The 549,363-nt window shown below is 44.3% G+C and overlaps 2 protein-coding genes, 6 long non-coding RNA genes and 3 other non-coding genes across 32 annotated transcripts; 4 read left to right on the forward strand and 7 right to left on the reverse strand.

The window, feature by feature from the left end:
* Window positions 1-10,370: 10,370 nt before the first annotated feature.
* Window positions 10,371-15,239, reverse strand: A130077B15Rik (RIKEN cDNA A130077B15 gene). Its single transcript, NR_040616.1, has 3 exons — window positions 15,188-15,239; window positions 13,139-13,278; window positions 10,371-12,725 (listed from the first exon to the last, which is right to left on the reverse strand). It is a non-coding gene; the product is annotated as an RIKEN cDNA A130077B15 gene (long non-coding RNA).
* A 14,083-nt stretch (window positions 15,240-29,322) lies between these two features.
* Gm36284 lies at window positions 29,323-124,089 on the reverse strand. Of its 8 annotated transcripts, none has more exons than XR_380900.2 (6): window positions 124,007-124,089; window positions 121,455-121,567; window positions 95,685-95,781; window positions 67,649-67,781; window positions 54,703-54,828; window positions 52,007-52,291 (listed from the first exon to the last, which is right to left on the reverse strand). It is a non-coding gene; the product is annotated as a predicted gene, 36284 (long non-coding RNA). The 8 variants fall into 8 exon arrangements; XR_872148.1 differs by lacking the exon at window positions 52,007-52,291 and adding an exon at window positions 84,739-84,848 and having other exon boundaries at window positions 54,480-54,828; window positions 67,649-67,778; XR_003949039.1 differs by lacking the exons at window positions 52,007-52,291; window positions 54,703-54,828 and adding an exon at window positions 29,323-29,653 and having other exon boundaries at window positions 67,649-67,778.
* Gm40793 lies at window positions 69,894-75,443 on the forward strand. The gene is made up of 2 exons (XR_872149.2): window positions 69,894-69,991; window positions 75,256-75,443. It is a non-coding gene; the product is annotated as a predicted gene, 40793 (long non-coding RNA).
* Window positions 93,687-93,783, forward strand: Mir6412 (microRNA 6412). Its single transcript, NR_105839.1, has one exon. It is a non-coding gene; the product is annotated as a microRNA 6412 (primary transcript).
* On the forward strand, window positions 122,776-391,143 carry Ppm1h (protein phosphatase 1H (PP2C domain containing)). 5 transcript variants are annotated; one of them, NM_001110218.1, is made up of 10 exons: window positions 124,110-124,778; window positions 227,531-227,693; window positions 247,583-247,927; window positions 256,795-256,907; window positions 302,410-302,494; window positions 323,857-323,975; window positions 349,440-349,503; window positions 352,855-352,962; window positions 366,042-366,193; window positions 386,573-391,143. In NM_001110218.1, exons 1-10 carry the CDS (start codon window positions 124,534-124,536, stop codon window positions 386,718-386,720), a joined length of 1,542 nt encoding a protein of 513 aa, NP_001103688.1. In that variant the 5' UTR covers window positions 124,110-124,533; the 3' UTR covers window positions 386,721-391,143. The 5 variants fall into 5 exon arrangements, with proteins under 5 accessions (XP_006513803.1, NP_001103688.1, NP_795893.2 ...); XM_030245116.1 differs by lacking the exon at window positions 124,110-124,778 and adding an exon at window positions 126,544-156,176 and having other exon boundaries at window positions 386,573-391,111; NM_176919.4 differs by lacking the exon at window positions 386,573-391,143 and having other exon boundaries at window positions 366,042-367,322.
* Window positions 124,663-124,763, forward strand: Mir8104 (microRNA 8104). Its single transcript, NR_106182.1, has one exon. It is a non-coding gene; the product is annotated as a microRNA 8104 (primary transcript).
* On the reverse strand, window positions 237,395-237,908 carry Gm36208. The gene is made up of 2 exons (XR_380897.2): window positions 237,762-237,908; window positions 237,395-237,607 (listed from the first exon to the last, which is right to left on the reverse strand). It is a non-coding gene; the product is annotated as a predicted gene, 36208 (long non-coding RNA).
* On the reverse strand, window positions 332,327-342,085 carry Gm51817. Its single transcript, XR_003949040.1, has 3 exons — window positions 341,921-342,085; window positions 337,877-337,980; window positions 332,327-336,572 (listed from the first exon to the last, which is right to left on the reverse strand). It is a non-coding gene; the product is annotated as a predicted gene, 51817 (long non-coding RNA).
* Window positions 362,771-364,443, reverse strand: Gm51818. The gene is made up of 3 exons (XR_003949041.1): window positions 364,044-364,443; window positions 363,851-363,948; window positions 362,771-363,530 (listed from the first exon to the last, which is right to left on the reverse strand). It is a non-coding gene; the product is annotated as a predicted gene, 51818 (long non-coding RNA).
* A 39,844-nt stretch (window positions 391,144-430,987) lies between the features above and the next one.
* On the reverse strand, window positions 430,988-431,072 carry Mirlet7i (microRNA let7i). Its single transcript, NR_029527.1, has one exon. It is a non-coding gene; the product is annotated as a microRNA let7i (primary transcript).
* A 6,335-nt stretch (window positions 431,073-437,407) lies between these two features.
* Window positions 437,408-521,853, reverse strand: Mon2 (MON2 homolog, regulator of endosome to Golgi trafficking). Of its 11 annotated transcripts, none has more exons than XR_380429.3 (37): window positions 521,200-521,754; window positions 504,536-504,599; window positions 497,533-497,660; window positions 496,985-497,116; window positions 491,646-491,775; window positions 488,323-488,417; window positions 487,579-487,704; window positions 483,809-484,003; window positions 481,360-481,484; window positions 480,816-480,952; window positions 479,653-479,806; window positions 477,871-478,097; window positions 476,388-476,472; window positions 475,458-475,642; window positions 474,481-474,593; window positions 472,257-472,361; window positions 471,755-471,835; window positions 471,602-471,675; window positions 471,428-471,518; window positions 469,258-469,359; window positions 468,434-468,436; window positions 468,182-468,292; window positions 465,652-465,827; window positions 463,423-463,585; window positions 461,611-461,904; window positions 460,289-460,487; window positions 458,716-459,338; window positions 455,842-455,985; window positions 455,261-455,278; window positions 454,851-454,979; window positions 453,484-453,674; window positions 452,320-452,380; window positions 451,360-451,483; window positions 448,044-448,251; window positions 445,007-445,089; window positions 437,869-441,181; window positions 437,408-437,761 (listed from the first exon to the last, which is right to left on the reverse strand). XR_380429.3 is itself a non-coding variant. In XM_017314065.2 (37 exons), the coding sequence occupies exons 4-37, from the start codon at window positions 497,617-497,619 to the stop codon at window positions 441,018-441,020; spliced, it is 4,935 nt and encodes a 1,644-aa protein (XP_017169554.1). In that variant the 5' UTR covers window positions 497,620-497,660; window positions 503,521-503,872; window positions 504,067-504,258; window positions 504,536-504,571; the 3' UTR covers window positions 437,408-441,017. The 11 variants fall into 11 exon arrangements, 10 of the variants coding, with proteins under 10 accessions (XP_017169554.1, XP_011241835.1, XP_006514032.1 ...); XM_017314065.2 differs by lacking the exon at window positions 521,200-521,754 and adding exons at window positions 503,521-503,872; window positions 504,067-504,258 and having other exon boundaries at window positions 437,408-441,181; window positions 504,536-504,571; XM_011243533.3 differs by having other exon boundaries at window positions 437,408-441,181.
* Window positions 521,854-549,363: the final 27,510 nt, after the last annotated feature.

Genomic DNA, 549,363 nt, shown 5'->3' on the forward strand with positions numbered 1-549,363 from the left:
TACTTTTCTTAGTTCCTGTGATTTAAAAGTCTGAGCCTTGATCAAGTTCATGTGGACACTCACTTTAAATGATAGTATTATGTAATAAATACCCTATGAAGGCTTTTTGACAATATGCATCCATAATTCAAACAATGTACTTAGTAATTTTTCATTAATGATTTTATCATCATTTCATATTTGAGATTAAATTCTCATCATTTTGAATCTTATCATGTGAGAGAAAAATTTCATGTCTATCGCAGGAAAATCATTGGTATTGTTTTCCCATTGATCTCTTAGGTTTCACTGTGGTGTTAAGAGTTTCTATAGCATTACTGAAGCTGCTCATTGGTTGGAGAAAATTGGTTTAATTTTCTTAAGCACACATGTACTGACCTAGAAGTAAGGAATCTGTCACATGGCACTACACACTAAAAGTAAGGAGATGCCCACGACAAGCCTACTCTGGCCTAAGGATGCCACAAACACCATTACAAATTGCTAGCCATAGGACATGTGAATTCAACCATCCAATCTAAATATTGAATATTCCAAGGGATTGAATTTACTCTTATAATTTTAGAAATAAAGGAACAAACATTTGCATGTATTAACATGACAACACATCATCTGTTTCATAGGTAAAGGTGACATGTCCGTGCTATCCCCTGCCAGAATAGTAGAAATAGAAAAACTCCCCGTTTTGACCTGGCTCTACTAGAAGAGTGTTCTCTTATAGTAGAAAATGCTACTCGGTTTCCTTTTGCTGCAACAATGTTGGTTTCTTTTCACACACCTCCTGGACAGAAGTCCAGGCACAGCTTAGACTGTGCCTAGACTCTGCTTCTGGTCCTGGGGACCTTAATTACATCGCTGCTGGGGTGCCTGGGAGGAGCCCACATGGAGTTGGTCAGTAGTCTTTCAGGCCCTTGGGATTGTAGGACAAAAATCTGGGTGTTGCTGGCAGAGGACTGGAGGCTGCTGTTCTCAGCTCCTAGAAGCTGTGTAGTACCTGCCTCTATCATCACAGCCATGAAAGAATCTAGAAAGATGGGAGCTACAATTTTGTGTAATGCTCACCAACACATGACCGTGTATTTTGATGCTTTTGTTCTGTCCTTACAAGCAAGTTATAGAGCCACCCACACAGTCAAGAGGAAAAGATCACTCAGGACTGTGACAACCATGGGGTAGGGAACATGGAACCACCTTAAGTGTCTACTTGCTCTCATTACTGCCTAAAAGGGAGACACAAGAATAAATACCAGTTCTTAAAGAGTTATTAGCTCATGCAGTTTCAACTATGTACCATGCAGAATACTAGTACCTTAGAATCTTTTCAAAGACACCTCTGTTGGGGTCTGACAAACCACCACAGCATTTTCCGTGCTGTCTCTAAACTCCAGGAAGGATTCAGGCCTAAAGTCCATCAATAGAGCTCACTCAGCCAAGGTCTGGAGAGCAGAGGGAAGACTCTCCCAGGTTCCCTCGCAGGCTTCTCAGACTGAGGTGCACGTGGCTGAGGCTCTGAGGCTGTGGCGGGACTCTGGATAACCCAAGCAGAGGGGTCTCATGATGTCTGACAGTTCCTGCAACTTCATGGTTCTCAAAAGTCGTCCTCCCTGTCTTCTCTATTCTTGTGCACATTGCGAACACTTGATTACCTGAACTCAGACCTCTTCTATTTGAATCAAAACAGTTTTTGTTGTTGTTGTTGTTGTTGTTGTTTTTAAATAGAACTCTGACTCTAAGATAAAGCTGCTTTTGTGGACTAACACCTCCAATCCTGGTTACGGTCCTCTGACCTGGGTGTAAATATTGCCCTTGCTTTGTTGCTTGAAATAATAGAATATGAGAAAGGGGAAGAGAGACAGAGAGAAAAGGGGGTAGGCAGAAAAAGATCTGTTTCTGTGTGTCACGTCTTTCCTCCAGTGATACTGTTAGCATTCTGCTTATCCACTGGTGTGTAACAGACGACGCAAAGTTCAGGGATGTAAAACACATACGGTCACGACTCTGTTGGTTAAAAAGCAGGACAGGTGAAAATTCTGTGAATTTTCCTGGGCAGATGTGCAGAAACAAGGCGTTGATGACAGACCAAAGAAACCTGTCTATACGAGTCAAGGTTAGTGAACCGCTGATATAAGTGTTGTCTACAGGAGCATAGATGGCAGGGTAACTTGGGGTAACTTGGGGGAGTATAAGATCTCCCAAGCAGTTGCTTCACCCCAGCTTTTGAAAGTTGAATCTCTGGGGTTCCTGAAAGGTGCATTCCTGAAGCTTTTGTGCCACTTGCAAGCAGCTAGGCTAGCTTAGGAGTCTACTCAGCAATTGCTTACCATGTATATTACCTCGATGAGAAGCCTTATAAAGCCTGGAACTTCTAGAACCTTCCTGAGTTTTCTGTTCCTTGGAAGCTGGGGTGGTTTGAATGAGAATGGCCCCCCATAGACTCATGTTTGCCTGCTTGCTCCCCAGTTGGTGGATCTATTTGGGAATGATATGGAGGTGTAGACTTATTGGAGATAATTCCAAAAGCCCACTGTTGCCTGTTAATTTTCATGTCCCCCCTTCTCTGCCATGGGTTTGTTGTCTCAACATACAAGCTCTCGGCTACAATTCCAGTGTCACTTCTGAACCACTGCTGCCAGGCTCCTTGCCATGATGCCATAGGATTGATCTGAAATTGTAAGCAAGTTCCAAATGTAGTGCTTTTTAAAAAAGCTGCCTTGGTCATGGTGTTTTGTCACAGTAACAGAAAAGTAACTAAGTCAGAAGTTTTTTAACTACCCAGGTCTTCAGAGGCTGCCACCTCCCCCAGGAGGAATGTTTCATTTGGAGGAAATGCTACACCGTATCAACTTACTGTAGTGATGGTCGGTATCAGCCCCACAGAGTCTAGAGCCTCACTGGGGTGACTCAAATAGTCAGGAATACTTGAGATAGTTTGATGAGCACCATATATCCAAGTCATTTCTTATCTATATGACATCTAGTAGGTCTATAATACACAAGATGTCTTCTTCACTCATGTGGCATGGTGCCTGGGCTGGGATGGCTAGGATAGGCCTGTCTTGGTGACATCATTCTTTCTCTAGGTGATGTTCTCAAGGAACAACTTCATACATATCAGCTGAAGCCCCTGCATATTCAAAGCAAAGGTCACAGTAAAAAACAGAAACAGCAGTTTCATAAGGCTCACGATTACTTCTACTGTATTGGCTAAAGACTCCCTAAGGGCAGCACAAGTTCAAAGAAAAGAGTAGGAATAAATTCAAACTCTTGATGGGGGATTTGGATGCACATACACAAACAAGGAATTGATGGTGCCACATTGGGTTGCTTTCAGGCAGGAGGTTGTTTCTTTGTTGATTTAAGATAGATTCTTATTTTGTAGCTAAGGATAACCACAAGCGCACAGTCCTCCAGCATGAGCCTTCCAAGTTCAGGAATGAATGGCTCTGTGCTTCAATGTCTGGCCAGTGTTGCCATCTTGGATACTAGTTACCATAATGAATACCATCCTGCAACTAAAATTTTCACCCAGTGATAAACCTTGAAAAATCTTCCCTAGTTACTTGTATAGATGTACCCCAGTCATTTCTTCCCATTGTTACATGTTATTTACTAATATGTCACAGGTTAGAGGTGTGTGGTGCCACACCTGTAATCCATGCATGTGGGAGATAAACCTCCCACATAGGCTACAATGGCAAGTCCATGTACAATCTAGGCTATGTACAAGATCCTGTCTCAAAATAAATCTAACTATACTACAGTTTTTTGTTTTTGTTTTTGTTTTTTTTTAGATATTTGTTCCCTCAGGGACATAAGAGAAATTCTGTTTTTCTTCTTTAAAATCATTCTTGAAGATACTTGGTTTTGTTTACATCCAATTGTTTCTAAGGTTGACCCTGGGTAGTGAAATTTTGTGGTTAGCACTGTGAGACAAGGACACACCTAGAAGACAAACACTATCTACTTACAACAAGAACTGTTTCAGGCAGCTTACACCTACAGATTCAATACATTTCCAGCTTCTCTATCCATCACCTAATACTATCACACTTTTTCAATTTTTTATTTTATTATTTTAATTAAATGTAATGTGTGGGTGTGGACATGTGGGTGCAGGTGCCTGTGGAGGCTGGAGGACTCAGATCCCCATAGAGCTGGGGCTACAGTTGGCTGTGAGCTGTCCAATGTGGGTGTTGGGAAACAAAGTGCATCCTATTGCAAGAGCAGTGAATAGACCCTTAACTGCTGAGTCACTGCTCAGCCCCACTATAAGCTTTTTTAATGTGCACCACTTTGAACATAATATGTTACTCATTTATTCATTTTCATGCCCCTGTCCTCAGAACACTCATTCATCACCAACTTGGTTGGATGTCTTGTCTGTTTATATCCCGTCTCCATTTTCACGATAGTGTTTTATGCTTTCCTTGTAGAAATAGTTTTTTTTTCCCTATTCTCTCATTTCTACCTGTTCAGGACAGACTTGGATGAGAGCCAGCATCCTGACCACAGGACTGGAGTTTAAGTGAAGAGGGAGGCTCAGAACCACCCCATTCAGGCCCAAAGTCACTGCAGGCACTTAGCACAGTAACCAAGACTCATTCCAGTGTGAACCAGATTTCCAAAGATTCCAGGCAACCCTCATCCCGAGGTTACAATGTCAAACCTTGACAGGATTTCTCAAAAGTGAAGTTCTCAATCAATGGCTGGCAATCATGTGAGTGCTTGCAAAAACAGAGATGTCTCCTGCCTTAGAATTCCCAGCTGTGGGTGAGGGGCAGAAACGCTCAGTTGGAGCAGAGTGTTCACTATTCGTTAGTAGAAACTGAGAATCACTACCATGATCACAGATCAACAGGCTGGAAAGGAAGACAGAAAAGGGAAGTTAATAGTTCGTCCCATTGTTTTGTTCTGGGAAAGAAACATAGAATTCGATCATAGCATTTGAGATCACCCAGCCCTGTGATGCTTAACCCCCCTCTGTCAGCCTGAGAAATTCAGCCAGACCTCTGAAAGTCAGACCCTTTGGAGGGTATGTTGGATTCCTGCCTCACAGAAAGCTCTCTTCTGTCCCGGACACCCAGAGCCCAGCCTGAACCCCTAGTTTCATTTAAAAACTGGAAACTCAGGCCAAGAGAGGCTCACATCTATTGTTTTGCTTCAGCCCAGTGCCCAAGGCTTAGTTGCTCTGTCGCACTGGCTGAGACTCTCTGTGTTCTTCCATAGTTCCTCCATAAGACTGGTTTCATCCGGTGACAGTGAATGCCGCAAACACTCTGATAATGTAGTGTTCTCATGAGGTTGGGAAGTGTTCCTCTCTAAAAATCAATTCTCTATGTAGTATCTGTTGCTCTCAGATCTAGAAGGGGAAAACATGTGGATACTTGCCTATGGCTGCCTTGTTAAACAAGGAACACACCTGCACATGACGTGAGGCTCTTCCCTAAAAAACAAGCAACAGCTATATAATGATGCACACGTCAGAGCTCGGGTCCTGAGTATTTGGGTATTTGTACTCATTCTACAACAGCAGGCCAGTATGTCCTCTGAGACAACAGCAGGCCAGTATGTCCTCCGAGACAGAGCGGATCATAAAACGTAACCAGGCTTTACAGTTTTTGTTCAATCATTGGTTTTTATTTTTATTTTTTTCCTTTTCATTCTTTGTTGTCCCTGTTCCCTGGATTCTCATTTATTTTTTACAAAATTTATAGCGTACCATAAAATAGTCAGCATAGCCAGGGTAAATGAGCCAGGGTTTGGGAACAAGGAGTCCACATTCTAATGGTCTCTGTGCTTGGCTTGCCAGACACAAAGCCACTCATTTACTCTCCTTCTTTCTGCTATATTGCGACACAGATAAGATAGATCATGACCCACTTGAATCTCAGGATCCCTGTAAGGTAAGACTGAGTAATGTCTTTTCTAAGCATAATCTATTCTTTTCCGTGATGTGCTCTCAGAGGGCAGACTTGGAAATAAAACACGGTTGTTGGAAGCCACACCCAAGGGAGTTTCCTGAAGTCAGTTGTTACACATAAGCTTGACCTTAACTGGAAGGATTCCCCAAAGATACAGCTGTGAAAAAACTGCACAAAGCCAAATAAATAATTATGTAAGGATATACATGTACATAGATGCCTTTAAATGTTGTCAATTAGAAGCATTTATCAGTAAATAAGATACTGTTTCCTTGTAAGGCTCTTCTCCCTATTGTTTGTCTTTTGAGGACAAAAGAAAAGTGTATAGTCTGGGTTTCAAGAAAATAGAAACTATACAAACAGGACAGTAAGAGTGATTAATATATTTAATTAATACATAATTAGTATTTCTTAATATTAGTTACACAGAAATGATCTAACATTTTCATGCATTTCTCTCCAGACTTTCTCTTATATGAATAGACAAGAATATTTGTGTATATGATTCAAAATTAGGGTAAAATTTTGTATGTGTTATTAGTTCTTAATTTTTTTATAGTTTGATTTTGGCTATTTGTTTGCCTATTTGCTATCTATGAGGCAGGATATAACTGTGTATCTCAGCCTGGTGTAGCATATACTTTGTATCCCAAGGTAGAATTTAAATAGACAGTTCTCCTGCCTCAGCTTCTCAAATGCCATGATCACAGCATGAGTCATAATACCTGGTTCTGTGTGTGTGTGTGTGTGTGTGTGTGTGTGTGTGTGTGTGTATGTGCATGTGTATAAGCATATGTGTGTATGTCTTGTGTGTGTGATTGTGCATGTGTAGGTATGTGTGCATGTGTGTGCATGTCTTATGTGTAATTGTGCATGTGTATATGTGTACATGTGTGTATATGCATGTGTGTGCGTGTGACTATGCATGTGTGCATGTATGCATGTCTTGACTGTGTGTGTATTTGTGCATATATATGTGAATGTGTGTATATGAGATATATAGTTTCGACTCATTTATTTTGAATAATGTACCTGAGTGTCTTGTCTCTGTGTATGTATAGGCACCATGTGGACACAATGCCCTCAGAAATCAGATTAAGTGTTAGATCCCTTGCAACAGGAGCTACAGATATTTGTGAGCCACTGTGTTAGAACCAGAAGCTGATCCCAGGTCCCTGGCAAGAGTGGCAAGTGCCCTTATCCACTGTGCCATCACTCCAGCCCAAATGCTATGTTTAAGTGAATTCCATCCCTTCTGTGCCTATTAACTGCCTTCTAATAATTCAGATAATGTTACTGCTTCTCAATATGATATGATACCATGGTGATTCTTCTCTTGCTTACTTGTCTCTTCTATTATTTGTTAAAAGTCTACTCTAATTAAATAGATTGAGCTACTCCAATTATCAGCCTTTGTGACATCACAGAATGCTTCAGGTTTTCTGAGTTCAGTATACTTTACCCTTATTTTTCTAGTCTGTGACCCAGCTCTTCAAATTTCCCCTTGGGGTCAGTTGCTTTTACTGTAATAATGAGATATCTTTGAGTAGATTTCCACACATCCTACATTCAGCCAAAGGACAAGGAGAGAGAAGGGCCATCCTTGAGCGGCACAATGAACAATGAGCCATTCATGCAGCCAAGCACTTCCCGTTGCAATATCTCCTTCGCTGTTCTCATTTCACTGATTTGGAAATTAAATCAATAAACAAGGCACTTGTAGAGACAGACACACACAAAAAGGGAGAGATCTAGATTTTAATGCAGGTCAGAACTCTGGGTAGGTACTGATTTTGTATAAAGATGTTGCATTAAAAAAAATCCATATCTCTCAGTAGATAGAAACCAAACTGAGTGAGTTGAGTTTCAATCAGCTTGTGAGCACAGCTGAAATGTCCTCAGGCAGATTTCTACCTTGATGCATCTGTCTCAGCGAGTGGCGTCTCCTCTATGTCACATCCACACTCTCCTAACTGGAGAAGCGATCTGCTGTTGACGGTTAACTTTGAAACTGTTCGGTATATATAATGAGTTAGCTCTGTTTCCATCCCCTTCCCCTTTCTCGTCCCATTTTTACCCTCTCAGAAAGACATTTCTCAACAGAGCCTTCTTCCTACTTCCATTCCTCTTTTCTTGTGTGATGCACAGAGTGTAATTCGAGTTTCTTGCCTGACAGAAACTTCCTCACAGGCCCCTCCCCCACCCCTGATGAGATGGTGATATGCCCGATCTTATGCAATACTTATGTAGATAACCAGAGATCCAGTGAGTTCATGAGTACATTGCTGTGTCCAGAAAACATCTTTTCCTTGCATTAGACTCATCTATAAAGTTAGATCCATCTAAGCTTGAAAATTACAAGTTTATATTCAAGTCCACATGTTAGAAGCAAGACAGTTCACCATTATCAGATGTGGTGGTTTGAAGGAAAATGCCCCCCATAGGCCTATAGGAAGCAGCAATATTAAGAGGTATCATCTTGTTAGAGTGGGTATGGCCTTGTTGGAGGAAGTACGTCACTGGGAAACGGACTCTGAGGTCTCAGATGCTAAAGCCAGGCTGTGTTTCACTCTCTTTCTGCTGTCTGTTTACCCAAATGTAAAACTCTCAGCTACCTCTCCAGCATCATGTCTGCCTGTGTGCCCCCATGCTTTCTGCCATGGTGACAATGAACTTAACCTTTGAACCATAAGCCAGACCCAAATAGATGTTTTCCAATATAAGAGTTGCCACAATCACAGTCTCTCTTCACAGCAATACAAACCCTAAGACCATCAGATAGGAGGATGAGCAGTGTAATCATGGAAAGTGGTTGAGTACAGAAAGTCTGTTGAGAAAAACCACAGGTTTGACGGATGTGATCTATGACAAGGTCAGCTGTAAATACAGAAGGTCAAAGCAGGTTGGAATTTGTAAAACAGGACTGAAATGTCCTGCAGGCACTGCAGGGAAACCCTTCCACTGCCCCGGTGGCGCCTTCTGCTTTGATGGAGAAGGGGGCCATTGTTTTATGCCAAAAGGCTTGGTTTGGGGATAGATGAAGTTGATCTTTCTATCACACTTATCCATTTTTTAATATCATATGTTCCATTTGATCCCGTTATTCATTGTGTTTCCTAAAACAGCACAAAATGCAAAGACTCTAAAATCACCACTTACTAAACTCACTTATGCCAACTGTAGCTATAGGAAGTAAATCTTCTGTAATACATATTTACAAGGAAGTTCAAAAATGTCATGTTTTATACTATGTTTCGAGAAGCACAACATAGTGCTTTTGACAAACTCCATTAATACGTTTGTAAGATTTTTATTTTCAACATAGCAAAAGACACTGGGTAACCCCAGAAAAAAATATATTCCTATCATCAAAAGGAAGGGGGAGAAGGGGTCCCCCCCCTTCTATGAATCTGCTCTCAGAGAAGCCTCCAGCAGATCACACGGGCAGAGCAGCTACCCAACCCTTGACAGAGACAGGGCTGCTTAAACTGGAAAATAATGGAAGCCACAGCTGCAGAAGACAGAAGGCGCGTCCTGCCTCCATCTCAGGGTGGCTAGAATATTGCCTCTTAAATGAAAGAATGTGCGTTGGGGGAAGGAATGTAGCCGCTGATGCTTGATGTCTTAACCTTCTGACACTTCATATTGGAAAAATAAAATTGATGTCAGGCGTGCGTGGCTCAGCCAACACGGAGCAGGGATGACGGGAGCAAACTGAAAGCTGTGGAACACAAAGTAACAGAACAAAAGAGAGGCGGAGGACTGCATTATTTCAAAGAGACAGCCCTTAAAAGTGTAAGATTTACAGAGCCTGGTGGTATAGGAGGATTCTGCTAAAGACCTGTCTCCCTGCTCCACAGTCTCTGTCACATTTACAGGATAAAAATCTTGTCCTATGAACGAAAGCACCTCACTTTGGGTGTGTGTTTAATCAATACAGCGAGACCTAGGGAATGTACAGGTTAAGGTTATGAGAAAGGAATAGGGAAAGCGATCCTTGGGAAACTATTTTGATGGGGCGGAACTTGCTAGCCTTTCAAACAGCATTTCGTGGGTTCAGAGGAAATAGGCGTGCCTTGTAGACACCAGTGGCTGCCCACGCAAAATGGAGGACATGGGGAAGTGACTATTTTTGTAATGCCTGCAAAGGTTCGTGAGAACCCCCACTTAGGGACGTAAATGAATCCCGTGCAGAGAAGTAAGGAAAAGCAGGCTAAAAGAAGACATTTGCATTTGGAGGACCTTAAGACTTGGTAGCAGGCTACAATTTAAAAGGCAAAATGGGAGCTGGAGAGATGGCTCAGACGTTAAGGGCACTGGCTGCTTTTTCCAGAGGACCCAGGTTCAATTCCCAGCACCCACATGGCAGCTCACAGTGGTCTGTAATTCCAATTCCAGAGGACCTGACACCGTCACACAGACATCCATACAGGGGAAACCCCAATCAATGATCGAAACATATAGTCTTTTATTTAAAATTTTTTTAGTAGGTATTTTCCTCATTTACATTTCCAATGCTATCCCAAAAGTCTCCCATACCCTCCCCACCCACTCCCCTACCCACCCACTCCCACTTCTTGGCCCTGGCGTTCCCCTGTACTGGGGCATATAAAGTTTGCAAGACCAATGGGCCTCTCTTTCCAGTGATTGCCAACTAGGCCATCTTCTGATACATATGCAGCTAGAGTCAAGAGCTCCGGGGTACTGGTTAGTTCATAATGTTGTTCCACCTATAGGGTTGCAGATCCCTTTAGCTCCTTGGATACTTTCTCTAGCTCCTCCATTGGGGGCCCTGTGATCCATCCAATAGCTGACTGTGAGCATACACTTCTGTGTTTGCTAGGCCCCGGCATAGTCTCACAAGAGACAGCTATATCAGGATCCTTTCAGCAAAATCTTGCTAGTGTATGCAATGGTGTCTGCGTTTGGCGGCTGATTATGGGATGGATCCCTGGATATGGCAGTCTCTAGATGGTCCATCCTTTTGTCTCAGCTCCAAACTTTGTCTCTATAACTCCTTCCATGGGTGTTTTGTTCCCAATTCTAAGAAGGGACAAAGTGTTCACACTTTGGTCTTTGTTCTTCTTGAGTTTCCTGTGCTTTGTATCTTGTATCTTGGGTATTCTAAGTTTCTGCGCTAATATCTACTTATCAGTAAGTACATATCATGTGAGTTCTTTTGTGATTGGGTTACCTCACTCAGGATGATGTCCTCCAGGTCCATCCATTTGCCTAGGAATTTCATAAATTCATTCTTTTTAATAGCTGAGTAGTACTCCATTGTGTAAATGTACCACATTTTCTGTATCCATTCCTCTGTTGAGGGGCATCTGGGTTCTTTCCAGCTTCTGGCTATTATAAATAAGGCTGCTATGAACATAGTGGAGCATGTGTCCTTCTTACCGGTTGGAACATCTTCTGGATATATGCCCAGGAGAGGTATTGTGGGATCCTCCGTTAGTACTATGTCCAATTTTCTGAGGAACCGCCAGACTGATTTCCAGAGTAGTTGTACAAGCTTGCAATCCCACCAACAATGGAGGAGTGTTCCTCTTTCTCCACATCCTCGCCAGCATCTTCTGTCACCTGAGTTTTTGATCTTAGCCATTCTGACTGGTGTGAGATGGAATCTCAGGGCTGTTTTGATTTGCATTTTCCCTGATGATTAAGGATGCTGAACATTTTTTCAGGTGTTTCTCAGCCATTCGATATTCCTCAGGTGAGAATTCTTTGTTTAGCTCTGAGCCCCATTTTTTAATGGGGTTATTTGATTTTCTGGAGTCCACCTTCTTCAGTTCTTTATATATGTTAGATATTAGTCCCCTATCTTTTAGGTAAAGATCCTTTCCCAGTCTGTTGGTGGCCTTTTTGTCTTATTGACGGTGTCCTTTGCCTTACAGAAGCTTTGCAATTTTATGAGGTCCCATTTGTCAATTCTCGATCTTACAGCACAAGCCATTGCTTGTTCTATTCAGGAATTTTCCCCGTGCCCATCCATATCTTTGAGGCTTTTCCCCACTTTCTCCTCTATAAGTTTCAGTGTCTCTGGTTTTATGTGGAGTTCCTTGATCCAATTAGATTTGACCTTAGTACAAGGAGATAGGAATGGATCAATTCCAATTTTTCTACAGAAACATAGTCTTTTTAAAGGACAAACCAATGCCAGTTACAAGAGCAGTCGGGACCCACAGCGCCATCTTCAGGACACTCTTGAGAAGCAATAAGCTTCTGAGAGAAATCAAGGAAGACCTGCAGCGAGGCTTTGAGAATTGTTAGCTTTTTTGAGGAGTGCTACAGGGTGAAGAAAACATTGCCTGGGGCTCGGCTCCAGGTCTGTCACCTAAGAGTTTCTTTGAAGCTCCATTTCTTCACATGTAAAATGAGGGTAGCAGTTCTCTTCTGTAGGATGACAGCTTTAACTAAGCTACTATCTTCTGACAAAGTAGCTAGCATATGGAAGACCTGTGAATGTTTCTTACTAGAACAAAGAAACCACAAACCCGTGAATTTTGCAAGCTGGAGGTACCTGTGCAGACATCAGAACCAGTGCATTTCACGAGGCAGTGGAGACTCAGGGAGAGTTTGTGTCTAGCCCTCCCATTCCAGAGTGTCAGGGGTGTTCAGACTATAACTTGGAACCCCAGCCATTCAAAAAGTCTGCTCTGGAACATTCTAGAAAGTAAAGATATGAACAAAGAGGAAAAGAATAAGAACTTCTATCACCTTGATATAGACATTTCATTTTCCTTTCTTTTAAAGGTTGGGCTCCGGTCTGGGGAGATAGTTCGGTCGGTAAGAGCACTCCTGCAAAAGCATATGGGCCTAAGTTAGAATCCTTAGCTTCCACTTAAAACTTTATCAGGCATGGCTGTGCATGCCTGTAACCACAAGATGGAGAGGGGAGGGAAGATACAGGGGACCCAAGAACTCACTGTCGAATCAGCTGAGCTAAAACGGTGAATTTCTGTTTTGGTAAAAGACCCTGTTTGCAAAGCAATAAGGCAGACACTGATAGAGGAGATTACTTGCTCTGCTGCTCTGGGTTGTGCGCATGTTTCTAACATATGTACACACAGAGAGACATAAAACCATATGCATACAGGCATTCATGTGTATGCTCGTTCAAAGGAAAACTCTCATAGGCAAAAAGAAGTTAGAAAATGTTTGCTCTGTGCCAGCAAGAAGGAAGTCAGCAGGGCAGCCAATGCCACACTCACCGGTGCTGTGTGTCCTCTTGTCAGTCTGAAGCCAGGCTGGAGGCACACATTTCTCCTCAGGAGGTCTGGGTGTTTCTGGGCTTCAAAGTGGCTGGCTGAGGCCACATACGACATGGAGAATAACCTGTTTCATTCAGAGTCTGTTGATTGAATGATTATTATTGATAGATGGGTAGATGATGGATGGAGAGATGATAGATATGATAGATGATAGATATGATAGGTGATAGATATGATAGATAGATAGATGATAGAGATAGATGGATAGATAGATAGATAGATAGATAGATAGATAGATAGATAGATAGATATGATAGATGATAGATATGATAGGTGATAGATATGATAGATAGATAGATAGATAGATAGATAGATAGATAGATAGATAGATATGATAGGTGATAGATATGATAGGTGATAGACAGATGGTAGAAGGAAAGAAAGAAAGAAAGAAAGAAAGAAAGAAAGAAAGAAAGAAAGAAAGAAAGAAAGAGTTTTCCATCTCAATATATAATCTAGTGTTTGAATAACTGGGCACAATAGCCTGGGTTAACCTATAAACTTCACCATCATTTTTGATATATGAAAATAAGATGTATATGTTTTTTTTTCTCATTAATGTTTTCTTTTGTTGTTTTTGCTGTTCTTTGGGGACATGGGAGAGATTTATTAGTTTTTCTGAGTTATTTTGATATTAATGTATTATCTGAGTAGTGTGGCCATCAAGCTACTGCAAGGCATCCTGACACTAAATTCAGTGGTTGAAATTGGCAAATATTCATTTTGTGAATGGTTCTGTGGGTCAGCACTTCCGGCTGAGTTCCATGGATTTACTTATGTGTGTGAGGTCAGGTGCCGACTGATTTAGAATGGCCCACGCCAACTCTACAAAATCACCCATCTTCTATTAGCCCAATTCAGGGTTGTTTGTAGCAGAGATTTGTCCCTACAGATAGCAAAGGCATCTGAAAGCCGTAAGACTGTATCATCCCCAGATAAGTCAAAAAGGCCTGTCATCTCAACCTGAAGTCACTTGAGGAGCTGTAATGATGGCAAGAGACCATTTGACCTGGCACTTCCTACACATAAAGACGTCTTCATAGGGAAGGTAGTGTCTTCTCAGAACAGGTCTGAGAAAACAGCCTTTATCACCAGAGGCTGGTATTTGGGGTCTCAGCGGACATGCGTAAACAAGCTCATTTCTACTCCCTACCTCCTGCAGCTTCCTAACACGAGTCCAGTATGGCCATGTGTCCCAGAATTACGGTGGCAGACAAAAGAGGATCTTTGGGTCTTGTTAGCCACCAGCCTAGCTCCAGATTCAGTGAGAGAAGCTGTCCCCAAAGAATAAGGTGGAGAATCATAAAGCAGGAGACTGAACAGTCTCATTCTCCTCTCAGCTCTGTGGACCAAGACATGAGAATCCATTCATATACAGGTAGTTATACACCACAGATACATATATTCTCTGTCTCTATCTCTGTCTCTGTCTCTCTGTCTGTCTCTCTGTCTCTCTGTCTCTCACATACACACACACACACACGTGCATGCACATGCACACACATACACACACACACTTATACACAAACAAAAAGCAAAGAAAAGTTCTAGAGAGCCCTACACTATGGGCTCCACTCCCAAACATACCCATAATCATACAGACCTCCTTAAAGACCTAAAGATGAATTTTCTGCCTGTCTCATTTTACTATAAATCTGTATCTAGGTCATGTTCATGATTCCCCCAACTGAGCTCGTGTTAGACATTTCTCCTATTCATTGACTTCATGGTATTTTAATGCCGTAAACGCACCATCTGTGTCTTTGCTTTATGCAAAAGAGGCAGAAGGAAAGCTCCACCCCCCCCCCGCCCCCCAGTTTCACCAACTAGAGGTCGCTGCTACTGGGAATATGCAAAAGTTTCTACTTCTGCCCACGACTATGTATGAATCAGGAGTGGGGCCACTGCCTAGCACGTGACTGCCTAGGTTAGCTGCCCAGAAGTACAAAGAAAGAGAGAAAAAGAAACGCCTCTCTGGTTCCTACCTACCATGTGGCAGAATCACACCTCAAGTTCCAGGATCCAGCTCGAATAATAAATCAGGGGCTGCTGATGGCAGCAATCCGTCTTCACATGACAGATAATAAAAAGAGGAAGATGGAGACAAAGCAAGTGGAATTTCGTAAGTGAGGTTTCACTGATCAGCACAAAGCAAAGGCAAAGAAGTTTCCAGTATGACTGGAAACGGGCAGCTCAGAACTGTCAGACCATCAAAATCCATTTCTGCTCTTACAGACCCTTGGGGAGCAGACAGCCAAGGAGGTGGTTCCTCAAACAGCAGTGTTACAATAGTGTGTGTGTGTGTGTGTGTGTGTGTGTGTGTGTGTGCGCGGTGGGGGGGATTATGCACATTTGTATGTGTTTATGTCTGTGCCTATGTATGTGCCTGTGTGTGTGTCACTGTGAATGCACACATGTATGTGCATTATGAAGCAATTAAACATACCTTGGATAAGTAATATGTCGCTAAGGCAGTGGGTCACGACCCCTTTGGAGGGCAAATGACCCTTTCACAGGGGTTGCCTAAGACCATCAGGAAATACAGATACTTACATTACAACTCATTACAGTAGCAAAATTACAGTTATGAGCAGCAAGGAAATAATTGTGTGGTTGAGGAGGGTCATTACAACATGAGGATCTATGTTAACATTACAGCACTTTGAATGCAGAGAACCACTGCTCTAAGGCATAGTTAGGTTTTTCTGGTGCCGTTAGCTCGCTGAGCTTGTTCAGTACTATTCAAAACAACCTCTAGAAGTAATGCTTTTGTTGATATCCCAGTTTATTAGTGGGTTATTCCTTTGTTAAATCCCCAAAGCTGGTTTGTTTGTTGTTGTTGTTTTTGTTTTGTTTTGTTTTGTTGGAAACAACATTACAAATGAACAGGCCAAGGATGTGTTAAATCTGTATTTGATATTTAACCAAGAAAATATGAGAACCTGGATTGCTTAAGGGTATTACATCATCAAACCAGCACAAACAGCTCTCACTGGAGGGGAATAGGATTGCATGTCAATGATTTCCTTAATGAAGAGATTAAAGCATCTTCTCAGGTCAGATTGTGAGGGCAGGGGTCACGTCGGCGATTCAACTGTGCTGTGAGGAGCTGAGTTTACAGTCACAGCAAAGGCGTAGTCAGTCGGTGTAAGCTGTATCCGTAGGCACTAAATCACACAGCCCTGTATCTTCAAAGACCGGGAAAATCCTGGACCAGAAGCCTGGGATTTGACAGTTAGGGAGGATTAGTTTAAGTGTCCTGAACTTCTTGAAGCATGAAGGCCGGATGCTGTAGTCCTTTGCGCTTGTGTGAGAGAGGTATTTGCTGTAGACACTGAGAAATCCGTGCTGCAGTGCGCTTCAGGCAGTGACTGATGAAGGATCAGAGTGACTTGAATTTGAGTTGTTAAAAACAGAACACAGTGGAAGAGGGGGAGGAAGGGGGGACTAGAAATCCATCGTTCACAGTAAGTACCGGTGGAAGAGGAGCAGGCAGTTGTAAGGAGGCTGGAAGCAGTATTTACTCAAGTCCTGGTGTGTACACATCTTTGGCCTAGCAAGTTCACCTCTATAAATATACCATAAAAACTAACAATGAATCTTCCAAGACTCTCTCTAACTGTAACAATTCTGGGTTGAGTTAATGACTCTTCAGTGTTAGCTTGTTGCAGTTTTGCAGGGGGGGGGGGGGTGTTAAGTAAACAATGGCGGTTCCAAGTATTTACACAGAGCAGGAAATAAGTTACATTGTAGTGAAATAAACCATCCCAGGAAAGGCAAAAGCTGTGCGATTCTACTTCCAAGGTGCCCAGAGCACTGAATTTGACAGCCAGGAAGTAAAGTGAGTGCCGGTGTAACTAGGATAGAGAATTGGAAATTCTTTTTATTCTTTTTTTTTTTTTTTTTTTTTTTGGGTGGGGGAGGATTTTTTTATTAGATATTTTCTTTATTTACATTTCAAATGCTATCATGGAAGTTCCCTGTACCCTCCCCCCACCCTGCTCCCCTACCCACCCACTCCCACTTCTTGGCCCTGACGTTCCCCTGTACTGGGGCATATAAAGTTTGCAAGACCTAAGGGCCTCTCTTCCCAATGATGGCAGACTAGGCCATCTTCTGCTACATATGCAGCTAGAGACACGAGCTCTGGGGGTAATAGTTAGTTCATATTGTTGTTCCACCTATAGGGTTGCAGACCCCTTCAGCTCCTTATTTAATGACTATAGTGTTATACTTTTCAAAACAGTTTTTATTGACATGCCAGAGGTTTGCAGAACAATAAGAATTTTTTTTAAAATGGTTAACATGGAAGACATTGTCATGAGTAAATCTACATTTTCACCATTAGAAATAAAATCTGATAGCATTTCAAGATGATTAGATGGGTAATTTTAATTGTATTCATATGCCTTAATGTCCCTTTTAAAAAACTATAGATTTTTGTTAATAACAAAGGAACCCAGCACATACTCGTGCAGGACACTGGGTGAAGTTTAACCACTGAGTTCCAGTTTTCTCATCTGTAATGTGGGCCCTGCTGATGGAAGGTGGTCCGTGTACATGGCTAGGACCACATCTGGGCATTCAGCGCTTCGTGCTTTACCACTAATAATTAACCGTTTGATAGAAATGACAAGGCTGCCTTTCTTCCTTTCCCAGTTCTTTGTGCTATAGGCCCTGGGATGCTTAGTTTTCTTTTCCCTAAGCAGACATTTCTTTTGTAGAAAATGTGTGCTAGCTCTGAAGTCATGGTCTCATTCATCATCAAGACTGTGATTTGTCTTTCAGGACTCTACAGAAACTCTTAAAATAGAACCCTTTGTGGCTATAATAACACGATAGCTAAATTACATTATTAACTATTAAAAAATACTTTTTTTGTCTACCCACAGAGCCTAAAACTTATCTGGGGTATGAATTGGCCTGTATTTCTTAATAAAGCCATTCTATAGGGCTGAAAAATAATATAGGCTAATCTGAATTTAAACCCTGTGCCTATACTCTGTCAGCCATGTGACTCTAATTACACAGCTACTATATGATCTTTAATTACTTCATCTATATAATAAATAATTAGCTACTTTAGCTGAATCTTCGTGATGTGATTAGTTTCCCGGACTATCTCATTTTAAGCATCAGCTGTCACTGCAAAATAATTGAGATAAATTACGAGTATTGAAGATTATTTATTCACAATAATCAAGAAATGGAAATAGCCTAGAGGCTCATCAACAGATGAATGGATAATGAACTGTGGTATATAGACACAGTGGCAAATTATTCAGCCATACAGAAAAGTGAAGTTATGGCATAGGAAAGTTTTCTGTAGTGAAGTTTTCTGTAGGAAAAATGGGTAGAATTGAAGAATGTCATGTTAAGCAAAACAAGCCAGATTCAGACACACACACACACACACATACACACACTCACACACACACATACATACATATACACATAACACACATACACACACACTCACTCATACACACTCACACATACTGACACACTCACACATACATATACACACATACTCATACACACATACACACACACACACACAAAGGAAATATATACACGGGGACTATATACACATAGATCAAGGAGGGTAGTGAAGAGCAAATATGAACTAAGTACAAAATATGTGTATCAAAATATAATAAAATCCGTATTTTGGTACTGGAGACCAAACCCAAGAAACCCATTATTTTGTATACTGACTTCAGAAAGCTAATTAAAATGGGAATTGTTATTATTTTTACTGGCATTTTTCATAATGATTCCCAGAAATTGTAGACTTTTACTATAAACTGAGATCAGAGGGTAAAGACCCGCCATTTTGAGATTGTGGTTAAAGGTATGATAAGGTCATGAGGACTCTGGCTACCAGGCTCACCACTGGGAGGAGCTGGAGTCAGCCGTCATCCACTTTGCATTGCACAATGTTCCCCTCAGGCTGTCCTTGCCCCCCACTCAGCCAATCACAGGAGACTTTCTTCCCTTTTCCAAAGGTAGGTTCAAGACAGACTTCAGCCCCAGATCATGTCAGCTCGTGAACTTCAGAATCATCTCTATTGCTCTTCCACTGTACTGAGACGGGATCTCTCTGTCAAAGCCAGATTTACCACATGGCTAGTCTGGCTAGTCTGTGTGCCCTGGGGATTTCCTGTCTACACCTTTCCAGGCTGAAATAACAGGGGGTCATCACACCCACCTGCCATTTCCACTGTTAAGGGATTCAAACTCTGGACCTCACACAGCATTATAACCAATGAGCCATCTCCGCAGCCCCTCCTTCCCCATTAGCCTGTATCAACTGTGCAAAGCAATGGGTTTCAAGGGACTCAAATTTTCCACCCTAGAGCTCCCACTTTTAGGAATGAGTCTGAGTGCCAGTGGTCTGTATTGGGAGGGGTAAGGACTGGCTCTCAGAGCAAAACACAATATCTTTCCAAGGTTGGAGGTGACAAGCTCACCATGGGACCTGCAGGCAGCTGACAATGCCAGGGCTTCAGCCCAGCCACCTCAGCCTACGAGGTGACTCTGATTAAATAATGCTGGAAACAAAGGGCTCAGACCTCTAAGTTATCAGAAGGGGAGCAGCGATCTGAGCGGGAGAATAGCTCTGAATGAGTGGCCTCCTCTGAATGCAGAAGCAAGGGAGGACTCGGGTGAGTGTTCTGAGCATTTCTTAAGGTAGTTGATTTTCTTAATAATTATCCTGCTCAAAACCCCTGGAGCTAACCAAGCCCCTCTCTTCTTTTAGCAGCCCTGTTTCACCCCTTCCCTGGCCCAGGAGAACTTAGAGGCAAAGCTTTGTGGTTAGACGCACAGTGTCAAGAGAAGTAAGCAGGCTGACGAGTTGCTTGTAGGATGCTAGGAAGCGAAAGTCCTAATCTGCTTGGACCTTGTGCAGCCAGGGCACTGCAAATCATTTTCGATGACTACGAAAGGCAAAGTGACATATGTCTACACCATCAAACTGGGGGAGCCAGTGCACAGTGGCACTTGCTCTTCCATGAAACTCAGTCACATAGACCAGCTGTTCTCAGCTGGCATATCAGATATCCTGCATATAAGATATTTTACATTATGACTCATTAACAGTAGCAAAATTACAGTTATGAAGTAGCAACAAACTAATTTTATGATGGGGGGGTGTCACCACATCACGGGGAACAGTATTAAAGGGTTGCAGCATTAAGAAGGTTGAGAACCACTGGAAGGGAAATGGAGGGGGAGGAGCAAACCTGGGAGAGCAGGGGAGTCGGGAGGGAGGGAAAACTGCCATCGGGATACACTATATGAGAGAAGAATAAATTAAAAATAAAATAAATTAATAAATAAATTCAGGCTGACCAGTGAAGCCAACACAATCCTGGCGTTAGCCAGTGAATACAGATGACTAAAGCTCACTCCAACATCACTTCTGTGATGAACTTCCTTTTAAATTCGCTATGAGAGAAGAAATGGAGACGGATCATCCGCCTGAATAAACTAACAAAACAGCAGGCACTCAATGTTCCAGAAACAGCTTGGTCTTAAGTGACCCTGGAAGGGTACCAGAGAAGGTGTGATATTTAAGGAGAAAGAAAAAAAAAAAACTAAAGAAAACAAACTTCCCTCAGAAGAAAATACATATTGAATATACACGTGTCTCCACTTGAGAAAAACGTCTGCCTAGCGTCCCTTGTCAGCCTCTTGACAGAGCCGAGAGCTTTGCCTCCGCAAGCAGACAGGAGAAGGAGAAGTATCTGATAACAGTCTCTTCAAGGAAAATTTTTTACATTGTGAAAAATGCATGTTGCCTTTTATGATGGTAAACACAAGAGCTCCACATGCCCTCATGTGACTGTTGCCTCTTCTAATAAGAACACTTTCCCTCGAATAAGAAAGAGAAAAAGCACCCTGCTTCTCTGATTTCCCAACCAGCCTGGGTTTTACCTCTTGTCAGGCTAAAAAGATCATGGCTTTCCGTCCCTCCAATGAGCCATGTGTCTCCAAATCAGAAGTAACACACTAATAAAGCCATTCATGATTCAGGTTTGCCCACAGTTTTTAGTTCCTATTCAATTACAAGAAACGATTGACTTTTCTTCCTTATTAGCTCCCCAAAAGTTGTTTAGATGACTATAGAAATAGCATTTGATGGCCCAATCTGGTTAGACTCTCCACAATCTAGAAAGTCCCTTTGAAAATGTCCATAGTGTGTCTCAGAACGGCAGCTGGTTTCTCTGTCACGGTTTTTAGGCCATTCGTTCTGAGTGTAGGAAGACACATGTGCTTTGAGCTTCTATGCGTGGGATGAGCCAACCTTATCCATTCCGTGTAGCTGCACTCTATCATCAATGCAGGGCACATTCTGCCTTACAATGTCTTTGAAACAATGCATAAGGTACCAACACATAAGCCAGACCTTTTCATTTCGAAAGATATTACATGAGTTATACTTGTGATTCTTCTGAATTTACATGGTATTCAAATCAGAATTTAGGCGCGGAGCGGTGGCCTAAATTCTCAACCTTCTCATGTTGCAACCCTTTGATGCAGTTCCTCATGCTGTGGTGACCCCAGCAAAAATAAAGTTATGTTGTTGTTATTTCATAACTATAACTTTGCTACTGCTATGAATCATAATGTAAATATCTGATATGCAGGGTATCTGATATGTGACCACCCAAAGGGGTTAAAAACCACTGTCATAGAGATTTGCTCTTCCTTCAGCTACCTTGCCTCAGAACACACCCTATTTATAGATGGTATGGCCTCATTTTCTCACAACTTCCCCTACTTTGTTCATAGCCCAATGTCCAGACAGATAGGCCAAATTAGACACTTGACTTGGGAAGGCTAATCCATTGGCTCAGCCATCATTACAGTTTTTCTCCATGCAGACTTTTAAACCAAGAGGCAACATGATTACTCAGTTCTCTGGCCCTCTAGCAGGGAAAGTTCCTTCAGAGTCAAAGACAGAACTGGAGTAAGGCAGAGATGGCAGAAGTTGGTCTGTAGACAGTGAACTGAAAGAGACAAGCCGAGAAAGCAGAAACGAAAGGCCAAAGAGAGAAACAGAAAAGATAGAATCTGTTTGACCTGCCTCGGTAGATCTCCCTTCCTGTTTGCATGAGGTTCAAACATTCTGTCTGTCCAAACTTCTCAGACATAGGTATCTTTAGGACTAGTCATCAAATTCTGAAAATATGGACATATACATAAGACACAGCTATTGAGAATTTATCATAAAGCAATCTAATCTTTTTCTTCCTCACCTTCTCTTGAATTGTATTAAGAGAAAAGTGTTCTTTTTTTATTATTTTCATATACAGAACATCCTGTGAAGAAACAGAAAGACTCTTAAATCTCCTTAGAAGGTCTAGTCCCATTTATTAACAAGCCTTCCAATTTCATTCAGAAGGTGAAGGGACTTGATGGGGGAGAACAGTTACCCATGTGTCTCTCTGTTTCTCTATCTCTTGCTAGAAAATCTTTTGTTTTCCTTTGTTTTGTAACACCATTTGAAAGGGCTTTGTGTCATACAGTCTAGAAGATGGAGACAGTGCATCCCTCAGGAAAAGAGACCTGGCTGCTCATTACACGAGAAACCTCCCTGTGAATAAATGAGCAGCCACATTCATCACTCATTGAAAGCAGCCAGGCTTCCTAGCCTTAGAATCCCTCTGTTACAGGAAATACACATAGGACCAGGCCCTCTTTACACCACCCTGTAGAATTAAGGCTCAGGGAATTAGCATTAAAATTGTTGGGGTCTGAGAGTCGACTGCTCCACAAACTACACAAACACCGATCTCAGTCAGACAGGGATGGTTTATTGGCCGCACACCCTGATACTGATTGGATCAGGGACATATCTCTCAGAATTATCTGAACTATGACCCCAAACATTTCTCAGGGCAGGCTTATAAAGGAAGAAAAAAAGAGCCCACAGTGAGTTCATACATAGGTGCAGAAAGTGCTGCACAGTGGTCAGCTCTGACTCGAGCCATTTTAGACATAACAGTTCATACTGACCTTTAATTTGATGGGGCCAACGTAAAGCTCTGTGGAATTTCTTAAGATTAACAAACCTTGAGTAGAACACAACAGGATATGTGATCAGCAAGACCCTGCCTCGAGTCAAGTAATTTCTCTGTGTCAATGACGGGCAGGCATATGACAGCCACAATATGAAATGTCTGGCAGGCAGGGAACAAAATGGCTATAGCTCTGCTGGGGTAGGAGGGTCAGGTCGCAACAAAAATGACAATCTTCTGGCTTCTTGTTGTGTCCGGCCAGCGGATCACATGTTTGGGTTCTAGTCTGGAAAGGCATCTTGGAAACCTGGAAGAGAAGAGGGGCTAGGCGGCGCGAGAGGAAGATGTAGCTAAGACAGTCATCCTGATTAAAGCTCAATTTTACTATTCCGACACTCAGTTATGAAGCAGGGGGAGGGGCCCGATTCCCGCCAAATAATCCTGGAGTCTAGTAGCAGGGTGACCACGTATATGACTCTGGAACAGCAAAGCGGCAGGTTCCCAGCAGAGGGCGTGGCAGAACGATTGAGCGGTGTAAACAGCGGAACCTGAGCAGGCAGGTTTCAGGCTGGGGGAGGGGAGGCTACAGCTTCTGCTACTTTTGTTTTTTTATCTTTCTTTCCTCAGTGTTAGTGATAGAACCTAGAGCCTACACCGTGCCAGGCAAGCGAATGACCACTGAGCTGCATCTCAAGTCTCATCCAGGTTCTTCTTTACTACAAATAATCGGTTCTTTACACCTGGCAGAGGAGTCTTAGTCATCCACCAGGTCTTAGCACTTCTTCTGCTCAAATAAAGAACGTCTCCATACCAGGAAAAGACGAGACGTGTCTCTACCAGTTTGTCTCCTCTCTCACTTCTTACCATCTCAGTTCCTAAAGAGATAGACTATAGAACGATGGTGGTACGAAACCGAAGCAAATTCATACCCAATACAGCCAGAAGCCACTTCCTGCTCTCTGGGAGATTACATGTCTGAGTTTCTTTTATAGGCTTTTTAAAGATCTCATTGCCAGATATGGTTTCCTCGAATGTCTCTTTCAGCAGAATCGGATGCCATATTCTATCCATAGCCCCAAGAATCCCCGTGTGTCTTTGGCCTCTGTATGTCGCAATCCCATCTCCCCATCTGATTGTGCCTATTGGATTTAACCGAACTCAGCTTTGCATGGCCTCTCGTTCTCGTGACCCATCTCTCATCCCTTGGAGGCACCTGTGCGCTTTTGCCTTGGCAAACGTTGATAGGCAACGCAGACCAATCTCAAAGCAACCTCGCACACAGGCAGGAGGCAGACACCACTGATGAAGGCCCTACCCTTGTTCTCTTGATCCTATGGAAGCACTGTTTACAAAGCTTGAAGGCTAGTCAGAGCTTAGTTGTAAGACACACTTTACAAAATTCCTGATTTCTTAACTTTTAACACTTTGGTTCTTTATATCTGCTGGTCTTCAGACTTTCTGTTACAACAGTAGAAGTGCTTGACCCACCAAACTCACCTAGCCATGGCTCTATACTTCTTTCAGGTTTGAATAGGGGTTGGCTGTAGTTTGACTCTGGGTGTCCAAGCTATAGGTGCTCTTGTTATTAAAAAATATCTAGGTGACACATGTATGCTTATTGGGTCCCTGGAAACCAAATGCTCCCTGAAGAGAAGTTTAAAGACATTAATAAGTTTATCTTCCTCCCTCTACCTCAAATAGTATTTATTTGGAGATGGCTGTGTTTGCACCATAACACAGGTGTGCATGCTTCTGCTTGGCCTTATGAAATGGTTTATTCTTGAAATGTTATAGTTACTTAAAAATTGTAAATTGCCAAAAAAAGATTGGTAACTTAATGAAATGGATAAATTCCCCCCCCAAAGACACAAACTACCACATCTCATTCAAGAATAAATAGTCTAAAGAGACCCATACTAGAGCTAGAAGTAAATAAGGAGGATGCGAAATTAAAACAATAAAAAAAAAGTGTAAGGTTTGAAATTTTCAGAACAATTTGTTGAATTTTTGAGAAGACAGGTTTGATCCGGTTATTTAAGGAAGCGGGAAGGCTTTATCTGTCGAGCATAAGCTCTTATTTAAAGATGACCTTTGGGGCCTTTTTGGAAGAGAAGGCATGTTTTTAATTGGTGGGTTTTTATTTATTTGTTTGTCATTTGTTTGTTATTGTGAGTTTTTTGTTGTTTGTATTGTTTTTGTGACAAGGTCTCACTTGTGTTGGCTGGCTTGGAACCCCCTCTTATAGACAAGACTGACCTCAGATTCTCAGATGTCTACCTGTCTCTGCCTCCAGAGTTCTGGGATTGAAGGTACACACTATCATGCCTGATTAATTGTTAAATTTTTTAGTGTAAATTTTTTTGGTGGCGAGATAGGTTGAATCCTTGATAAGTGGGTCCAGTTAACATTTTTTATTTTTTTTTTTTTTTGCATTTTGACAGATTATCCTTTTAAAATCAGCCCAAACTGATAACTTAATGACTGTTATTGTTTGGTAATACTTTTAAGGGGTTGTGTAAGATCATGTAGGGGACCACGATAACCTTTAGTAGTAGTAGTAGTGCTATTCTTTATCCTGACCACAGTCTCCCCTCCCTCCACTTCTTTCAGTCCCCCATCACCACATCCCCTCCCCTCCAGATCCATTCCCCATCTCTTTTCCTTGTTCCTCTGCATATATGCTATGATTGTGTAGCTTAGTGTTCATGTGGGACACCTAACAGACAACTCTTTCTTTTTTTTAAAGTTTTTAAAAGTCAATTGAGAACCCTGGCTCTTTTACATATTTTGTCTTGCATTGATTTTTTTGGTTTTGGTTGTTTTGGGAGGGGGGGTGTTGGGGGTTGATATTTTTAACTGGTTATGTTATCTTTGGGGATGAGTTAGGGTCCTTTTGAGCATATGGCTCCCTTTGGAAGTATAGGGAACATGTCCCTCTCCATTGTCTCTCCTCCCTATAGGATGTGTACTGGTTACAGTCCAACCTTCAGGGACTCCATGACCTCTCTACTCCAGAGCACAGGAGACCGACTACAGGATCCAACTGTCCCCTGGGTCCTGACAAATCTTAGAAGCAAGGAAGACATACTGGCTGTCTTTATTGGTCCTTACCCTTATTGGTGTAGACCTCTAGGCTGTGTTTGCTAAGCACACAAAAAGGTGTCTTTATCAATTTTGTAATGACCTCTTTTGTGTAACATTTAGGTAAAGATTATGCAAAAATCGACAACAACAAAATAGTTTTAAATATCTTTTGATTCAGTTTTCTTGATCAATTAGGGTCAAATAAAATTAGCAGAGATACAATTATCTTACATAGGCATGCGTTTTCAAACAATTTTTTAAAATTATATCTGTATTCATATCTGAGTGTGCAATGTATGTGCAGTGACCCATGGAGGCCAGCAGAGGGCATGGGATCTCCTGGAGCTGGAGTTACAGATCGCTTCGTTGTAAGCCACCAAAAGTAGGCGCTGGGAACTACAAGAGCAGCAAGCACTCTTAACTGATTATTCTCTCCCTAGCTCCTCTACTTTTTATGTTTTCCGGCAAATAGTAATACAAGGGTAACGTCATTAAGTGAGGGAGTCTAGAAACATCTAGTAGAATTTCCATCAAGTTCCAGGTAGAGCAGATGTCCACTTGGGTAAGGCTTCCAAGGAATGAACAAGGCAGAGAGCGAAAACAACCAGGAAGTTGATACGATGCGTTGGAACTCGTGACTGAGTGGTCTCCCCATGGATGGGCTTCCCACGGCTGAACTTCTGGAGTCTCCTTCCCACTGCAGGCATGGTCATGTCATGGGGTAAACAAATATAACCAACAGGAAACGTTCCCCTTTCAGTTCTTCTCAAGGGTACAACGTGTCTACTCTTAGGCTGTCTTGGGGTTTTGCCTTTCCTGTTACAGAGTGAAAGGAGACCAGACAAGGGGGTCTTGAAGGGAAATTAGCATAAACATGTTTGAGTCATTTGGAGATGCAGCCCACCTGCTTCCATGGCCAGCAATTCAGTGAGTTCAAACAACACATGAGGCTTTGCCAATACAATGTGTGCTGTAAACTATCACAAGCCATGAGAGATTACATTAGCAAGACAAAAACTCAGCACAAACACAAGCTCAGGACCAGATGGCTTCATTAGTGGATTTTATCAAATTTCTAACGATGAACTTATACCGATCATTTGCAAGTTCCTTGAAAAATACAATAAACAACAGAAAGGGTGGGGGACGCTTTCCAGCTTATCCTAAAAGGCCACCTCTCTAGTCACAAAACTAAAAATGTCGCAATATCAGAAAATTACAACCTAGTCATACCTGTCAATAGAGAAGCAGAAATTCTTAATGGCCCATTACCAACTTGACTCTAGCAAGCTATTGAAACAAGGGGATTAAATTAACAGACAAAAAAATCATCACAAACACAAACTCAGGACCAGATGGCTTCATTAGGAGAGCCCATCAAACTTTTAGAGATGAATTTGCACCCATCCTTATACACCATCACTATGATAGGCATATCTGCTCACTGTAATATAGTAGCATTTAAGCCCTGCTGACCTTAGAAAATATCTCCTCAGCATCAATCCTTATAGGAAAAAGGAATAGCCAACAGTACAAGTTGATTGAACCTCATCAACACTTCAAACCTTGTACTTTGGGAGACACTATCTAAACCATCGGTTGTCAACCTGTGGGTTGTGACCCCTTAGGTGGTTGAAAGACACTGTCACAGGGATCACCTAAGGCCATGGGAAAACAGATATTGGCGTTGCAATTCATAACATTAGCAAAATTACAGTTATGAAGTAGCAACAAAAATAATTTTATGGTTAAGTTTTGTTCCCACATGGGGAATGGTATCAAAGGGTCACAGTGTTAGGAAGGTTGGGATCCACTGATGAACGATGGAAAAACCCAATGAATAGATGAGGAAAAGCTTGCTAAACTCTCTTATCAGCCAAAGACTTATACTTAAAATACAATAACACAAAGCAAATGACCCAGTTTCAAAACAGTCAAAAGATTTTAATAGATGTGTCTTCAAATAAGATGCCCAAAGGCATCCAGCACCGTTAGTCATTAGGGAAATGCAAATCAAAGGCACAGTTCCAGTTTGCAACTTGTAAGATGGCAATAATAAGAGGCCCTCACACGTGGAGACATGAGAAGAAACTGAGGCTGTCATCTACGAGCATTTTTTATGCCGTTGTCATGGTGGCAAGCATCCTGACAACCCCTCAGACCCTTCACCACATCAGGTACCCTGCATCTCCACTTTCCAGTGCATGTCCCAGAGGACTGAAATTGTTCAGTATTAGGGTAAAACTGGATTTGGAGTGGACAGGTAAAAGCCAGTCTTCCTCTATCTTCCTCCAAGGCAGCTGTTCTCAGTCTGCCTCATGCCGCGACCCTCCAAAGCTGTTCCTCATGTTGGGCTGACCCCCAACCACAAGATTAATTTTGCTGTTACCTCATAGCTGTAATTTTGCTAGTGCTATGAATCATAATGTAAATATTTGATATGCAGGATGTCTGATATGTGACCCCTGTGAGAGGGTCCTTCATCCCCTAAAGGGGTTACCACTCACAGGTTGAGAGCCGCTTCCTTAAGGCCTGAAACAGCTTAAATAGCATAAAAATTGTCATCTTGTTTATAGTTTCCCAGAACACACTCTCCAGGTCACAGACATTTTGTGTAGCTCCTTGGGCTCCATGGTGACTTCTCTAATCTTTGTTCTTCTGTCCTTTTGCTAGTTTGATGCCTGTCTAGTTCTTTGAGCTGCACCATTGAATCTTTGACTCTTTCCCCTTTTCTTTTCCTTTCTCTCTCTCTTTCCCTCTCACACTGGCCCTTTAGAGTGCTTTCATGGAAAGCAACTGCTTCAGACATGCCATTTTCATTTGTCTAAGGAAGTATGTCAAGTTCCCTTTGGAGGAGAAAAGGCCATCAGGAGTGTGTCCTTAGGACTGCATCTTGTCCTGTCCCCTCCCCCCCCTCATGCCCCGCCTCCTTCCCACACTCCTCCTCTCCCTGGCAGTCATGATGAAAACTGCTTGGCTCTGCCATACCCTCCCACCATGGTGAAACCTCGGAAATCAACATTAAAATGAATCTTTCTCACTTCCACTCTTTATGATGGCATCTTGTCACAGTGTAGTCTGGCCAAGACAGCCACACCATTTGCAGGAGGCAGTACTGGAATAACAATGTTGATTCATATCAGTACTTGTGGTTATAGACATTATTAGGATATTACTATTTGTTGAAGGTGGGGACAGAGGGAGAGAGAGTCTAGAGGATTGAAAGATCAGAACAGAAGGAAATGATACAAATGTAAGGGACAAATAACTAAAGGAGGAAACCAGTGTGTGGCATCATCTCAGTTACAGGCTGGCAGGTGTGCATTTCATGTCTAAAGGGCATCTAAAACAAAACAGAAATGAAATAAAAGTGAACATGTCTGAAACTTCAATTAGTTTATCCCATAAATTGTCTCAGTGTATAGTGATTTCCATGACTCTTTTATTACCATTTTATTTCCAGTCAAGAATATGTTAGGGAGAAGCTATAGCTATGAGTGGTGAGCCAGATATAGTGATGTATACTCTAGATGCTGAGAGAAAAGACCCATGTGGTCCCTCTGTTCAAACTGCTGATGGTCAGAAGATGGAAATCAGCATGTTTGCTGGATGATGAAACCACACGCCCTTTCCATGTGCACCCACAGCAGGAGAGATTCGACACAGAGCTCAGACAAGTAGCACCAAGTGAAAAGTCATCCAGAAAACTCAACCAAGTCCCCTGAGGCAAGGACAGCATCTCCTGCATAGCCACCCCAGCCATCCACCATGCAGACTGACTTCAGAGCCTCCCGGCAGGCCTTTTCCTATGCAAAGGCTGAAAAGAGGTGTAGACCCAGACAACCATAGACTCCTCCAAAGAGGAAGAGAATTAGCAAACAATAACAACAATGGCAATAATAGTAATAAGAATAAGCAAGTATTTGACCTTTTTGAGAATAACAAGATTTAGTATGTGGTCAAGCCTTTGGTGGTAGCAGAAAAGAGGCCCTCTGCAGGTATGGATTTGGGATGTATTTCCATGGCTTGAACTAGTAAACTGATGCTACAAACTGAATCCATCTGGATGAGTCTCCCTGCGCTGTCCTTTGTGGCCCACATGGAGAGGTTGGGACTCTTAGGAATGACTTTTCAAAGCTACACAAACTAATTATGTAGATTTGGACAGGATCCTAACAAACTAATTGCACTGGGACTGTCTCAGAATGCTGACTGCTGACTTTGCAAAAATCTCTCTTAGTTATAATCCCTTAATGGAAGCCAAATTATACCAATGAAGGAAGCGTTTGATTATTTGAGACTCTGGAACAAATGGTACCCACACTTATTTCTATGTCATGAGCTACCTTAAAAATAGGCATGGGATAGTGTGGCTTTTTTTTTTCCTGTGAGAATATAATACAGCAAAAATAATTTACTGAGCCCTTCACTGCAGAACTCTTCAGTGAGAGAGAAATTAGAAGCTGAAGGCCACAGGCAGAGAGTCTTCTCCTTCAGTAACCCTGGAGAGCCTTACAGGAGAGCTAAAGGAAGGGAGGGAGGGAAGGGAAGGGAAGGAAAAGAGGAAGGAAAGGAAAAGAGAGAGGGGGAGGAAATAAGGGAGGAGAAGGAAGGAAGGTGGAAGGTAGGAAGGAGAGGGGGGAAGAGAAGGAAGAAAGGGGGAGGAACAGAGGAAGGGAGGGAGGGAAGGAGAGAGAGAGAGACAGAGACAGAGAGAGAGAGGGAGAGAGCGGACACACGCAATTCTTACTACTTGTCTGCTTGCCTTGCCTCAGGGGATGCGGTAGTGTAAAGTTCTCTACCAAGCCTTATGTTTTAAAGGTTCTTCTCTGTGCCCTCCACACGTTACAGTTGTTTAGCTTGGACTTCTTGTGGGACTCTAACAGTGGGGACAGGGCCTGCCTGCCTCTGACTGTTGTTGCCTTTGGGACCCTTTCCTCCTGCTGGGTTGCCTCACCTTGACTTAATAGAAAAGAGAGTGCCTAGTCTTACAGCAACTCAATATGCCATGGCTGATAGCATGCCATCGAGGCCCATCCTTTTCTGAAGAGAATTGGAGGAGTATATGGAGGTGAGGGGTAGAGGAGTGGAAAGAGGGGAGGTAGGGGTGGTCAAAACTTGGAGGAGAGGAGGGAAGGGAAACTGTGATCAAGATGTAAAATTTAATTGTCATCATCGTCATCATTACCATCATCATCATTGATTTTCCTCAGCTCAGCCAGCCAGAGGTCTCCCCCTCCCAAGCCTCTCTCTCTTTCCTGTGCATTTTTTTATTATTTATTTGGGGGGGTGGTGAATTGGGAGGTGTGTTCAGGCATACAAGTGCATGTAGAGGCAGAAATTGACATTGAGATGCCATTTCTGAATTTCTTCACTTTTTCTTTTCTCTTCTATCGTACTTTAAAAAAAAAAAAATAGGGTATCCCACTGAACCTGAAGCTATCCCATTCAGAGTTAATCCCTGAGATCCACCTGCCTTACCTTCACCCCATCCCTAAATATTCAGGCTATAGCACTACACTATGGTGTCTGGCTTTACACAGGTGCTGGGGATTTGAACTCAGATCCTCGTGCTTGTGCAGCAAGCACTTTTTCCACTGAGCCAGCCCCCAACCCCCAGCCCCCAGCCCTCCTCCTTTACTTTTGCCTGTGACTTTCTTTGCCAGCTGTCAGTCTCTGCTACTCTCTTCTTCCATCACACTTTCCTTATTTACTGCCTGTTTCCCTCCTGAACTGTACTGTGAGAGCACTGTGGGAGCACTGTGGGAGCACTGTGGGAACATTGTGGGAGCACTGTGGGAGCAGGAGGACTTTGTCTACTTAGTAACTGCTGTTTCTAGTGGCTAGAAATGAGCCTGGCATAAAATAGACACTCAAGTAATTTTTCCTGGATGGGTGGGTGAATGGATGGATGGATGGATAGATGGTTAGATGGGTGGATGGATGAATGGATGGGTGGATGGATGGATGGATGGATGGATGGATGGATGGATAGGTGGGTGGATGGATGGATGGGTGGTTAGATGGATGGATGGATAAGTGAGTGGATGGCTGTGTGGGCAGATGGATGGATGGACAGACAGATGGTGGATGGATAGATGGGTAGGATGAGTGGATAAGTTAATGGACAGATGTATGTAGGAGGAGAGAGCACGGGTTGGATGTTATCTGGTCGTTCCTGAATTCTATGGAACCATCTAGTACAGATTCAGAATCCTTCCCTTTCTGAAGACATCAGACAATGACATTCAGCTGAGTGCTGGCACTGGTTTCACAAAACAGCAGAATCTTTCCATCAGCATACTGTCTTCTATTTCCTGCCTAACCTGGGGCAAGGCTTGAACACAACAAGGACAGACAAGAGAATACCACTCATCACATCTGTTTTATGTCTCCAGTCCTCTCATTCTTTCATTCTGCGGATGAGCCCCTTCCATCTCACATTACTTAATTTCCTCTTCCCCAGTGCAGAAATAATGCAGTTATTAGGAGAATTAATGACACAGTAGCTCTGTGGTGCTGAAAGGCTCCATAACAAATTTTTTTATGAACAATTATGATGCTATTTCCTTCTCTTCTTTTTCTGTTTCCAATTCAGTGTCTGGGTTTTCATCTCCTTCCTTCCTCCCACAAATTGTAGAAAATCACTACAGTTGTGTAAACTAGTTTAAATGGGCCTCTGGGGTGTGCTTCTGGTTTGTTAAGCGTCTCTCCCGCCCACCCTGGCACAGACTCTAATGACTGTAATGGGGTATTGCTAAATACAGTGCTGGTGGTAATGGCCCCGCAAGCCTTGCTCTCCATCTGTGGGAGCCATCAGCTGTCAGACCACACCTTTGGCATGGAGGTTGTGTGCATTCCAGCCATGAAAACTGCATTCTCACCAATGCTTCCCATGCCTCTCTCTTCTCATTATTTTTATCATTTAGGGAATCACCCAAGACTTTATAATTGTGTCTTTTAGTTTATCTGAGGAAGGGCAATTCTGCAGATGCTCTCCTCAGTGCTCTCTGCTGCCTCCCCAGGACTTGGCTTACCTATCAGGACATGAAAAGTTGGATGCCAATGGATTTACACTTTGCTGAAAAATTCTGATAACTTCCAGGTAGTCACATGTAGACCTGGAGTCCACTTCTCACAGAAAGCACTGTCAATGGAAATGGAAAGAGAGCTTTTGCCACCAGCTAGAGGTGAAAAAACTGATAATCTGCCCCCACCCCCCAGGACCTGCAACTTCTCAGGCACTTTACAGAATGGGTGTAACACCATCATGCAGATGGTAGGATGTAAAGTTCTCAAATACACCAAACATCTCTCTCTCTCTCTCTCTTTCTCTCTCTCTCTCTCACCTCTGGACATCTATTATCTCAAATTGTGGGGAATTTAGTTGAAGATTAGTTAAAAATCCATGACTGCTAACAACAAATGGCTGACAAGACTTAATCTTAACAATAAGAATTTATTTTCCTTGATTAATGTTGTGCATGCATTGTCTGGATTGACTTGGAGATTCAAAATCTTGTTAAAGCTGTGGGTGAGCATCTGCCATTTTCTTACCCTTTTAGCTCATGATTTCAAAATGTCTACCATAGCATCAAACATCACACCCTCATATTACATCTGAAGTAAGGAAGGAGTGTTTCTTCCAGTCATGCTTCTCTTGTTTTATCTGGGAAGAAATCTTTTTCACAAGGGTTTCGGCTGATATCCACTCAGCAGGTGTTGTGCTCATGCCTAACTGGATCATGGTGGTTTGACAGTCTGGTCTAATAAAGGTAGCGAATTTCATTGGCAAGAGAGAAGGGCTTTCAGGATGGTAGTTGTCAAGGAACCACAGCAGGCTGTCCAGTTCCCTGGTTCTCACAGCATGCTGTGCCTTCTCTCTCCCTTGCCCCTCCCCCTCCCTCTCCCCACTCTCTCTCTCTCTCTCTCTCTCTCTCTCACTCTCCCTCCCCCCCTCCTATCACAATTGTTCTGTATAATTCTTCCTGCCCAAATGTAAATTCATTTGTCTCCCTTGTTGAGCTTTATGCTCCTGTTTTCCAGCACAATTCCCGGTCCAGATCCAGCTACATAATCTTTGGGGTTCACACTAAACAATGCAGGCCTTCTTGCTCACAAAACAGAAAGAGTGCTGATAAAACAGCTGAAGTGCTTTCCTTCGGTCCTCTCTTGCTCCTACTTTCTTCTTTGGTTTTTTAATGGTATTATTGCTTCCTATGCAATATAAAAACAATAAATTTTAAATTATTAGTAAGCATTTTAAAGTCATCTGTACAATGTCTCTCATTAGCTTTAAATGCAAATGTGAATGGGATCCTCGAAATTCCAGCATAGGTGCCATGGCCCGCACATGCATATGCATGGTCTTTCCAGAATAGCAAAAGTGCTACACACAAACTGATGCAACTATTTTAGCTCATTTCTTGACACTATGCCCATTCTACCAATGCTGGGCATCTTCAGCCTACGAATGGATATGGGATGGCTGAAGGGGAAGGAAATCACCTCTCCCGTTCAATGGCATCCAAGATAAGAGGATGCAACTGTGTCCTCCATGCTTCTTGAGACAAGCCGGTCTTTGTCTTCATGCTGGAGACAAGTTGGGACCACATGGAGCTGTCAGCACCTTTCCATATCCAGGACACTCACCTTGAACTTTTAGGGAGTCTTACTAAACTCTCCCTTTGATTCATGGGTCTAGTAGAACTTCACACACATGGGAGTCATGATCTGTGGCAGTGGGGCAGCTAGAGAGAGGCTTACATGAGCTGTTTGCATGTCTTCTGCTCAGGAATGTGAACTATAGCCCCTCAGACAACTTTTGTGGAATGAATAAACAAATTCAGTCCATCTCTGGCCTTTCTAGTAGCTTGTGCTTCTAACACTTCCTCTGAATGAACGGCTCAGGTTCTTCAAACCTTTACTCGGTCATTCATTATAAGTTCAGGAAGAGCATGCTAGGCTCTCAGTAGTTCAAAGGTACAGTGAAAATCCAGAGGATGGTTAAGTTCATAAAGACAGAACCAAAGAAACCCCCTTTATCCCTTGAAGAATAGTCAGAATTCTAAGACACAGCCAACAGAGGTATAGCAAGCTAGGCTTATCAATCAGGGCTCTCAAAAGAGACAGAATCAACAGAAGACAGACAGATAATGGATGGATGGACAGATAGACAGATGGATAGGTGGTTGGATGAAGAGACAGGTAGGTGATAAGTAGGTATATAGGAAGTAGATAGAATGAACATTGGCTTGTGTAGTTCTAAATGATAAGAATGCCTACCATTTGCCAGATACCAGCTAATAATCCAGTGAAAAACAGTGGTGTGATTCAACCTAAGCCCAAATACTTAAGAAAAGGGGAAAAGAGAGAGAGTCAAGAGACACAGAGATGCTATATCTGGGTCCAGATATAGCTGTCTCTTGTGAGGCTATGTCAGGGCCTAGCAAACACAGAAGTGGATGCTCACAGTCAGCTATTGGATGGATCACAGGGCCCCCAATGGAGGAGCTAGAGAAAGTACCCAAGGAGCTAAAGGGGTCTGCAACCCTATAGATGGAACAACAATATGAACTAACCAGTACCCCCCAGAGCTCGTGTCTCTAGCTGCATATATAGTAGAAGATGGCCTTGTCAGCCATCACTGGAAAGAGAGGCCCCTTGGTCTTGCAAACTTTATATGCCTCAGTACAGGGGAACACCAGGGCCAAGAAGTGGGAGTGGGTGTGTAGGGGAGTGGGGGGGAGGGTAATGGGGGACTTTCGGGATAGCATTTGAAATGTAAATGAAGAAAATATCTAATAAAAAATGTGAGGAAATAAAAATAAAAGAGAAAGGCACAGAGATGTAATTCCTCAGCCTGAGTGTCTATGAATCAGAAGCTCTCATGCCCACAGATGGGAGAAAATAGATATCCAAGCTCAAGAGAAGAAGCCAATTCACCATTCCTTGTCCTCCCTTGTACTGTGTGGGGCCAGTGATAGACTGGATGATACCCTCATGCATTGTTGAGGAAACCCTTCAGCCTTCCAGTTCTACTCTCCAGGAAATTCCCTCACAGGCAGTTCTACATTCAATGCCTTCCTAATGTTCTAAGTATCCCTTTTCCTAGTCAAGTTGGTATATCAATTATTCAGGGTCTGGGAAGGTCCATCTCAGTGCAACAAGAGACCTCAAGTAGGATTGGCCAACTGCGCAACATAGGTCCAACTTTATAAACCTCGGAGTAAATGAGCATGCTTCAAGTTGTAGAGTAGCTGTCCAGAGTACTGATAGGAACCCAAGATATCTCTCTCTCTCTCTCTCTCTCTCTCTCTCTCTCTCTGTGTGTGTGTGTGTGTATGTATTATATATGTATGTATGTATGAATATGTGTATGTATGTGTCCCCCACAGAGTATGCTTGATTCTGAGAGTATCTAGCTGGAATACAAACAATAAGAACTCCACAGTCAGGCCTGAAGTTCCCAGCCTGATGGGCAAGCATGCTGAGCTATGATGAGCTCAGGATGGGCTCAGCAAAGGAAGGGAATAATCACTGAATCCTCAGGAATCACCCCAGGACATGCTTTGTCCACATCAACCTCAGACTTCCTTCCAAAGGAAACAGGAAATCATCATTCTAGGGTCCTTCCACTAGGTCAGACAGGTGTCTGACTCTCTCCTGCATCCTTCCACACCCCCATCTGAGAGCTAGGTCTGTTTGTGCATTAAAGCCAACAGCTCTGAGAGGACCAAGCCTCTTTGCAATCTTCCTTCTCTTCTGAATGTCCCTTCTGACCAAGCTTCGACAATAGCGACTAGAGAGAATCTAGAAATATCAAGACAAAGGGACAAGCCAAATTAGAAAACACAAAACCATGGTAAATGATGGAGAGTAGGTGCACTTAAGTGCGGATTCCTTTTTCTTTTGAAGCCTTCCAAAGCTCATTGATCCTTAGATCTTTAAAAATGTTCTGTTAGACTTGACTGCTATTTCAGGAACATCAATAAAATTTTCTCTCTAACTCCTGAAGAAAAGAAACCTATCATTTTTATTTAAAGAACTATTCCAGGTCTGAATTGGAATTGATCTGGAAACACGAGACTTCATCTTAAGCTTTTCCTTTTAAAATGTTTTATTTTGAGAATTTCATGTGTGTATACAACGTATTGTGATCATATAGACCCCTCTTTCCCAACCACCTCCCACAAGACCCTCCCTCAACACATCGTGCTTCCACCTTCATGTTCTTCATTATATTATTATTATTTCCATATCTCCTACTGCAGATAGTTAGTGCTGTCACATATGCATGAATACGGGGTCATCCACTGGAGCACAGGAAACCCAGCAGTTGCTACAACCTCAAAGAAAAATGACTTCCCCTTCTTTAGCTAAGGATGGGGCAAATTCTTTATCCACACTGAAATTTGGCTTGATTTTGCCCAGGTAACCACAGCTGCTATGAGTTCTTGAGTGGGTAGCCATGTTCTGTCTAGAAGACAGTAGTTCTCTGCATTCCTCCTTATGCTCTCACTCCTGTTCTTTCTGTCCCCTCTTCTATGACATTGTTCCCTAAGCCTGGAGGGGGAGATGCAGATGTCCCATTCAGGGCTGAATACTCAAAGCCATTTATATTTTACCTCCAGCACTTGGATCAGTTATGAATCTCTGCAATAAGTATTGCCCAAAGAAGCTTCTCCACATAGTTATAAACAATAGTATGTGTCCAAGTACACACACACACACCAAGCCTGAGGACTATAAGTCCCCCCAACCCAAGTTGTACACTTTAACCAGGTTTGCATTCTAGAAAAAAAAAATTGCTTCCCAAAGTCGATCAGCACTGCTGCTATTCCCAAAATCTCAGTGGCAATTTCCTAAAATGTTTTAGTTTATTATCTGAACCGTCAAGTATTTTAAAGCCACACCAGGTACAATTTAAACTAAATTGTCAGTTTGACACAACCCAGAAAGATCTGGGAAGAGAGTTTCAGTGGGAGACTGTCTGCATCAGGTGACCCACGGGCATATCTGAGGGCCAAGGTGGACTGTCTTAATTACATTGATTGAGGTGGGTATGGTCACCCACTGTGGATGGCACCATGTACTGGATTGGGGTCCAAACTATACAACGTAGACACAGCCGGATGAGTACGTGGCATCGTATTCTTTCTGTGTCTCTGTGTCTGTCTCTTGTTCTTTTTGCTCTGCTCTCCCCCTCCCCTCCCCCCTCTCCCTCCCTCCCCCTCCCCCTCTCTCTTGTTCTCTCTGTCTCTCTCTTGCTCTTGCTTGCTCTCTCACTCTGCTCTGCTCTTGGATATGATGTGACTGCTTGTTTCAAGTTCCTGCCTTAACATCCCTGACATGATGGACCGTAACCTGGAATTTTAAACCAAACAAACACTTTGTCCTCTAAGTTACTTTTGTCAGAGTATATTGACACAGAAATAAAACTAGGACACCAGATGCAGCACACATCAAAACCCTGGTATGGCTGAGATAAGAAGATCAAGAATTTGAGCCCAGTCTGGGTCCATAGGGAAGCACCTCCTGGCCCAGAAAAAGTTTTAAATAATGTAAAGTATTTGTAAACTGATAAATAAGACTGACAGTAGTTTCTCTATATTTTCAGGGTGGACAAAAGGCAAGAACAACCATTAGATATGTAAATTCTTATTTCCTATATGTTTCATACAAAATCCACATGTCAGAGCATTTTTACTTAAAAGTGTTGCCTTACAATATGATTCTCAAGCAGCGGTTCCTAACCTGTGGGTCACGACCCAGTTGGGGTTGAATGACTCTTTTACTGGGGTTGCCTAAGACCATCAGAAAACACAGATATTTATGTTATGATTCATAATAGTAGCAAAATGACAGTTATGGAGTAGCAATGAATGTAATTTAATGTCTGGGAGCCACCACACTATGGGGAGCTGTACTAACAGGTTTCAGCATTAGGAAGGTCGAGAGCCACTACTCCAGGGAAAAGAACTCAATTATTAAAATGAGCAATTAGAGGAGAATGTAACACATTTATATAGACTTACACAGTTCCATCTTTTATAACTTAAATCATTCAACTATATTCCAAGTATAAGAAATGGTGCTCAAATACTTAATACCCCCCCCCCAAAGACTGGGTATACTGCTCACTTGGTAGAATGCTTGCCCAGCATGCACAAAGCCATGGGTTTGATTCCTAGCCTGACCTAAGACAGGCCAGTGTGGTATACCCCTGTAATCCTAGCGCTTGGGAGATAGAGGAAGGAGAATAAGACATTCAAACTCAAGGTCATCCTTGGCTACAAACTGAGTTCCAGGCTAGCCTAGGCTACCTGAGATTCTGAATAACCACCACCATCCCTACAAAAAGGAAAGAAGACACAAAAGAATCCTGGTATATGCTACTACTGCATAGCTAGTTTACCAATAACAGGACCTGTCCACTCTTAATCCCTCTTAATCACTGGCATCCCTCTTTCAACATTTCCACCATCTCTAGCTAGGCAACTGGACCTCACCATTGTGGAAGGTGGGATCAGATGTTTGAGCTATAATGTTAATATAAATGATTATTTTACTCAGACTCCTCAGTATTTAGAATTTTTAATTAGTGAATTCACACTCAGCCAGGGGAAGACATTTGTCTTGGCCAGCCTCTGCTCCTTTGTCTGCTCTTTCTCTTGTGACAGACAGAGTTCAAGTTCCTGCTGTTTAGACTTCACCTTTTAAGTATACTCCAGGAGGCTGCAGCTTACAGCCTCTGATTGTAAATCACTTGTAAATCCAGCTTTCTGCTGCCCTCACTGTGTTATACACTGTTATTGCTATGCCTAGACTCTCTGGTGTTTATCCCGATGAGTAGCCTATAATCTCACTGGGTTGCCAGCCGGCACTGTAAAAGCAAATAACTAGAAGGCGCACTACCTTCTTGACTTCCTTACAAGGATTCCCCCCCCCCCCAAATGTTTTTGCTTCTGTCTACCATTTGTCAAGACTAGTCAAGTTCTTCACATCTGTTCAGGTCAAAGCCAAGAGGACACGTTCAAAAAATGTCCCTCCAAGGATGATACAGATACAGTGAGAGGAAAAACAAATCCAAATGCTTTATATAGTTTAAAATTTTTACTTTGCGGCATATAATATAATTCTAGAAGCTACATACATAAAGCCTGACCCACATGCCTGCCTAAACATAACATTAACAAAGGTAGCAACATAGACATGCCAGAGCTTCCAGGGGAAAGCCCAAGAGACTTCAACCCTGCATGAAGAATTACAGACAACTAAGGAAGGCTGAGAGTGGGAGAAATAGTCTTCCTCGGGGAAGAGCACTAGATGGGTGTCTAGTACCAAATCAGGTTAAAACTGAGCAGGTATAATATACAGATATGCATGTAGCAACAACTAATAATAAAAAAAAAAAGAGGGGCTGGAGAGATGGCTGAGCAGTTAAGACCACTGACTGTTCTTTCAGAGGTCCTGAGTTCAATTCCCAGCAACCACATGGTGGCTCACAACCATCTGTAATGGGGTCAGATGCCCTCTTCTGGTGTGTCTGAACACAGTGATGGTGTACTCATATACATAAAATAAATAAATCTTAAAAAAAAAAAAAGAGGCCATGAACTTCAAAGAACAAGGGGGAGGTAAATGGGAGGTTTTGGATGGAAAAAAGAGATTTCTAAACAAACTTCTACATGTTATAATAGTGCTATATTTTCAGAAAACTTACAAAGACAGTCCAGAGAATTCCCAGTCACGCTAGTGTGAGCATTTTCCTCTAGTGTAAGCATCCTTAATGTGTCCTGGGATGATTTGTATATGCTTGGCCCAGGGAGTGGCACTATTTGGAGTTATGGCCTTGTTGGAGTAGGTGTGTCACTGTGGGTGTGGGCTTTAAGACCCTAGTCCTAGTGCCTGGAAGCCAGTACTGTGCTAGCAGCCTACAGATGAAGATGTATAACTCACAGCTCCTCCTGCACCAGGCCTGCCTGGATGCTGCCATGCTCCCACCTTGATGATAATGGACTGAACCTCTGAACCTGTAAGCCAGTCCCAATTAATTGTCCTTATAAGAGTTGCCTTGGTCATGGTGTCTGTTCACAGCAGTAAAACTCTAACTAAGACATGCCCTATTTGTCCTCTCAAGCAAGCCAGTTTCAGCACATGACTGTAAGGTGAAGCCCATAACTTATTTGGCTTTCCTTAGCTTTATCCTGATGACCTTTCCTATTTTTTAAGATTCCATCCCTGGTGTCACAGGGCTTCCAGTTAACATGTCTTTGGCTTCTCTTGGCTGTGGTGTTCCTTGGATCACCTTTTGTAGAAACTGCTTGTGTCTGTGTTTCTCATGGTTGTACTGGATATAAGAGTGTTAAGGGGGTTGGCTACAGACCCCAAATACCATTCTCAGCACATCTCATCACAGACGTGTACAGTGGATAGGACTCATCATAACCAACAAGGATGACTACCGCACATTCTAACCCTCATCTGAGATGGTACCCAGGCTTTCTCCCTGGATGCTACTTTCTCCCACTCCTTCCCAACACTACTCTTTAAGTAAGGAAGCTCCCTGTGCAGCCCATGTGTAAGGAGGGTGTCATGTCCTACCTCTTTGAAGGCAGGGTACCAACACAAGTTTTTTGCATTCTTCTGCATAGAAGAGTGGTTTGTCCACCCAATGCTTAATCTTTACTCAATTACCTAGTCTACTTTACACTTTGCCATATAATTCAGCACCATGTTATTCTTTTTGTTGCTCAAATTATTCAGGCATGCCCCTAGGAGCCCTTCCCATTGGCTCTGTCCCTTTGATACAAGCTCCTTCTGTATTTCTGAGTATTTTTTTTAACTCTCTGGGACTAAAGGCTGCCTGCTCTAGGTTCATATTTTCTATCTTTTGTTTCAGCCTTAGAGTCCACCCTTTCTCTAGAGAGCTCTGCTGTTTCTTTCTCTCTAGGGAACTCAAAGCTGACTGGTTGATGTTTTAAATAAGCCCTTGTTTTTGTTTGTGTGTCAACACTGTGCAAAGATGTCTTGTTTTACTTAAGGAGTTCATCAAGACTCATGAACTGTTGGAACAGGTGAGGGTGTAACTCAGCAACACGTATCCATGATACTTCCTTTTCTGTTGTGGTGAAACACCGTGACCATGGCAAGTTACAGAAGACGTTTATTTGAGCTTATGGTTCCAGGGGGCATAAGAGTCGATCACTGCAGAGAAATGGAACAGTACGAGCAAGGATGGAGGCAGGAGGAGAAATCTGGGGTTCTCACCCTGAGCCATAAGTGCATGAACTAGAAAAGTACAGTGAGTCTTTCCACTCTCCAAGCCACCTCCAGTGACACAATCCTCCAGCAAGGCCACATCTCCTAAGGCCCCTCTAACAGTGCCACCAATGAGGAACCAAGCATTCAAAGAATGCATGAGAGAGATATCAGCAGTGGGGGGCATTTCTTACTCAGTCTATCACACTTGGTATGCATGAGGCCAGAGATCCCATCACATACTCTATACAAAATAACAAAACAAGTCAACTTTATTAAAACAACTATAAACAGCTTAGGCTAAAACTGAGAGCTTGAACCTAGTTTTAAAAAAAAGAGCAAAGTAGATCTAACCCGAGTTCCATACCCCAACTTCCTCTCCCTCCTTCCAAATTGGAACCTCAGCCCTGCTGACATCATGTCTCCAAAGTTCTTAAGAAATTTCTAATACCTCTTTCCACAATCAAGTTGCCTTAAAGCGTATTAATCTGCTTTGTCTCTCATTCCCACTCACAGCAAAGCCCCCATCTCCCTATCTGTAAATCCTGCTGGCTCTGTCTCAGAATCCTGAAAGTCATCTACGTCCAAGAAAGTGAGTGTATAACTAGTTTTAGAGAGTGAAGGCTGGCGAGAGAAAATAACAGAGAGCCAAAGACCCAGTTTTTAATCTACTGGGCCATCCTTGTGCATATGGAGAAACCATGAGTTAAGGTTTATAGAGACCACTCTAACCTCAGGCAGAAGTTGAAATGGCTTTGTTATGTCTGTGGAGCCTCAGGAAGGAACCCTTAAGGAAAAAGACATAGCGCTCCGTGTTCACAAATACCTTGAGCTTGATTTAATACTTTAACAACGTCTTCAAAATCTCAGTAACTTTCCAACTGAACGTCCTGCTTACATTTCCTTTTTTTCCCCAGGCATGGAAACTTATTGAGCTAGCCCTACCTACCCTGGCTAAGCATAGCCTTACCTTAGCATCTTGAGAACTCAAAACTAATTGTTGGATATGATGCCAAACTTTATGTAAATGAAGTCCAGCAAGATGGTTCAGCAGATAGCAGCTCTTTCAAGCAAACTTAATGATATAAAGTGGATTCCTAAATCCCATAATGTGACAGTAGAGAACTGACTCCTAAGAGTGATCCTCTGACCTCTGCATGCATGTGCTTCAATGCATACACACACACACACACACACACACTTTTGAAAAAAACTTGATGGTAATGAAATATCCCTAGAGTCCACACACAGTTCCAGAATTGATGCCATTCTGGCTACATTTTTTGTAACAATAACAGTTAAGCAACCATCAACTCAGTGCTTACCCAGTCCAGCCTCTGAGTTAGACTCCATATTTGACAAAGTTATGCATTTTCTGGATGAGTTCAGCTCAGTTTGCTCCATGAGCCCTTGGCTGCTTGACTAATAAGAGGGTCCACCCTCCTGTACTGATACAGCCATCTATGAACTTTGCCTGGGGTAACACTGAGCTGTGTCATGACTACAGCCCTTCAACCTAACCAGCCCCAGCATTTCCTTGTTAACACAGGACATCTGCAGCTACCTAGAGGATCATGGAGCCGACAGGACGTACAGTAAACTCCAGAGAGCAACATCAAGAGACCAAGCTGCGGCCTAGAGTCAGAGAGCCCATCTTCCAACCACACCCCACAGTTTTAGCTACAAAGTTGCGTGGATCATCCAACTCTCACTCTTGCTTTTCACAGATGATTTAATTACAGGTATGACACGGTAGAGGTGTCGTGAAAGTAATTGGGCTCGTTAATATAATGTGCTTATGAATGCCTTCTGCAGAGTAAGAAGCCCATAAATCTCAGCGGTCACTCTTTGGCTATAGATGAAGTGCTTGAGGCCCAGAGAGGTCATGCAGTTTATCCAACTGGCTGGTAAAAATCCCTGTCTTTCACTCTGCGTTTCCTTCCCTAGACTGCAGGTTGTATAAAGATTTGTTAATCCCTAAATTTAAGGAGTTCAACATGAGCACAGTACTCCAGAAAGAATGCTTTTGTTATAAGAACTAGGTTAATATTCCATAACTGTTCCTTATAGCGATTTACCCAGAGTCAAGCGTCAGGATAGTTCTATTACTAATTCAGTTATAGGCTTTACCCACAAGAGCACTATGTCTATCTACAGGGACAGCATAGTGTAAGTCTTCAGTTCATGGCTCCCCTGAATGAAAAATTAAGACTGAGTTCATAGCATGATAGTGTTATTTCATTTTTCTCTTCCAAAGAGGAGTAGGAGAGAAATACTGTATAAGACAGAGTATACTTATACAAATAATGTTGATTTAAAGCTTGTTTTGAACCCATTTTTGCAAGATTGTATAATCTCTTGACAATAACAGCAAGTACACTCAGATGTCACAAAAGTGTTTGCTGAGAACCACAGACCTCATAAAAGGAAACCTTTCTCAGTAAATGACACGGTAGCAAATGTATCCAAACATCATTGCCAATTACTGGTCACACCCTGCCACCCCTACACTCAGAACCTCTTGGCATGAGCTTCATAGCAAACATCCATAGCTTAGTTATAACTAAGCTTGGAGCAATAATTTTTGTACTAAATCATCAAATACTAAACAGAATGCAATGTTTAATTGTGATCCACCAGTTAGCAGTCATCCGCAGGGCTGGGAAAAACACTGGCAAAAGATAACCCTGTGCCTTTGAGGATCGTCCTCAGGTATCGGGATCCTACACATTTACCCACCTGGCCAGACCTCGGCTGTCACTGAGAACTTCATTTAAGTGGTCCATTACCACACCCTTGGGTGCTTCTGACAAGGGAGAGATGAGTTGCTTTTGATATTGCCCTCTGTCTCTCTCCCTTCTCTTTGCTCTTTTGAGATGCTTACAACCAATGAAGAAGGCACACAGAAAGTGACAAGAGACAAGAAGCAGAGAGCTTGAGTACCCAGACTAAAAAACATAGACCACGGCACTGAATCACGGAAGGTATTAGCTGTGTGTCACAATGGAGTGGCCCATGAACCAAGAATAGAGAAACTCTGCTGTGCTTAAAGTGTTAGGGGCACCTGTTTGACTCTATGCCTTACATTTTCCTTCTTTCCTTTCTTTACTCCTTCTCTTCTTCCTCCTCCTCTTCCTCCTCCTTCTCCCCCTCCTCCTTGTCCTTCTTCTCTTTCTCTCCACTCCTCTTCTCCTCCTCTTCTTCCTCTCCCTCTTCCTTCTCTCCCTTTTGCTCCTCTTCCCTTCTTCTTCTCCCCTCCTCCTCCCCCTCCTTGTCCTTTTTTCCCTTCCTTCTTCTCCTCTTCTTCCTCCTCTTCCTCTTCTTCCTCCTCCTCCCCCTCCTTCTCTTCCTCTCCCTTCTCCTCCTTCTTCTCCTGCCCCCTCTCCTTCAGAAGTATTTCTTGGGAACTAAGTTTTACATAATTTCCTAAATAACATTTATGAAAAACACAAATTTCCATCATAGTTGGTGGACTTGGGAAGAAAAAAAAAAAAGGCATCATTTTTCTAACTGTTGATAGGCTTCTCTCCAGCCTGCTATAGTTCTCAGCAGGTGGTGAACTGGAGCTGTCTTTGTTGAGGCATCTATCTCCCATTCTCTGTGACAGATGCTTTCAATCACTCCTCTGCACAACTGCTACCGAGTCTCTTCCGCAGCCATTTTCCCCGACCATCAAGTGTGTCCTGATTCCTCATCGAGACAGCGTCCTGCACAGCGCTCATTCCCAAATTACTAAGCAAAAGATTCCCAAACATCCCCCGAGAAGAGGAAGATGGTATAGGAAAGGGAACTTATAAAAACCACAGGACAAGTCACAAGGGGCCCCCGAGGCTTCTTGGACCCTGGGTCATTTCAGTTCCTAACAATGATGAGGGAAATGCTGAAAGAAATAATTATTGGACCAAAAGTATTTCCAAGACTAAACTAGGGACACAAGCATCCACATAGCACACTCCGCAGTACACAGCTAAGGCAGGGGATAGCCCTCTGTGAGTGGATACATCTGATGATATTGCTTCAAGACACTTTGATGGCTTTTACATTTTCAAAGGCTTTTGTGTCCAGTAACTATTTGTATTTTATTTATGATAGATTCTCAAGAAAATACAATGTCTTTATGTTTGAATGATAAGAAAGCACAAGCTTGAAAAACCTCAGGCTTTTATTTCGTACATTTCATAGGTTTTGTTGTTATTGTTGTTGTTATATATGTAAGTGTGAACAAGTTGAAGATATTGACTGCTAAATTGGGTCCGTGGAAAACTGGAAAAGCTTTCAAAGTGGGTGTTTCTTGTTTCTGAATACTCTTTTGGGGGAAAGCCATAGGGCTTGATGATCTGAGTTCAAAAAGCCTGCGCCAGCAAGCCATCCTCTGACCGCTACACATGTGCAGTAGCACACCTGCATACACACACACACACACACACACTACCAACAACAACAACAACCCACACACACCACCAACAACAATAACAACCCACATACACACCACCATCAACAACAATAACAACCCACATACAACAACAACAACAACAACAGCAACAACAACAACCCACATACACACCACCAACAACAACAGCTCCCACACACATACACACACCAACAACCCATCCCATCAACACACACATAAAGTAAATAAACAAATAAATACTCTTTCGTATTTATTTCAACTTTAACTGTAGCTCAGGATAACTATCTGTGAGCAGTGGAAAGCACCAGTTTTAGAAGTCTCACTGCAGCCCTCTCTTGAGAAGCCTGCATCCATGTCTTGGATGAATATTGCAGGCTTGTCAGTTTTTCGTGTGCTACTGTTCATTTATTTGTTTGAAGACAGAACCTCTGGTTGTTCCAGGCTGGCCTCAAAACTCACTATGTAGCCAAAGATGACGTTGGATTAATGGGATTACAAACCCACATCAGCACACCCAGTTTATATGGTACCTAGGATGGAACACAGGGCTTCGTGAATGCCTGCCAACTGAGCTACATCGCCAGCCCATATCATTCTTTTACTAAGCTCCCTTTTCTCCCTTGATGCCTGTGCTTAATCAAATTACCAGTTTTAAAGACATTTAGGGACAAGTCACACCTAGTGCATGATTCCATGTTCATAATTTAAGGTCTGAAATAAAAATGTCTCAGAGAATACGCAAAGTAAAGGGGAGGTTAAGGGAAGAAAGAGAAAGGAAATATGTGAGTGACAGGCAGGGAGATGTGTCACGTGGCTCCTAGGGTGTAAGTAATAAGCACCTTGTGAGAAAGGCTTGCACAATGCTTGCACACACCATTCACAGCAGCGGCACAGTGCACAGATGCTATCACAGTTGAGAAGAGGCCTCAAGGGGCTGAGTAATCTGCACATGGTGACAGAGCTAATCCCCAAACAGCAGAACAGGGGAACAGCCTGTGACGGGCTCATTCCTATCACCACCACCGACACCCTCACTCCAGACCATCACGCATCTAGACACTAACACACTGTGACTGAGCCAAACAAAAGAGTCACTTGAATAAGCTGCGTCTGTTCTGTTTCAAGCTGCCTGATTTTATAATGTGTCCTTGAAGCCTTTGTTTGTTTGTTTATGTTTTAGGGTTTTTTTTTTTGTTGTTGTTGTTCTTGTTTTTCGAGACAATGTCTCAGGTAGCCCGGGATGGCCTTAAGTGTGTTTGTTATATGGCTGTATCAAACTTGTATCATTCCACCTCTGCCTCCCCATGTTTAGGGCACACAGGAGGAAGAGTATAGCTACCTGTGCATGTTTGTCTCTATCGTGTGTGTGTGTGTGTGTGTGTGTGTGTGTGTGTGTGAGTGTGTGTGTATGTTGTGTGAGTGTGTGTGTATGTGTGTGTATGTATGTGTGTGTGTGAGTGTGTGTGTATGTGTGTGTGTGTGTGTGTGTGTGTGTGTGTGTGTAAGAGGAAAGAACACAAACAACTCAGGAAAGAACATCAACATCCTTGTGATCCTCAAAGTCGGCCCAGAAATCTGTTTCTTCTTGTTAAGGACTGTCTTTGGGAACAATTCCATGGCCAAAGAAAAGAGGAGGAGGAAGAGGAAGAGGAAGAAGAGGAAGAGGAGGAGGAAGAGGAGGGGGAGGAGGAAGAGGAGGAAGAGGAAGAGGAGGGGGAGGAGGAAAAGGAAGAAAACAAAGGAAAAGAAAAAGAAGGAGAAGAAGCTCTCACAAGACATTTAAGGTAAAATTCATCAAATAAATATTATTACCTATTGCACACCAGGCACTGGACCGCACACTAGGAATTCGGAGATGAGCCAATAAGCTAGACATGCTTTCAATTCTTTTTAATTCTGAGGCAGGCTGTCACTGTGTGGCCCAGGTTGGCTTTGAAGTCTTGATCCTCATCTCTTAGCCTCCGGAGTACTGAGATTACAAGCATACACTACCCCGACTTGATGGGAAGGCAATATGTTAAATGTTTATATGAATGTATAAAAATTGAGCTGCCAAAAATATGTTAAGAAGGAAAGCTATACATGACATTGAAATGGCACCTCATGTAAGTGGTCCATTTACAGTAGGTGGAGAAGCCACTCATGGCATCAAAGACATCTAAGTACAAATCTAAGGGTAAGATGTGCTCTCTGGATGCATGGCACTCACTTAGAGAAGCACCAGACTGTGGCACACTCCCTTCCAGGGGTCCCAAGCTTTTGCAAGGCTGGGACCTTTGAATTTATGCTCCCTTCTGTGACAGATTTTATTTATTTATAAAGAATTTTTAGAAGAATATTCATTTATTTGCAAAAACTTGTTTCTCTCCTTCAACCCCAGAGCACACACTCATACTGTCAGCCTTGGTGGCAAGCACCTTTACCCATGGGGCCATTGGGCAGGCCCCGGTTCTTTCTCATACTGAGAAATAACAAGTCAGAGAGGGATCAAAAGGCAGAAAATGCATGGCAAATAAGCTTTGGATCAAGCAGTGTAAAAGGCTGGTCTGTTTTGCATAACATCTGAGAACAAGATGAATCAGCTTGTACTGAAGTGACAGCTGAAGGAGGAACTTGCTGGTGTTCTTCAAAACACAAAAGTAGACAATTTGATTTCCAGGGCTTAGACCTGAAGAAATATAGGGAACACAAACAAACACTCACACACATACACATACACACACACACACACACACACAAACATACACATATACACACATATAAACACACACATATATATGTACACATACATATATATATATTACACACATATACAACATACACACTACATATATATAATATACACACATATATATAAACACACATACACACACATATGTACATGCACAGCCAGCAGCAAATGAGCATCTCCATCAGGTGACCTCTCCTCCAATGAAAAATCTTTCCAGCAACTAAAATCTACCCAAGGCTAGAAACTGCCCAGTTCACTACAGGAAAGAAAATAAGAGGTGGGGTGCATTTCTATGTGCTAGTGACTTTGAAAACTAAAATGGCATAGATGGATGCAGCTGTGGGTGACTAGGTCTTTGGACTGTTTCCATTCGTTTGAATTTATCACAGAGAACTTTCAACCTCCAGGGATAATGTTCCATTCGTAGGCATTTTAATTTAAAAAGCTGGTATCAACACAAAAACTCAGAACTCACCTCAAAGGGAGCGAAAGATTATTTGTTCTGGAGCCAAATATGAGTGAGCTTTGCCTAGGGACACATAATCAGGTCCCCCCACACACACCCTGCACCATGCCTGCCTGGATGCTGCCATGTTTCCACCTTGATGATAATGGACTGAACCTCGAAACCTGTAAGCCAGCCCCAATTAAATGTTGTCCTTATAAGAGTTGCCTTGATCATGGTGTCTGTTCACAGCAGTAAAACCCTAACTAAGACACCCCCCAAACACCATGTTTTAATGTGGTAACAGTTTTGTGAAGCTTTTACAGTTACAGAACAAAAGGAAATCACGAATCAAAGCACTTTTTCAAGATCATTGGTAGAACATCAGGTAGGAGCTACAGAGAAACAAGGTCATTTGTTCTGTGGGCTTCAGTCACTAGCTCATGACATTCTTAGCATTTGGGTTGGTGGGAGCTTGTGGTCAGCTACCACACCCCAAAGGGTTTCATGTGATTGACGGTCATTAAGACCTTGCAACAGACATGGGGGTTCTCATGAGGTTATAAAGGGACCTAAGATAACCCATATTTACCTAAGGTCCTTCAGCTTTCCAGCTCTCCACAATAGGACTCTATCAAAGGTATGGCTTGCTATTTATGTATGTATGTATGTATGTATGTATGTATGTATGTATGTATTTATTTATTTATTTGGAAAATTCAGTTCATACCAGCATTAAGTTGGCATAAACCCTAAGAGTGAAGCTACTGCTTATGACATGTTTTGACATGTAGACAAACCACCTACTAAATACTTAACGTTTATACTCACAGAGGAGTTCTGCCCTCTGCTCTGGCTAGGAAGGTTTGTTTTTTTGCAGCAAACGATAAGGAATATGAACACGTGGCTGGTCAAGGTGCTAAGAGTAAGTTATCAGTAAGTGCTCAGCTTCCTGGGTAACATCTGCGCTATGCTTCTCAAGTCTTGGAGAACTTCCATCCAGAGAGAAGGAGAATTAAGAAAGAAGAACCAGGATATCAGGGAGGGGTAAGGAAGCGGTGTCTCCCAGGCATGGCATGGCCATTGGACTTGTGAACCTCCATGGCTACAGTTGTTTTCACAAGGTCTGCACATAACTGGGCCTATCAATATCTCAACCATGGATACTAGAGAGCATCATGGGTCCCAGGCCATCTCTGGAGGACCGCTGGCAGTTGATGGCCACCAGGTGGGAGGGAGTCACCACCAGTGGTGCAGCTGTTGGTGAGAATTACCCATGCTCCAGTGGGGAGCTTCACACCTCTACCCACATGAGAGACCTTGGTTAAAGTCAATACTTCATAAAAAAATAATAAAATGACAGGAAAACCAAGCAAAGAGATTGTCTCAGTTAGGGTTTTACTGCTGTGAAGAGACACTATGACCAAGGCAATTCTTATAAGGACAATATTTAATTGGGGCTGGCTTACAGGTCAGAGGTTCAGTCCATTATCATCAAGGCAGGAACACAGCACCATGCAGGCAGGCATGGTGCAGGAGGAGCTGAGACTTCTACATCTTCATCTGAAGGCTGCTCGAAGAATACTGACTTCAAGGCAGCTAGGATGAGGGTCTTAAGCCCATGCCCACAGTGACACACCTACTCCAACAAGGCCATACCTACTAATAGTGCCACTCCCTGGCCCAAGCATATACAAACCAACACAGAGATACAATTGTGTGAGAGTGATCTATTGAGGGGAGATAGTGATAGCAGAAGGAAAGAAGAAGGATGCCAGAGTTCATATGGCCAGCAAGTAATTTGTCTATGAAACTCTCTCAAAAAAAGCGAATTTTTTGAAAAGAAAGAAATTTATTTTAAAAGGTTTTTTTCACTCAATATATTTCACTGTGAAATACATTCAGTGGGTAGAAGAGATTGGAGGTCTGTTACACAATTCTACAGAGTATAGACATCGATTTCCAATATATAGACCCTATATAAAAGGTTAAAAACAGAAACCAACATTTTATGAGGTCTGTCAAAGGAAGAAGGAAGCCCCAAGAAGGTATTTCAATACTCCTGCTGGTGTGGCTCTCACCTCTCACCCCTCCTCTTCTTCATTCTCTACTGGGGCCTCCTTGCTGTTCTCTGAGATAACATAAAGAATAAAACATAAGGGAACTTTAACCTACTTTTTAAAAAGCTATGCCAAAATTTAAAGACAATGAAATTGTGGACTTGAAAGCAAACTTGAGCTGTTAATTTATTCTCCTAATTTAACAGGGCGAGAAGACTAAGACTCATTGAAATTGCCCATCCATCACTCAACTAGCGGAATGAGAGCAGAAGTTTAAAAATAACACAAAGATCTATTTCCCCTAGTCTTTGCATTACCATTAATGTAAAACTCCAGGAAGTTCGTTTTCCAGTGGGAACCTCTTAAGGACAGTCATCTATTTTCTTTGACATGCCATATTAAAACCAGTGCCTCCTCCTAATCCTGAAGAGCTACAGAAAGACCTGTGCTAAACAACACTTCTTTGGAAACACATGAATTTCTCCGACTGTACCACATCTCTTGTCTGTCCAGTTTTACATATAATAGAAAACAATCCCTTCCCTAATGATTTTGGGTTTTGTAAACCAGAAAATTCTGATTGGTCCTCTGATCACTACATCAGTTTTGACAAACATTCTATCAGAACCCACAAAGAAAGAGAGATCTTCAGATGGAAGAGGTGTGGAAGAGCCAGAAGGGATGCAAAAGGCAATACTGTCATCAATGGGTGGGGGTTGGGTAGGCTCTGCTTTTATTATTAGCAATGGAGAACACACACGTTCCACCACACTGTGGCCTGCTAATCCCTGTTGGCTAAATGAATGAAGAGAAAACGTAGAGACTGAACATGACAGACGTGTGTGATTTGAAACAGAGAGAGGGGAAGGCATATGAGATGTAAAATGACTACACCCGTCTAACACAGAAGACTTAGCTAAAATACCAACAGCCTAGGTGTGGTGGCTCATGTCTGTCATCCCAGCACTCATTAGGCAAAGGCAGGAGGATCACCATAAGTTTAGGGTCAAAAGTTCTATATACTGAGATTCAGGCCAGTCAGGATTTACTTAGCAAGATGCTGTCTCAAACCAAACCCTGACACTATTGCTGATGTCAAGAAGCATTGGTGGACAGAAGCCTGATATGGCTGTCCCCTGAGAGGCTCTGCCAGAGCCTGAACAATACAGATGCAGATACTCACAGTCACCCATCAAACTGAGCCGGGAGACCTCAATGGACTAGTTAGGGGAAGAACTGAAAGAGCTAAAGGGGATTGCAACCCCATAGGAAGAACAACAGTATCAACTATCCTGACCTCCTCCCACCCCCACGAGCTCCCAGGGACTAAACCACCAACCAAAGAGTACACATTGACCCATGGCTCCAGCTGCATATGTAGCAGAGAATGGCCTTATCTGGCATCTGTGGTCCTGTAGAAACGTGATCCCCCACAGTAAGGAAATGCTAGAGTGGTGAGGTGGAATGGGTGGGTGAGTGGGGAGCACCCTCATAGAGACAAAGGGGAGGGGAGATGGTCGGGGGGTTGTGGAAGGGAAACCAGGAAGGGGGGACAAAATTCAAAATGTAAATAAATAAAATAACTAATACATTTAAAAACTGCTGTCTCAAAAGAAGAAGAAAGAAAAGAAAATTCCTGGGAGCCAGCTAGCTCTTTGACCTGAATTTCACTGTGCCCACTCAGTTGACTTCCATTACAACTTACCACACTGTTCTGTGACTGGGTTTTGCTTATCTGTCTCCTCCTCTAAGGGGAAAATTCTGCTTTGAGGGTAAGAACTGTGATCTCCATTTTTTTAAAAAAAAAGTATTCACTTTATATCCCGATTTGAGCCCCGCCTCCTCTCAGTACCCCCTCCCACAGATCCTCTCCCCATTCTCTCCTCCCCTTCTCCTCTGAGAAGGAAGAGTCCCACCTGGGTATCACTCCCCTTCCCTGGGGAACAAACCAACAAGATGCCAATAAAACGACTGAACATGCAGATTAATCAATTTACATTATCTTGTATTGCTCACAAAACTATGAATATCATACTGTGGCATCTTGACATCAAGCTAAATACTGTCAATTTCATCTTGAAGGTAAAAGATAATCAGTTAAAATATTTGACATGGTCTGAATGATGAGATCAAGACCCTGATGCCTTGGTGTAGGTAAGAGCTGGAAGGCTAAGATGGTGGCAGAGGCATGGACAGAAAAGGACTGTAATGTGAACGCCACTCCTCTCAGCCTCTTGTATCCTGACATTCTGGTTCTATTGATTCATTTCCAGCAGCTGTCTACATTATTAAAATATCTGTATCCACTTTGAGTCCAATGTACTTTTGACCTTAACCTTTTATACCCAGACCATTTAGTCTCTGGAGGGCTGTCATTGGGTATGTTTACAACATCTTCAATCATATATTTAAAGTCTGACAAGTAAACCATGATGCAATTCGGGGGGGGGGAAGGAAAAAAGGAAAGCACCCTGCCACTTACCTTGATGACTTTCATCGATTCTGTCAGCAGATGCATCAACAAATATAGACAAACAAATCTTGTAAGCAAGGTCATGTAAGACCTTGTCTTAGGATGGGAAGTGGGAATGTTCTGACATTAATTCACCTAGAAATTTTGAAAAGGAAAATATGCATAGGTTGTGAATACAGGGATTGTTATTAAAGAGCCTTGAGGAAAGGGAAAATTTTATCATTGTTATTTTAGCTCCTTTGCTTCTTTCTTCTTCTAGGACTGGGGATTAAACCTAGAGCCTCAGGCAAGCCAAAGAAGTTCATTGCTGTCTATACCCATGTCCTCGTTTCTCTTTCTATTTTGAGAACAAGTCCACTAAGGTACCCAGCCTAGCCTTAGGCTCACTCTCCAGCCTAGCTAGGTCTTAAATCTGAGATCCTCTGGCCTCAGCCTTGGAGGGAGACTTTTTAAAACCTGTACAGTAACTTCTTTGCCCTTTACAAGTCAGATTTCCATGGGTAACAACCACATTCCCTAAAGCTTATCCTATTTGAGTGTGCATGGTTTAAGGCTCTACCCAAATTTTCATCACTAAGGAAACCATCAGCCTCACCTCACACATGTTTGCCTTTCTGAGGTTTATCACGGTCTTCCTAACACTAAGTTATGAGCAAATTACAGAGCTTCGTTAGAAAAAGTGCCATGAGTTAGCCAGTATTCAGTGGGACTGAGACTTACATGCCCAAGACTGAATTCAATTTTGAAGAATTATTTCTTTTGTTTTATCTGTGCACTCTAATATCCTCAGAGGTCAGAAGAAGGCATAGGACTCCCCTCGAGCTGGAGTTATGGATAGTTGTGAACTACCATGTTGGTGTTGAGAACCAAATGTAAGTCCTCTGCAAGGACAGCAAGTACTCTTAATGGCTGAGCCATCTCTCCAGACCCTGAATTAAATTTTTTATGAATTAATACTATTTAGTTCTCATTTTAAAATGTATTTATTTGGGCGATTTGTTCAGGAACTAAAGACAGAACCTGGAGGCAGGGACTGAAGCAGAAGCCATGGAGGAGTGCTGCTTTGTTGGGGTGTGCTATGCAAAATTGTGTCTCGGTCCTTCCTCACCTACCTAAGGGATTCTATGAATGGTTTTAATAAAAATCTGATGGCCAATTAGCTAAGCAGGAAGTGAATGGTGGGACTTCCTGGGAGGGAGAAGGAACTCTCGGAAGAAAAAGGCCTTTCGCCAGGAGACATGAGAGGAGACAGATGTGACTATAGGCCTGGAAGATATAGCTAGCCATGTGGTTGGATGGAGCAAGGTGTTCAGTTTAACTTAGATGAGCTAGTTGAGAGTTTGCCCTGCTAAGACCTAGCTTTGACATATTAAAAGGTTTCTGCATAGTTATTTGGAAAACTAGCTAGTTAAGGAATAATTGCTGCTGTATTTGTTTCCAGCATTAATTACTATATGTAGAAAATAATAATTTTTTAATTTACATTGCTTACTGGCTTGCTCCCCATGGTTTGCTCAGCCTGCTTTCTTATAGAACCCAGGACAGCCAGCCCAGGAATCGCACCACCCACAAAGGGCTGGGTCCTACCCCATAGCTTACTTATTGAGAAAATGCTTTACAACCGGATCTCACGGAGGCATTTCCTCAACTGAGTCTCCTACCTTTCTAAAGACTCTAGATTATATCAAGTTGACACACAAAACCAGCAAGTAAACCAGTTATCCCATTCACTGTAATCTTGCTGTATCATTTCCTCTGAAGCACAGAAGGCATATCCCTCCGTGTTGGCCATCTTCTTTACAGAATGTACACTTGTTAGACTCTAATTTACGAGGTCTTCATGGCCTCTGATCTAGAAGATGGGTACTTACTTTAGCTGTAGGGTCGTTTCAGAAAAGCCTCAATAAATAGCTGACCTGGAGGTAAGGGCAAAAATTGGTCCCTTTGACCTCTCATCTGCATCTGCACTGGCCTCCACATTGTTGAACATGCAGAAGATTAGTTGCCCGAGTTTGGAAGAAAGGCTTGGGCATAAGACATCTGACCATTTGTTTTATTTATTGCAAAACAGATCTGGCTGGGCAATGGTGCTGAAGCTTATGTTGTCAATTATTGGTTATTTTCTTCTAACAATTATCTGATACTGTCTGACAGCATTAGACAGGACGAGTTAACTTTTCCCCGTAAGGGTAAGTCTTCTCAAATGGCCTGTGATTGTCTGCAGCACATGCTGCTCTATCCTGAAGTTTCTTTGGTTAATGAGAACCAAGATCCAAAAACTTCCTGGGAATTGGAGTAACATGTTTTCCTCAGCTCCCAGCATGCCTTAGTTAGCAAGAACTAAGCTGCTGCTGCTGCTTCTTCCTCCTCCTCCTCCTCCTCCTCCTCCTCCTCCTCCTCCTCCTCCTCCTCCTCCTCCTCCTCCTCCTCTTCTCCTCCTTCTTCTTCTTCTTCTTCTTCTTCTTCTTCTTCTTCTTCTTCTTCTTCTTCTTCTTTTTAGATTTACTTATTTTATTTATATAAAAATAATATACTGTACACTGTAGCTGTTTTCGCACACACCAGACAGAACAGGGCATTATATACCATTACAGATGGTTGTGAACTACCATGTGGTTGCTGGGAATTGAACTCAGGACCTCTGAAAGAGCAGTCAGTGCTCTTAACTGCTGAGAACTAAACTTCTTGACTGTCAAGTCAAGACCTACAAGTTACTTTGACTGGTGAGAATCAGGTTTTACTCTCCTTCCCCCAATTCCACACACAAAACATACTACCAACTCTCAGTTACAGCCATAATTTTGTTTTTATAAGGATCTGGAATTATCCAAAGGAAACCAAGAAAAAAAAGGGGGGGCAGCCTATTCTGGTACAATATGTTGAAGGCATAGGGTAAACTGTAAAAAACACCAGAAAACATTAATATAAACTTAACCACATAGGTTATAGGTCAACATAAACATAGCATAAGATTGTATACATAGAGGGGGAAAAAATCAACCTGAGGGATTTAGCCCCAAAATAGCAAAGTAAGAAAACAGATATGAGAAGGAATTTCATGGTCTGAATTCATGCTTGGGGCATCTGCAAGGAACCATCTAGGAAAGGCTAAAGGCAAATAACTAAGTTTTCTGGAGATGGCCTAGGGCTTTGCATGGCTGTGATGGGTAAGCTCTGAGTTACAGTGTCCTTGGAGATTTCCTCCCAGGATTGCTTTGTAGTACTAATATGCCTTTCCTGTCACTTATTACATAGCCTAATGGTTCCTGGGCATTAACCCACCCTATTGGGCAGATTTCCTGCAGATCAACATACAGATGAACTTTCATGAATTAATGTCATTTGGATGAATTAATGATTTTATAGGCTTCCTGATTTGATTTAAATAATTTTAGGGAGAAAGTTTTAAGAGATGGTTTTAGTTGTTTTGCCAGAAAAATATAATAAATTTAGAATCAAAAGTAGAATGTGCCCACTCCTCATAGAATAGTAAGTAAAGGCTGCATAAAAAAAATAAAATGAGCTTTCACAATTACACTAAAAAGAGAAATAAGCTGGGACAAATTTGTGATCAAGGAAAATCATTCATTCTAGGCCAGACCCAAGGATGAGGCCACAGGTGTGCACTATGATAAAGTGAGGCCATGTGAAACTGTTGCTTTGAACTTATAATGAGCTTATAGAATGAAACACTGCTTTGAACTTAGCTATCAACATCCTTCCATAACTGCCCTTTTGTTTAACATTTCATCAATGAGATAATTTTATAAAGAATTTTTGTCTAAGAAGGTATAAAAAAAGACAGAGAGAAGAAATAAAGTGTGGCTTGGGGGGCTCTGCCCCATCCACCAAACATAAATATGCATATGTCTGTTTGTTTATACACATGTATGTAGGCACATGTGGATGTATGTAAGTTAGCATGACCATGTCTGGAGTTGATGAAACAGATGGTCAAGCCCTACCACAGTATGTGTATGTACATGTCTAGGTCTGTGCATGTCGTCTGTGTAAATAAGTTTTCTTTTTCTTCTCTTTTCTTCCTGGTTCATGAAGAGTTAATGAGTTCCAAGCCTCACCCCTGACCAGGGAGAGGCTCCTGAGCCAGAGAGTGAAGAAAACTTGCAATTAAGCCTTTTTTCTTCTCAATTCCCTGCTGCTGCCAAAGAGTTTATTACCAGAAGCCAACAGCTTTTGGACTTAGAATAGCAAAGAGCTAAGAAAGTTAAGTATTACTAAAAGCAAGCAATTTCGCTCTTGAAAACTAAGTTTTGCCCCTGAAATCTGTTACTCCTATCATTTCTATGTTCCTCAATACTGTTGCTGGGCAGGTTTCTGGCAGGCATCCATATACTTTACCAGTGATTGAAACTGGGAACCTCAACAGCTGTCACCTTGGTTTCATTTTGAACTCCTGTTAGCTCCTAGGTCAGCTGGGACAGGAACCCACAAAAGAATAGGTGCAAACAGGGATAGGTGTGTTTAGCATATGCTAGCACTGCTGCTTTGGAGGAGTTAAAAGGGAAGAATCTATGGTGTAACTTTGCCTCGTAGCCACCTATAAGGAGACCAGAGAGTGTGCACCCATCTCTACATTGCCTCAGCAGTCAATCAAGTCAAATAAAGTTGCTAAAAATTGTTTATCCTGATTTTCAAACCTCTGCAGCCTCCTGGGGGGAACTTTCAGAGAAAAGCAACTGCCTTGGGTCCTTGGATCAGGTATCCAGCAATGACATAGCCTTCATGGTTCAGTGCAGTGCTGGCATCCTAGTTCTGGTCAGATGCCTGTTCAACCGACCCTGTTAAGCCTCTCCAAATGTTCTCCCTTCTCCTTGCTTGGAACAGAAGTGTCTCTGAGGTAAAGACAGAGGTGATAGGGAAAAGGATGGTGTCCTGTGCTAAGGGAGAAGAGCTAGGGAGTTTAGTTTAGCATCATTTACCTACAAGCACATAGCCATAAACCATAAATATGCAGGGCAACGACTTGAACCAGCCACCACGCCTAAGAGGATGAGTCTGGGAGAGCAAGATAAAGATTTTTCTCTCTCCCAAGCCAATAGAGCAGCAAGGCCAGGAGCTACAGACCGACCTAGAGGAGGTGAAAGGATCAAGCCTACAGACTGACACTCCCGGGGAGGAGTCTTAGCCAAAGGGCAACCACTGGAGACACGAGGTGCCAGAGGCTTGGCTCACCTTTATTGTAGAACATGATATTGTCACCAGCTGTGTCCTCAGAGAGGCATCTATAACACTCCTGTCTAAGCCACCAAGGAAGTTGGGAGTCCACTCTGGGTACCATGTGTTACTGGAGAAACCAGGGACCTCTTTTAAGGGTCTTTTAGATTCATTTAAAGGTGATTTCAATGTTTGGTAACAAACGGACAGAAGGCCCCAGCCTCCACCTTCTTCAGTCCTCAGAGGGGCATGTTAATTCAGGTGAGGTCACAAATATTTGTGTGTCAAAAGGGGCTTTGGGTGGCTTCTAGACTTGTTCCACTAAGGGCAGTTTCTTGCAGTCCAGTCCCTAAATGTCAACAGAGACAAGCTTGTGCAATCCAGAGACGTGCGCCAGAGCTAATAACTGTCTGTTTCCTCTTGCTGTCACCCTTTGCAAGTCTGCTGACATTTACTTTGTCAAAAGCCTTACCAGTTCCCCTGTCAGAGGCCCAGCCTTGGAATCCAGCCATACAATGGGGGCTTCTGTTTATGCAAACAAAGTTCTGTGTGCCTGGCACTGCAGGTGCTGTGATTCTAACAGATCATTCTTGGAACAACCCAACAAGGTGGGGACTTTTTTTTTTCCCAGTTTAAAGATGGGGCTCAGATCATTTATATGATGTACCGAAAATAGCAGTGCCAATTGTTGGGATACAAATCTACTCTAGGGTTACTTGAATGAAATGTACCTGTCCACAGTCATTGATATCATTACAAACGTAGCTTCCTCCTTCTTTCCAGTTAGTGGGAGCACAGATCATGGTTTCTGGCGACAGCACAGACAGGAAGCCATCAAAGAGAACTCTTAAAAAGTGCAATAAGTATACTGAAGTGTAGGTATCGACAACTGATGGCTTCTGGTGGGGTGTGGTCAGGGAAGGACGCGGTTCTGTTTAAGAAGCAGGCCACCAAGAGCTTGACCATGGTCCACTGAGTAAATAGATAATACAAATTGGACTTGTCTTTTTTTTTTCTTTTCTAATTTTCATTTTTATTTGGGGGGGGGTGTTTCAAAGAGAGGAGGGCGTGCAGTAGAGGTGCATGATGTGAAATCCTCAAAGAACCAATAAAAGTATTATGCTGAAAAAACTGTATGTGGACGGTGTAAAATTCTTGCCTGGGTAGCCAGATGCCATTCTACCTCCCCAGTGTGGCAGTGTAAATGAAACACGTCTTCCATAGTCTCAAATATTTGGGTATGTGGTAAGTGGTGCTGTTTGGAAATGTTTAGGAACTATAGACTCACTGAAGGAAGTACGTCATGGGAAGCGGAAGTGCGTCACAGAAGGCGGGCTTTAGCTGTTAAAGCCTCACGTGTTTTCAGTTCCCTTTCTCGGCTTCATGCCAGTGGCCCAGGTCTCTCACCTCTCCCGCAACCACCATGTCTACCCCTCGCTGCCATGCTTCCGCACCTTGACGGACACTTATCTTTCTGGAAACATAAGCTAAGACAAGCTCTTCTGCAAGCTGTTTTTGGTCACTCTTTTGATCACAGCAACAGAAAAGTAACATACCTGCTGAGCCACAGCTATAGAAAAATGAATCCCACCTCTGAACTCTCGTATACGGGGTGGGTGTAGGGCATACAGGGTGTGTATAGAGCCAAGCTCAGTATTGCAATATCTGTCTGCTTAGCTTGTGATTATCCACCACAATGCCTTTATGATAGCAGCTCTGCAGAGTTCCAGTCCACGTATTTTCCTTGGCTCCTCACATAGCTCAAATCTATTCTGTTCTTATTCAAGCATAGAAAAGCCCTTCAGTTATTGAAGACTCTGCTTACAAGAAAACACACACACACACACACACACACACACACACACACACACACACACCATAGTTTCAAGTCAGAGAAGTTCGTGTACTTAATTTGTCAAGCACAAAGTAAGCTCTGTGTCCCCAGAAGTGAGATCAAGGAGACCCAGAACGCCTGCTGGAGACGACGCTGGATTAGCTAGGAATTATCCCTGGCTGAAGTCTTGGGCCTGCCAAGCTTCTCCATGTCCAGACTAAACAGATGGGGGTAGCAGGACAATGTTAGAGGTCAAGCAAGCATCACTGCCAAGACTGTAATGGAAAGAACAGGAGCCAATGAGGTGTCAAGCCTTAACAATCCAGTGCCAAGGAAGACATGTGATGAACGGTAAGATCAGGGCCCCCTCTGAATGGAAGACCCACATAATAAGATTCAGAAGGTACCGAGAGCTTCAATTTTAGGTAGCATCCCAGACCATACCCTGAAAGCTGAGTGTGACCCTGTACCTCATTGTCAGGTGCCACCCTTGAACAGAGCGCCCACAGTTTACCTTGGTATTTCCCTGAACACCAACCTTGCATTGGTCTGTTCTACAGTCAAGATAGAAACTACATTTTCCAGTTATTTTCCTCTAAATGGTTTTAAGTTAGTGCTGACTGAGGAAAAAATTAAGTACAGGTTATTATTCTGTCAAGGTCTGTCAGGCAAAATGCATGACAGGTTTCAGGGCCCCTCTCTCTCTACCCTGCTTTCTGTTAAACTATTTTTCCAAACTCCCAGTTTTGCTGGTTAGCAGAGGCCTCATGTCCACCACTGGGAACCTAACTGTGGATCTACAGAGGTTCATAGAACCAATAACTTCCTATAAACTTCCCATGAACTTCCTCCTTAAGTTCCAAATTCAGAAGACATCTCATTTATAGTTGGCAGTGTTATTTTGACACCCTTAATCCTCTCAGAGCAGATATTTTTGCTCCTAAGGAGGTGACTCCATTCTAAGATGTCCTCCAGAATCTGCACCAAAGCAGCCAAGGTTCATCACCAGACAATGAGTAAAAACATTATTTGTGAAGGAGAGATGGAAAGATGGCTCACATGTTTGATTGATATCCCTAGGACGTCTGCCCTTTTCTGAAGAGAAAGGGGGAGGAGTGGATCTGGAGAGAGGAGGTAGGGGGAGGGAAAATTGTGGTCAAGACAAAATATATGAGAGAAGAATAAATAATAGAAATAAAGGAAGGAAGAAGGAAGGACAGAAAGAAAAGAGAGAGAAAGAAAGAAAGAGAGAAAGAAAGAAAGAACAAAAGAAAGAAAGATCAAAAGAAAGAAAGAAAGGAAAGAAAGAGAGAGTGAAAGGAAGAAAGAGAGAAAGAAAAGAAGGAAGAAAAAGAGAAAGGAGAGAAACGGAAGAAAGGAACAAAGAAAGAGAAAGAGATCCAATGACCTTTAGCCTTCATATGTACCTGCACATTTGCACATACACCTATATGTACACATGAAAACACACACAAAGAAAAAGAAAGAAAGGAGAGGCTGGGAATGTAGCTGAGTTGATGAGTATTTGCCTGGAGCACAGGAAGACAGGCACTCATCCCCAGCACTGCATTAAACTGAGTGAGGTGGAGAATTCACGCAACCTCAGTGTCAGGAACTGGAAGCAGCAGCATCAGAAGTTCAAGGCCATCCTTAGCTACAGCAGCCTGGATGAGGGCCTATTGCACATAAACGGAATTTAATTGCTTTCCATTTAAAAAGAAAATAAATTAGAAAAGCCATTCCTTCGCATATTTCTGAACTTCGGCTGCTTGCGTCCAGTTTTCTAACATATCCCTCACACACATCAATGCTCAACCAAGGGTAAAATGAAGATGTGTGAGCCTTACAGGACTGCACACTGCTCTCTCGCTGAGCCTTTCCTAATGGTAGAAGGAGATCATTTTTTTTTCAAAAAAAAAAAAGTCAGCTAAATCAAGATCTGAGATACTTATTAACTTAAAAAGTGATTGTTCTTTGAACCAAATCTCCAAACAGGACTTTACTTCTTCTATTTATTTCTATATTCAGACATAACCTAGTTTCTAAAACACTAAAGTCAAAGTGATTAGAAAGGCCTATTTTGTATAAACTTTATGTGTGAGCTCCGTATGTAAAATTAACCAGTATGTAGAGAGGAACTGATCTGTGACATTTGGGAGCTTTCTGGAGGAAGCTGCTCCAAGGTACTGATGCCCACTTACATTGCTGTGTTTGCAGAGCATGTAGGGGCCTTTCTAGCTGGATACAGAGTTTGCATCTGACCACAGCTAGCCAACCAGAATCTCTCCCAAGGCTTCATCATCAGAACACAGCAACTTGAGCCTCTGATGAGCATTTGAGCTAGAAGATGTGGAAAAGTAAAGCTGGGACCATGGCATAGGTCAAATCTGAGCTACTTCCCCAATGCCTGTGTGTTATAATTTTGGTATGCATATATTAGAAGGCAAAGGAAGCCTCTACAGGATGTGTCTACAGGGGAGTCTCAGGTCGTTGGAAGTTGTGTACTTCAAGGAACATCAGGACCTGCCTCCCTTCCTCTATTTATCTCTCACTCATCCAACAATAAGTGTTTTCTCTGCACTCATTGTTACACTGACAGCAGGGGAGGAAATTAAACCCCAGCATGGATGGAAAAGGGATCACCTCGGGACCCAGGCCCTGCGAGGCTGGCCATGCTTCAGTACCCATGTGCATTCATGAAGCACTAAATGGATTGGATGGTATTAAATCACAGAGCTGGTGGAGGGCTGGGAGGAAGGAAGGAAAGGGGTGAGGGAGAGCGCAGGGATGAGAGAAAGACAGAGAGGGAGAACATAGAGGGAGGGAAATTTTAGTGGGATAGGAGAAGAATAAGAGGGGAGGGAATGGGGTGTATTAGATCTAAATACACTATAAGCAAGTATCTCTAAGTAAATAAAAGTAAAAATAGGAGGAAAGCTAGCAAGCCATCCCAGCAGGGGAACATACAGTGTAGGGGAAAAGACTAACTCCCCCTGAAAGAAAATGGTCTCTGACCTCCACATATGAGTCTCAAGAGTAGGTCTTGTAATTGTTCAAACGGGAGGATTACTGGCTTGCTGTTGGCTTCTGAGCATGATTTGGTAGAGAGAGGGAGAACCGAAATCTGCAGGAAGAAGGCAAAGAGGTTGCCGAGGCACATGGCTGAGCAGATAGAGGTGACAGGTAGCGCCCAAGCTCATCGAAACAAAACCAGAGCGGCAGGAGAGGCGCTAGCCAGAGGGAGATTTAATGGTGAGTAGAGAGGAGTGATATACGGGATGGCTTTTATCACTCACATCCCTAATGGGACTTATCACTGCCTCCTGTTACAATGTATATCAAAATGTAGTCATTTCCTCAGAGGGGTGGACTTATCACTGACTCCTGTTACAATGTATATTAAACTGTAGCCACTTTCTCCGGCAGCTCTCTGTCCAGCCTCATTAGTCCAGCAGCCTCCTGTCTACCTCTGTGCTCACGCCATTAGGGCAGTCTACACACCGCCTTTTAAAAACATCAATCAGATCGCATTCCTTTGGTGTTTACAATTCCCCAAGGCCTTGCTCTCTTGCACTGTGTACAAGTCAAAGCCCTCACTGAGAATGTGACGTCCTCTCATCTGCTCCATTGTCTCTGAACTTGATTTTCTTGATTCCTCGTATGATCCCAGCTTAGCATGGCCAACTGCCTCACACTATACTGCTCGGCCTCAAATACATGCACAGCTGGACTCGCTCTTCTTTCAGGCTCTGAAAAGATATATTCTTGGAATTTCTCTAGCCCTATTGTCTAAAAGTGGAATTCCTTTTCTTCAAATATCCCTTGACACTCATGGCTATCTAGTGTGTAAATTCGTTTTCTTAGTTGTCATTACAACCGAAGACAACGAGGTCGCATCTCGGTGCATGTGCAGTCAAAGCAATCTCAGTGCACACGCAGTTGAAGCAAACTAAACCAAGAAATGAAAGAGGACAGTTTACTAGCTGCGGCAGGGAAGAGAAGCATGAGGGTTTTTTCCAAAGCAGTGCTCTTCAGAACAAAGGGATTTTATATAGGAAGCCTATCATAGTTGTGTAGAAAAGGATGCAACTGTGGGACAGGCACAAACCAGCGCATGCTCATTTAGGGTCTACATTACTGAGCATGTTCAGTTTAAGATTCTAGCTCAAGAAGGAACAATGACAAGAACACTTCTGGGCATGCTTAGCTTGTATCCTAAAGGTGGCAGGCAGGAAGCCTCTGACTATACTTAGCTTCTTTACCCCAAAAGATTTTATCTGCAACCAAATGAAAGGACATTTTAAAAAATGTGTTCACACAGGAGTTTGTTCCTAAGGGTACCTGGCTCAGTTGATGGCTATCATCATGTTTCTTGGTGTGCATCCCTAAAAGGCAGGTTTCATAATGGCCGGGACTGTTATAGCCTTGGGGTTACTGCTATTTCTCAGAACCTAGAATAAGGTCTGCCCACTAGAACTCATATTTGTTGACTGAAATCATATGTGAGATCTCTGTTATATAGGCTAAGAAACTGATTCATAAAAGCTCTGCCACTGAGCTGAGGAGATAACTCAGCAAGATACTTGCTGCGAGAGCATATGAACCAACAACATTCATTAAACAAAAGCCAGGCAGGGTAGAGCACACTTGTAATCTTAGTCCTAGGGAGGTAGAGAAAGGAAGGACTCACTGGCCGAGCACTTTATCTGCTTATCCAAGTTCCACTACAGTGTCAGGACATTCTCCACTGTGCAGACTTGGAATCTTTTCATGAATGCCTCTCCACAATTGTCTAAATCAGCTACAAGGAGCAAACAAGCAAGACTTTACCACAAACTGGCTCTTGTCATACATTTGAATGACCGTTTTGCATTTGTGCGTGTACATTTAAAATATTACACAAAGATAGCGATCACAACATTATATGCATGACCAAAGTTTAGAAGCTCTGAAGTGCCTGCCCATCAATAGGAAAGTGATAAAATGAATTCATTTGTATTCAGAGTATTGAGAATCTTGGTAGATGTGAAGATTTGGGCAGATCCCTAATCTTGATTCGTAATACTTTGTAAGGTAATACTTATCTCTAAGAATATAATCCCATAGTGTCTTATAAAAACCTCTAGAAACTAAAGGATTTGCTATTTTTTAACTTGCTGATGAAATCGGGCCAATTCTGAACCCGCTTGGCAGCAAATCCTTACTGACATGAGAACATGTAAAGGCCTAATTTATCTTACTTGGTGTGAACAGACTAGTCCTAGCTCTGACATAAGCAAAAATTAAATTAAAATTAAACTATTAGTAGGGCTATGTGATATTGGCTAAGCCACCCTGTATTATTTCTCTGAAACTATCTTTGGGTGTGGCTTACAAAAAGTGAGCAGACAAAAAAGTAAAGAATCCTGTGCGTGGCCCTTTAAATTATATCATTTAAAAGGTTAAAACTGGAGGTTAGAAAGAGAGGTGGAGGTGGCCCAGTGGTTAAGGACACCAGCTGCACTCCCAAAGCAAACAAGTTCAATTCCCAGTACCACATAGCAGCTCCCGACCATCCATGATTCTAACTCCAGGGGATCTACTCTCCTCTCTGGCCTCCATGGCTACCAGGTATGCAAGTGGAGCACAGATACACACGCAGGTAAGTCAGCCATCACATAAAATCAGAAAATATAGAATGAGGGGATATGTTTGCATATGCCTGAGGATTCTGAAGGGAGCATCTCTTATTATGGAGAAAGAATTTACAGTGATAGTTCTAAGGGTAGGACTAGAAGGGGATGAGAAACCATCCTCACAGGAAACAGCTCCTCTGATGAGGCCCAGGAGTTCATGAGTCTTTCCCTGTGGTGTTGTCTGTGAGCTGGTTTTGCTCCCAACCCAGGCATCCCCGTGTGTCTTCACGAAAGTTCATGCTATAGAATGAGAGGCTTAAAGCCATCTTACGTCATATCAACTGTCGGTAGTCCAGAATGGAGAGGTGCAGGGGGAAATGTCCATCAATTGGCAACGCAGATAAAATTTCCACCGAGGAAAGCAATGTTGAGGTTGGCTCAGACAGTCGGGGGAAGGTGACCTGCTGGACAGACAGTAGCATAAGCATGAGACAGGGCTCAACCCGACCATTTCTGCCACTAATCTGCCTTGTGAGTGGGTGCCTTCATCACATTTCTACTGATATGACAAGACACTACGACCAAGGCAACTTACGGAAGAAAAGTTTATTTGAGGCTTATGGTTTCAGAAGGCTAGAGTCTATGAGCATTGTGGAGGGGGTAGGGGGCAGCAGGTAGGCATGGTGCTGTAGCAGTAGCTGAGAGCTCACATCTTGAGAGAAAACCTCAAGGGGGAGAGAGAGAGAGAGTTTGGAAATGGAATGAATCTTGAAACCTCAAAGCCTGGCCCCTGTGGCACCCCTCTGCCAACAAGGCCACGCCTCTTAATCCTTCCCAAACAGTTCCACCAACTATGGACCAAGCATTCAAATATATGAGCCTATGGGATCCTTCTTACTCAAACCAGTACAGTGGGTAAGCCTTTCATGCATCCTACTTCTTGCTTCCTGCCTACAAACTGGGAGGCTCTTTTGGCTCTCACAGGTCCCATATCTCTGATGGACTAGATATAATGTGTCTCAGACTTATAAATTTATATGAATTGTCTAGGTATATTGCCTAAAAAAAAAAAATAAAGTTATGGGGCTGAGACATCTCAGTATGTAAAGTGCTTGTCACAAGGACCTGAGTTTAATACTTTAACACTCATGTAAAAAGTTGGGTACACAGAAGCATACCTCTAATCCCAGTGCTGGATAGTGTAGACAGGAGGTTTTCTGGACCTTTCTAGCCAACTAGTTTAGCTGAATTGTCCAGCTCCAAGTTCAGTGACACCCCTTATCCCAAAAAGTAGGATTGAAAGTGATTGATAAAGACTTGGCACACACCTCAGGCTTCCCTAAACATATGCATGTACATGTGCGCATATACATAAAAACATGTACTCATACACACAAAGACAGATTATGATTTGACAAGTCCGTGGCAACCTTAATAAGCAGCTATCTGATGGCAAAGTTGCTGGTAAACCTGATAACCATACAGAGGCCTGCAGACGGTGAAGCCACTGGGCTAAAGCAAGCAAACTTTGTATTTTAAGTATTTAACAGTTTATTATTGCAAAATACTATTCAGAATATCCCTGGTGATGTAATACATTGCTCCTGAGTATCATGAAAGCAAGCTCAGACACGGCCATTAGTGGAGTTTTTCCATTGTTAATGCAAATGATCCTGATTCCATCATTAATCAGTAAGCCAACCTGCTGCACCCATAGGCTAACTCCCTGAAGTATTACCCAAGAGTTTTACTTTCAGCTAGGTTTGGTACTTCAGAAATGAGTGTAACACTGGCCCAGCATCCATCCATATAAAAAGTTCTCCTGGTCAGCATGATTCATGTAAACTTCACAGGAACATTTTGAGCTGGTGATAATTCATTGTCCAGTAGTAACAGGATCTTAACCAACAGAATGTAGCTCTGTTGTCCCTTGGGAACAAGCTAGGTTTTCATTTATGTCTGCTCAGAGTTAAGTATGCAGATGGGTTTTCAATGAATAATTCATCATAATGGAACTGGAGTTTTCTAAAGTGCGTTGTATATAACTCTCAAAGGTTCATGGTGAGTTTATTTGAGTTTGTGCCTACATTAGGAGGTCAAACTTTCCTCTGATAAATTTGATAGCGTTTAGTCTGCATTAGGTATAATTTTAGAAGTACTCTCATGTCAGACACTTTCCAAATGACACTGTCAAACTAGAAACCACATCAGAAAACTGAGTTGGCTGGAGTATTAATTACTTTCAATGTGCCCTTAACCTGCCAATTTCTGTGTCCGATTACTGGCTTGCTTTGGGAACACAGAAGAAGAGAGCCAAGCCATCCTGGAAAATCCATTCTTGGAAAAGGTGTTTTCAAATTTTTGAGCTCTTGGCTTAATTTTTTAACTCTCAGGTGGTATGTGATAGGAGTAAGTGGTAAGAAGTAGCTAAGAAAAGGGCTTTCCAGAAAGGTAAGTAAATGTTTGTATTCGTCAGAGTTCTCTAGAGTCACAGAACTTAGAATGTCTCTCTATATTCAAGGAATTTATTGTGATGACTTACAGTCTGCAGTCCACCTAACCCAACAATGGGCAGCTGTGAATGGGAATTCCAAGAATCTAGTAGTTGCTCAGTCCCACCAGGCTAGTTGCTTCAGCTGGTCTCCTATAGAAGTAGATTCCAACAGATGTGCTGGTAAGTAAATTCATGCAGGCAAGAAGAGTGAATCTTCCTTCTTCCCATGTCCTTCTGCTTCCAGCAGAAGATGTGGCCCAGATTAAATGTGTGTACCACCATGTCTGGATCTGAGACTTGCTTTATCCCAGGTTGACCTTGAACTGAAAGCTCTCCTTTTCTTAGTCTTCTGGGATTAAAGGAGTGTACTATCTTACCTGGGCCTAAGCTTTTCATGGCCACTATGCCTCAAGAGTTCCAAGTCAAGATCCAGGTCAGAAACTTGTATCTTCCAGCCTCATGATCTGGATCACAAGTGAACTCTCCAACTCTGAATTGTAGTTCATTCCAGATACAGTCAAGTTGACAACAGGAATAGCCATTACAATGTTTAATGTGGCTTAGCCTGAACCTGGACTGTAGACTTCTCCCTCTTTTCCCCCTCTATCCCTCAGCTGAGTCTCCAGCATGATCATTCCCCAGAGGACCCTTGGGTATCTGTGGTAGCCCAATGGGATCTGGCTAGAAAGAGAGTGCAAGCCCCAATATGTGAGCAGTGCAGGTAGATGTGGAGGTTGTGGGGTGTTTAGAGTGTGAAACATTAACACTTTGTACACACGGGACTTTTAGCACAAAATCCTGTGAGAATTTGAGTATTTTCATTTTTTGTTCTTCCTTTTAGGGAATCAGTGGTTGGAAACAGGGTTTCAGTAGCAACCCAGCCTGACCTCAGGCAGGTCATCCGGCTGCTTCAACCTCCTGTGTGAACTGTGAGACCAAAGGTGTGCACCACCACACTAAGGACTCAAACATCTATTTTTTTTTATGCTTTCTCCATAGAAAGTAGTTTTTTTATTGAAATAAGTTATGGATCAAAATGTCACTATTATTATTTGAAAAAATTAAGTGCCTAAAATATGTTGAAATATCTCAAGAAAGTGGCATAACAATGAATAAGGGAAAAAACATAAAAATATTGGTTGTCTTAGCACATCTAAGGAAATGACCAAACCCTGTAGAGATACATACTAAAATACGTCAAATGAAATATCACGTTATTTGTCTGAAATACCTCACAATAAAAATGATGAAAAGAGAACTTTGGAGGTAATGGAATGTCTCCCTTCCCTTCCCAGTCCCAGTGTTTTGTGTTGGCCAGCTTTCTGCCACTGTAACAAACATAAGACAAGCTAACTTATGAGGAAAGGTTTACCTTGGCTCATAGGTTCAGAGATTTTAGTCCAGCATCAGTTGGCACTGATGCCTTTGAGACCATGACCTGACAGGACTTTGTGGTGATAGACACATATGATGGAGGAAACCCACTTCATAGAAGTGGGGAAGCAGACAGAGTCAAGAACAGGTATGTCTTCAGTGACCTACACTTCCATATGTCCCTACCTCTTAAGGTTTCCAACAACAACTAGTAGGTGGAACATTCTAGTTGGTTTTGGGGACATACATATCCAAACCATAGCTTAAAGGAATACTATGAAAACTATGCCCACAAATTTAGCAGCCTAAACAGAATGGACTAAGTCTTTGAAAAACACTATCAAAATTTATATGGGAAGAAAGGACCAACTGAATAGGCTAGAAGAAAATTTATAACCTCGCAAAATGGATGGAGCTAGATTCATAGCCCATCACTAGAGTTCTTGCCTAGCTTGTGCAAAGCCCTGAATTCAATCTCTGTGACAAGAAAAGGATGATGGGAAGAAAGAAGAAAGAAAGAAAGAAAGAAAGAAAGAAAGAAAGAAAGAAAGAAAGAAAGAAAGAAAGAAAGGAAGGAAGGAAGGAAGGAAGGAAGGAAGGAAGGAAGAAAGAAAGAAAGAAAGAAAGAAAGAAAGAAAGAAAGAAAGAAAGAAAGAAAGAAAGAAAGAAAGAAAGAAAGAAAGAGCGAGCAAGGGAGGGAGGGAGGGAGGGAGGGAGGGCAGATACTTCAAGCTCAGTGTTGGACATTGGGCATTGCACAGACAGGCTGGTCTCTAGTTGAGCTGAGGTCTGAACCCCAAGGTCATAATTCACCTACATGACACAGTAGGCGTTCCCTCATGATCCTGGAACTCTGGCTCCTGCCTAAGTTGCCGCCCCCCACCGCCCCCACAAGAGAAGCATGGTCAGTAGTCACGTAGGCAATGGCCCAAGCTTCTGACCTTCAGACTAAGCTCCTCCTCAGTTACCTAGCAACAGTAAAGACCATAAAAAGGGCTGTTCAGCCCCCACCTCACTCTCTTACTTGTCTCTCTTACCTCTTATCCCTCACTCTCACCTTCTCTCTCCCTGCTCTTTGTCTTCTCTTCTCCTCTCTCCTCTCTCTTACTCTCTTTCTCTCTAGCCTTTCCTCTTCCTCTCCGTCTCCCTCTCTGTCTCCTCCCCCCCCTCCCTCCCTTCTCTCTTTCTCCCTGCCTTTCTATAATAAAGCTCTAAAACCATAGAATGTCTCTGCTCATCAAGGCCCACTGCACTTGGAGGATGGGACAGGCTTTCTCCTAATGAGTTATTTCTAATCTCCTGTTAGAAGGCCTTCCTGTGCTCCAGTCAAGATCTGCTACACTCACTCTCGCAGGTATTGGGAACCTCTTCCCTCATCCCTCTCTCCTATAACCCTGGTAGCTTTAGCAAAGTAGCTCCAGGAATCCCAGGTAGGGCTACCCCTTGGCCACTCCCTGAAGAGTGGATCAGAGGCTTGAATGCCCACCCAGGAATGAGTGGAAAGTCTATGGCAGCTCTCCCATGCCTGACAGACCAGAGAACAGGTAAAACTCTGGCGGGGTGTGGGTCTTTCCTTCCCCTCTTCCCCAGGGCCCCCGTTTTAGTTCCCAACAGCCCAGAGGCTAGAATGTACATATTTTGTAAATTTTCCCTTCTCAGTATGATTATCTTTTATTAGTATATTAGTATACATAGATGTCTATTATTAATGAAAAGTTAAATTATTACATAGAGTTAATGATGAGGTCACATAATATTAGAAATTAGCACATACACAGGCTCATCATGGAAGCATAAAAATCTCCCAAAGACTATCTTGGGTGGTTTTTTTTTTTTTTTTTCCTGCTCAAAATACAGTCTTGGGGCTAGTGAGATGTCTCGGTGAGTAGAGAGAGCTAGTGAGACGTCTCAGTGAGTAGAGAGAGCTAGTGAGATGTCTCAGTGAGTAGAGATAGCTAGTGAGATGTCTCAGTGAGTAGAGAGAGCGAGTGAGACGTCTCAGTGAGTAGAGAGAGCTAGTGAGACGTCTCAGTGAGTAGAGAGAGCTAGCTAGTGAGATGTCTCAGTGAGTAGAGAGAAACACTGAGCAAGCTTGAAGACCTGAGTTTAATCCCTGGGACTTGCATGGCAGAAGGAGAGAACCAACCTCTCAGAAGCTGTCTTTTGACCTCGGCATGAACACTATGGCGTGCACACTTCCCCTCCCCTAGACAATTAATTAATTAATTAATTAATAATTATTTTACAAAAGAAAACAAAATGAAGACTCAACTTGGGCAGTGGTATGTGTCTGTCTTCCCACCTACACAGGAAGCTGAGGCAGAAAGGTCATTTGAGACAGAGGGCAAGGGCCAACCCAGACAACGTAAGTCCTACTTTCTCTAAAATGAAATAAAATGTCTCATATTTATCTTCGAAAATGTTCCATTCACTTCCCCCATGTGTTAAACCCCACAGAGTAGTCACCAGTAGAAAAAAATTACCCATCAGTTTACAGGCCTGTAAGAAGTGTTAATATCAGGTCCTATTTGAAAGTTAGGTTCACATCTCCAGCATCTAACTGCAAATTCTCAAAAGGAATTATAAACAAAAATTTTGGAATCTTCAGCATACATAAAACTGGGAGGTAGAGGACAATAAAAGCTATTATGGGCATAAAAATAAACCAGGTGTTCTTGTTCCATATCTGAAGGCAACCCTACAAAGTAATTGCAAGTGGACACAGGATATGGATAAAGGGTTAGATGGTGTCATTACCATGTGGGTGGTCCCCCAAAGGTTCATGCCCTGGTGGCTTGGTTAATAATTTAACAATGTTGGAACACTTAAGAAATGGGCTCTAGTGATGCTTTGGGGCCATAAGAGTACCATCTTGGAAAGGAGTTATTTGAAGGAATGGACGGCTCCTGTGACTGGGTTGGTGGTCACAAGGGCTGGTTGTTAATAAAGTAGGTCAGTATCCTTTGCCCATTCCCTTTCACACACACGTGTGGCCCCTCTTTTCACATGTTTCACCTTCTGCTTCTCTAAAAGGGTCTGCAAATTCCCAACACACCAACATGTCCTTATTTTAAACATCATCTTAGTGGCATCCCCTTGTGAATCACACACGTGCAATAAGCAACTCAATTCTCACACTGCTTTGTAATCTGCTCACTGGATCCACTCAGTGCAGGGATTTAATTGTGAGGTAAGAGGTTAGTAAAGAAAGTATGAACTCAATGACTGGAGAGCATGAGAGAAAGCGAAGACCTGAGCTGTGCAGTCTTTGCTTTGCTGCCCATGGAACACATCACTGACAGATTCGTTTCTGTATGACTTCTTTGATCACGTCATTCTGAGGTTTAAAACCCATCAGTCCCACTGCCAGCCACTAGGATACACTGCAGACGGCCAAGAAGTACTTACTGATTTAAGATAGAGCTTATTGAGGGGCAATTTTACTGAAGATTTAGGAATTGACAGCTTTCAATTTCTTTTACTTGTAACTCATTTGAGATGCTAAATATTTTTCCTGTTACCATCTTTAAGGGTGATAGCAATCAAACCAGGTGCCTCTTACATGCTAGGCAAGCATTTTATCACTGAGCTATCCCCAGCACTGAGTGGCAGAGAGAGGGAAGAAGAGAGAAGGAGAGGAAGGGGGAGAGGAAGAGGAAGGGGAGGAGGAGGAGGAGGAAGAAGAAGAGAGAAAGTGGAGGGGAGGGAAAGGAAGAAGAGGGAGAGGGAAGGGGGAGGAAGAGGAGGGAGGGGGAGGGGAGGAGGAGAAAGATGGGGAGGAGAGGGAAAAGAGAGAGGAGAGGAGAGGGAAGAAGGGAGAGGGAGGAAGGGTGAGGGAGGAAAGAGAGGGAAAGGGGGAGAGGGAGAGAGGGGGGAGAGGGGGGAGGGGGAGGGAAATATCAAAGTATACACTTCATAAGCAAGTTAATGATTAGAATGAATTCTCACTGAGTTGTAGACTAAAATTTCAAAATTCCAAAAACTTTTATGAGTCTTCAATATCACTGCCTTCACCATTCCTTTCTTTTATACAGTACAAATAATAGAAATTTATTCGGACATATTTCTAGGGGCTGAGAAATCAAGATCAAGGCGTGAGCAAGTGCCATGTCCGGTGAGAGCGACCATCTTCCAGGATGGCTCTTCGAATACTGAGTCCTCAAATGGTGGAGAAGCAGAAGGGGAGAAAAGATCATATCATGCATGAAGCCTCTCTTCTCAGAGCCTCACTACCATTTATAAAGATCCACATGACTGAGCCAGGTTCCCACTGCAGACGTTAATCACACAGACATAAATCTGAGGAGGCACTCAGACAGGAGAAGGAGACAAAATGCATTGTTAAGCTGGGAAAGGTTGAACGTGCGTTCTCGGGTTAAGGTTCTGCCAGGTTGGAGAGAGGTGAGTCAGGGCTCAGAGGTGCAGAAAGAAAGAGGACTTATCATAGCTTCTTTCACCTATACACAGCTGTGGAATCATCTGTGATTGCAAAAGCTGCCTTGAGCAGAGCACAATGGGAAGCTTTATCATCTCGCGCCCAAGGGAGGGCACCATGCTTGCTAATTAGAGGAGAGGTAGGCAGCATCACACATGGGCATTGTGTTAACATTAACCAGGCTGTAATGCATCTCATCATTACTGACGTGGGATAAGTTCAGTGTGATGAGCCCAAACCTAAGACGATAACCAAACAAAGTTGTTACATTTGTGAAATACATGACATCTTCAACAGAATCACCTGTCAGAAATGGACAGAGGTCAAAGGGCACTAATTTTTCAAATATTCCCACTGACTAAAGAAATAGCAGAGACAGAAGAATTCACACAAATGGAAGCAAAGGACGATAGTAAGTTAAAAAGATGTTTGCTTTGGTGTTGTTAAGAATTACTCATTTAATTTGAAAAATACCAAATAGGGATTATTCCTCAGAAAGAACAAATTTAATATAATTTTTAAAAGCAAAATAAAGCTGAGCCCCTTTGTGTTCTCCGTTAGTCCCAATACCCGAGACGCAGAAGAAGGTGGATCTCTGTGATTCTGAAGTTAGGGGCACATAGAGAGACCATGTGCAAAAAATTAATTAATTAATTAATTAATTAATTAAAATAAAAATTAAAGATCCCAGTGAGCTTGACTCACTTGCCCTCAGGTGGGGGCACTGTGGGACAGATCTGACTCAAACCAACAAGCAAAAATGACATAGAATTCGGACCTGGTCTTTAGAGTATACATGTAAAAACATATTAACAATTAATGAATTAATAATTAATGCACCAAAATGCATCAGTTACAGGCAAGCTCAGTTGGTCAACCCAACAACGCAAAGGAGGATGGATAGCCAATATCCTGTGGCCACCTGAAGATTCTATTATCTTCATGTTACTTTTCCATTTCTGATCCTGGTTAATTTGGAAGGAAGGACTAAGGTTGTTTGTGCTGCATCTTCTTCTTGACTCTCTCGTCAAGAGCAGCATGTGAGCAGCATTTACTCCTTCTGGTCCCCCCATTCCTAAACTTCTCATTCATCCCAACCCAGTCTCTGCTGTGGGAAGGAGGTGAACCTTACATGAGTATGGGGAGAGGCGTCTGGGGTTTCCAGAGTGGCCCATGACCCAGTGGGGTCACCCATCTAGAAAAGTGGCACACACCTATCTAGTGTTTCCTAGTATTAAAGGTTGCGGGTGCTTATCTGACACCTAGATTTACCTTTCATTTGGTCAATCTAAGAACAAGAAAGGCGGACTCCAGTCCCGGGCTACCTTGCCAGCAGAGTCTTGCCCAACACCCGCAGGGGCCCACACGGGATCCCCCACGGGATCCTGAGACCTCTGGTGAGTGGAACACAGCGCCTGCCCCAATCCAATCACGCGGAACCTGAGACTGTGGTACATAGGGAAGCAGGCTACCCGGGCCTGATCTGGGGCACAAGTCCCTTCCGCTCGACTCCAGCCCCGGGCTACCTTGCCAGCAGAGTCTTGCCCAACACCCGCAAGGGCCCACACGGGACTCCCCACGGGATCCTAAGACCTCTGGTGAGTGGAACACAGCGCCTGCCCCAATCCAATCGCGCGGAACCTGAGACTGTGGTACATAGGGAAGCAGGCTACCCGGGCCTGATCTGGAGCACAAGCCCCTTCAGCTCCACTCGAGCCCCGGGCTACCTTGCCAGCAGAGTCTTGCCCAACACCCGCAAGGGCCCACACGGGACTCCCCACGGGATCCTAAGACCTCTGGTGAGTGGAACACAGCGCCTGCCCCAATCCAATCGCGCGGAACCTGAGACTGCGGTACATAGGGAAGCAGGCTACCCAGGCTTGATCTGGGGCACAAACCCCTTCCGGTCCACTCGAGCCCCGGGCTACCTTGCCAGCGGAGTCGCCTGACACCCGCAAGGGCCCACACAGGATTCCACAGGAGATCCTAAGACCTCTAGTGAGTGGAACACAACTTCTGCCAGGAGTCTGGTTCGAACACCAGATATCTGGGTACCTGCCCTGCAAGAAAAGAGCTTGCCTGCAGAGAATACTCTGCCCAGTGAAACTAAGGAGAGTGCTACCCTCCAGGTCTGCTTATAGAGGCTAACAGAGTCACCTGAAGAACAAGCTCTTAACAGTGACAACTAAAACAGCTAGCTTCAGAGATTACCAGATGGCGAAAGGCAAACGTAAGAATCCTACTAACAAAAATCAAGACCACTCACCATCATCAGAACGCAGCACTCCCACCCCACCTAGTCCTGGGCACCCCAACACAACCGAAAATCTAGACCCAGATTTAAAAACATTTCTCATGATGATGATAGAGGACATCAAGAAGGACTTTCATAAGTCACTTAAAGAATTACAGGAGAGCACTGCTAAAGAGTTACAGGCCCTTAAAGAAAAGCAGGAAAACACAGCCAAACAGGTAGAAATCATTAAAGAAAAACAGGAAAACACATCCAAACAGGTGATGGAAATGAACAAAACCATACTAGAACTAAAAGGGGAAGTAGACACAATAAAGAAAACCCAAAGCGAGGCAACGCTGGAGATAGAAACCCTAGGAAAGAGATCTGGAACCATAGATGCGAGCATCAGCAACAGAATACAAGAAATGGAAGAGAGAATCTCAGGTGCAGAAGATTCCATAGAGAACATCGACACAACAGTCAAAGAAAATACAAAATGCAAAAGGATCCTAACTCAAAACATCCAGGTAATCCAGGACACAATGAGAAGACCAAACCTACGGATAATAGGAATTGATGAGAATGAAGATTTTCAACTTAAAGGGCCAGCTAATATCTTCAACAAAATAATAGAAGAAAACTTCCCAAACATAAAAAAAGAGATGCCCATGATCATACAAGAAGCCTACAGAACTCCAAATAGACTGGACCAAAAAAGAAATTCCTCCCGACACATAATAATCAGAACAACAAATGCACTAAATAAAGATAGAATATTAAAAGCAGTAAGGGAGAAAGGTCAAGTAACATATAAAGGAAGGCCTATCAGAATTACACCAGACTTTTCACCAGAGACTATGAAAGCCAGAAGAGCCTGGACAGATGTTATACAGACACTAAGAGAACACAATTGCCAGCCCAGGCTACTATACCCGGCCAAACTCTCAATTACCATAGATGGAGAAACCAAAGTATTCCACAACAAAAACAAATTCACACAATATCTTTCCACGAATCCAGCCCTTCAAAGGATAATAACAGAAAAGAAGCAATACAAGGACGGAAATCACGCCCTAGAACAACCAAGAAAGTAATCCCTCAACAAACCAAAAAGAAGACAGCCACAACAACAGAATGCCAACTCTAACAACAAAAATAAAAGGAAGCAACAATTACTTTTCCTTAATATCTCTTAATATCAATGGACTCAATTCCCCAATAAAAAGACATAGACTAACAGACTGGCTACACAAACAGAACCCAACATTCTGCTGCTTACAGGAAACCCATCTCAGGGAAAAAGACAGACACTACCTCAGAGTGAAAGGCTGGAAAACAATTTTCCAAGCAAATGGACTGAAGAAACAAGCTGGAGTAGCCATTTTAATATCGGATAAAATCGACTTCCAACCCAAAGTTATCAAAAAAGACAAGGAGGGACACTTCATACTCATCAAAGATAAAATCCTCCAAGAGAAACTCTCAATTCTGAATATCTACGCACCAAATGCAAGGGCAGCCACATTCATTAGAGACACTTTAGTAAAGCTCAAAGCACACATTGCACCTCACACAATAATAGTGGGAGACTTCAACACACCACTTTCTTCAAAGGACAGATCGTGGAAACAGAAACTAAACAGGGACACAGTGAAACTAACAGAAGTTATGAAACAAATGGACCTGACAGATATCTACAGAACATTTTATCCTAAAACAAAAGGATATACCTTCTTCTCAGCACCTCACGGGACCTTCTCCAAAATTGACCATATAATTGGTCACAAAACAGGCCTCAATAGATACAAAAATATTGAAATTGTCCCATGTATCCTATCAGACCACCATGGCCTAAGACTGATCTTCAATAACAACATAAATAATGGAAAGCCAACATTCACGTGGAAACTGAATAACACTCTTCTCAATGATACCTTGGTCAAGGAAGGAATAAAGAAAGAAATTAAAGACTTTTTAGAGTTTAATGAAAATGAAGCTACAACGTACCCAAACCTATGGGACACAGTGAAAGCATTTCTAAGAGGGAAACTCATAGCTCTGAGTGCCTCCATGAAGAAACGGGAGAGAGCACATACTAGCAGCTTGACAACACATCTAAAAGCCCTAGAAAAAAAGGAAGCAAATTCACCCAAGAGGAGTAGATGGCAGGAAATAATCAAACTCAGGGGTGAAATCAACCAAGTGGAAACAAGAAGAACTATTCAAAGAATTAACCAAACGAGGAGTTGGTTCTTTGAGAAAATCAACAAGATAGATAAACCCTTAGCTAGACTCACTAAAGGGCACAGGGACAAAATCCTAATTAACAAAATCAGAAATGAAAAGGGAGACATAACAACAGATCCTGAAGAAATCCAAAACACCATCAGATCCTTCTACAAAAGGCTATACTCAACAAAACTGGAAAACCTGGACGAAATGGACAAATTTCTGGACAGATACCAGGTACCAAAGTTGAATCAGGATCAAGTTGACCATCTAAACAGTCCCATATCACCTAAAGAAATAGAAGCAGTTATTAATAGTCTCCCAACCAAAAAAAAGCCCAGGACCAGATGGATTTAGTGCAGAGTTCTATCAGACCTTCAAAGAAGATCTAATTCCAGTTCTGCACAAACTATTTCACAAAATAGAAGTAGAAGGTACTCTACCCAACTCATTTTATGAAGCCACTATTACTCTGATACCTAAACCACAGAAAGACCCAACAAAGATAGAGAACTTCAGACCAATTTCTCGTATGAATATCGATGCAAAAATCCTCAATAAAATTCTCGCTAACCGAATCCAAGAACACATTAAAGCAATCATCCATCCTGACCAAGTAGGTTTTATTCCAGGGATGCAGGGATGGTTTAATATACGAAAATCCATCAATGTAATCCATTATATAAACAAACTCAAAGACAAAAACCACATGATCATCTCGTTAGATGCAGAAAAAGCATTTGACAAGATCCAACACCCATTCATGATAAAAGTTCTGGAAAGATCAGGAATTCAAGGCCCATACCTAAACATGATAAAAGCAATCTACAGCAAACCAGTAGCCAACATCAAAGTAAATGGAGAGAAGCTGGAAGCAATCCCACTAAAATCAGGGACTAGACAAGGCTGCCCACTTTCTCCCTACCTTTTCAACATAGTACTTGAAGTATTAGCCAGAGCAATTCGACAACAAAAGGAGATCAAGGGGATACAAATTGGAAAAGAGGAAGTCAAAATATCACTTTTTGCAGATGATATGATAGTATATATAAGTGACCCTAAAAATTCTACCAGAGAACTCCTAAACCTGATAAACAGCTTCGGTGAAGTAGCTGGATATAAAATAAACTCAAACAAGTCAATGGCCTTTCTCTATACAAAGAATAAACAGGCTGAGAAAGAAATTAGGGAAACAACACCCTTCTCAATAGTCACAAATAATATAAAATATCTTGGCGTGACTCTAACTAAGGAAGTGAAAGATCTGTATGATAAAAACTTCAAATCTCTGAAGAAAGAAATTAAGGAAGATCTCAGAAGATGGAAAGATCTCCCATGCTCATGGATTGGCAGGATCAACATTGTAAAAATGGCTATCTTGCCAAAAGCAATCTACAGATTCAATGCAATCCCCATCAAAATTCCAACTCAATTCTTCAACGAATTGGAAGGAGCAATTTGCAAATTTGTCTGGAATAACAAAAAACCTAGGATAGCAAAAAGTCTTCTCAAGGATAAAAGAACTTCTGGCGGAATCACCATGCCAGACCTAAAGCTTTACTACAGAGCAATTGTGATCAAAACTGCATGGTACTGGTATAGAGACAGACAAGTAGACCAATGGAATAGAATTGAAGACCCAGAAATGAACCCACACACCTATGGTCACTTGATCTTCGACAAGGGAGCTAAAACCATCCAGTGGAAGAAAGACAGCATTTTCAACAATTGGTGCTGGCACAACTGGTTGTTATCATGTAGAAGAATGCGAATCGATCCATACTTATCTCCTTGTACTAAGGTCAAATCTAAGTGGATCAAGGAACTTCACATAAAACCAGAGACACTGAAACTTATAGAGGAGAAAGTGGGGAAAAGCCTTGAAGATATGGGCACAGGGGAAAAATTCCTGAACAGAACAGCAATGGCTTGTGCTGTAAGATCGAGAATTGACAAATGGGACCTAATGAAACTCCAAAGTTTCTGCAAGGCAAAAGACACTGTCAATAAGACAAAAAGACCACCAACAGATTGGGAAAGGATCTTTACCTATCCTAAATCAGATAGGGGACTAATATCCAACATATATAAAGAACTCAAGAAGGTGGACTTCAGAAAATCAAATAACCCCATTAAAAAATGGGGCTCAGAACTGAACAAAGAATTCTCACCTGAGCAATACCGAATGGCAGAGAAACACCTGAAAAAATGTTCAACATCGTTAATCATCAGGGAAATGCAAATCAAAACAACCCTGAGATTCCACCTCACACCAGTCAGAATGGCTAAGATCAAAAATTCAGGTGACAGCAGATGCTGGTGAGGATGTGGAGAAAGAGGAACACTCCTCCATTGTTGGTGGGAGTGCAGGCTTGTACAACCACTCTGGAAATCAGTCTGGCGGTTCCTCAGAAAATTGGACATAGTACTACCGGAGGATCCAGCAATACCTCTCCTGGGCATATATCCAGAAGATGCCCCAACTGGTAAGAAGGACACATGCTCCACTATGTTCATAGCAGCCTTATTTATAATAGCCAGAAGCTGGAAAGAACCTAGATGCCCCTCAACAGAGGAATGGATACAGAAAATGTGGTACATCTACACAATGGAGTACTACTCAGCTATTAAAAAGAATGAATTTATGAAATTCCTAGCCAAATGGATGGACCTGGAGGGCATCATCCTGAGTGAGGTAACACATTCACGAAGAAACTCACACAATATGTACTCACTGATAAGTGGATATTAGCCCCAAACCTAGGATACCCAAGATAAAAGATATAATTTGCTAAACACATGAAACTCAAGAAAAATGAAGACTGAAGTGTGGACACTATGCCCCTCCTTAGATTTGGGAACAAAACACCCATGGAAGGAGTTACAGAGACAAAGTTTGGAGCTGAGATGAAAGGATGGACCATGTAGAGACTGCCATATCCGGGGATCCACCCCATAATTAGCATCCAAATGCTGACACCATTGCATACACTAGCAAGATTTTATTGAAAGGACCCAGATGTAGCTGTCTCTTGTGAGACTATGCCGGGGCCTAGCAAACACAGAAGTGGATGCTCACAGTCAGCTAATGGATGGATTATAGGGCTCCCAATGGAGGAGCTAGAGAAAGTAGCCAAGGAGCTAAAGGGATCTGCAACCCTATAGGTGGAACAACATTATGAACTAACCAGTACCCCGGAGCTCTTGACTCTAGCTGCATATATATCAAAAGATGGCCTAGTCGGCCATCAATGGAAAGAGAGGCCCATTGGACTTGCAAACTTTATATGCCCCAGTACAGGGGAACACCAGGGCCAAAAAGGGGGAGTGGGGGGACAGGGGAGTGGGGGTGGGTGGATATGGGGGACTTTTGATATAGCATTGGAAATGTAAATGAGCTAAATACCTAATAAAAAGTGGAAAAAAAAAAGAACAAGAAAGGCAGAGGGATGGGGAAGAATAATGCTCTGAACAAAGATGCTTTTTATTTGAGTTTTTCTTGTGTTTGAGTGAGCTGAGGATATAGTTCAATAATAGAATGTTTGCTTACTACACACAAAATCATCACCACATACACAAACAAATAATAACAGATGTCATTTCCAAAAGGAATCTCCAGGGGACTGGAGAGATTTTTCATTCATGGACAGCACTTGCTGCTCTGATAGATGGTTGACCCAGGTTGGATTGCCAGTACCCACATCAGGCAGCTCTCAACTGCCCGTAACTCTGGGACTATAAAATCAAGTCCTCAAGGCCACTTCATGTACATGGCGCACATACAGAAGAGTAAGTAATCCACAAAGGATTTCACTCAGAGCCTCCCAGCCCTTAAATGTCTCTTGTTCTACTGCAACCTTATTCAACTTCAAAGTTCAACTCAAGTGTCGCAACATCTTCAAACTGGTCATTGCTAGAAACTATGTGAATGACCAAGGACACCAGGCCACAGTCACTGGGCAGTGAGAGCAAGGCGAAACACAAAAGCTTAGAGATGGTTTGCTTTCTCAGAGAACCTCTTCACAAGCTTCGATGTTCGATACAGTTACAAGAATGTTGAGATTGAAAGCTAAAATCCTCAAGTCTGTCCATAGCAGTAGTTCTCAAAGTGTGGATTGTGGACCAACAGTGTCAGGGGCGGTCACCTGAGAACTTGTGAGAAATGAAAAAAAAAAAAAAACCCACCCAGGTTCTACCTCAGTTCCAAATGAAGGGACTGTCACCTCTGACTCGTGAGTCAAGCCTTCAAGGCATTCCAGAATTGAGATAGGCTGGTTTCCATAGAGTAAACTGAAAGCCAGGTGTGTGCTAGTACTTTTCTGTTGCTGTGATTAATATACATACATACATACATACATACATACATACATACATACATACGTATACATATATGTATACATACATATATACATATATATATATATATATATATATATATATATATTCATGACCAAAAGCAACTTATGGAAGTCATCTGTATTAGCTGATGGTTCCATATAGATAAAAGTTCACCATGGTGGAAGGCATAGGCAGCCAGCAACAGGAACCGGGAGCCCAGAGATCACTTCAGTCACAAACATGAAGCTGAGAAAGTGAACCAAAAATTGGGTAGAATTCTATACTCTCAAAGCCCACCCCTAACAATGTACTTACCCCAGTAAGGCCATTCCTCCAATTTCCCCAGACAGTACCACCGATTAGGGAATTCAAACCACAAGGTGCTAAGATGGTCAGGGAGGAAACTCATCTTCACCTGTTAATTCCTTTGGAATGGAAGGGAGAAGGAATGGTTGACAGATAAAAGATTTCATTGTATTGAAGTAAACTAAATTAGGCGCTGTTACTTTAACAGCAGCATCACTATTGGAGCAATCCATTAACACTAGTCCCACCTTTCTAGAATAATAGGAGGAACTCCCTCCTGTATGGATAGGAAACCTTTTCAGAAGAAGGGTGAATACATGATTTGTAAACTCTTAACCTACACCTCATTACAGTCCTTTCCTATGTTCCCACAGTGAGCCCTAGAAATATTTCTAAGTTGTCATTTATCACAATGGTAAAGCTGGTTATCTCCTAAACAGACTGAGACCTCTTCAAGAGCAAAGTTCCATCACCATTGTGTCCCCCAGACTGGTGTTGTTAGATCTGAGTACAGTTTTTATTCACAATAAAGACAGGCTGTTAGCATGGGTGTGAGGAACTGCCATTTTATGTTTGTGCATCTCCCGATCCCCTCTCTGGGCTCACTGCACACTGTAATGGTATTCACCAACTCACTCATCTTACTTTCTGTAAATGGATACCCAAGTATAAGCACTGCAGAACATTCATCCTGCATGCCCCATTATCTCCACAATGACTTGTTTGTCCTTGTCTGGACTTAGTCCTCTTCTTGGCCAATTTTTAACTATTCCCTCATGCCCAATGAGCCAGAGAAGATCTCTGCTTTTAATCGCTTCTCTGTATATTTCCTATGCACCCAAGTTCTTCTCTGAATCCATGGCTGTTCCTTCGCCTCCACCCACGTATTATAGCATCATGAAATGTGCCCGGTGTCCTATTTGTTCCCTGAGGTCCTCTCAGACCAAAGTCCTAGTTCTACATTTTGAAAATCGCTCCAGGGATGGGGGTTGTGGTTCCACCAATCTATTCATGTCGGTGTATCTCCAAGTGTGGGTCACAGTGGTAGGGTGCTTGCCTAGCATCTGTGCAGTTCTGGGATCAGTCCTCAGTCCTGGGAGATCTGTGCGACTTGGCTGTTCTCTGTCCTCTTTGATGTCATCTGCCAACAGCTGCCAACTCTCCTTCACCCACTGAAGTCTGACATTTGGTGCATCATCTTCACACTTGGCACCTGGCGTCACTGATTGATCTTCATACCTTCAAGTCTGGAAAGCAGACCTTAGTTGACCATAACCCACATCTCACCTGTATCTCCTACACTCAACATCCTTCCTGACTTGAACTTTCCAATCACCTTAGTCATCTCTAAACATCTCTTCCATTTAATATAATAGCCTTGTTTAACCTCATGGGCTTCCTTCCCATTTCTTGTCTTTCCCCTTGCTCTATAGCCAAACAGAGTAAAGACAAACAAGTAAACAAAACTGTATGAGGTTGTCTTAATCTCACATCGACCACCAGTCAATGTGTTCTCATTTTTACTTATCACCCAATGTGCCATGAAGTGGAATGGACCTCTCTACAATAAATGTGTGCGTGTATACATGGTGTGTCTATGTGTTATGTGTGTGCATGTGTTATGTGCATGTGTGTATGTGTATATGGTGTGTGTGCATGTGTTACATGTATGCATGTGTTGTGTGTGTGCCTGTGTGTATGCACATGTCCTGTAAGAGTGTGTTTCTGCACCTGTTGTCTGTGTGAGTGTGTGTGTGTCTCTTCTAACATTCTCTGGATTAGCCATCATTCCTCTGTTATCTCTATTTACCAGTCTGAGAATGAGCTTTCTCTTATTTTCAGATGTCTGGCTGCATCTGCTTTTCTCTCTGGTGTTCAGGGTGATACTTTCTTTGCTCTTATGGCACCCTTCCCTGTTTATTCCATTAGCTTGGAGCACCTCAAAGCTCCGCCCTGATCTTTCATCTCTTTTCTCCTTGACTGTTTTGGTCCAGTTGCTTCTTTTATCAAGCCTATGGTGCCTTCCACAGCCCACAAGGAGGTTACTCAATACCCTACATATTCACGACTGCCCATCTCAGCTTCACGGTCCCTCTCATAGAGCTCATATCTGTTCTGCAGTCTTAAAGTTGATTGCCTCAATGTTCCCCTGAAAAACATTCTTCTCAACTCACAAATAATCTTTCACTTCCTCCAACATTCTTCTATTTATGTCCTACCCACTGGATTATCTTATCGCCTCCTTGAAGTCTCATTTTACTTCTGCTTCTCTTACTTCGTCATTTTCTCAGTAACAGCCCCTGAAAAACAGTCGGCTTTCATTTTATTCTTATCCTGAAAATCACACCTCCATGTGACTTCCACACGGTAAATGACTACCAAGCTCTCCACGTCAGGCTATAGAGAATTTATTTACTTTATGGCAGCCATTGGGAGCACTTTACTATTATTTTCTGGATTTGTGTGATTGGGCTGACCCTAGTAAATATAAATGCTTTCCTTGAACAAAAATGATTTCCCCTTCTATATACACTTTGCCTGAACCTTCTTCATCCCCCAACTTCTTTGCCCAGAAGAGAACTTATGATGGTCTCATTTTCAACCGTTTACAAACCTATCCAAAGGAATCTCCCATACTCATGTCTGTTGAGGGTCCCATATTAATTTACCACAGACGTGCGATAATCTTAGAAAAATCAAAGTGCCTTTAATTTTTTAAATAAAACTTAAGTCCTGTTGATCAAATTAGCAAACGCAAAGGAGATTGGGGACGCCCACTTCTGGCTGGGTGTGTCTTCCATGTCATTTACAGAGACAATCAGACCTTGAAGGCTCTGACCTCTTGATCTCACTAGATCAACCCCTTCATGGTTTTGTGTTGTGAAAGCATTATTGGAAGGTTCTGAAAGGTGATTGGTTGAGCCTGGATGGAGGAACTAGGCCACTGGGAGGTGTATCTGGCCCCTCCTACATCCCCTCTCTCTGTGCTGCTTCCCCAAGTGAAGGTCTTTATACAAGAGTCATGATTCTCTCCCCACACATGGGGAGTTAGTAAACTAGTAAACGTGAGCAGATCTTCCTGAAGCCATTAGCCAAAGTAACTCCTTCCCGGGTGTTATTTCTGACAAATATTTTGGTCACAGTGATACCAAAGTAAGGAAATTACTCTAATATTTTTTAAATAAAGCTTTATCTAGCTTTAATCACATTTTCTACCTAGCAGGGTCCTTAGGCTAACCAGCTCTCAAAATGGAACGGCACCACCAACACTAAAATATCTCGAACAAAAATGGCCTGTAAGTGAGGCCGCGAGGCCACCCTTTGTTCCCTTCCCTCTTGTTCCCCTCCCTCACTTGCTGTCCACAGTAACAAGGGAAACTATTACGGACTCTGGGCAGCAATTTGCACAGTTGGTGCTTTAAGAAACTGGTTGTTTTTATCCCCTGCTCGCACTTGATGATGAAAACTGACATTTAGTCACAGTGGGAGACCTGTGAGGCAGGAGCAGCGGCAGAACAGGGACAAGCCAGAGCATGCAGTCATCTCAGTGGAGCACATGAAAGGAACTTTCCACAGGGTGTGAATTCACCTCCAGGAAGTTTCCAGCTCATACTGCGGATCCAAACCTACCGGAACCTTAGCTAGGACCCGGAAAAGCACTGGAAATGTCAGGGACTTTATCACTTTTGACATGAAACGTGCGTCGTGGAGAAATAAGAAGCAACCAATCCCATAGGAAGAACAATATCAACTAACCAGACCTCCCAGAGCTCCCAGGGACTAAACCACCAACCAAAGAATACACATGGAGGGACCCATGGCTCTGGATGCATATGTAGCAGAGGATGGCCTTTATCTGGCATCAGTGGGAGGAAAAGTCCTGAGTCCTATGAAGACTCGATGCCCCAGTGTAGGGGAAGGCTAGGATGGAGGGATGGAGTGAAGATTAAAGTTATGATGTGAGCCCCCTAGAGTTTCTTAATGTACATTGTATGTACTTAAAACTCACAACTGGGCAGGTTTTGCTACCTGTGAGACCACCTCCAGATGAAGCAGTGAATTCACATGTCACTGTCTGCTTTCCCTCCTGTTCATCTGAATCCTTTTGTCGTCCTTGGATTCTCTGGCAATCCTGGAGTGGGGATGCCTAGTCACTGTACACAAGTTTACAGTTTCTGAAATTTTATTAAAGAAATTACATGAAATGTATCTTTTAGCCTATCTTGTTCACAGCAAACTTATTTTGAGAGCCTTGCATATTATTGCATGTATCAATACTCCATCTCTCTTCCTGTAGCGTCTTACTCAATTCTGTTTAAAATATGCCATAATGTGCTTATTCACCCGCCTGTTCATGGCCTTTGGGTTGTATCTGCTTCGGGACTACTATGCCTAACATTGCTGTGTGTAGTTCTTTATATGGGCATATATGATCTCATTTATTTTGAGTACATGTCTAAAAAGTGGAATGACCAAATCATAGAATAGGTACATGTAGAGTTTTTAAACATGAGAAAATATTTTCATCATACAAAGTAGCATTTTACAGTCCCTGGAACAAAATATGAGGAGAATTCTAGGTACTGTTTATTACTATTTGGTATGGTAACAGTTTTTAATTTTTCGAATATTTTATTATGCATTTAAAAACTAACATAATTTCCAGTGTCTTCTACTAATTCTACTTTCAAGATATGCAGTATATTTTATCAAAGTGAAATTTATACATTTATTCTAGTTTTATTTACTTATTTTTTATTTTCCACCTCTTTTTAGTCATAGGTTCATTTCTCATATAACATATCATGATTACAGTCTCCCCTCTCTATACTCCTTCCATCTCCTCCCATCCATATCCACTCCCCGTCTGCCTCTCATAACAAAAGAACAAGCTTCTAAAAGATAACAACCAAACACGACAAAATAAAATAGAATAACCAGAAACAGAGACCGTCACATTGAAGTTGAACAACAAATGGAAAAGATCCCCAAGATACATAGCTGCATCTCATTTTACTTTTTTACATTATTTAATTTTAGAGTAGGGTATGTGTGTGGCCCATGAGGATGTACGTATACACGCATGAGTAGAAAACAGAAGTCGACACCTGGGGTCGTCTTCTTTTGGTCTCCATCCTATTTTGTGAGAAAAGGTCTCTTGATTGGACCTGGATCCTGATGCTTTGACTAATCAATTAGTAAACTCCCATATTTTGCATTGTTTTGATACAAGGTCTCTCTATATATAGCTCTGACGGTCTTGGAACTTGCTATGTAGACCAGGCTGCCCTTGAACCTACAGGGATATATCTGCTGATACCAGAGACTGCTGGCATTAAAGGTGTGTGCCACAAGGTATTTTATCACAGCAACAGGAAGAGAAAATATATTACTTTTTCCAGACACTTACCCTAGGGCTACAAATCTTTGCCCTAACTCTGCAGTCATTTAAGGCTGCAGCCTGGCTCCCCCTTTCTACCCATATTCTTTGTTACACAATCCATATTGTTTATGGCTTACTCTCTGTACCTGCTTGTAACTAAAGACTTTGTGACTGTGTTATTCACTGATATGTTCCAGTACCAAGGATGTGGCTTCCAGGTACACTGGAAACATTTTTAAAACATTCACTTGACAAATGAATAATGATGCTTGCAACTTACCTGGCACATTGTCTAATACACGAAAGTACGTATTTAATGTTAGTCTCTCTCTCTCTCTCTCTCTCTCTCTCTCTCTCACACACACACACACACACACACACACACACAGTGTTAGGAAAGCTGTGATACTAAAAGGAGGACTGGCAGATGACTCAGGTTCTATAGTCAGATAACACTGAACCTGAAGGCAGAAACTAGCCAGGACCAGCTTTAGTTGCTATTACAACCGTAAGAAGATAGATAGATAGATAGATAGATAGATAGATAGATAGATAGATAGATAGATAGACAGACACATACATACATACATACATACATACATACATACATAGGTACATAGATACATATGCATGTATGTATATATGTATGTGTATATATATATGATATATGGGATCACATATATCTATATATCTACATCTACATCTATATATTTATATCAACCTACACACAAACCACCTCTGTAGTGTGGGCTCCATTTTATTTCACCAGCTCTTCCTTCCTTTTTTTTTTTTTATTTCTGTGTCCTTTAAATATAATCACTTGGCCTCACTTAACCTTTCTACAAAGGCACCACTCTGGACTTTTCAGCTTTAAGTCTGTGAAATGAGTTCTCCCACAGACTTTATAAATAAAGGTGAAGCCCATGGCTGAGTATTGCAAACACAGCCTTAAAGCACTCCTCTCTCCCATGGAGGCTGCTCTGAGTGGAAGCCTCCAGTTGTCACCCATGGAGGAATAAAGACAAAAAGCTCCGGATCCACTTGGTTTCCAGCTTTCAGAACGCAGTCTCTGCAGCTAGAATGGAATTGACAGGGAGGTTATCTCTTGGCTGGGTGTGGTCGTCCCAGCAACCTGGAATGCTGAGGTTGGTAAATTTGCTCGAGCCCAGGAATTTGAAGATAGCCTGAGCAACATATCAAAATCATGTTCTCAAAAATCGAATAAAGCAAACACAAAACACAAACACAAAACCTGAGACCTACGGCTGGAACACCATTGTATGATAAATGCTGTACCCCTCCCTCCATTGTCTCTCACTCCAACAGGCTTTTGTAAAGTGTCTGTTCAACTGAGCTTTCAGAGAACATAGGAAAGGTTTCTCAGGGGTGGGCTGGGGACACAACTAGGTGACAAAGGCCTGCCCAGGACTTGAGGCTCCAGATTCCACCCCTGCCACCAAAAATAAATAAAGGCGGTGGGTCTATAACTTAATTCAATAAATTGATATAATGAACTTTAACCAGATGTCCTCATCAAAAGATTCTGAGAAGTGTCATCTGTTATGTACAATTCTATCAGATAAGATGGGATGATATTCATATTCTCATAAACTCACTTTGTGAGGGAGTCCCTGAAAGACCCATTGAATTTATTCAACAAGGACTTGTTGAAGACCTACTGTATGCAAGATTCAGTGGTACACAGGATGCACACAGTCCTTGTCCTTTGGGTACTGAAGACCTAGGGGGGAAGTCACACGTGGAAATTGACGAATATAATATGTGGAAGGATGTCATTAGACCATTTAAGAGAGGGTCATGTTTAGTCATGTGGACTTTAAGAAAAACTAATTGGTTTCATGAATAAATTTTATGTTTATGTAAATAATTATAAGTTGGCTTCTAATGAGCTGTATCCACAGTGCTGTGTTGATAGTACTGAAAACTGCAGATGCATAAAACATGAAGCTTGCTTTTAAAACTTCTCTTATTGAGCTAAAGATCAATAGGAAGAAAATGAACTAAACAACATAAGCTACAATAAAACTACGTGTAAATTTGGATGACTCAATTTGCCCATTAAAATGCTATTGTCTCAAGGCCCACAGAGTTTTATTGCTTCTGGGAAATCCTTTCTCAATTCCTAATAGCCATCTAGCCAGCTTTTCCAAGGACTTAGCCCATACTACCTTATAGGAAGGTGATGTATATGGAACTCTAATTGAACTAAACTGGCGACTATGTCTTCTATACAGGGGTGGGAATGTAGCCCTGTAGAAAAGCATTTGTCTAGCATGTTTTGGTATGGTCCTGAGAACCACAAACAGAATTTGGTCCACAGGTCTTGTGATGGCTTGTATATGCTCAGCCAGGGAGTGGAATGTGATGGCTTGTATATGCTTGGCCCAGGGAATGACACTATTTGGAAGTGTGACCTTGCTGGAGTAGGTGTGGCCTTGCTGGAGTAGGTGTGTCACTGTGAGTGTGGGCTTTAAGACCCTACTCCTAGCTGCCTAGAAGTCAATTTCCCACTAACAGCCTTCAGATGAAGGTATAGAACTCTCAGTTCTGTCTGCACAATGTCTGCCTGGACAATGCCTTGATGATAATGGACTGAACCTCTGAACCTTTAAGCCAGCGCCAATATAATGTTGTCCTTATAAGAGCTGCCTTGGTCATGGTGTCTGCTCACAGCAGTAAAACCCTAAGACAGGTCTTTACGTACTTCTTTCTGTCCCTCACAGTCATTTTGGAGCCAGAAAGTTATAATGGTTAAGATTTAAAAAAAACTAAAACAAACAAACAAACAACAAAAGAACTTCATATAAATCGGTTGAATTCTAGCATTGATTACCTCTTCCTTTGAGTACCTTAAGCCTCTGACTTTCTCGTTTATGAAAAAAATGTATAATACCATTATCCACTTAATCATGTTATTGTTGTAGCAAAGATAACACATAAGAAATAATTCATTCTCTTATATAGTAGGTTTCAGTCTTGGGAGACACTGCTGGTGCAGTACAGACATTGGGAGCGAGGGAGGTCAGACTCTAGAAGCTTGGTCCATTGTCTCAGCTGACTCTCACCGAGTTCCAGCGCAAATAAAGATGGAAGACATTGAAAACACCTCCTTAGTCAGACCAACTACTTACTGGAGACTGAGGCCAAAGGACAACAAGATGAGATAAATAATGTACAGATAGGGGAAAGCCACATGATAAAGTACAGAGACAGTGAGTCACCGTGTTCAGATGTGATGGAAAGGTAGCCAATAGAACCAAAGAGGAAAGGCAGAAGAAATTATTCTCAAGAGAGATTTTCTTGTCAATAATGATCAATGGGAACCAGGCAGAATGAAGTAGAGTCCAAAGGATGTCAATAGAATGATCAATAGCAACTAGGCAAAATAAAGTAGAGTCCAATGGAAATCAGCAATGGGCATATAAAGCAACGAAGCTGTCAATATAGAGCGGATCCCATGAGCATTACATACGGATAGGATAGTTCAGTAGTTGTGTCTGGGCCTGGATAGGTGGGAGCTAAGGCAGAAACTACAATGTTGTGTCAAGACTGCCTAGTTAGCTTGATGTGGTACTGCACTCCTATAATCCCAGGGTCTTGGAGGTCTAGGCAGGATGATTAGGAGTTCGAAACCATCCTCAGCTACTAATACATAATGAGCTCAAAGCCAGCCTAGGGTATATGAATCTTTCTCTGAAAAACAAAAAGGAAAGTAAGTGCCAAAAAGATGGCTCAGTGAGTAAAGGTGTGAGTCACCACATTTAATAACCTGAAGAAGGTCCATCCCAGGACCTACATAGAAGGAGAGAAATGACCTCTACACACAAGCCATAGTACACGCATATCTGCACTCAAGAATGCCAATGCACACAGTTCCCAGATACACACAGAAATAAATATAAATAAATAAATAAATAAATAAATAATATAATTTAAAGGAAATTTAAATCTGACTAAAAAAATAAAATAGCTAAAGATTAGTTACAACAAACTGTAAATATCTCTTACACAACTCAAGATGACATGAGGCCTGCACTATGAATCATGTGGTTCCTCATAAAACTGTATTTTTTCCAGAAATAAATAGCACATAGTCAACTTAGTTCCCACTGGCTGATTTAACAAAAGCAAAAAAGCAAAGCAAAGCAAAACAATAACAACAACAAAAACTTGTGGGTTTGGATACATCATATGAAAAACTGAAAAGAGCTAAATTTTTTTTTCTAAAAGTCTCCTGGAAGACTATTCAGACTTCACAAAAAAAAAAAAAAAAGAAAAGAAGAAAGAGGAGGAGGAAGAGGAGGAGGAAGAAGAAGAGGAAAAGGAGGAGGAGGAGAAGAAGGAGAAATTAACAAGCCATTTTCAGTTTTGTAATACTTTATATTAGGAAAAATAAATACTGACAATAGTGAATTGGAAATATAATTGATTATTTTAAAAGGTCTATGTTACGTTCTTGAAATCAAGTACTTTGGTCTTGTTATATGCTACTGACCTTTGAAATTGAGGGAAACTTTTGGAGGTTTGGTGTTGTTTAGTTTTTTTCAAGCCTTACAGTTAAAGCCATGAGATCATTCCAACCCTTCCATTCTTCTCAGGAGAGCTACATCCTTAAATATCTTAGTTAAAAATATGAACACACTTTCTAACTGAAAAAAAAATGCTAAAAAGGAAAATGTATACCGTACTTGAGGTAGTATTTATTCTGTACACTCAGGGTCTCATTTCCAGGCCACTCCCCCAAAAAAAACCACTCAAGCACAAGCTCAATTAATGCTTAAAACATGAATTAGATCAGAATTGCAGGATCCTGAATCCTAAAAGGTGAGCCTTTTCGATTCATCAATATAGCCTTGTTGGCCCCAAACTATCTCCTCCTGCCTCATCCCTCCCCATACTGGGAACATGAGCATCTGCTACCATGCCTATATTTAGGCTCCCACTAACTACCTTCAGGCAACCTGGGTTCAGTGATGACGAGATTCATGGTAGAAATGTGATACCTGCCTCTCCCAGTACACAGGATCTCTGTTCACTGTTTTACAGGATATGAAGCCTGTGGGCATCTTAGCAATCATTCCATTCTCAGATAGGAGGCAAGCCAGGGTTTGAAAATCGCTGTCAGAGCCAGTAAACTGTTTTAATGCCCTCAAAGTTCATTTATTCCTTTATTTTCCATTCCTAATCTAAAGGTTCATCTACTATGTGCCTCCAGTGTTCAAAATATTCTGATAACCTCCTAGGAAACCCCAAAAAACAGTAAAAACTTAATTTTCCTCTTAATCAGCTGAAAATCTAATTGGGCATAAAGACAAAACATTAGGAAATTAAATTACTGGACAAGAGTTACATAAGCACCAAGGTTGTGTTGGCATGCATGATTGACCAGACGTCGAGTTATTCAATGTTCTGAGTAGGAAAGGACAGAGATTAGATTTAAGGGGTCACAGAGCCTTGGAAGATGGTAGAGTTTAGAGGCAACCATCCAACCATCCTCTCAGTGGATATTCACGACTGCCCATTATTTTCCAGGAACTATGTGGTACCTTACCAATTTAAGGAAGACGTGATTCCTGACATCCAAGAGCCCCAGGCCGGCGACAAGAGCAGGAAATAACTGAAGGAGTCCATGAGCTTGTGTGGGGTCCCTTTGAAGCAAAGGATATAAAACACAATTTTTTAAAAATTATGTCCTTTACCTTTGAGATAAAATATAAATACATGATTTCCTCCTTCTGATCCCTCCCATATGCTCTTCCTTGCTGTCTTTCACATGTATCTACATACATGTTTATGTTAATGTGCGTGATGTACATATTCCTAACTATACCATGCTCAGTCTGTACAGGGTTTGTGTGTGTGTACGTTTTCAGGGCCGACTTGACTTGGCATAGGATAGGCAATTGCTGTGCTCCTCCCTGGGGAGCGCTACTTTCTCCCGCTCTCGGCTCTCAGCATTCCTTAGTCACCTGGAGCTCCTGTGCTGGGTTGAGGCCTCATGGGCTTTCCCATGTCGACTTTGACATGTCTATCGTCATTCTCCCTGCCCAGCTCATGCTGAGGCAGTGCCGTTGGTGAGAGTTTATAGAAGTAGCTTCTGTTATTACTAGAAAACACGGTCTCAGGACAGGCATCCTCATCCTCTGGCTCCTACAACATTTCTGTCCCGTTTAATGCCTTCTTGAGCCTTAGGTGTGGGAGTGGTCTTAGGTGTGGGAGTGGTCTTAGGTGTGGGAGTGGTCTTAGGTGTGGGAGTGGTCTTGTAGAGGTATCCTTTGGGACTAGGCCTCAAATCTCAGCATTTTGACTGGCTGTAGTTTATTTGGTTTGGGGGGGTTTGTTGTTGTTTGTTTTGTTTTGTTGTTCTTTTTTTTTTTGTAATGGTCTCCATCTATTGCAAAAAAGAAGTTTCCTTTATTAGGGGTGAGGATTATACTCATCTGTGGGTATAAGAACAAATATTTAGTCGTGAGTTACGCCAGCTTAGTAAAGTAGTAGCTGTAGATTCTACTCCAAGATCCACGAATTTATTAGCCCTGTGTAATTGGAGAGGTACCAGATATGATTTCCCTCTTGTTGAAAGGGTTTTAGGTCCAATTAGAGAGCTGTTGGTTACCAACAAAGTATGCGTGCCACTACCGCACCCTTGGGCTACCAGGTCATGCTAGTGACTGTGGTAGAACACAAATCTTAAGGAAATGATTGTTCTCTTGGTCTTGCAAGTATGGATTGGCATTTTCCTGTACCTGAGAGACAGGTGCCCTCTGTATCTCTTGGAAGCTTCCCTTCCCTTTCCATTCATCAAGGATGCTTGCTATTTCACACCACATTAGGGGAAAAAAAGGAGCATCTTGTGGTTCCTCCCACAGACGCTGAAGCTTCTGATGGAATAGACTTAGCTAAATGCCTTTGTACCCACGGCAAGGACAACGTAGGTGTCCCACTTTACATGGGTGAAGGTGACTACCATCAGGATTGCTGTCTGAGCTTAGCTTTTATGTCTCATCACCCAAAGCAAGGACGGTGCTGCCTTCCAAACCCATCCTTGCTTCCCCAAGGGAACCGGGAAAGCAATAGACCAAAAGAGCAATTCTACTCAAACCAAAATGCTTATTGATAAAATACAGCACTGGTGGGGGTCATGTGCAGGTGTGCAGGTGACCATGAAGCAACCACATCACCACAATTCCCAGCCCAGCATGGATGATAACATCTCCAAGGCTGTGTGGATGGAGGATCGTCTTTGTTTAGCCCTCCACACACTTCACACACTAGCACCTCACAAGGCCATGAGCAGCTGGGGCAGAATCACTTACAGCTGCAGTGGCACACAGGAGGATGTGGGTAGAAGCTTGGGTGAGAGTGCAATGGTCCTCCTCCCTGCTTTCTCCTAGGAGGGGCCACCAATCTTTCTGATCTTAAGAATTTGGTAACCACAGCTGCTCCCATAACATAGTAACGGCTGTTATTCGTAAAGAGCAGAAGTCCACAACAGATGTCAAACTTTTGATTGATTTAAGATAATTCTTATGCGTTGGTTTTTATTAACATGTACATGTTGTTTGTTTGTTTTTAAGAACAATTAGAAAAATCAACCATCAAGTTGACCCTAGGTGATCGCTAACAAACTTGACAGCTCCATAAGGATATAGCTTTTTATGAGGAATCTGGTTTCTAATTAGAGCCACTGAGGATGGTCAAGACTGGAATCAACAGGAAGTAGTAAGTTCTACCCATGGCTGATTCTGGCCAGATACAGTGGGCACACAAGGACAATCCTTGGATAAAATGCTGAACTGAGTTTTAAGGAGTTGTGTAGAATATAGGAGAGGCGGCCTGGGAAACTAGATCACCTTGGGGTCCATCTAGAAACACTACAATACTGCCACAATGCTGTAGGCATTTCTAGCTCTTCTCCTGACATATCACTTAGTGGATGATGAGTTACAAAGGACTACATGGGTGGTGCCAGTTGAGCAAGCTCTGAGCTAACTTTATGGTGAAAGGCTACATATATTACTCACTCTATTTTAAGAACCAAGTTAAGTGTGTTGAAACTCCAAGGAGGCTTGGTGTGATGCTTTGTATATGCTCAGCCCAGGGATTGGCACTATTAGAAGGTGTGGCCCTGTTGGAGTAGGTGTGTCACTGGACATGGGATTTAAGACCCTCATCCTAGCTATCTGGAAGCCAGTCTTCTGCTAGCAGCCTTCAGAGATGAAGATGTAGAACTCTCAGATCCTCCTGCATCATACCTGCCTGAATGCTGCCATGTCCCCGCCTTGATGATAATGAACTAAACCTTTGAACCTACAGGCCAGCTACAATTAAATATTGTCCTAATAAGAGTTGTCTTGGTCATGGTGTCTGTTCACAGCAGTAAAACCCTAACTAAGACACTTGGCAAACATCCTGAAAAATTAATCAGGAGAAATACAGTGAGGATAAAGCCATCTGGCTCCTGTCTATGAAGTAACAATGTTACTTGAGTGATTGTTTACAATCTGAGTTTAGAAACGTATCTATAGCCAACCCCAGTGCATACAAGAGAAGACAGCGCCAGGCTTCAGATGGTAACTACCTAGCATGACCTTTAGTTTTAAGAACACAGGAGACAAAGCTGCCTTGATAATGAATGTTAGCCAAGTTCCTAAAGTGATAGAGGAATCTCAAAAAAAGGACAGAGAAGCTCCTAAGGGAACTTAAGGAGTGTCTACTTTATGTCAGGACTCTAAGGATCTCATCTGAGATGACATAATGAAGTTGCTTGGTGTTCCCACATACTGGAAGAGTGCAACGAATCTCAGAGATTTAGTAAAAAGACTAGCGTTATAAGGCTTGTGGCAGTTGGAGAGATGGCTCAGTGGTTAAGAGCACCGACTGTTCTTCCAAAGGTCCTGAGTTCAAATCCCAGCACCTGGATGGCAGCTCACAACTTCCTGAGGCTGTCTTCTGCTGTGTGGGTGTATCTGCAAACAAAATACTCATAAACATAAGAAATATAAATAAATAAGTTTATGAGGAAGAGGGGGGTAGGGAGGGAGTATTGAAGGGGGACTGGGAGGGGGCAACGTTTGGGATATAAATAAACTAATCAATTAATTTAAAAATAAGGCTTACAGCAAAGCTGTTCTTCAAATTTGGATGCCATTTTAAATAATGAGGTTTTTTTGTTTGTTTTGTTTTTCAATATATCTCAACAATGTGATGATTGCTGGTTAGGTGTTTGTTTGTTTGTTTTGTTAGCATGGCACAAGCTAGGGTCATCTGGGAAGAGGGAAACACAGTTAAGGAAATGTTTTCATCAGCTTGGTCAACAGGCAAGTCTGTGGGGCACTTTTGTGATTGATGTGGGAGGGCCTGGCACTCTATGGGCAGTGCCACCCTGAAGAAGTGAACCTGGGTTATATAAAAGAGCAATTTGAGCCAGCCATGGATACTGAACCAGTAGGTGGTGCTCACTCTGTGAGCTCTGCTTCAGTCCCTGCCTCCAGGTTTTGGCATGAGTTCCTAACTTCCCTTAATGATGGATCGTGATAATAGAAGTGTAAGATAAAATAACCCATTCCCATTCCAGGTTGGTTTGTGTTAGTGTTTTATCACAACAGAAAGCAATTTTGAACAGATGGAAATAATGATAAAAACAAATACCTGTCCTCAGGGTTAATCCAGTTATGAGAGTCATAATTCACAAGAAAACCCAATTTACTACTGGGTCCTACAGCCCTTAGCAACAATGCTGAGTGAACACACATGAAATGAAAGTAGAGAAGACGAAGACGTATTTACTGACCCCAGAGTGTTACAAATATGGGTTTCTATGAATACATATATCCATCACATATGATGGGGAACTGTATATACATATATCCATCACATATGATGGGAGACTGTATATCCCCTGCTGGAAAAGTCATATTAATAAAACTTTAGCCTTTGTCCTAAAGCCAGTCTCATGTATGGACCCAGCAGGCAATTTCCTGTTGGAGCCAGTTCAATCTCCATGCCTCACTGGTATAAAAAAGATAACCCTTACACAGGACACACACACACACACACACACACACACACACACACACACACACACGTTGAGATTGGTTCTAATGCTTTATCTTAATTCAGCTCCCCCAAATCACACAGGAATCTACATGTCCAGACACTTACGATACCTGTCACCAACTGGTATTTTGGTTGGTCAATAAAGTTGCTAACAGCCAATGGCTGAGCAGGGAAACAGAGGCCGAACTTTGAGATTTCCCAGACAAGGGAGGAAGGGAAGAAGAAGGGCCAAAATCACCATGATGGGGAAGAAGAGCGATCAGACCTAACAGCCACAGGAGAGGAAGCATCCAGTCATGTAAAAGTCTGGGAAGCAGGCCTCAGGGGACTGCTTCCTGGACTGGGTCTGGGGTAGCAGAGATGAAATATACATTTAGTGAGTATTAATTTGGAGATATCAGAGGAGTGAGTGTCTTAGCCATGTGCAGGTTCAGGAGTGGCCCAGACACTGAGCTAGTTAAGACATGTTAAAAATAACACTGCATGTTTGTGTCTTTCATTCAAGAATACAGAGAACTCTGGCAGGTGGCTAGAAGAGTGGTTTATTAATTTACTGCTATACACACACACACACACACACGTAGAAGATCTAGCATACAAAATGCTAATTTGTCATCTAAAAATGCAACAGGACGCTAGTGTAAGCTTCTAACTCGGTTTTTATTGAGGAGACTGTAATCAGAGTGCCCAAGCTAGAATGAGATGACCTCCCACATCTGCACAACCATATGTAGATTTATAAAGAAATGGAACCAGACATCATATCTAACCTCTCCACATAGCCAAATTCTGCACATCTGTCTCCAGGGTCTAGTCTGGTGAGTCTTCCTGAATCTCCTATCCAGGTCAATAGCCAGTCAATATCTAGTGTCCCAGTCTAGTTTGGCTATTCTGACCTGCCCTTCAACCAAACTAGAAGATCTAGAAGGACCCATCCTGCCTGCTTCAACACACAAACTCTTCCCATGCCACATCCAACTTCTTCACCAAGTCATATCTTCCCCCACCCTCTAGACTTGATCCAGGAGATACACCCTTTACACCGGTCCAGTCCCCCCTGTCTTCCTGACTTCATTCCACCTAACCTATTTCCAACTTCTATGATCAATCTGCTTGAATATCCTCTTTTCTGTCCTAACCTGCTCAGTTCATATCAGGCTTAGAACTAACACAAGAAGCCCCTGTGCCCAGATTTAATCCCAAAAATGAAATCAAGAGGAAAGGTCAAGCCAGTAACTTCTCTCTAAAATCTATCAGTTCTGTAGAAATGTTTGTGAATGAGAACTACCCTGATGAACCCCGAGACATGTAACTTAAACAAACAAACAAACAAAAATCAATAAAATCATCTAAGAATTCAAGGAAGTGAAAGCAGACACAAAGAAATTAAACTCAATGAAATTAAGGAGAAAGAACCTGAGGAGAATAAATCCCTGAAAATGCAAACATAAGGCTGTATTCCCAATTTCTTTTTCCAAAATAAAAAATGCACTGCTGGGTTACAAGAAGCAGATAGACATCATTACATTAATCGAAGCTTATTTCAACACCCCACTTCCTCCAATAGACAGGTCATCTGAACAAAAATTAAACACTGAACCATCAGAATTAAGTGACATTATGCATTAAATGAACTTAACAGACATCTAGAGATTATTCTGCCCAAACCCTAAAGAATACACATTCTACTCATTAGCATCTGAAAGCTTTCCTAAAATAGTCCACATTCTGGGACACAAGACAAATCTCTATACATTCTAAAGATTGAAACAATTCCAAGAATCGTATTTGATCACAATGAAATAAAGCTTAAAACAAATCTCCAGCAAGCACATAAGCACATGGAGATCAAACAACTCATTACTAAATGATAAATGGGTCAAAGAAAAAACTCAAAACATAAAACATTCTCCTGGGACTAAGAGAAAAGTCAAAACACAATAGAACCCCTGGAACACTTCGAAAGCCATCCTTAGAGGGATATTTATAGACCTAAGTACCTACACTTAAAAGAAATCAGAAAGAGCACAAATAAATGACTCATTAATGCAACTAAAAAAATGTGGTAAAACAAGAACAAACCAAATCCCAACCCAGTCATCAGGAAGAAATAATAAAAATCAGAACAGAAATCAGTGAAATAAAAATAAAACAATACAAAGAATTTTAAAAAAAATTTAAAGTTGGTTCATCGACAAGATAAACAAGACTGATAGACCTTTTGCCCAGTTAGCTGAAGAAAAGAAGGAAGGACTCAAATTAACAGAATCAGAATAAACAGACAAACATTACACGTAAATCCAGTATATTACAAAGGATGTAATACCAATCAAAATACGTAGATGCAGAGCCTAGGACACAATGGCTACATCTACAATACAACTACCTCACCTAAGGTTCAGAGATCATTGAAGAAGGGGGGTGTAGAGAGATTATAAGAGCCAGAGGACCATGGAGTTTGCCATGAAATTATATTTCTTGGGAATGGCAAAAGCTATGCTCATAAAGTCTTACCAAATGACTGACCAAAGATGATCTGAACAAGGAAAACAGCAGTAGACATGCTTAAGTAGACATGAGGAAAACCCATGAGGCCTTATTCCTACACAAAGAACTACAGGCAACTAAGAGATGCTAAAAGTAGAAGAAATATTCTTCCACGGGGAAGAACACATGAATTGGTTATCCAATATCAAAATGATAAGCCCTGAAAACATACCAGTATCATTATACAGACTGAGCAAGATGTATTTATGAAACAGAAAAAAATATATATACATAATATGTATATATGCATTCATGCATTTAACAACATTTTAAAAAGAGAGACCATGAATTTTTAAAGAGAGCAAGGAGAGGTATATGGGAGGGTTTGGGGGGAAAGAAGAGAAGGAGGAAATTATGTAGTTATACTCTCAGAAATAAAAGAAATTAAACCAAGAAGTTGTTCCACAGCCCTTGAACCCTTTGGGCAAATGGACTGTGCAAAGGACTTAGAGTATTGGAAGAAACTGAACTGGTGAAGAATCACATTTGAAAGGTCGGGGAGCCAAAGTGGTCCTTCCACCTTGGAAGAGAAATGTAACCAAAAGATAAACACCATAACTGCTCAGAGTACTGTGCTCCTTAAAACTGGAGACAAAGTTGAGCAGAGATTGAGAGAATAGACAACCAAAAACCAGCCCAATTTGAGACCCATCCCATGGGCAAGCACCACTTCCTGACACTATTAATGATACTCTGTTGTGCTTGCAGACAGGAGCATGTTGTCTTCTGAGAGGCTCCACTCAGCAGCTGACGCAGACAGGTGTGGACACCCACAGCCAAACAGTGGACATAGTTTGGGAATTCTTATGGAAGAATATGGGGAAGGATTGCAGGCCCCAAAGGAGATAGGAATTCCACAAGAAGACAATCAAAGTCAACTAACCTGGACTCTTGGGCTCTCAGAGACTGAACCACCAACCAAAGAACATACACAGGCTGAACTTAGACCTCTCCATACAAATGTAGCAGATGTACAGCTTGGTCTTCATGTGGGTCCCAAACAGCTGGAGCAAGGGCTATCCCAAAAGCTGTTGCCTATACGTGGGATATGTTCTTCTAGCTCTTCTAGCTGGGCTGCCTTGTCTGGCCTCAGTGGGAGAGGATATGTCAGGCCTCAAAGAGGCTTGATTGTGCCAGGGTCGGGGGATACCCAGGGGGGTGATCATATGCTCAGAGGAGAAGGGGAGGAGGACGGGGGATAATTGTTGGAGGGGGTGACCAGGAGGAGGGCAATGAGCAGGATGTAAAGTGAAAAGAGAGGAAAGAGGAAGGAAGGAAGGAAGGAAGGAAGGAAGGAAGGAAGGAGGGAAGGAAGCTAGCTAGCTAACTTAAGGTGGCCCTGAGTCATTCCTAGGAAACCTACACAGACAAAGGAAGAGCCAAACACTGGGAAAGATGGACATGTTGCTCTGAGGAACACCTCTCATTCCCACAGCTGTGGAGTAAATACACACACTACCAAAGCCCAGCACATGAGACTGTGCCGAGTCTTGTTGCACAAGTCCATCTGAGTAGCAGGAGTAGGCACAGTGAAGCCATTGCCCACCCAGGGACCTGAAGGAATCCAACCAATTCCAATCTTCCCATGTCAGGGCTCCGCATGAATGAGAGACTAGCCTAGAGACACAGCCAACAGCAAGTGTCAGCTATGCAGACAATCTGAAACAGCAGAGCCAAGCAAGTCCTAGCAGACTGCCTAACCCCTCCCCATCCACCCTGGTTCCCTTTGACCCAGCAGACACCTCTCCTAAGGCAGGCCATGGTTGGAGGAGTTAGGACAGTTAAACTTGACTGACCTTCTAGGGATTGAATTGAAACAGCTCTCACCAAGAGTCACTAGGGGTCTTTTAATTCTTTGAGAGTGATCAGAAAAGACGTGCCTGTCTCAATCTCCATTCAAGATGCAAAAGAAAAGGCAAACAAACAAACAACAAGCCCCTCAATTCTCACATAAGAGTGGAATAAACCCATGTCAAAATGAATTTAAGCTCCTGATAGGAAGGGTACGGATTCTGGTCCAGCAGTAGAGAAACCGAGTACGTACAGACACTGTAAAGGGTGGGATGAAGAGAACAGAGAGATTAGCCGCCAACTGACTACAGCCCCACAGGGCAACAACTCACTAGTTTGTGTTTGCTTTGATGTTTTATTTTCTAAAGTAAAGAAACCATCTGCTTCCCAGTTAGACACAAATATAGAAGTAAATATCCCATGTGTTAGCACCATCAGAAACCGTAATCGATCAGAATGAGCAACGGCCTATCTATCCAGATGGCAAATCTCCCTTGCATGGGTCTGTGACGGCAGCCCCAAGGTGACCCAGAAAGAACGCACAGCCATTCCCCAGCCTCAGGAGTCAGTTTTCTGCTTTCATTCTCTGGGTCCCAGGGACCTCAAGGCCTCAGGCTTGGCAGCAAGCCCACTGAGCCATCTCACTGAACTTACATTTAGACCCTCTAGGAGCAAGCACCTGTCATAGTGGGTTTTTGATTCTGTAGGAGTCGTTGTTCTCCTGCTATTGGGAATGGATCTAGTCCCTGTGCACGTCAAACAGACGTTCAAAACACTGAACTACAACCTCAGCTCTGAGACACACTTCTCCATGGTGCAAGTTTTTAAAAATATTTTTCTAAATTTTTATTGTTATTTTGTATGTGTGAGCATGATGTATATGTTCGGATATACCTGCCATGGTGTACATGTGATGTCATGTTTGTGTGGAGGTCAGAGGTCAGAAGTCAGAATCAGTTCCCTCCTTCCTCTTGGATACATATTTTCAGGTGCCAGAAGTCTGCATATGGCTTTCTGTAGTGAGCTAGAACTATTGAGATGTGATAGCCAAGTGTGGGACACAGGCTGGTGTAAATTTGTGAGGAAAATTTGATTTCACCTTCAGAAGAGGCAGAGGAAGGAAACAGGTAAGACAAGAATCCGGAGCAGGCAAGTCTCCAGCGCCAGGGTTAGAAGTGAGTGCCAGAGATGGGAGGTGGCTAAGAAGGGTGCAAAGGACCCGCACGATCTATACCTTTTCCCAAAGATCTCTTAAGAAGAGAGAGACATTGTTTGTTTTCCCACTGAAGCCTGTATTTATTCTGCACTTTTTCTAAGTAACCTGAGAATTTTTCTTTGAGAAAAAATCGGTACACCCTCTACTTGGTCAAACCTTGGATGCCTTTTCAGTTTAATCAGGAAATCGACAGAAATCTAACGAAGCAAACTAATGTATTGTGGCATTCTCCAGGATTGGAGAGAAGCTAATGCCTTGACATAACTCTGGTTTCTCAGCACCAACAGACTATAGAGGTCTCCCTCTGCTTGGCCTACTATCATGAACATTTTTGTGTCACTGAACTCAAGGGGACACAATGGTTATTCAAGAGGGTGATAATATTTTCCTTGGTCAAACATAAGATTTTTTTTTTCCTAAGAAGAAAAATGGTGTACCATAGCCAAAGGCATAGCTTCTGGGCCTTTGCCTAGTAAAAATTGCTCCATGACTGAGAATTTTTGCTAGCTGTCATAGATCCTTGAACAAGGCCTCAAAAAAAGTTAGCTGTTGGTTGCTATTATGGTCTGGCATCCTCCTAATCTAACCCTGGAACTGGGCGGCTGACTAAGCAGTATTGCTCACTGATACCCTAGCTCCTCGAGATAAAATAAACAGAGGCAAGTAGGTACTTCCAAAGTTATCCATTTCTCCTAAGAGGACTGTGGGACAGCAGCCAAAGAACAAGCAAGCTATCCCACAAGATGAGAAGACATGATGGACTCTGTCTAGAAGAGAGTGGGGCAGAAGTCTTACCAACTGTGGTCTTTGCTAACCCGGATATACTGAGAATGGAGTAAGAAAAACAATTAAAATGAAGATTATCATCATCCTCTAACCCAGATCATAGAAAAGCACCAGACCTGCTTCATAAACGGAGACTTTAAGAAACTGTTGAAAGAGAAACAATAGGTACGACCCGATCTATAGTTGAAATGGAAATTCCTCAAAATTGCAGATAAGCAGGCCTTTGCAAATCAGCTGTGTACATGAGTGCACAATCTCACACACAGGAGGTGGATGGAGGATCTTAAGTTTGAGGCCAGCCTGATACAGCGAGACCCTCGCTTTAAACAAACCAAAACAAAAAGGAAAGAAAGAAAATCTACTTGTTTGTGTTCATTTTCTTCCCTTTGAAAAATCAGATGTTAACAAACGAAAAATGGTGTGTTTTTTGTGGTGTTCTTAGGGTGTGTGTGTGTCGCATGTAGATGGATGTCTGTACCCATGACTGTGCATGTAGGCACCAGAACAGAATGTCAGGTTTCTTCATTAATCTCCAACTTCCTGTCTTGGGACAGGGTCTGTCACAGAAATGGAAGCTTGCCGGTTAGGCTTGGCCGGCTACTCAGGGAGATCTCCACCCAAAAAAAGCCCAGCTTTTTCTGTGAGTTCCTGGATTTGAACTTGGTTCCTCGTACTTGCAGAGCAAATGCTCTTATCCACTGAGTTACCTCCCCTAAAATGTTTCTTAATCCTTTGTCTTCCATGCACAACGAGGACTATTATCTTACCTATTACCTTTGAGTTAATATTGACTTTCATTTCTCTTTGCTAGAAACCTCTATAAATAAATATCCCAGGTCACCTGCCAGGTACTGATCTTGTTCTACATGAACATTAAAGAAACAAAGTTAAAAGCAAATGCTCTGATTCTGAATTATATATACCAATAGATAATATTGCGAGTTGAACCTAATGCTTTGTCTTATTTCAGCTCCCAAAAGCTGAGCTTCCAGACCTGAGGGTCCCTGTCCCCAGCTGCCTTCTATTGATAATAAAGAATTGCCATACAGGCAATGTTTGGGGCAAGGAGATGGGGTGGAACTTTTAGATCATGTGGCCAAGGAATCGAGAGAGAGAGAGAGACAGAGAGACAAAGAGAGAGACAGAGAGAGAGAGAGAGAGAGACTATTATGTCAGGAGTGGGTACTTTAAAAGCAAACAAAACAAATTGAGTCCCCTCCCTCCCTCCCTCTTTCCTTCCCTCTCTTCTTTGGCTCCCCCTCCCTTCTCTTTATGCTCTCCCTCCCAAAGCACCTTCCTTCCATCTATTCCCCGTTCCCTCCTACCACCATACTTTGATGAAGCAAGAAGATTCTAACCAAATAAGACCAACCCCCAGGATTGGAGTATTTAGTCTTCCACTTCCCAGATCCCAGAACTCAGAAGAATAAATTTCTTTTGTTTATAAATTACTCAGTCTGTGGTATTTCATTACAGCTGCTCAAAACAACACCTCGGTAAAATGATGGATAATATTGTGATGGTTTGTATATGCTCTGCCCAGGGAGTGGGACTATTGGAAGGTGTGGCCCTGTTGGAGTAGGTGTGGCCTTGTGGGAGGGATGTGTCACTGTGGGTGTGGGCTTTAAGACCCTCATCCTAGCTGCCTGGAAGCCAGTATTCAGCTAGCAGCTTTAAGAAAATGTAGAACTCTTCAGCTCCTCCTGTACCATGCCTGGCTGGATGCTGCCATGTTCCTGCCTTGATGATAATGGACTGAACCTCGGAACCTGTAAGCCAGCCCCAATGAGATGTTGTCCTTATAAGAGTTGCCTTGGTCATGGTGTCTGTTCACAGCAATAAAATCCTAACTAAGTCAAATATCTACCATATGCTAGGCACATAGTAAGCACTTTTGCTGTCTTGGGATATCTCAGTTGCTTAGAAACAAACAAAAATTATTCTAGAAAGGTCTAGTGCCATATATGAAAACTTCATTGCTGAAAAAGCAGCAATGTAATTGCTACAACACCTCATAGCATGAACTGCTGGGAAGTTTCTTAAGAAACCTCATCCTGCCACATTTCATAGCAACCCAAGTGAATGCTTTTAAAACACAGGTTGGTTTCAACTGTCTTGCTTTACAACTTTTATGTAGTCTAAACGTTTTTCTATGTACAACTGTGCAAGATGAAAAAACCAAACACCCGGTAAGGTGAGCCCACAGTGACTTGGATAGAAACCAGAAAGAGGCAGGGCAGTGCTCTAGCTTCAATGCTGTCACTGTGATAAAAAACAAACAAACAAACAAACCTGGACAAAAATAAATCAATGAAGACTCGGTTAACTCACGACTCCAGGTTGTCATTCATCAGAAAGCTGGAGCAGAACGTGAACAGTTACTCATATTCCATGCACAGTCAAAGGCAGAGAGAAATGGATGAACCATGCTTGCTGCTCAGCAGGCTCTCCATGCTCACACAGTCCAGAGCCCTAAACCAGAAAACAGCAGAACAGCATTGCCCACCAGCAGCCACCGTCTCCCCACACCAGCTAAGCAATCAGCTTCCTACAGACAAGCTCATAGGCCAACCTCAGTCTCTCTTCCCACGTGACTCTAGTAGGCTGTGTCAAGTTGACAATTAAAACCAAATACCACAGGTAATGTTTATGAGAACAATATTTATGAAAATTGGCTCCGAGTTTCAAGTCGAATGTTGAAGAATAGGTGTCTAATCAGACCAGAGGCCTTTGAACCCCATAGGATCACTCAAAACAGCATTACAGACCTGCTTTGAGTTCCTTTCAGTACATATTCAGAAGTAAAAATGCTAGATTGTAAATGGCAATTACACTTTTCACTCTCTAGTAACTGATACACTGTTTTCCACCGCAGCAAAGTGACCATCTCTCCTTGTATCTCCCTGCCAGAACCACCATACCACCCCTGCCAAAAGTACACAAAGCTTTGATTTAAACTGTAATTGTCAACTGTTGATGGTCTCCATGGTTTGTGCTACCCATCTGAAAGGGATTTGACTTTGTATCAGTAGTTCTGAGTTGTGTTTCCATAGTGATTGGTGATATTAAGCAATTTTTCGTGCTTATTGTCCATTCTGTATTTTCTTTGGTTCCTTTTGAACTGGACAGCTTGATTTGTTTCATTTGTTGTTTTAACTATGTTTTGCTTTGAGACAGAGTCTCTCATGTAGCTCAGGCTAGCCTGAAAATTCTAACCCACCCACCCCACCTCAACTTTCTAGGTATTATATGTAAAAGAAACGAGCCAACACACTTGCTGGATGCTTTCTTCTGCCTGTTGGTTTGTTCTTGTTCTATGGTTGAATTTTAGGGATTTTCTACTCATTTTTCCTTCTTCTATCAAATTTGCAGATATAGACTCTTCTCTCATCTTGTGTTTGCCCCTCTTTACTCTTTAATGGATAAGATACTTTCCACCATAGATGGTCTTAAGATCCCCCTTGGGAAGTGTTCAGTTATGGGGGATGTAGCTCAATGGCTGAGTATATCCCAATATCACTTAATGCCTTGAGTTCCATCTCCAGGGCCACGTCTTCCAGTGCTATTTTATTCCATTTGTCTATATGTCTGTCTTTTGTGCTAGTAGAATACAGCTTCCTGTACTATAGTGAGATTTGAAATCAGGAAGAAAAAAAAGAAGTAGCATTCTATTCAAATTTCCAAGAAATTTTTGTTGTACCCAAATGTTAAATACTTTTGACACATAGAAGCAGCTGAATTAAATGACAACTACATTAATTTGGGTAAACTCCTAGTCTACAACGTCAGGAATTCACAGACACCGGTCTAGCTTTATGGAGCTTTTCATTGATCTTATCCTATTTATTTCTATAAACTATCACTGATGCTTCTCCGACTTGGCTTTTAATAAGTGAGAGAGTTCCACCATTTTACTTTTGCCATCATCATTTGATTATTTTTTTATTCAGCTATTATTCAATATATGATACACACTGTAAATCCAAAGAGGAAAAAAAAAAGAGCAATTAGCTCTGTTTTCAATTTCCTTACATTTTAGGAATCAGATGATTGTGCTACGAGTTATTATATGATTATGAAAAAATGCTTGAGAAGTACAGAACACGCCTTTAATCCCAGCACTTGGGAGGCAGAGGCAGGTGGATGTCTGAGTTCGAGGCCAGCCTGGTCTACAGAGTTCCAGGACAGCCAGGGCTATACAGAGAAACCCTGTCTCGAAATGCCAAACCAAAAAATAAATAAATTAATAAAAACAAAAACAAGAAGTACAGAAAAGGAAAGCTCTTGACTCCTGTAGGATGTGAGGGATATAGAACCGATCACTTATTCCAAGGGTGTGGAGAGGACAGGAGAAGGGGGCTTGCAACGTTTTTGGAAGAGGAACTCAGCTTGTCAAACCAGGGGAATGAAGGCATGGGGGTCAAACATTAGCAAGTAATTGGAAAGGTTGGGAGGGGGACAGAATTGTTGGGATGCAGGAGAGGTTAACCTGTATCTACGAAGGGAACCAAGGACTAGATGACCAAGGTTGATATGGATTTCAACTGACTGACCAGCTGAAGAGTTTGAAATGGGGACAAAAATAGCATCACCAGGGGCTCTGTTCTATAAAAGCTGTTTCCACAGAAACACCAGCAAGAGTGACTTGAAAGTCTGGCATCATGAGGAGCTGAGCCAAATTATCCCTGTGGAGCAGGCTTGAGGAGAGAGACTTAGAAGGCTGAGCCAACAGACCTGGGTAATGACAGGATAGGAGAGTTTGAGAAGAGGACAGGAAGGAAGGTCACCACCCAGATTTTTAGATTAGGAAGTGGATGGTGCTGTCATTCCCTGAGGTGACAGCATGAAGAAGTGTCATGGGGTTAATGACATTGTGAATTTGAGGTGCCCGTAGAATACTCAGGGCAAGGATTAGAGTCTGATAAAAAAAAAAAAAACAAAACAACAAAAAAAAAAAAAAAAACAAAACCCAAGAAGATATAGTCCTCACTCCTCAAGGAACTTTCTCAATGCAACAGAGACCATTCCAGAAAACCACAACCAATCAAAACGCATAGCTGGGGACGTCAGTCCCAGCAGATCCATCTACAAAACACTCCTTGCCTAAGACCCAGGGAATATTGCAGAATAAGGGGCTGAAGGACAGGGAGCTTGCTCTGAGACTATGTTTTCTAGCAATGTGAGAAGCTACACCCATAAAATCTCACCAACATGACTACTGATCTATGATCTGATCAAGGACAGCAGAAATGGACATGCCAAAGGGGCCAGGTGAAAGGCCACTTAGCTCTACCCTACACAGAGAGCTACAGACAACTAAAGAATACTGAGAGAGGGAGAAACAGTCTCCTCCAAGGAAGAGCATACCGAATGACTATCAGGTATCAGATGGTCGTTCCTGAAAGCACACAAAAGAGTAACATTACACAGACTGAGCAGGGCATACTTAGAAATATAGATGCATAAACAACAATTAATGGAAAAAGAGACCATGAATTTGAAACAGAGAAAGAAGGGGTATGTGGAATGCTCTAAAGTGAGGAAAGGAAGGAGAGTGATATAATCTCAAAAATAACAATCAATCAGTCAATCAATCAATAACACAAGATCCCAGGAACTGAATATTTATACCTAACTCCCTGGTCTCAGCAGCCAAACTAAAAACAACAAAACAGCATATGATAACGGGAGGTGTGGTAACCCACTTGCAATTTGAGAGTTGATATAACAAGTATTTTAAGCCAAAGAATTTTGAGATTCACCAGATGCTGAGAGAAGCCTTCAGAGTTCCCCTGTGTGGCTCATGAGTAACGCAGGGAAGTTAGATTTGTAAGCAACAGTTTAGCCTTCAGCATAAGCTGCTACCCCCTCAATACACCTCACATTTGCAGAGATTTCAGAAGCAGAAAAGCCATTCTGACATCCTCCCGCCCTTCTCACCGAAGCAGGTTGTTCTCTGACCTCACTGAACTAGGTCCTAAGGCCCACAAACCACAGGTGCGCCTTTATTATGTCAAAATGAAAGAAATGTCTTCAGAATACAAAGACGTGGAGAAAAGGAGAAACACACCTTAAGTCCCTCCCATTTTGCAATCATCATAGCATGCCCTTGTCCAATTATATTCATCCCTCAGAATTAGCACGAAGCCACACAGATTCTCTCGTTCTGTGCCTCTTCAGTTATACATACTCTTACTGGTAAAATTGTATGTTTATTTATACGTATGTGTGTACCTACATGAACACACACACATATATACATATGTATATATATATTATATACATATATATGTATGTATGTATGTATATATATGTATATATATGTATATGTGTATATATATATATATATATATATATATATATATATATAAACACCACATGTGTGATGGTATCTGTGGAGGCCAGAAAGAGGGTGTTGCATCCTCTCTAACTAGAATTAGATGTTTATGAACCACTACATAGGTGCTGGGAACTGAAATTGGATCCTCTATAAGAATAGCCAGTGCTCTTAACGGCTGAACTATCTCTTGAGCCCTCCTTTTATCTTCTCAATTGGTCTATCAAAATAGGGACCATGTCCATGGACTTACAGTGGGGGGAAAAGAAAAAAAAAGCCTCTTCTCTACCTTCTCACTTATCCCTGTGGAGGAAGAATGTCTGCACACCCTGGAGTTCATGCGGTCATAGCAGACCTCTGTTAAAAGGCAGACAAACAAGAGAAAAGCACCAAATTAATGGAGGGGAGGAATTCATAAGGAAATAAAGACCTAAGGAAATGGGTAAACTTGGCTGGGCGTGGTGGCGCACACCTTTATTCCCAGCACTTGGGAGGCAGAGGCAGGCAGATTTCTGAGTTCAGGGCCAGCCTGGTCTACAGGGTTCCAGGACAGCCAGGGCTACACAAAGAAACCCTGTCTCGGAAAAAAACAAAAACAAACAAAAAAAAAAAAAAAACAAGAAAGAAAGAAAGAAAGAAAGGAAGAGAAGAGAAGAGAAGAGAAGAGAAGAGAAGAGAAGAGAAGAGAAGAGAAGAGAAATGGGTAAGCCTGTATAACATTTATGGGAAAAGAAACGGTTGGCGTGGAACCCTGGGGTTAGAAATCCATGCTTTGATGGTCTTCAGCTGGAAGAGACAGGCAAAGTCCCATCTGTGTAAGGTCTCTCACCCCTGGGTCTTCAGAGAGAGATGAATGTGTTCACTTCTTCCACACATCCCTCTTCGATGTTACAAGAGGAAAGGGGCAGCTAGAAGAGGAGTCTGGCCCTTCCGCATCCATGTCCTCCAATGCCATGAGGCTGAATTTTGAGAAAACGTGTCCTGAACACCCCCACATCTCTCAGTGGGCAGTGCCAGCTGTGAAGACCACTCAAGCTTGCGGAAGCAGGAAAATCTGAGAATTTTTCTTACCTCATGTTTGTTCTAAAAAAAATCCATCTTTCATTCATAAGGAAACCCACTTACTCACCCCTTCTAAGAGTATTAGATCCCCCCTCCACTATTCAATTAAGATAAAAACTCTATACTTAATCTGCCTTTCAAAGCTTCTCGTGAACATCTGAACATATCTTATTTCACGTATAAAGAACTATTTCCTCTTGTTAATCTGCCCTTTTTTTTTTCCAATTTAATTTCCCCTCAATTTTGAACACAAGATAACAAGACTTTTAAAAAGATTAGTGGCTACATTAACAACAATTCAGTTCTTCACATATGTTCCTATGATTCTATATTTAAATTATATATTTAAATCTATATAAACTTACTTAAAATATTGTCCTGCTCTTTCCTGATAAGTGACAGGAAGATATGTCTAGACAAATGGCCTACTGTGCAACTCAGTCTAGGAGGGTGGTCAAGAGGAAGCAGACAGTTACCCACATCTATAGCTTCTCATAGGCTGAAGAATTCAGTATCTGTCCATGGCAGTATATACCAGATTCTTCACTAATATAAACTCTTAAATATGAGATAATTATATGGGTCATATATTTACAAATACACACATTTGGTAATACATCTCATTCAATGTAAATGTATTCTACATTTAGATCAGTGGGAAGAACATGTTTATGTCCACCTGTGGTGGTTTGAGTATGCCTGGCCCATTGGAAGTGGCACTGTTAGGAGATGTGGCCTTGTTAGAGGAAGTGTCACTGTAGGGGTGGGCTTTGAGGTCCTATGCTCAAGCTCTACCCAGTGCAGAAGAGGCCCTCCTCCTAGCTCCCTGTAGAATCTCCTGCTGCTGCCTTTGCAGCAAGATGTAGAACTCTTAGCTCCTTCTCCAGCACCAAGTCTGCCTGGATGCTGCCATGCTTCCCACCATGATGGTAATGGACTGAACCTCTGAAACTGTAAGCCAGCCCCAGTTAAATGCTGGCCTTTGTAAGAGTTGCGTTGGCCATGGTGTCTCCTCACAGTAATAAAACCCCAACTAAGACACCACCCATCCAAAATACCTATTCACTATCTCTGTATGGATGCTTCTCGAGTTGTCTGTAGAAAAGCTACCCCAAAGACTTATCAAACAAACTAGGTACTGGGTTCCACCCTAGGGGCCTTATTCAGCAGTTCTGAAATGGGACTTTTCTAGCAAGTCTGCAGCTGATCTGGGCTGCCCACAGTGGCAGGTGTCATTGCATAGGTAGAGGATGGTGCCCCTAGGCCAGCTTTCCAAAGTCAGGCTAATTAGAAGAGAACCAAGACAATTACCCAGGTGTATTACAGATTCCTGTTTTTAAGTCACTAATCGGGGCTGGAGAGATGGCTCAGCCATGAAAGGCTAGACTCACAACCAAAAATATAAAATCACTAACGGAGCTAGCTTACAAACATCAGGTTATGTTCATAACAAGAGCCAAACTGGGGATCATGCCATCCTGCTTTTGAATAACATGTGAGACTGTATTTTGGTTTGGGAGCAATTGTCCTCATGTATTTACAGACAAGCATAGAAATCACTCTCACTTTGTTCAAAATAGAGCAAATGACAAAAAAAAGGACAAAGCAACTTCATCTTGCACTTCAGCATATTGAAGACAGCGGACATCCATACCCTGTGCCAGGAAAGAAGAGCAGTGCCCCGGGGAAGAAGCTGCCATTAGGTGCTTGATTGCTAATCCTTGCAAAGTTAGAGCATTTTTCTGAACAAAGAAAGATTTGCCACTGAGAAAACAACCTTCCTCGCTACGTTAGTAACAATGTTACCTTGAGACAGGAATCCCTATTGCAGTGATTTTTAAATGGTAGCAGGTGAGGAGCAGGTAGTATTAAAAGGGGAAGTTAGTGCATACAAGCTTAGAAAAACATTGGTAATAGTGCAGTCATCCTTATAAAGATGTTTTCAGTTAAACAGAATTTAGAATTTCCACATAACTAGTAGCATGACCCAGGTTGCTCCCAACTTCCAAACATGATGTCCTAACAACTTCAAGTCCTTGCTCTTATTTTGAAAGTTTCCAGATGAATACTTACACTTAACCATGTAACAATGTATCCTCCAATATGGGGATGTCCCATCAGCCACCTGTGAGCCACTATGACCCAGGATAGCTATAAATGGAGCCCAATACAAAATCAACTTACAGAAAACAGGAAGGTTTTCTTTTTCTTTACTTTCTTTCTTTTTCTTTTTCTGCAATTTTTGTGATTTAAACAGTTCTTAAGCCCACACTTTGTAGTGTGCATCATGTGGCAGTGTCACTCAAAATACACACATAACTTCTACTTCATGGTGGTGAATGGCATCTTCTGAGGCAGACAGGAGAATCTGCACCAGGAGATGTAACAGGTACCCATGGGGACTTGGTGAGTGAAGAGCAGTGACGATGCTCTAACTTACCAAATGATCTCATCTACTGCTATTTGGGAACCATGCAAGCATTCTTTCTTAATTATGAGTGATGCTTCCACACCCAGGCGGCACCTCACACGTGGCCCACCGTGCATCACAAACAGCCCTCTACTTCCAACACATCCACAGCTGAGAGGCAGAAGGGCTCAAACCTGGCTTTCTATTTTCTCTCAGTTAATTTTCCTAATGAAGGTAAACACTGAACATCTTAATTCGGATTTCTGCGGCTGGAACAAAACACCATGGCCAATAAGCAAGTAGTGGAGGAAAGAGTTTATTCTGCTTACACTTCCAGGTTGTAGCTCATCACTGGAGGAAGTCAGGACAGGAACTCAAGAAGGGCTGGAACATGGAGCTGATGCAGAGGCCATAGAGAGCGCTGCTTACTGGCTTACAGGCCTTAGCTCAGCCTGCTTTCTTACAGAACCCAAGACTGCCACTCCAGGGATGGCTCCACCTACAATGGGCTGGGCCCTCCCCCCTCCCCCCCTTGGTCACTAATTAAGAAAATGTCTTACAGCTGGATCTCATGGAGGCATTTCCTCAACTGAGGCTCCTTTCTCTCTGATGACTCTAGCTTGTGTCAAGTTGGCACACAAAACCAGCCAGCACACTTATCGTTTATCTAATTTTTAATCCCAGAGTTGTTTTGACAACGTCTCAACTGAAAACAGAAGCCGTAACAAAGAAAATTCTGGGTGAAGGGAGCTTTCTCAATGAAGAGTGGGTAGATCCCGACAAACAGTAAGTGCTCCGCTTAAATTGTAAAAGAACTGTGCATGTTTCCATGACTGTATGCATGTTTCAAAGACTATGATTTGGAAAATCAACATATGCAAAGGCATGCTGTCAAATTGATATCTACCAAGAATTGTCACAAAGACAAAACAGTGTAAGTGCAAAAAAAAAAAAAACAAACAAAAACAAAAACAACAAAAACAAAAACAAAAACAAAAACAAAAACCAAAAAACTTCTCTACAATATATTTTTAAGTTGCAACTCAGGCTCCATTGAAAGAGGAGTTAGGTGTTAGACTACCTAATAGGAAAAAATCAAACTCAAACTCATGTAGCGATAGTGAACTTATTAAATAACACATAGTGTGGCAGATGTAATGTGCCCTGGAAAATGGAGGAAGCTATTTCAAAATCAGTTCGTCTCACCAGACAATGGCCATGGGAGCTGAGGAAGGAAAAGTCTGTTGAAAGGATAGAGGGATGATCTTAAACCTGGGCTCTGGTGGTGGATGTCGAAATTCGTGCTGAAGAAATGCCTCAACCTGAATTTTTATTAGAGGCACTGATGACAAATGTAACTCAGCTGAAGACATGGCTTCATTAGTGTGAGTAAAACACCCAACTGAATCAAGAGCCTCACATAGAGCAGTAAAAATATGTTAAAGTGATGTTGTATGTCTGATGTCATGTCAGCATATCCATATCTGGTGGCGTTACCAATAAGTAGATGGGAGTGACTTATAAAATTAATAGAAGAGGATGTAATTGTCTAAGACTCATACTTAATGAGGCAATATTGCATAGTACAGCAGTGTATGCCACAAAACGTTACAAGTGGGTATTATGCAAATCACCAAGTTGTTTACTTTCTTGAGGTCCAAAGGTTAATCATGGTCAGCTGCAGAAATTCGTCAAATTATTGACGCTGCCTGTGGTGACATCACTTTTCAGAAGGCAGCAAAGTTGGGCCCAGAGATCGAGAAGATTTTGTGCCTTATGATATGCTGCCAGCTGGCTTATGGCATCCAAAATAAAATCTGCCCCAGATCCTGATGACGAAACAACTGGCTTACAGATTCAGGTTTTTAGTCAACTTGACCACTCAGTTGAGTTAAACACTAGTCTTCAAGGTAAAAAATGTAACTCATCAAAACAGCTGTTTCAAACCATAACTTGGACTCCAAATAAAACTAAAATTGTGGCAAGCTTAGATTAAGGCAAACTGTTTTATACATTTTAACATGTTGGCTAAACAAAGCCCAGTGGAGAGTAAAAACAATATAACCTTTATCAATTTGATACGAGCTTGAAACATAGTTCGAGATTGCTGAGAAAGTAATAGTTTGATATAATTGTGAGTCTACAATATGTGAAAACATATTGGATGAAAAATATTTTAAAGAGAGGAAGGAAGAAAGAGAAAGAAAACTCGGGACCTACTTGACTATTTTCAAAGTTTCGGTATGGCACTACACTGACTATGATGTGAGGATATTTTTGCCCATCCATAGTGGTAGATATCACAAATATCATATAAGGAATTTTTCCCATCCAATTTCATGACATAATTGAATAAATATTACAAATGAACTTATTTATACATAGATATTTGAATATGTGTATACTTATGAATATTTGAATATTTAATATGTATCCCAATACTATTCTTTTCATTAAACTTTTAAGGATTTATTCATTTTTATTTTATGTATAAGGAATGTTTTGCTGGTGTGAGTGTATGTTCACCATATGTGTGCCTCGTGTCCATGAAATGGAAAAGATGGCAGTAGATGCCCTGGGACTGGAAATACAAAAGGTTGTGAGCTGCCATGTGGGTCCTGCAAGTCAAACCTGGTCCTCTGCAAAAACCAAGTGTTCTTCATTGCTGAAACATCTCTCCAGCCCCTCAGCACAAATGTCTTTCATCCAACATGACCCAGAGAAGTCAAAAGATGGGGCAGTCCCAAAGATTTTTTTTTAAGTGAATCTTGTTTCATTCATGTTTTTTATTGAAAAACATTTTCATTCAGTATATTTTGATCATGTTTTCTCATTTCTCAATTCCTTCCAGATCCACCCCACTCCCTCTCTATCTCCCTTCCCATCCAGCTTCATGTTCTCTCTCTTTCTTCCTCCCTCCCTGCTCCCCTCCCTCCCTCCCTTTCTTCCACCCTCTCTCTTCCTTTCCATCTATCTCTTAAAGCAAACAAGCATCAAACAACAAAAATAAACATACACATACACAAAAATAAAAACAAACAAGCAAAAGACCAATAAAACAAACAAAAAACCCAAACAAAGTAAAATGAGACCAAAAAAATTCTACAAAATACTACTGAACTCATTCTTGAGTTGCCCATCCATGCCTGGACATTAGGCATTCCCTGGAATGTGGTTAATATACCCACTGAGAAGCCATTGGAGACCACTGGTTGTTTCCTTTGCCAGCAGGCACCAACTGCAGAGAAACCTCTTGGTTAGGGGTGGGAGCTCATTTCCAGTTCCCTTCCTCACAGCTGGCTTGAAACCTTGCGTGTCTTGTGCGTGCTGCCACGGTTTCTGCATGTGCCACGGTTCTGTTGTTTCTGGAGGGTGCTGTCCTGCCACTTAGGACTGAGTGCTCCGAAGTCCCTCACTTCCCACACATTCTCTAGTCTTGTGTCTCTCTTAGTTCCCACCTACTGCAGGAGGACAGCTCCTCAGTGTGTGGTGAGTGAGTTTTAGCTTTGTGGGCTCAGCAATATGCTACTGGGTCATTTTATTTCTTCGCTCCTTCAGCAAAATGATAGGATTAGATTTTCCCCTAGACCCATGTCCTACCCAGTCTCAGGTTCTTGGCCATTTTAGGATTTCACCTCATGGACTGGGGCTTAAATTCACCAGAAAATGCTTAACTGGTCCCATAACATTGATGGCACTGTCACACCAGTATATCTAACAGGCAGGTCACTGTTTTAGGTCATGGGGCCTGTAGTAGCTGGGAAATATGATGAGGGCTTTCTCCTCCTGGAGTGTGCAGAGTAACTTTCCGTACCGTGAGCTCTAATCATGGCTGAGCAACAGCTCAGCCTCTCCATGTTCACTGACATGTGTGTTATCTTCAGCAATAGGGTTTTACCATCTTGTTGCGAAAGGTAACCAATAACCTTGGCAAGAGCCGGGGATGTTTGGGAGTTTCCATGGGGCCCCTTGGGTCGACAGCACAAGAAGATGTAACCAGGCTCTGGGGTCTTTTACTTCGTGGTATAAAATGTTTAGTTCGGGTCTTGTCTGCCCTATTGGTGACTCCATCTACATTCCTTTCATATGTGTACGTACACTAGGAAGCTTCTCCAGCAGCAGGTTTCCGTGTGGTTGGCAGTCGGCCTTCAGTGGTATTTGCTCCCCTCCCCACCCACCCCCCACCCCCACCCTAGTCCCCATAGTCCTCTCCTTTACCCTTCTCTTCCATCCCCTCCCCCCTCCTCTCCCATCCCCCTCCCCCCTTCTCTTCCACCCCCTCCTCCCTTCTCTTCCATCCCCCTCCCCAGTGAGTCTTTCTAGTTTCTGTTTCATCTCTCCATAAGAATATATTCTATTTCTCCTTCTCACATCCTCTCAAGTCAATGTTCACGATGGCACTGCGCTTCAGGAGTCTCTCAGCACTGAAGGACCCTAGTGGTGTTTCCTTCTCTTTCAGGACCTTGACATGCAGAACTATCTGGTTACGTATTTGTAGAGCATGCTCTGTTTGCGTTTAACCCAGGTTTTTTTAATGAGCATACTGAGCTTAGGAGACTAGGGATACTGCAGGCGGGGTGTGCCTTTGGCAGCTCATCCTGCAAGTGTGCAGGATCTCAGTGCATCTTATAAACAATTCTTAATGATAGCAACAGAGGTATAGTATACTGGGCAGAGCAATGAGATTGCAAGAAAATCACCCCAATTTCTCTCTTGCCTTCTTGCTCCCCCTCTGTCCCCTTGTCTCCTCCTCCTCCTCCTTCTCTCTCTCTCTCTCCCTTTCTCTTCCTGTACTACCCTCTTGACTCCCCTCCCCATGTCCTGAATAAACTCTATTCTATAACTAACAAACAAACAAACAAACAAACATAGTCTCTCTCAAATGAATAGCCTGCAAACACAAGAGGCAGGTACCTACACACTACGTATAGTGTGTAACAAATCAGACTCTCTCGGCTCCTGATCCCTGTATAATTTTAATCTACCTGCTCAGGTTTTTTTCAGGAGTGGCATATGTAGTGCATGAGAAAGGCTTTTAATTTTAGAGGTGCCTCTAACAGTAATAATGACCCCCCCTGCCCCCGCCGCCTTGAATTAAAAAAGCAAAACTCACTTCCTTCTCTTGCTGTCAATCAAATCGAAGGCAAGATGGTCTGTCAGGAAGCTCTGCCAACTTTCATGGCAAAGTTCTCAGGAAGAATATTGCACAAGTTGTGGATGGCACTGCTGTGACAGGTAATAATCAGGTTAGAAAGGAAACAAAATAACTACTTAAGGGATTACTTCACTAATCTTGCTAATGTTTCCAATTTTAATTGTGCTACACATCCTATTTCAGAAACAGATTGGAAGCTTGTGGAAAGCATCAAACGCAGTTGTACCCTGCGAGGATAAAGAATCCTTTGCTTTTTCATTGCACTTCTGGACCACTGGGTTGTATTTATTTGAAATATACCATGGCCAGGCACTACTTTGAAATTGAAAATAAATCAGACAGTAAAGTTTTATTAAAATCTGGTTTCTATGCATTCTAAAGCAGTACCATAAGTGAAGACTCATATTAAACTCAGCTCAACAAGACATGATTATTGAAACATCTAAACCATAATATTAAAAGCTGTATTATAAGAAATGCTTGAAGCGGGGACTCTAAGCTTATCTTGGACCCAGAGGGTTCCAGAGCCTGTGATGAGTTTGTATGTTTAGACAAAACACGCACAGTGAGAGCCTCACCATTCGGGAGTTCACAGCTTAGCCGTGCACAAATTAAGAAGGAACTGAAATGGCATCATTTAAAAACCTGACCCACTAAAAAGTTTTTGCTTTAGGTTTGTTTTTTATTTTATGTGGATGGGTAATTTGGCTGCATGTATGTCTGGGCGCTGCATCCGGGCGTTGCCTGAGGAAGTCAGAAGATGGGATTGGATCCCCTGGAACTGAAGTTGCAGAGGATTGCGAGCCACCATGTGAGTGCAGGGAATTGAGCCATAGTCCTCTGGAAAAGCACTCGGTGCTCTAAATGGCTGAGTCCTTGGTCCAGGCGTCTGACCCACATTTTATAATTACAGGGATGAAGAGGACCGAAATAAAACTAATGTGTGTTCAATACAAAAAAAATCTAAAATATGATTAAAATAATGCATTGAGAGGGCTGGAGAGGTGGCTCAGCAGTTAAGAGGGCTCGCTGGTTGCTCTTCCAGAGAACCTGGATTCAATTACCAGCACCCACATAGCAGCTCACAACTGTCTATGTTACTCCATTTCCAGGGGGATCTGACACCCTCACACAGACACGCAGGGAGGAAAAAAACACCAATGTATATAAGATAACAGGAAATAAATTCAACTTTGAAAAACAATGCATTGAGAGTAGTGGTGTTTCAGTAAACATTTGAAATACTGCCATAATTATCTAAAGTGAATGGTCAAGGGGAGAAAATACCTTCTTTAAAAAATGATTCCAGGGCTGGGCAGTGGTGGCGCATGCCTTGAATCCCAGCACTTGGGAGACAGAGGCAGAGGCAGGCAGATTTCTGAGTTCAAGGACAACCTAGTCTACAGAGTGAGTTCCAGGACAGCCAGGGCTGTACAGAGAAACCCTGTCTGGAAAAACATAAATAAATAAATACTTGATTGATTGATTGATTGATTGATTGATTGATTCTAGGTACTGAAGAAAGGAACCACTGGTGTTTATCCAGTCTTAAGAGCAGGGTTTCTCTCCTGGACGTGCCGGGCTTCTCTTCCAGCACCTGGACCACCCCTTTCTCCATCACTTGGGCCACCCAGCTCCAGCAGCTAGACCACAGCCCTCTCTAAGGATAAGGGCCTGTATTCCCGTGTTCTTCCTGCAATTCTAAGGGAGCTACTCAGAGCTGAGCTGTACAAATTGTACAGTCTTAAATGCTAGGTTACAGAACAGGACTTAAAACATTTTAGCATGAACCTGTTCTATGGCAAAAGTTGTTTGTTTTTAATGAAACAAAACCAATGTTTAACCAACGTTACTCTTGGAGAAGCACGCTTATTATTCTCAAGACATTTAAATTAACATAAGATCACCAAAATATATTTTATTATAAGCATCTGCTTGTTTCTTTAGTTTACATTTAATTCAGTGGCTGTGTTCTGTTTTTCTTCAGTTCTACACGTGCCCTTAATTTTGTGCGGTTAAAATACCGCAGTAGTAAAGATACATCTGTCGCTGTATTAGAGGAAAGAGCTTGTGTACATTTGTTAAACAACCCGGCATGTTCCTGGCTTCTTGGCCATCTTTTGTTTTCTGTTAAGAGTTAAAGCATTCTACCTGCGTAACAAGGTGTGGGCCACGGAAGGTAACACGTGTAGAGGTAATCAAAGGAAAAGGAAAGAGATTCTTTAGCGGCCTGGGGGAAAACCTCAACGGATCCTTGCGTCCCCATGGTGTAGTGAAGACACCAGCACTGGGTAGATCTGCTCCTTTCCATCACGGGACTGGGGAGACAGCCCACCACCACCATTGCACCTGCCTTCTCGAAGTTTCTTTTCCAGAGGTCAAAGGCACTTTTCCTCCCAGCGCCTACCCCTCTTCTGGCTTCTCCCAGCTGCCTGAGACCATGTGACAGCCCCTAACACCTGTCCAGCCACCAGCTCACAGCGCCCCCATCCTCCTCGCCAGGTACCGACCAGGCCCGCCTGCGTCTTCCTCCTGAGGTCACGATCTCGGAGCTAGCTGTGCTCGGCCGGCAGGGGAGGGGCTGAGGCTGGGCCAGAGCCGCAGCCGGAGCTCGTGCAGCCTGATCATCACATGACTCCACGGCCGTAGCCGCGGCAGCAGGAGCGGCGGGTCCGTGGGCTCGCCGGGTGGGCTCCGCTCGGCGCAAGCAGGAACCAGGCGCAAGGGGCGGGGAAGGGACCCGTCGCAGCCGCCGCCCGCCAGCCGCTCCCGGGGCTCTCGCTGTCCCTCCCCAGGCGCCCGCCCGCTCCATGTCGCCCGGTTGCGGAAGTGTCGCCGAGAGAGGTGGCGGCGGCGGCGTCAGGGAGCACAGGAGGCCGGGGCTCGGCCCCCTGCAGCACTGAGCTCACGGAGCCGCGCGTCCCAGCGTCCCCACCGCCCGTACACCCCGCGCCCGCCGCAGCCTGCATGCCCCGCGCTGCGCCTCGGCCGGCCGCCGCCTCCTGCTCGCTCAGCGGCTGCCCGGCGCCGGAGTAATATGCTCACTCGAGTGAAATCTGCCGTGGCCAATTTCATGGGCGGCATCATGGCTGGCAGCTCCGGCTCCGAGCACGGCGGGAGCGGCTGCGGAGGCTCGGACCTGCCCCTGCGCTTCCCGTACGGGCGGCCGGAGTTCCTCGGGCTGTCTCAGGATGAGGTGGAGTGCAGCGCAGACCACATCGCCCGCCCCATCCTCATCCTCAAGGAGACCCGGCGGCTGCCCTGGGCCACTGGCTACGCAGAGTGAGTGCACCGGCACCCCCGCTCTCCTCGCGGCCCCTCCCCGCACCGTTCCAGCTCCTTCCTCTCCCGGCTTCTGGGCACTAGGGTTCTCCACCGGCTCTGGCCTCCAGGCCTCGAGGAGAGCCTCTTCGCTTACACTGGCCAGTTCCCTTTCTCCCCTCTTTTCCCCCAAACCCTGGGTATGGGCTTTCGGACTAAGCGGTGGGTGGCAGAGGGGGGTGGCAACCGCTCAGGACCGTGGGAACGCAGAGGTTGGACCGCTCTGATGATAAGGGATCTGAAACACTTTTTGGGGAAAGTGGGCAAAAAAGCTCTGCTGAAGTTGCAACACCTTAGGAAAACCTGTATCGGTGTTCAACCCCCACCCCCAAATCTTTGTGCCCCCGCGTGAGGTCGATGTTCGCGGGATGTGTTCCCCAAGGCAGCCAACCGGCTTGGTGCGCGTGACCGCAGGTTCGGAAAGGTCTTTCTGTGAGCTCACTGGGCTTTATAGCAGGTAGTGAACGTGAACGCTGCGCGACCAGTAAATGCCACTACCACTTCCCACAGTCCTTGGGAAGATAGAAACTTAACTCTGGGTGTCGAATACAGCATTTTAGTAATCAGCTTTTGCGATTACGCGAGCTCCGGAGTGATTTCTTATTTTATTTTTCTTTTTTTTTTTTTTAAACTGACTGAGTTAGACTAACGGCCAGGCGTGAAACCGGGATAGACGGTTTCCTTGTCCTTCTGCTAATTCGCGGTCACTTCTCCATTGACTATTAATAAGCATCGTGTGAATGGTGGATAAGTAATGTTTTCTCCCACGTAATATTACCATTTAGCTTTGTGTAACTGGAAGACTAGGAAAGAAGAGGGCATTTAGGCTAGAATCCCTAGGTTAGTGACTGTGGACCCAAAATCACTTCGGACCCCCACCCTACTCCACCCCCGTGTTCTGCACACCTGTCTCTTTCCTTTTACGCCCTCTCTGTAATCTTGGCCCTCCCCAACCTATCCTTGGCTACTCTCTCTCCCTCTTTCTCTGATTGGTTCATCCAGGAACCAATAAATTTCCCCCGAGCCTGGGCGCCTTCGTGCTGACCCGGTTCGTGTGGCCCAGATCCCCCCAGCAGGCGCGGTTCCCCACGAGCAAGCCTAGTTCCGGTGCAGGAAGTAGGTGGCTTGCGAATCTGTCTGCCTAGAATCTTGAATCCTTTTTCCTCCCGCGTCATCCTGTGATCGTGACTCCACAGGCTTGTGTGTATAAATGGAGATTGATGACTGGCATGTGAAGAAAGGAGCCTGAGGGTTGGATGTGCGGGGTGGGCAGGTGGGTAGATACAGCATAGGCAGACAAGCGTGAAAGAGAGGGATCAGGAGGAACGAAACAGCCTGTAACCTCCAAGAGGAAGCAGAAACCTAAAGGCCGGGAGAAGTGCCTGCTAGTTCATGCCACCCATTCCTTGACTGAAAAATAAGTTCAAAGGCCATTGGACCCTTTGCAAGGTCAAAAGCAACTGGAGGTGTAAGACCCCATAATTGTATAGGTGGAGGCCCTTGCTCCTGAGCAGTGGAGGTTTGGGTGAGTGTGGACACCTAAGGGTCTAGGTCACGCCCTGGGAAATGGTGAGATTACAGGAGGGACAAAGGGAGGGAGGGAGGAGGGAGGGAGGGAGGGAGGGAGGGAAGGAGGAGGGAGGGGGGAGGGAGGGAGGGGGGAGGGAGGGAGGGAGGAGGGAGGGAGGGAGGGAGGGACCAAGCAAGTGAGCAGCATCACTGACAGCGGGAGCTAGCTGGGCACAGTGAAGGGGAAAGCTCACAAAAGCGGGAAGGAACAGACAAGAACGAACTCTTCAGTGGTAAGTAGGCATAGGAAGCTGAATGGCCCTACAGTTTCTTTCTCCTCAGAGCCTGTTTCCTTGTCTCTAAGAACTCTGGCTTATCCTAGGCTAGAGTGTTAGAGATATCCAACTCTAAGCATGAAAGAGCCACCGTAAAGGCTTCTGTTCTTAACACTAGTTACAGACTGTACACATATTTATTCATGCAACCATCCTCTGACCTCTACTCCTGGCCCCAGGAACTCAGTGTTTGGGACAAATGCTTTTCCAACTGTGTTTGGATGTACCTATAAACACTTCCCGCAACAGGCTCCTAGGTGGTGTCACTCTGTAGCATTTTCATGAAACATTGTGTCAGGAACATCATTCCAAGTCCCCATGGGTAGAATTGCATTTCCACACAGCCCTCTGTAGACCTACTCTCACTCAGCTGTGAACGTGTTCTCACTGGGTACCCCAGAGTACAGAGAATTCCTGTCTGGCTGCCCTTCCTCTGACTCCTGACAAGCGTCATACTTTTAAACTGTGTTGTAGTAATAATAATGCTAATATAATTAATGCCCAGCATTCTTTAGTATTTTCAAGTTTATATTAGACCATCTACATATCATAACAGTCTTATCATATCTACTTTGTAGATGAGAACACAGGTGTGAAATAATTAAGCAACTTGCCCATGTTAATACAATCTATATCTGAACTCAGAGGGTCCAACTCCAGGGCTCATGACGCCAAACTCCCTCTCTACAGTTTCAAATTATGATACATCTATCTGCTCCAGGGTGTGTCATTTACAATGCAATGTCACTAACATCTCTCTCTCCTCACAACTACTTTTATGAGATACTATACCTTGTCCTCAAACCTCGAACTATCATTATTCTTTTTAATTTTTGTACTTATAAAGTTTATATATAGATATGATAAAATTATTATAATGAAAATTTATAATTTTTCAAAAATGCATTCTGAATGATAAAAATGGTTGAAACAAAGAAGGGACGGGGTTGGGGGGGTAAGAAGAAACCACTTCCTGTTAGTAGAAGAGGAACTGGGAGGCAGAAATCCTCTTCTCTTTGTTCTAGAAGGTTCCTGAGAGGGATAGAATAGATGGGAAGGTTATTTAACTAGTGGAAATAGAGGGGTGCTTTTGAACCCACTCTTTTGTCTCTAAGAAAAGTTTGAACTTAAGGCTGTCTTCCCAGCTCCTTGGGAGGCTGAGACAGGAGGATCTCAGCTACCCAGGAGACTAACAATAACAAGGTATATAGTTCTACCAGAGGTAGAGTGAGTTCAAATCCATTCTAGAGAACTTAAGAAAACTGCATCTCATACATAATAAAAGGTAGAAAGGCTAAAGATATGTGTACATACATATATAAGCATATGCATACACATAGACATAGACACATGCTTATGCAAACACACATACACCAGTGGGACAGGCAAGTTGACAACCCACCGTTTTAGAGGATGGAAAATGGTCTACTTTTGTCATTTGTTGGTAATCCCTTTTAAGGAGAGATAATCTCTGTGTAGCTGAGTTAGAAAATCCACAATAAGCAATCCTTATCAGTCTTGAGGGTGCCAAGACTGAAGCCCCTCCTCTATTCTGGAACTTACTAATGGGGTTTTCTGGCTCCTTGAAAAGTTTCTTACTGTGGGGGACAATGCAGCCACTGGATCAGCTGTTCTCGCCTGCAGGTCAATATCAGATTTCTTGAATATCGGATATTTATGTTATGATTCATAACAGTAGCAAAAATACAGTCATGAAGTAGCAAAGGGATTGTTTAATGGTTGGGAGTGACCACAACCTGAGGAACTGTATCAAAGGGTCACAGCATTAGGAAGGTTGAAACCCACTGCACTAGATTAAGGGTATTTGCTGGTATTTGCTCTTTAAACCTAATGCAGTATTTTAAAAACATGCATTAGCAAGTTCCATTTCGAAACTTGGCTTCGAAGTCACTAACTGAGCCTGTGAGGTCTACCCAGAGAGTGCCTAGGGGAAAGGAAGCCACCGTCTGACCCAAAGACTGTAGCACAGCTACTTCCCTCTGTTTCCATGAGTTCAAATGCCACATAGGTTGTCCCCGTGGTGCAGGGGCCTGAGGTCAGCTCGTTGTTTAAATGGGTCAGAATCTTTCTTTTTAAACTTTTTTTTTAAAGATTTATGCAATTATTTATTTATTTATTTATTTTCCCTCTCACTGTCCCGTCTCGGTCACCCCTACCACAGTCCTTCCCCCATCCCCGTCCCCTTTTCCTCTAAGCAGGTAGGCACCCCCCTGCATATTCCCCACCATGGCACATCAGATCTCTGTGAGGCTAGGAGCTTCCTCTTCCCCCTGAGACCAGACGAAGCAGCCCAGCTAGAACATATTTGACAGATAGGCAACAGCTTTTGGGATAGCTCCAGTTGTTCAGGACTTACATGAACTCATACTGCACATCTCCTACATATGTGTGGGGAGACATAGATCCAGCCTGTGTGTGTGTGGTTTTTTTTTTTTTTTTTTTTTTTTGGTTGGTGGTTCAGTCTCTGAGAGCCCCAGGGTCCAGGTTAGTTGGCTCTATTGGTCTTTCTGTGGAGTTTCTATCCCCTCCAGGGCTGCAGTCCTTCTTCCTGTTCTTCCATAAGAGTCCCCAAGCTCCATCCACTGTTTGGCTGTGGGTGTCTGCATCTGTCTGAGCCAGCTGCTGGGTGGATTCTCTTAGGGAGCAGCCATGCTAGAGCCCTGTTAATGTTTCATCTGGGCTGCTCTTAACTCCCTGTGGCCAGCCCTCGGGACCACAGTTTTATGGCTCACCTAACCTGTGGTGGCTTCTTCTTCCTCCTCCACCTTCTTCCCTTCGTGGTTCTCCTCTCTTTTAAAACTGTTTTTTCAAAATGTGTCTAACTTTTCTACAAAGCAGGAGTGGCAGCCCCAGACATGCAGGCAAGCACGGAGTCTGTGCCTTAAACTGCAAAGACTGAGCCAGTGTTTTTGAGAAACATTTTGTCTATTAAACGTGGCACATGCCTTTAATCCCAGCACTTGGAAGGCAGAGACAGGCAGATTTCTGAGTTCGAGGCCAGCCTGGTCTACAGAGTGAGTCCAGGACAGCCAGGGCTACACAGAGAAACCCTGTCTCCAAAAACAACAACAACAACAAAAAGTTTTATTAATGATACATTTTTCAATAATAACAATTGTATCATTTTACCATTTGTGTAACTGTCTTAAACATTAGTTTGAGAACTTTTGTTAAATGAACATTATGTAAGTTCTTTGAGTCTCATGGAGTTCTAAACTGTACAGAAATCCAAAATTTCATTTTGGATGAAAGAACGTTATTAAAATCCAGATAGCAACTCAGGTATTTGAATTTCTTCTGCTTCAGTGGTGACATTCAGGTTCCCACATCTGAAGAGCTACTTTCCAAGTTCATTCCAAGGTGGTGCTCCTGGTGGGGGTGAGGGTGGGGGGACATTTCTGTAGACAGATACATCACCTTCTTTCCAAGACTCCTAGTACTTTCTGGAACTGGATTTAGCCATTCTGACAGGTGTGTTTATCTGTTAATAAAACTCTGTTTGGGAAGACAATATCGTGTATAATATTCCTCTACCACACCAGGTTTTCTGGGTTTGGTGATAGCAGCTCCCTTTGGTACCTTAACCCTGCAGACCAGGGACTGTTTTCTTCCAACACATATTGCTCAAGACAGTTTTCTCAGTGTTTGGTAGAGAAATCTTTCTAATTTGCCTAACTTAATGGGCGTTTTCACTCTTGAGTTACACCCTCTTCAGAGAAATAAACATCCATCGTTCGCCTACTTCCGTTAGTTTCCCTCTGATGGCATCATTGCTTTCCCATGGTCCAGCAGGCACTGGTCTCATGCTGGGTCCATCCTGTACTAAGACATCGTCATCATCTGCGTTATAGCATTGCCCGACACCCACCCCTGCCTGCCCTTGACCATCATCTTTGAAGTGACATCAAGAACTATCACATCTTCAGATGTCAGAAGTGGGCTTTTGTTTGCTGTGGCTTCAGTCTTAAATATCTCTGGACAATTTTGAATCTCAGTACCTAGGTCACATGAGGAAAACAAACTCTTTTTCCCCCCCAAATAGTTTTGTGATCAGCACTGTTCTCAAATGTCCCAAGACCTTTGCACATACCTACCATAAAGAAAAAGGGACCTGACTCATTCTGTTGACACATAGCATTTTGGGTCAGCTCTGGATAGCTGGGGAGCCGAGTAAGGGGTCAGTGGGTCAAAAGTCACTGAACTGAACTGAACTGAACTGACCTGACCTAGCAGAGTGGTTGCTAGACACAGACTGGGATACAAGCTTGATCAGTTAGCAAGACTGATGAGTCCCACCTAAACTTCCTCAGCAGGATTCTTGCTAAGACCACAGGATGGGGGTGGAGATCACAGAAGAAGAGAACTTAGAGCAGTGGCTGGCCACCTGTGTGATGTGACCCCTTTGGGGATTGAACAGGGTGGCCCGAGACCATCAGAAAACAGATATTTACATTGAGATTCTTAACAGTAGCAAAATTATGAAGTAGCAACAAAAAAATTGTATGGTTGGGGTCTCCTCAGCATGAGGAACTGCGTTAAAGGGTCACAGCATCGGAAAGGCTGAGAGCCACTGACTTAGAGTTACCCGACTAAAGCTTTATCAAGTAGAGTGTTTGCCGCCACTGCAAATGGGGAGAGGGGAAGAGGGAAGAGGGAGGCTTGCCATTAAGCATCCATGCTTTGGTTCTGATTCATAGCATTGCCTCTGTGACCTTAGGTTGTTACCGTGACTCCACAGTGACGGTGGGCGGCATGCAGCGTGTGTACGTGATACCAGACAAACCGAATCACATCCGTTGGTGTTAAGGGCAATAGTTGAGGAGCCTTCTCTAAGTGATCCCTTCAGTGGTTTTACCAGCTTTCTAATTTATTCTATCCCAGGCCCTTTGGAAGGAACAGGAGGATAGCTTTTGATTCGCTTGGCCCATTTCCATATCCCCAAGACCAATCTGCTTCATTAGATACATTAGATGCAGTTGCTTGGTGCCGCAGTTACGGATGGAGATGTCCCTGTGTGCATGCTCTGTGCCGCGTACTATCCCTGTGAATTTAATCAGGCGCACACAGCACAGGTGCAGAGGCTTGTTTGAAGCAAACACACACTTTTTAAGCGGCAGGCTTAAAACCCATACCCAGTCAGTTCTCGCTCCCACCTCTGGTGGTTTTGACCTGTCCTGTAAACATTTCTTCCTTTTCTATTTGTAAGTTATACACACTCTTTAACTCCCACCCACCTCTAACAAAAGAACAAGCTATAGAACTGTAAAATATGTTATTAAAAAGTTCAAATAATACATGATTTACTGAAAGCTGTAAAGAACAAAGGGAAATTGTAAAGCCAATAATCATTGTTAATACATGAGCTATATCAAGACTTACTGTATCTTAAAAAATAAAAGTGGATCCTTCACACACGCCTTTGAAGGGGTCTTCTTTGTGAGTGTGTACTGGACTCATCTATAGGTCAGTGTCCAGAGTGGCTCCTAATATTTCAGTGGAAGGCTTTGTGCTAATGAATCACTAGTGGTTGTCCCATCTGGGATTTACATTTAGGCTTTTAAGATTTATTCTCCTCTAATTATTTCCTTAAGGACAAATTCTAGATGTGGAGAGCTTGGTTAGAAGCCATGCACATTCATAATTATGATTCATGTTATCAGACTGGCTGTGCCACTTCATGCTATGGTCAGCAATGTGTGACTGGAAACTGATTTAGCACTAAGCCTTGGATGTTTGCTAACCATCAAAAAGGAGAAATACTTCATTAAACTCAAGCTTGGTGAAATGAAGTGTGCACGTATATGTTTATATCATCTATCACATATTGGCCATTTGGACGATGATTCTTTCTGGTTTATATGGTTTGTCTACTCCTTGGAGATAACTATCATTTATTTATAAGAGCTTTTTATATATCAAGGACATTAACCTTCAGCCTATTACCTCGCAGCATTTTTCTCTTAGAGTGAGCGTATTCGTTAGTCTTCTGATTGGTGAGACACAAATTTCTGACAGAAGCAACTCTAAGAAGCATGGCTAGTTTCGACTTACAGTTCCAGGGCACAAAACCCATCACAGCGTGGAAGTCATAGAAGCAGGAGCTTGAGGCCGCTGTCACATTGCATCTGCAATCAGGAAACAGAGCTGGAGGTCAGCTAGCTTCCTTCTTTTTATTTAGTCTGGAAAGTCAGTCCCACATTTGGGGTGGGGGTGGGGGTCTTCCCATCTCTATTAACCCTGGTAGACACACCCAGTGGTTTCTCTCCATGATGATCCTGAATCCCATCAAATTGACAAGGTTAAACAGCGTGTTCAATAGCTAGCTCTCTATTCTTTCATTTGCGTTGCAAGGTTTAATTTCTGTGTGATCATATTTAATCTCTACTATGGCTTCTATTTAGTATCAGTCCAAACTTTCAAAGTACCATAATAAATAATCTTAGCTTTTTAGCTGTTGAGTGTTCTTGGTTATTAGCCACAGAAGCACAGCATCGCAGGGCGAGGAAGGAGAGAAGAGCTGTAGAGAAGACGATGTCATCTCAGTCCAAGCAAGTCAGGGCATCTCCACCAGGAACTGCACCTCTGCACCCAGAAGCCACCCAGGAGCAGACCAGATGTTCTTTCTTTCCTCCATTGGTCTCACATCTGCCTGTCCATGCCAGCAAGCGACCGGGACATGCAGACTGAAGCCTCCATTCCACCCTGGAGTTCGGGAATGAGGTTGGATTTGCTTCAGCTTGGATCAGTGGTCCACGGTTGGCTTCCACGCCTGTGACCAGGGAGCCAAGATCACATCTCAGCATGGCTACCGGAGCCTGTCACAGGAAACGAGGTCTGTGTAAAGAAGGAAGGGGTAGCAGTGTGGGCTGGTCAGAGACTTCAGAAAACTCTACTATAGGCAACAGCATCTAGTAACGGACACCAGAGTTCCTTATTTACCTCAGATAAGTCTGAGTAGGTCAGAAAGTAAATTGACCTCATTTTTACGCATTCTCAAATCAACACTAAGCAGTCAACCTTTAAAGCTAAAAGGATTATATCATCGGACAGATGAGGTTTTAAAATTGAATCTTTTATGCACCTGTATGCACTTGCTCTTTTCCAATACAAATAGTGTCTGAAATGCCGTGTATTTGTGTCTGAATGTAACTGCTACCCTGCCTTGACACTCAGGGTGACATCCATGTTATCTGTTTCAGTCTGCTCTTACGTTGGCCTTGGGAACTTCAGGCCTGTCCAACTTTTTGACATTGCAACAGAATGTTGTCATCTCAGAATTCATGCTCTGGAGTCACGCCATCAAGTTACAAAAAGAATAGTAAAATAATAACGTACCAAAAAAACAATCTCAGAATGCAGTGTCATTGGGTGGCATTCCTAGCTCTGCTGGGGCTCATGGCCTATGAACCACAGGTTGGATACACCTAGACCTTTCTTTTTATCCCTAATCTCTACCCTAGAATGGATAGACCTGGGCTACCCATGGAAGTCACATCGTTTGAGGGTTTGTTCTCATGCTTCGCTAATACATGTCAATAAAGGCGTTGCAGCCCTTAAGGCAGAGGAAAACCTCAGCAGGACTGTGCATCCTCACATATTACCTCCCTCTGTTTCCTAGGCAGCTCTAGGCTGATGAGAGACATCACCTGTCATCAAGGGTCTAATCTGTTTTATAAAACTGAAATTCAGTTTATCTTCTGTAACCTTTTTTTAAATCTTCCAAGGTCTATACCACTTCTCCCCATTAGAAAGGGGTCCAATTGGATGAACTACTTATATTTATTTGCTTTGTTAGTATGCATGCAGGTTTTCTCAGTTCATTTAAAGTCTGAGGCTTGATGGTGGCTGCTTTTGTTTGTCTCGGATCTTGAATCTCCGTATTGGAAGAGAGCACAGAGGACGACGGCTTGTTTCGCAGTCTTCTGCATAAAATTTCATGCTGTCCATTTGGATGTGAGAAAAATAGGACCACAGATGACAGACAGTCTTGTGGCGGTGGTCAATTTGCATGTCCTTATGCTATTGTGTTAAAGTAGAACTTCACCAGTGTGGTTGAACGCCTCACGTCAAAACTCAGGGAAGTCTCTGTAGATGCTGACTCTGGGAGACACTTTTCACAGCTCACCCCTGAAAAGCCAGCCAGGTGGGTGACTTGCGGGGAAGCTGTGCTCCTATGTGTGTAGCCTGGGTTTTGTTCCTAGATGGGCTGTACCGTCAGCCACCTCTCTGGTGGCTGGAGTGAAGCCCTTACTCGGGATGGTATGGATAGCTAGTGCTTCAGTTCACCACAGTTTTGGCCTCCGTTTTCTGTTTTCGTATAAAACAGAGGGGTGGGATTGGATTGGTAGTTTCCATCATTCTTCTTTTGTACTTACTCCCAAAATACTGAAAAGAAACCAACATAGGATTATCTTTATTTTGCCGAGAAGATGGTTAATCATATCATCTGCTATCCCTGACATGCTGGGTATGTTTGAAAGCCAGAAGTGTAGTGACACACGACCTCAGACACCAGAACAGTTTCTAAACCAAGTACTTACACTTTATGAAAGCACTGTGAAACTGCCGATGTTTTCCTAATATTTTCATGGACCCATAAAACCATGGATTAACTATCTTAGAGAATGCTAAGGCCCTTTGAACTTCTGAACTCTGAGTCCCTGGGGTCAAACTAGAAACAATGTATATTGCCTTCCAGACTAAGTAAAGTCCTGGTGGAACCTTCTGCCTCCTTGGTTGTAATATTTCCCCCAGTAATTTCTTATGACCCCCCCCCCCTTTTAAGACAGGATTTCATTGTGTCACCTTGGCAGAGAACTCACAGTAGAAATCTGGCTGGTCTGGATCTCAGAGAGATCTTCCTGCATCCGCCATCCAAGTACTAGAAGTAAAGGTGTGAACTACGTTTACAAAAAGTTTGAAACTTGCAGAAAATAAAATGAAGCCAGTGTGTACCGGTAACCAGGTCCCCACTCTCTAGATTCTGTAATTCATACCTTGCTAGTTTGCTTTGTGATGTAGTTGACTGTGGTGTCACTCAGCTCAACCTTATTACATATATATTTTCCTTAATCCAGTTACTTTAAACTATGCCATTCTTTCTACTATAATTAAAAATTTTGGACTGAGTGGTTTTGATCTTCTCAAATGAGAAAACCCACTAACAGTTGGTTCTTCTTTGATGCCGGGGGAATGCCCCACACTGGACTTCTGCATCACTGGTACCCTGCGAATACCTCATCCTTAAACTTTCTATGCCAGCATTTCTCAACCTGTGGATTGTGACTCTTTGGGGCTTGAATGACCCTTTACTGGGTCACCTAAGACCATCAGGAAATGTAGATATTTACATTACAGTTCCTAACAGTAGCAAAGTTACAGTTATGAGGCAGCAAATGCAAATAATTTTAGAGTTGGGGGGTCACCACAACATGAGGAACTGTATTAAAGGATTGCAGCATCAGGGAGGTTAAGAAACGCTGTCCCACATCTCAGCATTCAGATTGCTGAGAGCTTTGCATGGGGTTAACCTGGAAAATGTCTCTTGCTGTGGTTCCTGTTTCATTTCATCATGAATGGGTTGTTGGAAACTTGAGTCATCCTTCCAGCCAGGGGCCGATCAAGTGACTGTTATCCAAGAGCATTCTTTAATAAAGACTCCAGGCCGGAGCCTGAACAGTGCTCAGGATGAATCAAGACGTTCTCGGCCTGTGACCTCTTAGCTTGGAAGCAGAGACTGTTTGCTAGGAATAGGACGATCAAGGTCCCGGTTTGCTCAGGGTCTCTTGTGGTGTGGACAGGCCAATTCTGGTTTTTTTGGCATGTAAATTCATACTATTTTTTTACACTATCTCTGACTTAATTTTCTCTGTAGTACTGGTTCTCAACCTTCCTGAAGCCGTGACCCTCTTTAATACAATTCCTCGTGCTGTGGTGAGCCCTGACTGCAAGATTATTTTCATTTTACTACTTCATAACTATAATCTTACTACTCTTATGAATCATAATGTAAATATTTTTGGAGTGAGGGGCTTGCCAAAGGGGCTGTGACCTACAGGTTAAGACCTGCTGCTCTAAGTGGCTGTACAAGTTAAACACTAACAAGTGTTTCCTGAGGACGGATTTTAATGCTTTCTGGATATGATAAAGATATAATAATAATAGTACTGCTAATAATGCTCATTTATGACTATGGCTGTAGATGGTTGCTAAGCACCCGCACGGGTTCTTAATAGAAACATCTTTAGTGAAGAGCTTCCCAGCATCTGACTGTTTCGCTCTCTGTGTCTCTCCGTCTCTCTCACCAAAAATAAACAAAAACAAAAGAATAAAATGAGGACCGACAAGAACTCTAGTTATCTCAGAATCCCGTGCTGCCTTTCAGTGCTGGTGCAGGCTATAGAATCACTCAAGCTGACTGAGCACTCCGAGGGGTAGGTAATTCATTAAGAAAGAGCATCCTGAGCCAGCGAGAGGGCTCAGTGGACAAGGACACCTAAGTCAGATGACCTGAGTCCCATCCCTGGGACCCACACAGTGGAAGGAGAGAACTGACTCCCACAGACTGACACCTGAGCCCCACCCATGCTCTATGGCCCACAGGAGCATGTAAGAGGCACAGAAGATGAAGAAAATACAGTTGGGCAGCAGCCGCAAGAGGTAACTCATTCTTGTAAACAGTTACCATGAAAAGGAGCTTAAGGTTTCTGCTGCTATTCAAAAGAAGCCAGCAAGGCCTCAGTTTTCAGGTGGCTTTAATTGGATGGGGGAAAATAAACACATTTTGATCAAGATTATGTTTGTCAGGCACTTTGAAATAATCTCACCGCAGACACCAATCTTCTTAGTTATAGTTAACTTTCCTGGTATCTGTGCATCCTAAGTATAACTGGGGCCTGTCAAGTTAGCATATTTTTTTCTTCTGACTAGAAAGTGCTTTTTCATAATATAATGTCTTTGGAAATGCAGTAAGCCTTGAAACCAATCTGTCCACTCTCTGCGGGGCGTTAAGACGTCGATCCTGCTACTTGGAAATGGACTTCTTAATTCTCAAGATCAGGATTCAAATCATAAGTCAGATTTTTATGAGAATCTTTCTAACTTTTGGAGATGTTTTCTGAGTTTTAAACTAAACTGTCACGTTTTAAAGGGGTTGTGTTTCAGGTTAGTGATTGGGAGAGCAACGGGGCTCCCAAAACTGAGTATAGTGTCCCCAGAGATATTCGCTCTTAAGTAACCATATAGATTGTATACATCTCCATCAGTGACTTGTTAGGCCTTACACAACCTTGCAGGACCACCAGTGTAATTAATCACTGCAGGTCTGTGGGCAGACAGACAGACAGATCAATTACTCGGTGAGCTGAGAGGGCCAAAGTGGCTTGTATAATGCCCTTTTAGGGAGATGATAAATAGATTTTTTTTTAAGCATAAAAATTGATGCCTTCCTACCAGGTGGCCATTTCCATATTATGTATGGGAAGGGGGAGAAATCTCAAGTAATAAATCGATTGCTTTAAAAAATAAAAAATGTAGCAGGTCGTTGAATTATTTAAGTGATCAGTTCTGGTAGACCACTAGCCATTCCGAGTCGTTTAGAGAAGGCGAGCATTGGCAAATCATGTTTAGACTCCAGAGCTGGCGGGAGTCACAGCTGGGACGTGACTGCTGAGGGGGAAGCGGTTTGAAGGTAGAGTAGATGTCGGTTATCCTGTAAGAGGGTATGAGGGACAGTCCGGCTGGGAAAGCAAGCTGCTAACAATACAGAAAGAACGCTAGCCTTTTCCTCAACATCTGAAATAAATGACTAGCCTTTGAGGATGGTGGACTCTGGGAGGATGTGTTTGGGGGATGGGGAGGAGAAACGGCAGCTTTATCACTCCTTAGGACAGTATTCCTCCATAATGCTGCGAGTGGAGCAGAGCCAGAGGCGGATTAGATGGCCTCCTGCCACCTCCCCATGCTCTTATTAATGGGTGGAAGCTGCTGAGGGCCAGGCTGCTCCGTTGCTAGAACCAGGTGCCCAGAGCAAGCGCGGCTGGTAATTCAGAGCGGCCACGAATAGGAGAAGAGTAGATTTGGCAAGCCGGACTGTGGCAGCTGCTGTGTACTTACTTATGGTTTTAAATAGTGCTCACAGGGGGGTTTCACGGGCCATACTTGAAGCCCTGTCTCTGCCCCTCCTGCCTCAAGGCATGAGGTGAATACTGGCTCAGGCCACCTGGGCTGTGACAGTCCTTTTGTACCTTGTGCCCTCCTGAAGCCTGCCTTGCTCCTTGCATCCCACTATGGCTTCCCATCCTGGGGGCCTCTAAGTCCTGAGTGCTACCTTCTCATCCATGAGACGAAATGCTCAAGATAGGTGCTCGTGTAAGGGAACACATTTTATGCAGCTCACAGCTTTAGAAACCTGTCTGAGCTGGCCTGGCTCTTGACCTAGGTGGCACAGTACATAATACATCATGGTTCTCCTCATGATGGCCAAAGGAGAAGGGAGAGGGCGAGGGCGAGGGCGAGGGCGAGGGCGAGGGCGAGGGCGAGGGCGAGGGCGAGGGCGAGGGCGAGGGCGAGGGCGAGGGCGAGGGCGAGGGCGAGGGCGAGGGCGAGGGAGAGGGAGAGGGGCAGAGGGAGAGCTCTCCTGATACTCCTTCAACAGGTACCCCAGTAACTGAACCGCCTTCAACCCGCCTTGCCTCTTAAAGGCTCCACCCCCTCCCGGAAGTATGCTGTCTGGGGACCAGTCCTTGAGTGCTTGGCCTCTGGGAGGCATAGGACCTCAGGATGTCACCATGTGCTCTGGACTCCCGGAAAAAGCTTGTTGCCTAACCTTTGACCCTCTCGTCATTGTCTTGGTTTTAAAATTCCTTGGGGAAGATTTCCTTTGCAAGCTATACCACCTAAGCATGAGCTTCCTTCATGAAAGAAAGGAAGGGAGGAAGAAATCAATTAATTAACTTACCCAGGCACATCAAAGCCCTTAGGCTTCATGGAAAGCATTGTAATGACCCCTGCAAAAAGTTCTGTTTCATCCCAAAGGAGAGCATCCGCCATTGTTTCACTTAAGCCTAGATCCTTACTGCCCACAGCGTGGCATCCCCCAGGCCCCAGTACACTACGGCTTCTGCATCCTGGCGCTGCGGTCCTTGACCCCTGTAATTGCAGATTCTGCCCCCGGGCTGGATTTTGCACGGATACCTTAGGGCTTTGCCCTGTGTGTTCAGGTCAGGTTCAATGCCATTGTGTTTAGAATTTTAAACTTTCAACACCTTCCTCAAGCACATTGCTCCAGAAAGTCTCCAGTGTTCTGTTCCTTGTTGAGAAACCGCTGCTGCTGCGTAATGGCTTTATTTTCTCGGGTTCCACCATGCTGCCAGGCAGCCTGAGAGACCTGACGCTCGTCGCTGCAGATTTAATTAAACTCGTGCTGAGAATAATATTTTCCTTGCAGAGTTCAACCCTAGGGCAAAAGTCTCTCTTGTAAAATTTTCTGTCATTTGCTAACTACGAATGAGAAGAACTTACAAATATCTTTAGATGGTTACTAACCTCTCAACAGGGGGAAAACATGAATTAATTAGTCAGGAACTTAGAAGTAATTTTTAATGTTTGTATATTCTTTATTATGGAAATGATGGTTTATTGTTGGTACTTCAACTTCTCATAAACATTATAAAGAACATAATTATATGTTATTTATCAAAATGATAAACTATGATCTCTCTCTGTGTATGTTTTTATTAAATGAGATAATTCTCCATACGCAGTAATTTACTTTTTAAAATTGTATTTATGTATTCTGTGTATATGAGTGTTTTGTCTGCATGTACATTTGTACACCAGAAGAGGGCATGAGACCCCATGAGACTACAGTTATAGAAGGTGATGAGCCACTGTGTGGATGCTGGGAATTGAACTCAGGGCCTCTGTAAAGAACAGCCAGTGCTCTTAACCACTGAGCCATCCCTCCAGCCCCTCCAAGCCTTACTTTGCTTAACCTTAAAACGAATACCTTTCCATATAAATACAAATATCATATTCTTTTATTTTCTTTCTTTTTGAGATTGCTTTTAGTGTACAGAGTAGGCTGGCTTGAACTGGCTCTATAGGCCAGACTAGTGTAGTCTGATTTTCTTGCCCGTCTGCTGAATGCTGGATACAGATGTGAGCCACCACACCTGGCCTAACCCATCATTTTTAGTAACTCCATGTTGCCTCTTGTTATAACGTGTTTTCCTCTCAGTTATAGCCAGATTTTTTTTCATATTGAAAATGGTTTCATCTTTGGGAGGGTGCACTAGGGATGTATCTCAATGGCGGAGTGTTTTAGGAGCACATAAGCAGATCTCAGGTGGATTTCTAGCAACAGATGCTTAAGTACATGTGAATGTGAGTGCATGCGCACACGCGCACACCAGTACACCAATTCTGGTATAAGCATCCATGGAGTTCTTATACATAAATCCATGTTAGGTCATATTGTGAAAAGTGACAGGTTTAAGGGGGGTTGTTTTGTTGTTGTTGTTGTTTTGGGGGGTTGTTTGTTTGCTTTTGTTTTTGATGAAAAATAGCCAAATGGGACTTTTGAAAAATGTCAGATAAAGTGTTTTGTCTGAAATTCCTTTAGTCATATGTTTGCTGAGATATGCCTGCTGGGTGAAGGGACTCTACTTCTCTTTTGGACACTTGTGTTTAAATTGTATTTTAGATAAATGTTCTTTAAGGACCAATTTCAGGCCCACCTGGATGAATCTTCAACAGGAAAGGAACATCTTAGCTCTGGACATTTGACAGTATAAACAGAGATGTTATTAATTCCAAAGATTTTATCTTTATAGACTACTCTTGAAGTGTCATGTTATTATTCCTATGTATAATATTCATATATATGCATGCATGCATATATGCATACATACACATACATACATATATACATAAATACATATATCCCTCCCATACTTACCATAAAATCAGCACACTGATTATCCAATGTACAACTGATCGACTGGGAACATACCATAGTTCTCTTCATTGCACACAAAGGGAAAGTCAGCTTTGTTCTGCAGGCTAATGTGAAAGTCTGTGTTCAGCTCACAGGTGTGAGTTGCCACAGTACCTGGAGGTTTCAGATTCACTTTGACTCCATGTATCCTGCACCTGCACTGCCCTGTGTTATGTGACTAAACTTTTCCTGAAAAGATACAGCATAGATTTCTACTCACCCCAGATAAGGGAGCCCATGACAGACCAAAGTACAGATAGAACCAAAGTCCAACTTGGTGAACCAATGAGTTCCATTGGGGTTACTTATAGGAGTATGGGCGAGGGCTTACTTACAGAAGCAGAAATGACCCAAAGATAAACTGCATCACCAAAGCCCACCCCAGCATGGTACAGAAAACTCAACTGTTTGGAGGGTGTCCTTTCCTGGTGGTTCAGTTGGTCTTAATCTCCTCCTGGTTTCTGCTTCTTTATAGCGTACTGGACGGGGGGGGGGGGGGGGGGGGAATATGGATGACCTAGTGAATTTGTTCAGTTTCAGGGACTTCCTGAAGCTATCTTGAATTGCTTACCTTCCTGTTTAAGGAGTGTCCTGCAGGATGGAATGTTTTACTCTCCAGGAAACTGCTGTGCAACACTCTAGGGAAATGAAACACACCCAACTCTTTGACTGGTGGGAAGCCCTTAAAAAGCAGTAAGAACTAAGAACAAATCTTTCAGGAGAAAGTAGGCTTCTTGGTTTATGTGCGTGAGTAGCTGACAGCGAGGTGTGTCTTGTGATCGAATCCAGAAACTGTTGAAGTTTCCACACACCAACAGTCTTTTTACAGTGCCCCCCCTTTCCTGTTCATTATTCTTGTTATATAGTTTAACAAACATATTTGGCAGAGTATATAATGAGAGTGTCTAATAAGCCACATTCCATGGTTTCAGTTACCCACTGTCAATTACCCTCTAAGAATATTAAATGGGAAGACTCAGAAATAGGCAAGTCATACATTTTAAACTGTGTGCCTTTCAGACTAGTGTGATAAAACCTGAGGCTACCTTCTCAACATGCACAAACCATTCCTCAGTCCAGCGTGCCCACACCGTGTGTGCTACTCTCCTGTCTACTTAGCTGTTGGTTGCCAGACGAACAGAATGAAAGTGCTTGTGTTCAAGCATTTCTTCTGTATCTGCCTTAGGCTGTGTCATGATGCCTGCATCATCCACCTCTCTTCACTAAGACTGTGTCACGATGCCTGCATCATTCACCTCTCTTCACTAAGACTGCATCATGATGCCTGCATCATCCACCTCTCTTCATCTCACGAACAGGCAGCCTATCCTCTTACATCCACAGATGCGTGAATACAACCTATCCTGGAAAATACCACTTCTCCTAACTTTTATTGCATATCTCGTGTTTATCTCACTACTGATTATTGTTATTCGTCTTTACTGTGCCTAGGTTAGAAATTAAGTTTTAGCATAGATTTGCATTGATGGGCCAAGTGTAGACTTACAAGAGTTGGATTCTATCTGCACTCGAAGGCATCGTCTGAGTCTCTGGAATGTAGTCCCTGAAGAGGAGGGAGGATGGCTGTGACACAGATTGCCTGCTCTTTAATCCTTTATGTGCAGGCTGAAGCATTATTGAATTAGGTACAGGGTGGACTTGGTGGTGCTGAAACTTGCAGTTTGCAAATGATGCAGAAACCAAATGCTGCCTACTATGGCTTCCCTCTCCAGCCACTATTTAAAATCCTGAACCTGTAGACATAAAGGAACTAAAACAAGGAAATTCTGGATTAAATTGAAGTCTTTAATATCTGTTCTCATGTTGGTGTTCAGAAAAAGATCCCAAAATACTTTTATTCTTGGCTATGCTTAATGTTAATGTTATTTCATATATTTAGAGATCAAAACAAAACATCTAACAATATTTATAAATTCACTTAAGAAACATGTTCATTTTGTTTTGTTGTTATTTTTGTTGTCTTAAATAAAGTTTTGGCCACCAGCGTGGCTGGTCTGGCCTAACACTTACTAGGTAGTACAAGCTAGCCTTGGAATTATGATTTTCCTATCTCAGTAAACATATTATTAATTAAATATTAATTCTAAATTAATAGTACATTTATTAATAAATTAATTCTGAAGCACGGATGGACCTCAGTTGACCCTTGAGAACCTCAGACATCTCTAAGATTCCCCAGACCATAATCTGCTGATGTGGCATTTATTACAGGGTTGGAATACCTTTAATTTTCTGTCGTGAACTATGTTTTATAGATAGAAAAAATACTACTATATAAAAGTTACAATCAAAAGCAGTTCCTCTACTTCTGACGTGAAGACATATTCAAAAATTCACTTTCCTGACCTCCCTGTGGTCGTTCGTCTCCATGGTACCTGAGGTCTTGTGGGGCCTATGTGCCTGGGCTGTTTAAGACCATTAAATGGTTGTTTGGGGTTAGCGCTATCTATCCATCCCTAGTGATAAAAGTGGTGGGGCCAGAATTCATTAGCTAGAGATAAAGCACACATCTTCCGGCACTGCGGGTTTTTGCATTTCCCGGATCATTCGGTGTGGTATTCTTCTATTCCTTCTTCGAATTATTGTGACTCTGTACTTCATGTGGTTCTAAGGGCAAAAGATGCAAAGCTTTTAACCTTAGGGGCTTTCACTGTTGCTGGGAAGAGGGACGCCTGTACGTAGCAGTGCAGAAGAGGCTCTGGTGCCGGGAGACCATGAAAACATATGGAGGAGGTGGCCTGGAGTTGTTTCTGCTCATTCTCTATCTACCCAGCCAGTAGCTGTCGCAAAATGGTTTACCTTTCCAGTCCTCCGTTAGCATAATCCTAAATCAGGTCATTGCCTCGGCCGCTTCCAGAATTGGGTGTTAGAAGTTGCGTGCTGATTAATTTCTGCTGGCTTTTAAACTGGTGCAACGTTCATATAAACTCCGTGGGTTGGTTTGTGGTACTGTGTGGCTCTTTTCTTTTTAGACGGGGTTTTAAATACAAGCTCTGAAGGGTTGGTCTGCTCTCTGCAAGGGTCTGCACAAAAAAGTCTTCTTGTGATAAGAAGTGGGGTGGCAGGGGGGGGCACATGAACTAAAGGTGTAGTTATACTTGATAAAATGGTGAACATTTCTCTGACAGTAGTGAAAACCCAGCTATGGTGGATTGATAGTTTATCTTCTCACTTAGGGCCATAGTCTGCCTCTCCCTGCCCTTTGCAGCACTAGAGGAAATGACACCAAGTGGAACTTAGAACACTGAGTCAGAGAATAACAAAATTCAATAGAAGCTCATTGAGTTTTAAACGGGACTAAAGCTGTATGAGCCCCTACCCTCAACTTGGTGGTAATGTTTCCGTTAGTGCTTTGTTCAAGAACGTTGATCGGATGGCTGGCTGTGTTAACTGAAAGGGGGTGTTTCAGACTTGTTCCCAGTGAGACAGACAATAACATCATGTTGGTAATGACAGGTTGTGAATTCCATTCCATGGTAGCCACCTTTGTGACAAGCTCCACTTCTAGCCAGTTTGTCCATGTCTGGATAGGGCCTACTGAAAGTTGGGGTGGCGGGGTGAGGTGGGGGAATGGTTAAAACATCTTACTGATCTTTCCAGAAAAATAAAATGGAGCTCACAAATATTGTAAATTCAATTCCCCTTGTTAGTCCCAAGCTATGCGTGAGTAGGTAACCTCAGGATGTCTCTGCAGCTCCCAGAACTGTGCTGTCACTTGGTGTAGGGCTAATGTCCTCCTTTCTGGCAGTTAAATTGCTGTGGAAAGTGGCTGCCCTTGATGCAATTTTAATCAATATGTTGTACTTTCATGCGGCCCCAAAGCCAGAGCACCTCGCCTCAGCATCTCTAACTAGAAGGTCATGGTGTCTTGCTTGTGATTTGATTTGGAAATTCACAGAAGTCAAATTGGGTTTTGAAAGTACCAGGAAATGTGAAACTTAATATGCCAATGTGTGACGCACTTTACTGTGTTCAAAATAGTTCTCTTTGTCTGTGTCTTAGTTGGAGTTTATATTCCTGCACAAAACATCATGACCAAGAAGCAAGTTGGGGAGGAAAGGGTTTATTCAGCTTATACTTCCACATTGCTGTTCATCACCAAAGGAAGTCAGGACTGGAACTCAAGCAGGTCAGGAAGCAGGAGCTGATGCAGAGGCCATGGAGGGATGTTATTTACTGGCTTGCTTCCCCTGGCTTGCTCAGCTTGCTCTCTTATAGAACCCAAGACTACCAGCCCAGAGATGGCACCGCCCACAATGGGCCCTGCTTCCATGATCACTAATTGAGAAAATGCCTTACAGCTGGATCTCATGGAGGCATTTCCTCAAGGGAGGCTCCTTTCTCTGTGATAACTCCAGCTTGTGTCAAGTTGATACACAAAACCAGCCAGAACAGTCTGCATTGGTTCTTTGGATTTGAACTATTGGGGACCAATTTTTCTGAAGTGAAAGATAAATATTGGGCTGTCAGACGGCGAGCAGTAAGCATCCATACATCCTTGAAGGTCATCGGGGGCAAGTGGCTACAGGCGAGTTGTCTGGACTCTGCCTACATCAGCTTCCTCTCTAATGTGCTTTTGGGTCCCATTATCTGATTGATTATCTTTGATCCTAGTGCCTTCGCCCCTCCCATGCCTGCATCACCATCTATTTCTACAGGAGGGTTACTCTGACTGGAAACAGTATGCTCACAGAGAACTTAAATATCTTTTCCTGTGCTATCTTGGTTTTTATCTCCTTTTAAGCAAGGACGTACCTTAATTACTCATTTATTTTAGGAAAGTTAGCAACTTCACTACTCTTTTTTAATAAGCATATAAGTGGTTAAGTACTTTGAGAAGGAAAGTTATCTCTATTCCATTCTATGACATTTAGACTTCTCAGGCTACACTTTGACACAAACATCAAAACCAAAACAAAAGAAACTAAAACTGAGTTCCATCAGGAAGCGGTCTGACTTGAGTCCGTTTTAAGAGAGAACAATGTGTGGTCAGCCCTGGCTAGATTAGTCAGTGATACTGGGATTCCACGAACACATAACATTCAGGCTGTCTCGGTGGTAATTCGGTCTTCAGCTGGTTAATATTATTAACCCTCCACCGAGTGTAAGGTTGTGAAGGATAAAATATAACACATTCCGTCTTCAGTGGTCTGTAGTTTAGGGAATGGAGATGTTACACATGTGATTCTAGTACAGTGAGCCACTGAAACAAAGGATTCGAAGTAAAGACGCCGAGTTCAACAGAGTTTGGGAGAAACGAGGAGATGCTGGGCAAAGCTGACAGTGATCTAACTCTTGGGGAGGAGGTGAGGGGTGGAATAGATCTGTGACGAACAGAGCAATGAGCTCAAGCTTAGCGTGAGCAAATGGCTATTTCTGGGAACTGGAATAATCTCTTGTGATTAACTGCCCATGTGCGTTTACCAGGGACCATCAGTACAATTCCACACGTGGAGCCTGAACCTCTTGGCAGGGAACAGGGCACCATCCTAGTGCAGGTGGGAGCACTGGTGGCATTTTAACATCTCTTCAGGATGGCCAGTGGATGTGGGCTTCTCTTCATGGTAGGAGAAGTAATCCCATCTAAGTGATGCTCGTGTGTTTAAAAGCCATGCCGCCTTGCTCTCTGGGTGAATGTCTCTATTTATTGAGGGTTGAAGGAGAAATGGCAGAGGCTGTTCCTCACACAAAACCTTCTTGGATTTGTCACAGGCATAGACCTGAGGCAAAGTCATTATTGGCCACATTTAAAACAAATAAAAACAACTTACAAGAACCCATAATCGGGGGTTGACTGGTTTAGTGGTTTAGGTGTTTTATAAACAAACAAAAAAGACCAAACACCGCTCTGTCTCAGCTGTACCACAGCTCCTCTAGTTGAATCACCAGCCAGCTGAGATGGCTCTGGAGAGCAGGGCAGCTGCTGAAGTCCCCTCATGAGGTAGATGGCTGCAGGTGCTACAGGTGGTGCCTATATTTGCCAAAAAAAAAAAGTAAAAACAAAAATAAAAAGTTAAGATGACCCAGAAATGCCAAGCCAAGCTTTTATGCTGAGATGTCTGACTCATTGCAATTAAAATCCCTAACTAAGGTCTCCTAATGTACAAACTGTCAGACTTTAATTATGGATAAAAGGATGTACAGGGTCCAAGGACCAAGTACACGAGAAGGGCTGGGTGTATGTGTTAATGCTTTATGTAGTGTGCAAAGGAAATGTAGACCATAAAGGCGTTTTAGTAAGTGCCAGAGATGCCGTGGGGTCTGTATGTGAGAAGTAACTGGTGCTGTGGGAAATGGGTGAAGATGAGGAGAGATAGGAGAGGAGGGACTGTCAGAAGGATGTTCCAATGCAGAGCTGACAACATCAGAACCACTGAGGGGTGAAGCATGCATAGGTGGGAGGCATCAGCCTTAGCAAGCTCACTTCTCGAGTGGACACGAGATTCTCAGTTTCATTCTTCTCAGAAGGATGGGTCCTAGACTATGTATGTAGTCTAGATGTGCTAGACAATGTAATATACTCTGAGCAGAAAGCTGGGGTGACCTCTAGAATGGAATATGCCATCTCCACTGGATGACCTTCTAGTATCCTCTTCCTCTAGTCTGACAACAGGAGACTGTGGGTTTTGTGGATCTTCAGGCAGCTGAGCCACGCACTGTAGGAGAGAAACTGACCCTGCAGTGTCAGGGTCATGCAAGCCCTAGAGGTCGGCACTTGTGCTAAAGCCACCATGGTATGGGGGATTGTTTGTTACTCAGCATATCCTAGCCTTTGCTGATGAATGCATGGTGGTAATTCCCAGCATAAGTCTTATGGATGCTGAAGGGGAATGTCTCGTTGTGTTTCATTATATACTTATAGGCTCCAGCTTACAAAACGATTCACAGTCCTGACTGGTTAGAGTTGAATAGGTTTGTGGGATTTCTTAGAACGTTTAAAAGCATGGAGAATTGTGAAACACCAAGCTAAGGGAGACTGTGCATTATTCCTAACCTTCTCTAACTGTAAAGTCCTTGCCCCTGTCCCTTGCTTTTTTGGCAAGTGTACTCTTTACCATTTTTTTCTTTTTGAAGAACTTAGGAAAATACTGACTAACGTTCTTGTAATGATCTAGGAACAAAGAGAATCTGCCTAAACCAAAGAGAGTCCCGGGCTTGTTTCAAAGCACAATTCACAAGAAAAGATGGAGTCTGTATTTGAAAGGAAGATAGGTGCAGCTTGAATGTAAAATGACCTCCACGGGCTCGTGTGTAGGAACACTTGGTTCCCAGTTGGTGGCGCTGTCTTAGAATGCTGGAAATGGCTGGAAGTGGAGCCTTTCTGAGGAAGTGGGTCACTGCTGGCCTTGAGGTTGTATGGCCTGGCCACTCTTTCCTTCCTTTGGCTTCTGCTGGGATGCCTTGTGCACCATGGTGGAATGTACTTCTTGGAATTGTAAGCCAGATGTCTTAATCGGGGTTTTTATTCCTTCAAAAAACATCATGACCAAGAAGCAAGTTGGGGAGGACGGGGTTTATTCAGCTTACACTTCCACATTGTTGTTCATCACCAAAGGAAGTCAGGACTGGAACTCAAGCAGGTCAGGAAGCAGGAGACAGGAGTTGATACAGAGGCCATGGAGGGTACTGCTTACTGGCTTGCTTCCCCTGGCTTGCTCAATTTGTTTTCTTATAGAACCTAGGACTACCAGCCCAGGGATGGCACCACCCACAAGGGGCTGGGCCCTCCCACCCTTGATCACTAATTGAGAAAACGCCTTATAGCTGGATCTCATGGATTTCCTCAAGGGAGGCTCTTTTCTCTGTGATAACTCCAGCTTGTGTCAAGTTGACACAGAGAACCAGCCAGGACACCAGAATAAACCTTTCCTTCTTTAAACTGCTTCTTGTATCACATTTTGTTGGCACAATGAGAAAAGTAGCTAAGACGAAAGAAGCAACACTGAAGGGGGGGGACTTCTCTCTGCCTGGCCTTGGAGTCTTCCTACACCATTCTTCTCACCCTCAGCTATCCACTTCATACCTGCCTTACTCCTCCATCCTCCTGAGCCACTGTCCAGTGTCGGTTCTCTCCCTGTCCACATTGGGACCTCTTTGATGCTGTCTTGCTTGCTGTGTCAAATGGAGAAACGTTGTTACAGAAATGTTGACACACAGAAATGCTCCGTCACACACACACACACACACACACACACACACGCATTCATGAACGTACTCAGGCTTGCTTGCGTCTTTCACATCTGTGTTTGTCATCCAAGCAGCTGAAGTCTTTTTCTCTCTGTCACTTTTCTTAGCTTACCTGTACTACATCTTACCTATGGGTAAATCAGAATCCTCTTGCCTGGGCCGCTAGGGTGGTACTGAAGTAACTAGTTACACTGTTGCCTGTTTTCTTGGCTCCGCCTCCTGTACTTCCCTCTTTATAATAGATACATTTGTCAAATGTCTACGCTGAGTCTTTAACAAAGGTGTACTTTGAATTTAAAAAAAAAGAATGCATCTGGATCTAGAGGACACAAAAACCAATGAGATGTATCTCTTCCTTCAAGTTCTCTGGGAGAGTCACACACACCTGAGGAAGTCACTGTAGCAAATTGGAGCCTCATGCTACTGCAGCTACACAGCCCTCCCTATATTCTGGACCTTGGCTGGGAGCATCAGAGAAGGCTTTCCCTGTGGATCTGAGGCTGGAAGTGAGCCTTAATGAAGTCAGCAAGTGCTGGGGAGAAGGACCTGAAGGTGCACGGATTGGCAGAGTGGAATGAGTTACAGAAGCATTGTGTATGCTCGAGAGCACTCACTGCTTGTCCTTCAGTCTCGTGCAGGGACAAACTCTCCATTCTGATAGACTTTCATGTTCAGATGATCCCTTTGGCCGTCCTCAGCCTCCCCCTTCCTAGGACTTCTGGTGACTCCTTTCTTTACCTTCTGATCTTCTCAACGTGCTCCCTTTTCATCTCAAATCGCCCTTGACTATGACTTTCCCCTTGAGCCGTCTAGCCCTTCCTTATGTGTGCTTTTTCCCATTAACAGTATTATAGATCATTATCCTTGGACTCTGACTCTCTCTTCTATATGGTCCATTCTGCTGTGAGTTTTCCCTCATGGTTATGTCTACTCAAGTCTGAGTTTTCGTTAGTAAGAAACATGAGTGTAAATGAGGAGTCGTAATGGATGTGGAGCATCCCCCTGCCCGTGTGTCATTTGTGAGCTGATGGTTTTTGACAGTGCCAGGTGGAAGCAGTTGGGAAGCACCAGGGTCTCCCTGCATCCATACCTAGGAACAGCTGGGGACAAATCTGCTTTGAGTTTCTGGAGCCACATCGGTCTATTAATAAAATCCTGTTCTGCAGGCATTCTGGGAGCAAAGATGTGTTTCCTTCTTGTCCAATTATGTTTGGTGGATGCTTTTTTTGGGAAACTGCCATACCCGTAGTTAATATGTGGCCTTTGTTGTATCTGTGTTGCTAAAACAGAAAACTAATTGAGTTACCTTCCACGGTACCATGGGTAGTGATTTAACCACTCCTGCTTGGTCCTTCAGTTTTTGCCATAGCCCCCAGCAAAGTACTATCGCTCACCAGTTACCTCACCCCATCCCCATGCCCACATTGCTAAGAAACCCTTCCTATTCCTCCAGCTTCAGCTCCAGGGACCCTCTGGATTGTAGAAGCTCTGGACTAGACTACATGCAGGACGTGTAGTCGCCTCTGTTACCGCACCATAACTGCATGTAACCCGCCATTCCTGGTGCATTATCACAGGGTTGTTAGTACTTGCAAAACAAATGGTTACCTGGGAAATGAAGTGATTTAGATTTTGTTACTCTGCCATTCAGTGAGTCGAGACTGAAGAATAGTCATCTTGTAAATCAGTACACTGTCTAGTCTTAGAAGTTGAGCTTTACTGTATCAGCTGTATCTCTAATTAGATGCCTTGCCTGCGATCACCATTTCATTGCAGGCAGGCTCGCAAGCCCTAGTGTTTTGAAATAGATGCCATTCTTCATTATTTTTTAATTGGGAAAGGGAAGTACATCCCTTCACATTTCTATAGGGACACCCTCAAGAGCTGAAGACTTACCAGTGACCACATCTGAACATGGACTACGAACGCTTCATCTAAAAAGGGGGCAAACCCAGTTGTGAAAGTATCAGGATGGTCCTGTGTGCTTAAAGGAGTAATCCCATCATGCGTGCATGGTGGGAAGTCTGCCTGATTCTGAGTTTGGGATACAGGGAAGCTCTCCCGGAGAAGTCAAACTATCCACTTGTTCAACCAGTACTTACTTTGTGGGTTGTTGTATTATGTGTGTATGTCTGTGTGTAGCTATGTGCACAAGAAGGCCAGAAGAGGGAATTTGCTTTGCTGGAAGTGTAGTTATAGGTGTTGTGAACTGCCTGACATGGGAGCTGGGAGCCAAACTCAGGTCCTCTGTGAGTGCTTGTCCTGAACTACTGAGCCATCATCTCTCCAGCTCCCTTCTGAGCCAAGAGTTGTCAGACGCTGACTCCATGCTGGGTGCTGGGTATTGGGAGTGGAACAGAGAAGCCTGGTCCCTGTCCTTACAGATTTTACAGTCAGGGCTGATACACGAAGGAAGGTAGGAGTATCGATGAATGGGCCATGAATGGGTCAGTGTGGCTTTGAAAATGAAAACCAGTGTGCAAAGGCTTGGGAGTGAATGCTTATGTTGGAAAATAAAGCTGAGGGGAAGGCAGGATCCTGTAGATAAACAGCCTGACATTCAGTAAGAACTTCTCACGTGCTCCTTGTCTTAGGATTTCTGTTGCTGTGAAGGGGCACCATGACCACAACAACTCTTATGAAGGAAAACACTTAATTGGGGCTGGCTCATAGTTCAGAGGTTTAATCCATTGTCATCGTGTCAGTGGCATGTAGGAAGACATGGTGCTAGAAGAGGAGCTGAGAGTTCTACATCTGGATCAGCAAGCAGCAGGAAGAGAGAATGACACTAGGTCTGGCTGGAGCTTCTGAAACTTCAAAGCCCCCCCTCCCCACCCCCCAGTGACACACTTCCTCCAACAAAGCCACACCTCCTAGTAGTGCTGAGCTCCCTATGAGTCAGTCTATAGGGGCCATTTTCATTCTGGCTAGCGCAAATAGGTCATTGAGGCCAGTCATTGGCTTGTACACTTTAGCAAATGCTCGAGTGCCTTGTTGACTAAGAAGCTTGTTGCATGAAAAAGAACAGGGGAGATCGTAAGGGAAGCCTGTCACAGGAGAGGGAGTCTGTGGTTCCGCACGCTTTTCCTCCCTCGGGGCTTCTGGATGCTACTACACACTGGGCTGGAAGCAGAGCCAGGAATGGGTCGAGGTCTGCAGGATCCCAGTCCAGCTGAGAGTGAGTTGGGGGATGGGGTGCTTCTCCAAGAACTTTAGTATTACAGCTCTCTTAGACTATATTCAATGAAATAGCTTGTGCATATACACTTTTTCTGGTGTGGACAAGGGCTATATATGACCCGTGGTGATTTCAGGGTGAATGGAAATCATTGGCTGGAGTTTAAAGTTCTGCGAATGCCTCATTGGCATGGAGAGGCACTCCAGGAATCCCCGGTGCTCTCTGGGCGGGTGGGTTCTTATCTGGAAAGAGGAAGTTGAGCTGGTAGGTTTACCATGGACTTCATGACCTTCCTTAGTTAGAGAGTATGGCGATTGGACTCCCCAGGTAAGGGAAGCCCTGCTGGAAAGGGGAGTCCTCCATTTTGCACTGAGCTCAGAGGAGCTATCCAGACGTGGTAGACTACAACCCTAATTAGCAGGGTTTCCCAACAGGATTCTCATGAGGCATTCACATAGTGATGACCTTCTTCTAAAACTAGACAATCCATTGGCTTTCAAGAGAATGCCAGTGGCTTTTACCTTGGGAACCTTCTCAGGGTTTGGGGTTATTCTCCACTGCTCTTCGGTGGGTTGGGGTGGTGAGACGGTGGCCATTGGCTTCCTGTGCTGTGTCCTCTAGTTTCCATTGTGTCCTCTGTTTACATGTTATAGAGCTACTCAAATATCTCTGCCATTTAAAATTTTTATCACCTTGAGCCCTTATTGAAAAGCTTTCTATTCTTTTAAACCAATAGACTTTTTATTGAGAGGAAAGGAAAAAAAAAAAAAAAAAGACTAGCATTTGTGACTGGGAATGGCCATAAATTGTAATTCTAATAACCATGTTGGTTTCTCTGCAGACCTTCTAATGGCATTTAACTTTCCACCTGGGGGATACTTTGTCTCCACTTTCAGCGCAAGCGCCCCTTTATCTTCTTAGGATGCTGTTACTGCCCAGTGGTTTTAGTTGATTTTTCAGACAAACCAATGCTGCTAGTGAAAGGGCAGTGGCCTGTGCTGGCATAAGGCAGCAGATGATGGCCATTTTCATGGTCACCCCACATCTTTGAGCAGCTACTCAGCCCTCCCTTCCCTGGATAATTCTTCCCATTATGGGTTAGCCTGCATGAAACGCTGCAAGTCAAAAGGACATAGACATCGCTGGAATGTCTTTTTAAAATTGTCATTACAGGCGTCTGCTTTCTGAACCCAGTGTACTTAATTACTTTTATGTAAGTGCCCAGCATGTTTCTAGTAAAAGTGGAAATGGAGAAAATTTTCCAAAGAATTTCTATCCGTTTCTCCTTGAACGGCTCCCCCTGACACCCGCTCTTGGCTGTGTTCTGAGAGTCTCTTTGATGGGTTGAAATTTTGCAGCCTTATACCAATGGCTCTTGAACTTTAAAAGCATCAGAGGCCCAAGCTGATTAATATAAATTCACATAGGTATCTGATGTCATTTTTTTTTTACTGCATTTTATTTAGTGATGGTCTCGGCACTCAGTGCACATGCCCCATCCCCTGCCTGGATTCCTGTCTCTCCAGTTTCCACACAGTGGTTAGTGTGTTTCTCTTATCTGGAGTCCAAGGAGAAGCTGTCACTCATAAGGCCCATGAGATGATTAAACAGATACGGCATTTCACATATGATATTTCATGTATTAATAGCATTTCACGGCGAGGGAATTAGGGCAGCATTTGAGATTATATAAGGCTATGAGGATGCACCTCTCGTGGAACATTACTGTCTTCCTAAGAGACCCACTCTGGTCCGCCTACCTATCTTCCCATGTGATACCCCCCACCCCCACCTTTGCTGTGATGTAACAATAGTGGCCACACCAGATGCCAAGAATATGCTGGTGACCTGTTCTTGGATTCTCCCTTGCCAGAACATGGAGCCAAATAAACCTCTTTTTAAAAATTAATTTATTGATCCCACATATTTTGCTATAGCAACATAAAATTAACTGAGGCGTATGGGAAGCTGTTGTCCCTGACTGCGTTGCATCTGCCCTCTCTGGAAGTCCTTTCAGGGCAAGCTTACAGTTGTTTATTGCTTTTTTTCCCCCAACTCTAGCGTAGAGTTGGATTAGAAATCCATTGTTCTAGCTGTTTGCCACCATTGTTAAGTGTTGTAGACTACACCTGATCTCAGTCAGGGGTTTCTAACCAGCCTTTGATTATTCTATCCCTAGATAAAGGACACATGTGACTTTTCATTGATCATAAGTCTTTGTCAGCACTATAGCTGGGCAGATATCTACCCTCTATGCTACTGGAATCTACTTTCCTATCGATAACCTTGAATTATTATTTATCATATTCCATCTGAGCTGCTCTCAACTCCAATTTTCCAGCTTTCACAGTCATGATTCTTACCCCACAGAGGCTTTCTCTTCTCCCCGCCTTCTTCTCCTCCCTCCTACTCTATTCAGACCCCAAGCCCAGAGAGCCCCTAACCCTGCCTATGTCTTTTCTGCCCAGCCATTAACTGTCAGCATCTTTATTTAACCAATAGTTTTAAATTAAGGAGCAAGGTCACATTGTGTGTGCAGATGCTCTCACTTCTGGGGCCAGTATTTAGCATTACAATATAAGCAAGCATCAGACCTGCCCCACTACAGTTTGGAGACAGACTTCTGGCTTCTCAGTCAGCACACCCCCCCCACCTCCCAACTTTTATAGCCTTCATAGATGTTTTTCTCCACTTGCGCATAGTCCAGGTAGTCAGAAAAATACGTCTTCCTTGCCTCTTTAGATAGTTTTTCTTTAATGAAATAACAATAAGCAAGTCTCATTCCCTCTTAGACATGCATGACTGTGGATGAAGCAATTTAATAAGCAAGTCACCCTCTGCTTGGCCTCAGAATTTATATTCCTCTTGTGTTTTGCACTTTAAAACAAATGGAACGTTAATTTCTTCTCCGCCTTGAGCTTTTAAAATATGATCTTAATTGATGTTGCTCTCATAACCCCAGTGGCTAGTTTCAACGTCTCTACCCTCTGTCCTGACAGAACCCAAAGGAAGTGAGGATGGGAATGAAGGGGAGAGGCATCAGCCTCCGGAGACGATGCTTCTTGCAAGCCACACTTCCTCTCCCAGTCCTGAAATGGAAGGGCATGCTGGTATGGCTAGCTGGTCACACATGTCTGTCTTGTGTCTAGAACATTTGAAATAACCATTTGTGCACACTGCCAAGTTCTCCAAGTTCCACAGAGAGCTGACTCTGGATAGCAGAAGACCCTTGGACCAGGATGTATTAGTGCTGACATCTTAGGTGCTAAGTGAGTTACAGATCAAGGTGCATGACGTAATCACTGACCTAAGGGGTCAGGGTGAGGGTGCGGGGGGTGGGGGGTGGGGACACAACAAATCTGATGACAGGCCAGGTATAAAAACTGGGACAGAGAACTCAAAACCAACCCAGGTCAGTGGAAGAGTGTGCAGGTTGGGTTGGGAGGAACATGTCCCCACCCCGAGGACTTGGTCCATTCTGCTGTACACACAGTGCATGAACACTCTTCTCTTCCATCTTTTCCTGTCAGCAAGCATCCAGACTCTATGTGTGGAGAGATTGAGGGAGGGAGCTTTGAAAGAATAAGGTCCAGCATTTCACACTGGAAAACGCTGGTTATGAGGGGAGTGGTTGCCAAGAGTGGGCAGACCCAAGACCTTGAAGGTAGTGTGTGTGGCTTAACCCTGTCAGCAGAAATGAGTCTTGGGGACTCATGCTTTTTCTCAGCAACGCTCACCCCTCTTCACACCCAAAATGTCACCACATGAGTTAATTGCTCTAGACACATTAGCAGTCTGCAGCACTCCATATTGAGATTATTCAAAGCTGAAACAGAAGCGTGGATTCTTTTGCTGTGTGTGTCTGGTTGCATTTGTGCAGCAGACGGGAGCTGGGGTCTGCTGCAGTTAATTTCCAATTGTTCCCATGCCCTACTTTTAATAAACAGACTACGGAGGGACTCTGAGCATAACATTTTCCCCTTCTATTGTTGCATTTCTTTTTTGTTCCCTTTGGGTTGTTGTAACGGGCGAACTAGATTAGTGTATTTCTGAGTAGTCTTTCATGTGGAGGAACATGGTTTACATCCTCTGGACATCCTGTCCGTGACCCACTTTAGGGATTCATTGATGTCTGGGGCATTTTGTTCTTGGGGGAGGCACCTTCTGTGGTTATTTGTGCTGTATTGCTCAGATGTCCAGCTAAAAATGTGAAAGTCCTTTGTGTGAATCTGTGTGGACGTGATTGCACAGTCCTTTAGCAGTTTAAATTACAGTGCTGTCTCTTCTGAACACCCCAGTACTGGAAATGGTATGGAGGTTCACATTCCACAAAATATTCCGTGCGTGGAAGCCTGCTCTCAAATAACCACACCACGGCAGTTTATTTGCTGTGTGTGCCTCTCTGCTTACTCTCCTAGGGTGGTGGCCACATATATTTTGATAGATTCTAGTGTCAGAGAAAGATGCATCTGTAGACTTTTCTGGGGCAAGTGTAATATAATAAAACAATGTGGCTACCGTTACAGAAGCCGTGGAGACCAGGGAAAATTATCTGACCAGTTGAGATAACAGGATGTAATTATCAGCTGATTGATTTTTATTCAGGTTGAAGTTCATCAAACCTAAGCCACTGATCATCTGCCTAACTTCGTTTTTATATTTGTGTGTGTGTGTGTGTGTGTGTGTGTGTGTGTGTGTTAGCTCAGACAGATTTCAGAGCCACGGTTTGCATACAGGTCTTTGTGGTTTGCATGGTACTTACCCTAGAATGCCTTAGTCTGCACATTTTTTCTGGGCTGGTATTTCATAGACCATTGGTTACTTACTCTCCTATTTGCCTGGTGCTTTGCAGCGTGGGAGCTAACATAGGTTGTATCACTGCTGACCTCCAGCTACTACAGGCATCTACAGAGATCATGTCCTAGGATGCAAAGCCCTTAAAACATTAAGCCAATTCATCACTTTGACACCGCGTTCAGTCTCCTTTCCCCTGATGATTAAGTACGTTAAAGCTTTCTGTTATCTGTTTTTGCTAGAGCCAGTATTACTGCTACACTCACCTTCTGTATATAGACAGATGAATATTTACTAAAAGGAATAGTTCTCCCAAAAGCCTTCCACTTATTAAAGTTACAACTGCACACAAACTTCTCTCTTTCCTTTTGTGTACTGGCCATGTCTTTGTGTGCTTTGTGTTGTCTCTTTTGGGATGTCGTTATAAAAATCATACCTTTGTATATGCATGGATTTTTCACTAGGAAAAATCTTGTCACACAGCACATGGTGAGAAGCTCATGAGCTCCCAGGAGTATGAAGCAGACCTAAGAACTAGAGTGCTCTGTCTATTACGTTGATCAACTCAAGACAGCTGTGCTCTCTAATCTAATGTAAAATGGACACAAGCTACCTCAGTTGAGAAAATACTTCTGTAAGATCCAGATATGTAGGACCCTGGGCTGGGGGTTAAAGATTCTGTAAGAATAAGCATAGAGAGCAAGCCAGTAAGCAGCACCCTCCGTGGCCTCTGCATGAGCTCCTGCCTCCAGGTTCTAGGCCTGCTTATGTTCTTGTCCTGATTTCCTTTGATGGTTGACAGCAAAATGGGAAGGCAAGCCAAATAAACTCTTTTATTGCCAATGGAAAAAAATCATACCTTTGAATCAAATTCACTATTTCATTGCCCGTATTACCCCACCTTGGTCAGTGATCTCTCCTGTGACCACTGTCCCTGACATCTTTGTAGGTCTCCCTTTCCACTGGTTACAGTTGGAGGCTCACCCACTGTCTCGTTTCTTGCTCCATGGGAGGTAGTTATTTGTTCTCTTAAAAAAAAAAAAAAAATCAAGTCCCTGCTTCCTGTTGGACGTGTTAGGATGTGTTTGTAATCCCAGTACTTGGAAGGTTGGTGCTGAAAAATGCCTGTAAGTCTTTACTGCAAGTTTGAGGCCAGCCTGAACTACATGAGATCCTGATGGGAACAAACCAAACCAAACCAAACCAAAACCATAGATCCTTTTGAGGGAACCAGTTAATTGCCAAAGTCTGCTACTAGCCAGGTGTGGTGGTGCACACCTTTAATCCCAGCACTTGGGAGGCAGAGGTAGGCTGACACTAACCAGGCTGCTTAGGGGAGCTTGGGAGTCTTGCTGCATAAGCGGGGCCTGCCACAGCTGTTGAGCTGCCTGCCAAGATGGAAAATATTTCTTGTAAAGTGAGTAGGTTTGTATTGATTTTTTTCCCTTAAGAAATCAATATTTCATATACTAAGATATCAGTTTTGTACATATTACTGTTTTATATACAAGAAAGGAAAGAGAGACATTTCTAACTTCATGCTGGCTGAGCACTCGTGCTGATACTTCTGGGTGACTATAGATCACTCCAGCTTCTCAGACTGTAGGCCACTCCAATCTGTTTTTCTTCCCTTAACAAGGGAGGCAAGTCTTCCTGCCTTTGCTTTAGCTGTTAGAGTTCTGACAGCAACCTGTGTGTCCTTGTCTCAGGTTGCAACATGTACATTTATATGAAGGTGGTGGTGGTGGTGGTGGTGGTGTGTGTGTGCACGAGCACGCACATGCATTAAAAGCCCAGAGGGAGAAGTCAGGTGTCTTTCACTATCACTCTGACTTGTTTAATCAGAGTCCCTCACTGAACCTGAAGCTTGCCATTTTGGCTAGGCTCATTGGCCAACAAGCTCTACGGATCCAGGATATTTCTGGCCCATGCATGTGCAGGACTTCCTCGCATATAACAAAAGGAATGGCCGTGGCTGCCTCCAGTGAGGAGACCTCTGAGAGGCACAGTCCACAGAGTTGAGTCCTTACAGAGAGCAGATCTGGTCTTCTTATGTGTCACTCTGGATGGAGCTGATGTTACCCTTCCATGTTACTCCACAGCCCAAGTTGTCCACCGTGGACAGCTTGATTGCAGCCTTTAGAAAGCCAGTGATGTAGTTGCCACTGAAGCACCCCTTTGAAAAGCCACAGTGAAATTCTTAAGCTGGTAGCAGTCTGTCCCACTTGACTGATATTGCCATGGACTGATATTGCCATGGACTGATATTGCCATGGACTGATATTGCCATGGACTGATATTGCCATGGGAGATAGGCCAGGATGGCTGTCTCTGTGGTCGATGTTGTATCAGCAGATTGTACTGAGTCACTCAGTTCTCAGTGGGTTCATTTCCAGCATCAGTCTCTCCTTTCTTTCCACAGTCAATCTTGCCTCCTCTTAGTTGTAATAAATGCCATAGGCAAGTGCCTAACCAGTCACGCCCACAGGACTGCACTGGGCCACGGGTTGTATATATTTCCATTAATCTTCAAACCACGCCCCTCTCAGATTGTCACCATAGATGAAGAGCTGAATCTTGGTTAAGTGACTTCTCTAAGGCCACCCCATTAGGGCTTTGCTGCTTGTTACACAGTATTGAAGAGAACTGTAAGTGTATTGGGCTGGGAGCTGTGTCTAGGAAATGATCTAATGTTGGGCGTCACAAAAAAAAATTAAAAAATGGCAAAGCATCTCTGTTCTGTAAACGTCTTTTGATATTCTAATTTGTTATTTTAATTTCAAGTGTTTCAGACTCTGGTTAATTATCCTTCTGGGCTATCTGCAGAGGAACCCTCTAAAGCAGTGGTCTTCAATCTGTGGGTGACGACCCCTTTGGCAAACCCCTGTCTTTAAAACTATTTTCATTGCAATTCATAACAGTATCAAAATTACAGCTATGAAGTACAAATGAGAATAATTTGATGACGCAGGGTCACCACAACATGAGGAACTGCACTAAAGGGTTGCAGCATTAGGAAGTTTGAGAACTGCTGCTCTAAAGTAAGCAAGCCACGCTACAGTTCAATTATCCCTCGTTTGCTTCTTCTTTGCCACCCTATTATATGCAAATCTTGAAGCCCGGGTCAGAATTAATCATTGGTACAACTTGCCTTCGATTGCAGCTCGGAATCACATATGCATGTCCCCTACAGCGTCAGGGTAGATGGCATGCAGAGCCTTGAGCGTTCCTGGGGCAGAGAGGCTCTTTCTGTTCTCACCCTCCTGTCTAGGATCCCATACCATGGTACCTTGCAGCCTCTAAATAGTCATTAGTTGGCCCTCACAGTAGGAAGTGTGTTCTTTACTTGTTAGAGATGTGTCTCGCTTGCAGAGCATCTCTGCTCTCTGAATTGCACTTGATTGCCTTGATGGTAAGTGCGTGTGTCTCCATACACTTGCGCTTTTGTAGGCAGAGTCTATAGAGATGTCTGTAATTTTGAAGCAAGTGCAACTGGCAGTTCTCAGCAGTACGAAAATACAATCTCACCCAAAAGGCCTCTGTTGCCCGAGGCACCGACTGCCAGCTTCTTCACTGGGTGGCAGCAGATGGCATATGTGAAGTGGCAAGCTTTTCACGAAACTAGACAACGAGTCCCATCATTAATGATCCGCAGTCTTTCCCTCTAATTCAAGAACTTTAAAAATAGAAACACGAGAGCCAGCAGAGTGGGTTCCATGACTGATAATTGTCACCGCTTCGTTATAAATGCAAACTCGCCTCCTAGGGGTTTTGTAAGAGTAGCTTTGAGATTTGGCCTTTACCCACCAGGGACATGCGGTAGCCACGAATCCATTGTGCATCTCAGCCCCCAGGAGGCACAGCCTCCAGGGACGGGAATCTCTGCTCTATTCTGAGCAAACTGCACGGTAACAAAAATATACTGATTTATGTGGAAATAGAAATGAATGACCCTGACATTTTAGCCTCCAAATTCGCTCACCCTCGAGCGCTAGTCTGTATGGAAGTGGTGGTAATAAGAAGGCCAGCCAGTTTGCTACAGAGCTCGAGGTATGGGGGAAGGGGGTGGGGGAGAGAGGCTTGGAAATGCCATGGCAGCATGGAGATAGAAATGTGTGAGAGTGTTGCAGGAGATCATATTTGCTCTCAGACTCAGAAGCAGAATTGCTGAGGTCAGGGTGGCAGCAGTGCTTTGCAGTCAGAGTTAATCTCTGTCCTTCCTCCCCTGTAGTACCCAGCATCCCTGCCTCTGATTAATTGTAAGGATGAGGTGAAATGCTTTGCAGGCATACCCAAGACATACAGACGATGCTCAGGAGACATGAGCACATGCATACACGCCTCGCCAACTCTTCCCATGCACCTCTCTCTTATCCTAGCAAAGAGATAAGTATTCAGAGAAATCAAGTGTACCAAGGTGGCAGAATGGGGGCTGCTGTAGCTGGGACAGCATCTGCCACAGTCTGGGTGGTTAGGAAAAACAGAGATTTAAGTCTTCAGCCTGGAGGCTGCTGTGTGAAACGGGACCCATTTCTGGGATGCTTGCTGGTAACTTCTGACCGTGATATCCCACGTGGCACGTTCACTGATCTCATTCATGAAGAAAATGAGATCAGCGCTCCCTCCCTCCCTCCCTCCCTCCCAGTCCCTCCCAGTCTCTCAGGTTCTCCCTTTCTCCCCATCCCCCAACATAATCTGACCACCCCTCAAAGACCCCGCTTACCATGCCTAATGCTATGATCATGGGGCGGGTCAGATCTTTGCAGGACCAGGGTGAACATACACAGTACTTTGCCAGCTCCAAGTGTTCCAGTATGCCTCTCTATATTTGTGGCACTTGACGAAATTGGAGTAGAGCTAGTGCGGAAGCCTTGAGGGGACCGAAGCTGTTTGGCCTTTGTCTGTTTAATCCAATAGTATACTGTATGTCTTAATATGTAAATTATGGAACAAGAGCCCGGATTACTGTCTGTGCGTGCCCTTTCTCAGCTTGGCACACTGATCTCTGATTGCAGTGTACCCAGTGGTGACCTACAGCCCTGACCGCTCAGAAGTCAAGATGCAGCTAAAGGCTCCTGATTTAGTTACTTTCTATTACTGTGATAAAAACACCTCAACCAAGACAACTTATAGGAGGGTTTGTCTGGGCACAGGGTTCCAGGAGGGCAGGAGTCCATCACTATCGTGGCAGAAGCAGGGCAACAAGCAAGAGATCTGGAGCAGAAGATCACATCTCTAACCACATATAGGAGGCAGAGAGCACAGAGTCTTTAAATCTGTCCCCAGTGACATCCTTCCCCCAAGGCCACACCCCCTAAGTTTCTCTATCAGGGCCACCAACTTAGGAACCAAGCACACAAATGCTTGAGCATATGGAGAAAGTCTCATTCAAACCACCACCACCACCACAGGGAACCATGGCAACTGGAACAGGATGCTGAGAGCTTTGTCCTTAACCAAGAGGACAAAGCAGACCAAACTGAAAGTAATGCTGTCTAATTACACCGCCACTCCAGCCCCTGAAACATACTCCCTCCCGCAAGGTTCCACCACCTAAACCTCCCCAAACAGCACTTCCAACTGAGGACTGAGTGTTCAAGTACTGGAGACGGTGCAAGACATTTCTCATCCAAAACCACCATAGCCTCCTGGTTGTCTCGCCGCAGCTGCAGACGACTTCTCCGTTAGTGGCAGGTAGCAGCCGTCTGTTCCCTTTGGCTTGCCTCGTGTGTGGGAGTCAAGAGATGGATCACAGTCTTGCCTGTGGGTGAACTAACCCGGCAGATTCCCACAGAACCACAGGTGGTAAGTTCTGAAGTCACCGTGACTCACCCAGGCGTTCAATAGTACATTTCAGGAAATCGTCTGGTAAAATGTGGATTTTGCTCGTTACCAAATAAAATTTTCTACCTCTCTCTGGCTGCTTTTTTTTTTTTTAATCGATTTTGTTTTCTAAATTTGGGAAAAAAGCCTGCGTGCTGGAGCTCTGAAGAAGATAGTCTCTTAGCAACACATAAGGCACAAGCTAAGAATAGTGCTCTGATCTGTTTGTGTGTGCTCACTGTTTTGAAAGTCATTCTTCAGGTAAGCCTCTACCTCCTAAGATTGTTTACAACACTTGATACATTTAGCTTAAAAAAAAAATAAAAGAACTGCAACTTTCTTTGTCCTCGGTGGCTTACAGAATGTTTTGCCCACTTGGAGAATATACGTGGGCACTCCTAATTAGAAATTAACTGAAAGTATCTGCTTGAAGGAGTTTCTGCTCCGTACTTATTAACTTAGAAATCATTGCTTCATAAGTCAACGAGATGGGTTTTTTTTTTTTTGTTTTGTTTTTGTTTTTCCTAAAAAAGGCAGCAGGAGTTCACCCCTCATCTTACACACGTCTAGTAATCCTTTTAATCAAGCGTGGACGCCTCTGCAGCCGTAGCAGATCTGTAGACCAAGCAGCGCAAAAGCACTGACTGCGCTGCTTAAGGGCGAGCCCGGTCTTAGCCCCTTTCCCTGTGAGCAGTGGCTGGCAGGTATCAGCAGAGGAGACGACTCCAGGAGAGCTGTCCCCTAGGCTGGGCATCTGGCTCCTTTAGAAGGCCTTTAGAAGACCTTCCTATGCACAGTAGGCCTTGTTCCCCTCCCCCGCCCCCTCCACCTTAGTCTTCATCTGTGCTAGGTCAGCCTCCTCTCTCCTTTATATGGACTCTGCAGTAAACTATCACAGCTTGGAAGGGGGAACCCAGAGAGCTCACTGCCTTCTGGAGGTGGGAGTCGGGGGGGGGGGGGGGGGGGGGTCAGAAGCTTTGCTTTGTCTCTTGAGACTTGAAGAAGCAGTCTGCTTTCTCCACCTGACATTTTTTTACTCCAGCCTCAACTGTCACTGGCCAATGGCTCTACCAAGATTGTACTGGCTTTTGTTGAGAGCCTACCTGAGTCTAGTTTTCCAGGCCAGGGACTTGGTGTTTACCATTGGATACTGCATCAGAGGCTAGAGTCGGGATAAACTGTCTCCCTCCCTGTCCACCCCATTTTCTCACCCTACTGTCCAAGCTCATTCTAAATTCCGAAACTTAAGCTACCTTCCAGCTTCAGCCTCCTGAGTATCCCTAAGTGCTGACCAGAGCCAGTGGTCAAAAACTCTGCAGGGTGTAGAAACCTACTTGATAAAGTGGTATGTGTATTGTACGTCCTTAGCCCAAGGTTCCTGTGACTATCTGTGGGATGGTTTGCAGAAATAATTACCTGTCTGAAAGAATTAAAATTAAGCTTGGTTTTGTGGGGCGGGGGGGGGGGGTGTTTGTTTTTAATCTTTCAGTCACAGTTGGTATCACGTAATTTAATCCCACAGATACTACTTAATTAAAGTTGTTAATAGTTGTAACGTGAGTTGCAGAATGATGTGGCATTACTTACATCTTTTTAATATTTATAGTGGAAGGACTGATGGGGAAGAATAATGCTTGCAAATCAGTTTATGCTTGGATGACATTGCTGGAATAATAGCCAGTACTTCACATCATATGAACTCACCCATGAAACAAAGTTAATGGTCATTTCCTTTCAGTTATTTCCTATTGGCCTGAGTATGACTTTCCGTAGGACAGCGGTTCCCAGACTTTGCTGTGTTTGAGGACAAACTACTGTTTACCAAATAGGTCAAGGGTGGGACAGTAGGATTTGATTTTCTACCCCAGACCCTGTTGATGCTCTTGGTCTAAGCCCTGTACCTTGAGAATTACCCTTTGTCCTTGGCCTTCCAAACATAGGTATTTAGGACTTTAGGCAAAGATATTAGTCAGACTTGTGCATTCGGGGTCATCTTTTCCTTATCTGCCAAGCCATCCCTGAGCTCTGCTTGAGCCAGAGAGAGCATACAGTAGAACTGCAGGAGATGGTGCCACCATGACACAGGGGGACAGAGGTCTTCATGGTTTCTCTTTCCTTCTTAAGATGGCTGTGCTGTCTTTCCTCTCTGAAAACGGGAATGAAGGGCTGGTAAAAGTAACTAGAGCTACCAAAGGCTGTAAGATTAAACACATAAAAACAATCTTGCATATATGCTTACTTTTATAAAGTTGCTATGCATGCTTCCATAGGAATTGAATTCTTATATATTGTGAGGATTAATTCGATAAGGCTCGATATCTTTACAAAGCATATATCTTATTGGATTGGAGCTTATTAATAGTAATTACAAATTAATTACAGGAGCTAATTAATAATAATAATTGGAGTGTTTCAAATAGAGTAGGTGTATTCGGGCCCTCTAGAGTCACAGAACTTATGGGTGGTCTCTATATAGTAAGGGAATTTGTTGATGACTTATAGTCTGTAGTCCAACTCCCAACAATGGTCAGTAGCAGCTGTGAATGGAAGTCCAAGGATCTAGCAGTTGCTCAGTCCCACAAGGCAAGCAGGTGAAGAAGAGAGAGTTAATCTTCCTTCTTCCAATGTCCTCATGTAGGTCTCCAGCAGAAGGTGTGGCCCAGATTAAAGGTGTGTGCCATCAAGACTTTAATCCCAAATGACCTTGAACTCAGAGATCTCCCTGTTTTAACCTTCTGGAATTCATAGCCACTGTGCCTCAAGATCTCCATGCCAAGATCCAGGTCAGAAACTTGTATCTCCCAGCCTCCAGATTAGGGTCACTGGTGAGCCTTTCAATTCTGGATTGTAGTTCATTCTAGATATAGTCAAGTGGACAACTAGGAATAGCCACTACAGTAGGTCTCCTAGTTGGCTTTAGCCATCAACTTGACAGGGACTGAGAATGAATTGCCTGGATCTGGTAGGCCAGTGGTCGTATCTGTGGGGGATTACCATAACTATTAATCGATGCTGTAGGGCCCTGTTCACTATAGACATTGCTCTTCCCAGTCAGGTGGTCCTGGGCTGTGTAAGAAAGGTGGGTGGCAGTGCCCCAGAGTGAACCACAAAACCAGCATTCCTCCATGGTCTCCGCCTAGCCCAAACTTTAGACTCATGACAGTAAGCATCAAATGGTAAGTCATCCAGCCTTGGGTGTACTTGCACAGCAATAGAGAAGGGAGCAGCTCTGAAGTTTCCACTAGGCCAGTGTGATGGTTTGTATATGTTCAGCCCAGAGAGTGGTGCTATTAGAAGGTGTGGCCTGGTTGGAGTAGGTGTGGTCTTGTTGGAATAGGTATGTCACTGTGGACCCTCATCCTAGCTACCTGGAAGCCAGTATCCTGCTAGCAGCCTTCAGATAAAAATGTAGAACGCTCAGCTCTTTCTGCACCATGCCTGCCTGGATGCTGCCATGTTCCCATCTTAATGATAATGGACTGAACCTCTGAACCTGTAAGCCAGCCCCAACTAAATGTTGCCCTTTATAAGAGTTACCTTGGTCATGGTGTCTGTTCATAGCAGTAAAACCCTACCTAAGACAGCCAGTGGTGTAGATTGTCTGTGTCCTACATAGTTGCTACATTCAGCTGGGAGCCTGGCACTGACTGGACCACTCCTGGTAGCCTCCCTGGGGTGACTTGCCCTGAACCTGGGATGGCTGCTGTCTGCTTGCTCTCTTTTCTTTGAATGCTGCTTCCCCCAAGTTACATGTTGAAGATCTGACTCCCAGCGCCTTGGAATGTCATTTTGTTTGGGTGTAGGTCTTTAAAGAGAAAACTGAAGTTAAATGAGGTCATTGGAGTAGTCCCTTGAGACCGGCTTCCTCAGGAGAGATTATGAGATGCACAGAGAGAAAGAAGAATTGTGTGAGGATGACGAGAGGCAAGGCAGAGAGAGAAGGCTGCAGAAGGAAGCAACCCTCACGACAGCCTGACCTTGGACGTCTTGAGCAATAAAGCTATTGCTGAATCAGGCTCGCTTTGCCTGCAATGCAACATGCCAATCACTGAAATGATGAGTTTTAACCAAAAGAGAGTTTGTTTTCATACCAGTGTGGAAAACAGAAACCTAGCCTTAATTCTGCCTCTCCAGAGATCAGGGTGTGGGACATTCATGAGATAAAGGGGTGGCGATCCAAGAATGGGAGAGGAAGAAATCGGGGTGTGGGGCATCCCTGAGATATAGGGGTGTCAGCCCAAGGGGTGTAGGGCATCCCCGAGATAAAGGGGTGTTGGTCCACAAATGAGAAAAACAGTTAGAAAGCAGCGATGGTAAAGTATAAACAGCCATGTGTGCCTGACCAGTCTCTGTGCGTGATCAGTCTGACATCAAGGGGCTTCTTAGTAACCATGTGCAAAAAACAACCCTGCTAGCATGATTTGTGGGTGTGTCAGCATGATTTGTGGGTGTGTTAGCATGATTTGTGGGTATGTTAGCATGATTTGTGGGTGTGTCAGCATGATTTGTGAATGTGTTAGCATGTCCCTCTAGAGTCAAGTTTTCTACCCACTGCTTGGGCAGTCCCTGCTTAGGTGTTTTTAGTCAGTTTGAGCTGGATACAGCGACTTTAGAATCCTTGAAGGAAAGTAAAGGAGAACCTTAAAAAGTTATCACAGTGACCATACATCAAAGGTGTGATGACCTTTGCAGAAAGAAGCTAGCAGGGACATTCAACCAAGTGACATCCGAAATCAGTCATGAAAGCAAGGAACTAGACATTTATCCAGCTAAAGCCTGTGGTTAATGAATGTTTTATGCTCTATGACTTTGTGGCCCCATAAGTTCTGTCATAATTGTATTTTCTAAAATAGATAAATAGTCCTCTCTCCGTATTGGACACACTGGAAGACAGTTTGCCTTCCAGCTCTGACCAAGCTCCTCCCTCCCACGATATATCTGGGGGTTGACCTCAGGGCCCTGTGCTTGGTAAGCTCTTTCTCCACAGTGAGCCAAAACCTTGCGCTTACCCAAAGTGTTGCTAATCAGAGGTTTTGGGTAGGTTCCCAAGGAGGTGATTGCAGAAGAGATTTTAAATTTTGAGTTTGATGAGTTAGAACTTCCCTTCTTTTGCATTCTATTAATGAAAGCAAACATAAGCCCAGTCCAGACTCATGGGGGATATATGTGTGTGTGTGTGTGTGTGTGTGTGTGTGTGTGTGTGTGTTATCAGTGGTGGAGTTTTGTAAAGGAATGACATCCCATTGCTCTAGATTGAAGAATAAAAAATAAAAGAACTTTGGAGAAATGAGATAGAAAATAAGTCATCAAAGCTGTGTTATAAAATTATAGAGAAGTATTACTTTTCAGATGACAAATTATATACCCAAAGTAGGGTAAATTGGTAGATTCATTTATTCAAAAAGATGAAATCAATGTCAGAGCCATCGTAGGCCAACACATCCCATCCAAAAGTTGCAAGGACTTTGTTGGGGGTGTAAAACATCATTTATCAAACTTCCTGCCAGTGTCGAACTGTTGTGGCCACACATTTTCCAGTGATCTGTGATTTCATTGAGGAAAAACTTAGTTTAGGCAGATAGGAAATGGTGATTTAAAGTCCAAAGCCTTCCAAAAGCTTCTAAAACCTTTCTGAAGTGCTTAATTTGCCAACAAAGCGATCAAGGTCATTGGGCATTTGCTGTGAAAAGCAGTTAGTGCTGTACTAGTTGCACATTTGTTGATGGCTAAGAGTTGCTATGTTTTAATCTTCAGGTGTAAAGCACAAAACACTTCCAAAGAAATTCTCCTTCAATATGTCTATGCATGCACATGTGCGTGTGTACATATGTGGACACACAGAGAGAGAGAGAGAGAGAGAGAGAGAGAGAGACAGACAGACAGACAGACAGAGAGATAGAAGCTAAATTTAAGAAGAAACTCAGAGTTGATGGAAATGTTCCAGAGCCTCACAAAACTATCTCAAATATAAGTTGTGTGTACGAGTGCTTGCATGCATGTGTGGTACCCACCAAGGTCAGAAGAGGATCCTATGAGACTGGAGTTAGGGTTGTGGACTGCCACGTGGGTGCTGGAGATCAAACCTTGGTCCTCTGCAAGAGCAACACATGCCCTTAAGCACCTCAGCCCCCTTAGAGTAGAGCTCCTGATGACTCTCATGGCTGAGCCTCTGAACAGTAGAAGACAAGCCTCCTGGAGTGCCGTGTGACCTGCCACAACTTGGCCCACACAGCCAGACTCTCCTATCCTTTGTGGCACTTCAGTCACAAAAGACATGAATCTAAGGTTATCTAAGAAGCCTTCTGACGTGATACAAGGTGAGAAGAATGTGCCAGTCTTGAAGCTGGTACACTGGAGATAGACTAGCTGTGTGGTAGAGAGCACACCAAGCCAGATGAAGAACATTAGGCAGAAAAAGTTGGATGTCAGTGTCTAGCTTGAAGTGATTTAGCAGAGTCAAAAAACCGGGCTTGTGAAGAAGTGTCATGAATATCTTAGGCGGTGTATTTTTATGTAGGTGCGTGACTGGTGTATAACAAACCTATTATGTAAAAGCTCTTTAAATAATTGCAGTTGTAAGTGACAAGGACACATTGTATCACAGTTTCCTTGGCAGCCCTTTCTCTTAGCTGTGTGCAAACTGGTGGTGGCTCATCAGGCAAGGATTGTATCTTAGGCAGGATGAGCGTGACACATAAGGAGCAAGCTTTCCTAGGCATCTCTTGTCAAGGCAGTCCAGATTCCAAAAGAGCTATGCATTTTCCTAGAGAGTGATGCTGTCGTCGCCTCCAGAGGGAAGTATTCTCTGCTTTGCAAACAATCACGTCTCGGTATTATACTTATTCTCTTGCTACTTCGTGCATGTTGTATAGATTTCATGAGTGACCATTTTGAGATTTCAAAGTAAACCAGTCTTCAGTTAAAATCAGTCCAGCTCAGGAGCTGCTGACACCCATCATCCCTGTTTGGTTTTTTTTGTTTTTTTTTTTTTTGTTTTTGTTTTTGTTTTTGTTTTTTTTTTTTGACAGTGACTGCAGACGGCAGATGTTCAAGAACCCTATTTTGCTTTTTGAAGCAGACTTTATTCTTTTTAGAGTTCACAACAGAATTGAGCACATGTGTCTTCAATACCAGCCCCATTTATAGCTTCTCTGTCACCTGCATTTGTTTTCATTAATGCACTTAGACAGGTGCTTATCACCTAAAGCCATGGTTTACATGAGCATTCAGTCTTGGTGCTGTCCATCGGGTGGGGTTGGTGGATGCACAGTGTCGTGGTTACACAGGGCTACCAAGCACAGTGGTTTCGCTCCTCTGAATGTCCCCAATTCTGTCTCTTTTCAGCCCTCTCAATCCCTCAAGCAATGATGTCTTTATGACCTTTATAGCTATGTCTAGGGTATGCCATACAATCATAGTCATGTGTATATTGCCCATTCAGATTAGAATTTTTAATTTAATGATATGTATTACGTCTCTTTTCCTCCTCACAGATCATTTCTTAGATAACCCAGCATTTGTCTGCCTTGTAGTTTATTTTTCTGTTCTTCTGCAGGGTATCTTTCCTGCTTCCAGGCCAACAATTAAGAGTAAAGCTGCTCTAAATACCTATGGACAGGAGTTTGGGGGCTGCTGTGAGTCTTCAGTTCTGTTGGTAAATAACAAAGACCACAGCTCTTACACAGCACAGTGACGTGTTTAGTTTTGCAAGAAGCCAGGCCACCTGTCCAAGAGATGACTTCAGTTTTGTTTCCAGTGTGTTACAGATGTCGGTCTGTAAGCCACAGTCACTCTGGGGTTGATATGTCAGTTCTCTGGCTTTGCACCATTTAATGGGTGTGATTGTGTTTCCCTGGCGTCCTATGATGTGGGACATTACCCTTTATGCTTCTCATCACCTCAGTGACTTTTCTAGTAAATTGAATATGAAGGTCTTTGTCTTGTTTTACTCGGGTTGTTTTGATATTGTTGGATCTTAGGGGTTCTTTATATAGAGATAGATAGAGATATAGATCTATTGGTTAAGTCATTTCCCAGATGCAACCTTGGAAGACACTTCCGGCCAGTCTGTAACTTCTTCTCTCAACAGTACTGTCTGCAGGGTCGAAAGTCTACTGCCGTTGTTTTGGAATTCACACTTCCAGTCATTTATCTTCTATCTTTGCCAGAGTCCATGTGGGACACGTTTCCTCCTCACTTCTCTCTCTCTGCAAGTTTTACAGTGTGAGTTCATTTCTGTGGACGTAAATTGAGTTATGGTTTTTATGAAATATGCCCAGTCTGTGTAGATTCATCTTTTATGTGTAGGTGTCCAGTTGTATGAACATCACTTGTTGACAGTTTTACATTTGCTTCATTCCACTGCCCTTGGTCCTTTGCAAGCAAAGAAACCCTCAGTTGATTCTTTTTATGTGGCCCTATGTTTCGGGATTATTCTTTTTGATTTGGTCTACTGAATTTATTCCTTTCCTAGTTCCACGGTCTTGATTTCTGCAACTTGACAGTAAGTCTTGACATCAGAGAATGTCCCTGTTGCCATTTGTCCTCCCTCAATATTATCTTTTTTGTTGGGACCTTTCCCTCTGCATTCACATACTAAGAAATAACTTGTCAATAATCTGCCACGGTAAGTTGCAGCAGAATTGATTGGTTCTGTATTAATTTGAAATTCTGAGTCAGCAGGGCTGGCAAAAAATGGCTGAGCAGGTAAAGACACTGTTACTAAACCTAATAGGCTGAGTTTGGCCGCTGACACTTGGGATAATTGGAGTCTTTTCGCATGTGTCACTTACCCTGGCTTCCTTATGTCTTCTTGCATCTATTTCACATGGCTGTGTCTGCAGACATTTGTTTTGTACCTCTGTGCCTCACCAGGGAGAAGCTTTGCTCTCCCTCACCCTCCAGATCCAGTCCACATTCAGCACAGCATCATTAAGCCCTGCACCCACATGCTTACATCTGTTCTGTGTCCCGTGCCCTGAACCCTGGACAGTACCTCAGCCGTATTTCTGACTTAGATGATAACTGGCAGGTAGCCAGACTGGTCTCTCGGTCCCTTTGCCCTCTTACCCACCACTGTGGCGTGCTAATCAGCTTCCTCTCACTGTGATAAAGTACCAAGATAAGCAACTTACAGGAACTTAAAGTTTGGCTTGTGGTTTCACAAGGCCCATAGTCCTTTGGCCCTGATGCTATAAGGTCTAAGGTAAGGTAGAACAGCATGGTGAAAGATCACAGCACAAGAAAACAACTCAGGTCTTGGCCAGGAGGAAGAAAAAGACAGAGAGAGGGGATAGCAAGGAACAAAAGAGAACTCCTAAAGACCCATTTTCTTTAAGTAAATACCATCCCCTAAGTTTCTATTACTTCATAATAGCACATCACAGTATGAATCCAATCACTCACACTTCTAAGTCCCTAGCTCTGAATATTGCTATAGTGGGGCACATGAGCCTTTGTGAGACATCTCAGTCTCAAACCATAACACTTAATTACTCTCTTTCTGGATGACAGAAGGATCCTATTCCATATATGGAATATATGTGTGCACATATATATGCACATACATGCACATACACACACACAGATCCAATCTACCACCACTGATGAACTATCTTGAGTAAACTGTTAGAAATTTTGTGAATTTATTCTGTTTTATTTGATGATTCTGCTAACACCTTATAGCCAGCAGCATTGGGAAAATAAGATTTTGCATTTTGATACCTGTTACTAGGCAGAGATGTAGGCATTTCCCACAGTGGCTGTACACTTTTAGTGCTACAGTTAAGTTTCCTTGCTTACTGCTCAAAAAGAAGTTAATGTCGTGAGATAGCGGGCATGGTGGCACACACCTGTTGCACTCGTTACTTTTCTTGTTCCTTTGGTAAAAAAAACTAGAAATGTACTGTAGGATAGGAAGGATGGTTCTGACTCATATCCATCCTGGGCAGGAGCAGGCAGCATGGTGGCTGAAATGTAAGGCAGTTGTCAAATTGCATCCTTAGTTAGGAGGTAGAACATACTGGTATTCTACTTGTTCTCTTTATTTTATTCAGTCCCGGATGTCAGCCCACAGAATGACACCTCCCACATCTATGGTGAGGCTTCCCACCTCTCTGGAAACATCCTCACAGACACACCTAGAAGTGTGCCTTAAGTGATTTAAAACTCACACAAGTCCATCCATCTTCAGTGTGCTAAGAATCTCACCTTCAGTGGGACCACTTGGGAGGCAAAGCCAGGAAGCTCATGAGTTGGCGGTGAATCCTGCTACATAGTAAGACCTTGTCTCAAAAAGTGTCAAGATAATCATCACAACGAGCAGAGGAATAACGGTAACTATGTTTCTAATTATTCCATGGTAATCAGAGACCCGGTTTTGCTAAATTGAAAGTAATTTGTGTTAGCCTCTTGCACACATGGTTTTGTATGATAGTCCAAGATGGCACTGTCGCTAGTTAACAGGGTTGATCCCCAGGAATGTCATACAGACATTGACACAGAGCAGCAGAAGCTAAATGAGGCATTTAGCGACCTTTAGGTCGCAGAAATAGTGACTGCACATGACATGACGTCACAATTGAAAAAAGATTGACTGCAGTGTGTGATATGCTTTCAAGTGGCCTGTGTGTCTTTTTTTTTAATTAGGTATTTTCTTCATTTACATTTCCAATGCTATCCCAAAACTCCCCCCATACTGTCACCCACCCACTCCCCTACTCACCCACTCCACTTCTTGTCCCTGGTGTTCCCCTGTACTGAGCCATGTAAAGTTTGCAAGACCAATGGGTCTCTCTTTCCACTGATGGCCGAGTAGGCCATCTTCTGATACATATGCAGCTAGAAACACGAGCTCCAGGGGGTACTGATTAGTTCATATTGTTGTTCCACCTATAGGGTTGCAGATCCCTTTAGCTCCTTGGGTACTTTCTCTAGCTCCTCCATTGGGGGCCCTGTGATCCATCCAATAGCTGACTGTGAGCATCCACTTCTGTGTTTGCTAGGCCCTGGCATAGTCTCACAAGAGACAGCTATATCAGGGTTCTTTCAGCAAAATCTTGCTAGTGTGTGCAATGGTGTCAGTGTTTGGAGGCTGATTATGGGATGGATCCCTGGATATGGCAATCACTAGATGGTCCATCCTTTCGTCTCAGCTGCAAACTTTGTCTCTGTAACTCCTTACATAGGTGTTTTGTTCCCAATTCTAACAAGGGGCAGAGTGTCCACACTTTGGTCTTTGTTCTTCTTGAGTTTCATGTGTTTCGCAAATTGTATCTTATATCTTGGGCATTCGAAGTTTCTGGGCTAATATCCACTTATCAGTGAGTACATATCATGTGAGTTCTTTTGTGATTGGGTTACCTCACTCAGGATGATGCCCTCTAGGTCCATCCATTTGCCTAGGAATTTCATAAATTCATTCTTTTTAATAGCTGAGTAGTACTCTATTGTGTAAATGTACCACATTTTCTGCATCCATTTCTCTGCATCTGGGTTATTTCCAGCTTCTGGCTATTATAAATAAGACTGTTATGAACATAGTGGAGCATGTGTCCTTCTTACTGGTTGGAACATCTTCTGGATAAATGCCCAGGAGAGGTATTGCGGGATCATCCCGTAGTACTATGTCCAATTTTCTGAGGAACCGTCAGACTGATTTCCAGAGTGGTTGTACAAGCTTGCAAACCCACCAAAAATGGAGGAGTGTTCCTTTAAGTTGAAAACCTTCATTCTCATCTACTCCTATTATCCGTAGGTTTGGTCTTCTCATTGTGTCCTGGATTTCCTGGATGTTAGGATCTTTTTGCATTTTGCATTTTCTTTGATTGTTGTACCTATGTTCTCTATGGAATCTTCTGCACCTGAGATTCTCTCTTCCATCTCTTGTATTCTGTTGCTGATGCTGGCATCTATGGTTCCAGATTTCTTTCCTAGAGTTTCTATCTCCTGCGTTGCCTCGCTTTGGGTTTTCTTTATTGTGTCTACTTCCCTTTTTAGGTCTAGTATAGTTTTGTTCATTTCCATCACCTGTTTGGCTGTGCTTTCCTGTTTTTCTGTAAGGACTTCTACCTGTTTTATTGTGTTTTCCTGTTTTTCTTTAAGGACTTGTAACTCTTTAGTAGTGTTCTCCTGTATTTCTTTAAGTGAGTTATTAAAATCCTTCTTGATGTCCTCTATCATCATAATGAGATATGTTTTTAAATCTGGGTCTAGGTTTTCGCGTGTGTTGGGGTGCCCAGGACTGGGTGAGGTGGGAGTGCTGCATTCTGGTGATGGTGAGTGGTCTTGATGTCTGTTAGTAAGATTCTTACGTTTGCCTTTTGTCATCTGGTAATCTCTGGAGTTAGTTGTTATAGTTGTCTCTGGTTAGAGCTTGTTCCTCCTGTGATTCTGTTAGCCTTTATCAGCAGACCTGGAAGACTAGCTCTTTCCTGAGTTTCAGTGGTCTGAGCACTCTCTGCAGGCAAGCCCTCCTCTTGCAGGGAAGGTGAGCAGATATCTGGTGTTCCAACCTGCCTCCTGGCAGAAGATGAAGGCCTGAAATAGGGCCTGTCCCAGAAGCGGTTAGCTTCTGTAGTCCACAGCCTCACCTGCGCAGACTAGTCTTGGAGGGATCCGGGAACCAAGATGGCTTCCCCAAGTGCTCCGGCAACGCCCTCCCGGGTGGGGAGGACACTTGTCCTCTGTCAGGGAAGGTGCCCGGATGTCTGGAGCCCGAAATGGGGTCTGCCTCAGAAGCTGTCTTCTAGGGACCTTGGGGGTGTCCTCCGAATCCTCGCCCAGGTGACCCAGTGCTGGCGCCGACCGGAAGGGACTTGTGACCCTGGTCAGGCTGAGTTTTCTGCTTCCCTAATGCTGCCTCAGGTCCAGAGCAATTGGAATAGAACAGAAGTTGTGTTCCACTCACTGGTGGTCCTAAGATAGGGTGGAGAGTCCTCTCGGGACCTTGGGGGTGTCCGCCGACCCGCACCCAAGATGACCCGGTGCTGGCGCCAACCGGAAGGGACTTGTAGGCCTGTGTGTCTTAATGCTACCTTTATCCGTAGGTTAAAAAAAAAGGTGTCATTGTGTTGCTCTGTAATTCTGATCCCAATAATGTGATGTGGTTTGTGACCTCAGAGAAATGTTATACTTTTGATATAACTCTCTTCTTTTTTTTTCTTTTTGTAAATTCAATATACACAGGTCAGAAAACAAGATGGTGAAGGTTTTCAAATGACTGTTTTATTTTGAGGTATGCAACTTTTATTCCATGTTTTAATTTTTTCCTTCCTTGGGCATTCTCAAGCCTCATAAAAATGGTGTTTTCCCCAGTTTCTCCTGTTGTCAGCATCTTGTGGAGATCATAGCACAGTGATCAAATGTAAATCATCAGCATTAGACCTGTAGGTAGACTTATAAGTTGTCCCCAAGTCTCCTGGTGTCCATGGGACATAGAACTTTATCCTCCGGGTGGACTAGCACACTGACTGTGTGCTTTGAGTGGCGGAAACGCTTTTATTACAGGTGTAGCTCGATTTCCAGATGATCAACGTTTGAGTCATTAAAAGGGAGGCTGTTGAGCTGGGTATGTGGCTCAGTTGGTAAAGCATTTGCCAAGCAAGCATGACAACCTGAGTTTGATCCTCAGCACCTATGTAAAAATCCAGGTATGATGGTATGTGCTTACAATCTGAGTTCTGTGGAGGCAGAGACGAAAGTTCTCTGGGCTTGCTAGCCAGCTAGTCTACCTTGACCAGTGAGCCCCAGATCCTAGTAAGAGACTCTATCCCAAACAAGGTGGGCAGCTTGTAAGGAACACCTGAGGTTGACCACTGACCTTCATTTACATATGTGCATACACATGTATGTGTACCTGCACATACACATGAACATATACCTACCTCTGCTCTCATGCTTGCGTGCACTCGCTCTCTCTCTCTTTCTCTCTCCCCCTCCCTCTCCCTCTCCCTCTCTCTGTCCCTGTCCCAGTCACACAAGCCTTGATGAGAGGTGAAAACCAGCAACTGACCTTTCTGTCCCAGCAATAGCAGACAGCTCTCCTGTGTACCTTAGGAATCCATGCTGGCTCTGCTATGTGTGCGCTGCCTATGGAATCCAAGGCAGGAGTCATAGGTGATGGTCTCTTGGAGCTGGGACTGACTTTGTGAACAACCAACAGAAAAGCAAGAACTTCAGCCTTACAACTCTAAGTTCTTGCAGCACCCAGTGGACTTGGAGGTGTACAAAGATCTCCAGATGAAACCCACACCTTGACCTCAGCTTTGTGAGATCCACCCGTACCATGCCTAGGGTTCTGACCTGCAGAAACCAGGATAAATATAAATATATGCTGCTTTAGTGTAAGGTATTTCATCTAATGGTCACATTAAAAATCAACACACAGTGTCATGTTTTAAGCTACAATACGGGCTCTGTTTGGGTTTTATTTTTATCGGCTCTTGTCTTTTGCCTGTTCCAGGATCCATCCAGATCCAATCCTCTGTGGTCTTCGTCCTAAATAAGTCAAGATAAAGTCAATCTAGGAGGTTTTTAAAATGTCTTCTATGTATTCTTTAAGAATTCCACACTTGTATTCAATGTATCTTGATCACATTCACCCCCAACTCTCCTGTTCAACGACCTACAAATATCTCCAAGGCAACCCACTCCTTCATGGCTTTCTTTTTGTAACCCACTGGGTCCATCGGTGTTGCCTGCTGAGTGTCGACTCACCTCTGCTGGTAACTGTAGCTGTGCAGGGAGCAAATAAATACAAGGACTATATCGTGTCCACAGACAGCGCGCCTCTCCATCCTCCAGTTCCTACACTCTGCCCCATCTTCCATGCTGTTCTCCACCTTGGACAGAGGGTTGACAGAGATGTCCCTCTTGGGGCTGAGCATTCTTCTGTCACTCGCTCTCGGCACTCTGACCAGTTCTTAGACTTTGCATTAACTGCTGCCCACTGTTGACAAGGACTTCTCTGGCCAAGGTTGGGGGGTGGGGGTGGGAGGGTGTAGCACTAACCTATGTACCAAAACATGAATTATGTAGAAGTTTGATACTATGTCCATTTAGCAAAAACAACAGTAATAAGTCTCTCCTCTATTAAGGCCTATGACTTCAAAAGCCATGAGCTATTAACCAGACTTACAGTATGGGGCATTACTTCTCTCCCATGGAAGAGGCCTCAAACCCAACCAAAGAACAATTGGTTAGGCTCTAACAGTCACGTTAGTATTGTACCACACGTGCTTGGAAGGTCAGCATTACCATATGGAAGCTTTACCTCTAGATAATACCATTGACGAGTCCCCCAACTCCCAGTGGCCTGGATAGCACCTTCCAGCCCTATGGAAGCTCACCAGCAGGATGAGGCATGCAGGTCAGTTCCAGCTTGATTTCTCTGTGCCCTATAACAATAGTGCATTGTATCATCAACAAAGAGTCTTACCATCTAGATCTGATGGGCTGCCAAAGCCAATGGTATCACCTGTGTTGTTTTGGTAGCCTGTTGGGTATCCCAGACCACAAGCTCAAAGGGAAATATTCCATGCCTGGCACTGAGAGATTCATTTAACAACCCATGTCTTCTGCAGGAAATGCTGTTCACCTGTGAACTATGCCTGTGTGCAAACTCATTTGTTTATTGTATTTTTGTCTTACAGAATAGTGAATTTCCTTGTTTTTTTCCTTCATCCTTCATTGGGTGAACCTATACCCCACCCTTCCATTTCCCTTGTGCCTGCACTTCCATCCTTGCTTATGAAGTAGAATATGGTAGGAAAAAAAAGCAATTCCTAGATACTGATGTGTTACTGATTGACTTAAACATCACCCGCACTACCTATTTGACAAGCATGACCTCACTGGGTACGGGCAGTAGCCAGGAAGAACAACTGAAAGAAGGAGCCGCTTGCTGCCCTTAACAACCTGCTGACCGCCATGCAGGTTTCTTTAAAATCTTGCTTGCTCACCCACCCCCACCTTATGGTTGCAGAGAGTATAAAATACAAATACCGGTGAGAGCAGGATGGAAGTCTTTCAGGATCTATCCTGGCTTCGGTTCACTGGTGACGTTAATTCTCTTTTGCTCTCCTTGGTACTGGAAAGATCCATACAACACTTAGATCATTAACTCCCAGGATCTCCTCTCCCAAATACGTTTCTTTCACTTGTGTTCTATCTTCCTCCTCCTAAGGCCTCTCCCCTCCCCTCAACACGAGATGCACTCAGCTTGTCAACCCAGTGTCAACAAGCAATCTCAAGCTATCTCATCTCAATGGTTTGCTACTGGTGGCATGGGAGAACCAGTATAATCTAAACATCTGACTTCCTCTGTGGTTCCATTGCCAGGATGGGTGTCATGGCCCCTTCAGACTTGATGCCCCTTTGTCTGTGGGTTCGACCTCTGTCAAAGTGCTTTTTCAGGTGCAGGAGAGGCACAGCACAACCCCGGGAGTCTAAGACGCTGGCACAGACCAGCTTGTCCCTTTTCTCTTAACTACACAGAACCCAGCTATATAGAAAAGATGGAATTAGTAAGAAAAGGCTTCCTGGAAGCTCCTGCACACCAGCCCTGGGTGGTTGTTTTAAAGCCTGGGCAGATGTTTTGAAAGTTCAAACTGCCAAATAACCAAGATGGCAGCCTTGTTCTTGGTGCTCCCACTTCCCCGGGTGACAAGGTGGCAACTCCAGGCATGCCAGGAGGTTCTTCTTCCTCCTTGTATGTTGTACTATCAGTAGGTCTACATGTTTCGCCATATGCTCCTGCTAGAGAGCATGCCCTATTTGGTGCAATCTATCCTAAGACCAGGAACACTCAGACCATACTCTGCTGATGTTCCATGTCCACTGCAAGACTCTGGAAGGGAGTCAGTTCTTTAAACTTTAGACGTCTACAGAGCCCAAATCTCAGCCATTGTGTAGGGCTACTGTGTCCACTAACCCACCCAGCCACATAGAACCGGACTCAGACACAGTGGAATGAGACCTGGTGCTGTTGGGAGTCATGGACTCTTCCCTCATGAGATCCAGTCACCTTTGTGACCAGACATAGTAGCCTGTCAGCCTCACCTACTCAAAGAAATCGCTCGTAGGCACCTCCTTCTTCTTGGAACTGGGGAGGAGACAGTGATGAGCCTGGTGGGGGGGAGGTGCAGCTGGGATTTCTTTTTGCTTTTGGTTTGCAGGCTCCAGTGGACTTTGCTAGCTCAGGGTGATAACATGAACTAAGGTCATGGCTGTTGGTGGCAAGGAATAGATCAGGAAAATTGTTATAGTAAGCAGATAGAGTAAGTTGGGTGTGGCCGCAGTGAGGAAAGGGGTAAGCTTGATGTCATGTTGGGCCACAGAAACCAAACGAGTAGGCATGAAGAGAGTAAGGTGTCTGAAGGTCCTCCTAGTCAAAGGATTTATTACAAGCTACTGGCTCGTGCCATTGAGGGCTGGCTTCCCGAGAAAAACCACGCCTGGAAAGGCAAGTGCCTTACTACAGGCTATCTCATTGTGAATGTGTGTTTCATATGTGTGCAGATGTACACAGATGTGCGTACAGCTATTCCTTTTAAGAAAAGTTTCCTTCTCCCTTTGTCAACAGCGTTCTTAAGTCAGGGTAAAATTCCATTTTTGCCCACTCTCAGAGATCAGTTTTTACAGTTTTTCAATGGGGAAATAAAGGTCTCCAACAATAAAATGTTCCCAGGTCTGTGGGCATTTCCTTCTGGCAGAACTCACCATAGAGTAGACTGCTCCAGATTCTCTGTCCTGACTGTCTTTCATAGTGGCCCAGGGTAGTTTTTTAGACCCTACCTCCCAGAGATTCTAGCCAATCACAGAGGAGGCTCAATAGTGATACCATTTTTAAAGGAAAGATCCTGTGTAGCCAATGTTTAGACCCTAGGGAGGGAAGAGGGAAAGAACCGACACAGGCTTCTGAGGGAAATACGAAAGGGAAAGAGTAACCTCCCCTAAATGATCAGTCCTTAGAACTGTCCCCTGTCACGCCCACAGGGACAGACTTTGGTCCACGTGGACCATCCCAGAGTTCAAGACTGGCCTCTAGCAGGGCAGAAGCCGCCTGTCATTCAGTCAAGAGAATGAGGGAGAAGCAATTCTTAACTGTTAATTTCTTTTGTATGTTGGAGGCTTTGCTTGCATGTATGTCTTCACATGATGCATGTAACTGATGTCCTTGGAAACCGGAAGTGGGCATTGAATCCCCTGGGGCCGGAATTAAATAAGTGCTTGTGGGGAGCTACATAAGGCTGGGAATCTAACCTAGGCCCTCTGGAAGAGCAGCCAGTGTTCTTAATTGCTGAGCCATCTCTGCAGCCCTGGAAAGTTTTGTTTGTTGGTTTGGATTGGCTTGGCTATTTTTTATTTAAAGAATAAATAAATATTTTTTAAATAAAAAAAATCATAGATAGTTGTTTTCAATACACACACACATGTATATACATATATACATATATATATATATATATATGTATGTATGTATATATATAATTTTATGATTTTTAATCAGATCTTGAAACTACAACTTCCGGCCCCCAGCCCCCAAGAGACACTTGTGTTCCTCAAAACACAGTTTTAGAGACCAAAGCATCATGTGCTAAAGTTACTTCCGTCTTTAATAAAAGCTAAAATTAGCAAAAAGTGGTATCAAATTGAAACCAGCTGCCCCACAACGCTCCACCAGTCCATGGCCTATTATTTCCTACTGAGGTTTCCCCCTTAGAGTCCCCCACTAGAGTGACTTTCCACTTTGACTACACTTCACACTTCGGTAGCACCTAAGAAGGGGAGAATGTTTCCCTCCTGAGAGGAGACCACATTTTAAGAAATAAAATGAGAAGTTGGGTGTGGTGGCACAGGCTGTAGTGGAAGCACTGGTGGGCAGGGGAACTGAGGCAAGAGTTTAAATCCAATGTGGGTTGTGTGACAGGACTTCTGTAACAGGACAGGGTTATATGTCTTGGGAGAAGGTGGGAGGTCAAACGGTAAGAAGGACAGAAAGGGGTACGGTACGGGGAAAGAATTCTTGAGAAGGAAGAACAGTTGTGCTAGACACTGAAATTAAGTGCATCAAATCTCTTTTTCCTCACTATTGTAAATGTCTGAGAATATATCTCTATCAAGACGAATAATGGCCACCTGCTATCTTCATGCCTGGGAGTCCAACATCTAAAAGAGCAAAGTCCTGTTAACCATTCTTATGTGTTCCACGTTCTACAGCTGTGGGGGTGAGCCATGCCTTTGCCCAGTGTTGCCATGCCAGGCTCAGGAGCAGCCTGATTTCATATTTTGGGCACCCTGCGGCCTAAGGGGTTCCTGACCAGCTGCCTGGCCTTATGAGTTATCTTCCTCTCATTATGAGAATCTTTTTATATGTTTCATGGCATCTCAGAGGAATGAAAGGAGACAATCTACTAAAAGGTTGAAAAAAAAATCCTAGCATGTGGTGAACTCTGTTGACATTAGTTACCAGTATGGATGACTCCTTGGGACAAAATGCCTTCTGTTCTCATGCTGTTTATATTCATGGAGGGCACTGAGAAGGTGGGATATGTGAGCTTGTGTCGTAAGAGCTGTTAGTCTGCTCTGTGTCCACGACTGTTCTAGAGAATGAACATGCAGTGGAGCCAAGTGATGAGCTCTTCCTAGAAGGTCTTAATGCCACTGAGTCGGAGTCATGGGGAGAAGGGAGACAGACAGAGGTGTGTGATGGCCTAAGGCCACCCCTGTGTGGGACGGGAGCCAGGCATGAACAAAGGGAAGTGGTATGAGACTTCATGGACTGGCAGTTAAGGACCTATCGGTGAAGATGGAGGAGGGAAGAAGGGGAGGAAGAGGAGGAGGAGGAGGGAGGAAGAAGGAGGCAGTGACTTGAACCCGGCTCTGAGAACCTAGGCAAGAGTGTTCACTACTACACAGGTTGGGGGGGGCCACTATCTCCTATAGAACCATCCTGATACCTCACCCAATCAGGATGCAGCAATGTCTTCTAGTCTTGCAGGTGGGACTGGCTCCTGTGCCTACAGTTATGAATACTGTCCAGAATAGCTGTCTGCTCACCTAGGGTGTGTCCCGGAAGGAAGAGGCAGCCAAGATTTTTAAAGATCTGGCCGAGAGCACACCTCCAGAATGGCTCTCCCCAATGGAGCCTAGACTATCTATCTTGATATAGAAAAGTATACAGAGCCTGGGTCAGGGAATGTACGTGTCTGTTGGGGAGATAAAAGATAGCAAGAAATAAAACCAGCCAAGCTACGTTTGCAGAACCGTTTATCCAAGATGGGCAGAGGAATGGATGCCTGCCCTGTACTAAAAGAGAGCTTTGTCATGTGGGGGAGCGTAGGAAGTTGTAGGTGTCGATTACATCATTGGAATTGGCACCTTCAGCAACCGGGCACCGCTTGGGACCTAGTGACTGAAAGGCGTGTTGGGTGTCTAAGCAGCTCTCTCTGTGTGATTTCTGCCAGGTAGCACGTAGTCTCCATTTAAAACCTCCAGTGATGGTGAGCTCAGAATAGAGCGGACCCATGCTATCTAGACAGCTGGTTTCTGCTCTTGGGGCTGCTGTTAAGGCTCAGGGTCATGCAGCTGAGATGTTTCTGATACTGTCACTTCAGGACACATCTCCTGTGCATTTCCTGGGTTGACTGTCTCTTTGAAGTGTGATTTTCAGAACTTCATTTGTTCACTTGCTTCCTAGTATGCTTTTTTTTTTCTCTCTCTCTCTCTCTGCCTCTCTGAGTATCCAAAAGCGCTGGGTGTTATCAACCAACTAACTAATGACTCGATTTGCCTCCAGCAGAGCTGATTTCTGGATCTACCCCTTCCTCTCCCCATGTGCAGCTCCACAAGAGCTTTTGGTGCCAGCACAAGGAGTTATCTGTCTGCTGTAGCCGTGCGCACAGTTTTGTTGAGCATTTTGATGGTTGAGCATCTCCAAAGCCTCTGAGCTACTTCCTGTATTTGAGCATCTTTTTTTTGGTTTTGGTTTTGGTTTTCTGAGACAGGGTTTCTCTGTATAACAGCCCTGCCTATCCTGAAACTCATTTTGTAGATTTGTAGATCAACTTAACCTCAAACCCACACAGATTCTGCCCTCTGCCCTCTGCCCTCTGCCCTCTGCCCTCTGCCCTCTGCCCTCTGCCCTCTGCCGGGATTAAAGGTAAGCACCATTATGCCCTGTTTTGAACACTTCATTTTTACAACTCAAGTTAAGACCTTTTGATTTCAACCCTATTTATCTCGTCAGCTTGTAAAAATGATCAGATCCTGATTATGGGACAGAAGTTCACTACATCTCATTTCCTCCCATCATGTATATGATAAGCTTCCCTTCCCTATCACTGTGTTTAAATCACAGATCACATCCCTCAGACAAGAGCAGAGTAACAGGTCTCTGACAAGGCTTTAGCTGGTCTTGGCACACGAGGTGGTAAGACTGCTCAGCAGCATGCTGCAGATGTGTTCCGTGTTAGTTTGCTCTATCCCGTGGTACTACTTAGTGAGGAAGACCATCAGAAGTTTCTTAGACACTTAGCATAGCCTACTTCTCCCTAATTTCTTAGTCAGTGCTCATCAATGCGATGGTGACAACTGACTGTCAACCTGTCACAATCTGAGTCAGCTAGGAGACAGACCCGTCGGCATGTCTGAAAGGGAGTTTCTGGGTTGGATTCAGTGAAATGGTGGACCTAAATTTGAGCAGTAACATGCCGTGGGCTGGGGTCGGACAAGGGGCTCTCTTGGCTTCCTAACTGTGAATACGATGTATCAAATTGCCTGACCTCTGCAGTAGTGAACCCACTGGGGTCCTGCACTGGCTCTCTTAGCTTCCTAACTGTGAATACAATGTATCCAATTGCTTCGCCTTCTCTGCCATAATGAACCCACAGCCAAAGTAAGCCTGTTCTCACTTAAGTCAGCCCCTGTCAGCCGCTTAGTCACAGCAAGAAGAAAAGTAGCCATCAGTGGATCACAAGTTCCCAAGCTGTTGGAAGGCAGGCAAGACCCATGCCAGGTCCCATGACTCATTTTGAACCAGCTAACTGCTGTTTTACAGTTTTTAAAACTTAATCTCAGATTTTTCATCTCAGCTCATCAGTATTCGTCTGCTCTTTTCGATCTAAGCAAACTTCTCTTTAGAATGTCTGCACATATTCCCTATACTAATTATAAATTCCCTGTAACTCTGACATCAGAAGAACTCCCTCTTTGATCATGTTTTAATGATGTAAATACAGTCCTTATAGGTGAAATTCTCACAAAAAGAAGGGTTTTAAAAATCATGTTGTCTACTTTAAGTATATACACTAAAAGTGAAATTTTAAAAAAATTGATGGTATCTTAATGTACTGGTTAGGGTTACTATCACTGTGATGAAACACCATGACCAAAAGCAGCTTGGAGAAGAAAGGGTATATTTGGCTTACACATCCACATGAGAATTCATCACTGAAGGAAGTCAGGACAGGAGCTCAAACAGAGCAGGAACCTGGAGGCAGGAGCTAATACAGAGGCCATGGATGGCACTACTTACTGGCTTATTCCTCATGGCTTTCTCAGCCCGATTCCTTATGGAGCATAGGAACACCAGCCCAGGGATGGCCCCACCCACAATGGACTGGGCCCTTCCCCATCAAGTCTCAATTAAGGAAATACCCTAGAACCAGGCCTTAAGGAAGCATTTTCTCAGTTGAGGTTCCCTTTCTTCAGATGACTCTAGCTTGTATCAAGCTGATAGAAAACTAGCCAGGACCCTTAATAAAAGGCCCATCCCTAAAACCCTGTGTTGATTGCCTAGATGATTTCTTCTGTTTCTGTTTTGCAACTCGTTCTTGCTGTGTAGCCTAGGAGCTTATGGTCATCCTCCTGTCTCTTCCTACCCCACTTGCCAGTGCAGGGACTGTAGGCCCCCATGTTAGCCACCATGTCTGGCTGGTCTCTGGCTTTCTGAGGAAACTTAACCTGTCCACACCGCCCTCCTACCCTCACCACGTCTGCCTTTCCTTCCTTTGCTTGTGGTTCTGTGCCTTTCCAGCGTTCAGCACAACCTTTTAAGATCTGAGCAGTCTTGCTGGTTTCCATAGCAACATTCCTTTTTCTTCTCATTAGAATGAAGGGAAATTGCCTAGTCGGACTAGTCAGAACCCCTAACATTTGCAAATACGCTTCTGTTTTAGAGTTTAGTGTCCTATAGCCCTGTTGGCCGTGAACTTCCATCTTGAGTTTTAGCGTTCATTGATGATATGACCTAAGGCCAGTCTCTCGCTCTCTCGCTCTCTCTCGTTCTCGCTGTGTGTGTGTGTGTGTGTGTGTGTGTGTATGGGGGGAGATAGAGAGAGAGAGAGATTGCCCCCATCAGCTTAGGTATAGAAAAGCCACCTGTGCCCCAAGCCTCTGCTTATGGGAACTCAGCTTTGTCCGATAGGACTCTACCCCGTGTGCCAAGGACAGCCATCAGAGTGTGGCATTGGACATCTGAGGTAAACTGTGACTTCGGTGACTTTTTCTAGTCTGGCATCTGTTTCCCCTTCCTTGGCTTCTCATCTTGTAGAAACCCCAGGGTATGTACTCAGAATTTTTAGTGTGCAGTATAGAGACGGCCAATGGCCAAGCATGTGTACATTCTTCAGTTAACGTGAAGCATAGAAGCTGCGTTTGTGCTGTGCTTATGATAATGTCATCTATTTGAGGCATGCGTATGTGGTGGGGCATGTTTTTTACTTTGGATATTGAACTTTTCCACACTAAAAATAACTTCTGACCTAAGAAACAGTTCTCAGCATCTTCACTCAGCTTCGGCTCGATTTCTAGACATTGGGTTCTTGGAAACAGCTGAGAAAGGCTGGGGTACCAGTCTGCAGGAGTGCATGCTTCCTCTATTTGGCTCAAAGTATTTTATCAATAGCTCTCCATAAAAAAAGGTACCCAGCAGCCTCGGGGGCTAGAACTCCTTCCTGCTCTGTCACTTCAGACCTGTGACATGTTTTTCAAATTTGTTTGATGACAGGATGTCAGAGACTTAGCCCCTCAGATCATGGTTCACTGTCTGGATCCTCTAGGTTTCTTAAGTAAGGCTCATTCACTTCCACAGCCCTGCCATGACTGTGGTCACCCTTGGGGAGTGGTCTGGTCATTCTGTTTTGTTGTGCTCTGAGTGTGTGTCTGTGGATGTGTGTATCTGTATGTGTGTCTGTATATCTCTGTGTGTGAGTGTATGTGTCTGTGTATGTGTCTGTGTGTGTCTGTGTCTTTGTCTGTGTGTTTCTGTGTGTATCTGTGTGCATGCATGTGTGTGTGAGTGTGTGTTTGTGTTTGTGTGTGTGCATGTGCATTTGTGTGAGTTGGAAACTGGACTCAGGGCCTCCTGCAGCCAGGCCGGTGCTCTGCTGCTACACTGTACCCCCAGCTACCTCACTCTCCTTCTCCTCTCCCTCTAGTTCATTTTCTAGACAGGACAGCAGCCAGAATGCTTATCCGAGAATATGGGTCAGTTCACTGTCTCTGTGCTTAGAAGCCCTTACCTCTCGCATTGGGAGCAGAAGCAGAACTCTGAACAGGTAGAGTGGGGTCATAATGTGCCTCTGGTGTGTTTCTCCAGCTGTACCTCCTAGCACAGCATGCTTCTGTGGCCACCATCTGCCTCAGGCCCTCTGCGAGGACCGTTCTGACCATCCCTTCTCTCCTGGCTGACTCAACCCTATGCTTACATGTAACTTCCTCTAGCATTCTCCTCTAAATCTATGTTATAGACTCTATTGGCTTTGAGCCACCATTTCTATATGGAATAATCTCCTTAGGTCTATGTCCTATCTAACTGTGACATTTAAAGTAATGGAGGCCATATTTTTGCTTTTCATTTGTTTTCTAGCCTGGCCCATATAGTTTTTATGTAGGCTGAAAGGTAGTGTGTAATTAAATACTTGGTGAATGCTGAGACAGGTGATTAGCTTTAGTACTGAATCATCAAGCCAAATACGGTGCAGAGGGAAACACAGACATTGCAGTGAAGAGGTGCGCACGATAGGCATTTAGCAGCTGTAGACCTGGGGCACGTCTTTTGACCTGTGTGCCCTCCGGCTGCCATTCATTTAAGTGGAGAATAATTTCTAGACCTACTGAGGAGACTTTAGAACAAACAGCATGAGTTATTTTGGAGGTAAGTGCTCTTGGTGCTACACAGTCCCTTGCCTTCTTGTCCTATAATTTCATTGCCTGGGGAATTGTCCACCCATGGTGAGCAGAGGAGAGAAGGTACTGAAGGACCTGGAACTCAGCCAGCATAGTGACTTGAGCACAGAGCCAATGTGTGGCAAGAGAGTGGGAGAGTAGTAGAGGCACTTGTGGTCAGCAGCCTGTGCCAGAGTCCCCTTGGACACACCCTTGGAAGTGACACAGGCACTAATGTTCACTCTTACCAATTACTGTCCCATTTGCATGTGAAGGCCATGTGCTCCTCTGGGAAAACTCTAGACACACAGTGCATTGAAACACAGCCCTAACATCACTGCAAAACAGGCGTGTGGCCTTAGAAACATTTCACACAATCTTTATTTCCTTATTATAGAATATAAATTAAAAAAACAGTGAAGTATTTCTTGTTAGTCTTAGAGTGCTAGTGTTGAGAGCTGACTGAAATAGCAAAAGACTTTGAAGATATATAATCTATATATGTAGCTATAGATACATATGATGTGATGTGTGGAAAATAGTGTTTTAATTAAAAACTGGAATAATCTGTCAAGTAACGAAAAGACCTCCTTTGCACACATAAATTCGGTAATATATGTTTGCCAAATAATTCATGGCTTAGGAAGGCAGAAATTTACATGTGGATTTGTACAGCCGTTTGTTAATCGCCATATGTCCTGTGGAGTAAATGGCCTAAATGATTGGAAATCCTGGGATTTCTAAGGTCTAAAATATTTAGATCATATTCTATATGCTCTAAAATATTTAGACCATATCCCATATGGTCTAAAATGTTGATTAGAATTTGCTAGGAATGAAGTAATTCACTGCGTTTTCATACTGATTGCTAAAATGTATGCAAATGCAATTATTCTTTTTAACACAGAGAAATCATGCATGTAAAATATAATATACCTTGTAATGAGACTTAAGTCGGAACCTTGCCTCTGGCTGACCCTGTCTGAGTAGACTCTCTGTTGATGATATTAATTGGTGTAAAAACTGCACCAAAAATGTAATAGCAGTGATTTAGTAAAATAGAACTCATGGCATTTTATCTCTTCTTCACGTCAGACTAAATGTCTTGAAGATTAGAATCAAGAACATTGATTCTCTTGTGTCCCAGAGACTTGGAAGTTAAGAGGGGCATCTGGGGTCATGGACATGTCCTGTGTTCCTCGGGACTCCTTTGTTGATGGGTTTGTACCCTGATGTTGCTTTCAAGACGGTAGCATTTCCATCCCGTGTTACAGATTAGGATGGCTTCCTTGGATATGCAAGTTTTCAGCTCGGATAAAACATCATTAAGGTTGTGTTCTTCCAGTTGACCAGTGTGTATACCTTATCTCAGAAGATGCTAATGAGATCGCAAGAGCCTCGAATCTTAAGTTCAGAGAGAAATATTTAACAAGAACCTAAATTCCTCCTTGATTTCCAAGGAACCCAAGTTTTAAAATCTTGGCAAGAACTTATAAAGGGTTTTTGAAAATCCTGGCAATTAATATCAAAAATCTATGTCCCATATAATCCAGGCTCAGATACTGCAGGTTTACTGTATGTAACCCACATGGGCTTTGTACATTAGTGTGTGTTTGGACAGGTTGCCCTTTCAAGTATACATTTCTGTGGTTTTCAGTATTTCTGCTGGATTGTGCAATCATTACTAAGTACAGGACCTCCCATTATTCCAGAAAGGAAAGCCAATGTCTGTCAACAGTGGCTCCTGAAACTCCTCTTCCCCAGTCCCCAGCCTCTAATCAACACACTGTCTCTGAATTTACCTTTGGCTCAGCAGTTCTATCGCATCTACTTTTTGACCGCTATAGGCAACACTTGCTGTGAACATTCATACACAAGTTTGTGTGTGAGTGCGATGCTTTTAATCATTGTGGGAACGTATCAGGTGTGGAATTGACTGACGCTCTGGTTTATGTTTGGTGGTATAAGATGACTTAGAAAAACTGAGTCGAAGTTAGCGGAGAGAAGAGTTGGAGGCAGGACTGGTTTACGTATGCACCGCAATACATTTCAAAGCCACACGGGCTCTGCAGTCCTGGTGCCTGTTTCCCTGTGAACTTGGGCAGCTTTACTGAGGCTCTTTCGGTCTCCTTTTGCACATCTCTGAAATGAGACCATTACTGTTAGGTGCCTTTTGAGTTCAGAAGGCTGAACACACCTGTCTGTTATATATACTCCATTTTTGTCCCATACCCACCCACCCCCCACTCCACCCCGCTGTGACACATACCCAGTAGAAACCGTTTAACAGGCCAGAGTTGCCTTTGGTCCCCAGACTTAGAAGACCTGGTCTATGGTCACTTAATTCTGTTGCTTTTGGCCTGTAATGAGGCAGAGTGTCCTGACTGGAAGCACGTGGTGGAGCAAAGCAACATACCCTCGTGACGAACAGGAAGCAGAGTAGGAAGGAGGACTAACACAAGACATGTCCTTCCAGGGTACACTGCAGTGACCTATAACCCTTCAGCTGTGCAGTCACCGATGGGTTAATCCATAGCATCCTCGTGATGCAGCCCAAGATGAAGGCAGCAGCTGCTGCGGGTCAAGCTCTCCCCATAGGAGACTGTGGTGAACACTTCATAGTCAAACCGCAATGTATCAAGCGTCGAAAACAGATCTTGGCACTAATTAAATGTCAAAGACCAAACTAACACAGAAGTAAAAACATTTTAAAGCAATGATCCTAATAACCTAAAACAATGTAATAGACAAATTGAAAAGGCAGTGAAGTAAATGCAAACAGGGCTTCACCAGGAAGCTTAGGAAGCTGGCAGTCTTCAGTTTAGTCCACGGCCCAGGCTCCTCTGCCTGAGCAGTGGGAGCACTGTCTGAGTCAGGAAGGGATTCACACACCCAGACCTCCCCCCATTCCGCAAATTCGAGTGCTCCCTGTTCCTGCGTGGGAGTCTGTCTTGCCTCCGTCATTCCTAGGCTCTGCAAGGGACACATGGACCAACCATGTGGAGGATACCCGTAGTTTCATATGTCTGGTTTTTTGAGAAATCTGATTGGCCTGAGATGATTGTGGCATTTAAGAAACTGCTTTGGGACCCCCGTGGAGGAGTTAGGGGAAGGACTGAAGGGGCTAAAGGGGGCCTTATCTGGCATCAATGAGAGGGCAGGCCCTTGGTCCTGTGAAGGCTTGATACCCCAGTGTAGAGGAATGCTAGGGCAGTGAGGCTGGAGTGGGTAGGTGGATGGGGGAGCACCCTCATAGAAGCAGGGGGAGGGGGATGGGATAGGGGGTTTGCAGAGGGGAACCAGAAAAGGAGATAACATTTGAAATGTAAATAAATAAAATATCCAAGAAAGGAAGGGAGGGAGGGAGGGAGGGAGGGAGGGAGGGAGGGAGGGAGGGAGGGGGAGAGTGAGAGAGAAGGAGAGAGAAAGAAAGAGAATGAATGAATGAATGAATTTGGGTTTTGGGGTTCCTGGTTGGCACTGAAGGTTCCATCAGACCAGGGCAGGAGAGGGCCATCATACACTTCACAGCCTGTTAGCAAGCCACACTGTGCACTACCCTCTCAGAGCCCCACAGTCCTGTAATATGTTATTAGGCATGGTCAGAACATGGCACTGCAGTGGCAAAATAGAAACAGAACCAACCGCTAGGGCCACCCTGATATGTAACATGGCCATGTATACCAATTTAAGGGGTAGCCCCCGACACCCCCTATGCTGGGTAGTTCAATGTCAGCCTGACACAGGCCGAAGTTGTCTGAGAGGAGACAACCCAGCTGGGCAGATGTCTCCTTAAGATTGGGCTGTGGGCAAACCTTTAGGTCATTTTCTCAATTAGTGATCATTGCGGGTGGGGGAAATCCCAGCCCATTGTGGGTGGGGCCATCCCTGGCCAGGTGGTCCTGGGTTCTATAAGAAAGCACGCTGAAGAAGCCACGAGGGGCAAGCCTGTAAGCAGCATCCTCCCATGGCTTCTGTATCAGCTCCTGCCTCCAGGCTCCACCCTCACTCTTTTGATGATGAACTGGTAGATGAAACTGTGTGTGAAATAAACCCTTTTCTCCCCCCCCCCAAAGTTGCTTTGGATGTTTCATCACAGCAGTAGAAACCCTAAGACACCCATCATTGTTGGCCTAATGCTGCTGTGCTTTGGGTTTGGGGAGCAAAATGCCTAAAGAATACTTCTGCTTTCTTCATGTGCTACATGTACTGGTGAGCACATTTCAGTAAGAGGAAGCCGGTTTATAGTTGTCGTACCAGTTATGAGGGTGACCCAGTGTTTGTTTCTTAGGAGTTATACGTAGCACTAATGTGGGCCCATGGGAGGAGGCAGGAAGGTCACCTTAGACCAACGGTTCTCAGCCTTCCTAATGCTGTGACCCTTCAATCCCGTTCATGTTGTGGCGACCCCCAACCATAGCATTATTTTCCATTGCTGACTTCATAACTGTAATTTTGCTACAGTTATGCATCGTAATGTAGATATCTGATATGTAGGGTGTCCGATCTGTGACCCCATGTGAAAGGGTCGTTCCACCCATAAGGGGTCATGACACACAGGTTGAGAGCTGCTGTCGTAAAGCATAGTCTATGAGGGCAAAGCAATTGAAGGGGAGAGTGTTCTAAAAACTGAAGGGACGTTGATTGGGTATCCAGTTACACTTACTCCTCTCCTAGTACGGAATGATGAACCATGATCTGAAGCAAGCACCCCAGAGATGCGGCATCAGAGCTCTGACTTAGCATTTAATTAGCACCAGTGCTTGATGCTGGATCCAGAGCCGACTTTAACAATAAATCCTACTACTAGAGCCAGACTGCACAAGACGGCCCTAGAAGCTTTAACAGCTTTTTTTTCCAAGTTGTGAAGAGGCCACAGCAAGGTGGTGGGTGTCATCTGACTAACATTGGAGAGATGGACACTGGCTGCAGCCCTGAGAGAAAGGGTTTGAGTCTGCTCGGTCTGGTGGTTTGAGCAGGCCAGGACAACTGAATGAGACAGCCCTGAAGCTGGTCCCATGACCAAGACAGAGGAGGGCTCATCCTGAGTGACAGGGTAGAAGAGAAAGCTGGTGGCAGTCAGCCAAGCTTACCAGTTACCAGTTCATAAAATGATATTCCTACCTCATGCAGTGTCCAGGGCAGGAGCCCAAGGGCTGCATCACACAAAAGGTTTTGATCTGTGGCCATAGCCATTTGGAAGCTTTGCTGTGGCTAGAGGGTCATGTGACTCACACGTATGCCAGTTTAGGGCAGGAAACCTCTATTCTACTCTGCTGTCCTGATCTAGGGGATGGCTTCTCAGAGACAGGTGATCCTAAAGACCAGGCAGAGGAAGCCATGTTTCTTCTGTTACCTGACAGCGTGTTTTGTCTTGGTCTGTTTAATTTTCACCACGTTTTATAGATTATAAGCACAAGGTTAATGTGACAGGTGAGAAACTAGGAGAGAAACTGGCTGAGAATTTCCCTCTGTGATCAGCAGCTCAGCCGCACGGGAGCCACTTTGTGTTTAGGGTGGGCACCTGAGTAAGACTGGCTGGGTAATGAGTTTCATATCTGTGGATAATGTGTGTAAAATTACACTTGTCTTTCCTTACTTAGTTAAGTGTGTGGACATCCATATGTAATAGAACGCTGATGAGATTAGAGCTCTGAGAAAGTATTGGGACTGTGTGGAACTGTGCTACCTTCACCACGGTCAGACTCCACCAGAAATCAGGCAGATGAAGGTGGCAGGGGTCGGGATGCGAGGTGGCGGTGAGTCTAGGAGAGGTGACAGTCGGACGTCTTGTGGTCACGAGATGGTGACCAGAGTTATTATTAACTGGCAGATAGACCAGAGGGAAAGGTTTTTGCACAAACCAATTGATATTAAGTCATCCATCCACATATCAGCCTCTGACCTGAATGATCCTGGGCGTCTGAGATGGGCAAACTGGCGTGAGTACCGGCTCATAGGATCGCCATGGTGATACTAAGAAACCTTCATTTAAAAAAAAAAAAAAACTGTATTTGCACTGCAGCATTTAAAAAAGATAGCTGTGGCGTGTTTTAAGCTAGACACTCTGAGATCTGTCAGCACCTCGATACCCCATCTCTGCCTTTCAAATATGGAGAAATGATTGACATCTCAGAGTGACTTTTCTCAGCACAGTTTTCAGGGCGACTATCCTGTGACTCTCATATTTGCTAAATAAAACATCACAGACTCTGGCTTCCCTTCCTGCTTCTGTGTTCATTTCTTCAGGGAAGGCAGATATTTATTTATACATATTTATTATCTGTACATATTTATAAAGGCTGTACTCCAGGCTTTGGGAAGGCTTCCCGTGTCTCTTTCCGATCCGAGTTCTTCTCAGTTTTTCCCTTTCCAAAATGATACTTTGAAAAACAACATCCTTGAAAGAGACCTAAAAAATGAGCTATCATTAATGCATCTGCATGCTTTGAAGGACTTCGGGAGGCTGGAAGCATTCACGTCAGTTTGCCCATCTCAGACACCCGGGACTATTTAGGTCAGAGGCTGATATGTGGTTGGATGACCTAATACTGATTGGTTTGTACAAAAACCTTTCCCTCTGGTCTCATCTGCCAGCACCATCTTGTGACCACAGGAGTCCCAGCTGCCACCTCTCCTAGACTTGCCGCCACCTCACATCCCGACCCCTGCCACCTTCATCTGCCTGATTTCTGGTGGGGTCTGCTCTGGTTTCACGTTTAGCATCCAGCACTTGGCCCTTCTTCAGCCTCGCTCCTTGCCCACCCTTTTGGGAAGGAAACCCTAAAGTAGAATTCCCCAGTAGTTTGGTGGGCTGTCTCTCAAGAAGGCTTAAAGCCATACTGAGACACTGAGGCCAGGTTTTATACAAGCGTGCTTGCTTGGCTCATGAGCTGTTTTCAAAATCTACAAATGTTTCTATAACGTATAGTCTTAGCTTTTTGCGAGATGCCAAGACACTTGGCATCTTGGAGCCATATTCCCATAATCAGCAGGGTACAGGTTGCCCTCCTTCCAAGAGCTCACATCCCCCCATACTGCCTCAAGCAAGCTTTGCCCTAGATATATATTCTGACCTAGGAAGTAATTGAGGGGCAGAGACCTACTGTTTCCTTCTCCTGAGGGGTCTTTTCCCCACCTCCTCTTTCTCTACCGCCATATTACTTTTCTCGTGCCAACAAAATGTCCGCTCCTCTGAGTGAAGTGGAAAATAAGAGTTCCGCATTCATTCATGTATTTGAACATAACAAAAGCGTAGTGTGTTAGGCGAAGGGAAGAGCAGCTTGGGAAAAGCAGCCACCGAATCAGTTCAGCAGCAGTGACACGGCCGTCCGTCCGTCCGTCCGTCCGTGTATGATCCCATTAACTGGCTCCTGTCAAATGCACCTTAAAGCTACAGTGCGGCGGTTTTAGTAAAGGCTCCCTCTTCCTTGCTGCAGCTCCTGTTGACTTGAAGCTTGCCGTTTGCTCTGGTGTTTAATGTGAGGGAGGGCTGATGGTCATTTGTTTGAGGGACTGTTGTGTACCTCACAACAGTCTTTGCCAAAGCTCTGGCTGATCTTCGGAAGCCTGAGGGATGAGGGCTGCAGTCCTTCCAACCCCAACAGGAGAGAAGTGAGGCCCATAACTTACTTTGCAAGGAAGGGGAGTCTAATTTGATTTTTAAATTGATGTCCTTCTCTCAGTAAACCACCCTTGCCTGTCTTTGTAAGTTTCCAGGGTCCTCTTATTCGTGGCATTGAGCTGGTTAACAAGGAGGTCAGACTCTGGGTTGTTTGTTTGGTTTTTGTTTTTGTTTTCTTTTTTTTTCTTTTTTTCCTTTTATTAAACTAATAAAATTCATTTTAAATACACAACTCATTTTTTTAAGTCATCAAAATAATTTATGATCGTTAAATACCTCTTAAATATACATGCTGTCTTCTGAAGCTAAAAGTAATATGCACTCAACCAGTTTTAAAAATCTACTTGGAACATTAAACATGATAAAAGTAGAAAAAAAATCTCTTATGAAGTCCTCTATGAAAGGAAATTGTGAAAAGTTTGTGATTAGACAGAAACCGTTCCATCTCCAAGGGAGAATACGCAGTGTAATTGTGGCTTCATGGAATGAATTGGGTAGTGTTCCTTCTGTTCTTATTTTGTGAAATAGTTTGAAGAGTATTGGTATTAGGTCTTCTTTGAAGGTCTGATAGAATTCTGCACTAAAACCATCTGGTCCTGGGCTTTTTTTGGTTGGGAGACTTTTAATGACTGCTTCTATTTCTTTAGGGGTTATGCAACTGTTTAGATGGTTTATCTGATCCTGATTTAACTTTGCTATTTGGTATCTGTCTAGAAAGCACACCTGAAAGCTCTAGAACAAAAAGAAGCAAATTCACCCAAGAGGAGTAGAAGGCAGGAAAGAATCAAACACGGGGCTAAAATCAACCAAGCAGAAACAAAAAGAACCATACAAAGAATCAACCAAGCCAAGAGCCAGTTCTTTGAGAAAATCAACAGGATAGAGAAACCCTTAGCCAGACTAACCAGAGAGCACAGAGACAGTATCCAAATTAACAAAATCAGAAATGAAAATGGAGCCATAACAACAGAACCAGAGGAAATTCCAAAACAAAAAACCATCAGATCCTACTACAAAAGCTTATACTCAACAAAACCGGAAAATCTGTTTTTCGTTTTAAAAAAAAAAAATAAATCTGGAAAAATAGTGTCTGCTTTTTCCTTTTGCAAGGCATTTAGGACTATTCGTTAAGGTGGCTTCCTAGCGTAAAACAGGAGCACCTCAAAGCAAGGCTGTCACTCTTGTTCCTCAGTCCCAGTTAAGCTCTACTCCTAACAGTCCCGTGATTTCTCCGACCAGGAATCTTCCCAGCTGTGACTCAGATAAACTTGATAGCAGTGGACTAGGGAGGGTGGTGTACCCCTCAGCAGCCAGGGCCCTGGGTCTACTGAAGAGTTCATCTTTGTTTGCTTGCTGAAGGCTGCTGACCCTGGCAACACTAAGTGGTCTCAAGAACATAAGGCTCTAGGTGGTCTGGTTAGTTGATGTTGTTCTTCCTATGGGGTTGCAATCCCCTTCAGCTCCTTCAGTCATTCCCCTTGCTCTTCCATTGGGGTCCCCAGGCTCAGCCCGATGGTTATGGTTGGCTGTAAGTATCTGTAAGTATTGGTCAGGTGCTGGTAGAACCTCTCAGGGAACAGCCATATCAGACTCCTGTCAGCAAGCGCTTGTTGAGAGCTCCCAGGGACTAAACCACCAACCAAAGAGTATACATGGAGGGAGCCAGGACTCCAGATACATATGTGCAGAGGATGGCCTTATCTGACATTAAAAGGGAGGAAGGCATGATGCCCCAATGGGGGGGAGGGGCGATAGAGGGGTGAGGTGGGTGGAGGAGCACCCTCATAGAGGCAAGGGGAGGGGGAAGAGGGATGGAATGGGGGGAGTTGTTGGAGGGGTAACCAGGGGGTTATTATTTGAAATGTAAACGAGTAAAATGATTTAAAAAAAAAAAGCATGAGGCAGGAGGATAGTACTTCATAGCCAGCATCATCACCCAGTGACCTTGGACAGGCTGGGTAGTTTCTGTAGCTCAGTCTGGAAAATGAGACCATCTGTAGCCCAGGCTTGGCCTTGGACTCAGAAACCCGCCTGCCTGTGCTGGAATTAAAGGCGTGCACCACCGATTTTCCAGCCATCGCTTTAAGTGACAGGGAGCTATATACATTAAGTGACAGGGAGCTGTATACAGGTTTTGTTAGCGTCTTGATTTCTGTGTTGAGTATTTATGGAGGCCTTTCACTTTGTAAGGAATGCGTCCTCTCAAAGGTATCCTTTGTTGGCTCCCTTCCACATCTCCAGAAGAATACAGCCAAGCTCTCCCAGTCTCTGCCTCCTGGGCTCACCCTTTGTTTATTTACTTTCAATTCCATGCGTCTGACTTTCAAATGTCCTTCAAGAACTGAAAGATTAGCCTGTGAGACAGAGGGGGCAGAGCAGCAACTGGGCTGCTCAGTGCTCTCAATTGTCCATCGGGACTCACTGGACCTGGTGGCATCCCACGGTGGCTCTGCTGCTTGTTCTCCTGATGCACTTCCTACCTTCAGTTTTGTTTTGGGTTGTTTTTTTTTTTGGATGCAGAGCATCAGTGATGCTCTTTTCATTTGTGATTGTTCCATAAGACAATGGGTAGAGCAAATCTGGAGAGGAATTGGGCCACGGGCGGGCTGGCTGGTGTGAACGGGCAGCTATTCAGAGCTCCGATGACAAGCTGCAGATGTGAGAGGATCATTTTCTGTCATTTGCTGAGACAGTTAACTTCCTCCCAAATGTGGCCAGCGCTATTATTAAAGATAACGCTCGTGCTGTTTAAAATGCAAGGCACTACAGGGTCCTCTTGCCAAATGCAAATCCAAACATACCTGTGAGCAGGGAGGAGGGCAGGAATGTGAACAGACTAGTGATCCCACAACTGGTTGTGAGACTATGTATTCCCTGGTGTGGAGACCTGACCTTGCTTATTGGACCTCTACCCTGCTGCTTTCTGGATGAGTGTAAATGGAGAACAGAAATGGAGGGTCACATGCTTCCTAGAGTTTTGTTTCCTATTGAGCCGCTTCCTGAAGACTCCCCCTCTCATACACAGATGTCATCTGTGTTTCTATGGAAGCTCCCTTAAGTGTGCCTGTGTATGTAGTTCATGCATTTCCTATTGCAGTAACTGTCGGCTGCTAAGTTAGCTTCTGTTACATAGGGGTTTTCCTTTCTTTGTATCTGCACATAATTAGCTGGAAACCTGGAGAAATTAATGTTACTTTCTTATGTGTTGAAATTAGAGGCAGCAAGAGGCAGAATTATATTAAGTTTAGTTATGGATATAACTTGCTTTTGTTTGATTCATCAGTGGGTACAGCCTCCATTCTGAAAAATAAAGTGGAAGTCCCCAGGAGACAGCAGCAGAGGAGTGGGGTTTGCAAGACAGGGACAGGGAGACAGAACAGTAGCAAAGCCCCGTTGACATGGGGGACTCTGATCCCATGAGGCTTCAAACAGAAGGGCAGACCAGAACCTCCTGGTTTTAGGAAACACTAGTTACCTTGGGAGTCAGTTTGCTTCTTTGAACTTTTGGGTTGATTGTATAACACTAGGCACAAGTGTCTATATTGGTTTGGTCTTGGTGGTTGGGGTACATCGTAAGAGCCCAAAACAGTGACCCCCATAAATTTTATTTAACAGAGGTGAGGAAGGATAAAATGCTGGTGTCAGGTTTTAGATTCCCCTTACAATTCTGTGAATTAAAAGCAAAAGTCTCCTCATCAGTCAATCTCACAGTTGCTCATCCTGGTCTATCAGGGTGTATGTGTGTGTGAGTAGGATGGGGTGGAGGGAGTTTGCAATTTAAAATTCTTTATTTTATCAAAATGCTACTTGTATCACAAAGATCTCATAGCTGAAGAGCAAACCCTTCTACAGTCAGTGAATGATAAATTCCTATTACCTGTAGCTCCTGCTCCCATTAAAACTTGAGGGAGATTTAAATGGAACCATTTCAGTTTTCCCTTCAATTGAATGATAGACCCAGTTTTGTTTTTAAATGATTATAAAGCTTTTAAACAGATCTAACAGTACAAGTCAGAAAGGTAGTTTTGACTCATACTTTCTGCTGTGTCAGAATTGGTGGGGAGGGGGGGGGCACCCAGGAGATGACATATTTGTAGGCGGATGCTAAAATGTGAACATTTAGAAAGTTGTAGAGTTAGTAATGAAAAATGCACAAAACACAGTTTTCTACTTTACAGCAAGCCAGGATTAGTCAAACAGCAGCAGTTAACCAACTAAGCCAGCTGCAGAAGAAACACCCTGGAAAGGCTGGCCATCTCTGTCAGTGCCTGTGACAAAGAGTAGCAAAATGTATCCCTTTGAATCCATATAGCACTCTGGCCACAGCTTGTGGCTGTACAAAGATCAGTGGGACCAAGTTCTAATCTTGTGGGCTTTTTTTTTTTAATGGAGAAAAAGATAAACGACCGTGTGCCAATGCCTTTTCTTGTTGCTGTGTCCGAATACCTATGCAGAAGCAAGTTAAGGAACAATGGTTTGTTTGGGCTCAGGGTTTGAAGGAATATAGTCTATAGCAGGGAAAGACATGGTGGCCAGACTGTGAAGCAAGTTGGTCACATGTATCCACAGTCAGGACGCAGAGGGCAGGGAATGCCTGGGCTCAGGTGGCTTACTCATTTTCCCCTCTGATGCATTCTGGGACCCCAGCTTATAGGGTACTGCCACCCAACCTTCAGGGAGGTTCTTCTCTCCTCAGTTAACACCCAGGCAGACATGCCTGGTTATGTGCCTAGCCATAACCAGGTTATGTATCTAGGTGATCCTAAGTTCACAGTAAAGGCAAACCATCATGTTACATAATTATCATGCCAGCTGATCTGTGGCTATGTCAGAAGCCATTTAGGAGAGGCTAAGAGAAAATAAGAGAATTTCCTGACATGGAGTAAGTGAGCTCTGACAACGCAGGGTCCTTAGAGACTTCATCCCAGGATTGCTTCTTGCTGCTGATATGCGTTTTCCTATCTCTATTAAATAGGCCTAATGAGTCCTGGGCATTAGCCCACCCTACTTGGCAGATTTCCTGCAGAATCAGTATGAAGATGTACTCTCCTGTAGTAATGCTATGTAGACAAATTGATGATTTCATAATTCCTGATAATGATTTTATAGACTTCCTAAGTTTATACAAGTAATTTCAGGTCCTCTAAAATATAAAAGCACAGATAGAGCTCTGTAAAGCTTCATGTGTCACAGGCTAATTGCCCTAGAAAAAGAAAGCAGGCTTGGAACAAATTTCCGATCAAGAAAAACATTCCTTCTTGGTTAGATGTGAGACCATTATCTGGTAACTAAAGGTCATAAACCGGGAATGGACAATATGGACAATTTATTGTAGGTGCACGGACAAAAGATATAATATTGATTAGTTTATACAAAACTTCAAAATAAGACACAAGGCAGATGATTGTCTCTTAACAAAACGTGCTAACTGTGACATAAAAATTATCACTTTAAACTTATCGTGAACTCATGGAGCTAGTAACAGAAAATAAATGTTTAGTCAGATACTAGTCTTAATGGAAAGGCATGTAAACAATTCTGCTCTTATTCCTTAAGTCTTACTCACTTATGATATGAACTACTGCCTTAAACTTACTATGAACTCATTGGAATGTAAAAGTAAAATGTAAAAATGTAAAAGTAAATGTAAAATGTAAAAGAGTCATGTAATCAATTATCCTGTTGTAATAGCTCTACCTGATAGTTGTATGAGGTGATTATTTAGATACATATACTGAGAACACAAAACGAAGGTTTTTGGAGCTCCTTTTTCTTCTTCATCCAAAGTGAGTGAGTGTTTTTTCTGCATTTTTCTCTTCCTTCTTTCATTCTTTCTCTTCTTTTCTCTCTGGTTTACAAAGAGTTAATGAGCTCCAAACCTCTCACCTGGCCGGCCAGGGGTCCTTGAGCCAGAGAGCAAAGAGCCCTAGCAACCTGAAACTTCTTTACCTAACCCCCTGCTGCGAACAGCAGAAGTTAATTGCCAGAAAGCTAACAGCAGAAGTTAATTACCAGAAACCAGCAGTTTTTAGCCACTGAATAGCAAGAGAGTTAAGTTTCCAGAAGCCTTCAGCTTCTGGCCCCCAGAACAGTAAGAGAGAATTATAAGACCAGTTATAAGAAGAGAGAAAGTTATGAGACCAGAGATATCAGTCTTTGTGCTCTGTCCAATGCTGTGCCCGGCCTCAACAGCACCTGTGAACGCTGGGGCTGGTCCCAGCGCGGCTGCCCCTGAAAGAGTTGTGAAATCTGTAGAGGCAGTAAGATGAGGGAGATTCTCAGGGGATTGGAGTTGGGTAAGTCCTGGGAAATACTTTTGGAAGCATTTTAAATAAGCCTTGGACAAAGCAAGAGAGAACTGGGGGGGGGGGGGGGGGGGGCGTGTAGACTGTTGGCCCTGTTCCCAAACATGGAACACTTTGCATTAAGACATCCAACTTCTTAATGATTAGAAGATTCTCCCCTATTTGAAGTGTTTTGCATATTTTAATATATCTTAAAGGGAAAACTTGTAATAACCAAATTCTTTTCCAATAGCCATGTCCAAACAAACCTTGAGAATATTTACAGGACCCAGTAATGTGAAACGTACAATGTCTGAAATCCAGCGAAACCAAAACCACTAACCATGCAAAGAAGCAGGCATGGATGTAGGACCTAGCTGTTGGTTTTCACGTGACACTCCGACCGCTCCAGAGACCTAAAATGACACGATTTAAATGTGAATGGCTCCTCGGCTGCTCCTGTGTTCGAACACTTAGTCCACAGAGGGTGGCTCTGTTTGGGGAGATGGTGGAACTAATCGAGGTAGAGCCTTATTGCGTGCTGTGCTCTCTGCTTCCTGGTTGCAGACTCATAAGAGAGTACCGTGTACACATGCCTCTGTGCCTTCCTTGCTGAATGTAGCCTTTTAAATGACAAACTGAAATCAACCTTTCATCCTGTGAGTTACCTCTCTGATACTTTGTGTCGGAGAGAAGAAAAGTAACAAGGCAGGCGCATCAGATGTACCTCTCCATCTTTCCATGGAGATCTAAAAGGCCAGGTTCTCCAGATGTTCTAAGTTGTCCCCTTGAAGGTTGATGCCTAAGAGCATCTCTTCTCAGCGCTGATCTTTTGCCACTCTGGAGCCTGGAGTCTGGAGTCTGGAGTCTGAGATGATTCTGGGTCTTTCTGCCATGATAACCTGTGTCTGTCACTGTCGCAGCACAGCCCTGTCAGGAAGCTAGTGCACTCCATTTCTGCCTTCTTCAGCTTCAGCCTCAGTAGCTTGTTGGGCATTCTGTTTTCTTTCATGCGAGCCATCGACCAAAAACTCCTGGGGCAGTGTTTTACATGACGAACAGATGTGTTAGGTGGGGCTCCCAGCAGTCATGTTAGCTAGAAACCCACAACACAGGATTTCCAATAACAAGAACCACAACAGCTGTAAGCAAGCTGGGACACCTGGCCACCACAGCGAGAGGCCTGTTCTACTGTTGTGAGGAACAGTATCTTCTTTCTTGTGTGGTAAAACTTAGCAACAGCATCCATAACACAGCTGCTTTAGAGGAATTTTTACTTACCCTTTTAGTTCCTGGTTTAGAAGCCACTGCATTAGTTCAACAGGTACCTTGTCCTTCCAGTGTGGGGGAGGGCTAGGAACCTCAGGGCTATGTCTTGCTCATTGTGGGAGCTTGTTCTGAAGCCACCTTTTCCCAAGCACACGTCTCAAATTTTCATTTCAAAAAGAAAAAAATTCTCTTAAGAAAAAAGACATCTTGCCTTCCAGGAGAAGAGTGAACACTTCTTATTTTTGAAGGCTACAGAATAATTTAGGGGCTGCATTATTGCAGTATCTGTTAGAAGTAAAGCTTCTGTGTGATATGTGTATTGTTGCCTTGTCTCCTCGGTTCTCACAGTATGCCGGGCATTCATGGGTCCTTAGAAAGCTGGGTGGGGTGGGCATGGGTAGATGCTAAGTTACCCTTATTTTAAGGTCCAGAAACTACGCTCCAAGTCACTTGTCAAGGTCGTCTTTGCTCCTCATCCTGCTCCAAGTGATTAGAAATACAGGATGGAGAAGCTAAAAAGAGGAGGCTGCCACTGTACTCAGCATTGAACTTGGAAGATTTTCTAGACTCTCGAGCTACAGCAAACCAAACTAGCTTTTATAAAGGATTTGGTTCTTGTGGTGTGTAGTTTGGGAGGGCAGGAGGACATCGATAAAGCCTTTGCCTGAACTATCAAGTCTTCTGGGAAGTCTGCCAGCTCTGTGAGAATGTATGTATGTATGTATGTATGTGAATATGTATGTATGTATGCATATATATATGTACATACTCGTGCACACGAGTGCACGCACGTGCGCGCGCACACACACACTTCAGAACAGCAAGTGTTGAACTGCTTAGGGATTTTTTAAGTGGTGCACACACACACACACACACACACACACACAAATGTCAAATGCATCCCTGTATATGAACAACAAACGGAAGATGAAGGTTTTAATTTACTCCTTTGGTTTTTGTTGGTTTGGTTTTTGCAACCTAGTCCCCCCTCCCCACCCCCCACCCCCAAAGACTCTGGAACAAATGGTACTTTCAGGAAGTTCGAAAATGGCTCATTCTTTTCTATGATCTTTGTCTTCATCCCTCACTCCTAGCTGCCTACTCAGCCCAAGGGGCTTTAAAGTAATTGGTGTGGGAACCACCTACTTAGTATAAGTAACGAGAAGGGAATGGTCCCTGGTCTGCTTGTGCACACTAGTGAGTCTTCCTCAGTGGAAGACCAGTGTGAAGAGAAGTTTTTGACTCAGCACCAAGTTGGATGCAGAAGTGGGAGCCTTGAGTAGACACCTGGCAGCACTGAGCACACTCCCCATTTGCCTACAGTGACTCCTGGAAGCCAAGCCCCACCTATGAGGCTTAACTTTCATAAATGTCAACATCTGGGCATTTAAACTTCTCCTGTCTTTAAACTTTTCTTTTTATCTCATTGTCCTGAATTTTACTTCGTACTATCTTGTTTCATGCATTCCAAAAAAAAAATTAAAAGTTTCATTTCCTCGTAGAATTAAAGCAAGAGGTAGACTCTGCTCAACGCTTTCTTTAAACACTTCAAACATGCGGACATATTTAAAAAAATAAATCACCTGCGCACAAGATATTGACATCTTACTAGTTAGCCTTCTCTCTCTAGACATACATATGTTCCCTGAATCTTTAAAAATAAGTAAATAGATAGATAGATAGATAGATAATCACCTTACAAGTATGTTTCCTATATTAAATCCTAAATTGTCCCCAAAACTTTTACTCTTTTCTGTGCTCGGGTGTCTGGCTTATCATCTCTGCCTGCATTTCCTCCAGTGTCTTGAAGAGTCCCCTTTTATTTTGTTCCCTTGGGACAGGTTCCTTAAACCTGCTGTGTAATAGAAGATTGTGCTCTTGAACTGAAATCATGATATTCTGCCTTCCACCTCTCAAATGCTGTGGTCACGGGCATGTACTGTATGCGTGGATTTGGGCACCAGATGTAAGCAAAGGGTGTGCAGTAGAGAAACCACCTACAGGACTGCTCCGTGGTGTGGTTAAGGGGAAGGCTCTGTGGGTTTTTCTTTTCGGTGTTTGTTTGGTTTTTATAAGAGAGACAAAATATCCAGAGGCATCTGGAGGAGACCAGAAAGAGAGGGAAAGAAGACGACTGACTATAACCAGCAGACTGCACATGGCCAGGGCTACCCATGATGGGGAGAGAGGAGCAGGACACAGAGATCAGAGAAAGCATAGTGAGACCAACAAGATCCAGAGTAGAGTGTCTGCTTATAAGACAGACAGGAAGTTGAGGGGAGAGGAATGGCCAGGAAACCAGCAGGGGGCTTTGCAATGTACAAGGACTTGTAAGTGAGGGAGCCTGGGAGCTAGCATGGACCTTGATTTGCTGATAGGCCCATAGGTGTATGTTAATTGGAGAGCCATATGCCCTGTCACCAGAGGGAAGGTAAATGGGCAGATGGGAACTGGTTTCACAAGTTCCTGACGAATGCTGGCTTTTGTATAATGGCCAGAACCCTCCTTACAGACTGGGTCAAGTTCATTTCTGGATATTCAGACTGCCTTTTGGAGGTTAAGAAGTTGGACTTTTCCTTTGGACCTGACAGTTCCACTATGTCTAGCGTCATATATGTCTTCTAAGGCCTTTTTTTGTAAAAACTGGGCTGATCTTTTTGTTTAAAGAGTGCAAACTAGTTGTCTGCACTGTATCAAGTTTCCAGTTTTCCTGGTTATCCCTTTGTGGTGCTGTTTAGACCGGTTCTTTGTATTTCCTATTCTGGAATTTTATGCCTAAAGGCTTGGTTAGACTTTAAGTGGCTGTGACCAAAATACCTTATGCAAACAACTTAAGGGGGAAACCTTAACCCTCTGAACCTTACACACTGATAAATTACTTCTTTTATAAGTTGTCTTCAGGGGGCTGGTGAGATGGCTCAGCGGTTAAGAGCACTGGCTGCTCTTCTAGAGGTCCTGAGTCCAGTTCCCAGCAACCACATGATGGCTCACAACCACCTGTACTGGGATCTCATGCCCTGCCTTCTTCTGGTGTGTCTGAAGAGAGTGACAGTGAGCTCACATTAAATAAATAAATCTTTAAAAAAAAATAGTTAAGTTGCCTTGATCATGGAGTCTCTTCACAGCAAAGAAAAGTAACCAAGACAAGGCTGCCAGGTGGGTCTTGATGCATCCCATTAGAGAGCCTATCTCACTTAAAGTATCACCTGCCCCAGTGCACAGTGAAGCCCTTGGTTAAGGCAGTGTGAACCTTAGCTTCCTCTTGTGAAGGTATGCTTACCTCCACTAAGTTCCTTAGTAATCTGGGAGGGGATGGTCACCAGCCCAGGCCCCTCTCTACAATGTTTCTCCTAAGAAGTTAGTTAGCATCTGTGCTTTATTCCTCAATCTAGTCACAGAATTAAGGGTTGCGTGATTTGTTTGCTACTTATAAATTATTTGTGCTCTGTAGCCTCTTACTCTATGTGTTAGTTCATGCTGCTATAACAAAGTTAACATTAGCTTCAAAACAAAAATGCTTATTTCTCAGCCAGGGGTGGTGGCACATGTCTTTAATACCCCGACTTGGGAGGCAGAGATGGATAGATCTCTTGAGTTCAAGACCAGCTTGGTCTAGAGAGGAAGTTCCAGGATAGCCAGGGCTACAAAGAGAAACCCTGTCTCCAAAAACAACACACACACAAAGCATATTTCTCACAGGTTCTGGGGGGCTGTAAGTTGAGAGCAGGAACTAGCCTGGTCATTATCTGAGGTGAGCCTCTTCCCAGGTATGTATAGTTAGCTTCTAGCCTGGTCATGATCTGAGGGACCCTCTTCCTAGGTGTGTATAGTCAGTTTTTAGCCTGGTCATGATCTGAGGGACCCTCTTCCTGGGTGTGTATAGTCAGTTTCTAGCATGGTCATGATCTTTCTGTTTACTTCTTTGTTTGGCCTTGAGATTATAATTACAACATTTCTCCACCTTCTTCTTTCCAACCCTCTCATATACCTCTTGCCTTGAAATTCAGTCTTACTGTTACTGCATGCATAGGTGTATTTGTATATATGTGCACATTTCCAAATATAATTTATTGAATCCATATAGTGTTACTTGTGTGTATGTTTTCAGGGCTGACCATTTGGCACTGGACAGCCAATCAGTGTGCTCCTCCCTGGAGAGGCCAGCCAATCGTTGTTCTCCTCCCTGGAGAGGCCAGCCAATCATTGTTCTCCTCCCTGGAGAGGCTAGCCAATCGGTATGCTTCTCCCAGAGAGGCTAGCCAATCATTGTTCTCCTCCCTGGAGAGGCTAGCCAATCAGTGTGCTCCTCCCTGGAGAGGCCGTTTCTCCCACTCCCAGCTTTACACAGTAGCATGAAGTTCAGTTCTTTGTGTAGGGTTGATGGTCGAAGTCTTAAGGGGGCCCCTTCCTGGTTGCACATAGTTGGATTCTAGTGTGGTCAGGTTCCTGTAAGGCCCTTGCAGTTGATTGCACAGTTGACTTTTAGCAATGTCAACTACCCACGAGGACTGTCCTCTTAGTGGACCTCTTACTGCGTCTCCATGTTTAGGAAGGGTATAGCTGGAACACTCTCAGAAGTCTCTAGTATGGAACCAATTCTATCTTGACCTAACAGTGTACCAAAGGCCCCTCCCCTCCTGTACTGCTGAAGATCAAACACAGGTGCCAAGCTCCCTTTGTTCTGAGCTACATTCCTGCCTGACCCCACTTCTTCCTCCACCCTTCAGTTTTTCTTTAAGGCAGAGTTTATATTGTAACCTGGCTGGCCCTGAACTCTCTCTCTCTCTCTCTCTCTCTCACACACACACACACACACACACACACACACACACACACTCACTCTCTCTCTCTCTTTCTCTCTCTCTCTCTCTCTCTCTCTCTCTCTCTCTCTCCCTCTGTCTCTATCCCCCTGTCTCTCTGCCCTCCTGCCCCCTTTCTCCCTGCCCCTCTTCCCCTTTCCCTCTGTCCCTCTGCCCCCCTTCCCCCTGCCCCCCTGCCCTCCTGCCCCACTCCCCTCCTGCCCCTCTGCCCTCCTGCCCCACTGCCCTCCTGCCCCTCTGTCCCTCTGCCCCTGCCTCTCTGCTCTCTCCCCTCTGCCCTCTGCATGGCTCTCTAAGTGCTGATTCATAGCTGCATGCTGCCATGCCTGCCTTCAGTTCCACTTGACAGCATCACACTGGGGTTAGGATTTTAGCATGTAAGTCTTGGTTAATGGCAAACATTCATTCCATAGCAGTTACAGGGACAGACCTAGCGCTCTTTTAAGCAACACACATAGAGCTCTTGCTTAATTTCCTTCTTTTCATTATTTTCAGAGCAAGTAGCCAGTATAGTTGCTTCTAATGATTGCAGCTCGGTTTAGTTTTTGTTTTTATTTCTTTTTAAGTATCACCAGATTTAGAGATTTCCCTCTGCTGCTAAAGTCCATTTACCTGTTTGTTTCTAATGTTAGAATTATCTCATAACTGTCTGATTCCACTGTTCAGAAACGCATGCTTTGTCCCTCTGAGATGCCGTTCTCTCTGAAGGCTGTTTGTTTGTTTGTTTGTTTCTTTGTTTTCTTTGCCTTCCACCCAGCAAGTGGCCTCTGTGACTCACTTTGTACTTACTTCCACTGTGCGATTCTCAGAACTGGCCCTCAGGTGAGAAGCTGCACTCAGGACGCTCCCAGGGGATGATCTGCTTCGAGGGGTTTCCACAGAATAGAGTTACAATGGACAGAGTTACAAAGTGTTTATGTTGGGCTTTGTTACAAATGTAAAGTTAAATTGTTTTCTTAACTTGTCTTGTACCTGGGGTGGTGGCACATGCCTTAATCCCAGCACTTGGGAGGCAGAGGCAGGCAGAAGGCAGATTTCTGAGTTAGAGGCCAGCCTGGTCTACAAAAGTGAGTTCCAGGACAGCCAGGGCTATACAGAGAAACCCTGTCTGGGGGAGTGGGAGGGGGACGACTTGTCTTGTACCAAGCAAATAGGTGTTATTTTCTACATTCTGCAATGCACTGATTTTTCTGCAGGAATTCTCCAGGGTTCTCATTCTTATTCCCTTTGCTGGGTCATTAGAGTTGATCCTCATTGCCCGCACTGAAGCAGCCATGGTGCCTCATCGCCATCCTTACCCCCACATGTATGTACATGGCACTGCAGCTCCGTGTATGACCACCATCCCATCTGATCCTGATGCTGTCTTGGGCTTCTGCCCCAGCCATGGTAACCGCCACTAGGGACTTGTAAAGCCGGAGTGGCATACTAATCTCCAGCCCTGCAGACGAGGGCAAGGAAATTCCAGTCCCTGCTTGGCCCAGAAGGACCACGGTTTATCTGACTGAGTGCAGCTTATCATCAGTGACTTGGGTGTCACCAGCACTTGGAACTTTTTGCAGACCTTACCTTAATATCAGAGTTGAGTTGAGCCCGGAAATTATGTTTTAAGGAGTCCTCCAGGGGACAGGTAGACATATGCAAATTTGAAAAGCACTCTAAACACCAGAGGTTGAAATTAGCAGTGCAGGTTCTCCCATGGAAAAAGTGTCACAGGTTACACTTGCAGGCATTTAGTGTACGCTGTAGGGTAACAGGTTAATGCAATTTTCCAGAAGTCTATTAGTGGGTCAGCCACTGTTTTATTTATGCTTGTTTTTGCCAAACTGTTACTCAGATAAATCAGGGATCATATTCATAAATGTTTTTATACCCTTCTCAGGAAGAAATACATTAGTATGTTAGGAAGAATTTTTCAAATGTAAGGCAAAAGAATTTTATTATTTTTAGTATTCAGTGATTAATTTGCATTTTGACAGTGTAGAAAGGATGTGTTGTAACAAATATTCAAAACTCTATGCAAGTTGGAAACAACATAAAATAGAATAAAATAATACCCTTCCTCGTGCCCTTTTTATGAAAAATAATTCCTCCTCCTGACTTCCTCTCTTAGGCTTCTGGTTCTGCCATTAAGATTGTCTCAGCAACTGAGAGCCATTTATTATGATAGCCAGGACTCTGAAACAATGAGGTCTATTTTAATCTCTAGATTGACATGTGGCACGGAAAGTAAACAGTTACCTCACTCCGAGTCTGTGGAATTTCCAGTGGCTTCTAGGACCTAATGTGTTCTGCTTCTCAGAGTCAGGGACGTTCACATTTTCCACAGTTGGCAGATGTCTAGTGAATCTACATTTGTTTGTAGGTTATTTAATCTTACTCATTATATTATTTAACATAATATTTATTTACTATTTAAATAATTTAAACCTTATTATTTAATCTTCAAACTAAAGCCTGATTAACTCAATTGATAAAAATATTCAAGGTGTTGAGTATTTCAGAACTGCTGGATTTTTTTTTCTGGCTTTCACTTAAAATTTGGTGACTCTTGGTTGTCATTCTTTGGACTAGCATCTCTCCTTGTTGCTGTGACCAAACACTTGACATGAAACAAGCCAAGTTTTTATTTGAGCTCAGCATTCAAAGTCGCACCACCCATTACAGGGAGGAAAGCGTAGCTGTGAGCTGTGGTCCGTGGTGCTGATCAGGAAGCAGAGAAAAGAGAACGCAGTAGTCCTGGCTCGCTCCTCCACAGCTCTTTTACTCTCTCTGGGTCCCCATTCCATGGAGCAGTGCCCCCACATTCACGGCTAGTCTTTCCTCATCAGTCAAACTTCTCTGGAAAGATGTACGAAGGTACACCCAGAGGCGTATCTCCCAGATGACTAGTTAGCTATGAGGATCAAGGTCACATTCTTTCACTGCTTAGCACAGAATTAATTATATGTATGGATGGTTAGGATTTTTAAAGGATTTTAATTCCCTCTCTCTTGTTCATTTATAAGATTCATTATTAAAAAACAAAGAAAGCTCATAAGCAAACAAAAATCACAGAGTGTATGTAATTCACCAGGTTGAAGTCTATACATTTCAGTTAGAATAGCCATTTGGGAGAGAGTCGGTGTAGCTTCAAGCTGGGACTGACATTTTCACTGTGCATTCATCTACCACCAAACCCCAAAGAAATCCCTGACGAACTTAAAACTAGAAAAACAGTTAGCTTTATGCCCTCTCTGGTAATTCTTGTCTACTACCTGCACTCATCCACCTTCATCAGTGTTCATCATTTCTTGTTCTCTTTTCTACATGCCATACAGTGACTCCGTGTACATTTGTTTGCATATCCATAGGTCATTAAACTCTGCAAGTGAGGAGGAATATGCAGGGGTTGATTTTTTGTTTGTTTGTTTGTTTCTGAGGTTGTGTGCCTTTGCTTAATGTACATTCTAAACCCATCCGTTTTCCTGAAAATCTTGTGATTATTATGTATTTCTTTAGCCATGGATAGTATTCTGTTTTTAAAACAATACCAAATTATGATTATCCACTCAGCCATTTAATGGACAGTTCTTTGCTACTGTGAACAGAGAATCATTAAACATTGAATTTAAGGTTGCTATTGCTATTTCTCCCCTGAAGTCCATGGGTATCTGAATGCCTGTTGCTGTGTATCAAACACCATGCTAATCCCTGGGCAGACATGGTAAAGGAAGATTCTACTGGCCTCTGTGGTGCTGATGGGCTGATATTGGTAGTGCAGACAAACACATGAGTGTGGTTGGACCCTTTAGAGTGTGATTGGCAGCCACCAAATGGGAAGTTTGTTATAGGATATTGGGCTCATTCAGCTAGCCGAGATACACATGAATATTGGGAACAACTACCACTGGGATTGTTTCTTGTCTATAACCTTCATCTTGTAAACTTTACCTCATTTCCCTTCTCTGTCTGTCACCCCTGGGTCTCTCCTTACCCCACTGTTTCCCACATTTGTTTGCTTGTTTTTTAGGTACGTTCTTTCAAGGTAACTCAACCTGCCCTTGAACTTCTGATCTCCTTGCCTCGGCCTCCTGGGTATTAGAATGGCAGGTGTGCGTGGTGTGTGTGCGTCCTCCATTGCCTTTCTTCCACTTAACACAGAAAGGCCCTGACTGCCTCAAGTCCCTTCACTAGGCTCCCCCCAGGTTCCACCTCCCAACAACACCTCCAACGAAACCAACTTTTGTGCAGGGGCCTCTGGGGACCGGAGAGCAGCCAGTATCCAAACTCCAGTAGACAGGGTGTACCTACCAGACAGGATCACTGCACACAGAGCAAAGGACACATGATACAGAATCCTCAGGTGCAGTACAGTGCTTCCTTAAACCACAGGCGGTCTGTTATGGCCAGGGATAACTAGTGTGATCAGAGCAGGTAGGGGAAGCAAAGGCCTCAGTTAGGAAGACCATGTGGTAAATGAAGTCATTTTAGTCATGACCTAAAATCATCAGGAGCCCCCTTAATGGACGTTGAGCCTGAGAGAGACCGGGGAATTTCGTAGGAGCCACCAGGTTGGGAGTATAGGCGTCCGATCAGGGCTGAGAGGGTACGAAGAGGGGCTCAACAAGGCGGGGAACTAGATGATGTAAGGCACAGGAATGAGGCAGGGATAGTAGGTGTGGGCACAAGCAGAGGAGCTAGAGATGCAGGAAGACCTGGTCCCTCTATGCACAGATCACCAGAAGGGAGCTGTGCGTGAAGTGTGAGGAGACACAAGGCAGGGGAGAGAGCAAGCACAGGCTTGAGCAGCTAGATGTGGTAATGCTGCAGATGCTGAAGGCATCCAGACTGGCAGTCAAGGCACCCCTGAGAGCCGCACCATAGATGTGAATTTGGCCCCACTGCTTGGCAGGGCTCCGTGTTTGGATCCCAAACTAAGCCTGGGGAGTAGAGACAACCTCCTGGGGAAAGTTTATTTAGGAAGAAGAGAGGCAAGCCAAGTTCAGAGCTCCAGGGAACAGGAGCTCTCAGTTCTTACACCCCTCTGAGGAGAAGTTTGACTCGACAAATTTCTGATTTCTTGCGCTCTGCCATGCGCTTACTAGGTAGGAGAGAATTTCCTCAATAAAATGATAGGAATCGGTATTGTTTGGAAAATCGGTTTAGATTTTTTAGATTAAGTGTGGGAGGTGGTAAGGAGACAGGGAGACTGACAGACTCAACAGTTGGGAAAGGGCTTTTGGAGGCTTCTTGCTCAATACACAGACGCCCGGAGTCTCTGAGGGGTGATAAGTCACCTGCTGCACATTTCCAGCACTGGGAATTCCAGTAAAGGGAGTTCGTTGTGCTGCCCGGTAGCTTTAGATTGATAGTGTTAGAAAATGCCTTTCTCTGACTTCTCCCGTCTCCCTCTGGCCCTTGAAACTCCCCTGCCCACGGCGGTTGTTTTATGTTTTAATTTTAAAGCTGGGACTGCTGATTAGCAGGAACACTTAGCAGTAAGGCAGACTCCACGGTGAGATGTCCCAGGCTCTGACCCCTCTCAGCCACAGCTCTGCTTGAGGTGTTTGGAGCTGATTCTGCATTGCATTGGAGTCTTGCTTCCAGATTTATTTTCTGCTAGAGGTCCTGGTAATAAAATACAGTCTACAGGGGGTGGTAGACTTGTTTTCCTTGAACTCAAGCTAACTAAAATTTATGAGAGGCCATAATCTTCATGCTGGCTAGGTACCCCAGACCGCAACAGACAAATAAAAATGGTGTGGCCCATGCTAAGTACCGAGGGATCAAACTGAAACTTGAAAGAACATGAACATTTCCAAAAAGAAAGCCGCAGCAGCCCAGGGCAGTTGGGCCCAGTCTACATGGTGAGCTGTCACCTCGGCTTTAACCCTAACAGGGATGGTGGCCTGGTGTTAACCCGTCCTTTTTAAGTTGTTCATTGTACTATTATTTCATTTCCCCTCTGTAAGCTATGCCTACAGCCATTCTAACCTTAGTAGGGATTCTTTGTCGCTTGTGACTCACTTGATATAAGTCAGCTCAATCGTCACCACCAATTTGATGACATCTTGCTTTTTTGAGGCAACAGATGAGAGACCCAACTTAGAACATTTTAAACTTTAGTCAACAAACAAAACTGAGCTCATTTGTTCTATACATTCATAGATTTTTTTAAAAGATGTATTTATGTATGTATGTATGTATATGAGTGTTGTTTGCATGTGTGCCTGCATGACAGAAAAGGGCATTAGATCCCATTGCAGATGGTTGTGAGTCACCTTTGGATGGTTGCTGGAGATTGAACTCAGCACCTCTGAATGGGCAGGCAGTGCTCTTAACCACTGAGCCATCTCTCCAGCCCCATTCATAGCTTTGGATTAAGGTTTTGTTGCTAACTGAAGTGTGCTGTTTGATCCTATTGGGCATCCGATTTAAGAGTCTGCTATCAATTTGTCTTACTAAGCACATTTGCCCTCTTCTGGAGACTGTAGAGATCAGCTTGCCTACCCTGGAAGGTAAGATGATGGCTCTCCAGGGACCTCGGAGGTTTAAAGTGCCCTGCTCTTCCCCTTGTCCACTGAGGAGAACTGGGTTGTTAGCTGGGCTTTTCCCTGAGTCTGAAGACAAGGCTAAAGATGCTCCATCAGATAAGGACCCTTTGCAAAGGGCCAAGGAGTGTTTTGTTTAGGATTCTAACCTGAAACAGAGCAAGCTTTCTCCCATAAGTTTGTTAAAATGCAGACATGAAGGTTTTTTCCCCCCAAGGAACATTACTTTCAGATATCGTGCTTTTAAACAATGAAAAGCAAAGACTAAAGTCTGCGAAGGGAAATTAGTCACTACTCTCCCCTTACGCTTTTTGCAGTAGTACTGTTGGTTTTGATAAAGTGTTCGGAGCACTGAGGATCCAGTGATGTGTCACAAGCCTTTCTCTAGCTCCCTGACTTCTACTGGCGGCTGTGCAGCCCTTCTCAAGAGCAGCAGTTGTGTGAGCACAATATATCACTTTAAAAATAAATCATCTTGGCTGCTCTGAGGAAAGGCTGGAATGGCTTGTCGGAGTCTCTCCCCTGCGTGTGACAGGGCGCACTGAGTGGTAATAGCCTTTCTTCTGAGTGTAAGGCTGTAAGCTTTAACCAAGCCATTCAATGGAAAGGTTTCTAAGTAGTTGTTTTCTAGCAGTCGGCTGCTTCCTTATAAGGAAAACACTGATTTTTTTTTCTCCATCTTACTGATGGAAACTGAGGGATGAGACGTGAGGTAAAGGAACTTGTTGAAGGTCACCCAGCTGTGAGTGTCAGGCCCAGGACTCAAACCCAGGGAGTCCATGTCCACTCTCTGTACTCTTGCTTTTCATATGAAACCGCTTCACAAATTTCCATCTCTCAAAGCCTGGCCATCCACTGCTTCTACTCAGCTGTTTCTGGTGGCTGTGGCCTTCCGCACGCCCATGCCTGCCTGCCCATGAAGCTTGGGCAGTGTGGAGCCAGAGGCCAACTGCTGATGTCCTTCCTTGGAACCATCCGTCTTAGCTCTTTTTTTAATTAGATGTTGGTGATTAGGCAAAACTCGTGAGCCAGCAGTCCCCAGAGATTCCCACAGCTCCCACGCCCACCCCTCCCCATCTCCACCTCCCCACTCCTGGAATTAGAAGTGCCTGGAATTCAATCTAGGCTCCTAATGTTTATCCAACAAGCATGTTACCAACTGAGCCATCCCCCCAGCTCATTGAAGTTATTTTCTTAAGCAAGGATTAGGAAATCTAAGCCAAACCCTGAACACAGTTGATCTTATCTGAGCTTGGCAGCTAAGAAGAGTCAGGCCTGATCAGTTCTTGGATGGGAGAACTCCAAATAAGATTCTGTTTATCTTCTCTTGCCACCGAATAATGCCACACGGCTCTGCCTATTTCTGGGCCATAATTATAAAGATAGCAGAATCACAGACAGCTAGATATGTTCTTTATTCAACAGTAAGACTAACAACAAGCAAGATTTATCCAAGGTTGTATTAGGATATTTGAATAGCATGCCAATAAAAAATTATGGTAGGGATGTAGGGAAAGAAGACTCCTTACAGTAAATATATATATATAAATAAATGTATAATTTACAGAGGGTAAATTATACAGCCATGGCGGAAATCAGTAAGACCGTTCCTCAGAAAATTATAAATAGAGCCAACATATGAACTAGTGAGATCTTTGCCAAGCTTATATTGTACCACAAAATACTCTCACACATCTACGTTTCTGTGGCATTTTTCACAGTAACAAGAAAATGGAATCAGCCCTGACATCTGTCAGTGGATGGATGAATAAATGAAAATGTTGTGTATGTGCATGGTAGAATCTTGCTCTGCTCTGTTGTCTGTCAGCGGATGCAGGAATAATGAAAATGTCTCATATGTGCACAGTAGAATCTTACTCTGCTTTGAAGGAAATAATTAAACAATGAAATTTACCAGAAAGAGGATGGATCTGGATAGTATATCAAATGAAGCGATACAGACTACTTTCCAGCTCGGGAACAGATCCTCACTGTGCTGCTCATAGGGATGCAAATGTGAGAGTGGGCTGCGAAACTGGGAAGAGCACAGCATGGGAGAAAGAGGTGCTGGGGGAAGAGAGGAAGACCATCGCATGAGAACACTATGTACATGTAGCATGAAAACAGCATTTTCATTGCTGATTGATATAGCAGGACCCAGTCCACTATGGGCGGTGCCATTCCCTAAGCTCTGGAGGAGTGGAGGGTTGTGGGGGGCAGGGGGGGAATGGTAAGGGATAGATGAGGATATCAATAAAAACAATATTTAGAACTACTTGAACATCTTATCATAGCTGGGATTGTATGAAGTTCAGTGGTCTCACATTTGTCCTGCCATGCTTCATACCCTAGGTACAAACCCTAGCATTTTTTTTTTTAAAAAAAAGAGGAAAAAAACAAAATTAAGCAAGCAAAACACTGTAGTGACTATTGTAATATCAACATAAACTTCAGAATAACAAATATATACCCATGACAAAATGCCAAAATGAAACCTAATACTTCGCATGATAATGTTCAAAGTAATTTTCTTTTCAAAAAGAATTACATATTTCTCAGCTTGGGATGTAGCTCACTGATAGAGCAGCTGCCAAACATGTGGCTAACCCTGAATTTAATCCCATATAGTGGGAGCTGGAGGGGTAGAGAGGGGTGTGTTTGTTCTTGTCATTCAATACAAACCTAGATGTGCCTGGGGAAACAGAACCTCAGCTGAAGAACTGCCTCCATTAGAGCTGGCCTGTAGACATGTGTATGGGGCATGTGGTTTATTGCTAATTGACAAAGGAGGACCCAGTCCACTGTGGGCGGCGCTGCCCCTAGGCAGATGGGCCTGCGCTATGGAAAAAAGGATAGAAGTCAGTACGCTGTGTTCATCAGCCGTCTCTGCTTCAATTCTTGCCGCCAGAGTCTTCCTTGAACTCTTGCATTGACGTCCCTAAAGTAAATTTCAGTAAGGTAACCAGAAACAACGCCTCCGGGCCCCCAGGTTGCTTTTGGTCTGTTTTATCCCAGTAACAGCAAAGCAAACTAGAATAGTGTGTATGACTCGTCTGCTGAGATTACAGTGTCTCCATCTTTTGATTTTATATTAGTTTCAAGGTTCAAACTGTTTTTTTTTTTTTAATCATTTCTCTGGCAAAAGGAATTCTGTATAAACATATACTACATAGTCTTTTTTTTTTTTTAATTTCCAAAGGAAACTAACAGCTCTCTATGAGTAACATTGTACTTAATTTCCAAAAAGGAAATTTTTTGCTTTTTAACTTGGAAACCTCTGATCCTTTTGGATAGGGCCTGTGTCCCCTCCACCCCTAGAGTTGCTCTAACAATTGATAAAGCACAAAACTTTCCCCCTTTAAATACAGAAGTTAGATATTGATGATATTATTGATGATATTAATAACTTGTCGTGACGATAATTGAAAGGAACCACCTAAGACAACCGAGTAATATTTATTTTGCTGTGTTAAAGTTTTATCTTTAAACAACCAACGTAAAGAAGAAAGTACTGATCTAGGTCTGTGTTAGGTCTACACACAACGTTGTGTCTTCTGGGCTTCAGTGGGGGTTCTTTTAGGTCCTAGCCATTTAGTTATACTGATGAACATAATAGAAACCAAAGGTGTCTCCAGAATCCGAGTCACAAAGTTCCTCTCTCCTGTTACCAGAAACTCAGGGTGCATGGTAAGCGCCACCCAAACCTACAACATCCACCTTCTCCTTGCCTGCGTTTCGGTGTGGTTTGTGACATTGTTGGTGTTTTGACTGTTTCTGCTCTACCAAAGACAATTTCAGAGGAAACAGACTGAGACTCGACAGTTCAGTTCAGTTCACACTTTCTCCAAAACATCCTGTAGTAAGTAACTTGGTCTTTTGGGAGACAGAGTCTGTTTTAGCAAGTCACCTGTGGAAATCCGAAAGCCTGCCACAGACAGAGGGTCAGTGAACAGTGTGGCTGCATTCCGACAAAACACTCTCTGTGCACACGAAATTGGAATTCCGTGTGCTTTGGACCTGTCCTGATTTTTTTTTCTCTTTACTATTAAAATTTTTTTTTCAAAAATTAAAAAATAGAAAATAAAAAAAAGCCATTCTTACGTCGTAAACCACACAAAAGCTGATCCCTAGCTGGACCCCACGCAGTAGTGGCTGGCCAAGCGCTTGCTAAGTTGCACTTGGCTGACGCCGCTCTGTCTTTTCTGTAGGACTTTTTGTTGCTTGACATAAAGGCACTTTCATTATTTCGTCTTGCAGAACTTTGCACCCCTAAGCCTCAATTCACCCTTCCTCTTTCCCTTCCTGATCTGAGTGCCCTGTCGTGATGGCTGCTCTTGGCTGTCAGTAGACACCCCTGGGAAGAGGAACCCCCAACTGAAGACTGGCCTCTATCAGATTGGTCTGTGGGCATGTCTGGGGCACATTTTCTTGACTGCAGTTGGGCCTGGACTATATAAGAAAGTAGCTGGCTGCATGTCTGAGAGCAAGCCGCTAACCAGACTCCCTTAATGGTACCTGCCTCTGGTACTGCTTCCCTTCCTGCCCTGGCTTCACTCAGTGATGGACTGTGTGACCTGGAAGCATAAATTAAAATCATCCCCAAGTTGGGTTCAGTTTAGTTGGTTTGTATTTTATCACAGCAACCAAAAGCAAACTATCTATTTATCATTTTAAAACCTAGGAGCCGTTCTCCATGTTCCTTTTCCTGTGATCCATGTCTGCCTGACCTTCCAGGATTCCTTGGTTCACATGCCTCCTCTGACCACCACCTCTTTCCAGCCACCCACCCAGAGCCAGTGCTTGGAGCATGACTTCCAAGCCCCTTGCCCAGAGCTTTGCCTCCATGGTGTCCTCCCTCATCTGCCTCGAGGCTTCTAGCATTGCTTTCCCGGAGCCACGGTTAGCACACCAAGCCTTTGTTTCAAAGTCTTCATTCCCTACCGTGGCACCCTGTAGAGTAAAGTTCCTGGAGAATTGTAGGTTCTAGTTCTGTCGTCCCCAAGCCTATAGTTACACCTCTAGTTAGCTCATCTCCAGGCTACCTATATCAGAAGCTTCACCTCACCCTCTGTTTACTCAGACTGCTGCTCTGCCCGGGGACACCTTCCTGAACTTCTCCTTAAGCATCGGTTCCGTCTTTATCATTAAGACCGAATCCGTAAGTCACACCTTCCGCGGCTGTTTCTGCAGCTCTTTTAACAATGTCTCTTCTCTGTGGTTTCGGAACTTTTAGGGCAGACACCTCAACTCTGGTATCAGTATGAGAAAAATTGCAGTGCTTTCTAAATAGGTTCTGTAGATTTATGGTGTATGGGGTGTGTGTGTGTGTGTGTGTGTGTGTGTGTGTGTGTGTGTGTGTGTGTGTTATGTGGTCACTATTAGAGGTGGGGCTGTCCAGAAGGAATTAGGAGGTGAGGGTAGAGCTCCCATGAAGGGGATTAACAATCAGATAAAATGGGATTAAAGAGCTGTTCTCTTTTTATTTGTCCCTTCTGCCATGTAAGGCTATAGCAAGACTACTGTCACCTATGAACCAGGAAGAAAGTCCTTGATAGACCCAGGGTGTATCATCTCCTAACTTGCCTGTCTGTACCCAGCAGTGAGAAATACATTGCTGTTTCTTTGGGTTGTAGTGTTTTGTTATAGCTGCGATACCACATCTTTGCTCCTTGATGGCTCCGTGTCCATCTCCCGCTTACCCCAGTTAGGTTTGTTCCTCCTCTTTGACAATTTCTACCTACGTCCCTAGACTGGTTTACAGTTTGCAATCCTGTTTGGCTTCCCAAGGGCTTGGATTGCAGGCCTACGCACCACACTCAGACTTGTGTCTACATGTGTGTAGAGGACGAAGGACAGCCTTGGGTGTCATTTCTCAGACACCACCACATTACTTTTAGAGATGAGGCCTCTCACTGGCCTTCAGTTTGTCAACTAGGCTAGCCTGACTGGCCTCGAACTCATAGAGCTCTGCCTGCGTCTCCTGAGATTAAAGATGTGCACCACTTGTGGCTATACCCAGCTATTTGTATGTGGGCTTCGGGGATAAAATTCCTGTTCTTGCACATATAAGGCTAATGCTTTATCAATTGAGCTATCCCCCTAGCCCTGCAGTAAATATTTGCAATTATTTCAATCACTGTGTTCATGTCTAAGCCTTTTCTGATCTTCATATAGTCTCAGGGCTACAATGTCAGGATTGCATATTCAAATACCCATGGGACCAGGCTGTCAATTTAATTGACAAAGGTCAACACAGGAAGGTCTGTAATAAACTAACAGACTTGTCCAGTCTCTTGGGCACAACTTCCTCTTAGAGTTGGCTGTTTTTGCAGAGTGTGTAACTGTGTGCAGGCAGATGTATTCATTTCAAGGGAAATATGAACATTTTCAATGTAAAGATTCCAAATTTTAAATATAGACCACCAACTACTTTTTAAAAAACTCCGCCTTGTGGCTAAGTTTTTATTATTATTATTATTATTATTATTATTATTATTATTATTATTACAGCTCATTCATAGGACGGATGTTGACTGAGACTCATGGTTGTCCGTACCCACTCATTGGCCACAGCCATTGTCTGGGGCTGGAAGGTATGAGGTGGCTTGTTGAAAGACGTCTCTACCAGAGCAGGTGTATCCTCCCTTCACCATGCTGTCCCTTCCAACGTGGTTCTTAACTTTCAAAAATGCAGAAGCCTGCCATCACGGAAGCTTTCTTGGATACCTCCATATTTTCCCTCTGGTGATGTGTGATTACTGTTGACTAAAGTGATGGAGTGGACTCCCGTTCCCTCCCCTGCTCTAGATAACTGTTGAGGATAGTGTCAGTCCTAGTGGGCGTTCCATCCCGCTGACCATCCCCTGGTTTGGCTGAGGGCTGTTATCAAAGGCTTAATCAAGTTTCTGCTCAGAGCAAGCTTTCCAGCACCCAGGGACAGGAGTTTATTATCTCCCCGGGAGCTCAAAATTAAGGATCAAATCCTCCTGTTGTAGCCTGTCTGGGGGGGGGGGGAGGTCTTGTCCCCACTTCAGAGAGCCTCATAAAGCATGGATGGTAGAGGTTACCTAGAGAAGAGAATGTTCGTAATAGCTATATTTGATCTCCCATAAATGATTCATTCCCCCGGACAGCAGTTTTCAATCCGCCTCTCAATTATATATGAATCAGCAATATACCCTGAGTCACCTGATGTCCTATGCAAAGACCTCCTCCTTAACCAGTGCAATTACTGCCTGCTGAGAAGTGTTACCTTTTGATGTAAAACTTTTAGTTTAAACCACCCAGGGCTTTACACTTCCTTTAAAAGCAAAGTCAAACTCTGCAGCTGTTAGTTGTTGTTCTATGTTTTAAAAACAAAAAAACAAAAAAAACCCAACAGTGGTTACAAAGTATCTGTGTTGAGTAGCTGGTAATTCTCCTTCTTCTCTTTTTCTTTTCTCCCTTTCCAAATTTGAATTGTTTGAATTCTAAGTTTTAAATTACCCAGTTATTTAGGTGAATAAAATCCCCCTGTTCAACATATATCTTGGCAACCCTGAATTTAATTCCTGAGATGCCACTGAGGACTTGAGGTATGTGGCAGTGACTCACATGCATGCTGCCACTCCTCCACTACACTGGCCTCTGACAGCAGCAGTAGTCACCTCACAGAGCTGACCAGAACATGCAAGGAGTTGGTTACTCCAGGTGAAGTACTGACGACTCTCTGGCTCACAGATGGATCAATAAAAACACCATTCCCCTCCCCGGAACGTGAGCAGCTGAAGCAGTGTCTATCTGACTTCTACATTCCTTCAAAAGTATTCCTGCTCTGGGCACTGTTCTTTGGAGAGAATCTGTCTAGTAAGGGTTTTCCTGCTGTGAACAGACAACAATGACCAAGGCAACACTTATAAGGACAACATTTAATTGGGGCTGGCTTACAGGTTCAGAGGTTCAGGCCATTCTCATCAAGGTGGCATCCAGGCAGGCATGGTGCTGGAGGAGCTAAGAGTTCTACATCTTCATCTGAAGGCTGCTAGCAGAATACTGACTTCCAGGCAGCTAGGATCAGGTCCACAAGGTCACACCTACTCCAATGAGGCCACACCCACTCCAACAGGGCCACACCCACTCCAACAAGGCCACACCTTCTAATAGTGCCACACCCTGGGCTGAGCATATATAAACCATCACAGAGCCTATCCAGGTTAGTCTCACAGAAAGTGTTTGTCTTCTCTGTAAGAGATTGGAAAATATCACCAAAATTATGATAATTTACTAGCCACCAGTGTCTGATATTTTCAAATGTCCAAAGTAAACTATTGTGCAGACAAAGAATGTGCTATCTGACCTCAGGCACTGGCTTTATTGGGGGGCAGAAGCCAAAGGCAGATTAGCTGTGCATATGGTTTTGTGCTTGCAGCCAATACAAGCTGTCCCTCAGCTTGGGAAGCCAAGATTTTTCTACAGTCACTTTTAGCCTTGCAGTGTTCTCAACCTGTGGGTCGTGACCTCTTTGGCAGTCACCTCTAGGATATCCTGCATATCCGATATTTACATGACGACTCATAACAGTAGCAAAATTACAGTTATGAAGTAGCCACAAAAAATAATTTTATGGCTGGAGGGGTAGGGTGACCACGACATGAGAAATTGTATTAAAGGGTCACAGCATGAAAATGGTTGAGAACTGCTGTTTTAGTGGAGTCTGGCTCGCTTTCCACTTGACAGGTATGCATTTGCCTTTGAAGAAGAAAATATATAGTGTTTAAGTTGGTAGGCATTGAATTGTTTAGGACCAATGTGAATTGAAAAGAATCAAGTCTTTCTACTATATTAGTGTGAAATATTGAAGGTGAGGTGTTGGGAACCAGAAGATGCAGAGCTGGAGATGGAGTTCCATGGGAAGGAAAGCAGATGGCCCTGCAATCAGTCCCCATAAAAGCCAGAGACGGGGGGGGGGGGGAGGCTGGAGCGAAGGCTCAGCAGCTTCTAGCACTTGTTCCTCTTCCAGAAGTCCCATGTTCAGCTCCAGGCACACATGGTAGGTCACAGCCATCTACAACTCTAGTTCCCTGGGATCTGATGCCCATTTCTGTCCTCTAAGTGCACCTGATAATACTTAACATACATGTAAGCAAATCACTCATACACAAAATAAAATAAAATAAAATAAAGCATTTTTAAATCTTTTAAAGAAAGAAAAAGGTTTTGCTGTTGTCCTTGGTTTTGAGGAGTGTTGATTGTTTTGTGTTTGTTTTTTGTTTTGCTTTGCTTTGCTTGGTTTGCTTGGTGAGTGGGGGGCGGTCAGTCCTTTATCAATGAGGTAATACTGAAATGTCTGACCGGGACAGTATTGTAACCTTCCCACCAGATTGACATTTCTGACATCTTAGCATTTCACTGGGTTGCTCACGAGCCGACTGAACACGAAATGGCAAGGGAAGGTCACCAGTAATTGTTCTTTCACAGTTCTCCAGCTCTGACGCCTCGGTGCAGTACTGACCTCTGAACCCTGTGCCGAGCCACCAGGAATAGATGCACAATAGGGAATTAAGAGCCTGAGAGCCAGGGCCAGGGTGAGATCCCGGGCTCACACGTGCTCCCAGCTCCGCTGTATTTAACTGTGCAAGCTTGTATCGTGGTAGCCATCAGGGTTCTGGATTCCTCGTGCATGCCACAAAGTGTTGGTGACCTTTTGGCAAAACCAGGTCAGCTTCAGAGTTTAGCACCCATAAAAGGAGACAGGAGGCTGCCTTTTAAGGGGACGGTGATTTCAATTTCATGATCTAAGTAGTTACAGTATTTTTATAGACTCCTGGGAGCCAGCAGTGGCTGAGGAGTCAGCACTCCAGGGAGCTACTGAAGATCTCTGCTTTTGCTTTTGATTTGTGCCTTTGCTGTTGTTGCTAATTTAAAGCAAAGCAACAAACGGCGACTCCAGGAGGCTAGGCGCTCATGGTAGAGTGCCTACCAAGTTCTGGGAAGGGTACCTGAGACCTTCCACAGTGGGTGCTATGAGGGACTTGTCATCGTGAGCCATCCAGCCAGCTGGACCTCTGCTCCAGCCTTGTCTGGGAAATCATGGTGGCCTAGCATTGCATCTCAGTAAATAACACACATTGCTGGCAGGTCATTACCGGTGACCGAGGACACAAGCTATTTCCTACCTCGTTCTCCTGCCCTCCTGGCTTGGTTCTCCAAGTTCAAACATTAGAAGCATACATACACCTAGTGAGCCTGTCTGTCCTGAGCCTCAGATGCAGTCCTACCCAGTAAGATAGCTGGGACCAAACATGAATGTCTCTCACTTGGGCAAATCTGAGCTGTCTGTGCTCCCTTTTTTCCATGGGGTCTTTCTCAGACTCTTCTGTGCTGAGAGAAGCAGGGAGGAAGTTATCCTTCCTCTTAGCGCTAGACTGTAACAGGCCTACTATGTGTTTCTGTCCAGTTTGACTGGCTGATGTCCCCATGGTGCTGAGGGAAGGAGCCGAGGTAGGGAGTGGAAGAGATCCCGTCTTTATTCCAGCTGTGCCCTTGAATGTGGCACTCAGAGTCAGTAGCCGAGTCCTGACTGGCTGTGTGGCACTAAGCATCCCCCTGTAGGTAGCCTCACCATGTGCGTCCTAAACTGCCTCTTCCTTACAGGAGAGGGAGTGAGAATAAGACACCCTCTCTCTCCCAGTCTCTCCACACCAGGTATAAGAAACTGCAATACCCACTTGCCTCAGAGAGGCCACCAGGAATGTTCAACTCTTTATCATCACCTAGGACGTGATTTTGAAGGATTATAAGCAAACTTTGAGTTAATTTTTTTAAATTATATATATAATTTAAAAAGCAGATTTTTGCTTTTAAAAGTAACTGAAATGGATATTGTCACAGCACCAGCAAGAACAATGAAGCAGTTTGATGATGGAGCATATGGCCAGCGACTGGTGTGGCCCATCTCAAATGGCAACATTGTTTTCTTTTTCAAACCTGGATTGCCAGGCATGGATGCAGATGGTTTACCCATTGAGCCCTCTCACTAACCCCCCCCACACAAGTGCTCTTTTTTTTTTTCAAATCAAATGATACTTATCAATTAAGGAAAAGATAAAAATCTTGTTATGACAACGGTATCCATTTCTGTTTACATGATGGATGGAAATGAGCTTTTTGTGACGCAAAACTATAGGTTATTAAGAAAAATATATCTGCACAGTAAGATTAGTGTTGTGTGAGAGACACACAGGTAAGCAAAGGATGGTAGCTCATGTCCAAGGGTGGGCATGGCTCAAAAGAGGGTACAGGGAATGATGTCTTGTAATGATTGCATTTTTTAAAAGTATGGAGAGACTGGAAATAATAAAGCAAAGTGTGAAAATGTGTGTGTATATGTGTTTGTGCGCACCTGTGTGTGTGTCAAGGGGATCTATATACTTGGACTTAGGCAAAGGCACATGAATGGTGGAGTGTGTTTTCGTGAAACAACCTGATTCTTCTGACGTTAGCCAGTAGACCAAAGCCTTGCCCACATGCTGCAGTACTATATGGAATGTCTTCGATATCCAAGTCAAAGTGCAGAGAGCAGGGACAATTCTTCTGCAAGAGACAGAGCTAAAAGTAGTCTGACAGCACACACACCTTTGATCCATTCTCTAGCTTGTGTGTAAATGAGAGGCAGACATAGGGAAGTATGGTTCTCATCTCTCTAGGGCTTTACCACGTGGTAGAAATTGCTTCCGGGTTCCTTGATAAGATGAATAGTGACTGCTCTTTATCACTTGGGAAAATGGACCAGAATTCCCCAAGCCACCCTGGCTGGCTGTGTTGTAATTACCAAACGGTTCAGGCTCCAGCTTAACCTGAGGGAGTGGTTGCTTCTTGCGTTTTGACTAGAGAGGGCCCATCAGGTTGTCACATCTGACAGACACCTGCAGAGGTGAGTAGAGACCAGAATAACTCCTGTGGCAAGTGTGTCAGAGGGCGCTAATGCAATTCCACTTTCCACATCTCTGCTTATCCAGGCCATGCAGTAGTGAATGCACGTGGGCCCTCTGTGTCACGTCACGTAGTTGACGGCAGCTATGGAGTCTTCTTGGCTGACCCTTGAGATAGAGACTGCGCAGTCAGCTTCCCAGAAACCACCATCTGATTGGCTTTTTCTGGCTTCTTCTCCAGGGTTATTAATGCTGGGAAGAGCACACACAATGAGGACCAAGCCAGCTGCGAGGTGCTCACAGTGAAGAAGAAAGCCGGAACCATTACTTCCACCCCGAACAGAAACTCCAAGAGAAGGTCATCACTTCCCAACGGGGAAGGCCTGCAGTTAAAGGAGAACTCTGTAAGCACCGTTGCTGCCGTCTTTGGTGTCCAAATACGCTCGCCCCACACTTTCAGATGCTGGGGCTTGTGGCTGGTAATGGTGTATGCCTTTCATCCCAGCACTTGGGAGGTGGAGGTGAAGGCAGAGGTGGAAGGATCTCTGTGAGTTCAAGGCCAGCCTGGCCTACGTAGTGAGTTCCAGGACCGCTGGAGCTTTGTCTGGGTTTGAATGAATGGGTGCAGAACAAGCTAGTCTGCAGATTCAGTGATGTAATGGGTCACTATGGTATCACACATACCACACTGGAGGTGACATGTGTTGGGTGAGCTGGTGTTTGTTTTTTTGGAGGTTTTTTTTTTTTTTTTTTTTTTTGGTTTTGTTTTTGAACAAAGTAGACACAACACTGGCACTATAAACAGGTTTGTTTTAGGAGCTGATATATATAACCTCTGGTGGTTTCAAAGAGGCCGATAATTTTTGTGGAGGAAATGGCCTGAAAACCTCTTATAACGAGTAGAAGAATCTCTAGCCATTGGCTCAGAGCCCAGCCATGCTGTGACCCTGTCTTCCCCTTCCCTGTCCATTATACTTGGCCGGTTGGAGCCTGTTCCTAATGTTCTTCCAAGTTAATATTTGTTTTGGTTGGCTGAAGGCTCTTGCAGCCTATGGGGTGGCCTGGCAGACTGAATGCCCTCCTACTGACAAGCCCCAGGGTACATCCCCTCTCTCCACAGTCTGGAGAACAAAGCAGACTTCCCCTCAGAAAGAACTACAGACTCCCTTAGACAGGGAGTGGGGGGGGGGGGTTACAGGGGGGGGCGGGGGGGGGTCACCAACCCTGTGGATCAGCAGATCGGTCAGTCCCGAGGAGAGGTGCCCTGTGGGAAAAGCGGGGCACATAAAATGAGATGACCAGATGTGGCTATCTGTTCTGCTAATCTTTAGTACATTTTTATATAAAAATACACCAAAATTGAAAAGATCTAGGAGTTCCATCTTAGCCTAGAAGATAGTGCCTTGCTTCATTTAGGCTCAGAGACAGAAGTATTGAGATGATTCTAGAGTCAGGGAGATCAACGACCTGGGGTGGTTTTTCTTTTTTCTTTCTTTTTGGTGAACCATCATCATCACCATCATCATCATTTAATATTCCTTTACAGTCCAGCCAATAACGCCCCTCCTGATCAGCCCCCAACTGTTCCCCATCCCATACCTCTTCCCCTGTCTCCAAGAGGAAGTCCCCACCCCCACCTCACCAGACCTCCCCACTCCTCCCCATTCCCTGGGTCCTCAAGTCTCTCTACAGTTAGGTGCCTCTTCTCTCACTGAACCCAGACCCGGCAGTCCTCTGCTGTATGTGTGTCGGGAGCCCCTTATCAGCTGGTGTATGCTGCCTGGTTGGTGGCTCAGTGTCTGAGAGATCTAAGTGGGGGAGGGCAGGTTAGTTGAGACTGCTGGTCTTCATATGAGGTTGCCCTCCTCTTCAGCTTCTAGGGAAAGAGTTGCCATCTCACCATCAAGAACTCTGGCCCAGAATTGTTCCTGTTTAGGGGAACTGCAGGGATGGAAATGGAGACGAACCTGAGGGAAAGGAGGTCCAGTGACAGGCCCAGATGAGGATCCAGCTCAGGGGAGGCTCCAAGGCCTGACACTACTACTGATGCTATCGTGTGCTTACAAATGGGAGCCCAGGATGGCTGCCCTCCAAGAGGCCCACCAAGCAGCTGAAAGAGTCAGGTGCGGATACTTATACCCAACCAATGGACAGAAGCTGGGGACCCCTGTGGTTGAATTAGGAAAAAGCTGGAAGAACCTATGGGGGTTTTAGCATATTTTTTTTTCAGCCAAAGGAAGCATGGAATGAGGCCTTTCCCAAAGAACCAAAGTAGGGCTTTACCAGAGAGGACCAGGGATAAATGTACGTGCTCTGCAGCAAGGCGGCTCAGGCCATCCACGACTCACTAGCTAGGTAATGTTGTCACACTTCTGTTAGGTTCGGTTTTTGTAACTGCCAAATGGCAGAAGGAAGCTGGCTGGAGGTCTCTAATCTCCTGCTGTTCTAGTGGAAAGTTTTTGATCCAGTCATTAATTCGAAATCTTTAATATGAGGCTGGAGAGATAGCCCTGTGGTTAAAATCATTCACTACTCTTGTAGAGGACACAGACTTCCTTTACAGCAGCCACATGGTGGCTCACAACTATCCTGAGCTTCAATTCCAGCACAGCTGATGCCTTATTCCCGCCTCTCTGGACACTGAATACACACAGAGAGACAGACAGACAGACTCATACACATAAAATAAAAATACTTCTCAATCCTTAATACATGTTGATGATTGATCCCCTCAGGGCAGCACTCTCCCGTGTATAAGGCTCCATGAATTTTGTGTTTATTCACTTGTGAATGGGGAGTTGGAGAGTTCTTTCTCCCACTCGATGGGATTGTTTTGAGCATGGAGTTATGGCAGGATGGAGCTGAGAACCTGAGAGTCACTGCCAAGACTGGACTACGTGGGCATTTGTCCCAAGGCCAGTCATTGGTGGTTTTCCTCGTCCTACTCCGCTCCTCCTAGTAGAGGAACCTGAGGTAATATTTCCTCAGGGAGAGTGAGAACAGGACGTGTGCTCATGGGTGAGCCCCAAGCCCCTAGTGATGGTTCCGAATCGTGGACATGCCTGGGCGTTTCTTTCCAGCCTTAGTTCCTTTATATTTATGTCCTTTCTTATTAGGCTCTGTGTAACAGTTTAAAACAGCCGTACGGCCCTTTGATTTTTAATTGTGCTAAAATTGTAGTCAAATCTTAAGCATTTTAGGTGTTCTGCTCAGTGGCACTAAATATATTCACTTATTTGTGTAACCACCACCATTACCCACCTCTGGAACTTTTCCCATTTTCTCTAAAGACGTTTTGCTGGGAGAGAGTGAGTGGCCCACACCTTTAATCTCAGCATACCGGAGGCACAGGCAGGTGGATCTCTGTGAGTTTGGGGCCAGCCTAGTCTACAGAGAGAGTTCCAGGACTGTCAGGGCTACGGGTTCACGCACACTAGTTTTCCATCCTGCAGTCACTTGGGTCTTCACCAATCACCATTCCATCTCTATGAATATGACCACTCTGGTTACCTAAAATATGGAGAAATGTACAATAGTTGTCCCTTTTGTTCCTGCCTTGTGTTAGGTTCAGAATCGCGGGGTTATCCAGGTCGTGACGTGAGTGAGTTCTGAAGGTTGGATAGTTCTCCACCATAAGAGTCTCCCTCATTTTGTTTGTCCCTCACCTGTGATGGATGGCGGGTAGTGGTGGGAGTGTTCTGTACAAACACTTCTCAGTGTTCTAGTCTCACACCTCCTGGCTGTCTACCTACAAGTAGATCGATCACAGTCTGGACTCTATGGTACTTCAGTCTAATCTCTTGCTGATAGTTGTTTTCCAGCACCTGCACCCTTTCACGTCCCCACCAAGAACACCAAGGGGCTCCAGTTTCTCACCTTCATTAGCATTTGTTATTTTCTTTTTTTTTTCTCCTGATAACAGTCATCCTAGTGGTTATGTGGTAGTAGTTATTGTCATTTTGAATAGTAATTAATGATACTATATTTTAAACCTTGTATTGGTGCGTATGTGGGGGGGTGTTAGCGTACATGCTTGTATGTGTGTGTGTGTGTGTGTGTGTGTGTGTGTGTGTATGTGTGTGTGTGTATATATATGTATGTGTGTGTATATGTGCGTGTGTGTATGTGTGTGTGTATATGTGTGTGTGTATGTGTGTGTATGTATGTGTGTGTATATGTGTGTGTATGTGTGTGTATATGTGCATGTGTGTGTATGTGTGTGTGTATGTGTGTGTATGTGTGTGTGTATATGTGCGTGTGTGTGTGTGTGTGTGTGTGCGTGTGTGCGTGTGTTCGTGACAGTACCCACAGGGTCTATATGGGGTGCATCAGATCCCTTGGAGCTAGAGTTCTAGGTATTTGTGTGATGTGGATTCTGGATAAAGCAGGACTAGTAGATATTTAATGTAAGCTACATGTCTAATTTAAGCTTTTCAATAGTCATCTAAAAGGAAACATAAAATCAACTTTGGTGATATTTTTATTTATGGTATATTTAAATATTATTTTGGCATTTAAGTAATATTTCAATATTGTGCTGAGTTTTGTTGCACATACTTTGTTTAGATTTTTTTCATACTTAGTTTAGATTTACAGCCCATCTCAGTTCTGATGTCATACTTTAATGCATGCATACACACACACACACGCGCGCGCGCGCATGCAAAACTTCCTGTTTGCCTTTTTTACAATATTTACAATACAAAAAAGACGGCTGGAGGAAGGCCGTCTCTCCAGCTTCGTGACACTGTAATTCTATGTGCTGGTTGGCTCTTTATACATCTTCTTTAGAGGATACCTGTGTGGTTCCTTTATGCATGCTTTGAATCATGTCCTCTGTTTTGCTGTTGCTCACGCTGTTCTCTAAAAGCCTGCCAACCATGACATTAGCCACTGAGTTCTTGCTGTGTACCAAGAGTGAGATGCTGGGGACTCACCCACCAGGAGACGTAGAGACAAAACACCCATGAGGCATCTACATTTATTGAAAGAGGCAGTTAAAATGTGGAGTGTGGCTAGGTATGGTGGTACGCACATGCCTTTGATCCCAGCAGAGGCAGAACCCATTCTCTGAGTTTGAGGTTAGCCTCATCTAGAGAACAAGTTCCAAGACATCCAGAGCTATATAGAGAAACCATACCCCCCCAAAGCAAAAATAAACATAAACAAACAGACAAATAAAAAGTAGAGTGTGTCAGGCAATGAATGCTATGGACAAAAAGGTGGGATTAAAACCTGTCTAAGCGGTAGATAGCAGGGTGGTACAGAAGGCATCCCTGAGAAGGTCCAAATTGAGAAGAAGAATGTTAACACCATGGCCATTGCAGAGACCTAGATATAAGAGCGAGTCCTGGGTCCTTGTGCTCCAGTGAGGAGGGTCCACTGGTTGGAACAGAGATGTAGAAAAGCTTTGTCATGAGCCTGAGATGCAGGATCAGGCAAGACCATGAAGGTTGGGTCTTTTGGCATGTATTCTATCTAACTGTGGAGTTTTCTAGCTTAAAATGCAGGATAGCCTGATTTTTTAAAAGGTCAGTGATTTTTTTTTCCCCTGCTAGAAAACATCCCTTAAAAGTCAAACTCGCACATAGTCACTCTTGATGTAGGGCCTAGGCTTATAGCACAATTGGGAACTGTAGATAATGATAATGTGCTGTGTGCTTCACACAGAGCTAGGAGGAAGCTTAACAACAGTCTAGGACCTACAGCCAAAACCCATCAAATGGTGAAGACTGACATGTCCCCCCAACTCACCCCCATGACCCTCTCCCTTTGCCCTGCAGACAAATCTGTCTCTGAGTCGGTATGCTGAGCCCTGGGGTAAGATGAGCTCAATTCTTACAGCTCTCCCACCAGAGCTAGAGGAGAGAGGTTCACTAAGCAGGAATGGCCTCATGAGGCCAGTGCAGTGAAGAGAAGAAGCCCAGTTTATATGGAAGCCCGACATAGAGTGGCCACTGATGGTCTGGTGGAAGGCTTCCTAGAGAACGTGACTTTTGGCTACACCGCTTTGGCTCCCGGCGGGCCGTGCACACACTAGTCCAAGGAGCAGTCTGGATTTCCAAATGAAAGACAGTCTCTCTCTCTCTCTCTCTCTCTCTCTCTCTCTCTCTCTCTCTCTCTCTCTCGCGCGCGCGCGCGCGCGCACGCACACACACACACACACACACACACACACACACACACACACACACATACCAGTTAATTTTTGGCATGCAGTGACTAGCTTAAAGACTGGGTACACCTAAACCTTCCCCTGCTTGCAAATGCACCCCTCCTGTACTCCTGAGACTCATGAACCTTCCCCTGCCTCACGAGGCCCAATCCGGGAAGTGGTGGCCAGTTGGATTCTTACTTGGTGGTTGGCTTTTTCTCCTACAGCTCCTATATCCCATCCCCACTACCACCACCCCACTCCTAGTCATAGATTCTCCTTTCTCTCCTAGTCCCCATCGCAGAGCTCCAGGTCCCGCCTCAGTCTACCTGCCCAGCCATTGGCTGTACAGCAATTCTTTATTGCCAATCAAAACCAGCCGGGGGCAGAGACCCTCAGCATCCTTTGGGAACTTAATTGAATTGAGACAGCCTTAGAACCAATCCCTAACACATGATATTTGAACTGTGATCTTGAAAGGTGAACAGGACAGGGGCCCTGTGATGGTGGTGCCTGCCTTTAGTCCCAGACCTCAGAAGGCAGAGGTAGGCAGATCTCTGAGTTCAAGTTCTGGAAAAACTAGGGCTATACAGAGAAACCCTGTCTCAAGAAACAAAATTAATTAATTACTTAATTAATTAATATATAAATAAAGAGAAGTGAACAGGAAGGAGTAAAACTTGGTTTTAGATTATATACCTGTCATGCATAGATCATGCCTAGCAGAGCCTGGGTTCAATCCCTAGTAAAATAAAAAATAAATAAATAAATAAAATAAAACCAATAATAATTATATAATAAAAGTAGAATAAGTAGTTTCCCAAGCACATTTTATAAAGGGAGAGTTTCTGACTAACACAGTAGTCCCCAACCTGTGGGCCACATATCAGAGATCCTGTGTGTGAGATATTTGTATTGTGATTGATACACAGTATCAAAATTGCAGTTATGAAATCGCAATGGGAATAATTTTATGGCTGGGGTTGCCCCAGCATGAGGAACTGTATTAAAGGGTCACAGCTTGAAGAAGGTTGAGAGCCACTGTCCTAGAGGGAAGTGCGTATGTAGAGACAATTGGAAAGAGAGCCCATGATGCAGGGCATGTGCACTTGAGGTGGAGCATTGACAGAATGGCGGTGATGGCAGCTGAGTTGTCGGGGTGAGAGCCTAGGCCCTGGGAGCTGTAACAAGTTAGGCTCAGCCACGCATCCCCAGGAAGCCAATTAAAGAGACAGGGCAGTAGTAAAAAGATAGAAAGAGGATGGTGGTTCCATGTGACCACATTCGAAAAACGGACAAAGAGGGTCACTGACCGCTCCCCACACCAGCTGGCTTCAGTGCACCCTCAGGACCTGAAGTTTGGGTTTAAACAGAGGCTGAGTACACATAACTCAGCAGTCCTGGCCAGAGGACAGTCCTATCCATCACTACAGTGGTCTGACAAGCTGTCAGAATTGTATGAAATCCTTTCCTACGAGAAAGGCTCCCCCTTTGGCAGGCACGAGGGCTTCAGCTTTTCTTTTCTCCCCAGTGAGATTCCTGGGGAAATTCATATCCCTTTTGGTTCTTTGTCTCAATAATTAAACAGCGGAAGGGAAAGGCAGAGAGCGTCTCTTTAGAGTACCTTCACTTCTGCCAGGACCATTATAGTAAGACAGGAGCAGCGAGTGTTAGACATGACATCTATCAGATGTCATAACAAGCTGGGACTTTGACCAAATGGCTTTAGCCGTGACAAGATGAATTAGGAAGATAGTGGTCAGAGGATGCTGGGATACGAGCTAAGAGGCTCCCACAGAGCAGGTGAGAGATGGCGCTAGATCAGAATGAGGCAGAGTACTATTAGAGGGAGGAGCCAGAAGAGCTGATTCGAGAAGGAATAGGTAAGGAGGAGTTGGGATTTGCGGAGGCTTCCGACACTCTGTGCTGGACAGATGCCTCAGGAAGGGTTAGAGAGTGGATGGAGGCGGTGCCTGGAGCTTAATTCTGTCCATGCCCGTCCACCATCGCAGCTCACAAGCAAGCCTAGGGAGTTTAAGATTTCAGGAGTTACAAGTTCAAAGACTAAAGCTGAAATGTAACTATATTTAAAAAAAAAAAAAAACAAAGAAACAAAGAAGGTGAGAGAAAAAAGTGCAAGATAGAGACAAGACTTAATCCAAGAAGAAAGGTGTCTTAGTTGCTTTTCTATTGTCATGACACATAAAGCAACTATAAAAGAAACCATTTAATTTGAGGCTCCAGGTTAGGCAGGGAGAATAGAAGCAGGCAGAGGCCAGCATGGTGCTGGAGCAGTAGCTTATCTAATCCACAAGCTGAAAATAATAATTGGAAGGAAAGCAAGGGATTGCCATTAAATGGGGTTTCTGTACAGTGTGTGTAGGTTTCATTGGTCAATTACTTCATTGGTGATATGCTTCATAAGAAATAATTGTTCTCTCTAGAACAGTGGTTCTCAGCCTGTGGGTTGCAACCCCTTGGGGGAGTCAAGTGACCCCTTTTACATGTGTTGTTACCTAAGACCTCGGGGGAGTTAAATGACTCCTCGCACATGTGTGGTTACCTTGGGAAAACACAAATTCTTGCATTACAATTCATACCAGCAGCAAAATTACAGTTATTAGGTAGCAGTGAAAATAATTTCATGTTCGGGGATCATCACAACACGAGGAACTGTGTAAAGGTTCACAGCGTTAGGAAGGTTAGAACCTACCTTAGAAGACTGAAGAGGGGCTGGTGAGATGGCTCAGTGGGTAAGGGCACCCGACTGCTCTTCCGAAGGTCCAGAGTTCAAATCCCAGCAACCACATGGTGGCTCACAACCATCCATAACAAGATCTGACTCCCTCTTCTGGTGTGTCTGAAGACAGCTACAGTGTTCTTACATATAATAATAAATAAATCTTTAAAAAAAAAAAAGACTGAAGAGGAGAAATCTACTTACACGTGGTCTCAGCCAGAAGGCCAAGATGCCCTGGCTGTCTGCTGAAGTGGTTGCAAAGAGAAGAGCCTCGTCCACCCCAAGGGAGGTGGGGCTCTGCTCATACCTTGGGTACAGTCTGTGTATGGAAAGCCATAACGCTCTCAAAAGGGCAGATGGGTAATGGATCCTCCTGCAGTGTGCAAACCTTAACATCCCTGTGCCTCCAATGGCCACTCAAGTTCAGGTAGCCTCCCGGGCGTCTGGAAACGCTCGCATCCTCAGGGATGGTTCTGAGGGTTGCTCTTAGGAAAAACACTGCCAAGTATCTTTGAGTGTTAAGAATAACGTGTAACCCCTTGCCTACCACTGGGGAACCTTTTACTTAACTAGACTGAGATTCAAAGAAGCAGGATTATGGGTTTTCTCTACTTTCTTTGCTTTGACTTGGAAGCCTTTAAAGAGTTCTCATTTATCACAGAGATCACCATCATGTGTAAACATGGACGTGCCGAGGGCTTGTGCTTGGCAGCCCCCAAGGGCCCAATCCCAGGAATGAGATAAAAGTGAGTGATCCTACCACACTGCCCTCCAAAAAAGGAAGGAAGTTACCCTTATGGGCATCTAAAAACCTTAGAGTGAAGAAGTACGTGCCAGGCTGGGCACAGTGATACACCCTCAGCACTTGGGAGGCAGATGCAGGTGGATCTTTGTGATTTTGGGACCAGCCGCTCTCTCCTCTCCCCTCTCCCCTCTCCCCTCTCCCCTCTCCCCTCTCCCCTCTCCCCTCTCCCCTCTCCCCTCTCCCCTCTCCCCTCTCCCCTCTCCCCTCTCCCCTCTCTCTCTCCTCTCTCCTCTCTCTCTCCTCTCTCTCCTCTCTCTCTCCTCTCTCTCTCTCTCTCTCTCTCTCTCTCTCTCTCACACACACACACACACACACACACACACACACACACACACACACACACACACGGCTTCTTTGAAGTGGGGATGGTTTTGAGAGTACCCACAGAGACACACGTACTCTAAGGTCATTTTCTTAAGAGCGCCCCGCCCTCCCTTACGTTGTTTAATTTGGGGAGAAGCACCCAGTGATTCCAGTGTCTGTTAGTTCAGTATCTAATTACAATAACAGGAGATGGCTGCAGCATCAGGCTGAGTTCCGCAGGGGGTGGGAGCTGATTATCCTTCTCAGCAGAGGACTGGGCGACCGTGTAGGAGTCCCGGGCAGGCAGGAACGTAATCTGAGAGGAGAAGAAAAGGCCAGAACACAGGCCTGTTAACTCTGAGCTGCAGGCTGCCATTCCTCCCATAACCCTCTCCCCTGCTGCTCTTCCAGCCACAAAGCCGTCACATAAAAGTTGCTTCTGGTCTCAGTGTTTTGTTCTTGGTACTCACGGCAGTGCACTCCCTGCAGAGATGTGGCTTAGAAAACCGTAGGGATGGCCTTTAATCCACCCCTTTTCCTCTTGTTCTGTGCCAGTCAAGAAAATGTAAGCTTTCTGTTTATCCGATTAGACTCCCCACCCCTCCCCCAACCCCTGCTCCCTGTGACGAGGTAGGACAGCGGCTTCCTTAAAACTCTTTTTTTTTTTAAGATTTGCTTACTTTATGCATGTGAGCACACTGTAGCTGTCTTCAGACACACCAGAAGAGGGCATCGGATCCCATTACAGGTGCTTGTGAGCCACCATGTGGTTGCTGGGAATTGAACTCAGATCGTCTGGAAGAGCAGTCAGTGCTCTTAACTGCTGAGTCATCTCTCCAACCCTCCTTAAAACTCTTATCTGTTAATTTCGGAGGCTAAAGAATTCTGGGTATTGCTGAGTAGGGATGAGAGGACCGAAGTCAGAGTCACTGGAAAGGTCCCAGGTCTGAGCTGACTCGTGGAGTGGCTGAGAACTCACCTCAGACTGGGCTCCTCAGCACCTCCCTACCGGCATGGTGAGTCCTACCGCTGCAGGGACCGATGTAGTTCCTAAATGGGAGCTGCTCCTTCAATAGCACATGACAACGAAGCAACGTCCTTGTTGAGATTTAAAAAAAAAAAATCTAGATTATTTTCCCCAGTGATGGAAAAATTATGTAAATAACCTTAAAAAGGATTGCTTTTTTTTTTCTCTTCAAAAATTAAAAAAAAAAAAAAAAAGGAAGAAGTAAATGTGACAAGGCTGTAACAGACAGGACAGTGGTGGCATGTGGGCCTGAGGTGGGCTTGTCCGGAGTTACTCACCTCGAGCCTGCCTGCTTCACCCATGTGTTAACTGGGAGAGTCTGCTGGGAAGCTATGGGTTGCCAGCCCCAGGCATGGAGTGGCTTCAGGAGCCACTGTGGACTCCGAGTTCTCGTGCTGGCTTTGATGTTTTGAAAACTGGCTGGACACATTACAGAAAACAAACCGTACAGAGTGGACATGTGGGAGCATGCGGTTGCCATGTTCCCTGTGGGACATGGTGACGAGGAGGGGGAAAGCCGGCTGCCCTCCAGACTCACGGTGCGCTGTTTCTGAAAGCAACTGTGGGAGCTCATTCAGAGTGGGACTGCAGATCTCTGCGTGAGGGATGCTCTTTCCTGCTGTTGGTATGGCCCCATCCCAGCTTCTGTAAATACTTGAATCAGTTACAAGGCAGGGAGAAACAAATATCAAATGTACAGAATCTAAAGAGATGCTCTTTTCCTTTAGGACAACTATTTCCAGATTAGCAGAGGTTCAACCATCTGTTAAAATATATATATATAATTTATATAATTATATAATATATATAATTTATATTTTTTTTTTCAGCACTTGAGAGGCAGGGGCAGGCGGATCTCTGAGTTTGAGGCCAGCCTGGTCTATTGCCAGGACTATACAGAGAAACTCTGTCTTGGGCGGCGGGGAAGGAGTGTATTCTCAATGTGCCTATTGATTTATTAACATATAATCATACTACCATATATCCATAGAACAGAATTATTTTCCAATATCAAAAATTAATAAATTTTTTATTTGTTAAAGAAAGTATTTTAAAATAATAACAACCAAACTATTATGTTCTATGAGTTATATGCCAGGCACGGTTCTGAGTGGATTATTTTTTTTTACAGTGATAGAAGTCTTGTGAAGAGCGAAGATATTCTGTAATTAGTAGCTAATATGTCAGGACCCAGCTGTGTCAGTTACAACAGCAAGTTCAGGTCCGGCTGTATTCCTGGCATCTGCTGGAGTGTTGCGGCAAGCAGTGTGTGCTTGTGATCAGACGTGGCTAGATTGACCTTACTGAGAGCAATGCCAATGTAGACACGCGCTTGATTGCTTGTGTTTTCTGCCAACAGTTTCCTGCAGAAAACTTTAACTCTGGGGGGCAATTTAGTTTCAACTTTGCTAGTATCATCCGCCACGCTGGTTAGTAGAGGCCACAGGAGCCGGGTTAACGAATCGAATGAAGCAAATCAAGTCTGCAGCAGTTTGTGTGCGCCCCAGGAGTATCCCACCTCCTACCACACGAGGGCGCCAGTGTCAGTGTCTGGGGAGTAGGAGCACTTAAGGTCTCCATCTTTACCGGAGAATGTGAAAGGATTCTTGAGTGGGCGCTCCCCAAGGAGAGCATCCAGTGGAAGAGTCGGTTTGAGTTATATAACTCTGAGTGAGTGAGAAGGCCCAGCCTGCCTGGCTTTAAGCTGTGTAAACAAAGCTCACCCTGGGTTCTTGTGTGCTTCCTGCCTTACAAGTCATATTTCTGCGGGCAGCACAGGAAGTGTTTGTGGATATATCTGAGCCCTACCCCCTTTCTTTGTCAGCACCCCATGGATCCAGGCCGGTACCTCGTTGCTTCCCCGTGGTTCTCAGTGTGTGTGTGTGTATGTGCGCGCACACACACACCAGGATGCCAGCACACATGATGAGGGCACACGGGATAGCTCCCACTGTGCCCTGACCCAGTCAGTATGCAGTCTGTCTGAAATCACTCCAGTTTCCTGTTCGGTAATTTCGTTTATACAGTTTTAGTTTTGCTCGAAGAACCAAGGTCACTTTCGACCTAAACCCCCTTGTTATAGCTTTACATATGAATAAAGAAAAGAAAGGAAAGAAAACAATTTAAAAATTTTTTCTTTTTCTTTCTTTCTCTCTTTTTTTATTCTTTATTTTTATTTTTTTTTAATTTTTTTTGACAGGGTTTCCCATCCCAGTGTAGCCCTGGCTGTCTTGAACTCACTCTGTAGACCAGGCTAGCCTCGAACTCCTAAGTGCTGGGATTAATGGCATGGACACCCCATGCCGAGGAATAATCAAAATTGTTAAGTTAGTTTCTCATGATTTTGAGAGAAGAGGGTATATCTTTGGGCATGCTTTAGAGAAAGCCTCAAGGTGAACTAAGAACTTTAAACCTCCCATTTGTCACCTTCTGGAATCTTCTATTATTGGGCTATGGATGTGTTCCTTCAGTTTTGTTTGTGTGGTGCTGAGAGTTGAGCCCTAAGCCACCGTATCCAGGCCAGGCAGGTGCTTTACCAATGAGCCAAACCCCAGCCTTTTCCTCACAAAGTAGGTGTGGCCATATATGTGTATATAAATTACATATAAGATTGATTGTTGTTGGTAAATGAAGTAATTTATTTAGTATGTAACTTAAATTGTTTATTTTTAAAATATTTTACTTGCCTTATTTAAATGCCCTTAATTTTCTTTATATACCTAAGAGGGTTTTTTTCCTTCTTGTTTTTGTTTTTGTTTTTGTTTTTGTTTTTGTTTTTTACCAAATTCCACAGTTTCATATTTCAGGGAAGGACTTCATTCTGTTTTTCTTGGTAAAGTGAGGTTGACTCCTGCCTATCTCGAACAAAAACGGAAGGGCCTGTGTTAAAATGTAGCATTAAGACCCTCTCTTGGGGCTGGAGAGATGGCTCAGCAGTTAAGCACACTGACTGCTCTTCCAGAGGTCCTGAGATAAATTCCCAGGAACCACACCATGGCTCACAACCATCTGTAATGGGATCCAATGCCTTCTTTTGGTGTGTCTGAGGACAGTGATAGTGCACTCACATAAAATAAATAAATAAATCTTTGAAGAAAAAAAAAACTGGAGACCATATCCCTGTGAATCAGGAGGCTCTGGTTTTTCAGATGTCGAACTTCTACACTGGTATCATCTCCACACTCTACCGAGAGAGTCACTACCAATGACCAAGTGGCACATCCAGACGTATGGCTTATACCTTTAATCCTAGGACTTGGGAGACAGAGGCAAGAGGATCTCTGTGAGTTCAAAGCCAGCCTGATCTGTATGTGAGTTCCAGGACAGCCAGAGCTACATAGTGAAAACCTGTCAAAAAGAAAAAATAAATAAATAAACAAATAGGAAGGAAAGGAGAGAGAGAGAGAGAGAGAGAGAGAGAGAGAGAGAGAGAGAGAGAGAGGAGGAGGAAGAGGAGGAGGAGGAGGAGAAGGAGGAGGAGGAGGAGGAGGAAGAGGAGGAGGAGGAGGAGGAGGAGGAGGAGGAGGAGGAGGAGAAGGAGAAGGAGAAGGAGAAGGAGAAGGAGAAGGAGAAGGAGAAGGAGAAGGAGAAGGAGAAGGAGAAGGAGAAGGAGAAGGAGAAGGAGAAGGAGAAGGAGAAGGAGAAGGAGAAGGAGAAGGAGAAGGAGAAGGAGAAGAAGAAGAAGAAGAAGAAGAAGAAGAAGAAGAAGAAGAAGAAGAAGAAGAAGAAGAAAAGAGAAAGGAAGAAAGAAGGAAGACAGAAATCTCCCAAGATTATACAATACAAAATTCTAGATGTAGATAGAATTTATTTTGTTTTATCTCGTTCTAAATTTTTCACTTGAAAAGGAATAAATATCTTACCCAACTTTTATTTATTTTATAGCTATATTGGGGACTGAACCCAGGGCCTCATGAATTCTAGGCAAGCTACACACAGCAACTTTTTAAACTCCCGAGGCAGGTTGGAATGTTCACACCACTGATCGCTGGGCTGTTGGTAAAGGGAGACATGAGACCTCATTTGTTTGCTGTAGAATTAGAACCTGGTGCACAGAGCCCAGGCTGAGCTGAGGCCACACTGAGGAGGCAAGTACTCCTCCTCCTCCTCCTCCTCCTCCTCCTCCTCCTCCTCCTCCTCCTCCTCCTCCTCCTCCCCCTCCTCCTCTTTCTCCTCCTCCTCACATGGACAGCACCTTCACTGTGAGCAGGTGTGGACAGCAGGGACAGAGGACACTGCATGGAGCTGTGACGTCCACTCCCCTCCTTATCCTTCCATATGCTCAGCAGGTAGAAACTGCAGCTTCCTGCCTACCTGCAGCAGACCATCAGTTTACTGCTTCAGGAGCAGAGTACAGGGCCACCAGCAGGATAACACAGGGCCAGGCCAGGGTAGGCAGGGCAGGTGAATGGTTCCAAGTCACCTTGAAAGTTCCCCATAGTTCAGTGTGCTTGCCGTAGGAGGGGTGCCTTCTTTTACAGACACTGAGAAGGGAAGGTCAGAGTAAGTATGTATCTGTGTGCCTCACATGGATTGTGTCAGACCGTGAGGCTCTGAACTGGCAGTGTGGCGTTGGGGTCCACAGAGCTCCTTCGAGATCTTGAGACCTCAGATCCAACTGTGACACACCTAGCGTGAGAGCTGAGAGAGATCAGATCTAGCTGACAACAGTGAGAGTCGGCTTCTCATTCTGCCCCTTTCTCCTGGTGCTGAGGCTGTCTAATGAGAAGGTGACCGAGCTCAGGGGAAGGGCTATCCAGATCAGTAGTAGAAGGACTCTTGGAGACCATAGTGATGGCCAGCAGGTACCCTAGATCACCATTAGTTTCTAGTGGCCGATCAAATACCTGGTAGGTGTTGGCCTTCCTCCTTCATAAAGGAGAAAGCTCCTTTTGGTCAGAGATAGCCCACGTATGCTGGTATGGCTGCTGCCTCCATGAGCAGGCACATCCCTGCTTGCTTTCCCTTAGCACAGCCAGAAGGAAGGGACCCTTAACTTTTCGTGTAGCCTGGTGACATTAGGCCAGACTTACCAGGGTTATGCTGGGATTATTTATTGTTTGTTTCAATGATGACAGTGATGCATACTATCACCGGTGGGAGTGTGCATGTGTGAGTGCAAGTACCCATAGAGTCCACAAGAGGGCATCAGAGTCCGTGGGGCCTGAGGTGCAGGTACCTGAAGCATCCTGCTGTGACTGCAGGGAAAGCCAGCCTGACAGGCTCTTAGCCATTGAGCAGTCCCTCTAGCCAGTGTTTATGTTTTTAGATGCCATGAGTTAATTAATCACTTAGCGGGTGCTTGCCATTCAAGCCTGAGAACCTAAGAACGTTCTCATGTGGAAAGCCAGATCCGGTAGTACATATCTCTCACCCCAGTGCCCTCGTGGCATGATGGGAAAATCACCCAGAGGTTCGCAGGCCAACACACAAACACAGTCACATGGCACAGCAAGAACAAGAGAGAACCTGACCCCCTTAAGTTACCCTCTGACATGCACATACACACTGTGGCATCTATGCACATTTACACACACACACACACTAACTCTTTACAATTAAAAAAGTAAAAATACATAGCTGTGCCAAGGGAATAAATTACTTGAAGTAATTAAAGTAACTCAATCAATTAGAATGAAGTGATCCCCAAGACTTAGCTATTGGTGATATGGCGTTATGCCTCTCATCCATGTAGCAAAAAGTGTCAACTTGGGTGTGGAGTTGGTTACTTTGTTACTCTCGGAGTAGCGGTCGGGGTGCTTGAGAAGACGGTATTGCTGGTTCTTTGGGCAGGGACAGCACTGCTGAAATCACCACTGCCCTGTAGCCCGAAAGGAGGTTCTAAAGATGGGAGGTCTGTGAAGATGACGATTCATGGACTCTGAATTCTATTTGTAGGTGCCCCCAAACTGAGAACCGAGAACCCTGACCTGGGCTCAGCTTGTCCCAGGTTCCCACCTACTTAAAATCCTTCTCGGTACCTGCACCTGGTTTATTCTGTATTTTCCTTTCTCTCTTTTACCTGCCATGTTCCAGAATACTGTATAAACACATCACCCTTTCTTCTCTGTGGCCTCAGATCTTGTTATAGAAGCTGACAAACATGTCTACCCAAATGCCATGAGGCCCACGTGGCAAGAAGCCCAAAGGCAGAACAATATGGCGCTTGTGACTTCCCTAGCAAGGCCACCAAGGCCCAGGAGCTTCTGACTTCTCACCACACCACCCCGGGCCTATGTATTTCAGTCATGCTTGATTGCAAGGGGCTAGCCCTGCTTTCTGGCATTGGTCCTGAGACCCAGGCAGGAAGAGAGAAGAACAGGGGCAAGGGAGAAAGATAACCTCTGTCTCAAGACAGTCTGGGAGCTGGTGTGTACAGATCCTATCGCTGTCCCAGTCACCAGTAAGCAGGAGGGACAGGAGATGCTGGAGAAGCAGGCTTCCCAACTCTCGCATTGCCACTAGGTACTGGCTGTGCCCAAGCTGGCAGGCTCTGTCACCTCTGAGTCCCCATCATACATGTTATTTCAATAAATCCAGGTTTTCCCCTACTTTCTCCAGCCACACTGATCTGTTTCTGCATTCTATGGTCCTCTAGGGTGGCCCTTCCTTTGGCAGAGAGCTAAAGGCCTAAGTGACTCGTGGAGGTGTGGTGATAATACTGACAGCACTTTGCACACTGTACATAGCTTTCGGTCAACACACGTTGTGTATAGTTAGTTATATTGGCTGGTTTTGTGTGTCAACTTGACACAAGCTGGAGTTATCACAGGGAAAGGAACCTCCCTTGAGGAAATGCCTCCATGAGATCCATATGTAGGGCATTTTCTCAACGAGTGATCAAGGGGGAAGGGCCCAGCCCATTGTGGGTGGTTCCTGGTCTTGAGTTCTGTAAGAAAGCAAGCTGAACAAGCCAGTAAGTAACATCCCTCCATAGCCTCTGCATCAGCTCCTGCTTCCTGACCTGCTTGAATTCCAGTCCTGACTTCCTTTGGTAATGAACAGCAATGTGTAAACTATAAGCTTGCTTCTTGGTCATGATGTTTTGTGCAGGAAGAGAAACCCTAACTAAGACAATAGTCTCCTTAGCTCCTCCTTCACAAGATAATATCCACTTCAACTCCTGTCAGGACATCATGGCAATCAGATACACATCTTTGACTGCCAGATCGTTACCTGACCCAGTACCATCCCCCACCCAGCAAATGTGTGTGGAAGTGGGGTTAGCACGCAAACGTCTACTCCTTGAGGCGTTTGTCTTTCCGTTACCCTTGGTCCTGAGTTTGGTTTCCGATTGTACTTCTGCTCTACGGTGCTTTCAGAGTTTCTGAAGTTGATCTAATCCTTTTTGGGACACAGATTCATAGCTGGAATCCTCACTCCCAGGCTCCTCTCTCTTAGTCTTCACCACATAGCTTGAGCAATACGACCTTTTGGGACCCGTGGGTTAAAACATACAGTAGAGACCAGTGGCTTTACCACTACTCCACGAAGTCACGCAATCGAATCGCTCTCCCTCCTTTCCTGCCTCACAACCCGTGGAGTCACATGACCATGGTCTGGTTTCCTCTCACTTGTGTGTCTTCCTGCCACAGTCTCTGCACCCGCTGTTGCTATTGTCTAGCACTGTGCCCTCCCCCCTTACAGATGAACTTCTCCGAAGCTCTCAACCTAGGCCTCACAGGACCAAGAGCCTCTTCCTGTACCGCTGCCCTCGTGTTGATTTGGGTGATTTCGCCCTGGATTATTAAAAAAAACAACCCATGCCTATACCTTTTTATAACTAGTCTTTTATCATGCCATCTACAACTGTGCCTGTTATATACATCTTACACCTGTGTGTTTTAGGAGCGTTTTAAGACAGGAGCCGAACTCACCTACTCATTCATTTCCACCTTCTAGGTGCTAGGATTACAGGTGTCTGCCACAATGCCTAGCTTGCATGTGCAACGTCATTGTGTGGTTCTACCTTGAAGCTTCTAGGAAGCCTCTGGCAGGGGCGGGGAAGATGGCTTTTAGCCTAGCCAGGCTAGCTAAAAAGAGAACCCTAGGTTCCTGTGAGTTTCAAGCTCAGTGAGAGACCCTGTCTCCAAAAATACAAGAGACAGCTCAGCAGTTAAGAGTGTAGACAAGAATTCAAGCTCTGTTCCCAGCTTCCAATTCAGGCACCTAGTAACTGCTTACAAGTCCTGCTCCAGGAAGATCTATGCCTCTGACCTCTGGGCACCCACAAACACACAACCACACACAATAGACACATATCCCAAATTTAAAACCATTCCTTTGGAAAAAATTAAGGTGGAAATCACACACACACACACACACACACACACACACACACAGAGGCCCATATGCACATACTCACAGACACAGGAGAGGGCTGGCATGAAATAAATCCATGATAGAGGAAGGCACACAGGCTGCACATAGATGACATCATGTGGGAAATGAGGCAGGGGAACACTGAAAAAGCAGACTTACCCGTTGCATGTTGCATGGACTCCACTGGATTTTCAGGGCTAGGGGAAAAGCAAGTCTTAAGAACTCAGGATGAGGCTGGAGAGATGGCTCAGCAGTTAAGAGCACTGACTGCTCTTCCAGAGGTCCTGATTCAATTCCCAGCAACCACGTGGTAGCTTACAAACATCTGTAGTGGGATCTTATGCCCTCTTCTGGTGTGTCTGAAGACAGCTACAGTGTACTTACATACATTGAATGAATGAATGAATGAATGAATGAGTGAATGAATGAGTGAATGAATACTTGAATTGTAAGCAAAACAAAACACTTCAGGATGCAGAAGAACGGACAGTTATCCGAGAGGGTAAGGGCTGAGGAAAATGAGTTTATTTACTACTTGGAGAAAGGGCTTTCTCCAAAGACTACAGGGCCAAGCCCAGCCTGGGATTGCAACATCAGGGAAGCAAGAAATTAGCTGTTCAAGCCGGACTCCCACAGGCTTGACCTTTCGTATGAAATTTTATCACAAACCCTAGGCGCCTAATTAGAGTTACATCCTTTCCTCGAAGCAATGACCTAGTTACTGACTGAAGAGTGGAGCCCCTGACCTAGGTGGGAAGGCTGGGACCACTGCATTCCCTGGATGTCCGTATCAGCAGTGACTACCCCAAAGGCCTTCTCTGTGTGTTTTCACCATGTTTGATCCCATGATTTTTAGACAGGAAACAGATATCAATCGGACGATCGTGGCCAGGCAGAGGCTACACAGATCCTCACTTCTTTTCTGTCGCCCTCTCTCCCCAGGAGTCCGAAGGCATCTCCTGCCACTACTGGTCCCTGTTTGACGGTCACGCAGGCTCGGGGGCTGCCGTGGTGGCATCGCGCCTGCTGCAGCACCACATCACGCAACAGCTGCAGGACATCGTGGAGATCCTGAAGAACTCGGCCATCCTTCCCCCGACCTGCCTGGGGGAGGAGCCAGAGAGCACGCCAGCCCACGGCAGGACCCTAACCCGCGCGGCCTCACTGCGTGGAGGTGTGGGTGCCCCGGGCTCCCCCAGTACGCCACCCACGCGCTTCTTCACTGAGAAGAAGATCCCGCACGAGTGTCTGGTCATCGGGGCCCTGGAGAGCGCTTTCAAGGAAATGGTAGGTGTCGCGGGGCCATTGATGTAGCTCGCGCCAAAACTTCCTTGCTGGGAAGGTGTTCCCTGAAGCCGAGGTCTTCCTGGCGTCTTTCACCTGCGTTGTCTCTCTTCTGCAACAAAGCTTGTTAAAAGTCATAGCAACATACAGTGTCTGGAATAATTGCCAGCAGAAATTAAGACCATGAAAGAAGGCAAGCACACTCTACTTATCCCTTCTGTTTCATCAGACACCTGTTGACACCAGGTTAGGTATGGTTCAAATTTTGAAATGTGAGTGTGGACTGCCATCTGTTTTACGTATGTACAGAGTCCAGGGGTTTGGGAAACCATGCTCAATAAAACAGTCGCAAGTTCCCTTCCTTTAAAACTGGGCACGACTGGTGTGGCACATGCGGTTAATCCCAGCCGGTGCAGGCAGAGGCAGGCAGGCAGGCGGATCTCTGAGTTTGAAGCCAGCCTCGTTTACAAACCTAGTTCCAGGCCAGCTACACAATGAAACCTTGTTTCAAAGAAATGGGGTGGAAGGGGCGGGGCTTTGTTAGTGACATTGTCTAACAGTGCTGGGAGAAAATGGAAGGGAGAGAAAAGGTCCACATGGCTTTTGTTTTTCCAGGGTCTGGATTCCTTTGTGCTTTGCTGTCTGGGTGGGTCAGGTCAAGGAACATCCTGCATGTTGGCCCAGGCTCCTGAGCATATAATCTGGTAGAGTGGCCCTGGCTGTCCCTCTGCCTGCCACGGATGCCTTATACCACGTGAACTCCCCCAGCTCTGACTTCAGTTTTTACTGAGGCAAGTGTTGTGGTTCCAACAATTATCTCCCCCTGAACAGCAACCTGTGTGCGGGTAAAGTCGGGACTACTTAAGGGTGTTTAGAAAGACTTGCAGGAGGCAGGTCAATAGTGTTTTTAAAAACCTGAACTTGGTGGCCAGCTGTCTAGTAAAGCACCACTGGCTAGAAACATATTACCTAAAGTAGTGCCCACCTTCATAAGGTCACACCCCATGTCCTGGTCAGAGGAGAAGACTGGGCAAGAATGCACATAGTTCCTGGTGTTTATAAGGAACATAGTTTACAAGTTAATAGCTCAAGTTTACCTCTGTGTGTAACTCCTGCTCACCCTTCCTTGGTCTGTTTTAATCTCTGGACGCATATATTTGCCCTTTGATTATAGTGGAGTTTAAAGGCATGTCCTGTGGAAAAGATGAATTAGGAAGAAAACTGGGGGTCAAGGCAGAAAAACTGACTCCTTCAGAGCCTTGGTATACGATGTTCCCCTTGGCTGAGGTAGAAGCTTCTTGTTGGCAATATGTCCAAGTGAGGCACAAAACTGTGGAATTTAACTGAGGCAATGACTTGATAGTGACCTCTCCCTGCAGTGAAAGAGAAGGGATTGAAAACTGGGGGGGGGGGGGGGGGGGGGAGGAGTGACCTTGGAATTTTAATTTCTGTCAGTGGCTGCTGGGGCTACCAAACTTCTTTTGCCTGGGACTGCTGTATTCTCACGTCCGTCCACTAGAGGTCAGTGTCGCATTGACGAAGACCTCCCCAGGCTCAGGAAGCATTTCCAACATAAAGCTTAGTGAAATACCCAAGAAGGCGCCCAAGACTTGTCTTTTTAAGTTTTCCAACGTTAGACGGTCTGAAATTTCTTGTGAAAGTGTGTGTGTGTGTGTGTGTGTGTGTGTGTGTGTGTGTGTGTAAATAGATACCTAGGATATGTCATATTGATGCAACCCATCGAGTCAATAAGCATTTGCTAAGAAACAACTCTGTCAGGCCTGGATGAAAGTACTAAATACTAAAAGTAGTATTAGTAGAAGAAAGACTAAAACAGAAACGGTCAGGTATTCAGCTGGAGAAATGCAAACGGGAAGGAGAGAAGGGGAAATTGGGAGTTCTGAGTTAACGCTCAGGAGGGCAGGCAAGTTGAACAGTGCTCTGTGGGGTGATCTCTGAGGCTCCCCAGACAAGTGGGGGCTCCTGGGAGTAGCAAATGCATTAGCTAATTAGAGGGATAATTTTTCCTCCCATCGCCTTGGCATATGACTCAAATTTCCTGGGGTTAGGCTCCTGGCCAGATGATTGACAGGTCTGGCTGGACTTGCCCCTAGGGGAATAGAGAGAAATATGTAATGTTCTCATCTTTGAAGCAGAGTGGACCACTGTGTGTGTACCAGGAGCCAGAGACAGATTCCACCCTTTTGACCAGGAGGCATAGGAAGAATAGAACGTGGTTTCCTTTCCTACTCATCCCCAGGGAGAAAGAAGGTGGCGTTTATTCCTCTGTGGCCTTAAAAGCTACTAACCCCTTAGCATCATGCCATATCCCAGTTTCATTACTGTGACATTCTAAATGATGTCAAAGCCTGTAACAAAATGATGATAGCACTCCAACGTGTATCTGGAAATCCCAGGCCAGAACAAGGATCACCTCCTAGGTACATGGGTAGTTTTCACAAAACTTAGACCAACAGAAGAAAACAAAAAGGCATGATTTGAACCAGAGGTGGCAATGGCGGCACAGATACCCTGTGCTTCTCTGAAACAGTTCCTTTGCTCAGGCTGCCGCCCGGTGTGAGATGTGTGGAGAGGTGGTCAGAGAGACCTCTGACCACTGGCGTGTAACACTCACCGTTCATGCTATCGGGGACAGATTTAGCTCTACAACTCCTTTGTTGTGTCCTGTCTTGGAACTGACTTCCTACTGGGAGGGCCAATTCCTCCTATTTCCACTACAGAAAGCCAACTGTGGTCTCCTGAAAGGAGAATCTTGGAAACTTGGCCACTGATTGCATGGGGTGAGCTTCAGAACTGATAGTGTAGAAACTGTTTCAAGTACCCTCAAAATAATTGCCGAAAGGTTACCTATCACCTCATATAAAATCTGTTTTCTTCCCTGGTTCTCCCGCTAAGAGGTGTTTTGGGGAATCTCTGTCTCAAAGCAAAGCTTGGAGATTTTTTTTTTTTTTTTGAAATGCTAAATGAAACCAGTTTCTTCTCTCCAATTTTGTATGTGGGTTCAAGTCCGATTTCTAACAGTGCTTGGGTTAGCAGCTAGGTTGTTTCCTGGCCCAGGGTGACAGGTGTGAATGCAATAAACAGTCTGAATCCTAGTTCCAACCACCCCACCCCCACCCCCACCCCACCCCCACACACCCGGCAAAGAATGTTTGGGTTCAATAGACAACACTTCAGACTCAGAGAAGTTGATTCCATCACTAGGGTCAAAGAATAGGAACAAAGCTAGACTTTGAGTTTACCACCTACAAGATTAGAGCTCGGAAGAAGGCTAAGAGATTCTTAGAATCCTCACTGACTTCCTTTCAGTATTGTTAGGTAGGTAGCCAGGCAGATCTTCTTGGGCTCAGAAGCCATAGAGACTGGATCCCTCCCTCATAGGGAAAAAAAAAAAAATCAAAAATGGCCCCTTTTGTATTTTAACTTACCATATGAAAGATGGAAGTGCCAGTGTTTTTTTTTTTTTTTTTTTTTTTTTTGAGGGCTGTTAAGCTACTTCCTCTCAGCCAAAAGAAAGGAATCTACCTCTGGCCTTGAGTGGAGACTTGACATGGCCCATCTGCTCAAAACTTTGAACACTGCACCCATTTTCTCCTCCTTCCCCAAGAATTAACCTAGCTTGTGGTGCCACACACCTACCTCACGGGAGACATGGCTCCCCCGAGGGCATGCTAAGGCTACAGAGGAAGGTAAGCATTCACTTAATCAAAGGCTGTGCTTAGCAGAAGCCCTTCCCTCAGAACAGGGCCTGTGGAGCCTCCACCCAGCAACCTGCCGACCCTTCCATTTCCTTCTTTCTTCCTCAAGCCTAACTCCATTTCCCCCCCATACTCTGATCTTCCTCACTTTCCTCTGAAGCCCCCCTCCTCTTCTGACAGCCTTCTTGGACCCCACCTCAAAAAGGCTCGGGTTTCTCTCTCCTGCTTCCTCAACTGCCAAGATTACAGCTTGACTGCCCTGTTGTTTTTCTCTCAGAGTCTAAAAACAAATTGCCCCGAGGCTTCCTTCTTCTGACTCTATTTCTAAATTATTTTATTGAGGAGACTTAAGAAACCAAAAGGAGACCCTAGTTTTCCCAGTAGCACAATGCATACAAGGTCTTTGCAATTGAGAAGAATGTCCTAGAAACTTTTTTTTGGTAGCGGAGAAAATAGCTTTCTTGAGATTTATTTTTGTTTTATGCATATGGGTGTTTTGTCTACATGTATGTCTGTGCACCACATGTGTGCAGTAACCAAAAAAAAAAAAAAAAAAAAAAGGTGTCCGATCCCTTTGGAACATGAAGTGTAGATAGTTTAAAAACACCACGTGGATCCTGGAACACCAAGCCCCAGTCCTTTGGAAGAGCAGTCAGTGCTCTTAATCCCTGAGTCATCTATCTATTCAGCCCCCAAAGTGGCAATGTTTTAACTACATCTTCTAGTACTGGCAAATATATATATAATGATGTTATAGAAGCATATGAATGAATCCAAAGCTAATTACTACTTTTTAAAGTCTAGAATTGTAATTAGCATATTCATGGTAAGTTTAAAAAAATGTAAGCTTCTTTAAGCTTAGTTTTGTTTAGTCTTTGTTTGCAACAGGAAGTTCTTCTAGGAAGGGGTGGGTCTGTAATTCCACATCTGTCAGGAGGTGGCGCTATTGGACAGCCCCGGTTTTGCTTTTTTTTTTTTTTTTTTTCTTTGAAACGCATTGCCTAGCTGGCAGATGGCCTTGTTCTCAGATTCAGCCAGAATGAGACCGGATACTGAAAACATGCAGCTTATTATTTGTGACTGACACTATTAGCAGGATGCTCAGGATCATATTATAACCCAGCCGGGAGGAGCTGCCAGGTATATTAAAACTGCCCACCGTTGGCTTTCTTCTGCTGACCAGCAGAGCTTTCTTTCCACAACCTGGAACTGGTAAGCAACAAAGGCTGGGCCTGGAGTTGAGTCATCTCTGAGACTTTCAAATCAAATTACAACCATTCTGGGCAATAGATACTTTTTTTCCCTTGCAATTCTTTCCTGTTGAGTGAGCCTCACTTTACACACATTTTCTCCCCCACCCCCACCCTCCCTGCTCCTTGCAACAGTAACAACAAGAACAGCAAATAAAACCATGCAGTTTAAGAACTGGCTCCTTTCTTTGATTCAGAGGTGAGTGGGACCATAATATGTCTAAGCATTGGCAACAGAGTAACTCAACTTCACTCAGTAACAGTTGCCCCCATTGGGCATCCTGGCTCTGGATTGTGCAGTCAGTCAGTTGGGTGGCCCTTTCCCATGTAGACCACGAGGAAGGAATTAGTAGGTAGATGTTTTGCTAGCAAGTTGTTCTAGATGTACATCTTGAAATTCACTGGCAGCTAAAATGGAGAGAATCCAGGAGCGCTTGCTTAGCACACAGCAGTAGATAGCTTTTCTCCTCATCACGTTAGCTTGTGAAAAAGAGACCTAAGACTCAAGGGCTTTAAAATAAAATAGACATTGTGATTTTTTTTTTAAACCTAAAGTGCAAAAACGCTTAGCCCAATTTGAAAGATTGAGGATTTTAAAAGGGAAAGGCGGTTAATTCCACAGTAAATATATCTTTATTGACTGCATTTATCATGTTTAATCTCATAGTAAAAGAGCCACCCAGATGGTCCTCTAATGTTCCTTTTAGTAGAAAGATTTTCTGAATCTTCTACAGAGGAGTAGGTGGTGTGGGTAGGAAAAAAAATAAATGTGCTATTTTGGCTTCTAGGGAGGAGGGGAGAGAAGCAATTATTTTTAGAATCTGTTCTAGTTGCACACAGTTTTAGAAGAAATGGAAGAGTGTGTGTTAATGTCAGTGAATCCTTCAGGGGGATGAAGTCTGCAGAAACGCACCATCCCAATTCCGGTGATGGTGCTGGCAGAGAACACACTTCTAATTACTGTGTGTGCACGTGTGCATCACCTCACAGGTGTGAGGGAGGGGCTGGTCAGACTATGCGTGTGGGAGCAGGGCTTCTTGGATTAAAAAGTAGTTAGACTCGAATCCATTCTTCATAAGAAAGTATCTTCGCTTATCCAGAAAGAGGTATGCAGAAAGACTATACAGTTGAAATACAGAAAAGGCAGGAGCAAATTAAATAAAGTGTGGGGTGTGTGTGTGTGTGTGTGTGTGTGTGGAGAGAGAGAGAGACAGGCAGGCAGGCAGGCAGACACAGAGAACCATGCTGTTAATTTATATTAGGGTATAAGCTGAATAAACTAAGGAGAATATTCCCTGGCGTTAAAAGTAACCATGAACCCCACTACCGTACCAGAACATCTCATGGTTGAACACTGTCTTCATCCCCCGCCCCAGGATTAAGTCATTTTAAAATCAGACATTCTCACATGATAAATCATGCTCCCACTTACAATCTAGAATAAGCTTGCTTGCTTCGATCCCTAGGGGATTCTTTGCCACAAACAATCCTTTAACACGGATTCTTTGTATAGGGTCTTTCTCCCCCCCCCCCCTTTTGGATTGCACTAATAATTCACTTAAGCCTGTCAAACATCATTCAGAGTCCAGTCCATATGCAGCATGCAAACACTTGGATGCTTAAAGAATTTTTAATAAATAGTTCCTTTCATTCAGACTTACATAGTCACACAAATATTGATTGCAACTTAAGAAGGAATAATTTCCATAGCTTGAACTGTGCTTTTTAGTATATATAAAAAAAAGAGTGGTATTGGGTGTGGGCTTGGATTTACCAGCTTATGTATTTATTACATATTAAATACATCATATTTTAAATATACATATCAACCTTTTTAGTTTTTGATGCAAAAAAAAAATTAACAAATCTTCCCACAGAGGGGTTCTTTATACTCTAGAAGCTAAACAGAAAAATCCAATCTCTTGGTGTTTTCTCTCCCCTCTCTTCCTTGAGAGACTTCCCCAGCAAGTCACACGCCCCTCCTACCCTCACCTTGAGCTTCCTGTCACCCTTGGCCCATGATGTTATAACCCTTCACTCTAGTCCACTGGCAGTCAGCCCCAGCAAGGGTTCTGACCCCGTTGGTATCTCGGAGTGCATCGGCTCGGTAAACGGGGGGATTTGTGAGTGGGAGCCCCTGTTTCCCCTTTCATGGGTAAGGTGCTGAGAATGGTGGTTTGGGAATCCAGACCTTTTTTATTTTTTTTAAGTCTATTCCTTCATTGGTCCATTTCATAGACACTCACTAAAGCAATGTTTAACTGGCCTGATACAGATGTCGAGGGTCTGAAGTGGACGAGAATGGCCACTGCTCTCAGTGGTGAAGTTCCCAGGTGGTGGGAAGGATCCTGTGGCTGTGCCTAAGGCCCACCCCCCATGCCACCCACTTTAATCCTCTTACCAGTCCTTTAGGAAACGGTTTATAGGTTTATAGAGCATTTAAGTACGTAAATGCTAAAAGGCAGTTGTAGTCCACCGAACAGCGCTCATGCTTGACCCCTCTGGAGCCCTTGAAGCTGCTGTCCTCTCCCGAAAAGGCTCCTCTGTTTTCTTAAACTCCCTCAGCCCCTACACTCGCCGAACCATGGCTCCTCAGCTCCTCACCTGACTCCCGTCCACTACATTAGTCTCTCCCTCCTGTATGGCTTTTATTCCTACCTCTTGATTTACCTTTTTTTAGACAGGGTCTTATTAACAGCCCTAGTCAGCCTGGGACTCACAGCCCTTCTGTCTCATGCTCCTGCACGCAAGGACAGCGGAATCCATCTTCTGCCTGTGCCCTCGGCTTGGGGAGCTATTGCATGTTTTGTCCCCATTCCTAACACCTGGAGCACAGCCACTGTGGTCCAATGCTGGATGACGAAATGTTCTTCCCTCTTCCATGAGGAGGCCAGCTGAAGGCCCTAGCTCCAATTCTGAGGTCTGGGAGTCACAAAAGTACCCAAGACTTCAGCATTGTCTGAACACTCGCGAGTACCATTTCTCTCCCTCTTCTAAGTTTTACCCAGCCTACTTTTTCTCTCACTCGGCCTCACCAGTGGAGGACTTTCAGGATAGAGAGAAAATTTCACTCAGCTCCTGTTTTCCCAAAGACACAAGACTATTTGGTTCTTTCAGTAACACAGAACTGTGTTGACGTTGTCAACAACAACGGGGGGTGCCGGTCTGCTTTTAGTTTTCCTCTACTGCTTCATTGTGTGGCAGGTATTGGTTTGGAGGACAGCTGGTATTAGATAGAGACTAATCTCTCCAGGTGACTATGGGTGGTGTCCACATGTCTCTTCATCTGAACAGTGTGTTAATAGTGATGGTCATGAGGCTATCATGGGATTGCACACCCAAGGCCCTTAGCTCAATGTCTGATGTTGAGAAAGCATCTGTAGGCTGCTCCAACATTGGGAGCATGTAAACTGTGGCTACGGAGGAGGACACTGAGTTCAGAAGCCTCTGTGGTGAAGAGCAAAGTATTCATTCTTTGAGTCACCTCTTTTTACTGAGCCATAAAGGAACTCTTTATTCCGGGCTTTGTATTAAAAGCATGCTTTATGTCCAGGTACTTGGCATGCCTAGGCTTATTCAGTGTCCCGCCTGGCAACTCTGGCCGCCTATACAGACTAGATTTCCCACAAGCTGTGATGTCTGTTAGCTGGGGCTTAGATTTTCCTCTTTACATGTTTGCCTGGTGTGTCTGTGTGTGTGTGTCCTTTGGTTTCACTCTCCGGTCGGCAGTGGTCTGGTATTCTGTGACATGTCCACCAGAGAAGCCTTTTAGGTTCTGAGGACTGTCTGGTCCCTTCTGGAAGCACATCCAATCTGTGAGACTGTGCCAAGTTGAAGGGAGGAAGGCTTTCTTTAGTCACAAGTCCTGCACAGACGTGCTAACTTTGACTTTCTTCTCCAGGACCTTCAAATCGAACGCGAGAGGAGTGCGTATAATATATCTGGCGGCTGCACGGCCCTCATCGTGGTTTGCCTCTTGGGGAAGCTCTATGTGGCGAATGCTGGCGACAGCAGGTAAACAATGCGGTTCCTATGGACCCCCAGTTTCTCTCACAGTGTCTACCAGCAATTTAAGAATGAAAAAAATTATTCTGGTTGGGATTAAATGTGGGAAGTATAAGCTTCAAGCATGTTGATAGGAATATATTTGGTTGGTTAGTTGGTTGATTGGTTGGTTGGTTTGTGTAACCCTGGCTGTCCTAGAACTTGCTCTGTAGACCAGGTTGGGCTCAAACTCAGAGACCCACATGCCTCTGCCTTCCAGGTGCTGAGGTTAAAGGCTAGGAATGCATTTGAGAACAGTCAGGTTGCTATTGAAGGGTGAAGGGCTTGTGACTCGTTCATAGCCGCAGCCGGTGTGTGCACCTAGAATTCATCTAAACCAGGAATGTTCAAATCGATTTTTGGTTTTGGAACTTGATTTTTAATAAAAGCATAGTCTAGTCAGGATATTGGAGATCTGGAGAGAGGGGAGGGGAGAAAACAGGGCTGAATGGAGTGAGTGTGTGGAGAGACCCTAGCCACTCCCCTGCAAACTGAAGCTCCCCACAGTAACTTGGCATTTGCCTCCCAGGAGCCCTGATGCTTTTCCTTTTATGTGTATGCCTTCGAGAGTTCTGTGTGTGTGTGCATGAATGTATGTGTGCAAGCATGTGTGTATGTGTACACATACATGAGTATATGTATGTGTGCATGTGTGTATGTGTGCATATGCTATATATATATACTATTCTCTCCTTATGTCATGTATCCTATACTCTCTATATAGCATGTATGTCATATGACATATACAGAAAGTATATATAGAGAACAGGTGATATATAATATTATATATATATAAACTATACTATCCTCTGCATGTGTCATATATACTATACTCTATATGATATATATGTTATAGATGACACAAATACATTATCTATAAACTATATATATATACTATATTCCATGTATATGACATATTTGTCAAATGATGTATATGAATTATATATGACATATATGGTGTGTAATATATATATATGACATAGAGAGTATAGTGTATATGTGACAGGAAATATAGTGTATACATAACATATAGAAAGGTTAGTATATATATGAGATAGAGTACAGTATATCTACTTTACATAGCACTTGGGAGGAAGAAGATAAATTGGGCTTTAATCATCTAAATTAATGCACTTGTTTACAATGAAGTCCTCCGTATTGGTGTGAGGAACAATTGCATCACAGACTTTTATAAATTTGGCAAAGTGGCTGATGGTGTGACAGGACCTTTCCTTAAAAAATGACGGTTTAGAAGATGACAAAGGCTAGACTCTAAAACATGTGGATGGCCATTGCCCAGCAATGGCGGCTGTCTTGGGGTCCGATCATTCCTTAGATTCCGGGGCCACTGACCTGTCCCCCTGCCTCTCCAGTCCTTCTCAGATCCCACCCCCACCCCCACCTTCACCTGATTATCCCCTTGCTGGTGCTCAGTAGTTTGGAAGACTAAACCTCTTGATGCAGTCCAGAACTCCACTCTAATCTTCCTTCCATTTACAAAGAGGAGACCTAGGTGAGGAGTCTCCATTGCTCTTCTCCCAGTGAGGCATCATTCCTGACCTTCACCCCTGAAGATCACAGAAAATGGCAGAGAAAGGACTGCCAAGCAAGATGAGCGCTTTCAGAAGTCCATTTATCCTGGAAGGATATGTGGACCTTCAGTTTGAGACAATGCTAATTTCGGGTTCCAGTGTAAAATTGTGCCCAGTAAATGACAGGGTATTTAAGACACTGTTTATCCCATGATTCCTGCCCCCCACCCTCCCAGTGCCCACTGAGGTTCACCTGCTCAGATGTCCCCACAATGGATGCAAAAATGAATGAGAGCCAGCAGGAGTTTGTAGCCTTGGGGAGGAGCTGGCCATCCCACCTTTACAGGGACAAGGCAGGGGGACCGCTAGAGTGAGCACTAGGCCAGAGTGGCAGGAAGCCTTGAAAAAGGTGTCCTTTCTCTTCCCAGGATTGATCAGGCTTCTCATGGGTTGAGCAAACCTGGCTCTAACCAGCAAACAGGTAGCAATGGGACTGTGTGCAGGTGAGCATGCCACACAGTAAAGGTCATGGCTTGGGTAAATGGAAACCAGATGGCTGCCTGACACTTCCTTCTTCAGATACCCAGGAGTTTAGCAGCTTCTACCCAGAAATTGGTAGTTTGTACATTGGCACTGAGGGCAAGATGGTGGCCTCTTGTTCAGCGCTAGATCCTGAACTTGTTGAAGATGGCAGGCAGAGGCGGTGGCTCATGTCTGCTCTCATAGGGTCGTGCTCATACTCCGTGTCTTCCTAGTCTATTAACATGAGTTTGTTTCCCTAGCCCTAGGCACTAAGGTAGTGACTGACAATCCAGGCCACAGGCCTCTCCTAAGGAGGCCTTCAGCTGCCCTAAGGTTCCGGAGTTATCTCCATGTCAGTGTCTAGAACATCTTTAGCTTGGATTGTCCTTTTTAAAACTAACCCCTCCTCAGTGCCTCGACTCTATTTTTTAGCAGTCTTTGCCTTGGGAGCCAAGCTACTTTACAGCCATGCCTAGCAAGCGATGGCTTGGGCATCCCAGAAACTTCCTGTCTGGGAACCTGTCATTTCCCTGTGCTCATCTCTTGAGCTTTTTATCCTGGGTTCCACTTTCCAGACCTCGGTTTCCGCTTGCATAAATATATCGGCATCGAACTACCTGACATCCAGAATTCATGGCTTGCTAAAGGTTAACCGAGGGGAGTGACACTTTTGGAAAGCTAAGTCGTGCTGCTTTGGCCAGTCTTTGCGACATTTCTTAGAGCTTTGTGACGTCTTTCTCAGAGCCCATTAAGTTATTAATTGGAACAAGGCCCCGGTTTTCCTAAGTGCTCATAAAAATATGTTTTACATTTACTTCTAATTTTAAAAGCCTAATAAATACCCATTTTCTTAATTAAGCTGTGGTGCACAGAATAGAAATTACCCTGCAACCCGGGAAGCTTAAATTATATTTGTGCTTCTCAAACCCAGTATCCAAATACAAAGTTGGGGTTTTATAGCTAATTGGTTGGGTTTGGCACTCACATGTGGCTCATAATTCATAAAGGACAATGGGAACGGGTATTTTATTAAGCTCGCCCAATGATCATTTATGGAATACTTACTTGTAACTATGTTACTTGCCCCTCTTTCCTGAGTGATTGATACTGACATCATCTTAGACCATCACGGCCGACTTCATATGCTCATGATGTGTCTCAGGCATTTTGGTTTAAAAATGTTGTTATTCTCAGGAAAGAACTAGTAGGTAACCATCCACCTATCCTCGAGACTGTGGGTTATCATTTACCAACAAGCAGTCAGAAATCCAAAGACTCCGGTAAACTAACGGTACCATCGATGGCGATGCTTAGAGCTGAGAGAAGATTCTGGCAATTAGTCAGGGCCCTGATTAATTATGTGCTAATTTTGTTTCATTGTTGGAATAATAACTGTCGTGTGTTTATCCTTTAAGACTTGACAGTTTTTAGGGTGGAAAATAAATCTTTCGTTGTGTGTGCCCTACCGTGTAATTACTTGCAGAATAATGAGAGAGGCCCTGCACCGGTTTGATTGAGGAAACACCCAGGGTCGAGGGCTGTTTTCAGGGCTGCCTCCCATCAGGCCTTGCGCAGGCTCCGGGTTGCCTTCAGGAAATGCTGCTGGCAGAGTCTGTGGCTTACCAGTGTCTGACTCGGTCGGCATCCTCTGTGTACAGCAGCGGATGACTCATCTGAGGTGGCCTGGTCCGCAGAGGGGACAGACTTCCCTTCCCTTGTTAGCTGAGCTCATCAGCCATATAGGAAAAAAAAAAAAAAGCGGCATCTGCAAGATACTCGGTTCCATTATTTCTCCCAGGCAGAGGTAGTCGAGTTGGCTCGACACCCAGGGGCAAGCATCGAAGCAGATGGAGGGTGGATTTTCACTTTAAGCCAGAGTGACCCCATAGCTCGGAAATGTCACGGGAGGCGGTTCGCACTGTGTTTGAGTCCCCAGCTCTTCACGTTGAGCTCCTCTTCATTACTGGCTCCATTTTAGAAGACCAATTCACTTTGTTTCTAGAGGACTCCGGCACCAAGGAGGGCAAAGCCACGACTATTTGCTGCAAACGATGCCTAAAGGTTTCGAAGCCGAGACTGGGTGAAGTCACTCCGACTGAAGAAAGGCAGTTAAGAATCTCGAGCATCTTGCTTCCACACCTGCGAGCATTGTAGTGACAGGCAGCAGTGGGACAGCTAGGTGCTAGGCACTTGCTTAATACCAGGACAAAGTCATGTTTAATGCTGTCAATAATAGGGTGAGATGTGAGAAGTGCTGTTCTCAGATATATGCAGTTTAAAAGAAGCAACGTTCCCAAGGTCCCCAGCTACTAAGGAACAGAGCTGCCGATACCCAGGACTGGAGTAAGAGAGCCAGGTCCTCTCGGACACTAAGACTCTTTCAACATCTCTAAGGCAGGAATTTCTAGTTAGCATTTTTATTCCGTGTTTATTTGTACATGAAGTACTGATACACTTCGTATGCAGTGGCACCTCAGAGTTTACCCAGAATGCATCATGGCTACGTTTAGAAACCTTTTTCTCTTGGACTGAGTCTATGTAGCCCAGGCTCGTCTTTACCCCTTGTTGTCCTGTCTCTGTCTTCTGTGCGCTGGGATGATGGTGGTCATACATGACCATGCCCAACTCCTAGAGATTAATATATTAATATAAGTGGGCTGCATTTGTCTTCATTACGTTTTTATTACTCTGATAAAGCACTATGACCAAGGTAACTTACAAAAGAGTCTATTTAGGAGGCTTTGGAGAGGTAGAGTCTGTGACTGTCATGACTGGCAACGTGGTAAGCACCGTGCTTGCTGGAGCAGTAACTGAGGGTGCACATGGCTCCATTGTAGGAAGTAGAGAGAGCAAAGCCCTAACCCAGTGACACACCTCATTTCAACCAGGCCACACCTCCTCATCCTTCCCAAACAGTTCTACCAACCGGAGACCAGGTATTCAAATGTATGAGCCTACAGAGACTATTCTCGTTCAAATCGCCCCAAGAGTCATCAGGCTTTATGGTGTCGAAACCAGTTTCTTGATGGTGTTGAAAAAGATGTTTTTCAAAACTGGAACAGTCAACTTTCTAAAGATCACAGAGTTTTGAGACCATTTTAGAAGTTGTATTTTCGTTTTGAAGATAGTCCCGTGGAAAACATTGTCAGCTGTCTCTCAGACTCCTATGTGGCTGCTATACCAAGCATCTCTCCCACAAAGTCAGACTTTCATTCAGTATGTTTATGGACTTTGAAAGTGACCCCAAAGACTCCTGAGAACACGAGGTGACATGCTTAAAACTCCCTAGGAGAAGGTGGAGAGATCAAGGGGGGGTCGCTTATTAGCTCCCATGCAAGAGCAAACAAGCAACCCCTAGGCCAGGTGTGTACAGCCAGTTGAGTTTATAAAAGAAAAGTGAATGCCCCCCCCCCACACAAAAAAAATCTTATACTGTCTTAAGAAAGTGTATGATCTGTTGACAGCATCCATAGCTGTCCTCACTGGGAGCAGGCGAAGGGGCAGGAGTCAGACCCACCCTTCTAACTGCACCTTGGAAGCATCGCTGGGATGGCCCTGTCTGACCCAATTTCCTTTCGTTTCTTCTTGGTTTGCAGAATTTTTCCCCATTTAACTTAAAGCTTTCTCTATCGAGTCAGAGGTGAATTCCTACAGCAAGTCTGAACTTCCATGAGGATAGGATCTAGATATTAAACAAGACTTACATTTCTGAATTCAAAAGCAATTACCCGTCTGTGGTATCTTCTCTCCTAGGCCTCTCCCCTCTGCTGATGGAAAGATAATAAAACCTGATATAACTGCCTCCGGCCCTGGAGACCATAAAGGACTGCTCATTCTTTGTTTTATGTGCCTGGGTTTCACCAGTGGCCACTGCAGCCCTTTTGCAGAGCTCCTCGTTGCTCCTAAGTGTTTCGTCTATCCTTGCCTACCAGCCTACCCCTGTGATAGGAGCCTTTCTCTGAGTCCAGAAATACACTTGATCTGCTTCCATTGGCTGCTTCAAGCCTATGACACTTCTCATTTTCTTTGACATGTATCAAAAAAAAAAATAGCACAGAACTAAAGTGACTAAACTGCCTTTTTTTTTTTTAAATCTCAGTATATTCCTTAGCACTGCCCAAAGCCTGTGGAAGGGGTTAAGAGGAAGAAAATAATATAGTCAGATGGTCACAAGTACACGCAGAGAGGCAGACCTCTGCGTTTCCTGTCACAGCCCCATGGGCCACACAGGGGGCTCCTCGGGATGCTCTCTTCTCACCTCATGGTTCCCTAAGCCAATAGCAGTACTTGGGTATGTGTGAAGAAAAACCAGTTACAGCTCTGTCTTAGGCATCCTGCGTCAGAAGCCTCAGGGTCGGCTGCCAGCAGCAGTCTGCGATGTAGCACGTTCTCCACATGATGTGGATGTGTGCAGCTCAAGGTTAAAAGTCGACTCAAGTGGCTGGGTATGCCTGGTGCACAGCTATCATCCCAGCATCTGGGAGGCTGAGGCAGAAAGCATGCAGACCAGAGCAGACTGGGCTACAGAGCAAGACTCTGTCTCAAGGAGAAAAAGGAACCACTAGCTTATAGTATTCTCTGAGCATCTGAGAGAGCAAGGAAGGAGCCACTGTGCCCTCGGGGTTACAGAACGATAGCTCCTTCCAGTTTAAGTATAACGCTGGTAGTAATGTTAGGCACACATGCAGCTATGCAGCACATGCAGGAGAGCATTTCTTCTTCCCCTCCAGAGTGCTGCTACCTGAGGGGAAAGGGCCAGCCCACACCCCTATCCTGTGACTTGGGAGTCTCTTAGTGTTGCACGTAGCTTTGTGCTACCCTGCTTTAGCTTCGGGAAGTGGCCATGCCACCAGCTCTCTCCCAGCTTCCCTTGAATCCATGGGTAAAAGACACACACAATCACACACACACACACACACACACACACACACACTTATTCATTTTGAATTTGCTTTCTTGGCACAGTTGTTGGGCACTACCATCCTCCCACCCTGGAAAACATGTCCTTATTAATCTTAGCTCCGCTCCCCTGACCTGCCCTAACTTTAGTCGGTCAGTTGAATCTACTCCCTGCTACACATCTCTGACCACACCCCTATAGAAGTGGCCACAGACTATTGCTCCTCCCAAGACCTCACATGGTTGCCTGGTTCTCCTCTCCCCAAAGCATGTCGAACTCCGTCTCTCCTTCCTTGTGTCTCCCTTTTCCTCTAGGAACCCGGAAGCCCCACCTTATCTTCCACCCAACAATTGGCCCGTGGTTTTCTTTACTGACAAATCAAGAACCGACTGGGGAACAGGACCTTAGCAACAGGCCTACCCTGACCTCTTAGTGACTGCCTGATATTCTAGAACATAGGCCCAGTCATCCATGGGTGGAATTAGAGTGAAAATTCTGGTATGGCCTAGCTCCTGTCTCAGCGTCAGTGTCCTTAGCTGGAGGGAGGTGGATCTCTGAGAAACCATGGTTGCAGCCTTAGCTCCTGCTCCCAACCAGCCAAGCCATGATTTTAATCTCTCCCCTATTCTCTTAGCATGCCTTTTCCAGGTAGTCTCATGGTATTTATAGAAAAGAAGTGCTTGCCTGTGAAAGTGTTAGCATGAGGTTGAGGTTAGGTTAGTGACCCTCGCTATCCCTTTATTCTTGGTACTGTCCATGGGCATCACATGCATCACAGTTGCTACCAAGGTCAGAATCCATTGTAACAAGTCCTGCAGGTGGCCCTCTTTGCTAGAATATTCTGCAATATCATGTGTGGTTATGAAGAGCGCTGGCAAGCTAATTTGGCCTTTTGGGTCATTTCGTGGTACAAAGATTTTGGCGAAACCATACTTTTTCTGTAACTATGACTTTAGTTGACCCATCCTCAGCAGGGCGTAGTGTGTGAAGGCCTTCGGTGTTTCATAAGGTCTTTGGTGTCTGCTAAACAGCCCTTACTGGTTGCCATGTGTGGTTTGCAGATGGCTGTTTGCACTAGGAAGTTATCTGAATACTGAATACCCTGGGCATTTGACCTTCAACTCTGTCCTTCCTTACAGAGGAAAGGTGCCAAACTCCAGGAGTCAGTGTGGAGTGGGTATTGGTAGCTAGCAGGTAGGAAGAAAGGCTGCATGCAGTCTTCATAAGTGATCCTGTCTGCTAGGGGTGAGCTGCGGTATCGTCGGAAAGCCCACGTGGTGTCGTCTGGAGAAGCTGGTCCTCGCTGCTATAGAAAGCATTCTGTCTCGCTGTGTTAGATTTTACTCCTTGGGATGCCACCCAGCTTGGAGATAATACTCACAGTTCCCAGGAAAATGGATCATGCGTCACCCATTTACCAGAAACAGACCTGGCCCATGCACTGTGGTGTCACTGGCATGAGGATGTGGCCATGATCCAAGCAGGCCCAAGCTCTTGCAGGTCTGGAAGGGGGATGAGGCATAGGAGTAGCATGTTGGGTGTGCTGCATGGTGCTGATTTCTAAAGAGAAGAATATGACAAAGGACTAATGTGGAGATGGGGGAGAGGAGGGGAAAAGGGTGCAGAGGCGCAAAAAGACATTACCTAAGACAGGGAGGTGAGGAGAAGACAGAGGAAGTAAGGCCTCAGCAACACTAGCATCTTGGAGAAAGTCTAGTGACCAGAGGGAAGGGGACCAGGTTAAGATGGTGGTTGTAGTAGAGGTGTGGGGTGTATGTGAGTTAATGAATTCATTCCATTTCAAACGTGCTTGCGGGCCTACCATGGAAACTGGAGATCTGAGTGATGCTAATGATAAAAGCCTTGCTCTTGTGGAGTTTACATCATCGTGTGGAGAGAAAGCTGTAATAAATGAAATAGGGAGATTGTGAAACTCACATAAAATCATCTCAATGATACGCAGTAACCGAGGGCATCTGAAGTGCTCACTCCAGACAATGCCTTGCTGTATGGTAAGCACTTACTACGTCATAGTTATGAGTAGTGATCATCAACATACTTTCTTGGTTTGGCATCTACTGCAAATAGAAAAGTTTGCCCCTTTAATGTATCTTATTTTACAATAAGAGTGTGGTATGAAGTCAGGTAAGTCATGCATTACGGAAGAAACTGCTTGACATGGGCCTGGGGTCGGGTGGGGTGGGGTGGGAGGGGGCTGTGTGAACTCCTGAGCTGATGATGTGAAGTGTGTGTTAGGAGCTCTTCCAATGGCCTTCTTGTCCTCCGTGAGGCTCCGGTGTAGAATGTCACTCAGCTGGTATTACTGCCAAGTGTTAGTACAGGTCCCTAGAACTCTAATCTTACTGGATCTGGGCTGCATCCTGAGTTCAAGTCAGAGCGCACCAGTGTGTGTCTCCCGGAGAGTTTACAATGATAATTTAGTCACTTTGGGTGCAGATTGGCCGCACTCAAGTTCCCCTTCCATCCGCAGAAGCTCTTCCTGTTTGCCTTGCATTTGTCTTCTTGCTTTTCTGCGCCCAGGTCTTTGTGTAGCTACCTTCTGGCTTAGTGTATGTTTGGGGTTTTTTTGTTTGCTTGCTTTTGGTTTTGTTTTTTTTTTTTTTTTTTTTTTCTGCCTCTCTCAGTCACATTCTTCATGGTTCTGAGTAGGCAGGTCAAATAGCCATCGATATGTCAAGGCCCTTTTGCCAAGGGTATATTTGAGACTAAGGATGAGTAGGTCATCGTTTTTAAAAATTACTAGACTGCTTGCTATATACATCCTAGACCCTTTATTTAAATGGGTTCTTATAGCAGAGGCCTGGTATAGTGACAGACAAGGGCACTCAGGTGAAACAGGTGCATGGTCAGACCCGATTTAGGTCTTGGCCTCAGCTACATTTGTGCTCTGTGACCTTGAACAAGATACCCAACATGCCCGCCCCTTCCTTATCAATAAAGATATTAGAGACCTCATCTAGGACATGTGTATCTGAATGAGCTGCTCGCTCCAGCGCAGCCATGTTTGCACATCACAGTATTCTCCCTGAAAGGCTGCAGAGGGGTCCCTTACCTCTCCAGACGGGCACCTATTCTCAGTGCACAGAGTCCCATGGTCAGAGCCTCTCAGAAGTAATGATGTCACACCAGGAAGCACTAGGCAGGACCTTCTGCTGCACCACTGTTTCTTGGCAACAGAGGTGTCATTGCATTTAGCCAGGTGTTAATTACTGTTTTGCTCCGCCACCAGCAGGTGATCTTCTGGCCGAGCCAACATTTCTGCAGGGACTCTCAGGCTCACTACACCACTGATGTCCAACAGCACTCAGCAGAGGGAGGGGAATTACACCCGTGGGGGTTTCCTAACATTATCTCTGTGTAGTGTGAGTACACAAGTGTATAAAGATGTACAATGGACCCTGCGAAATATGCCCCAGGATAGCCCGAAAGAAGTTGGACAATAGGCTTGAAAAGCCAGACAAACTCCAGCCCTCTTTTCCCTTAACATTCTGTATTTCACAGGCTCGCACCCTGCTTTATAGTCTGTTTCAGGATAGGCTGATGTCTTCCTCGTGTGTGATTGGTCTCAGGAACTCTAAACAGTCCACTCATCATGCCTAGTCCTACATATCTTTACTGCCCATCCCGGCTTCTTCACCCGCCCCACCCTGAGTTCCCTCATCTTACACAAATGATTCTGTGCGCTTTGCATTCCCCTCGCTGCTTTCTCTTCCTATGCAGGGTTGGTTCTCCATCCAAGCCTGCAGTCCCTAAATGAGCTCTTCTCCGGATGGCCCCGTCCTGTTCCTTCCAGTCAGTCCTCGAAATCCACTTTGCTTCCTCATCTTACCTGCTAGGACGTATGACGAAGCTGAAAAGCTCTCTGACTATTTTTTCTCTTCTTCCGGGGCATGGAGACCATCTTCTACAGCCCTGTATACTTTTAGCATGTGGGCACATGGCAGTATTGCAGCCAGAGGATGTGAGCAGAGGAAACTTCTAGCCCCATAAAACCTCTTACACGCCGTGCTTTGAAGCGTGCATGTGTGTGCCACAACGCCAAGTGGTATGTCCAGTTGCAAATCACTGGTATCTGTGATTGTCACTTCATTTGGAAGTGGGATCTTTGCAAAACCGGATGAGGTCATACTGGGTTAAGGTCTGCCCTGCATCCAGTAACTGTCATCTGAGTAAGATGGCCATGGAGAGAGACAACACCAGGAACAACACCAAGGCATGTGGGAAACCATCATAAACTGGGAGAAGCAAAAAAAGGATGGTCCCCCAGAGCCTAAGGCCCTGACTCCCACCTTCTCCTCTTCAGAGCCAGGAGAGATTAGACGCCGTTGATCTGAGCCACCAAGTTTCTGTGACTGTCACACTGCAGACCCCAGGAATCTGCAACACACATTAAGGCTGGCTCATCTGCAAGGCTCCTCCTTGCCCCTCTGCAAGTAAAACCTGACTAACCCCTGTATAGAACAGAGCCTCCCATAGCACCCTGAGCCGAACAGACATTATGTCTTCACAGGAAGTAAACATGCCATTGGGAATTTTAGGATTCAGCTATCCCCGCCATTATTGCCTTTAATTTGCCACTAAGAGCATTTAAAGGCATCTGCAGTTAATATACACTCTGCTCCTTTTTTCCTTAGAGATAAGGTGAGAATGAGACAGGGGTCTAACTCTGTAGCTCAGGCTGGCCTTGAACTGATGATAAATAAACCTCCTGCCTCGGCCTTCAAGATCTGGCATTCTAGGTGTGAGCCGCCTTGCTTCAGTCAGCTGTGGAATTTACCCTCCTTCACCAGAAGGTCTTGCTTGTGCTCACACCTGCCCAGCGCTCACGCTGCCCAATGTACCCCAAGGTTCCCCCTCAGTCACTTTATCCACATGTTCCCCCAGCTCATCACCTACCCAGCAGAGCTTCCCCACACACCTCACCCACAGCCATGTCTCCCTCTCCCCTCCATCGTCTCTGCAGAATGTCAGAAGCCTTCCAGGAGGCGCAGGGCATGGCTAGGCTCTGTCCTCGGCTCTGCCCATCCCAATGCTCCCACACCCTGAAGCAGCACCAGCCTCACCAGCTTCTGGCTTGGCACTCAGAGCAGCCATCGTCCAGGTGTTAGTTCGACAAGGTGACTGTGAACTTGCTGCTCCCGGTGTCTCTGAGGGATCGTGATGAACGTGACAGTGTAGGAAGGGTCTCCGGTTTCCACATCTGTTTAGAAAATTCCCAGATCTGAGCCATGAGCCTCTGCTGGGGAAGACTGTGGCGCGTTAGTCATGGAAGGGTATCGCAGAGCACTGGTTCATTGTGTCACAGCTCCCTCCTCGGGAAGTACCATAGCGGACCGCTCTCTCCTGTGCTTGTTAGGAAGAGCTGGCAGACACTGTGGGTTTTTCCATTTTAGACTCTGACTTGGTCAGATGGCCCTGGTGTGGAAGTACTTTTGTGAACTTCTAGAAAACCTGAGGACATCGCAGCACATGCTTTTTGCACTAACTTATGAATTCCTAGCTTCTGATAGTCCCAGTTTTGTCTCCACACATCTTTGGTTTTTCTGTTTTTTCTTTTCATTTTATTGTATGTGCGTTTATATTATCTCACATTCAAGCTTCCCTGGAGAAAGGTAAATAAGGTATAAATAAATAAGATGCTCTAGAAGACTCATACTTAAGATGCTCAGAAATGAAGGAATTTTCCTCTCCCTAAACGGTGCCTTCTTTTCTTGTGTCCCCAGTGTTGTTGCAGGGCATGGCAGTGGTCATTACTTTCCTTAACACTGTGAGCAAACACCTAGAAAAACAACAACAACAACAAACCTTGAAAGTTTACTTTGGCTTACCGTTTTAGTAGGCGGTAAGACAGGTATGGCACCTGAAGCAAGAGCTTCCACAGCAGTGTGAACCAACACCTTTCCTCCCTTCGCTTCTCTTTACCCTCTCCTTAGCAGCGGCAAATACTGTCGGTGGGTGGCCAGTGCATCTTTCCTGGACTTTGTATTTTAGCTTCATTTGCAGCTACACATGTGGATCGTTCCTTATAGTCATCTGAACAGTCTCCAAGACAAATGAGAACCCAAGCCCTTTAGTGACATCCTCTTCTGCCCCAGAATCAAGGCTAGCATCTTTAGTCTTCTTTGTCACCTGCTTTCTCCCTCTCCCATCATTCCATATCCTCACTCCCCATGTTCTAACAATAGCAGACCGTGCACTCAAATCTCCTGGGACTAAACTGCTATTTCACATTCTGAGCTGCGCTCCCCCCCTCCTTGTCCCCGAAGCCCACCTTGGGATGCCACCCAGAAAATTAAACAGAAGCGTCACCTCTTCTTTGAGGCCTTCCCTGACTCCCCAGTGCCATCCCAGACAGACCCCATTCACCGGTGCCTCCCTGTGCCTGGTGCCCAGGGTCTGCTTCATCTATGCTACCCCCTCCCTTTCACGCTCGGTATAATTGGGTCTCTCTCTTTCTTCCCTAATGGGTACCGACTCATTTGTGGCAGGAATCAAATCTCACTTTATATCCCCTCAAAGCTCTTCCAAAGGTAGGCTCAACTCCTCTCAAAATTACTTGCAACCAGTATTCCTCCTTGAAAAGTTTGTGACAGTCTCGATGCCGTGTCAGATTTGTCTGTGGTCTTAAAGGAGCTTGGAGAAGTTTGACTTGAGGTGACACTGTTTAGAAAAGGCACACGAGGGCCTGGAATGTCACAGAGATGGTTAATTATGATAGCCACAGGTCCAGTCTGTCCTAACACACCCTGTCATTTCTGACTCCAGAGTCCACCTGGAATACAGTGCTTCTGGTTACCGCTGTCTCATCTCCTTTGGTTAATTCCAGCATCTCTCCACTGAACTCCAGCAGATGCTCTGGTTTCTTGCTTCAGCTCTGTCTGGCACCAACCTGGTTTCTACTCACCACAAGGATAACCTTTGAAAAAAAGATAAAACTTCTTCCCCAAACCCTCCCGAATCGGTTGTTGAAGTCGTCTGAACTCTTAAAAGAACATTCATGATCCTTCATGATCCTCCCAATTGGCCCCAGCCCTCCTCTCTGGCTCCTTCTACCTGTCCTGCCCTTACGGTGGACCACACAGGGTTTGCCCAGCTCCTCTCACAAGCTAGAGGACCCCCATGGTTCAGCCCACACACATACAAATACCTATGCCTAAACAGCACCCCCTTTGGCTTTCTGGGGGCTCCCCTGCCAGTGTTTGGCCTCAGCATGACTGGGCCCCCCAAGATCTTCTCCTTGAAGCTTCCTGCTGATCTCCCTAGACAGGCAGGCCTCTTCCCTGGGTTATGAAGAAATGCCTGGCAAACATTAGCACTTATGGATTATTTACCACTAGAAAGAATACGAGAGAAAGGTCTAATTTGATGGGTAAAATTGTTGATGTGACTGGCCCTTCCATCGTGCTCAGGGTCCCATGGATCTAATTTGGTTGCATTTTTATGGTTAAAATTTTCAAATTGCTCTGAAGGCTTGAGCCCTCCATAGGCACAAAATGTTTTTGCTCAGTGTTTTTGTAGCTGTTGCCCGGCATTTCAGACAGATTTGCTTCCGATCAGCGGTTTGGCTCTGTCTAGCAACTGAAGCGGTGATCTCCACTATCTAATTTAGGGCATACCTAAATGTGCGGCACGTCTCCCCTTAGCAATATAGGACATGAGCCAGGGGACTTTGGTGTCCCCCGACAGTGCCTCTGCACATGCCGGCCCCAGCGTCAGTGGTCTCTCTGGGTACTCGTCCTCTCTCTCCTTCTGGGTCACTCACATCTGTTCTCATTTCAGTATTTTTGTCCCTGGTAATTGTCTGAATGGAAACTCACGAGTTCCATATTTCCAGCTTTACAGAAGCAAGGCTACTTAGCTGTGAAGAATATATTCCAAGCTTCCCAGTGGATGTCTGAGACCTGGGCTCTGCAGGACCCTGTGTGTTCTGTTTCCTATACTTCGTACCTATGAGACGTGTTAATTTATAAGATGGGCAGAGTATAAGATCAATTGGGATGGAAATAATTCCAGTGGTATGCTTTTTAATACTCATTATTTAAAATTTCTGAATGGTTTGTTTCTGGAATTTTGGTTTGATAATTTAGATGGTGACTGTCCTTGGGTATCTGAAATGACATGGAAAGCTGACAGCTGTGTTGGATTTTACAAAGGATGGGAGCCGCCACGTTCACCTTTAGCAAGAGGCAGATGAAGTGCAAAAGAGAAGATGGCAGTTAGGCTGGCCTTCCAGAGAGGAAGCCGAATGAATGCACCCGTGGCGTTGTTCAGTTGTGGGTCTGCTAAAAGTCGCTCCAAATGCTCAAAGACAGCTGGGAGTGTGGGTGAGACAGGATGGTCCACCACAAACAGGGGCAAGCGTAGGAGAATGAGACAAAATCCGTGAGGGAAGCCTAGCCCAGCCTTCCGTCTGGCCCAAGCACTGACCTCCCCACGTCCTGGCTTCTTCATGCCGGAAATGAAAATTCGGGCACTAATGAGATTAAAAAGCTGAAGGGTGTCTGTGAAGAAATGTCATTACCTCCGCTCCGAGTTATGCACCTCTCGTTAATGTTTAATGATCTGTGATGGGTTTTTGGAGTCACCATAGTGATTTGAACTTTCTGTACCTGACAAGTGTTCTCTCTAATTATCCACAGAGAGCAAAGGAGCGGTGGGAAGAGTGAGCTGAGAGCTGTTGAGAGCTTGTAGCAATTTGTGTGATACTTTCCCAGTTGTAGCAATTTGTGTGATACTTTCCCAGTTGTAACAATTTGTGTTATATTTTTCTGCCTGCTTTGTCAAGAGCTGAACAATTAGTTCTTACCTTGAAAAGCACACTCAAAGCAGGTGAAGACAACCCCTGCTCCCAGCACTGCCCGGCTCATGTCGCCTGCCCCACCTGCCCCACCTCCACGCAGCGTTCAGTCCTGATTCACTGGACCTATGTACTGTGCCATGCAGCAGGCAGCCATGTTCTATGGAAGAAGATTGAGCCCTTATAATGTCTCTATTCTCACATATATCACATGTGTATGTGTTATATGCATGTTACATATGTGTAACTAATGTTACATATAACACATATATGATTGCATATAGCATGCATACATATATTTAGCACATGTGTATGTATGTGTGTGTATACATACATATACATATGTGTGTGTATGTATGTATTTTATAACATATAACACATGTGTTATGTATAGTGTTACATATAGCCCACATTGTTGCACGTGCTCTTTTTGACGTCTATGGAGTCAGTAATTGAATGACTGGCCGGGCCTGAGCGTGGGTGAGTCTTTGTGCTTCCGCCGGTTTGTGCCTTCCTGACACTGGGGCAGCAGTTTGACTGACAGGCGCCCAGCAGGTGGTAGGGAGGGCTTGTCTGCCCATCCCTCATCACTTGTTTGGTTCATGAAAGCATAGCTTTAGCTACATAGTTCTGAGGCCTTCTGAGTAACCCAATGTGAGCACCACACACAGCCCAACGACCAACCTGTATAAACACCCACCTGACCACCACCCATGATAGAAACTCTCTAGAGGGCTTCTCTGGGAAGCCAAACACTGGTGGGAAACACTGCTGGCACTCGATCAGCTTTAAAACAGTGACTTTTGGCATAGCGCTGAGCGGTGTAATCAGGGCTAGAACTGTGGCTTAGTATTACAACTGGGCCCACAGGGGAGCCCTTGCCTGCCTGCTTCTCTGGGCCAGTTCCTCTGACAGAAGCCACACCCATTGCTTCATACAACACTGCAGTCAGTCGTGGTCCCTAAATTCCAGAGCCCTTGCTTTATCATGAGCTGTGGCTAAAATTAAAGTGAGTAATATCCATGGGTGTAGCAGCCTATGGAGGAGATGATGACCAACACTCCTGATTGCATTGCAGTAAGCATACCTTCACAACGTGCGTCTCTCCCGATACACAGGATGCACATATGCATTGAGGGCCTTTTAGGGGAGTTCTCTATCCCCTATCTGGGGATCTGCGAAGCTGGAGACAGGAGTATCTCCACCTGGTATTTACTTGCAGTGTACAGAGCTCTCTACCCTAACTACAGAAGCCCAAACTCAAGTGTTCAAGGTGGGACACTTTCTTAAATTCTAATAAGCTTACTTTTTTTTTAATTTTATATGTGCTGTATTTCTTATAGAAAATACAAATAGGCAAAAGGAAAAAAAAAAAGGAAAAGAAAAAGAAGAAGAAAAGTCCATAGTCTTATCCCCTCCCAAAGTCCTAGTAAGAATTTGAGGTGAGTAGGCTTTTCCTTGGTAAGCCCCTCCAAGAAATGGTGGTCCATACACGCTTTTAAAAATTAGTTTGCGCCTTCCTTGATAAGTAGCAGGTTATGTGGGAAAACAATGAAGCACATCTTAGTGACTTCAGAAAAGGAAGATAGCAACCCGTTAGCTTGCCTTCCATAACTGATATTCTTATGACCTTGGTTTTCTGCTCTTGCCTTCTTTGAAGATTTTAGCTACATGTCCTGTCTTTCTACATCCCTCCTCTGTCCCCTCTGCTGTCAGCTACTGCCACATAACTTACTGCATGGCGTAGAACTGTGTTCTTTCTGGCCCTTTTTGATTTGACTATGGTGTAACCACTGTGTTTGCACCATAGTTAAGCTGCAAGTCGATGGGACCTAAGTTAGGGGCTGTAAGTAGGGACAGAATCTGTAGGGCATGACTGGTCATGTGATTGGAGTCGCTGTCTGTCTGTCAGAACCAGTGGAAGTCTTTTGGGCATTTCATTCTCTTCTATGGGAAAAAAAAATTAATGTATTCTATGATATGCCCACACTGCCACATTGCAGAGAGAAATTTCCTTACCTGTCAAGGAATGTTGAGCTTTGTAAGGCCTCTGCCCAATAAGTTACACACACACACACACACACACACACACACACACACACATGCACACACATGTACCCAGTTTAAATATTTAAATAAAATATAGCCAGTATGGAGAATGGAGTAATTGCAGTTGTGTAGGCAGAAAGATGAAGTTTTTGGAGCTTTGGAAAAGCATATGCCCCACAGACAAGGTACAGCAAACACTGATTATATTAACAGGCTGAGTTTGGGGTTAATTCCCCATAAATATGTGCTGCAGCTCATCTTTCAATCCCTTAGATTAGTGAAAACAATTTAACTACAAATAAACACACAAGCAGTGTAAATGCACAAACGCCACACACGCAGCGACCTCCCTTTGGTGAGAAAGCCATGGGCGAAGATGAATCCCACCCACACACTTTGCATCTGTGATTCATGTGAACTTTGAGGCCACCAGACCTCAAGGCAAAAATAGATACCCTTCAAAGGCCTTATAGCTTCCAAGAATTCTTCATGTGGTTGCCAAATGAACATGCCGGTTCCCATGCTGGAGGGACGGAGGGAGGTCTCAGAGCTGCAGCAGAGGCTTCCCAGTGACTCCCACCGAACACAAGAAAGTGTGAACTGTTTTGTTTGTGTTTGGAAAATGTGACTGTAGATTTGTAGTGTGTGATTTATGGTGTGTGTGTGTGAGAGAGAGAGAGAGAGAGCATAGACTTGTGGTGTGTGTGGCTGTATATTTGTGTGTGTCTGTGTGGCTGTGTGAGAGAGAGAGAGGGTGGGGGGAGAGAGAGAGAGGGAGAGAGGGGGGAGAGGGAGAGAGAGGGAGAGAGAGACTAGATTTATGGCATGTGTGTATGTGTGTGTGTGACTTTGGATTTGTGGTGTGTGTATGTGTGTAGATTTGTGGACTGTGTGTGACTGTATATTTGTGTGTGTGTGAGAGAGAGAGAGAAAGACAGAGACAGACAGAGAGAAAGAGAAAAAGAGAGAGACTGTACATTTGTAGCATGTGTGTATGTATGTATGTGTGACCATAGATTTGTTGGGGGTATACATGTGTGTGTACATGTGTGTATATGTGTATGTGCATGTGCATATATGTATCAAGGCCAGAGGTCATTGTGGCTTCTCTTCCTCCATCACTACCTACCGTATTGTTTTAGAAAGAATCTCTCCCTGACTCTGGAGCTCTCTTGCTAATACTAGGCTGGCTGGCAAATCCCAGGAATCCTCTTGTCTCTGCCTCCAGAGCATCGAGATTACAGATGTGTGCTGGGGGTTCAAACTCGGCTCCTCACACATGCGTCTCACCAACTAAGCCATCCTTTAAAAACCCCATTTTGTTGTGTTTTTCAATTCTTTTAATGTTGCTTGGATTTGAACCCCGGGCTTTGCAAATGACAGGTAAAAATAGTCTACCACTGAGCTACATCCCCTAGAGTCGGGTGTGGGAGGAGCCGGGTGTGGGAGGAGCCGGGTGTGGGAGGAGCCGGGTGTGGGAGGAGCTCTGGAGCCGGGTGTGGGAGGAGAGGCCTCCAGTAATGTGGTTCTAAGGAGATCCTTGGAGCTTCAGCCTTGTCCCCTAGAGGAGAACTTGGGTCTCTTAGGTCATCCTGGCTTTAGGATGGCACGTTTGGGCTTTCATTTGCTAGGTTGTGTCTTCTCTTGGTGAATTTACATCGTCAGTGATTTACCTTTTCTTCCTTAGTTCTTGTGAAATGTGCAGCTGTGGGTTTATTCTCCTCTTACGCTTTGAGGGAAACATTGAGATTTTAAGTAATTCGTTGTCTAGAACTTAAGATTTTCTATTTTATTTTTTGGGGATGTGCTAGTCCAATAATCCAACACACACACACACACACACACACACACACACACCAGTTCTTGTGTTTAAATATTACATGATCACCATTCCATGGGAGTTGAGCCAGGCCTGAATTAAACCTAGCAAAAAAGGTTTGGTTTTTTTTTTTTTTCTTTAACCTTATCAAAATTGGTCACAATTGGTTTTATTGATAATATCCTCCTGCCTTGGGCTCTCCCCTCAGAACTAGTGCAGACGTACGCCCAACCTCATGGTTCACCAGGGGAAGAGGAGGCGTGGGATTGAGAGGCAGTGCAGCCGCGGCATGGCACTGCCAGACGGTGCCCATGGTCCCCATTCTACCCGGGCCACTTCATAGATTACATCACCCTTGAGGGTTCTGTTTCTTATGCTTCCCCGACCGTTCCCATCTCACTTTCCATCTGGATCCATCACATCACTAAATATTTGTGTAAGCTCTGAATGAAATCTGGGGAAATGTTTCTTTCTTTCTGTTTCCCCTCTAAGCCCTTGGGGGGTGACTCTTCTTGGCTTTGGCTACATCTTGGCTGACATCACAGACACCTGGGTTCTAGTTAAAAGGGACGTTAGTGTTCACTTCTCCCTCCCTTTCGTCTCATCTCCGTAGCTCACAAAAGCAGCCGTTCTAACAGGTTTTTGCTGGCTTGTTTCTTTGGAGCTCTTCTTTTTGGTTTTTCAAGACAGGGTTTCTCTGTGTAGCCCTGGCTGTCCTAGAACTCACTCTGTAGACCAGGCTGGCCTCAAACTCAGAAATCTGCCTGTCTTTGCCTCCCAAGTGCTGGGATTAAAGGCGTGCACCACCACTGCCCCGCTAGGGAGCTCTTCTTTGAGAAAAGTTGGTTAATTTTTTGTGTGTGTGTGCTTTATTATCAATTAGCAGAGCTAGGGATGGAACTAGTTCCCTAGGCAGACACTCACCTATGAGCTACCGTGCAGCCAGGTACCCACCATCTCCACTCCTTCATTACCACCACCCTTTCCCCAGCAGCGTCCCGTTAGTCCCACTGAGATCTCGTTGCCCACCCCCTTCCCTTCCTCCCTCTTTCCTTTACCTGAGATGTCCGTGTCAGATCTTGCCAGCTCAGCTGACTCAATATTGCCTAGTGTGAATCCCTCATTTATAGATGAGCACACCCTTTTTGGGAATTTGTTTCATACATTTATACGCATAAGTATATTTCATAAAACATGTTTCCTATTTAAAAGCCACCTTATTGGTACGGGGCATGTATATCGTTTGCATGGAGTTTTTAAAATACAATCAAGGAAAGAAACACATCTTACTCTTACCACAAAACATGAGGACCCCCCCCTCTTCCACCAGATCATCTTTCCATCATCAAAAGACACCCATCATGGCCCTTCCCAGGCTATCTGGTCTCTCAAGTAAATACCCCTACTTTCCATCAGGTAGACTTAAACTATTTGAGTCCCTCACTATGGGTTCTCTGTCCCAAGCCCTATTCTTATGGTTTTTCCAGGTCAAACCCAGAACCCCTTGGAACCAAAAGAACTCATGTCCACCATATCGAAAAGACAGTTTTCAAGCCTCTTGTACTTCCAAGAACAACCTTGCCACAGACTCAAGCCACAGTTCTCTCATGCATCTAAAGGCTTTAGTTTTGTAACTCTTAATAGCGTTCTCACGCCCGGCCAGGAAGAACACAACAGACCAGAATCTTCTGCGGCAAAACTTTATTGCTTACATCTTCAGGAGCTAGGAGCGCAAACCCCCAGCCCCAAAAGCGAAAGCCACCCCAATATTGAAACCGAAACCCCTTTCCTATTTAGGAGAGTTATATTTCGCCTAGGACGCATCACTCCCTGATTGGCTGCAGCCCATGGCCGAGCTGACGTTCACGGGAAAGGCAGAGTACAAGTAGTCGTAAAATACCCTTGGCACATGCGCAGATTATTTGTTTACCACTTAGAACACAGGATGTCAGCGCCATCTTGTGACGGCGAATGTGGGGGCGGCTCCCAACATCTCCCCCTTTTCTTTTAATAAGAGCAAATAGGCCACCCATATTAATGAGAGTGGAGATAGAGGTCAAATCCCCAGTGTGTAGGTAAAGGAGCCGTACACATAACCTCCTCCCAGGCTCATCACCCAGAGGGGTCCTGGTCTGGTCCCGTGTTGTTTTTCCTGGGGGAAGGACACTTGAACACTCAACCTTCTTGAAAGATGACATGTCTCCCTAGAATAGGCTCATTTTATGCCGCAGAGCCCTTCTATTGCAGTGCTTAGCCGTGCAACTCTCTCGGGCTGCTGAAGCACACTCACTCTATCCCGTGCAATGAGACTAGCCTCATGGGATATAAGAGCTGAGTGGCCAGCGACCTATTGCCTAAGCATAGATATATCAGGGGAAGCTCCATGTTCTAGTCCTGCAAGCGCCTGGGCAATAACCACCTTGTCTCTCCTAGTTTGGGCCTTAAGCTCACAGACCAATCAAAGAAGCAACACTAATCCACAGCAAAGTGTATCTCCAAATAATATCAATCCCACCCATTCTTTAAAGAAGGAAAATGCTGAGGAGATCCAATTGGGTAATCCTTTGGTCAGGGACAGGTCCAAGCGCGTGGAGTTGACCTGAAGTCTCAATTCCCGAAGGATCTGTTCAAATTCAGCCATCCAATTCTGTAACATATACTGAAAAAGACTTTTTGACAAATTAGCTGCCCTAGTAAATTTAACATACTGAATGGAAGTAACACACAATCCCGGAAACTTTTGTTTACACCCCAGCTGAGCTATTTGCCATAATACATCTAGTTGTTCCTAGACAAGATCTATGAGTTGATTAACCAGCATGAGACCTCCCTGTATCTTGACATTAGCTGAGGCCTGTTTATCTATGACTGTAGTCACTGAGGCTGACAAAGTGTTAATGGTGTCAGTCGTCTGGACCTGTCCAGACAGAGCCAAGGCTGTCTGAATCAAGGCTAAACCCAGTTCCTAGTTAGTGGTAAAAAAGCAGGAGAATACTTGAGCATTATACATCACCGTCATTGGGAGTGGAAATGTCGACATTATTCCCCAACGCTGCTCTCTCTTTATTATTGACGCCCTGGACATCACCAAGACGAGGGACATCAGTATTCCCTTGGTCAGTCTGGATTTTTCGGGTGAGTCTTTCTGGTATCCAAAATGGGTTGTCTTCATTCTGTGGGAAAACACAAACCGCTCCCCTGGATCTTATCAAAATAGGATCCGGGCCATACCATTTATTATCAAGGACATTTTTCCATTTAACCATCTCATTGGGCCTATCTGGCTCTGAACAATGACGTTCAGCCGCAGTATGGCCATGAGCATCAATATTTAAAAAATTGAGTGTAAAGAGTGCCATAGACACAGACACTCTTGGTGCTCGGGGTAAAATCTCTTCAATTCCCCTCTTTTGCTTTATAAGATAGGCTTTGAGGGTGCGATGCGCACGCTCAACAATACCCTGTCCTTGAGGGTTGTATGGAAGTCCAGTCAGGTGGGTTACATCCATCTGACGGCAGAACTGCTGGAATTTTTGAGACGTATAAGCTGGTCCATTATCAGTCTTAAGGAGTTTGGGTTTCCCCCAAGCACTCCATGCCTCAAGGCAATGTTGAATCACATGTGAGGCTTTTTCTCCGGTTAACGGAGAAGCAAACATGATGCCAGAACATGTGTCAATGGACACATGGAGATATTGAAGTTTTCCAAAGGAAGAAAAATGTGTAACATCCATTTGCCAGACCTGTAGAGGTCGAATACCGCGTGGGTTAATTCCCACATGAGGAACTGGCAAGAACTCACAGCAGCTTTGACATTGAGTAACAATGTCACGGGCTTCTTTTCTTGTCAAGGAGAAACGACTGCGTAATGTTTCAGCCGTCACATGAAAATTGTTATGAAAATTTTTTGCAGCCTCTACCGGGGATGATAGGGCAGCAGCCACCACTTTAGTGGCCTTATCTGCCAAATCATTTCCCAGAGCCATGGGGCCAGGTAGGCCTGAATGGGCTCTAACATGAGTAATATAAACAGGAAATCTTCTAGATAACAAAACTAATTGTATCTGCTGAAAAATATTGGCAACTCTACTGGAAGGCTTAATCACTCCAGCCACTTCTAAAAGATTTACTGCATTAACCACATAACAGGAATCTGACACAATATTAAGGGGTTCTAAAAAGGTTTTTAAAACTTCTAAAACCACTAAACATTCTACCACTTGAGGTGAATTTTCATTATATTGTTTGGATACCACTTTACCATTAGCCACATAGGCACCTATGCCAGTTTTTGATCCATCAGTATATACCACAATCCCATTTTTAAGTGGGTTTCTTACTGTTATTTGTGGAAAAACAACAGATTGATTTTGGGCAAACTGTAAAATTGGATGTTTTGGATAATGGTTATCTATTTGTCCTGAAAAGGAGGTAACTAAAACTGCCCAATCATTAGATGTGGCTGCCAAGGTTTGAACCTGTGCAGCGGTAGCTGGGGATACGTTTGGATGGATCCACAACAATGGCCCATTCTGCCACAAAACTGCGGTTGGCAATTGTGCTGTCTTAAAGACACACAAACTGAAAGGCTGCGAATCCTCAATACGTTGTAATTGTGCATTCTGTAAGGCTTTTTCCACCTTTTGTAAGGCCTGGTTAGCAGCTAGAGTAAGAGTCCTAGGGGAGGAGATATGAGGATCTCCTTCTAAAATACCAAACAAAGGCCTTAACTCAGCGGAAGGAATCTTTAAAAAAGGTCTGAGCCAATTAATATCTCCCAACAGCTTTTGAAAATCATTTAAGGTATGGAGGTGATCTCTTCTTATCTCTACCTTTTGGGGCACAATCTTATCTGGGGACACCACAGAGCCCAAGAATTGTCCTGTATCAGAAATTTGGACCTTTTCTGTGGCTATCTGTAAACCCCACTGACTTAAAGTTTTAAGTAGAAAAGGATATGCCTTTTGTAGCATGATAAGGTCTTTATGGCACAGGAGGATGTCATCCATGTAAAGGAGCAAAATTAAAGAGGGGAATTGTTCCCTCACTGGCAAAAGAGCTTCTTGCACGTAAAGTTGACACATAGTAGGACTATTGGACATTCCCTGTGGTAAGACCTTCCATTGATACCTCTTATCAGGTTCCATGTGATTAATAGAGGGGATGGTAAAGGCAAATCTGGGCCTATCTCTTGGACACAAAGGTATAGAAAAGAAACAATCTTTAATATCTATAATAATTAAATTCCAGCCACGTGGTAAGGCGGAAAGTACAGGGAGACCCCTCTGTACTGGGCCAAATAAGTTCATTTGCTCATTAATGGCTCTGAGGTCATGGAGCAGTCTCCACTTTCCTGACTTTTTCTTAATTACAAAAATTGGAGTATTCCAAGGTGAGGTAGAGGGTTCAATATGGCCTAGTTTTAATTGTTCCTCTACCAGTTGAATCACAGCTTCTAGTTTTTCAGAGGATAGGGGCCATTGAGGAACCCACACTGGGTCCCCTGTTTTCCATGGTATGGGTCGTGCTGCCCCAATGGCCACTAAGGAAAACCCAGACCCTGTCTGTCTTGGTTTCCATTAGGTGAGATGGGCTCTATCCTTCCCTGTTCTTGATGTCCTAACCCTTTTCCTTCTTTATAACCCATCTTTGCCATGATATTTTTTGCTTTAGCTGAATACCCTCCCGATGGGGCATTTTCATTGGACAAAATAAGGCCCAAATGCTGCATAATATCCCTTCCCCAGAGGTTAACCGGGAGTGGGAGCACATAAGGTATGAATTTCCCTTGCTGCCCTTCAGAGGATTCCCACGTCAAGGCAATGGAGCTTATAGTGGGACATGATTGATAACCTAGGCCCTGTAATGAATGAGATGACTCTGTGGTGGGCCATGCTTTGGGCCACCAATGTGTAGAAATTATACTTTTATCTGCTCCGGTATCAAGGATGCCTTCAAACTCTTTTCCGTTGATCTTAAGGCGGAGCTTAGGTCTATCATTCAAAGATACAACCAAATAGGCAGAATCATTTCCTGAGGAGCCCATTTTCTTTATCTCAGGTCCTGCAAATTTCTCCCTGGTATTATCAGGGAGGAGCAGCAGCTGAGCTATCCTATCTCCTTTACTAATAGAAAAAACGCCTTTAGGGCTTGAGCACAGGACCTGTATTTCAGGGGAATGTTGACAATCCATAACTCCAGGGTGGACTACTAAGCCCTGTAAGGTGAGTGAACCCCGGCCGAGAATAAGGCCCATGGTTCCCGGGGGCAAGGATGGTATAGGCTCCACTGGCACCGGCTGAATACTCATTTGAGGCATTAATAGGAAGTCGGAGGCGGCACGCAGGTCCACCCTTGTGGGTCTTCCTGGGTCGCCTCTCTGACTGCTTCCTGGGTCCTGACAAACCGGTTCCCATATCTTTGAGGGCCCTGGGACCGAGGGCCCGATGACCCGTTTTTTGGCACATAAGCTGATTGACTATCAGGTGGGGGAAGGATTCTGCCCTTTATATCCCTCACAGAGCGACACTGGTCGGCTCTATGATAACCCTTGCCACACTTAGAGCAAAGAGTGAGAGTCCCTCCCTGTTTATCTGGAGCTCTGCAATCTTTCTTAAAATGCCCAGGCTTTCCGCAGTTAAAACATGTCCTCTGATTATTTCTGCCCATGGAGCGGTTTTGGGATTGAAGGATGGCAGCCGCTAAACCTGCATTGCTGAGAGGTCCCCCAAGCTCTCGACAAACCCTGAGCCAGTCTTGTAAGCCTTTGTTCTTTCTTGGGGCTATGGCCGCTCGGCACTCCTTTGTGGCTTGCTCATAGATGAGCTGTTCTACCAGAGGCGCAGCTTGCTCTGACTCTCCAAAAATACGCTCTGCTGCCTCTGTCATTCTGGCCACAAAATCTGAGAAGGACTCCTGAGGTCCCTGGATTATCTTTGTTAACTGCCCAGTGGCTTCACCTGCTCGGGAGAGCGCCTTCCAGGCCCTAATAGCCGTGGAGGAAATTTGGGCATAAGCTCCCCAATGGTAGTTTGTCTGATCAGCAGAATAAGCTCCCTGACCCGTTAACAAGTCAAAAGTCCAATCTCTCTGCTCTGGAGTCAAAGCAGCTGCGTTTGCTCGGGCCTGCGCTTGTGCAGCCTCGTGCCAAAGCGCTCTCCATTCCATATATTTGCCCATACTAGGGAGAGCGGCTTTTACAATCGTTTGCCAGTCAGCAGGAGTTAGTGCCATGCCGGCGAGCCTGTCTAACTGCACCAAGGTAAAATTAGCATTGGTTCCGTATTTACGGACCGACCCGGCGAGTTCTTTAATTTGTAAGTATTCTACCGGAGCGTGGACACGCCCACCCTCGGCTCCTTCAAAGACTGGAAATGCCTGTTGTATTTTCCTTTGTTCCTCTCTGGGAATGAATGAGTCTGCGCACTGCCTCTCTGCGCACTGCCTCTCTGCGCACTGCCTCTCTGCGCACTGCCTCTCTGCGCACTGCCTCTCTGCGCACTGCCTCTCTGCGCATTGCTGACGCACTACGCAGGGCGGGGGCTCCGCATAGGGCGGACCTTGAAACCGACTGCCCGGAGGTTGAACAGTACGCTGGCTTTCGCCAGCCGCTTTTGGCTTTTTTCTTGACCAATTAGCTGGCTGGTAATGGGCTGCTTCTTCCTCCCAGTCTGTTTCCTCAGAGGAGAATTCTTCATCTGCTTCAGAGCTACTAAGAGCTGGCTTCCTGAGCTCATCTAGTGACGAGTATCTCCTAGAGACCTCCGCTAATCGATCTTTTTTCTTTTCTTTTTTCTTTTCCTTCCTTCTAATCTCTCCCCAGGTATTCTTACCTGACCTAAACTTTTCCTCGGGTTCAAGACCCGTGGAAAGGCCTGTATACTTATTTTGTGTACCATATTTTCTCTTTGCTCCTACTCTCTCTCCCCGCTTTACTTCTGATAGATTGCCCTGAATTTCATCCAGAATTTTCAGCCCTATCTTAATCACCTGATAACATGTGAAAAGGAACAAAAGGGCTCCTAACACTAGAAAAAATTCAAGGCCAAACATTTTCCACTTTACTTCTGATAGACTGTCTTGAATTTCCTTAGAAAGTTCAAGACCAGACTTACCTCGTAAAGCTGTACTCACTGGTACTCTCGTTCCCCAGCTGAACAGTTCTGAATTCATGCAGTTGAATCCTTCTCAACAGTCTGCTTTACGGGAACCTTTATTACCGCGACCCGCAGTTCTGGTTCTGGAATGAGGGATCTTCCTTGCGCCGGTCCCGAGTTTTCTTGTATTTTTTCGTCCCGGATTTTTTCTCGTCCCGGATTTCAGCACCAATTCTTAATCGCGTTCTCACGCCCGGCCAGGAAGAACACAACAGACCAGAATCTTCTGCGGCAAAACTTTATTGCTTACATCTTCAGGAGCTAGGAGCGCAAACCCCCAGCCCCAAAAGCGAAAGCCACCCCAATATTGAAACCGAAACCCCTTTCCTATTTAGGAGAGTTATATTTCGCCTAGGACGCATCACTCCCTGATTGGCTGCAGCCCATGGCCGAGCTGACGTTCACGGGAAAGGCAGAGTACAAGTAGTCGTAAAATACCCTTGGCACATGCGCAGATTATTTGTTTACCACTTAGAACACAGGATGTCAGCGCCATCTTGTGACGGCGAATGTGGGGGCGGCTCCCAACATGTAACCCATTCGGCTGCTTTCAAATCCGCTTGTTTTTAGTTATCCTTGCTCTCATTCTCCATTGCCAACCAAAGATCCGGAAAGACTTAGTTGGTTTCTAAAGTTCAGACAGTGCCTGTAGCATTTCTCTTGCTCTGGGTAAGAGGAAAGCGTTGGGGGCAAGGAATTGGGAAGGACAGGACCCCGTGTCTCTGAGGACCACACAGACCACAGTGATGCTGTTTTTCTTTTTTTTTTTCTTTTTTTTTTCTTTTTTTTTTTTAAGATTTATTTATTATTATATGTAAGTACACTGTAGCTGTCTTCAGACACACCAGAAGAGGGAGTCAGATCTTGTTACGGATGGTTGTGAGCCACCATGTGGTTGCTGGGATTTGAACTCTGGACCCTCGGAAGAGCAGTCGGGTGCTCTTACCCACTGAGCCATCTCACCAGCCCCAGATGCTGTTTTTCTAACAGCACAGAAGTCTGTGTTTAATGATCTACACTGACTGTTCTCTCAGATGGGTGTCAAGCCCACCCTCTGTAGCTTGTATACTCCATGGTCGTCTTTACTGAAAGCTGGATGTGACTTGCCCGCATATCGTCTCTGGGTACACCACTTCCCTGTCGTTCTCCTATATCCCTCACAGCACAGTGTCAGCCCTCATTCTGGGTTATTTATTTATTTTTTTTTGGATCCCTAAGAGGTCATCTGTGGAAGTGAAGCAATTTGATCCTTTAATTGTGGCATGTTCTTTCTCTGTAATGTTCTCATCTGTCCTGGGTTTCAGCTCTACTTCTAGCCGTTTGCACCCACCCTCCTTGTGACAGAGAGAATAGGAAATAAAATGGCCCTGTGTTGTCAGCCCCCAGCATCACAGCTCTGCTCTCCAGCGTCTAATTAGTCTCTTCTCCAATCACATCAGATCTTCAGATGCGACTGAAGAAGGTCATGCGTGTTGTCTGTGCTGTGTCTGTAAGGACGCATCTATTTTGGCTTTTACCTCGTGAATATTTTTTGTTAGGTTGGTATCACTGTATCCTTGGCCAATTTCTCAGTAGAAGTGACGGGGTCTTCAGACAGCCGCACACTAGTATTCTGAGTGATTGCACATGGTGAAAGCGTATTGCCTGGAACATTTCCCCCCACCTCCCCACTTGTAAATGTCAAAGACGTCCCTGTGTGTGAAACCATCCCACTAGGAAGGCAGTCGGGCAACACCATTCTACAGAGAGGAGTGGAAACTCACTCTGGCTTCTGGAAGGTCAAGGAGGGGATATAAAGATCTGTGAAGTTGAGATGTGAAAACTCTAGATTTTCAAATGTGTTCTGGACCCCGCCTGCTAAGCTAAAAAGCCGACCAGGGAAAATCATGGATGGACTGGGCAGAGGAACACATCCTATACATGAGAAATTCATTCTTTAAATCCCAGGAGTCAGTCACAGGGAGCCAGACTAGGACCTGTCAGTATCTTTTATCTAAATTGAAATCAGATCGAGGGTCGAGGACTAGGATCACCCGTCTGCCTCTTGTCCTCTGATCCTAGTGACAGAGAATTGCTCTAGAGAAATAGTGAACACGCACGAAATGAATAAGAAACCCCCTCCCCAAGCTTCCAGACAGCAGGTGCTTTGCACACCTACGCCCTCCTACCTGACAAACTCAAGAAGAGACAGAATGATGGAAACAAAAGAGGAACAGAAAGAGATGGCCTGGCTTTTCCTAGGCAGTCCCATCCCTAGTCTCGGATCCCTTTATCTCGACTTATACATCTCAGAAAAGAAAATGAATCAGAGGGACAGGCTGGTGGAACCTTTTCTCAAAGGGGAACAACCCTGGTCTTTTCATCTCATGAGGCCTCAGCAGTCAGAGACAAAATAAAACCCACTATGGTGGTAGTGGCTCCTTCCTTCCTTCCTTCCTTCCTTCCTTCCTTCCTTCCTTCCTCTCTCCCTCCCTCCTTCCCTTCCTCCCTCCCTTTCTTCCCTGTTTCCTTTCTTTCTTTTTTTCATTTCTTTTGGTTTTGTGTTCACTTTTGAGATAGAGTCTGTCTACATAAATAACCCTGATTGCCCTGCAACTTGCCATACAGACCAGTCGGCTTCAGGCTCACCTGCCTCTGCCTCCCAAGCGCTGGCATTAAAGGCGTGCAGCCCCGTGCCCAGCTGCAAGTCCTCAGTGTTGTCCACCATGTAGACATAACAATCCCTAAATCTTTTTCCAGCTTTGACCTCACTCCTGGGCCAAGCTCCACCTCGCCAACTGGGCATTTGCTAGCCGTCCCACCTGGCTTCAACCTCATGCCCTGAGTAACACGTGCCCAGAACACACGGTTCCCCCTCCAGCCTGGCCGGCCTCCCATGCCCCTGTGGTGCATGGCACCATCTCCCAGCTGAGAATTAGCTCCACATCCTGGGCCTTTTTCTTGTTTACTTCCCACACTGAAAGGGGGAGGTACATATGTTGTCTCTAAGAGCTTTTTGTTTCCTAGACATATTCCAGCTCATTTCTCAGCCGTCTTCAAGAGCCCTTGGGTAAATTATGGAGTGGAATATGACAGAGAAAGTGGATATGACATGGGAACCTTTTGTATCTGTCACTTAAAATAAAATTTAAAATTACAGATATGCTTGGAAAAATATTGAAGACACCGATGCTATTGTTAGTATCAATGTGGATTTTTTAAGGCTATTGATTAAGGAAAGCAAGAAGGTCCCATTCTCCCCTCTAGATCACCCAGCTTCGGGCTTGTGGGTACTCTCAGCACATGAATGGAGGTAACATCAGAGATCATCATACTGTGTTATCATTAAAGTCTAAGCAGGGCCATTAAATACGGTTTGCTTTTTTGGCTTCTGTCAGGTGTGAAGACCAAGAAATCCATCTCCCATTTCCCACAGCAGAGTCTTACCAGAGTGATTTAAATAGCATTCCCTCTTGTTTGTCTCCCTCTGACCATGGAGAAGCGGTCACCCACAGTTCTCTGTGAACAAAACCATTTCAGACGTGTCACAGGGGATACGATCCAGCCAGCACTTAGGTACTTACCTCAGGCAAAAGAGCCACCATCGCTTTAGTGGCCCTTGGAAGATCTATTTTCCACCCCCGGGACTTTTTTTTATTTCTATCTTGCGGCTATGCACCATCGCTTCCATTGCTCTGCCTTTTTAAAGTAAAGAGGCCAAAAACAGACGCACATATCTAACAAGGGTGTGGCTCATGCAGAGTATCACTGACGATATCGCTTCAGACTCTGCATGTGGTACGTGCCTTGGCACATTCACAGTGTGCTATTTGTAACCATAGGTTGAGAGGACCAGATTAAGGGGGTGGGGGTGGGGACAGGGACAGGGACAGAGACAGAGACAGAGACAGAGACAGAGACAGACAATTCTGATTACTGGCTATCAGGAGAAAAATACACTGACTTTGAAACTGGAGAAGTGGTTGGGCACATTTGTGCCAGGGAACGGAACGGAGGGGTGCTGTGGATTTTAGGCACGAACCCTATACTTGAAAAAAACAACCCTAATGTGTACCCTATAACACAAAAGGGAAATAGTAGAACATTAAGTGTTCCATGTAGACACTGAAATCTCGGCATACAGGGAGGGCTTTTCCAGTGTAGGGGCTTTGGTGCCATGTGAGAAACCACTGTGTGATTTTCTAAGTAAATTCAATTTGAACTCTGTAGTCCTATATGAGAAAATCCTCCAGTTGGGAATGTAAAATGCACAGCCCCTTTTACAAACCTGATTGGTGACTCTTCAGAAGGTTCCTTTAATGTCACCCTATGCCTTAGCAGTTAACCTGTAGGCAGGCACAGAGCCATGAGAACTGTCGAAGAATCGAGTACACGTGTTCATACATGTTCCTAAAAAGACTCCAGTACACATGTTGATATATGTTCCCACAAAGATGACAGTACACATATTCATACATATCCCTACAAAGACACCAGTGCACATGTTCATACATGTTCCAACAGAGACTCCACTATAAATGTTCATACATGTTCCCACAGAGACTCCAGTGCACATGTTCCCACAGAGACTACACTATACATGTTCATACATGTTCCTACAGAGACCCCAGTGCACCTGTTCATACATGTTCATACCAAGACTCCACTGCACATGTTCATACATGTTCCTACAGAGACCCCAGTGTACATGTTCATACATGTTCCTACAGAGACTCCAGTGCACATGTTCATACATGTTCATACCAAGACTCCACTGCACATGTTCATACATGTTCCAACAGAGACTCCAGTATACATGTTCATACATGTTCCTACAGAGACTCCAGTACACATGTTCATACATGTTCCTACAGAGACTCCAGTACACATGTTCATACATGTTCATGCAAAGACTCCACTGCACATGTCCATACATGTTCATGCAGAGACTCCAGTACACATGCTCATACATGTTCCCACAGAGACTCCAGTGAACATGTTCATGCATGTTCCTACAGAGACTCCAGTATACATGTTTATACATGTTCCTACAGAGACTCCAGTGCACATGCTTATACATGTTCCTACAGAGACCCCAGTGTACATGTTCATACATCTTCCCAAAGACTCCAGTGTACATGTTCATACATGTTCCCACAGAGACTCCAGTGTATATGTTCATACATGTTCCCACAGACTCCAGTGTACATGTTCATACATGTTCCCACAGAGACTCCAGTGTACATGTTCATACATGTTCCTACAAAGACTCCAGTATACATGTTCATAGCCCCACCATTCACAAGAGCAAGAAGAAAGGGGGGGGGGAACAGGGAAGGACCCAATGGCTGTCAAATAATAAATGGTTAAGCACACTATGGCGTAGTCTTATGATGGATAATCACTCAGCCATGAGGAGGAGGAAAGCCGGGCTGCACACTGTAATATGGATGAACCTTGAGAACATACACGTGGTGACTGGAACTATTAATAAAAACCACATATTATACGAGTCCGTTTATATTTTATGTCCCGAGTACATCAATCCATAGAGACAGAAAGTAGATTAGTGGTTAGCAGAGCTAGAGAGAAGGAAAATGAAGAGTGATTTCTAACTCCTGCAAAGAATGACTCTTTTGAGGCGAGAGAATATGTCCTAGAGATTGAAAAACAGTGAGAGTCATTCAATCTTGTGAGTATACAAAAGCCTACTGAAATATATATTTCACCAGGTGGGTTCTGTGGATTGAAACATAACAAACTACTCCAAACGTTAATATACAGTTGAGCCTTTGACTGTTTTTCCAACAGTAAGCACCATGAAAACTTTAATGTCTTAAGGCTTTGCCTTCGCCCCGGTCTGGAAAATTTTGTGCCAGTGCATTGGATTTGCATGTTGCTGCCATAGCAAAATGTTTGTACAAAGGAGCTGAATGGTGACATTGAAAAATGATGCTAGGGGTACAGACACAAGGTGGGTGGCTTGTGGAAAAAAGGGGAACATGGGCTCAGTTATTCTCCTATGACTGGCCCGCCTATCTTTGCTGCTGCAAAATGTTCCCCTTGTCCGTTTCTTATGGGCATGTTTGCTGAGGAACTTGTGTGTTTAAGGGTTTTTTTAAATATATATATATATATATATAAATAAGTCATCATATTTGCACACTCCCTCAGTAACCACCCTGAAAATGGAATGACTAGGAATACACCCAAACCAGTTCTGAGCTCCTGGGATGGTGGCCTTTTCCTGTCAGCTATTTTTGGTACCTCTAATTAGCGTGTGCAGCCTGGCTGTCCTCTGGCAGGGGCAACCCCGTCAGCTGCCCTGCTTTTTCTCCCAGAAACAAATCTCTAGTGCTTGCGAAGAGACAGCTGCTTCTGCCGCACCAGGGCAGGGTCTGGCGCTTCAGGACAGAATGGATGCCCTCCCCTCCTGCCTTGGGATTGACATACACTGTCAAAGAGGGTTTTCTAAACGGTTTCTCTCTGTCGCCTTGGTCTAGCTTTTCATCCTCCATTCTGAAAACGTGTGGTTTGATGTTGTGTTGCAAATCACTTTCAGTTGAAAAGTGTGTAATGGAACCAGGCCATCCCATAAATACAATACTCTTCACAGAGTCACAGGTGCCTTCCGTATGTGGCTCTGCCTTCCAAGGAGACAGTTGACAATGGTGACATTATATCTGGGGCCTGGCTCAGTAAGGGATTCCTTGTTCTTTCTTACTTAAGGGAGGTACAAAGGGTGCCTTCTGAATTTGGTTGTACTTATTAGAATCTAAATTGTGGTGGTTTCCACCTGCTGAGAAGTAAGGGCTGAAGTACTCCAACAGGCATCTCCCTACCCTACTTAAGTCAGGCTCCCTTCCCAGAGAGCTGCAGTTTAAAACAGAAAAGCACCCAAGAGTGCCCAAACCCCACCCCTTCCTTTCAGAACAAAGACACCAAGACTCCCAGTTAGACGTGAAGAAGATCAAGAAATTCTGCTCTCCGAGCCAAGGTCATCTCCTCTCCAGCACACACCACCAGTCACTCAGACATACCTGAGTTTTCCCCAAACCCTGAATTTATTGTGGTACAGACTGTAATCCCAGCTACTCAGGAGGCTGAGGCAGGAGGATTGCAAGTTGAGTGACAGTTTGGGTTGCAGAATAAGTTCAAGGCCAGCCTGGGCAACTTAACAAGATCCTGTCTCAAAAGACATTTAAAAAAAAAAAGTAAAATGGGCTGAAATGTAGCTTACTGGTAGAGCTCTTGCCTAACACATGTGAGACTCTATTCACCACCACCACAACAAAAGGTGCAGGTGGGGATAAGGGGACTGCATACACCAGCACAGTTATGCCAACACACATTTAAGTGCACATAAGTAGGTCTGTGATGCAGGTGCATGGCTGTATGATTGCCTGATGATTTGTGGTGGCAGTCAGTGAACTTCCGTCCTATCATGATTCCTTCAGACTGCAACCTCATGACATTTGGCTGTCTGGCAACCCCCATGGTCAGAGGAGGAATCCAGGTATGACAAACCAAAGCAGTTTGGTCTAAGTTATAACTTCCAGCATGAACTGATTGATCCTTGTGCTTTGTCTTGCTTGGAGGGTTTGAATGCCTCTTGTTCTGTGGACACTGGCATCTTACATACCGTTACCTGGTCTTTGGACCAACAACCTGGCCATTTTAGACTCTTTCCCCATACCTACTCTATAGAGAAACGACTTCTAAATTGGTCACATGTGCACACACACAATTCACATGCACACATTCATACACATGCATGAGCATGCACATGTACACACGTGCATACATATACATGTATACACTCACATATACACATGCATGCACTCACACATATACATGTAGGCACTCACATATACATATGCACACACATGCACACACTCACATATGTACATGTATGCACTCATACACATGCATGTATGAACATACACATGTACACATACATACACATATGCATGTGCACTCACATATGCATATGCACACACATACATGTACACATGCACATGCATGTACACACACACACCTTGTTTTGAAGCTGACGGGCAGGGTACTTAGTAAGTGTTGCATGACACATTTTATTTGTAGAATCATTTGATTGCAAGCTGGGTGTAATGTGATGTATGACTCTGATTTGAGGGGCTAGGAGGTGATACACTCTGGAATGTGCTCTGCAAGAAGGCATAGCACAGCTGCTGGGCTTCCTCAAGCTTCAGAAAGCCCTTCAGCCTGCATCTCCTGCATCTGCCCTGCTCCATTCTCCCTGCCGCTTCTATGAACTCTCACCTTGCTAGGACTTCCTTGAATCTGGAGGTTTTGTTCTTTCTGTAGCTTATTAGGAGATCTGCAACTGACCAAGGCAACTTCTCAATGAAGGTTAGAAGGGAGCCAGGCTTCAGACCCCATAGCACCCTGGGAGGAGGGGCAGCTGCCCTGTTGGTGACACTTCACATATACCTAGCTTAGACTCACCCCTCAATATCCAGTGGGATGGACCCTCGGTCACCCCCCACAAGATACTCAAATCTGAGCATGGTCAAGCCCCTTATGTGTAGCCCTGTGCACACCCTCTGTATACTTTAAATCCTTACACTATTTATAATATCTAAATGCTGTATGAATAGCTCCTGTGCTGTGTTGTTTCAGGAACAGTGCGGCAAGAACAAAGTCGGCATGTGTGCAATCCAGACACATTCCCTCCATCAGAATGTGCCTGGTCCACAGCTGACTGGGTCTGTGGAAACAGGAACTATGGATGCAACACAGAAGGCCAACTGTACCCAGCACTTCTGCTTGCCCTGGAGCAAGGGAAATTGCTTCTAAGTGATGAAAGTATAACTTGTGCCATTTGGGACCTCCCAGTGAGATGCCCCATGGGCAAGGAGTAGCAATAACTGAGTAGAAAGATGGCTTTCTTTTGTTTTGCTTTATTCACATTACCAAAGAAACTGCTGTGTAACCACTGGATAAGTCATGGATATGTGCTCCCCAGAAGGAATGACCTTAAATCCCCAGAAGGAATTTTAATCAGCCCAGCACAGATCCCTCAGGCTAGGCAGTCATGATTGTAGAAGCCCTCTTGGCTGAGGTTGAGAGCCAGCCACAAGCAGACGGTCACCAGTTAATCTTTCAGACTTTCTTTCTGTACTGGTTTTTGCTTGCTTTGTTTGTTCTGAACCCACTCTTGGGAAGTCCTCGCCTAAAACACAGCGATGGAGAAAACTACAGACACTTGCAGGCTTGACCCGTTCATATTTTTATAACAAAGTTTGGCTTCTAGCTTCTCAGTTCACGACTCTTGATAAATTCTTTCTCATTTGTGCCTAAATGCCAAGAAATTTGAAGCGCGTGGGTGGACACTGGACAGAACCTGTGGCCTGGCACTTGCAGCACACAGATCCTAAAGACTGATAGCTTTGCAGGATGGCTGAGTATGAAGACGGAGTGATAGGCCGTCAGATCTGAACAGAAACTTCTCTTGAGTTTACAAGAGGAAGACACTCCGGTTACAGTCTAATATGTAAAGGACAATTAGCCATGTTCCCCATATCTGTTCCTCTCCCACGGCTCATCCAGACGCAATTATACTCTCAAGGACACTGTCACCATCAGGACTTTGCTCATTAGACAAAGTCCTGCAGGTGATAGGAAAGAACAGAACTTAGCTGGCTCATGGTCCCCCATTGGGTAATGCCCAGGCTGGCATCAGTAGAGGGTCTGCCAGCTGATACACAGAGCGCATCAGTAGAGGGTCTGCCAGCTGATACACAGAGCGCTGGCCACTAGCTGGAGGAGAACTCAGAAGCCAGGTACTCAGAACTCACAGCTCCTGACACTTTACTGAGCAGGGGCTGGGAGGTGAAAAGTAGAAGCCAGAGGACGAGAAGCAGTAAATTTACAGAATTGGTGCAGAGATGTATCTCAGCTCCATCAAGTTCAGGGTACAGGGATGCAGGAGCAGGCTCATGACCAAAGTGCTCCGAGATCACTGTGCACCAGCTCGGCCGCTGAGGCTTGGCAAGGAGAGCCTGCAGGCCAAGCCTCCACAGTTGCCTATGGCCCAACCTGAAGTTAGACTCTCTATATCGGGAGGAATGTGAACATAGTTTCTGCTGTCACAAGACACGAGTATCTATACATTACTCAGCAACTCGCTTTTCTTACGTACTTTGTCAAAACTGCCTCTGGGTCATAGAACATATACTTCATTCTGTTTTTATTAAAAAAAATGACCGTGTCCAAACCAATACATTCAGCAGTTCCCCTCGTGACGTTCTCGTGACGTTCGCGAGACGTTCACGCTGTTTCCAGTCTTGGCCACGAGAAGTAACGTCGGTGTTGGAGTTCTTCTCTGTGTGCATCCTGTGCGCCGTCTTTGAGTCTTTTCGGCTATATTCCCCAAAGTGAGCTGGCTAAAGCACTGAATGTGTAACTATAATTTTATCGTTTTTAGATATGTAACCATTTCCATTAATTATGAGAATAAACTGTCTTTACCCCCATTGAGAATGACTATAGAATACTGATTTTTTTTTACATGTCTTCCAACATTACTTTGATTTTCATATGCCATTTCCCATCCTCTTGAGCGCTCAGTCTTTTCATAGATTTATCCAATGCCTGAAATTTGTACTATGGTTGTGTCCTGATCCACTCTCATTGGGACTTATTTTGTCCTGTTTTTCTTTCCTTTCGCTGGTTTGTCAAGTGCCTTCTGGGGCTTTGGTCAGTCCCACTCTGAGGGCAGGCATCACTGTCACACTGGTGTGAGCTTGAACAGCGTTGACAGTGAGATCTCCCTATGAGAAATCATCAAATCAAATGGCTGTTTGAAATGAGTGTTCCAGCTCCCTTTTGACTGCCTAAATATTTTCACTCATAGAAGCGGTAAGAAGTGGGTGTTTTCATTCTCAAATATAACCTTGGGAGACTGAAGACACAGGACTTTCTGGAACTCGTTCTCCGAACTGAAAATTCCCTGCCGAATAGATCACCTTCATCCTCCCGTGTGCCTAGTATTTGGTAGGGGAGGGTATCACTGCCCAGCTGACTCATAAGAACTTACTATTAAACCTGACCATCCAGCTCGCCATAAATAATCTCTACCCTGCAGCAAAAACACAGATTTCAAGCCATGTCTATAAATGACAGACTGACTTTAACATGGGGAAGATGTTTAAGGACCGTTCTTTCTGTAGAAGGAGTAGAAATCTCTAGAAGTTTCTCACTTATAAATCCACTAAGTGGGATAGGTAAAGGGAATATCCCCTAAAATCTGACCACACCCGTCACCACGGGGCCAGCCTTGAGGCTCTCGATCAGTGGTTCTCGACGTTCTGATGCTGCGACCCTTTAATGCAGTTCTTCATGTGGTGACCCCAACCATAAAATCATGGCTGACGCTACTTCATAACTGTAATGTTGCTACTGCTATGAACTGCGATGTTAATATCTGATCTGTAGGATATCTGATATACAGCCCCTGTGAAAGGGCCATTTGGCCCCCAGAGGAGTCAAGATGCGCCGGTTGAGAACCCCTGCTCTAGAAGGGACTCAGGTGGCCCCGCTCTCCTTGGCCTTCATTGCTCCTTCAGCTTTTCTGCTGGTTTGATTTTGATTTCAAGGAAATCATCTTGTAAAATAATAAAGAAGATATCAAAGTTTGGGGCTTATGGCCAGAGAATATAGCTTCGATTCCGGCGTCCTCTGCTTTATTGATTGTGGAGAATGAGATTTGCCAGTCTTCGCACCCACTCTGGCATATTAATCCCAAGATCAGAGGGATGAAAGGGAGCGATATCAAAAGGGAAGCCACGCGTTACATAGGAAGGGGCACCTCAATGTGGGGACTGGATGGGTTGGCAGCCAAACACTAACTAACCTATGGGAATGTCATAAAAGAAGAATGTCGTAAAGGAAGAAAGCGGGGCTTGTGTGTCTGGTGGAGTTTGGATATGCTTGCCTACCCAAGAGAGCAGTGGGTGAGCTGTAGCATAGTTGCACTTGGAGAAATGCAGATACTCGTGGGAGTTTGAAATTTACAGCCTCAGCAATGATAGCCGTGTAGGCCTGACATCTCCTTGTAGAATCTTTGGGAAGACGTAGATTTTATAACTGTTTGTTACATTTTTATCTACTTTGTGTGCACACATGCACAGCATATGGAGGAGAGCAGGCCATAGCACACAGGACAGTTTTCAAGAGGCAGTCCCAGGAATGGAATTGGCGGAAAGCAACTTCAGCTGCTTGGCTGTTTCACAGCTCAGACTGCACAATTAGTGATGTTCTTCCAAAGAAAACAGCTGGTTAGGGCTTTGTGTCGATATTTTCGCCCAAGTCCAGATCACACTCTAGTTCTATAGTTGCTTGTCCCTAAGTAGACGGTTGTGTTCTGTCACATACTAGGCACTGGACACTGGACACTTAGAGAAAGTGACCAAGCTCTACCTGGAAAATATCCTCATTGTGTACTTAGAAATATCACTGAAACCAGCGAATGCATTTGGGACTGGTAAGGAGGATGGTGGGAGGCATTCTGAGCCGACTTTCACATACGTGGGCCATTGAGAGATCTGAGAGGAATAGAAAGAGCAAGGTAAACACCAGAAATAGAGGCAGGAACCAGATGGTGGGAGAAAATGGAAATGCCAGGAAAGGAAGGGGATATCACACGTCAACAGTGATGCTTTAAAACTGCCTTTGTGAGCCAGGTGTGGTGACGTGTGCCTGTGCTCCCAGCGCGTGAGAGACCAAGGCAGGAAGATCATAAGTTGTAAGCCTACCTGAGCTATACAGCAAGACTTTACGTGTGTGTGTGTGTGTGTGTGTGTATGTGTATGTGAGCACGCACACACATACATACCAATTATTTGTGTGTGTTCTGTCTTATTCTTGTTTGTGAGTCCATGTGGTTGCTGGGATTTCAACTCAGGACCTCTGGAAGAGCAGTCAGTGTTCTTAACTGCTGAGCCATCTCTCCTGCCCTTTTGTCTTATTCTTGTAGAATCCAAAATTAATACCGAAACAATGAAGTAGATAGAGGTGCCAGAGGCTGGGAAGGATGGGGAAAGGGAGAGGGGGACATGGGTGAAACCAGACGGGAGTCTGCTCTGATGTTCGGTAACACAGCAAGATAAGTCTGCTTCAGGACATTGCGTATTTAGATCACTAATAGAAATGACCGTGACTAAGCCTGGCATGATGGCACACACCTTTTAATCCCAGCATTGAGGAGGCAGAGGCAAGTGGATCTCTCTGAGTTCCATGAGCCTGGTCTTATATACCAAGTTCCAGTACAAACAGGACTACATAGACCTTGGAGATGGGGGTAGTGTTCCCATCCCAAAGAAGGGATAGGTGGTAAAACTGGCAAATCTGCCAGTTAACCTGTAATCTTCAATATTTACAGCTATTGGTGCTTATATCTCATACATGTACATATTTACTTTTTAATTTTTTTTAAAAGCCCACTTGTATCCATGGGTAAGAAGTGGGCAGAATTGGTGGCTGTTTCGAGGCTGAAGCACAACAGAGATGGGCTGGCTGCAAAGACAACCTGAAATCTCAGTACATACTCACGTCATGTAATCATTCAGCAGATGTCACTACCAGGGCCATCTTTGTGGGCACGTGAACCGGTGGTCATGCAAAAACCCCACTATCAGAAGGATGCCACATTTGCTTTAGTGCCCTGATCCCGCCATCCATCTCGACGTTTCCAATTCTGTGCGTGTATGAGTTTGAACATACATGTTGTTATGTGTATGTGCACATGTGCCTGGTACCGTTCTCTGCCGCCTCCCTTCCTTTTTGTTGTTCCTTTATGTTTATTTTACATATATGGATGCTTTGCCTGCATGCAGATCTTCATAGCATGTGTTTAAAGTGCACAAAGGGGGACAAGAGAGGGTGTCAGGTCCTCTGGAACTGGAGTTGAAGACTCTATGTGCCTCCATGTGGGTGTGAGGACTCGGTCCTCTGTAGAGTAGCCAGTGTTCTTAACTGGTAAGCCTCTCCTGCCTATCTTTGTCTTTCCTTTCCTTTCCTTTCCTTTCCTTTCCTTTCCTTTCCTTTCCTTTCCTTTCCTTTCCTTTCCTCTTCTCTTCTCTTCTCTTCTCTTCTCTTCTCTTCTCTTCTCTTCTCTTCTCTTCTCTTCTTTTTCTCTTCTCTTCTTTCCTTTTCTTTTCTTTTCTTTTCAGATAGGGTCTTTGCTGAACCTGGAACCTAACAGTTTGGCTGCCAAGTAAGCTCCTAGGATCCTCTTGTCCCCACTCTTGTCAGCTCTGAGGTGACAAATTCACACTGTAATGCTGGCTTTTACATGGGTGCGGGACCAAGCCTCCATGGCACAAACTTTATTGACTCAGCTGTTTTCCCAGCCCCAAGTTTTCAATCTTTAAACAAGGGGTCCTGTGACTATATTTTGCACTGGGCTCTGAAATTATAAAACCAGTTCCACATGCAATTGCCTGATGCTGTGTGCTGTGCTGGGGAAATGACGTTAGTTAAGTCAAGCATGATTGTTATAGGAAGGAACTCGCTGGCTCACATGGAAGATACACAGGTCCTCTGTCTAGGGATGAGTCACAGGCAAAAAGAACATGGAAGAGGGAGCCTGGCCAAGCTTTATGATAAAGGACAAGGAAGGGAGATTGTCTAGGGGGTAAGAAGAGTTGCTAGAGTTAGAGGAGAGGTGTAAAAAACTAACAGGAAGCAGTCCTAAGAACCAGGGTTGGGTTCAGATGCTACCAGGGGATTTAGAACAATGGCGTATCCCGTAGAGATCCTATAGAGCAGTGATTCTCAATTTTTCTAATGGTACAACCTGTTAGTACAGTTCCTCATGTTGTGGTGACCTCCAACTGTAACATGATTTCACTGCCACTTTGTAACTGTGACTTTGCTACTGGTATGATTCATAATGTAAATCTCTGATATGCAGGATGTCTGATGTATGACCCTTGAGCATGTCATGACCCAGTGGTTGAGAACCACTGCTGTGCACTGTGTTGGCAGCAGCTGAGTGAAGAGGGAGACAAGATGTGAATTCAGCGCTGTTTGAGAGGCCAGTGGGCAGAGAAGAAGTGGAGACATTGAGTGTGTGTGGCTGTTAATGTACTATACAGCTCAGTAGAAGAGGACACTCTCCGGTGGGCCCTGGACTAACACAGTGTTGAGTTGGCTTTGGGTTCATTTTGGGGGCTTTGTGCACTCTCTTTTGAACGTGGTTTTATACTGTGGCAGAGAGTATCAGTGGAGAGAGAAGTTGACAATCCAGGAATGGAAACAGTGATGTTGGGAGGGTTCTGAGTTGATGCTTGGGCAGACCAGCCACAGCAAAAGGAAAGATGAGAACGGGAACTGGCCACTTTCCAGTCGGAGGACTCTCTTATCTGTAATGTCAAGTCTGCTAATGTTTGACTGAACAGGCGCTACCTCTTGCGCTTCTCTCTCTCTCTCTCTCTCTCTCTCTCTCTCTCTCTCTCTCTCTCTCTCTCTCTCTCTTCCTCGGGTCCAAAGAAACCCCCTGGGACTTCCCTTACCTTGATGAGGTGCCTGCTCTGTGGTCTGCACAGTGGTGAGAAGCTCACACTTGACCTTGACCTCCTGACCTCCTGATATACTTAGGACCTGTCTGGGAGGCCACACAGGCTTCTCCGGAGTGGAGGTTAGGGGGACAAGACCAAATGATCCTTATACCTTCCTCTTTGGGGAGTCTGACACCCCAACCTATCCCTCCTTTTGCTCACTACCCTTTCCTCCCTTCCCAAATATCTGGCTCATGGGACACAATCAGATGAGATCCGGGGGCCAGGAAGAAAAGCAGAGATAGACTAGCAAAATTAAGCAACATTTGGGGAAAGGACGCTGGGGAATGCATTGCACAGCAACTTCCAGCCGCAGGGAGCCTGGGCTCTGCACTGAGATAAGGTCTTAAGCTAGGCTTCCGGCCCACTTGCCTCTTTCATGTTCCCCACATTCCAACATCCTCTGTCAGAGCCCTTGCTCATTATGATAGCTCTTTCCCACTGGTAATTAAGATAAAGATTGTATGCAGTCATGCACAGTGGTCTGTGAGTGGTGGGGAGGATGGGTGGACTTACAAACATCTGCTAGTTTTTTTCTAAGAAGAAATCTTTAGCACATTTTTAGGGAATAAAAGAAGTGGGAAGGAACGTCACAGCAATAGGCGTCTTCCCAGAATGCGCTTCCCCTAACCGGTCCTGTTTCCAAAGCCAGAAGTTCTCTAACGGCTCCAGTCTCTTTTGTGGTCCCAATCTGTACGCCTGCACTGGCTCCTATGATGGGAGCCAATGGGACACATATGGCAAGGAGTCAAAGAGGGGGTCACAACCAATAAAGCCACTCAGGAGGGAGAGTGGCTCTCCAAGGTCACACTGGTAGAGAGTGTTCCTCAGAGCTCAGGGAAGACTCTTTGACGGATTCATTGGTCTCCACTCAAAAGCATGTGTGTCGGGAAATCTGGGGACACAGTTCAGCGGCGAGGTGTTTACCTAGCATACACAAGGCTCTCAATTCAATTCCCAGTACCAGAGTATAAAATGAGCTCGGAGGTTTGTCAGGTCTAAGGTTCCCCAGTGCCAGAGAGCTGTGAACTTAGTACAATATGTCATTTCCCCAAGCCAGTTCCATTTGTCATAGACACAGCCACCTTCTGCCTCTACCAACCACTGGAAACGGGCTGTCGGGTGCCACTTCGGGGAGTTGGGATTATGTCTTGGTGATAGAACGACTCTCTTCTGTGTGTGAGGCCCTAAGTTCACTCCCTACAGTGAAAGGTCCCAGCACAGAGGACAGGAAGCAGCCGTGGAGGGAGACTCAGGAAAGGGCCCCTCACGGCTGTCGATCCTGCAGCCTCAGTGTAGGCATCTCCCTGGTGCTGAGAGGGCAGAAACTCTTGGGCAGATTTTTTTTGGAATGTATGAAGTTTATGAGCCTTAAAATGGTAAGGTTGGCTGTTTCTCGACCCCAGCTTATAAGCTTAGAAACTGTAGTCTAGGCCAGAAAAGCCAGCTTCTAATGTGCTTGGGAAGTGCTTGGGAATCTAATTACAGCAACAGTTCAGTTAGGAAGGCTGGAGTAGAGCCCGAGACTGCATTTTCTTCCGTGTTCCCAAGTGAGGCTAGTGCTGCTGCTCACTGATCCCCGAAGTCCCAAGAGTCTAGATTTGTGGAGCTGCCCAAGTACGTCAGATACAAGCCACATCAGACGACAACATCAGGCTGCACAGCATTATAAATGATGTTCTCTGGCTACGGGTTAGCCACAAAGCAAATGGACTGCAGGCACACGTGGCTGAGGGCAGCCATGTTGGGACTGTGCAGAGAACGTTACCATGCTCGCAGGAGGTTCAGCTGGACAGCCTTGAGGGAGAGTGGGAACTGTTGCAACATTCGCGTGATTATTCATTGGTCCACTTAGCCCTTGAACGTGTACTTTATGTGGAGTCAGATGCTAGGGCATTAAGGCAATGGGTCCAGGTAGCGGCAAAAGAACAAAACACCTCAGTACCTCAGAACAGAGATGCCCGCAACACGGCGAGGGATCCAGAGATGTTAGAAGTGTACCTACCAGGCACGGGGGTGGTAGGAGAGGACATGTCGAGTGGTTGTCACTGAGTCTGTATGAGTGTAGTTGATGATGATGCATTTTTCCCCATTCCAGGGCCATAATCATCAGAAATGGAGAAATCATCCCCATGTCTTCCGAATTCACCCCTGAGACTGAGCGCCAGAGACTTCAGTACCTGGTAAGAGTCGGGTGGGTCTGGCAGAGGCAAATGGTGGTGGGGACGGTGTCAGAGCTGTTTGAGAGGAACACATTGCTATGACACGAGAGCAGCCCCACCAAACAGTCAAACGACATACGGCATTAACTCCCCCACACGCACCTTCTGGATCACACATCCTGGCTCTGAGTGTGACGACACACTCCACCTCCGTGAATTGATTATTGCAGCCGGCTAGCTTTCCCCCCCCCCATCTGCAGCCAACGGCTCACTGTATGAGCAGCTTCCATCACTGGGTCAGTGCGCATGTGCAGACTCCTCCCTCGTCCAGTGATTCGGTTGAGCACGTGCTGGTCTCGCTGTCAATCACATCACCAGAAGGACCCTCTTTCCCTATGGCATGCCACAATTTCACACTCAAACAAGAAGGCTCAAGATCCTTGGGGACCGTGCAGGTGTCAAAAAACCTGTTTCTGCACGAAAATAAATTCTCCCTACAGACACCTCTTAGGGGTGAAATAATAAGAGGGATTAAGAGACCTGTGCTCCCCTTGAAAATCGACATTTTATGAAAAGCAAACTAAAACTTTTTTCCTGTCCTCAGACTCCAGAAAAAAAGGGTGTTAGGCATAGGGTCTCAGATAAAAGTAACTTGGGGGCCATCCAAGTCCCAAGCTTCCGAGGAGGCGAAAGTCTCTAGGCAGTAGCCCAGTGAGTATGGTGTCTGTGAAAAAAATACTTTCCTGACAGGATTTCCATCAAGGTAGCAAAACACCAGCAGTTTTACTTCCACTCTACAAATGGATTGGTCTATCCTGCTCAACAAGTTCTTTCCTGTGTGTCTCAGCAGTGTAGGTAGTTGGGGTTGTTTATCTAGCATTTTCGTGTGTGTGTGTGTGTGTGTGTGTGTGTGTGTGGTGTATGTGTGTGTCAGAAGACAACTTGTGAGAGTCAGTTCTATCCTCCAGTATTGAGTTCCAGAGATTGAACTCAATTCATCCTGCTATGCGCCAGGTGCCTTTACTATTGGCCAGTTCCCACAGTGATAAGATTGCATTCCTTTTGTTGGTTTAGAAAGTAGCCCTGGTCTTTCATTCAGTTCCCCAGTGAGGCTTATAGGTTATAACTCCACAACATGACAAGCAGTGATAACTCATGACCTTAGTCTCAGCACTCAGGAGGCAGAGGCAGGTGGATCTCTGAGTTCAAGGCCAGTCTAGTCTTCATAGTGAGTTCTAGGATAGCCAGGGCTACACAGAGAACCTCTGTCTTGAAAAACCAACCAACCAACAGAAACTCAACAACATCGTCATGCCTGTTACCTAGTATGTGATAGCAGGAATCCCAAACTAGCATAAAATGAGCGCTATGCCTTTTACCAAATTTGTGTTGTATTTGATTGATTGTTGAGACAGCCCAGGCTAGCCTCAAACTTCCCTCTACATCCCCACCTGTGTAGAAATTGCTTATTTTGTTAGATATACTGAAATATTCCAACAAAACCAACTTGATGAAGCAAGGACTTATCTTGGCTCGTGTTTCCATCATGGTGGGAAGTCATAGGGGTAAGAGCTTGAGGCAGCTGGTCACAGAACATTCAAGAAAGAGGTGGACGTTAATGCTTGGGTCACTGTCCTCATATCTTGTCCATCCGTGAGAGAAGGTCTTCCCACCTCAGTCAACCTAATCTACAAAATCCTTCACAAAGTCCCGCCCACTGGTTTGTCTCCTTGTGATTCTAAGTCCCATCAGCCTGACCGAGTAGCCATCACAGCCCCCTGCCAAGAAGTGGGCTGGAGGTGTCATCCTGATTTCTAACGCCACTTTCCGGTGTTTGTGGTAGAATGTTCTTGAAGCTACCAGTGCTGGAGCCTGGCTTTCAGTAGGCTTGCTTCAGCCCCGGCTCTGCCGTTCCCTGACTGGATAGCTTTGTGCCTGTCTTCTGACCTTCCTAGACCTTGATTTGTCACATGTGAAGGTAGCACTAGACAGGAGGGCCACCAAGGGCCTCTTAGATACAAAGGTCATTCCCAGGAGAGTTTATAACAGTTTGCCTCTTTGCCACCTGTATGGCTTTCTCTGTCACTCAAGGCCATGAAAATGACCTTAGCATAGACCTTATCACCTACCTAAAGCTTTTCGCTGCCTACCATGTTGAAGAATGCAGCTAGACTTGCTAGCAGACTGATCCCTTCTGGCCTTTGCAACACCAGTCTCCCTTGCTACAACTGACCCTCACCTACCCCCAACTCCCCCACCTCCCACCCATGCTTCAGCCAGATCACTAGCATTCCTTGTCAGCTCATACCGCCGACTCACTGACCTACATCCGTTTGGAAATGTCCTCTGTTTAGACAGCTCTTCTTGTCTGCCAAAAGAATTCTCCCTCATCCTTTCTGATGCCAACACAAGAGACACTTCTGGGAAGTGTCCTCTAATCTTCCCAGGGAGTCAGCCCCCCAGTGCTGGCTCAGCAGTGGCCTGCAGTGTGGCTTTCAGCATATTATACTTACTGGTTTTCTTTTCCCAGCTTCCTCTCCAAATTGAGTTCTAAAAGGCAAGGTTCTTACTTCGTCACCCATTGGAGGACTCAACCTTGCTGCCGGCCCCAAGCTGGCTTGGAGGGGGTGTGCATGAAAGAGTGCTACACCAGCCGGAGTCAGAGCCTTCCCCTCTCCTCCATGCAGATGGCAGCAGGGCGTGAGGTATTTGTGTCCTTTGCCTCCGCTCCACTGTTAGCATCTCTGTCCCTCCGCATTCCCCATCGAAATTCACTTCCTGTTGGAGGCAAAAAATACTAAAAAGTTAATGTCTTATGCTTATACATTTTTCTTTATTTAAAAAAGGGAGCATGGGGACTCAGTTTTAACGGAGGACAGGGCGAGCTGAAGTTCTTGGGGGGACAATAGGGGTAAGAGTTCCACAAGGCAAGTCATTGATGGGCAGTCGTCAGTTGTAGGGATGGAAAACCTCCGAAGACGGGGGGGGGGGGGGGGGGGATGAAGCAGAATGATATGCAGAGCTCCTTTGTGTTCTCCAGGCCTCGTCCAAGTCTTCTTTCTTCAAACACGCCTCAGTCTATCTGCGCTGTTAAAACAAAATGCCATCAAGCAGCTGGCTTATGAACAACAGAGCTGTTTTTTCTCACAAGCCAGAGGCTGTGAAGTCTGGGATAAAGGCCCCAGAAGTTTCCGTGTTTACTGAAGGCCCTCATCCTGCTTCATAGATAGGCATTTGGAGGGCGGGAAGGCTTATAGGACAAAGATGTTCTGGGAAGCCTCTCTGCCCTATCCTTAAGCTATAGGCACACACACACACACACACACACATCACACACCACACACACACACACACACCACACACACATCACACACCACACACACACACACACACACATCACACACCACACACACATCACACACCACACACACACACACACCACACACACACACACACACCACACACCACACACACACACACACACACACACTCACACACAACACACCCACCCCCCCCCACACACACACAACACACACCCACACACACACACACACACACACACACACACACTCACACGGCCTTGCCCCTCTCTATACCATCACAGAAGGATTTGACTCCAACTTAAGAGACCTGAAGGTGTATAAAAATCCATCTAAAGCCAAATCCTGCTGGCCTGAGGACCATTCTCCCCTGCTTTCTTTAGCACCCACTTCTGATGTTGCTGAGATGAAGGGATCTCTCGGAGTCTGCCTTGACCAATAGGGGAAGATGCTATCAGTCCACAAAACTGGGCCTAAGCCTCAACTTACAAAAGAAGAGAGCACCATCTTCTTAATCCATACACCCAAAGCAGATAAATTTATTTAGTTTATATAAAACTTCCCCCTCTCCCCCCCCAGACATGAGGAGTGGTCACACTCAGAATCTAAGTGACACTGTTGGCCCAGCCTGTTATCCCTTCAAGTTTAGGAGTCTGTGCTCCGAAACAGCCTGCTCCAGGTGTAATAATCGTGCAGAACAAATGTTTGTAGCAAAGCATTTGAGATTAAAATATTTGTAATGTAACATGAAATCTATATGATAAAATATTTTTTTTTAGAATTAGGAGGTTGATATGTAAAGTCTTGAGAATATTATCAGGTATGAGAGAAAGATGATCCAAGTGTGGCGTAGACTTCTCTCAGCCCAACGCAACCGTGAGCTGTGCAACCTCAGTCCTCTCTCATGACTTGTTCTAAAATAGAAGTGGCGAGCAACCCCGTGGCCATAGAAAACAGTGTAGCGATGCCCGCTTATAAACCCATCGCAGCCAAACAGATCTAAGTCAAAACGCAGCCAGCATGCCTAACTCTCCAAACATTGTAGCTAAGCCTTGCCAACTCCAACATGCCTAGCACATGTACATGCCTGCACACCCCAACAGCTGACTATGATGGCGCACATCTGTAATCCCAGCACTCCAGATGCAGAGGAAGGAGAACTTCTGATAAATGGAGGCAAGCCTGGGCTACAGAGTCAGACCCTGTCTCAAAAAATTAAACACCAGAAAAGTCATCAACAGTGTGGTTTGTAACACAATAAAGAGTGGCCATCTCAACTCTTTTGCCTGTACTACTGAAAGTAAAAACTGAAACTGCTGGATGGATATTATTTATGCTGTCATGGAGTTAAAAAGAAATTATTATGTCCTGCCATTGTGAGCCAGGGACCATCTGTACAGTGAACCATTTTATGGTTTTAATTGCGTATGCTTCTGCTAATTTTTTTTTTGAACATCCAATTGCCTAATGTCGTTATGAACAGTTGGCGCAATGACAGTTGGTATTTCCTTTTCCCTCACATGATCTCGCCCAACGATGGAAAATCAAGCACCTCTCTTGTTCTTCAGACAAATCGAATTTTATGTTCATTTTGTGTGGAGGATAAATATTTACGATGGGATTATCAGGACGTCGAGGCCCTTGGCTGCTCGTTTTGAGTAGCTCTCTGCAGTCCCAAGGCTGTCTGGCTTGGAGAAACGGCTAATGAGCTTTGAGGAGTAGGGATGGTGGTCAGAGCCCTTTGTGTACCAGCCAGCCTTTGTGATGTGCAGTGGAGAGGAATGGTCTTGGTATGTACAGTCCGGAGGCTTGGGGATTACGAAGCTGGAAGCAGATTGCAAGATCTGCTTGATGAATGTGGCAGGCGTGTGAATTCTGTTCGGTCTTGCACCGTGACCTCGGGGGTTCTTCTCACGACTCTTGGGTAACAGGGGCTTTGCTTCGTAGGCTCTCTGGTGAGGTGACTAATAGAGTAGGCTCGTGGACCTGACATGCTCACACAAAAAGCAGCATGTGTATGATGAAGGGCCCTGTGTTCTTACCCCAGCCGCCAGGGAGACTGAGTGAGCCTACGGGCATGGATGAGCCTACGGGCATTGATGAGCCTGCGGGCATGGATGAGCCTGCTTCTTCATTAGCTAACGGTCTTTACATGGTTTGAAGGGAGCTTTTGTTTGTTGGTGGGTTGATCTTTAATGTGATCGAAGTAAACACTTAAGGGACTGCGCCATGCTAACCATGTTCTGAAAGAGTCAAAGCAAAACTAGGTGGGGGGCCTGGCTGCTGGATATTTCTCAGTAGAATTGAGTGCTTTGTGGCTGCGACCTCTGCTTCCAGTGGCAGCTAGAAATGAATCACCCTCAGGAGACCTCAGTAGCCCTGAGGGATGAGAGAGAAGCCCCGCCCCCTCCATTCTGCCTAGCCGTCTTTATAAGCTCCGATTTGATCACAACAAGATGCGCTGCTCTCAGCAAACCTTCAAATAACACACTCCTGTCCTTGCAGAAACCCGTGTCTGCGGCTGCTTTGCACGGAGGACAGTGTGCACACAAGACAAAAGTGACCTTCAGATATGCACTTGATGCACACAACATAACATCCTCTGAGGTGGCGGTGGTATCTTGCAACCAGCCCTTCTCCGGCCTCTTCCCAGGTGTCTGCTGCCTCCCCGGTGCTGGTCATGGGAAGGCTTCCAGTGACAAGTGTCGTGCCTCTGAGTCTGCTGAGACTTTTCATGCTCAAGAGTTATCGTCACAAATATATTCCTTAAGCCTGAACCTGCTTTTAACACAGGAGGCTCCTGCCGGGCAGTGTTGGCGCATGCCTTTAATCCCAGCACTTGGGAGGCAGAGGCAGGTGGATTTCTGAGTTCGGGGCCAGCCTGGTCTACAGAGTGAGTTCCAGGACAGCCAGGGCTATACAGAGAAACCCTGTCTCGAAAAACCAAAAAAATAAAAAAAAATAAAAAAGACAGGAGGTTCCAATGGAAAGTCCAAGCATGCGTCCCACTTCACCTTGACAAAAGGTGATTCGAACTAGTGACATTGCTGTGTGGTGGCAGTTATGGCTGCTGCTGCTGCTGCTGCTGCTGCTGTGGTTACAGAGTCTTCCCTCTCCGATTGTGCCATAGCAGAGCTTATGAATTTGGGGAGTATAGAGGACATCATAGTAATTCCAATGTCCTGGGCAGTTTAACTCTGTCTCATAAGATTGCATGTGATTACAGTGATAGGCTACAAACCACCATAGCCTGCTTTTTCGTATTTTCTATAGGTCCCAGGGAGAATGTGGACTTGCCATCCTTTCTTTAAATGCATATATGCCAAGCAGAATTTTTATCCGTTTTCAGTCCTGTTAGAACTTGCATACTTGAACTTGGTTCTCATGGCCTTGAGATGTGAGCGCAGTCACACATGTGCCATAGCTGCCCACATATGAAAGTCAGAAGATGGGGTCAGAGCTCAGTCTTCACCTCCCACCTTGTTTGAGGCAGGGTTTCTCTGGTTAGCCCTGGCTGTCCTAGAATTCTCTCTGTAGACCAGGCTGGCCTTGAACTCACAGAGCTCTGCCTGCCGAGAGTAAAGGTGTGTGCCACCATGCCTAGCTAGTTTGAGATTTTTAAGGATAAACTACAGGTAGGAATTCCTCATGAGAGAATCTAGCACATACATATTATATGTGAAATCAGCTACTTTTACATTTTTCCTTATCCACCCCTCCCAAACTAAAATATTCTGTCTCTATCCTGTAAATGAGGTGGGCAGCCTTGGCTCTGGAAGAGCCGTCTCATCTAACCATAGTGTGCCTGTCAGCATTAGCCGGGGCTGTGACTGACATTGCTCACTGAGTTTAGTTACCTTAGAGTTTCTATAGGATGAACCATCAAATTGCCTTGAGTTGTACGACTTCTTTTTTTTTTTTTTTTCTTTTTTGGCGGCAGGGTGGGGGAGGGGGTGTCGAGACAGGGTTTCTCTGTATAGCCCCGGCTGTCCTGGAACTCACTTTGTAGACCAGGCTGGCCTCGAACTCAGAAATACACCTGCCTCTGCCTCCCGAGTGCTGGGATTAAAGGCATGCACCACCAACACCCGGCGAGTTGTACGACTTGTAACCTGGTGAGAATCGTCCCCTTTATGGGCAAGAGAAAAGAGAGATCACCCAATGGCAGCGTGTTTGTTTTTATGGAAACAAAAGATTTCTGGTAGCCAGTGAAATTCTCCCTCTCAAATTCTGAGAGGTCTGGATATGGTTTTGTTTTGTTTTGTTTTGTTTTGTTTTGTTTTGTTTTGTTTTGTTGTTGTTGTTTTGGTTTGGTTTTGGTTTTTAAATTAATCTCAAAGCTGTAGTTAGAGTTATCAGAACAATACCTGTGGTGGGACCTGCTACCCTGTTTGATAGGTGAGTGTTTTGGCTCCCTGTATCCTACTGATGAGAATGGAAACCGGAGGTCTTTTTAAGGAGGGTTTGGCGGCCGCTCCTGATGCAGAGCGCAGAGCGCGCCATGGCCCAGCAGCTGCATTCCTAGGTGCCGGCCTCAGAGATTTGTGTGCAGGTGCTCATGGAAATATTAGATTGAGTTGACTGTTGTTTGCCACAGTCCAGACTGGTACCTGTCCAGGTGGCCACAGAAAAGGGGCTGAGCTATAATGGTAGCTTATCCAAGCACGGAATGCTGTGTGGCACTAAGAATAAAAACAATGTAGTTGTATATAAGGTAGATCTCAAAGACTTTACATTCCTCCTTCTCTCCCATGTCCACGCCCCCTCCATCCACCCCAGTACTGGGGGTTAAACCCGGGACCTAAGCACACTAGGCAAGGGTTCTACCACAAACCTGTGTCCTCAGACTTGTGACCAGGGGGACTACAAGAAAGTGCAAAATGGGCTCAAGCGCTCACTAAGCAAGCTCGAAGATCTGAATTCAAATCCCTGGAACCCACATAAAAAGCGAGGTTTGGTTTCATGCGCACCCACCCGTAGCCCCCAAAACTGGAGGATCGCTGGCATTTGGTGACGGCCAGTCTAGCTGTAGGTTTAATGTCAAGTCCTTCCCGCCAGCGAGGCTGAGTCTCCCAAATCCAAGGAGAGACTCTAAGCATTTGAGCTCAAGAGTAGTACAAAGAAGCACTTCTCACTCTTACTATGAGGTGGTGTTTACAATGAACGAATCCGGCAAGGGAATGCACCTGGTGTTATGTCTCATGAACGCTGTCTTTGGTCCTGCGAAAGGAGCCAAGTCTGTTCCCCACAGGCCTTTGCTTTTCCCACAGAGATCGTGTGGGAAATGAGACATACCAGGGCATCCCCGTCATGTCCTGGCTTTTGAGTGTCTCTTATAGTTTATGTAAACCTTTCTAGAAGGGACCTGTGGGAAGAACATCCTGCCCTCTGACCCAGCCAGAGTTCCCAGGAAGCTCACAACTTTCTTCCGCAGGAGCCCACAGTTCAGGGAGAGACCCTTTCTCAAAAGAATAAAGGGAAGAGTGGGGACAGAACAGGACACTGGTCACGGTCCTTCAGCCTCCATTCATGTATGTGTAGGCACACGCACATGTGCATACATGACACCCCCACATGCACGCGTGCACATAGGACACATAGATGTAAGCTTGAAGACCAGCAAATCCAGCCTAGAAGGCGGAATGGTGCTTCCGTCAGGAAGCCACGGAGATCTCATGGAGTTGTAATCACAGTGGAGGCGGTTCCTAAGGGGCTGGGAGGTGGTCCCTTTTAAGTGCTAGCTACATAGGTCTGATTGGTTTGTGAAAAAGCGTCACCCTGTCACTATATGGTATAAGCCCTTTACAATATACACTATGCTTCACTGAAATGCTTTGGACAACTGTGCCTTTTATTCATGTAAATATTATACTTTTTCCAAGGAGCTTCTCAGTATCCCTCAGGAAGCCACGCTCCTGTCTCCTCTTTGCTCTGCACCATGCTCCCTTAGGGACACGGCTCAGGCTCCTCCAGGCACCGAGCTGGGCTCCGCTTTCTTGAACAAGCGACCTGTACCGGTGCCTGAGCACTTGCCTGCGCAGCTCTTGAGAACCTTTTGGAACCACGCACACACATCTCCTCCCAAACTCCAATCTCTAGAATCTCCTCTCCTTTCTCCGCCATGGAAATCCCGCTGTCCCCCCTTAGTCTCTGGATCTAACAGCCATTTTGCTGGCAAAAGCATTCCTTCCATCCCTCATCCCCCCCCCCCCCATTGTGAGCTCTAAGCAGCGGGGGGGGGGGGGGGGGGGGGGGGGGGGGGGGGTCTCTGTGCTTTGACTGATAACTGACTTGTGATGGGCTCATGTTGCTTGTGTCAATGCCTTTCTCTGGGTATCCTCCACCCAAACCTGACACAGTGTCCTTTCAGCCTGACTCCACTAGACCACAAAGTAGCAAAAGTTGTTTTGTTTTTCATTCCAAAGGAGGAAAGTATATTTTCTTTCTAGCAGGTGGCTTTGAGTAACATCAAGGCCCATTGTCTAGCCACTGGAAGCCTGATATTCAGTACTGAGTATTTGTGTGTGTGTGTGTGTGTGTGTGTGTGTATTATCAGGTATATAAATATTGAGTATAATTTCACTGTCCTTGCTCTGTTCCTATAACCAGTCCTAGTTCCCTCCCTGGGATCTGGGTTCCCAGTTACGGTTTCCATTTTTTCTTACCCTGCCAACGTCCTCAGAGCTCTGCTTAGCCCATAAAGGCATCTCTCAACACCATCACTGGCCTGTGTGGATGCTACATGGATGTTCCTAGCATGCATATATCTAAATGATGATGTTTCATTGAAAAAGAAAGATATAAAATATATTTAGCATATCAGATAAATACAAAATGTTCAGAAAAGTGTCCATACACTTTGTAGAAGGACATGGGTCCTATACGCTTGATCCCCCTTGGATTTGGTCCACATTTTTGTTTTCGTTTTAGTTGTTTTTTTATCGAGACAGGGTTGCTTTGTGTAGCCCTGGCTGTCCAGGAACTCACCATGCAGACCAGGATGGCCTCCAACTCAGAGAACCACCAGACTTTGCCTCCTGAGTCCTGACACTAAAGGCGTGGGTCACCACACCCAACTTTACAAGTTAGCATCCCTATGAAATGTGTCTCGGGAAAGAAAAAAACGTAGTAATATATGCATATTTATGAACTGCCCAGGTATGAGAAGTGGAATGTGACAGACCAACATTATTCATGACTCTTAGAACCTAAGAGCCAGGAAGTCATTAAGTTTTATTGCTTGAAGCAATCTAACAAACTTTCCCAGGTTTTACACATTTTTGAACATTGGAGCTTGTTGCTTTGAGTAAAATTGAGACTTAAAACTACAAAATCACTTGTGGGGCACTGGCCTCCAAAATGCTGGTGTGAGCCATCCTTCCATCAAGCCAGGACAATACAAATGAAGCCATTCCGGACGTGACACTTGGGTGCTGGTTGGACAAGCTGGAGGAAGTTTCCAAATTCCCAACTCGTTTGGCCACTGTGTATTTGCCAACCAAATGACTCCCTCCCTGAAGGCCTCACAAGAGTTTGCAGCTTCTCCATCCCCTCATGGGAGCCACGCCCTTCCCAGTGACTCTAACTTTCTCTAAAATCATTAAAACAAGTCTCAGTGAAGCTCTTCCCAATGCTTTAAAACCTCGAGTAAACCTTGGGTGTCTCCTAAAAAGTTGTAGTTTGTAGAAGGTTCTGTTGTTTTGTCTTTAATGAAAGCAATCTGGGCAAAGAATATGGGTCAGGGGTAGAAGAACACTTACCCATCATACCCAAAGGTCTAATAACATAATCTGTGTCCAGTGCTAGAAATAGTCACCAACATATAAGTTTAAAAGAAATGCCCAGATAACATTTTTATGATATGGTGATGGCTTTGGACATATATACTTTAGCATGGTACCTGTAAGGCCTGTGATTGTCAGTTTTTGTCAACTAGTGTCACCTGGGAAGAGGTACCCCGACTGAGGAATTACATCCACTGAAATTGTCTGTGGCCCTGTTGGTGAACATTTTCTTGATTCATAATTGATGCAGTAGGGCCCAGCCCTCAGTGGGTAGTGCCACCCTGGGCAGATGGCCCGGGCTTATATAAGAACGCAAGCTGAGCAAGCCATGGGGCACAGGCTCAAACACTGCTCCTCCATGGTTTCTGCTTCAAGTTTCTGCTTGAGTTTCTGCCTTCAAGGATAGACAACGACATGGAAATGTAAGCCCGATAAATCCTTTCTGCCCCAAGCTGGTCTTGGTCAGTGTTTGATCACACCATCAGGAAGCAAAGTAAGATGCAGATGTAGACTTTCACAGTGCCATAAGAAACGAAACACTAACAAGCAGAAGCTGCCTCCCTCAAACCAAGCAGGTGATTTTTTTTACACGTTGTGGGTTTTCTGTCTCATGTTAGCATCTTGTTTTCCCTTAAGCAGCCATGTTTGCTCTGTTCTTTGAGCTGCATTGGTTTAGTGCCGTTACCTCCAGGGGATCTGCTTGGTGCAATTTGAGTGAGCTAAGTTCCTTTTGGAACCATTGGGTTGATCGCTGTGATGTAAGCTGTGACTTTGAAGAGCCGTGCGTGATCAGGAGGTATTACGGGTACAGACGGCTGCTGATAACTACAGAGCAAACATGGTTATGATAGAAAAGGCGCCATGCTGGGGTTGCTGTGACAATTACCAAAAGAGAAGGAAGAGTCACCATGGTGATAGCGAACTCCATAGGTGTGGCAAGAATGCCAATGTCCCCTCATACCCAAGATTCTTCCCCACATACATGTTAGCATAGACAAAGTTGGAATGTCTTACAGATGTGAGCATGCGCAAGCATAAATGAGTGGACACATATGAAGACAGGATGATTTTTTTTTCTGCTATCCCTTTATGAGGGTCATAGAGGGGCCCCTATAATGAAAGACAGAATGACAAGAGATAGGACAGAAATTATCCCTCTAATTCGAACGTTACTTACACATAAAGCACCTTATAAGACAATAAAGATTCAAAGAAACGTGTAAATGTCTATTGTGATGCTCAGGACTGATAGAAAGTGGACATTTCTGGCTGCAGAGACGGCTCAGTGATTAAGAGCGCCGTTGCACTTGGGGAAGGTCTGGGATCTGTTCCCAGCATCCACAGTGATCATCTTACAGCTGCCTGTAACTTCAGTTCTAGCCAACACCCTCTCCTGGTGTCTTTGAGCACCACAGGCACCCTGGCATACACATAAATTAAATAAGAGCAGGCGTTCATGGGAGATTAATGGGGGCTGATCACCTAATGGGATGATGCCAGGAAAGTTTAACAAGACTTCTGACTTTAAAAGAAAAAAAGTAACGAATATGTATGTGTTTCATTTTGAGTGTGAGAGTGCAGGTATGTGTCGAGGTCAGAGGTCAGTGCTCTCCTGCCTCCTTGTGGAACCCAAGGGTTGAATTCAGATTGTCAGGCCTGTGCGTGGGGTCCTCTGGCCGCTGATCCATCTCACTAGCTTGAAAGATTTGTTTATTTAACTTCTGCTGTGGTACATCTCTTCATAAACAAAGATGTTTGTTCCTTCACGGTCTAAGGGTGCCTCTGTGATGGGAGTCTTATGGAAAAGGGTCAAGGGAGAGAAAGAAAGAGAGCGTGTGTGTTTCTGCCATCTTCTGAGCATGCTAATTCTAGGGTTGTGTGTCTGACCCTATCACAGACTTCCAGGTGTTGGGGTGAATTCCTCCGGGGGGGGGGGGGGGGGGGGGAAAGGAACCATTCATTAATCTCCTTTGGATCAAACTGGTTTTGTGGAAAGAGTGGGGGGAGGCAGGAATCAGACTTGTTTTGCCACATTCCAGAAGTGGGAGTCTGTAGAGCTGGCTGTAGAGCTGGCTGTAAAGGCTAAGCTTTGAAGTGAGCTGTAAGCCCTGGCTATTTGAGAAATGCAGTACCCGTGATGCTCTCCTGAGATACGGGACTTGGTGACCTTGACTCTGAAACACAGTGATAGCTGTTGGGAAGCTTAATGTGGGGGAGCCTTAAGCAACACACAGACGGTCCTTTGTTGGTGGTTAGGCTTAGGAATTTGTTAACCTGAGGATTGAGTGACAGTCTGTAGATACTGTACTGCAAATCTTAAATTCTGTTTGGAGATAGAGGACCACTATATAGAGCAGGCTGGCCTGGAACGTGTCATCCCCCTGCCTCACAGCCTCACGTGCTAGGACTACAGGCACAGACCACATCCAGCTGAATTTTGAATTTCTGTCTTTTTCCTAAGCTAGAGATATGCAATATTGCTCTCCCATGATGCTTGGTGGCAGCAGCAGCAGTGAGCCCCAACTCCCGAGCAGCCATGAAACCTCTGGGACTCTCAGTGGAGACTCCATAGTTAGGACTGTCATAGTTAGGACCTTCAACTTCACAGTGGCTGTACTGCAAGCAGTTGTACCTGAGTTCATTCAGGTTTCTATTACCTGTATAGCTGTGACTCTGTGTGATGTGTTTATAAAAAGATAAAGCGGTATAAGATATGTTCTATTGGTATGTGGTGAGGTATGGGAGGAGGGGATGTCTGAGCAGGCTCATGCTGAGATGCTCATATCCAACCTTTGACCAACCACAGGGCAGTATAGTATAGACTAGAGTTTATTCAGGGCGTGGGAGGGGAGCTAAGAGGGTAGGAGAGGCAGAGAGAGAGAGAGGGAGAGAGAGAGTAAAGAAACAGAGGCCTGCCATGACCAAGTGGGGAGAGGGGGAAGGGAATGGAGAGAGAGAGGAAGCAAGAGAGCAAGAGGCAAGAAGGCAAGAGGGAAGCAAGAGTAAGAGAGGGAGGAGGAGGCAAGCAGACCTTTTTATAATGGGCCAGGCCTACCTGGCTATTGCCAGGTACCTGTGGGGTGGAGCACACCTGGCTGTTGCCAGGTAACTGTGGGGTGGAGTTTAGACAGAATGCTAGCAATACAAGCTTACAACCCCAGCATTGGTGGATGGAAACAGTTGGATCCCCAGAGTTCACTACCCAGCCAAAAGTTCTCTTCAATGAGTGCCCTTGTCTCAGGGCAGTAAGGGAGAGCGACAGAGCAAGACAGAGGAAAGCATTGCACGTCCTGCCCGGTCTCTACATGAGCAAGCACAGACATGTTCACCTACATACTTATGTACACACACCACAAATATACACAGTGATAGACGATGAAAATTCGTCTTAAAGGAACTCTTTCCAAGGGGAGTAAAGTAAAATTTTAAAGTGGTACTAGCGCATCATCTGTTTCAGCAGCAGCCCCTAGTTTTTTACTCTCTGAGATGTAGGAGAAGGGTGTGGCGCCCAACTAGCATCCTGCTCGCTCGGATGAAATGCAGCATTGCCTTGTTATCACTGGGGAGGGCATGCAGCTTGGTGAGACTGTGAATAGCTTTCACACGGGAGTTCCCCGTGTCACAAGTGGCTCCAGGTTAAGCTCCTTTGACCCCTGGTGACTTGGAAAGGTGTAGCAGCTCCAGTAGGTAAGAAGCTATCTGAGGAGTTGCCAGCTAATCCAGAGGCATCTGTGTCAAAAAGGCTCCCAGTACAGTAGCAGTAGTCAGTGGATCGCTTCTTTAATCAAGCTGGCAGTGGCTATGAGGTCCTTGCTACCTGCCCCAGTGTTCTGGGTTCCCAAATGAAAGACACACACACACACACACACACACACACACACACACACACACAGAGAGAGAGAGAGAGAGAGAGGGAGAGAGAGAGAGAGAGAGAGAGAGAGAGAGAGAGACTGACTTATATTTTAACGTGCCTTAAACAGCTCAGTGGCTGAGCCACTCACAAACCTCCACGTAGCTAACACCTCCCCTCTGATACTCCTGAGTTATTACTTACTAAACTCTATATTTCATCATTGTTGCCCTAGACCCACTGGGGGATTGGAGAGCCTGGGGCTTCTCTTCCTAGCTCTTACATCAGTTGGTTGTCTCTCTGCCCCTCCTTCTCAGGCGTGGCAGCTACTCTCCCCCCCCCCCCGCCCCCCCCCTCCATGTCGGCTCTATCTCTTCCTCTCCTTCCTCGGTCCCTAGCCTAAAAGTCCCACCTCTGTCTCCCTGCCCAACCATTGGCTGCTGGAGACTTTATTTATCAATCCAAACCAACTGGGGGACCCTCAGCTTCTTATGTGCAGACATGCTGATTTTCGTGCAATTTTGAGGACCCAGTTAACATACTATAAGTAGCGTTAGACCAAATCCAGAACAAATACTAGCAAACGTGGGCACATGGGTGCCTGGCTAAAGCACATCCAAGGGCCTACTCATCCTTCTGTTAGGAGACAAAGCTCCTGGATCTCTGTGTATCTGCCCTTGGGGAGGAGAGGAGACTGTTAACTCTCTTATCCATTGCTGTGTTCATAGCTGATGACCGGACCACAAGAAAATAAAAGTGTCTGAAAGTTATTTTAATATAAATTGCCTATGACACCGGATGCTTGGTAGGCAAAGAGCCAAAGGAAATACTTGTACGCTCTGTGGCTAGCCATGTGTAAGACCGCTTGGAGAATGAAACGATAATAAAGTAAGAGAGTTAACATGACAAGTGCACATCAGTCATATTGATGGTATCCTTGACGTTTCATCCACCGTGCCCAAAGCAAGCCGTCCCTCTGATGGGCTCCTCCCCTCCCCCTTCTCTGTGTCCTCTTTCTATTCCCCCCCCACACACACACACACACCTTACTATCCTACCAAGCCCATCTCTAACTCCAACCTCAGCCTCCTGAGTCACAAAGATTACAAAGTGTGCTGCACGGTATCTGCCTGGAATAAGAGTCTTCTGACCTGTTTTCATCAGAAAGTCGGCTAAGCTCTGTGGCTTTGGGAAAGGGATGAGGAGCAACCCTTCCCATCTCTACGAATTGCGCATCACCCCCACCTCTTAGCACTGTGATGGATATTTGAAGTACATCAACTTAAAAGGAGAAAAACGTGCTATTTTGATTCACAGTTTCAGAGTCTTAGGCACACAGGTTGCTTGGGCTGATGCTCTTGAGTCTGTGTGAGGCAGAACATCACTGTAGAGAAATCTGTTCCCCTCTGGTAGCCAGGAAGCAAACAGATAAGAGGGTGCCTCTTTAAGGACACTTCCTTGGCCCCTTGGTCACGGAACTTGCTTCCAGTAGGCCCCACCTCTCTTTTGAAATTAAAAAAAAATCTTTTGGGGGTTTTTAGAGACCCTCAGATGTTTAGTCCAGGCTAGCCCTAAACCTTAACCTTCTGAGTACTGAGATGACAGGCAAGCCCCACCACCTCCCTTTAGTGCCACAGGCTGGTGACCAGGTCTTCAGTCACTGGTCTTTATGGGACACTCTCAGATCATAGCTGCTCGGTTTCCTCAGAACCCAAGGTGCTGGTTTTGAGCTCTCATATCCATCGTCCATGGCCCTCTTCGTTACCCCAGTTGTGAAAGCCCCTGATCTGAAAAGTGTGCTGTGGATTCTGTCCTGTTGGTTGTTAATACACATTGTGCCGAGTATCTGGATAGACACAGTGGTGCAGATTTTGTATCACTGACTGGGTGATCTATAAAGAACAGATTTTTTTTTTCCCCTTCCAATACTGGAAGCACAAGGTCAAGGTCATGGGATCTGAGCTTTTTTCCTACATCCTCACATGGCAGAAAGCAGGAGGGAAAGATGTTAAAATCCATGCCCCCAACCCTCGGTATGACGGCAGCAACTGGTCCTGAACACCTCCCAGAAGCCTGTTCTCTGAAGTGCTAACGGCATATGAGTTTGAGCCTGTTACACATATAGACCGTAGCACATACTCATTTACATAAACGTATATCATACAGAGTTACAACACACGTAAGCCTCCACACTCGCCTATACCTACCTCTTCTTCTTCTTTTTTTTTTTTTTCTTATTTGTTTTTCATTTTTGAGACAGGGTCTCTTTGCTTCTGGAACTCACTCTATAGACCAGGCTGGCCTCCAACTCAGAGATCTACCTGCTTTAGCCCGCTAAGTGCTGGGATTAAAGACGTGCGCTGTCACTGCCTGGCATGTGCCTGTTTCTTAATAACCTGCTTCTTTACAGGTAAATCAAGTGTGTTAGGGCATCTGTGAGTTCATACTACTTTGTTTCGGATTGAGGAGTTTGTCTGTTTTTTTTTTTTTTTTTTTCCTGTGAGACTGTCAGATGTATCCTTGCACCATGCCATGTGCAGATCTGCGTTGTATTTATTTCTAACTGCCACTTCAGATTTCGTGATCTAAGAGCAGACACCAGCAAGGCTTTTGGGGGCCTCTTACCATCTGTGTAAGCATGTGGGGGTGTCGACAGCCCACACAGGGTGGGTGGGAGTTTCAAACGGGGTGTTTAGCTCAGGCCCAGAACCACCCAGTCCTAGCTCATGTACTTGAATTTGGTGCCTTGACTTTTTAAGGCCTGTTCCTTTGGGTTTTGTTTTAGTTTGGTTTGTTGCTTGTTCGTTTTGATTGGTTTTTAAATATTTGGAAGTGAACTTTTTAAAAGATTCGTTTATTTTACTTTCTGGGTATGAGTCTTCTGCCTGTAAGCGTGATTATGTACTGCATACATGTATGGTACATGCGAAGGTCAGGAAAGGTCGTCCACTTCCCTGGAGTTGGAGTTACGGGTGATTCCGAGGCCCTTCGTAAGTGCTGGAAACCAAACCCAGATCCTTGTACTTAAGCTGCTGAGCCATGGCTCCTGCCCCATCTCCTTGTTTTTTAAGTTGCATCCATGTCACGGGGTTTGTGGAATGGTTGAGTGAGATACGGAAGGTGAACTACTTGTATAAAGCAAATGTAACCCCTAAATCAGTCAGTCCAACCTGGGGATAGGAAATGGACCAGACCTCCATGCTGGCACAGCTTTGCAGTCGGGAAAGGATGAGGGTACACGAGGGATGCCCCTGCCTGCTGCTCCCCAAGGTCAGTTCTGTGTTTTCTGTTCCTGTTTGTTTGTTGTTTTGCTTTGTTTCATTTTTTGGATATTTTTAAGATTTATTTATTTAGTATATGTAAGTACACTGTGGCTGTCTTCAGAAACCCCAGAAGAAGGCGTCAGATCCCATTACAGATGGTTGTGAACCACCATGTAGTTGCTGGGATATGAACTCGGGACCTTCGGAAGAGCAGTCAGTGCTTTTAACTGCTGAGCCATCTCTCCAGCCCTTTGTTTTGTTTTTAAGACAGGGTTTCTCTGTATAGTCCTGGCTGTCTGAACTCACTCTGTAGACCAGGCTAACCTCAAACTCACAGAGATCTGCCTGCCTCTGCCTCCCAGTGCACACTACCACCCCCCCCCCCAGCACCAGTGGATCAACCCTAAGGAGCGACAACATCCTAACTACCCTTTGGGCGTGGCTACTGCATAGGCACATCACTGGCACAGTCACACAGGGCCTTGTGTTTAGTGTCATGCACTCCTGTCCCTGTGTTGAAATTCTCTACTTTGGTTCTAGGGCTGACAAATTAAGTAGTGGTTCCTCCTGCCCTAAGATTTTTGGAAGGACGTCATAATGAGAGAACTCAGAAAGCACTAAACATTTGCAATCATTACATGGAATTAAAAGTCACCTTTCTCTTTCTTTGTCCTTCTGTGTATGTGTGCGCTTGTGCATGGGTGAGGACGTGCCAAAGTGAATGTGTGGAGATCAAAGGTCAGGTACCAGTTCTTACCTGCAACCCTGTTTGAGCCAGGGTCTCTCGGGGTGAGCTTCCAAGCTCCTGCCTCTTGGCCTCGCAGCTCACTGAGGAGTACTGGCATAGCAACCACACATTACCACGCCTAGCTTGACCTGGGTTTGGGAACATGAACTTGGGTCTTCATGGTGTGCTACCTTACCTACTTAGCCATCTCTCCAGCCTTCCTTGTTTTCCATGAGCAAATACAATCGTGATGAGCGCATTTAAGATATCTAATTATGAAAATGTCAGTTATAATGTCACTTTAAAGACAATGAAACCAGGGCTCAAGAGATTAAAGAACTCATTAAGATCACAAAATTTGTGATGCAGAGCTCATTGGCTTTGAGCAGCACCCTCCTCCACGGCGTGTTCATTTTCTTCCTACCCAGGAAGCTTTATATCCATGAACCTGGCATTTAAGCATCCCTGTTACCAATCAGAGCCCCTCGGAGTGGGCATGGCTCCTGTACGGGCTGCCTTTGTGTCAACTTGACACAAGCTGGAGTTATCACAGAGAAAGGAGCCTCCCTTGAGGAAATGCCTCCATGGGAACATTTTTCTCAATTAGTGATCAAGGGGGGAGGGCCCATTGTGAGTGGTGCCATCCCTGGACTAGTAGTCTTAGGTTCTATAAGAAAGCAAGCTGAGCAAGTCAGTAAGCAGCACCCCTCCATGGCCTCTGCATCAGCTCCTGCTTCCTGACCTGCTTGAGTTCCAGTCCTGACTTCCTTTATTGATGAACAGCAGTGTGGAAGTGTAAGCTGAATAAACCCTTTCCTCCCCAACTTGCTTCTTGGTCCTGATGTCTGTACAGGAATAGAAACCCTGACTAAGACGGTTCCTACCAGATCTGGAGCCTTTTGGAGTCCTACTGGACAGGAAGACAAAATCTCTTCATCATCAGTCCTCCTCCCTGTGTCTTGCCATCCTCACTGCTCTGCCTGGAACTCCCGCATGAGAGATGCCCAGCCTGGCGATAGTTCAGCTTGCTTCCTTCCTTCCTGATAGCAAGAACTTCTGGAGGCACTCTCTAGTACCTCCAGATCATAAGCATCAGCAGAGATCTGCTGCCTCGGGAAAGAGGCTGTGGGAAATGCCTGTTGTAGGTTGATCATCCCCGATCCCAAAACCCAAAATCTGAAATGCTCCCAAACCTAAAAATGTTTTGAGTGCTGACATAATGCACTAAGTGGAAAATTCCACACTTGACCTCACACAATGGGTTGTAGTCAGAACACATAACTGAAGCCTTCAGGCTGTGTGTATAATACATTTCTGAAACACAAATGAATTTCATATAAACTTGGGTCCTATCCCTAAGATTTCACATTATGTATCTGGAAATATTCCAGTTGTGACCCCCTCCCCCCACAAATACTTCCTGCCCTAAGCATTTCAGGTAAATGATACCCAGCTTGTCCCAGTTAACCGAGGAGGTGGCCATCTGTTCTGTGACAAGAATCCCTTGCCTCCCTACAGTGGCCAGTGAGTGACCCTGCCCACTCCTCCCTGCCATAAGGAGAGCCAAGCTCTCATGCAAGAATTGGGCATGGTGTTCCAAGGTTCTAACACAGGCATGAGGGTCTGTGGCTTCAGTGGGGAAGTTGGAATGTGACCAGTCCATCTCTTGGATAGCTAGGTTTGCCTTTTAACCGTAACCATGAGACTGCTCTTTCAAAACAACCCTGGGTATGGCTGTGTGCTGGAGACTCTTTTAAGGTGAACATAGATTTACAGGGAGGGAAAAGGAGAAGCCGTCTGTTGCGGGGAGGGAGGAGGAATAGTATAGGGAGGGAAAAAAAAAAAAAAAACCAACTACAGGGCCAACTGAAGGAAGAATGGGCCCAGCAGACGCTCCTGTCTGTGTGTCTAGTCCCGCTGTTAGGGATCCGACTCGTGTGTGTTCTGGAGACTCTCTCGCAGGTTTTCAAAGGCAAATCCATGGGAGGTTCTGTTAAACTAGAAGAGAGCTGAGGTGGGTTGGGAGGAGTCAGGGTGACCTTGCTGGCCTCAGTCTGGCCAGCATACATTCCGGAAAGTAAAACCATCTTGAATTTGAACTGCAATCTGAACTTTAAAGAAGCCTGCTCTCTTCCCTAAGCCATGGGCTGTGCGCTCCTTTGATTACAATTAATGCATCAAATGCACGCCTTTGATGACAATTAACTTATCGAGTGCCACAGCGACAGCCCTGGTAAGTCCCGGGCAGAGTTTTTATTTACTTGCCCTCTGTTACTGTTTTAAGTTCTGAAATGTATCTAATTCCTTCAACATAGAAGACAGTTTTCCTGTTTTTGAAGTGAGGCTTGTCTCAATTTGCTAAACATACTCGAGTTTTATTTTGTCTTCTAAAATCTGTCTGTGGCTTTTTCTTTTTTTCTTTTTTCTTTCTGCTATTAGGCGTTCATGCAGCCCCACTTGCTGGGAAATGAGTTCACACATTTGGAGTTTCCAAGGAGAGTGCAGAGGAAGGAACTCGGGAAGAAGATGCTGTACCGGGACTTTAATATGACAGGCTGGTAAGAAGTCACTTCCCTGTGCCTAGGCACCACCACGTCATGTAAAGTCGCCAGCACAAATGCAGCCAGGGACCTGGGCTCACAGTGAAGGACAAGAGTCCACAGCCACCTAGGACCAGTGCTCGGATCACCCGTGTGACTTTGCCTCTGCCTTTCCGAGGCGCTCCTCAGGGACACCTGGTATGGTGAACCTGACTCCATTCCTGACTCACGTGACCCAGTCATTTGGAAGCTTTGTGTGTGTGTATAGACACACACACACACACACACACACACACACTCATACACAATATTTTTAGAACATCAAGGAGCGAGAAGGGCACAAGAGAATGTGACGTAGTGAGCCCTGTGGGCTTGAGTTTGAATTTCAGTTCATGAGTTTCTGAATGAATGAGATGGGTAAACTAACCCAAGAGCCTATTTATATTTCATGGATAAAGTATGAAAAGGGTATCCCCTTCAAAGGGTCACTGTGAAGCCTGCGGGAGATGAGCTATTTTCTTTACAGGTGCCCCTCTGTATCCATGAGAGATTTATCAGCTCCAGGATCCTCTACAGGTATCTAAAAATCGGACACTATCCAAGTCCCTCATAGAAATGGCACACTGTTTGCATTTAGTCTATGCATAGCTTCCCTTTACATTTCAAGTCCTTGAAGACTACTTAAAATACTCAACTCAAGGTAAATGCTATGTGAGTGGTTGGTATATCATTTAAGAAATTATGACAAGGAAAAAAATTCTGGGCATTTTTACTACATATGCTTTTTAAAATATATTTTCCATCTGGGAATGGTTGAATATAGACTTATACAACCCACATAGAGTAAGGATATATTTGATTACATTCAGAATGAAATAAGAGCTCTTGGCATGGCGTGCTCTGTTCCCCAAACACACCTACACAAGCACCAAGACCATGGTCTACAGCTGACCAGTGTGGACTAAGATCTTATTCTTTCCGTCAGAATAACGGGAGGAATGATGGAGTTAGGTGAAACAGGGTTGGTGTGAGAGCACCACCTCGAACGTTGAAGTGAGGGTATGTGATGCGCTCTTCCGCCCTGAGATCCTAGTGAGGGAGCCTCTTGCCAACCTGAAGGGCAGCAGAAGATGGAGGCAGCTTGCTCTTTCTTCACCATATTGCCAACAAAGGCAACAAATGTATCATCTCCTCTTCGTTGGTCAAAACGGTTGTAACAGATGGTCATAGCCCAGATTGCCCTGATGATGACATTGTACCTGGGGGTCTGGGACACATAGTGTCATAAAGGAACAAGTTCAGCTACCGAGGAGGACAGAGATTGGTCTGAAAGACTTCTGATGGCCCTTGGGTGTTTTATTTTTGTCTTTCGCTAAGTGGAGAAGCAGATCCCAAATCCAACCTCCTCTTCCTCCTCTCGGACGAAATGAGTAAGCCATGCTAGAGAGTCGGCAAGTGGCTGCTTGCCGTCTGTGTCTGTGAATTAGAGTTTAAAACCGACGCACGCCCTTGTCTCAGCACTGTGGCTGCCTCCAGAGTGCCTGGGGCACTGTGTGGTGTGAAGTCACAGGAGATTCTGTGTGGCCCACAGAGCCTAAAAGATTTGCCCCAGCTCCAAAACAGGGGTAAATTGTTCCGTAGAGCTCATGATATTTACAGCTGTGAGTTTTTAAGCCGTAGAGTCGTCATTCTAACATCTTCTAATACACTTGTGTCCAATCTTGAAAATGAGCACTTCTTGTTAAAAATCAAGTATAAGGTAAGGGTGAATATGGTTTGATAGCACATGGAGGACTTTAGATAAAAGTATTTTTGGAATTTGGAAATACAGGGGGAGGAGTGTATGGGAGTGTATGCAATTGTGAGCGCGGGAAAGAAGAATCCATCAAAAATGATAAGGTAGGGCATAATCTAAATTCGGTGGTGTGTGTTTGTGTGTGTGTGTGTGTGTGTGTGTGTGTGTGTGTGTGTGTGTGAAGGGAACAGACTGAGGTGGTATTGATGGAGACGTGGGAAGCTAGGCAGCAATTTAGATTTCCTGTGGATGCTATAAGCTGCTCTGTGTATTCCTGGGGACAATTAAATGAAAGGGATGTGTTCAGGAGGTTATATTAAGGGAAGGGTGGGATGAACTGACTTTAGAAAGCAGACTCAGGTACCCAGAGGGAGAGTGGTATAGGCAGAGTCTACAGACATAGATAAGAAGCGAGGTCTCCCAGCACAGATATGAGGGTGCAAACAGGAAATGATAATGGAAATGGACGGGAAACAAAGTGACTTAGGTGTGCATGCAAAGTGTGAGTCGGACCAGTCAGCGGCCTGTTTTAAATGTCTTCTCAGACAGTGTATAACCAGCGCCCAGACCAGTGCTTGTCACAGAGCAGCAGGTATCCCGGGATGAAGGAGGCTGAGGGGCAGCAGGTCAGTGGGCTGATAGTGAGTGAGAAGGATGGGACTGAGGTGGTCTTCGAGATACGTTGGAATTGAGGTGAGGTGTTCGCTCATTCTTTCTAAACCAGGGTGAGAATCGGGTGGAAACCCAAGGCATCAATACCGTGCCTCTGTTGTCCTAGGAAGAGTGTCTTTGTGGCAGATACCTGGTGTATTCCTCCGCTCAGGGTGGAGAGGTGGTGTCCCATTTCTTACTGGCTTTGGAAAGCACTTTGGAGGATAGGAGTCATCAATTTAATAGACAAGACACTTTGAAAGGCTGTAACTGTTCACTCAAACTGGGTGATGAGGTTAGGGGTTTTATGTTCCTTTTTCGGTCTCTCGATTTTTGGAGTGGCTCATATATCACTCCCTTTAACAAGGCTAAAGTGCCCTACATTTTGTAATTTTTTTAAACGTAAGTTCAAGGACTTACTATGCACGTCACATAGCCGTGGGTGGGCAGACCCTTTGCTAGACAGGTTTCAGAGAAACCTTCTCTCCCATCCCCACTCCCATGTATGTGTGAGCCTGGTGCTCCGCACAGAGCCGATGAGCTGCTTTTAATTGCATGGAACTTCACCGAAGGCACTAAATAATTGAGTAGCCAAGACTGGGAATGGCTTCTTCAGTCAGACAGGATTTGATTTGCTTCCAGGGTAATTCCCAGGGTGGCCATTGACTTGCAGGCGTGGCTATGAACTGGATTTATGTAGGTCTTTGTGTGTTTCCTACCTGTGCTTTCTTTTGATTTGAAAACGGGAGGAACTCGGGAAGTTCCAAACCCGTTTACAGGGCAGCCTATGTAAATCACATTTCTGACCCAACTAGAATAAGTTGCTCTTGAATGTGTTCTAACAGAAGGCTTCAGATCATGCACAGTTGTTTTGTTTTTGTTTTGTGTAGCACATTTATTTGTTTGTTTATTTGGTGGTAGTGGGGGGAACGAGGTTGAAAAGGGTCTCACATAGCCTAAACTGGCCTGGAGCTTGCTAGTTAGCTAGAGATAGAAGCCAGGGCCTTGTGAATCCTTTGGAAGTGCTTCACCACGAGACACCGCTTCAGGGGTGGATTTAGTACAGTCATACATCAGGGCTAACTTCTGATTGTTCCTGTCCCCTCCCAGCAAGCCATCACACCCGATTGTGCAGGCCCGAAGACAGAAGCCAGGGCTTTCTGTGTGCTGCGTAAACGCTCTACCAACTGAGCTACATTGCCTAGGCCCCAAGGAGTTATTCTGAAACATGGTGCCTGCTGCTTCCTTTCCCAGTTGTCTACAGAGTAGAAAGATTGCAGTACTAATTTATGAAGCCGGGCAGTGGTGGCGCACGCCTTTAATCCCAGCACTTGGGAGGCAGAGGCAGTTGGATCTCTGAGTTCGAGGCCAGCCTGGTCTACAGAGTGAGTTCCAGGACAGCCAGGGCTACACAGAGAAACCCTGTAAAAAAAAAAAGGTACTAATTTATGAGAAGGGTGAAGGGTGGGAGGATCTGCAGCCTGTTTCTTTTCCCAGTAAAACCTTAAATGACAGCCAAGCGGGTGGCGGTAGCCGCAGGTGGATGACCGAGCTATGGAAGTGTATCCTTCTCCAGGATGCAAATTGTTCCTTACCTCACCTTGCCTTGTGTTTCTTGGCTTCAGAAGTAACCTTGGGCCATGAACTCTTTCCCCTGAAGTGGTTAACAAAAGGTCCACACACTCCCATGCCGTTTAAGCCTTGCAGGACATTCCTAGTTGTGGAAGGTTTTCACTTCCTCTATTAGTCATGAGAGTAACCGCTGGCTGACAGTTACTGGAAGAGCTAAGGACCAAGTCCTGTGATGAGAGCTTTAGCTAATTCCTCAGATTTTTGCTGTCAAAGTATAACATACTCAGTACATCGAGTATGAGACAGGGGTGGGATGTGGCCCGAGTCACATCACTTTAAGTGTGCAGGACTGTCTCTGTACTGCTGATGACTGGAATATTGAGTCCCCTTGTTTCAGTCTCTCCGTTGAGCAAATCAAGACCCAGGATTTCCAGTTTGCGTAGCTTCCATCAACACACAAGTCTTACACGAACTGGAGATTCTCCCTCTCCCTCTCCCTCTCCCTCTCCCTCTCCCTCTCCCTCTCCCTCTCCCTCTCCCTCTCCCTCTCCCTCTCCCTCTCCCATTTCCGGACTCCTCCTATGTCATATGCCAGTCAGCTGTCTCCTAGGGCAGCGGCTCTCAACCTTCCTAAGGCTGCGACCCTTTAATACAGTTCCTCATGTTGTGGCGACCCCCAGCCATAAAATTACTTTAGTTGCTACTTCATAACTGTTTTAATTGCTACTTTTATGAATTATAATGGAGATATCTGATATGCGACCCCTGTGAAAGGGTCATTGGACCACCCCTCAAAGGGGTCACAACCCACAGACATCTTTATTCAGTTTTGAACTCTGATAGAAATGTAAGCAGCGGACACACACACACACACACACACACACACACACACAGGTGTCTTCTCAACAGTCCTTTATGGACTGGAGGTTGAAACATTGTATCTCAGCAAATGCAAGGTAGTGACTTTCCTCATTCCTCATGTGACCCTGTGGACCCTTAGCCAAATTAAACCAGGATGCTTCCTGCTTTTCACCCACAGTCTGTGCATGCTTCGGGGTGGGATGGGGATGGGGAGATGCGGGGTGATGGTGATGGTTCCGCACTATCTCCAAAGAACCTGGGCATAGAGAAATTGACGCCTCTCATTAGGGGAGCAGTGTGCTGGCATCCTGTGGTATGTCTGCAGCGGGGAGGAAGTGTGGGAGAGGGTGTCAGTGCTGGGAAGCCTTGTCTCATAATTAAAGATGAGTCTGTTTTCTCCTGACAGGGACCCTTTCTCTCCCACCCTCGTGCTTTCTCGGGAGACTGTGGAACGGCTTGGCAGGCCCAGATTGTTTAGAGGACAAAAGGTTATTGTCACCAGGCCCATCATAATGAAATTGGTTGCTTCCCTGGCTCTACACACACACACACACACACACACACACACACACACACACACCACCCCTCCTCCTGCCTTCCCCATCTCTGATGGTTTGCTCAGCAGCTTGATTTACAAAGCCTTTGTCTAAGCTCAGTGCTTCCGAGTTGGTCCCTGGTGTGGCCTTTCCTTGCTCCGGCCCCATCACCCACTCAGCTCTCACCTTCTGTGCCTTGTGTCATTGGCCCCAGTGCCAGAATCCCCAAGCTGGTGCCCCTCCTCCCCAGCCCTTTGTGTGGAGCTGCTCTTGCGGGATGCAGGGATGCGCCCTGTAGCTGGCATTGTGTCAGCTCTGGAGCCCCGCGGCCCAGCCCGCTGCTCTCTGAGCTGTCTTAGACTGTAATTTGCTGGCAAGCATCTTTGTTACTGACTTGAAACAACAGTTTCTCACAGCTGGCTTTGTGGCACTGGGTCTCTGCTCCAGGGACGGCTGGGGATTTTGCTTTCTCGTGTAGGGTTTGGTGTTCTCCTTGCCCTTCATGCAGCCACATGGGGCGCCGAGCCAAGGATGGCATTGGTGTGGGAGGGGGCTGTGACTTCACCCCTGGCTTCAGGCCAGATTCTCCAGCAGCTGTTCTGAGCTGATGGGATTTGTAGGGAGCACAAGGGTCAATGAAGAAAAGTCCATCATGCAAATGTGAGATTTCTTCCAGATGGTTCTGAGTATAAGCAGTGCACACCAGACTTCTTCGTTCAGTCCAAGCCTCTCTACCTATCACGTTCATGATGGTCCCGTTGAGGGGGCAGCGGGAGGATGCTGTGCTGGCAAACCATGAGATCACATGGGTTATTGCTTTGGGTAATGGGCGTTTTGATATTTTGCTCTGCCAAAGTCTCTTATTTGTCAAATGTTTCCCTTGCCGATTGCTGCCAACCTCGGTGTCTAGAAGGGGCTTGGGTAAGCTTTGTTCTGATTTTTTGAGCTTCTGGAAGAAGCGGAATCCAGAGATCCTAACCTTTTATTTTCAGCTCTTGCAGCCCTTAAACATCTAATGATCCTAAGTTAATGATGTGTCGGTATCATTTTCCCCTCCTCTGTTTCCTTAAAGCTATGAGCAAATTGGGATGTTTTTCCACCGGGAAACCAACGGAATCAGCCCTCGTTCTCTCCATTCAGCACCCCCTGCCTTGATGAAAGCAAGGGAAATCTCTCCTTTTGTGTGTGTGTGTGTGTATGTATGTGTGTGTGTGTGTGTGTGTGTGTGTGTGCAAGCGTGCGCGCTCTAGAACACAATATCCAGTAGCCACATGTGTCCACTTAGATTTCAATTAGTTAAAAATTAAATAAAATTAAAAATTAATTCACCAAGTCTCACTGACCACATGTCATTTGCCCAGTAGCCACACCTGGCTAGTGGCTACTGAATTAGATGCTACAGATTAGAGCATTCATATCACGTGGGAAGTCCTATTGGCCAGAACTGAGGTCTGCATGTTGGGAGAGCATGAGTCTAGTCAGGCTGTAGCGGAAGGTGCAGGGAGCTGCCCATCGCAGCAGCCCGAGGTGAGCAGTGATCTAGGGATGCACAGCACTTGCCTACAATGCATGAAATCCTGGGTTTAATCTCTTGCACGATATAAATGGGGTGTGGTGGTACATATCCATAATCCCAGCACATGGGAGATGGATGCAGGAGGATTAGAAATTCAGTGGATTTAAGGCCATGCTGGAATATGTGAGAGCCTAGGAATTGAACTCAGGACCTTCAGTAGAGTAGTCGGTGCTCTTAACCACTGAACTCTCCCTCTCTCTCTCTCTCTCTCTCTCTCTCTCTCTCTATATATATATATATATATATATATATATATATATATAAATTTATATATAATATATAAATAGATTAGATTAATTGATAGATATTGGATTAGATATATAGATAATAGATGATAGATAGATAGATAGATAGATAGATAGATAGCAGGGAAAGCCAAAGGGAAGAAGTCTTTATACCTCATGGCCTTACTGAGGTAGCTGGGGCATGGGCTTAGCTCCACCTTCCAAATGTCTAGGGTCTTCTGTCATGGCATTTAGGAGTGACTAACTCATCTCATCTTCCCTTTGCTGGGAAGCATTAAAAAAGGGGGGTGCATGCTGCTGACCATGAAGGGGAAGCCCACCTCATCTATCCAAATCAGTAGCTTCCTCCCTCCCTCCCTCAGTCCCCCATTCAGTGCAGAAGTGCCCTCCCAGCTTCCCACCACCGCCTCCTCGGCTCCTCGGCTCCTCGGCTCCTCGGCTCCTCGGCTCCTCGGCTCCTCGGCTCCTCGGCTCCTCGGCTCCTCGGCTCCTCGGCTCCTCGGCTCCTCGGCTCCTCGGCTCCTCGGCTGCTAACAGATGTTGCTGCCTTCCTTTCTTTTACATCTTGGAAAGTAGCTCCGATCCCTCCCTCCCGGGAACCTGATCAAACAGTGGGGTCAGTGCAGGCCTTGACTTTCAGTTCTGTTTCAGGGTGACCTTTATTCTCAGTCTACAGCCGGGAGCCCAGCTCAGTAATGAAAAGACCCAGCCCCATAGCCTTGGGGGTTTTACCAATACTCCAAACATTTTTCTGGAAAGAGAGGCCCACTGGAGGCAGCCCAGAGTGGGTGGCTGTGGGAGCTGCTGGGCCGAGTTGCACACGCAGATCCTGCCTTCTCCCTCGCTGCTCTCCTCTGTGGCCTCCTGTGAGTACATTCAGGTAGATCGTAGCAGAGATGAGAAGGGCTTGCAGCCAACTCCAGAGTGGCACCCACATTTAATACAAATTGATTTATTGAATCAAGCCAGAAGCCCTATTACAAGAACACCAGGCTCGGCCCTCCCTCACACCACCTCATAAAGTCGCATTACTGACACTCCTCATTAGCTTGCCCACTGATCCCCGGGCAGCTTTTAAAGGGACAGTGCCCTTCTCTGGGGCTTGAATGTATATGTTGGCCATGCCTGTGGGTCTAATTAGCTCAGCATTATTAGTCTTACTTAGAAAGCCTGCATTTTCTAGCGGCTTGACTCTTGAGTCTTACCGAGTAATTGAAAAATTCAAACTCTTCTACTTTTCTTTCTCTTTGCTGTTAATCACCCTTAACCCAATCTTTGGAAATCTACTCGCGGACGTCTCTGACTGGCGTTTTGGGGGCGCAGGAGGGTTTCTCGGTCCCATCCTGCTGCAAATGCTGACATTTCTGTTGTGCCGTGGACCGCACTGGGAAGCCTTTTGAGACTCACCAGAGAAATATCACATTTTAATTTTATAATTACTTCAGAAGAAAGCAGGCCTTTCCCTAGTGAAAGCTGGTATTCATTTCCTCCCAGGAACATGTGTTTTCATAGTTTAACGATTATGGGATGGCTTGGCAGCAGTCTGGCTGTGGAGCGGAGCGCCCTGCTAAAATCTTGACTCTGGGGAGGTGGGATGAAGATCTGGCCATTGTCTTAGAGAACTTTTACCCTGAACGTCAATAGATTTTCAGGTATGGGGATTGTCTGGGGCCTGGATTGAGCCCCTCAAAGGCTTCCTGTTCCAAGTGCCAGGCAAGAAAGGGGGGCTGGAGCCAAAGGGAGACTGGGTCAGCACCATGCGGAGAGAGAGTGGCCTCTCCCTGGCTCCCAGAGCCTCGATGATGAATGGTTATTTGCAATGTGCATGTTCTGCGTCTTTTCAAGATCTGCAGCCCTTGCTGCAGGAGCAGCAGGGAAGAGAGCCACCCCTGCTGTGTGCAGCACATCTTCTGACACTGATGAATGGCTCCCACTCCTACCCCGTGCAGGAGGCCAAGGGAAGCCATGGGGTCTTTACAAATGGCAGCCAGCCAAGACAGACAGGCTTTGTCAGGCCACTGGGAAGAGAAAGAAAAGGGATGCCCAACCAGCCTTGTCCCTTTTGATAGAGCACACATGTGCACACTTACACATACCCTCATCCTCTCCTGCTATGCTGGACCGTCTCCATGCCTAAAGTAGCCAGGCTGCTCGCCAGCCTTCCTTTCTTCTCCAAAGAGCCTCTTAGGAGTCACAGCCTTTCCCCTCCTGTCCCACACCCTCTCTCAGAGCGGAGGTGCTGCCCCTCCTCCATGAACACAGGCTGGCGTGTACAACACACCATACTCACACAGCCTCAAGTCATCTAGGAGAATTGGGAAACGTCGCAGGCAGGTCTTCAGCAATTTCTGTTGAGGTAGACAGGTCAGGGACCAGAGAACTCCTGGGGATCTTCTTTTTATATTTTGAAGACCTATACTATAGACCTATGTGTTTTCATAGTTTTAACGATTATGGGATGGCTTGGCAGCAGTCTGGCTGTGGAGCGGAGCGCCGTGTTAAAATCTTGACTCTGTGGAGGTGGGGTGAAGATCTGGCCATTGTCTCGGAGAACTTTTACCCTGAATGTCAATAGATTTTTAGGTGTGAAATGAGACAATACGGATGTGGTAAAGCCAGACTGCCTTGCTGGGTCAGTTCTCACCTGTGTGGCTTTTACAAATCTTACCATTGCACTCTGTTGTGGTTCCTCCATTTGGGATAGGAAGCTAATTAGAGAACCAACCAATGGTTACATTGTAACTTTGTATGCCAGGGGCCCAGCAAAGATCCTGGCTACTGATTGCTGGCAGAGTGTCTAATTCCATAATCACTAGATAGGCATGTGAGAGTGTATGTTGTGAGTGTTGGTCTGTATGTGTTAGTGTGTGTGTACATGTGTGTATACATGTTTGTGAATGTATATGTATGAGTGTGTATATGTCTGTGCATGTGTGTGTATGTGTGTATATGTCTATACATGTGTGTGAGTGTACATGTATGTGTGTGTGTGAGCATGCATATGTGTGAGTGTATTTATGTCTGAGCATGTTTGTGCATGTGTATGTGTGTGTGTACGTCTGTGCATATGTATGTTTGCATGTGTGTGTATGAGAGCACACACATGGGTGTATTGTGTGTGTGTGCATGTGTGCGATTGTGTCTGTGTAAGCTATACAGCATTAGTAGAGGGAAGCAGGAGCTTATTATCCAAATGTTTGTTTCCTAAAGTAACAAGAAGCTAGAAAGCAAAAAGAGAAGGGTGGACAGTTGAGAGATGCAAGGGTCTGAAGCTATGTTGGGGTGTGCTGGCCAGCTTTGACCAGCAGCTCTACCCCAGGGCAGGGCAGTTGAAGAGACAGGCCCAGCACTGCTGAGGTGACATTGTACTGTATGAGAGAGAGGCTGTCAATGCTGCCCTGACCTCATATCAACCAATCTCCTCCTGTTACTATACCTCTTTCATGTTAATTACGTGAAACTACCACCAGCAATGAGATCTAGCCAATTTAACTGTGTGCAACCCTGAAGTAATTAGACACTGGATGTGAAGTGACTAGCTAGGCCTGTCTGTCTGTACTGTAAGGTGTCTACTACTGTGATCAGATACCATGACCAAGGCAAGTCTTATAAAGACAACATTTAATTGGGGCTGGCTTACAGGTTCAGAGGTTCAGTGGATTGTCATGAAGCTGGGAGCATGGCAGTGTTCAGGCAGGCATGGTGCAGGAGGAGCTGAGAGTTCTACATCTTCATCTGAAGGCTGCTAGCAGAATCCTGACTTCCAGGCAACTAGGATGAGGGTCTTGAAGCCCACACCCACAGTGACACACCTACTCCAACAAGGCCACACCTTCTCATAGTGCCACTCCCTGGGGCGAACATATACAAGCCATCAAATGTGGGTCCTCTGCAGAGCACTCAGGATGCTGGGTGGTTATCTGAGTGCTTTTTATGCTATAGGATTCTTTGGGCCTACACTCCCTTCTTGGTTCCTGTGGAGAAATGTAGACTGACAAGAAATGTCACTGACAAGGATCTAAATTCAGGACCAGAGCAGTTGTAGAGGAAGCAGTTGTTCTGGGGAGAGAAGATTGGGTTTGGGAGTGAGTCTGTGCAGAAGGCTGTGTTATAATCTAAAGACCTAGATGAGAACAGGGCTCTCAAGGGGGCTCATGCTACCAGAATGGATATTGTTTGCAAAGAAACAGCACAAGCAGGGGCCAAGGGGGTTAAGACAGAATGTGTGTTTTGGGAACTCAGAAGCCAGAGGTGATATTCAAAATGTTTTAATAATCAACCTGAAGGACGTAGACCCAGCCTGGCGGATGCAAGAAACCTGGCATTCCCCTGCTGTACTCTGCATTATTAAGCCTTTATTGACTACTGCTTCGTGGGGACTCTTCAGAGAACCCGAGGACAGACAGGAGATTCATTGGGCCAAGCTCGTCACTTCACAGAGAGTGTGTAATTATTTCAGGCTTGCACACAGTTAAATTGGAGCCTGTCAGCTGGACCCCATTGCTGGCAGTCGTCTCACATATCTAACACGTAGGGGACGTAGAAGTGGAATGTACTCGGAGTGACCACGGAACTCACAGTAGAATAGAGTCACACTCCCTGCAGGAGTATAAAAGCCATTCGAAAGGTGTGATGAGTCTGCATTGTTTACACCGTCTCCCTTAAGAGCACAGTACCTCTGTAAAGAAAGAAGGAACACGCAGGCAAGGAACACTGCCAGTGGTGTACTGGGAAGAAAATAAGAACCAATGTATAGCTGTCAGCAAGCTCCCATTGTAAGGAAATCCCAGAGAAGCATACACCCTACACGCTTAGGGATTTCCCAGCCTGCCAAGGATACAAGCTTTCCTACGTCCTCCCCACGCTCCATTTCTGACATTCCACTCTCATCAGAGATTGAGGCTGTTGCCCTAATATGTACACACCCAGTTTCAGAGTAAGAGACTGATGTTGCTGTTTTCAAGATAACAGATCTTGAAGCACCAACCCAATGTGGCCCAGGAGCATCGTTAGAGTCAGCAGGGAAGAGTACCGATTTAAAACCCCTGAGAGCTGAGCTCACCCTGGGCACCCACCCAGAAAGCTAGCTAACATCCACCCGAGTCTAGACCCTAAAAGATCTTGTCCTGTCACTGTGTCCTATCCTTGAGACAAACCCAAGACTCGTCGGCTTCTCCAAAGCATTCGTGGTTCTGTTAGACCCAGCAGAAGACTTGGAAAAGGACCAACATGCTCTCTGAGGTGACTGGACTCTGCCTGTACGGTCTCATCAATCCAAGACGCTTGCACTGACGATCTTGAAAGATGTGTCACGTGGTGCCATCCTAAGTGTGGCTTTTCCCGGAGCTACAGGGCTCTATACTCCATGAGAGGAGCGGCCTGGTGACAGAACAAGAGAGAGGCTCTTTGAGGGCTCTGAGGGTTGGCATGGAGACCTAAGCCTATAGAAGAAGACTCTTCCCTATAACTAGAAATCTCCTGTGTTGTTTTCTCCCTGCCATTTTTGTTGTTGTTGTTGTTGTTGTACATATTGACGTGATCTCACACATAAAAGGCCAGTGTCAGTGAAGTTCATGTCTGTTTCAGAACGAATGGTCCCAGTGAAAGCTAAAATCGCTCTCCATCAGTGCGTTCATAAAAGTGAGGGTGTGTGATTCGGGCCTGTGGGAGAGTTAATGTTATTGATTAGACAATGAAGCCCTTTTAGACAAGTGCTAATGCATACCAAGAAAGCAGTGAATCAGAAATAATTTCCAAATCTGGAATTTCCCTCAGAGTCATTCCAAATGGTTTGTCCTGAAATAGCCCCAGCTCTCCTTGCCACACACTTGATTCTAAGCATTTTTGTCTCCTCTGTAATGCCTTCCTGCTACTCCTCCCGGGGCTGTGAGTCAGGAAATGGTCTTTCCAGTATCGGGGCTGGAGAGAGCCTAGTCCCAGGCAGATAAGTTCTCAGCAAACGTGAGGAATGAGTACCTACTGCTTTGTATCTGCTCAAAGCCTCGGCCACTTCTGAACAGTTTCTATTTCCTTACTTGGAACTCAATGTGAACAGGGAACCATTCATAGATGGTGAAACCAGTTAGTAGACTAGCGTACAAAGGTAAGCATTTTCAACAAGCCAGGCAGCATCAGATGGAACAAAGATGCTGATGTCTGTCTGTGTTGTATATAATAATAAAGACCGGCTTAATATGTGTTTGCTTATACCAGAGTTAGATTGACTCCCACTGATCCCAAAGTATGAAGTCTTTCCTCTAATCCGGTCAAGTTCTCAAGAGAATATAGATAAACCAGCTCTGTTCCCTCATGTGTGTGTGTCTGTATCTGTGTGTGTCTGTGTGTGTGTGTGTGTGTGTGTGTGTTTTAGTTAGGGTTTTACTGCTGTGAACAGACACCATGACCAAGACAACTCTTACAAAGGACAACATTTAATTGGGGCTGGTGTACAGGTTCAGAGGTTCAGTCCATTATCATCAAGGCAGGAGCATGGCAGCATCCAGGCAGGCATGGTGCAGGAGGAGCTGAGAGTTCTACATCTTCATCTCTGAAGGCTGCTAGCAGAATACTAACTTCCAGGCAGCTAGAGTGAGGGTTTAAAGCCCAAGCCCACAGTGACACACCTACTCCAACAAGGCCACACCTTCTAATAGTGCCACTTCCTGAGGCAAGCATATACAAACCATCACATTATGTGTACATGTCTGTGTGTTCATCCATCCGTCCGTCTTTCTGTCTGTACTCACGCTTGGCTATGTGTTTGCACACAGCACATGTGCACTCTTACCTGTGGAAGTTAGAGGTGTATGTCAGGTCTTGTCTTCGCCCATGTTCCACCTTACCTTATAGAAGTGGTTCTCTCACTGAACCAAAAGCTTGCCTTTGGCCACACTGACTGTCGAGTGACCTCCAGGAAGTCACATGTCTACCTACCACTACCACTTATCAGGTCCTCAAGCTTGTACAGTATCCTAGTTTGCTTTTCTCTTGCCAGGATAAAACCGCAACAAATGTAACTTGGGGAGGAAATGGTTTGTTACATTTTACACACTAGAGTCCATCTAGAAGGGAGTCAGGGCAGGAATGAAACCTGGAGGCAGGGACTGAAGCAGAAGCCATAGAGGGGTGCTGCTTACTGGCTTGCTCCTCAAGGATTGCTTAACCTGATTTCTTATACAACCAGGGACAATCTGCATAGGGATGGCACCACCCACAGTGGGCTGGGCCTTCGCACATCAATAATTAATGAAGAAAATGCCCTATAGACATGCCCATTTGCTAATCTGATGAGGTGATTCAACCATGAAGATTTTTCTCTTCCAGGTAACTTTGTGTCAAGGTGACAAAAACTAACCTGCATATGCAACAAGCACTTTACAAACTAGGCCACGGATCCTCTGTTGCCTCTTTCTCTTATACATAGGCCAGGTGGGAGAAAGGAGAGCCTTTAGGGCAGCAGGTCTTAACCTGTGGGTCACTACCCCTTGAGGGGGTCAAACGACCCTTTCACAGGGGTCACATATCAGGCATCCACATATCATATTTATATCATGATTCATAACTGCTGCAAAATTACAGTTATGAAGTAGCAACAAAAATAATTTCATGTCTGGGGATGGGGGCAGTCACCACAACATGAGGAACTGTGTTAAAGGGTCACAGTATTAGGAAGGTTGAGAACCACTGCCTTAGGCAAAAAGGTATGATTATCGCCCCCCTCCCCCCAAATCCAGGTATGGTCCAGTTCAAACCTGCTAATAGATGAAAGGACAGTGGGAATTTCCCCAGGGCTCGTGAGTCAGGTCTGTCACCTGGGAGATTTCCTCTCTAAGACCAGACCTTAAACCTCATGGGAAGCTCTCCCTGAGAGACCAGGAGGCTCCCCTTTCTGTGGTTGAGACGGTGAAGCTATTTAACTCCTGGCTTTCAACCTAGTATACGTAGTGGGCACTGCCCTCACCAAATATGAATCCTTTCCATACTGCTCAAACTTGGTGTTTGTACCTGGATGCATCGAATGCATAGTGGCTTCACACTTATAGACTTTGACTAATATAAAGATACTCAAAGGACCAAAGTTAGAAAGATCAGATTTGTTTAGAGGACCTCAAATTGACCCTACCAGGGGTCATGTGACTGAACATCCATTGAAAGTTGCTGTAAGCACAAGAATTTAGGAAGCCAGTGAGTTAAACTATTGCAGACCTACATGTGCATACACACACACACACACACACACACACACACACACACACACACACACACACGTGTGCGCATGCTCAAACACACATGATTTGAAAGTCAACCCTGTCATGCAGCATTGAACCTGTGAGAAAGAATTTGAACCTGGCCAAAGACTCTAAACTTCCTTGCAAGTACCAGATACTTCTTGCTTTCCTCAGACTCTCCCTAGAGACCTATCCCCCCGTCCCCGTCCCCGTCCCCGTCCCCGTCCCCCACCCCACCCCACCCCCAAACTCTAGTAAGCAGTGCCTGCTCTCCTTAAGCCTGCCTCAGACTCAGTGTCCCTGACTGTCTGGCCCCATCTCTCCAGCAGGCCAAGTTCCCACCCACTTACAAGGCTACAGTGCATCTGAGAATTTTCTGTAACACTTTGAAGCTGGGTTGGGGGGGGGGGGACTTCAAAGATAGCATTTGAAAAATAATACTAAGACTTAAATACCGAATCTTGTGTGAGTGTGCATTTGCGCCTGTGTGTACATGGAGAGCCGGCAATGAGGGGATGAACAGGGTCCCACTAGCACTACACCAGGGGCGGGAGGCAGCCTCCATTTCCGCAACTCTGTGGTCAGGCTCCAGGCTCAATGCCATTGGAAATACAGATGGCTAGCAGAAAAAAAAGGAAGCTCGAGGTGGCTGCCAGTCCCACATTGCTTTTTCCAGGAAGGCCTAAAAAAGATCGGGGGTGGGGCAGGCCACTCAGGGGCGATCCTTGACAGATTCCAGTCTTGCTTAATTGGGGCATTGCCAAGCTCTGAGAGCCACCGCTGGCATTTGGCTTCTAGCCTGGGGTGGTGTTTCCTACTGGGCCTTGTGGGATGTGAGCCACTGTTAAGTCTCTGTTCTAGGGAGGTAACAGTGAGAACCTGAGCTCAGGCCGCACTCCTCACCATTATCCGCCCAGCCCACTCAGCACGGTGAAAAGTGACTGTGCGGGCTAGGACTCTGTGCTGCTGCGAGGAGACAAGACCTCCTGTGGCTTTCTCCTCCCTCCTGGAGAGGCAGTGGGCTTCCACGAAACCAATCCAGCAATTCTCCCTTAGACCTTCGGTATCCTACTGAGCCCTGGACCTGTTTCGATAAAGACGCATACAGGCTTGTACATCTTTGATTGACAGCAGAAAGGGCTTAAGTTGGGGTGGTTCGATTGCTTAGCAAGATGGTGTCCCTATGGGCATGTGCTGCCCCTGGTGGCCGGTTGTTTAACTCCACTTCCATATTGAGAAGAGAATGGGGTTCCTGTGACCTTAACAGCCCCACCACGTGCCTCATTAGCAAGTTATCCTTCATAAAGGGCATACTAGCATTTAGCCCTTGCAACTAATCCTACCAAGTTGGTTGAAAGAACCAAGCTCAGGCATTTCAGGGACTTTTCCCAAGTTCACGCAGCTAGTCCACGTGAGGATTGCAATGTGCCTTCCGAACCACTGCCTCCCCCAGCCTGGTGTGCTGTAGCTCACCACAGTGGGCTCTGCCAGGAGGGAAGCGCATCCAGGAAGGAAGATCCTCAGGGGAAGAGAGATGTCCAAGGTGGTGTCAAGAGGTGAGTGGGAGAATGTGACTCACTGGTGTGTGTCACTGGAGATGACAAGGCGACTGTCCAGATGATGCCATCCCCAGAGGGAGACCGTCCTTCAGATCCTCCAGAAGGGGGCCTGTCCCTTTCTAAATGACTTTGAAGTCCTTTGTGAGGAAATCAACTTGGGAACAGGAACAATTTTTCTGCCCCTCTTTATAGAGAAAGGTCATAATTTAGGAGAGAGGGAGACTGTGGGAAGTAGGCTGTGTGGGTGATATCCAGTGCGAACTCTGGGTTTCTGGTCTATGAGTTAAGAAGTCGGCTGGGCAGTGGTGGCACACGCCTTTAATCCCAGCACTCGGGAGGCAGAGGTAGGCAGATTTCTGAGTTCAAGGCCAGCCTGGTCTACAGAATGAGTTCCAGGACAGCCAGGAGGGCTACACAGAGAAACCCTGTCTTGAAAAACCAAAAAGAGGAGGAGGAGGAGAAGAAGAAGTCAGAGGAGGTAGCTGGGGAGGCAATTCAGTTGGTAGAGTTTGTGCTATGTAAGCATGAGACCACCACCACCACCCCCAAGTTCAATTCCTAGAACCCCCCTTTTAATCCCAGAGCTAAGGAGGCAAGAGACAAGTATCCTGGGGCTTGCTGGCTAGTCAGCTAAACTAACTGGTAAGCTGCAAGTAAGACCCAAATGTCAAAACCATAGTGATTAGCCCCTGAGGAGTGACCCCTTAGGATGCCCTCTGCCCTCCACACACAAGCATATCTAGGCATCCACAATGACGTGCACCCCCTATTCCTTCCCACGTCAGAGTGTGTGAGAAGGGATCCTCTGCCTCTGCATGGTGGACTCCCCCAGAGATCAGGAAGAACTTCAATCTCCTTTTAGACCTTTTCCTTCTCCCCTCTGCCTCTTTCCCTCTCCTCTTTTTCCCCTCCCCGCTTGTCTGTCTTCTTGGAGTCTTACCTCTCTTAAAGTCTTTGCTGTAGCCATTCCCTTACCTCAGCCCTGAGAGTAGACGGCTGCAGATAGACATCACAGTGCCTGTCTTAAGAGCCTCCCTCAAGGAGGAAGCACACCTCCTTTCACCCAAGTTAGCAGAGAGGATTATGTATGTATTCATGTAAACTGAGCTTGATATGGTGTCTTGGCAACCAGCACTGGGATTTTCAAAAACAACCATCCTGAAGGATACTTAGGGATCTCCTGGACAAAGCAGGCATTCAGAGAACCACAAATGGTGTTTTAATTATGTTGTAGTTGTCTGTTAATATGTATAGGTGATTTAAAAAAAAAAGAAACTCGAATTTTAATATGAAGAGATAAACAAAAGCCCTGCTGTCAGAGAACTTAGCCCTGATTTTTAGCTGGGAAAAAAAAATCATCTGAAGGCAAGGTGGGGGAAACATCAAGAGATACGATGCCGGTATAGCACGTCAGAGGGGGACTCACTTGCTGAAGGTGAAGGTGGAGCCTTCATTCATCTGCTCAGACATTCAGCAATAACAACCATAAAAGCATAGCAGAAAGGGAGAAACCATCCCACAGTGCCAGTGCCAGCTATGGAAAGGTTTCACAGATAGGTTTTATGTAAGATGACGGTAAGCCAGGGCATAGGGTGGGGGTAGGGTGTTAAACTGAGGCGTGATACCTGGAGCTGTTGCAGACCACCCAGCTGGGATAAAACTTAGGAGCTTTTTCTGATGATGATTACAAAAGGGACCCAGGAGTTAGATGTGTTCTTGGTGAAGGAGTCTCAACGATAGATGATCTATCTCCCAATAGTTAGAAGGATTTCTGGGGCTACATGGAGATCTCTTGAGGTCTAGTGCCCAGAAAGGGTCTGAGCCTACAAGGATTAGCCAAGAACCTGTCAAACCACAGGAGACTGAGAACTCAGAGGAAATACAAGGAAGTTCTTGACATATGTTCCAAAAAGGAGACTAGACCAGGAAGATAGGCAAAGCCTCAGGCGGAGAAGGTAGAACGCACTGAGTTGCTTGTTTGATCAAGAATTTATTAGGCTACCTTTATGTTTTGAGGTACCAGGAACGTTACCGTTACACAACAGAAGACGTCCACTCTTGCAGAGCTCACGAAGTGTGGGGGAGCCGTAGGAAAAAAAAGACATAGTGCATTTATGACGTTTGCATGAGTGTGACTGAGTACCTCGAAACAGCAGGAGAGAAGGAAAGATTTGACTTCTTCGTGAAGGCAGGGAAGGCAGGACAGGGTAGTAGTTCAGTTCATCTCAGGAGTGACTGGTGGCGGCTGTACACATGGTGGTAGATGGGGAAGCAGAGAGGAGCCAGAACTAGAGGCTTGGAAAGGCTTCGCCCTTGTGACTTCCCTCCCCTAGCTGAGATCCCACATGCTAAACCTTCTACAGCCCTAAAAGTAGTGTCACGAGAAAACAAACAAATAAACAAAAACAAACACACCATGAACCCGGAGAGAATATTCCAGATCTGTACTGCAACAGAGAGTAGGGAAAAATAGTCTGTTAAGTGGTAGATGCCATTCTGTGAGGAAAAATTCTAAGGATTGACAGAGATGAGGGAAGCAAGTTTCAAATAGCTATTTGACTACTTTATAGTGTGATGGGAAGAAGTCATTGGAGGGCACCAGAGGGCGGTGGCAAGATCTTACCCAATAATTACACTGGTTGTTCTAAAAGCAGAGGAAAGCAAGCGACAGGGCTGAACAATTTCAACACCCTTGCTGCCCTAAGCCACCATCCTGGTCCCACTGCCTATGCCTGCCCTTGACTGTTTCCCAGAGGTGTAGTGAGCCAGCTACCATCATGTAGTTAAGAGATGGTGGTCCTTGGACTCTGATGGAGGGAAGACGACAGACTGATTTGTAATATGTTTTGAAGGCAAGGGTGAAAGCATTTAGTCTCATGTTGATAGAATATTCAATTCTTCTTCTACTCAGATCTAGTAGGGCGAGGAACCTAGACGGCTGGCAAGGAAAGTATCAAAATATTTGTCACAAGAACAGCATTGGGAAGAACCGTAGTGAGAGGGGGGACTAGGAGAGAGGGAGACCGTTCGGAACTGAGTCTCAGAGACGAATGGTGTTCTGGGTGGTCACGGGGGACAGAAAGATGGTGGTCATAGAGAAAGGCCAGAAGTAAAACTGGGATTCTCAGCCCCCATCGAAATCCTGGACTTTGGAGAGAATCCATCAGAATGGGGGTGGAAAAGCAAGCTGAGCCTAAGCTGATGGTGTCACGGTGGGAAGAGGCCTTAAGAGATTGAGGTGTGAAGACAGATGGGCGGCTGAACTGGGGCAGGGGTGGGCTGAAGTGGACAGCAAAAGAGTACTGCCCTCGCCTTCAGAGTCAGAGGAACTGGGCGAGCAGCAGCAGGTGGGACAGAAAAATGGAGAGATTTGGGTTCACTAAGAAGTTTGTCTTTGTTCATAATCTCTCCTTCTGGGGAGGGATGTCTGGCCGACAGATCACTGAAATGGGGCGCTTGAATACATCTGGCCTTGTGAGGATTCTGATCGTTTCTTAGCCTTTTGGACAAGAGAGAGAAACAAAGGGGGTTCACTTATGTTGCTTTCTGTACATCCTGAGAGCTGCCTCAGGGAGTTCCAGGCCGAGAGGACAATTTGCCTAGATCAGTGCTTTCTCAACCACTGTCTGTTCACTTGTGATTCCGTGTACATAAATATGATGTTGTCCACCCTTGTGCCCTGGAGAGATGGCTCAGTGGTTAAGAGCAGTGGCTGTTCATCCAGAGGTCCTGAGTTCAATTCCCAGCAACCACATGGAGTCTGATAACCTTCTATTATGGAACGCAGTGACCTCCTCTGGAGTGCAGTCACTCCTGCGGAGTACTCAAATACATACATTCATTCATACATACATTCATTCATACATACATACGTACATACATACATACGTACATACATACATACATACATTTCATTCATACATACATACATACATACATTTCATTCATACATACACACACACACACACACACACACACACACAAATTTTTGAAAGAAAAAGAAATTGAGCCAGGCTTTTAATCCTAGCACTCTGAAGACGTGTGTGTGTGTGTGTGTGTGTGTGTGTGAAGTGGAAACTTGAGGGTTCTTTGGAAAGTCAGTATTCTGCTGGGGCAAACACTCGAAGGAATGTTTTTGTTAAAATGGACTCAGGTGTGAAAGGCTAAGGCAGACTGGTGAAGGATCAGTTTGCTGAAGCAGTCACAGGAGAGAGGACGTTCTGCTAAAGCAAGCATAGGAAAGCACACGTGATGAAGGATTCTCTGCTAACAACACACATTTGTCTTGGTCCGCCTCACATTGCATAGTCGAGCTGCATTTTGTGGGATTCCATAGAGAGATACACACCAAAAACCTTCTGGTAGTGTGCTGCAGTTTCTTACCTCTTCTGAGGACTCAGGCTGATTGGATGCACTTGCTGAGGCACATGGAGGACACGTGATGTTTGGAGCGTATAAATAGGACTCCATGGAGTGACAGAGACAGACCTTGGCTTGCTCTACAGCTAGCCGTGCAACGCTTGTGGGTCTTGAGTCTCCACTGTTCTTCGCTTCCCTGAGAGAGGCACAGCCAAGAACTTCTCCTGGAGTCCCTCCTGGTCCCTTCTTGCTGCCGAGGCTGAGGCCTGGCTGTCTGCTAGATCATGTCACTGCTGTTGCTAACCAATTCTACTGAAAACCAGCTGTTGCCCTAATAAAGCAGAGGAGACTTCGGCAAGAAAAACCTTTTCAGGTCTTTTCCCTGTGGAATGGGGCCTGTGTTGTTTGCTTGTGGGCTGGGAGGTGGGGGAGGTGGTGTTTGTTTTATTCGCAGTCTGAATCTATGACCATAAAGCCCTCACACTCAGGCATGCACACAGTGCAATTATCAGTTTCATTGATCTTTTAAGAACAAGGTCCAAATCAAAGGGATAATTTCATTTTTAATTAGACCGCATCTCAAGTGCTTTTGCTTAAGATAAGTGCCAAACTTTCAGGACACTGACAGACCAGAAAGCCCACAGAGGGCCCTTGTCACAGTCTGTGATGTTTGATTAACAAGCACATTGCATAAATGGTGGCATGAGTGGGACAGACAGTCCCCAAGGTCCTGTGACACATCATTGAAAGAACTAGGGAACAGGAAACCAAGACAGCCCATCCAGATGTCTTCAGAACCCACAGACAGGGATGGTTGTTTATTTGCTTTGAATTTTTTTTTTTTTTTTTTGAGCCAGGGTTTCTCTATGTAGCTCTGGCTGTCCTGAAACTCAATATGTAGACCAAGCTGGCCTTGAATTTACAGAGATCTATCTGCCAGATTGCTGGGATTAAAGGTGTTTGCCACCATGCCTGGCTTGAAACTGTTGCTTAAACTTATCTGCCGGTAATGGCTCTCAGGTAGGGAAAGCCAAGAATGTAGTAATAGCCCCTTGTAAGCCTTGCAGTCTTCCCTCGTCTCATAAATATTCATAAAGGCGTTGATCCAGTGTTAAGAGTGACCTACAAGTATTTCATAAGCTCTTTAGCTTTGCTGTCTTAGAACAAGTGATTGCTTGACTATATCCCTGCTCAGTTGTGTTATGATAAAGCCAGGGAGTGACCTGATATTGGAATTTTAAAATTTCATTTAAACAATTTTCCAAATCTTAAAATCTGGAATAAAGGGCCCTGTGACCATATATTCTTGGTTATAACATGAAATGCAAACAACCTCGGTGTGTTGGTGCTCTCAAATTCTGCATCCTCCCATTCCCCACCCCCACCCCACCCCCACCCCCAGGTGAGGAAGAGGGGAACCTGGGCAAGCTAGAAGCATGAATGTTATAGTGTGAATGAGAGTGATGCAGGGTGCCATCCATCAGGGCCATGCAAGTGGGCAGGACCAGGCTGAGATGAGGCCTTTAACTCCCCAGCGGGGTTGACGGATGGATGTCTGTCTATCCTCTGGAGGACAGGGGTAAGTTACCTTTTGTGGCCACAGATGAAGCAGGCAAGGAGGGATCGGAAACAGGTGTGCAACCCAGATGGTAGCTTCCACTGTGCACCTCCCCCTCCACTCTGCAGATCTCACGGGCTGCCAGGCAATGGATTTATCCTCTTGCCATTCAGAATGTGTCCTGGCCTCACTTGCCACAAGTTCTTTTCCTCATCAGACATTCTCCGGCTCCCTACTCAGAGCGGTCTCCTCCCAGGCTCATTGCCAGAGGGCAGCATCCCCAAAGGTCAGCGCTGATGGTATCCATCTTTGCAGTGTTTTCTGGTATAGGGAGGGCCGTTCACTTAATGTGTGACCTTGAGGACATAACTTGTTAATCTCCCTCACCCTGTTTCTTCGTCTGTAAGATGGGGTCTCCGAAAGACTTTTTAAAACTATACATAACTACCAAGTCCGGTATTGGCCTCAGTAAATTATATCTGCTGGGATTATTCTTAGCCGCATGTCTACAGAGACTTCCATCTGGTTCCCATTTAATTCTCTAGGGGTGTTTGTTTGTTTGTTTGTTGTTTGGTTTTTGGTACTTATATTCAAACCCAAGTATCACCCATGCTGAGTGTGAGCTTTCCCATTAAGCCACTTCTAGTCCCAAGCATTTATGGTTTTATTCAAGTCTTCCTATTGGTACGTGGAAGTCCACTTATATAATGAACTCTGCTTGGTACCCAGGAAGAATGAGTGGGAGGGCGCGTTTGTATGTTCTCTCAGCACAAAGATTATCCTTGTTTGTCACTGGAGGAGGAGGAAGGGTTTGTGTTTTATTGAAAACTAACCCCAGCGGGAACAGAGTAACTCTTTCTTCTCCCAAGGGCATCCTTTCTGTTTTTAGTCATTTTGAAACAGAGTCTCTTATAGCCCAGGCTGGCTGGGAATACACTGTATCCAAGGATGACCTTACTATCCCTTTGAACTGATCTGCTCGCTCCTACCTCCCAGCTACTGCCATTACAACTAAATTCCGGGCCTCATGCAAGCCCTCTGCCAATTGAGCTACATCCCCTAATCCTTGTTTCCGTTTTAACTTTTTGTTCTAAGGATAAATTAATAAGCTAAAATGTAACATGAAAAATTTGAAGTTGCCTCGGTACGGGAGTAGCAACTCCGGGCAGTGTTGAGCCATGTGACTAGGATTTTGTGGTCCTGATGGCCTCTACCCTGAGAAGATTTGAGGGTTTGAGCTTGATAGTGGAATGAGAACAGCTTTCCCTCTACCTTCCCAAGCCAGTTGAGTCTGGTAGCCATCTTCCTCTAGGGAGGGAGGACCTTCCTGTCCTTGCTTCTAGATCTGCTGCCTTCTGCCTCCTTTCTAGTTCCAACTTCCTGTTCTGGCATCTCAAGGCTGGCCATTCCCTGCGCATGATTCTTACCTCATCACCTCCTTGTCTAAGACTGACTCCTCACCCACACAGCATCTCGAATGCCTGTTCATGCTCATGTGGGAGCCTGTCTCAGCCCATTTCCACCCTCCTCCTTGAATCTATGCAGTCTCCCCTCTCAATAATCAAGCTTACAGCTTAACTCACATCCAGTGTATGCTCATTCATGCTCCGAGATGTGGCCTGCTCCTCAGGATGTCTTAAAGCGCTTGCATTATATAGTTCATTATATAGCTGAGGTTGAGAACCACTCAACACGGTTGATCCCTAAGCTGGTGCTAGATTCTAATAATAGCTTACACCAAAAGGTAACTACCTGCTAAATATGACTAATAGCTGCCCCTAATTGGGTTGTTAATGAGCGGAGGCTATGTGCAGAACCCTTTGTATCATGTGTATTAATCTCACTTTATAGATGAAATAAACAAAATCAGAAAAATAGATTGCTCTGGCTGAGGACATAGCTGCTAACTGGCTATGATGTTTGCCTGCTTGTTTTTTAAACTCACTTATGTGTAGACTTGGGACACATGGTCTCATTTGCTGGCAGTGGCATCTAGACAACCATGACCAGTGTAAACCCATGAGGCGTAAAATAGATTTCTGTGTGGCAAATGGCTGTCAGAAAGCTATTGTGAGACAATTTTCCATCAACCTTGACTCCCATCCTGAGGTCAGAGGGTGCTAGTGTCCTCTGTCCCCAGTCATCCCAATAGAAGATGTTTGATGTAAATGACCCCTGAAGGGGTGGACTGCCTCTTGGAGGAGATGCAGGCTCCATTCACCCCTGAGCACTGTTGTTTATCACAGTTGCAGACGCAAGAAGAGTCCAATGGCTGGATCACCTCCCCTTATAATATTACAGATAATTATATGTAGCTTTGTCTCTAAGAATATGAAGACTTGACATTTCCTGGCTTGTCATTGTGCACACACACACACACACAATTTTGCATGGAGCATAGAGAGTGACTATATAAATAAAGAGGCAATGTGGTGAGTGTCAGGAATCCCCAGGAAAATGAGGCACGCAGCAGCCTGTGCCAGGGCAGAGGGTCGCTAATCGAGTTCAAACCTGTTTTCAAATGTTGTTTATTCCCCTGCAGGGCATACAAAACCATTGAGGATGATGACTTGAAGTTCCCCCTTATATATGGAGAAGGCAAGAAGGTAGGCTCAAGTTCACCCCTGGAATGAGAGGAGGTATCTGTGGCCTTTTGCTTTGTATAGCCTGTGGCAGTCTGTGTGCTGTGTGCTTCACAGATTGGGGCAGTTTGGGGTTTTATGGCCTTGACAACTTGAACAAACATCATTTGCATCATTCCTGAGGTCACCTGTCTTGAGGGTGCAGAGAGTAGGAGGATTTAAGAGGTATGGGTGAACCCATAAGACGAAAGTCGGTTTTATGAAAATGCCCCGGTTTCTGTCCACTCGAGTCCCTCTTTGAGGTTTAAACACGACCATTTCCACATGTGTCATTCTGTTTCACAACCGACAGCAAGCTCAGAGGCAGGTCAAGCTGGCTGTGTTGTTACCTCTACTGGAAGACAAGGCAGCTGAGACTTCAAGGTGAAAGCAACCCAGGCAGAAACACAGACCCAACAGAGGACAGCGCCAGTGTGGGGTGCTCGCCCGGGGTTCTCATTTCCACCACTGAAGTTCACACTTTGTACATCAGCTTTCCTGCTTGCCCCAACAAAGGGACTCCAGAGTGTCGTTGCAATTACACTACAGAATCACGAGCCCAGACTGAGATAGCAGAGCCATCGCTGGGTCCCAGTGCCCTAGTCAGAAGCAAAAGCTGAATAACATGGTTGAACTCAAAGAAGACCATAGATATGAGACCCGTGAGCACATGTGGAGGAGCTAGTGAGGCTAGCACAGAGATGAGGAGCCTTGGAACCCATCCCCAGTTAACCAAGCCGCCTTCTGCATCCTCCTCTGTAGGCTTCCTCTGAACACAACTTGTTTCGATTCAGAGCTAAGAGTTTCAGTTAGAAGAGGACAGTGCGGCCACACTGAAGAGATACTTCAAGTGGATCATTTATCAGCGTTAGATAATATTTATCAAGAAGAAATGACTCACGAGAATACCAAAGCATCCCCCAGTCGCTGATACATGCGCAGTCCCTAAATACTCTGTCCACCTGTGTCTAATGTGTCTCCTGGACAGGAGAATGGACTGCTGTCTTTTTTTAGAAGGTTGTCAGCAGTGATGTTTTTGGTTGTTGTTGCTATTGTTTTTTAAATATTTTTTTCTTTTTAAGAATTTCATACATGTACACAGTGAAAGATGATATCCATGACTCTGTCTCTCCCCGATGGCTCAGTGAGACATTTGCCACCAAGCCTGATAAACCTGGGTTTGATCCTTGAAACTCATGTAATGGAAAGAACTGAATCCTGCAGGTTGTCTTCTGACCTCCACACATTCCTGTGATACACACACACACACACACTCACACACACACACACTCACACACACACGCACACACACGCACACACACGCACACACACGCACACACACGCACACAAGCCATGACATGGTGGCTCAAGTCTGTAGCCACACAGCCTTCAGAAGACTGAAGCAGGAGGATTTCAGCAGGAGGAGTTGAGGGCCACCCTGAGCCTCAGTATGAAATTCTCTTTTAAACCCAGCCCCTAAAAGTGTCATGGTCTCATTTCTACAGTACTGTAGACCCTATCTGCCTTCTGACTTGAGACTCCCTCAAATCCACAGGACTTCAGAGAGACAAGGATGAAGATACTTTGTTGAATTATAATGTGGGAGTTTTTTCTTTTCTTTTTTTACGTTTATTTAATTAAGAGCTGCAGCAAGGATGTGGAAGTCAAAGTCAACTTGCCAGAATCAGTTCTTTTCCTCCACTAGGTGGGTTCCAGAGGTCAAAGTCAGGTTGTCAGACTTAATATCAGGTGCCTTCTCACCTGCCCTCAATTGTAGTGTTTCCTCTTCTTTTTACTTCAACCTTGCCTCTATGAAGTATTTAATGTTATTATCCAAGTAACAGAGGAAAATCCAGGCTCAGGTATTTGAACTGCAACATTATGGACTCTACTATTGGTGACCCACTGTTCAGCCATTAGGCTTCATGTCACTCAGCCTGACAGGCAGTCTGTCCCTCTGTGTCTGCCTATCTGATTCTGTCCATTTTTTGACACCAAATTTAGTGTTGCCTCCTCCACGGGACCTTCTCGGTAGAGTTTTCGTTTCCTCTAAATTCACATATTCCATTGTTGATGAGCGTTCCAGAACTGAAGCACATTTCATAGTTTGGATACATGTCTCTTACCCCCTTGACCAAGCTCCTTCATAATAGAGGTGGAGCCTTGGACTTTGGTGTCCTTCCAACATGGTGTGTACACATAGTAGGTACTTTAGGAGAGCTGGCTGTGTAGATATTAATGCAATATGTTAATTCCACAAAACGAGTTTATAGAGAATGTGAGGCTACAGTCCAGAAGTCTGTGCATACTGACATTTTGTTCCTTTCCACCAGAAGGAGTTTTAGGAATATTGTGGCAGATCACGGAGAAGCTAAAGATTTATTTACTCTAGCCACAAAACTTAAGCGTAGAGATCTGCAAAGACAGGAACTGCCCCAGACTTACTATACCTTTTGTTAATGCTTCTGATATTGCCAAGGACGTAGCCAGTGTTCGGTGAATACCTGTAGTGTACATGTGTTTGGATGGATGAATGGACGAATGGCTTGGTGGGTGGATGGATGGATGGATGGATGGATGGATGGATGGATGGATGGATGGATGGGTAGGTGGGTGAATGGATGGATGGATGGATGGATGGATAGATAGATAGATAGATAGATAGATAGATAGATAGATAGATAGATAGATGAGTAGATGAGTAGATGGATGGGTGGATGGATGGGTGGGTGGATGGATGGATGGATGGATGGATGGATGGATGGATGGATATGTGTGTGGGTGGATGGATGAATGGGTAGGTGGGTGGGTGGATAGATGGATGAAAGGGTGGGTAAGTGGATGGATAGATGGTTAAGTGGGTGGGTGGTGGGTAGGTGGATGGATGAAAGGGTGGGTGGGTGGGTGGATGGATGAATAGATGGATGGATAGATAGATGGATGATGGGTGGGTGGATGGATGGATGGTGGGTAAGTAGATGGATGGATGGTGAGTGGATAGATAGATGAATTATTAGATGGATGGATGGATGGATGGTGGATGGGTGAGTGGATGCTCTTGATTGAGTATGAACTGATTTCAGTTGCTGTAGACAATACACGCATTACGTTTAGTTTATTTTCAGCACCCTTCACTCCCTGCTCTACAGAAGCAAGCTGAAGACAGACAGCAACACCCAGCAAGCCTGAGATACAGCAATGATTCTGATGAGCCTTTCCCTGCTAATACGACTCATCTCAGTTAACATCCAATGGCATAGAAAAATAGGCAAGAGGAATTGGGACAGGATGCTGTTACTATGTGTATTTCTGATAACTCTCTGCTTATACTCCTAGGCCCGAGTAATGGCAACTATTGGAGTGACGAGGGGACTTGGGGACCATGACTTAAAGGTTCATGACTCCAACATCTACATAAAACCATTCCTGTCTTCAGCTCCAGAGGTACCATGATGCTTTTGTTTATATTTTATGCAATACAATGTTATGTGCCTGACAGGTCTAATGTCTCTCATGTCAGCCTGCCTTCCCCTTGAGTACTTAGATTCATGCCCTCATCATCCACATAGCGAGCTGTGCCACCTCCTTCAATTCCTCCCACATATTGCTATAAAGTGAGCATCCCCCCATGGATGCTGACTCCTCATGTCCCAGCAGTCTTTGGTAGTACCCCATGTCTTGGACCAAAACCCAACTCCAATAGTCATTGCAGGCTTGACATTTGGTATAAATTTTCAATCAGATCATTGTATTGTTCCCCTCCCCCTCCTGCACAAACCAATTGAACTTGGTTATTGTTCATGACCTTGAATTTCTCATGCCTGTTTACATCCAGTCCTGCCAAGAATTCCCTGTTCCCCATCCACAGCATCCAATTCTTTCTGTGGTTTAGCTCATATATATCGACATCTTCATGGGTTCTCAATCTGTGGATCAAGACCCCTTTGGCAAACCCCTATCTCCAAAAATAATTGTATTACAATTCATAACAGTAGCAAAGTTGTAGTTATGAAACAGAAATGAGAATAATTTTATGGTTCAGGGGGAGGGGGTCACTACAACATGAGAAACTGTATTAAAGGGTCTTAGTATTAGGAAAGCTGAGAGCCACTGTCCTGAGGTGACATCCTGATTTCTGTGTCTCATACAGAAGTCATGCTTTTTGTCTACTCTTCATATTCACAGGGGAATATTTTCTGAGGCATTTAAAATCAATGCCTCGTAGCTCAGCTATTCATCTGGGTATCTCCTTTGACTTGATTTTAGTTAACCAGAGAGAACTTGTGTCATTTGGGTGTTATTTGGAGAAGTTAATTGAAAAATATATCTGTCATTTTGTCTGTTAGAGAGAGGGGAAGAGAGAGGGAGAGAGAGGGAGAGGGAGAAGAAGAGAGAGAGACCGAGACCTACAATATTTTCTACAGTACTGGAAATGTTACAAGGTTCTATGTTGGTTTTCATGGTGTATTATATAGAGTAGATTTTGTTTCCACGTTAAAGACAAATCTGACAATATAAAAATCTAATAGTCAGCCAAGGATGGTGACACAGGTGACACAGTCCCTGCACTTAGGAGACTAAGGGATGAACATCACTGAATGTTCAAGTCAGCCTGGTCCACATAGCAAGTCCTAAGCTAGTCAGGACTACACAGGGAGACTGCCTCAGACAACAGGTGAAGCAGGGCATAGCGTACTGGTGCACACCTTTAAGTCCAGCACTTGGGAGGCAGAGAGGTCAATGGATCTATGTGTTTGAGCCCAGCTTAATCGATGTAGTTGGTTTCAAGCTAGCTGAGGCTACACAATGAGACCCTGTCTGAAACAAAACAAAACAAAACAAAACAAAACAAAACAAAACAAATCAAGGAAGGAAGGAAGCAAGCAAGCAACCAACCAACCAGATGTACTAATGGTATGGAGGTGGATTTTTCTTACACAGTAAGAAGCCTGGAGTTTGTTAGGCGGCTGCGCCTATGTTTCTCTGGCTTTTCCTTCATGGCCGCAGGGTGGAGGCAGCAGCTCCAAGCATTACACTTCCTTTGTGGTTTTGTTTTGCTGCTGTTCTATATCTTGTGTGTTTAGGCTTCGTTTATTCTGTTGTTTATTTATTTATTTATTTATTTATTCTCCAAGAATTTCATATGTGTACACAATACATTTTAACCACATGCCCTCGATCCCTGCCCCCAGGTCCCCTTCCCACAATATGACCTGCCCCTCCCAGCCTTTACTTCACACCCTCCTCTTTTCTTTCTTTCCATTTTTTAAAAATAACCCATTGAGTCCAGTTGGTGCTGCCCATATGTACATGGGTGTCGGGTCACCCGCTGGGATGAATAGCACACTGAAGACCACACCCCTAAAGCAAAACAGCCTCCCCTCCCCCAACAGCCAGCAGCTGCCAGTAGCCCTCTGCTAGGGGCGGGGCCTCGTGGGTTCCTCCCACACATAAGAATAATGTATTTTTTCCTGAAAGGTGTAGGAACAGGCTCCGCCCCATGTGTACTCACTTAAATCTCATTGGTTAAGATCCTGTCACTCTTCTAGCAGGAGAGGAGGTTGGGGGACCGAGAGAACTTTAGTTCCCACTTTCTGTGGTAGAGAAGAACAAGTCATACTGTTTGCCATACTGTGAAGAATGAGCTACTAGAGCCATATGTTATACTGGAAATAACCAGAATGTATAGGCTCAGCTCCATGCATGTGTTCTGCCCAAGTAAAGTTGTATAATGGAGATGGCAATTCATTGCATGCTCTACCACTGAGACACTCACGCACACCCTCACGCACGCCTAGTGTGTACTGGAGAAGGGAATGTGAGACAGGGGTCTTGTATTTCCCAGGCTGGCTTCACATTCACGATCCTCCTGTCTTGGCCTCCCTACTGATGAAGTCCCTAGTTATGAGGCTGCACCCTGTTCAGTATCTGCTTTTCTGATGTAGCTCATTTTTATTGTGAGGAACAACACAAATTGACTCAAAGTAACCGCACAAAGGAGGTGTTTAATTCTATTAGAAGGCATCCTTCTAGTATCTACAAAAATGAATATTGGAATAACCAGGCCTTATGAGTGTGCTTCTGGAATGAACAGCAGGGCCACCGCAGAAGCCTACAAGAGTTCTGCTGTTCTAACCAGCTAGCCACATCCCACAGGTCCCAGGCAACCCCTCAGCCACACATCCGTATCGGAGAGAGGAGTTTTGATGGGCCCAGCTCACCCTTCATACCAGGCTACAAGTGACTTCCAAACCTGAGGTTTGCCCTTCAGACCATGTGTCTACTCCATTATCCTCCGTGGGCACCAACAACCATCTAGGCCCAGTTCCCAGGCAGAGCTCTAAACAAGGATAATCCCTTTTGAGAGCATCAGAGTTAGAGCCGGCATGGAAATTTCTAGTAAACATTAGGCATGAAAGACACCTCTCCCTCATAGACCCTGGGGTTGGTACATGGAATTAGCTATATATATATATATGTGTGTGTGTGTGTGTGTGTGTGTGTGTGTGTGTGTATGTATATATAATATATTTATATATATATATTTTAAAGTCCACATCCATGCTACAGGTGTTTTCTCTCAGAGCAGCTCTGGATAGCAAGGTCCCCACTGGGCAGAATGTCCACAGCCCCCTCGAGTTCCTAATCCCTCCATGCTGGCCAACGCTAGGACCAGGAGTTACAGCCAGGGCTGCTTCTCACCAGAGGAAAGTAATAAATTCTGAACCTTGAACTCTTTCCTTTTGAACTCCACCGAGCACGGGGTTTGTAACTGGGCTCATAAAACTGTACTTTCTCCCTTGGGGGAAAGCATTCATCCGACATGCTAAATGGCACCCTAACCTTTGCCCTTTAGAAGCCTCCCTGGGGATGTCAGGAAATACTAATGAAGCATTTTTTGCTTTTTCAAGCAGCCTTAAAGCCTCCTCCTCCTCCTCAGCCCCCGCCCATGCACACATGCAGATACTTCTTTGTACAGGGGAGCCTGGCTCAGTGTGGTTGTGGTACAGTTAGACTTGAAGGAGCATCTCGTTACTGCGCTGCTGTTCTTAGTCTGAGAAAAACCAGCTCTCTCTGAAAAGTCTTTCGAGTTGGAATCTGTGGGGCCGGTTGTTGGCTGCGGCCATCACGCTGAGATTAGGTTGTCCGAAGTTTATTTCCCGTTTAGCTGAAACTGTACTGTAAGAACGTCTCCCTGTGCTCCGTCTAGCATCCCTAGGATTTTCACAGCAGCACGTCATTCCTAACAGAGTTGTGAGGTAGACAGTTATTCTAACCATCCTGTATACTGGACATTGAGATTCAGGAAAATAAAATTATAATACTTGACGGTTATACACCGTCAAGTAGCGAGCTGGCACTTATAACCCACATCTGATTAGGTACAAGGTCACTGTGGCAAGAGCAAGAGTCAAGAAATAGAAGCTCAGAGTAACTCAGCATGTACTGGTTTGAGAGGCTCTGAAAAAGTCACCTCTATTTTGAACTCCAGAGCCCCTGGTCCTCCACGGTCAGAGTTTCTAGGATGGATGCTGTTGGCCTCAGACTGCATCTGACGGATGCTGTTGGCCTCAGACTGCAGATGATGGCTCAGTAGAGTGGGTAATTGGAAGGACTGTAATGGCCTCTGTGTATGTAAACCTGAACCAGACAGAACTGTGTAGGAGATGATTGCGTGCCTACGATTTAGCCTAATGGATATGGAGTGTATATACCAAGATCTCTTGCACAAGATTAAATTTGTTATACATTTTAAATGTTTCCAGATGGACGCGCCTTAGCCAGAGTCAGGAGAGAGGGGGGAGGGCGCCGTTAGAAGAGGAACAGTTTGAATTGACTAGTGTGGAGGTTAGAACAGAAAAAAAAAGAAGATAGTTTCCCCACCCTCACCCCCACACCCCATCTCCACTCGTTAAGGCTAAAACCCTTTACTCAAGGGAATGATAAGATCATATCCAAGAGAGAAATAGCTAGGCGGCTTCTGTTGCGATCCCAGAAAAGCGGGTTAATTTACTTAAGCCATCTAATGAAGAATCAGACTGCTCCTGGGTCTTCAGGGCCTTCCCGCTCCACTCACGAACGCCCCGCCCACGTCCTCTGCAAACCCCCCCCCCCCCCCCCCCGTATTTTCCTGCTATGCTTGGGCTCTGCCAAGCATGGATCTTTTCCTTCTCATTTGGGTTCTAAATTTCAAATCCAGCTCAGTCTGGTGGTTTTAAGGACTGGAGCTGGGGGGGGGGGGGGGGGGGGAGGGATGTGATTCAATTCTAAGAAAATTCTAAGAAAAAGAGCTCAAAACCCTTCTTGGAAATTCCCACTGATCCCACTCATCACTGCGGCTCCTAATTTGATTTGATGAATTAAGTACAAATAAATCAAAACCATGTGGATCAAATTTATGTTTAAAAAAAATTGCAGCGGGGTTTTAAAAATTAGAGAAGGGTTTCTTTCTAGCCAAACACATCTTCAGTTTTGCTGAACACAAGGCGCTGGGGAAAAAAAAAAAAAATCTTGAGTTTGCCAAACCTGAAGAGCAGCCGCCAGGTTTCCGGAGCCTCTCTCAAACCTTCTGGGGTCTAAAGCAGAGATTTCTAGCCAAGACCTGAATTCCACAAGAGGCCCCCGCCAAAGGAACAGGGGCCTTGCTAGCAGCAGGCTGCGGGGCTGTGTAGGAGACTTTCACTCTCCATGTCAACAGCACCTGGCTTTCTCTGTGTGACCGCACCGACGGCAGCCCCTCCCCCGGGCCTCTCCGGCCAGGTCTGGCTCTTGCCTAACTAGGAAGCTCGAGGCTCAACTGTGCATCCTGAAGAGTTCAGAACTGAGTTGATTTGTTAACTCAGGCACCGGTGCCCAAGCCCTCAGCATCGCCCTCTCTCCTAACAGTCCTCCCACCTCCAGCCCGGCACACAAGCATCCTGTTACTCAGACAGCTTGGCACAGGCCGAAGGCCTCGACTTCCAGATGTTCCCTGCTCCCCGCCCCTTTGGGCCTGTGACAGGCCCTCTGTAGAGCTAGGATTCCTAATTTCACCCTTCTTTTCCGGCCTCCACTCCAAGACTGTGCCCCAGTTTGGTCTCTTGGAAGAACAAGGCCCTTTTCTGTCTGGGGGCTGTTCTGCAGAGCCAACTCCCTCCCTCCCTCTCTCCCTCCCTAACCCTGCTCGGCAGTCGTGTCTTCTAGCCCAGCCAGACAGAACCACAATCAGGCTAATTTTCTCTCTGCTTCGCCTCTCCTCTCTCTGGTTTTCGGGAGTCCGTCAGCTGTTTCTTATAACGCCAGCTCGTTTAGCTCAATCCTGGGAATTTTTTTTTTCTATCTAGGTAATCTTTTTGTTCTGAAACTCTCCTCTCATAAAGGACAAAGAGCTCGAGTCTGAGTTCCACTCCAGTCGCCGGCTGGCTCCCAGGTGCTTTTCCTTCATCGTGGGGCTTGGCTTGGCCTGGCCTGGTGGATTATGGGTAGGGGGAAATAAGAGCGTCAGTGAAATCCCGGGCATGAGGTCTGGTGTGTGGTGATGGGCAGTAATGTTCTCCCCTTCTTTCTTACTGGCTTCCAGAAGACTGTTTCACACTGAGGCAGTTTCATATTGAAGGGAAATATGTCTGGGAGTCCTGGTACTCCCCTTGCAATCACGAAGGATATCTACAGCCTTCTATTTATGTTTTAACGCCCGTAGTCTTCTGGTTCTTGGTGACTTTTTGTGCTCCAGGCTACAATCCCCATTTGTGCTCCTGCCGTCTAGTTTATAAGAAACAGTAATTCTCAGGTACCATGAGAAGGAAAGTCAGTTGTGCAAGCGAAGCTTACAGTGGTTGCATGAGAATAATCTAGAGAGTGAGGAACGTTGTTATGCCAGACAGTCTTCAAGCCTTCTAAAGCGGTCGTTCTCTTTGGCGGATAGAAATGGGAGAACATATTTTAAAACAAAAACTCACAATGGGCATGGCGGTGCACACCTTTAATTCAATACCAGAAAGCACAGGAAAGTGGATGCCTAAGTTGGAGGCCAGCCTAGTCTAAGTAGCAAATTCCAGGGCAGCCAGAGCCATATAAGAGAGAGACTGAGTCTCAAAAAACAAAACGAAACAAAATAAAATAATAAAGAAAGAAAAAGAAAATCACAGGGAGAATTTGTCCGTCCTAAATTGGAATTAGGGGCCATCTCTAAGTGAGACTCGTTGAAGAATAATTAGCCACAAGCCCTGTTGCTTGCTTCCTGAGGGATAGGAGTTCAGATGAGGAAGCAGATGATACAAAGGGAGAAAGTAGGGCAGGAAGAAGGAAGCAAGAGCGCGTTCCTGTGAAACAAGACCCACCTCAGAGAGTCACTGTGCCTGCAATGTAGGCAGAGGACTGTTAGTATAATGATCCTGCCTTCACATGGTTTCAAGGGCTGGTGTGTCCATGTCTCCAAACACACACATACACACACACACACACACACACACACACACACACACACATACATGATCACATATATAGACATACATGCACACAGAGACATACACATACATACACATAGACATACACAAACATACATACACACATACATACTCATATATACACACACATACATATACACACATACACGCACACACACACATACATGCTTACATATATAGACATACATACACACATACATGCACACAGAGACATACATACATATACACACATACACGCACACACACATACATGCTTACATATATAGACATACATACACACATACATGCACACAGAGACATACATACATATACACACATACACGCACACACACACATACATGCTTACATATATAGACATACATACACACATACATGCACACAGAGACATACATACATATACACACATACACGCACACACACATACATGCTTACATATATAGACATACATACACACATACATGCACACAGAGACATACACACACATATACACATACATACACACAGACATACACAAACATACATACACACACATACACGCACACACAATTTTACTTTCTAGCCTGTAGGAAAAGAATTATTAGGGTCTGAAGAAGAAAATAATTTAATTCTTTTTCCTTCTGAGTTTTCTGAACCAATTTAAAAATAGATATAAAAGAGAGTCAAAATAACTCCCTAGTTAATACACATTTATTAGGTTAGAAACCTCAGGCGGCACTGAGAGCAAACATGGATCTCTCTTCCTTCCCCCTGACTGAGCCGGCCTCATGGACAGTTCTAGAATTCTCTTAGCCCCCACCCAGGGAGAATTTTCTTACTGTTTTCCTGCTGATGGGCAGAAGCAAAACTAATGAGCGTCACGTGTAGACAGAGATCAAAGAGAAAATTCCAGACAGTTCAGTGTCCCAGCTTAAACTTATAGAGCAGTGGCTCTCTGCCTGTGAGCCACGACTCCTCTGACAAACCTCTCTCCAAAATGTTTACATTACTATTCATAACAGTAGCAAAATTGCGGTTATGAAGTAGCAATGAAGATAATTTAATAGTTGGGGATCACTACAACATGAAGAACTGTATTAAAGGGTTGTAGCATTAGCAAGGTTGAGAGCCGCTGATACCTGGAAGTATTTTTTTTTTCAATACATCCCTTTTTGCCTTGTGTTGACTATGAACAGGCCACTTTCCAAACTATTGGCTCTCCTGACTCTGTGATTATTACTGTTAATGTTTCTGTGGCCCACAGACTGAGTGATCTGGATGGTTCTCCCGCAGAGCCCCTCAGAGACTCCCAGTCGGGAGCTCGATGTCTGGAATCTGAAGGCAAGGCTAGGGTAGAAGTCTCAGGTGACCGCTCAGCAGCTGGCAGTTAGTGTGGGCTCTCGGCTGAGAGTTGAGTCCCTGCAGCAGCACCTGGTTTATCTTAGATCTTAGATCCTCAGAGCAGGGCAGCCAGGTTCCTAGAGAAACTGCCCCAAGAGGAAGTGGTTTAAGGTTAGGCAGCACCTCACAGCTTCAGAAGTGCTGGCCTCTGAAGTTCCAGACCCATGGCACCGCAGCATTCTGATGGCGGAGGGATTGCTGAGACCAGTGTGCTTGGAGGCAGACACTTGATTTGCCGTGAAGATGTTTTGACAAAGAGAAGGAAACATGGTGGACCATCGTAAGAGTCACCTTACCATGATTTTCCTGTAAAGTCCCTTACCTGCCGTGAAGTCTTGATAGTTAGGATTGACCACCTATCTAGGAAAGAAAAATGAATGCAAGTTGATGAGTTAGCTGTTTAATGGATTAAGAAAGGAAATGTAGCCTGCTATGTAAAAGCAGACTTGCAAAGAAGCTGATTAAACGGAAGGATAAGGGACTCTGGGTCAGAGCAGGGTGTGTGAGCTCTGCTTGCTATGGGGAAATGTGGCCTACCCTAGATAGAACGTAAATGCAAGTTTGCAATCCGGACACAGTTTTGTATTTGTACAATTCTGAAAGGGAAGCAGAGGATGCACACGTCCAACAATCTATTGGATTCCTTCCTTCCTTCCTTCCTTCCTTCCTTCCTTCCTTTGTTTTCTCTCTTTATTTTCTCCTCTTCCTCCTCCTTTTTTTGTGATATTTCAAGACTTCAAGACAGGGTTCCGCTGTGTCACACTGGCTGTCCTGTCATTCTTAATAAACATTGATTTGAGTGTTTAAGTTTATAGTTTTAATTAGCTTACTATTATTTCTCTCAGTAAGAGTCAGAGCTCTCAGAATTGTAGAAGTTAGGCCTCACAGAGACTGGGTTTCCTGGGTTCAAAAGAAAAAAATGAAGTGTCCCATGGGTGTTTTGTTTGGTTTTGTTTTTGATGGCATAAAACAGTCTCAAAGTAGAACTCGAGGACTGACATCTGAGCTGCCCTCTGACCTACATGTGCACATCATGGCACGCATGTACCTGCATCCATGTGGCATATGAATACTCATACAGACAGGCACATGCACACACACACAAACACACATACACATATACATACACACACACAGGCATGTGCACACATACACACATACATACACACACATACGTACATACACACACACGTACATGCACACACACATACATACACACACACACACATACATAAGCACATACAGAGAGAGAGAGAAAGAAAAAGAGAGAGAGGGAGGGAGGGAGAGAGGGAGGGAGGGAGGGAGGGAGGGAGGGAGGGAGGGAGGGAGGGAGGGGTGAGCTTCTAACACTACTGGGCACATGGCATCTTCAACATTTTCCAGATCCGATCAATATTTTGATCTCAGAATCTTGAAAACACTTCACATAAATACATAGTTTTTGAAAATGGCAGACACAGGCTTAGGGTAACTTCAGAAATTGTTAGAAACACTCCCTTCCATCCAAACTGACATTTGTGCAGTGGTTTTTATGAAGTAAGTAACTCACATATTGATTCTTAGAGTTAAATATGATATAACTGTAGTTAAATATGATATAACCCATAGATGCAGTAGTTTAACATTTGCATGATGAGGAACAAAAATATCGAAAGTTTTGTTTTCTGTAATTAAGCCATTATGTTTCAGAAGACATTGTATGGATGGCTAACACAAACCCTGAGTTCATAGCACGCAGCGGCATGCGTAGCATAGCGGCAACTCTAACCTGAGTTGTGGTGTTTCAGGCATGTCGGCTGGTGTGCGTGGTGTGGTAGTCTGCCAGGCTCCTGCAGCAACACTCCTCCAGATAGATGTCTTAGTCTTATTGCACCTCGGAGCCTGCTAGATTTATGTGAGGCTTCCAGGAACATCAAAAGCTATTGCAGGAAGTGAACAAAGGAACCCTGGGAGAGGATGGTTTCTGATGGAGGAAGGCCAGCAGCCTCTTCAGGGAGGGAACATGAGGTCTGCAGCAAACCCTGGAGTCCACTGAAGCCCTGGTTACCTGTGAGGATGGATGCTGGGGTGGATGGCTTACACACCAGTCCAATTTTCCCGAAAGCGTTTTCCCCAAGCATTCTGCGTCATAGGTTAATGTACAAGACTCGAGCTGTAAGTGGAAAGTTGGCAGAGTCCTCTGGAAATTGGCTGAAGGGCAGGAAACAAAGGATAACAGTAAGAACCTAAAAGGCTGTTAATTGAGGAATGCCCCAGGAATGGGGTCGCTACTGGCTTTGGATTCTTTACATAAAGATTATGTGGAAAATGGTATTGAAAGGGACGTTCGTGTTGGCTGTCAGAACCACATTAGTGAGCTGTGAGTGGGAAAGCAAGTAGAACTGGAGTCCAGTTATTGACTGACTTGAGGAGCGGCATTTCCAAGCGTGTTGGTATGAACCCACGTGGTTCCGTTGGCCGGATTCCCTACTACTGGGTAGGCTGACTTCAGACTGAAGGAATCAACTTACCACTTCTTGGATCAGTTAAAAGCATTTGGAAGCCATTTGGGTACCCTGTTCACATGGCAGAACCCAAGATTGGGTATTGTCTTCAATCCTGGAAACATCTGTTTTAAGAAGGGCCAAAAGGCAGATGGAAGCGCCTCTTAACTACAGATGTAAAATTAAACCGCCCGACACTCCCCCACCTCCCGTTACTTACTATTTCCTGTTCCGTGGAGCTAAGACGATCACAGTAGCTTATTGTAGATCCGCCAGTTGGAAGCTCTCCGGCTCTCATTTAACACATCATGAAATTAACATGGTGAGGTAGGACTTAGAGTTGGGAGCCCGGGAGTGACATTTATGGTCCTTTGCATAGTCTTAGGAAACGAATTGTGTCTGGCATCACAGAGTCTAGAGAGCCTTTGATTTCCAGGCTCAGTAGGACTCCTGTGGCCTTGCTCCTCAATATATGGTCCAGGTATTCGCACCTCTGACTTCCCCTCTCCTGCAGCTCTCCTGCCTTACCCCAGAACTTAAGAAGCATCTGTGAGCACTCAAGTTCTCTGGCTGATTGGTCCACACACTAACATTTGAGGAATGAGATGCTCCATATATCAATTCTTATAGGGACTCTGTATATGAATGTTGTAGCTCCATATGCTCCGACATGCCCAGCAACCACAGAAAACAAAGAGAAGGGGGATTGGTTGTCTCCTGTCGAGGGAATATAAGACATGAACCGATCAAGGAGGGGTATCTGTAGCTTCACTGACCCCACTTCTGCTAGCTTGGAAGGCTTAACACCTTCTCCAGAATGTCAGCTTAGTACCAAGCAAGGATAGCTTTCGAGGGGAAAAAAAAAATATTTAAAAGCAGGTAGAATATGCCCCTGTATGTTCTTACCCTGGAGGGGCTCCATGTGCTGGGCTATTAGCTAATTATTACTGTCTTCTGGACTGTAAAGGCCTGGCCCCTGTGACTGCTTTTTAATTGTGCTCATTTATCACGGTGAAGCATTCTTTAGGTTTCAGCTACCCCAGCAAGCTGGCTGCTAACCCACAGGACCAGTCCCTTAAAGGATGTCACTGGCCTAGACAAACTGTTTGTTCTGGAACAAAGACTGAATTTGAGCCATCTGGTAGACCTCTGAGAAGCCCATTGCCTGTGCCTAAGATGGCCAGATGCCACTAGTGTCACCAGTGTGAAGGGACACCAGAGCAGCAATATATGCCACATTCTCTTCTTCTCTCCCTGAGCCTACCACATGCTTTCTCCAGCCATGTAGGGCAGAGGAATTGAGAGAGGGGAAGCTGATGTTGTCCTCAGCCCGTGAGTTACCTGACTCTGGAGCATCAGGAAGGAACAGAGACGAAACCTCCAAACTCCCCTTTGCTCCTCCCTGCCCCCACCAGCCTTGTCCAAGTAGGGTAAGCGTAGGGTTATGATCTCTTCATTCTTTCTAGTTTTCCAGGGATGTTCTGTCCTTCGTAAGTAGTTTATTAGACAATGTTAGATATGAAAGACAGTGTGAAACCCGTCTGATGGCTTTGGAAGTGCAGCTTGACCTTGTGCCCAGCTTGGGATTCATCAAGCCCAAGTGTAGTATCAAACCCTCACCCTTACCTGGGGGAGGGAGGGTGTTTCTGGACTCTTTGGCCTTAGAAGAAACAGGCAAGAAGGATTTCAAATGAGTGCATTAAATAAGTATGTCTTCTTAGTCCTTGACAAACACATATGGAGCCATTTCTTAAAATCCCAAATGGACTTCATCTCCCCTATAGACTTAAATGGAAGAATCTATTTTTTTTTTCTTTCTGTTTATAGCACTTGGAAAAGGATAGGCTCTTAATATATACAGAGAAAGATGAGCAGGCCAGCCCATTGCTCATCCTGACTCACACGATGTCCACGTGTATGCCATCCCTTCAGCTATATCTCAACCGTTAGCTTTTCAACTCCGCTCTTTCTTGTTAATTATTCAGCCCTTCCCCGGGTCATTCACAGCTGTGACTTGGGTCTAAGTGTCTGTAAGCAAGCCTTGGGAAGAGGCTGTCCACTCCACAAAGCTGGCTGTGAAATCACATACCTCAAGTGCATCCTTGAAAAGTACTAGGCCAGACAGGGAGAGGCTAGGAGTCAGAAGCTGCTTGGTTGGAGACAGAAAGCAGCATCCTCCTCTATGACTCACATTGCGGTTCCCCTCTGCTCTTTTCAGGTCAGAGTCTACGATCTCTCCAGATATGAGCACGGAGCAGATGACGTGCTGATCCTGGCTACTGATGGACTCTGGGATGTCTTATCCAACGAAGAAGTAGCGGAAGCAATCACTCAGTTTCTTCCTAACTGTGATCCAGACGACCCTCACAGGTTTGTGCCTTTATAGTGTCCTGGGGACTCATGACTTACAACAGAGGCTGTAGGAATAGCTCGGCAAACCAAACCACGGAAGGGACTACGTGTCTTCTACGTTTGTGACCATGTGAAAATCCTCCTTAAGGTGAACCAAGATACAGATGACAAAGAACTTGATTTATTTAAAAGTTACCAACAGGGGCTGAGCTAGAGTGCTTACCCATCATGCACAAGGCCCTGGGTGCCATCTCTAGCACTTCATCAACTGGGTTTGGTGGGTCTTGCCTATAATCACAGCACTTGGGATGTGGAAGCAAGAAGGTCAGAAGTTCAGGTCATCCTCAGCTAAGGAGTCTGAAGTCAGCTTAGGCTACATGAAACCCTATTTAAAAGAAACAAAAGCAACATAGTAACTCTTGGGAGTAGGGGGAGGGATTGAGACAGGTCCCAGTATGGAGTGCTTGCTGGCCTAGATCTCACTAGCTAGATCAGGGTATCCTCAAACTTGGAATGAGCACCCAGCCCCTGCCCCAGCAGTTCTGGGATTTCGGTGTGAGCCACCACGGCTTCCTCGTTCTCATGTTCCCACTTCAGGTTAGTCCTGCTGACAGGTTCTCCCACATATTGATCAGCCATTAGGAAATCATTCCTTTTGAGTAGTTCAAAGACAGGAGAAGAAGATTGCAGTAGAGTTTTCCTTTGTAGTATGACACCAGGGTAGATAGCCCTCACAGCCCCCTGGGAAACTGGAAGCCCTAGAAGAAAGCAGCTCTGGCAGGAAAGTTTCAGCTACTACACCGAGAAATGATGTGTTGTGGGCAGAAGCCAGCAGAGCTAAGCCAGCAGAGCAGCCCAGTAGAACCGGCCTGACAAACATGCCCGTGCTGGATTTGTTAGCAAAAATATAAATAAGTATCTTAGCATCGGAGCATTTTAAGAGCTTTGAAAACATGGTCAAGACTGAGCCAGGAATGGTAGTATGTGACTTTAATGCCAGCATTTGAGAGGCAGGGGTAGGTGGTTCTCTGAGTTCGAGGCCAGGCTGGTCTACACAGCAAGTTCCAGGACAGCCAGGGCTACACAGAGAAACCCTGTCTGCAAAAAATAAATCAAAATCTTAAACAAACAAACAAACAAAATCAGGAAAGAAAAGAAAATATGATCAAGGAGAAGAGCCTAATATAAACGGGGCGCAGGGGTCAAGATGGCTCAGGGTTAAAGGAAAATATAATCATTTTTTAATTTGTGAAAACATACTTACTTTTATGTTTTACACACCAGGTATGTGCACCTCATGCATAGGCTAGAAGGGGGCATCGGATCTCCTGCAACTAGAGATACAAATGATTGTGACCCGATGTGTGGGTTATGGCAAACATTAATGGGCAGGGGGGTGGGCTCTCCCCCAGCTTGGATCACTCAGTCCCCAAATAAAAGACACTTTTGTGTTATATTTGTAATAAGCCTTAGACAGCACCAGAGCTGGGCAGACATCAATGCTCTAAGCTATTTTGTCGGCTTCCCTGTCGACATTCTGCCTTGGCTGCTCTTAACTCTGATTGGCCAGTTCTCCTGAGAGAAGGCGGAGAAAGGAGACGATCCCATAGGACAAGGCATCGGGAGAGCTGGCTATGAGGGTTGGCCAGTCAGAGTAAGAGCAGCCCAGGCAGAACTTGGCAAGTCATATCTCAAAGCTATTGACACGGAAGCAAACAAAACAGCTTAGAGGGTGGATGTCCGCCCAGCTCTTGTGCTGTTAAGGTTTATTATAAATATAAAAATTTCTGCATCTTTTATCTGGGAACTAAATGATCTAAGGTGGGATAGAAATGCCCAATTAATATCAAATACTTATCACAACACATGTGGGTGCTAGAAATTGAACCCAAGCCCTCTGGAAGAGCAACAAGTGCTTTTAACTGCTGAGCCACCTCTCAAGTCCTAAATAATCACTTCTTAAGAAACTGAAGAACCTTAGATGCAGCCCCCTCTGATGTCTATTCATATTACAATTCATAACAGTAGCAAAATTACAGTTATGAAATAGCAACAAAATAACTTATGATTGAGGCTCACCACAACATGAGGAACTATATAAAGGGTGGCAGTTTTAGGAAGGCTGAGAACCACTGACCTAGAAGATTTTTTTCCCTGTGCAGGAAAACTATCACTAAAGGAAATTTATTAAAGAAATTTCAAACATAACAAAACTGAGAAATCTTATTGCTGACCAATCTCTGAAGAAAAATCTGAAGGATATGCTAATCATAGAAGAGAAGGAAAAGACCCCAGATGAAAGGCCCAAGAAAGCGAGTGGGTTAGTAAGCTGACATATAAATAAGTATGCGGGTGGGCATAAACACATCCTCCATAGGAAAGACTATAGGGTTAAGGTTGTTAGAACTCATTTACTGGATTAAATTGTCATATTGGCCAGATATGGTAACACCCACCTCAAGTCTAATTGGACCTCAGAGACAGAAAAAAATCACAAGTTCACAGACAGCCCGAGGAACATAATGATTCCATCCCCCAAACAAACAAACAAACTCAACAGCAACAACATTATTAGCTGACAAAGGATAGTAATCGGCTTAAATAGGCTGTGCTTTTTGTCTATTTAAGAACATGCTAAAAGTATTTAATGGGGCTAGAGGGATGGTTCAGCAGTTAAAAGCACTGACTACTCTTCCAAAGGTCCTGAGTTCAATTCCCAGCAACCACATGGTGGCTCACAACCATCTGTAATGGGATCTGATGCCCTCTTCTGGTGTGTCTAAAGACAGTGACAGTGTACTCACATATATAAAATAAGTAAAAAATTTTAAAGCATTTAACATGTAAGCTTTAAATCAATGTAACTAGCTAGGGAAACTAAAATAATAGTGTATTGCTTCAGCTGATAGTGGGAAGAGACCCACATGAAATACTGCCGAGTGTCTGAACAGCTTATAAATCAAGGAGAAAAATTATACTGAGACCTAGAAATGACCTGGATTTGAAAGAGTGCAACATATGGAAAGTGTAAAGGCTGGATTTTTGACAGTCTTTTTCTCTGGTTTATGTGCTAAGCATAGATCAAGGCTCCACTCACCTCTGACATACCGGAAGTAACTACCTTCCTCCATGCTCTAAGATAACTCTATATAGAGCTTCCCCTGTCTCCTAAGGATCCCCAACCATAGCCTTCTGGCATTTTGACCACAGGAAACAAAACAAAACAAAACAAAACAAAACAAAAAACCCAAAGTCTGAAAGAACCCTGTAAGCTCAGAAAAAGACCCGTCTTGGTGTTTTCAGCCTACAGTAGCTCGCAGGCTCTCTCTACAGAACCACAGCCGTGAGGTTGTCCGTCTGTATATGCTCCTCCTGAGTGCTGCAGCAGGCTTCCAGTTCCAAGGCCCTGGTACTTCAGTAACTAGAAGTGAAGGCAGCAGAATAAATCCAAGGGAAGTCATGGAAGGAAAAAGAAGGCCAAAAAAGACAGCAGGTATACCAAAAGGATACATTATAAAGCCAAAATTTGATGCTTTGAAAGAACTATTAGAAAAGGATACATTATAAAGCCAGAATTTGATACTTTGAAACAACCAGCACATTAGAGAAACACAGTTGGAAACTGCACTTCCGACTCACAGACTGGAAGTAGGGCAGTCACAGATGCACAGCTGCTGTGTGGTGTCTCTCTCTCTCTCTCTCTCTCTCTCTCTCTCTCTCTCTCTCTCTCTCTCTCTCTCTTTTGGTTTTGGTTTTTCGAGACAGGGTTTCTCTGTATAGCTCTGGCTGTCCTGGAACTCACTTTGTAGACCAGGCTGTCCTGGAACTCAGAAATCCACCTGCCTCTGCCTCCCGAGTGCTGGGATTAAAGGCGTGTGCCACCATGCCCGTCTTGTGTGGTTTCTCTTACAGGTGGAATTCCTCTTACTACAGGTCTTATCAGGCATAAAGTGGTTGTCACAGTTGCTGAGGGCTGGAAGGGGAGACAGGGGTAGCTGCTGTGTGATTAGCTGTGCTTAGAAAGAGGAAGAAGCACAAGAGATTGACAGTGGTGATGGCTGCATCAGGGTGGGAATGTGCTTAATGCCACCGAAAAGCACTTTGGACATAAACTTCAAAGTGGTACATACAGTCAACCTTATTTTATGTACATTTATCATAATGAAAATCAATTTTAAAGGGCAACTAAAAATTAACAAAGTCAATAGAGTTTCTGAAGCATTAATACGAATGGGATTCAAATAAATAATAGTAATTCAGAGTAGCAATGACTCCGATGCAGCAGCAACTAAAATATAAGAGTCAATAATCAACATTAGAACGACATAAAAATATCATTTCAAACTATATTGAGTTTATACAGCACATTATAATAAAAAGATGAATAGACTTTTTAAGTTTTATTTTGATGTGTGTAAGAGTGTTTACCGGCATGTGTTTTTGTGCACTGTGTGTATGTGGTGCCCACAGAGAACAGCAAAGGTCACCAGATCCCCCAGGAGTGGGATTACAGCGGGCGGGCTGCCCTGCGGGCGATGGCAATCAAGCTCCATTCTCTGTAAGAGCAGCAGGTCCTCCTAAACCACTGAGCCATCTCTCCAGCCCAGGAGGTTTTTCGAAATGGAACTTGACAAGCCAATTCGAAGGCAAATGTAGGGAAACAAAATTGCAGACATATTTTAACAATTATTTATTTAGGCTGTACAGAGTAAGACAAAGCTAAGCCAAATTAAAGCAATATGGAAAATAAAAATCGCCTCTTACCTCAAAAAATAAGACAGGAGTAAACCCCAGGTAAAGAAAGACTTAATACTAAAATGCAAAAAATAAATAAAAAAATTTTAGAAGACAACATAAGAGATTATCCTATGACCTTGAAGTTGGGAAGAATTTCTTAAAAAGCACAAATGGGTTTTTATTGTGTTTTTGTTTTGTTTTTCTTTCTTTCTTTCTTTTTCCTTTTAAGATAGATAAGGGGGAGCTGGAGAGATGGCTCAGTGATTAAGAGCATTCCTTGCTCTCCCAGAGCTCCTGAGTTTGATTCCCAACAGCCACATGGTGGCTCACAACCACTGTAATGGAATCCCATGCCCTCTTCTGGTGTGTCTGAAGACAACTATGGAATATTATATGGTATACTCATATTATATATACATACATATGACAGATAAGGGGCTGGAGAGATGGCTCAGCACATAGAAGCATCTGCTGCCCTTCCAGAAGACCCAAGTTCAGTTCCCAGCACCTACATTGGTGATTCATAGTCACCTACATAACTCAGCTCCAGGGAAATCCAGTGTTCCTTTTTTGCCCTCCAAAGTCTTCTGCCCTCTGAGGGCAGGTGCACACACAGGACATATACACACTTGTATACATAAATTTTAAAAAGAGTCCTTTTTTAAGGTCAACGTTATTACATTAACAATCATAAATTTTGGTTCTTCAAAAGTCAAAACTAGCCAAATGATAATGCCAAAGGAAGAAGATGTTTGCCTTGTGTCTAGCTGAAGAGGGAGTTTTATCCATTCTGTACAAAGGACTCTCACAGAGCAACAAAGCACACAAGCTGGGGATATAGCAAGTTGCCCGGCATGCACGAAACCCTGACTATTCTCCAGAGGAGCATGGGGTGTTGGTGCAAGCCTGTGAGCTCAGCACTGGGGGATAGATACAGGAGGAAGAGATGTCCAAGGTTATCCTTGGCGACATAAAAACAAAAGCTAGTGTGTAGCCCCCAACAGGAACAAACCCAAGCTGCTGCTGATTAACAGGAAAAGACCTCAAAAACTTGATGCTGTTTAATAAGACGTATATGGTAAGAGTATAATTCTGCTTACATAAAATAAAAACTGTTTAGATAGGTGTTAAAACTCAGACCTGAAAAAAGGCAAAGGAATTGCCAAAAATTCAGGACTGTGACTACCTTGAGAGGAGAATTGGCAAAAAATATAAGAAATATATCATTGAGAAAGAGCCCATGGGGCTCCTAAGATATTGACTGTCATATTCTGTTCCTTTGAGTAGATGGCACATAGTCTGTGTTACTTTAAAGCTACAAATATTAAATGCATTCCTTTGTCCCTACACTTCCTGAGTTCAAGTTTTAGCTTTTCCTTATGTCCCTATGACCCATGGAAATATATTCCCCTATACTCTGTCCCTTATATGTGAAAGTGGAGATCCAATCGTGCTAGCCTCACATTAGATACAAGGCAAAGCGCTTTGTATGTTGCAGCCCCAAGAGAAGTATGCACTGGGGCTAGGGAGATGGTTCAGTTAATAGAGTGTTTTCCGTGAAAACCGTGAGGACCAAACCCCCTTTATAAAAATAAAAACAAATAAAACAAGTATGGTGGTATATACCTCTGCGGGGGGGTGGGGGGGGAGCGGGGGCATAACTAGTTAATAGAATGTTTGCCTGCCGCATACAAAGCCCCAGGTTCAATCCCCAGTACCCAGTGAGGAGTCAGAGACAGGCAGATCTTCGAAGCTTACAGGCCAGCCAGCATCGCCTAATTGTAGTGCTTCCAGACAATACATGAGAAGTTCTGTCTCTAAAACCCAAGGTGGTTAGCGCCTGAAGAAAGACACCATAGTCCCCTGAGGTTAGCACCTGGCTTTCATATGTATATGAACGTATACACAGATTCACCTACAGGAACGTGTGGGTGTTTGTCTGTGTGTATGGAGAAAAGTGTATGATGGTACAACATTATGTGCCTCATAACAGAAAAAAAAATGCTTTCAGGAAAACTGTAAAGCTAAGTTCTCTCTTCCCTTCTAGAATTCTTTAGAATGAGTGTGCTCAGGTGTGTAGGTTTTGATGGTACTGTTGTTATCAATTCCTCCCGTTGGCCTTCAGTATGCTCTTGCTCTTCTCCATCTATATAGCTTCCATCCACTTCTGCACCCTCCCTGTTAGCATGTCCGTTTGCGCTCTGATGAGTTTTAGAAAGCCAGCTGCCCGTTAGGAGTTACAATGCACTTCATGCCTTTTACATTTCTCCTGCCTCTGGGTTTATTTACCAGCCCGTCTCTCTCCGTGGCATGTGCTCACCCACCATGAAGTTAAAACCTACAGAGTGCGTGTGTGTGGCCAGTCAGAGTGGTCGCCTAAGGTTCAGGAGAACTTCCAGGGACAGCAATTAAAAATGGTCTGGTTTGGTTTGGTCTGGCCTGGTCTAGTCTGGTTTGGTTTGGTTTTTAGTTTGCCTCTCAAAGAGAATGGCCAGGGCAGGAGTAGTCCAGGAGGATGTGAAGGAGACAAAGTTTTCAAGAAGAGAGAGGCTGTCAGAGCTGGAGGGGTGTGTGTGGCTAGTTTGAGTGCTGCGTAGCATGCATAAAGCCCTGGGTTCCATCCTCAGCACCCCATAATCCGGGTGTGAGGGTATATACCTGTTTTCCTAACTCTTAAGTGTGTAGTCAGGAAGGTGAGCACCGAGTGTGAGGCCAGCCTGGGCTATCAAATAAGTAAGAAAAAACAAATAAGAGAGAAACTTTTGGGCTATAGATAAGAAAGATTCTAGTTGGTTTTTATAACAGAATGTAGGAGATGAGTGGGTCAAGGGGGGGAGTTCCACTTTATGAAGCGGTTACCATTTGGAGTCGTTCATCTGGCAAATACTCTGAGGTGTTTATTGTGTGAGCCAAGGCCTGCCAGATGCTGGAAAAGAATCTGTGAGATACATCAGACTCTTCTCTGTTCCTCTTACAGTCTGAGGTCCAGATGGGGTTACGGAAGCTTCTAGAAATTACCAGGGAGAATGTAGCCTGGTACAATGGATTGTTTGTTTGTTTGTTTGTTTGTTTTTAGAGACAGGGTTTCTCTGTGTAGCCCTGGCTGTCATTGCACTCACTTTGTAGACCAGGCTGGCTTCAAACTCAGAAATCCGCCTGCCTCTGCCTCCCAAGTGCTGGGATTAAAGGCGTACGCCATCACGCCAGCTACAATGGATGTTTAAAACCTCAAAAATTAAATCAGCCTCAGACAGGCATCATAGTGGCAAAGTGGAGATGGGGGAGGAGCCCAGCAGGCAGTGCAGCTGGTTGCACCAGCCTGGGAATGCCATCAAACAAGGTGTGAGAGCCCAGTCATCCTCTGAGCCTTCTGAATTCACAGCATTTACGATGACACATGTGCTGTGTAAGAAGGGGGGGCCTGTGGTAATGGAACAGATCCTGTGTAATGAGCCATTCATATATATATATATATATATATATATATATATATATATATATATATATGTATGTATGTATGTATGTATATATATGTGTGTGTGTGTGTGTGTGTGTGTGTGTGTGTGTGTGTATGTGTATGTGTATGTGTATATGTATATATAGTTGTTGAGTAACTGTACTCAGGTTGCTCCTCCACCCTGTGTGTGCCCTCGTAATGGAAACCGAGTTGGGCGATCAGGGAGACTTAATTTGTTTCCAGCTCTGGAATTCTGTAAGATGGCATTTTCTTCTCTTTCATGTGTGTGGCATTGTTGCACATAAGCTGTATAATTTGGCAGGAGCCTTGCCCTGCCTCCTTGAGAGGCCCATGGACACTGAGCACTCAGGCTCACTTATGGCTGGGAGCTCTTCTGTGCAGAGAGATGGAACCGGCAGAGGAAGTCACCCCAAAAGGTCTCAGCTCCAGTCAGAGTTCTGAAATGAGGAAAAGGCTGTGATTCCAGAGGCTCTGTTAACCTTTGCATCTCTTTCTCTGTCAGTGTAGAACCCCTGGGTTTGCCTATGGAATCATGTCTTTGGAGACGTGACCAGTGGCTGTGCCCCAAGCTTGGGGGAGGGGGCTGACTAAATGGGGCTGGCCTATTGTTTGACTCAAAATGGGGAAAAAAGAAGATACATTCCAAGAGTGGGAAACCTCAGGGACCAAAGAGGAAGCAAGGCAACAAAAAGAGCATGTGTCTGCGACTAACAGTTTCTCTCTCCCCCTGAGATATGAGCCAGGTTGCCCCAGAGCTCCTTGGAGAGGAAACCAATAGAAAGGAGCAGGGCCTAGGTTGACCAGTGACACACAAGGACTTGTGGTTTCTGGATGGCTAGGTGTATGATTGTGTTGTGTGTGGGTTTTCTTGTTATTTTTCTTTTGTTTCCGAATGACAGTCGTTCTTAACAAATTGCCAGCCTTGTCTTCCCTGGATAACATCCCCCCCAAAGAGGAATGTAAAATAGCACCCCCTCCACTTCTGAGGGACATAGGGTTTAGCATAACACCAGTCAGCATACCCCTGACCCTCATGCCTTCCTCTCAGGCACGGAGTGGGTACAAACGCCCCTGTGATCTGATAAGCCCCAGCTTTCCCTCTTTTTGAACTGTCTCCTCAAAGGAATCAGGAAATTAAAAGGCAGCTTTGTAGGGGAGCCAAAGTCAGAGTGCAAGGGGGAGGGGAGCTGGAAGTGACTCCTCTATAGGGTCACCAGATGAACTGTTCAGAGGGAACACATCACACTAACGTTCTAGAGGGAGGTTATCAGAGGTCACGGAGTTTGCTCTGTATCTCTGGCCAGGTTCTCTTTTACAACTTAAAGACTGTGTGATTCAGAGGTTAAGGTAAAACACGTGGAACTGACCATCAGCTCTAAGCTGGAGGTTTAGTGGTGGGCCTCCCTCCCCACCAGGGAAATAGACAAAGTGGGAGCCAGTGTCTGAACCATCCGTGAAGAAGGTTACATTTTGTCAGAAGGGAATAGATTGTTACTACTTCTAAAAGCGGCAGGCAGAGGCGAGAGAAACCAGAACCCACCTCCAGATACTGAATCCAAGCTTTTCAGGGTCTTTGCTCTCCTCATTATTTCTCAAACCCATCTGTAGAAACCCTGGTTTTTCTACCTTGCACCTAACAGCTCCCTGTTGCCCCTGCCATGACACAAGGACAGTATGTACACTCTCTGCAGACACAAACAAGACCTGGCACATGCTAACACATGGAGCTACCTGCCCAGCCCGGTCAAGAGTTGGATGGAGTCTTAAAGTTCCGGTGTACCAAACTCTCTCTCCCACAAGTGGGAGATACCTTTTTGATGGTAAGGGTTTTCTACCCTTCTGCCTGGAAAGGGAAGGTTAAAGGTAAAAACAAACAAACAAACAAAGCTATCAGTATACTGCAGCCTTAATAGAGCCATTAATGCCAGTTTGTATTACCCTGGTAATACCTAATTTATTTTGGCAAAAGACAAAGTATTTAAGGTTTTCTTTCTTTCTTCCTCTCGTTCTTTCTCTCTCTCCCTTCCTTCCCCCCCTCTCTCCCTTCCTTCCTCTCTCTCTCCCTTCCTTCCTTCCTCTCTCTCCTCTCTCATCTCTCCTCTCTCCTCTCTCTTTCTTTCTCCTGGGAGGGGAAATCTTTCTGTAAGTTGGTTGAAGTCATTTCTCAGCAGCACCATATGCTCTCCAGAAACCATGCCTCACACGCAAAAAGGAAGTGTTCCTCCCCTCCTCCCCCACCCCCTCCTTATCACTTGCAGGTTTTCAGAACAAATCCCTGAGTGTTTGATCTGGTGTTTGTAGACTAGATACAAATCTGCATCCGAGTTCCTTGTATGCTGCTTAGCATATTCGGATCCGTGGGAATCTGGAAGTCAGCCTGAGATCCTGGCTGCAGCTGCCTCCTCGGCCGGCCCGCACAGCCTCTCTCTGGTTACTGGGGCTGGCGAAGCAGAGCTGTGTAAGCACTTAGATGTGTGGCCACCTCAGGGAATTTCAAAGACCTTGCCAGGGAGGACGGGTTATTATTCTTCCTTGGATTGAAATGTTGCTGTTTGGGATTTGAACTAAAATAAACATTCACCACTGAAGAAACCAGGGAGCCCTGGCACTGCCAGGGTACTGAGAGGTAGAAAAATCCTGGCAATGGATAGCAGGGGCAGGGGATTCTAACCCTTCCCACGGGGCGAGGTGCCCTCTCCACCCTGAAGCCTCGCTCTGGTACCTTAGGCTTCTTGGCCTAAGCAGGTCCGTTGTACCCTAAGCTGGTGTCAGAACCCATGAGTAGCTTCAAGTTTTGGTCTGAAGGGTGAACCATGGGTTCACCTAATGGATGTGCCTCCTCTCAAAACAAATAACTACTTTCTAAGCACAACAAAGGCCACCTCCAAGCCTAGCCAGGGCACGAGGCTCATCACCATAGATTCCCTGGGAAGTCCCAAAGCTGGGGCGCTTTTCCTCCCTCTTAAATCTCAGAGAGCTGCTTAGAATGCAGAGGGGGTTGCTCCTCCTCTGTCACATTGTAACAACCGAAGGGTACCAGCCAGCAGATGGAGGTTGCCTTTTATATGCTAATGTTTGGAACCCATTAATCCCCCATTTCTTCCCCATCTCCCCTCCCTCTCAGGGGACCTTTTCTGCAGGATCCACAGGGCTGGTGGAGGTTCCCACCCAGCCGTAGCTTTTAATGACCGTGGGGATGGCTAGCTGAGGCCTGGGGTTGACTTATTTTTGACAGTCCCATGCTGATGCCAAGGTGGTCTCGTGGGAAACCGCCTGTGTAAGAGGTAAAGGACTTGCCTGTGGGAAGAGGACATTTGAAGTCTGGTGAAGGGGATGACTGTTAACACTTCTTGATCTCCGGCCATGTGTGTGCTCGGGCTGCCATATTGAATGTTTGTAAGAGACGATCTTAATCTCTGGAGAAACCTGGAGATTTACAGTGTTAGCACACCAGGCTCTCAGGCAAGGAAAAGAGGGGTCCTATAAGCTAAGGGATTTTTCCAGAACCATCCATCTAGTTGGTGTGAAAGCAGAGATGTAGTCTCGGGGGTGGGGGTGGGGCATAGCCATTGAGCCCCTTGTCTGAATCACTTCAGAGGTGACAGAAGCAAGAGCCACCACACAGCAGAGACCGTTCAGGTGTAAGGCCCTACCTCAGTGGTTTAGAAAGAGCTTCGCCTTCCCATAGCTTCAGCCCCCTCTCCTTCTCTGTTTTCTCTGCCACCCCCGCTGACCTTCCTCCGATGGCCCGCCCCTCTCCCGCTTCAGAGTGGAGCCCTCTGGATTTTTAAAAGCCCTATTTTTCCTTGGCAGTCATTTCTTCCCGCAGAACTTTGCCAATCAATATTGAGAGCTTCAGGCAGGGAAGGAAAATAGTCTTAAAATTCACATCATCTCCCTGGAAGTCGCTTGCTTTGGAGAGAAAGAGCACTTTCCAAAGAGCATAGTTTTCTAATGCTGCCTGGGCAGGCATTGGTGAGGAAGGCATTGCAGCGATTCTACATCCAGCTTCCAGAACTGCCAGCCACCTCAGCCTGCTCCATGTCCATGATCTAGGGGTCCACAACACACCTCCGTCTGGTCTTTAGCTACACCCTGTCCTTTGCTATGGGGCTGTGTGTTTTGTATTTGTTTCATGTTTGGGCCATGCTCTTCAGTCTGTGGTACGAAGATGTCCTCAAGTTCAGTCTCGGTATCTTAGCGCCTTCCTGTTTCATGGCCACAAGAAGTTGCTGGTAACTCTGATAAGGGAGACCTTAGGGGAAAAAAAAAACAAACAAACAAACGGAGAGCAAGGAGAGGCTCTTCCTCTGGAGGGGGGATTGCTTTGTATGCCAGTCTTCATGAAAAGCAGCCTTGACACAGATTCCACACTTGGAGTGAACTGAATTTTGAATGTGGGGGATATTGAGGTGTCCACCAGCTTGACCCACTTGCAGGGGCTAGAACCAAACTTCTGTGACAGCAGAGTTCGCTTCCTGAGGAAAGCTTCCTGACAAGGGCCACTCAGCTGGCTTTCATTCCAACTAGGGTTTGCCATCCCATAAGGAGGCATGCCAGGAAGCTGTCCAGAGCGCTCCAGTTCAGATCTCACTTGCGAAATGCAGCGTGCTACAGAGGGCTGATGATGGGAGGATCAGATATCACAGTGATATCACAGCACCGTGGGTGCTGCGCAGAGGAGGCGCGTGCCGCATCTCAGATCCTCAGAACAGTGTAGGACCAGAAGTCCTGCGATGGTCCCCAAGTTTCTCCCTCAGGTTAGAGGTTGTTCTTTCCCAGGAGTACTAGGGGACTCAGGGCGAATACTTCATAAAATCGAAGCTCTGGATTAAGGAGGAAAGGGCTAGTTGTCCCTAGCACACAGGACAGATGTGACATTAACCTTCATACTACCATGACAGGGATCCTAACATAAAATATGGGCAGCACTGGGAAGACTCCATAGCAACCCACCCCACCACATACACCCATACTGAGGATTGTTTTAAATCTGGATACCTCGTGGCATATGGTCGACAACTGCTTCCAGTTGTTATCTTACCTTAAAAACACACGTGGAGAAAAGGCAGGAAGACACGGCGGAGCTCCCTCTCATCCTCTCCACCCCAGGGGAAACCTGGATGTAACAGGACAGTTCGGAATGAGCTGAACATATGGGTATAGAATCATGAGGCAGATCCGGAAAAGAACCGGAGACATCTGAGACAGAGAACTCGATATAATGAAGCAGTTCACCGAATGGATTGTGCAGCAGTCGTCTAAGGGAGCAATCAGAGAAAGGGCATCGCACAGGGACGTCCGCAAGGTAGGATGGTAAGGAACTGTATAAAAACCTCAGGGCTGGAAATGGCTCACCCTGTAAGGATACTTGCCACCAAGCCTGAACCACTGAGTTAGATCCCCGGAACCCACGTGGCAGAAGGATGAAACAGACTCCTTGAAGTTGTTCCCTGGCCTCCGTGTGCGTATGACAGCATGCACGTATACATCTAAATAGATAGATTAATACTAACTCATAAAAAAAAAAGTGCTATGCAGAGGACCAGACTTGGTTCATAGAACCATGTCAGGTGACCTATAAACATGTTATCTCCAGCTGCAGGGAGTTCAACACCCTTTCCAGCACTCTTGCACACGTGTGTGCATGCATGCAAGCATGCACATGTGTGTGTGTGCACGCAAGCATGTACTACACACACAGTATACATACAGTTTAAAAAAAAATTAATCTAAAAACACAACAAAATAACAGTCTCCAGTACTGCACCTTGTAAAATTCTTACTCTAAGTTAAATCGAGGTTTTCATTGTCCAACGATGATATAAGGTGACTGCTAAAGGACTTACCTTGATGTATTTGTCTAGCAGGAAACAAAATCCAGAGTGAGGAGTGGACTGAGAGAAGCAAGGAAGTTTGCACACGTGTTGGTTCACCTAACACACCCAAATAATACATGAGAATAGTGACTAGTAGAGGCTTAAACCTAAAGCAAGCTAAAATATTACACTGTTATGCAGATGGTGAGGGAAGGTTATTTAAAGTCATTTTAGCTTTTAGGAATACGGCAGAAATAGTCGACTGTATATTGAAAATTGAGTATAATTGCCCAGTGAACAAAAATAATAGTGGCTCCCAAGTCACGTGTATGTGTGGGGCAAGGGTGGGGTGAAATGTTCTAGCAGGCTCTCCACGTGAGGAAAAGGAAGAAAACAGGTACAAAGCACAGAATGTGTGTGTGTGTGTGTGTGTGTGTGTGTGTGTGTGTGTCTGTCTGTCTGTCTGTCTGTCTGTCTGTGTATATGTGTGTGTCTGTGTGTGTATGTCTGTCTGTCGGTGAGAGTAAAGGCTTATACACTCCATTTTATAATAATTGAAGCTCTAATGACTAAGGTGGGATTTTCTTTTAACTAGCCACGTACCATTAAAGGCATAATATACTTACGATGAGACTTAGAAGTCCTATCTGCTTTGTAACTGAGTATCACCAAGATGAGAAGGTGGCATTGAGGGCTGTGGTTTCCTGTTTCGGGGATTTAAATGAAAAGGAGGAACAAGAGTGGCCTTCTGTATCCGGAAACTCAGAACCTGGGATGTAGCTCAGTTAGCATCTGGATCCAGCATACACAGAGCCCAGCCTTCTGTCTCCAAGACCACATCAAACTGGGCATGATGACACACAGGATCCTAGGACTCTGGAGGCAGAGGCAGGAGCATCAGAAGTTTAAGGGCATCTTCCAGTTCTAGTTCAGCCTGGGTTAGAGACTGTTTAAGCTGAAAAGCCCAAGAGAAGGGCTGGAGAGAGGTGTGGTTGTTGAAGGCTAGTGTGTAATCAAAACCTAGGGAAAAATAGACAGATGTCAATTATCAAGGAATTTATCGTGCAGTAAGTGACAACTATATTTAAAAAGTAAAACCTCGCTGAGATGGGATCCTTAGGATTCAAGTTTCATAAGGACCCTGTCCTGGCTGGTTTTGTGTGTCAACTTGATACAGGCTAGAGTTATCACTGAGAAAGGAGCTTTAGCTGGGGAAGTGTCTCCATGAGATCCATCTGTGGGGCACTTTCTCAATTAGTGATCAAGGGGGGAGGGCCCCTTGTGGGTGGCTGGTAGTCTTGGGTTCTATAAGAAAGCAAGCTGAGCAAGCCAGTAAGTAACATCCCTCCATGGTCTCTGCATCAGCCCCTGCTTCCTGACCTGTTTGAGTTCCAGTCCTGACTTTCTTTGGTGATCAACAGCAGTATGAAAGTATAAGCTGAATAAACCCTTTCCTTCCCAACTGCTTCTTGGTCCTGATGTTTGTGCAGGAATAGAAACCCTGACCAAGACAGACCCATTGTCTCCAGGTGGCCTAGCATTCCACTTTTAAAAAGCCAAAGCTCTCATCTATACATGTATGAAGTTCTCTCTCTCATACACACATGAGAGAGAGAGAGAGAGAGAGAGAGAGAGAGAGAGAGAGAGAGAGAGAGAGAGAGAGCTAACTCTATGACCATTTAAAAATACTAGAACTGCCAGTGGAGAAGGTGAAGGTGCACGCTACATGCTGATCCTGGTATCTCTAAGGCTGCGGCAGTAGAATTGTGACCTTTAGGGCAAGACTCTGTCCCCACAAACTAACAGTGAAAAACCCAAGGTCATGAGCAGTATGGAGCTGTTCCCTGCCTCTGTGATCTTCTGACTGATCCTGTCCATGTCCCCAGCCATTTCTCAGGACTGCCAGACCTGTTTGCCTCGTGACCAGACAGCCATTCCGAGCCATGTCTGGGCTTGTCAGAACTTCATTTCCTGGCTTTTTAGATATGCATCTGTCTTTTCTCGTCCGCCATGTTTTCCCAGTTCACCGTGCCCATGTCTCCTCTCCTCTCAGGCTGGTTTAAGGTGTGTTCAACAGTGATGAAGGAAGATCCGAGCCAGCAGCTTCTTTCTTCCTTTCTTGTGATAGGGTCTCTCTGTGTAGCCCTGGCTGTCCTGGAACTAACTCTATAGACCAGGCTGGCCTCGAACTCAGTGATCCACCTGCCTCTGCCTCGAGTGCTGAGGTTAAAGGTGTGCGCCACCACTTATGTGAATATATGAATTCATATACATTCCCATATATATCCATATATATTCCCATATATATTCATAGTTCTTCAGTCTAAATCCTCCTAGGATGCTACTATCTTTTTTTTTAAATATTTATTTTATTTGTATGTGTATGGGCATTTTGCCTATGTGTGTGTGTGTGTGTGTGTGTGTCTGTCTGTCTGTCTGTCTGTCTGTCTGTGTATATGTGTGTGTCTGTGTGTGTATGTCTGTCTGTCGGTGAGAGTAAAGGCTTATACACTCCATTTTATAATAATTGAAGCTCTAATGACTAAGGTGGGATTTTCTTTTAACTAGCCACGTACCATTAAAGGCATAATATACTTACGATGAGACTTAGAAGTCCTATCTGCTTTGTAACTGAGTATCACCAAGATGAGAAGGTGGCATTGAGGGCTGTGGTTTCCTGTTTCGGGGATTTAAATGAAAAGGAGGAACAAGAGTGGCCTTCTGTATCCGGAAACTCAGAACCTGGGATGTAGCTCAGTTAGCATCTGGATCCAGCATACACAGAGCCCAGCCTTCTGTCTCCAAGACCACATCAAACTGGGCATGATGACACACAGGATCCTAGGACTCTGGAGGCAGAGGCAGGAGCATCAGAAGTTTAAGGGCATCTTCCAGTTCTAGTTCAGCCTGGGTTAGAGACTGTTTAAGCTGAAAAGCCCAAGAGAAGGGCTGGAGAGAGGTGTGGTTGTTGAAGGCTAGTGTGTAATCAAAACCTAGGGAAAAATAGACAGATGTCAATTATCAAGGAATTTATCGTGCAGTAAGTGACAACTATATTTAAAAAGTAAAACCTCGCTGAGATGGGATCCTTAGGATTCAAGTTTCATAAGGACCCTGTCCTGGCTGGTTTTGTGTGTCAACTTGATACAGGCTAGAGTTATCACTGAGAAAGGAGCTTTAGCTGGGGAAGTGTCTCCATGAGATCCATCTGTGGGGCACTTTCTCAATTAGTGATCAAGGGGGGAGGGCCCCTTGTGGGTGGCTGGTAGTCTTGGGTTCTATAAGAAAGCAAGCTGAGCAAGCCAGTAAGTAACATCCCTCCATGGTCTCTGCATCAGCCCCTGCTTCCTGACCTGTTTGAGTTCCAGTCCTGACTTTCTTTGGTGATCAACAGCAGTATGAAAGTATAAGCTGAATAAACCCTTTCCTTCCCAACTGCTTCTTGGTCCTGATGTTTGTGCAGGAATAGAAACCCTGACCAAGACAGACCCATTGTCTCCAGGTGGCCTAGCATTCCACTTTTAAAAAGCCAAAGCTCTCATCTATACATGTATGAAGTTCTCTCTCTCATACACACATGAGAGAGAGAGAGAGAGAGAGAGAGAGAGAGAGAGAGAGAGAGAGAGAGAGAGAGAGCTAACTCTATGACCATTTAAAAATACTAGAACTGCCAGTGGAGAAGGTGAAGGTGCACGCTACATGCTGATCCTGGTATCTCTAAGGCTGCGGCAGTAGAATTGTGACCTTTAGGGCAAGACTCTGTCCCCACAAACTAACAGTGAAAAACCCAAGGTCATGAGCAGTATGGAGCTGTTCCCTGCCTCTGTGATCTTCTGACTGATCCTGTCCATGTCCCCAGCCATTTCTCAGGACTGCCAGACCTGTTTGCCTCGTGACCAGACAGCCATTCCGAGCCATGTCTGGGCTTGTCAGAACTTCATTTCCTGGCTTTTTAGATATGCATCTGTCTTTTCTCGTCCGCCATGTTTTCCCAGTTCACCGTGCCCATGTCTCCTCTCCTCTCAGGCTGGTTTAAGGTGTGTTCAACAGTGATGAAGGAAGATCCGAGCCAGCAGCTTCTTTCTTCCTTTCTTGTGATAGGGTCTCTCTGTGTAGCCCTGGCTGTCCTGGAACTAACTCTATAGACCAGGCTGGCCTCGAACTCAGTGATCCACCTGCCTCTGCCTCGAGTGCTGAGGTTAAAGGTGTGCGCCACCACTTATGTGAATATATGAATTCATATACATTCCCATATATATCCATATATATTCCCATATATATTCATAGTTCTTCAGTCTAAATCCTCCTAGGATGCTACTATCTTTTTTTTTAAATATTTATTTTATTTGTATGTGTATGGGCATTTTGCCTATGTAAATGTTTGTGAACCACATGCCTGCTTGGTGTCCATGGATGTCAAAAGAGAGCATCAGACCCACTGGAGCTGGAGTTAGAGATGGTGTGAACCTCCATGCGGGTGCTGGGAACTCAACTCGAGCCCTCAAAAGCAACAAGTGCTCCTGGCTGCCCTCTGAGCCATCTCTGTAGCTCTCTGCTTCTTGATCACAGGAAGAGACTTACTGGTTGCTCGGGTATAACGGACTCTATATCAAGCCAATAATCCTATCCTCTCCGTGGAGTTAGAAAAAGAAGGTGTCTTTTTCTACCCACGAGTCTCCCATGCAACAGGAAGGAGATATTCATTTTGTATTAAATACAATGTGTTGTCTAACCCGCTGTGTTGGCCACCTGGGCTATAGGCATAGACTTAACTCCTAGAAGCTGTACAGCTTGCAATGTCTGCAGTCCTTGTTCTTCAAATGCCTGAAGACTGAGCGTTGTACATTCTTGGGAGGTTTAGAGAGCACATGGGAAAGCATCGGTCCCGAGAGTCCAAAGGTAATGCTGAGGTGCTCTGAGCAGGGGAAAGGGCACAAGCGCCTCGTGAAAGCCCCATTGCCAAGCTTCCCGGAGGCCTCACCCAGGAGGTGACATTTATTATTCATTTTCCTGGTGATTTATCAGAATCTGCGTCTTAGCTGTTTAGGTTCCAACCGTGATTTCATCGAGATACAAATAACAGATTCATTGTCAGAACCGGGCTTACCTTAACCAAGCTTACAAAACTAGAATGCTAGCTGACGTTTATGCAGAGAAATATAGCTGGCTGATAAAGCATAAAATAGTAGCCTTTTCTTTCCTGGTAGGCAAGCCTTCACAGGGGGACAGATCATAATCAGGTTATTTGGCGAATGTGAAATCAGAAAGAAAAAAAGAAGAAGAAGAAGAAGAAGAAGAAGAAGAAGAAGAAGAAGAAGAAGAAGAAGAAGAAGAAGAAGAAGAAGAAGAAGAAGAAGAAGAAGAAGAAGAAGAAGAAGAAAAGAGGAAAGAAAAGATGAATCACTTAGTTCCTGGCAAAGGCTTAGAAAATAATCCACCACACACTAAGTTCAGCCCCGCCGGACTTCTTTGAAGTCCCTTAGCTAAGGCTGCACAGATTGATCGCTGAGGAGGGACCTTCCAGGGCTTTTTCGTTTCTATGTCTCACAGCTAACAGAAGCCCGTGCCCACAAATCACCCCTCAAGTTGCAGTTTCCTCTGTAGATGGTAGCCTTTCTGCCGGCCCAGTATCACCCCTTTTCTTCAAGTTTACAGTGTGAATCTCCGTGGGAGTGATGCCTCGCTGTCCTTACATGAACCACAGGAACGCGTAACACCAATAAAGGCCCATAGGGAAACTCAGCCACAGCAGGGCTTATCCATCACGCCCACCCGCCCACCCCGTGTTATTTTCCTGTACCACATGTGGTCTTCTTAACACTTTCCTTTAAACGTCCCAACCTAGTTTTCCAGAAGGTCTACCTGAACCATTCATGTAAAATAAACCACGACGCTGATGCAAGAGGAAGATATCGTCCTAAAAATAAGCATATTGTGATGACAGAAGTTCCGGTTCGGTTTGTTTTTGTTTTGTTTTTCCCTTGTGTACTTATTTAGCCAAATACTGTTTGTCACAGAAGACTGGGCCTGTGTGGTTCTTTGTTAAGATATGATAACACCACACCGGGATTCTTTTAGGTCCATTGAGATAAATAACATCTAGAGAGGCTGAGTGGTGGGTGATGTAGGAGGCCATTTAATGGGGTACCTCATTTATCCACCACCCCAAAAAATACAACAGGCCTCATACATTTGAGACGAAGATGGCTCTTGCTTTAGTAGTAGTAGTAGTAGTTGTTGTTGTTAATTGTAAGGGTAATTGGAAAATGTGTGACCATAGTGATGCTTCCTTTCCGGCCTCTCTGGGCCTTGTCCCTGCCTTTGTTATTCTGACGGTCTTTTCTCTGCTTTTTTCTTGCACAGATACACACTGGCGGCTCAGGACCTGGTGATGCGTGCCCGAGGCGTCCTGAAGGACCGAGGGTGGCGGATATCGAATGACCGACTGGGCTCAGGAGATGACATTTCTGTATATGTCATTCCTTTAATACACGGAAACAAACTGTCATGAAAGTGACCCAGGGGACTAGGAGGACAGAAGGGAAGAAAACTGGGGTGCCTACGAGCAGGGCGGGACCGGGGAGTGCCTGGGCTGGATTCCAGGTGATGCATATTTTTCCCAGCCCAGATGGGGAGTTTGCTGCCCAAAGGCCTCTCTGGTTTTGCTTCCAGGTGACCCTTAGGTTTCCACTTCTTCTTTGGTAACAAGTCTGGACACTGAATAAGAGCCAAACACAAAGCCTGCTACTGAGTGTTATATTTCTCTTGGTTTCTATGGTAGGGGCTCCTAGGCAGCGATTGCCTATTTGGGGCACAGGCATACATTTATTTATTTTATCTAGAATAGCAGCAGGGACAGCCATTTCAGGTGTAACTGGTGAAAGCCCCTCCTCAGCCCGACAAGCTGCCAGCATCTCTCTGGGAGAAGAGCCACATTGAAAAGTTGAGGACCACGGCTCAGAATGTCTGAGCAGCCATCTTATTGTGCGTTCCAGTTATTTCAGGGATCCTGCCTGTCCTGTCTCATTCCTCCCCCTCTTTCCTGCCCCCCTCTGTTTCTCTAAAGTCTTTTGTGGTAATGGTGGTGTGAGGCAGAGACTTGTTTTTTTTTTTTTGGACACTCCTCCTATCGTTCTCATTCCCCTCCAATGGAACTTTCCAAATTGCCACTGGACAGTGTCCAGATCAGAGACTAGACCCATCTGGCTAGTCCCATGTTCCGTGCCCCATACACACCTATAGTTTTGTCCAGAGCAATGTCCCAGGTGACAGTTTGTCTTTGTTGTGTTTTCTCCCCAAATAGATATGTTTGCTTCAAAATGTGGGTGTTTCATTGGACCAACAGTTCCTGTGCTATCTCTAAGGTCCCATCTGGAGGTTTAGCTGTGAGAGGCTGGGTTTTATTTCTGGAATGGGTGGTGCTCCCTCACCTTCTGTGTCCTGGAGACACATAGGAAGCAGCATCCAGTGCCGTAGCTCAGCAAGTTCTTGTACCCATCAGCTAACCGTGCTTCATTAGGGAAGAGTGTGGGGCTCAGGCTCCTTGGTCGCTGTTCTCCAGGCCACACCACAGGAGGTTTGAGTGTCACAGCTCAGCTAAGCAGTGACTACTCTCTTCCTGTCACCTTTGTGCAAGGGTATCTGGGATGACACTTGAATTAAAGTGAATTTGAATTGCAGTTGGTCATTGTGATGTTCCCCCATTCCTCAAGGGAATCGCAGTGTAGAAACTTAAGAGCTGAGACCCCCTTCCTACTATGCATCCACTGGTGTGCATGCCTCAGTGGCACGCACATGGGCACATGGGCACATGGGCATAGTATCTACCTACTGCTTCCTTGCCGGGAAGAACAGCAAAGTCCAGTTTAAAGATCACTGCACAGCTGCTCTGCCCAGGGGCCTTCAGAGCTGCATCCAGTTGCTTAGTCCTGTTCCCGTAGTCTTCCAGGATATCGGCTTTCTGACAACTTGGTATAATTCAGACATTTCCAACCCAAGGAAGGAACCAATGGTGTCATTTCCCCCAAGATGCAATCCCAGCTCTTGTGTTTACGAGAATTCCTTCCCAGGGGAGAAGGGAGGGGCACTTCTTCCAGGCTGGTAAGCCATCCACATTCCTAGAATTGTAGATATTTTCTTAGGAAAGGTCTGGTGCCTTCCTACTCAGGAACAAAGTCACCCCACTGTTTAGAGCCAGGGTCCAGCCCGGCAGGTGACACACTGTGCGAGTGTGCCAGCTCACTGCGGCGGGAAGACTGGGCATCTGACCATGGATGCCTCTCCTTCAGGAAGTCTTCACCACCCCAGACGCCTTGGTGGGGAGTGTTCTGTGGTAACCATTTGCTTCCCGGGAAGAATATGACGCTGTAAAAAACTGTCCAAGCATGCTACAGTCGCATGGTGGTCTTCCCACCATCGCCCAGTTCTCAAAGTCACACACAAATGGGAAATTTGAGAAAGTGTTGAATTCTATGGAGGACACAAACTGCCTTCCTTGGGGGAGCATTTCCAGGTTCCCGATGCCTTTCGAATTTTTTGCTTTTCTGATCTCCCAGAGTCTCACCTTGACCTTCTCCAATCATATTTAAGCCACCAGAGTCAGAACTGGAGTGTAAATATCCTGTAGGTGCCAGTGGCAACATTCTCCCAATTCTTCCATTGTCAAACCAAATCTGAAAGACTCCAATTACCCTAAAACCTGGAGTCCTGCTGGTCTTAGCTGGAAAGGAATCCAGGAGTTCTCTTCATGAGAAGCTGGGTGGAAAGATCTAAGTCACAAGCTAAAGCTCTGTGTGTGTTGGGGGGCAGGGGGGGGGGGGAAGACTACAAATGAATCGGATAAATCAAAAAGTGGAAAAGTGATTCGTTAATGCCCATGGCAGATCTGCCCAGCACTGATATTGCTCTGTGCTTTGGGTTTAACTCTGTGTGGGCCTTATTGTTACCCCAGACTCCAAGTCACCCTGTCCCAGAATAGGATGGGTCTGTGTAGCAAGTTGGCCCTTGGAGAATTCCTGGGAAGGCCAAAGAAACAACACACTCAGAATTCTGCAAAATGTATTTCGGTGTGTGTCTAGAAATCATGCCTGTCTGACTTCCAGCTGGACTTGCTTGCCCTAATAGCCTCAGAGGAAGCCTTGAGTGATGAAGTGCGTTTGATTTCCAAGTCTAGTCTTTACGGGCGTCTTGGGGGTTGTGTGGCTACTTCCTTTAATGAAAGGCTCACTCAACCCTAAATCTCTTCTTCGCTCAGCCTGCATCTGCTCTTCTGACTCCTGGCACTTCCCTGAAGAGTGTGAACCCTGAAGCGTCTTCCTAAGTGACAACTAAAGCTTTGTTCCTCTAACACCAACAGTCACCACACAAAGGTGCGGGAGGGACCTGCTGGGGTTGTGTATGCCCAGTGACTGCCCTTTGTGGCTGGGAAGGAAGGTGACAGTTAGGCTGGACCAATAGGCAGCTGTCTGACTGGGACAAGCCAAAGAAGTTAGTGTTTCAGCTAGTTTTCACAGTATTCGATTTTGACAGATTTGGGATGTTGAGTTTTTTTTTAATTCTTAGCATCTTACCTCCATGGGGCTACATGAAGCCAGTCATGTCTTCCCACCACTCGCCCCTGAAAGTCACTTTCTTGAAGGAAATCATGCCCCTAGATGGATATTGATGATCAAGAATACTTAGAGACTCAGGAGCCAAATTTCACTCGAGACCTTGGCCATTTGGGTAGGGAGTCCAGTACTCCCAGGACACTAGTTTGGAATCCTTTTGGGAAAGTGTCTGATTTGTTCTCATCTCCCCCTCCCCCGTGCCCTTTCCTCATCTGCCCGTTTGCTTTTTTTTTTTTTTTTTTTTTTTTTTTTTTTGAGGGAGCAAGTGGCGGATGCTGTTGTGTGCAATTGTTTGAAGGTTTTTACTTTTTCCTAAGTGAGCCAAGATCTCTGATGCTTTCAGAGCACGTTATGCTGTGATGAGATTCTAATTTCAGTGAGTCAGTACCTCCAGGGCAGCTGGAGAAAGCAATGAAATTGTCTATGCAAGGAACAAACAGCCTGACCCTACCAGATCTAATAGAGTCGTAGGGCAGACTTCAGCCACAGGACAGGATTTTGTGTTGGGAGCTTATGAATGTCAGGGCTCATGAATACAGAGAAGTATTACAGCCTGCAGACCACAGCCCACCTCTCTGGGCAATCTTCGGGTGCTATGTGGCAATGTGGCGTCATGTGTGTGAGTGTGTGTGTGTGTGCACTGGAACTTTCAGAGGATGCTACATGGGCAGCCTGACTTCCTCTCTGAGCCTCGTGGCCCCTGTCAGATGTGATTGCCACTGCTCTTTCAAATTCAAAATGTTATCTGTGTAAATAGCTTTGGTATTTCTTTTCCATGTCTTAGGTGAAGTTTTGTTCATGTAACAACCAGGTACGAGGTGACCGAATAAAGCTATAAACATACTGTTCAGTTGTCGTGTGCTGAAGATGGAGAACCTGGGTCCTCCATCTCTCCTCTCTCTCATTAGATGAGTATCTTGTGCGTGTTTAGGGGGTCCTGCCGTTACTTCTTCATTCCTGATTCGCCTCTAATTTTCTTTGTTTCTTTGGAAACCCCAGGAGGCGCCTACTAAGGATCAATTGTAAGAATATGTATATGGTGATCTGGGTTTCCAAAAATTACCCTATATATAGTGAACTGAGAAGAATCTGCCTGGAGATTGGTTTTCGAACCACGTACCTTTATGCCTCGTGATTGTGAAACATTGACTTTTGTAAACCCCCAAATGAAAACCTGTTTAGTAAAGGGGATATATTTTGTGTGTTTTGAAATTTAGGTGCAATGTCCCCTGGAAAAAGCTCAAGAACTGTATATGCTCAATGGCATTTTAAATAAAATACTATATATGTATATATAAATATGTATATAGGAAATCTTTAACAAAATGGTTTTGGGTTTTTTGTTGTTGTTGTTTTGTTTGTTTTTGTCTTTTGTCTTTGAATTTGTTGTACAGTTTCTTCTTGGTGAGTCACGGAATGATGAGAGTATCGTGATTTACGACGTGGTCATCACTTGTTGAGTGCAGACTCAAAAATCAAATTCAAGTCAGATTCTTCTTCATAGACATGGTAGTGAGGGCTCGTAGATTCCAGCCCTGCCTCGAGTGAAGCAGCTGTGGATGGAATATACAGTCACACAAGAAGTTTCTAGAGGGGAAAACTATTCCTAAGAGTAACATTTTTCCTATTTGAGAATTCCATACAATGGATTTTAATCTTTCACTCTCCCACCCTTCCCCTTAGCCCCTCCCCCAACCCCTCCCACATATCCACTCTCCTCCACCTCCACACAGAACCCTGTGTCTTTTATTCTTTTATTTTCTTTTATAAAGCTGATTTGTGCCGCTCATATAGTCCCGGGTGTGGGGCCATCCACTGGAGCACAGTTGATCTGCCATTGGCCACACCCTTAAGGAAAACTGACTCTTCCTCCCTCAGAAGCTATCAGCTATCCATAGTTCCTTAGTTAGAGGTCCAGGCCTTGCAAACCCCTTCCTCCTCTATGCTAGAATGTTGCTGGCTTATTCCTGCCACAGCTGCTGTGAGCTTATGAACGCAGGCTTCTGGTCACATCCAGAAGCAACGGTTTAGATCCAATCCTCCCTGACTCCTGCTTCTTCCAATCTCTCTGCTCCCTCTTCCATGTTGGCCCTTTGGGAAGGGCTTGAGACATCGATGTCTCGTTTGTGGCTGAGCTCCCAAGAGGTATTCTTACCTGGAGATAGAATTAAGACTCCCCTTAATCATCAAAGCATCCCAAGTGCTCACGAAGACATAAAGCTGGGCATAAGAGTCCATGCCTGTATCCCAGCCCAGGATGGAGCTGACCAGCCTGAGCTATGTACAACTCTCTCTTTAAAAAAATAACTTGTGGGCTGGTGAGATGGCTCAGTGGGTAGGAGCACCCGACTGCTCTTCCGAAGGTCCAGAGTTCAAATCCCAGCAACCACATGGTGGCTCACAACCACCTGTAACAAGATCTGACGCCCTCTTCTGGAGTGTCTGAAGACAGCTACAGTGTACTTACATATAATAAATAAATAAATCTTGAAAAAAACAAAACTATTCAAAAAAATTAACTTGTAAGCTGTTCCATCTTATAAAGATACTTTGACAAGTGGGGTAAAACATCTAAGGACATCATTTCTGTTCAGTTTCAGGATCCACGAAGTTAATCGATCCACGATAATCGAAAAAGTATTAACACGATGTTAATCTCCTAAGGGTATTTAACCAAGACCCCATTGGATGTCCAAAGACACACATAGCATTGAACTCTGGAATACATTCTTCCTTATGTACATATTTCGGAAGGAGTTTAGTTTACAAATTAAAAAAAAAAATGGGCGTGGTGGATTGTTTCCAATTCTGGTACTTAGGAGGCTAAGACAGGATAATTGCAGGTCCTAGGCCAGTCTCAACTATACAGCAAGACCCTGTCTCAGAAGGAGTGGGATGAGGGCTGGAAAGATGGGTCTATGAGGTTAAATCCACATAAGCATGAGTACTTGAATTCAACTTCCCAAAATCCATATAGAAACACCCTGTAGCGTGAGCATCTGTAACCACAGTATGCACGCCGAGAAGTGGGAGGCAGAGCAAGGAGACTCCCCAGAAACTTGTGGCCATGCACAGCAGAAAACCTAGAGACCCTGTCCCAAAATAGGAAGTGATGACTGACATCAGAGCTCATCCCCCGAGCCTACTTTGTAACACATCAATGTCTGTATTCACACCCATAAATAACACACATGTCATGAGGACACACACAAACATAAGCAACGGCAAAATAATAAAATGTAACAATTATTTTTAAAAACTGGTAAAAGTTATGAATTGCCCACTCCTGTAATTTTTCCATTTAATATTTTCAGGCCATTCTTTTCCATGTTCATTTTTTCATAATATTCCCAGTTACCTGAAGGTAACTGCAACTGTGGAAGGCAAAATGCTGGATAAAGAGAGGCTATTGTATTGACTCACAAAAGAAAGTTTATTTTGGTTTTTTGAAAGGGGGACTTGTGTAGCCAAGGCTGGCCTTGAACTTGCTACATAACAGAAAATGAGAACTCCTTTTCCTCCTGCTCTGCCCACAGGCCTGCAACACTATGCCTGGCATTGAAAGGAAGTGTAGGTTATATAGGTTTAGTTCAGGAACAGAATTGTAGACAATCACAAAGATTCTTTTTTTTTTTTTTTTTTTTTTTTGAGGCAAGGTGTTACTATGTATCCTTGGCTAGCCTGGAACTTGCTCTGTAGACCAGGCTGGCCTTGTACTCACAGCGATCTGCTTGTCTCTGCAGACTAAAGGTGTGTGCCACCACCCTCGGATCTGACCGTCAGCAGTACTGGAGGGATGAGGAATAGGTAAAAGAAAGTGCCTGACAAATACAGAGGTAGATCCTCACAGCCTACCATTGGTCTGAGCACAGGATCCCCATTGAAGGAGCTGGAGAAAGGACCCAAGGAGCTGAAGGGGTTTGCAGCCCCATAGGAGGAACAACAATATGAACTAACCTGTACCCCCAGAGCTCCCAGGGACTAAACCACCAACCAAAGTGTACACATGGTGGGACTCATGGCTCCAGCTGCATATGTAGCAGAGGATGGCCTAATCGGTCATCAGTGGGAGGATAGGCCCTTGGTAATGTAAAGGCTCTATGCCCCAGTGTAGGGGAATGCCAGGGACAGGAAGAGGGTATGGGTGGGTTGGTGAGCAGGGGGAGGTGAGAGGAGATAGCGGGTTTTTGGAGATGAAACCAGGAAAGAGGACAACATTTGAAATGTAAATAAAGTAAATATCTAATAAAAAAGAAAATGTAATTGTAGCCAGGAAGTGGAGGTGCATGCTTTTAATCCCAGCACTTGAGAGGCAGAGGCAGGTGGATTTCTGAGTTTAAGGCCAGTCTGGTCTACAGAGTGAGTTCCAGGACAGCCAAGGCTATACAGAGAAACCCTATCTCGAAAAAAACAAAAGCAAGGAAGAAGGAGGAGGAGGAGGAGGAGAGGAGAAGGAGAAGGAGAAGGAGAAGGAGAAGGAGAAGGAGAAGGAGAAGGAGAAGGAGAAGGAGGAGAAGGAGAAAGAAGAAAGAAGAAAGAAGAAGAAGGAGGAGGAGGAGAAAGAAGAAGAAGGAGGAGGAGGAGGAGGAGGAGGAGATAGAAGATACACTTGTAAGTTGGGAAATAAGCCTCCACATGAAAACTGGAGGGGCCCATTTATCATAGAAATTGAGGTTGCCTGGAACCCAAGCTGGACTCTAGCAAGAGTCCTGCATGAGTGTGCGCTTGCTTCCTACTTCCTGATACTGGAATCCAGGATCAGGATATTGATATTGGTAAGCCAGGAAAATAGCAACCAGCCACTGTGGAACCCTGGACCCAGGAGAGAAAACAGAGGTCTCTTACTTTCTGGTTATGACTAGGCATCTGAGAATATTACTTACAACCACTGGACTTTACAAGTGGTTCCTCTGTTCCCTGGGTGCTTGATTTGTGGTATTAAGACAATTTTTAAATCATGTATGGGGGTAAGGGGGTGCATGGCTCAGTGGTTAAGAGCACCGACTGCTTTTCCAGAGGTCCTGAGTTCAATTCACAGCAACCACATGGTGGTGGCTCAGAACCATCTACAAAGGGATCCGATGCACTCTTTTGGTATGTCTGAAGAGAGCAACAGTGTACTTACATACTTTAAATAAATAAATCTAAATAAAAAATAAATCTAAAGAAAATCATATATGTGAGTTTGGTTTTTTTTTTTAAGGTAACTATGGCTCAAAAAGTTCCCATCATTTAAAAACCCTTGTCTACAAAGTATTTCAAATGTGCTGCCATGTTCCTTCAATTAAGCGACAAGCCAAAGACTGAGCTGCACATTCTAGGCCCTAGTCTTCCTTTTTGATGGCTTTTTCCATTGTTAGAGTCTTGCCGTGACGGCCGCTGCATCTTCCGTGTCTTGTCTTTTGATTCTGACAAGACTGTCCAGCCAGCTAACCTCCTTTGCTTTGTTGATTCCAATTACGCTACCCCAAAAAAGATCTAGAGTGTCACTGAACAAAAGATGGGGACAGAGTGTCCTTGACTATCTTCCAGAGACTGGGTCTGATGAGCCGGCTGGTTGGAGGAGTCCAGAGACAAGGCTGTGGGAGGTCAAGGAAGGACCCAGACAACAGCACCTCCCTTAAAGGGCATGAAAGCAAACTTCTGCCTTAATCTTCCAGGTTGGTGCTTGCAGGTCTAGTTACTCTATGGTGACAGGGAATGGGCTCCTTCAGAAGATGTTGTTGGATAGCAGTGGAAGAAGATGCTGGGTAGGAGTAGCAGAGCAGACGTGAGAGTGAGAGAAATATAAAGTCACAACCATGAAACAGCCCACACCAAGTCACCACACACACTCAGGAAAGCGGCGTGCTTAATGACCATGCATCTCTGATTTAAACCACAGAATTGTACAAACTGGCATTAATGGTCCTAGCAATTTCCTATCCATCATCACTTCCCAGTGTTTGGTCAGAAAAAAAAAAAAAAAAGTAGGAAAGATTTTGGAAGAATTGTGAAATCTCAGCTCATGTTCCAGATTTTGGAGGTGTGGGGGAGAAAAAAAAAAACAAAATAAGTTTTCCCATTTCTTATAAACCTTAAACTCAAATTAGAGAGCAACTGGCCAACCTGCCAGTTGTACAATAAAAGAAGGGAAGATTGCCAGGTGTGGTGGCACACAACTTTAATCCCAGCACTCAGGAGGCAGAAGCAGGTGGATCTCTGAGTTAGAGACAAGTCTGGTCTATAGAGTGAGTTCCAGGACAGCCAGGGCTACACAGAGAAACCCTGTCTTGAAAAAAAAAGAAAAAAAAAAAAACAGAAAGAAAATTAACAATATGGATGTTGCAAAATAAATATTTTCATTGGAATTACATATTAAAACACAATGCAGATATATTCACACATTTAAAGGTGAAACCATTATACTGTTTTTTCTCTGGGAATTGCTTCAGTGTATCTGAGAGGAGAGAGCTGGATAAGTTTACAGATAAAACAAGTTTGCAAGATTGGCCATGCTGAAAAAAGTTCTGAAAACAGGATATGAAATGACAGCCACATGTTTTTCATGTCTTTTCTGGACTACCATCTGCCAGGCCCACCAAATGATTATTTAGTTATTAGGCTATGGGCTAGCAAGCTCCTTCTGTAATGGGCCTACTAATTAATATTTTAGGATGTGTGTGGCCATTTGGACTCTGCCACAACGGCTCAGCTCAGCTGTCATTACTCAAAGGCCTTTGTGAAGTTCTGAGGCAGGAGATGTTAGTGGCAAGGGATTACAAAAGCAAGCTTTAGACCTTGACAGAAAGAATTGACTTGTGAACATACGACCCAATCTCTCCTATGAAACAAGTGAAGCCGAACGCACTAATAAACACCCACGGCCTAATGCGGAGGAAAAGCCAGGTAGATCCATAATCATTTATCTTGTCTTATTGAGTTATACATGAGGTAACTTATAAATGTGTTAGCTTTTGCTCCTAAGACTGTCCTCCAATCAGCTTTCGATATACTGATAGTTGATGAGCCAGGGTTATGATTTTATGATAAGACTTTCTTCCACACTAACACAGCCTCCGTGGTATAATCTGCCACTATTTCTTTTTCTTTTTTTTTTGTTTTGTTTTCTAATTTGGAACAAGTAAGTTAACTCTGTTTGCCACATTTCAGCTGCAAAACCAAAAGAAGCCCGACCTTACCATTCTTTAAACCTTGAGCTGCACAATTGATTTTTTCTTCTTCCTAGGCAAAAGTTCCTGCCGTCTCCAAATTACTAACGACTATGTCCTCTTTTAGTCAGAGAACAGACGGTCCATGATTTCAGCCCTTTAAGTGAGAGTTTATTTATTGGCCTGCTGTGTGATCTATCCTGGAGAAGGCTCCCTGTGCATTAATGGGGTGGATATGCATTCTGCTATTGTTGTGTAAAGTCCTCTATATATCTATTGGTTAGATTTGGCTTAGCACATTGCTCGGGTTTTCTGTGTCTTTGTGAATCTTCTACCTTTGTGTTTTATCCAAGGTTGGAAGTGGGATGTTAAATTACTTTTAAATTGTCTACATACCTCTTTGTCCCCAGAAGATTTTGTTTCATGTGTTTTGGGGTTTGGTCTCTGTTAAGAATGCATGTGTTTATAATTATTGTTTTCCTCATGGACTGGTCTCTCATCCCTGTAAAATGTCCTTTGTTTCCAATAACATGTTTTTGCCTAAAGGCTATTTCATCCCACGTCTATACAGCTGCCCCTGCTTGAGTCTCCTTGTCCTGTCTTGTCCCATTTCTTTTTCATTTCAAGCTCACTTGTTTTTTGTTTTTTCTAAGTTTGACTTGTGAGGAAATGTTAATTGTATGGTGTTTCTAAATTCATAATGCCAATCTCTATCTTGAAATTTTTTATACTTATTTTTATTTTATGTGTGTGTATGCTTTGCCTGCATGTGTAAATGTGCACCACACTGTGTCTGGTGCCTGCAGAGGTTAGAAGGGGGCATCACACCCCGGAGAACTAGAGTTATGGATGGTTGTGAGCTGCCGTGTAGGTGCTGGGAACCAAAAAGCTCTTGATGCTGAGCCAGCTTTCCAGCCCAGACTCTGCCATTTAGTTAGACTGTTTAGTCCAAGTAAGTTTAATGTAATTACTGACTAGGTCGGGATTGACTGGGTCCTCGGTATGAGTTGGTTCTAATGTGCCTGTTTGGTGTAGAGAGCCTGGGATCAGGCTCTAGCATCTCACATATAAATGGGTTTATGTTCTCCACTTCAATGTTTGTTTTCTAGGTCTTTTTTACCCCTCTGTTTTTCTGTTACTGACTTCCTGTTTGTAAAATAAACTTTACTGCATTGTTAAAATTTCTCGTTTCTTTCTTACTTGAGTTTCTCCTCTCATTTGTTGCCTGCAGGGTACAGTTAACATCTCAACTTAAAGCACTATAATTTGAATTGCTAGGAAGTTAGTTTCATTAGTGTGAGAATTTGGTGCTCCAGTATGTCCTCCCATTCTTTATTGCTCCAGTATGTTCTCCCATTCCTCAGTGCTCCAATATGTTCTCCCAGTCTTCAGTGCTCCAGTATGTCCCCTCATTCTTCTACCTCTTTGTTATTGTTGTCATACAAATTGTGTATCTCTGTGATGTATATCAACACCTGAGTAGTTATTATCTTATGCAGTTATTGTTTAAATTATGTGGGATAATCCCTACTGTTTAATTCACTGGTGTTTATTTCTACATGGAGCTCTGGGTCACTATCTACTATTTTTTCATTCAGCCTGTACATCCTTCCAAAAGTCCTGTAAATTAGATCCTATAAGAAAAGAATGCATCATGCCTGGCGGTGGTGGTGCCTGCCTTTAGTTTCAGCACTTGGGAGGCAGAGGCAGGCAGATCTCTGAGTTCAAAACCAGCATGGTCCACAGAGTGAGTTCCAGGACAGCCAGGGCTACACAGAGAAACCCTGTCTCGAAAAACAAAACAACCAAAAGGAAAGCAACAACTGTTTGAGAATGTCTTCATTTTCTTTTTTGAGGGTAAAAGGTTTCACTAAGTGATCCTAGCTTGACTCCAACTTGTGATTCTCCTGCCTCAGCCTCCCTCATGCCCAGCTTCTCCTCAATTTTTGAAAGAGTTTTGCTGGACATGGAGTTCCTGATGAACAGGGTTTGTTTGGTTTTTGTTTTTGTTTTGTTTTTTCCTTTCGGCATTTTTAACATGTCATCTCTTTGCTTCCTCCTCGCCATGGTTTCTGATGAGTTTGTTCTTAGTCTTCCTGTGAGTGTCTCGTGTATGGTGAGTCATCTCTAACTGTTTTTAAGAGGTTGAGTAGGAATGAATCCCTCTCGTGCATTCTGTACTGAACTCACCGAGTTTCTTGGATGTGTGAAGTTTTCCATCACATTCAATGCTGTGGTGAGCAACATACGGTTCTGGCTTAGCCTTCTCTCCCTGGCTATGGAGAGCCAGGCGATCAACCAGAGATGTTCGGTTGGGGCCTTCTCAGCTCTTTGCTGGGAACGTTGCCTGGTACATTCTTTTTTTTTTTTTTTTTTTTTTTTTATTGATTTATTTATTTATTATATGTAAGTACACTGCAGCTGTCTTCAGACGCACCAGAAGAGGGCATCAGATCTCATTATGGGTGGCTGTGAGCTACCATGTGGTTGCTGGGATTTGAACTTCGGACCTTCGGAAGAGCAGTCGGGTGCTCTTACCCACTGAGCCATCTCACCAGCCCTGCCTGGTACATTCTTGGAGGCATTTAAACTTCCAGTAACTCACTGATGCTTTTCTCCAAGGCCCGGGTGACTGTAGCATCCGAGGCTCTTCCTTTCCCTGCAGCTTTGCTTTTGTCAGACTCTCCATTCTCAACTGCGATGCTACACAGCCATTGCTGGTTATTTGCTTATTTATTTAGTAATGCCCCACTGTCAGAGCTGTGTGCACAAAGACCAAGTAAAAACACGCCCGAGAAGAGGAACCTGTAGAACTTCCAGACAGCCGGGTTGCTAACACTTCTCTGGGCATAGATAGAGCTTAGGGGAGAACTGCAGCGCTACCCTGCCTCTCTGGCCGCTGGTCATCTGCTGGTCCTCAGAGGCGCCATGACTGTGTGACTGCTGCTGTTCAAGGCTGACGCTGATCTGGAAGGAAGCTGTAAAGGTCAAAATGCCATCAGGCCCCCATTCCTACAGAGATTCAGCTATCCCTCTTAGATAGACATTCCCAGAACCGTTGTGATTCTTCGATGAAGTTCCGGATGCTAAAGAAGTTGGTCTGGATGGCTTTAGCCAGTATCCTCTTTGCTTGAGTGAAAGACTGGATTTTCAGAGGTGTATGCTGCCATTCTAGAAGCCCCGCTCCAAATGAGAAAAACAAACGGTCATGCCAGTACACCAGGGGAGTAGCCTGGTTGGTAGTGTGCTTGCCTAACAAGCATGAGGCTGTGGGTGAAATCGTAGTACCACATAAACAGAGTTGGATGAGGGAAGCCGTTAACCACAATCAGCACAGTTTAATGAGCCATCCTAGTCGGAGCCTACAAGACAGTAGGCCTGAGAGGTATGCAGACTGTGGAGGCCCCAACTCAAGAGGTTTCAGAGGAGAACAATCAGGTGAAGAGGCCAGTCTTGTCATCTTTTGGCCAAGATTGCAACTGCTTTCTGCTCTTGTCCAAACGATTTCTCTGGGGCTAAATTAATAATAATAATAATAATAATAACAGACCAATTTCTTTGGCAGAGGAGATCTCAAGATAGCCTAATATTGTCTCTGTCTAATATAGCATCAGAAGCTGTTTGCAGCCAGCCTCTGAATCCAGCAATGACATCATCCCATGGCAACCGTTGCACACTCCCCCGCGCTGGTTACCTGCATCACCTGTGTGTTACATCATCACCTGTGTTACCTACACCACAGCCTGGATAAAAGACAAGGCCCCTGACCCATAGTTCTTTCTCTTCTTCACTTCTTCCCCTCTTTCAATAAAGACCTCCAAAGTGAGAACTGTACTGGCTTGGTGTGATCCATCCAGGAACACACCGCTTACAACTAAGAGTCTCTCTCACATGGTTGTCAGTGGGTACATTTACGCAAGTCCGCAATGAAAATGAGCAAACGGGGCAGAAAGAGTTGTGAAACGTATAGCTTGGAGAGAAAAATGGAGTATGGGGGTGGGGTGGGGTGGGGGTGAGGTTCCACTGTTGGAGCCAAGGCTTAGAAAGAAAGAGATAAGAACATTAAGGAGGGACCTGACCCTCACTAGAATAAGTTTACAATGTGTACTTCTCAAAATCAACCACAAATCAAAGATGCTATGAATGTGATTCAAGGGCGCCAGGGTTTACTCCAAGTTGGTAGCCTAACTTGGCCACAAAGCCCTGGCTTTAACGTTATGCAGGATACAGGCGTAGACGGGTTATGAAGAGTCACTGAGGCCCGGAGTGTGGCATGGAAGTCCCTGGGGTGTGGAGCACATGACTGCAAGATGTTAGAGGTGCCAGAGCCATGGAATAATTGACAAGAAGAACTGCTCACAGAGAATAGAACCAGGCCCAAGGAGAGAAATGTGTTGCAGGCAGAAAATCCAGGAGGGCAGAGCTATTGAAGCTCTCCAACACTAGACATGGCACTGCAGGATTTGATGTCTGCCCTGCTAGGTTTCTGCCTTGTCTTGGTTCAGTATTTTCCTCACCACACCCGCTGTTCCTCTATTTCAGAATGACGATGAATATTCTGTGGCACTGTATGTTAGAAGTATGTTATTTGCTTTTCAATTTTATAGGAGGTTACCTTTCAGAGATTGCCTTAAGTCTCAGAAGATATTTTGGACTTGGAAACTCGTGAAAGACAATGGGGACTTCTGAAATTGAACTGAAAGCCTTTTGATATGGCTACAAGCTTATAGGAGCCAGGAAGTGGAATGTGGTGGTCTGAATAAGAATGGCCCCAGTAGGCTCATATAGTTGAACGTTTGGTCCCCGGTTGGTGTTTCTGTTACCTTGCTTCCTTCTCACTCTGGGGAGGTATATACATATACATATGCATCACATAATTATACACCATATACATATACATCTATATCACACACATCATATACATATACACCATATACATATACACTATATACATATACATCATATACTTATACATCTATATCATATACATCTACATCATGTACATATACATCATATACATATGCATCATATACATGTGCATATACATCATATACATATACATCATATACATATATATTCATGATATATTGTTAAGGTTGGCTTTAATCTCCTGAGCTCAAGTGATTCTCCTGCCTCACAAGTAAGGAGCTACAGGCATGAACTGCACCCTGTACAGGCTTTACTCTAGTAGACACTCAGTATTCATCCAGACCTCTATACCTGCAATTCCATTACACATACCATAAAGCTGAGTGCCAGAGTAAGTTATGAGGCCCTGGCTGAAGCAGAATGCATGGCAGGCAAACCCCACTGGCATTAGCTACAGTACCTTTACTTCCTGTGACCAGTTCAGGAAAAACCAAAGAACAGGTAAGGTTTAGCTGACCCACAGATAAAAACGACAAACCTTCAGAGTCTGAAAGATCGAATGAAATAATGTCTAAATTCTCTTGAGCTGGAAGTGTGCTTAAAACAGATCCTACAGTCTTAAGCACTGGACTGTAATAAAAGAAATTGTACAAGGTAAATCTTCTACCAGGAGGCCCAGCTGCAGTAGTTATTACAGAGCCTGAGGTGTCAGCGTGGAGAGTCATCTGGAGCGGTGGTGTCAATATTACGGCTTTTGACGTCTATCTTTACGGGCTCCGCTGACCTGAGGTAAGATGGCCATTTCACACACTAACAGCTGTTTCTGGTGATGTACTTGATCTCTGCCTCTCGGCTCAGGAGAAGAGGGATAAGTTGATATTTTTCATGGCAGAACAAAATTTCCAAGTGCTTCAACTTAAAGGACCTCCAATGACAAGATAGTCAGCACTCAGCTCCTAATAGTGGAGGCCTGTCCCTTGGTATGGTGGTTGGTTCTAGCCCCTGAATGCACCTTAAAATCGCCTGTGAGCTCTTGAGACAATCACCTTGGGGCTGGGGCCATAGCTCAGTCTGTAGAGTGCTTGCCAAGTGTCTTAGTTGGGGTTTTACTGCTGTGAACAGACACCATGACCAAGGCAATTCTTATAAGGACAACATTTAATTGGGGCTGGCTTATAGGTTCAGAGGTTCAGTCCAGTATCATCAAGGTGGGGACATGTCAGCATCTAGGCTGGCATGGTGCAGGAGGAGCTGAGAGTCCTACATTTTCATCAGAAGGCTGTTGGCAGAATCCTGGCTTCCAGGCAGCTAGGATGAGGATCTTAAAGCTCACACCCACAGTGACACACCTACTCCAACAAGGCCACACCTCCCAACAGTGCCACTTCCTGGGCCCAGCATATACAAACCATCACACCAAGCTTCTACAAAGCATGGATTGCGTCCCCAACAAGTCATAAACTGGGTCTGGTGGTGCCTCTTTGGAACCCCAGCACTCAGAAGCAAGAGGATTGGAAACACAAAGTCTACAGTGTGAGCCTGAGGCCACCTTTGAGTATATGAAGACATAGAGAGAGAGAGAGAGAGAGAGAGAGAGAGAGAGAGAGAGAGAGAGAGAGAGAGAGAGAGAGGAAGTACACAAGCAGATATGTCCTTTGGCTAGGTCAAAGTAGGGAAGGACCCGTCTATCCATACCTTGTGAGTGCTCTCCAGCCATTGTAGCAGGAGGCCATCTGTGTTAAAACACAAAGGACAAGATGCTAAATGTATCTGGCAGACAAAATAAAAAGAAACTGATCCCTACTGAATTTGAACTACAGAGTAACAATTTTTTTCAGTATATATATTTTGGAACAAGCTTATACTAAGAATCTATTTGCTGTTTACCTCAAAGTCAAGTTTAATGGGTATCCCGTATTTTATCTGGAGACCACAGAAGGGTGAAACCGAGGGTTAAATAAAGCTCTATGAACAGATGTGTCTGTGTGGCAAGTCTTGCCTCACAGAACAAGATCATGTACAACGTAACAAAAAGTGACATTTTGCTAGGCCAGTGCCACTTATGGGGAGCTTCTAAGCTGTGGAAGAGGGAAGGGGGCAAAGCAACGCTCAGGCGCCTGCATTATGTGTGCCCCGCTACCCCTACTCCCTCCCCAGCAGTGCTCCACATTCTGACCGCCTCACACTACAGAAGTTTACTCTCCGCAGAGCAGCACCGAGAGCAGCAAGTTTGGCTCAGTCCTCCCTCAGTCTCTTGGGGTGTCCCAGTCACTCTCTTCGTCTCCCCCTGCCCCTGCGTGTATGTGTTCACACGGATGTGCAAGAATGCATGACTGTGCACGTGAAAGCTAGAGAACAGCCTTGGTGATGCTCCACACAAACCATTCTATGTGGTTTTTGAGCCTGGGTCTCCCATTGGCCTGGAAATTGCTGAGTAGGCAAGAATGCCTGCTCCTCCCCCCCCCCCCCCCATGCTGGACTTGCAATAAATACCATGCCCAGCCTCTCTCTCTCTCTCTCCCTCTCCCCCTCCCCTTCCCCCTCCCCCCTCCCCCTCCCCCTCTCCCTACTTTCCCCCTTTCTTCCCCCCCCACTCTACTTTGTTGTTACTGTTCTTTTTAACTGTAATGTGGATTCTGGGATTGAACTCAAGTCTTCACATTTGGAAGGCAAGCACGTTATAACTGTCCCTCTAGTGTCTTTGCTGTTGTTTCCTTTTATATAAGGGCCTCGGTCAGGTTAGGGCCCACCCCTATGGTGTTATTCAATCATATTTATTTATTTATTTATTTGCCTGGTTTGTTGCTGCTGCTGTCTGTTTGTTATGTTTTGGGTTTTGTTTGTTTGTTTATTTTTGTGTTTTGTTTTGGAGACAGGGTCTCCATGGGTAGCTCTGGCTGGCCTTGAACTCAGAGCCTGCCTCTCTCCTGAGTGCTGGGATCATTGGTATAGGCTACTATCTTAGTCAGGGTTTCTATTCCTGGACAAACATCATGACCAAGAAGCAAGGTGGGGGAGGAAAGGGTTTATTCAGCTTACACTTCCACATTGCTGTTCATCATTAAAGGAAGTCAGGACTGGAACTCAAGCAGGTCAGGAAGCAGGAGCTGATGCAGAGGCCATGGAGGGATGTTCTTTACTGGCTTGCTTCCCCCGGCTTGCTCAGCCTGCTCTCTTACAGAACCAAGACTACCAGCCCAGAAATGGCACCACCCACAAGGGGGTCTCCCCCCTCCCATCACTAATTGAGAAAATGCCTTGCAGCTGGATCTCCTGGAGGCACTTCCCCAACTGAAACTCCTTTCTCTGTGACATCTCCAGCCTGTGTCAAGTTGACACAAAACTAGCCAGTACAGCTACCATGCCAGTAATAACTGTTTTTCTAGACCCAGTCTCCAAATACAATCATATTCTCAGATGTCGGTTACAGTAGTTTTGGCGGACACAAACCAGCCTTTAACAGCGCCCCTCTGAGCTGGAATTCGGAGGGGAATCGAGGTGGATTCTCTTTTAGGAAGAAGGAGCCTCACTGGCTCAGCAGGACAGAATGGAGGTGCAGGGATGTAAATTACATTAAGTCGAGCAGAGACCCTGTTAGAGGAAAGTAGATGAAACGTGTTTTCCTACGTATGCTCGTATGCTCGTATGCTCGCTGCACGAGCCCAGCCCAGCATTCGGTAAAACCAAATGCTCTGAGATCCCTGCCCCCATTATCTGTGACATGGTGGGGACAGGAGCAGTCTCTAGGAATCACCCTGTTCCGTGATGTCCTTGGGAGGGAGAAATGCACCCGACAGGCCCCCCTGATGTAGAAGCCACTCGTCCAAGAGATTTGCGTAACTGGAAAGAAGAAGAGGACTCACTGGAGCGATGACCAACTCCCAGTGGGAACGTGTGGGAACGTGTGGGAACATGGGAACCCTTCCGTGCTTCCACTGCGGCGAGATTTCCGGTTTCCTTTGTCCCAAAATAAACACAACTAAACTCACGTGTGATGAGAGTACAGAACACGGGTGGGGACGGATCCATATTCATTGCGGGAGCCGGGGGTGGGGGTGGGGGTGGGGGGAGTTGGCAGGCATGAGTGTGCACAACCAGAGGCCCCAGATATCCTGGATTGCAGGAGGCTTCCAGAGCCTGCAGGCCCAGGCAGCCCTGATCAATTTGGGAGACAGAGCCAAGGGAAGCCAGCTCTGGTCTCCCCCTCAATGAGATGTGCACCCAGAGACCTAAACCTCCGTGAGGAGGGCCTGAGTGCTCTCTAGGTTTAGATTACCTAAAGTATACCACTCTATGTCGTTCTTCGGGAGTATTTACAGAGAATATGGCCAGGCATGGGGACTGGGGGTGGGGAATGGAAGCAAACCACCAGCTACCCGTGCGGAGCGCTGTCCCCAACCACTGACCTTTCCCAGAGTGGTGACAACCCCGCAGCCGTGCCCTGCCCAGTGCTGAACGGGTGCCCTGGTTTCCCTTGCCTTTGTCCAGGGTGTGTCCCGCCTCTGTCCCCTGAGCTCCCGCACCAGCCCCTGGCCGATACACCTCGAAGGCATTCCACCGTGAGCGAAAGGTTTCTTAATAAGAGTGTAAATAAAAGCCAGGCTGAAAAATGAGTTTTCCGTTTCAGCAATCACCGGCCTAACCTGGGCTGTAAATAGTCTGGCGAAGGCGCGCAGATGGAGTCCTTGCACCTGGTGGATCAGGGTATCTCTGGGCAGCGCCTGTCAACAGCTGGGGGCAGCCAAGATGAAAGCCGTGAGTCTGGGGACATTGCATGAATCCAGCCCAGCGTTCTGTACGAACGAATGCTCAGGGTCAACCCCACACCCACTTTCTGTGACATCCTGGGGGAATGGTGGGGGGAAGGAGTGAGAGCAGTCGCTAGGAATCACCCTGTTCTGCCATGTCCCCGGGAGAGAGAAATGCACCCAACGGGCCCCTCTAATTAATGGTCATAGGTGTCATAGATTTAACTTGATTTATCTGACCACAGGGAAGATAACAAAAACCTGGAGAAAACTGATTGGCCACCCAGGCCTTGTGCATTTCTGATTGGCCTTGTTAATTTAGGTTTGGGCCAGGAAGCAGCCTCTTGGCTGAATCAAAGGAATCGAGTTGGTAACAGGCTCACTGGCGAGTCCTCTGAGAATCGCAGGGGTCTAGCTCGTGTGAAATGGAAGAAATAATGGGGTTGCTCTAAGAAGCCCGGGAGTTGGACCGGAATGTGCTAGCACGCTGACTGGATCAGACTTGAGAAACAGGCTGCAGCATCTTTGCCTTGTCTGGGATTGATTCTCACTTCGTGTTTATACAGACCAAAGACACCAAGGCTTGCCAGAGAGGAAGGAGGGTGGGCGCTTTTTTTTTTTTTTTTTTTTTTTGTAATGATTGCACATGGGTGGAAAACCCTAGCACATGGCTTAGAAAAGAACCAGGAGACAAGTTAAATGTGTTTTCTTTCACAATTTTATCTGAAAAAAAAATATTTCTTGCTTTTTGATTTCTCGTCAGACATCGTAACTAGCATTTGTGGAATCTGGAAGTTACTGGATGAGCACACCAATACACCACCCTTCACAAGGTCATTACTTTGTGTCACTGCAGTAATTGTCATTTAAATGTCACTATGGAGTGATGCAACTCAGCCTGGTGAATATGACGATAGAAGAATATTTGAGGGTAGGGGGTGTTGTGTTTATTGGAAAATATTTTCATGTGAATGCATTACAAATTTGGTAGAGGTGGATATGTAATCTAAATATACCCCCAATTATTTATTGATTGTGCTTGCTTGTATGTAGGATCCCAATGTAGATACACAGCACTAGGCAGCATCCAAATCCTTAACATTGTTGCTCAGGGGAGCCGAAGCAAAGCCAGAGAGAGGACTTGGTTGACTGGGGGAGGCGTCACATAGCCAGCGGCACAATCACAATCGTTTCCTTTATTTATAGTGCTAACCAGAAGGAAAAAAAATGGACTGGGAGCCGCTGAGTTCCAATTTCTTTAGCTGTCGGAACCGATGAGTGGTTGGTTGCCTTAAACGCCGTCGAGTCAGAAGGTTGTGTGTTTCATTCATTGCCAGGTTCCTGAAGCTTTGAAGCGGGTCTCGAAGGCCATCATCAGTAATTGTCCTGCCACTCCTCAAGGTGGGCAAGAGCAGCAATCTTGCTGGTGGGATGGGCTCAGTAGGGGGGAGGCATTGCCTGTCAGTGATGACTGGTCTCATCAAATGCCATTGGAGTGGAAACGAAGGTGACCCATTTAGCCGTAGGATAAAAGCAAAGTGGGGCAGAAGGCTCCGGGGTTATCCTCCCAGAACAAAAAGCTGGACTTGGAGTGAGAAACAAGGGCCTCTTTGGATCACCAGACTCAGTATGTGCAAATGGCACAGATGCCCTATGTCCAGTGCCCTAAATGTCCGCCACGTGAGGTAGAAATAAATAATGCAGCATGTAGATGTGTGTAAGACCCAGCAAAGGCTTCCCCGTCTGTAGGTCACTGTACGGCTTCCTGAGCAATGTGTGGACATGGACAGAGAACGAAGCAGGGGCGGAACTTGAGCATGGAGGGGAAGGGAGGGGAAGGGAGGAGAAGAGAAGAGAGGAGAGGAGAGGAGGGAAAGGAAGGGAAGTAGATGGGGGTGGAGAGGAGAGGAAAGGGAAGAAGAGAGGATGAGAGGAGAGGAGGGAAGGGGAGGGGAGGAGGGGAGGGGAGGGGAGGGAAGGGGAGGGGAGGAGAAGAAAGAAGGGAGGAGAAGAAAGGGAAAGGGGTAGAGAGGGGAGGGGAGGAGATACAAAGATGGTAGTGTCCCAGGCTGGCCAACTATGAGGGTCTCATCTCTCAACCCCTCCCGGTAAAGGTGCATTCAGAAGTCTTCTCCACTTTTCTTAAGAAAGTAATGGAACCTCCTACTTGTTTCTTTAAGCAAATTTAACGCTGACTACCTGGCAAGCTCAAGTCATAAATGAGAGAGAAGCAAACTTTGAGAATCCTATTATCCCTTTGAATTGTAGATCATCCTCAGCCACCACTGTGGCTGAGGACTGTGGCCTCCCCTGCACTCCAGCTTAACCCCCTCTCCGAGCCGGCCGCGCTTCTCCCTAAAGACAGGCTGCCAGCTCTGCAGCAGCCTCCCTGGATCTGGCTCCACGGTCTAGCGCTGCCCCTTGTCTTTTTCTGCCCTGTTGCTCTCTGGACCCTGCAGGAGACTCAGCTGTCATCACGACAAAACTCAATTCAGTCTGTCTGTTACCTTCGCTCACCAGGTAGCTAGCCCCTTCCCAGGCTGCTTGAAGGATGATTTCCTTTCTTCATTTCATCCTTAGCCTTTCTACCTCCTCCGCCGCCGCCGCCCTCTGAACTCCTGCACAGCTGACTGCCAGCTTGGTTAAAGAGCAACCAAAAACAGCTCTTTTGTCTTCACGCAGTCCCAGGGGCCTTGTCTCTGTGGCAGCTCTAATTTGCTCTGTAAAGATGCAATGTTATTTATTCTCTTGCACAGAACACACACCTCGGGAATCTAGCCCATTACATCCCCGATTCTCATACTCTTGTCCTATGTTGCATGGGCTGCCTTCCCTCTAGGGCTGCCGTAAGTCAGCAGCCCCGCTGCCAGCTTTGCACTTGAGCCTTTGCAAAGCTTTTCTTGGAGGAACTACAGTGTCTGCGAATCAAGGGCGGGCAGATAGCCCAGGGGCTTGCCACGGGGCCCACGCTGTGCTTGTCAATAGCAGTTCTGGTTGATCCCCACAGCTGCTGCCCTCTTAGTTATTCACCTGCAAAGGCTACAGAAGTTCTTTCATATATTTCAGTGACTGTGGAGAAGTCTGGGGAAAGGAGCACCTGGATGTGAGATGCTCTCCTGATCAGGACAGCGATGGGAGTCAGGAGAGTGCGGTGGAGAATCAGAGGAGAGAGTGTCTAAGAGTCTGCAAGGATCAGCAGGACATGTGTACCCCTCCTACTGACTACTGCACTGGGCATGGAGGATGGGAGGAGGGGATGAGGGAGATGAGGGAGGCTGGATATGCTCGTCACACGTGGGAAAGAAACCTTAAAGAAGGGATAGATGCAGGGAGAGGCAAGAAGGATTGGATGCAGGCAACTGAAAGTAGAGAAGGAACAAACAAACAAACAAACAAAAAGGTCAGACTGGATGTGCAAAAGCTGGGGGAGGGGAGTAGGCAGCCATTTTCCCTGTTACCGCAAGCTTTGCCAGAACCTCAGATAACCAGACTCTGTCATGGGGCAAACATCACTGTCCTAGCAACATTAGATCCATCTCATCAAGCAGCTGCAGGGAAGGAGTCTCCTAGTGAGCAGTGGGGAGGGCGGGAGGGGGGAGGGGCGGGGGTGGAAGAGGAAGGATAGGGATTCCAGGAGGGATATGAGCCTTGCTTTTGCTTTGTTTTAAAGATTTACTCATTTTTTACGTTAAGCATATGAGCTTTTGCATGCATCTATGTATGTATGTGTACTGTGTGCATGGCTGGTGCCCTCAGGGGATGGAAGAATGCATTGGGTCCCAGTAATCAGGGTTACAGATGATTGTGGGCTACCATGTGGTGCTGAGAACCAAACCAAGTCCTGTGCCTGAGCAGCCAATGCTCTTAGCTGATGAGCTATGCCTTCAGCCACCAAGTTTGGTTTTTCTTTGAGATAGGGTCTCACTCTGTATCCTAGGTAAGACTAGGACTTGGGTCTTGACTGGAATTGCATGTGTGCATCACCGAGCCCAACAGGAACATGACTCAGGCATAGAGCACATCATGGGCCACTGTCTGGGTGATCGTTACTGCAAGGGTGATCCAAAACAAGGAGGGCTCTTACAGTTTAATTTGAAGAATGCTGGCATTTGGGCCCCCCACACAAAAGGGTAACATGGACACTTAGAACCTTCTTGCTCCATGCAGAGATTTGCTGCGCGCGCTCAACAGGCCAGGAAGAACGACGCTGCTACAGGATCCTTCTGCACACATTTATTCAGTCCTGTTTCTTCTTTCTCCATATATCTCCCTTGTTTTTATATCTCCCCCGAACCCTGGGCCTCTCACTCTTTTTATACGGTCTCTCATCCACGCACCACAGGCCACACCCCCTCACCAGTCACGAGGCTTCAGCTAATCAGGGCAGCAGGGGCATATCTCCATCAAATTGGATTCACCTGTATCCTGGTACACCTGCGCAGCACTCAAGATGTTTGTGTCTTATATGAGGAAGTCAGGTGCAAGTCATACGACTTAGCTACAGTCCCTGGCGCCTTTAGGACTGCCGCCACACCTGCTCCTAACAGAGATTCTGCAGCAATCCCCTGGGATTTGTCTCATTTACATCTCATTTACATCTCATTTACAAGACCCACTCCCTTGAATTAACTCCCTCTGAACATGGCCTAGACATAGTCACTTAGCTGAAGAGTCAGAATCCGGGGAGTGATGAGCAGCCTGGGAGAGATCAGGTAAACTACAACAGACTTTCCCTTCCATCTTGCCAGCATCTTCTCCCTGCCATACTTCTCTTGTCTTGTTTGCTTGACCTGATAAACCAAGCTGGCCTCTTACCCATCCTTAAAGAGGACCACATGGCAGTGAGTTGGCCAAGAGCTCAGGAGAGCCTGGATCGTGACTTGAGACACGATAACAGTACCACAGCATTGGCACAGCCCCAGAGTGGCCCAGCCTGGATCCCCTCTTTTCTTAGAGACAGCAAAAGGACCAGAGAATGGGTTATGGATACTCCATCCTTGCTGGCTTCAATTCTTTTGAGCCACGACCCTTAATTTTCTAGGGTCCACTATAAGTTCGTTATCCCAAAAGTTCCTCAAGTCATTATGCTGTGACAAAATTGGGCTTGTGGTGTTGGGTTTACTACAGCAGTGCCCATCTGAGACCTCTCCAGGGACACTTCATGTAGGACAGCACTCTCAGGACCAACGCCCTCCTGTTGGCATGAACATTGCTTTCCTTCTTTGAAGTGTACCCTGCTTCTTCCAGCTCCAGACTTGACTTCCTGTCCTGGAACGACAGCCTGGAAACAATCCCTTGATTCTCCAGAGGGGACATTTTAACGCATAGACAGCCTCTACCAGGCAGTGAAAAGTGACCTAAGAGTTAATAATGAATGACGTCATTGCTGTGTCTACTTGGTTTACATGTGTATGATTCGCCTCCACTAGCTGCCCTTTCTTCTGTTGATTTATGATTAAGGCATTCCGTTTTACACATGGGAAGTTCCTTGGTGGAGTCTAGGCCTGAACTGAATAATAGTGAGACATACCGTAAGTTCTTGTGTAGTAGAGTGGTGTCCTGGTTAGTTTTATGTCAACTTGGCACAAACAAGAGTCATCTCTAAGGAGGGAGCCTCAGTGAAGGAAAGGCCTCCATGAGATCCGGCTGTAAGGCATTTTTTGGAGCTCAATGGGAAAGTGCCTGGCCCATTGTGCGTAGTGACATCCCTCGGCTGGTGTCCTGGGTTCAATAAGAAAGCAGGCTGAGCAAGCCAGTTATCGGCACCCCTCCATGACCTCTGCATCAGCTTCTGCCTCCAGGTTCCCACTCAGATTGAGTTCCTGTCCTGACTTCCTTTGATGATGAGCAGGGATTTGGAACCATAAGCAAAATAAACCCTTTCCTCCCCAAATTGTTTTGGTCATGGTGTTTCATCACAGCGTATATCCTAAGACATATGGCTTTCACTTCTCTAGCACCCAGCACCGAGGCCAGGGTCTACAACCAAATTAGCATAAGACAGGCACAGAAGCGTCTCAGGGATTAGTGGGATGGGTACATACTCACTTAACTATATTTCAGTGCCATGACCTGTCGCAGGATTTTCCCTGTCCAGTTAGTGCAGAGGAAGTCTGTGATTGGACAGGGAAAAGATAGGCGGAGCTAAGAGTTGCAGAGAGAGTGAGCCTCCCAGAGGGTAGGGAGAAGAACCAAGATGGCTTCTGACCTGTACCTGCGTGGCATTTACCGGCCACAAGTAGCTATGATTTCACAAGGTTAGAAACATTGGGATAAAGCTTTTATCATTATCAATTGGCTCTGAAATTATCATATTGGCATCTTGTAAATTGTGATGTTCTTGATACATAAATCTGATTGGTTAATTAAGCTTTAAGGGTCATGATTCTACGGGGTACTGGGCGTTGTGAGATGCAACCCCAAGGTTGGTATTCCCATTTAGTTACTGGAATGTGAGACTGCGGACTACGTGGCTCCCCACGTAGAGGAAGAACGGGGCTAGTTGGGAGAGAGTAACTTGGTGGTGAGAACACGCCAAGTGGGACCCCGCAGGGACATACTGTTATGGCCCGCCAGTGCTGGTACTGGAGTGGGAATGTGGCCCGGTGGGGCAGGAGAGTTGGCAGAATAATTTTTTATTATTTCCTGCAACAATGACCCCCAGAAGGGGGAAGTGCAGAGTGCTGTAAACATGTCAATGTCCTTGTTGCTATGGCAGATACTTGACAAAGGCTACTTAGGGAAGACGGTTTATTTTGGCTCACAGTTTTGAGGGTGCGCATAGGGGGAGGCTCGGTGGTGGAAGAGAGAGGTGACCACTGCATTTCATCCTCACTCAGGATGCAGAGAATGATAACGCTGATGCTTAGCCTGCTTTATACTCCCTGCTTAGTCCAGGCCCCCATCCCATGGGATGACGCCATCCACAGCTAGGGTAAGGTCTTCTCATCTCAATTAACCTCACCTAGAAAATTCCCCAGGGCTGTTTGGAAGCTTTATCTCCTAGGCGATTCTAGCCTCTTTAATTTGACAAAATTAAAACTCAGGCAGATAACTCAGGTGGACAGGAAGGGGCAGAAGTGGGCAGAAGTGGCTGTAGGTGTTGTTTTGTTGCTCTCCAGCAAATGTTCACCAGCAAGACGGAGGCGGGAGAGCCAAGGAACCGTCTAAACAGCCAAGGCAATAATAGTTACAGTTGGATATTTAAAATCCCTCCACCCTCTTCCTCCCCTGGTGAAGAGAATGCCCAGAGCATGATAGGCTGTTAGAGATGGCAGGCCTGCCTTCTAAAAGATTTAGTTCAGCTACAAAGTCATCTGAAAAAACTGTGGTAACAGATTGAAAGAGTATCAAGGACTGCTTTGCATACCGGGATCTCTGCAAGGACTGAGGGAAAACTTGAAACCAGGGAGTGTTTTTTCCTCCTGCTCCGAAAATACCTACCTGAGTCTAAAGGAAGACACCATTGTGCTTTCTGGAGACACACAGAGTCACGGGCTCACCTTCAAAAGGAAGAATAAGACTTCTTCGTGTCTTGGATGAGCAGCCCTGCATTCAGTACATAGCTTATATGTTCTGCCAAGGACATAGCAGCTTGTGTTACAGCAGACAGCAGATCCCACTGGTCAAGCTGCTCGACGTACTACCTGCCTGTGCTTGCCCACTACACAAGGGAAGTTCTGTATGTACGTTGTTGGGTTCAGGGTGAAAGCCGAGAAAACTCACCAGAAGCTTAAAAATGAAAGCTTTATTTTCTGCTCAAGCAAGGAGGTGGCCAGTTTGGGGTCTGGAAGGGAGACTATACAATATTTTTATAGGGTGGAACCACAAAGCAAGGGGGATTAGAGTAGGCTGTTGCATTGACCAATCATATTTTGATCCAAGGGTTTAAGCAAGGAAATTAACATTGGTAACTGGCCTTAGCCAGGTCACCTGGTGAGATGCTTTGTATATGCTTGGCCCAGGGAGTGGCACTATTAGGAGGTGTGGCCTTGTTGGAGTAGATGTGTCACTGTGGGTGTGGGCTTTAAGACCCCCATCCTAACAGCTTGGAAGCCAGTATTCTGCTAGCAGCCTTCAGATGAAGATGTAGAACTCTCAGCTCCCTCCTGTACCATGCCTGCCTGGATGCTGCCATGCTCCTACCTTAATGATTATGAACTGAACCTCTGAACCTGTAAGCCAGCCCCAATTAAATGTTGTTCTTATAAGAGTTGCCTTGGTCATGGTGTCTGTTCACAGCAGTTAAGCCCTAACTAAGATGGATGCAGACACTGGAGAAACTTCTTTAAGGAAAGTGGTGGTAACTAGGCCAAGCTGATGGAGTGGCCCCTCTCACGACCTTTCTCAGGCTGGCGTCATGTTTTCTGACCTTTTCCCATGTACTCTCTTTGCTGACCAGTAGTTTGTGGGGCAAGTGGATTGTGCTGCCAGACAGAAGAACTGGTATGTTTGAAGCAGGTTCAAAGCCCCCCAGGGGAATCTCTGAATTGAGAACGGCAGGTGCTGGAACCAGCTCCCTGCCAAACTCTAGCTGTCCTGGAACATGGAAACATGACATCTCAGGGAGAACCATGGTGACTGGTCATGTCACATAAAAGCCTTGAGTTCTCCATGTTGATGAAGTATGTGGGTAGGTTCTGACTGTTCAGCCAATGAGCTTCCTGGGCATTCCTTCCTGCAAAAGTTATTTAACACCTGACTCACTCTGAGTAAGATTCATATACTGATATATACCATAAAAATAAAGCAGTTTGTACAAGCAAGAACATCAAGGATCATGATGCAGGGAGGTCTTTGTTGTAAAAGGCTGTGCTTACATCTCCCTGAGAAGGCCTTCTTTCCTTTAACTCCTCTGTACTCTCAGCACTGACTCAGAACCAAACAGGATTCCACCCGGTTTAGGGCTCAGCCATGCCCTTCCTGCCTGGTGCATAATAGAAGTGTGGACTTGCTGACCACCAGCCAGCGTTCTTAACTCCACTAGGTTCCCAGTGGCTTCTGGGTACACAGGACATTGAGAAGCATAGCGTTCTTCCATCCCAGATACAATGGTGTATTGAGGAAGGAAGGAAGCAGGCAGGAGTGCCTATTTTCTTGAGCTAAATAAAGCACCTCTCAGAGAGGAGGGAGGGGAAAGAACCGTAAAGAAAGCAGGTAGGGAAGTGGAAGAGGAACGATGAGGAAGAGGAACGATGAGGAAGAGGAGTGTCCTAGTTTCATTGCTGTCACTGTGAAAAAAATTACAGACTAAAAGCACCTTAAGGAAGAAAGGGGGTTGTTTGGCTTACAATGCATGGTGGCAGTCCATCTTCGAAGGAAGTCAAGGCAGAAACTTGAGGGCGGCCATCTTGGTATCCCATGAAGCACGACTTCCTACTGAAGAACTCAGTTTACAGACAAACAAATACAAGAACCATAGAGGATGCTGCTTGCTAGCTCTCTTGAACGCCTTTACTCAGCCAGCTTTCTTATGCAGTTCAGCACCAGCTGCCTAGGGATGGTGCCACAACAGTGGGATGGACCCTCTAACATCGAGCAACAGGTAGGATGGATACTGCATAGACACGACCACAGGCTAATCTGATCTAGGCTGTCAAGTGGACAGTTAAAGGTGAACAAGAGAAAGGGAATCTCAGCGAGCAAGATGAAAGGGAAAGGCAGGCAACACGGAGCAGGGAAGAACCCTTCTGGAGTAAGGAGCACATCCGGTAAAGACCGGAAGTGAGCAAACTGCGCCATCACACACAGCAGCCCTGCTCTTGCCTATTGCTTTCTTCTGCTTGGTCACTTCAGTTAAAAAGCTTCTCTTAAAATAGAAAGAGGAGGTAAAATTTATTTCACCAATTTTAACTTTTCGTCGTTAAATGCTTTGCTAGCTTCCTATTGCTGCCGCAGCAAAATAAGTGAATGGATAAATAAAAATGTGACGAACTTAAGGACTTAACTCAATATAAGCTGCCGCTTCCTGTAGTCCTCTTGGGATCAGAGGTCAAAAATAGAAAATCAAGGGCTTTCTCCATGTCTTTTCCTGGCCTTTTCTAATTTCTAGAATTGATTGCTGGTTTCCTTTTCCGTATGTCTTTACAACCAGCAGTGGAAAGCAGAAGTTCTTAGACCCAACCTGCTTTGGTTTCTGTGTCCTTCAGAGACTCTTCAACCCTATCTCCCACTGGGTTTATACTGGGCCCACCTGGATCATCTAGAATCTTTAAAACCTTCCCTATCTATCTATGTATGTATCTATCTACTTATCTATCCAGATAGATTTGGATACAACCATATCTATCTATCTATCTATCTATCTATCTATCATCTACTTACCTATTTATCATCTGCCTGTCTGTCTATCCATCTATCTATCATCCTACTTATATAGCTATCCTAACTATATATCTTCCTTCCTTCCTATCTACCTATATAACTACCTGTCCTCTATTTAATGTGTATGAGTGTTTTGTCTTCATGCATGCACATTTGTGCACCACCTTCATGCTTGGTGCCTGTGGAGTCCAGAAAAGGGCACAAGGCTCCTCTGGAACTGGCGTAATGGATCATTATAAGCTGCCAGATGGGTTCTGGGAGCCAAAATCTGTGTCCTCTAGAAAAGCAGCAACCAGTGAGTGCTCTTTATTGCTGAGCCATCTCTCCAGTTCCAGGTAATTCTTAAGTGGGGGAAATTTAAATTCAAGTAATTATCAACTTTAATTCCACCTACAATATGTATGTGTTGTTGTTGTTGCTGTTGTTGTTGTTATCTAGTGTGCATTTCTGTGTGTGTGTGTGTGTGTGCATGCCATGGACCACACATGGAGGTCAGAGGACAATTTACAGTGGTCAGTTCTCTCCTTTTACCATGTGGGTTGAGGGGACCAAGCACCGCTCACCAGGCTTAGAATCAAGTGCCCTGACCCACAGAGCCATCTTGCAAATCCCATCTACAAAGTTAATTTCCTTTTGCCATGCTACCTAACATTCTGGACATTGTAAGATTTGGACATCAGGGCACTCACGGTCTATGGACCACAAGTACTGTGGACCTCATAGGAGCTACATGCTGTCCATCTTTCCCTAGTATGCTGGTTATTCTTTGTCAACTTGACACAAGTGAAGGCCACTGGGAAGAGAGACCTCGATGGAGAAAAATGCCTCCATCAGACTGGTCTCTGCGAACATTTTCCTGATTAATGGCTCATGTGGAAGGCACCATCCACTGTGGGTGGTGCCACATCTTAGCAGGCGGTTTAGGTTCTATAAGAACGCAGGCTGAGCAAGCCAGTATGCGGTGCTCCTCCATGGCTTCTGCTTCAGTTCCTGCCTGCAAATTTCTACCTCAAATTCCTAACCTGACCTCCCTTCATGATGGCCTGTAAGATGTAAGCTTAAATAAGCCCTCCCATGCCCAGGGGACTTCTGGTCATGACGTGTCTCACAGCCACAGAAGACAAGTTAGGTCATTTAGTAATCTTGAAAACCAAGAACTATGAATGTTGGCTGTTTACCTCTTAAGGCTGTGCTGGAAACAGAAATAACTATCTCAGCCTGTCCTTTTGCTTACAGATAAGTACCAGGGAAATCAGGAGCGTTAATCACGCAGGGTTGGCTCCTCAACAGAGTTGTACACCTGTCTTTCACCCAGAAGGCTGAGAGCGGTCGTAGTTAATAGCCTGCTGACCTGTACTCTCTGGAGGGCCAGGCCACATGCACATGCCCCACACTCTCCCTCCCGAGACCTTCATTTTGAGCACTGTTTCATTAGAACTCATCCTTAGATGCCACATGTACTCGGTAGCTTGATGATTCTGTGATGGCCGAGACCACACCAGATCCTCCTGTAGGCCCTCAAGCTTCAGGGTCTATCCTTATGGAAGAGGTCACATGTGCTTTGCAAATGAGTTTTGACCTAGTCATGCCACCCTAAGCTTTATTGTGATAATTGTCACCAGAAAACTTTTTCCCCCCAAAGGTGTACCATATGCACTGTGTCTAAAATAAACTGCCCAGTGTCAGACTCTGAAAGTTTGAGCCAACAGTGTCTATGGAGTCATGTTGAATTGGATCTTCTTCTTGCCTCCCATTTGTAGAAACCCCAACAACAAACCAAGGATGAGATGGATTCATTATTTTTTAATAAAAGGGCATAACTTCAGCATGCCACCTGGCTCCTCCCTCTTCACATCAGCCTGGAGTGTGGCTCTGTGTCCTGGCCCTGGAAGCTCTAATAGAGGAGCAGTTTACACACCACAGTCCCAGAGGCTCAACCATTTATTCTGGTCAGTTTAGTGATGACTGTAGACTGGAAGGCTGTCATGCAAGATGATTCTCAGCTATTTATCCCCCCCCCCTTTTAAAGATTTATTTATTTATTTATTTATTTATTTATTTATAGTATACTGTTGCTGTCTTGAGACATTCTAGAAGAGGGCGTCAGATCTAATTACAGGTGATTGTGAGCCACCATGTGGTTGCTGGGATTTGAACTCAGGATCTTTGGAAGAGTAGTTAGTGCTCTTAACCACTAAGCCATCTCTCCAGCCCATTTTTTTGCCTCTCTAGTCAGTGCCACACAGTTGCTGCAGCCACTGTTCCCAAGCCAGTGTGGTCTCAAGTCACACATTAGTTAGACTTCAGTCAGCAAGAAATGACTTAGACCAGCTGGGTTTGTTTTTTGTCTTTCTACAAAGTTGACATCGAAACCTAGAAAGACTGAGCTGAAATGATGAAAGAGTCATTCTCAAAGAGAATAACAACTTCTGCTCGTTGTTTCTCTGCGCTGTCTCCTGATTATTACTTTAAGCTGGTAACGAGTGCTATTTCCCTGACTACAGAAAACCTCCACTCAGAGTCAGCAATGGTAAACACTTCTGCAGGATACAGAAGAAAGCAGAGAGAGTAAGAGAGAAATTTATGGGTGTATATTAAAAATGCCTTTTCTAATACATCAACCAGCAAGCGTCTGTAAAACACCTCCCCTGTCTAAGAACTTTGGGGGACATATTAAGGCTATTCTCTGTGCTCTGCGGAACCAATGCTCACTGCAGGCATTACCAACGAGACAACCGAGGATGAATTCACCTGATGTTACGGGGCTGTTAAATGTCAGAGGGTCATGCATGGCCCCCAGGTTACCTGAGGCTAAAATCCTTGCCTGCTCTTGTACAAAGGAGCTCACTGAACAAGCATCCAGGTGCCTGTAAGGGAAGCAGTATTGATGGACCATGGAGAAGTTCCATTGGTGAAGGCCTGAAGTCACCTACCTGGTCACTAACTCCCTGAACAGCATTAATGATCTCCACTTCACAATGTATGACTTGACTGGAGGACCAGACTGAGTCCCTGAGTCCAAGGATGTAATTCCAAATTTGTCCCTTGTAATGGGTGTACGTCCTTTCTTTGAAAATGTTGCCGCAGGGCTAGTAAAAGTCTGGTCATCAAAATTTGATCCCCCAAGTTGTCTCCTGAGCTAGACAGACAGACAGACAGACAGACAGACAGACACACACACACACACACACACACACAGAGTAGCATGTGGGCCTCCTTTGCCAGAGCAGGAATAAATAAATGTAATTGAAACAAATAAACAAAAGGAAGCATGAATTATTTAGTAAGAAATGAGCAAATGAAACAAAAAGACAAAGAGGGAAGAAATGAACTGAACAAATAAAAAGATACAAAATAGAAACAGGGAATCACTCAATCTTGTACAAAAATAGCAAGACCAGAAAGGTTCTCCTCACACACGGCTTGCCAGGGAAGACTGGAGAACACCGCTCTACAAAACTCAGATCTCTGACTTCCCATTCTTTACTCAGCTCCTCCAGCTCACACCCTCTGGGGAAATGTGTCTTTGAACTCAAATTCAGCATTTGATCAAACCAATTAAAAACGCTAATTAAATCCAAACAAAGTCAAGACCAACAATAGCCTAAATATTAGGGGAAATTCCTTTTGTGACTTAAACTCATTTAGTAATAAATTCATTCCTAAAGTTAGACAGGCTCTTTTCTGTTAAAGCTTTGCAAGCTTTTAGTTTATGGGGAGATGTTAGTGGCAGAATTCTGAATTCAGTTTCCCTGAGAGATTTTGTTGTTGTTGTTGTTGTTCTAGGAATGCATACTGCAGCAGTCAGACACATGGATACATGGTCTAACACCACACAAAAAAACTTCCCCTGAGGTATGGTGGGCTAGCATTTCCAGGCCTCTACAGGGCACAGCTAAGTTGCTGTTGAACCCAGACCTTCAAATTAAGGGGTCTCTCAAATATATCTTATCTCTGCAAATCGCTAGTATATTTAGGGGTTGCATCACAATATTGGTTGTGTGTGTGTGTGTGTGTGTGTGTGTGTGTGTGGTGTATTCACTAACTCACATCATTCTATGTACATATTCATTTTCCAAGAGAAAACAAGTCCAGGAGGCCCGCTCTTCTCTGTTCTGGCTCCCTTTCCTTCACAGGCTTCTTCCTTCTCTTCCAAAACTGCTGTGGACATTCATTTTATTATAGTCTGATAGGAACAGATACACAGATTATGGGAGACTAAAGACAAACTAGACTCTGAAATGTCTTGGAGGTTCTAGACCACGGAAAGCAGCCAGATCGTAGCATGGTCTCCCACTTTGCAATGTAGCCCTTAAACAAGGCAGCTGTCAGTAGAAGGAACAGGAGGTCCTGGCTTGGGTAGCAGCTTCAGGGCCTTAGAGCAGATCAGGTGCCTCATACTGCCACGGGAAAGATTTTGTCCATCCCCCCCTCTAGCATTATTCCCATCCGTTACCTAGTCCTCCTGTGAGATTTCTTTTTCTTTTTTTTTTTAAAAAAAAAAAAAAAAAAAGGTAACCAAATTCAGAGTCTGCGTGACAGTAAGATCTGGAGCAAGTATCCGGAGCATTTGGTTAGGGCAAAAAGTGGTGGGGCTCACGGGGACCGGGAGGAGTGACTGAACCACAGATAAAGATAAATGCCACTGACAGTGGAAAAGGAAATTAATGTGCCCCTCCCACTCAACCGAGTTTGGTTAGCCATGTATAATCAGGAGACTTAGAGGAAATAGTTTGTCCTTATGCATGCTGTGCGCGCGTGTGTGCATGTGTGTGTGTGTGTGTGTGTGTGTGTGTGTGTGTGTGAGTGCATCCATGAGAGTCCGGGAGCAGGATGAGGAGAGGAGAATGAGTCAGAAAATCTAAGGTGTTAGCCAACTGTCCTGCAGGTTGAATGTGAGAAAGGCCTGCTTTTGAATGGCCTACAAGCTAAGACTTTTTTTTTAGAGAGAAGAAAGAAATGAAGAAACAAAAGACGATTGTAGCCGCAAAAAGACGAAGTGGGAAAGCAGAAGAGCTCTTCTGCCCACAGAGCCCAAAGTCTTGGCCGTCAGGCTCTCTGGTTCTAAATCTTTCAGATGTGGGTTCTGTGGGGTTCATAGAGTAGCGACCTCCAAAGTGCTCTCTTTGTTTTTGAGGCAGGGGCTCACTGTGTGGCTTTCCTTGGCCTTAAATCCAAAATTTGCCTTCTTCTCAAGGCTGGGATTAAAGTGGTGTGCCACTACACCTGGCTCTAGTATGCTTTTTTTAAAAGTTCACTTTACATCCTGGTCCCCCCTCCTCCCAGTCCCATCCTCCTATCACCTCCCCTATTTCCTCCTCCCTTTTTCCTTAGAGAAGAGGTGCGCCCCCTGCCCTCTTCCCCATACCCCACCCCATGGGTACCAAACTTCCCTGGCACATCTAGCTGCAGCAGGACTAAGCGCACTTTTTCCCACTGAGGCCAGACAAGGCAGCCCAGCTAGGAGGTCCAAAATCAGGCAACAGAGTCAGAAATAGCCCTACTCAAATTGTCAGGGGACCCACCTGAAGACAGGGCTGCACACCTGCTGTGAATGTGCAGGGCCTTAGGCCCAGCCCCTGCATGCTCTTTGGTTGGTGGTTCAGTCTCCCGGAGCCCCCATGGGCTCAGGCTAATTAACTCTGCAGGTCTTTTTTTGTCCCTGACCCCTTCATGATTTTTAACATGGAAATTATCTTAATAAAATGGACTGATACTTTTACTAATGAAAAGCTTTGTTGACTCAATTACATATATGTATCTGTGTGTTTTTTAATCTTACATTTTCATATTCTCTCCTTTTCCTCTGTCCACACATTCCTTCATTCTTGTTATACCGAGACAAGCTTATTTCACATTCTCTGTGCTGATCACCTCTTGATCCTGGCCCGTGTTCTACATTCCTGGTCTGCGCAGCCCTTGCTCTATTGTTTACTGTTATTTACATGCATGCTTCCTTAGATACAGAATGTCCCTAGGGCAAGCACTGCATCTTAGCTATCTCTCATCTGCTTAGTACACAACCAAATGTTTAAAGGTGAGTTCAGACAGGACCTTGCTATGGGGTCCAGGATGGCCTTCAAGTTGTGATCTTCCTACCTGCTCGTCAGAGGGAAGAGGTCGTATTAAGTTTAAGAGATCAGTGAATTCCTCCATCGTGGACCCCACAGACTCAAGCAGATGGGGAAGAATTGGTTTGAGTCTGAAGTGTTTCCAATACGCTCATATTTTGGGCACTTGGTGGAGGTGGTGGTAGAGAACCGGAGGGAAGTGGGATGTAGCTGGCAGACACGGGCAGACAGGTATTCCTACCTCCTGTTCTTCAGTACCCGTTTCCTACTGGATTCATTGTTAGCATCTGCCTCATGCTCCTGTCATTAGAAATACATAATTCATCAAGCCGCAGCTGCAGCTGCCACGCCTTTCTGCTGGATGGGATAGGGACAGACCTCTGACACCGCAAACCAAGGTGAGCGCCTTGTCTGTTGTTCCTATAGGTGTTTTGTCAGAGTGAAGAGAACAGTAAGATTGATGGTAGTAGTAGAAACTCCTACGCAAATATTAATATTGCTAATACCCCTCTAAGACAAATCAGGTCCCAGGAGTAATAGAAAATGCCTACATATTTAGAGGACGAGGTCACGGTTAAATTTACAACCTAAGTTCAGACTATAGCTTACTGATGTAAGCAGAGTAAGAGGTACAAAGGTAAAGTCCGAGGGATGTATACCGTAAAATAAAAGCTACCTCAGAGTGTCTCTGCATTTAAGAGAATGTCATCTACACTCACTTCTTCAATAAAACTTATTGCTTACTTAACGTGTGTGCGTACGCATGCGCACACAGGGTAGTAACATGATTTCTGTCTCTAGCAAAATGTAAAATCATGGTTTCCTATCACCCAAAGCAAACTGCTGGTTTTATATATTATAAAATCATTAGTGCCCCTGTGTCCAAAGAACAGCAAATATTTAATTATTAGACTAGTAACAATGGTATATGTAAGAGCAGCTAAATATTTAATAAAAAGTAGCTTATGTTAGTGAGGACACATGAAAGGTAACGGAAGATAGCATCACTATACAGAAACAGAGAATGACTACAGTGGGTTATTTACAAAGAAAACCATTCTGACCTTGGCAACAACAGGGGTATACCCGGAGATGCGGTATGAACTGTTCTGGCCTGACTGCATTAAGCCAGGCACTGGAAGGTAAAGACTATCTCACTTACAGACAGAATGGTGGTTTCCAGGGGCTTCTGTGTGTCTAGGGAGGACATGTGGGCCGACAGGAGGTGTCAGGAAGGCTGGGGGTAGGGGAGTGACACAAAGTTAAATCCTTTCTGTTAACTGATTAGCTTCAGTTTGTAAGAACAAATTTTAAAGTATGTAAATATGGCCAGGGGACCCACAACATAGACCCAAAGATGGAAAATTATTAAGGTATTTTACATAAGCATCCAGTACAAGTTCTAAACAGTCTTTATTCTTGATTTTGATAATTATAAGCAATGATGCCTTGTAAGCATGTGCAAATTTCTACTGTAAAATGAATAAGATCAAACTGGAAATATTATATATATATATATATATATATATATATATATATGTATATATATATATATATATACACACACACACACACACATATGTATATATATCCACACACATATGTATATACTTCCCAATCCCGTGTGGCATTCTGAACTCAAGGAAGCATCTGAGGGTCTGGAAGACAGCCATGCACACGCACTAGTTGCTTACTGACTCTGTGTGTGTGTATGTGTGTATGAGCATGTGTTTAGTGTGTGTGTCTGTATATGAGCATGTGTTTAGTGTGTCTGTATATGAGCATGTGTTTAATGTGTATGTCTGTATATGAGCATGTGTTTGTTGTGTGTGTGTATATGAGCATGTGTTTACTGTATGTCTGTATATGGGCATGTGTTTAGTGTGTGTGTGTCTGTATATGAGCATAGTGTGTGTGTATATGAGCATGTGTTTAGTGTATTCTGGCATTTTGCCTTGTGCCTGTGGAGGCCAGAAGAGGGTGTTAGATCACCAGGAAGGACAGATGGTTGAGAGCCACCATGTAGGTGCTGGGAATGGAACCTGGATCCTCTGGAAGGGCAGCCAGTGCTTTTAAGTGCTGAGTCATCTCTCCAGCCCCTACTCTGTATAGACTTACATGTCTTACATAGACTTACTCAGTTCTCTTGGTTTTTCTTCAACCACTGGAATTTTGTTGCTTCAAAATTTTGAAAAAGTCCAAAGTTTACAAAAAGTAGAAGAGCCTGACCCTTCCTTGACCCACTGCCCCACATTAGTAAACACAGATCAAGTTTTTCATTCAGACTTGTTACACACCTCCATGTCACCAACCTTTCGCCACTACTAATGGCCAATTCGTTAATATGAACGCTCTAAAAAGATAAAGGTTTAAATAAGGAAGTACCATTATCAAAAATTAACATCAAAATATATTTATTTCAAGCCAGGCATAGCAACATACCCCTTTAATTCCAGCACCTGGGAAGGCAGAGGCAGGGGGATCTCTGAGTTTAAGGCCAGTTTCATCCACAGAAAGAGAACCAGGATGGCCAGGGCTGCCAGAGAGCCCTGTTTTTGAAAACAAAAATGACTTCATTTTACACGTATGGGCGTTTTGCCTGCTTTGATGTCTGTGCACCATGCATGTGTGGTGCCTGCAGAGGCCGGGAGGCAGCATCTGATGCCTTCGGATTGGATTTACAGCTGGTTTCAAGCTCCCACGTGCGTGATAGGAACTGAACCTAAGTCCTCTGCAGAAGCACCCACTGCTCATAGCCGATGACCCATCTCGCTGGGCCCCCGTGAACGCGTTCCACACACTGTGTTCATTAGTCTTTCTACCCAAGTGTCTTTGACCAAATGACAATCTGAAAAGGCCTTACACGTAACTGATAACTGTCCTCTAAGTTCATATTCATATGGTTTCCCTCATTTTACTTTGCAATTTAGTTTTATAAGTTAAAACTTAGACTCGTTCATTTTCATGTGTTGCCTGCAGGCATGTATGTGTCACACACACATGCTGGGTACCGAGATCCCCTGGAACTGGAGTTCTGGGTGGCTGTGATGTACCACGGGAGTCTAGGAATCAAACCCAGGCCATATGCAAGAGCAAGTGCTCTTAACTACCAAGTCCTTACTCCTTACAAATCAGGTGATTTGCCCAGCAGGATCGTCTAGTGTGGTTCTGCTGTATTAGAAGCTCGCTGGGCTTCTAGACTCAGTTCTTTATACGTCACAGGCAGGGGTCTTCTATCGCAAGACCCGGCAGAATGTCTCCCGTATGAAGTGTGAAGACGGCCCGGAGTCCAGGTGTTGGATCATCCGTGAATTAAATCCTGCCCATCAGCACTTTGTGTAATGGTTCATCTATGAAGAGATCTAGCTTTATTACTTCATTAGCTGTTGTAAATGTTAGCGTTCTATCATAATTTCTGGATTATTAAACTGAAATGATTCAGTGAGAAAATTCCTCTGCAGGCAGTCATACTCTGCGGTTGGTGTAAAGGCAGGATAAATACGGCAGCTGGATGCTTCTCTCCTCTTCTCCAGCCCAGAAAGGTCCAGAGTCTGCTGGTTCCATTAAAATAATGTAACACTTCTGTAGTCTCGGAGAGATGCCTTCCCTAACCCTCAACACTACTCAGTGTGCTATTGCCTCTTTGAATGCTTAACGTTTAGGACAGGCACGGCAGAGTCTGGGTAGGAATCTCCATAAGGCAGTCCCGCACATCCACAACTTCATGACGCTCCTAAAGGTCTTCTGTAAACTCACAAACATCCCTGCCTGTGCCATCCGCTTTGGTGGGAATTTCTTTTCATAATACAGTATTGTGTAATCCAAGAGGGACTATGTAGCAGAGAAGCTGAACTTTTGATCTGACAGCCTCTGCTCCGACGTGCTGAGATTAAAGTGTATGCTATGTCCGATAAACTTTTAAAGCAAGGATGCAATTGTTAACAAGAAAAAAGGGTTTTATCTCCAACACAATCATAATATCAAGATTCTGGATAGAGGACCCTTCAGAAGTCACCGGAGCTGAATTTGGGCTTGAATAAAAAAAGGCCAGGGATATGATTTAATAATGGAAGGATGTGGTCTCATTAGCACATAAATACGACAGTGACTTGGAAAATCCAATGTTTATCTCTACTGCCCAGAGCACAGCAGGTACAAAGTTAATGCATTGTATCTACTGGAATAAGATTTAGTCACCTGTTAAAAGTGAAACGGATGGCCGGGCAGTGGTGGCGCACGCCTTTGATCCCAGCACTTGGGAGGCAGAGGCAGGTGGATTTCTGAGTTCGAGGCCAGACTGGTCTACAGAGTGAGTTCCAGGACAGCCAAGGCTAATACAGAGAAACCCCGTCTCGAAAAACAAAAACAAAAAAAAAGGTGAAATAGATGAAAGTCTTTAATCCCAAAACTCAGGAGGGCAGAGGCAGGTGACTTTTTGTGAGTTCAAGGACAGCAAGGGGCACACACAGTGAAACCCTATCTCAAAACAGGAAGAAAAAGAAAAAGGAATGCAGCTGGGGTTAGTATTCAGACAACTCATACACTCTTAGTTAACAATATGCACGTTTTCAAAAGAAAAAATAATTAGCCAGGTGGTGCATTCTTTTAATACCAGAACTCGGGAGACAGGCAGGTGGATCTGAGAGTTTGAGGCCAGCCTGGTCTACAATGTGAGTTCCATGATAGTCAGAGCTACACAGAGAGACCCTGACTTGAAAAAAAAAAAAAAAAAAAAAAAAAAAGAGAAAAAACCAAAAATGATCTTTTTTATTTACTAGTGTATTTTAGTTATTTTTCTACAGACTATCACAGCACTATTACACCAGTGTTACATGTTACTAGAGTTTTAAAATACACTGTGCAGATTAAAATAGCAGCCTCTGAATAGCTAGATGGCTCACTGGTAGTTATATTCAAAGTGAACGGAATACTCAGACCTTTTTATTATTCAGCCAAGAAGCAGCTGAGAGTGCTTGCCTAACACTACAGCAACTTTATCCAAGTGGGCTGAGCTGCCTTGTGGACAGGGCACATTAGCATCCTAAGAAATCCTATTTCCACAGTAATATATAGCCAATTATATTATAATAAAACTAAGAATTTGAAACCAACTCAAAGTGAGTAGTCTATTTTCAGAAAATGTTTGGTAATGAATAGAGAAAACTTTTTAAACTAACACACTTATATTTATAGTGTATATATACTAATACATGTATATATTATGTGATAATACCAATATTAGTATATATATCAACATATATAACTATATATTAGTAAAATTTAGTAAACCTAAGTCACCAATAGTTACCATCTACAGCCGTCTCCAGGACTCCAGGTAACACAAGAACTTACTCAACTACTCCAAGTGATAACAGAACTCTGCAGCTTTTACCATGTGAACGCCAGTCAAGTAGGCCATCAATGTTTCACCCACCCACATTCTGACTCAGTCATTCCAGTCGTGCTCTGCTGTCCCTCACGGGCAGGAATCCAGCTATACGACTTTGCTTCCCCATGGCGCCTAGCGTGGGATCTGACAAAACCACTCAGTGAATTTTCACTAACCACACAGTGACTTTAACATTCATTATTCAGTGGCACCAATGTCTTTTTATATCTTGTGATACAGATAAACCCTGCTTTTGGACAGCATTAACCTGATGCAGTTCATTTTTGAGGATGACGGCTCCATTTGCTTTCTGACTGCAGAAATAACGGGGACTGACTGTTCGGTGAGAGTCTAGTTCCTCCCCTGTCAGGTTATCATGCAGGCAGTGGGATAATCAACAGGAGGAGGAAATACAGTTATGAAATCACATAGCCTTCTTGGCATCCGTGTTCTACACTTAAGAGCTATTTGGGGTGGGGGTGTAATCCTACAACACAAAGATGTTTTCCACACCAGCCAGAAGGTAATTGTGTGCTAAACTGCCTTATATATGAATTTTTCATATATACAATTAACAATCAGGGACACTGGGGCATGAAGCAAAACTGTCACCAATAATCTTTTCCACATGGTACATCCAGAACACCCTAACATCCCTCTGCTTCCAATTGGAGATGGCATTTGTTAAACTCTCATTGGAATGGCCTATCCGCTCTTTGGTTCAGTACTTGAGAAGGGCACTCAAAACACTGTCTTATCCTTCCTATCAATGGCTTTGTACAACTACAAATTACTTAAAGGCCTGACAGTAGACCTTTAACAGAAAAGTTAATTGCATTAGTAAATGTCATTGATGCTGACTGGAAAGTTGTATTTTTGTTAGGTAAACTCACTCCGCCTGTCAACTGTAAAAATAGTTGGTAGTTATCACTGCTCAGAGAATTCAAGAGTAGAAAGCTGATTTGCGTCTAAGGCGAGAGCAGAAATGTAAGCATGGGAGTAGTCTCCCTTACAGCAGCAAACAGAAACATATGGAAGCACTTATAGAGCCCATTATACAAGTATGTTCTCTGTGGGCAGCCTAGTTTTGGATGAAACTTACTTTAAAAGCACAAGAACTACAAAGGGAACGAGCTAGAATTCAGGACCACGAACAAAATTTACTCTCTGTTGTATACAACAGCATCTACTGGCTCACTGTAAAGATGTTAACAGTATGTAGTAGGCAGACTGGCTTCAATGAGGAGTTTTGGAAAACGAAACTGTAGTACAATTAGAATTCTACTATCCATTTCCACCACAAATCAAGATTTTCCATAGTAGACATTGGGCTTACATCACTGGAAAAAGTACTTGAGTCCTGAACTTCCATTGCCCTATCGAGAAAAATCAGAGCCTAAAGCCAGTGCTGAAGTCCTGCCTGAATGCTGAAATTCTTGCGTCTTTCCTGTCCTTCCTACAGTGAGGTGGCCCCATCCTGATGAAAGTATATTAAGGGCGCCTTCAAGGTCTAAAACTAAGCTTCATCAAAGCACTGCATCATTTTTAAATTACAAAAGCACCAAACTCCTATCGAAAGGGACAGGAGATACAGACTTGCCCCCCACCCCCCAAAAAGCAAGCATCCAAGTGCCACAGAAAATTTACTACACTGCATCAAAACCATTATGCACAAATCAAAGAGGAAGGTTGGAAAAGCAAAAGGACTACAACTTACCATCATATGTCTCCTCTTGGAGAAATAAAACTAGAAAATACAAGTTCTTCCACACAGAGTTCCGGGTAGTTTCCATTATCTAAACTACACTTTTTCTACAAAACCTGTACTTTACTAATAGAGGTTAAGAATCAAATGTCATTAGACATTAATACTCGGCTCTCTCGGAAGTCGTACTTCCAACTCTGATCTACTCGTCTTTAATAAAATGCAGACATAGAGAAGCATAGTAACATAAAAGTCTAAGGCTGGCCCTCCCCCACACCAGCATGGCCATTCGAGCTTCCAAAGTTAAACCAAAAGAAAAAAAAAATAGAAAAAACAAAAACACAGCACTCAGTAAAAATAATTTATTTAGCTTTATACATTAAAAAAAAAAAGACCCGAATAGTGCATTCAACTATAAAGTCAACCCTGTTTAAGGAGTTATAAACAATTAAAACCAAAACTCTACTTTGCTTTAGGCTTACATTTTAAAACTCTTAAACGAAGCGGTCCTATAGAAACCCAGACCCCTAAAACGTTACGACGTAAAAGTTTGGAATTCCAGCGTTGACTGTTCTGACCGCGACCGCAGTCGTGCATCGCGGAGCCGCTCGCCCACTCCGCCGCGCACCTCGAGAACGAAACCCAACAACAGACAAACTAAAACCCGGCACGAGTTAAAACCCTTCCAGGCGGAAAGTTGTGCCGCGGCCGCCGCGGCTCCTCTCGGGGAGCAATCGCGAAGGCTTCGCTCTCCCCGCGGGCTCCGGAAGGCGCCGCGGCCGCCGCCTCGGCCCGCAGCCCCTGCGGGAATGCGGGGAGCTAACGGTTTCCGCGCCGGCCGTGCGGTCCCCGCGCCCCGGAAAACAAAGGGGATCCCCGGCCATTGTCCTCCGCGGCGCTGAGCATCACCAGCACTAGCAAGGCAGTAGCTTGCGCAGTTATCTCCACAGCGGGCAATGTCACAACCCGACCAACAGCACAAACTACTACCTCAGCCAGGGCCATGGTGTGGGAGCCGGCGGACCACGCGGAGCGCAGCGGCGCCTCGTCCTCCTCTCCGCCGCCGGCCGGCAGCGCGCGCCGGGCGCCCCAGGGCGGAGGCTCCCTCCCTCCCTCCCTCCGGCGGGCCGGCCGCGCCCTCTGCCCGAGCGGAGCTGCGCTCGCCCGCCCGCCCGCGCGCGCCACGCCACGCCAAGCCGCTCCGCCGCCGCCCCCGCCCGCCGCGCCGCACCCCGGAAGTCCCCGCGGACGCGCCCCGCACCCCCCGGGAGACCCCGGCAGCCCGGCCCCGGCGGCTCCGCGCGCGCCCCGTCTCGCGCTCTTGCTCCACTGCGGCCGGGCGAACCATAGAGATCCCTTAAAGAGGCTGGCGCGCTCCCCACCACGTGACCGGCCGCCGTGTCTCTCTCTCTCTCTCCCCCCCCCCCCATCCCCGCCGCCATCTTACATCCGGGGCCCCGCGCCCGCTCTCCGCCCGGGCGAGCCTCGGGGCTCGCGGGAAAGGCGGTCACGGGCTGGGGACTCCTGCCGCACGCCCAGGCCTGCCGGGGCCTCGGGCCGAGCTCCGTCCGCTCGGCGCGCCTTCCGGAGCCCCGGTGCTCCCGGCGGGCGCTGTAAAGATGGCGGCGGGCGGGCGAGCCACGTTGTGCCCCGGCCGGCGGGGAAAGTTCCGGCACCTCCTTCCCGCTCCGGCCGCCCGGCGCGGCCCGCAGCGCTCCACCCCGGCGCGGCCGCGGCTGCTCGCCGCAGAAACTGGCGGGAAAGCCGTGCCCGGCGAGTCTAGTGCGCACGCTCGCCGAACGTGGGGCGCCTGCCTTCTCCCTATTTTTAGGCACGGTTTGGAAGAGAGCCGACTGCAGTAGGGCTTCACCTCCGCGTGGCCGGCCCACATAACTTTTTCGTTTTGCTTCTCTTTTACAGGTTTCTTAAAGGCTTTTTTTGTTTGTTTGTTTTGTTTTGTTTTCAAAGTCACTAAGATTTGTCAGATAAAATCCAGGATGTCTTGCTAAACTGGAATTCCACGTAAAGGAATGCTCCTTTTTACACGTGTAGATTCCGTATACTAAATGGGGGATGGTATCTGAATTTCAAACTTATCTGCCTAGCTCCTTTATTTAGTGTTATTTGGCAATCCCATTATTCATAAAGCTGCTGGAAATCCACAGTACACAAGACAAATACAGAACGGTTGGTTAGAGAAATGAGTATCTTCGGTTGCAATCTGGGAAGTTTCTCTAGACTTTAATCTCTACAGCCCCCAGATCACAAACATCTGGAGCAAAATTTGGTAAAAACACGCGCGAATACATATATTTAATTCATTTTGGAGACTCACCCCACCTCACACCCACCCAGTCCAGTACAATTTAGCACAACAGACCCTGGAGTCAGTACTAACACGAATTAACTTTCACTTACAAAGTATACAGGACCCAATTATTTGAAGTACAACTTTTCAATTTTATCAACCCGCCTACACGTTTCATACATACATATTCAAACTACCTGCCTGTTTAGGCTATGGACAGGTTTCAGTATTATACTAATCTTAGTATTTCAAGCCATCGTAAATGTTCATTTCAGTTATTCCTAATTAAATTTTTTTATTTGAGTGCTTGTGTAACATACTTGCAACGAAATGCTAATTTACTGTCTGCCATACTGATATGTACAGCATCTTTTCTTAAACAATAACAGGGCTAAAACTTGCTGCACAGTGGGTCATGTTAATTTGCGCCATGCCAAGTTAGCTGGCCACTGTAGCGTGGAGTTTAAGTGGCTATCAAGTGTACGTTTGGTCTAAAAGGTAAAGTTTAAGTGGCTATCAAGTGTACGTTTGGTCTAAAAGGTAAGTTTCTAACTAAACCTGGTTCCGGTGTTGCACTGCCTTATCTCGGACAAGTCCGACATCAATACAATCATCACACACATTGTCCTGTCACCACCAATATTCTCACCATCACTATCATCCAAGTATGTACAATCTACCTAATTCATCCTAACTCCCGCTTTGAGACATTTTCTCACGATCTAGACCTGGCTTGCTCACAACTTGCAACTATTTTCGTCTGCCTGACTCTCAAGTGCTAGGGTGGCAGGGTGACGGTGTGCAGCGCCTTCTCCTCTCTGCATCCTTGCAAACACAGCACTCTTAGCTTCTCTACCATCACCTCAGCAGGAACACTAACCCCCGGCTGGTTTCCCTACTCTCTATCGCCACCTATACTCTACACATCACACATTTATCTTCCTTAGTTTTGGGTTAAAAGTAAACCTCTGCCTTTGCAAAGTTTTTGGCTTTTAAGGAGTTTAATGATTAGATTTCAGTTCCTCAAAGCCAACCTCCCCCTCCACCCCGCCCTCGCCAGTTCTACTAAAAACACACACCTTCCCTTAGTGCTGGAAAGATGGCTCAATAGTCGTTCTTGCAGAGGACCTGTAAGTCCAGCTCCAGGAGACCTTGAGCCTTCTTCCAGATTTCTCAGGCATCTGTACTCATGTGTACATATCCCTTTCCCATATACACACACAATTAAAATCTTCAAAAAAGAGCCCCCCCCATCATCCATCTTTTTCAGTATCTCCCCACATCCTGCCGTTTATAGATGCAGCATTCCTAGCCGTCAAAACTGAAAGTTCCATATTCAGCACCGAGCCTCTCCTTTCCTTTTCTGGTCGCCCCTTGAATATGAAGAGCAGTATTAACCTGAAGCACCATAGGGGATTTAGTAATCGTGTGCCTCTACTCTCTAAGGCAGTGACAAGGGCACGCCTGTGTTATGGCCACTCCAGAGCTTGACTACGTTGCCTTCCATTCAGCAATATTTGAGGTATAAGGTTTTCTCATCTAGCTACAATATCCAGTCACGTGACAAGGAGACACTCAGAGGACCATGCCTGATGGCTGTGCAGTGAAAGACAAGGAAGAGGCTGCCCTGTTTCCTCGCCCACTTTCTGAACTGTGTGTTTTATTCCTATCACAACTAAAATCTTACCAAGGACAGTCACAGTGCTTTCTAAAATTCCTTGTCAAGATATATTTAATAACTACATATTAATCACTACTATTAATTCCATTTCATAGACAAGAACACCAAAACGGGCTGATTAACTTGCTCAGGTAACAGATTCAGCAAACAACAGGAACTGAGTTTAGGAAGACTCTTGGCCTTTTAACCACTGTACTAATGCTGACACAAAACGAGCAAAACCCAGAGGCTTTAAACAAATGCCTTAGACCTGCACCGGTGAAAAAGTCCCATGCAGCTCACACGGAGGTGAGCTGTTATACAATTTCTCCTCGGTATTTGAAGTTCATTTAATATTTGTGTATATTTTCCCCAAATGCACAGTCGCAAAAACAGTAATTTATGTCAGTAAGATATTAATGCAATGAGACATTTTTGCTAACGACCATTTATAGCCGAAAAAATGGGTCTTCAAGTGAGCCGTGCTGGGTTAGGTCTGTGACTCTAGAAAGTGACCTCTGAGCTTTGCTGTCCTCACCCTAACTTCCTACTATAAGGACTAAAGGAGAAGAAATGCTATGTCCCTCAAGCACCCCACAGCAGCGATTTAGAAGTTACTGCACACTAAATGATATAGGAATTTTCAAAGCAGGAATTTTTTTTTTTTCCCTCCTTTGCCCTGTGGTCCCTGGGTTCAAGTCATCTTCCTGTTTCAGCCTCTGGAGGATCAGAAGTTACATCTATATGTCTAGTCAAAAAAGAAGATATGAAACAGAATTTGAGCTGTGGATGGGCTTAGCACTCACTGATACAGAGGGGCAGTCTCAAAATAGCTGCCTCAAATTAAAAACCACCATCACCACCACCACCACCACCACCACCACCACCACCACCACCAGCACCACCACCACCACCACCACCACCACCACAACAAAACTCTTAAAATACTATAATAGGGTGTAAGCCAGACTGGGAGCTAAGTATTTTACTTAGCAGGCACAAGGTCCTAATAAGTTCAGAACTGCTCCCCCACCTCCCCCAATGCACCCCACATGAGGGTGCGTGCTTTCAACCGGACCTGGGTTTTTCAAGATTCTCACAACTATGTACATTCACTGTTTTCCCTTTATATATCAACAGCTTTAACAAGTATCTCTCCACTCTTTCACCTTACAGTTCCGTGCAGATCTACTGTTTACACGCATTGGTTGAGGTTAACTAGTAGGACAGGGATAAAACATGTGGGTTCACCTGCGTGAGAACCGAATGCAAACGGAGTGCCGATGCACTCAACAGTTCTAACTACGGAGCTCTGAAGAAACACCTAGCCCAGATTACAAAGACTTGGACTGGAAGCCAAGAAACTTTTCGGATTGTATTGCATAACTGATACATCTCAACAACATGGGGATTGTAAGGAACACGTACAGAAACAGTGGTATGGTATTACTTTCGAGAACTGTGTTAGAAGCTAAAAAAGGAATCTCGCAAAATGAGATAAATATATCCAGTCTGACATAAACACCATATGGCAACTGCCTTGAGAAAGAAGTTGAGTGCTGTGAGCTAAAATTATGACACAGAGGGAGTAAAAGCTGCAGAGAAAATGGAACTTGCATTTAGGTTTATATCTTAATATCTTAGTTGCTTAGATAAGCGGAGTAAGACTGTAATAGTATCTCTTTCGAGTCTTTCTTGCACCCAGAAAAATGTCACAGTAAGTAGTAATTGCTATTAGGCTACAGTAGTTTTGCAAATAATGGCATGGTTTAAGAGATCTTTTGTGGCTACACTATTTACTGAGTTTTAGTTTAAAATAAAACTTTAGGTAATTGTATTTGTAGCAACTGAAAATGATCTCAAAATTCAGTAATGTTCCTTTTCTTACTCAAGGATCCCATCTTTCCCAGCAGTGTAATAGAGTCTGTCACCATGAGCAACAGTAGATACCAACATATTCCAGGAGTACTCAGAAACAAGATAAAACACTCTGGCCTTCAATCAAAATTGCTAGCCACAGGATTTAATTGTGTGTGTGCATAGTTTGCGTGCATGTATGCCTGCTCACCACGTGTGTGCATGGTGGCCAGGCAGGCCTGAAGAGGGCGTCCTATCCCCTGGAACTGGAGTTAGATGGTTGTGAGCCGCCATGTGGTTGCTGAGAATTGAACTACGGTCCTCTGGAAGAGCAGCCAGTGCTCCTGACTGCTGAGCTGTCTCACTATCCTCCAAACTACTGCTTTGTAATAGAAACGCAGACACAGATGAAACAGAAATGACAACACTCCCTGGAAGCAAGCAGTGCACATATCACCAGGATTAGTATTTAGATGACATAAACTTACCCACATTCAAAGTGTTTACCTCCCAAAACAGGAACTTCCCCAAAGCCAAAACAACCCTGCTTCAAAAGCCACAACAGAAATGCCTACAAGTTTTAAATACTCCCTCTAAAGAGAAGTGGCACCGCTTTGCTGTTCGCGGCAGTGCAGACCTAACTGTTCCAAGTTTAGCTACTGAATCCAGTTATTTATAGCAATCCCGTTCTGTGTCTTGGCAGCAGAATCACAAACTCAGACATACAGTAGGCAACAGCCTCCAACTGCTTCACATTGTTCTGTTGTTTAAAATGGTAGGGGACTTCAGCGCAGTAAACAGGCAACAGTGGCCGAAGAGAAGGCACGCTACAATCTCATCAACAAGAAGGCCGTCGCCAGGGTCTCTGTCAGAGTCCCCTGAAGAGAGAAGGGATGGGTAGAGAATAAAAAGGACTGCAGAGATAAATAAAGGTTAGGAGGAAGTGAGGCAAAGTTATAATCTAGACAGGACGGAATGACAGTGCTGCCCAAAGAAAAAAACCATTCAGATCCTGTTTGGCCGTAAGAGTGCATCACCACACAACCCGAGCAAGCACCCAAGGGTGCCACTGTGCCCTCAAGCATCTGTCTACAGAAGCAGTGACTCGGCATCATCACCGTCTGAGACACAGAAAGCAGCAGCTTAGAGGATCTGCTTAAAGGTGAACTGGGAGGCAGGCCCTCTGCCCACCACATTGAGATCACAGAGTATTGAGTCCCAATGAGACGCAGCACCACACCGCTCTGTCTGCTTTCTGAGCAAGGCCTCCCTGTGTAGTGCTAGCTGGCCTGGACTCCTCGTGGGAATCTCTTGAGCGCTGCTGGGCTTACAGGCCTGAGCCACTACATCCAGCTTATCCGCACAGCTATGCAGACACTGCTAACACAGTAAAAACGACTGGATTTCGTGGAAGTCTTCTGAGGGGGTTACATGTAAATTAGGAGCCACTCACAACTTTCTTTCCCACTTACAAAGACTGAGCATTAGAATAAAAGCACCACTCTACTCTCCAGAGATACAAATTGTTTAATTCAAATGACCATAAAGGATTGAAAACTATTCCTTCACCATACGTAAGTCAGTAATACAATGTGTCATATAATTCCTGTTCTTCTTATGAATAACTTAAAAACAACAACAAAAAAACCCAACCAATCAGTTCAGTCTAATGAAGATAGCCTTGTAGCACTATGCATAGTCAACTGCGATACTTTTGACAAGTAGCTGCAACAGCCAACTCTGCTAAGTGGGAGCACTCTCGGCTGCTGGCAGATAAGTGGGAGCACTCTCGGGTCCTGGCAGATAAGTGGGAGCACTCTCGGCTCCTGGCGATGCTTCTGAATCGAGACTGTTTTTGTCTACCTCGAGGTAGTTTCCTAGAAAAACCTATAATTCACGATATTCTGAGGCTGAAAAGTAATCTATCTTGGCTCTTGATTTCCAGTTAATTTCAGACTGTTTTTGTCTACCTCGAGGTAGTTTCCTAGAAAAACCTATAATTCACGATATTCTGAGGCTGAAAAGTAATCTATCTTGGCTCTTGATTTCCAGTTAATTTCAGTGGCAGTCACAGGTAAGTATTTCCTGAAAGGGTTCTAGTTTAGCGGCCCTTAGCCAACTCTTACGGATTTGGTTCTGCACATGAATTATTCTACGTTTGAGGAGAGTATTTAATGGCGCCTTTTAATGACATGACTGTCATGCGTGTTTCATTACAAGGGATGTATTTGCAATGTTCTCTAGTTTATTAGTTCACTTGCAGCTTTTTAGCTGACCATTGGCCAAATGCTCACCTGGGACAAGGTGGTACCAAACCGACAATAAATATAACATTCTAAATACTGTAGGAGAAAGGACAGATAACTGTTATTGGCTGCTGCTTAAAGTGACTTAGTCACTATGATAACATAAAGAAAATAAATTCTCCACTGTTTTCTTCTGATGCTCTATATAATTTAAAGAATGTTGACTTAATAACCATTTGTGAGGAAACAACTGAGACCATCAATGTTAGTGTAGTAAAAATATAAACAAGTTAAAAGCACTTCTTTTCTAGTTAGACTTAATAACAAGTTTTCCCCCACCTTTGGCACACAATAGGCTTTTAATAGATGGTATGCAAAATGCTTGCAGTAAAACAAAACCTTAAGATTAATCCTGAAGAACTGAGACGCTACGGAATTGCCCTTTCTCCCTTGATAGTGGTTGTACCACCAGAGCCCAAAGGACGACCTGTGCCAGCAAACAGTTCTATTGAGCCCTCCATGACTGCACCGCTGTTAGTACAGCCTGGCGTTCAGTGGTCTAACAGAGGGGGTCAGTGGTGAAGACTCTGAGATTTAAAACTCACTGCACTGAGACAGGGGTGGGGCGGGGGTGGGGACAGGAGGCAATGAAGGGGATTTAACTTGGTGCTTCGTGGTGGAGGCTTTAGAGATATCCTTGCATCTAGTAACCCCGCAGTCAGTTCTTGTATGGACTGAAAAACCCAAGTCATGTTTACAGGACAAGGATACCATGTTAACCACTCTGAGGCCAGCACATTTCAGAAAAGGTAGCCTAGAAGCATGTGTGACCCAAAAGCGTTAATGACTGGGACTCACTCCTTGCGGGTTGAGAGGGATTGGGGGGAGGGGGCTGTTATTCTACCAAGGGAGTGGCCCGCTTGCTTGGCATTGAGACTGGCACTGGTTACTGCACATTAACCCATGCCTCACATTTTTATGTTTTGAACTATACAGCACGACGCTCGCTGGTCCTGAAAACTAATACTGTATTAGCTCAGATGATCCGAGGTAAGGGTGTGCTGTAGAGCCCTGGCTCACAGATAGCTTCAGAGAAGGGCTGTTCAGGTTGCAATCCTCTGTTCCTTCTCACGAGCGGACACTGACTTTATAGAAACCCATGGCAATATTTTCAAAATGTTGCCACTCTTACTATTTTGATACTTTATCAGTGATAGTCCTATTCTTTAATTCACAAGTGAGTATATCAAAATATAAAAAATACACGGCTTGAGTCATTTTTTTACACCTTTAAGAAAACACTGACAGCAGAGTCTATGAAATACCATGTTTTACCTTAACCCTAAGTAAAATAATAAAATAGAAATTCATTGATTCATGTGAGTAAAAATAATATTCCTTCAAAATAGGCCTTGTCACACATATAAAGAATATAGTGCAAATTAAATCATTACATAATTAAAATAGCCTCAAAACTACCTCAGTGATTACTCAACTCTAACACCTCCTTATAGGTTTATGATTATTTTGGAGAGACCAAAATTTATAATCTTGTTAAAGTCAAAAGCTTTCTAGTGCATTAAAATAATATTAACCTCACTATCACTTCTTATTAATAGCAACATTTTCAACATGTTTCATGTCTCCAGCACTTGTGAAATAAAATTTTTACTTGGAAAAAATATTGTAACAGCATAATTAATTAAAAAACCTACAGCGGGCTAGGTCAACGTGAGTTTCGTGAGAGGCCCGTGCCCTGCTGCAGTCCTCTCCTGGGGCAGCAGGAGCCCCTCCTGAGCGCAGCGAGCCTCTGCTCTCCTCCAGCACTCGCCTGCCCTGGGACACGCGCTTTAGACTGTGGGTCAGCCTCATGCTGGGTCCTCTTGGGAGGAACCCAGAAAAGGAAGAACAGAGAAGAACAAAACCTCACAGAAAAGTTTCATGAAGTATAAAGTCATCTTGCCTTTCAGATGTTGAAAGCATAGGAATAGAAAATATGAAAAGTCTTTAAAATTCAGACAGCAGTGTAAAAGGAGGCATGAGAGTTCAGAGAGAGGCTGAAAGGAGTGAGGTATGACCGGTCATCCTGCTACAACATGTCTCTGTTACGTTAGGACCTGCATTCCAGAGGTGCAGTCAGCCATCATACCTCTGCTGTTGCACTCCCTCGATCCTTCTCGTCACCGACAATGCATGTAAACAGCATGAAGCCATCTGTACGAGTACACGGTAAGCTTATCTGCCCCACAAGAAGGCAAATCAGAAGTAGAAACGTAAGCAAACAAGTTTGTATTAATAATAAATACAGCTTCGAGCATTTAGCATCATCAGTATTTTAAAATTTTAAATAAATGCAACTGTTTTATACAGAACTGTCCTGTTTATTATACACACAGTATTGTCAGTTCCCTTTGTTCTCAAGGGCTGGTTGTAGAGAGTATGGAATGTTATAGTACCACCTTGCATAAAATTTTAGTATGATTCTGTACTTGAAAAAGGGTGCAAAACACCAGCCTCAAAAATCTGAATGGAAATATCATTTCTTTCTTTTTAAAAAGTACATCATTAACACATACACAACAAACTGTACATAAGCTCACTTTTAAGTCACCAACTGAAGACATGGTAGCAGGTGTGAAGCAGTGCTCACTGTCCCTCCCAGCACGGTCACCCAGGCAAAGGCTCAGCTCCTCCAGGAGCCCTGGTTAACATGGAGGCTTTTGTATGAATTACTGTACCCAGATAATTACACTTTAATTTAAAGAAGGCAAACACAGCTGCCAAGAGTGACTTCAGTAGAGCGTCCGTCCTCTACAAGACTCCGGGGAAGGCGTTCCTCAGGGTATCTCTTCCTCCACACGTGCTGCAGCTGCTCAAGACTCTCCATTTTGAACTCTGGATGCTGGCGGCTGCATGAAGTCCTTAAAGGGAGCCAGTGCCTCTTTCAGGGCAGAGCCGACGTCTGAGGATGAGCAGGTGATGCACTCCACCAACGTCGGATACAAGGCAATCACTTGTGACCAGGTATTGCCATCAACTGCAGTCAAAGAATACAAATAGAAATGTCTCAAAATACAGTGCAGATCACAGTACGGTCACCCAATTTACATAAACACAATTAAAGATATAACAGAAATGGTTCGACAAGCATCTTTTAATTTCTTAATTTTATAAGACTTCATGATATAATTAGTAAAGTATGAAAAAGGAGATAATAGAGTATTGTGTACTTAGAAATTAGGTAAGAAAATCAGGGCTGAAGCTGGCTCCGTGGTTAAGAGCACTGGCTGCTCTTGCAGAAGACCAGGGTTTGGTTCTCAGCACCCACATGGCAGCTAACAGCTATTTCTAATTTCAGCCTCAGGGGAATCCAGTGCCCTCTTCTGGCAAACATTCATGCACAGAAGATAAACATAAGTAAACTCTTAAGAGGAAGAGAGAAATGACCAGTGAGGACAGCCGTAGAGACCAACGAACTTTGCAAGTTAAAGTAACACAATGGTCCAAAATGTTATTTTCTGCATAGTTGTCAGAAAACATAGTGTGCGTGTCAAGAACAAATAGAAAACCTTTTTATGCACTTTCCTACTCAGTAATGCCCTTGGTAGCGATTTGAATGTCAAGTCACTGAACAGATGCAGCCATCTTACAGAGCCTGCTAGTCTTTAATGCACATCACGAGACTGGGCAGAGGAGCCAGCCTGCTTTCCTAACCTCATCCACCAACAGGATGCTCTTCATCAGGTGGGCAGAGTGACCCACCAGAACCAGTAATCTGTTTATACTGAAATCACGGGTTACTTTTATAGTACCTATTGTTTGCTGGGGTCTGGCCCAGAGTCATGTACACACAAGTGTTATACTGCTAATCTGAACCTTGGGCCCTCTTTTTTTGTTTGTTTGTTTGTTTGTTTTTATTTTGGTTTTTCATGACAGGGTTTCTCTGTGTAGCCCTGGCTGTTCTGGAACTCACTTTATAGACCAGGCTGGCCTCGAACTCAGAAATCCGCCTGCCTCTGCCTCCTGAGTGCTGGGATTAAAGGCGTGCGCCACCACCGCCCGGCTATGGGCCCTCTCTTTTACCTTTTAGTCTGATACAGTATCTCAGCAAGTTACCCAGGCTGACCCCCCCCCCCCCCCCCCGTATTCTCTGGTAAGTACTTTGTAGTGTTCAATCCTCACATAAAACCTGCTGGCAGATGTTATGTTACTGTGTGGAACAAACCCACAGTCTGGGAGGCAGCGTAGCACACAAGAAACAGTACCATGAAAGTGTACAAAACACGCCCCCTGTTTTGGGCGGTATTGAGACAGGGTTTCTGTGTAGCCCTGGTTGTCCTAGAACTTACTCAGTAGACTAGGCTGGCTTTGAACTCAGAGATAAGCCTGTCTCTGCCTCCCAAGTGCTGGTATTAAAGGCATGTGCCACCATACCTGGCTCAAAGAACTTTTTATAATTATTCCATACTTTAGTCTAATTTACTAGGTGGTAACATTCCCCCACCCCCACCCCACCCCCCGAAATAAGGCAGAGCTTGGTATTCTGGTCACGTCAGGGAACTGTTCTCTGTCTCAGCTCTTCTGATGTAATATAAGGAAAGGGGTTCCTTTACATAGACTCTCAATTTCTGGAACAAGCCCTGGTCAAATCAGCTCGGTTCACATTTCATATCTCTCTCCTCTTAAAGCCCAGCAGCTCAGAAGCTTACGGTTGAGAAGCCGACTCAGATTATATAATTCAGTTTCCCAAGAAAGATGCTTATGCAAGTTTTTTTCATCTAATGTGTCTGACACTGCTCAGTGCTAATGTTATTTCCTTAGGTCACTTCTGTGGAAAACTATGCATCTGCTAACTCCTTTTCTTTTAAGATATTTCATGTCTGTGAATAACTGTCACTCTCGTGCACACCAGAAGAGGGCGTCAGATCTCATTACAGGTGGTTGTGAGCCCCCATGAGGTTGCTGGGAATTGAACTCAGGACCTCTGGAAGTGCAGTCAGTGCTCTTAACCTCTGAGCCATCTCTCCAGCCCTACCTCCGTTTTTGAACAGGCTTCTTCAGGACAGGGCTGGAAGAGGAGAAGGGGCTGCACGGTGAACATAGGGGATGGTGGATGAGCAAGCACACTTCTGTTGTTTACCTACTGAAATGTGAAGATCTGAACCAAGACCCTGAAGACGGCTTGGCAAGTAAGGCTGCAGCCACACCTTACTGTCTGTGTGATCCTAACACTCACTGCAGGAAGAGAACCAAGTCCCTGCAGTTTACATCTGACCCACATGTGGGTGTGGCAGTGTTCAGCCCTGCTCTACACACACATTAAATATTATGTAATAATAATGAAAGAAGAATCTACACCATATTTCTTTTTACTTTTGCTTTGGGGTAGAGGTTGGCTTAAAAAAAAATCAGCAAAGGTACCAAAAAACAAAACAAAAAAGCCAGGCACCACTGCTCTAGGAAGTTTATCTGGCCTGTTCCAGCTGCCTTTGGAAGAGCATACAGATGGCGGCTCTACCCGACCAGTCAAGCCACTACACTACCCCTCGGCTTGTTAGAGGAGATACACGAAGATGACACCCAACAGAACCTGGGGGAGGCTACTCAGGTTCAGTTCTTACAGCATGTTTATCCTAAAGCCCACTGTGATTTCTGCGGGATTTCCTGACAGAGAGCCAGGTGTACCCGCACATGCCTGTACCCCAGGACTGGGAGGTAGAGAAAAAAGGTTAGTAACTCAAGGTCACCCTCTGCTGAGAGGTAGCAGCCCAAGGCCATCCTGACTTCTATGTGACTCTGCTTCCCAAACCTCAAACTACAAAAAGAATATTAAAGAGATGCATGTATTGATGTGAAAGAATATACATAATGTTTAAGTGAAAAATAGACAAGAAAAAGGTGATTACAAACAGGGGATATTGTTATTTATTTGTATGGAAAGCTGGGGGTGCCTGGAGTATGTATTTTGTATTACATGATTGTGGGAGCTGACTTTCTTCTCCTATCGTGTCGTCACTGAACTCAAGCTCTCAGGTTTGGTGCAGGTGCCCTTACCCAGCGAGAACCTCTGTTTTAAGTTATTTATATGTATATAGCCTACTTAAAAACTTACCATCAAACAAAATAATAAAAACAAAACCTCTTAAAAAATGTTAAGTCTCCAAACACCTCACTTCCAGCAACAACACTATAGTAAGACAATAATAAAAAGTTTAAATCGATGTGGAGCCTGTTGGTTCTACACCTGATAGCCAACTCTTGCATCAGGCTTGGACTGGCTATGCAATCCACATGATTCGGACAGAAAAGCTGGCATCCTTCTTCTTTTCTTGATGAAGCCTATTATACTTTTCTAATCTATCACCATAACTTATGGTTACATCAAAATGAAAAAGTCACTTCATTTGTTTAGAGCATGATTCCAACTGCTATTTTTTTCTATATTTGTGCGTTGTACACATGTATGTGTGTGAGTGCATGTATGAGTGGAGGCCAGATAGCACCTCAGGTGTTCTTCAGGTACTATTGTCTTAAAAATAAAATATTTTATAATTTTTTTATCATTATGTCTCTGATATAAATGTTTAGATATGCACAGAGCTGGCTGTCCTCTATTCTTATCAAAGTCAGGTTGTCAGCCAAGGGTGTCTCGTAGGCCTACCAGCTTTCAAGTTAACTTTACTGAGTTGATGTGACTTGAGTTTTTGTCATGGAGAGGACGGGAGAACAAAGAACACAATGGGGCTACGTTCTCACATTCCCCTACCTTAGTGACAATACAAAGGTACCACACAGTGATAACCCTGACAGAGAGGACAGATGTGCAATGTCTGGGAGGACAGCCAAGTCCTCAAGCACCTACCATTCTCGGGCTGGGTCTTCTTCAGTGAGTCGATGAGAGTGCTGACAGCTTTTAGAACGAATATGATTTCTGTCACTTGCTGCCTAAAAAGGATAAGTAAGAGATGATTTCCATTAGGATTTTTTAAGATACAACAAATAATTTTTTTCTCCCAAAGTTTGTACAAATAGATATAATTTCAGAAAAATATTGACTACAATGAAATAAAAAGAGGTTAAGATTCTTATAAAAGGCAAACTCATCAAGCTTATAACAATCCACACATCAGTGCCGTGGTTGCTACCAATCTGTAGTTGCCTCACCAAGTCTGATTTGTAGTTAAGCTTACCAAAATTATCAGTGGAGCAATTCAATTCCTGAAAACCTGCATTCACAGGGCAGCCCTGCCACTAGCTACAGTTACTTTTGTTTTGTTTTGCTTTGCTTTGTTTTGTTTTGGTTTTTCCTGGGTTATCTTGCTGTCCTGGAACTCGATTTGTAGACCAGGTTAGCCTCAAACTCAGAGATCTGCCTGACTCTGCCTTATGAGAGCTGGGATTAAAGGCGAGAGTCACTACAATATTTTACAACACATGCTTTAAAACTTCCTACAAAATGATGTTTTGTTTTCTGGTTAATAGAAATCTGCCAAAGATGAAATGGGAAAGCTCCTTCTAACCCCTGCTCTGTATTTTATCTGCTGCTGAAAGAGCTCTCAGAACTGCAGTGACGCTCGCCTGCTTCTCCTCTCTTACTGTACTGCTATGACGACAATCATGAAGCAAGCCAGACATTAATTCTGAGACGGCCAATTAGCAGTATTTAACAGTAACCAATAAGCGTGTAATGAAGGATGCAAAGGTGAAAAGAACACCCCGGTGTTCCATCCCATGGGTTGCTGGTACAGATCTGGATCCCACAGGGAGCCTGGCCATCCAGTGTGGCACAGGGCACTACATCAAGCCTTGAGACAGGATCTCCCACATTCCCCAGGCTGAATTCAAACTTGTAACTGGGGATGACTTTGAATTTCTGATCCTCCTGCCTCAGTGTCCTGTCTGCTGAGACGAGAAGCTTCACGAGCAGGCCCTGGTGATGTGGTTTGGGGACTAAGCTGCACCCCAGGCACCAAATGGCCTGTGCAAGCAGACTGATGCTGGATGTCACTTGTAGAAAGCACATAATGCTGTGTGTGACACAGAACGAAACAGCTTCATCAGATGACTATAAATCGAGCTCAGATTACAGAGAGCAGGTAGAGTGGGGGAGGCAGCTCAGTGGTTAAGACCGTGGACTGCTCTTGCAGATGATCTGCGCTTGATTCTGAGAACCTACATCCCACGGCTCACACTGCCTACAGCTCTAGCTTCAGGACATTACACACTCACCCCTGGTTTCTTCAGCCACTTGTACTAATGTCCACATACTAACACATAAATAAAGATGACAAAAATAAAATTTAAAAGAAATATTAAAGAAGCTGTTACATCTTCAACACAAAAAAATGAAAAAAAGATGTTTTCTGAACTAATATTTATGATCTAGTAATAATATCCACTCAAAGCAGCTTTTATCTCTGTACTTTCATGTATATATCAGGAATCAACTTTAATCATGTCCATAATCAAATTACTAGTAAGCTGCCTCAGGATGTTTCTGTATATACACGTCTGAAGGCAGAGGCCTATAATTTATGATCTAGAAATTTAAAATTCAAGATTGTAGAGAGTTAATAAGTATTGGTCATTTTTTAAAATGTAATTTTGTGATTTCACTCATCAAATTAGAAAACTGTAAAATAAACTCTAAATGAGTAAAGAATTTTAAAATCTTAAAAACTGAGGGAAAGGCATTCATATCATCCTGGGGAGATCTAACCTGGAACAGACCTGCAGCGAGCAAGCTAGTAAGACACGGGCATGATGAAGCAAGAAGACCACATCCTCTGTCAGACCACTTCCAACTTCAGAAACAAACAAAGGATCATGGCTGATCGGTTTCTACCAGAAACTCATCATGAGGGGCTCACTGTCCCCAATTCTTTCCTGACCTGAGGATGTCTGCCCTTTCATAGTTACTGTTTCCTTTGACTTACACTCCAGTTTCTACATTAAACAAAATTATATATATACATATATACACACACACATATACATACACACACACACACACACACACACACACACACACACACATACACACACACACATATATAGACTTAAACCCCAGTTTCTACATTAAAACGGATGGAGATATATATCTGTTGTTGAATTCCAGTCCATAGCTCAACTGAGATCAGCCCTGCAGCCCCTGCCACAAATACAAGCTGGATATACAAGAAGGGGTCAGTGTAGGGGCAGGGGCTTTGTTAAACAGATTAGAAAAAACAGATTTAAGACAGGAACAGGTGGGTGGGAGAGATGGCTCAGTGGTTAAGAGCACTGATTGCTCTTCTGAGGTCCTGAGTTCAATTCCCAGAAACTACAACCATCTATGGTTGTGATGGGATCTGATGCCCTCTTCTGGTGTGTCTGAAGACAGCTACAGTTTACTCATTTAAAAAAAAAAAAAAAAAAAAAAGACAGGAACAGGTGACAGAAATCAAGAAATGTCAATCAAAAATAAGCTAGAAGTAATTAGTCTCTTAATTTCCCTTTATAGAAAAAGATTGTGTTTTCTTGCCAATCCACAGTTCTCATGCAGAGCCTCTGTCAGAGGGTCGATTTTCAGATTCAATATTCTTTAGATTCAAAAGGTTGGCCTCAAACTCAGAAATCCGCCTGCCTCTGCCTCCCAAGTGCTGGGATTAAAGGTGTGCGCCACCACTGTCCGGCTATCACATAGTTCTTAATCTACAAGAAAGGCCTGAAGCGTCATCATCACCATCACAAGTGTTATGTGTCTGCAGCAAAACCTATGAATATTTACACTGTAGAGGGCACATACAGTTACCAATGACCTCAGTTCCATCTAGTTCTCTTAAGAAATCTCTTGGTTTTGAGCAATCTTTGCTACTCATTATGATATCAATGTATTTCCTCCTTAATTAAATGCGTACCTTGGGAGAGGGCATTTTCCACTCAGCCTCTCATCCTCTATGTAGCGATGCAGAACATCCTGAGACCTCTTTAAAAGCACAGAGAGTGCCATTCGTGAGATGTAGCCTTCCTGGGGTGTTGTGACTTTGTTACTGAAGGAAAACTGGAGCAATGTTTCAAAACACATTTTAGAAAATTCTTCTCTCAAACGAATGTCAATTTCTGCTTCTGTAAAATTAGCAACATTTGATTATTAAAAAATGTTAACACAGTGCACATTAATAACGAGCCTAGCAAGCTAGGAATAAGGATATCAATAAGATGAAAGGCACTGATGAACAACCTTTAGTTAATACTACTTAGTAAATATCTAGTAAATAACAATCTTTCCTCTAGGAAGGTGCAAAGAGAGGCTGCCCATAATCAACATGTTCTTTTTGCTTTTCCTTTGTTTAGAGTGTGTTTGCATGTGTGTGTGTGTGCATGTGCATGTGCGTATATTGTGTATGTACATGTGCTTGTGTATGTACATGTGTGTATGTGTGCGTGTGTGTGCATGCATGTGTGTGCACATGTGCACATGCCACATTATACATGTGGAAGGCAGAAGACAACCCGCAGGAGTCAGTTCTCTCCATGTGCATTCTAGTGACTGCACTTAAGGCTTCAGGCTTGATGGCCAGTATCTATCTGTTGGTCCCAACATTTTTCTTATCTTGTGACAAGGCTATAAAGTGAGTTTTAAGGGCAATGAGTGTCCCCTGGTTGGCAGAATGCTTGCCTAGTACACACGAGGCTCTGCGTTTGGATTCTAGGTTCAATACCCAGTACTACATAAAGTAGACATGGTGGCATGCCGGCAACTCCAGCATGAGAATGAAAAGCTTAAGGGCACTCTAGGCTGCACAGGAAGTTTGGTGCCAGTCATTGAGGTATGCATTTTTTGAGGACAGTTTGGAGTACCTGAGATGACACCTTAAACAACAATGACAAAACCCGAACAAACTTCTCAAGAGCTTCATCTAAGTCAAAACCCACACTTACTGCCTTTTCTGTCTTACCATCTTTTCTCCTTCCCTAGCCACATGTTTTCAGGAGCATGAGCCTGCTCTGCTCTGGACTAGTTCTTCCTAGTCAACTTCTTTAGCCATAACTGGCAGGTAGTCTTTGGCCAACGCCGTTCTCCCTCATGTCTCCCAGAACCCTAGCTTCCTGCTTTCTCGGTTTACCCTGCTTCCATGAAGATATCTGGAAGTGGCTTCCTAAGAAGGGATGGAGGAAAATAAACCTTTGTTGTTCTTCTGAGGCTGCCGTTACGTTACTGTGTAAGACATACAGCTGGCTTCCAGCTGCTCGAGAGCCATTGTGGGAAGTGGGAACTCTCCTATCCCACCCTGTCCGAGGCAGAAACCCTGGGAACAGGACACCCTTTCTGCTAAAGTATGAGAACTACCATCCTAGACTCAGACCTGCCCAGCTGTGCCTAGGTACACGCCTCCATGGTGAGAACTCTCCATTTCTAGCCCCCATGTCAAGTCTTTGAGAAATGCGCAGTTCCTGGAGAACTTGTAGACCATTTGAAAAGTTGTTGTGGCTGAGAGTGACTGATCTTCCTTTTATGGTAAGTGTGTGGATATTGTGTGATCTTTATCCTTCATTGTTTTGGGCACAGAGTTATCATCTCTAAGGTGAGGATATCTTTAGTCTTCAGCAATTCCCTTTTCTATATTTCTCTGTTCCCTCCAGGAAGATGCAGTTATCAGAGGTACCTGATAAACGCCTCTGACTAATTTTCTTTCTTTCTGATCTTAGTTTAGCACAAATTTTCCCACCGGTTTCTGCTCTATGTTCTTGGTCACTCCTGTGGTTTGAGCAACAGTTTCTGGAACTTGAACACTGCACACTCCACAGGCAGAAGTACTGCTGGGGACTCTTAGGAGGCGTGGCCTCAGTGAGGACGTGTGTCACTAGGGGTGGGCTTTGAGGTTTCAGAGCCATACACCACTCTCAGCACACACATGTTCTCTCTCTCAGTCGGCTCCCCCTCTAGCCCTTGATTTCACTCTCAGTCTCCCGCCTGGGGTTGAGGAGTTCTCAGCTCACTGCCCCACTGCTGTGCCTGCCCGCACCACACTCCCCCCGCCCCCCCCATGGTCTCCTTCACCCCTCTGGAAGAACCTCTTTCTTTTATTTACTTCTTTCTTTTGGCCTTCCGAAACCCTGAGAGTCTGTGAAGTTTGGCCATCAGTCCATGCTAAAGATCCAAGAACCAAGTGACCCTAGGAACTCGCCTAGCATGGAATGTCTTTCTGTGTGTGTTTACAGAAAACGCAAAGGAAAAGCTGAGACAGCATGTTCTTTATGCAGTCCTTGGAGTGCGTGTGAGCGCCTGTCTTTCTTTCAGTGTTGCTGTGCTCACACCACACACGGTAGGCAGGGCTACCTGGCCTTGGTACACGTCACACCATACTTGGTAGGCGGGCTATCAGAAAACCTGATGATTCAGCCCTTGAAATATTTGTACCTAATTTTAATTGTACTCTATTAGAATATCTACCATTTTAAATATAAGTATTATATAAAAAATAAGCCCACTTAATTATTTTTCTCTGAAATTCCCATGCTGTGCAGGCCAGTTTTTTGAAATGCTGGGGTGAGTGGAAAAAAAAAAAACAAAAAACAAAAAAAACCACAAAACCCTTGGCTTGTGAAGTAAGCAGCAAGAGAGCCATCTAGTGGTCAAACTGTATAAATGGTCAGGGTAGCTCTAGTAAAGGTTGGGACTAAGGATAGAAAATAACCTGCAAAAATGTATGACCTCACATAAAAAAATCCCATTGTGTCACAGTTACTTCTGAGATCTGAGTACATGTTTTAATAACCAGAAATTATAACAAAATTTAGACATATTAGAGGGCATAATGAATGGAGTGTGTTCTTTATACATACTGTGGTATGTATCCTCAGAAATGTTCCCAAGAGTGAGACACCTCTCTAGCACAGTGTGGTACATAGTAGGCACTCACTGTTTGCTCCGTTAAGAAATGTTAAGAAACTTTTTCCCTACTAAAACCAACATTCTAAGTGGCAGAATATTCTCTTTTTTTCTATACTAGACTCTTTACAATAATCCATGACTTCAAAATGTAGTAAATTCTGTCACCATGCATAATTCATCCGACTGCAGAAGCCCCATGTGACTCACTTAATCAGAGCTTACGTATATGATCGCCTCCATTTCCCGGTATAACCCTCACTCTCTACGTCCCACGCTGAAGCATGACTTACACATGTGACTATCCTCGCTCGGGCTGTAAGCGGCCCCGAGTCACGCACCTGTGAATGAGCACGGCTGAGAGTGGATGGAGCCCTTGTTGAGCATGGTCATCATCTGACCCACGAACGCTTTAGGAATGAGGTTGGCATACGGGAGGATCTCCGCACTGATGAGCTGAACAACCTACAGCAAAGGAGAGAGCGCCAAATCTACTTTTCCTTCGGAAGAGACGGCCGATTCAAATGAGATTGTCTAGAGTCAGAGCTAAATTTTACTTTTTGAAAAAGTAACGACCCTTCTCTGACCGCAGTACATGAACGTTTTACTGTTCCTACAACATGACCACTAGCCTGCCTCTTCATCCATCTTACCTATAAGGAGAGTCAACACTAAGGTTTACTGTGCTACAGTTTGAACATATGTTGATCTTCACCCAACCACAAATATATAGAAAAATGCTCAGCCATATTTGAGACTCACCCACATTTAAATATCCAAAATTAACGTTAAACTTATTTTTCATAACCAGAAATTATGAACTATGAGAAATTAAAGTCATATTCATTTTTGTTGCATACTGTGTCCTAACATACAGTTTATTTTATCCTCTAAAGGAAAAAAAAAAGCTTACATGAGGCTTAAACAGCAATGGCACATAGGCGAGACTTTTACAATGGCTACACTTTCAAGTCTACATGAGAAAATAATGTATTTGATTTACGTAAACATTCAGCTACCTCAAAGATAACAGATCCCACCTCCTTCCCCAACCAAAGCTTCACAGCTAAAACCCCTCAAGGCTGGCAAGACAGCTCAGCAGGTGCTGAACCCATGAAAAAGTGGAAGGTTCCGCAAAGCTGTCCTCTGACACACATACAGGTATACACACACACACACACACAGAGAGAGAGAGAGACACACACACATGCCCTTCCCTACTAACATTAAAATCTTTACATTCCATTTATCATCCTCAAATACAGTATAAAACACAGAAAAAATTTTCTAAGCTTGCTTACTTCAACATCAATACTTTCATTTCTTTGAAATTCTTGAATAGAGAGATTATCTGGAGGTATGCTAAAAAGAAAAAAGAAAGACTTGATTTCATTTTCTGGACAACCTGGAGATAAGCAGTACTCAAGTGATAAAACATTAGCTCTTCCTGCTCAGGCTGAGACATTACGGCTCACTCAAAAGAAGCCGCTGCTAAATTACAGTACTTCCTGTAAATGATCTGTTAAATACTCGGAGCAATCTTGAGCTGAACATCTGTAAAACTAAACTTCTCCCAGTGGAGTGTGAGTAAGAAAGGTGCCCCCCACCCCTGAGTCACCATTGAGAGGACATCTGATTTTATTTATGCTATCTGATAGTGACAGAAATGACCCTCAACCAAGCCCATTATTATTTTGTAAGACAATACATTAAATTCCTTAGAGTAAACATAAGAGAACATGCATAAAGGAAAGGCCCAATTTAATTTTCTAAAGCAAAGTGGTTACAGCAAGAACAGATAGTCAATAGTTCTGAGAGAGTCAAGGGAGTCTAGACTTTCTGATGCATGGATAGTAAGATAATCACAAATGAGTAGGATATTGAAGTATTCACTGTTTAAGAGCAGCTTAAGTATTAACTGTTGCTGGAATCAGCCAGTGTTTGTAAGAGCTTTGTCTGCATTACTCGCATGTGTCCTCACTGCAGCCCCAAGAACTAAGCAGTATCATCCTCGTCAACAGAAGAGAAGACCAAAGCTGTGCATGCCTAAGAACGCATCTGCAAGCAATCCCCAGTAAGCGCAAGGCTCCAATAGGAACCTTCCTTATCTGACATCTAAGTCTCTATAATTTTCTTTTATGTTATATGTATAAAATAGCATCAATGCATTTAGTTTAGAGGTGTAGTATACATATGCCTACAGCTAGATGGTTAGCAGGCCTTGTTTTATTTGTACACTTTAAATGTAAAAATACACTGAGCACCAGGTCCCCTGCATCAAGCACTAGTCTTCCCACCACAGTGACAAAGTACCTAAGGCACAGACACATCCTTCCAGTTGTGTGTGCAGCCCAGCAGTCAGTGACTGTCAGTGGAGAGAGAGTAAGACCCCCATCTGCACAGTTGCAGACATAGTCTCCCATCTCCTTAAAGGCTCTCGCTCCATTTTAGACCAATGACCTGACCTTTTAGTAAAGAGAAAGTCTTCAAGCGTGCTGGCTAACTCTGGCCACATGCTGTCAAATTTCCCCGAGGAAGCATGCTGTCGGGCAACGGGCAGTCCGATGGACAGGACTTTGAGGAGAGAGGCTACCGCCAGTTTCCACGTGCTTTCAGAAGGGCATGAATACTTCAAACTGAGAGGAACCCTGAGAGTCTGGAGAGAAAGTTCAGTTTGGTTAAAATCCACACAGCGACATTCAAAACTAAAAGTCAGGTAAATCCATGAAAGCACAGCATGAAGATTTTCACTGAAAGACGGTCAAGAAAGACTGACGCTCCTGGACAGACATACTTCGTTTTGTTTGGAATTGAGAACTAGACCCAGGGCCTTCTGTATGCCAAGAATGACCAGTACCACTGAGCTAACCTCAGCTCTAAAAGCAGCATATGTGTGTTTTTAATTGGACAGTCTTACTAATGTAGTTCAGGCTGTACTCAAATCACTATCCTCCTGTCTCAGCCTCCCAAGTACTGTGCGGCAGCCATGAGCTTTACCACGGTCTCATCTAAGCACGAGTCATTAACTACTTCTTGAACCTCAGTTCTCTTTCTTTAAAATCACAATAAGGATACTATTACAAAGAGTTAGGAACAGAAAATGTACCAGTTTGCAACTATCCTGCTGTGGCTCTCCCAGCAGAAAGCATAGTCCCTAAAGGTCTCCTGCCTGCCCAAAAGAGGCCAATGCTGCCTATGTGTTCCCAGTGGCCAGGGGAGAGGGAACAACCTGAGATACTTTCATGTTTGAGAACTAAAATTCCTTGAGTTTTACACTTTACTCAAATGTTTCAATGTGCTTTTTCTAATACTGCAATAAATTAATCATGCAAGAATAGGAAACCTAGAAAAGGAGTTTAGCTTTAGATTGTCCTTCAAACAGAGGGAAAGTGAAGAAATAAGGAGAAACATAGTGAACAAATGTTTAATCTTTAAAGAGAAACCCAAATGTGGTGTTCTGCATATGGCCTCTCAAGACAAGTCTTCATCAACAGCTAAGCAGACAAACTGACTCCCTCTGAGTTCTGAGCTCCCGTAAGACTTAAGGACTCTTTTAAGGACTATATCACATTGACCTTGCCAGACTAGAGGTAGAATTCAGCAGAAAAGCATTTCCTGGCATTTCAGAGGTTCAAGCCCTACTACTGAAGTACCCTCACTCCACTCCAAAACATCCCATATAATAAAAAATATGCTTGCCAAATACAATCCATGTATTTGAAGTCACTATAAATAGCAAATGTTTTATTCATTTATCCCAATATACTGCCTAGAGAAATTTCAATAATTGTATAATACCATGTAAAATTATAGAGATAAGAAGATACATTACCTTAATAATATTCTGGAGGACTTTCTCATTCACCACTGCTTTATGACAAGCCGTTTTTTGATACAAATCCACAACTACTTCTAAAGATCTTTCAGCAAACGGTACATAATTCAAGGCTACCCATTCCGCCTAGAAAGTAATATTTTCACATGGAGTTAGAGGGGAAGGGTCTGAAGGAAATGATACTGTTTTTGAGAAGGAAGCTCTTTTTCCTTACAAGTTCAGGCCTTGGTTCTACATCAGATCACATTACATGCAAAGTTTTCAAAAAAACAAATGCACGTCATAAAAAAGAATTCTCATTCAGGCAAAAGTTCCAGCTACCGGGAAAGCACAGAGCCCTCTATGAAGACTGGGGAGATGCACTGTGTTGGCAGCAGATTAGGACAGGGTTAGGAAATTTAACTCACCGGTGCAAATAGTTGGATCTATTGTGATTCCATTGTGATGCAAGACAAATAGAATGAGAAAAATTAATACACATTAGAACTACTTTTCGGACTCTATAAATTATAACTCTTATGTTGAGTGAAGAAAATCAGCAGTGCGTGCGTTCAAAAATCTACTCTTGTTATAAATTAGCCAAAGGTATAATCTGCCAGCTAAGGCGATGGGATGGATGTAAAATCCAACTAAATTTCACACCAGCAATGGACAACTTGTTTAGTACACACAGATTTCTTCATCTTGCATTGTAGATATCTATTTAAAGGTAAGACCAGGCCTAGGGGTTTATACCCAATTTGTAGAAGAATGGGGCTGCAAAGAGAAAGGGTGGAAAGGAGCTCTCACTTCTGAGGAAAGAAGGGAGCGCAGGGCAGGGCGACCTCTGAGAAGGACCCTCTGGAGAGAGAGAGCGATGTCTCGGGTAACACTTGTGTTCTGTAAGGGACACCTGAGCACAGAGGAGCGCTTCCTTAGGTAACCACAGTCTATCTGGACTGGAACTCATCTAGAACTTACTACAGAACAGACACAGTTTGCGAGCTACCTGGTTGTACTTGGCATTTGCAATGTGCTTTGTTTCCAGCTGTCCATACTGTGGAGGTTTACAGGAAAACTCTACGAACGCCAGCAACTGGTCAAATATAGCCGGGTACATGATCTGCATGTTTTCTGGTCCAACACAGATGGCCTGGGAAGCAAAGTGTGAACATTAGGATGCATTCCTCCCTGTGGATGCATTTGCTCACCCAGACCCTTGAGAATCCCATGTGCTCTGCCGTCTTTTCATACTGGGAACTCAAGCTTTCTAAACAGTCACTAAACAAAAGGCAGCCTCACACTGTTTAGTCAGGTTAAAGATGCTCTTAGTGAACTCATACTTACTCTCTAACACAGAGGGGAAAGTTCAAGCCTGGTATGACAAGTAGGTGAGACTGGGGTGTGCATCTGACATTTGCTACAAAGACCAGCAGTGGGTCAAGATGAAGCTGACTTCTCTCTAATGCTGTAAGCTCATGGACATAACAGCTGATTTTTGCCCCACACCCGGTCTACATACTCACAGGCATTAGAGCTGAAACATAAACACATCTTTGAAACAATTACGCAGAATGCTTCTAGTGACAGGAATAAGTTTTCAGGTTTGGAATGACATTACATTTTGTGTTCAGAGTCAAAGCTCAGATAAATTCCCAGTAGCCACAATGAATAATTGTATTTGTTCTTTTTCTGCTAAAGCAGTTATTCAAAAGTAAACTTTCATGGTTTTCCTTGAATTTAAAGGGTGTGTGCTGTTTTTTATTACCTTCTATGCATATATAACAGCCCTGAATGTGCAGTTAAGGGAGTCCAAGAATTTGGGAATTCTCCAAATGACAACATTTTTCTGATAGAAACCCTTTTTCATTCACTTCAGGGAAAGGCATAAGCAATGTAGCTGTGTGATCTAGTCAGAGGGAAAGTACTGTGGTCTGAATAGGCTTGGTCCCCACACACTCATGTGTTTGAATGCTTGGCCCATGAGTAGCACTATTAGGAGGTGTGGCCTTGTTGGAGGAAGTGTGTCACTGTGGAAAGAGGGCTTTGAGGTGTCATATGTATCTCAAGTTAGGCCAGCGTGGATGGCAGTCTCCTCCTGGCTGCCTGTGGATCAAGATGTAGAGTACTCCTGTGATGCCTGCCTGTAAGCTGCCATACATCCTGCCTGGATGACAATGGAGTGAACATCTATGAACCAGGTCCAACTAAATGATGTCCTTAATATGAGTTGTCTTGGTCATGCTGTCCATTCACAGCAATAAAATCCTAACACAAGGATGATGAACTACAAACTTACTTTGAGTCATAGAAATTCATGTCCCTCAAACAGTATTGAATGTCAGATTGTGTTAATTTCTCATCTTAGTCACAATTTGTTTCCTGAACAATGGAACTATGGTTAAATAGATAAAGACTATTGCTTAGTCTGCCTGCCTTCAGGGCAGTGTAGGGGTGCTGTGGTCATGTCCAGGGAATAAAGGAGCCAGGACTAGAGAGTAGGACTGTCTCCTTACAAATGAGCCTTGATGACAGACCATGACTCTCTCACGTCTTGGCTGATTACTGAGTTGGCCTTTTCTGTTAATGTTTGCTTCCTGACATAGTCTCACATTGTAATCAAGGGTGGGTTCAAACTTCATGCAAACCTTCCTGTAGCAGATTTCCAAGTGCTGGGAATATAACTTTTCTTTTCTTCTTTTTCTTAGCACATTTATACATGTATATGTTCATACCTTGTAATGTGTGTGGAGGGCACAACTTTTGGAAGTTCTCCTGCCATGTGGGTCCTAGGGACCATAATACGGCTTGGCGGCAAGCTCCTTTACCTGCTTAGCCATCCTGTTAGCCCTTGTTTAGGATCTTGATTGTTATGAACTGAGGTAGCAATTTCCTGGATAATCTAAAAAAATGCTTTTATTTTGATATGGTCTTGCTTCCCAGTCTGGATTTATTCACTATTTTTCATATCTATTTATTGATTTGTTGTAAAAAAACAAGACACACAGCTAAAAATACAGAATTTAAATCTGCAGTAAGAAAGCCACTTTTTCCAGCTCACCCTTGTGTCTTGGCATAGGCTACCCACAGTTCAGAATTAACTTTGACTAGAGGTAGCGAGGTAGCGGCCACAAGCAGCTTCTTTTCTTCCTTCCTTCCTTCCTTCCTTCCTTCCTTTCTTTCTTTCTTTCTTTCTTTTTCCTTCCTTCCTTTCTTTCTTTCTTTCTTTCTTTCTTTCTTTCTTTCTTTCTCTTTCTTTTCTTTCTTCCTTCCTTCCTTTCTTTCTCTCTTTCTTTTAAGATCTATTTATTATTATTTTACCTAAGTACACTGTAGCTGCCTTCAGATGCACCAGAAAAGGGCGTCAGATCTCATTACAGATGGTTGTGAGCCACCATGTGGTTGCTGGGATTTGAACTCAGGACTTTGGAAGAGCAGTTGGTGATCTTAACCGCTGAGCCATCTCTCCAGCCCATGAAGGCATTTTACTTTTTTTTTTTTTTTTTTTTTTTTTTGGTTTTTTGAGACAGGGTTTCTCTGTGTAGCCCTGGCTGTCCTGGAACTCACTTTGTAGACCAGGCTGGCCTCGAACTCAGAAATCCATCTGCCTCTGCCTCCCGAGTGCTGGGATTAAAGGCGTGCACCACCACCGCCCGACAAGCAGCTTCTTAACAACTCAAAACAGACCTGAGTTACTTTTTTAACTATCTCAAGAATAAGTTTTAAAAATCTTGACAATCTTAAATTTATCCCAAAGTGTACATACATAGCAATCTCAGAAAGTCCTAAATTTATCTTCTGAAATTTACCACAAAACAATAAAATAAAAATCCAAAGAATCCTATTCCTTACAGCTTTTAGGCAAGCACTGAAATCACATTACCTTCTGGAGAACGTCTAAGGCCGTAAGCACAGCTTCCTGTAAACTTGTCAGGACTGCTTCCGTGTAAGACGGAAGGATGAAAGGAGAGGCGTCAGAACTGATGGGGACAGAGACAGCGCTGTGCAGGATGACGCCCAGCTTCTGCAAGTCGGCCATGCTGAAGCCAGCTTTTATGTGCTGGTAGAGGGCAGGGAAGATCTGAACTAAGGCTGTAAGGAAAGGCTGGCTGGGGATAAAGGTCAGCTCATCGACGGAGCTGGGCGGCTCTGTGCTTTCAGATCCAGTCCTGTGCCAGGTGTTCCAGGCAGCCCACCAGAGCTTCAGATCTTCCAGCTCGTCAGTCACCACAGGCGTCTCCGAGCCGCATCTGCCAAGCTTTTCTCCAATGGAGTCTGTCCTCACAAACGGCCTGCTCAGGCCTGGGCCGGAAAGGTTTCCTAGAAGGACGGGTACGGGCACGCTAACGGCAGGGGGCTCGGGCTTCTCTGAGTCTCGGACAGGGGACACAATCTGTAATATCTCCTGGAAGCTTTTCAGAGCGGCCAGGGACACTTCATTGTTTTTACTGAGTGCAGCTGACTGGATGTGGTCAAGAAGAACATCCCAAGCTCTTGAGAAGTCTCCTGTATCAATGAAGGGGGGGGAGTCAATTAGTATTCAATGAGCAAATCCTCTCAGATACTTTGAAGCATAGTTGCTTTATCTTCTGCTTACATTGACATAGAAGTCAAAAGAATAAAATTAGGAACTAACATACTAAAACTATGACCCATGGGCTGGCACAATGGCTGAGCAGAAGGCACTTGCCACACAAGACTCACAACTGAGCCTCATCCACAGAACCACAATGCCTGATGGGTAGCCTGCCTCTACAATCCAGACACTCCTACAGTGAGACATCAGGTGCAGTCAGGACAGCTACACAGTGTGGCTTCCCAATTCCCTCAAGCCAACCTCCACTTCCACCACTCATGCGAGGCAGAATGCCCACACATGCCCTCCCATACATAATAAATATGATAATTAAAAATACCACATCCCGGGTTGGAGAGATGGCTCAGTGGTTAAGATCACTGACTGCCCTTCCTAAGGTCCTGAGTTCAAACCCCAGCAACCACATGATGGCTCACAACCATCCTTAATGATATCTGACGCCCTCTTCTGGTGCATCTGAAGACAGCTACAGTGTACTTAGATATAATAATAAAACTTTAGGCCGGAGTGCAAGGCCAACCCTAGCGAGCAACCTTCATTCCCAGCAACCACATGATGCAGTCACTGTGGAAACCACATGATGCAGTCACTGTGGGCTTAAGGGCATAATCACGGCTCTTCTCTCAAGTCCAGCCGTGTGTGTGTGTGTCTCTTCACCACTGGACTCTGAAAGGTGCGTCCAGGGCAGGTTCTTCCCCTCGATGAAACGAGCATGTACACCACATCAAGTAAGGCCTACAGTTAAGACTGCTGACTATTCTAGTACAATATATCAATTCCCAAAGAGTTTCCTAAGTGTGTTCCAACTTTCCTTTAACACAGATTAGTTGTATAAGCAGAGAAAGACAATATTGCACACCTAGAGGCTGCAGCAAGTATCTCCTGGTGTTGAAGATCCGTGCTACTCCAGCCAATGTCAATACCCAGGTCTCAGCCCACTGCTTCTCTGCCGTGTCTCTTGAGTGATGAATTAAAATATTTCCACCTCCAGACTCAATCTTTTCTTTGTCTGCAGTTGTAGAAGATTCTCGAACTCGGTCCAGTAGATGAAAGAGTACCTAAATATTTATTTTAAAAATCATATAAAAATATTGATGAGTTAGCTTAAGATATAGCAATAGAAAATAAAAGTTATAAAAATATGTAACAGTTTTATTAATCCACATAAATTAGAGGAATTGACTAGAAAAGGCAACTGTGTATTCTTAAACTTATCCTTAAGTTCACGGAATTAGAAAAGTAAACTAACAGATAGCGCACAGCCAGGACTTGTTATCAGTGGAAACATCTCTGCGATTATACCTGAGACAAGAATCCAGGCAGAACGGATTACCACGGGATGTCCAGACCTCAGGACCAAATGAGGTGTTGAGAAAACCAACCAACAAGCAAAACTTAGTTACAACTTGGAGAGTTTTTACACTTAAAGGAAAATAAGAACAAATGGGGGAGGAGCACTGAACAGAGTAGATATGTTTACGAAATAGAAAATGTCACAGACAGATGAACTAATAGTTTAGGCACAAGGTCCTGGGTTCAAGACCCAGCACAGACACAAAAAGAGAAAGAAGGAAAGAAGGACAGTTGAGTATAGGAGAGGAAAGAGAAATCGGAGGAGGAAGAGGAGGAGGAAAAGCAGGAAGTTGAAGCAGTGGTAACTGTGGTGGTGGTTTTACTTGCAGCATTAAGGAACTAGTGACCCTCTCAGGGAGAAAGAGAATGGACTAGTGAATGGAGATTAAAAACGTCTAGCTTCTGTGGGTACCTCTGCTCTTGTGTGCATCTCTCTCTCTCTCTCTCTCTCTCTCTCTCTCACACACACACACACACACACACACACACACACACACACACACTCATGCGTCCACATGCATATACACACACACACACAGTAAAAATAATGAAAATCAATCTTTAAAAATTTATTTGTTTGGGCTGGTGAGATGGCTCAGTGGTTAGGAGCACTGACTGCTCTTCCAGAGGTCCTGAGTTCAGTTCCCAGCAACCACATGGTGGCTCACAGCCATCTGTAATGGAATCTGATGCCCTCTTCTGGTGTGTCTGAAAACAGCTACAGTGTACTCATATACATAAAATAAACAAGCGCCTAGGAATGACTGTTTAGAAAGTGTACACATGTGACTGAAAGCGGAAAACGAGCAGCCCCACCGTCCCCAGTACCTTCCAAATAACGGTGTGCCAGGTGGAGTGCTGCAGCAGGGTCCCGTGCGCTCCGATCGTGGAGAACAGGGTCTGCCCTGCGCTCTTCCTCACGGCAGGGCGGGGGTCCACACAAAGCTCCCCCAGCTTGGCATAGAGGCAGAGCCACAAGCAGTCGAACGGTGGCGCGGGGTGGAACGGCCGGTTCAGAGACACTCCTTTCTCCTCGGCCTGCTTCTGCTGAGCTGCCTCTTCTTTATTTAATTCTTTTTCAATCGTTTCCCCTCTTTGGAAAAAATAATCTGATATATTCCACTAAAAAGAAAAGTATAGAAATATAATTTTATTCACGAATTTTGTTCTAAGCTTCAGAAGAGATTCAATACAAGCATTTCCCTCATCAGCGCCTCTAATTTAAAGAAAAGGTGGCGAATTATTTTGCCTTATCACTAACTTTCATTGTCCTGTACTTTTTATTATGAAAACTTCAAGTGTAAGTAGAAAGAAATCATTAATTTCAATGTGTTGATATATATATAGCATCTAGTCATTAGAATTCTTTTTTGTCATTATAATTCTTAGCTATACGATATACATTAAGATCTTAACTAAAACAATAGCATCACAACATAATTGTATCACTTAATAACTTATAATATCATACAAAAACCAGTTCTTATCTTCACATAACACAGACTATATTCTCAGCAGTAGTGAAGTATGTGAGTTAATGACGACAGAGCTGTGACCATCCACAGGAAGTGAGGGAAGGCACTGAGTGCTGTTAGAGCGCACAGTCAGTCAGCTGCTCTGCTCTTTGTCAGCAGGGAGGGTCTGACTGAGTAGTCTTCCATGGCCATAATTTTCATAGAAAAATACCAAGTTAACTACTTTGTGTGAGAAATTTAAAGTTCAACTTTATGGAATCTCTGAGTCACAATAAACATTTAGGAGATCCTAAATAAACTACTTAACTAACTTGGGAGAGAAACATAAGTTCAGCTTTACACACTCTCGCAACTGTAACATGAGGTCAGAGAATCTAAACAATTTCCTTAGATAAACTACAGACACTGGGGGCAGTTCTCTTCATATCTGATTCATATGAAACACTTGCAATACGCTAACATACTAATTCCATACTCAAGATATGTGAAATGAGATTTAAATGTCCATAATTCAAGAATCCACAAGTGCTAACATACACAGAGCCTTCCACTACAACATGCTGTCTCCTGTGTCTAACAGTTTTGTTGACAGACTATGGGTCTATACAAATAGTAAATAAAGCTTTGTTATTAAATAGTCTATGAAAAAATGTTATGAAAGTAATATTTAAGGTCACTTAACCTGTACACTACATCAATCATGATTTTTTATAAGATTTATTTATTTTATGTATATGAGTACACCATCACTGTCTTCAGACACACCAGAAGAGGACTCAGATCCCACTACAGATGGTTGTGAGCCACCATGTGGTTGCTGGGGTTTGAACTCAGGACCTCTGGAAGAATAATCAGTGCTCTTAACCACTGAGCCATCTCTCCAGCCCATGATTTTCTTTATATGCATTTACTATTATTGTTTCACGAAGTACTCTCATAAACTCAGCAAAACTCAAACTTCAAAGGTCAGTAATATCAAAATTGTTTCAAATGTCCCACTACTAACAGACTGTTTCCGAAATTATTTACTAATTCATGGAGGATATGCTTGGTACTTAAAAGTCAGTAAAAATTTCAAGTGTCTACCCTATATTTGTAAGCATTCACTGTTAACTGCATAAATCATTTTAAAAGGATCTTATCATAAAAAGGCAATAGTACTTACCAATAAGCCTATTGACGTTAAGCTAATATTAAGTTCTTGGTTATGCAGTCCAAAGCTACCTGCAACATCTACAACTATCTGTAGGCAAGAACAAGGCATTGTGGGTAGAAAATCTGTCACAACCAACTGAAGACACTGAAAGGCAGTTCTTATTAATGATTCTCTGAAAACAAAAGAAACGGGAAATATGAATTTAAAAGAAAGGGGTAGGAAAACTTTACAATAATCTGAACCCAGCAAACTTTTATTTTAGAATTTTAACAGGGATGCCCTCCCTGGTTGCACAGTACCTCAACAGCCACATAATTACATATGCTTTCTCAAATAAACAAGAGTAAAGGGACCTTGATGAGATTAACAAATAAGATTAGATTCAATCCTGACATTTGGGAAGCAGAGATGGGGAAATCAGTGTTAGCACTGAGCACCAACCAACGACCCAGGACCCCTGTGACAGCGCAGAGGGGAGGCTGTCACAGCCCCTTTCTCCCTCATGCACCAAAGCTTTCTTCTGTGGCCCAGCACATGCACAAGTGTGCTTACTCAGTAGCCGAGGGTAAGTGCCTCTGCTGCTGCTGTTTTTAATATCTACACAGTACCTCTTAAAAGTACCTAAGCACAATTACAGATCCGTTCTGTGAGAAAAGTACAGTATAAATTTCACAAGAGGCAGATGGTCTTGGAGAAAAAGTTTGGTGGTGTTCTGGCTGGTTCTTCAGTCCACCTGACAGACTAGAGTCATCTCAGGAGAGAACTGTAATTGAGGGACTATCTCCATCACTGGCCTGCAGGTGACTGATGCGGGAGGACCCTGTGCACTATGGCCTGTGTCACCCCTGGACAGGTGGTCCTGGGCTGTAGGAGAAAGCCTACTCAGCAGTCTATGGACAGCAGGCCAGTAAGCAGTGTCCCCACGGGTTCTGGGGCAGTTCCTGCCTTGGCTTCTCTTCATGGTGGACTCTGACTGTGACGTGTAAGCCCAGTAACTCAAGTTTCTTTAGGCCATGGTGTTTATCATAGCCACTGAACGTAGCCTGGAACAAATGGTAAGTAACGTAAATAATCGAGTCTTCAATGTTGCAGAGTTTCTCAGCCCTGGATGCACATGGGTCCCTGCCACTTTACAGCACACGTTCTACTCTGTGGTGTGAGTTAAGGAAATCAGTTTCAACTTGATGCACATTGATTGGTCTTTTTGACTTTAATAATCTCAGAATGCTGGACTATAAGGACATTTACTATTACAAATACTTAAACATTTAATTTCTCTAATACTATCATTAATTGTCTCTGTAGTTTTAATATAACACTGCAGTGCCCCTGTCACTAGAGTGTGTGTGACAGTGTGATCTCAGACACGAATACCCAGGACCTGTTTAATTTCTTCACTAATGTTCTGCCCTAAGTTAAGTAAAACCCCACATCCCATTCTACTGTGCTCTTCCTTCTGGATCCCTCTTTATTTAATGGGATTTGACTATTCACCTATGCCCTAAGTGTGAGAATCATTCTAGACTGCACGTCTCCCTTTGTCCCCAGTCAATCTGTTACATACCTCAAACACCTGTCACTTCTAGGAAGCACCTGTCACACGCCCACACTTGCTGCTCTCTCTCCGTGCCCTTGTCACAGTGGACTCTGTCAAATGCACATCTGACTACAACTTTCCCGTGTAAACTCCTCACTTCCCTCTCAAGCATACTCAAAGTAAATGCAAACAGCCTTTAGACACACAGGATGCCGTATGCTCTGGCTCCACCCCTTCCACTGGAGCTTTGCCTGGCTTACAGTAAAGTGCTTTCTTCCCTGTATTCCCCTTTTAGGGGAGTGGCCATTTATTTGTGTACTCGGAAGAGCCCACAAGCTCAGTTCTGGGAATACAGTAAGCACAGAATAAATGTTTAAGAAACAAATAGTCATTTTAAAGCAATTTCTTAAGAATTTCCTAATATATGGAGTCCTTAGATGCATTATAAAATGTTAAATTATTTATCTTATAATAAGATCTTATATTCTAATATAAATGGCACGAAACAGCAAATCTTCTATACCTTTAAAAGCAAAACAATACTTGCGAGTTCCCAGAACTGCCTGGGTAGGTTATGAAGCACTGTGACAGGGAGAGCTAGGGCATGAGCAGCAGGGCAGAGATAAAAATTCTCACTGCAGGCCATCAGGATGGCACCCTTCTGACCTCTTACACGTTGCGTATCCATTTTAAACACTTACCCTTGATCATTTCTGATTGCTCCCATGACTCCAAGAACTAACGGCCACCCAGGCCCAAGACTGTCTCCCTGGCTTTGCAGAATCTGCAACACACATTCTAATTGCTTGAGTCGAATATCTGGATGGTTAATATTGGACATCTCTTTTAATGGGTTCAATAAAAGCAGCTGTAGTCTCTAAAAAGGGAACAAGAAGGTAATTAGGCAAAGACGTCCAAAACACCGCAGGTAGCCTTGTTACAACTGCCAGTCCCTTGTCCCCCTCCACCACCACCCCACCCCCCACCGCATCTTTCTGCAATGCCTTCTCTATGCTGCCCAGTTGGACTTGAGCTCAAGTGATCTTGTGCCTCAGTTTCCCAAGTGCTGTGACTACAGAGTGTAGCACCCGTCTCTGCTGTTCCTGTGAGGTTCAGGTTCACCTCCATTCACAATACTGCAGTAAACAGAAATTTTCTAGTAAAAGAACAGAATATGATTTCTCTAGCAGTGATCTTTAGAGTTTTGCCACTCCTCTGCTTTCCTTCAGTACAATTTCAGGGGAAATGTGGGGCTACCTCTCCCCATAGACCTTGCTAAAGGAAATATAGCCTTAGCTACACTTAAAGAAAACAATTCCCAATATCTAGTATTATCTTTCATTTACTGTATTAATGTATAGCATGTATTTAAATGTAAAATTACCAAGTATGATACAAAAGATCTAACTATAAAGTCTGAAATTACATGCTTTAATAGCAATTATTAACATAAATGACAAAAGCCACAAAATTTGCTGAGACAAAAAGTACTCTGTGTTACCTCTTTTGACATCTTAAAAACACTTCACTATTTAATTTTCTTCTCTCCAAACTTTGTTCTTTGTGGCTGATTTACTGAACACATATTTAGTAAGTGTTTACCATGCAATGAACATTGATCAGACATTGAGGAAATTGAAGCAAGTAGAAAAGGAGTCTGACTGTCTTTTTATCACTACTGACTTAGTGTTTATGAGTATGTACCATATCATACGTGTGCACGTCGGAGAACAGCTCGCAGGAGTCAGCTCTCTCTTGCGGCATGCAAGTCCTGGGAATTGAACTCAGGTTGTCAGAATTGACGACAATCACCTTTGCCCACTGAGCCATTTTGTCAGTGATGACTTTATATTTTTTTAAAGCCTTCAACTAGAGCTACCAGGTTTAGTGACATATGTTCACAGTTTCAGTACTCAGGAGGCAAAGGCAGGAGGACTGAAAGTCTGAAGCCAGCCAGGACTCTACAGAAAGATCCTGTCTTTAAACATCAAGAGCAGTGGGTGTCCTGAGTGTTAGGGTGCTAACAGCTTAGCACATGCAAGGCCTTGGGGTTCAGTCCCTAGCACTAACCAAAAGAAGAAACAAACAAACGAAGAAGAAGAAGAAGAAGAAGAAGAAGAAGAAGAAGAAGAAGAAGAAGAAGAAGAAGAAGAAGAAGAAGAAGAAGAAGAAGAAGAAGAAACAAGCAAAACAGGCCCTTTAAGCTATAGCAGAGGAAAAGGAAATCACTAAGAAGCAAGCTCCACAAGAGCAGAGGTCTCTCTGTCCTGCCAACCATCCTGTCCTGTTCTAAAGGTGACAGTCAACAATGGTGTGCTGAAGTCATGTGTAGAATACAGCTAGCAGACAATGAGATGGTAAGGGGACTGGTGATGGCCGACAGATACTTCAGTTTACTCAGTGTTGAAACCCTGAAACGTCAGTGAACTTAAAAACAAACAAACACTCCACTGTAAATTACGTATGAATGGCAAAAATTCTGCCAGTATAAAGTGACAAAAAGATTTATGGATGAAGTCTCTTTTATTGGAGCTGGGGCCTTGCCGAGTAAGCCTGAGCACTGAGTCCAGACCTACATAAGAAGGCAGGCAGCAGCACAGCAGCAGCACAGCAACCGTCCTCAGCCCCGGTGCTCACTGAGCCTGTGGGTGGAGCAGTCCCGCTCCTTTGGGGAGCTCCAGATTCACCGAGAGATTGTCTCAAGAGTGAAGCAAGCCCTGCCTGGTGGTGCGCGCCTTTTATCCAAGCAAGTGCTCGGGAGGCAAAAGCTGTGAGTTCAAGGCCAGCCTGATCTACAGAAAGTAAACTGAGCCGTGGTAGAGGAAGACACGCAGTGTGACCCCAACTTCACGTGCTTGCTGCTGCAACACATGCTTTGTCCCTGGGTAGTGAGAGGGAGGTCCAGAGCTGCAGTAACTTAATTCAGCATCATCTAGACTCTTTTATGAAGACCGCCATAAAACTCCGAGTGATCCGTACCCGACATGTAAAACAGAGTATTAAGTTTAAGGATTCTGTTTTAGACATTGGCTTGGAGCATACATCCTAAAATCCCAGCACTTGAAAGGGGAGGGCAGGAGGCCCAAGAATTCACGGTCATCCTTGCCTATAAACTAAGGCCTGCCTGCGCTACATTAAGACAGTCTCATGAAAGAAAGGTAATGCTAGAGTGTCACGAGGTGACGTTAACATAGAACTGCAGCTGCAGTGGCCTGCAAACAGCACTTTTACCTGGTTCTGTGGAAGTGGAGGCTCATGGCTGAACGTCAGCCCCGCTCTAATGAGTGACGTCAAAGCTTCTGCTCCCCACTCCCGCATCCGAGAGTTTGGATGCTGGCAGACCTGAGAGACACACACCCAACAAACTTCATTCAATTGCATACATAAGGTGAGAAATACACATTAACCCGAGAACAGAAAAACATCATGTATTCAGTAAAGAGTAAAAGAAAAATTATACCTAAATATTTTCTGTGCGCTTACCTTCTGAATAAAGGCAAGGGAAGCAAGAGAGAAAAAACAAAGACAAGATGAAACCAGAACAAGTCACAGGAAAGGAAGGAGAGAGCATGTCATAGGAGCACAGTGAGCTGACCCTAAGGGTGTCAGCTGTTCCTCTTTCCCATTGGCCCAAGGGCTCAGCCCTCGATAAGGCAAGCTCAGTTTACACAGCACTATGCTCAGCTCAGTCGCACTTAAGCTGGCTAAGTCATAAAACAATCTCATATATTAGTAACATCCTTCGTTGGTAAATTTAATCCCAATAAAATGAGTAAAATCTTAGGAAGAAGGACAGCATTGTTCTCAGGCTTCGAAGGTGACATGAAATGATCATGGTCCCCGAGCACACACAAGCCGCTGGAGTTAAGCGCCAGCTCACTATCTGGGCGTGTCTCTCCATCAGATCCTCACTCACTGTCTGTGACCTAGTATCAGCGCAACAGCCCTCTCCTCTCCTGCTACCTCCACAGCAGCAAACTTGTGAACAAGTTATTTGTAACTCACTCTCATCCCAAATTGCTTCAAAACTTCAGAACTACCTGAAATGGAGGGGAGCAGGAGACTGTGATGGAAGGAAGCAGATGCTAACACACAGCTGACAGCACTGCCATTTTACAAGGAAAACACTTACCCATTGTTTACAAGATTCACCCTTCCCCAAGCTAAGCACAGCACAACTATAGTCCTCTGATAAAATACACTGCGTGAGGAAGGAGGTCGGCTAACATGTCATTATGCTGGATCATAAGATCAGTGGACATGATTTTATCAGTAAACAATGATAGTATTTAAGCAAGACACTTCACCTCAAGTAGATGGCCAGTCAGAGGTCTCCATAAAATCTCTATCCTGTGCATATTAACAAGACCAGTTTCTAATAGTTTGGCAACAGCAAAGAGAGATGGCTCCTAAGGAGGAAACATATTACTTTGATACATTGAAGAGAATTCTGTGATGGCTAATAATAAAATACAACACTACAATGATTAAATTATGATTGGTTTGTACATGTAAAGTTAGCAGGAAATACAGTAGACCCTATTATCATGAGACAAATCTTTCTGAGACTCTAAATCAACTCCTAAAGTTACCACCAAAGTATACTGGCAGAGAAGCGACTAAGTTACAGATCTTAGAGACCTACAAATCTAAGTTTTTTTTAAAAATTCTGCATTCTTAATGTTTTTATGGTGTTGAAAATAAAAATTTTAAAAAAGAAAACATTTGCAACATGGGAATGTTTAACAGTATCTTTTCCTTTCCTAATGCAAGTTACACCTGGGATTCAAGACAAGTGTGGCATGGTCTAACCTATAGATGCCCTGAGGGTTGGGGTAGAAAATTGCTATTTATGGATAAGTAAGGTACAAGTTTAAGACTGATGCCTACAAACTTCCTGGTATCTCATCTTGACTAGACCACTGAGTAGCTACATAACTTACATAAATTACAGTATCTAGTGAAATTTTAATGTATAAAATGGAGATATTACTATACAATTAGATTGTGTCAGAAAGTAAGTCTCCCCGAGGAATGGCTCCCTAGGATCAGCACTTCTCTGTCCTTCTCATTTAATAGGGTGTACATCATAATGATCTGTAGCATTTCAAAGAACATATACATGTTCTAGATTCATACATGAAGATTTTTTTTTTTTTTTTTTTGGTTTTTCGAGACAGGGTTTCTCTGTGTAGCCCTGACTGTCCTGGAACTCACTCTGTAGACCAGGTTGACCTCGCTGAAGATTTTTTTAGAGAAGATATTTTAACAACTTTTTTGTTTGTTTGTTTTTTCAAGACAAGACAGGGTTTCTCTGTGTATCCCTGGCTGTCCTGTAACTCACTCTGTAGAGCAGACTGGCCTTGAACCTGCCTCTGCCTCCTGAGTGCTAGAATTAAAGGCATGTGCCACTGGCTTATCTTCATATTGGGAAGTGATCAGACTATGCTTATTTTTAAATGTAGAGAGGGGGCTAGAGAGATGGCTCATTGGTTAAGAGTGCTGGTTGCTCCTGCAGAGGATTGAAGTTTAGTTCCTAGAGCCCACATTGGTGGCTTATACTACCTATAATTCCAGGGGATCTTACATCTCCTGGCCTGCAAGGGCATAGGGCGCGTGCGCACGTGCATGCGTGTACACACACACACACACACACACACACACACACTCTCACACACTCTCACACATACTCACACAGGTATAAAGGGTTCCATTCCATTTTTATATAGAGCTAGGACCTCAGGACAATCAGATGAGCACTGTGAGTTGCTCTCTCACCTAACAATTTTTTTTTTCTGTATATATTTTTGCTGTGATTGAATCAAACCCAAGGCCTCCTACAATGTTGGCAAGTGCTTTACCACTCAATGCTGTTAGCCTCAAACATTTCATTTCAAATAGCAATTTCTAAAATATGGTTAAGTTCAATTTTTCCTGTGCTTTACAAATTTAATAGAAAATATTCTGAGTACAGAAAGAAATGCTCTTGAATGCTAATATGCAGAAGTCCTAGTCTATCCTTACCTAGCAGGAAGGACAGAGTCTTGTTCTATTTACTCAATTAGTAGACAATGAAAATGTTTAATTTTAAGGTGAGGAGAATCATTATCTCCAGAAGAAATGATTAGTTTCTGATTTTCCACTCCAATGAGGGCAAACCCACCACCAAAATCTACAGCCCACGTCCTAACTGCAGTCTTGTGTTTCCTGCATCGTAAGTGGTCCTGGCAAGCACTGTCAAGATAGTTTGTGACAGCTCCGTATAAAAGCCGTGTTGCATGTAAGAAAGAAGGGACATAACTTTAAACCTACTACACACATGGACAAATCAGCAGCTACACCGTGCCGTCTTTACTCCTGCTACAAGCGCTAAACACCTACCTACAGGCCACTGCAACCAAAGCCCCAGCCCTACCATCAAACACTAGGGTGACTTATATACCTTGTATAACTAAAAAGAAATGTAGATTACCACACCTTATTATTTCCATAGGCCATATCCATTGCTTCTAGAGATAAGGAACAAAGTGCATTTATTAAATGATGCAAAGATACGTCATCAAGATACCTAAAATGAAAATGAAAAAGACAATTTCATCTCAAATATACAGCTCAAAACAGTGTAGCTGTCAGTTTACAACAGGGACTTACTGTGAGCTTTCAAACAGTCTAGAAAGGATGTTGGAGATCACTGGCAAGTCCGTCATCACCGCTGTTGTCAGAACCTAGAAGAAGGGGGACGTCAGTGTGGAGTGTGCGTGACATTTCAGGAAGCCCCCACCAACTACAGGGGCTGCCACTTACTGTGCTGGGCCCTTCTACTGCTCTGCCAGGCTTCAAGGCACCACCACTACTAGGCTTTAGTCCCAGAATCCACACAAGATGCTAAAATTAAAACAAGATAAAACCTTAAAAATTCTAATAACTAAAATCAATGGTAATAGCTCACAATGAAAACTAAACACAGTAATATCCTAATAATTAGGAGCAAAGTAATTAGCACCATTCATATGAAATAATTATAGCATGAGCAGTAGAGTTTATGGCACTGTAAGCAGTCCATTACTTCCTGACGCATTGCTAACACTTGCTTACTTCTTGCCATGTCTCTGCCTCATACTATCTCTTAGGCCTTCCTAAAGGGCCAGCAGGCATTGTTTAACTGTTAGCAGTCATACACCTAGAATCCAGTACTGCAGCAGGCATTGTTTAACTGTTAGCAGTCATACACCTAGAATCCAGTACTGCAGCAGGCATTGTTTAACTGTTAGCAGTCATACACCTAGAATCCAGTACTGCAGCATACCTGAAGAGTTGCCAGAACAAGTTGCCATGATGTTCCAAGAACAGCGCCGTGACAGTGGGCCAAGTTCAGCAGAGTCCTCATGCACTGAATATTTTTGGAAGTCAGCTATGTCGAAAAGAAACAGATTGTAGCAACTTCTATAGATTCTTAAAAATTAACAGCTCACAGATCAGCACGAATGCATTCAAAGACTGTCTTAAATGAAAAGCAAGAATACTAGGAAAAGAAGTTTGGGTGGTTTTACAAAACACAAAGTTGTGTTACTATGGCTGGAGTGACAGTTTGCTGAGGAAACTGTTTGCCACATTGCCAAGGGTCAGGCAGGAGGAACGACAAATGGCTTTAGAACTCATGAAATGCAGCCCACCTGGTACCATAGCCACAGAGATGAGCCTCGGTGTGGCACGGCCCGAGGACCAGTGTCCTGAGGACTTCATGCTGTTATGGGGTTCTGCTCTGCTTGCTGCCTTCACATCCCTCTTAATCTAAGAATTGTATGAAAACTTGAAAGGGCCCTCCAGCCCCTCACTGGGCTGTGACTCTGGCACTCACAGTACTAATGCTTGCTTTCTCTCAGGCACTGCTGCTGGGGCAGTTAATGGTTCAATCACCACCCTAGAGAAGAACTTAGATACTTAGATTGTCAGCAATGACTACTGCCTTTAGAAGACATTTGGAAAAATACAGTTGTTAGTGAAGCTAGGTTGAAATGTTTTTGCTACTTACTGGCTCTGATGTAGAAAATCTTAGGGAACCATATCAAGTTCAGAAAGGCACACTCTTATTATTTAACCTTTTATAGTCAGGGGACGAGACAACGGCAGCACTGGTGACCTGACTCTCACTGAGGCTGGACTGGCGATGATTGATTTCTTGTACCCATGTTTGCCCTCAGCTTCCTGATATGATTTAGTAAGATAAGCTGATGAATAAATATGCATTCTGAGTATTTAAGGTAGATATGACTGATTTTTATATGAAGGTTTAGATCTGTGACTCAAGAATTTTACAAGACTACTTTTAAAGATAAATAATAAAATAATTACTCCTTTCTTTGTAACTGCAAATTGCTGCCTGCCAGTAAGAGAAACTGGCTGAGAAAACTCCCTTGCTTACTTACACTTTGTTAGTCTATAACAAGTTGCTTAGCTATGAATATACGTGGGTTTGGGGAAATAATTTGTTTTCTTTACCTGTACTACTTAACGTTATTTCTTGTAAAGATGCAGGGGACACACTGTGTTTTCATAATCATTTATCAGAAGAAAACCAAAAGGTAACGCACTGTGATTCTATACTGCTTCAAAGATCTTGCTGGGATGTACAAGCTATGGAAGAAAGACCAGTGTGGAGAGCTGGAACACTGTTCCCTCCATTCATCGCCTATGTGTATGTGTGCATATATCGAAAGCTTGTCTGGGTGTGTGCTGCAGCTTGCTCCATCCACCAACTGGGTGTATATATGTACTGCTTGCTGGAGCTTTCCTCTAACCATTCAATGTGTGAATGTGAATATATCTGTCTGTCTGTCTGTCTGTCTGTCTGCATGTGTGTATGTAAATATTTGAGTGTATGAAGTTATTGGACTTTGCCTTTTGTTTCACCCACTGTTCTACTGTTCCTTCAGAGAAAGGTCTGCTGAATAACTTCTCTACTTGCAGGCTGCCATTGGGATCAGCCCCTGTAGGTATCTGGATCCACTGCCATCAGCGGCTCTAAGCACTGACCCCCAACAACTGCCTGCCTCAGTTTACCCACCAGCTGGATGCCAAAGCCACATAGGTGTGAGGGTTGAAGTTCAGATCCCCATAATCCATGTTAATGCTGGGAGAGCACGGTGATTCATCTATAAGCCCAGCATCTGGAGATGGAGATGGGCCACCTAGACTAGCAGGGGGCTCTAGATTCAGTGAGTTAGAAACCGTGCATCAGCAGATAGAGGAAGACGGCAGACGACGACCTCTGGTCTCTACACACAAACATATACGCACACTTGCTGCTACACATGTGCTTACATACATAGCAATGGGCATACACACATGCATGCACAAAGAAAGTTAAGTTAATATACTGGCTATAATCATGTCAAGAAAATAAATAATTACTATGTTCAGGAAAAGGAAACTCAGAAAGTAATACCATTTGGAAAGTACAAAACTGGAGCACAACAGAGGCCCTGACCACTAACTGGTAACCACAACAACCCCGACCCTAGTCAAATTACCATCACTGTTCCTTGAGGCTGCACTGCAAGAGGCTGACCCACGGCCACAACTTGCTGGTGAGACTCGCTGGACGGGCTGATCATCATAACACTTTGGCCCTGGATAGAATATGCTAGAACACAACAGAAAGCCTCAGTGCAGAATAGAGCTCACATTTCTGTCAAGGTACTATTATATTGTAAAAGATGAATCAGAATAAAGTTCAGTTCAACCCTTCCAATTCAACAGCAGTACTGCCATTCAGATGTATGTAAACATCTGACACCTAGGTGCAAAAAATAACAGAAGCAAACGTGAAATAATTTTCCATGTAAGTTATAATTATAAAATGCTAGTAGCCCGTTTTATGAGCAAAACAGAACTAGAACACATTAAGTATTTTAAACATGAATCAATGTTTTCTTTTCTAGTTATAGGCAAATAAATTTTGAGTGTGAAATCTGGGTATCACATTGAAATATATATAAATTAAATGTAATAAATCTTAGCGTTCTCAAAGTATTAGCCAAGATAATTAGTTTTTTACCATTAGTATAATGTAAGTGGTGGAAATATTGCAGTTGTATTAGGCCAGACAGAAAACCAGGAGTCATCACCCCAACAACATACTATAGTTACAAGGAAGGCCATAGTTATAGCACATATCTTTATAACATATAAGTATTACTTAACATTGCAATTACAATTTAATCTCTCCACATTTTTTTTTAAGGGATGAGCAGAAGAAAAGAGATATATTCTATGTGGCCACATGGGAAAGAGAAACAAAGAGTCCAATGACCCTAAGTCTCATCTTCTCTCTTCCCTTTCAGGAGATAAAAGCACTGTGTTGAAGAGGACAAAATGGAAAGGCGGGAGCACACCTGCCGGAGGGAGCACCGTCCATGCCCGGGATGGGAGGAGCCTGAACGTGGAGTTCCCACCCCCTTCTCTGCTGGCCCAGCAGATGGAGGAAGCTGTGCAGCTTAGTGCTTACATTTATTGGAGAGTGTCGCCGCAGTGGTGGCGTTCAGCACAGTCAGAGCATAGTGTGGCGGCAAGGAGCCTTTGCATATTGCAGTTATAAAGGCGTCTCTCGAGGTCACAAGGCCCAGTCTTCCACAGAGAGCAGCCATGGTCAGTTCAGCCTTCAAAATGTTCTCGGTGGCAGCCTCATCTGTGCTGGAAGACAAGCGCTCTGTTTAGCTTTCCGCTTACTTCAGTTACGCTTTACAACAAGATTCAGCGTATGCACTCAGGGAGGTTTCAAGAAAAGCTAGACCCAATGCACTTAGGATGGAAGTTTAATCAAGTAATCAAATATCTAAAGCCTGACCTATAACATGTAATACAATTCATGGATGGAATAAAGATTAAACTAAAAATATCAAGCATTCTCTGTGTTTCCCGAGACAGGGTGTTTATTCAGGCTGGCCTCAAACTCATTCCAATCCATCTTCACCAACCTCCCAAGTGCTGGGTTAGAGGCAGGAACCACACCTGGCATCAAGCATCTTAAAGTCAGCTAATTCTGGGGAGAAATAGCAAGCAAATGATCATCAGTGCTAGGCAGTGGCAAGCCTTGACATGACACAGCGCTCCATAGTTTGAAAGCTGTATCTCTGATGAAAGCATCATGACTACTCTGGTGGGAGTGCGGAGCAAACTCAGGCTCGGGGGTGGGTGTGGGGAGAGACACGATGTTCTTACAGAAAGCAGGAGACGGCAATGCTAATCACCCCAGCTTCTCACGACAGTGTGCACACAAGTTATCATACTGCACATGGAATTGAAAAAGAACGTCAAAGTTCTACTCACACAGAAAACTGGGCATAGGAAATAAATGCCTGGGACACGGGGAAGTTACTGTAGCGTCGGCTTTAACTGCAATGACACAATGTAAAGCTTACAGACTCAGACGTAGTACCTGGCGTCGAGGAGGAGCGAGAGCGCAGCGAGAAGGCCACACCAGCAAGCGCTCACCATCTCTTCCCAAACAGCTCTGCTCACTGCTAAAAAAATAACAGTTAACCAGGTGACACCATTACAGCAAGCTGGCAGTCTATGAGTCAATAACTCAGTTATTAGGTATCACACACTAATATGTACAATACCCAGATAATGAAAATGCAGAAGCTGTGATAGTTCCATAATAAAAAAAAAAAAAAGTCTTGAAGTTGTTTTAAAACATGAGAGTTAAAACATGATAGTCCACTATGCAGTTAAGAAATATCTTTTTAAAGGTACATAATGCCAGTTCCATTTCCTTCAGTAGCCAAACTGTCTACCTGTGTGATCAAGTAGAAATTAATGTGGACTAGAGTCTAAAGGTTTGCTCAGCTAGAACACCATTATATATGTTGAGAATGAAGCGTAAGTAAATACACTGAATCAAATCGCACTGGGCACCTCACAGTGGAGATGAGATTTACAAATCTGTAAAGTTAGAACTGACCTTGCAGAAATGATCTACAAGCAGAGAACCTGGGGTGACTTCGTGGCCTTTAGTACAAGGAAGCAGACATTTCAAATCCAGACACGTGACAGGTGTCCTTGTCAGTCTCGGCTCTATCTACCTGGGCTTCCTGGAAAACTCATCAACACCTGGACTGGACTGGAAACATGAGCTCACTGAGAGCATCTTGTGTTGAGTTGTAAGGGGACGGAGGGACACGAGACATGTCAAAAGAACACTATCGGGCCTGAAAAGAGCACCACACTAAAAAAGCACAGCCAGTGCGTATACTTCAATAAAAATCCAAGTATATTCAAAAGTGAACATCTCCAAAACCTGGCATTTTTGCTTCCTCACATACTGATACATCAAACTAGTAGCCAGTTAAACATAGGAATAACCTGTGTTAATCTTAGAGTGAATAAACTACCTCGGGATACATCCTTCTAACAAGGTCAAGGTCATATAGAACAAGAGCTGAAGAACTGTGCTCCACATTGTAGGAAAATATCCTCACACAGCAGTATATTCAAAAACAAGGACCACAAGGAGAAACACTGGGACAAATGGTAAATACGAATAAGACCTAGGTTAATATTAAATCCTAGATTGATCCTAACTTCTGATGACTGCATCAGAATCGGGGAGACTATGGCTGCTTTTAGAAAACCAGGTGCAGGTACTGAGCGAGGGGCAGTAAGACAGCTGCAGTGAGACAGCTGCAGTGAGACAGCTGCAGTGAGACAGCTGCAGTGAGACAGCTGCAGTGAGACAGCACGTCTAGACTTCATCTCAAGTAGCTCAGAAAAAAATACAGCGACGACGTGTGTACAAAAGCAAGAGGAAGTAAGAGCAGCATGGTGATGTGTCAGTATCAGGGACACTCCCTCAATTCTCCCCAAAGTTCAAAGGACTGAAGAGTAGCAGCAGTGACAAGCAGGGAGCCACAGCACACCTGTTTCCTGGTCCATCGGGTCGGATGCCGCCTGCTCGTCTCGCCGTTCTGACGACTGTGAAGAGGCTCCCTCTGTGACACTGGGACCCTCTGCTTCTACCTCTCCCAACTCTCCTTCTATCATGGTGGTGATTCCACGGACAAGATCCAACAGACAGTGGAAGGCCACGGACATGGCATAGCCTTCTGGGATAGTTGGGGGTTCAACTTTGTCCAGCATCTCTAGGCTGAAATCACGAGAAATACAAGCACTAATGAGAAGCCACAGGAAAGAACCACAGGAAAGCATTCCCATAATTTGTAGACTCTAAAAATCACTAATAGGAAGGAAAGAAAAAAGGGAGGGGCCTCCCTGAGCTGTTTCGTTTGGAGAAGGATCTCCAGAACTTGAAGATGATCTGAGGGGCTAGAGAGGTGGAAGGCTCTGGGGATAAAAGGTGATTGCTGCAAAGCCTTGTGATCTGAGTTGGATCCCCAGACCCACATGATGGAGGAGGGAACTGACTCCTGCAAGCAGTACCCTAACCTTCACACATGTGCTACAGCACACATACATGTGCACACACACACAGTGTGTTTTTTTAATGTAAAAAAAAATGATCAGAAAAATTAAGGCCTCCGTGACATCTTCACTATTCTTTGGTGCGAGAAATATAAAAACCAACAGAAAATGCACGAACATAGATTATGGCACTTCTCAGCCTCTTACCTTTAGAGTGACAGAGAAGATAAAATAAACCCACAAAGAGGAAGATGCTTTCACCTCGGAGAAAGCACAACCCTGAGATACCCAGGGCACACGTGACCTGAGTACAGCATCACTGAGGGGCATGTGTGTGTCAAGTTCAAATCCACTGCACAGGAGGGAGCAAGTGTTCAGAGAGCAGACAAAAACTCTTACCTGCTAAGTTAGGAAAAATGAGGAACTACGGTTCTAGAGCCCCCAAAATGGCCATTACTCAAGCTAAGAACATAAATGGACGAATTCACCAGCAAAGAATGAAAGGTAATAGTTGTAAGTTGTAGTCACATACAAAGAAAAGGAGATGTCAGAGCCCTATCTCTTGCACACAAAACTAACTTGAAATGCATCAGTGACCTACATATAAAAGGAATTACAAAACCCTTAACATGTATGCTTATGTTTCTTCCTATGATTTATGCCTCTGTCTCTTCTCCCAACAATTTGTTAGATATAACACCAAAAGCACAATTAAAAAAATGGGTAAACTGACTCCACCAAAATTGAAACCACTCTGTTCCATGGGCAGTAGCAAGAAAAAGACAACTTACTGACCAGCAGAATGCTTCTGTAACTCATGTGGACACAAGAATTACACATGTGGACACAGAATTACACATGTGGACACAGAATTACACATGTGAACACAAGAATTACACATGTGGACACAAGAATTACACATTTGTACACAAGAAAGTCCTAGAATTTAGCTCGTGACCACTTCCATCTCATTGATTAATTAGGTTAAATAAAGTTGAATTTGCCAAAGGGAACTCTGTTCTAGATGAGCTAGGTCCACGAGGTCTAGGGTCAAGCCACACACTGAACTACAACTCCAGTAAATAAATGGCATTTTGCTTATAGTGCTATTTAGAACCCTACAAGTAGAAAATTTAGTGCTGCTTAAAATTCTCAGAATATAACAAAGTAAGCTCCAAAATGTATTAGCGATATTAGATATAATGTAGACAGAAGTACTTCAGAATTAAGCATCATCTTCACGGTATTGTTTGTTATAAAACCATGCTGCTGCTACTTACTAGGTGGCTTTAGCACTGCCTTGAACGGTAACGGTCAGGATGGGTATCCAGGCTCCTCGATACTCAAAGGCTGGCAGCAGAGTAACGCCCCCACCGACGCCCACCACCCCCGAGTTAGCTGGTGCTGAGGCTGGGCCGCCAGCATTATTGTTTCCTGTAAGGAAAGGAGGAAAAGCAATCGGAACAGCTTACTCCCTGATTACAAACCAATACATCCCAATGCCTACTCAGACTTAGAGAAGGATTCTGCGCTCTCAAGTGTGATACCTACAAATGACATCTGTTGACTCTGTTTTACCCAGAGAGTCTATTTTCTTTAAATAACCACTTAATTTTTAATATAAGAATGAAAGAACCACAGGAAACCATTTCCATAATTTGTAGACTCTAAAAATCACTAATAGGAAGGAAAAGAAAAAAGGGAGGGGCCTCCCTGAGCTGTTTCGTTTGGAGAAGGATCTCCAGAACTTGAAGATGATCTGAGGGGCTAGAGAGGTGGAAGGCTCTGGGGATAAAAGGTGATTGCTGCAAAGCCTTGTGATCTGAGTTGGATCCCTGAATAGGTAGCTCTGTTGGTAAAGCCTTTGTCACTCAGGCATGAGGACTCGAGTTTGCTCTCCAGTACACTAAGATGTGTGTGTGTCTTAAAGAAAATGGTGGAAGGTATTTTTACCTCAGCCTCACAGTAAATGAAGAAACCATGCAACTGGACAGAGAAATTGCAACATGAACAAACTGATGGACATATGAAGGAGTGCTTATTTCACTCCTCAGGACTCACAAAACCCTGGCTTGGTAATACACACATGCAATCCTAGCACTGGGGAGGCAGAAGGAGGCAGAGTCAGCACCCTGCTAGCCATCCAGCTCACCTAACAAATGAGCCCCAGGTCCCAGTCACACACACACACACACACACACACACACACACACACACACACACAAAACCTGCGCCTGCACATATATAAACACATACAGTTATAGGAATAAACAAAAATACAAATCATTTTATATATTTTACAAAATTTATATTTTATAAAAATATAAACTTTTACTCTCAATAGGTGGTTTAAATTTGTATAGCACAAACTTCTCTCATAACACTGACTCCTGTAAACCAAGGGAGAAAGTGAAGACAAATATGATGACGATGACAACGTTACCAGCTTGGTTGGCTGTGGCAGGATTTCCAGTAGGAGGGACAAGAAACAGAGACTGGATAAAAGACCCCAGTGCATTCACAATGTCTCGGAAAACCTTGGTGGAATGTTGCTTCATGTCATACGACTGACAAAATGACCTGCAAAATAATTTTAAACATTTCTGAGAAAAGCATTTTAATGTATTAGAATATTCACATTTTAATATTAGCCAGTAATATTGCCTAGTATTTACAATTCCATATTTGGTGTCATTCTTTATGCCTGAGTGGTTTCTCTAATTTGGGTTAGAAACAAAGGTTTATTTGACAAAGGTCATAACAAAACAAAAAAGAAAAAGAAATGTTGGCTTCATTTGCTTAGTAAATGACGGCTCACTACCCACGTGTCTGAGCTCTCCCGGGTCCTCCTGAGCTCACGCTGCAGTGACTTCGTGCACATAAACACAATTTAATTGGGAAGCAGCACTAATACTTACACACAGGCACTAAGCTCTTCTGAGCTCAGATAAGGGCTATCTGTTTAGCAGAATCCTGCTGCGACTTACCTTAGTAACTGAGGCTGCACACAGAGCCTGTGTATCGACTCCACTGCAACAGCTCGAAGCCACTGTGGCTTATCTGAATCCAGAAACTTCACCAGAAGTGACAGAAATATTTCACACTCAGTCACCTAAAAAAAAAAAAACAGATTTTTAAACATTCAAGCAAAAAAGAAATGATAATAACAATCTTAAATCATCTTCACAGTAACTAGAATAAAATGCAGAACTAGTTCAGCAGAACACAACCATGGCTTCTCTCTAACTATACGCCTGAGATACTAATGGTCTGCTGTTCATTCCCGATCCTTATTTGTAGAAACCATGGTACACCATCTTGCCATCTCTAGCCCTACAAACTGCTAACAAATGTATGATCTGACCTTCAGTGATACTCCACACATATGCTAGAAAGCAAAGAGGCAGTTTGGTTTATGGTGGCTTAACTAGACTCATGTGTTTCAATGTCTGGCTCATAGCGAGTGGCATTATTAGGCAGTATGGCCTTGTTGGAGAAGTATGTCACTATGGAGGCAAGCTTTGAGATCTCATATAAACTCAATCTATGGCCAGAGACTCAGTCTCCTTCTGCTGCCTGGGAATTGAGTCAAGGACATTAGAAAGGGATTATAAAATCTCCCTCAGGCAGGGCATGGTGGCGCACGCCTTTAATCCCAGCACTTGGGAGGCAGAGAAAGGCGAATTTCTGAGTTCAAGGCCAGCCTGGTCTAAAGAGTGAGTTCCAGGACAGCCAAGGATACACAGAGAAATCCTGTCTCAGAAAAAACAAAACAAAACAAAACAAACAAACAAACAAAAATCTCCCTCTGGGACTCAGGAAAGCCACAGAGGCCAGGCACGAGTGTGTTAGAGGGCAGGGAGGGGGGTACCACAGCACAGAGGCCCACAGGGCGGTTGGGAAGCTGGCGAGGTGAAGCCCAATTGCCTTGGAGACCCCGTGATGTTGGAGAAGCCAGAGTCGTGGGGTAGCTACCAAGGAAAGCTGCTAAAAGGAAGTGGAAGCAGCCCAAGAGAAAGAAGTGTGCTACAGGGCTGCAGAGATGGCTCAGCAGGTTAAGAGCACTCACTGCTCTTCTGAAGGTCCTGAGTTCCATTCCCAGCAACCACATGGTGGCCCACAACCATTGGTAATGAGATCTGATGCCCTCTTCTACAATGAATTCATATAAATAAAATAAATAAATCTTAAAAAAAAAAAGAAGTGCGCTGCAGTCAACAACGCTGAGAGGACTTGGAGATCTGAAGAGCACTGACATCAGACATGGAGATTGAGAGTTTATAGCTTGCCAGCTGGTTTCTGGTCTTGCCTTTGCCCAGTATTTCCTCACTATGATGGTTTGGAACAGTAATGTGTACCTTGTGCCACTGCACAAGATGTGATGGTGGAAAATATGCATCTTTCTTTTTATAGAGGATTCAGTTAAGAGACCGCATGAGTCTCAGAAGAGACTGTGCACTTTGGATTTTTAAACAAGTTTGAGACTGTTAAGGGCTATGGGGACTTTTGAAGTTGAGCTGGATGTATTTTTGCATTATGTTATGGCTACAAGCCTATGGAGGCCAAGGAGTGGAATGTGGTGGTTTAAATAGGTTTGTACCCCACAGACTCATGTGTTTGAATGCTAGGCCCACAGGGAGTGGCACTATTAGGAGGTGTGGCCTTGTTGGAGGAAGTGTATCATTATGGAGACAGGCTTTGAGGTCTCATATAAGCTCAAGATAGTTTATTGGAATGTATGAGGTCAAACGAATTTTCATAATAATACTATTACGATTTATTATTTTCAGTGTAATGAAACTTGATCTGATAGCATAAAAGCAATAGCATTACAACAGTAAATGCCTTGGCAGGAATCATGGAAACAAAAGCAAACTGTACTAGCATCAATACATCTTCACTGTCATACATAAATAAAAGATGTATATTTTATATACACACATACACATATAATATAACATATATACATCTATCTATTTTATTTAAAAACAACTGATGTTTGATTTCCACTGTTAACTTGATTGAATTAAGAAAACACCTAGAGCGTTCGTTCATGAGGTCCACGTTTGGGTACACGTGTGAGGGTATTCTCAAAGAGGATTGATGAATAGGAAGGGCAGTTCACTTTGCATGCGGGTGAGCCCTCCAACAAAGGCCGGGAACTCAGGTGGAATAAAAGGGGCAAGGGAGGAGGCCTGCTGCCACAGGCACGATCAGTCTGCTGCTTCCGGCTACCATGAGATAGGCGGCTTTGGTGACATCCCCCAAACCTAACTCAGGCCCGAAGTAATACAATCAGCTGTCTAAGGACCAAAGCCTTTGAAACCATGAGCCAAGGAGTAAGCCTTCCCTCCTTCAAGTCCGCAGCTGGGGTATTCTGTCAGAAACAAGAATACATGCAATGTATATAAAACATGCCCAGAAATGAACACTTACCAAGAGGCTGTAAAACTGCTTGATCAGAACAGACACCACTCTCAGTAAACGCATGCAAATAGGAAAATATGGTTTTTCAACGGGTGCTGGAGAGGATGACGTACTGGAGCCTTGTCTGAACTTGATGTTTGGAGAAAAGAGCTTGATCACGAGCGGACACACCCGTTCTTTGAGGAGAAAACTGAATTCTTGATGCTATTTGCAAAGGAAAAAAAATCACTGAGTTTGTAGTGATACTTCTAAAAAATTAGATTATCATAAAGGATCTAAATTAATGAGTTTATCTTTTTCTTAGTAAGGTTTGTTCTTTGACAGCTTTGTAATGTAAATACAAAATATTCCAGTTTCTCTCTACTTTTTCTTACTTCTCTCCTATGCCTGCTACACCCCTCCCCCATCCATCTCACACCCCATTCCTTACACATTTCTTTTCCACATTCACTGTCTCTTGTTTGTTTTCCAAAGATTTTTAACTAGCATTGTTTGTGTGAGCTGGTTCTATTTAATCGATCTAGCTGATCACCTGAAATCTGAATGATTAAAATAATAAATGTATTTGAAGTTCACCATTAAATGCAGATTAAGCTTCTATTTTCACTAAAGTGAAGACTACTCATCACTATCAATCATATCTAATTAGTATTTTCAAACCAGATAACATTGGGTAAGTTATTTCACTGTTGGGTAAGATGCTTGTCCCTCTCCTAGAATCTGAAAGTAGTATTGTCTCATGAGGCCCTTTGTATATTTTACAAAGAGGTTTGAAATATGTGCTGTTCTTACATGGATTAAACACAAACTAAAAATATTTCAAGAAGTTTTAAAAAATTAATGTATATTTTAAAAAGAGAGCATACATGATTTTATAATTTTTAGTGTTTATTAATAAGATTATAAAGCATTTAAGTTATTAACACAAGATTATAAAGCATTTAAAATAAGAGTAAACATTTAATTAATAATTATTATTTATCAAAAAGTATATATTTCTCTGAAGTTATTTTACAAAAATAATTTTACTCATGTAAAGATGATTTAAAGACTAACTTGAAAATATCTATTTGATTGCTCCAACAGACCACAAGGAGATAACATCCATAAGAAGCAAGCATAACATTTTACTTGTTGAGAATTCCATAAATAATAGTACAATGTTATTTAAAGTGACTATAAGTCAGGTGAAAGGCTTCGTTAACTTGCTAGTTTTCCATTAATGTCAGTTAAGAGCAGTCTCACTCACTCTGCTGGCCATCTGGCCATCTCCCCTGTCTCTCCCCATACCTGATCCTAATGAGAATGAATGGAAATCTATAGCTGGGGGAGGGAGTGGGGTCGGGATACAGAGACCTATGGATGGGGAGGCTCCAAGAATGGGGTATGAACCTAAAAAGGTTACCTCCTGGAGCCAGGCAGGAAGGAACCCCAGTGGAGCGATGGGGACACCAACCCACCCACAAAACTTCTGAAGCAAAATTTGTCCTGTCTATAAGAAATGTAAAGCTGGGGGAGATGGAGATGGAGCAGAGACTGAGGGAATAGCCAAGCAATAACTAAAGACCCATCCCATGGGCAAGCCCCAATCCCTGGCACTATTAACCCTCTGTTATGCTTGCAGACAGGAGTTTAGCATGGCTCTACCCAGCAGCTGACTGAAACAGATGCAGAATTCCACAGCCAAACATTAGATGGCGCCTGGGACTCTTATAGAAGAGTAGGGGGAAAGAGATAAGAATTCCTCAGAAAGACCAACAGAGTCAACTAACCTGGACCCTTGGGGGCTCTCAGAGTGTGAACCACCAACCAAAGAACATACATGGGCTGGACCTAGGCCCCCCCCGCACATATGTAGCAGATGTGCAGCTTGACCTTCATGTGGGTCCCGAACAACTGCAGTGGGGGTTGTCCCAACAGCTGTTGCCAGTGTGGGATGTGTTCTTTTGCTGGGCTGCCCTGTCTGGCCTCAGTGGGAGAGGATACACCTAGCCTTGCATCAACCTGATGTGCCAGCGTGGGGGTACCTGGAGGGGGCCTCCACTCTCTTAAAGGAAAAGAGGAAATGAGATGGGGGAGGGACTATGAGAGGGGGTGACCAGGAAGGGGGACATCAACTGGGATGTAAAGAGAAAACAACAAACAAACAAACAAACAAAAAAGAGTAGTCTCACTTTAGTGACAATATATGGCTTAAGTCTGTACTTAATAATTAACTTCCAATATATTTTATTATTTTAACCATTCAGATTTCATTAAGACCATGAAAGAATCATTTAAAAAAATCACCCAACTTAATAATTTAATGTTACAGGAAAATAAGCAAGTTATCGGTAATTAATTTGCTCAGTAAATATTAAAAACAACCAACCAAACAAAACCAGCAAACTGCCGTCACTAGCCTCGTCTCCTGGATCTGAGCTAACAGTCAGGTGTGCTCTTACGGTTTCGTCACATATATTTTAATGTATGCGTTAATTCTTTCCGTGTAAAAAGGGATAGTGAGAGTGACTGAAATTTTGATTCTAATATTTGTGTCAGTTTCTTTTATTGCCAAATGAAAACTATGCTTGAGGACATTTGTGAAACCTGTCGCTCTCACTGTCTGTGTGAGGAAAGCACCTTCCTAAGTGTGCAGAGCACACTCAAGTCCACTGGGCTCCCACGCTCTCCACCCTCCTCTTTCTCCCTGCACAGCTTCCACTTTCATTCAGTATTCACACCTGATTTTACCTGACTATGAAATCCTATGGACAAAAAATGAGGGAGACACGGTGTCTGTTTTCCAAAATTTGGTATAAACTCAGTCTCACAACTTGTGCTATTTTTGATTAGAGAATTGAGACCATTACTATACAGTTATAAATGAAACTTGCACATTAATTCCTATTGATTTTGAAGGATTTAGATTTTCCTATTCCTCATTCCATACTTCAGCATGATTACTCTTGAAGAATTTCTTCAAGTATCTTCCTTAGTGGTGGCTTAGTGGTCATGAGTTTCTTTAGTTTTTAACCACAGGAGGTTTTTCCTTTCCCTTAAGTATAACAGACAGTGTTGCTGGGTATAGGAGTAATGTGTGCTAGCAGATCACTTTGAGAACTTGAGAACGTAATTATGCAGTAATAATGGTTTTCATGGATTCTGCTCAGAAATGACTTATTTTGGTGCTGGCGAGAGGGCTCAGTGGTTAAGAGCATTGGCTGCTCCTCCACAGGACCCAGGTTTGGTTCCTAGCACCCACATGATGGCTAAAAACCATGTGTAACTTCAGCTCCAGAAATCAGGCATCCTCGTCTGGCATCCATGGACACTGAATGCATGTGGTACATAGACATACATGCAGACAAAACAACCACAGATGCTGAAAAAAGAAAAGAAAAAGAAACAGTGTGTTTTCACATGTCTTTCCTAACTCTGTAGCTTGGGGAAATTTGCCTAAATAAGTTTCTAAGATTTATTCTAATAATAAAGTTTTAAAATGTTGGGGGGTAATTACAAAAACCAACACTAAAGCAAACTTAGACCGACGGCTTTCTTTATTCCTATGGCCTTCCTCAGGAGAGTAGGGCAGCTGCACGTGTAAAGCGTCATCACAGAAGAGCAGAAACCACCACGAAAAGCAAACCGCACACTCTCAAACAAGCGGTCAGACCAGGCCGCTCCGCTCTAAAGCCTAAGGCACACCGCATCTTCTAATATGGAGGACACACATGCTGATCCCTTGACAAATAGCTATGAAAAACTATTTTGTGACAAACTAATATCTATTGGCTTACCTGTAAAAACACTTGTGGAAAATCATTGAGGACAGACTCTAGCAACTCAAGGCCAAATGTCCGAGTCATTTCCGTCATGCCCACTAGCCAGTAAGGGGCGTCAGCGTTAACCAACTGACAGAGGTCCTGCGAAATTAAACAAAAAAGTGTCATGTAATATGATAACGTACGCTTTCCACGACCCAGTTTATAAAACAAACGAAACAAACCTCTTTTTCTTAAAAATGAAGCATTAGCGATTCCACTTTTGACAAATTGTACACGCAGTAGATTAGTAAGCCCCAAAAGACGTACGTAACTACAGACAACAGACAGCTATAGACAAGTATTAGTGCTATTTTAATAAGGAGTAAGCGTTTAGTCTTACTATACTTCAAAGGATTTAGTCTGCCAACTGATGTGAGAAGCAGGCATTTGTGTATCAGATTGCACTGAGTAAACAGCCAATCTGTCCCTTAACCTCTTCCCACTGAAGGAATGCTCGTTATCCCTAATATACCCATTTCTCTAGTTCTGAGTCTAGTTTCGCTTCCGTAAGGTGTGGCCCAACATTTTATCATGCTAGTTAGGTATACAGTAGATGCGGAAATCTTTTTTTCAGCCTTTTAGAATTACTTTAATATAAAATAATACTTTTAATTTTATGCAATTTTTTGGATTAAAATCACATTAGACATAAATTCTGCAATAAAACACTTGCACAGGCTGTATGTTACAGTAGGGTTCCTCTGTCAGCTGAAGTACCTGGAAGAGCATGTATGCGTCCTTAGCACAGGGTCTCAGCGTGCTGACAGACCTTCTGTTACTGTTTCCTTGGATCGGCACTGGAGGTTCTATATCTGCAAAACAGGCCAGAAACTGAAGTTCAAATGCCCTTTTACAAACCACATACTATGTTTAAAATTCATCATAATATTTTACATAACCTTGGTTCCTGTTTAAAGAACCATGTCTTCAAACAAGATATTTTTATACAAAATACAATAACAATTGCTCATTTTCTTACATACACTTTAACAAGCTTATTATTTTTATTAAACACTTGATTTTCCCAGTTTCTTATTTTTCAGCTTTTATCACATGATCTCTGACTCTGTATTAAATATCAAACATAAAGTTTACATATAGTCATTTCTTCTGCCCTTTACCACGTTCAGAAGGATTAACTGTTTGGTCGGCCATGGTTGCTGCCAGTCATGGGGGCATCAGCTAAGAATCAGCTAGAGCGGTTTTCCCTGCTCAGCCCCTGTCTTTTTCACATTAGTAGGGAGGATCCCATTCTCTGGGCTGGTGACAAGGCTGGTGAGCAAAGGTGCCTGATACCAAGCCTGAGGGTCTGAGTTTGAGGCCCAGGATGGACATGGTGGACGATAAGGACTAATTCTCGCCAGTTGTCCTCTGACCTCCACCTGTGTGCCTGTGTGCCTGCATGTGAATGTGTGCACACGTGCACATGCTCACACACACACATACATACGAGTGTAATAATTTTTTAAAGGACATATTCTTTGTAAATTATAGCAGCTTGTTTTAAAATCAGTGTTGATTTAATAAATAATTGAAAACTGTTCTTGGTAATTTTTTCTGTATTATTAAACTAGGAAGCAGCAAATGGTATACTAGCCTTTAGAGAAATTTGGATGAAAATACTACTCCAGGAATTACATCAAGGTTATGAATATAAGACATTTGCACTAGGAAACTGTCCTGTGCTTAATGCGACTCTGAGTATTTCCCTGACACTTACGGCTACTGAGATTGTCTTTGTGCTTGTCCTCAGAGGGAACTGCAGGGAAACCATGTTCCAACACCAGTGGGAACAGTCTAGCAAACCAACAGTGAAGAACAGCTAATCTAAACGCAAAAACTTTAATCATCGGTCAGCTCAGGAAAGACAAGGTCATTCTTAGAGGATGCACAACGGCCATATTTCCCAATATCCCATATACACACCAACTTCAAAGATCCACTATGTAAAGGGAAAAGCAGCTAAGCAGGCCCAAGGCTGTAGATGCTCCACAGGTAAAGGTGCCTGTGGCCAAGCAAGCTGGCCTGCACTCCATCCCTGGGATAGAACTCAGGGAGGGCACGCACATGAACCTCCACGTTTGTGCTGTGCTATGCCTGCCTGCACACACCTGAACACACAATAAATAATAAAATTATATATAAACACACACACATTACATACATATACACACAATTTTTCTTGCTTGACAAAAAAAGCCAGGTTGTTCATGACTGCAGCACCTTAAGATCTTTGCCACAGCAGGTGGAAAAATCATTTGTAATCCAAAAAAGGTCACTCCTGTCAATTCTCTAAAAGAATGTTTCTGACTTAAGAATAATTTTAAACCACAAAGAAATACCTCACTATAATCAGAGTATTTAATAAGATGTGAAAGGTTAACATACACCAGTAACTTCTGATAGGTGTAGGATGCACGTAGGCAGAGATTCACGCGAGGAGCTATGCGTGGGAACTGAACTCTCCGTGGTGACCACTGAAAGCACAGGTGGAGATACTCAAGGCAGCTCTACAACCCAGCGGTCCACAGGGCCTAGCAGGAGCTGCTCACTGCATTAGAGCACAGCCACACAGTATAGGCCAACAGATAAAAGAACCCCACAAATACTCATAGGATATGTTTGCATAAAATATATGCAATATAATATTTTATTAAATTGTGAAATTATCATCCTCAATGGGGGTGGTCTATACACATGTTAAAACTTAAGATGGAAAATGAAACATCTACCCAGAGTGATAAGATAGTGAATCATTTGTTTGTCTGTTTGCTTGGGTTTTTGAAACAGGATCTCTCTGTATGTAGCTCTGACTTTCCTGGAACCTGTAAAACCCACCTGCCTCTACCTCCCAAGGCCTGGGATTAAAGGCAGGTGCCACTATGGCCAGCTGAATAATTTATTTTTAAATTGTCATCAATAGTGTGGTGGTTTGAATAAGAATGGCCCCTATTCGCTAATGTGTTTGAATACTTGGCCATAGCATGTGGCAGTATTAGGAGGTGTGGCCTTTTTGGAGGAAGTGTGTCACTCTGGGGGCAGACTCTGAGGCCTCCATGCTCAGCCTATGCCAGTGTGTCAGTCTCCTGCTGCCTGCATATCCTCTTGGTTCCTCCAGGACCACGTCTGCTTACACGCTGCCATGCTTACTGCCATAAGATAATGGAGTAAACCTGAACTATAAGCCAGCCCAGTTCAATGTTGTCCTTTATAGGAGTTACTGTGGCTAAGGTGTTTGAGCAATAAAACTCAAACTAAGAATTAAGTAACATGTATATGTGTATGTATGTGTTACATACGTGTATACACACACACACTCATTCACACACTCACACACACTCACTCACACACACTTACTCACACTCACACACACTTACTCACACACACACTCACACTCACACACACACACACACACACTCTCGCACTATAACTGCCATGGTTACTACTGATTGTTAACGTGACAAGTTTTGGAATCACCTTCAAGGACAGGAGCTCCTGGGCATGCCTGTGAGGGAGCTGCTAGGTTAAAGTGACCTGGGAAAGCTGCCATAATGCACCTGTGCTGTAAGCAGGGTCCTGAACACAGCCCTCCCTCCCTCCCTCCCTCCCTCCCTCCCCTCTCCTTCCTGACCACGGTGTGGTTTGCGGCCACTTTCCACCCCTGCCATACACCTTCCTCGCTGGATCCCCTGGAAGGATAAATTCACCAAATTAACAAAAAAGAAAAGGAAATTAACCCATATATAAACACACCTGTATCTACCACACTCACAGACATATCTGTACACATGAATGTGTGCATTTACATGCGTGTGTATGAGTTTTCAGGTATTTTTTGAACATTCTTTAAGACTGTTCTCTTGCTGGTCTTAAACTAATGATCCTGATCCTGCTGAGGCTGGGTTTCCAGCATGTGTGACAGTTAAACTGTTCCAGCTTTGGGTGTCACTAGTTTCCGGGGTAAATGTAAAAGTGAGTGAGAGTTAGACCTTGCACATGGGAACCACTCACAACGAAAGGAGACAGCTGTCAGCCTTTACCTCTGTGACGGTCATCTTCAGCCACCATCCTCTCGAAGACGACAGTCACGACCTGTCGGACTGTAGCAGCAGCTGTGTTATTTGTAATATTGTCCTTTGTGAAGTGGAGTCGAAAACAGAGAACTATAGCCTAGAAAAAAAATTCCTTAGCATGAAGTAAAACTGAAGAGCAGAATCTATGAGATGACACTAAAGTCAAATAATTTGTTTTACTCAAACATGAAAAGTTCCACCTTATTATAAAACTACAAAAATCCTCAGATTTCAAAATAGTTCAATCTCAGTAAGTTACATAGCTATATAAGTAAGACTAGCTAAAACAGCTCAGAATCCTTTTTGCAAATATGCGTACGTCATTTACTGTATGTGAGTGTGTCGTGTTTCATTTTTCCAGAGTGACTTGCTTTAGAAATAGCAAGTGTTCATGTTTGTTATATCACTAAATACTTAGAGAAGTTCTATATAAATTGCTAAAACTATAAATAAAAGTGTACTTTTATTAGAAGAGTGCCACACTTTTCCCTTTAAAAAGCAACTGTATTATTAAGAAACTTGTATATGCTGAGTTGTACTTCTTTAAGGCATATAATCCCATGAGTTCCGCCTGCTCCATACGGACGCGGCCATGGAGCACGCTGCAGTGATGGCACACTTCTGTTACTCTAGTGCACTTTCTCGCATACCTCTGCACCCACTTCCTCTCCTGGACCATGGAAACTGTCACTTTTTTTTTTTTCACAACTCAGCATTTTCTACAATTTTATATGAAAGATTGATCCATCATGTGTCTGGCTTCTTCCATTTAGAACTTGTGTGTGCTGTCCTGTGTATCCATCATGTGTCTGGCTTCTTCCATTTAGAACTTGTGTATGCTGTTCTGTGTATCCATCATGTGTCTGGCTTCTTCCATGTAGAACTTGTGTGTGCTGTTCTGTGTATCCATCATGTGTCTGGCTTCTTCCATGTAGAACTTGTGTGTGCTGTTCTGTGTATCCATCATGTGTCTGGCTTCTTCCATGTAGAACTTGTGTATGCTGTTCTGTGTATCCATCATGTGTCTGGCTTCTTCCATGTAGAACTTGTGTGTGCTGTTCTGTGTATCCATCATGTGTCTGGCTTCTTCCATGTAGAACTTGTGTATGCTGTTCTGTGTATCCATCATGTGTCTGGCTTCTTCCATGTAGAACTTGTGTATGCTGTTCTGTGTATCCATCATGTGTCTGGCTTCTTCCATGTAGAACTTGTGTGTGCTGTTCTGTGTATCCATCATGTGTCTGGCTTCTTCCATGTAGAACTTGTGTGTGCTGTCCTGTGTATCCATCATGTGTCTGGCTTCTTCCATTTAGAACTTGTGTGTGCTGTTCTGTGTATCCATCATGTGTCTGGCTTCTTCCATGTAGAACTTGTGTGTGCTGTCCTGTGTATCCATCATGTGTCTGGCTTCTTCCATGTAGAACTTGTGTATGCTGTTCTGTGTATCCATCATGTGTCTGGCTTCTTCCATGTAGAACTTGTGTATGCTGTTCTGTGTATCCATCATGTGTCTGGCTTCTTCCATGTAGAACTTGTGTGTGCTGTTCTGTGTATCCATCATGTGTCTGGCTTCTTCCATGTAGAACTTGTGTGTGTTGTCCTGTGTATCCATCATGTGTCTGGCTTCTTCCATTTAGAACTTGTGTGTGCTGTTCTGTGTATCCATCATGTGTCTGGCTTCTTCCATGTAGAACTTGTGTGTGCTGTCCTGTGTATCCATCATGTGTCTGGCTTCTTCCATGTAGAACTTGTGTATGCTGTTCTGTGTATCCATCATGTGTCTGGCTTCTTCCATTTAGAACTTGTGTGTGCTGTCCTGTGTATCCATCATGTGTCTGGCTTCTTCCATGTAGAACTTGTGTGTGCTGTCCTGTGTATCCATCATGTGTCTGGCTTCTTCCATGTAGAACTTGTGTGTGCTGTCCTGTGTATCCACCATGTGTCTGGCTTCTTCCATGTAGAACTTGTGTGTGCTGTCCTGTGTATCCACCAGCACAAGACCCCTTTCTCCTGCTGAGGGATTACATGGTGAGCTTGTGACCATTTCTGGAGATGGACGTCTGGACAGTTTCGAGTTTGGTGCTCCTCTGAGTAAGGCTACTATGAACATTCAAATACAAGTCTATGAAGACAAGTATTTTCCTTTGCATTAGATAAATACCTAGGAGTGGCATGGCTAGGTCACAGGGTAATGCAGGTTGACTTTTAAAGAAACTCCATCTTTCTAAAGGACATCTGCAGTGCTGTAGCTCTGGATGTGTGTGGATTTCAGAGCAATTCCGTCCGCAGCACTATGTGATGGTGACATCTGTCAAGATCTGCTGCTCTAACGTGCAGGGACACACAACACTGGGATTTTAGCTCTCCTTTCACTAGCTTCTCCCTACACATCTGCTGCCACTGAGTGCCACAATCCATAAGTGTCTTTAGAGTCCTTTGTCAATTCTTCATGTGGTAGTTTTGTCCTGGGGAATAATACTTTAAACAGCTCTTTACAAGCACAAGTGTGTCCTTTGTCAGAGAGCTGCAACTGTTTTCCTCTACCCTGTGACTTATTTTATGGTTCATGGACCATAAAATCTGAGCTCTGTATCTGCAATTGTTTTCTTCTACCCTGTGACTCATTTTATGGCTCATGGACCACAAAATTCAAGCTCTAAGATATGGTTACATACACCAGTATCATAAAGATCTTCTAAAAGTTTAATAGTTGTCACTCTCGGAAGAAATACAAAATTCTGTGCCTTATCAACTGATCAACATTTTTAAAAGAATTATTTTTCATTTTATATTAAGTGCTTTGCCTTCATGAAAGAACACTACCTACATGCCTGGTGCCTGAGGAGGCCAGAAGGGTGCTGGATACCAAACCCAGGTCCTCTGCAGAAGCAACTAGTATGCTTTCTGTCTGTTTTGTCGAGACAGGGTTTCTCTGTGTAGCCCTGGCTGTCCTAGAACTCACTCTGTAGACCAGGCAGACCTTGAACTCGAGATCTACCTGCCTCTGCCTCCCGAGTGCTGGGATTAAATGCATGACCTCCCGCTAGTGCTTTTAACCACTGGGCCATCTCTTCAGGGCTCTTACATTCAGTTTTTAAGTGACACGCCCTTTAACAGAAAACTTACACTATATCTCAACTTCAAAAAAGTATATTATGTTGTTACACAGGAGCCTCTATGTTGATCAAGCTTGCATTATACCTTTCTACCTCAATTTTATTAGCCAATACTTCATTTTCAACTAGGTAGCATACTAAAATAAATTCTATAATTACTTCTTTCTGTATGTGTGTGTGTGTGTAAGAGTGCACATGTGAGTGTCTGAGTTCAGGTGCCCACAGTGTGCACAGGTGTGTGAAGGCCGGTACCATCCACCTTGCTTTTGAGACTGGGTCTCTCACTGGAACTTGCTTCCTAGTCTAGACGGTTTACAGTGGTCCTCAGTGTGCTAGTCAGGGTTTTTTAACTTAACACAAGCTAGAGTAGCCTAGGAAGAGGAAACCTCCATTGAGGAAATGCCTCCTTAGAATGGCCTGTGGGCATGTCTGTGGGGCAGCTTCTTGATGAATGGCTGATCTGAAGGGTCTACTCCACTGTGGGTGGGCTGTATAAGAAAGCAAGCTGAGCAAGTCAGTGGACAGCACTCCTCCATGGTCTGTTTCGGTTCCTGCCTCAAGTGTCCTTGATGATTGTCTTAGTCAGGGTTTCTATTCCTGCACAAGCATCATGACCAAGAAACAAGTTGGGGAGGAAAGGGTTTATTCGGCTTACACTTCCATACTGCTGTTTATCACCAAAGGAAGTCAGGACTGGAACTCAAGCAGGTCAGAAAGCAGGAGCTGATGCTGAGGCCATGGAGGGATGTTACTTACTGGCTTGCTTCCCCTGGCTTGCTCAGCCTGCTCTCTTATAGAACCCAAGACTACCAGCCCAGAGATGGTCCCACCCACAAGGGGCCTTTCCCCCTTGATCACTAACTGAGAAAATGCCTTACAGTTGGATCTCATGGAGGCATTTCCTCAACTGAAGCTCCTTTCTCTGGGATAACTCCAGCTGTGTCAAGTTGACACAAAACTAGCCAGTACAATGATGTTCTCTAACCTGAGCTCAAGCAACTCTTCTTCCCCAAGTTACTTGTAGACATGGAGTTGACCAAAAGGAACCTAATCAGGACACCGAGGGGTCACCTGTCTCTTCCCACACTGAGCATAAGCCAGTACACACTTGGTCCCACCCTCCTCACGAGGGTACTAGCGATGCGCCTCAGGTCCCCATGCTGGTACGGCAAACGCTTTGCTGACAGAACCATCTCCCAAGCCCCAGTTCTTCTTCTTTAGTATGTCAAGTGGTATCAGTGTATACATTTTAAATATAGTTATTACAAGAATAACTGGATAGCAAGAAACCAGATGGAACTGCACACAAGCACTCCACTTAGTAGACAGGGCCTGGAAGAATGAAAGCTGTTATGCTCTAGAACACCAAGGTAACATCTAGGAAGGATGAACACCCAGAGCCACCTACGACAGTGTGCAGACTGAGTCTGCAGACATCTCTCTTTATCAACTAGCCTTCCTTTAAAGCACAGACATTATGAAACAAAGTTGGCCCTGGTGGCATTTAATCCTAGCACTCAGGAGGCAGGGGCAAGCACATCTCTGTGAGTTTGAGGCTAACCTGGTCTACATAGCAAGTTCCAGGCCATCCAAGGCCACATAGTGAGACTTTATCTCAACAAACAAACAAGTTCAAAACACTCCTAGAGGATAAACTATGAGCTGAGGACTGTATTATGTTGCTTTCTGTTCTACAGAAATATTTCATGATTTTATATTCCAAAGAGGATGGGAGAAGGGAAGAAAGTAAAAATTAGCTAGGAAACCTCATGTGGTATTAAGTGCTCAAAGAAGGGTTTTGGCCACTTATGAGACAGGCCCGAGCTGTTTGGTTTCCTAACAATGCATACAGGTAGCTTCAAAACAGGAGAACTGAGGAGCAAACATGGAGAAATTCCGAAGCCGACACAATGAAGGCACCGCCCGCCCTTCCTTTCACATCCCTTCTCGACACAGCTCTACGGCTGCTCTTCTCCCACTCAGCATTCCTCACTAAACTCAGCCCAGCCACAGGCTGGCTAACGGATGTCCTCTCATCTGGAGGGACTAACTCACAAGGATGACCACCACAGTAACTGTGGAGAAGTGACTTGTGCTTCACTCCAATGGCTCTAGGCGTCTATCTTTTAATCAGCTTATTCAAACACTACCTCAAAACATTTATAAACATCAATTAAATGGGTTTCTTACCTTGGAAAGTGCCTCGTCATGAACTACCGTGTTGGTTGTTAAAAGAACAAGAACTGTTTGAAGCAGCTTAAGTTCTTCAAGGCTGTTTTCCATTAGCTGCCAAAGCATGTTAATTATGTTTCCAGCAGCAGTCTGTGAATCAGAGGACGGCACACAAAATCAACTCAGATCTGAGAGATGATGGAGATTCACAATAATACTATTTATTTTCCACCATCAAGTGAGATACAAACAAAATACTTACATTAATGAGTAACTATCAATTCAAATAATCTACACTTTAAAATATGAATTATATTCTGTAACTATTCTATGACACTGAAAACTTGATTCTAAAATCAGTGCCTGTACTATGAACTCTGCCTTAGATTACAAGTAGCTCACTGGAGTGCAGTTCATCTTTAATGTTAGCTTCATTTTTAAGTTACTCTTCTTTCGTAAAACTACCTCCCAGGAGGAATCAGGAGGAATCAGGCTCACTTCAATCTTCTCATGAACACTACTGACGTAACTCTTAACAAGCAATTCAGATAAAATCTTCAACCTACCTCAGACACCACTTCATGGGACATGAGTCTCTGGATGGCGGCCAAACACAACTGTGTGATCTTTGGTTCCTTGGTCCCACACCCCATTAGGAAAGGCTGCACGACCTCTGAGCTGTTCTCTTTCAATGCTTTATTCAGAAAACACAGCAGATGATTTACTGATCGATGCATGGTGAGGAACGTTTGTCTACGTACTTAGAACCTATGACAATTCTTTTTATGTAAAGTAAATATCCAAACAGAAACAAGTCATAAGAATTCAGGGGATTCAGATGTACAGTCTTTACTCAACTGCAGGAGTCCCAGGCTTTCTCTAACATGGGATTCTGGGTACAAGTTCAGAAATTAACATTTCTTCATATTATACAAGAGTAAAATAAACAAGAATTCATATTACAGAGCAGAAAGTGGTTCAAATTGTATGTACATCATGCCTTCCATAGTTCATAGGTGCCCTACATTATTTTTATATGCTGTGAATGTTTATAACACTAATTTCTTCAGGAAGTAAACACAATTCTTAGACAACAATAGCATTCTTCCTGTTATTACAGAAAGGGCATTTTAAATTAAGTACTAAATATACAAACTTTTACTCCTAACCTTAATTCTACCGACTCTCGACATTTTAAAGTAGTGATAATAATTAAATTCAATTGAACAATTCATTTATAACATAAAATTTAAAAATTGCTTAAAGGCAAAATAGATTAAAAAAAAGTTTGTCGCTTTCAGAGAAACGAAATAAATAGCATGGAATTTTAAGTAAAGGGAACATTAAAGTTAGGAGTTTGATAGCCTTTTTCAAGGAAATAAAACTCATTCATTAACTACAGGAATATCTGAGTCAGAAAATAATTTTTCAGAAGAACTTAAAAGAAAATCATTCATAATCATGACTGAAGGTAAAAAGACCACCTCAGCCATTGTTTCCTTCTTATCGTGTTTACAGTGCCAGATATGAATTTCCTCTTATGGATCAGGCCCCAATTCCAACCAGAGAAGAGCTGATTTTACCCATAACACTCACACCACTCTTGCCCAGAGAGGTGGGTGTCTCATGCCTGGCAGCCTGGCCTTGTGGACTGTAGGAGTCACAGGGAGGGGTGTGAAACACAAGTGCCATTTAGGGAAGGGCACGTCACTCTGACCATCTGTAACCCTCTGTATTATCTTACTACAAATCTCATCATTTCATTTTTCTTTACAGATGGACAAAATTCCACTGTGTATTATGCACCATAATTGTATTATACATCTTGGGCTCTCCCGGTAAATTCAGCCCCTGCTGATGATCTTATTGTCAGGATGCTAAGCTAACTTCTAAATATTTGTGTTTATAACCACAGACAAATGCTACTCACTCCCAGACTCCCTATGCAGAAGACGGGAAGAAACAATGTAAGTAATATAGGGAGAAGATCTGAAATGTGAAATGCCATTTCTGGGCGTGGCACAGCCAGTGCAAATGAGACCACACAGCATCTGTGGCTTCGGTGCAAGAGCCCACAGAAAACTGTACCTGTCAAAAGTCAAGCACAGATTAGGGAGGGTGTGCACATGTCCCTACCCTTCCCTGTTGAAGTACTGATGACTGATGCACTCTGGGCAAGAGCCAGCAATTATTGTCCATTGGGCACCAAGTTCCAAGTCCATGTTCACACAGATAATCTTAAACATACACAAACATACACTCACACACACACGCATGTGCAAGAAATGCAAGGCTTGACTGTTTGAAAGGGAAGCAAAGGGAGGTGGAGAGGTAACCACAACACACTTTACACCAGTGTGGCAGAAAAGTGCAAAGTGAGTGTTTTTTAAAATTTGGTACTGAATATTTAAATCTACTTTATGCCTCCCAAAGTACACACTATGGGATGATAAACTAAGACCACAACTTCCGACAATATTCTGAAGTTACTAATTTAGCACAGCTTAGAGAAGGGAATCACACTGGAAGAGAGAAACAGTGCCCTATTCCCCGACTTTCTAGGGCATGGAAGTTTTAACTCAAACATGGAGAAAATAATTTCACAACAATATTGTAAAACTATTGAAGTAAGCAATTCAAATATTATTTTGGAACTGATATAATTCTGCATGTTATGGAATCATAATGGAATAAAATTAGAAAATAATAAGAGAAATCACAGGAAAGACACAGATGTTTAGAGATCAAACAGCACATTCTTAAATGGCCAGTGGGTAATTAAAATAATCAGGGACAAAATTTTCCTATGATCAAATAAATGATAGTACAAGTTATTCGAGATGCAAAAAACAAAAAGAAAAGAAAAAAAAAAAACAACCAGGACTACAACAACAAAGCTAGCAGTTTCAACTGGAAGTTTATAGTTATGAACGCTTACATGTTAACATCATAAAGATTTCAGATAACTGAACAATGAACTTCAGTGTCCTAGATAAGCAACCGAAACCCAAAAAAGCATATAGGAAGAAATAATAAAGTTCAGAGGAGAATTTAATAGAGAACCAACAAAGCAAAGAAAAACAGGAAAAAAAAAAAACACACTAATAAAGCCAGAAAAAAAGGAATATAAATACCAATGAAATCCAGAATATTATTTGAGAATACTTTGAAAGTACATCTTCCAATAAACTAGAAAATAGTCAAGAATAATATTTGAATATTTGAGAAAGTGTTAAGAACATATACCATAATCCAGTACAGGTCATGCAAGACACAAAGGTATTCAGCATGCATAACCAACAAGCTGAACAGAGCACAGAAACAGGTGACGTCCCAGTGGATACAGAAAGTCTGTGCTGTGCCACGGTGAGCATCCCTCCCTTCATGGCCTAAGTGGGGGGCAGGAGCATGGTTCAACACAGGTGAGGCCGTCACGGCAAGCTTACATAAGGCGCTATGGAGGGGAGGCTGGGAGCTGTCCCTCTATACAAGGAACCAGGCCAGGATGCCCTGTTTTTCCTTTCCATTCCTTGTCAATCAATACAGTTCTCAAAATCTTAGCTAGAACAAACAAACCATGAGAAAGAAAGAAAAGGGATAAAACAGGAAGAAAGAAGTCAAAATATCCCTATTCGCACATGGGAGGATTTTATTCTTAAAACACGACCCTAAATATTCTGCCATAAAACTCAGATGTGGTAGAGAGAGAGCATGCTTCGTTCTCTTCCTGCTCCTATGAGCAGTGCTAGACATCAGGACCGGGCCCTGAATCTCCTCCACCCCTGGCTGCCATCAGCTCTGTGTTTCTTCCAGTTACACGTAATCATGACATATCAGTTTGACAAGTGACAAGTGACACATGAACCTATTTTGACAAGATGGTCTTCATGAGACATCTGAACACAATCATGATTCTGAGGAGACAACGGGGCCAGAGTGCCTGTAGTCCTTTTTCAGACTTTATGATCAGACAACACTCCAAGTGTATACCCAAATAGCATTAGGCTGGCTCTGTGATATAATTCACAGCCTACATTGAGGAAGGGCTCAGTGTTGCCATGTAATATAAACTCTGGCAACAAAAGAAACAACAAAATGCTGGTTCTAGTTCTAGAAAGCTTGTCATTTTAGAAGGGAACTTTCTGGCAAGGAGGGAGCAGGCGAGTGAATGGGATGGAGGGATACAGGAAGCAGAGAGCACAGATGGAGCACAGCTGCCAGCTGTCTTTCTCCTGTGATTCTGAGGAGCTCTTTACTTCCAAGGACGATGTTGCATGTATCCTTTAGGTGTTTAACACCTACACAACTGAAGAGATGGCTCAGCAGTTAATACGCTATTTCAGCTCCCAGTACCCAAACAGAGGCTCAGAACTGCCTGGAACTCTAGTTCCTGGGGATCCAATGCCTACTCCTAGGGCTTCCTGTGCATCAGGCACACACATGGTTCGTATACTGAGATACAGGAAAAATACTCATACATATAAAATTATAAAATACTTTTTTTAAGATATCACAAATACATATATTGATATACTATACCAAAACAAACAGGTAAACTGCTTTTTATGTCATTAAAAAAATTCTGAAGTGTATTTTCTCATTGCTATAGAGACTCTTAGCATTAAGGCTGTGTAGACAGGAAAAGATAAGGAGAACTATGAGGAGCTAACCCAGTCACAGACAGTGATTATGTTTTGCGTGTGTACTGACAATAGTTGAAAGCAGCCATGGTAAATGTAATCACTAGGGTTTGGACTAAGAGTTAGATATTGAACTTTCAAAGATATTACAACTTGATAAGATTTCTTGATAAGCAGAATATAACTTTTATGTTACACATGCCTTCTCGAACTTTAGTAGCTTGTGATCTAGGCTAATAAATCAGTTGTAACACAGAGCAGTCAGAAGTCAGACGAAGGCGTTAGGTTTTGTAATGGAAGCCTTTACATTGTCATCTCTCACTCTCCGTGTGGCATGGAAGGCGGAGGTGCAGGCGTGTGCGTCTGCTCAGGCTGGCATCACCTGGCATAGCCTTTCCAATCATGTCAGCGTTCATGACAGCAGAGAGAACAAAGAGAAGCAGCCATTAAAAGAGGATGCTGAGAAAGGGGCTCCCCTGGGAGCTAAGAGACCACAGCTGACTAGAAACGGGGCTGAGCACCACTAAAGTCGGCTTGAGGGTCTGAATCAAAGGTCCTAACTTTCACCACAACTCTGCATGGTTTCTGAACATACAGAGACATGTAAGAATGCGGTATCCTGGCTCACTGGAGTGTCCTCAATTATTTGGGAACTTTGATATTTGTTATAGGACCAAATTAGTATCCCATAATCTCAAGGCTTATTTAAAAAAAAAAAAAAACTTCTCAGGGAATTAAAATAGTAAAATCTTTCTCAGTCTTAATTGTATTCTGAACTAACTAGGTAATTTAGAAACTATATCCTGACCAGTTTAAAGCTATGTAAGAGCCTTTGATTTTAAAAATGACAAGATATCAGTTAAGTCTCTATATGTAGGTATCAACTGCTATAAATACATCATTAAAAAAATGCTAGGACAAGGCTGGAGAGATGGCTCAGCTGTTAAGAGCATTGACTGCTCTTCTAGAGGTCCTGAGTTCAATTCCCAGTAACCACATGGTGGCTCACATCCATCTGTAAGGGGATCTGATGCCCTCTTCTGGCATGCGGATGTATATGCAACAGAGCACTCATACATTAAATAAATAAAATAAAAATAGTAAATAAATAAACATGCTAGGACAAGCTTAAATGCTGATCTATCTCCTTAAATTAATGGTCCTAGAAAATATGTAGCTTAAAGTATAAAGATTTGTGATGTGAAATATGGCTACCTATATTACAATGAAATCAATAATGCAGCTATATATTAAAATGTTTTATTCTTTAAAATATTTATGTATTTATTAATTAATTAATTTATAATTTTGTGTGCAGAGGGGTGTGCCTGTGCCACAGCACACATGTGGAAGTCAGAAAATAACCTGCAAGAGTCTGTTCTTTCCTCTCATCATGTGGGTGTCAAAAATCGAAGGGAAGCAGGCTTGGGGCAAGCCCCTTCACTCCCTCAGCCATCTCAATAACTCTAAAATCTCTTATTCTTCTGTAAGCTTAGATATTTCACTCTGTACACAATACTAGAATACATAGTGATTCTTTGAAGATCTTCTATTAACTATAAGAACAATGAAAATTATTACTGAATAATTGATAATTGTTAATAATAATTAATAATTTGTTATATTATCAGCAAAGGTAAATATTTTACAACAATTACTCTGATTCAACTGTAGTAAGTCTCCATGTTCAAAAATCCAGGCCATAAAATACCTTTAAACATGCGCTCCCTCACAGAGGATAAGCAGCCAGACCACCCAACTGCACCTCCCAGAACCTCCTTGTCCACTGGTTCCATCCCAAACACACACCTTTGCTTTTACCCTCCACACACACACAGAGCATGGTGTATTTGATAAACAGTTAAGTAACAAGGAAGAAGCTATGCGAGAAAGATATGACTTAGGAAAACTAACCTGTTGGCCAATTTCCAGTGAAGTGGAGAAGCCTAAGGGAGATCCACTCTTGTTTAAGTCTTTATGTCATGTTGTAATGCGATGACATCTCTAAATTAGAAACTCCCAATTGTTTAAATCATGTTTTATGTGCAGACTGTGATACTTAAGCTGTGTGGGCAAGCCTGCCTTTCTCCAGCACTGCTGGGCTGCGAGGCTGGTGGAGCTGGAATACAGCGGGTCTGAGGACGTAAGCTGTGGCTGAGCAGAAAGCACTTGGAGGGGGCCTAGCCTGGAGCCCTGAAACACCGAGGCGGCATACTGCAAACACCCCGATTCGGTCTGATCCTGCTGCTTACTCGGGTACCTTAATCTGTTGAGCCAAGAAGACACTATATGGTTCTCCAGACTCCCAGCTCCCCCATGCCCATCGCTGTGCAAGGACAGAAGGGGCCAAAGAAGACAAAAGAGCAGACAGAGGAGAGCCGGTCAGAGAGAAGCCCCTGGCAATCCCTCCCTCCCGAAACCCCAGTCCAACAAAGGTTTGCAAACACAAAGCAAACAAACCCCTTTGTTTTCTTGTCTTCCCATCTTGTGATCGTGGCCCTGGGTCAACTGTATGTCAGTGTATGTCAGGGTACGTACATACACACCCAACATCTCTTCATGAACTGTCCATATGACACTAATGATGTGCTAAGAACAGCATGTCAGTCAACACAGTGAACACTCTCCACGGGTAAAGGGTGTCGCTGAGCTCTGGTGGAGGAGGAGAAAGCAAAGGTGAATAAGAAAATCCTTGATTCAAAGGAACTGGTAGCTTTAAGGTCTCTCATTTCAAGGAATTTTACAGCTTTCACCTCTGGGAAATAAAATCAGTTCACAATTAAGGGGCACTCACATGTTCTATGTCATGTGTATGAATACCATACTCGGGTGCAGGAAGTAGATGCTCAAAAAACTGGTGGTTTTAAGAGTCTATTTAACTATTAGTAAAATCTTCACTACTAATTGAATTCAATGCAAAAAAAATTACCTGCCAAAATTTCCGTGTTTCTTGCAGCTATTGTTTTAACTTTTATTATTCCCGATTCAGCAGCCTGTAGGAACAAAAATAATTAGAAAATAAAACTTACTATAAACAGAAATTCTGTGTGAGAAATAAACACAAAATTAAAAATGCAAAGTGCCACTACTATGTTTGTTTTGCAAACAACAGAGGCCCAGTAGTGGCACACACAACACACAACGCATAACACACAACACCTAAGAGAACCCCGTCATCAGGGTTACTCACATGCAAACTGCACTTTGCCTGCCGCCTTCCTGTGCTCTAAGGCCTACCTCGGTGGAATGCCTGAACACTGTACAGACTGTGTATTCAGAAAACAGAACAAGCAAAAACCCAAGGAGAAGAACTCAATTCTTCTCCTCTTTGTACACATCTACCCCCCCGCCCCCCCCCTCCCCGCCCCACTGCACACTGTAAAGCCTCAAAATCAAGTGAAATTACTGTCATGAACTAACGGGTCAATTCTGTTTTTTCCTTTCTCTCTCTCTATATATATATTTTTAATCAAACAAGTTTAATTCATTTCCTTTTCACATCACGTTTACATTTCTGTTGGGATACATCATTACATCCACTCGGTTACTTTTGAAGCATTTTATGGCTATACATTACTATACAATAAAACAAAATTGGAATCATTACAGAGAACAGAGAACCCACCACCCCCTGATGGACTGGGGACCGACAGAGCTTATAGACTGGTTGCAACTACAAGGAGTAGATGCCAATACAATAGAAAAGGTAAATTTCTAAATCAAAGTATTCCTATGATATTATTGAAAAGCTGCTTATCCATACATTGAATCTTTCAGATTGTTGAAGAGGATAATACACTTTCTGATCTTCTCAATGATATCACTAAGGAAACCTACGGCGCCTCAGACTATGGTAAGAGAGCCTCCAACATCCTTTCTATATTTTAAAGATTTATTTTTTTTATTTATATGTAGGTGTTTGTGGGGAGCCATAGAGGTCAGAGAGAGTACTCGGCCACCTGGAACTGGAGCTATAAGTACATGTGAGCCACCGAATGTGGGTACTACAGTCTAATATCAAGTCATGACTGCATAAGAACACACACACACACACATGCACACACACACACACACACGCACATGCACGCACATGCACATGAAAAGAAAAGAAGGGGGAGTCACATTTATCTCTATATTTAAAGAATCACCAGACTATTTGCTGCCTAAGACATTAGACCTACTTCATGATTCTCCATTGTTTACAACATGTGTTTCTAGAAAATTTTACTAAACATGTTTATTTTTAAAATACATGTATCAAAGTCCCCGAACCCCAACTGTAGTATTACATCATGCCATAGTAATGCTAGTATAGCCTACATAGTCTAGTGGAGTAGAAACTTGAGGGTTTTTTGGAAAGTCGGTTGGATGGTGTTTTGCTGGGGCAAACAAGTGAAGGAACATTTCCTTAAAGTGGACACAGGTGAAAGGCTCAGGCAGACTCAGGAAGGACACGGTGCTGAGGCAGACATAGGAGAGAGGCTGTTCTGCTAAAGCAAGCACATGAAAGCACACGTTGACGAAGGGTTCTTTACTAACAACGCGCGTGGACTGGTCCTCCTTGCAGTGTGTGGTTGGGCTACATTTGTCAGGAAGCCGTAGAGAGAAACACACCAAAGAACTTCTGGTGTGCTGGAGTTCTTCCTCGTACTGGGATTGATTGTATACACATACAGAGTCAAGAACCATGCTGAAGCAAGACCCGTGGAGGACACGTGATGTGTAGAGGGTATAAATAGGACTCCATGGAGTGACAGAGACAGGGCTTGGCTTGCTGGTACAGCTAGCTGAGCAATGCTGTGGTCTCACATTTTTGCTGATGTTCACTTCCCTGAGAAAGGCACAGCCAAGAACTTCTCCCTCCTGGTCCCTACTGCTGACTTAAGCCGAGGCTAAGGCTTGGCTGTCTGCTAGGTAGTGTCACCACTGTTGCTAACCCGACTCTACCAAACTGGACTGCTGGTATATCTGTGAGGTGTTTACAAGTGAACTGAGTTGCTGCTGCCTGCTACCCTGTGAACTGAACTGCCGATTCCAGATAACACAGATGGGAGTTGCTCCAAAGAACCTTTCAAACAGGTCCACTTCCCCATTCCTTTCTTTCCCATTTCCTCTGGTGGGTGGTAGGCTAGAAGGGAGGTTAAAGCATCTAAGAACCATCATTAAAAATAAAGTTTGAAAGCTGGGCGTGGTGATGCACACCTTTAATCCCAGCACTCGGGAAGCAGAGGCAGGTGGATTTCTGAGTTCCAGGCCAGCCTGGTCTACAAAGTGAGTTCCAGGTCAGCCAGGGCTACACAGAGAAACCCTGTCTCTAAAAAACAAAAAGAAAGTTTGAAAAGCTTCGTTACAATCTAGAGGTACCAGTAGAAAATGGGATCTTTAGAAACAAGTATCTATGTACAAAGGCTTAGAGGTGTGGGGAGAGTATCTCCTGCTGGGCATGGTGGCTAACCCTATTCTCAGAGTATCTATCTCCTGCTGGGCATGGTGGCTAACCCTATTCTCACTATGCTGGAAGAATGAAGCAGGATGGATGCCCTTGCTGAGCCAGTTTAGGCTGTAAGTGAAACACTAGCCCAAAACAAAACAACAAAAGTTAAGACTGGAGAAACAGCTCAGCTCAGCAGTTAAGAGCACTGGTTACTCTTTCAGAGGACCTGGGTTCAACAAAACCCGTAATTCCAGCTTCAGGGGATATAACAGCCTCTTCCGGCCTCCATGGAAATACATGCACAGACAGACATGCAGGCAAACACCCACACATATAAAAGTAAAAAGATCTGTTATAATTTTAATAAAAGTGTAATGTATTTCCTATGATCACTGACTTTGTATAAACCAACTGTAAACATGGCCAATTTTTCTCCTGTGTTCAGTAAGAGTCAGGGAAAAGTTGCCAGTTCTGAGACCTGAACGGATGATGCGGGCATGTTTCTGAGGGCACTGAGAGCTGGGGAGACAGAGGAAGTCTTCCGTGCCTTGCTGCATTTAACACTCTTCACGCTTGAGATCAGAGTCTCTTCTAGTCATTGTACTTCTCTGATCCCTTCCCAGAACCACCCACTTGGCCTCATTCTGACTCCAAAAACTCTTCCTGACCAATCCCATAATTTTATGATTTTAATGATTTTCAAAATGCTTAAGAGTCCTAAATCATATCTCTATTCTTGATCCATATCCTACAGAGCAGGAGTTAGTAAACTTGAGCGTTTGTACTTAAGTTCAAGGCAAAAAATAAACAAACAGCAAATAAGTAAGCCGCTGCCTTCCTCTACTCTGAACTGCCACCTCCTTAGCCGGTAAACTGGGCTTCATCGTGCTCAAATCCTCACTTCTTTCTGAGCAGTAGCATTATCCACGTGGCCGCTAACCGTGCATGTGAGCTTCATCATCCTACAACACGGACCACAATCACAACGTTTGTTTCATTAACCCATCTTGGGAGTTTTTCCTCTTACTTACACACCTCAGTTCAAACTTATTTTCCCTACCTATCATGTTCTCTATTGTTCAATGCCTTAACTGTCATCCACCCTTATTAGCATATCTCAGAATTATGTACTGGGGGTGTAGGTGGGTGGTAGTGTGCTGCCTAGCATACGTGTTCTTGGGTTCAGTACATAACACTGCAAATAAATGAATGGGCAAACAGACAAATGAAGTATTTCTCAAAATTAAGCAGTGTAGGGAAATCTTCTAAAAGGAAAGTTTTACTAGAGCTGCTCTGACAAACTAAGTATATACAGACACAGCAAAGGACAGCATTTTTGGGTTGGAGATGTAATTGAGTCACAGAGTACTTCCTGTTCTGCAGAAAGCACTGAAGTAGGGAAGCAAGCAAACAAAACAAACAAGAAACAGACAAAGAAGAAACTCTAGACTTCTTAAAATTACAACATTTACACAGTCACAAATGCAAACCCTAAATCTCACAGCACTGCAATGCTCTGCTGAGGTTCACGCACTGCCAACAACATGGGGACTGTGGTGCAGGTTCTTTCAATGTGGGCACTGTTTTAGCATCACCAGCTATTCACATCTAATTCACACATGACTAAAGGCTCTTCACCTTCAGTACTGTCCAGACCTTTCAACAGGAATGCTTCACCCATTCATCATAAGCCCTTACATTGTTAGTGCTTATCACGAAGCCTTCTTTTAAATAAGTAGCCATGTAATAAAGGTTTCTAAATAAAAAGTTAATGTGGTACGAAAATACAAACTCACTTAACAGAGAGGTGCCTCATGAAAAGAAAAAAAAAATCCCAAGAACTCTGATCCACAGATTCACAAATCTACTAGAGCTATTGTCTACTTCTCTGTCATACTTGTGTTGGTTCTGCCTTCAATCTTGGCAACAAAAATAGCTGCACTTATTCAACACCCCAGCATTCCTATGGCACTAACTAGACAGAAAGCCGAGTCTTTCAGTAGATTTTGACCTGGAAGCCTTTTTATTTTTTTATTTTTAACTAGGTGTATGCTTTATGTTGTGAGGTAGAGGGGAGAGATGGGATTTCTTTTTTTTTTCTTTTTTTTTTAATTAGGTATTTAATTCATTTACATTTCCAATGCTATCCAAAAAGTCCCCCTCACGCTCCCCCACCCACCCACACCCACATCTTGGCCCTGACATTCCCCTGTATTGAGGCATATAAAGTTTGCACAACCAATGGGCCGTTCTTTCCACTGATGGGCGAGTAGGCCATCTTCCAATACATATGAAGCTAGAGTCAAGAGCTCCGGGGGATACTGGTTAGTTCATATTGTTGTTCCACCTATAGGGTTGCAGATCCCCCAACTCCTTGGGTACTTTCTCTAGCTCCTCCATTGGGGGCCCTGTGATCCATCCAATAGCTGACTGTGAGCATCCACTTCTGTGTTTGTTAGTCCCCGGCATAGTCTCACAAGAGACAGCTATATCTGGGTTCTTTCAGCAAAATCTTGCTAGTGTATGCAATGGTGTCAGCGTTTGGAAGCTGATTATGGGATGGTTCCCCGGGTATGGCAGTCCCTAGATGGTCCATTCTTTCGTCTCAGCTCCAAACTTTGTCTCTGTAACTCCTTCCATGAGTGTTTTGTTCCCAATTCTAAGAAGGGGCAAAGTGTCCACACTTTGGTCTTCATTCTTCTTGAGTTTCATGTGTTTAGCAAATTTTATCTTATATCTTGGGTATTCTAATTTCTGGGCTAATATACACTTATCAGTGAGTACATATTGTATGAGTTCTTTTGTGATTGGGTTACCTCACTCAGGATGATGTCCTCCAGGTCCATCCATTTGCCTAGGAATTTCATAAACTCATTCTTTTTAATAGCTGAGTAGTACTCCATTGTGTAAATGTACCACATTTTCTGTATCCATTCATATGTTGAGGGGCTTCTGGGTTCTTTCCAGCTTCTGGCTATTATAAATAAGGCTGCTATGAACATAGTGGAGCATGTGTCCTTCTTACCGGTTGGAACATCTTCTGGATATATGCCCAGGAGAGGTATTGAGGGATCCACTGTTAACACTATGTCCAATTTTCTGAGGAACCGCCAGACTGATTTCCAGAGTGGTTGTACAAGCTTGCAATCCCACCAACAATGGAGGAGTGTTCCTCTTTCTCCACATCCTCACCAGCATCTGCTGTCACCTGAATTTTTGATCTCAGCCATTCTGACTGCTGTGAGGTGGAATCTCAGGGTTGTTTTGATTTGCATTTCCCTGATGATTAAGGATGTTGAATATTTTTTTCAGGTGCTTCTCAGCCATTCGGTATTCCTCAGGTGAGAATTATTTGTTTAGCTCTGAGCCCCATTTTTTAATGGGGTTATTTGATTTTCTGGAGTCCACCTTCTTGAGTTCTTTATATATATTGGATATTAGTCCCCTATCTGATTTAGGATAGGTAAAGATCCTTTGCCAATCTGTTGGTGGCCTTTTTGTCTTATTAACGGTGTCTTTTGCCTTGCAGAAGCTTTGCAACTTTATGAGGTCCCATTTATCGATTCTCGATCTTACAGCACAAGCCATTGCTGTTCTATTCAGGAATTTTTCCCCTGTACCCATATCTTCGAGGCTTTTCCCTAATTTCTCCTCTATAAATTTCAGTGTCTCTGGTTTTATGTGGAGTTCCTTAATCCACTTAGATTTGACCTTAGTACAAGGAGATAGGAATGGCTCAATTCGCATTCTTCTACATGATAACCACCAGTTGTGCCAGCACCATTTGTTGAAAATGCTGTCTTTTTTCCACTGGACGGTTTTTGCTCCCTGGTCGAAGATCAAGTGACCATAGGTGTGTGGGTTCATTTCTGGGTCTTCAATTCTATTCCATTGGTCTACTTGTCTGTCACTATACCAGTACCATGCAGTTTTTATCACAATTGCTCTGTAGTACAGCTTTAGGCATGGTGATTCCCCCAGAGGTGTTTTTTTATCCTTGAGCAGAGTTTTTGCTATCCTAGGTTTTTTGTTATTCCAGATGAATTTGCAGATTGCCCTTTAAATTTGTTGAAGAATTGAATTGGAATTTTGATGGGGATTGCATTGAATCTGTAGATTGCTTTTGGCAAGATAGCCATTTTTACTATATTGATCCTGCCAATCCATAAGCATGGGAGATCTTTCCATCTTCTGAGATCTTCTTTAATTTCTTTCCTCAGAAACTTGAAGTTCTTATCATACAGATCTTTCACTTCCTTAGAGTCACGCCAAGGTATTTGTGACTATTGAGAAGGGTGTTGTTTCCCTAATTTCTTTCTCAGCCTGTTTATCCCTAGTGTACAGAAAGGCCATTGACTTGTTTGAGTTAATTTTATATACTTCATTGAAGCTGTTTATCAGGCTTAGGAGTTCTCTGGTGGAATTTTTAGGGTCACTTATATATACTATCATATCATCTGCAAAAAGTGATATTTGACTTCTTCCTTTCCAATTTGTATCCCCTTGATCTCCTTCTGTTGTCAAATTGCTCTGGCTAGGACTTCAAGTACAATGTTGAATAGGTAGGGAGAAAGTGGGCAGCCTCATCTAGTCCCTGATTTTAGTGGGATTGCTTCCAGCTTCTCACCATTTACTTTGATGTTGGCTACTGGTTTGCTGTAGATTGCTTTTATCATGTTTAGGTATGGGCCTTGAATTCCTGATCTTTCCAAGACTTTTATCATGAATGGGTGTTGGAATTTTGTCAAATGCTTTCTCCGCATCTAACGAGATGATCATGTGGTTTTTGTCTTTGAGTTTGTTTATATACTGGATTATGTTGATGGATTTCCGTATATTGAACCATCCCTGCATCCCTGGGATGAAACCTACTTGGTCAGGATGGATGATTGTTTTGATGTGTTCTTGGATTCGGTTAGCGAGAACTTTATTGAGTATTTTTGCTTCAATATTCATAAGGGAAATTGGTCTGAAGTTCTCTATCTTTGTTGGGTCTTTTTGTGGTTTAGGTATCAGAGTAATTGTGGCTTCATAGAATGAGTTGGGTAGAGTACCTTCTGCTTCTATTTTGTGGAATAGTTTGTGAAGAACTGGGATTAGATCTTCTTTGAAGGTCTGATAGAACTCTGCACTAAACCCATCTGGTCCTGGGCTTTTTTTGGTTGGGAGACTATTAATGACTGCTTCTATTTCTTTAGGGGATGTAGGACTGTTTAGATCATTAACCTGATCTTGATTTAACTTGGTACCTGGTATCTGTCTAGAAACTTGTCCATTTCATCCAGGTTCTCCAGTTTTGTTGAGTATAGCCTTTTGTAGAAGGATCTGATGGTGTTTTGGATTTCTTCAGGATCTGTTGTTATGTCTCCCTTTTCATTTCTGATTTTGTTTAATTAGGATGCTTTCCCTGTGCCATCTAGTGAGTCTGGCTAAGGGTTTATCTATCTTGTTGATTTTCTCAAAGAACCAGCTCCTCCTTTGGTTGATTCTTTGAATAGTTCTTTTTGTTTCCACTTGGTTGGTTTCCCCCCTGAGTTTGATTATTTCCTGCCGTCTACTCCTCTTGGGTGAATTTGCTTCCTTTTGTTTTAGAGATTTTAGGTGTGTTGTCAAGCTGCTAGTGTGTGCTCTCTCTAGCTTCTTTTTGGAGGCACTCAGAGCTATGAGTTTTCCTCTTAGAAATGCTTTCATTGTGTCCCATAAGTTTGGGTACGTTGTGGCTTCATTTTCATTAAACTCTAAAAAGTCCTTAATTTCTTTCTTTACTCCTTCCTTGACCAAGGTATCATTGAGAAGAGTGTTGTTCAGTTTCCACATGAATGTTGGCTTTCTATTATTTATTTTGTTATTGAAGATCAGCCTTAGTCCATGGTGATCTGATAGAATGCATGGGACAATTTCAATATTTTTGTATCTGTTGAGGCTTGTTTTGTGACCAATTATGTGGTCAATTTTGGAGAAGGTACCATGAGGTGCTGAGAAGAAGGTATATCCTTTTGTTTTAGGATAAAATGTTCTGTAGATATGTTAGATCCATTTGTTTCATAACTTCTGTTAGTTTCACTGTGTTCCTGTTTAGTTTCTGTTTCCATGATCTGTCCATTGGTGAAAGTGGTGTGTTGAAGTCTCCCACTATTATTGTGTGAGGCGCAATGCGTGCTTTGAGCTTTACTAAAGTTTCTTTAATGATGTGGTTGCCCTTGTATTTGGAGCATAGATATTCAGAATTGAGGGTTCCTCTTGGAAGATTTTACCTCTGATGAGTATGAAGTGCCCCTCCTTGTCTTTTTTTGATGACTTTGGGTTGGAAGTCGATTTTATTAGATATTAGAATGGCTACTCCAGCTTGTTTCTTCAGACCATTTGCTTGGAAAATTGTTTTCCAGCCTTTCATTCTGAGGTAGTGTCTGTCTTTTTCCCTGAGATGGGTTTCCTATAAGCAGCAAAATGTTCGGTCCTGCTTGTGTAGCCAGTCTGTTAGTCTATGTCTTTTTATTGGGGAGTTGAGTCCATTGATATTAAGAGATATCAAGGAAAAGTAATTGTTGCTTCCTATTATTTTTGTTGTTAAAATTGGCTTTCTGTTCTTGTGGCTGTCTTCTTTTAGGTTTGTTGAAGGATTATTTTCTTGCTTGTTCTAGGGCGTGATTTCCGTCCTTGTATTGGTTTTTTTCTGTTATTATCCTTTGAAGGGCTGGATTCGTGGAAAGATAATGTGTGAATTTGGTTCTGTCGTGGAATACTTTGGTTTCTCCATCTACGGTAATTGAAAGTTTGGCTGGGTATAGTAGCCTGGGCTGTCATTTGTGTTCTCTTAGTGTCTGTATAACATCTGTCCAGGATCTTCTGGCTTTCATAGTCTCTGGTGAAAAATCTGGTGTAATTCTGATAGGCTTGCCTTTATATGTTACTTGACCTTTTTCCCTTACTGCTTTTAATATTCTATCGTCATTTAGTGCATTTGTTGTTCTGATTATTATGTGTCAGGAGGAATTTCTTTTCTGGTCCAGTCATTTGGAGTTCTGTAAGCTTCTTGTATGTTCATGGGCATCTCTTTCTTTAGGCTTGGGAAGTTTTCTTCTATAATTTTGTTGAAGATATTTGCTGGCCCTTTGAGTTGAAAAATCTTCATTCTCATCTACTATTATCCGTAGGTTTGGTCTTCTCATTGGTGTCCTGGATTTCCTGGATGTTTTGAGTTAGGATCTTTTTGCATTTTGCATTTTCATTGATTGTTGTGCCAATGTTCTCTATGGAATCTTCTGCACCTGAGATTCTCTCTTCTATCTCTTTTATTCTGTTGCTAATGCTTGCATCTATGGTTCCAGATTTCTTTCCTAGGGTTTCTATCTCCAGCGTTGTCTCACTTTGGGTTTTCTTTATTGTGTCTATTTCCCTTTTTAGGTCTAATATGGTTTTGTTCATTTCCATCACCTGTTTGGATGTGTTTTCCTGTTTTTCTATAAGGACCTGCAACTCTTTAGCAGTGTTCTCCTGTATTTCTTTAAGTGAGTTATTAAAGACCTTCTTGATGTCTTCTACCATCATCATGAGATATGCCTTTAAATCCAGGTCTAGGTTTTCCGGTGTGTTGGGGTGCCCTGGACTGACTGAGGTGGGAGTGCTCGGTTCCTATGATGGTGAGTGGTCTTGGTTTCTGTTAGTAAGATTCGTACGTCTGCCTTTCGCCATCTGGTAAACTCTGGAGTCAGTTGTTATAGTTGTCTCTGGTTAGAGCTTGTTCCTCTCATGATTCTGTTATTCTCTACCAGCAGACTGGGGAGACTAGCTCTCTCCTGAGTTTCAGTGGTCAGAGCACTCTCTGCAGGCAGGCTCTCCTCTTTCAGGGAAGGTGCACAGATATCTGTCGTTCAGACTTCCCTCCTGGCAGAAGATGAAGGCCCAAAACAGGACCTGTCCCAGAAGCTGTTAGCTTCTGTAGTCTACACTCTCACCTGTGAAGAGTAGTCTCGGTGGAGTCCGGGAATCAAGATGTCTCCTGAAGATGCTCAGGCAAAGCCCTTCTGGGCCGGGCGGACACTTCTCCTCTGGCAGGGAAGGTGCCCTGATGTCTGGAGCCCGAAAAGGGGGCTGCCTCAGAAGCTCTGTGGCTCCTGCCTGTCCCAGAAGCTGTTAGCTTCTGTAGTTCACACTCTCACCTGTGCAGACTAGTCTCGGTGGAGTCCGTGAACCGGGATATCTCCTGCAGATGCTCTGGTAATTCCCTCCCGGGCCGGGCGGACACCTCTCCTCTGGGGATTTCTTTTTAAATGTGTATGAGTGTTGTGCCTGCATGTATGTGTGTGCACCATGCACATGCTCAATACCTACAGAAGTCAGAAGATGGTGTTGGATACTCTGGAACTGGACTTATGGCTGGGTGGGAACTGCCATGTGGGTGCTGGAAACCAAACCTGAGTTCTCTATAGGAGCAATAAGTATTCTTAACCAATGAGCCACCTCTCCAGCCACAAGGTGGAGAGTAGAACTAGATTAAGCCAACAAAGCACTCAGTAGGTAGAATTAAATTAGTTCATCTACATCCAGAGGGTTCTGGGTGAAGAATGCAGATTACCAATGAAGGAAGGGAAATAATGTATGCTACAGAATGAATGGACATGCCCATCACTAGAACTACTACAGATTACATTTCTTTAATGCTTATAAATTGGGAATGGTGGCACGTGTCTATCATCCCAACCGGTGGGTGAAGGAAGCAGGAGATTCAGGAGTTCAAGGCCAGCTTCACCCAAAAATAAGTTCAAGGCCAGCCTGGGGTACATGGGACTGCTTTAAAAACAAAAACTAACAACTGGTTTTAAATGTTGCTTCCTTTCATAAAAACTCATGCTTCTGCTTTTAACAAATATATCCTTTGCAGCTCATGAGAAAAATAATCTAAAGTTAAAACAAAAATCCTAATTAATTATTCATAGAGCACAGCAGTGAAATGGAAATTAAAGAAAACTGAAATTTAACTTATTTTCAACTCAGATAATATAATGTATTCAAGAGACACAAAGGAAGTATGGGGATGCCTTGAAGACTTTTTACATGTCAGGCAAATGCTAAGAGCTAAAGTCAAATACACACTTGAGAGTGCTAAAAGGACTCAGAACACCCCTTAAAGGACAATATGCTCATAAAACAATTACAATTGAAACCAAAAAAAAATATTCTGTAACATTCAATTATCCTACAATTATAGTTTCAACTACCACATGACATTTTATTCCAAACTCATGGTTTCCAAGAAATACACTTTCTTTAGTCAGTAATGGAAGGCTGGAATGCAGGGTGCAGAGAAATGGCTAATATCCATACAGTACGCCTTTCTCTTTCCCAGCCTTTTCTTCCAACTTTAAACTTCAATAAAGGCTCTGGTTCATAAGTTCCAGGTATACAGTTTTATGCTACAGTGGCTGGATTAGATGTGATGCAATAGTAATCCTTACAAAAAAAAAAAAGCAGGAAAAACTCAAAAGTACAACAGAAGGTAAAATGTAAGAGATAAAGAAAATAGTTTATGCCAGGCAGTGGTGGCGCATGCCTTTAGTCCCAGCACTTGGGAGGCAGAGACAGGTGGACTTCTGAGTTCAAGGCCAGCCTGGTCTACAGAGTGAGTTCCAGGACAGCCAAGGGCTATACAGAGAGATCCTGTCTTGAAAAACAAACAAAAAAGAAAAGAAAAGAAAAAAAGAAAGAAAGAAACAACAACAACAAAAAATAACATGCAAAAAGATTAAGAGAAAGGTTTTTTGGGTCGGTTTGGTTTGTCTGGTCTGGTCTGATTTGGTTTGGCTTTAGCAGAGAGCACACTAGACAGACAAGCTTGGAAGCCTGGACAGGAGGTTTTACTCAGCAGCCAGCTTGCAGTTGGCACACAGTTAGGTGTTCACAGATAATCTCACAGATGGATGGATAGATGGATGGACGGATGGGCGGATGGACAGACAGACAAAGGGGGGAGTGAAAGCACCTGGGACTCACTTCATGATAAATGGGCTGGGAAGAACTCGGGGCTGAGTTAATACAAGACCCTATTCTAAATGTGGGGCAGAGGGAGCCAATGGTAAACTAGGATCCGAAGCATGAAAGGGGGAAGCCAGGCATGTTGAAGACTAATGTATGATTGCTGCTTAGGTAAAGTGTGTGAGGATGAGGTCGCCAGAGAAGTTGGGGATCAAGCAGGTATGAGTGCTATCCTAAGAAACTTAATGATCACATGGTAGCAACCAATAGTGCTAATTTACTTATTTCCTTGATACTCATCAAAAGTCAGGTATGATGTTAAAACCCAGTGTAGGATAGTACATGAGAAAATAGGGAAGAAAAAGAAAGCTAGTAAGGACAGGAAGCAGCAGGAGAGCCAAGGCAGCCTTACACAGTAACATAAGCAAATGATGTAACCATAACAAGACAAAGGACTAGGGCATACTAACACAGAGGTGGTTCAGTGACAAGAAGTCTATCTGAACTATGTGGGAGATATCCTGGTAGGTGTTACACAGGCTGACGGAAACCAGAGTGGATGACACAGATAAAGCCACTGGCATCACATTAAGGCCAAAGGTCAGGGGAGTGGCAGCAAGCAGGGAAGAACATGAGGAAAGCCTTGGAGACAAACCAGGATACGATCACACATGAACAACAGGACTCCTGAGAGAGGAGACACACTCACAGTGTGCTACAAATCTCAAAATGAGAAAGTGTCAGAGGGAAGGAACAGTCAATAGCCTAAGTAATGATGTAGACAGGCAATGGTAACAGCGAGGCATCTGCAGGATGCCACTATGAGAAGAGGAGACTTACAGATGGGTACACAGGGGGTCACATGCAGCCCCTTCCCATTCCAGCTTTGCCATCTTACTGAACCCTCTGGAGCTCCTCACGTGTGGATGAAGTACTGATTTAGTTCACTCTCGTCTTCTTTGAGACAGTGTCTTACTATGTAGCCCAGGCCAGCCTTAAACTATGTAGATCAAGCTGGCCTCAAACTCAGAAACCTGACCACTTCTGCCTCCCAAGTGCTGTGGGTGATACTATGCCTGCCTTCTTTTTCTTCTGAGACAGAGTCTTGTGATATAGCTCAGTCTGGTATAGAACTTGAGATCTTCCTGCCTCAGCCTTCTAAGTGCTAGGTTCTAGGTGTGCCTCACTATAAAATATTTAAAGTGGCATGTTAAAAGATGCAAAGTTTCCTACACTGTTGTAAATGTTATATTTTATTCAATCAAACTCATTTCATGAAGAGAAAGATAGTTTCTATTTTTGTTACTTTTTTTCCATGTTTTATTCTTAAGAGATTAATAAGGTGGTCTGGACTAACTAGTAGCACAAATTTGCTTTGTTCTTGGTTAAAAGTAAGCTACCTTGGAGAAAGAGAGAAAAAGACTAAAGATGATTTGAAGTCATACACAGTGTCTTTATTTCTATGTGATCAAAGCACAATGCCATGAAGTAATCAATACAATGCAAATACTTATGTATTTGTCTCTATTATGATTTCAAAACATAAGACAGGAATTTATACTATTTTACTTGTGAGAGAAAGACCACCCTCATAGAGGAAATAACTACATTATAAACTTCTACACTAAAACAGCTTTCAACTAAGCACAGCTAGATTAGCCAGCCTCTCTTCTTCACTGTCCTGAAAATGAACTCTGAATCCACACACAGAGGCAAGAACCTTCGCCTCAGATCCCTAATAAAAGGACAGAGAACCCTGCTGTGGCAATACAAGGCATTCTGTCACCAGGTCTTCAGCAGCCACCAATTAACACAGAACAAAAGCTCTGCCATGGGGAACTTCTGATTTAGGCAAAAACTCTGCCACGGCGCCAGATAATAACAGAAAACCTTGAAAGTACACAGCCTGGAACCACTAATTGTTATTTATGCTTTGTGGTGATATCAAGAAAGGGAGATGGGGCCTGCAGGGATGGCTCTGTAGTAGTGGTGCTTATCACCAGGTGTGACAGTGTAAGTCTGCCTGTATGTGGATCTCATGTGCCCGGTGCCAGTGAAGGCCGGATGAGGGCATCCGGTCCTTTTCAATTCGAGTTACAGAGTTTAGAGCACCATATGGGTGCTGGGAATCAACCCAGGTCCTCTGGAAGAACAGCCAGTGCTCTTAACCATTGAGCCATCTGTCAAGCCCCAGGAAGACTCTCACTCAGCAAATCCTTATGGAACATGCAGCATAAACGAGATGGTGTATTAGAGACAATCAGGAGAATGATGCTTGCCATCACTGCAAAGGCTGGAAGCAATTACCAAGTAGCTGTCTAGGCAGTGATCTAGGAGAAACTAAGGAGCTGCCATGAGAGCTCCAGGACTAGGAATGTGGTGAGTTCTAGAACTTTGTAACTTACCTGCTGGAAGAGTGGTTTTTCCCAATAAAAATACCACAGACGATATCAATTAAATTCCAAGGTTAAAGCACAGAAGCCAATAGCACAGAGGAGCCACAGCTCTTAACATGATTCACTAGGACTGGGAACAGCCACAGCTCTATAAATTACTGCTGAAATGACAGTAGGATTTGATGTTTTCTTTTTTCTTTTTTTTTTTCCTTTTTTTTTTTCTTTTTTTTTTTTTTCTTTTTTTTTTTTTTTTTGTTTGTTTTTCGAGACAGGGTTTCTCTGTGTAGCCCTGGCTGTCCTGGAACTCACTTTGTAGACCAGACTGGCGTTGAACTCAGAAATCCACCTGCCTCTGCCTCCCAAGTGCTGGGACTAAAGGTAACTGGAACAAACAGGTAAAAGCAAGGCACTCATGGAAAATTTCAAGATTCCTGACAAGTCTGCATTCTAAACTTTACTAGTCAAGTTCTAATTATAAAACTTCTTACAGTATTCATAAAGATAGTTGTAAGTAGAAAAATATGAACTCACTCTGTAACATTTAATAGCAAGTAGTATGATAAAATTTCAGGTATACTAAGTAAGCTATATTAACTAGGAAATAAAATTAACTATTTTTACATATCTTTGAACTACACTATTTTTAAAGTTTTTTTTTAGATGTATTCATTTTTGTTATATTTGTATGGGTGTTTTGCTTGTAGGTATGCCTGCACACCACATGTGTGCCTGGTGTCTTTGGAGACCAGAAGAAAGAGGTCAGATCCCTTGAAACTGGAATTACACAAGATTGTGAGCCACCATGTAGGTGCTGGGAATTGAACAAGGGACTTCTGGAAGAGCAGCAAGTGCTCTTAACTGCCGAGCCTGACCCCTGAACTACAATAGTTTAAAAATGTGAAAGGGCAGTTTTTAAAATATTTCAACAAAAATGGAATCTTAAAAGAAAAAAGTCAGGCATTAGTGACTAAACTCAATTTTTCAATTCAATATCTGGAAAATTTTATTAGCATACATTGAGCTCCCTGATACTCGTCCTGTGAGCCCCAGTCATCATCACCATCACCACCATCGGTTTTGGAAACAAGGTCTCTTTATGTACCCTGGTTGTCCTGGTGTCCACTCTCTAACTCACAGAGATCCACTCGCATCTGAGTATTGGAGCTAAAAGTTTGGCTACCACACCCGGTCTCCTATACTGGTACCACAATTTTCAGCTATTCTACAGCTGAAAAACAACAACAACAACAACAACAACAACAACAAATTATGCACCCAAGAGGCTATATATACTCAGATATATTTGTTTTGCAAAGCATCCTACTAGAATACTGCTTGTGCAGGGCTTAACATGGTTATCGTAGGCCTTGACCATTTGCTGTAATTTGGGGCTCTAGTTTATCACGACGATTAGATTTTTAGGTGGGCTGAATAACACAGACAAGAAGGAAATGTTCCCACACACTATGCCCACCTAAGTATGGAGAACGGATTCCGCTACAGCGGTGGATACTCATTCTTAGGAGCAATATACCTGACTCGAGTGTCACCAAACCGGCTCACTCATGGAACTTCGCTCCGAAATAAACATAACAAGAGAATGGAAGAAATCAAATCTCCTTGGAACTCTCAAAAGAATTCTACGAACAGCCTTTGCTGGGCAATCACCAAACTTAACTGGCGGAATGAAAATTAGTATAGGTGTTGGGGAATCGAGGAAAGCGGTCTACGAGGACCAGGGAGCGCTCGTGACGTTCCCCCCCCCCGCCCCTGACGTCGCCTGGGACCTACCTCCTTGACAGGTGGGAACTTCTTCTTGCATTCTAGTGACAAGGCCCGCAGGTCGCTCTGCATATTCTCCAGCAGCTTCTTCACAGCCTCGGGGCTGTTGGTGCAGGACATGGTCCCTCCAGGTCACCGCCGATCTGGGACCAGCACTACCAAGCAGGCACTGTCAGCAGCTTGCGCGGCCCGCAGCCAGCCGGCGGCTCCTCAGTCTTCCTTAGCCGGGGCCCAGGGCTCGGCGGGCGGGCGGGCGGGCGGGCGCACGGCCGGAGCCGGGCTGCGTCTCCCGAGGCGTGCCCGAGTTCCCCCCGGGCCGCCCCGCACCGCCGCCGGCCGCTCGCCGAAACCTGCCCGCAGCGGTGCAGCCCCACCAGGCTCCACCGGCGCCGGCTCAGGAGCCCACCAGACGGGCAGGTCCCTCCCGCTGCCGCGGGGCCTGGCCACGGCGGGCGTCACCGGCCGAGCTGGCCACAAGCTTCAGCGATGCCCGCCCCGGGTGCCCAGACCCGCCGACGCCATTAGCCCAGTCGCCCACAATTCCGAGCGCGGCCCGGACACGTCAGCCGCACTTCCGGACTCCGGGCCCCGCCCCCGCCCGGGCCAATCCGGAGGCGAGTCTCTGGAGGGGCGGGGCCGAGCGAGAAGCCCAGAACGAGCTCCAGCTGGGCAGTGCGGACCCCGCCCCCGCCGTCGACGCAGGTGGCCGGCACAGCTGCGCAGGCGCGTCCTGTTTTTTTTGGCTGGCTGGTAACCTGGGGATGATCGGAGGTGTCTCCCTACGTCTGTTTGTGATCCATTCTCTTCTGCTATAAATATTTGCTTTTTTTAAAAAATGAATTTGTCTTGTCCGTCACTTCTGCCTCCTTGATCCCCACCCCCCTGACTTAAAACACAAATCAGCGTCTTGCTCCTACCTCCCCGGCCTGGGGAACCTAAACGACAATCCTGCGGAGTTATCCAAATCGACTGACTTTGGTTTATTTAACTGCGGAGTCGTCCCTGATTTTCCTTATCTGTTAACAAGACTCCTCCTGCTCCCCGCCCCCTCCCCGCCTTCCACCGACAGATCCCTTTTATGTTTTTATTTTGCTTTGTTTTTGTTATCTCCCCGCCCCACCCACCCACCTCCCTGACTGTATACCTAGAACATACTAGGTAATTGACGCTCAAATAAGGAACCAATTCATTAGATCAGAAGTGCCAAATAAATGTAAGGCAAAAACTAACGTGAGCTTTTTCGATGTTCCAGGTGAGTCTATTTTTGCCCAAGACATTTCTCTGTTGTAATAAGCAGGAAGCAGAAATAATTTCAGCGTATTGTTCGGATGAGCAAAGCCAGCCTGTGTGGATTGAAGTTGGAAGAGGAGGAAGCTATGTCTGTGTTAAGCTATGTCTGTGAGACTGATTGGAACGTCTTGATTATGGGAAGATGGAATGTTGCAAGTCTAGAATCTAACTATCTTGGTTATCTTTTGCCCCCAGGTATCCACTTACTGTCATCTCTGTGTTTGACCTAACACCCTTGTCTTTTTTTTTTTTTTTTTTTTTTTTTTTTTTTTTTTTTGGAATGTGCCATCAGATTCCTAACTTCCAATGACTCAAAGGCGATCACTATCAGATAGTCCCTGAGGGGCGTGACAGAAAGTTTCCAGTTTTGCTGTAACTCACCTACCTGATGTTCTCAACCTCTGAGTGGAACTACCCTTTCACAGGGGTGGGTGGCCTAAGACCGTCAGATATTTATGCTATTGTTCATAACAGTAGCAAGATTACAGTTACGAAGTAGTATTGAAGATAATTTTCTGGTTGGGAGTCAGCACAACATGAGGAACTGTGTTAAATGGTGGCAGCGTTAGGAAGGCTGAGAACCCCTGCTCTAATGCATTTGTCAAATGCCTTAAGGGAGTCTTTGCTTTGTTATAAAAACTTTATGAAAATGCTACTGTGTTGGATGGTGGTGTTTGGGGGCAACCTGAATCTGTCTTCCTGAGCCTTGGTCCTTCATGTTGGGCTACAGAACAGATTAGGTCTTACTTTCTTTGAGTTGGGAGCTGTATTTTGAAGTTTTCTGAAATGATCTAATAACTGGGCTACTAACACAGATTCTAACACAATGTTTTGGGTTTATTATAGATAGCTTTGGCACAACTTACTGAAAATAATTTTCTTTCATCTTTGACACCTTTGTAGAGTTGAGGAATTCAAGTTGAAATTTTGTTTTGCTTTTGTTGTTGTTGTTGTTTTGTTTTGTTTTCTTTGAGACAGGGTCTCACTGTGTAGCTCTGGATGTCCTAAAACTCACTAGGTAGACCAGGCCAGCCTCAGACTCACAGAGCTCTGCCTGCCTCTGCCTCTGCCTCTCTGCCTCTGCCTTTGCCTCTGCCTCCTCTGCCTCTGCCTCTGCCTCTGCCTCTGCCTCTGCCTCTGCCTCTGCCTCTGCCTCTGCCTCTGCCTCTGCCTCTGCCTCTGCCTCTGCCTCTGCCTCTGCCTCTGCCTCTGCCTCTGCCTCTGCCTCTGCCTCTCCAGAGCTGAGAGGAAAGACGTGTGCTTCAAAGTGATGTTAGAAAATAAAGGCTCAAAAAAATAAAAAATAAAAAAAATAAGGGCTCATTACAGGTCATCACTCACACAGTTCTTCTGTGGTGTCCAAACATAATAATCAGTGAAATTCTTTTTTTCTTGATGTTCCCTCTTCACATTGAAAAATGGGAAGTCAGCCTGTTCTCCTGGTACCTTTTAAGAATATTTTGATTAGTTTACTTATTTTTGTCAGCTTCGTATGTGTGTATAGTAGGTTGTAATAACTCCCATCTTCATTACTATCTCATTCTCCCATTCCTCCTCCCTATGCTGAAACTCTCCTTCCTAAGAAGTTTCCTCTAATTTTCATATTGTGTATGTATGCACATGTGTGCTTGTTTGTGTGCATGTGCGCATATGTGTGCACATGTGCATGTGTGTGCATATGTTTGTGCTTATTTGTGCATGTGTGCACATGTGTGCATATTTGTGTGCTTAAGTGTGTGCTTGTTTGTGCAAGCGTGCATATGTGTATGCATGTGTGTGTGTCACTGAGTTGAAGATTGCTTGCATGAGCATGGATAAGAGATTATTTCTGCAGCATGGGCTACTTTCCAGTAGGTACAACTGCCAAAGAAAATAGCACCTCTCCCCCTGCAACCGACAGTTGCCACTAGGTCCCTACACTTTTATCTCTTTAACAATGAGCCAGAAGGCTCAGTGGTTAAGAGCACTGTCTGCTCTTCCAGAGTTTCCTGAGTTCAAATCCCAGCAACCACATGATGGCTCAAAACCACCTGTAATTGAGATCTGATGTCCGCTTCTGGTGTGTCTGAAGACAGCAACAGTGTATTCACATACATAAAAAATAATCTTAAAAACAACAACAACAACAACCTATAACAGAAAAACTTGTCCAATGTCATTCTGAAATATTTGTCTCAGTCAAAGGACAGAATGCAAATGTCACTCAGCCTAATTTTATATTTGTCCAGTCCTGCAGGCTTGAACACCATTAATGTTCTTTTTCTGTATCTTAGACACTGGTGTTTCCCAGAATTCCATTCTTGGCACTCTTCTCAGTTTATTCTCTCCGTGACGTTATTCGCACCGATGATTTCAGTGACTGCTTCCCTACTTGTGTTACTCTCTATAACCCCATACTGACAAACAGCAGTGAACACTGTGGATCTACAGGAATGTCCCGCCATACACACCGTTTGAGTTTGCTCCAGTGTGAGATAACCCCAAGACTTCATTATATAGATACTGAGTACTATATGAAAGTACAAGCTTCTAAACCTTCCAAATATCCAACCCTCCTGCAGTACAGACATCAGATACTATGGAACCTCCAGACACCAGTTTGCCTAGGCAGGCTAGCTCACCATCTCAGTTACAAAGTACAGAATGTGATTGTCGAGGATATTTAGACACGAGTCCTCCCCTCCCCTGGGGTCACAAAGCCTCACTTAAATTCTTAAATTTAGCACTATGGAAATAAAAAAATAATAATAACAAACAGCCTGTCACTTCGCTCTCTCTGAAAGTGGTCTTGTCAAGCTGTTACTGAAAGTCCTTCGAAAGTGGAGACATAAGCAGTATCTACCCCTCCTCCTGGGGTTCCGAACACACCAAGGCACGATCTCACCGAAGCTCACCCAGCTGTGGATTCCTTGCAGCGCATCGGTAGGGGGAGGGTTGTTATGGGTCTGTGTATGCTCTTACCACGAAAAGGTCATACCTGGAAAGCCAGCAGGGTCGAGGGCTTTACTGTAGCAGAACATATGGAGCTCTCCTCTCCAGTGTAAACCTCCCCAGCCTCTCTCAGAGGCCACAGAGGCTATGCAGAATTGAGGCAGAGGAGATACTCAGGTGGGGTGCAGGGGGCTTCTGAGCTTCCCCAGTCCCTTCATGTGGGAAGGTAAACAGCCAACAAGCCCAGGTAGGGTACTTTTACACAGGAACACAGCCAAACTCCCCAAGATGTTGTTTGCTTGGCTTGGAGGAGAGTCACTCACAACATGGTCCTGACATGAGCACTCAACTGACCATAGACATCTTGACCTGCATGCCTCATGAAGGCCTCAGGTTCCTCCCACAGAGGATGGCCCTCACATCCATTTGCCCAAAATATCTAAACAAATGACTCTCCCTGCTACCTCACCTGCCACATCTATGATGGATGCAGCTCCGTTGTTTCATCCTTCATAACTTCTAAGCCATTCATGTCTGATTATTCTGAAAAGTTTACTCCTGTCCTCTCCTCCAGGTCTAACTTCTCTTCCCAGTATACTCACCCTCTTTATGTATCACATTCCCATTTCTAAAGAAAAATAATCCAAGCAATTCAGAATATGGAACACGTGTGGAGAATTCCAATTTTGCTCTGGCTTTTGCGGAACTGCTCCCCCACCCCACCCCACATCACTAAAAAGAATGCAAGTCATTTGTCCTTGGGGTAGAGGATACTAAGTAGATGGTGTGGACATGTGGCCAACTTGATAAACTCACATGGGGCATAATACAGCTATCTTTAGCCAAGAAGCTAGATCGGATGTTCATCGTATAAGTTAACAAAAATCTTTACCTGTCAATGTCTAAATGGTTACTTACCCATTTGGGGCCTGTGATCACACCTTAGATAGCGTTTATAGTATGACGCTCTTGCGTTTGTGAATTACAATTGTGTTAGAGGTATGGCTGAGGGCTGTCATCGAAACACAGTGTGTTGTTAGTGGTCCAGGATTACATTTCTCATCGTCACCACTAAATCCCTCTCTGAATTTACCTTTCCTAAAATCCACTCATTCCTATTCATTTTTTTCTTCAAAGAGTCTTACCTAGTCCAAGAGTGGTTGGTTAGCCTCTGATGCCAACCGGTGTATACTCTATGTGATGGGCAGCTGTAAATGGCACACCTGGGACCATCTGAGAGAAGGGGAGTTATCTAGATGGAGGTTGGGCAGGCTTGTGGAGGTTAGTCTTGATGCTGTTAGTTCCTGTAGGAATGACCTGCCCTTCAGGTCACACCATTTCACGGGCTGAGCTTCGAACGGTAGGAAAGTGAGGAAAGCTCATTGAGCTGAGGCATTTCTCAAGCTAGGATGCATTTATTCTGTACTTGGTCCCGACTGCGGATATAATATGACTAACGGCTTGAGTTCCTGCCCTAGGTCACCTGAATTCACAGAAAGGAAGGAAGCTACTCTGTGAAGTTGTCCTCTGCCCTCCACGTGCATGGTATGGCACATGCTTTCACCACCACACACATCATGCACACACAGAGATTGTGGATGTGTGTGTGTGCATGAGAAATATATACTTAGCACTGTAGTTTTGTCTCTCTTGCTATTATAACACAACCAACAACAATATTAGAAGAGAAACGCGCCAAGCGTGGTGGCGCACACTTTTAATCCCAGCACTGAAGAGGCAGAGGCAGGTGGATCTCTGAGTTCGAGGCCAGCCTGGTCTACAGAGTGAGTTCCAGGACAGCCAAGGCTACACAGAGAAACCCTGTCTTGAAAAAAAAAAACAAACAGAAGAAGAGGAGGAGGAGGAGGAGGAGGAGGAGGAGGAGGAGGAGGAGGGGGAGTGGTGCTTTATTTGGCTTACCCTTACCCATCCATAAGTATTTCTTAAGATGTACACTCAAGAGTCTGATTTTCAGAATTAGGTAATGTTACTTGTATCTGTCATAAATTACATGTCAATGGGAGAGTACAGATGACTTTTTTCCTTTTTGTTTAACAGATGATTTCTTTAGAGAATAGACACATTATTACAAAAAGTGAATTATGGCAAGAACCTATAATTTACTATTTGTAACACAGTTTTTCCTAAGAAACTTTTTTATATGTTTCTTATAGTTACTCTAAAAAAATTAAATATTATTTTGTCTTTGTTTTAATAGGTTTGAAACCAAAACATAAAACTCATTCTGATGGGTGTGACTCTGTGTGTGTGTGTGTGAGTATATGTGTAAGTGTGTCTGTGTGTGAGACTCTATGTGTTTAAGTATGTGTGTAAGTGTGTCTGTGTGTGTGTGAGACTCTGTGTATGTGTGTAAGTGTGTCTGTGTGTGTGAGACTCTGTGTGTGTATGAGTATGTGTGTAAGTGTGTCTCTGTGTGTGTGAGACTCTGTGTGTGTATGAGTATATGTGTAAGTGTGTCTGTGTGTGTGTGAGACTCTGTGTGTATGTGTGTAAGTGTGTCTGTGTGTGTGAGACTCTGTGTGTGTATGAGTATGTGTGTAAGTGTGTCTCTGTGTGTGTGAGACTCTGTGTGTGAGTATGTGTGTAAATGTGTCTCTGTGTGTGTGAGACTCTGTGTGTGTATGAATATGTGTGTAAGTGTGTCTGTGTGTGTATGTATGAGTATGTGTGTAAGTATGTCTGTGTGTGTGTGAGACTCTGTGTGTGTATGAGTATGTGTTTGAGAGTGTGTGCTTGTATGTGTGTGCCTGAGTGTTTGTATATATGTTTGTGTGTGTGTGTGTGTGTGTGTGTGTGCGTGCGCGCATGTGCATGACTATGTGTGTGAGTATGTGTGTGTCTGTGTGTGTATATGTGTTTGTTTGTATGTGTGTATGACTATGTGTGTGTGTGTGTGTGTCATTGTGTGTATGAGTGTTTGTATTTGTGTTTGAGTGTGTGTGTATGTGTGTGTGAAGTTGTTACTGGACAGCCTTAACTATCCTGGAACTCACCATATAGACCAGGATGGAGGCAAACTCCGAGAGCTTCCCTAGTGCTGGATCTAAAGAAACGATCAGGACACCTGGCATACCTCACTCCATATCCTTCTTACATCACTACATCAAAGTTTTGTCCCTCTTGTGAGGAAAGGTGGTGACAATGAAGAACGAGGAAACAAGTTTTTGATGAGCTTTAAATCAAACCTTTGGGCCATCTTTACATCAGCTGGCCACCGGAACACAAAAGCTGTAGAAACAGCTCTGCCTTGGAGAGGGAGCAGCGGCCGCCTGGGTCCATTACCTTCATACCAAGGTTTCAACAGATGTTTAAAGCAGAAGAGGGAGGGGAGCCAGTACACATCTCAGCAAGATGGGTGTGTGTGTGTGTGTGTGTGTGTGTGTGTGTGTGTGTGTGTGTTAGAGAGGTAGAGATGGAAACACAGTATCCACAGCAGTGTGCTCACAGCTCTGAAGACTGAAGACTCCATTTTATTTTACATCCCAAATGCTGCCCACCCCGCCTCCCCAGCCAGAGTCCCTCCTCCCATTCCCTTTCCCTTCTCCCTTCTCTGAGAAGGTAGGCCTCCACTTGCTATCCCCCACCCTGCTGCATCAAGACGCTGCAGGGTTAGAGACATCTCCTTTCCCTCCGAGGCCAGACAAGGCAGCCCAGCTAGAAGAACATTTTCCACAGACAGGCTACAGCTTTCTGATAGCCTCCCCTCCCCCGCCTCAGTTGTTCGGGACCCACAAGAAGACCAAGCTGCACATTTGCTACATATGGGGGGGGGGGCATACACAGTCCAGCTCGGGTATGCTCTTTGGTTGGTGGCTCAGTCTCTGGAAGTCCCCAAGGGTCCAGTTTAGTTTGACTCTGTTGGTCTTCCTGTGGAGTCCCTATCCCCTTTGGGGTCCTCAATTCTTCCCCCAAATCTTCCATAAGAGTCCCCAAACTCCATCCACTGTTTGTCTGAGGGTGTCTCTACCTGTCTTAGTCAGCTGCTGGGTGGAGCCTTTCAGAGGACAGCTATATTAGGCTCCTTTCTGCAAGCACAACAGAATATCAATAATGTCAGGGATTTGTGCTTGCTCTTGGGATAGGTTTCAAGTTGGGCTGGTTATTGGCTAGCCATTCCTTCATTCTCTGCTCCATTTTTGTCCCTGAATTGCTTATTAGACAGGACAATTGCTTATTAGACTCCTTCACTTTGTAACTGAATTCTCTGGAGATACTTGATGCTAACAGATGTTGTTTGTCCGAATGGGCATTTCTTTAACAATTCTGCTATTTCTGTACTATTCTAAGCTCTTGCACTCTCATTTTTATCTTATTGGCTCCATTTCAGCTTCAATCTGCCCATTCCCCATTCTTTCCACTTCTGCCCCTCTCCCCCTCAAACTGTAGCAGCTTCTTGTTGCTATGGCTGCTGCCATGGTTATGGCCACCTGGAAGGTGCTACCAGCAGCAGCCAACGGAGATGCCTCTTCTCTTCTGCAGCTCACCAGTGCTTCTGAGCATGCTGCACCTCTCGGCTCTGCCTGCCAGCCGCTGGCTGCCCCTCTCTCGGCTCTGCCTGCCAGCCGCTGGCTGCCCCTCTCTCGGCTCTGCCTGCCAGCCGCTGGCTGCCCCTCTCTCGGCTCTGCCTGCCAGCCGCTGGGTTCCACTCCTTTGTAAAGCTCACAGCCTGACTCTCTTGGCACTCTGCTGCTTGCTTCATTTTGAGGCCCAGTTTATCCCACTGTAAGTAAACCTTGTGTCAGGCCCAATGTTGCACCGCCAAAGAAGGCTGTAATGCCTCCTGTAATGGAGGCTATCACCTAACAGGCTTACTGAGATAGCTGAACAGTTTGCTGCTGTAGTCTGAAGGGGGGGGGGGGGTGTTTGTGGCAATCACTGCAGACGTTTGTGCAGACAAAGATCCATGTTTAACAATAATCATAGCATTGTTCCTTTTCTACCAGACACAGCAATCCCTCAGCTGTGCCTCCCTTAGGTCTGAGCAATGAGTGCAGACAAAACCCCGTGTAGGCTGCTTGGAATAGTTGTGTCTCAGGCTGCACCCACAGGTGCTGAAGCAAGCAGCCGTGGTTGTTTTATAGCTTTCCCAACCATCTGCAGTGTGTTCCAGAGAGACAGCACTGTTTATAAAGGTGGTCAGCTGGCTGATTGTGTGTGTGTGTGGGGGGGGGTCTCTTTTCCTTTTTCCAGGGAAGCAAAGAGAGCATCCATTGGCTGCTACACAGTCAAATCACCCTGTACCCTGACATCTGCTTATTTACAGGGGAAATGAAAAGGGCTTAGCCACCGTTGTTTCCTTAAGAAGACAACTCTGCACACACTGCCTTCCTGACTTGTTCTTTCCTGCAGCTGCTTCAGCCGTAAACTTCTCTATTTCAGGCTTACGTCAGGCCTGGAGGGAAAACAGCCTGTGCCTTCTTCACAGAAATGGCATGGCTTTTCATTTATTGCAGGAAATAGTCGCAAGATTGCCAGAGTCAGCATACGGCAAACGTTGAGGACAATTGCAGGCAATTCTGACAGTATGAGTCTTCTTTAGTTCCCCAGTTCAACACGGGTGTTCTTTGATTTGAACACTTTGAAATTGATGGGGAGTTGAGACCTTGACTGAGTATCCCAGAGTGACAACCAACACAGCACTAGCTCTTAAGCACACCCGGTGTCTTAGTCAGGGTTTCTATTCCTGCATAAACATCATGACCAAGAAGCAGTTGGGGAGGAAAGGGTTTATTTAGCTTACACTTCCACGTTGCTGTTCATCACCAAAGGAAGTCATGACTGGAACTCAAGCAGATCAGGAAGCAGGAGCTGATACAGAGGCCATGGAAGGATGTTCCTTACTGGCTTGCTTCCCCTGACTTGCTCAGCTTGCTCTGTTATAGAATCCAAGACTACCAGCCCAGGGATGGCACCACCTACAATGGGCCCTCCCCTCTTGATCACCAACTGAGGAAATGCCCCATAGCTGGATCTCATGGAGGCATTTTCCCAACCAAAGCTCCTTTCTCTGTGATATCTCCAGCCTGTGTCAAGTTGATACACAAAACCAGCCAATATACCCGGCCACCTGAAAACTACAGAGTTGTTGGGAGAAAGAAACTACAAGTCTGACATTGTCCCCAAGTTGGGGGGTGAGAACTCCAATGCCATGCCTCACTGTGACTCTGCCATACCATACTACTTTTTACTTCTATAAAAGGCTTTTCTAAATCAGGGGTCTCCAATGCTGGGGGCTTTTGAAAACTTCTCCATGTCCATCTGTTTAGTGTTTACAGTCTGGTCCTGTACAGTACAGCCCCACGAAGCTACTTAGCTATTATACCAAAATATGAAACCGAGATTAGGCAGGACTTAGGCATGCCTTCACAGTCTTGAAGCTGTCTTTTAATTTTTAGTGGCTTTTATTTGTTACTTTTCTTTTCGTTGTCTGTTGTGTGACAGAATATCCCAGGGAGACACCACACACACACACACACACACACACACACACACACACGAGTCTACTCACCCCAAATAGGGACCGTATAACAGAATAAAGTACTGATGCCATCAAAGTCCAACTTGATAAACCAATGAGTTTTATTGAGGTTACTTACTGGAATATCGTGAGGGTTACTTACAGGAGCAGAAATGACTTGGAGACAGCCACATCACCTAAGCCCTCCCTAGCATGGATGCCACCACACAAAGCTGGGAGCCTGGAGCACACTACTTACCTGCAGGCAGCTCAGCAGGTTGGACAGTGTCCTTTTCCAGGTGACTTAGTTGTTCTGAGCCTCTTCTGGCTTTTCTGGCGTTCTCTGAGAGCACTCTCAAGGGTCTTTTATTCTTTACTCTTGAGAGGGAGGGGCCTAGTGAATCTGGTCAGTTTCACAGTTTGGTGCAATGTTTCAAGTTGAAAGGAAACTGTTATAATGTAACAAAGGAAACTGCAACACAGTATCCACCACTTGAGGAAAGAGGGGAGGGGTTGCTTTGGCTCAAAGTTCAAAGAGGCGAGGAAGCCAAGGCTTGGTGAACAAGATGGCTGGTCATCTTGTAACCAATCAGGAAGCAGAGAGAGATGGACACAGTGTTTCTGTGTGCTCCCCTTTCTCCTTTCTCATTATTTCTGAGAGCCTAGCTGCTTTCAAGATGGATCTTTCCTCCTTAGCTAAACATTGAAACACCCTCAGGGACAAACCTCAAAGTCTGTTTCCTACGTGATTCTAAGTCCAGTCAAGTTGACTATGAAGATTAATAAGCACACAGTCCTATATTTGAGAGAGCTTCATTTCTTCCAGAAGCCAAAGCCTATTATTGCTCTAGACCATTACTTCTCAACCTGTGGGTTGCAACCCCTTTGGAGGATCAAATGACCCTTTCACAGGGGTCACCCAAGAAAATCTGCATATCAGATATTTACATTATTATTCATAGCAGTAGCAAAAATGAACTATTGAGGAAATAATTTTATGGATGGGGGTCACAATATGAGGAACTGTGTTGATGGGTTGCAGCATTAGGGAGGTTGAGAACCAGTGCTCTAGACTCTTCAGCTTACTAACACTAGAGTACAGGGACAGTGTGTGTCCCTATAGAGTACAGGGACAGTGTGTGTCCCTATAGAGTACAGGGACAGTGTGTATCCTGAACACTCTGCCCTTTCTGTGCTTTTTTGTGGAGCTAACTACTTATTGTCCCGAAACTCTCAGAAACAAAACTCGAGTAGTTCTTTTATCAAAGTCTAATTTTATTAGACTACAAAGAAGATCGTCTACATACCAAAGTAAACTATTATTCTTTGGAATTAAGGAACGAATTCTTTAGCTAATACATTTCCAAGCAGACAAGGAATTACATTTAATTTCCTAGCAATACAATCCAAATATATTGAACTTTTTTCACAGTGTCACAATCAGTGCATTCAAAGGCAAACAGATACTGCAATTTAGGATCTAACAGAATACCGGTTGAGGTTCACTCCTCTGAGATGACTATAGCTTGTGTCAAGTTGATGTAAAGCTAGCCACCACACACACACACACACACACACACACACACACACACACATACACACACACCACATGTACAGATACATACATGTACAGATACATACATGTACAGATACATACATATGCACACACTCACTATCACAAGCATGTGCATGCATATATATCTAGACTTCACAGTGTTGACTTCCTTATTCCCAGGCTATACACTCGTCATGGTGTTGGGTGTTCCTTTAGCTCAGGTGGCCAGATTCCCTCCAGGCCCCAGAGCTCTGAGCAGACAGACCATGCTGTACCAAGTAACAATGGTTTCTAAAGACACAGTGCCATATACACAACAGTTGAGTTTTAAGGTGTCATGAAATGAGAACCTACTTCAGGGCTAGGTGTTACTGTGGTTAAGATGGGAACCAAGAGAATTTTCCCGTGAGTGCTGTGACTTTCTTGTTATTATCATAAGCAGGAGTAATTAGAGAGAAAAGTATTATTCTGAATTTATTTGGTCCCATGACCAAAGAGGAGGACTCTCCTTTTACTGTTTACATTTCAGGAGCATGCACACACACACAGAGAAATAGGCCGTGAAAGGGTTACTGTTGATCCAAGACAGAGCACAATGTCTTTTTGTCTGAAATGGAGGTCTGTCCCCCACCTCCATTAGAATGTATCTGAATGAGATATCAAAGCAGCAAACTAAAATTTCAGATGGCCCCTTCTTCCAAATACTGCTGCTTAATTAAAATGGTGGCAAAAGTCAGACATTCAGGAAGTGTAAATTCTGAGGCAGTCACTTTGCAAAACAGTTTCAAGAAAAGGGCGTGGCTAGCTTCTTTATACCGGAGACTGGGTGATTTACCAAAGGCAATTGGTAAAGAATAAGGAGACCAATAGAAACGTTTTAGTGTCCATGGAAAGAAGACAGGGATATTTATATACCAGACAAAGAGTTGATCTTATCAGTATATTGCCTAGGGTCTGTTAACCTCAACAGGGTCATGGGTAGTGATCTTGCCAGTAAGAGAGTTACTTAGGATATCCGTTGATCAGTGCGTATGATGCTGTCTTCTTGGATGAGCCATGTTTATTTAACCTGACCCAGAAACAGGGTAGGGCAACGTTCTACTTAGGTCTCTATTGCAGTGATAAGACACCATAACTAAATGTAACCTGGGAAGGAAAGGGTTTATTTCAGCTTATCAAGAAGGGAAGTCAGGGGCTGGTGAGATGGCTCAGTGGGTAAGAGCACCCGACTGCTCTTCCGAAGGTCAGGAGTTCAAATCCCAGCAACCACATGGTGGCTCACAACCATCCATAACGAGATCTGACTCCCTCTTCTGGAGTGTCTGAAGACAGCTACAGTGTACTTACATATAAATAAATAAATATTAATTTAAAAAAAAAAAAAAAGAAGGGAAGTCAGGGCAGGACCTCAAGACAGGAACCTGGAAGCAGGATCATCAGGGCGCTGCTTACTGGCTTGCTCCTCGTGGCCTGCTCAGTGGCTTTCTTAGACAACCCAGGAACACCAGCCCAAGGCTGGCCCCACCCACATAGAGTAAGGCCTTTCAGGCTATCGGGAACTCAAAGTCCTCTGTGTTATTGCTCTGTCGTCAAGCCTCCCTGTCTAACTAGAGGAAACAAAGGTGAGAAGAAAGGGAACGCCCTCTTAAATGAAGTTTGCTAGCTTTGCGCGTAATTCATTGCATCTGTACTTATTGGCTAGAGCCTGAGTCACATGACCAGAGAAGGCTGTAACTTCAGATCAGGGGCCAAAGACTTGGGAAGCAAAGAACAGCTCCGGGTGGAGATTATTGCGGTCCCCAAGCCCACTCTCTCGCTGATAGAACCGAACGTACGAAAGCGTTGGCAATGGTTATTGCATGAAAAAAAAAAAAATGGAGAAAAAGGACATGACTGTTCCTAGGTATGATGAGGAGGTTTATTGTAGATATAAGGGAGACATAGACAGAAGCATCTGGAAGGGTCCAGATGCCATGAAAGAAAGACCAGGGAGAGTGACAGAAGAGAGAGGGAGGGACCCGGAGCCAAGAAGCCAAGAGATAGGCATAGCTAAAATGGTTGGGCTAATATGGGAAAGGCAGGAGGGGGAGGGGCCCGACCAGACCTTGGTCGGGAGACTTTATGTTGGGGGGGGGGGGGAGAGGAGGACTGGGGTGGGGTGGGGGAGGATATGCCTGCCAGGATGTCTCTGTAACAGATAACGGAGATGCTGAGAGAGGTTGGGAGAGATCGTCCGCTTTGGTTATGTTAACTAGGCACCTCTGTTAGCCATTTGTTTCGGAGGTTTGAGACCTAACAGTTATCACTAGTTAGTGTGAGATGCTGAACAAGTTTTACTTTAACCACGTGACTTAAGTTTTAAAATTAATTATTTTTAAACAAGACTATAACCGTCAAGATGAATAAGAAACAAAAGATTGAATGCGTTCTCTGTACCGGATCTTTTTATTTTAAATAAAGCGTTAAGAGAGAGAGAGAGAGAGAGAGAGAGAGAGAGAGAATTTAAAGAAAATCTTAAAATACACAAACGAAAGCTGTAACAAATGCTCCACATGCTAGACATATACGCTGTGTAGAAAGGTGAAAGTGAAGTTTACATAAAGCAATGTAACTAAAAAAGGAGAAACATTGTTTCCCTGGAAACACATACACACAGTTTTTTTTTTTTGTTTTGTTTTAAGACAAGGTGCTCTGGAGCAGGCTGGCCTTAACCCCTGCTGCCTCCAGAGTGCCAGGGTCCCAAACAAGGCAAATAACTTCTATACACAGAGCTGATCTGGACTTTCTTGGCCAGTGCACAGCCTCTATCCGGCTGTGGTAAATACAGAAAGCAAATGCTCAGGACACAGGGTGGCGTCCTTGGATTTTATTGTCATGCTAGGGACTGCCTTATCTTGTCCCCAGTCCCTAACAGGTGTATTCCACCCCCTTCTCCCCCCTCCCCGCCAGCCTAGCCTGCCTTTAGCTACTTTCTGCAAGTGTCTTAAGCAAAAACTCAAATAAGTTAAATAAGAAGTCAGGAGTTAGGAGTCAGGGCTGGGCAGCTGGTGTCACTGCCTTCCTTGAGAGAATGATTTATGATTTTCCATGTCCACAGCTGAGAATATTTGATGAATGTAAAAAACAAAACAGAAACAAGCAACCAAACAAACCAAATTTTTAGCCTTTTAGTTTCTTTTTGTTTTTGTTTTTTTTTTTATTCTTCTTCTTCTTTTTTTTTTTTGATAGAATTCTTTTTTTTTTTAATTAGGTATTTTCCTCGTTTACATTTTCAATGCTATCCCAAAGGTCCCCCATACCCACCCCCCTAATCCCCTACCCACCCACTCCCCCCTTTTGGCCCTGGCGTTCCCCTGTACTGGGGCATATAAAATTTGCAAGTCCAATGGGCCTCTCTTTGCAGTGATGGCCGACTAGGCCATCTTTTGATACATATGCAGCTAAAGACAAGAGCTCCCGGGTACTGGTTAGTTCATATTGTTGTTCCACCTATAGGGTTGCAGTTCCCTTTCTCTTGTGAGACTATGCCGGGGCCTAGCAAACACAGAAGTGGATGATCACAGTCAGCTATTGGATGGGTCACACGGCCCCCAATGGAGGAGCTAGAGAAATTAGCCTTTTAGTTTCTTAGCCTTTTAGTTTCTTACAGATCTGAGGCAAGCCGGACGTTTGGGTAACACTAGCATCAGTAGATACAGTTTCCCGGTACTAACAGGACAGAACCAACAGTCTTTTCTCCCCTGCCACCAGGCACCAATAGTTTAAGTACTTGATGATCTATCTCTAAACAAGCCAGAGATCAGTCCCTCTCTGCGCTCTAGCAAGGAACATTGGAACCACGAGGATTTCTATAGCTGGACATTGCTACCCCCTACTGGCCAGAACTGGTGACAACCAGGTGATCATTTGCTAACTTTCTCAACCTTTTTAAGTGCTACACCCTCCTGTAGCCCCACTAATCAATTTCCTAGTGTGTTTTCTTCAGGAGGGAGGAGGGGGACAGAGAAAATGATGGAACAGCACAGCCTAGCCTAGCCTAGCCTAGCCTAGCCTAGAATAGAATAGAATAGAATAGAATAGAATGAAATGGAATAGACTAGCCTAGCCTAGAATAGAATAGAATGGAATAGAATAGAATAGCATAGCATGGCATGGCATAGCACAGCACAGCACAGCACAGACTAGACTAGCATAGCATGGAATGGAATGGACTAGACTAGACTAGAATAGCTTAACATAGCATAGCATAGCATGACATGGAACGGTATGGATAGAATTTAAAAAGATCAGAACAGAATAAACTAGCTTAGCATAGCATGGCATAGAATAGAATGGGATAGACTAGAATAGCATGGCATAGCATAGCATGGCATGGCCTAGCATGGAATGGAATGGATAGATTAGACTAGACTAGACTAGCTTAGCATAACATAGCTTGGAATGGAATGGAATGGAATGGAATGGAATGGAATGGAAGAATAGATTACCTTGTATTTCTGCCTTCCCTTCTCTTCAGCTCCTCCCTCGCATGAGACTGCTTAAGTATTGATTCATTTTGTTATGTGGTAAGAATGGAAGGACAAGGCTTTTAAATTTTGAGCTTAACCAGACTAACATAGTGTAAAATACAGTAGATGTTTGTTAAGCCACCAGAAGGCAGGCGGACAGAGACAGCTGCGAAGACTTAGGAGGAAGCAGAGAAGAGGAAGCTACTCCTACTTAGGAAGTTCCTTACTTAATGGATGAGGTTCCTTGATGAAATTCATATGACTCTTAGGAGGTACAGGTAAATAGGTATCCAAGTTCATATAAGTTGCCATTGTCTTAAGCACTTTATAGATATTCCTTTCTTAGAAATATTTTTTACCTTAATTTTCATTTTGTGTGTATGGGTTTTCAGCATATATGTCTGTGCTCCACTTGCATGCAGTGGCCACAGAAGCTGGAAAAGGACATCGGATCGCCTGGGACTGGAGTGACAGACGATTGTGAACTGCCATGTGGGTGCTGGGACTTGAGCCAAGGTCTCCAGAAAAGCATCCGGTGCTCTTAACTGCTGAACTGTGTCTCTGGTCCCTCATTACAGACATCCCTACATAGTCCTATGCTAATGCTATCAGGTTGTGTATCTTTTCTCCAGATGCGGAGATTCAAGCCGGAAGAGATTGAGTCAAGTTTCCTCAGTGTTAAAACCGAATGGGTGGGGCTGATACTCGAACTCAGGAGTTCAACTCCACAGTTGGGAGCAAGGTATCTCTAAAGACAAAGGAAAGGCAGAGCCAGAGGAGATACATTGTATAAAAGGACTTGCAAGTATAAAAGAAGCTTTCCACGACAGTAGCCTGCCTGCCTGCCTGAGCACTAATACACCAGAGATGATGTCACTATAGCAGGGACCTGGCTTCACCCACTTGCTCCCCACACTCCAACAAAAGACCTATGGAGGAAGTGAAGCACAGGATGGGTGGTTAACAGAGACAAAGGTCCTAACAGTTCTAAGAGCTTAACAACAGTTCTCTTTCCATCCAACTGGTCGTTTTGCTGTAGAATATTAAAAAATATCACTGAGTGACAGGGCTGTTCGGCTGTGCAGGGCATACGCCGTGGGACTCTGCGGTGGTGCTCATCCTGGTGTGAAGGCACAGCTACAAGCTTTCCCTTATTACAGAAGCTCTTCAACCCTGCAGATAAACTGAAGAAGGGGAGCTGCTAACACGAGCGGTGGTGTCCATCGCAGAGACCTTTGTTTAAACTCGAAAGTTTCACAGCATCTTGAAAGGTAGGATTCTCATGATTGGACTCAGCTAGCATTAAAGATGCCTTCAAATAAGATTTTTCCATTTGTTGAAAATACCCCCCCCCCTTAGGTAATATATCCTGATTACAATTCCTCCTCACTTTACTCCCAGTTCTTCCCCACCTCCCCTCCCATTCAAATCCACCCCCTTTCTGTTTCTCATTAGAAAACAAACAGGCTTCTAATGAAATATGATATGATATGATATGATATGATATGATATCAAAAACAAAAAACTAACACTTCAGAATTGGTGAGAAAAACAGAAGAAAAAGAACTCAAGAGAAGGCACAAGAAACAGAGACCCTCTCCGTCATACACCTCCTAACAGCACTATGCAGGAAGCCATAATATATACACAAAGTGTCCTTAAGAATACTTTGTTTCAGCTGGGTATTGGTGGCGCACGCCTTTAATCCCAGCACTAGGGAGGCAGAGGCAGGCGGATTTCTGAGTTCGAGGCCAGCCTGGTCTACAAAGTGAGTTCCAGGACAGCCAGGGCTTTATAGAGAAACCCTGTGTCGAAAAACCAAAAAAAAAGAAAGAAAAAGAAAGAAAGAAAGAAAGAAAGAAAGAAAGAAAGAAAGGAAGAAAGAAAGGAAGGAAGGAAGAAAGAAAGAAAGAAAGGGAGAAAGAACCACCACCACCACCACCAAAACCTTTGTTTCCCCAGTGAGATATTGTTTGGTGACTCCCACAAGCTTTGTGCTACCATTGTCCAAGCATTTTGTATCTTGCATGCAGGACACTATTGTAAATCAAATGGTTGGCGGCGCTCCACCGATGCGCAAGCTGGACTTCTCCCTGTGGTGCACTGAGTTGTGTGAGTTGTGTCTTCATCAGTGGGGCATTGCTGCCAGTTTGTCGAAAGCTATGTCTGCTCTTGGCAACAGCCTGGAATGTTTGGGGATTTCCATGTGACTTGTTCTGGACAACTCAAGTTAGATGTAATCCAATCCCACGTGGGATTTCGTCTGTTGGTTCTAGAGCATTCAGGTCCTGTTAGGTTACTACTATGAAGTCTCTCCAACTTTTTTATATAGGCACTTAGTTCTATGAACTTGCCTCTTGGAACTGCTTTCATTGTGTCCCATGAGTTTGCCTATGTTGTGTATTTATTTTCATTGAACTCTAGAAAGTCTTTAATTTCTTTCTTAGCTTCTGTTCTGACCCATTTTTCACTCAGTAGTGAGTTGTTCAGTTTCCATGAGTTTGCTTTCTGTTGTTTATTGTTAATATTCAACTTTTATCCATGGTGGTCTTATAGGATGCAGGGTGTTCTTTTAATTTTCTTCAATAATGTCTTGCCTTATATTTACTTGTTTTTATTAACCATATTTTATATATTTCAATGTGCTTTATGTATTATGTAACATTATAGTAGAATGATTTGATAAGTTTTAAATAGAAGGAACAAGGGAAAAAAATTCAGTTTTCAAAGCTCCTCTTCCCCAAAACAAATTTTTTAAAGAATATACTTTTTTAAATGGATAAATGTGCCAAATGTACCTAGTGGTTAGTCATGTGTGATTCCTATTACACCAGTGGTCAATGAGATGGAAAAGAAAGCCCGACTTTCACGGTCACTGCCACAGAGAACAAACAGTTGTTGGAGTCATTTGGAATGTAAAATAGTTCCCACATCTTTAATACACAGAAAGTTGAATGCGTTTATCTGACATGAAAAAGCTCCCAAATGAAAAAACTGTGACATGGTTGAATCTAGAAAGTTAGCTTTATATCACATACTTTTGTGGCTTAAATGTCTATTTCCCTATTTTCCTCTCATCACCTAAGAATGTCTTCTTTTTCTTTTTTTCTTTTTTTTTTTAATTTATTTATTTATTATTATATGTAAGTACACTGTAGCTGTCTTCAGACACACCAGAAGAGGGAGTCAGATCTTGTTACGGATGGTTGTGAGCCACCATGTGGTTGCTGGGATTTGAACTCTGGACCTTCGGAAGAGCAGTCGGGTGCTCTTACCCACTGAGCCATCTCACCAGCCCCTCTTTTTCTTTATTGGATACTTTATGTTTGAATTTCAAGTGTTATCCACTTTCCCAGTTTCCCCTCTGCAACCCCCCTATTCTATCCCTCCTTACCCTGCTTCTGTGGGGATGCTCCTCCACCCACCCACCCACCTACCCACTCCCGCCTCACTGCTCTAGCATTCCTCTACACTGGGGCATCAAGCCTTCACAGGACCAAAAGCCTCCCCTCCCATTGATGCCAAAGAAGGCCCCTTTAGCTCCTTCAGTCCTTCCCCTAACTCCTCCATTGGGAACCCCATGCTCAGTCCTATGGTTGGTTTCAAGCACCCACATCTTTATTGGTCAGGATCTGGCAGAGCCTCTCAGGAGACAGCTGTATCAGGCTCCTGTAAGCAAGCACTTCTTGGCATCCACAATGGTGTCTGGGTTTGGTGTCTACACATGGGATGGATCCCCAGGTGGGGCAGTCTCTGGATGGCCTTTCCTTCAGTCTCTGCTCCACTCTTTGTCCCTGTATTTCCCTTAGACAGGAACAATTCTGGGTTAAAATTTTGGAGATATATGGGTGGCCCCATCCCTCAACCGGGGGTGGGGCACGCCTAACCTCTGGATATGGTCTCAGCAGGTTTTCCCTCCCCTTTCTGAGGTACTTCAGCTAATGTCATCCCTGTGGGGTCCTGGGAGGCTCTTGCTTTCCTGGCATCTGGGACTTTCTGGTTGCTATCCCCAGTTCCTCATCCCCTATTTCCACACACCTCTGTTCAATTTCCTGACCCTCTGTACATCTCCTCCCATACCTGATTCTGCCCCTCTTTTCCCCCTCACCCTCCTCTCTTCCTCCCAAGTCTCTCCCACCTTCTGCTTTCCTTGATTATATTGTTCCCCCTTCTAAGTAGGACTGAAGCATCCACTCTTTGGTCTTCCTGCTTCTTGAGCTTCATGTGGTCTGTGAGTTGTATCATGGGTATTCCACACTCTTTGCCTAATATCCACTTATCAGTGAGTGCATACCACGTGATTAGGTTACCTCACTCAGTATGATATTTTCAAGTTCCATCCATTTGCCTGCAAATTTCATGAAGTCATTGTTTTTAATAGCTGAGTAGTAGTCCATTGTGTAAATGTACCACATGTTCTATATCCATTCCTAAATCCATTTCGTTCATAACTTCTGTTAGTTTCACTGCGTCTCTGTTTAGTTTCTATTTCCGTGATCTGTCCATTGATGAGAGCAGAGTGTTGAAGTCTCCCACTATTGTTGTGTGAGGTGCAATGTGTGCTTTGAGCTTTAGAAAAGTTACTTTTATGAATGTGGCTGCCCTTGCATTTGGAGCATAGATGTTCAGAACTGAGAGTTCATCTTGGTAGATTTTTCCTTCGATGAGTATGAAGTGTCCTTCCTCATCTTTTTTGATAACTTTTGGTTGAAAGCCGATTTTATTCAATATTAGAATGGTTACTCCAGCTTGTTTCTTGGGACCATTTGCTTGGAAAATTGTTTTCTAGCCTTTTACTCTGAGGTAGTGTCTGTCCTTTTCCCTGAGGTGGGTTTCCTGTAAGTAGCAAAATGCTGGATTCTGTTTACATATCCAGTCTGTTAGTCTATGTCATTTTATTAGGGAATTGAATTGATGTTAAGAGATATTAAGAAAAAGTGATTATTACTTCCTGTTATTTTTGTTGTCAGAGGTGGAATTATGTTTGTGTGGCTATCTTTTTTTGGGTTTGTTGAAAGAAGATTACTTTCTTGCTTTTTCTGGGGTGTAGTTTCCCTCCCTGTGTTGATGTTTTTCACTTATTATCCTTTGTAGGACTGGATTTGTGGAGAGATATTGTGTAAATTTTATTTTGTCATGGAATATCTTGGTTTCTCCGTCTATGGTAATTGAGAGTTTGGCTGGGTATAGTAGCCTGGGCTGGCATTTGTGTTCTCTTAGTGTCTGTATGACATCTGTCCAGGATCTTCTGGCTTTCATAGTCTCTGGGGAGAAGTCTGGTGTAATTCTGATAGGTCTGCCTTTATATGTTACTTGACCTTTTCCCCTTACTGCTTTTAATATTCTATCTTTATTTAGTGCATTTGTTGTTTTGATTATTATGTGATGGGAAGAATTTATTTTCTGGTCCAGTCTATTTGGAGTTCTATAGGCTTCTTGTATGTTTATGGGCATCTCTTTCTTTAGGTTAGGGAAGTTTTCTTCTATAATTTTGTTGAAGATATTTACTGGCCCTTTAAGTGTGGGATATTCACTGTCTTCTATACCTATTACCCTTAGGTTTGGTCTTTTCACTGTGTCCTGGATTTCCTGGATGTTTCCTGGATCTTTTTGCATTTTGCATTTTCTTTGACTGATGAATCAATGTTTTCTATGGAATCTTCTGCACCTGAGATTCTCTCTTCTCTTTTATTCTGTTGGGGAAGCTTGCATCTATGACTCCTGATCTGTTTCCTAGGTTTTCTATCTCCAGAGTTGTCTCCCTTTGTGATTTCTTTATTGTTTCTATTTCCAATTTTAGATTCTGGATGGTTTTGTTCAATTCCTTCACCTGTTTGGTTGTGTTTTCTTTAAGGGATTTCTGTGTTTCCTATTTAAGGGTTTCTACCTGTTTACTTGTGTTCTCCTGTATTTCTTTAAGGGAGTTATTATGTCCTTCTTAAAGTTCTTTATCATTCATCATCATGAGATGTGATTTTAAATCAGTCTTGTTTTTCTGGTGTGTTGGGATCTCCAGTGCTGTGGTGGGAGAACTGGGTTCTGATGATGCCAAGTAGCCTTGGTTTGTGTTGCTTATGTTCTTGCACTTGCCTCTTGCTGTCTGGTTATCACTGGTGTTAGCATGAGCAACACAAGTGCCTAACTTTGGGGCCATCTCCATATGCCCTTGTTAAGATCAGTAATCAGTATTAGGAAGTACTCATTCGTTCACTGGTCAGCATGATTGTCTGGAACACAACACAAAGGTGGCTCCTCGGTGTAATGCTTCAGTCTTTGTACCTTGGGAGTCCAAGGTGGAGTTACAGAAGTTACATGTAGAGAAGGAGGTTTGTACATGGATCATATTCACACAAATGCATGGCATGAAGAGCCCGGATGTATTGCTGATAGCAAGCATTCTCTCTGCTGTAATGACTCTCTTGGCTAAGCTATCATTTCTTACTTATCCAAGTAGAGGGCTTTGACATATCCCCTAAGGATAGAGTCTGGCAAGACTTCTCAGATTCAGGTGTCTGTCCTTTGTCCTTGGTCTGTATGTGGAGTATACTTTTGACAGATACAATGAATGATCATATTCACTTAAAGTTTAGGGAATCAGCATATTTTCATTTTAAGTGTAGGACATACATGGGCCATAAGAGATTAGGTGGGCTGGAATTTAGACTGAACTGCTTTATTACCTGTCTGTCTATCTGTCTGTCTGTCTGTTTGTCTGATCTCTGCTATTACTTGTTCATTTTATTGTTCAGTGGGGCTTTATTTTTTCTGTGTTATTCCTAATAAAATTTGCCATCTTTCCTTCAATCCCTTCCTCCAAACAGTGTTATGAATTGCAATTACACAGGTTTTGAAGCAATACCAGATAAGGCCGGTGATCACTCTCCCCTTCATAAGGTCTTGAGTTCTGTTTTAAGCCAAGATTAACAGCGACTAAATTTAGCCCCTTGTCTGAAATATCCCAAATAGAAGACAACAGTCAAGATGATATCATCATAGGAAGATTTCTAAGTGGGGAATGGCAAACAGAGCTGGTCTGGAGATTTCCTCACTTATTGCTTTGAGAGTTGGCAGAATTGTGCCAGGAAGAACCCAGTAGACACCCTAAGTTGATGGATAAAACTGACAGTCCGTGGAAGCCAAGGTAGTGAAAATTTGCAAGTCAGGACACTAGAGAGGAGGCTCTTTATTCAGACAGCTAAATCTGGCTGTATTTTCGGCAGTTGTTGGCATATAGGTGCTAATGAGCAACTCGAATGGGGTTTATGAGGAAGCATGGCCATCACAATAGCAGGTAGTCACATGGAGCCTGGACAGCTCCTTCCCATCAGCTGTGGGCAAATCTCAAGCATGTGACACTGGAAAGAGGGTTTGGGGGAGATTGCTTCAGGAGGGGGATCATTAGTGGTAGGTGCTGGATTGGAAACTGTTCGGAAACTGCCAGGCGAGTCATCAACAGATCTGAAACAAGCAGTTTCCAAGTAATTTAATCTTATCCCAGAACAAAGCTCTGGGACATTTATAGAAATACAGAAAAATATCCATCACTCAACAGACTAAAAAATTCACAAGTCTGGCATCCAGTAAGAAGTGGATATGTACCAGACATATACAGTTGCAGAAAACAGGATCCAATATAGGAGAATGCTCACACTATCAAAACTGATTTTGAACTGATATAGACATTACAATGAGCAAAAAAAAACATTAAAATAATAAAGCCATATCCCAAATATCCTAGACTAGAGACATAGAGGATATCAGAGATAACTAAAGGGCAAGAAAATGTTAAAACCCAAGATTTAAAAACTTGGCACTAGATTGGAAAGCAGAGAAGAATTTGCAAGCTTTAGCATTATAGGAATTTCTCAAAATGAAACTTTGGGAAAATAAAAACATCCCTACCTAATAATAAAAATAGATATACAGATGGCAGAGACTGGACAGACAGGCAGACAGACAGCTAAGAAAGTAGCCCAGTCCAAAATGAAAGTGGGTCACTCTCTGGGGTTGTGTGAAGTGGATTCTTACACAGAGAAAAGGATATATATATACATATATAAAAGGAAAGAAAAAAGAGCTGAAAGTTTTCCAGACTCGGTGAAGCTAATGATTAACCCACATATAGAGAGTGGAAAACCACAGGAAACCTAGGAAATGTAACTACAGCCTCATCAAACTAGCTCATGCGCAACTGTTCAACTCCAACACAACACAGTGCTATTCTCTTTACAGTGTCCCAGCATTACAACCAAACATTTTTCTATGTTTATCTAGAAACTCTAGTACAATGTGTAATAGAAGTAGTGAGCCATATATTTTTGCATTATCCCATTTTTTGGTGGATAGCAATTCTGAGTAAAACACATTTGAGTATTTCACTGTAAACCATAGTGTTTTTGTAGGTTTTCCCACAGTCAGCCTTTATTCAACTGTGAGAAAGTACTGCTGTTCTTGGATTATTCAGAATTTTATCACTAAAGACACTAATGTTGAGTGTATTCTTCCTATTGTGTGTAGTTTTTTTTTTTAAATAAGCACATGTAAAAAAGCTGATTTTTTTTTTTTTAAAATAGAAGAACCATTTTAATCCTTTGAATAGTCATTTAGTTTTTCAGAAAGAAAACCTGGCCTAACTTTGTCCAACCATAGCTACGGATTTCCCAACTAGAAATTCTTCTGGCATCTAATGAACACATTCTCATTTGTGTTTATGTGAAAATATCTTGAATTTTCTTTCAGTTTTGAAGCCATCTTCTTACAGATGAAATCCTCTGTTTCCTGTCCTATCCACCCACCCGGGTTTTAGAATCTCAAAGGCTATGCTGTGTGTGTGTGTGTGTGTGTGTGTGTGTGTGTGTGTGTGTGTGAGACCTTCCTCATTTATAATGAACTGTCAGCAGCCACATGGCTTCCTGATAATGAGACTTTCTTCCTGTGTCTTTTGTTCATCCTCCTTTTTCACTGTGCTGATTCTGTTTTAATTACTATGTGTGTGTGTTTCTCTATTTATTTTACTTAGAACACATTGGTTGGCTTTATCAGTTGATTTTTTTTTAAAAAGTCAAATTAAGAAAAAGTTTACCTGTATTCAAGTATATTTTTGATGTTCCCATTTTTCTCTTGTTTGGTTCAGTCTCACAGGTCTTCAGGGTCCTATCCACTCAGAAAAAAACCAGAGTTGGTTGTGGTGGCACTTAGTCCTGATGGATGAATACTGAGAACTTGTGCTGGGATGAACAGAGTCCAGGAGCCATGTCAGTTATGGGGACCCCTTATTTTAAAAACAACAAAGGCAGAGGATGTAGCTCAGTGGTTTGGCATTGCCTTTTGTTCACAAGGCCCTCGATGCCATCCCCAAAACTATGGAAAGCAAACAAAAGCAGTGTTATGTTTGCTTTTGAATATGAGATTTTGTGTGTGCTTGTCTAGATGTGTGTGTATGTGTGTGTGTGTGTACATGCAGAGATCACAGGTTGGTGTTGGGCATGTTCCAAAATTGTTCTCCACTTTTTGAGCAAAGCCTCAGCCTGAAGAGTACTAGGTTGACCAGATGGCCAGTGAGTTGTGGGAATCTTGCCTCCCTATTGTACTCAGGGCCTCATGCTTGTGTGGCAAATGTATGAGCCACTTCCCCACTCTGGACATTTGATTTTAAAACTGCTCTTCTTCTTGCCATTGATCTTGCCGAAGATCTGGGTGTTATATCATGTTCTTTTGCTTTGTTCTTTTAGTTCATATCCTTCCTGAAGTCTCTGTTTTACTCTTTACATCTTCAGCCTTCAGATTTACTCTAATGTATTCTTAAGTTTGAAAGTCTTTCTTCTTAGATGTTACCATCTGTCTTGTTGTTTTCCTATTGACCATACATTATAATTTCTAGTTTATATTGTTACTAGTTGTTTATTTATTTATAACATTTTTAGTTAAAATAGAATTATATCATTTCTCCTCCTCCCTTTTACTTTAGCTCTTCCCAATCACCTTTCCCTAAACCTTTCCCACGCCCCTCTCAAGTTGATAGCTTCTTTGATCATCCTTACAAACTGGTATCTATGTGTGTGTGCATATATATATTGCTGCTGAGTCTGTTTTTGTTGACCAATACAGATCTCATCACCACTCTGGTCAGGTGAGATAAAGGGGCTCATTCCTGAGGGAGGTTAATTTTGCTATTTCCAGCAGTTATTAGTTGCTCATAGTCCTTTGTCTAGGAGTGGGACACCACAGGATTTCTCCTTTCCCATGAATGCGTCCATGGATGTTGACATGGTTCCCGTCTTGTCTGTGCAGCCATTTCTAAGAGAGACAGTTTCACAGCAGGCTTCCTAGAACTCTGGGTTTTACAATCGTTCTGCCCATGCTTCAGTGGATACAGGAGTGGTGATATACATATGCATTGGTGTTGGACTCTCCATGATCTACCATCTCTGCACAGTGTCCAGTTGCAGTTTTCTATGATGGTCTTCATTTGTCGGAGAGAGGCTTCTTTGATAAGGGCTGGCACACGTATTCAGGAAAGGTGGCTCACAAAGTACATGTTAATTGTTTTTATTCTCATGTGCATGGATGTTTTGCTTGCGTGCATGACTGACTGACTGTGTACCACTTGTATGCCTGCTGCAGGGGGAGGTTATCACATGGCATTGCATCCTAGCTGGAGTTAAAGATCATTGTGAGCCACCATGAAGGTCCTGGGAACTAATCTTGGGTCCTCTGGAATAAGGTGTTTCTCTCCCCCCAACCCCCGAGATTATTGAATTACAATTCTCCTTTCCTCTACTGCAGACCCTTTCCCTCTGTCCTTCAAATTCATGGCTTCTTTTCTACTGCATGCATATATGTGTATGTCTATATTTCTAAACATAACCTGTCTAGTCCATTTAATGTTAATTGTATGTATGTTTTCAGGGCTGACCATTGGCACTGAACAACCAATTGGTGTGCTCCTCCTTGGGGGGAGGCCACCTCTCCTGTTCCCAACTTCCCTCAGTTGCCCAGAGTTCTTGTGTAGGGTTGAGGGCTCATGGGTGTTTCTCCATTCTGTTTAGCATGTGCCTTGGTTTCATCCTTGTTCATCTCATTTGGGCATCAAGGTGTTTGCTGTGAGATTGTCTCCTAGTAACAAGAGGCAAGTTTTCTTTTAGCACTCAACCATCTCTTCAGGCCCCGCCCCCCTTTATTTTGTCCTATCATTCTGTTCAGTGGCAGCTTAGTTACTGACTAGTTCCTTGATCTTATTAAGACCTTTGCCACCCTTTAAGGCATAGGCCCCATTCATGGCTTCTACTCCTAATACCTAGTCACTTAAGTTTCAGTGGAAAAGCCAAGTCCTTTGTAAAGTTCCTCTGTGTAGTCACACCTGACTCCAAACTGTCTCCTTCATGCTGAACTACGTCTGAAATCACTGAGGC

This window comes from Mus musculus, chromosome 10, assembly GCF_000001635.26.
Source record: "Mus musculus strain C57BL/6J chromosome 10, GRCm38.p6 C57BL/6J".
NCBI classification, from domain to species: domain Eukaryota; kingdom Metazoa; phylum Chordata; class Mammalia; order Rodentia; family Muridae; genus Mus; species Mus musculus.

Bases quoted from the DNA above. Each gene is read 5' to 3' on its own strand.
- Ppm1h (NM_001110218.1), top strand. From the start codon at position 124,534: ATGCTCACTCGAGTGAAATCTGCCGTGGCCAATTTCATGGGCGGCATC. The intron at 227,694-247,582 runs GTAAGCACCGTT...CTCTCTCCCCAG, and splicing joins TGCAGTTAAAGGAGAACTCT to GAGTCCGAAGGCATCTCCTG. The intron at 302,495-323,856 runs GTAAGAGTCGGG...TTCTGCTATTAG, and splicing joins GCCAGAGACTTCAGTACCTG to GCGTTCATGCAGCCCCACTT.
- Mon2 (XM_011243533.3), bottom strand. From the start codon at position 521,310: ATGTCCTGCACCAACAGCCCCGAGGCTGTGAAGAAGCTGCTGGAGAAT. The intron at 460,488-461,610 runs GTACTGGGGACG...ATAAATATTTAG, and splicing joins GGCACACCGTTATTTGGAAG to GTACTCTTTCATCTACTGGA. The intron at 452,381-453,483 runs GTCAGGTCATTG...TTTTCTTTTTAG, and splicing joins GACTTTCTCTTTACTAAAAG to CATACCTCCAGATAATCTCT.